This window comes from Chrysemys picta, chromosome 21 (genome assembly GCF_011386835.1).
Source record: "Chrysemys picta bellii isolate R12L10 chromosome 21, ASM1138683v2, whole genome shotgun sequence".
NCBI lineage: Eukaryota > Metazoa > Chordata > Testudines > Emydidae > Chrysemys > Chrysemys picta.
The window spans coordinates 9,767,538-10,344,253 of record NC_088811.1 but is presented as its reverse complement, the minus strand read 5'-3'; the positions used below and the strand labels follow the sequence as shown (position 1 = coordinate 10,344,253).

The following is a 576,716-nucleotide window of genomic DNA, read 5'->3' as shown; positions in this document are numbered from 1 at the left end:
CGTTTGAATCGTGTGCAGTAAATAAAGCCTGGAGTCACGCACACAACGATGGGGCTAATACAAAATATCTAATAGCTGCTTATTACGCGAGCACCGTCCATGCTCCTGCCCCTTTAAGATGCCTGCAGGACCAAACTCCATGGACTAGCCCTGTGTCCAGGTAAAGCAAAGGCAGAATGGTGGTGTGGCAGGTTTAAATTGTCTGGAGGGTGCAAGTTTATATAAGGCTTTGTAAACATATCATACTCCTCGTCCTGCCTCAGAGAGCTTACAACTGCTGGATGAATCAAGGAAGTGATAGGATTTCAAATATATTCCACCCCCACCTGCTCGGATCATCCTTCCAGCCAAGGAGACCTGGCTGGGCAGCATCTCTCTAAACCAATGCCATTTTTAATTGCCTGTAGAGGTCACTCTTGAGAGATACACGGCTCTCCTTTCTCGGCGGGAGCGGGAGCGCTTGGCATCTAACCTGCTGTATTTAATTCCATGTGACATCTGCTCCTACATAACCACAGCATAAACCCTCGCTGTCTTCTGAGCACCTGAGATGTGGAAAAGGAATGCCAGGCTGGGCCAAATCAGCATTTGTCTCTAGGAGCAGGAAAATGAACCCACCCACCACGGTCCAAGCAGTCAGAAAACGCACCTTGGGCAAAAAGGGGCTTGTGCAGAACCAAGGGCAGAAGGAGCTTTAATTTCCATTCCTTTTCTGTGTTGTTTTGCATTTTGTAGCATCCTCATTTTGCTGGCTCGTGCAGGCATGCGGGCGGAGAAGGGACCAGCGCCTTCGCAGACCTGCACACCCAGGACCGGGGCAAGTTCGCAGGGCTCACAATCTGGGTTCGGAAGCTGCTGTGTTGGATTTAGAGGCTCATGCAAGCCCGGAGTTTCTGCCCAGTAACAAAGGCTGATGGTGTCTGGGAGTAAGTTTTGGTCAAGGAGGGAAGGGTTGCTCTGAGGTGGGCAGTGGGACACCAGCCAGCACTGTGGTTTCTGCTGGGCACAAGACCTATGAAATACACTGAGAAACTTGGGTATATATTTTTTTTGCTCTTTCTTATAATGCAGCTTAGCAAAAAGAAGTTCTGCTCTTGTGGCTGCCTCCGATTCCACATCCAACCCACCCTTCCCACTGCTGCTGAGTTACCACCAAAGTAAACGGGCCTTATCAGAGAGTCCCATCCACGCCATTCGCGATCAGTAACATGCCACGTCGCCTGTTGGCGAGAGTGGTGAAGGAAAGTCCCATGCACAGGCAAAGCAGGATGATATACGGCAGGATCTGTACACATTTTGGTTGTGGGCAGATCTTTGATTATTTGTATTGCAGTCATGGGCCAGGACCCTCTTGTGCCCGGTGCTGTACAAACACAGAACAAAAAGACAGTCGCTGCCCTAAATATGCAGTGTAGTTGTAGCTGTGTCAGTCCCTGGATATTAGAGAGATGAGGTGGGTTGGACCAACTTCTGTCCATGAGAGAGACAAGCTTTCAAGGCGCACAGGGCTCTTCTTCAGGGCTGGGAAAGGTATTCCTGGCAAAATGCAAGGGGGAACAGATGGTTTAGCATGAGTAGTTAGCACGGACTGTAAGGGACCATTCGAGGTAGAGTGGCCCGTTAGTCAGATGGGGAAGAGGAAACCGTCTGTAGTATTTATTGTTAAAAGGGGGAAACACCTGAATTTTTAGCGTCTTTGTCTGTCTGTGGTGTTCTTTACCGATCAATCCAGGATTTTATAATTGCTCCATCATTGCGTAATCTGAGCGCTCCAACCCCCTGGGTTTCAGAATCCAGTTTTCAAGCACTGCTGCATTGTGTGGTCTCTCTCTCTCTCTCTCACCAATAATCTCTTCATTAGTCACTAACAGTGATTTATGGTTCAGTGCTAGTTCCCGCTCTCTCCTCCCCTTTTTCTGTTGCTCACACACAGATTTTCTCCAACCAAGTCCTTTGGGGCTGAAACTTCCCGTCCTAGAGCCCATTGCTGATGCTGAAAACTTCAAACTTGGGAGCTTTAAATATTTTGCCCCTTTCACCACGAAATTCGACTTCTCTTCAGCTCCTGGTTTTGTGAGGCCGGACAGCAGGATTAAATGCAGATAGTTCCCAAACACACACACAAGAACTTCTCCCCATCACGGGTGCAGGCATGTTGTGGGCAGCCAAACTGTAGCTAGTGTCTCCAGACAAGTTCTCCTCTTTGGATTTGGGTGCAGGGGTGAAGCACAGACACAGCGAGCTGGAAAATCCTTTGATGTGTGTTGGTTGAAATGAAACCATGACTGTGAAATAAGAACTCTTCTGCCAAGCTGGTGCTATAAGCAAGATGTAAAGGAAATGAAACACCAAGGGAATATTTAAGGTACAAATACATTGTTGGTTGGTTTTGTTTTATTATTTGCATTCTGGTGGCACCTCGCAGCTCCTGGCACGGTCACCTCGTTGTGCCAGGTGCTACACCGAGACAGAGAAGTGACTAGCTCAACGTCCCCCCAAAGGTCAGTGCCTGAACCAGGAACAGAATCTGGGTGTCCTGGGTCCTGTCCACTGATGCTGTAGGTCTGCACCCGTCCTGTAGCGGACTGTGTGCGTACGTGCTTGGGTAGGTGCCCTGTACACACTGGCTTCCTGGAGAATTATTAGCTACACCAAATTAGACTTTAGCCCTTTGTTCTGGGCTCCATTTATTGTCCAAATGACCACGAGCTCACAAAAGAAAAACAAACTTCCAGCTGGGGCTTTCCACCTGGAATCTTCCTTGGGGACTTTTGCAGGAGCCTGTCCTTTCCTGCAGCTTCTCCCTGCAGTCCACCCTCAACTGAGTCACTTGCTGGTTGTTATAATCACTTACTCCCTTTTCTGCTGGGTCTGATCATTGACCAGGGCTGGTTGACCCCAGGCCACTGGTCCTTAAAGGGTCAATCCCGCCTGTTACATGCCCCCACTCACCGCTCAAGTGTGTGTCATAAAATCTGTACTGCTATGAGTTAAAGGAGCTTCTCCAAGTGGGCAGGGGCCTGCTTTAGAAGCAGGATGCCGAGGTTTCTATCCTGTGAAGTTCTGAATGATGTGGCATGCAGCAGATTGATTCCTGGGAAGTCCTAGGTCGTCACAGATTTGTTGCCGTCTGATAGGGCACCCAGCTACTATAACAAAAGGCCCAGAATACTCTATGCTCTTCTGAGACTAAAACGTGTGTTTATCTTGGGAGAATGGGGATGTTCTAAAACAAAACAAAATAGGGGCAAACAACTTAACTTGCTTTAAGATGGAGCTCGATAAACTTATGAGTGAGTTTGTATGATGGGGTTGCCTGTGGTGGTGGGGAACTATGCTGGGTAGCCCTGGAGGGTCCCTTCTGTCTTATGCTCCTGAGATCTCATGCTTCAGGGCTTCAGATAGTCACCTGTAGGGGGTCAGGAAGGGATTCCCTCCCCCCACCCCCCCCCGCCTCCAATGTATTCTGGGTTTTTTGTTTGTCTCCTTCCCCTGCAGCATGGGGCATTGGCTACTTACTGGAATCATCTGGGCATATCTCCCTTGATCAATACCCTGGCATGACAGGGCCTCAGGTGTGGGTCCACCTTGCTCCCTCCCGTTCCCTGCCTGTGATACACATAGTTGAGCTTTCTGAGGGTGGTAATAGTTTGGTCTAATTCTGGTTGTTGGGCCTGGTGTGGAAGTGGCTGGGTGCTGGCTGGTGGCCTGTGATCTGGTGGTCCCTTCTGGTCTTGATTCTGACGAGAAGGTTGGGTGGCTGGCTGGACAAGCAACAGCTGCTGGTTTGGGCTGCAGTGTAAAGCAGCCCTCCCTGTATCGATCTGTTTACGGTTCCTCTACTGCTGCCAGCTGCGTGTTGCTAATTGACCTTGATGAGATAGGCAGATTTACAAAGAACTAGTCGTCTGCCAATTGCAAATACTTGCCCTCCCCACTCACAGGGCACTTATTGCACCCGCTCACCTCGGGCTGGTTTGCTTACGGGATAGGGCAGCGTTTTCCTCACGTAGGCGGGATGACTTCTCTCTTCCTTCCCTGTCTCATCCTGTTCCCCATCGACCGTCTGGTTGTGGTTGCTTGGCCAGAACTCCCTCCAGCACCTCTCAGCCTAGGGGCACATGGGACTAGGAATCCAATTTAGGACTACCCCTGGGCAGGCCAGTGCATATCACTTCGGTCTTGGGCAGTGTTCATGTGCTCTGCACATTTTAATCCAGCAACCAAAGGAGGTAATTAACTGAGAGTTCTATTGCACCTGGGTTAACTCGAACTCCCAACTGCCCTGGCTGTGTTCTGATTGGTTAGAAAAGCCAATAAATGTTAAGAAGATTATTGTTGCAACTAATGTTCTATCTTGCACCTGTGTTCCGTTAAGACTGGTGATGATAGATATGCAGAAGAGCCGGGAACTACTAGAAAGAAGCAGTTTCTGCAAGATGAGGAAGCTGCTGTTCAAGCTCTAAGCTATTTGGTAGCTTCTTTCTTCAAGGAGCTAAGCATTTTGTTAAGAAATTTAAATTGGTGTTGTGGTTTTTCATTATGAAACAAGCAGCATTTTAAGCCATTGGGGGACAGTTGGTTGTGGGTTGTGTGTGTGTATTTGTTTTTACCAGCACTGGAGACCTATTTTTGTTTACATTTTTAAATCCTAAGAATGTTTCTGAGATGAGTTAACATTTTTGGCTTTTGCCAAAGGAAATTACTTTCTGCTTTGACTGTGTGCCATAGGTTCTGTACTGCCAAGGAGATTCTCCTTCAGCTCAAATGGTATGGTCCTATGTTTTTTTGGAGTAGGAGAATCTTAGATGAATCACAACTGCTGATGTGAAATTCCGCCTAGTGTACAGTATAAACGATGCCTCTAAAGTACTTTCTTGGCAATGAATTTGTTACAACATAGCTTTTTTTAACAGCAAAATTCTACTAAACTTAAATCCATGGAACTGCTCAGATATAACGAGGTAAAATCTGAGCTTGTAATATTCCTTTGTCTGTCCTTAGACAAGGATCTGTTACTGAATTATTCTTCCACAGTAGGATTTGCCAATCTTTTTTCACAGAGTGGACCACATCTTAATAGAGAAGTTATGTCATGAGCCCCTCTCATCCCCCTCAAATCACATAGGAGACTTCCCCCTCCCACTGGCAATCCTATAACTAGAGCCCGGAGAATCTGTGGATATCCACTATACGTCCACAGACCATGTTTGTGGATTGCGGATTGGATGCGGATACACATTTTGTATCCACTCAGGGCACTATGTATAACATCACTGTGGCAACTACAGCAGTCGCTTCCGTGGGGAAAGTGACAGCAGGAAAGCTGGAAACAGCCGAGACGAGATCATGGGACCAGCTGGCTCTCTGTGGGCCCCCAGCCATTCACAAACTTCTGCTCTCAGATTAATTCTCCTTCACCGTGAGATTCTTCTCAGCCAATAAAAGCATGAGGTTAGACCTCGTTAATTTCTCTCCTTCTGGCAAGAATGGCAAACTGGCCACTTAAATAGCTGCTCTCTCTAGTTTGTTGCATCTTTGGCCCAGTGTGTACTTCGATATGTTGTCCTTTCGTTTCCCAACACTTGCACGTGTTGTGTACGGATATCAGTAAAGAATCATGCAGTGCTGAATATTTCTTAATGCCAGAGTGTGGGTGCAGGGATTTCATTCCTGCATTGAGAGGCGACACTGCCTTGCATACATTCTTGCTTACTTTTAAGTTCTAAAGGAAAGGGGTTTGTGCCCATACAGAAGAGGTGTAGCTCTTGGGGGGGTCCCTGCATAGCTAAGCTTAATTAGAGAAATCAGACCTTGGGCATCCATGCATAACCAACCCCCTACCACACAGGGTCATCAGCAGGATTTTTAAACCCAGGATTGTTCAGCACCACAGCACTGTCCTCCACTATGTGTGCTAAAGCAGTAATTTAGCTCCCTCATTCTATTAGTTGCTAGCAGTAGTAGTCGGTTATCCTCCAGTGAATCAGCGACTCTAGTGGCACACTACATGTTCTTTGCCAGTGTGTTTGCATATGCAATTTAATTTTGGGCACTGATCACTTTTTTTGCTGTTGGAAGGAATCCTTCCTGGAAAGCCAGCTGTGCTCAATAGGTTTTAGCTTGCATAGAATGAAGCTGTTTAGGAATGACTATAGTTATGGATCACTAATGCCCTTCCCCAAGATTTCTGGACTTATCTGTTTCCCTGAATAATTTTTGCTTTAAGGTTTTTCATTTTCCTCCTTATCCCTCCACCGGTCTTGTTTCTACGTAGGTTGCTTTGCCCTGATTACAGCCAGAAGTTGGTATTGTCTGTTGATCACCTTTTACATTGTTGCACAACATTGTGCAGTTGTTTTTAGCACCTCTCACATGAGCATAACTTGTGGTTCTGATTCGGACTAGCTTGAAAGGGACTTTGAATGAACAGTAACTACTGGGTGTTGAAAACAAACCACTCCGAAAACAAATCCTGAAGAAGGAAGGAAGGAAGAAGAAAAATGATGGGAGCTGCTGTTGATCCGTTGTTACTTTGGTTTGAATGGCCAACCGGTTCTTTTTATGACCTGCAGAACAGTGCTGGGGAGGAATGATCAACGGATGCCAAAAATATAAACCAGGGTGGAAAATGCTGAGTCTAGATTCTGTGCCTGGTCTTGTGTTAAGTCCCTTAAATGAGGGAAGAAAAAGCAGAGACACCATGGACCCATGTGGGACCCATGTGGGACCCACATGCAACTCATGAGGGTCCAAGAGGACAAGGTATTTTACTGAGCAATAAAAATAAGTGTGGCCTTTAAGAGTAGAGCGTGTTGGTTGTTTCATCTAGCCTGGCGATTGGGACTGTCTGTGAACTTCGCTTCCTAGTTAATCGGGGCCATGCAGCCTTGGTTAACTAATAACAAGGCTCTGTGCAAAATAAGCTCTCGGAGTTGGAATGGAGAGGAGAGTTGTACCCTCTGCCAACCATCCCCCCCTCCAGTCCCCGCATGCACCTTGCATGTGGTGGTAAAAGACTTGGGGACTGAAGGGGTTAATATGCTTGGGGGCAAAAGCAGCAGATCAAACAGCTGAGCAAAAATGTGAGATGTGCTGCTCTGAACACACCATGATCTGCAGCAATGCTCCCCACCAGCCGGCCGCAAACAGCTCCTCCGCGCTGCGCACGGTGCTGCATTCCAGTGTAAAGAACAGGGAGGCAACCTGCAGCCATGAGACGGTGCTGACCCAGTTTGGTCCCATGCCCGCAAGCAGGACTAAAACCCGGCTGTCATCATTAGGGTTTGCTCCCGTCCCCACTGAAGCCAATGGGAAGGCTCCCGCTGGCCACAGGGTCAGACCCTTCCAGCGCAGGGCTCGGACAGATACATTTTGTAGTTTAAATGGGCCTGGAGCGAGACAAATGCTCTCTAGGCCCTAGGCCTATCTTTGTCTGCTGAGTCTCTGTAACCCTTGTTCATGCTAGTCTCAGAGCCTTGCCAACAACTGCGTTAATACACAACGGCGTCTATCATCCTTTCCTTGTGCAGCACGGACAAGGGTTTTCTCTTGTCTGGGGTGTGAGACGGAACTGTAACTAACTAGCAATGTTCAGGACTCGTGGTGCGCACGACCTGCGATTCAGAGGCGCTGAGCACCCTCAACATCCATTGTTGTTAGTGGGAGCTCGGAGTGCTCTGTTCCTTTAACTGCCTGGCTAGGCACTGCGTGAGGTTTTCCTGAATGCTACAAAAGCGTAGTTCAACAAATCCCTAACCCCCACCCCCCACCCCCCACCCCCGCCCCAAGCCCTGCAGCATCCTCCAGCGGTGGCTCCAGACACTGCGGTAGCACCGTTGCATGACGCAGTGGCTGGATCGCTGGCAGATAATACAGGTTCAATAGGGGCTGTGGGGTGTGGGATCGTAACCTGATTTTACACATGGAGAAAATGGGGCCCAGCGAGGTGAAATGAACGTGTCCCATACTGCCGCAGAGGCTTTGAACTGCCGGAGTTCCTGGCTCCCAGATCTGTGCTCAGGCTCCTAGACCGTACTGCCTCTCCCTAAAGCACCACCTCCAGCCCTCGGGAAAATAGCTCTGTCCGCGCAGGCTGAGCCAGAGGGCTGGAGCCTGCTGCTCCGTGCGCAGAAGTGACCCTGCTCTCCCCGTGGCAGAGCCAGCCTGTTGCAGTGGCGTTTCCAGCTGCTTTCACCACAGCTATTGCAGCAAGGAGCTTTTTCAAACATCCATAGTGGGAGTGTGGCAGCAATCCAGTTTGAACATGGGTTTGGCACAAGGCATTCTGACCCTCCCGGGGACGGGGCCTTGAACAGAGGAAGTGAAAGCGGAGCCATATGGAAGACATGCGAGAGCCATGCAGCCCCCGGGAAGGTCCAGAGGACAGACTGATTGTACTGGGCAATAAAGCGTATTATTGGGTGTTCCCTGTTACACCCACAGAGCAGCCAGCGTGCATTATCATTCCTCTTGGGGCGTCCCCTGCCCCACTTTGCCTATAAAAGCCTGAAATCAACGTTTTTGCCACACACGCCAAAATGAAGCTGACAAAGGAGAAGCAGGAGAGCTCTGACGCCTGCAGGGGCAGGAAGGGGGTGAGTTCGCCTGCCTCTTTCTGGCTGACATGGTGAAGGCTGCAGAAAAGTTTCCTTGGGGAAAACGGGGGCGGGGGGCTGGTTAGCAGTGCCAAAACTGATGCTCAGGGGCTTTTATGGATCTATTTATGTCTGAGGCTGTGCTGTCTAGTGGTTAGGACACTGGAGTTGGGAGACCTCAGATCTATTCCAGGTTCTGCAACTAACCTGCTGTGTGAGCCCTGGGCAAGTCATTTTTGCCTCTCTTTGCCTCCTCCCTTTTGTCTGTTTAGACAGTAAACTTTTGGGGCAGGGACTCTCTCACGGTGCATTTGTACAGCGCCAAGCCGAGTGGAGCCCTGATCTCATTTGGAGCCTCTAGACACTGTTATAATACTGGGGATGGGGCTGGCTCTAGTAGAGAAGACTGAGAATGGAACTGGGAGCCAGGAACTCCTAATCCCACGTCTGAAACTGACTCACTGCGTAACCTGGGGCTGTCACATAACCTCTCGGCGTCTCTGTTTTGCATGCACGCTGCTGAGACATCTGAAGAAGCTGAGTGTGACCAGTGGGGAAACTACTGGCTACTCCGGAGAAATCCTCCTGTTAAAGAGACTGAACAAGTTCTCTGCGCTAGAATAGATGGGCTGAGGAGGCTCTGAGCCATTAAGGCTAATGGTGGCTGGAGAAAACAACGTACGGCTGAATGGAAATATGATTTGATTGCCCACAATAGAGTGCATTAGAGCGCTCTAAAAGGCAGCACTGTTTGCTCCACAGCTGGCTGCAGCTTGAGAAGTCAGTAGCAACAAGGGATACTATAGACTGTTGTTAGTGGCTGGTGACTCCAAGGACTCTGTGCCCAGGAACAACGTTCATGTTCAGGCCCTGCACAAGACAATTATTTCTCCCCTGTGCAACCACAAAGCACAGTTCCCATAGGGCACGATCTGATGTCCGTGGAAAGGTTCCAAATGAGTTTAATAGCAGCTGGAATGGGCCCATAAGCAGCTTGATTCGGAAATGCTGATGGCAGAACAACCATGAGAAAGAAAATAGAGCAACTGCGAGGGGAAGAGATTTTTATTAATTCTGCAAAATTTAATGATATTTATTTTGGCTATTGGCATCTATTTGACTTCAACGACCAATTGATACTCTAGAGAAAGGGTGTTTGCATTGAAGTTTCAAATAAGGGAAAAATCAAGCAGAATAAAGTGAGTTGTAGTGTAAACAATCTATCAGATGTTCTTTTTACACTACGAAGAAACAGAAGGGCAGGAGCCCAATTTTTTCAGTGTCCTTTGCTTTAATGAATGCCCTGGGTTTTTTAATATATATGCACACACTGAGAGAAACACTCCAAATTTCCACCCATGTAACTGCTCTTCTTTCCTGCAGAAAATGACACTTCTGCTCGCAGGTGTAACGCTGGTGTCGGCCTTTGGATCGTCTTTCCAGTACGGTTACAATGTCTCCGTGATCAACTCTCCAGCTGTGGTAGGTGCAGGAAACAGCCGAGAAAGACAAACAAGTGGCAGACTAGTAACAGTGGCGTGTGTGCGCACATGCACAGAGTCTAGGCTTTCTAAACTCCGTCTGCCTTGGGATTACCATGGTGCCAAGGAATCCCCCAAGGGAGAAGAAGTGTCCTGACTGTTTCCTCTCTGTGTCTTGTGTGTTCTTAGCATGCAGTGATCGTGGTGTGTAGGTATGAAATATAACTTCAGGATAGCACTGAAATTGGCTCTGTTCTTGCCAACGTAGGCTTTGCTTGCTAATACTTGATTTCCTGCCCCTCTTCCTTTCTGAATGTATTTCTCTTGATGCCCTTTCCTTTCCGAACCTCATAACCCACTGTATGAATTCTAACCCCACAAGCCATCTGGCTAGTGTGGAATTCTCTCTGTGCACGTACACTGGACAGCTGTGGTGACGGAGATAAAGTAATGAAGCACAGTCCTGAAATCCTTAATCAGGGAAAGCTAAGAGTGCTGGACCACTGGTAAGATCCAATTTTGGACTTCCGGCATCCAGCCTTTGGCATTTCTCTATAAAACTAGTTGTCCCATAACACTGTATTGTGGCTATCCTGGTCTTCACGAACAAGTAGACTTTGTTCCCAAGGACTGAAATTTGGATCCATCTGTGACCCCAACTTCCTTTTTCCTCCAAATCTGCCAGTCACCATCCTCCAGTGTATTGCCAAAATTCATCTTCAGGTGGACCCTCCCTCTGCTCCTCTATGTGCTAACATACCCACTTCCTGGCTTGACTATTGCACTTCCTCCTTTTATGATCTTCCTAAAATCCTGCTTCCTAAAGCCAAGTTCAGCCTCACTGAGGAATGGGACCTTTATCTCCCCCAGATCGTTTGCTGGTCTCCTATCTATGTATGCATGTCTTCCCTGTGATCCTGCCAGGATATCACTTATCATGGGATGCCAGGGTTACATTTCTCTGTGCCCTGTCTCTTTATAAGTCTGTCTACACTGCAACTGGGAGGTGTAATTTCCAGCTCCCGCAGGCATGCCCACACTAGCTCTGACTGAGGTAGCGCACTAAAAACAACTGTGTAACCACAGCAGCACAAACAGTGGGAGGGGCTAGCCCCCCAGGGACAATCCCATCTAAGACCCGAGGTACACACTTGGGCAGATGGCCCCTCCCACCACTCACGCCAAGCTAGTGCAGGTATAGCCACTCAAACGGGACACCATTTCTTCCAGATCTGTTGTTGTATTCTATGCTTGGAGCTGGACACGTGACTCGAATAGATACACTGAGAGCTAGCATGCTAAAAATAGTAGTGTAGCGCGGGACGCAGGAAGCAGTGGCACAAGTTAGCTGAACCCCATGGGTACGTATTTTATACAGCCCGTCTCTGCCGCCGCTTGCCACTGCCCGTGCTACCCTGGCTACACTTCTATTTTTAGGGCGCTGGCTCAATGAGAGCTTGCACAAGTACATCTACGCAAGCGGGGACTCACCCCCCTAGCTCCAAGACTGACATCGCTTAAGGGTTTGGAGCTCTGCTGAAGAGGTTAAGGGGAACCACAGCTGGGAAGCAGGGTGTGGTCCAACACAAACATTTTTCCATGTGCATTATGGGAGAACATGTGTTTTGGGCTTTGTGCACAGAAACCATAGGGCCTGATTTTCAAGAGTGTTGAGCACCCATGATTGCAAATGAAGTCAAAGGGAGCATTGAAAATCAAGCACGTAATTAAGGCAGCAGGACCTTTGAAATAGGCCAGAGTTCTACTGTAGGTTTCTTTAACCTTCTTTGTATTTTTCTTAAAACAAATCTTCCTCTTTCACCAAGAAATTATTCAGTGGAGCTTTACCCTGTTTGGTCCCCTGCTGCTTTTATAACCTGAATAACCATGTTTCAGTCATTTTTCCTCCCCGCCAAGCCAATTAAGTCTGTTTTTGTATCTTTTCTAGTTCATGCAAGAGTTTTACAATGAAACCTACTTTGACAGGAATGGCATCCCGATGGAGAGCAGTTTCCAAAAACTGCTCTGGTCTCTCACGGTATCTATGTTCCCACTCGGAGGTTTCTTTGGGTCCCTTATGGTCGGCCCTCTGGTGAACAAATGTGGCAGGTGAGTGACAGAGGCACCATAAGATGGTCGGTCTGTAGTCCATTCAGAAGCCATTTGCTGTGGTCTGAATAAAGGTCTTTTCACGAGTCCATCTGATTCAGTATCCTACCATAGCCACCCTCTCTATTATGGAGCCAGGCCAATGGTTGCCTCTTGGATCAGGGAGGAATCCACCCTCCCCCATCTGCAGAACAACTGATCTGGCTGCACTGTGGATGGAGTGGACGTGACCATACTGCTGGCACGATACTGAGCCAAATGTACCACTTGGTCCAATCTGCTATGCCAAGGCCTATAGTCTTTGCACTCTTAGCCCCTATCTTAATATTAATTTTTAAGCAGCTGAGTTTATCTAAGGCACTTGTGGTTAGATCCCACCGTAGCTTTTTATATGTCTGGAGATCCTTTGCCCGCTGTTGTCTCCTCGGCTACCTGCTTTCCTGTGTTTAAATGCAGGAAAAATCCTCCAGAGGAGAGTGAGGATAGTTGAGAGGGAGGACAGGCTCGTGGTTGACGTACTGGACTGGGTTCAGTTCCCAGTTCTGCCACAGGCATTCTGAGTGACCCTGGGCAAGACACTTAACCTCTTTGTGCCTTAGTTCCCTAACTGCGAAGTGGGATAATATTTCCTTTGTCTGTCATGCCTATTTCCTTTGTCTGTCATATTTAAATTCTAAACTCTTCGGAGCTGCAGTTGCATCTGGCTACGTGTTTGTACAGCACCTAGCGCAGCTGAGCGCCGTCTCAGTTGGGGCCTTTAGGCAATACCACAGTACAAGTAATGATGATGATAAGTTAGAACTGTCATCCTCTCAATCTATCCGCAGAAAGGGCACTTTGCTGATAAATAACATCTTCTCCATTGTCCCTGCCATCCTCATGGGAACTTCCAAGGTGGCAAAGACCTTTGAGGTGATCATCCTCTCGCGAATCATCGTGGGAATATGCGCTGGTGAGTGAAAGGCAGTGTGCAGGGGTAGAACAAGGGGTAGGATTTTCTGGGCCAGATGGAGCATGTGTCATAGCGGGTTGGTTTGCGAGGAATATATTGTAGGGACAGTACCCGCTGCAGTGCAATGCAGTGTCTCCATGTCTGTCTCACTCTGTGTGCTGTGTGCAGAGTGGGTGTGGTTCCTGGTAAACGAAGGAGATAAGGCTGGAACTTGGGCTCCGTGGAAGTCTGTAAATTTAGTTTGTTTTCTTTAATAAATGTGTCCTGTTTAAGATATATGGAACCACAGTCTGTTATGACAGCTGTGGCCTTGCTGGTGGTGATTCACTTCTCAAATATTTTGGGCAAAATTTATATTACCTGGTTCTTAAAACTATAACCCCAAGCAGAACTCTTCCAAGCTAAGTCCGTGGAGGTGTGGCCAGATCCATAAATCCATTCCAGGAATTAGCTGTATCTACCACAGATAGAAAATTGGCACTGCTGTCTGATAGGTTCAGGGCCCTTGGAATCTATTATATCTACATGGACTACATGAGAACGGAATGGTTCAAGCTGTTTGGGTGGGGGATTCTGTTTGACCCAGTCTACCTATTGTACAATTTTTTTTATTTTTAAAGAAAAGCAAAAGTGGCGGGGGAGGAGAAAGGCTGAGTCTCATATACTCACCTGACTCCAGAAGCAGGGGATTTCATCACAAGAGGCATCATAAAATGGCGACAATTGGCAACGCTGATAGGCCTTAGAGTGCTACATTCCCAAGTAACTGCCAGCGTTCTCCGTGTGCTCTCTTTGTCACAATATCTGCTCCAGTCAGCCTCTGACAAAATACACCCCAAGCCACGAGGGCTCACTCCAAAAGTTATCAGGGGGTTTATAAAGGAGGGAAAGTCTCTCTCTCCCTCACAGACCATACGAACAGCCTCATTTGGGTGTTTAGTACTGGTGACAATTTGCTCCTCTGGAAGTGGAAGAGGAAACTGCTCTGTTTCCACTAGACTTTGTTTTGAAAACTTAAAGCAGAAACTGGGTTTGTTCTAGGGTGACTAAATGTCCCGATTTTTATAGGAACAGTCCTGATTTTTGGGTCTTTTTCCTATATAGGCTCCTATTACCCCCAATCCCCTGTCCCAATTTTTCACATTTGCTGTCTGGTCACCCTAGTTGGTTCAGAGCAGGGGCAGCAGACTGAATGGCTCAGGTCACGTTGAGAATCACTTGGCCGCCCCCTGCTGGCAGTTTTTGCCCTGCTGGGAGAAAAATGCTTCCTTCGAGAAACCTGCTGCATTCGAGCCCTGAGCCTTTTGTCAGCAATGGGGGACGTCGGCTGGCTCTGGCCAGCTCTAGCGCTTAGGCCGTGCTGTGCTACTGAGTTGCTGATGGGGCCCAAACCAAAACTGTCACCCCAAAACTTGGGACCCACATTTTTCAGCTTGCGCCCATTCTGTCGTTTTGTTTTAAATGCTCCAAACTCCTCAGCTTAATTAAACCCTTCATTTTTCGCTGGATCTCCTCTAGCCAGCAGCTAGAACCCCATCAGGAGAGACCTGGTTACAATAGGGTTAAAAGCTGTAGTGGAGACAAGACCTAACTGTGTCCCTGTAATGAGGTTGAAACCTTGGGCAGTTCAGAATCCTAACCTCATTATGGGCACATGATTAGTCCTATGATGCTAACCCATTCTGTAACCAGGTCCCCTGACTTGGCCCAAGCCCTAGTAGAGATGGGGCCTCGGGGCTTAGACAACCAGCTCGTTTCTGTGGCTGTGAATTGAGTGCCATGGGCAGGTGTTGGCTGGAGAGCGACAGCCTTGTTTATCCATGGAATGGATACAGTGTGGGAAGCAACAGCGCAAGCGTCCTGCCTTGGAACACCAGCTGCCAGGGGCAAGAGGGAAATTTGATCTCATTGATGGAATGGTCCCATTCGATCTTCGGCCTTTCTACTGAGGTTGACCAATAAAGATGCCAGCTCAGGTGATGGACTTTGTACCATGGACACCTTCAGACTAGGAATGGAGCTGATGCCACCTACTCTTTTATTCTAAGCTCAAATGGAGGGAGAAAAATGACATTGGTTCCCTTCACACAGGCCAGAGTGGCCATCGGAATCTCCTTCCTTAGAGGTTTTGAAGGTCAGGCTTGACAAAGCCTTGGCCTGGGATGATTTAGTTGGGAATTGGTCCTGCTTTGAGCAGGGGGTTGGACTAGATGACCTCCTGAGGTCCCTTCCAATCCTGATATTCTGTGATTCTATGGCAATAAGCTTTCAGCCACTGACAGCCTAGGCTAACTGTGAACCTGGGATGTAGCAGCAGAAAGCAAACTCGGTCTCCAGTGCCGTCCAGCCCCTTGTGACCTACAGGAGGTCAGCTGTCATCATCTGGAAAAATACTTTGGTCAAGTCCCTGAACGTCCGGGTGTTACAGCGAGCACTCACATCCCAGAGCAGGACTAACCCCTCTCTCTCTTCTCACCTAGGCCTGTCCTCCAATGTCGTTCCCATGTACCTGGGAGAGATGTCCCCCAAAAACCTGAGAGGTGCAGTCGGGGTGGTGCCCCAGCTCTTCATCACCATTGGCATCCTTATAGCTCAGATCCTGGGTCTTTCTAACATCCTTGGAAACCTGGAAGGTAAAGCCCCGGTCTGAGGAAGAGATCTCTGACTGCTCCTCAGTGGATGAGCTCTCTCATTGGGCACCTTGTTATCTATTTGTCTGTTGCAGGCTGGCCAGTGTTACTAGGGCTAACTGGGATCCCTGCAGTGGTGGAACTCCTCCTGTTGCCCTTCTTTCCTGAGAGTCCCAGGTACCTACTGATACAGAAGGGCAATGAAGAACAAGCCAGGCAAGGTACAGCCACGACTGCCTAGCACTGCTAGCAAGAGAACTAGGAGAAGGGCCAGGGGCATGGATTTGAAACTAGGTCTCCATCCATAAACAAACTAGGGAAAGGCAACCTAGGTGGAGCTCCTATAAGGTAGGTGCAGCACTGGTTGGAAAACCATTCCCAGAGAGTAGTTCTCAGTGGTTCAGTCAAACTGGAAGGGCATAACAAGTGGGGTCCCGCAGGAATGGGTCCAGTGGTTCTGGTTAATATCTTCATCAGTGATTTAGATAATGACAGAGAGAAGCCGCTTTATAGAGTTTGTGGACGATATCAAGCTGGGAGGAGTTGCAAGTGCTTTGGAGTTGCAAGGGCATTCACAATGATCTGGACAAACTGGAGAAATGTTCTGAAGTAAATAGGATGAAATTCAATAAGGACAAATGCAAAATACTCCACTTAGGAAGGAACAATCAATTGCACACATACAAAATGAGAAATGACTGCCTAGGAACGAGTATGGCGGAAAGGAGTCTGGGGGTCATAGTGGATCACAAGCTAAATATGAGTCAACAGTGTAACACTGTTGCAAAAAAAACAGTCATCATTCTGGGATGTATTAGCAGGAGAGTTGTAAGCAAGACATGAGAAGTAATTCTTCCGCTTTACTCCACGCTGATAAGGCCTCAGCTGGAGAATTGTGTCCAGTTCTGGGCACCACATTTCAGGAAGGAGGTGGACAAATTGGAAAAAGTCCAGAGAAGATCAAAAAAAATTATTAAAGGTCTAGAAAATATGACCTATGAGGGAAGATTGAAAAAAATTGGTTTGTTTAGTCTGGAGAAGAGAAGACTGTGGGGAGACATGATAACAGTTGACAAGTACATAAAGGGTTGTTACAAGGAGGACGGAGAAAAATTGTTCTCATAAACCTCTGAGGATAGGGTAAGACGTAATGGGCTTAAATTGCAGCAATGGAGGTTTAGGTTGGACGTTAGGAAAAACTTCCCGTCAAGGTAGTTAAGCACTGGAATAAATTGCCCAGGGAGGTTGTGGAATCTCCATCATTGGGGATTTTTACGAGCAGGTTAGACAAACACCTGTCAGGGATGGTCTAGATAGTACTTAGTCCTGCCCTGAGTGCAGGGGACTGGACTAGAAGATCTCTCGAGGTCCCTTCCAGTCCTACACTTCTATGATTCTGTGATTTATGGGAATATGCTGTTGGGAAGCATCCTGAACCAAAAGTCAGGTTAGGATGCATTAAGCTACTGGTGCTACCCTTTTATAGTACATCTCAGGCTTTCAAAGCACTTGGCAAACAGTAGTTCATTTATGCTTCCCTGTACAGCAAGTACATATAATCCCAGTTTTACGCGATAGGCTGAAATGGATACAGAGAGAGGATAACTGATTTGCTGAGAGTAAGAAAAATAGTCAGTGGCAGAGTCAGGAGTCCTGGCTCCCAGTTCCTTGCTCTCACCACTAGAACACAAACTCCTTGAACTCTGTTTGCAAGAAGATGGGTTGGGGCTCTCAAAGCTCTCGTAAGAAACCCGAGCCTTGTAATCAAGCCCAGGATAAAAGTACTTTTTCGCGAGGGGAACTCTGGTCCCCCTTCTCATTGTTCCTTTGTTGGCTCATATGAAGGACCCCATGGCCCTCCCTCCAGTCCTATGACTGTGGCTGGTTGCTTTGTTTCCCACCGTGCAGAAGTAGCCAAGACTGCTCTGCTGCTTCTGGGGTATCTCAATTCCCTCTCTGGTTTCCTGTAACTCCAGCCTCCTCCCACTAGCTGAGTTTACCTGGAAACCCAACTTCCCCTTCCCTCCTCCCATCCAGCTCTGAAGAGGTTGAGAGGTTCGGACGATGTGGATGACGAGATCAAAGAGATGTGTCGGGAAGACCAGTCAGAAAAGTTGGACGGTCGTCTGTCCGTGTTCAACCTCTGCACCTTCCAGGCCCTGCGGTGGCAGCTCATCTCCATCATTGTCATGATGATGGGCCAGCAGCTTTCTGGAGTTAACGCGGTAGGTGAGATGACACCCAGGAAGATCATCAGGTGGATTAGGAGAGGACCTGGGTTCTTAGGCAAGAGTGGCAGGGCAGTGCTGGCACAGACACTAGAACCCATTCCAGATGGACAAAAAAACCCAGTCTAGACCTTGGGAAATGCGACTGGTCCCATGCCATGAAGTTTGTATCAGGATCTGATTGTTTAGGAGGGTTCTGCCCAGGGGTCTCAGTTTTGGAGATTTATGGAGAAAGAAACCAGTCCCAACAGCTGGATCCAGATGTGGATGTCTCCAAAGTTTGGGAGAGTTCAGATCTTGGATTTGTGTTTGTCTGCTTTTACAGCCTGGAGGTGCCTAACTCAGAGCCTCCCCTTCCCCCATCTATGAATGGCCAAGTATAACCACAGGTATGGTTTGATTGCAGATCTTCTACTATACAGATGAAATCTTCAAGTCTGCAGGTGTGAATGAAAACAACGTGCAGTATGTCACAGTGGGGATAGGTGCAGTCAATGTGTTCATGACTTGCGTAGCGGTAAGTTTCTCCCACTGCCCTACAGGTTCTAATCCCCTCACTGCCCACCTCTCTGGTCCCTTTATACAATTACCATTAACACAACTACCCCTTCCCACATTTAGAGGAAAAGTCCCTTGGTGCTCAAGTCACACTAAACAGAGAGGCAAATTGTTTCCTTAAGCTCCTGCCATGTAATAGTGGGCATATGCTGGGTTACACCAACGCATACAATTACAACTTTCTTTGGGGAAATAGCAGGATCTACTTCGCTGCCTCACCAGGTCTTATGTTGCCACTCCCGCTAGTGCACTCTCTGTCCTTGCAACCACTGTGTTACTGTAACGGACGGGTATAATGGCATCTCTGCACTGGGAGATTGTGGATGTGGTCCCATGGGCTTGGAGTCAACAGGCCTGCCCATGTGTCTATGAATCACTGATTGCTAGGGACACCCCTGATGCTAGGGTGGAGAAAAATCTCTTCAACTCAGACAGGTGGTTGGGCTCTGGGAATGCACAGGCAGCCATAAGAAAAAGGTGTCTTTTTTACCTGGTGCCTGGGATCAGGAGTTCTATTCCTAGTTCTGCAAGAGGCTCACTGTGTGACTTTGAGTGAATCACTTGACTGCTCTGTGCCACAGTTTCCCTATCTGTGAAACACTGGTAATGATGCTTATTCACCCTTGTGAAGTGCTTTGACATCTATGGATGAAGAGTATAGTATAAATGTTGCAGTGCTGCTCACGGGAAAGACGAGGCGGGACTTGGCTGGAATCCTTCTTAGGATCATAGACTATCAGGGTTGGAAGAGACCTCAGGAGGTCATCTAGTCCAACCCCCTGCTCAAAGTAGGACTAATCCCCAGACAGATTTTTGCCCCCCATCCCTAAATGGCCCTCTCAAGGATTGAACTCACAACCCTGGGTTTAGTAGGCCAATGCTCAAACCACTGAGCTATCCCTCCCCCATGCTTGGACCCAGGCGCATCTTGTGGTTCTCTCTGCCTTGGACTGACTAGCACAACTTGGCCTGTCCAGTGTCACTGCACAGGGTCTCCCTAAGTCCTGGCCTGGATTAGGCAGTCATGGTAGGGACTGCTGACTGCCCTACAAGTGTGCTAAGCATCGGGGTGGGGGGGTTCCCCCAGCTTTCACGGTCTCTATTTTATTTCCAATTCACACTTTACGGGTAGTACTGGAATTTCCCTAATGGAACAGCCCCATGGAATGTACAAAATATAAACTTCTCTATAAGTTTGTTTAGGATTGGGGTGGGTTTTTTTGGATCCATCCTCTAGGATTTGCTGGACAATTATCCCCCTGCTGTTGACTTCCTACAGGCTTGTATAAAAAGCCCTAGAGAAAGGGGATCTTGTTCTCTATTAAATTCTAGAGGCTTATAAAGTAATTCCTGGAGAACCCTAGGACACTTGTATAGAACCCTGTTGGCTTCCTTGCCCTTAAATTCTAGAGGACTCTTCCATGCAGAACTGCAAAGTGCTAGGTTCCTCAGAACGCCCCACCCCTAACAGCTGACAGCCCCCCATGCACTTTCTCCTCTCAGGACTAGGTGTGCTGGGTTCCCTTGGTGCCCCCTTTCTCACCCTCTTGTGCTGTGTCCCTCAGGTTTTCATCATTGAGTCCCTGGGGAGGAGACTTCTGCTTCTCGCTGGCTTTGGGATCTGCTGTGTATCCTGTGCTGTGTTAACGATGGCCCTCAACCTCCAGGTATGTGCCCGGATGGCTTAGGTGATAGTGTCTGTCTGTCTGGACCCTCTAGGGGGATGTGGGCAGGGTCACTATTTCCAGAGCTGCAGGGAGAATACGCAAGGCCTCCCTGCACCACCCTATTTACGCAGCAGAAACCGCAGTGGGAAGCAGCCACCCTGCTTGGAAAAAGCAGGACTTCCATTAATGACATGGTTGGGTTAGCAGTGAGCACGTTCAGAGCTGAATTTGATTGCTTCTCCCTCCCTCCCTCTAAGTTCTTCTGACCCTTGCCCATTGTGTGCATCTCTGGTAGTGCCCCTTGGGTCTGCTCATAGGAAGTGAGGTTCCAGCCGAGGCTGTAAGCTTAGCCCAGCTAATGACGCTGCCTGATCCATCCCCTTCACAATCTCCGCCAGACACGGAGCAGCACCTGGGGCGTACAGCTTCCCACAGTCTGCTTGCAAACGGCACCTTGACTTTGCTGATCACTTTAGAAGAGAACTGGCTGTAATTCAGTGACTGAATTCCCCACAGGCCACTGTCTCCTGGATGCAGTACCTCAGCATAGCCTGCGTCATCGCCTATATCATTGGACACGCTATCGGAGCTAGTAAGTGTGCACAGGATGATAAAACAAAGACATAAACTTGAAACAGCAACTTGAGCTGATGCAGAGATGAGCTGGTGTGTTTCTGCTTGGCCGTGTGACTTAGCAGTAATGATACAGACCTGATAGTTATCAGCTAGGCTGCACGCATGGTCCAGGGGTCAGGGCTTTCTGCCCCAGACACGCAGGCCCCTTCTCATGCCAGCTAAAGGAGGATCTCCGGGGGCTGTCTGAGTGTATTGGTAAGAGAAGGACGTGATCTTCTATTTTCAAGAGGCTCTCTAAAGACACAGTCTTGCTGGTGTCCGAGACGTGCCCAATACATTTTGGAGCCAAACCCCCCTTGGAGGGTGTGTCACACCGGTTTAATCTGAATGCTGCTTTCTTGCATTTATATGTTCCACATGGAACAACAGGCAACTGTCCCCTAAAAGCCAAATTCTGCCGTGGCTGTTCCATGAAGTGGGTGGGAGCAGCGTGTGCATGGTCATGGAGGCTTTGTCCCGGATCTGCACCTCCTTACAGTTGCATTGCCCTGTTGCAGCAGAGGTGCTTTGCATTGGTTCACTGGAGGAGCCCTGCCGAGCGATTCCCAACACTGCAGCTCCTGCAAGGGTTTCTCTGGCTGGTGGAAACTGCCAATCCCCCCAACCCTTTCCTCTTCTATGTGCATGGTCGGACTGGCTCAGGAATGCCAGCTGCAGAAAGGAGACTCTCAGTGCAGAGTGACAGGGTTTCCACAGCGGTGTGTTTGTGAGTGAGCAGCGAGGTCTTTTCTTCCCTCTGTCTAACTTATCTCTGCCTTGGCGGTAAACATTTACTAGCTTCTCAGCCAGGGAATGACCGCCCAGCCCTTTCCCCATTTTCTTTTGATCCAGATGTAACTGGATACATCAAAGGGGTATTCAGGGCTGCATAGGGAGTGGGGGGGGGGCAAAATCTGAAACTGAGGCCACCCCTCCTCCCCTGAGACTTAGACTGCGGGTGGGTCAGGAGTTGGAGAACGAGCCTGATCCACCCCTTGCAGCAGCAGCTCCTGGGCCTGACTTCCTGCTCCGGGCATCCCGGCCTCGCACACAAAGTTGTAGGGCCGCTCCAGTTTGGCCCAGCTGCCCCTCTGACGGGACAGGGAGATGGCCCGGCCAAGTTTGAGTGAGTGGGGTTGTGACCCGGTGGACTGGCTCAGCAGCTGGGCCAAACCTGAATGGAGCTACCTCACAATTCCTACACTCAAATTCCACAGGTTTGGGGGCCCTCTCAAACGGGGGCTGGGGCAAACTGCCCCTGTTGCCCCTCTCTGCCAACTATGGGTGGCAGTGGGGTTCTTACCTTAGATTGCCATTCAGGGAGCTTTGCCCTCCCTGCCCCCACCAGGAATTTCCCCAAGGGCCAGTTTCTTTAGCAGAGACAGCAGCAACTATTCTGGCAGCCGGCTGTCCTCAAAGAAGCCAATTTGCCCTATCCGAGATCTCCAGTGTGAGGGTGTGCCCACCCTGCAGTCCAAAGCGCGATTGCTGCTTGGGTTGACATGCTCGAGCAGTGTCAATGTGGCAGCCCGGCTGTGCATACAGGGACTTTCTCAAGGGAGAGGCAGGTTGTTGCTGGATACCTGTTTGAGAAACTAGATTGACGCAGGCAGGTGGTGAGGTGTTGGAAGAAGTCAGGGAAGGGGGTGGGGGCTTAGGGAAGAAAAATAGGAGAGCAGGTTCTTTCTTGTTTTAAAATCCTTTTCATCTTCCTCCTTGTACCCACTGTGAGGACAAAGAACAGTTCGTTTAAGAAGGCTGTCTGATCACTGGATAACATGGGTCACAGGCTCCCAGAGCCCTGTCACACCTGCTGGATGGGCTCCGTAGATAGGCAGGGGGCTGTAATCCAGGGCCCAGTCTAGCAGTGGAAGAATTGCAAAATTCCACCCTAGGAAAGGTAAAGGCACGAGGCCTGACAGCTGAGGAGTATGCTCAGAGATGAGGGAGGGACAGAGGTGTAGCTAGCCTCGGAACCATGACCATGGCTAGTTACAGTCATTCCTTTCTGCTTTTTCCATCTCTTCCTGTAGTTAGTTTATCCAGGTACTTGTAAACACGAGTGCCTTAGGAACCACCGCTTTCTATTGTACGTTCAGTGTCGCGCCTGCTAAGGATTTGGGCGAGGGAAATGCCTGTTAAAACATGCAATCTCTTCTTTCTCTTCAAGGTCCAATCCCCTTTGTGATGATCACTGAAATGTTCCTTCAGTCGTCTCGGCCTGCGGCCTTCATGGTGGGTGGATCTGTGCATTGGCTCAGCAACTTCACGGTGGGGCTCGTCTTCCTTTATATGGTGGTGAGTGCGGAGCGATCTCCAGAGTCTCATGGGGGTTTGTCACCTGAGGTTAGGAGCAGCTTCCCCCCCATGGGGGGGGATAATCTTAAAGGGGAACACTAGCCCTTTTTTAGTCCTCAGTTAGTCCCAGAATGCATGTGTGAAGGATTAACTATAAAGGGCCAGAACCTCATTGGGTGTAAATCAGCATTGCTTTATTGACTTCAGTGTCTGCTGAGGATCTGCCCCCCAGTATATCTTAGTTCCTCTTTCGGGTCCTTGCCTAGTGCTGAATTCAGAGATGTTGAAAGTTTACAAAAATCTTCCAGAGGATTCCGTGGTGGGGAGTAGATGTTTCAGGGGGAATTAAAGATATTTATAGTTTTTCACCTCTAGGTCACTGGTTCAAATCCAGCCCAGGTCAGCAGTGACCCAAGCTATTGATATCTGACAACCGCTACCACCTCAGAACTGGGGGTATTTTCCATTCCCTTTGCATGGGTGTGAAATGTGGATAGATAAACTCTCAGCCCCCCTTCTTCCCCCAACTTGCTGGCAGTCTCAGGAGAAATGGGGGGAGATTTCTTGAGCATTTTAAGGTGCTCAGGTACCAAAGTGGTGAGTACGATATAAATGCTTAGCTAGACAGGATTAACAGCCTGTTCTGATGCTTACTGGAGCCAACAGAAAGACTCCCCCTGACCTCAGTGGGCATTGGATTGGGCCCAGAATGGGCCATGGAGATGAAACTTCTCCCCGTGAGAAGTGATCCCTCTAACTCAGCATGGACGTGCATTGGCATGACTGTGTGGGCAGCTTGTACCGCGATGGTGCCTGACGAGCCCTATCTTGTGTTGTCTTTCACACCTGTGCAAAGTGGGTGTAAAACCACTACCGCCTTAGAACTGGGGGTGCTTGACATTCACTTTGCCGGGTGTGAATGAACAACCCAAGGTGCAAGATACAAGGATCAGGTCCACAGCCCAGGCTGTGCCGGTTCTGTGGCTAAACACAGGCCTTCAGTCCCCAGGGCTGTGAATCCAGCACCTCGGCTATCTTCATCTGGTTACATTAAATACGGGTCTATGCCGCTGCCTTTTTTACAGCTGCTGCAGAGTTTTGCATTCCCAAACCATGTGACAGGGCACATCCCTGTAGAGCCTCCATCTTATGATATCCTGCATCCCCTACATGTTCCCTGACTCCTTCCCCTCTGGTTTTTATTCCTCCAGGAAGGGCTTGGAGCCTATTGCTTCCTCGTCTTCTGCGCCATCTGCCTGGTCACCTTCATTTACATCTTCATCATTGTCCCCGAAACCAAGGGCAAAACCTTCATGGAGATCAATCAGAGCATGGCCAAGAGGAACAAGGTAGAAATCCAGATGGACAAAGAAAAGCTGAATGATTTCCAGACTGCCTCGGAGACACCGAAGAAGAAGGAAGAAGCACACTCAACCAGTGTGCTCTGATCCGGTCCAGCATCCCGATTCACACAGTGGGGGAACTACTTCCTGGCTGGACCTTTGCTTTTTCATTCAAAACTTTTTCTGCATGTCTCCCACAGTGGGAGAGTGTCCAAAGAAGCCAGAGAGAGGAGTCACACTAGCTGCTCCTGCCAGCACTAGCATGAATGTTGGTGGTAATGTTTGGGTTTAGAAAATTAATCTTTCTCTGCATTCACAGGTTGAGCTAACTGGGGGCCCTACCTCTCAGCCAGCAAAAAAATTGTCACTTAATGCTTAAGGAGCATGTCCAAAATGCTCTGTAAACTAGTCCAAATTCTGGAGAGGTGGGTATCGCTGTCCCTGTCTTACAGATAGGGAAACTGAGGCAGTGAAATTTACAGAGTCGTTTGCAGAGCCAGGATTAGATCCCACAAGCATCTACCTTCCAGCCCTGCTCTGGCCAGTAGGCTGTGCTGTCCCCTGGTGGATGTAGGCTGCCAGTTCAATGGGAGCAGCATAACTCTGGTGTCATTCTGGTACGAAACAAAACAAAACAATACCAAGGGCCTGGTACAGTGAATGCTCTGGGGCTCGGTTGGGAGTGGGTCAGTGAGGGGCCCTGGCCCACCCTCAGGACCTGCTTTGTGTGGCTGCCTCAGGGCTCATCCGGCAGCAAGAGAGACCCCACCTGGGACGCAGTGTGGGGCATCCAGACCTGGCTGCGCAGAGGGGGGAGAGCTCTCGCCATAAGTCTAACACCCCGCCCCTTGCGTCCCTGCTGCCTGGAGACTGGGGTATCGCCCCGGTGCTCCCTCTGGCAGATTTGACTCTTTGGGCCTCACACAACATCATGCAGTGATGTGGCCGGGAGCGGTGCCACCGTGATGCAGGGTCCGAGCTATGGTGCCATGCATGACTTCCCAGCAAAGGAGCAAACGCAGCTCCTCCTCCTCCCTCCCCCTGCTACTCTGGGTGTTTTGCACCCCTGGGTTCATGATTTCAGTGGGTGCCGTTGAATCCATGAACCCCCACTAAAGCTGTCCCTGGTGCTGCCTGTCCAGTTAACTATCCCTAATGCAGTTTCCGTCACACATAGCAGGGCTGGGACAAACCAGCTTGGAGATAACTAGGCCCCTCCCAGGTCCGTGCCGAGCAAGCAGGCTGTGAGCCCCTGTGAGCGCGCTCTGGCTTTTGTCATCACTGGAAGTATTGTCCCACTCCACCATTCAAGGCAATGTTGCCTAAAAAGCCACCCAATGAAAACTGAGCGATTGGCCCTCTGCTGTAATCCTCCTAACCAAACAGAGGAAGCTGGTGCCTCTGAGAGCCAGTGGGCAAAAGCTCCATCAGGCAGAAGTGTGAAGATCCTTGATGTGGCAATAGCTAGCGAAATGGGGAGGTCCCCGGAATGAACTGGTGAGGAAGAGGGTAACATTAGCCCTTAATGCAGAAAGGACTCTTCCTAGGTTGTGCTGGACCGATTGGTTTGTAGCGGTAAATAAATCTGATTGGATGAAAACTTCTGCACGTGGCTGTTCTGGCGCAGGCTGAGAGAGGTCTCTGCATCGCAAATGGTTGCTCGTCGCAAACGTTCTCAGTCCATCGAGGGCCTTGTCAGGACGGCCGGCTCGCGCTTGTTGTGTAACCCTTCTAGGTGGCCTGTGGGAGCGGTGCTGAGGGCCAATTCTGCCACTGGGGGCTGGAGCTGGGGATGAAGGATGCAATGAAATTCTACCTGCAGCAGAGATGCCAAGGGTTGGCTGTCCTTAAGAGGGAGTTTTACAACCCCAAAGAGTGACACTTTCCAGGTGGTGTGGCAGGTCATTGCTTAAGACAGGGACTCTCATCTTTGGTCCTTGGTGACATCCGATAGTCCAGGTTTTTAATCCAACCAGCACTTAATAGTTTGTTTTTAAAATGTACACTGCTTAATATTGCATATGAAATGCTCAGATGTCCTAATTCATACTAAAGTCTAGGGCACATGGGAATTCTGTATGCAACGCAAACCAGTGGATTTTAGTAAAACACAACTATTTGCTACTTGGAACCAAGACCTGGATAGTTGGAGATCCCCGAGGACATGAATTTGTCCAGTGGGGTTTAAATTTTGAACTGTATTTGGCAGAACCTGCAAACTTTTGATCAAGTCGTGCTCATTTTTTGGGCAAAGTCATATTTTTTTGACCATCAAGTAGTGTGTCTCACGCACACACACACAAATCCCGCGTAGCCTCTTCTCTTCTGGCGGGCCTGTCGTCTCCATGGTTACCACAGTACACAAGCTTGGAAAACAGCTTTCCAATCTCCAAAGAGGCCCTAGCTGTATTGTTGTCTCTTGCAGCACCTGAGTAAAAATGTTTTAAATTTTTATATATTTACTCAGAATGAGTGAGATACGTGTGAGAGTGAGATAGTGTGCTAATGAGGTGAGCCTCATACCCAGTGTCTGCTGCTGGTCACCCTGCTATTGGTCATGGAGTCTAATGATAAGTATTAAATCTGATAGGAAAACACAAGAAAACAAATTAGAAACTGAGCAGGGCTAAGTCTGTAGGCCCAGTCTGTTTGTTGCAAAGGGGTGTTTCAACAAGTACAGGGCTGTGCTGCCTGGATGTTCAAAGGGGAAGCAGGCTTGATTTTCAGCCAGGCCTTAAGCTTTTAGCACCAACATATATTTCCAGGTGCAGTTAAAATAATTTGGATATGTAAGTAAATGATGGTGCCTGGAGTTCTAAGTACCATCTTTGCAGGTGCAGGCAGGTACCTCTAGGTGACCTTATTTGTACCCACAATTTGCTGACACAAAAATGGAAGCCTGAAAACCTGTCCTGAAGTGTCAGCCAAAGGACTGAGTGAAAATTTAATCTGAATCCATCTGCATGATGTAGACATCAGAACCGGCTCAACTCTTCTTGGGGAAGGGGAAGAAATGACTGTACAGATTTCACACACCCCACCACAAAATGCCACTGTCTGACTTTGATTCTCTGACTGTCGATTCTGATCCCACACCAGTTTCACAGATTGACGTCACAGGAGTTATGCCTGAGTTATGCTGTCGTGAGAGCAGAATCAGGCCCATAAAGTGTAAGCTGCCAGAATCAACTGTTCCTGCAAAGCATTTCTAAGATCGAAAACCCCTAAAGCCCTGAGAAGTTGTAGAGAAGTAAGGAATTCTTCCAACAGAGATGGGAGCGGTCCTGGAATTAATCTTTCTATTGGCATTGGACCAAATTGGTGAGGTACAAATGCAGCTGCAGACAGAAGTGTTTGAAATCTGGTCCCCTCTTGGTGGCACTGTGCTGTCACTTTTACAAGGGGGAGAAATAACCTTTGCTTCTAACAAAATATACCAGACGCATGAGTGGTAATTGCATGAGTGGTAAATGGTCCTCTAGTAACGTCAAGATGTTATGAAGGAATCCGAGGAGAATTATTCACTGTCACTTATTTAGCACATAGTGGCATCAAAAGAATATATGAAACGCATGTAAATTTTCTTGTGACACGAAAACAAACCCTTAAAGACCATACCTGTCCAATACATGGCCCCCCAGTGTGAGTTGATCTCATCATGTGTTTTCTGTTCTTTTACTGCTGTCAGAATGTTCTACTTCCACTTGGAAGAGAGGAGGAAAAATGTTCTTGTGATACATGGGGCCAGATTCTGCGCATGCACAAATACAGAGTAATGCTACTGGGGCCATTAAGGTGAGAGGAGAATCAAGCCCTGCAATATACCAGGTTTGTGTGTGACTTGTTCTCTCTGCGGTGGAGGAAAGAGTACAGGTGTGGATGCAACAATAGAATTTTGTTTTCTTTAATCTTGAACGTTTTTGTGTGTTGTTTTGTTGTGGCTGGTGAAAGGGGTCAGTTTGCATCTTTGAACCTGTCAGTTACCTAGAGAAGGAGGATCAGAGTTTTATCCTTGGCCTTGGAAATTCACAATGGCTATGGCGTAGCTCCAAAATTCTTAGGAGACAACAGACTTGTTGCAATAATCCACTGGAGGGGTCAGTCATGCAGATAGCATGTGCAGAAGGTGCCAGGCTGTTTGCATGCTCAGATTTTATTTTTCAGTTATTTCCCTTTAGAGGAAAAAACAAACTTTTGACCATGGAAAGAATGGGGGTTTGATGGCAATCAACAGCCGCGGGCTTTAGTCTGGCTTGGCCCATAGGTCAACCCAAGTCCAGGAGAGATGATCCTGGAATGGGATGGAGTCTGGGGTGATGACTGCATAGGGCCAGTGGAGCGAGATAATCCCATGCTCAGGGGGATGGAATGATCCCTGGGGTGGTGAAAGAAAACCCACACAAGGATGGGGCTGTTCCCCCGTGAGGGGTGAGTTGATGCAATGCTGGGATGAGAAGTGGGGAGCCCATGCATAGAGAAGATGGTGATAAGCCACCACAGAGAAGGGGTGAGGAGGCAAATAATGGATGGAGAGATGGTAGTCCAGCCCCTATGAACGAACGAATGAATGGAAGAAGATAAGGCCATGCGTGAGGCTGTGGTATATGGGAGAGATATGTGCACGTTTCTTTTGTCTAAGGGGCAGCAGCTACGTCAATCAGGTTAAACTGCTGGCAAATGCTTGAGTCTGAGAGTCATTTGTGGTTATGGTGTTCTAGTTTTCCTTTCACCCTCTCACCACTACCCCAATGTGGGGGCTTAACCCCTGTCAGCTCCCTGCAAACAAAGCAAAGCTGTGTGGGTGATGTTTTGGGGATCACCCAGAATGGTAAGAGGTTTTGTCACCCGCTGCCCTGTAACTGCGGGGGCCTCGATTCTGGGGCTTTGATTCAAATCCTGGAGCCCAGTAAGCAGCCCACAAGCACAAGGTCTCACCCGGACTCTCCCCAGCCTCGTTACTCCTCAGAGGGTGACGCCAACAGCCTTTCCGCTCCCAAGTCTCCCCAAAAACATCTTCCCGAGTTCGTAATTACGAGACACTTGGGCTTTCCCCCTCTAGTTCGTCACCCCCCAAAGGTGTGAAAGCAACCCCAAAGTGATCAGCTCACTGCGACACGCACACTCCACACACTGACCTGCTTGGGGGGAGAGAAACAGGAGGTTTATTTTAATAGAAGAACCACAGATCCAAAGATAAAATAGTAAGAAACAGCAAACTCATACAAGTCACACAGTAGACCGACATAAAGATGCCCTTGCTGGCGTTGCGTTTCTATATTGAATAAAATCCCTTTTCTAATACAAGTTACCTATTGCTGGGGACTTGGAACGGTACCCCAGAGTACCACCTCCCTCTGCTGACTCATGGTTACTCAGGGGGGGCAGGAATTCTAGCCGGGATAGCTGTGTCTTCCCATTAACTCTAATGGCCCATCACTTGTCTTTCCCTGGGTTGTACAATGCTGGGTGCTTGGGGCTAGTCTCGGCTGGCTGGAGAGGCAGCAGTCCCTCCCAGCCCACTGCCTGGATGTCAGGAGGAGGTGTAGCTGTACTATAGATTATAAGCAGAGTTTTCTATATACATAAACACGGGCTGTAGACATATCGCATAATAATGATCATTGACTTAAGAACAGTACAACCATCCAAAAAAGACCTTACTCATTAGACCTTTATAGCACATTAATACAGTATAAAATCAGTTGGTTTGACTGCTCTGTTGTGGGGTTTAAACCTTCTATTCTCCCCTCAGGGTGTCTGGGCCCTGCGTGTCACACTATGATGCGTGTTTAATGACTCTAAACTTAAAGCAGAAGGAGAAACAGCCAGTTATTCAAGGTGCTCTAGAAAAATCACACACTGTACAAACGTGCTTCCCCATTTGCTCAGAAAGAGGGGACCCATTCGACCTGCTGTCATTGGCAACTGGGGTCTGACTCCAGCACCACTCCCCCCGAGAGACTCATGGGGGTCTCCCCCCAGGCAATCACATCCCCCTTTAGCTCACTGCGCCTGCACAAGGCGAGCGCCTGGATGTCGGCATGGCTGATGACCCAGCTCCACAGGCTGACGTGGCTCATCCACCCGGAGAATCCGTTGGAGAAGATCCCCAGAAGCTCATCTCTGTCCTTCCCAAGGACGAGCGTCCCTCCGGCCTGGCTCACGTACCCTCTCTGGAGGTGCTTCTCTCTCCCCGCTGCTCCGTTGAGCCATAGATTTGCTGCCCCGGAGTGGGAAGCCCATGCCACGCAGTAGTGGAGCCACTCCTCAGACTTGTGGTGCAGGGGGAACTCAACAAAGTGGCCCCCTACCCACAGCCCCACGGCCGAGCCCACAGTCACCACCAGCTCATTGTCTCTTTCCTGGGTGCAATAGGCGAGAATGGTCTGACTGCCTCGGTTCTGGGCTTGGATCCAAAAGCACAAGGTGAAGGCCTGGAGCTTCATGTCACGGAGGGGCCGGACGGCCACGTAGCTTGCGATGTTTTCAGCAGGGAAGTAGAAAGCTGGGAAAGCACTAGATTTAAGGCCTGAAAAAAACAAACATCAACCAGCCATTATGTATCTTTAAAGACATGCTCCCCTACATCTGCAGAGGGCAAGGACAGGTGTGGACACAGCACACAGCTGCATTGACAGAGCTATGCCAGAGTCTTAGCTGGCTTCAGCTAGTTCTACTTGTATTATCTTTACTGCCTTGAAAGTGCATGCAGCATTTTACCCCAAATGCTTTAACATGCAAAGACCCAGCCCAGAAGCGCTGAGAAAGGTGGACTGATACCATCAGAGCTGAGCAAAAAGTGGTAAAGATCTTTCATTTAAAAAATTCCAGAAAAATGTGAATAATTTTTGTTCCACAGATTTTGAAAAGGAACACTTTGTTTTTCATTCATTCAAATTTTTTTTGAAAATTTGTGCAAAAACATATTGTGTTTGTTTTTTTAAAAAAAAGTCAATTTGGGGGATTTATTTCTCCCACTCCTTTCTTTCCTTCCTCTTTTATAATTTCCGCCTTTTATGCCTTTTTTCCATTTTGCCAGTAGAAAAGGAAGGGTGGCAGAAAGGGAAAGTTTCATTTTCAGGTGTCATTAAAAAAAAAAACAACCTCCAGAACATTTGAAAAGCAAACCACGTTTTTAACAATTTTACATTTTTGAATAAAGGTGGTTTTTTGTTTAAAAAAATTGTATTTGAAGAATTTCAGCTGCCTCCCAGTACAATCAGGCCTGACACTAATTCATATGCAAGCAGCTGTGAGTGGTCCAAGAACTGCAGGAGCACAAAAGCACTGGGTGTTAAGGCTGGATTTGAGGAGACTTCAGAGGAAGGGGAGAGAGACTGTGGCCAAGAGGATAACACAGGACTATCGGGAATGGACAGGCATAGGAGGAGGTGATACACTACTGCAGGGGTCGGCAACCTTTCAGAAGTGGTGTGCCGAGTCTTCATTTATTCACTCTAATATAAGTTTTCGCATGCCAGTAATACATGTTAATGTTTTTAGACGGTCTCATTCTATAAGTCTATAATATATAACTAAACTATTGTCGTATGTAAAGTAAATAAGGTTTTTAAAATGTTTAAGAAGCGTCATTTAAAATGAAATTCAAATGCAGAGTCCCCCGGACCGGTGGCCAGGACCCGGGCAGTGTGAGTGCCACTGAAAATCAGCTCACGTGCCGCCATCGGCACGCGTGCCATAGGTTGCCTACCCCTGCACTACTGATTCCTCATTTTCCTGGGCAACAAAATCCCTCAGAAAATTGGGAAAGAAAGAAGAAAAGAGGCGTTTAACGTTGTAGATTCTGGATGGTATCATGTAACGGAGCACAGGGGCAGAGGAGAATGTGAAAGACCTTCATTTGGGGCAGAGAACTTTGCAACTGTGCGTCTTTCTCTCTTCAATCCTTAAGATTTCCTCCCCTTGACCCCCCCCCCAAAAGAGTGGTACTTTCCATAAATGATGTTGCTGTGATTGGCCTATCCTTCCAATGTTGGTTCAGCAGGCTTCTCTTAGAATAACTTCTCATTGCAAAAGGCCAGCATACCAGAAGGTACCAGTAAACGAGGTGAGGTTGGAGGGAGAATCGTATGTGCATGTGGACAGATATTTGGGGGTGTAAAGTGTATTTCAGGTCCAATGCACCTTTTTTCCCCGGCTATAATGACTATTTCAGGTAGAGATGGGTACAATTTGATATCGTTGATATGTAGTTCTGTAAATCAAAACCAGGAGTGGTTTGGATCCAGGTCCCAATTAATCTGAACTCCCAAAGTTCAGGGTTGTGTGGGGCAGGCAGCTCAGATGACAAGGTCCAAGCATAGCCCATCTTTCTTGATAGATTTCCAATTGATACGAGACTAGTTTGCTGGTTCTAAATGCCTGACAAATGAGCCTCTCAGGATTAAAGGGGACATGATTCCTGGAAGCCATGACTTTATGAATGTAGCAGATGCCACCTAGATATGCACAGGAGCCGATTTCTACGTGGGGGAATCTGTGAATGAGGAGGTGAGTCTGGAAATTAAATTCATATCCTCCAAAATATGGATCTGATTTGGGAGGAAAGATGGTCTTATTGTCACAGCCAGGACGGCGGTCAGATGAGCTGGGTTCATTTTTTGGCTCTCTCACTGACTTGTTTCCGGAAGTCACTTAAGTCTCAATGCCTCAGGTTCCCCCATCTGTAAAATGGGGATAACAATACTCCATGCTACCATAGTGATGCTCTGAGTTTTAATTCTTTCATGTGCTGATCTCTGGAGCCACTAGAGTAGGGCAATGGGATGTTAGTGCCTGTCTAACAGCTGGCCTTAAGGTAAGCTTAGTTATGTTACGACTGATGGAAGCTCTCCAGTGGGACCAAATAAAGGACCAAATTCTACTCGTATGTCCACATGGCACCTGCTGACGCTGAGGCATCCACGGGCAGAGCCATTGTGGGCTCCCCAGTAGGGGAAGATATAGAGGGTGACTTCCTGTGCAAGTGAATCTCATGGAAATAGAAGTGGCTGGAAGTTTCTTACCGGTCAGGCCCACTCCAGCCAGCAGATGTTTCTTCAGATCCTGGAGCTGAGTCTGTATTTGCTCCAGTTTTGAGCTGAGTTCTTCTGGCAGACAGAGTTCTAGATCAGTGAGAGAACAGCAATCACTGATACGCACCAATTCATGGTCAGATGGGATTTTTCTCCAGCTTCCAAACACCGGGAGCTTTTGGGGCGCCTCCCTTTTAAATTGGGGTCTCTTTCCCCTGTGCACCACTTGGGGTGGGGAATTGTTTGAGGGGCAGTTGTCCCTGGCTACATGGCCTCATCTTTGCCATCTGTTAAGCGAACAATGGCAAAACTGCCACCATTTGATGGGAACCAACAGGCCAAGTTCTACTCCCATTGACAGCAGTGAGCGTCTACCACAGACTTCCATGGGACCAGGTGCTCATCTGCACAGCAGATGCTTTGCCAGCACAGTACAACTATACTGCTACAGCCGTGCTGGCAGAGTCCCCTGGTGGAGACGCAGCATAGGCTGACAGAAGGGGGCGTTCGACCAGCACAGACCATTAGCTAAGCTGACAGACGCACTCTTCTGCTGGCATCATTGCATCTACACTGGGGATTTTGTCAGCGTAGCTGGGTTGGCTAGGAGGTGCGATTCCTTCCCCCACCCTCCTAGTTACCATAGCTATGTCGGCAAAACTTTGTAATGTAGACTAAGCCCATGGGTTGACCCTTCTTGTCTACACCTCGCCTGGGTTTGGCTTGTGATCATTTCTCCCTGGGTGTGTGTCCCTCTCTCCCCTTCTCTCTTTCCCGCTGTTAAACTCCACAAAGCATTCCACAATACGGTTTGTATGAAAGACACTGAACAAAGGTAATTTGTCTAGTGGCCTATGAACCTGGAGAGAGATTTTTAACATGTTAGGTCGCCTGTGTCTGAAATTATGTCCCTGTTAATGTTCTTCCCACTGGGGGTCAAAGGTGCTGGGAGAAAGGTCCAAACCTACGCTACAGCAAACACAGTGGGTCTTGCACAAGTGGTGATGTGTCATACAGACTCCAAATTCTCACAAACCCAGAGTTGTGCCAGGTCTCACTTCCAGGCACCTCCTGTTAAAATAGCATTAGCACTCGCCTCTGTTGGACTGGCAGACAGTTCATGTTGCATGGGGCTCAACATGCAAAAAGTTCTCTCTCTCAAAAAAAATCCCTTGATTGTGGGCGCTCAGTCAGTGGTGCTGTGCTGGCCATGCTTATCCTTGCCTGTGATGAGGCAGGATGGTTTAGTAGGTAAGGCGCTAGCCTGGGACTCAATTCCCTGCTCTGCCACAGACAGACTCCGTGACCTTGGGCAAGTCATTTAGTCTGTGTGCATCAGCTCCCTGTCTCTAAATTGGGGATAATATTTCCTTAGTTCATACAGTGCTTGTGAGGATAAATCTGTTAAAGATTGTGGAGCGCTCAGATACTACAGTAATAAGAGCCATAAGTACCTTAGATCATGTTGTTTCTGCTAGTAGATATTGGAGATGTCATGGCAATTGGACACAATATACCCCTGCACCTTTCCTTACCCGTAGTCCGAGGGTACCGTTAACCCCTCCTTGAGGGTGAGTCTTGGGTTGCCCTGCTTAACTGATTGCAAATTAAACTCACTTCAAATGTTTTTTTTATTCCTCGCCTGCAGGCCTACCTGGAGCCACCCCTCTGATGCTATGTTCTACCCCAGGCACCCGGTCCCAGCCCCACTCTTACCTTTGTTGCCTTTGGCCTTGAAAGATGATTCCACCACTCTGTCGTTGAGCGGCTGAGCGTGCCGATAGTCGTTCCGCAGGGTGTTGTTCTGCCAGTCCAGCAAGGTGTTCTCCAGCAGCTTGATCTTTAAGCAACACGGGCTTGTTATGGAGGGGGAAATGGGTGGCTAGCTCTTTGAAAGAAAAAACACCCCTCACCAGAGCAATACCGCGGTAGCTGCCGATCGTGCCGAATGAGTCCTTGCAGTTGCAGCACTAGGTAGGGTATGTCTACACTGTCGCTGGAAGTGAGCCTCCCGCCCCCAGCTCGACAGACTCACGCCAGCCAGGGTGGACGTTGAGGCTCTGGTTCAGACTCACAGGGTCAGCTGGGCTATTTTTAGTGCGCTACCTCAAGCCCCGCTAGCGTGAGTCTGCTCCCCGGGTTGGGAGGCTTGTTCCCAGCAGCAGTGTGTAGAGGCCCAGAATCAGGGTGTTGACATGTCAGAACTGAGGTGCATGAACAAGGGGAAGGGACACCGGCGTAGAACAGGAGCATGGCCCCTGTCAGACTCAAGGGCAATGGCTGAACTAAGTGGAAGAGGAAGTTTGTTCTGACACCTACCCAGGCTATGCATGTGATGGGGATTTTGCAATGAGTCCTATTATTTTGCTTAACGACAACTGCCAGGGGGCCTTTGAACTGCCCCCATTAGAATGCACAGCCCCTTATTTAGATGCAAATTCACCTCAATCACACACATTCCTGTCTCTGCTGTGTCTTAAAGAGAAGGTTACACACATTATTTACCTAAGGAAAATAATTCATCATTTAAAGCTCCTTGGTGTTCTCAGCTTATTGATGTTGCTTATGCTGGGGGTCTGCCCTATGCTAAATGCCCTGGCAGATCTAGACAAGAGGCAGCGTCCCGTCCTGCCTGAAGGGGTTTGATCACTCTTGGGTGTACAGGAGCCACCTTTAATCACTCATCAACAGTTCCCCTTTGTGTGCAGCGTGGAGTCATCAGCACAGCCTAATGCCTAGGCTGGAGTCTGGACCAATGTTCGTCTGCCATGCAGACAAAACCTGCACCGGCCCCTAGCTGAAATAACGCCTCTATTTACACATAGCCAATATAAACAAGAGAGAGTCACTTTTCTAAAAATAACAATTATTATTCTGTAATTATCTTATCCCAAGGGCCTGCTGGTGGGCGAGTTCGTTATGCTCCTGGCTTTGTATCTAGCAAAGACTCAGCCTCAGCAGTTTTGCTGGTTGGCTCTGGCTGGTCTTCCTTGCTGTTTTTATTTTTGCTGGGTTCTGGCCCTGTTGCATTTAACTGAGCAGGGAGTTTTGTTGCGCTTGCCAGACATCAGCTAATCTGTGCTGTACTGTACAGAGATTTTAGCTTAAACCACTGTGGCTGCAAGATGTGTCTGCAGCTGCCACTCTTGCGCCGCTAGTTTGGCTGGGGGAAAGGCTGAGAGTCGCTCTGGGTGGAGACGCACCTGTTCATGCCAAGGCTGAATTTGGTCTAGAGAGTTTAGAGATTCCATAACCTCAGACTATAAACCCTTTGAATTAGCAGTCTGGCTTGTGCTGAGTGGGGATGTCTAAGCAGCAGCCGAGAGAATACGAGCCAGCACTCTCTAATTCCAATAGGTACAGTCATAGTCGTATGATTAAAGACACTTCTATATTGGGTTTCTTTTCGTGCCCATTTATAAATAATAAATCACAGAAGCTTCTCCGCCATCTTTGATTACAACGATTGTTAGGAGTGGTCAGCCAAACACCAATAATGTGCACTACAGTGTATCACGTCGCCCAGAGTGCTTTGCAAATAGATGGATCCTCACACAGACGCTCTCTCAAATAGTCATGGTCAGTGTTTTCTATACCCATTGGATGGCCTAGGACAGTGGTTCTCAACCAGGGGTACGCAGAGGTCTTCCAGGGGGTACATCAACTCATCTAGATATTTGCCTAGTTTTACAAAAGCATAAAAAGCACTCGTGAAGTCAGTACAAACTACAGTTTCATACAGACAGTGACTTGGCTCTATATACTATACACAGAAATGTAAGTACAATATTTATATGCCAATTGATTTATTTTATAATTATATGAGAAAAATGAGAAAGTCAGCATTTTTTTCAGTAACAGTGTGCTGTGATACTTTCGTATTTCTATGTCTGATTTTGTAAGCAAGTAGTTCTTAAGCGAGGTGAAACTTGGGGGTATGCAAGACAAATCAGACTCCTGAAAGGGGTACAGTAGCCTGGAAAGGTCGACAGCTGCTGACGTAGGAAACCGAGGCACAGAGAGGTGAAGGTCATGCAGGGAGTCTGTGGCAGAGCAGGGACCGGACCCTCAAAGGCCTGGCAAATATTATTCTCACTACACCCCATGAGGCAAGTAAGTATTATCCTGCTGAGTTACTGTCAGGAGCAGGATTAGAATGTGGGAGCTCCTGGCACCCAGCACCATGCTCAAACCACTGGACCACACTACCTCTGTCAAGCAGTGTGACCGGTTGAGCATTCATAACCCTAAATCTACAAGCCAATGATCAGCCACCCGGGTCTGTCATAGAGTCTCACGTGTGAGTGCCAGGTAAAGCAATTGGAGCAGTGGTCACAGGCGTGTTCGCTATGCTGCAGTGCTAAGCCAATGGCCCAGAGTTACCTGGCTCTAGCCCCAGCTTCTTGTGCAGCCAGAAAAGGGACAGAGAGGGGTAAACACCTTACTCTTCCCAAGAACACAGGAGAGTGGGAAAGGATGAAAATCATCCCCCTACATCAGGAAAGAGCTACAACTAGTGGCTAAGAGCAGGGACTGGGAATCAGGAGGCCTGGGTTCTGTACCATAGATTAACACTGTGGGTCTTGGGCAAGTTACTTAACTGCCTTGCCTCAGTTTCCCCAGCTGTAAAATGGGATAATGTTATTGACCTACCTTGCATAAAGGGAAGCTACATTCATTCCTGTCTGTAAAGCACTGTGACTTTCCTGGATGGAAGGCCTTAGAGAAGGACTGAGCACTATTATGTCAAGACATCACTATAACTTCATGCTTCTCTGTGACTTCATTCCTTTACAAAATGCCACATAGACACACACACCTCCACATGGCCCTGTAACGTGGCAAATAATTACCCCAGTCCCCTCGAAAGCACCAGACAAGGGAGAGTGGAGGTGTGGAGAAAAAGAGAGGCTGCCTGGAAGGAGGAAAGGCTATCACATCTGGCAAGCAGCAGAGGGGGCCTTACCTGCGTGTGTGATAGGATGATGGGAGAATCAAAAACTGTCCAGATCACGCTCTCCGAGCAGGGGGGTGTGGTCAGTGAACCCTGATACCTGTAGAAGTGTGAGAGGTTTTCGGGCAGCATGGCTTGGACATCCAGCAAACTGAGCTTGGTTGATTGCCCTAAAAAGGCAACAAAACACAGATACATGATGACCAAGGAGAGGAAAGCATAGGACTGGTCCTGGATGCTGTGGACAGACACTTGACAAATCTCTTCCCAAAATGCACCAGTAACTAGGCCAGTGACAGAGCCAAGCAAAAGCAGATGGACAGGGACTGTCTTTTTGTTACATCTGTACTAGAGCTGACTGCAAACAGATTTTCTGTCCTGAGAAAAAATCTTCATCCCAAATCAAGATGAAAATTTAGACCTTCCAAAAAACTAAAATTAACTTCAGGTCCTTTGACACATTTCATTTCAATAAATGCAAAATGATTTGTTTAGATTTTTCACCCTTTTCTATTTTTTATACAAAATACATTTCAAAACAAAAATAGTCAAAACAGTTCTGAAAATGTTGAAAAAAGATGTTTTGATGTTTTTAAAATAGGTTTTCTCCAATTTTTTTAAATGAAATTTCCTCAAAATGGCTACTCACTTTCACCCAACCATTTCAGTTTGGTTGAAAGGACACGTTATGATGGAAACCTGTTTTGATGAAAATTTTCTACTACCTCTAGTCTGTACAGCACCTCGGCACCTAGCATAGTGGGGCTAGAGTCTATATGTGCTACTATAATAGAGATAAATAACAATAATCATACTTGATAAGCTAATTTAATAGTTCTTTTCCTGCTCTAGGCACTTTGAAAATAAAAACCACTTTATATAAGGGCCAGGTATTAAGAAGAAGAATATTTTTTATGATTCTAGACATTCCAAGTTCCCTATGGAATTTGCCCTATACATAATGCAAGGGTGGGTTTTGTGGACTGAGAACCAGTTTGGTGTTCACTAGAAAGACCTGATTACGCAGGTGAGTTCACCTGTCCATGGGAATCAGCTCAGGAAATCCCAGGGCAGCCCCAAACTAACAGCCCAGCATATTGTGTTAATACTGGGTTGCTGTAGTGGTTTTTTGTTTGTTTGTTTGTTTTTTGCGAGACTATTTTTTTCGATGTAGCAAGCTCTGGTGGAGGCAGGAAGAGGTCCCTCCCTTTAACAGGATGTCATGGCTTGCTTAAGAATGGAAGGATGATTCTGCAATCAGCACCATTGTTTCCTCCATGTGTGGGGAAGGAGAGATGCTGCAGAGGTGTGCAGCGGGGTATGGCTGAAGTTACCTAGTTATTTAACTGCAACTTGATATATACCGGTAATTTGTTTTTAAAAAAATGCAGCAAGCTGCCTACTAGCCTCCCCCCCACTTCTCCCAGTAACAACTGCAGGGTCCAGCAAAGCCCATGGAACCCAATGAGCTAATGCATGGGGCACCTGTGGGGCTGGTAAATTACAACTGAAAGGGAAAGTCCCCATCACCTTGGGACCTCTGGCTTGGTCAGTCACAGACCTGGGTCCTGTCATGCATGACAAGGAAGAACATGTTAAGTTCTGATAGCGATATGTGACCTTTGGCTCATGAGACATCTGACCTTGCAATGGGCACTGCACCTTAAACCCAGGCCAATAATAATCCCAGTCTCCCATGCCATTCACCAACCAGGCCAAGATCTATCTGACCTTATCCATGAGAATGAAACAGAGCTTCCCAGTGAGCTCACCTGCCCTGCCCTGCCCTCTCTCCCCTTGGGCTGTCTCCCTTTAGGCCCAGATGTACCCAGCATTTACAAGTACTGACGTTTTGGGCAACAAGAATGGAGAGGGGTGCCAGGGACTTACCGGCAAACCTGATTTTGGCCAGGTTGGAAATGAATTCACTGTAGTAGGTGTTCTCAAAATTCCCATCCTAGAAAGAGAATAGGGCTTGATGAATAAAATACATAAAAGTCAACCCAGCACCAGCTCTAGCTCAGTTCAGCATGTGAGATTCACTGAGGCAGGAGCTCACACGGCCAAATACTGGCGCTGGATTTCTTCAGGGACTAGATATTTTCATGAGTAATAACCACACTTGTCATTATGGATCCTCAAGCTAGAAGCCTGCACTGAATTGCACAAGAGTGCTGGAGCCTTAGAGGGTGCAGGGCTCCTCCCACGTGTCCTCCTCTTACATACACACTAAAGCATCCTAGTGCTCTCTTGTGTGTTAGATGGGGGAAACTGAGGCACACAGCTACTAAGGCTGACATTTTAAAACTTTGGGCATGTAAAGTTGGGCTCCAAAGTCTGTATTTAGGCATCTAAATAACTGGCTTGATTGTCAGGTCCCACTGACTTCCATAAGATTTGTGGGTGCTCAGCACCTCTGACAATCAAGCCAGTTATGACTCAGGAAGTGTCTCAGTAGTGAGTTAGATGCCCAACGTTAAGCAACCACATCCTGAAAATTTGGGCCTAAGGTCCTATACTTTTTTTGGCCCTAAATGAGTTCCCTAAGCTCAGTGTATGAGCTGGGAGTAGAACTCACAAGTCCTGCCCCTTCTGGCCCCATTGCACTAAGCACTAGACCACACTGTTCTCCCAGTGCTAGAAACAGAACCCAGCAATCCGGACTCAGTCTCTGCTGCTCTAACCACTAGACACCACTCCCCTCCCATAGCTGGGAAGAGAATCCAGGAGTCTTGATCCCCTCAGCCTCTGATCAATGCCTCTCAGGAACTGCGAAGTGTGAGGAAGAGAGGGAGATGCCCTTTTTCAGTGCCTGGAAGCGTCTTGTCAGCAGGAGCTTTGGAACGGAGCGAGGTTATGCCTCTCTTTATCGCACCACAACGGGATCTCAACTGCCATGTCAAATCATCTCTCGCTAGGACCACAGACCCCTGTCTGCAGCTTTTGTCAACATGAAGCAGCGCTCAGGCCTTTGAAATTAGCACGAAGCTCTCAAGCGGCTGGAGCCTGGAGGAGACGAACAATGCTCTGTTGATGGCGGTGGGCAGCTGAGTTGTGCTTCCCAGAGAGAGAAAAGAGAGGGAGGGTGACCCTTTCCCGGCAGAGAGCCAGACCTCTGAGTCCAGTTTGTAAGAGCAGTGAACATACAGACATTCAGCCACTTCCATGACCTAAAGCCGGTCACAGCACTCCCGTGGTCACTCATTTGGGCTTTCCTGCCCCCACAGCAAATAGTTATGCTGTTATAATTTCTTCCTATTACAATAACACCTAGAGGCCCCAGATCAGAGGGGTGCCCCATATGGGTGCTGGAACTAGGGATGCGGGGGGTGCTACAGCACCCCCTGACTTGAAATGGTTTCCAGCATAGACAGGGTTTACAGCTTGGGTCAATGGGTCTCAGCACCCTCACAATACAAATGGTTCCAGTGCCCTTGGTGCCCCATCGTACAAGGTGCTGTATATACATCGAGCAGGAGATGCTCCTTGCCACAAAGAACTCGTAGTCTAAACAGACCAGAGAGACAACAGGTGGGAGAAAGGGAGTGTTATTATTGGTCCCAGCTTACAGATGAGGAGACTGAGGCCCAGGCCCAGCTGATTTCAATGAAAGCTAGGAGCCTAAATACCATTGAGAATCTGAGGCTAAATAACTTGCCCCCGGTCATCCATGGAGTTTGTTGCAGAGCTGGCCTGGGCGTTGAGCCCAGCTCTCCTGTATCCCATCCCCATTCCCTAAATGAGCATCCCTCCTCCCTATTATTATTTACCAGTAACGTTTCTTTTCCGTCATTCATCCAGCTCCGCTGCTTCTATTCATATGCATCCGAAGAAGTGGGCTGTAGTCCACGAAAGCTTATGCTCTAATAAATTTGTTAGTCTCTAAGGTGCCACAAGTCCTCCTGTTCTTCTTTTTGCTTCTATTCTGTTTGTCTTGATGCTGCTCCTCCTCCCCTCACTCACATCCATGTGCCTGCGGGGCCCTCGCTTTACCTACTAACATCTGCCACTTTGCAGCTTTCCCCCAGGGCTTGTACTAAGCGGTTGTCCAGCTTAGTCTGCAAGGGTGTGGGTAGAGTGGTAGGGATAGGGTATCAGCTCATCTCCCCCCGCTCCTGGGCTAGGACGCCCTCCCTTAAACAGCTCTGATCTCAGACTCTTGCTGTTTGTACCAGCGGGAGCTGCCCGTAGTACCGAGTCCATACACTTGGCAGAAGGGAGCTGCTGGCCCGAGGAGCCTGGGCCTTCAAAATAATCTCAGATGGGGACAGGACCCCTCCAAGGACCATGAAAGGCTGAGCCACATCATGGTCCACAGGCGTGTTTCACCTCTCTCCTCCCACCCTTCCGCCCTTCCCCCCCCCCCCCTGGGGTAAAGAGAAGAGGCCATAAGAGGAAAAATTTACTCATCCTCCAGTGCAGGCAAAGGAGTTGGACCCTGTCTGCAATGGAAGCGGTGTGGTTCTGCGACATGACGAGAGGGCAGTGCATGAGGGCGGCACAGGGAGTGCTAATCACATGCATTTCCCGGAGCCAGGTTCCAAGGGGCTCATGCTAATGCAATACATTAGGCACATCCACCAGTCCTGTGCCCTAGGCTACTCCAGACTGGAAGCCTGAGCCATGGAGGAGCTGCTACCCTTTGAGCAGGGAAAGATCAGCCGCTGGCTGCTCCAGCAATGCGCTGGGGAGAGGATTGGGGGTTTGATGCACTAAGTAAACACGCTGAACAAAGGAAAGAGAGGCATAAGCTTCTTTTTGTATAGAACTGCCAGTGTGACCAGGGAGGGAGTGACTGGTTGTCATTCCATGAGAGTCCGGGTGTCACTCTCTAGCTGGGGGAATTTGTGGTCAAGGTCTTCAGGGGGAAAAAATGGAGCTGAGCTTTTTTTACAATGGGAAGAAAAAGCAAATTTAAATTAATAAAAGGTCGGGATGGCTCTGGAGATTGGTGATAGACTATTAAGACTTCACCTTTAATGTGGCTGGTTCAGATTCATCCACAGTGGCCATTTCGGGGTTGTTTGGTAGCCTGTGTGACATGGATTTAGTGGGTCTCTGCCCAGTTCCAGGGGGCAGGTGTCTACATCACAAAAACGACTGCCAATAACAGGCCACCTCATCTGGCAGCATCAGCAGCTGGCTGGCCCATAGAGAAGAGCTGGATGTCAGCCTCACCTGTAACTCAGCCAGCTCTTCTCCCCAGGTGGGGAAAATAAAGGTCATATGACTGGTGGATCACATGACCCACCGATCAGGTCAGGGGTAGATAAGTGAGAGGCATGGGTAGAGAGACAAAGAACAGAGTTAGAGATGGGTGAAGGTTGTTGTAAGACCTTCTGAAGCAGCAGGGGAAGACTCCTTGCCAGCTGGTTTCCAAGGTAGAGTAGAAGGCTGTATGATACCCTGCAAGGGGTCTTGGAGAGAGAGAGCTTGTGTTGGGAAGGCTTTGTTTTGAGTTTTCTCTTTTTGAAAGATCTTATTGATTTCCTAGGTGAAACTGGTGGTGGAAAACTTAAAAGGGCTGTGGAGAAGCATTGTGTGAGCTCTGGAAGGAAGGCTGTCTAATCTCCTAGCTAAGAAGGAAGGGTTTGGGCCTGGAAGATACACTAGAGGGTAGGGATTGGATACAGAGGGACCTAGACAAATTAGAGGATTGGGCGGAAAAAAAAAACCTGATGAGGTTCAACAAGGACAAGTGCAGAGTCCTGCACTTAGGACGGAAGAATCCCATGCACTGCTACAGACTAGGGACCAAATGCCTAGGTAGCAGTTCTGTAGAAAAGGACCTAGGGGTTACAGTGGACGAGAAGCTGGATATGAGTCAACAGTGTGCTCTTGTTGCCAAGAAGGCTAATGGCATTTTGGGCTGTATAAGTAGGGGCATTGCCAGCAGATCGAGGAACGTGATCATTCCCCTTTATTCGACATTGGTGAGGCCTCATCTGGAATACTGTGTCCAGTTTTGGGCCCCACACTACAAGAAGGATGTGGAAAAATTGGAAAGAGTCCAACGGAGGGCAACAAAAATGATTAGGGGTCTGGAGCACATGACTTATGAGGAGAGGCTGAGGGAACTGGGATTGTTTAGTCTCCAGAAGAGAAGAATGAGGGGGGATTTGATAGCTGCTTTCAACTACCTGAAGGGGGGTTCCAAAGAGGATGGAGCTTGGCTGTTCTCAGTGGTGGCAGATGACAGGACAAGGAGCAATGGTCTCAAGTTGTAGTGGGGGAGGTCCAGATTGGATATTAGGAAACACTATTTCACTAGGAGGGTGGTGAAGCACTGGAATGCGTTACCTAGGGAGGTGGTGGAGTCTCCTTCCTTGGAGGTTTTTAAGGCCCGGCTTGACAAAGCCCTGGCTGGGATGATTTAGTTGGGAATTGGTCCTGCTTTGAGCAGGGGGTTGGACTAGATGACCTCTTGAGGTCCCTTCCAACCCTGATATTCTATTCTATGATTCTAAGGTCACTAGAAATTGTGTGGAAAGACTTTAAAAATTTTGACCCCTGAAGTAGGGTTGCCAGGTGTCTGGTTTTTGGTGCTGCAGGGCTAAGGCAGGCTAGTCCCTATCTGTTCTGGCACTGTGTTGTGTCCTGGAAGCAGTCAGCAGGTCCCCTTGTGGGTTGCGGGGGGCATGGGGCTCTGTGTGCTACCCCTGCCCTGAGCACCAGTTCTGCACTCCCATTGGCTGGGAACTGTGGCCAATTGGAGCTGGGGGGAATGATGCTTGCAGGCGAGAGCAGTGTGTGGTGCCTTCTGCCCTGCCCTCTACCTCCCCCTCCCCCCCCATAGAAGCTGGACCTGTTGCTGGATGCTTCTGGGGTGCAGTGTGGAGGTAGGACATGCTTGAAGCCTGTCTTAACCCTCCTATGCTGCTGACCGGAAGCTATCTGAGGTAACCCCCTGAGCTCCAACCCCCCAGCCCTGAGCCCCCCCCCAACTCCTCATCCCTGGCCCCAGCCCAGAGCACTCACCCCCTCCTGTACCCCAACTCCCTGCCTCAACCCACAGCCCCCTTCCACACTCTGAATGTCCTGGCCCCAGCCTGAAGCCCCCTCCTGTACTTCATCACCAGCCCCACTCCAGAGCCTGCATCCCCAGGGGAGCCCTCACTCCCTCCTGCACCCCAACCCCCCAGCCCAGTGAGAGTGGGGGGAGAGTTACGGATGGAGGGGAAAGGTAATGAGCAGGGAGGTGGGGCCTCGGGGAAGGGGCGGGACAGTGCCTCAAGGGCGTAGCTAGTGTGTTTGGTTTTGCATGATTAGAAAGCTGGCAACCCTACCCTGAAGGGAAGTCTTGCTTTAGATAGTCTGGACTGTGGAAAGTTCATTTCCCACTTGGGTCTTCCTGGAAGATGAGGTGCCTGAAAGGCCATCCCCTGCCATGAGGCAGAGCTAGGGAGAGAGTGTTCTGGCCACGGGCAGTCTCGGCAGAGAGGCCAATGACTGAATGGGCCATGGGGAATGAATTCTTATTTCATTCCAAACAGGGCTCTGCCCAGAGCAGGGAAAAGGAGCACTTTGGGGGTGGGGGGAGCAGAACCTGCCATGTGTGTTCCGTGCCTAAATAGATTTAATTCCAAAACCTTTCAAATGCATGGAACTCCACAAAAATCTTACTCTGGAAATATTTCCAAGCATGAAGCAGGGTCTCTGCAAGGACTCGGATCATGTTATTTCTGTTACCAGGCAGGTGAACTCCGTTGTGGTGACCATTCCAATTTGTGTTCCTTTGTGTTGGGTGCTGCAGAGCTGCCCCTGTGCCAATGTGCTTTTTGCTGTGGAGCTCATGTTGCCCCCTAGAGAAAGGGGTGAGTGGATTTCTCTGTGCCTGCTGGGGTTTAGCCCCGTCTCTGGAGACTCTAGCCCACTCCTGCGCTCAGTGACAGTCTAACAAATAGTTCAGAAGAACAACCTTGGCATGTCCTGTGGATGGTAACTCTTAATGTCCATTCCCATCCTTCACAAAAGCCCTCCTGGCCAAACTGAGCTTCTGGTGGTGTTCTGTCTGCCTTCTACCGCTGCATGAGCTGAGGGGTGATGACCCATCTCAGTAGTGTTCTGCAGTCGGTGACCCTTGAAAAGCCAATAACCTACAGCAAGCATAAGGAATGTCTATAGCAAGCACCTTCCACCACTATTGTGGTCCAGAAAATAGTGCACTGGACTAGGGCAGGAGTTCTGGATTCTCTCCCTCTCCCCCCAACTCTGTCTTCTAACTGCTACTACCTTTGAGCATGTCCTTTCACCTCCCTGTGCCCCTGTATCCCCTTGTCTGGTCAATCTGCAAAGACAGGGCTGTCTTACTATGTGTTCATAAAGTGCCTTTCCCAATGGGGCTCTGCACTGGTTGGTGTTGTGTTCACAGCATGCATGCAGAAATCAGATGGAAACCTAAATACTCCTGTTGGAAGGCTGCAGTGTGTCTCTGCTCTATTCCTTAGCATTCAGAATTACACAAGCACCCCAAAATGGGGAGAGAACAGGCTTGCTCCCTAAGGCAGAGGGGCACAATTCACCCCACCTAGCTTTAAGCTGGTTCTTTCCAGATTGACTCCGATCAGAGACCCCCCAGCCTGCAAGCTAGGTCTGACCCTTGTTCTTAAAGTGACCGCCTACAATTCCAACAAATACACTTCCGTTAGGCCGGCTACATGCTACTGCAGTACTATTACTACTAATAATGATGTCCCATACCTACTCACCAACCTGTTCCCTCTCCCTGCAGAGCTACAACCTACCACATAGAGGAAAGCAAGCACTGCCAGCCCGTTCAGCTTGTCTTTTGCCTCTTCAAAACTGGAGTAGTTGCCGGAGTTGTAATGGACAATGTGCAGCTGTGGGGAACAAGACAAGGTCAGTCCAAGGCTGGGGACTTTGTGGTTTTGCTGCCTCCAGCTCTTGAAATAAGTCTCAGACTGAAGGGATAGCCAGTGCCCAACCGTCTCCTGGTTCTGCTGACCTGAATGCAGACACCCAAGGCTTCGGCAACATGGGTAAGGGAAAATATTTTAGGACCAAATTTCTATCCTCTGTGACACTTAAACATTTAGGGCCAAATTCTTCATCACAAACCTGTGTTCAATTGGGATTGTGCAGGTGTGACTAAAGCAGGAGCATGGCCCACAGTAGCTGGTGTGTTGGACTTGGATACTTTGGGTTCTAATCCTGGCTCTGCAACTGACCTGCTTTGTGACCTTGACCAAGTCATTTAATCTCTTTCTTTAGAATGCAAAGCCTTCAGGGTAGGGACTTACTCTTACTGTGTTTGTACAGCACCTAGCATAGTAGGTCCCTCCTCACATTTGGGGCCTTTAGGTGCTAGTGCAATGCCCACTTTCCTCCTCTTCCTTAAAACTACTAGCTGCAGCTAGGGTCCCACCATTGACCTTTAATGCAAGAAGACCTTTCTTTGCTTGCTGCCTGTGGAGGTGAGGCTCGTGAACAGATGCTGAAGAGAGTCCTTGTGCAGCAGCAAACCTTGGTTTTGCAAAGGTGGTTTGGCCTGAGGGCTGACCAAATTGCCAACCAAAGAGCGAATAACTGTGTATTACTAGTAATCGGGATTCCCTCCTGGTTTTTAAAAGTAGGAAGGAAAAACCTCTGATGCCCCTTCTTGCAATGATTGCAATTAAAGAGCAGTTGGAGAAAACAAATGTTACGGGCCTGATCCAAACCCCCTTGGCTGCCATGAGCATTGTTTTTTCCTTTTCATTTAATTGTGTTCAGGATCAGGCCTAATATAAGGAAAAAATTAAAATGTATTAACGTATTCCCTGAGCTCCTATTAAACTGCCTTTGCAACTCCGCAGCTACAAGCATCACACGGAGGAAAGCATTTGCCATCCTTGTTGCTTTCTGAGGGCTGGCCCTTTGCTGCACATGATCTTGTCTGCCAAGGCTTGGCAGCTCCCTTTTGTGAACTGGGCTGTAACAGAATGGGCCCTGGGGCAAACAGCTAAGATGGAGATTAATTCTAGCTCTGTATTTTCCCCCCCACACACACATCACAATGCATGTGGTGAACTTTGGCCTGCCACTGTAAGCAAAGAGCAACCATGTGGAAGACAGTGGATAAAGCAGTCGGGGAACCTTTGACAGTCAAGGGCTGGAGTCTTATTTCTAAACAACATGAAAGAGCCTTGGCTAGTGGAACAACAGAGATTTTCACCCCCTCTCTCTATTCTTGCTAGTACTTTATTCTAATAACCCCCTCCTTGGTCAATAAGTCTGGTTTTTGGCAATGGCTGCAACCTAACAGCCTGATCAGACTCGAATCTCAAACTATAGGGGCTTCTGCCCAGGGCTGGCTCCAGCAGCTCTACCGCCGCCACTTCATTCTTCAGCGGCAAGTCCTTCCCTCCGAGAGGGACTGAAGGACCCGCCGCTGAAGACCTGGACATGCTGCCCCTTCCCAGGCAGCTGCTTGCTGTGCTGGTACCTGGAGCTGGCCCTGCTTCTATCTCAATCTCTCTATTGCCCATAGCATGCAGGGATGGAACCTGGCCAGAAATAAGGCCTGGCCCAAATTTTGCTGCTTGTTGTGCCTTAATTTTCTACCTCCTTTGCACCCATCTGGACAGGATGGGTGTAAAATGCACCCATCTCCGAATCCTCCTCTCGCTCACATTAGTGGTAGCATTCTACATCCACTTTGCATTCTCCTCTAGCAAGGGGAGGTGACTAGCCAAGGTGGTGGCAAATCAGGCCCATGGACTTCAGTGGCGTTGCTCCAGATTTCTAGCCCCCTACACTTAAAGCAATTCACAGAGAGCTGTTTGCCCACAGAGGTTTTCTTTTAACATGGGATTTTTCCTGGCTTTTTTTTTTTTTTTTTTTCCCCACGAGGGGGAAGAAGGCAACCCCTCCCTTTATGAGGACGACGCATGTCTCCCCTTAAACAGATACCTCTGCGAAGTATCTCATTCCATCCACCGTGTGTTCAGAGCCGCTAGTCTCCAGGTCCAGCCCGCCCCAATGCAGGTGCATCTGGACAGCAGTGAAGAGGCTTGGGAGCCCTTTGGTGATGCGCATGGTGGGTGGTAAATCAATCTGGACTGCAAGACAGGAGAAAAAGATGACATGAGATGAACAGAAATGGATGCAGCTGGTCCTAATGCTGCAAATACTTAATACGGTGCATACGGCTTAGTGGGGAGAGCAGTTCCACTGAACTCAATGGGGCTGCTCCTGCTGGTGGGGTAATCTCCTTTAAAAACCAAAGAGCCAAATGCTGCTATCTTTACTGAGGGTTTAATCATAGAATATCAGGGTTGGAAGGGACCTCAGGCAGTCATCTAGTCCAACCCCCTGCTCAAAGCAGGACCAATCCCCAGACAGATTTTTACCCCAGATCCCTAAATGGCCCCCTCAAGGATTGAACTCACAACCCTGGGTTTACCAGGCCAATGCTGTCCAAACTAAACATTTCACCTCTTTCTAATTTTTTTCTCTAAACTAGTCCCTGAATTCAACCCAAGCTGAAAAATCTTTTTGTCCATCAACCTAAAACTAGTTTATTCCCCCCCGCCCCCCCAAAAAAGGTTTGTCTGACAAACTTTACCCTGCTCTAGTGCAAAGAACCTGCTAAACATTGTAACTCCCATCAGCTTAAGATGTGCAGAACCTCTCCTGCTGTGGCCCACTTGGGGCTTGTCTACACTTGAAATGTGAGAGCAGCACAGCTGCAGCCCGCAGCAATGTTTCAAGTGTAGACAAGGCCTTGGAGGCAGTAGGTAGATGTCTACGCAAGGGAAGAGGTGGGGTTAGGTTGGGTTAACTACATTGCTTAGGGGCATGCACTCTTCACACTCCTAAGCAACATAGCTGGGTTGACTCTACTTTGAGTGTAGACCTGGCTTGAGGCTCTTGCTTGAGAGCACTATAATGAGTCTTTTCCCGCTCCCCGTGAAGTCTGTAGCAAAATTCTGCTTGACTACAATACAGCTGTGCATAAGGACTCCGGGATTTAGCTCACATTCCTTATTAAAATGGCCTGGCTGGCAAGTCAGTAGTTCGATGTTAATGAGAGTGTAGGAAAATGGTGAGAGCCCTGAAAGATAAAGCTGCAAGAATTAATTTGCAGGTAGTGGAGCAGATAACACTGACCCCAGAAGCCTCAAGTGAACGGTTGGGCGTAAGTGTGATAAATAGGCATTCTTAACCATTATGATTCTTAGAGATACAACTAGAGCGGTCTCACTCAGGAGACAGTATGTTTCACCACTTGTGTCCCTCCCCTGCATCTGTCCCTTCTCCCTGTGCAGATGGAGTGAAGGAATATCCATTTGGAATAAGATCTTCCACAGAAGATGGGGAATCTTTATCTTCCAGCTGCCTTTGATGGAAGACTGAAATATCTCTTCTCCACCCCCCCACCCCCCAATGCCAGGAAATTCTTTACTGAGGGATGCATCATTTAGGTAGGATGTTGCAGAGGGCTAGGAGCCAGGAACTCCCAAATTCTAAGTCAGCTCTGACTCACCAAGGGGCCTCAAGTAACTCATATAGGTCCAGACACCTGAAAGGTAGGCAGGCATGCACCTAACTCTGACATCAAGCCCCTCAAGGTTTGTTTCTATCTTGTAAAACAAGGCTGATATTACTTGCCAACCTCACAGGAGGGTTGTTGTGTGAATTACTTTAAGAGTTTTTAGAAGTGGTTTTGAAAACAGGTGGTCTGATTTCCCCTTTTACTCCTGGTACCTTGTCATTTATGTCTGTGCACAGAGGTTGCAAATCCTCCCCTAGTTAACCTTCCATGGATGTGAGTGCAGAATTCTATTTTACACTCACCTGGCACAGGAGCAAATGATGACTGTGCAAAGCCAGGGAGAAGCAGGCCCAAAATACAAGGAATTGTAGTTCTAATACTCGTATACACGAACAAAATGCCAGTGTATAAATGCTGAATCTGCCCTCTCTCCCCCCCAACCAATGTCTCATAGAGAAATGCAAATAGACTCTTCTTTCTCTTGATTGTATGTGTGTTGCTGACAGGCTTTTCCAGCAGTTTGGGGAAATCGGCAAAATTAGGAGACCAGAATGAGATGACAAAGCGGGAAACTGAAATAAGCAAGATCAGGACAGTGGAGCTCAGGAAAAACAACCTTGTCTGAGAGTAGGATTTCTGTCAGCTAAAAATATTCCCCCCATGTTAATTGGTTTCCTGCACACATGTGCCCTGAATAACTCTCCAAAAGTATCTGCTCAGCAAGGAGAGACTCTCTCCCCTCACTGGCAGGAATCCATGCTGCTGCCAACCAGCTAATTCATGGCACATGGCTGCTACCTAGCCTACCAGAAAAGGGATGCAGGGTGTGATGGGCCAATAATGGGATGACTAGCCATGGCAAGATGCCAATGCATATGCCAGGGAATATGTGTGATAAAGTTCTGCTCTACCAATGTGCGAGTGGCGTTTTAGTCATACACTGACAATACTGTAATAATGAATCCATCCTACTTGGCACCATTTGAAATGTAAGAGCATGTATTCCAGGCCGACCGTATTTACTATTTAAAGGTGGAACAGTGTGTGATTAGGGTGATCCCCACTAATGAATATCTATACCCTAGGGAGGGTTTTCTATCTCTTCCCATGAACAAATCGCAAACATTGGGCCCAGTCCTGCAGATATGATAGTGGGACTGGAGAAAGAGGGTCAGTTTTCAGGAGGGACTTTGCTGGGTGTGACATCTGGCCTTTAGGAATGGAAGGCAACTGGCCAGGCTGCTACTGGACAAACAGTCCAACGTTACCATAGAGAGGCCGATCTGCACACTTGGTAAAGATCTATTCCCTACACCTGCCCACCTGCTGCATCGCTTCTTGCATTGAAAAAGACAGCAGGGGGTAAAATTCACCCCTTCGCACTGGAGGAGGCCAAGGCTTCAGCACCACTTGAGTCCCTGTGAAGCCTACAACAGATAGGCCTCGGCAACGGGTGAATTTCGCCCAACAGCTGCTTGGCACCTGGCATAGAGCCTACTGTTCCCTACCTAATGGGAATTAATGGCCAGACCCTCGCAATTGCCGGTGCAGCCCATGGGGGTTGTAGGGTTCAGCACCTCTTGGGATCACGCCAAGAGGTCTAAAGTTCTGCTGTTGACTCCAGGGGAGCAGGACTGGGCCATAGTGACTGTCTAGGTCATTCCATGAGATAATAAAGGTGAAAATCCCAAGGCCTGTTCTCAGTTTCCAGGTAATTCTGCAGCCTCTGGTTAGGGTTAGATGTAGTGTCAATTGTCCATGGCTATGGAAGGAGAGATGCTCCACTCCCTGCTTGGGTGAGGAAGGGTGTCCCTAGCCTCTGTTTGTCAGAGGGTGAAGATGGGTGGCAGGAGAGAGATCACTTGATCATTGCCTGTTGGGTTCACTCCCTCTGGTGCACCCAGCATTGGCCACTGTCAGTAGACCAGATACTGGGCTAGATGGATCTTTGGCCTGACCCAGTATGGCCATTCTTATGTTCTGTGTGGAGGCAGTGACCTGCCACCCTCCTGAGATTAGCAGTGATGTCACAGCCCTGTTGCCCTCCTCTTTGGGGCAGGGAAGGTAGATGGACAAGCCCCTGCTGCTTACCTGAGTGCCCGTTGTTGGTCATGGTGAAGTTCCCCTGCAAGGGTCCATCGTAACCACTCAGCTCGAGCTGCATCAGCTGCGGGTTGTACCTCACTTTCCTCTTCTGAATGTCAATGGGGGACTGGTGCTTGCCAGCGCAGGCTGCAAAGTGCTTTCCCCAGTGCACTTCATCCAGCTCTCCCGCTGCAAGGCCGAGGAGAAGCAGAGCAGACTCTTACAAGGCGGCGTGAGTGCTGCTGGCTCATTGGCGATGAGTTGTTCCTTGCTCAGCAGCAGGGCCGCAGAGCATCCCCCTCTGATTATTATAACACCAGGAACTGCGTGCCTGAAAGGCTGATCTACCTTCCCTAGTGTGACAATTATGCATCATTCTGGCTGCATGACAACGGCACCACCAGGCAGGAAACCTGACTCCCCTAATATCCCATCTCTACTAATGGCTGGAGGCTGACCCTGTATTGAAATAGAAGTGGTGTTTATACAGACCGTGATGTTTATAGCTATTCCAGGGGCCAGAGGCATGAAGTCTGGGTTCTTCTACAATGAAAGCTATGAACAGCGCTAAGCCAATTGTCTCAGTTTCTCGGAGGTGGGGGCCCACGGAGGATTGTCAGCAAATTCTCTACTTTTTTTTTATAATTATATAGGCACTATCAAGGAAATAAGGAAGGGAAAAGGAGAGAGGGTTTCAAATCAATTAAACCTCTTGCATGGTTTTTTTCCTAACTTTTGTCTAGTTTGCTGGCTAGAGATTCTTTGGTCCCTTGAATGCTCTTTGCTAAGAAAGTAACTGGTCAATGCTTTACTAATAAGAATTGGCACTTTCAGTCCCACCTTTCATTTGAGGATAACAAACTGATTTATTTTCACTGATTAAACCATACGCTACCTCTTTAGGGTAGGTAAATAATATTAATTCCTTTTTAGACAGTGGTAAACTGAGGCATGGGGGAGTTAAGTGTCTTGTCACACTTGTGAGTCGGTCACAGATGTAGAAATAGAACCCAGGAGTCCTGGTTTGCCACTCATCTGCTCTAAATCACTAGCTAGCATTCCCTCCCTTTAATATATAAAGCAATAACATTTCTGCTTCAATTTCCACTTCAATTCAATCTAAGTATTTAACATTTTCTCTTCCCCCACCCCCCCCCAAGCCCAGTGCCATCCAAATAATTAAGTACTGCTTTAATCTTTGGAGGCTTTGCTCTCGCTGTACTGTTGTATTCAGGACTTTATGGCATTTTTATGTCCTCTGTCACTGCTCTGGCTTAGAATCAATATGGAAATCCATTCTTCCTTTTCCAGCAGTTCCCTTTGCCATTTATAGCACATTGATCTATTTCAGAATACCACAGCCAAGGTAAAGCCTTAAGCTGTTACTGAAATCTCCCACTGGGAATTCAACAGTACAAGGTGATGGCCTGGCTTTTTAACCATATATTTTTTTTAATCTTTTAATTGTTCAAAGCTATTTCAGCATCGGACCAATGTTTTTCTATTTATTTATTATTACTGCATTGTTATAAACCTTTTTCAACATTTGAGACCTCTTCTTTTCTTTCATTTTACTTTGGGAAAGTCAGTTTTTGCAGGTACTGTAGCTTGTTTAATTCCCAGACATGCATCAGTGAGGTAACTGCACAGATGTTCAGGAGATGTTGGTGAAAAGATTTTTAAGATAATTGTTGAAAGCAGCCCAATGTGCTAACTGCCATTTAAAAAAAAAAAATTTAAATCAAGAACTTTAATTTCCCCCACTGTGGCAGCCTGCTTCCCAGCACATTGAAATCCATGGAAAGACTCCCACTGACTTCAACAGAATCAGATTCTGAAAAGAACTGAGAATTAAGCAAAATTTCACATGAGGGCAAATATGCAAACAAACAGCCCCCTGCCTCTGTATCCCTGTTCTGCAGGCTGTGAAAGTAAAATAGTGAGCAAGCAGTTATCTGAAGGGAAAGCTCTTCTTTTCTTTCCCGGCTCAGCAAAAGGTCAGCTTTTATTCTAAAGCCCTGTAAAGATTTTTCTCGTTGTTTGCAACCTATTGTTCTGTCTGACAATGTGTCCCAATCACACAAAGGAATTGAGAAGGTTGGCAGTGAAAAGAACCATGTTTAAGATACGCGATCATCAATGAAGTGAAATTAATTAGCTGCCATGTTTTTTTAATAAGCTGAAAAGCCAAGCTTTAGCTCCAAGCACAGGTGACTGTGTTAGCAGCCTGGTGGAGCCAGCAGCATTTAAAAAGCAGTTGTTGCTTGTACTCATTACCTTTGTATGTCCAGTGTATTGTATGAGAGGCGCTGAGATGCACAAGGAGCAGGTGCAGCAAGGTGGTTGGAATCCTCATGGTTCTTGCAATGTCTGAAATCAGAACGGAGCTGGGCAATGCATTTCTTTGACAATCCCCGAAAGTGTAAATAACAATTTACTCAAAGTGCAGCCCTTCCACTATCTGTCCCATCCTTGTCCCCTCCCTGCTGAAACAATTGCCGCCACCACCAGGGATATTTTACATGAGCTCCCAGCTACAACTGCTAAAAGCATTTTATTGATCTGCTGACAGAGGCTGCTAGTTCTAATGAAACAGAAGGTTACTCCACTAATGCTCTTGAGGTCACCTTTTGACAGGCACTTGATCTATACTTTTCTGCCCACTTTTCCTGTCTGGCAGTTCCCACTGAGCAGGGATGTTAGCTTCCGTACAACAGTGCCTTGCAAATATTAACACTTAACGTTCTTCTGCCTCAGAGCTCAAAGCAGAGCTGTTTCGCAGAGTCTGAGGCAGAAAGAGGTTAAGGGACTAATTTTCAGAGGTGCTGAGTGTCCACAGCTATATTTGAAATCAATGGGACCTACAGGTACTCAACTCCCACCACCAGGGCCAGATTTTCCCCATTAAAATCTATGGGTCGTGGGCACGAAACTTTTGAAAATCCCACTAAGGTGTCTAGCTGCATCTTTAGGTGCCTTGATACTTTTAAAATCTGGCCTCAAGTGATTTGCCCAAGGTCACATAGCAAGTCAGTGGCAGAGCTGAGCATAGACCCCCAGGTCTCCTGTCTGCCATGCTGCAGTCCTGTTCATTAGACTATGCTAATGTTGTAAGAACAACCTTGGCAACCTGCACCCCCTCCCTGCCTAATAAACCCCTACCACTAATACCCCCAAACCAAAATGAATAATAAAATCAGAGCCTCTTGCAAGAAGCGTTTCTCCCCAAAAAGGGAGAAATGCCAGAGACTCCATGAAGTACTTTGCTATTGCAATGGATTTTACATTGAAGGTGCTTAGATACTATGGTAATTGCCAGATAGATCAATCATATCAATAAAATCTCCAGTACTTCTGCCCTCGCTGTCTCTGCCAGTTTCAATAATGTTCCGCTGCCTAGCAGCGATGACTTAAGAAAGCCACAGCTAAAACAGGTACGGGAGTTGCAGATTTCACTTAAACTTGGCTTTCTGGGGCTTGCATGAAGCTGAAGAATGGGAAATGCTGTTTTGTTTTTAATCTAATTGTTTGTCCATGAATGGTTAATTTTAAAAGGCCTTCCTGCTTCTTTATCCCACACAACGTGTGTTTTAAAGTTTGGGAACTGCTGAACTATTGAGTTATTTAATCAGATGTGTACTCTCCCCCTCCCCCCGAGGTCATTTATTCTGACAGCTGCACTGAACTGTGTAAGGACTGAACTAATCAAACATGTCCTGCAATGCATTTCATAATCCTTGTGTATCCAGTTGGGTAAATAGTCCTTGGAATTAGCTGAGGTAGAAATTTTAGGGGTTTATACCTGTTTACGCTCCAGAATTCCACACAGGACCATATCGGAGGACGAACTAGACAGGAGGTCACTTCTGCACCAAAGCACCCCTTAAGAACATAAGAATGGTCATACTGGGTTAGACCAAAGGTCCATCCAGCCCAGTATCCTATCTACCGACAGTGGCCAATGCCAGGTGTCCCAGAGGGAGTGAACCTAACAGGTAATGATCAAGTGATCTCTCTCCTGCCATCCATCTCCACCCTCTGACAAACAGAGGCTACGGACACCATTCCTTACCCGTCCTGGCTAATAGCCATTAATGGACTTAACCTCCATGAATTTATCTAGTTTTCTTCTGTCACCCAGCCTGACTTGCATTGAACATGGATGTTAGTTGGGGACAATCTGTTTCCCTAGCCTGTCCTTTATTGATCAGCTCCCTAGGGGTTATACAGAGATTTTGAAATGAAGCCCATTGCAAGCTTGTGCTGGTGCCAGGATTGCTGGAGGTGGGGTGAATTCATGTTACATGGAGCCGTTCTGCGCAGTGCCCAAGCCGTGGGATTTACTTGGAGTTTTCGGGAGGACAAACAAGCAGTTTAGGCCAAGAGTGGCCACGAATTGTGGGAACTTCCATTGTTTGGAGCCAACCTGAGACATCCCATGCCCACTTTCACCTAAAACGATAGCTGAAATCAGCAGGCACTGTACGTGCTCAGCAACTCCAGAAATCAGACCTTAAGCGTCTCAGGCTGGGCAACCAAAATTAGTAGCCATTTTTGAAAATGTTGGCCTTGGGTTTGTGCTGATTCCAGGTGCAAATTCTAGTATCTAAGGGGCAGATGGACAGTGATGGGTGGAAAAATTTTTTGCCCTAAATATCACTTTACCCCCCTACAGCTCAATCAATACAGCATTTTGCTAAGATGTATCTTCAAGAGATACATCTTAGCAAAACCTTTGTAATTGTACATGCTAAGCATATACAAATCTCAAGCTCCAGGGTACAAGCTGGTTGATACAAGGGTCAGGAAGGAACTTCTACCTATGTAAAGCATTGCACAGATGGGAAAGTGCATTATGTGCAGGTTCTGCCCTTCTCTGGAGCATCAGGTAGTGGCCTCTACTGGCAGAATATTAGACTTAATGGACCAGTGGTCTGACCTGTTACAGCAATGGCATAATTAGAGATGAAGATGAATGATTAGCTCCTAGGAGCCATCCCCTACAAGGAGAAGACTTAGATCCCCCATTAGAGGAGGTAACCGATATTAAACTGATGATACATTTGATGAGAGATGGGCTCTGCTGCACGGTTTGGAGCCAAAGTTATGAGGTATTCAGAGCTGGGGTTTTAGTTTGGTCAGTTATTTAAAAAAAAACAAAAGTGGGCAGGAGTCAACAGCAAAACTCTGATTCAAACATCTACCAAAGGGCCAGGGGTGTGTGGAGCTGGCAGGACTGTGCTTTGGGCCCATCTCGACCCTTGAATTTGGTCAACAGCAAATTCTATGTCTAGATAGCTCGGGCATAAATGTTTTTAGCATGTTTTTGGTACAAAGGCAGGCTGCTTGCCCATGGATGCACTTAGACAGACTCCAGCCCCACAAAGTAGAGGGGGAAATCAGCCTTTTACCCCACAAACTTGGCTTCCAGACACCCGTGCTTGAATGTCCTTCCTTATTTTCATCTTTCCCCTGTGCTCACTCTGTACCATCAATTAAATTAGGCTTCAGCCAGGATGCTGCTTCTATTTCAGGCAGCTAAAGAACTCAGGTCAGGTTCCAATTTCAGACCCATCCTTGACGATGCCACTATCCTATCCCCCTTACCAGTCAGGAATGTGTATAATCACAGAGCAGCCTTGATCCTGCACTGGAGTAGCTGGCTCAGCATCTAAATTTATGTCTACACTGCACACCAAGACCAGGCTTTGACTCAGGTTTGAACCCAAGCCCTCCTTCTGTATGCGCACAAATCAGTCTGACTCATGTCAGCAAGCACTCAGAACCTGGCTCCTATTACCCCACTGAAATTCAGGTCCAAAGCCCTGTCATTTTGTAATGTGGACGCAGGTTGAGCCACAGACCTGAGTCAGAAGGTCTGCGTCATGCAGTGTGAACTTGTTAGTGTGGCTGTGAGGTTTACAGTGCAGTGCGCATGCTCAACTATAGGCTTGGAAAACTCGGGTCCACAAGCCCCACAGACCTGAGCTTACTGTGCAGTATAGACAGACCCTTCATTAGTGCCCCTTTGGTCCAGGACACCACATATTCAATCATTGAAGTCAATGGGAGTTTGCTGGATCAGTCCCAGCTCTGAGGAACATTTGGCTAGGAGCTAGTTGTTTGACTCCAGACAACTAGATTGCCCTCATCCTGGATGTTTAGTGTTTGTTAATAGAGGCTAATGCCTCTTCAAACAGAGTTTTTCCTGCTGGAGCCAGGCTGAGTAAAATATTCATACTTCTTGACAGCTGTTTGTGAAAAACAGAAAGCCAGCCAAGGGAGCTGCAGATTGGCTAGGTCCCAGCCCTGGAGTAATGCCTGCAAAGGCTGCATGGGCTAGCATTGTAGGAAACACTGCCCTCCATAAACTGCTATTCTGAATGAGGGAGATTGGAGGAAGGCAGGGCGTTTTGTGGGCCTCTCCTGAAAGTGAATGGCATTTCCCTGTTCTCCCTCTACGTCTTGCATACCCCCAAGTTTCACCTCACTTAAAAACTACTTGCTTACAAAATCAGACAGAAAAATACAAAAGTGTCACAGCCACACTTGTACTGCAAAATTGTTTTCTTTCTCATTTTACCATGTAATTATAAAATAAGTCCATTGGAATATAAATATTGTCCTTACATCTCCGTGTATAGTATATACAGCAGTATTGTCTGTATGAAATTGTAATTTGTACTGACTTTGCTAGTGCTTTTTATGTAGCCTGTTGTAAAACTAGGCCAATACCTAGATGAGTTGCTGTACCCCCTGGAAGACCTCTGCATACCCCCAAGGTACACGTAGTCCTGGTTGAGAACCATGGCTCTAGATTAAGCAGTGGGCACTACATACGTATTCCTGGTGTTCTGAATGGAGTTTGGAGGAAGGGTCCTCACAAGACTGCATGGACTTTTGGGAAGCATCACTGAGGTGTGCGGGGAGTGTGAAGGGTGGGATGTGAGGGAGGCAGGGTGGAGCACTGTTTAGCAGTGGTCTGGGAAGTAAGAGGAGGGGTCAGGTCAAGGAGTTGCTGGTGCTTCCAAGCAGGGACATGATGCAAATGCCCGTGTTTCACTTACACACTCGGATGGATGATCAGAACTGGTGCAGCAGGACAAATAGTTTTAAATTTAGGGGTGTCCCGCTTTTCACATGGGCCAGGTGACTCCCTGTGAACATGGCCATATTTCCTGGGACTGACCCAACCATCGGAGGTTTGGAACTGGGGCTTAGATAAGGGACGTTACTGATTAAGCTGTTTCATGCTACATCTCCGTTTAGCTGATGCCAGCTCGTTTACATTTAGGTTTGCCTGCTGCATAGCAAGCAACAGCTCTGCTAAAACGTGGCAAGTCAGCAAAAATATCAACAACATCCACAGACACAATGGCATGGGGAGGCCTCTGCACTGGACCTATACAGATTGCTGTGGTGGAAAAAAATTATTTGATTTATTTTTACCTTAATTTTCTGGGGAAACAAAACTATTGTTATGAACCACATTCCTCCCACTCCCAATAGTTTCCCCGGTCCCTTAACAAAAACTTGCTCTTGTGACAAATTTCATTTGTGGCATCCCCGCCACCCCCAACGCCAGCCTGGCAGCCATGAGTCCCCAGATAGTGCATGGGATTGGGGGGAAACTATGTTTTCGGCTCAGCCTCCCCTCTTCCACGGGAGGCCAGGGGTGCTGTGATGGGACAGGTGCAGATTAGGCCCTGTATCCTGAGGATCTCCAGGAATTCCTGGCACCCCCCCCCCCCTAGCAGATCCCTAGGCATTCCCCCAGAGGGGCTGTCCCTGCGTGCCTTCTCGGCACACTTTCCCAGACAGCAGTGCCAGCCAGATAGATGCACTGACTGGCAACCAGCACCCGAGCGCCATGACCTACATACTGGGCTCCCAAGAGCTCGCTAGCTCTTCTCTGGGCAGCATTAACTAATTCCTGACCCCGGGAGTCAGGACTTAGAAGGCAGCCATGCTGTGTTAGATCAACTGTTATCCAGCTCCTACCCCTCCCTGTTTCTCGGTGTGGTCAGTGGGCTACCGGGAGTTTCTGTGGATGGGATGGAGGCAGCGACCCAGTGCGAGGGGACAGCCTTCATAGCTGTCTTCTCCCTTCCATGTGGCCCCATTGCGGCTATGGTTATATACAAACCAGTCGCTACATGGAGCACACAGCTTCCTGGCCGCAGTGTTCATTTTCTAATCAAAGGTGTTGATTATAACATGCCCTCAGTTCCCTGGTGGGGGCTCTCCCAGTCCTCACATCTTCAGGGCTCTCCTTTCCTTTAGGAGGGTTTTCCTTTCCTTTAGGAGGGTTTCGGCCTCTTCCTCCCCTGTCTGAGGGCATTTCCCCTTCTCCTTCCCTCGTGAAGGGCCTCCTTGTACCAAATCTGGGGCTGTGATGGCATTAGTAATCCAGCCTTTACACGGCAATCCCGGGATGTGACTGTAGCTTGTGTCGACGTACCCAAGCTGGCTTTAATCTGGCTAGCTCAGCAGGTACCGTGGCAGAGAAGCCACGGCAGCACGGGTTTCAGTGTGGCTAGCTGCGCAAGTTATTACCCAGAGTCCCTGGTGGGCATGTACAGCCCATGCAGAAGCATGGGCTGCCCTGGGCTTCTTTGCTGCTGGCACCCAATTAAAGCCAACTCGGATACATCTACACAGGCTGCATTCACACTCCTTGACTGCAGTGTAGACATACCCTTTGTCACCCACTGAGTCCTGTCATCTCCAGGGGTAGGTCATACTGGTGACCATCCCTCTCTTTTTCCTTCCTGCTCAGGGCAAAAGGAAATGATGGGTATGTCTACATTTAAAAAAAAAAAAAAAAAAAAAAAAAGTGTGTTCTTTACTCCAGTTAGCTAGCTTGGGTTAAAATAGCAGTGAAGACACAGCAATTTGGCTTTTAACTCAGGTTAGCAGCTCGAATTAAAGCCTATGGGGAAATCTGGAGTTGAATTTGAGCTGCTAACCCGAGTTAAAAGGTGAGTTGCTGCATCAGCGCTGTTTTAACCCAGGTTAGTTAACACAGGTTAGCTAACCTTATTTAAGAGCACACTTCTTTTTGCAGATTTTTGTAAACATGCCCGAAATTAGATTTCACTTTTCTCCTGTAACGAATCTGTCTAAACTAATTGAACGTGGTTAAGCTGCATGGGGACAACACGGCTGCATTTGTGTGTCGCTTGTAGCTACTGCTCCTGACTCCCTGTTGTATAACGTGCAGAGAAAGCACTCCTGCTATTCTGTATTCCTGAAAATCAGTAAAAACAATGTAAAAAGAAACAAAAACTCCCAAACCCCTTAACAAACACATACTCCATGCAGAACAAAACAATTTCTGGAAATGCTGTTGTTACCCTGTCGCTGGGTAAGCACTTCTTTCCCTCCCCTCCCCTCCCCTCCCCTCCCCTCCTCTCCCCATACTGTATTGTATGTTGAGCAGCTGTGACATCCAGTGGCCAAATACAATACAGTTTAGTTTTGTATAGAGTCCTTCATACATAGAAACAATAACATAGCCCTTATATAGCACTTTTGAGCTTCAAAGCGCTCTACAAACAGTAACTAACTAACCCCTGCCACAGCCCTGCAGGGTAGATGAGTGTGATCAACCTAATTGTACAGTTGAGATGCGGAAACATTACACTCTAGGCCCTAAACAAATAGTAATGGTGATAATTAATTATGAAGTGCAGTAGTTGCCTTATTCACTTCTGGGTTAGGTGAAGAGGCCACAGAGCCAAATTCAGGAGTTCCTCACTCCCAGTCTGGTGTGCTCAGTGGATCACCCCCTCCTTACAGACAGGATCTGCTATCACAATGGTTTCCAAACTGGGGTTCGAGAACCCCTGGGGGTTCGTGAAATGTTACAGGGGGTTCTCAGGAAAAAATTCCCTAATGGTGGAGCTGTCCCTAGGGACCCCGGGCAGCATGGGGCCAGCAGCCTGGAGCCCCTGGACTTCCAAGAGCTAAGCAGATGAAAGCAAGCATAGTCATCAAACTTCAAGACTCCTTATAAGAAATAGAAAGGGGGGTGGATATTTTTTGCTGTTTTTTAAATTAAATAGGTAGCTAGTCTTGTTTTTAAAATTATTATGAAGAACAAGTTTAAGCTTTGTTGTAATGTGCGTTGTTTGCCTGGACTGCTCAAGACCTGAATGCTTGTGTAGGGGGAACTCTTTGAGTTGGCTTCTTAAATACCTTCATGCTCTTTCACATCTGATACTCCTTGATGAAACCTAGGAGCCTTATCTTATAACAGGCTTATTCAAAATGATACAAGCTACGAAAGTGAGATCTTGGAACATAATGTAATAAATACTGTAATCATAAATAATAATTAATAATATGTAATAAGCATGTCATAAAAACAAATTTTATATTTCCAAGATCACTGCTTTTATAATTTATTCTCAGGTAAAGGAGAAAATCTCTGAAATATTCATTTTTGAGGCGGGGGTTTGCGAGACTTGACATTTTAATGAAAGGGGTTCACAGGTTGTTAAAGTTTGGGAACCATTGTACTATCCGATAAGGAGTAAAGGAAGGCTGTAAGGCAAAAGGTATCAACTGAGACTAATACAGCACCTCAGAGGGAGGCAGCAAGTGATGGGAGGGATGTGTTCTTAGTCCCTGGATCAAGAGAGAAGTGTGGATAGAAGAGGAGATTGCAGTAGTGGAGATGGGGAGTGACTGGTTCAAGAATAAGAAGTTCTGCACAGCCAGGTCTAAATAAATGCCTTTCCCAGTGATGTTCTGAAGGTGCAGATGAGACTAACTAGCAGCCGTGGAAGTTGTGGGAGAAACCGGAAGTTCAGAGTTCGAGCCAACTGAGGCTGGATTCAAGAGCGTGTGGTGGAATGAAAGATGGAGGGCAAAGAGGCCTCTTGACCAGGGCTGGTGCAACCATTTGGCGGTCGCCTAGGGCACTAGGATTTGGGGGGCGCCATTTTCTTCGGCAGCAACCGCGGCGGCCGGATCTTCGGCCGCCTCGGTCGCTGCCAGCATTTAGGCGGAGGGAGCTGGGGCAGTGAAGCGCGGGAGGGCCGCCTGCAGCAAGGGGGGGGGCGGAGCAGGGGTGAGCTGCTTCACTTCTCCGCCTCCCAGACTTGCGGTGCCAATCAGCTTAGGCGCCGCAAGCCTGGGAGGTGGGAGAAGTGAAGCAGCGACAGCGCTCGGGGAGGAGGCGGGGCAGGGGTGAGCTGCTGTGGGGGGGGGGGGGTGCCTCCGGGCGGAGGGGGGGAGCTGCTGTGTGGGGGAGGGCGCTCAGGGGTGGGGGGAGGGGCCGCAAGGTGGAAGTTTCGCCTAGGGCGCGAACATCCTTCCACCGGCCCTGCTCTTGACATGTTTAGTAGTGGGATGTGACAGTGTAACCAGAAACTGACTTTCAAGATAGGCAAATATATGGGAAATAGAGTGATAGGAGAGTGAATCAGGGAATGGAAAGTTGGCCACTATCCAAAAGTAGGGATGTCCAAGGCTGAAGCTAGCAGAGATCATCCCAGAAGGGACCAAGAGCAAAGCCTTTAGGCACTTTGCAATAGAGGGAGAAAAAGGAGGATGTAAAGCCTCCATCAGAGGCTTAGGTGCAGTATTTATTCTGTGGGTCAGATGTATACAGCTTCAGTGTTCACTCCTATTGTTCACCTTGCTTCAAATCAGAATTCAGTGAACTAAATTAATGGATTAGCATGTGCTTGCTCCATTCCGCAGTTGTATTCAGAAAGCCCCTGCAAATAGCACATCAGAAAAGAGAAACCGACAGAAAACAACACTGAATGGATTGTATAGTCCAAAGGATGGTTAAAGTGGGTGGCCGACCCTGCACACCCAGCCTAGGCTAGTAGTGGGTAAAAACGGTTACAATGGGTATGCAGTCTGGAGACGGCACACCAAAGGTAGCCTTCATCTAGCTAGCTCCAGTAACAATAGCAGAGAAGCTGCTGCAGCACAGATGGTTGAAGGGGCCATGCAATTTCAATAGTATTGTTACTCAAAGTAGCTTTGATCTAGCTAGCTGTCTACAGGTACTGCAATCACACCTCCTGAAAGCAGTGCTGACATCCCTTATTTCCTGGTCGGGGCCGCTGAGCGAGTGATTTCGGCCCAGTTCCTGTTCAGCCGGTGCATATTTCACAACAAAACAAAACACTGGGCACTAGTGGGCTCCCTTGCTGGCAGTCTAAGCAGAGAGACCAAAGTCTGAGTTGGCTCAGAGAGGCATGTGTGAGTGTATGGGAGCTAAACATGATTCTTTCAGGCTAAGGCTGAGATTGGGGGGGGGGGGGGGGGGGGCAATGCAAAGGCAACTCATATTGCTGTTGCCCATGCTGTACTTGTTCCATGCATAGAGGATGTTTCTGTCCAGTCCTATCAATCTGGTGCTTTTCACAAGCATTAAATACTCACCGAAACAAGTAGGTGAATTATTTATTAATTTCCTGCAAATTGATTGTAATATTCGTTGTTGTTGGTTTTTTTTTTTTAATTACATTGCAAATATACTTCCTTAACGACAAGTCAATTAATGACTAGTCAGTTCCCTGGTCTTGACATCTTGTTCATAACTGTACCAGACTTTAAATGCTAGAAAAGATCAGAGCTGTAAAGAACCCAGAATCTACAGCAAGGTGCAGTACAGTATTCAGCACGTCAGCACCTACCCAGGTGATTACTTAATAATTGTTCACAAAAGTTTTCTCTGTCATAGTTTGCTTCAGCAGCAATTTCCTTCAGGTTGTACTGTTCTTGGCAGTTCATGATCGGCTGGATTAAAAGTCTTTGTTTTCACCTCAAACCCTCAACGTCAGGTGATTGCATTTGAAATTCCCTCTTCACTTGTGTCGTAAACATACAGCTAAGGGGTAGCATAAAATCTCTCCTTTACCTGTAAGGGGTTAAGAAGCTCAAATCACCTGGTTGGCACCTGGCCAAAAGGACCAATAAGAAAGAAGGTACTTTCAAGTCTTGGTGGGGGGAGGTTTTGTTTGTGCTCTCTTTGGAGGAGAGAGAGTCCAGGGCAGGAAAAAACATCTCCTAAAAACATACCTAAAAATAAGCATCTAAGATTACAAAAATTGTAAGTAAAGCAAGGAAAATGCATTAGATTATCTTTTTGTTTTAGCTTGTGAGTTTTCCTTATGCTAAGAGCAAGGTTTATTCCAGTTTTTGTAACTTTGAAGTCGAGCCTAGAGGGGAATCCTCTGTGTTTTTCTTTTTATCACCCTGTAAAATTACCTTCCATCCTGATTTTACAGAGGTGCTTCTTTAACATTTTTCTTTATTATAAAGTTCTTCTTTTAAGAACCTGATTGATTTTAGTGTCCTAAAAATAAAGGGTCTGGTCTGTACTTTTATTAAAGGCAGTTGGTTGGTATATTATTCTCAAGCCTCCCCAGGAAAGGGGGGTGAAGGGGTTTGGGGGGATATTTTGGGGAAATAGGAACTCCAAGTGGTGAATCTTTGTCTAAATCACTTGGTGGTGGCAGCAATACCGTCCAAGGACAAGGAAAGGATTTGTGCCTTGGGGAAGTTTTAACCTAAGCTGGTAGAACTAAGCTTAGGGGGTCTTTCATGCGGGTCCTCACATCTGTACCCCAGAGTTCAGAGTGGGGAGGGAACCCTGACAGCATGTTTTAACTTTTTCAGCCTTCCTTGCGGCTTGGATATATTTATAAATTCCTCTCTCCTGAAGTTTGAAAATGGACATGTGATCATTTTATATATAAAAATTACTCCCTTTCTCATTCTTGGCATGTTAGCCCCACTTTTGGTTAGAAGGACTAATGACTGACTTGCACTGACATATTTTAAACAGGGCTTTGGAGCTGTGCTCCGGCTCCGCTCCAGCTCCAGGCAAAAACCTGCAGCTCCACTGCTCTGGAGCTGCTCCGCACTCCAGCTCCAGGCTCCGCTCCAAAGCCCTGATTTTAAATAAGGTACATCCCCATTATTCTCATTGGTGCATATGTACACAACGGTGCATTTACATATATGGACACATAGACTGATGCATTGCATATAATTTATGCATGGACGTGCCCAAACCAAAGTCCACACTACCACCCTCTAAAAGTCAGCATTTTACCTATCACATTTTAAAGTACCAGTGAAACCATGTATCTGGTTGAATAAACCTCTTGAGAACCCCTTAGATGGGGGAACCTAATCCACACAATCTCTGGCCTGGTTATCAAGATCCATAATTCCCCTCAACCCATCCCAGCTGGTTGGATAATGAACTATGGAAGAGTGACTTCCACACCAACAACCTATTCCAAAACCCATTGAAGTCAGGATAAGACCCCTAGTCAATGTGCATGATTCTCAATCAGATCAGATGGCAGATTGAGGTCGCTGCAGTCATATAGGATTTGTAACTCGTTTTTTTGAGAGCAGATTCTGGCCTGCCTATGCACATGGGACGATAGCACGCAGACACATACACCTACACACTATCTAGGTATTGATATCAGCTCATGATCTCAGTGCCTAAGTACCTGTATTAGATCTAAAAGGATCAAACTTTGTATAGGACCTTCAACTACAACCCTGCTAATTATACCACAGGTGGGTGGATAACTGGGGTGTTATGGGTTGACAGTTACCCTCAGGCAATGAGTTTCAATCTGGCATTTCAGTGCTGGCGAAGGAGGTGACTTTTGGAAGCATTCACAGTACTTCCACTTGTCTGTCCTTAAGAAATCTGGGTAAGGGATGGAGTGGGTTAGGGAAGAAGTGGAAAACAAAGGTCATAAGAATTTCAAAATAACCATCATGCTAAATCATTTCATTATCCTGGTGCATTATAACCTAATCAATGGCTCAATGGCTGCAAAAAAGCATGACAGCAGAGAGAAACGCTCTGAGATTCAGCACCAGGAGTCAGGCAGGCAACTGTGAATAAACATTTAAATATTCATTTAAGGTTTTTAAAAGAAGCCCACAAACCAGGATTAGTCTAATGTGCACCATTACCTTTCTAAAGTCTGCTTCTTAAATAGCTCGGTCTGTAGAGTCGATAGAGGGAGGAAATCAGAGCATCAGAGTGCTGACTGCTGCTTCCATTACAGCATTTCTCTAGACCAGCAACACCCTAGCCATGCAGAGTGATGAGTTAGGCCCGAAGATCAGGAAGCCTTGATTACAAGGACACTCGGTCCCAGAAAGGAATCCTCAGCTGAAAGTTCTGCTTTTGGTGGGAACACGTCAACAAAAAGCGAGCTGGCAGGCACACACAAAGAGATCTGCTGGATATGGTAGATGTGGATGATTTGTAAGCAGTAATATGGTCAAATTCGCGCCTCTCAGGTGTGTTTGTGAGGTCCTAAGTAGAATCTCCCACTCCTGCAGCACTCTGGATGTGCATACAAGGTGCTGTAAGCCCACACCCTGGAATGTATGTTGTGTTTATGTAATAGGCTATTGGCTATATTAATGAATTGACTAGCAAGTCCTGATCTGTGCAGGTTGTGGTCTTGTGCTTACATGCTTTGGAATCCTCAGCCGATAATCTCAGCTAGGCGTTTCATGGAAGAGTTGCAGTTCTTGACCCTCGTGCTGAAAAATTTCAAACAGGAGTGGAAGCAGGATTGCCGCCTCAGATACTAGAGTAATGAGCCATGGGATAAATGATTAGATGCAAACCGTCTGTAAATTTATCACAGCCCATAACAATAAGGGGAATAACTAGGCTGGCTGCCTATAAAAATCCCATTGAAGGAAAATTATTTTAGACCATAAGGAAATTGGATTATATTCCTAGGTGGTGAGACATCTATAATGTATACCTGTATTGTTACAAATGAGTTCCAACATTGGTCTATTAGTGGATGTCAAAAGCACTTCACAGTCTTGAATGTATTTATCCTCACAGCACCCTTGTGACGCAGGGTCGTGCTATTAGCCCCATGCTACAAATGGGGACCTGAGGCACGAAGAAGGTAAGTGACTTGCCCAAGGTCACACCGGAAGTCTGTGGCAGAGCAGGGTATTGAATGCAGGCCACCCAAATACTAGCTGAAGGCTCTAACTCCTGCACCATCCTTGTCACAGAATGTAGAGAGAGAGCGCGCCACTCACTCAGACAGCCAAGACACAAACCATACAGGCCGTGAGAAAAGTGGGGCAGAACAAACCCCTAGAACTGGAAGAACTCATGGGTCAGGATTTATTGAACTTAAGGTGCCAGTACCCTGTATGGTATAAACCAAAAGGAAGTATCTGTCTCTATGCAGAGCTGCATTTTTCACATAGTCTTATAGAAAGCCCTGATCCCAACAGGTGTGGTAATATCCAATAGTGATGATGGGGCAGAGTAGGCTAGAACAAGGGATTGCCAATCCTTCTCCAGTCTGCATCAGCTGTGATCCCAGCAGTATAATATTAGCCACCTGTTCTGTTTTATCCCTGCAGAATACTTAAAATCTGAGATCCTCTCACCAATGCACATTGTTTTCTCATCATTTAATGCCCAAATCTGGAAGAAAACCATGGGGCTATGGGGAGACTGAGTATAGTTGCTCCCCACAATAAACTCAGAGAGACCCACGTATTTTAACTGCAAATATCCAGACCCTGCTTACTCAGTCAGAGCACCAAGTCCAACAAGGAAGCCTGGAGAAATACTCTTGCCGACTCAGCTTTGGCTGTGGGACCGATGGATTGGAGCATGTCGCTCCTCCACCAGCCTGCACTAGTTCTGGCCAAACCTTTAGCATGATGGACAGGAGCAATGGACCCAGCAGGGCTTCACCAGCTGTAGGCTGAGAACAGCTGATAGTGAAAGATGATTCAGTAAATCCAAAGAGGAACAGCATTTCTCAACGGCCCTTTCAGTGGGGGATGACTTGTGTAAATCATCACATTCTTATTAAACACCCCAAGGAGGGATCACCACTGGCTCCACAGAAGCAACATACTAATTTCCAGAGCTGGGATTCTGTTCTGCACATTTTATTTGTTGTGAACACTATGTTCATTTACAGACTAGACTACAAATAAATAACAGAGCAAATAATTCTCATTTAATACTTTTATCTGATTAATTTGTTTCTTCATGGAATGTCTGAACATATTGCAATTCCTCAAAGGAATTCATCATGGAATTCTGTCAAACATTTTTTACTATGTGGCTTGGTAATGAACCGTTACTTGCTACTTGAAACCTGCTATTCTAGCTGCGTTGCTTAGTTGTGATAGGTTAGATAAGTCATGTGATTTTTGTGAATGCCCCGACCCGTGGAGTACATGAGCACTTCCTGTGTGCACATTTCCCACAAATAGGTGTACACATGACTTCGAAATTTGCCTTCCACAAACATTTGCCGGTGAAAATTGATTCTTGGCTTTCACGGATGGTGAACGCAAAAAGGTGTGAGGACAGTTCAAATGGATTTGTTTCAAAATCCAAGTGAAATTTCACAGTATGTTTTTGTCAATATTCACCTACCTCGAATAATAAAGTTAAGACTCATTTTCTCACCAATGGGATCCCTTATCTTCCCACTCATATTTGTTTTTCTGACTTTGGCTGACTTTCAGTCAAAGTCTGTATTTGGCCTGGCATCTTAACTAAGACCTGGCCTACACTTAAAATGTAGGTCAACGTAGTTACAGTGGTCAAGGGTTGAAAAATCCGGACTCCTGATCGCTGTAGCTCTGGTGACCTAACCCCCTGTGCTTGTTCGGGAGGTGGTATTCTTACACCGATGGAAAAGCGCCTTCTGTCGGTATGGGCTGTATCTGCACTATGGAATTATGCCCACATAGCTGCCGAGTGTAGACATACCCTCTTTCTTGTGCGTTATTTCATTTTAATGACAGTGCAGCACGCCGAGATCTGTGCATAAGAGGCACTATGTGACCAAATGCAATGAATATAATTGTCTGAACTGTTCTGTTTCCAAATCTCAATTTCAATAATTTAAAATTGTTTCCCGTACAATTTCTTGGTGCCTTTGCGAGGTGTGGCGTATTAATGTATATATGCCTGCATCTGTAACTTTCACTCCATGCATCTGAAGAAGTAAGGTTTTTTTACCCATGAAAGCTTATGCCCAAATAAATCTGTTAGTCCTCAAGGTGCCACCGGACTCCCTGTTGTTTTTGTGGAAACAGACTAACACGGCTACCCCCTGATACTTGTATTAATGTATTTTCCCTTTGTGTATGCATTGTAGCCATGATTCCTATTTTATGTATTGCTACCAGCCCCTAACTTGCAAACACTTATGCATGTATGTAAGTTTACTCAGGTGAGGCTTCACATGATTTCAGTGGGACTACTCACCTGAGTAAAATTACATACATGCATAAACCTTTGCAGGATCAGGGCCCTAGCTTGGATTTTAACGTTAGTAAACATTTTAAATCCCTCCCTCCAATATATATATATATATATATTGAAACCAACAGATCTATGGCCTTTTTCTCAAATATAAAGCCACTGAGGTCCTAATCCAAAGCCCATTAAAAACAACAGAAATATTCCCACGGACTTCAATGGCCTTTGGAGCAGAGCCTCGGTAGGCATCTAAATCCAAACCGTAGATTCTCAAAACCTCTGCTCAGGTGCTGCTAACTGTATAGGTGCCTAAAGTCCCTAGGCACCTAAATTTCCACTGGAAAATCCCCCTAAAAATCTGCCAGTGAGCATATGCACAGCTGCCTCAGTCTAGGCGCTTGGGTGCCTAGCTCCTACCTAAGCCCCAGCAGAAGCCTCAATCTAGGCATCACCCCACCTATCTTGCTTGTGCGGCCTGCTCCTCTAGGCATGCCTACCGGATTGGACTCCACACAAAACAATGCAGGGTGGGTGGTCTAACCACTGGGCTGAAAGTTTAAAGGGGTGGGGTGTCACCTCATTTTTTTTGTGAGAAAGGGCTTAGGCACCTAATGCCAGGAGCAGGTACATGATTGTGAATTCTAAGTGGAGGGAGGCGCCTCCCTCCTGCCCAGATGTAGGCACCTAAATCTTTTGACTTACACTGCTGCACAGTCATTATCATGAAATAAAGCCCTTTGAGGGGCGGGGCTTCGGACATCCCTCTCCTCCTCAGCACTTGCTATTAGCCCGCTTAAGCGACTCCCTGCTTGATATGCTGGCTTTTGTGAATCCCATTCTTAAAGGCACCTACCCTGTTTCCCCGAAAATAAGACAGTGTCTTATATTAATTTTTGCTCCCAAAGATGCGCTAGGTCTTATTTTCAGGGGATGTCTTATTTTTCAGAAATGAAAAATGCCTTATTATTGGTGGATGCCTTATATTACAACGAGAGGCAAAACTGTAAGTAGGCCTTATTTTCGGAGGATGTCTTATTTTCGGGGAAACAGGGTAACTCTCCACGTGCATTGTATAGGGAGCCTGGGCACCTAACTCATGGCTGTGGATTCCACTTGGCGGCAGGGCGCCTCAGCATTAGGCATTGCAATGCTGAGTCTGAGTCCCTTTTGTGGATCTAGTCCTGAGAGCTTTGCCACAGAGTTTGCCAAAAAACTCCCCTTTGCATGGATCCAGCATTCTTTAGACACCAAAACGCCTGTTGTTAACAATGGTGGCTCTGATCCTGCAGACCCTTATGCACACAAGTAGTCCCGATGAGCTCACGCCCATAAGCGTTTGCAGGATTGGGACCTACGTTGTTAGCAAGGAACAGTTCTCCCAGCCATCTGTAGAAAGGGGATATAACTGTACAGGGACATCCTCTTCCAAAGATTGAGGGGGGGGGGGAAGGGGAACTAATTAAAACATGGGTGACAGTTTCTGTGCTACCTACAGAGGGTAACTTTGTATTATTTGTATTTTTAAAATATTTTGTATAACAGAGCCTGGATGCCACACCAAGAGGGGCTATGTTCTGGTTTGTTCTCTATGTAAAAATGGAAAATTGCTTTTCAAATCTCTTTATAAGACAGGGCTGCAAGTCATCCCCAGAGGGGTGGATTAGCTAAATCTAGAGGTAGGGATGAGGGGTGAAACCCCGCAGAGAGGCAAGGAAATCCCCTTTCCCTTTCAGTATCACCACTGCTTTCCAGCCACAGAAATCTTGTTGCAAAGTGGCAAATGAAATGTGTTAGCTACATTTTCCAATCTCTGATTCTTTGGCCTTCCTAGATTTTAGGGCCTGAGTTTCTGAATGGTTAATAAAATACAAAATGCCTTGCTGTGAACTGCTACCCTAATTGAATGCTCTCCAGGGTTAGCATTACCTCTAGCTACACTTCTCCAGTACTCAGTCCTACTGGAACAAGCACTAACAGGAAGACATGACATTTTTGGCAGTTGTCTTGCTGTCCCCCATCAATGTGTCTGCTGGGTTCATGGATTCTTCCACCTGCCTTCGTTTCTCCCAACTTGTTGTATGTGGCTTCTCCTATGGTTGATCCTTTGGCTTTCCTAGAGCTTGGAATGGATAAAAATGTTGGGGGGGAGGGGATGAATGAAAATTCTTGCTAGGAACTGGCAAACATATTGCATACTCCATAAGTTATCTTACCCTTAGCTGCTCTTCCCCAGGTCCTGTTCCTTTAGTTCAGCCAGGATAAATCATATTGCCAGAGCTGACTTTAGCTTTATGAACGGAAAATAGTATTTTTCAAAATATAACCTAGTACTATCAAAGTCATTGCAATTGCCCCCAATTGTTCCCGTGAGCTGCACTTTTCCACTGTCTGGTGCCCATTTTGGCTTTGCTAAAGCTGAGACCGTAGCTTTCTGAGTGGATATTTAAAAAAAAAATAAACGATACAGAAAATTTGAAGCGTTAGTGATTGGTCATTGGGGGTAACATACAGAGTATAGGGGTATGTTGGTGTTTTGGGGCTGGGCAGCACACATAGTATATACAGACTGCAATATCCCCAATGAGGGGTGGGTAACCGGTGGGCGGGATCAGGAAACAGTCGATAAACGGTGAGGGTCTATCACCCATACGGGAAGTAGAGACAGTCATGGGTATAAGTAAGCGGGCTGGGTAATGGGGATGGGGTGACCCTCACGTGGCGGGATTCAGCTAGGTTTGGTGGGTTCAGGGCTCAGGGGATAAAGTCCAGCAGGGGGGGTGTGTGTGGGTGCACGAGGTCTCCCCGGCTCACTCTCGGTATTGGCGGTGGCCGGTGATGTGCTCGATGTAGATGTCCCGGGACCAACGGTAATAATGTGCTACCAAAAACTGTGGTGCAAACTGGCCTACTCATTCCACCTTCCTTGATTATTCTCCTCCTGAGCTGTGTATTCCTTAAATGCTTGTGTTTAGCCTGTGACTGGATTGCACGGTGCCTGCAAGCTGCTGCCTGGTGCATTTGGTCAAAAGCGGTGCTAGTCCGTCCATCCATGCGGGCCCCTAAACAGGAATCTTTTGAGGGCTCCCCCGCTTTATCCAGGACTAATTGCATTATTTCCACAAACCAAAAAAATGGACCAACAGGACACACACGAATGCCCTTGTTCAAAAGCCCACGCTCAATGAGATGAATGGTATTTGGGTGGAACAGTAAAGCGGGGGCCCCTGGAGCAACGCGGCGGGGTCTATGCAACTGCTCACTCTGCTCCTGCCTAGCGCCACCGCAGCGCCGGGTGGAGAGCGCAGGGCCTGCACCCCGCGATGGGATTTTCCATGACTAAAAGCCCAGCCAGGGCCAGCCCGGCACGTAGCGCACGCGCCTAAGGGCCGGGGCTGGCGCGAGCCCCCGCGCGGCCAATCAGAGACGGGCGAGTGGGCAGGGCCAGCCAATGCGGAGCCGGGCTGGCAGCTCCTAATCTGCATGGGATGGACTATAGCCCAGCGCGAGCCGGCCGCATTTTCCCCAGTTGCCTTAGAACGCGAGCTGAGCGTGACTCTCCTCCTTCTTCTCCGCTGCTAGCGCCACTGCGGCTCAGGTAAGCGGGGTGGCCTGGCTGCACCCCCCCATCCCCGGCGGGGGCGCATCGAGCGAGAGGGGGGGACCTGGCTGCAGCCCCCCCATCCCCGGGCGGGGGCGCATCGAGCGAGAGGGGGGCAGCCTGGCTGCAGCCCCCCCATCCCCGGGCGGGGGCGCATCGACGAGGGGGGATAGCCTGGCTGCACCCCCCATCCCCGGGCGGGGGCGCATCAAGCGGCCTGGCTGTACCCCCATCCCCGGGCGGGGGTGCATCGAGTGAGAGGGGGGACCTGGCTGCACCCCCCCCATCCCCGGGCGGGGGTGCCTTGAGCGAGGGGGCGGCCCTTTGTAAGGGAGCGGCGTGCGTGGGGGCGGATGCCCGTAGGCCGGGGGGTGTCGCGGGGGGGATGCTGCTGCCCCCTGGTCTCCCTCCATCTCAACAGGCTGCGCTGGCCAGGGGACGGGGTGCGTGGCACCAACAGGGGCTGTGTCGCCCAGTGGGGGTGTGAAAGAGAATATCTCTTCCCCCCCCCCCCAAAAAAAAACTCCACCCAGGGTGCGGCAGAGCCGGCCCGTGCACAGCCAGGGTGCATCGGGGGGGGATGCACAGCCGGCACCGCCTGTTAAATGCTGCCGGCTCCGGGCGCCGCATTGGTGCCCATGGCAGAGGCCTTGCTCGCCGCGGCGCTGCTGCAACCGCTTCCTCCGGCTCCTCGGCTCGGCTCCCCCCGCCCCGCCGCTCGCGGCCTCCTGCGGCCTGGAGCCGTCTGCGCCTGCAAAAGGACGGGCGGCTCCGCTGCCGGGGCACCAGCCTCCTTACAGCCCCCGCCTGAGTCTGCTGTCAGCCCCGCGGGTACCTTCTGGTCGGGGAAATTAACTCCACCCCAGTGACTCGGGTAAGAGGCGGGATGGGCAGAAATGGTCCGTTCTCTCTTTCAAACGGGATCCTTGCTGCTCCGTTTTGCAGGGCCCTAGAGGCTACACGCGTGCCACTGCCCTGCCCTGGTTTCCCCATTTGTGCATGTTAAACCCCCTGATCCCCCACAAGGCACTGGATTCGATCCCCAGTTATCAGATTTTGTGTGTACTTTGCTCTGGGCTAATCTGAGGGATCTCTTGCTGGGGGGGGGGCAGTGAAACTGACCAGTTTACAAATAAATATTCCCTGGGTAAGAGATTTCCCTCTTCTTCTTTGCACCTTCCACCCCTTGCTGCATCTTTCTCTTGTCCACCACCACCCCGCCCAAAAAACCCCCCCCAACTTCACTTGGTTGTGTGGGTTTTATTAACAGACAGTGTCTCCAGACAAATGTTCAAAGCCACGTGGAGCCCAGGGAAAGCCAGTACTGCTGAAATATTAGGATTAAGCAGCTGGCATAGCAGCAGCTTTCCTGCCTCACATACCAAGTCCCCTTCAGCGCAGGTTTACGTTGCAGGAAGATGTATTGATTTACAAGGCCTGTAGGCCCCTGGGCCATGCTGATCCTTGCAGGACTCTTGCAGGCCAATCAGCCTGTGGTCTCACAGTGGGAATGGTGCCTTTTTCAAACTGCTTCTTATGACTCACAAGAGTATTCTAATCAGTGCTTACCTATTACTCCCTTTTTTCGTGATGCTTCTAATACTTTTAGTAGGAGTGTTACTGAGGAAGGTGAGTCACAATGCAAAGGAGTGGTTTCTTAGTTCAGTAACCGTTTGTTAAGATGATGGGTACAAACTAGTGAGTATTTTGCAGCAGGCTTTAATTATTAACAGCGACTGTGTCGTATGTTACAGCATTGAACCTTTCCCTCTTTTGTAACAGTAGCTGTCCTTCAGCTCTGCTTTTCAAATATTTAATTTATTTCTAGATCACCATTCTTGACCAACGTACGTTCCCAGATGGACCGTTGGTCTAACGCAGTATGGCCAGTCTTATGTTTTTATGAAATCCTAACAGTGAAAATAATTAAATGTTGCTTTATCTGTAGAACAGTTCTGCAAGAAAGGTGGCTGCCTAATACTTGCCAGGGGTTACCACAGTCTTCATCTGAGTGTGAAAACTAGTAGTGGAAAATCTCCTTTTGACTTTCATGGGGTTTGTGCAGATGGTCAGGAGAAGTTTTTAGTCATCCAGACTTCAGAGATTTCTTTCCGTTACTTAACATGCTGAGTCACAGGGCAGGCATATGGGTTTTGAGCTGTACGGGAAGTACTGATATTTCACTTCCAAAACCACGAATTGAGGCCGTTCAGTCCTTGATCTCCATTTTATTAAAAAACTGATTCTGAGTAGTCTGTTATTTCCTGACTTCCTGCCTTCCCTGCTATGATAGATGCCAAGCAGCATTCTTATAGTTGCATCACAGTTAGGGCATAGGGATGAATGAGGAATACATGGGATGGAATCTGACGGTACCCTTGTTGAAGTCTTCCTTGGTGACCCATACCTATCCTCTCTGGAATGCTAAAGAGTGGAAGTAATAGGTCAGAGCCTAATCTTACTGGAACTGTTCATAATTGGATGTGATGTTGTCGGTCTTATCCAGAGAGGAAGATAAGGTTGGGGAGCCTTGTGAGTCTGCAGAAGTCCCCAGGATATGCTTTTCAGCACCAAATGGAACTTGCAGCAAATAGCGTGCAACCCTCATTCTGTACAGTTGCATCTTCAGTGGCAAGGCATGCGAGGTTCTGCAGTGGGTACCCCCATGATTTGGATTACATAGCCTTTTATATGCATCTGCAAAGGCTGTCCGTTACCTTTAGGCTGATTTCACTGCCAAAAAAAGGGAGTTTTTACAGCAAGATAGTGAACTCCAGTGAGGTATCTTGCTGTAATCGCCTAGTGGAGGTGAGAGACGGTGTTTTATTTTTAATCTCTATGTAAGTAGTTAAGGTCATCTTGCTGTAAAAACACCACCTTTGAAGAGCTGGCCCAATAATCTCTCTCTCAATCAGTGTAATCATATAGTTAAAGTACACCAGGCATTCATATAATACTTTAGGTTTGTTGTCCCCATATACAGTATGGGGTGAGGGATAGAGGGATTTGGTTTGTCAGTGGGATTAGAATTTGGGACTCCTTAATTTCCAGATGCTAGACCACACCTCTCTAAATGGGTGCAGGTATCCCCTCATCTTAAAGGGGACCACTGACTGAGTCGATCACAGAAATAAGTGGGGGAATATATGTAACTTGAAAATCACTTATAAAACAGCCACTCCACAGGTTTGACTCATTTCTGGTTAGTTCTGTCATGAAGCATTGGAGGCTTGGAATGGTAAATGTGAGCTTACTTTAAATAAATAAATTAAATATTAAATTATTGGAGATATCCTATCTCCTAGAGCTAGAAGGGACCTTGAAAGGTCATAGAGTCCAGCCCCCTGCCTTCACTAGCAGGACCAAGTACTGATTTTGCCCCAGATCCCTAAGTGGCCCCCTCAAGGATTGAACTCACAAACCTGGGTTTAGCAGGCCAATGCTCAAACCACTGAGCTATCCCTCCCCCCCCCCATTCTGCTTTCCAGAATGCTCTCTCAGGGGAGGCTTCCTGTTTTTGCAGCCCTGTCTCCTCACTTATGTAACCAATGAAATGAACAGAAGCAGACCGAAGCACAGCTGTGACATGCTCATGCTTGTTCTCCTTTTTCCCTCTATAGCTGTGGTTGATTGAATCATGGTTGTCCAAGCAGGCAGTTCATGGAAGCAAATGATTTATGCTGAACTCATGATGAGTTAGACTGTATCTTGTAGACAGATGCTGTTTCCTACCAACCATCCCTGGGCAAAATGACTCTTTGAAGACAGGAGTGAAGAGGCTCGACAAGGGTTAAAATAAAACTGCTTTGGTGCAGGCCTGAAATACTGCAGTGCTGTAAACGGAGTATAGCTGCTAAGGAAGGGGAGGGACTTCTGGGGAGGTCACTTCTCAAGGACATTTGAGTAATAGAGCAATATTAATGCCTGGTTATCATTGCAACTGTGGGGAATGAGTATTTCCTGGGGTAGCATGTCTCCTTTTTTTTAAAAGGGAACAGTTTATATGTTATGCAACTAGATTTCCCTGTAAACTGGCATATCCTGCCAAGGGTGGGGCATCTGATCTGATGCGTTCTGATCAAGATGCAGCCCTGAAAATGAAAGTAAGAGGCCGCGTATGCAAGAGCCTAATCAGCTTTGCATTAAAAGCAGCCTTTCTAGGATAAAGGAGGGATTCCTGCATCAAGGAAGGGCAATAATTCATGTTAGCCACTAAACAGACTTATCGAGGAGGTCTGTGCACTGGAAAACAGCAAGGAAAAGAGGGGGAATGTTAATTACCTGGATACTTGCTAGGGTGGGCTAGAGGTCAGGGTTCTAATACTCCAGGACTCTTCATACAAACCTGTTTATGAAAATTGATGTCTCAGTTTAAGGCTCTTACAATAGAGCAGAAAAATAGATTTAAAATCCTTTCATCTCCAGGTTTTCTACTACCTCACTGCCAAATGAACCAGAGAGGGCTGAAAGTTAAGGGACTAAACAAAGCTGCTGTCTTACCTTGTAGTGGGGAGAGATTAAGGACATAATTTTGGGAAGAGGGGTAGCTCCTGAAAGGAAGGCAAAATCAATCTCATACCTGTAATCACAGCATTTTTAACACCTGTCCCATGAGCCTTTTATGTCCTCTCAAAGGCAGATTCATGACCACTCCTGTATCCTGTATGACTGATTTGCTAAACAAACAAGCTTGCAATTATTTCCCTGTAATGCAATTTTTTTAATTTGACACTAAGCCCTGCTCTCTTTAAAGAAACTAACCTCACTGCTAAATCATGGCATACAGGCACTTGCATGAGTTGCTTTAAAACATTGCCGAGCTTATATAACTGCAGTAAATAATGCCTGTTCTCGAACAAATGGGCTGAGGGGAGTAGCTAATAGGAACACAGCCAGTTTGACAGTACCTCCAGTCAGTGGAGTGATAGGGAGCACAATGGACATTTGAAATTTTTGTTAACCTTGAAAATGGAAAAACATTTATTTCCCCAAAAATGATCTCCTTTGCAAAGGTTTTAGCATCACAGCTAGAGCAATGTTAGTGTTACAAAGCAGGTAGCTTAGGCCTATCATAGGCAACCACAATGAAGGAAATGACATGCCAGCATATCCTTCTTGGATGTTCACCTTGGAAATGCAGCAGAAGTAGATATGAAGGGTGTTTTCTCTGTAGTCTGCCCTAGTTAATCTGTGCTGCTGGCTTTAGCTGAGTGGCTGGGTACCAAAAAAGCATGAAATGGAGACTGATTTCAGAATGTATTATGGCTGCTCTGGTAATTGAAGTGAGAGTGGTATTTATAAAAACTGATCCTGAACCCTTGATCTGCTTAGTGAACTATTGCTCCAAGATTCACTGTAAAGACACAGTATCGCTCAGTAAGAATTTAATAGGTCCTTGACTGAAGGATCACTTCCTGCTGGGTGTGTTTTGGGTGGTGTGTTTTTACAAGGAAAAAAAGTGGATGCAGAAAACTAGATGTGAAATAAAAGTTCTCCATCTAAATGGTGGAGAACATTAACATGCTTCATATCAAATGCAGAGGAAACTAGCCATACAGTAACTTGCCCTTGACTGGAGACACAACTCATTAGTAGCTGCCTCTTTCCATTTCAGGTTTTGGTTACATCCAGCTCCCAGAATCTGCTCTTACATGTGCTAAATGGGAGCTCCTGCACTGAAGTCTCTGTCAACAAAAGTCATTTAAGCTAGTCCCTGTGTGTCAAGGTTGCTTCATTATTATCTAAGGCTGGTATCTTTTAAGGAGTCTAAGGGATTTGAGCCTGAAGGAATTGGGCATCTCACTCCCTTAGGCTCCTTGGAAAATCCGAGCCTCAATGAACAGGTTATACTACCCGAAACTCATAACTGATACCTTAGCAGAGGGAAGAGATTTGATGGTGGCTTTCTCCTGTGCCAACAGGAACTTTAATTAAAAAAAAAAAAAAAAGTGACTAGCAATATTGATGGAACTGCATACGTGACCTTTAGTGGTACTAAGGGTTCCTGTTCCATATGTCTGTCTTTCAGAATATTAAATCTTTTTCTTTTCTTTTTCTTGGCAGATACTCAAAATGTCCATACTCAAGATCTTTGCTCGTGAAATCTTTGACTCACGTGGGAACCCCACTGTGGAGGTAGACCTCTATACCAGCAAAGGTGAGTCTTGTTTCTGCCTAGGTCCCTCTACTCCTGCCACGTATCAGTATGGGCTTCCTACATCAGTCTGAAGTAGGAAGATGATTGGTACAGAACCTCACAGCCAACAATGAGTTCAGTGTTGCACACATGCTATGGTGAACTCTCCTTTCACTCTTCATGGGGCTCCTGCTTGCGGGGGGGGGGGGGTCTGAGGCTGACTTATATGGGAGGATATTTAGAGGAGAGGGATGCAAACAAACTAGGATAGCAGCCAAAACATCTGTGAAAAGTGGTGCTTTAAAGCCCTATATATTTCAGTCTGCTCTGTCTCCTAGGATGGATGAGATAATTAAATGGGAAAAGCTGAAATTTCCAGGCTTGCCATATTGTGATAGAAAGGAACACATCTCAGTCCAGTATTTTTCTGCCAAGGGAAGTCTCCTATCTTTAGCTATTGGTCTTGGTGGCTTTGTTAGAAACGTGATGTACACCAGCATGATTTAAACAGCAAATTACTTTACCAATAGTGGTCAGCTTGAGTCAGGCTTCATGAATAATAGGGGATAAATTCATCTCTAGTGCAGCTCCAGGGAGGAACTTTAACCCCCAGATTAGGGCCAGAAACTTTTCCATTGAAGCCGCACTGAGGCATTGGAGAACCATACAAATCTTACATGACCTGTCACTACACTTGTTTTCTCTCTGGCACTCAACGTGTGCACTTCAGGGGTTCCCTCTCCCAGCCTCTTCTGCATGATCCTGTAATCATGTATTTGATGTGAGTATCTATAGCCATAGGAGTTACTGTGAAGTGCCTCATTGAGGTTCAGCTGCTGGAAGAGCTGATGAGTGGTGGAGAGAAGCTCTACTTTAAACATAACTAGTAATCTTTCAGCCTGAGAAACAAATGGCAGGTGAATGGGTCTCAGAATCTGAACGTCTCCTAAGCTAGCACTGATACGAAAGTGCAAACCCAAACTGAGAGTGAAATTCTCTATTTCCCTTCATCTAACTCTGTACTGAATACATTAAGCTGCAGAGATGACTGAAGCTACAAGAAAGATCTTTATCCTATTTTACTGTATGGATTCAGTGGCATAATTAACCTGAGCATGGACAGTGAGGAGTTTCCTTCAAATGTACTCGTGGTCATGTCTTGTGAACAGAGCTGGGACCTTCCCTCTCTGTGTAAGGCTTCCAAACCACCGATGAGTAGGAGCCCCAGGACAAGATGTATCAATAGTCCACCAGTTGGTACTTCAGTAATTCAAACCTCTAGCGTTTGCATCAATGGGGCTTTCTGCTTGAAACTAGGATAAGCTTCACTGATGGTGTAGCTGGAGCAAAATCTGAGTGTAAGCAGAGATCTTATCCCCCCACTTTAACAACTACCAGTGTCCCTTGTTCCTCTGTGCTCTCACAACTCCCACAACATTAGGCTTTGGCAAACTCCGCTCTATGCCTGTACATTCTTGCTTTCCCTCTAGAAGCTCTGCTTAATTACAGGAAGTTGTGGCTGTCTCTCATCCGCTGAAGTTAGCTCTGCTCCAGGTCCCTTGCTGCACTGCCTGCCTAATGACATCTGCCAACACACTTCCCTTTGCTGTAACTTTGTGTAGCTGTTTAAAGTGGACACAGACATGACTAGACAGCTGCTTAGCTGTAATTGTGGTTGTATATCTAACATCCTTCATCTGTTTTGGTTGCTGCAAGGCCTTTTCCCTCCACCCTTACTCATTGGGTCTTTGTTACTTATTGCTCCGTATCTTACGAGATCAGACACTTCAATTGTCCAAACCCATACGAGCGTGGCTTGGAATGAGCAATCAGAATAGCTGAAATGCACTAACCAAACAGCTTAGCTCTGTGCCTGGAAAGATGAATTCCTTCTCTTAATGACATTCCATACCAGACTTCTGCTTGAGAGAGGAAGGCTAGAGAGATCAAAGTTGGAACCTCACCCACAATAAAGACTGCATGAACTCTAGTGCTCTCAATGTTCTGTTCTGCTATCTCAAACTATCTTCCCGGTGCCCTCTTTCCCCCCACAGCCCCACTCCGAACACCTGCCTTCCCAAGAGCAAGTGATTCAACTTAGATTCCCTGCGTAGAACTAGTGGGCCAGCCCTGGCAATGGTGCTTTTTGATGGGAATTAAGTGGATTTTTTTAGTTTTGGGTTTCTTTTGGGGGGGGGGGGGCTTAGAAAATAATACCACTGTTAAGCTAGATACCTCCAACTCCTAGCTCATCTTGGAAAGGGTGGCTTAGTCAGATGACGGATGGGCTTTTCCTGACTCATGCCTTCTATATGTATGAAGGAAGCAAGCTGTCAGGCTTGATATTCAGCCCATCTGCACATTGAGCAGTCTGCGTTGGCTTATTGTGTTGCCCAAGCATGACTCGGAAGAGTAACTCTCTTCCTGATCCAGGAGAGAGACCTCAACGTGTGGCAGCATTCCCTGTGCTTGCAATACTAATAGTATTAGGTTGGGATGAAGAACAGGCAGAACCTCCCTGGACCCTGCCATGCTGAGATGGTTCTCTCTTCTCTCCTGCTGTACTCAGGTCTGTTCAGAGCTGCCGTACCTAGTGGCGCCTCCACTGGAATCTATGAGGCTCTGGAACTTCGTGACAATGACAAGACTCGCTTCCTGGGGAAAGGTAAATCCATTCTTGGCTTTGCTGCAAACACTCATTCACCAGTGCTATTGTAGTAGATAGTACGCTGGCATCTTTCTATTTCCATCCCATCCCCCTTCACCTAGCACAGGGGTAGGCAACCTATGGCGCATGTGCCGAAAGCGGCAGGCGAGCTGAGTTTCAGTGGCACTCACTGCCCGGGTCCTGGCCACCGGTCCGGGGGGCTCTGCATTTTAATTTAATTTTAAATGAAGCTTCTTAAACATTTAAAAACCTTATTTACTTTACATACAACAGTAGTTTAGTGATAGATTATAGACTTATAGAAAGAGACCTTCTAAAAACATTAAAATGTATTACTGGCACATGAAACCTTAAATCAGAGTGAATAAATGAAGACTCAGCACACCACTTCTGAAAGGTTGCCGACTCCTGACTTAGCACGTTTCATTGTTACAGGCTAACTTGCAATCCCTTAACAGCAAGTCAGTTGACCCATTGCACAGAAGTGCTCCAGTACAGTTCAAAAGTGTAATATACCCACACAGCTCCTCTTGAAAACAATGGGAGCAGCGGATGCCTATTTCCTCAGAAAATTAGCCATAATAAGAGACGGAGATGCTTGTGTTTGCCTGAATATATAGAGTTCAGTTATTTTTGTTAGCTGGTCATAGCCTACTGCATATTGTACTAGAATGCCATTTCATTACCCCACTTTGCTGCTGCACTGAATGTTGACACACCTCAGGGCGCTCGTTCTGTGCTAGATCGTAATATATTCAGGCTAATGGGCATCTAAACAACCCACCCCCAATAGCCCATTATCCTTATTTGCTGGTTAATCACAAAGATCCTTCATAAGGATGGAAGACTGCTTGTAGGGTGAGTGCTTGAAGCATGCTCTTCCCTGAACCATTTGGTAACAATTGGTGTAATGTACTGCCAGGCTTCGGAGGAAATCTATGAGAATGAGGATGATGTATGGAATCTAAAATTAAGAGCATCTGGTAGAGCAGTCCTGAGCTGAGCTCAGAAGACCTTGCATGGGAGCATTAGACTGTCTGCAGATGCTGTCCGATGTTAAATGCAACTGTTCGTGGCTGCAGTGACCTGGTTAGGGCAGAAGATCAAATTCAGTTTTCAGAGAAAGCATAGTTGCCTTTTTAAACTTACCTTTGGGAAAGGTCTGCAAAAGTACATCCGTACCCGACCACTGTGAAGGCCAATGTGCCAAGGGAACCTATCAAATAGTATAGAAAGCCTGTGCATTTAGGTCATACAGTTCTTGAGCAATTTCACATGTTTGTAATCCTAAAATATCTTGCTTCTCGGTGTATTGCTTTCAAGGTTCATCAGAGTGGCTAGGTTTAGTTCCCTTTTTCCTCTCATTGTAAATCACTAGGGAAATTGACTGGTTATATGGCAGTGTGATCAAATAACACTGAAGATATTCCCGTGACTCTTGAGGGGCTGGTATTTTTAAATGGAAAGGTTGGAGGCCTCTCAATTCTGGTCTGGCGAGATGGAACTTTTGTCCTTACTATCTCACTGCTCAGATGAAATTAACTTCAAATATGCCCAGATTACCAAAGCAGAGCTTGATCTGGGCAGGATGGTTAAGAAAAGCCTCCTAGGAAGAGTTGAAGAGCTTGTGCTGTCTAAAACTTAACAGAACAGCCTATATAGTCTTTGGAAGCAGTCCCATAAACACTTCACGCGGCTAGGAGTTTTCTTGTTCAAATAGAATTTTAAGGGCTTATCTGCTCCTGCTGCTTATTCTGCATCTGGAATCCGAGCCCTCTGCTTCATTATTTGTGTCAGGTAGGGAATAAGCAGCAGGAGCCAACAGACTCTCCAAGATACTAATAAAGAACAAAGAGGAGTGGAATGTAAGAAATACAATAGAAATATTTCCCAACAGATTGCTTTGGAAAGCCTTCTGTAAGTCATCAGTTTAATAATGCAGATTTAATCAGGCTTTGCTAGGCTTAACAGCCTTTTACCTCACCTGCTCCATGTGTTCTGAACAAAGGAACCTTTGAAGCACTTGTCTGCTCAGATCATCTTTGAGAACACTCATCACAGGGGAGGCTATCAGTGTCACTAGGCTGGTGTTGGTTGACTGGTTAATTACTATGGTCTTGGCTGATGAAGGAAAGAAGCAGAACCTACCTGGATTTGGGAGTGGATTGGTCTTCTGTCATTGTGTACTTGGCAGGCACAATAGACTCAGTGGAGTGTTTGACTGCAGGTTGAACAGCTGGGATGCGCAGTGTTATGTACAGAATTGGTGTGGCGTTGTGTTCAGAACCCCCATTTCTCTTTCATCCCTTTATTTTATTTATTTATTTAAACCCTAGGAAAATGTTGGCTGACATGCAGCATTTTGTACAGGCACCAACTGCTTCAGCAAAAGACACAGCTTTAATATCTGCACGTAGGCTCTGATGTTCAGTGTAACATTATCCACTCTTCCAACTGGGGACTCTAATGTAAAAGCAAAGTGGTTCTGCCTCAGCTAGACCTGGATTACAATGATGCTCCAATAGTCAAACAAGACAGGGTTGCAGATATTAAACACCCAGTTGTCTGTTTGTTTAAACCCTCAAAGAAAAAATCCTCCCCTCCTCTGGCACCCCACATGCACTGAGAGGAGTAGCCCTTTTCCTTAAGTGTCCGAATGGCCTCCTTATCCAGAAGTTGGCATGTTCAGCCAATAGGAACCTGAAGGGTTGCAAATTCAAGGCTGGACTCTAGAATTGAGACATTGCTGGGGGAACAATCCACCTTGATTGGCTGGAGATGCAGCAACTTGCACTACCTTGTGAACCCGCTGGCTTCTGTTCTATTGCTTAATATGCAGCATTTTGCTCAACTTTGAAACTACTGCGACACTTTCTCTGCACTCCTGTGACCTCGTCCTTCCTTCATTTGCACAGTCTGCTTTTGTGTTCTTCTGTGGGCCTTCATCTCTTCCTTTACTCTCTTGTCCATTTCACTTCTGTCAGGTGTATCCAGAGCTGTTAAATATGTTAACGAGTTCCTGGCTCCAGCATGTTGTACTCAGGTAATGGTCATGTGTGTTTATTGCAACCTGTCACTTGGACAGACTCCTCCAGTGCATGGTCTTGCAAACTAACCTTTCAGCAGGCATTCCTAGAGGATGGCTATTTCCATGATATAACTTGCCACTCACCTGAGATCACCTTCTGAAAGAACTTAGCATTGGCAGTGAAAGCTAAGGTTTGGTTAGGGGGAGAAGCTGGATGAGAGGTGATTGGGGTTGGATTTTTTTTCAAGTGATCATCTACTAATGCCTGCTTAGCCTGTGTTTGATTAGATCAGTGATTGATTTGCTTGTTCCTTCCAGGTGTCTCAAAAGCTGTTGGGCACGTCAATAAAACAATTGCACCTGCACTGATTAGCAAGGTAGGAGCATTCATTATTTAACTAACCTTATTTAATGCAAGTATGTTTTCTAGCTCTATTTTTTTTGTCCCTTTAAAAAAAAAAATCAAGGAGCTGGAGAATATCTTCTGATGTATAGCTGGCCTGTGTGTGAGTGCATGAGAACAAATTGATCTAAAATAACTCCCTTCTGAATCCAGTAACTGCTCCCATTAACGAGTGCAAATGTAACCCTAACTTAGCCAGAATAGCATCACTTGTTCTGGTCATCTGCGACTTAGTCTGGGGTAACGTTGCATGTGTTGCTGCATACAACCGTCTAAATGGTGAACTCGGTGCATATTTATTCCTAGTGTCCAGCATTCAAAATGGAAAATGTAATGGCACTTCATTCTGACAGCTATTTTGCTTTTTTTAAAAAAGCACAGGGTTTGGTTTCATATGTAGCTTCAGTCTGACTGAAGGAGTTGTCTGTATTAAAGCTATTCTGAAGTCATACTCTGAGTGTAGAGGTCTTGCTGAGCTAGGATCTCTGTACAGGCTAGAGGAGGAGCATAAACCTTCATTGGTTGCCCCTCTGCCAGGCCAGGATGAGGGCAAGGGCAGTTTCCTTCCAATGAGGCATGTTTAAGGATGTCCTTCAGAGTTCAGGAGTAAGACAGCTGGAATTCACTAGGGTTTGAGTTTCCTATTGGCTCTCTTTGATGTATCCACTCAACTTCAAGACCTACTATAATTAGCTAGAAACTGAAATTCACATACAATCACAATGCATGTCTAGCCTCTTAGCTCGGCTATTTCTTAGTTACCCTCATGCAGTTCTTCATGTCTGCCAGACATACACACTAGATATCTTCTGACCTCAAATTGGTGACCGGTTTTTGAAGCTGAAATTGGGGGGGAACCCACAGGTAGGTGACATGGGAGAAGGGGGATTGGTCTGAATTATACAGCATGGCTTTATTTCTTGGTTTCACTCTTCTTCCCTTTGCAGAACATAAATGTTGTGGAGCAAGAGAAGATTGACAAACTGATGCTGGAGATGGATGGATCAGAAAACAAGTGTAAGTGTCTTTTTGCACAACACACAGATGTACCGTTTCAGCACCAGGTTTGTCGTCCAAAGTAACTAAAGTTGCTTGGGGGGGCCAAGAGAAGTGCACTCCATCATGGTGCTGAAGTAGTTGATGGCCATCTCTAATTGAGTAAAGGGATAGCTGTTAAGAAATGAGACATCCACTTCACACATCAGTTCTGCTGCTGTGATTGTGGTACAGTGTACCTACTAGGATGTATGCTGGCAGTGCATGTGTCCATGGAGGCTTTCATGACCATTTCATGTCTAAACTATTGTAAGATATTCTGAACTTCATGCAGTCTTAGAGTGGGAGTGGAGGAAAGGGGAGTTGCAATGAGCTTACTTTGGGGCTCATGCATTTAAGAACGGTTATCACAATAGCGCTTCTGAGGAGGATTTGCATTGTCTATGTAAACATGTTTCCCTTTTGTGTTTCAGCCAAGTTCGGGGCTAATGCCATTCTGGGTGTGTCTCTGGCTGTGTGCAAAGCTGGTGCTGCTGAGAAGGGGGTCCCCCTGTATCGTCACATTGCTGACCTTGCGGGAAACCCAGAAGTCATCCTGCCAGTTCCTGTAGGTTTCCTGAGTTGAACATTTGGAAACTATATCTGCCTGGCTGGCATTTTCCTATGTGATTTAGGAGCACAAGTCTCATTGACTTTCACAGGGCCTCTTGCTTCTAACTCGTGTGTGCTTGAAAAATCCCATTCCCTATCCTTGGAAGACTGATTATTAGCACAGTACTCTGATTTGGGAGAACAGTGTATCTCTTGGCCTCAGGAATCTGAGGGTCTTCTAATGGAACCCTTCTGGATTGGAACCCTTCATTTAAAGCACAGATGAAGTAGACCTACCTATACATGGTGGTCTTCACTGTAAACTCAAGAGACACGAGTTAAGGTGCAACTCTCCCTTGATTCCTTATTCAGGGAGAGCATGCACAGGTTTCATGCAGAATGAGAATTCATTCTATGTCCAGGGTGAGGGGATGGGGTCCGAACAATCAAGTGTTTGATCCTACACCTGTGACACGGTGGGTGTGTTTCCATTGACTTCCACAGGTCCAGGATAAGAGTGGGTGTTCTGGACAGCTTGTTTGGTGGAAAGGGAAATGGGTACATCTCATTGCACTGCTTAGTTATACTGTATTGATCATGGGTGAAGCTTGAGGGGAAAGTGCAGCAGCTAACTCTGCCTCTGTTCTCCTGTGTCAAGGCTTTCAATGTGATCAATGGTGGGTCCCACGCTGGTAACAAGCTGGCCATGCAGGAGTTCATGATCCTCCCGGTTGGTGCTGAGAGCTTCAAGGAAGCCATGCGTATTGGTGCTGAGGTCTACCACAACTTGAAGAACGTCATCAAGGAGAAGTACGGAAAGGATGCCACCAATGTGGGTGACGAGGGCGGTTTTGCACCCAACATCTTGGAGAACAAAGAAGGTAGGAAGCAGAGATGGATGGAGAAACTAGAACTTTACCACCAGGTGGTGTGCAAGGCTGTGTAACTGGCTCAGCCCATCATGGACTCCAAATATGTCCGAAAAGTCTTGCTGATCTCTGGGGGAGGGATCTCTTCCTTTCTATTAACTCTTAATGGTCCCTGAAATACTCCTCCATCCCCCTTCCATTCACCCAAGAGGGGCCAGTCCAGTCCGATAGGGCTTTCCAGTGCAAAGCTGCTGTACTGAACGCTCCCTATCACTGACTCCAGAAGGCTAAATTGCCACCGGGAGACGGAGACAAACTTGGCCATGTGCGGGTAGGAACTAGTGGCCCCATTCCATGAATTCACGTGGATTAACAAGGTGGCTTAATTTTTCCATACATTTCATTTGCCGTGTAGGCTGGGTGGAGGACATCCCTGTGCCAGTTAGCGGTGTGGTTAAACTCTTCTACTTCTTATGCCGAAGGTCACTGTTGCTCAAAAGTAAATAAGTGAAGAGACTTCACTGGGGCTGGTCTGTCTCCTAATCTCCAGGGAGAAGGGACAGCTTGCGCTGTAATAGTCAGTGAGCAATAAAAGCTGCTGGGGAAGTGGAACAAAGGTGACCTCTGTTCCAATTCCTCAGTCCCTGAGACAGCACAAACCTCCAGGAAAGGGGACCTGCTTTCAAGCAACATGGAAAATACAGTCACCGAGGAGCCTACAGCAAGTGCAGTGTGTCTGCCAAGTGGGTGGCGGGGGAGCCGCCTCCGAGCCACAGGGGAACTGAACACCTCTGCAGCAGCAGAAAGCTGTTTCAGTTTTGAATGTAACTGACAGTTCTCACTGTAACCACTATGGTGCATAACTGTCCAACCTCTACATAGCAGTCCCTTCAGTGACACTGGAGATACTTGAGTAAACACCAGAGTCTCTGAATCTACAGGCAGGTTCTTCCCCTTCATGATACTGAATGGACAGTCTGTTGGCTTTATACACTGGCATTTTTTAATATGAAGCTGCTAAAAAGTACTGATCAAAGTTGTTTCTGTACACTGTCTGGCAGGTCCAGCTGCTACTTGGCTTTAAATCTGGGAGGGGTCATGGGGGGGGGGGAGGGTCATATTTCTGTTACATGGTGATCACCCAGTGCTTTGCTCTTCAGACAGCCAAGTGGTATCATGTTTTAGAGGATTCAGCAGCCATGCCTCCTGTCAGAAATAGCCTCTCATTTCCAAGGAAAAGCGGGGAAAGTGTGTAACTGGAGCCCTGACAGATCACTGGGGGAAACAGTCCTCTTCTGTCCCACTCAACATCAGGCTAAATTTACTACTTGGACTGTGTTAATGCCTTTCCCCTTACCAGCTCCGACTGTGCTTCTGCAGGAGTTGAAACTAGGCAGGATCCAGGCAGGCCAAGTCATTACTTCGTGCCTAGCTAAATTCCCCCTACAGTTGAAACTGGAAATGGTATTCATTTCTTGTCCTTTAATTGTTCGCTGATGTTGATATGGGCTGCTGCACTCCACCTCAGAGGTGGCTTCATGTCAGTGGTGGGTGAAGATTCTTAAGTATCTCTGGGATATCATAAAGATAAATGAAGTGGTAAAATGCTCCAGGAGTATCAGGTGCTCTACAGACATTGGTCAATAAGACCTTGTAACACCCCTAAAAGGCTGGTAAGGAATAATCTCATTTTACAGATGAGGAGAGGTCAGTGACTTGCCCAAAGCCCGCCCAGATAAGTCAGTAATAGAATGTGGATCATCTTGAAGCCTACAGTATGCATTTTCTACAAAAGTGTTGTTATACCTAGGAATTCATTATAACTCACTATCTAACCTTCCAGCTCTGGAGCTGCTGAAGACTGCGATCAGCAAGGCCGGCTACACTGACAAGGTGGTCATTGGGATGGATGTGGCTGCCTCAGAGTTCTATCGCGATGGAAAGTACGACCTGGACTTCAAGTCTCCCGATGACCCCAGCAGATACATCACTCCTGACCAACTGGCTGATCTGTACAAGAGCTTTATCAAGAGCTACCCATGTGAGTGGTACATGCTGCTCAGTTAACAGGCAGCCAGTAACAGATGGTTTACTCCCTGGCAGGTCTTCCTCCTCCCACCCACCCCAACACCACCACCTCTTGGTGCACGGCAAGAGGACGGAAAGGAGTAGAACTAAAGCCATTGAGTGGGGTTGGAGGGAGATTAAATACTTCATAAAAAAGCCTTTAATCTTGTGCTTTGGATTTGGTCCACAGAAGATGCAGTTTCAAAGCTGCTAATGCAAAGTCCTGAGCAGGGAGGTGTCAGGTGCATTAGTAGATGTCATAACCCTAAACATCACCTGGCTAGAATTAGCTTGAACTCTTCCGGGATGCTGAGGCTGCTAATTAAAATACCCCTTCTGCTTACCTTCTCAGTGGTGTCCGTTGAAGATCCCTTTGACCAGGATGATTGGTCAGCTTGGAAGAAGTTCACTGCCAGCGTGGGTGTTCAGGTGGTGGGTGATGACCTGACCGTGACCAATCCGAAGCGTATTGCTAAAGCTGTGGAGGAGAAATCATGCAACTGCCTGTTGCTCAAAGTGAACCAGATTGGCTCTGTGACAGAGTCCCTGCAGGCGTAAGTCACCTTACAGATACAGACCCAGACCAACTTCATAACATCAGTGTGTGGCTAAGTACTTTCCCTTCAAATACCACCTGGAGGGGGGCGGGGGGAGAGAGAGCGACCGACCTCCCTCTACCTCTACCTGTCTTCTGCCTCCTGATGGAACAGTATTCAGTGCCGTGCATGAAACATCGTAAAACATTCCCAGCCACAAGTCCCCATGGAGTGATGGGCTGGATGACAGTGTTTCCCTTCTGGGCAGTGCATCATTCCATCCTTAACACCAATATCCACATTAACTGAATGAACCTGAAGCTGGATCGTGCAGTCATTAGCCATACTTAGCACTTGGTATCCTTTGTACAAGTGGTGCAGAATCTTACACCTATTTCTCTTGCTTTAGCTGCAAGCTTGCCCAGTCCAATGGCTGGGGTGTGATGGTGAGTCACCGTTCCGGGGAGACTGAAGATACCTTCATTGCTGACCTGGTGGTTGGTCTCTGCACTGGACAGGTCAGTATCTGTACCTGGAATGGTCCCCCCCCAGTCACCTGGCTGCCTTCTTTCGGGGAATGGGAAGCCATTCTGTAGCAAGAAACAGATGATCCTAATGACCTCTGAGGCACAAGGATTTCCCTCTATTGCTCTACAGGCATTCAGCTAGTCTGTAATAGTAGCGATGGTGAAACATACTGGCGCTTTTCCTCCTCAGTAAGTGGAGATGCTGTTTCCTTGTGATGTCACTAATAAAACAAGGGAGGAATCTTTCAGCTCAATCCATGTGGGTGTGTCAGGATTTCCTGGTATTGTAACTTCCAGCAATCAAATGAATGAGTGCACTATTCACTGCTGGAATCCAACTTCCGCCCAGCTGGGTTCAGGTTAGCCGATCAGACTTCTGGTCGCTTGTGTCCTTCCACCATGCTCAACTCGATGCATTATTATTAAGGACATGATTGTTCTTACCGCCTATCATAGGAGGGGCATTTGTCTTCACGCCTTCAGCGCTTGAGAGCAGAGCTGTTTTTAACCCCAAAGTAACTAACTTCCTGACCTTTCTTTCAGATCAAGACTGGTGCCCCTTGCCGATCTGAGCGTCTAGCTAAGTACAATCAGCTCCTGAGGTGAGGATTGCTCTGGGTTGGCGTGGGGAGGAGGGGGACTAAGTCTAGCCTGCAGGCTTGCTCTAAGAACAGGGTATAACGCATCTGATGACTTGGTCTCTGCTGTGCTGTGACTCTCCAAGAGTCCAGTGGAAACAGCAGTCTCCATTGCCGTGCCAGGGCACATGCTAACGCTGGCTAAGATCTCCCTAGCTGACTGTAGGGAGACTCCAGTGGGTGCTGCCATGCCTTCTGGACTGACCAAATACCAAGGGCTAAGTGGCTCAAAGATTAGGGGGTCCCTAGCTGGCCCTTGTAGAACTTTCCATGTTGCCCCTGTGGGCTTATAAACATAGGTGGTGTAGCCACAGCTTGGTCCCTCTATCCAAATGAAGAAGCCCTTATCTCATGACCTGTGGCAACCCTAGTTCTGTGAAATGCTACCACCTTCTAGCCCAGAAAACGTGAATACTCCGCCAACGTCTGTGCTTATGCTATGCCTTGACAGCAACTTTAGGCAGTGCCTGATGCTCGCTGTGTTGGCTGCCCTTGGTATGGGCAGCACTGCACTTAAACACTGAATACACCATGGGGAGATCATAGGTAGGATGTATCCTGCAATACCAGACAGTTGCTTGGCATGAGGTGTAGACGTTAGCGGTTCATGTGAAGGTCAGCAGAATAAGTCTTGTTCCTGGCTGGGTGGGGTGCAGCATGCAATGCATGTGGTCAGCTACTAAGCAGACTCTTGACTCTCCCATGCGTATGACATGAAGGAAAATACTGTCTCTCGCCAAGGTGCTTGTGCCCCACAAAAGACGACAAGCCCAAATTCAGCTGCATATGTGGAAGCAGCAGAGGATCAGTGGCACAGTCCAATGCACGCTAGCTTGTGTTGGCTGCTGAACTTTGGTTTTATGGCAGAAATGTCAACGCTACAGGGAGGGTTTCAAGCATGTGTGGTGAGATCACTGTCCTCTACATTACTACTCTTGGGTGGGTTTTGCTCCATCTGTGTTGTCATTGCCAGTCCAGTCAAGCAGTCATACAAATAGATGTACCATGTTATGTGCTTACACTCCTTTCTTTTTTTTGTCCCCCCCCCTCCCCCCACCCCCTATTTCCTAAACAGAATTGAGGAGGAGCTCGGAAGCAAGGCCCGCTTTGCTGGCAGGAACTTCAGGAACCCCCGTATCAACTAAGCTGTGTGGGTCAGACAGCCCCTGTTCTGGTTTAAAGCACTAGTCACCTGATTAGATCATTATTTACCTGTATTAGAAAGAAGGGCAGCTGAAGGAACAAGACCAGTTTGCAGGGCCTCTCACCCTAGACTGTATTTCACCTAGTGTTCCCCAGCTCTACCTGTTGCTCTTAAGCGCTTTGCTGCTTTTGTAGAACAGTCCCTCTGGGGGGTTTGTGTATTAAAAAATTGGAACCATGTTTTAAGTCGCCACTTTGACCTTGTTGACTGTGGGCATAAACATACTTCCCCCTGTTTGTGTGTGGCGCTGTGTAACTTGCAGTGCAGCCTGAGGTTCCTGCAAACAGAAATAGTAGTGTTGTTATGTGAGGCAAATAAAAGCATCAAACAACCCAGCAGTGAGTGTTGCCTGGAGTTATTCCATGGGACGTCGCACTGGCATGCACCCCTTCCCTGTCCCCAGTCTCTCCTCTTGCAGATCCTGGCTAGTGGCATGCTTGGTGTTTGTTTGTCCCCACAAAAAGCTGCTGCTTAGCTGCCTTTGCCCTTCACGTCGATTTTTCTAGGGATGTGCCATGCTGCTGCTGAGAGTTCACTTAGCCAAGTTAGCCCCTCTTGAAAATAGAGCTCACTCATGAGGAGAAAGCTTTGGGGCATTCTCTGAACTCTTGCCGCCGCCTCATCTCTCACCGTGCACGTTCTTGCTCTCCCATCCTTGACAGCTGATACAAGAATTACACTCACTTGTTTACTTTCAGCATTCAGTGCAAACTGCTTACATGCCCAAAGGTCAATAAGGCTTCATATGCCGAAGCCTCTTCAGTGCCTCTATTTTGTTTCGCATTTGGGTGCTGTAGATGTAGGGAGTTGGAGAGAGCAGAGTGAGCTTTAAGCAGAAACACAGATGCAGCTTTGGTCCGGTGCATCTAACTTGTATAGTCCACAATGGTCCCTGGTAATGTGGCCATAAGTCCTCATGTGCCACCTTCCTTCAGCTAGCTTGATAACTATAAGGATCACTTTTCAGGACTAGCCATGTAATAGTAGTTGCTTGGTCCTTTTTCCCCAATGTCTCCTAGCACTGATGCAAGGCATTACTTCCCTAGCTCATAGGGCTCCCTTCCCACCAATCCGTGTAGTTTCTCATCTTCTTGCAAGGGAGAGTGTTTGGTAAATATTTGTTTAAACTCTCAAGCCCCTGTAGTTTTCTGCACAGGGTGACTTGGCCTTCTTGACACTGAGAAGACATGATGGCAGTATTAGCAAAATGTGTTTGCTTTATCTTCCTGGCAGGACATTTATTGCTGGGAGGAAAAGGGGTTTGATTTCCTTCTTCCCAGGTTTAGCAAGTGAAAACTAGATGCTTTAATCCTCTGTGGCTGGTTCTGCACAGTGCCCTCAGAGCAGGATTTTGCAATGTTATTCAACCTCCCAGCAGACTGCAAAAACACACCAGGTGGTACAGGAAGGAGGGGGGGATTGCTCTGAGCAATTTTTGTTTTTCTTAATGGCTGGCTTGCAGGGGGGAGATAAATCTCCTTACCAATTCTCTTTAATGACTGTTTTACTAGTCTCAATTTCAGCACATTAAAATACCTATTACTGAAAACTGTTTGTCACTTTCTCTGCATGAGTAATGCCCCCTTGTGAACATCGTGGTGTATTGCTGCCACAAGTGGGGTTTTTTTAAACAATTACCTGATTTCCCTCTTAAGATGCAGGTGTATTTAGACCTTTAAATTAGCCACGTATGATAGGAATGACATCACTTAAACAGATGCAGCTTTATTTTAAAGTAAACGCTTACCTAAAAAGCTGGATGTTTAAGAATCTCTTCACTGTTTGTTTCAGCAGTAGCCTTCTGAAATCAAATATTTTTAAGAGCCAGAATATTAGCATTACCCTATATAATCAGTAAGTGACAAATAGGCCTGGCTGCAGGCATGCATCATTTAGTCTCATCCACACTCATCTGCAGCAATGAATCTGTTGGAGCCATTTAAATGCTCTATGCCTCAGTTTCCCCATCTGTTAACTCTAATTATCTTCACCAAGTATGTGGTGAGGATTGATGGATTATAGCTGAAACTCTCAATTACTCTCTACCTAAATATTTTTCATGCAAACTTTTTTGTCTTGTGTGTGTCTCAGTTCAGGTCTTCATTGCAGGCTTCCAACCTCACATTTCCTAGTTCCAGAATGTGAGAGCAGAAAACACAAAGAAGGCTGAATTAACTCCACTGCACAGGCAAAAAAGCCCTGGTGCCATTTGGGGATGGTTTCCTCTGAAGCAAATGAAAGTCGTGGGATCCTGACAAAAGCAATGTATTGAAAGCTCAAATTCTATTAGTGTGTCAGCAACTAAGTCATGGGCAGCCTCCCCTAGTGGTTGGAGCAAGACTTCAGCCTACCAGTTAGCACTGAAACTTGATGGGTCTGGCCCAGGAGCGAAGCTAAGGGTCATAGCAGAGTGTCAGAAGCCTAGAGCCAAGGGTCTGAGCCAGCAGTCAGAAAAAGCTGGGGGCAGAGACCAGGACCAAGCACAAAGCTGCAGGCTAGGAATACAGCAAGTGGCTACTGGACTGCTCCTGACGTTGAGTATTAGCTTGCTGACTCCTTCAACCAATCCAGCGCCAGAGTCAATCTAACAGCTTCTATCAGGGCTAGCTGTGTGCAGTAGGTTGCCAGGGGCCTTGCTTTGCAGCAGATTTGGCCCCTGACGTAAGGCCATACAGGGGGGAAGAGAAGGAATGGAAGGATCTGTCCACACAAGACTCCAAGAGCAGTTGCTCTGTTTTTAGTGGCAGAAGTGTAGTTTTTAATTTTAAACCAGCTGTAAGAGGGTTCTTTTCCTTTGAGCTCCCCTGGGTCATGTGGTCAAGGAAGACATGTTGCCACACCTAGTCACCCTAAGTCTGGGAGGAAAGCAAGTGTGTGAAAAAGACTCAATGAAGCAGGAGCTGGAGTTGTCTTGAGAAAGCAGAGATTATTTAGGAAAAGAAAAACTGAACTGGAAGTGGAGTAGTTGAGAGAAGTGGGACAAGACTTCCTGGTTATGGGGAGAAGTCTTGTTCAGTCAACAGAGGAGGCCCAAGCTAGCATTGTCCTAAACGGAGCAAAAAAGGGAGACGTTAGATCTATGTAGTACTGACACAAATTATAGCTCTGAAGGGATCTAGCCTCTAGGGGAATTTTTATGTTCATTTTTTGTTTCATTACAGGTATTTATTAAATAAAATGTTCACTATTATGTTAACCCTACAGAGGAGTGTTGGAGAAATTGGACCTTGTATAATGTGAGGGTAGGCCACAAAGCTCCTGGTGCCTGAATTTGCCCTTCCATGGGCAGCAAGTACATTTCTGACAACTTCCGTGTAACTAAAGCCATTGAGGGCAGGGAACTAGAAGCAAAAATACTAAGGGATCGTGCCCAGTCAGCTGAGCTTTCAAATGTGGACAAAGTCCAGTGCCGAGGTCAACTGTAGCCTTTATCTGATGGTAGCAATTATATTTGTTGGTTGAATCTATTAGATTCTAGGTAGGGAAACAGCCAAACTGAATACGGGATCCAAAGTACCTTGGCCGGTGAGTGAGTTTAGATCCAAGAACTGGAATTTCCAGCACGGGATGTTTGTCTTGGCATATGGACCTGTATCCACCTGGACTTGGGGCAGGTTCAGATCCCAGCTTTCAGCCCTGGCTTCTGGCAAGCCCTAAAGTCCCCTCAGTGCTGTTGTGGAAGTGTTTGGACATGTACCTGGCTGAAGAATACATCTTGCAAAAATACAGGAGCTTGTACAGTGAAAGCCTCACTGCTTTCTTGGACAGTCAGAAATGATTTCTGCTTAATAGGTTTATTTCCTCTGACAGGCCTTTCTTAAGAGGGGCTTTACTATAAATACTGAATTTACCAGCCTGAGCCCGCTGCACGGTAAATACCTCTCTTTCAGATTTGTCCTTTTATCAGGTATTGGTTTAAGCTGGTTGCGCTCTGTAGATTTGAAACCCTGTGCACTTTTCACACATTACTGATCTCTGAATTAGGCCCCGTTAAATGAATAAACCAGCTAATTACATACAAATCCTATCAAGGGATTTTTTCTTCGTGCCTGTCAAAGAGGCAAGCTGGTAATATGAGTAAAATGGGTTAGTGAGCTCTTTAGCATAACTAATATAGGGAGTCATGTTAAAAGACTCCTCATCCTTTATTTTCCATTCAGTGCTTGAGAAGGTGAATACTGAGTACTGGCTACAGACGGACATGACGGTACGCCACTTTCAGGCTTCTCTTGCAAAGCACCGTGCCCACGTATCTCTCTCCCCTGCCCTGGGATGCCCATAGCCTTTCCAGAGCGAGGTAGAGGCCAAACTGAGCTCTGCTAATCGTGGTGAACCACCACATGCAATGAACTGTGGGGCATGTGAGCAAAACGTCCGCTAGAGGCTGTGATGGTGCCGATAAAGTGGTTAAGACCTGTGAAAGTAGTTTCCCTCCAGTACTGAGGGGGTTAACTCTGGTGGGTGCAGCTAACCCCACCCTGCCCCTCTGCAGGAAGTCCAGAGGCGGGGTAGGAAGTAGAAGTGCAGGGCAGTTGGAACTGGACCAGGGAAGGAGGCTGATGTCCCTCTCAGGGAGCTGAGCCCTCAGCCAAGTCAGTGACTGGCAGCGGGGAGAAAAGGCAATCCACTATCCCAGGGGACGGAAGGAAGGGCTGCCTGACCATGAGGCTGAGAGTCAGGTTCGGTGACGATGGAGCAGCGCCAGCAGGAGCGGGTAGGACGTAACGGCGGGGGGGAAATAAGACTTTTGTCTAGTTGTGCTGCCAGGATGCCAAGCAGCAACTGCCCGTTTCCCCGCTGATCCCATGGCAGGATTGCCTGTCACTGCTAGGGCCCTGGGCAGGGACCATGTAGAACAGGGTGGGCCCAGGCCCACCCCTCCTGAATCCCAGCCCCGTACGTGGGGTTGGTTGTGTGCCAACATTTAGGCCAGAAGTCTGGAAATATGGACTTTGCTTGCTCCGCCCTCACTTTAGGAGGCCTGAGATTTAGACAGCCTGTTGACATTGTGAGCCTGCACTTGGCAGGTTGAACTGTCAATTGTGCAGTTGTGTGACTGCAAGCTAGGCTGCTGACTACTTCACCTGGTGGGCAGACTGATCCCCCGATGCTGCCACAGGACGCGGAAAGCCTACTTAGGGTAGAGGACCCAGGGCCGGTTCTAGGCAGGGATGGCTGAACTTAGGGGTGCTCTGCTGTCTGCATGTACCCCAAATCCAATGACTCCACCCAGGCTCTCTCCTATGCATGTTTTAGGCTGAGCGGTTGGATTCATGCTGATTTTTTTTGTTGAACTGACTGGGAGGGAGCCTTTATACCCCCATACCCTACTCTGAGGCCTGAAAGTGAAAGGCGAGTAAGTTGTGGTGGGTTCTGCTGAAAATGGGCTACTACTCAACTTTGACACTTGCATTATTTGACATTGTCTTAGACACTTTGCTATGTGTCTGAGATGTCCCATCTTCTCTTGGCTACGTTACGTCCCTCCTGACTGTATTTCTGAAGGTATGCTAAAGGTCACAATTTCATCCTGGCTTTCTCTGCGCCTCCAGTTTTGTCTCTGAATTCTTTTAATAAGTTCAAAAACAAACAAGCCTGATTGCTGTCAGAGGAACAGTCTCCTCAGCTGGTGGCAGCTGGCAAAGCGCTAGCCATGGAGCTACACCAGTTTGACTTGCACAAGCAGATCTGGACCAGTGTGTTCAGTTGTGATCATATAAATGTGGGGAGAGAGACCTGGCTGGACTTCCCTTCACTCCTGCACGGATCACTGCTTGGATCCATTAGCCCAGCGGTAGGAAAACAGCCTTCTCTTGCTGTTAGCTAACGAAGTCTTTCCGGCAGCCCACGTACTAGCCATCTGCACTGGAAGGTTTGGGGTTCAAACCTAGTTGAAGATGTGGGGGGTGTTCCAGGCACCTGTGACATAATTTATTTATACCTTTTTGTTTTAAACTAGGAAATTACCCACAACGATCTATGTTAAAAGAACATTATGGAGGTGGCTAAGTAAAGCACTCAAAGGTCAGCTTGACAGTTGCCTCTGAACCCCTAATTCAGACCCTGTTGGTGTATGCATTATGCGACAAGCTCTAATGACACGATCCCATACTGTATTTTCCACAGGCCCTGCCTCATGTGGTGCACAGGATGGATGCACAAGGGGGCAGAATTAAGAGTGCTGGGGCAAGTGACAATCTGGCATTTCCTAACTTCCAAGTGCTCCACTTTGTAAGCTAAATAACCTCCGTAACATGGATGTTTGTATTTGAAACCGGTTTAAACCCTGGCAACCAAACCTGGAATAGTCTGTTAGCAAAACAAACATTGAGCCTCATCAGGATGCAAGCCGCTGGCACATACCCCGAAGAGTGAAGTTGTTTGTTTTTTACAGAACAATGTTAATCTAAGGGGAGGTTTCACTTGAACAGCGGTCTGCCCAGCACCAACCATCTGTCCCATTCATTCTACTTCTCTGCTTGGCACTTAGCTGTGATGGGGTGCCACAGATGTGCCACAATAGAGACAAGTGGCAAGGGGGGGGCTACTTTGGGTTTATGTATACACCCAAATAACGTGCTTCCTGCTGTGATAAGGGTACAGCTCTATGTGGTATTGCTGCTCACCCCTCCCACCCCCACCCCGTGAACAAGGGAGTTGTGTGGAGCATAGAGCAAGTAGAGTCGGGTGAGTGGTTATGCTGGAATGATTGGCGTGGGGGGAGGGGCTTTGGGGGAGGGGTTGGTGGTGGTGCAGGTTTAGCACAGGTTAGCGAGGAGGCTGTTCTGAGCGTAGGAGGTGGTGGTAAAAGAGGCTGTGAAGTTGGGAATGGGGTAAGAGACAAAGGGCAGGAGCAGAGCTCAGCAAAGCTGAGGTGGCACCGGAAGGAGCAATGGGGTGGGGAGGGTGGAAAAGAGCTTTCATAACTCTGCACCCCTACTTCGGGGCCTGGTCCCTCAGTATCCCAGCATGTTGTTATTTCTACTACAGGAGTGCCTGGATGCCCCAGTGCATTGGGCTAGCCCCTGTAGGGACACCAGGCAAGGCAATGCCTGCCTCAAAGAGCTTACAGCCTAACTCGACAAAGGAAATGTTATCGCTGTTGCACACATGAGGCACAGGGTCAACTAAGGCTTGGTCTACACTACCCCCCTAATTCGAACAAAGGTACGCAACTTCAGCTACGTGAATAACGTAGCTGAAGTTCGAAGTACCTTAGTTCGAATTAGTTCGAACTTACCTTGGTCCACACTCGGCAGGCAGGCTCCCCCGTCGACTCCGCGGTACTCCTCTCGGCGAGCTGGAGTACCGCAGTCGACGGCGAGCACTTCCGGGTTCGACTTATCACGTCCAGACTAGACGCGATAAGTCGAACCCAGAAGTTCGATTTCCAGCCGTCGAACTACCGGGTAAGTGTAGCCAAGGCCTAAGTGAGGCCCAAGAACCTGCTGTAACTCTGTGCACCTAGTCCAGTGCCCTAAATACAGGGCCACCCCCTCTCTCGACGAGCAGAGCTTGTTTTAGATGATGTTTCTGCTCTAGGGTGACCAGACGTCCCGATTTTATCGGGACAGTCCCGATATTTCCTTCTTTGTCCCGCGTCCCGACCGATGTTCGGTCGGGACGCGGGACAAAGAAGGAAATTTACCCTCTGCTCCGGCGCTCACGCCCCCCCAACCCCGACTCCGCCCCCTCCTTCCCCCATTGGATCTCTCAATGGAGGGAGGAGGTTAGGAGGAGGGTCGGGCAACTACCAGGAGCCTGGGAGGGGAAGGGAAAGTTGCCGCGGCCCCGCCGGGAAGGAGCTGCTGGAGCGCAGACGAGTGGGAGAGGCGCGGGGCTCCCATGCCGGCGGCGGGACGCGCCGCATGTGCCCACGGCGGGCTGGGGAGCGGGAGGCTCTGCAGGGCTGGGAAAAGCCCTGGCTCCTGCCCGTTGCCCAGCCTGGAGCCCCGGGGAGCCCCTCAGGAGACCGGCCGCTGCTGTGGAGGCAGCAGCCGGGGCTGGCTCTGGCCCGGGTGGGCAGCGTGGGCCGCCGGAGACACGCGGCGAAGAGAGGCTGCGGGGGCGAGACTTGTCCCAGGCAGGGAGGCCGGCGGACAGGGGCGAGGGGCCAGCCGGGGTCCCCATAAACTTCCCCGCTGCTGACAGGGAGCCCCGCGCCTCTCTTGCTTGGCTGCGCTCCAGCGGCTCGCCCCGCCTGGAAGGAGCCGCTGGAGCGCAGCCGAGCGGGAGAGGCGTGGGGCTCCCTGCCGGCGGCGGGACGCGCTGCATGTGCCCACGGCAGGCTGGGGGGCAGGAGGCTCTGCAGGGCTGGGAAAAGCCCTGGCTCCTGCCCGTTGCCCAGCCTGGAGCCCCACAGGTGACCGGCCGCTGCTGTGGCTCGGCTGTGCCAGCCCTGGCCCCTAGCACGCCCGCGCCGTGGCCAGCCCCGGACTTTGTTTCTTGTCCCCCCCCCTGCCCTCTTTATCCCTAGCCCCTTCTGCATCGGGGCCAGCTTTTGCCCTGGGGTGGGCAGCACGTGCGCCCGGCGCGGCTGGGGCCTGCTAATGCCCCCCCCCGCCCCTGCGAAACTGCTTTTTTTTTTTTTTTTGGCTCCGCCGCCATTTTTTTTTTTGCTCCGCCCCCCCCCCCCCCCCCCCGCGTCCCGATATTTCATCCCTGTGGTCTGGTCACCCTATTCTGCTCAGACTATCTGAGCCGAGGCTGAAGATCTGGCATGAACCTTCTCAGCCAGAAGATCTCTATGTGCCACTTCAAGCATCCCACAGAACTCTGAGCCACGACATGGTTTGCATTGAGTCGCCATGCCCTCTAGTGGCCATGGGTAGGGATCTCCCGCAAGTCACACCCAGTTCTCTCTCTCACAGAGGCAGGAGCATTGTGACCAGAGCTCTCGCTCTTTGAAGAACATTTGTTAACTGCAGCTTCTTGTCAACACTCACTCATTCCCATACACAGAGGGACACAAACACACACGCCTCGCTCCAGGCATAAAGTGGGCTTTGGCAGACAAAGGGAAATCTCTGCTCAGAGCTGGTGCTAAGCCTTAGCAGACTAAGCAATTGCTTAGGGCCCCTAGCAGCTCAAGCCCCCCCACCCCCATTTGCTTTTTATTATAAGAACTTGCCTGTTTTACTGGGGGGGGGAGGATATTCCTGTTTAGGGCCCCCAGTTGGCTATCACTGTCTCTGTCCCTGAACTTGGAAGTGGGGCTAGCAGGATTTTTTTTTATCGTTTTATTTATTCATTCATTCTAAGGGCAATCTTTCCCCCTGCTGTTGCTTGCCCACAGGGAGGAGAGGAAAGCAAAGTGGACACATACTGGGATCAAAGACGTGCTTGCATAGGCTGACTGCAACCCGAGCTCTCTGATAGAGACCCACTAGCCACAGCTCTCATTTCAGGCCACTGCAGTCAGCATACCTTGCTTTTATCTAGCACCTTTCATTCCACAATTTCAAAGGGCTTTGTCAGCTGTTAATTACATTTCCCGGCGCATCTTGACTGAGGATGATATTATCCCCGTTTTACAGATAGGCAAACTGAGGCCCAGGGCGGGTAAGTGACTTACCCACAGACACACGCTAGTGGTCGTTGTGGGAATCAAACCCAGGAGCCCTGGTTCCTAGCTCCCTGCTCTGACCACAAGATGTGGCCTCCCAGCACATCACAATTACTGTGACCATGGTAGAAGTCGTACTGGCTATGTGTTTGCTGCCAAAAAAGGCCTGTTCTTGAAACGAGATAACCCTAGCTATCTTGTTTGTAAAATCCTAATAGAGATGAGGTTCTGTAATTTTCACCTTGATGTAGCAAGGCAAGGTCAACCCTGGGTCCCCTAACGGCACTGAGGTGAAATTTACCTGTGCCTTGTCTCCATTAAGATTTTACAGGTGGCTAACTTGTCTTGCTGTAGAAGCAGCAAAGACAGCCCCTGACTTTTAAAAAGGCTGCGGAAGGAACTTAAAGTAGTGAGCCCCTCTCTCCCCACAAAGGATGATTTGCTTGCATGAAAAGAAGTGAATGACCCCTCAGCCACTTGGCTGCTGGGCCTGTTCAGAAGGAAAGGAACTGAACAAAAGGTTCCAAGAAATGTCTTGTCTTTTGCCTGTGTCCAGGAAATGGGGGACCGAAAGAGAACAGCTGAGATCTATAAAGCGTGGCTTGGGATATCTCCCCACATCTGCTCTTACTCACTCCCCAGAAAATGTCTATCTGTTATGCCACCTTTTCTATGCTCCTTCTTTGCCACTCACCTCTGGCCCCTGCTTCCTTTATAGCTCAAAAGCAGATTCTGTTCCCAGCTCCTTGTTAGCAGTACGCTTGATAAGCTTTCTGGGCACTCACTGTCTGGTTCTCTGTATGTCACGGTCACGGCTTTTCCCAGTATAGTCCCATCCTGTTAGCATAGGTGCCCAAACAAAGGAGCATTGTCACTTATGAAAAGCTTTGTGTGTATCACAGATGGGAGGGGGAGAGGAAGCATCGGGAGTTTCCTTCACCAGCCAAATAAACCTTCCCCCCACTTTGCAGAACTCCCAGCTTCTTCTAACTACAGACACTAAATCAATCAGGGCGTCCTCTGGAGTGAAAGAGCAACTGACCTGCTACAGAAAAGGAGCCTCCTTGGCAAATCTGCATCTGGGCGCTCCACCCATAATCCAAAATAGGGAAATAATCAACACGCAAACCAGGGCTGGACAAATTCCTTTTGCTCCCTCCTATAAACTCAGTGGCCTGAATTTGTTCCCTTGCCCTGTACTTGTGTTCTCGCTTAGCGCTGTGTGCAGCCAGTGTAAAACGCTACCAGATCAGAGTGGGTGCTTTTTACGCAGCTGTAATTGATGACAAAGGTGCAGGGCAAGGAAGAACTGGGCCCGAAAGGATTGGAAATTCCATTCTAACTTTTGGAGGTTCACCTTCTTAGCAGACTTGTGGGGTGGGTAGGGAGCAGATAAAATCCAATATAAATGTATGGAAGACTGGAACAGAGTGGGACTGAGTGATAAACTGGAGAAAGGAGCAGAAGTGGAAGGAGAGGAAACAGTCACAGTACAGACCACTTGCTTGTACCAACCTAGTGTTTGGGGAAGAAGGGATCTTCTATCTGTACTACAGAGCACCTGCTTCTGTGTCTAGGAATAGCTAATGAATTTAATCATGAGGGGTGTGGCTTATGGGTTTAAATGATGCGGGGGAGGGGCAGGTTCATAAACACAAACTAGTTTTGCAAACCCAAAACTTGACAAGGCCCTAGGGTTCTACGCTAGCAAAACTACAGCCAGGGCCGGCTCCAGGCACCAGCAAACCAAGCACGTGCTTGGGGCGGCACATTTTCAGGGGCAGCATTCCAGCCAGCCTTTTTTTTTTATTATTATTATTTTTAATTTTGTAGTTTTTATTTATTTATTTATTTATTTTTGGCGCTTAGGCAGCAAAAGCCTAGAGCCGGCCCTGGCAGCAGCAGCAGCAGCGCGTCCTGCACCGGGGGCGCCCTGGGGCCGCTGCGGTTCGTGTCGGGGAGCAGCGCTGCACCTTATGGCTGGGCGGGCTCCGAGCGCGGGACACTCGGGCTGGGGGCCGCCCCTCGGAGCACACGGAGCTGCCAGCAGGTGCCGCAGGGCGGCTGCCCCCCAGCGCCGGAGCCGGGGCTGGGCAAAGTGGCCAGAGCCGGCCAGGGACTGCGGCAGGGTGGCCAGGAGCAGCAGCAGGAGCGGGGCCATAGAGGACGGGGCGCTGCCTTGCGGGGCCCGCATCCCGCTCTCCGGGGCTCCACTCCCTCTGGGGCTACCCTGCCCCGGCTCCTCAGCCCCCTGCTGTGGCAGTCCCCCGGCTCTGTCCTCCCGGGTCCCACCCAGTCCTGGAGGCGGGAGCCCCGGCTGGAGGGACCCTGGGCTGAGGCGCGGCCCAGGTGCCCTGCTGCTTATCCCGACCCTGCCAGCGCTGGACTGGCTGGAGGCGAGGGGGGAGCGGGCGGAGTCAGCGCTGGTGGGGGGAAGCCCAGAGTTGGGGCGGCAGGGGGTGTGGGTGGAGTGTGGGGGGAGAGTCCAGAGTTGGGGCGGCAGGGGGTCTGGGTGGGGTGGGGGGGAGAGCCCAGGGCTGGGGTGCGGGGCAGCCAAAAAATTTTTTGCTTCAGGCGGCAAAAAACCTAGAGCTGGGCCTGACTACAGCCTGCTGATAGCAGGTCTCAGCAAGGTGTGCTGCTGAACCAGTGTTGAATTCCATGAAGCCTTGACCTAGGGTGACCAGACAGCAAATGTTAAAAATCGGGACGGGGATGGGGGAGTAATAGGAGCTTATATAAGAAAAAGACCCCAAAATCCCTATAAAATCAGGACATCTGGTCACCCTACCTTGACCAGTGTTTCTAAAACAGTGCTGACCACAGTCTTTGCCTCCACTTGCAATCAAGCTAGGTACAGCTCTGGTTCAACGGGGCCCCCCTTGCTGACGTTCGTTGTCAGCAACAGGCAATTTCACTGCTGTACCAAGGCTTACAAGGTTAACCCAGGAGCTGGAACATAGTACGGTAGTTTGCAGGGAGAGAACAAAGGCCTGGCACAGAGACCAGGGGGTGTATTGTTCCCTGTGAAAATGATATTTTAGAAATGCACATTGTTGGGTGCATTTCAAAAACAGAATGTTTGCTCTGCCTTGATTTCCTTGTGAGGCGGGGAATAAAATCATCCCAGATAAGGATGGCTGAGCAGCATCCAGAAAGGGGGTTTTAAACGGCCTCACAGATAGGGAACTCCCCCTTCATCACTCCCTTAGGTCAGCTAGATCCATCTCTTCCTGGTAGCCCTGGAGCTACCCTGCACACAGAAGCCACTTGGCCATATTTAGGATTGAGTCTGTTTCTTAGCAAACATTTTATGATGCCCTTTAAACTGAAATGTCATCCAAAAACACAAACTCCTGTATCCAGTGTTGTTTGAAAACCAATGGGGCCATCAATGTACTGTACCAGCCATGTTTGTCAAACTAAAGGGCAAAGCTAAATCTTCATACATCACCCTGCCAAGATGACAACAGTGTCTCTCTGGATGTTGTCCATGTCTCGTTGTAAGTACTTTTTTCCCCCTCCCCACCCCATGCTCCCTACACTAACTCTCCTTCTCTGCAGAAGGCTCTAGAATAACCTATGGGGTTAAAGTCAACCAGAGTTTGGAAGTGAATTAGAAAGAAGCAATTCAACTACATGAGCAGGTGTCTATGACCCTTTAAACTGAAATTCCACCCACTAAAATCCTCTCTGCTGGGCATGGAATGGCAACAAGTTCAACCAATTAAACATGCGTTATGTCACAGGGACAAACTCTGATTTCGCTACCTGATGATTCTGAGGGCAGGGCCCTGTTGCCCTTTTGTGGGAAATGGGGGAACACCACTTGTGAGCCAGCCTATACTGGGGATGTTTTCAAACTCGTTCTAAAATATAGTCAGCAAAATCAACTTTAAAACCAGTTACAGCCACAGGGTAGCCCTGGTTTTAGGTAGCTTACAGCAACCTGCCCCTTTCTTATTTAACTTAGGTGATTTTTAAAGTGACCAGACACCTTTTTATTGAACTGGTTCTGTAAATGTCAAGCTGCCTTAAATCACCTACAACCAATTCTATGCTATCACTCTAACCTGGATTGAAATTGGTTTACTGAAGGAGTTTTAAAAGTGGATAGAAAATTTCCCCAGTGTAGACAGACCCCCCCAAAAAATACACAAACTCCGAGAGCTGGAGGCTCTGGCCCTAGACATTGCTCACCAGTAAGAAGTAGGAGATGGTGCAGACAAAGGGGGTGCTTTCTTGGCCTGAAAGAGAAGAAGCTCCCCTATTCCTTGGTTTCCTATAACAGCACTGTGACTGGAGCCAGAGGCCCCGCTAGCCCTTACCTAGGTCAGTGCATAGGGTGATGCAGTGAGGTGAGGCTGGGGACTAGAGACCCTCCCAGACTGCATCTAGCAAACTCAGTGCCTGCTTTACAGCAGTGGCACTCGCTGGTACCAGCTAATGGGTAAGTCCTACTGCAGGCTGGGCTCAGGAGTCTTTATCACCATGTTAAGAAAAACCTAATGACATCTGAGCCCCCCTCCCCGTACTGTCGCGTACACCAATGCTTTAAAAAAAAAAACACAGAAAAACCCCAAGCATCTTGCACTAAATCCACATGCAAGTGTATATAGATGGTCCTAGGCAGTGCACAGGAATCTCCATGAAATAGTCACTTGCTAATTGGAGTGGAGTTGAGGAGTCTTTGAATCCATACCCAGTAATAATGACTGCGCTGACTAGCACTTCCATGCTGGGTTTTTCCTGTTTATATTCTCATTATGTAACAGGGCTTTTTTGATTTTCCTTATTGCAACAAGTGCACCCTCAGACCTCCAGAACAAAAGCTGGAGCGGGGAAGCTCACTGACTGTAGCCCTGTTCTTTCATTGCTGGACCTGCTGATCCATTCCACCAGATCACGTTTGCCTTCTTTAAATACGTCCCAGCAGTGGTATTTACAGATCTACAACACTTGGCTTCTCATCCCATCAGCTGCAATAAACCTACTAAGAATACGGTGGATCTTAGTTTCTATGTATTATTTAATTTGTGTAATTAAAAACTCTGCTAGTGGAAATGGGTGAATATGAATTCATAGCCGAGAGCTCTATTCTCCCATCAAGATCCAGGGAACATATGTTCGTAACTATCTACAGCTTTAAAATCTCCTCAGTTTCTAAACAGAAGAGGAATACAACTTTGGGATGATGCTTGGTTTTTGCTGGTTTCTGTTTTACTTAAATCAGGTTGGTGTTGCCCAGATTGTTCAAGATAGGGAGATTGTTAGGAAGCGTGGTTCTAGTGGACTGAGCATAGGGCCAGGACACAGGAACTTGTAAGTTTTCCTCTTGCCTCTGCCACAGACTGACTGTGTGACCTTGGGCATGACACTTCACATCTGTGTCTCATTTTCCCCATCTGTAATATGGAGTGAATGCTTCTGAAGAATGAGGTTGGGAGGCTTCCCTGTACAACAGTCTGAAAATATTGAGTGCTGAGAGAAGAATTTCACAGGAATTGTGCTTGAAATGGAGTATTTCCCCATTTCCATAACTCTTTCCCCCTGTTTAAACCTCTAAATTCAAATGTTGCATCAAAGGTAACGGAGCTGCAAGGGCCGGGGAAAGAGCAGCTACAATGGAAAGGTGAGAGTCAGAACCTCCTCCAGGAGGAACAGGTGTGCAGTGGGAAGGACAAAAATGCAAATCTTAAATCAATCCAACTCTGTCATGTATGCTTTGGCCGTTTCTAATGGTTTAAAGCAAAGCCGGTCACTGAGGAGAAGGGAGACACACAAATCCACCTACTACTGTCCGCACTAAAGGAAAAGTGGTGAATGTATTGTGGAAATGCAGTAAGTGCACAGACAAGGGGTTCCACATTAGCATTAGAGGATGGCTCACAAAATATCAGAGCAAACCTTCTTTGAACAAACAGCAATGCTGTGGGCTTTAGGGAAGACAGCAGCGTCAAATGGCTTTATGAGCTAATTCTCTCTCCATCACCCTGGATCCCAGTGTTCCTCAAAGGCACAGAGATACTTACGTGACATTGCATTTCCAATTTCCCTCTTCCCCTGCTGTCCCAGTGTGTTGGCGCTGAAGACCTTCCCATCACTCATACTTAAACTTTCTACCTAGAGACAGGGATGGAAAGCTGGGTCAACAGATGAGGTAATGGGCCTGATTCTCCCTTGCCTAATACATTTACACCCTTGGAGGCAGATCCTCAGCTGCGGTGAATTGTCATAGCTTGATTTACTTGCGGGGCTGGAACTGGAAGCATTTCAGAGAAAGGTCCCATGCCTCTGGGAGAGCTAAGTTGCCTTCCTAGCCAATCGAAATATAGTTTCCAGGGCTTCTCTCCGACACTTCCCAAGGCAACAGTGAACGGTGGGCATTATTCATAGTTACAGAGAACAGGAGAATAGAGTAGGGTACAGGATGGAAGAGAGAGATTTTGCTGTTAGTCTGAGTTGTTGGCAAGCCATAGAGAAGGAAATCTCAGAGAGACGGGTTGCACCTCCTCACCAATGCCTTTTTGTGTTATTTCCCAAGTCACACCTTGTTGTATTATTCCTATGCCCCTAAAGAGCCTTTCATGAATTTGGTACCAGGATACCTGTATATAAACAAATCTCCTCGACGTTACTTGTGAGTTTTCCATCCTTATAAATGAGTGTTATTGGTTTTTTTTTAAACTCATTTTATAATTTAAGCCTTATTATGCAAGACAAAAATGTTACCTTTTAATTTTTCAATAGTATCTAGTTTTACAATAATTAGTTTTAAAGTAAAATACCCTTTAAATATCATTGATATTATTTGACTGTGATTTAATCTATTCTAATGAATAATACAGATAAATAATGAACTCTGTGGGTATATATTAGGGTGACCAGACATCCTGGTATTACCAGTACCATCCCAAATATTAGGGGCTTTGTCTTATATAGGCAATTACACCCCTTCCCTGGAAAAAAAGTGTCCCTATTTTTCACACTTGCTATCTGGTCACTCTAGTATATATAATATCTACACTGTCTCCTTGACACCACTCTGACAGGAAAAGAGGCTTTAAAGAAGGGGGTAAATTACAGTATATTCACTTTAAGAACTTTTTGCAATGCCAGAGCAGCATAAACAAGCCCTAGTATAAATATATTAAATTTAATATATTCTTCATAGCCATGGACCTAGAGTTATAAAGCAAAATGCTACAATACTATACTGTTATGGTCCAACGACACTGCACTAATACAAGATAAGGTGTTTAGGATCATAACTATGGCATTTTGTTAATGGAGACAACTTTCATGTCATTACAAAGAAGGTGTTTTAGGTTCCCGCTGTATTTAATTAAACTGTGTTTTGCATATATATATATATTTTTTTTAAGCAAAGAATACCACTTCCCTGCTGTATAAACAGAAATAGGAATCTAGGGGGACAAGCTATTAATCCCACTCATGAGGCAAGACCGTCATTAGTCATTTGCAGCTTCAGCACTTGTGACTTTGAAGGTGTACAAATCCATGGTTAGACAAATTTCATGTTCCACAGATGACCCTTATGTCTTCTTACTACAAGCAGCAGACCATGCCCAAGTATACAAAAATGATATAAGTGATACTTGGGGCTGAACTTTTTTGTTCAATGTCAATGTGTTCTTCCCCCACCCCTTTTGCATGGTGCACATGCTGGGCTTTGATAAATGGGTCTCACTAGACATTATGGTAAAGCAACCTCGTTAATATTCATTAGGCAGAGTCCTGCAGAAAATAATCTGAGTCAGAGAAATTGAAAGCCCTTAAAAGAAAAAGAAAAAGTGAAAATACTTTTTTCCCCACAAGGAAACTCTTTTCAAATACTTCATGTTTCTAGGATGTTTTGGGTCAGAAAGAATTAAAATTGTATTTTTAATATTTTTTTCCTTTGCTATCATGTCATTTGAAAAATCTAAAACACTATTTTATAGCAAAAGAATAAAGATCAAGGCAAGTATAAAAAAATAAGACAAATCAAACCATAATGGATAGGGGTCAAATTTTCAAAACCACCTAAATCACTTAGGAGTCCAGATCCCATTTTCAGAAATGACTTTTCCTTACTCTTATGTGCCTAAGTTATCTCTCCCAGATTCTGAGTAAGATTTTTAAAATTCCCACATGACTTAGGAGCCTCTGAGCCTCTGTTATCGGACTTTGATTCTTAAGTGCCTAAGTCATTTTTGAAAATGGGATCTAGACCTCTGAGTGAGGTGGTTTTTTTTAAATTGTACTCCCTGTCCATTGTGGCTTTATTTGTCTTATTTCCACTTCTGTGGGAGGAAACTTCCTGCTTTGGGACTGAAGATTATTTAATAAAAAAAAAATCTATATCCAGTATTTAGCATTTTAAGGACCTTCCTCAATGGTAGGTATTGTATTTGCATGAAAACATTCCACTTTCCAAGGCCTCAATTCAGCAAAACACTTAAACATGTGCTTAAATATAATGAACTTCAATGGAACTTAAGCATATGCTTAAAACTAAGCACCCGTTTAGACTGCTTTGTTGACTTGGAAAAATAATGAATGCTAAACTGCTGAGTGGAAACACAAAACCCTTATCGTCACCTCTGTGCACCGTGTGCCTCTGTCAAATGATTCTGTTACATGATTGCCGTCTTTGGCTGAAGTAATTCGTTGTATGACTTTTTGTAATGAATTTCACACACATTTGTACCCCCTTCACTGGCTGTGGGTGGAAGTAAGGGGTCCCTGTGCACGCATCATAAAACAAGAGCCATGCAGTGAAAGCGTGTCTGTGTTCGCAAAGGGAAAGCTGCTTCCATTTGGAAGCCCTGAAACAACAATCTTGATGTTGATTTTACCACCTCTGTAGAAGCCTGCTGTATGTTTTGCTTAGTGAGCTCTTCCTGGGGAACACCTGGAGTTAGCACATCATCCTTGAGACCAGGAGATGCCAACTGTAGATGTTCTTTTCATTGTATTGGAGGATAAAGATGCATTATTATTACATGTATAGAGTGTTATGATAACACCTAACTCTTAATCATAGATCTCAATGTGCTTTACAAACCTAGGCCCTGACCCTGCAAACACATACATGCCTCAATTGAAGCCAGGGCATAGGCCTGTTGACTTCATCTGACTCACGTGCATAAAGCTAAGCACAGACATAAGTATTTGGGCAGGAACATTACATACCTAGGTCCTGCAATCGGGGATTAATCTAAATACAAGACAAACAAGGGCAGGACATCAGGACAGGGATGGAAAAAGAATTTGTTTCAAGAAGTGGGTTTTAAAGTGGGATTTGAAGGAGGGAAGGGAGCCCTTGGTTGATGAGGATAGGGAGACTGCTGCAGACATGTGGAGCAGCACAACAAAGGCTCAAAGCCAAGAGTGGGAAAAGGATATGTAGGGTGACCATACGTCCCGTTTTGGCCAGGGCAGTCCCCTTTTTAAGCCCTGTCTGGCCGTCCTGACTTTTTTGGCAAAAGTGTCCTGTTTGCTCTTGCTGACTTGATCAGTTGACGTAAGCAAATGGGACAAACATCCATTTTTGTCAAAAAAGTGGTGTGCAGAAATGGCGATGCCAGCCCCGTGCTGGAGTGGAGGGGGAAGGCAGGGCTTGGGTGGGGGCAGGTAGGGCTCAAGCAACCAGGGACAGCCTTGTACAGGGGGGCTGGCAGGGCTCAGGCCAGCCCCGCACGGGGAGGAGGGCTCAGGCAAGTGGGGAGGACCAGGGGGAGGGAGGCGGGTTCAGGCCAGCCCCTTTGGGAAATACGGTCACCCTAAGGATATGGAGTAAGATGAGAGGCCTGGGTAGAGTGTAGGAGAGAAGAGTAGGGGCAAATGGGGAGCAGGGATGTATGTAGCATGTTACTGTTGACTCCTGAAACAGCTCTTCTGTTTCAGGTTACAATGGTAGCCAGCATTTCGGTTTTTGGCCTAGATGACAATGGCTCCAGGATTCTACCTCTTCCAATTGTTTTGGGCAGGTAACCTTTTTATTGTTAATTACTGAGACCAAACTTTGGCCTCAGGTCAGGAAAGCCCTTAAGTATGTCCTTAAAGCCCCATTGAAGTCAATGGGATTTAATACATGCTTAAAAGTTAAAAATATAATTCAGAGTTTTAGTGAATTGGGGCCTTTGTTCCTTGTGTGGCAAAGGAAATCTGCACAAGCGGTGCAGGAGAGGCCGATGTTATCTTCTGCATCTGGATGCTGTATATATACACAAGGTGATTTCTCCTTTGACAGCAACAAAATGTTCTTCTTCGAGTGTTTGTTCATATCAATTCCAATCAGGTGTGTGCGCACCCGAGTGCATGACAGCCAGAAGATTTTTCCCTTAGCAGTATCCATAGGGACAGCCTAGCCGCCTCCTGGAGTCGTGCCTTCACGGTTGCCAGTATAGGGCCCTGCCGACCCGACCCCCACTCAGTTCCTTCTTACCACTTGTGATGGCTAGCTGGAACTCTCTACCGCTCTTGCCTCGGCAACAAAGCATTCTGCATGTTTTTTGTTTTTTGTTTTTTACACTAAAAATTCAGGCCTTTTCTTCCATGGGAAACAGGATAGACTCTGTTGATGGCTGGCAATCTGGTAGAATTATTACATCCGTGAAACCTGATTGGGAGGGGATGTGGTTTTAAAAACAGACTGTTTCCAACTCTTATCATTTATTGTTTTGTTGCCCCCAAAAATGTGCTAGGTGCTTCACAGAAGAACTTGAAGGCCAGAGGCCCCAAGATAGCAGTCTATCCCTATTCAGCAAAAGATGTACGCAGGTGCTTAAATGTTTCTCGGAATCAAGGCTATATTCCCTGCTCCAAAGAGCTTATAACCGGGGAAGACAAGCTGTCATTAGTAAAGATTCCACACACATCCCTCACTACCATCACGATTTGCAGAAGCTCACAATTCATTTTCTACGATCTGGTCCACCTAGAGTTGCACCGTGTTTAACTAAAAGTGTGAATTTTTAATAATGATTGTAATTGAATCTGTCATCTTTGTGTATGAACACTCGTAAATTGATTTAAACCTGGCTTATTAGTTTATCTTGCCTTGGAAATATATACCCATTTTAATCTGATACAATTGACTCCACATGAGGGTTTCCACAATTTAATTAAAGTGGTGCAAACTTGTGTGTAGACAAATGGTAATAGACCTCCAACAAGTCCTCCATCAAACCTAGGGAAGATCAGACTGGAGAATTCAGATGTTTTTACAAATAATAAACATCTTTAAAAAAAAAAAAAAAAAATCTCATCTTCTATACATCATCAAGAAGGGGGGAAGGGTACAAAACCAGTTTGTGGGGGAGAGGCAGGTCATCTATACAAAGCTCTTGGAATATTATCTTCCAAGCTAATTACTGTATTGACATTTACATGTTTCATTAGTGTTCATTTTTTTACTGCAAGCTGAGGTTAGAACCTGATTCATCTGTCATGGTCAAGGACTGATTTGCAATTTCATAATTGCAGAACAAATTTTCTAGAGGATTTTTTGGTTGAGTTGAGTTGATTTTCTCCACATTCTCAATACTTGTGGGTTTTGGGATGGGTGGGTTGGCTTGATCGTTCGGGTTTAGATTTTTTCAATATTTTTATTTATTTCTTTGGCTTAATAAAGACCCATTTTAAAAAGTTCAAAAGAGATAATGTAAATATATGCACATACTGACAGATATGGTTTATTATAAAGCCCCCAGCTAACAAGGGGGAGGAGGAAGGAGTGTGTGTATGTATAAAAACTACAAAGAAAAACAATTCATGCCAGAACTAAGTCAGTTATCCATGTTATAAACCTATCTGATTGCAAAGATGCGTTTGTGGTCCATCTAATATACTGACAGTGAACTTGGCATCTAAAGAAAAGCATCATAAAAAGTTCTAAACATGTGAGGGAAATAGAACAACATCTGAAATGAGACAATAGTTTTCACAACATCCTCCTCCATCCAATCTAACACTGAGTTTAAAAGTCTAGAAATTTTTTGCATCATTGTAATGAAAAACAAACCTATTTCCTTTCACAATTCTTCCAAGGTTAGCTGGATGATGCATAGGTGCTCCTCTAGAGTGGTTGGATCTGGGAGAAGGGCTGTCGTGAAACACTTTATTTCTATTCAAACACCATCTGAACTGCCCTGTTGCTGACCTACTTTGATTGAAAAGTGATTTTTCCCTTCTGCATCAGTGCCCACTTTCAGGCTATTCTTAGAAGCTGTATTTTGCCACTTGCTTTTTTTGTTTTGTAAGGAATGCCCCCTGTATTGGTGGAAAGAGGGTTGGGTGGAAAGGTGGAGTATAAGAAATAACCTGGTTTGTCTATAGTGCACAAGTCTCCAGTTCTGACATTAATAACATTTTGCATTTCCATAACGGCTCTCATCTCCAAGGCTCCCAAAAGCACCCTAGGAGAAAGGCTCCCTGTGCTCCCCCTGATTGGGAGGATCAGAGGGAACAAATAAAAGTAAACTGGGACTGCAAAGCTGTGGAGGCTGGGAAGAAGGAAAAGCAGCGGCAAGACTGCATGCTTTCTCCTGAGTTGGAAGGTGTGTGGAACCCCTCTGGAGGGCTTTGTATGTGATGGCATAACCCGCAGCAGAGTCTGATCCAAAAGTGGAGTTCCTACGTCTTTCTACACCAGCAAGTTCCACTGCGCCCATGTCTGCACTACAAAGTTCGATCAACACAAGTTATGTGGCTAAGCTGCCAACTTCTGTATATCGCTCATGTGCATGCATGCTTGTCTGCTTGCGTCAGGGCCTGCACGTGCTCACCAGAAGGGCTGCACCCACACCACTGCCCAGGGCAATACTTTGTGAGCCATTTTTGCGCTGCTTGGTGGGATACCAACAATTTACCCAAGGATTTCTGGGAACACGTCAAGTTCCCACAATGTTGCTTTTCTCTATTCCATAATGCTTGTTCCAGCCCATAATTTTCACGCTGTTTTTTATAACTCTCACAGCCCTGCATGCTGCTTTCCAGTCTCTGCCATCTCTCTGGCAGAAGCATGGACCCTGCAGAGCTCAGCATAATTCTCATGACCATTGCTAATTCAGGACATGCGATTCTCTTATTTTTGTGGATCTTCAATCAGAGTTGGGATAATTTTAATTGATTTTTCAACTGGTATAGCTGACCTAGTGGAAAAGGCTGTGTGAACACAGTTTGGTTTAAAAAGAGCACATCTCAGTTTAGTTAAACCTATTCGTAATGAATTTAAGCTAAACTGATGTCACTTTATATCGAAATAAGAATGTCCATACCAGCCTTTTGCACTGGTTTAAACTATATTGATTTAAATTCGCACTAAGTTATGCCAGTGCACGTTCCTTGTGTAAACAAGCTCTAAATTTGATAGGAAATGCTTCCCTGGCTGTTGGGACACTGACAACTTGAAATCTAGAGTAAAATTTTCAAATGTCCCTAAGTCCCATTGACTTTTTATAAGGCTTAAGTTCCTAAGTGTCTAAGACCAAGTGTACACTAAAAAGTTAAGTCGAGCAGCTATGTTACTCTGGGGTGTGAAAAATCCACATCCCTGAGTGATTGTAGGTAAGCCTACCTATCCCCGCTAAGTCAACGGACGGATTAACTAGCCTCTTGGGGAGTTGGATTAACTACGATGACCAGAGAACCCCTCCCTTCACTGTACTGAGTGGCTACAAATGGCAGTGGCCAGAGGGGTTTTCCTGTCACTGTTACCCTCCCCAATAGGCTAGTTAATGGAAGAATTCTTCTGTCAACCTAGTAACTGTCTACACCACAGGATCATTCAGGGTGTGTGGAGTGGATCTAACTTTTTTAGTGTAGACTTGACCTACATCACTTTAGGAAATAGGACTTAGCTCCTAAATGACTGGAGTTCTTTTGAAAATTTTCCCCCAGCCAGTTTAAAAAAAAAATGCTGAAGAAATATTGTGACAAATTTTGGTTGGAATTTTTGAAAAATTTTGACCACTTGATTAGCTGGTCAAAAAAGTGAATTTCTGGGGGGGAGGGAGGAGGTGTAAAAATAAAAAAACAAAAAAATTGCAAAAGTTTTTAGTCAAAATTTCAAATGTTCATTCAGTTCTGTATACAAGTTTTCAGTCAGGTGTTGAATAGAAACTGCAGAAAAGGCACTTGGGGAAGCAGACGTTACTAGCAGATTTGCAATTTGAACAAGGTTAACGTACCTGTATTTGTGAAAAGTATGGTGGGATTTTTATCACAAATAGTCACAACCTTGATTTTATGTCTCATGCAAAAGATTGTACCATCCTTTTGTTCTGTTTGTACAGGGCCTAGCACACTGGGTTCCCACTACATGACTATTGTAAAACAAATTATTATTATTATTATTATTATTATTATTAATAATAATAATAATACATAACAGCACAGTGACCTCTCACACTATAGTGGGGTATTGTTTCAATAGTATTAAGGCAAGCACCAGTTGCTGGTGCTATTACACATAACATTCCAAATTCTTTTTCTTAGCATGTGAACAAATGTTCAATCTTGGGAAGACATGCTGGGTGTTGTTTTTGTTCTGCAATGCTCGCTATATAGAGAGGGTTGTGGGGATGATTTTGCTCTCTGCTTTAGTCTCTGGTTGGAGTCCATTTTTGAGCAAGAGTTACTTCCTGGAAACTGGTCATTAGTATTGGTTGACATTCCTGAAAGAAGGAATTGCTTGCATGCTATTTGTGACCATCTCTGTTCCAGGACTGGTGCATGTTGAAAGAAAAGATAGTTTAGTGATTAAGGCACTAGTTTAGGCCTTGAGAGATCTGGGTTTGAGTCTGTGCTCCACCAAGGACTTCCTGTGTGACTTTGGGTAAGTCTCAGTGCCTCAGTTCCCCATCTGTAAAATAGGGATCATAGTATTTCACTACCTCACAGAGGTGGTGTTAAAGACTGAGAGATGTTCAGATACTATGGTAACAGGGGCCATACAAGTATCTTAGATAGATCCATCTGTAAATAAAATACAGTATACTTACAATATACCCAGATTCTTAATCATTGCTCTTTTTTCCCTTCCTGGGAAGCTGACCTGCAAATTCTATGGAATTCTGCGACCACTTGGCAGAGGGGCAACAACTGACAAACTCACCAACTCTACACCTGTAGCATTTGGGTTTGCCTTGATCTCCCTAGAGTTGACTAAACCCAATACTGCTTAGCTGGCAGGACGATTACTAAACAAGGCGTATGGCTCTGTTTATTATGGTCCATGATGAGGATTGCATCAGTGTCAAGGAAAATGCCTCTAGTGTTATTTCTACAGCAATCCTCTGGCTAAGATGAAAACTTATAATTGGATCAGCTGTGCTTGATGTGAGCATGCCTTTCATAACTAGCTGTGAATAATCCCCTACTTCTCCTCTCCATCTTGCTTTCAGGATGTATGCAGATGTTACTTATATATCTTAAGGGAAAAGCTAGAGACATGCCCATTTCTGTTTTACAACAAATTATAAAATCAAAATATTGTTAGTAAATACCTAACATTCACATGTAGCGACATGATCCCCAGGAGACTCCTGGAGAGGGAGAGAGACTGCAGTGGAGAATTTCCCAACACAAACAGGGATTGGAGAGAGCTGAAGGCAATCTCACTATTGCCATGATCTGCTGCACAGTTTTTAAATGCATGCATCCAGAGACTAAAGGATGTTAAGTTGTAATTAGCAGGGAAAACAGGAGAGATGGAATCAGCTTCTGTCAAGGACAGGTAAAATATAAAGTTCCCAACGTGGCTGAGTCAGGCATTTAACTGAAGTGCCTTTTGTTTTATTTTGGTTTTAATCAGGTCCCATTTCACTCTGCTAAAGGCAATAACGTTAATGGCAACTGTATGCTACCAGAATCAGCCACCAAGACAGTTTACAGAGACAGCAAACACCCGCGGTTACACAGGTGTAAGTAAGGGCAAAATCTGTCCTTATAGATCCTTGTGCTTTAAAAAACAAACAAAAAATGTAACTCCACAAGAAATTTCGAATATCCCTGAAAGGAATGTGAGAGTCTCTTTTAGGGTGACCAGACAGCAAGTGTGAAAAATCAGGACAGGGGGTGGGGGGTAATAGGAGCCTATATAAGAAAAAGACCCAAAAATCGGGACTGTCCCTATAAAATTGGGACATCTGGTCACCCTAGTCTCTTTATGGCCATGTGATTTGTTTCACTGGCCCACATTCTGTGGCTAAAGTTAAAGTTAAATAGCCAGTTTGTTCTATTCATGGCAGTAGTACCTTCCTGTTATCTTTTGTAACAAAGGGAATGTCTACAAGCAACAAGACATCCATGGCTGGCCAGTGCCCTCTGACTCTGGCTGTGGGGCTGTTTTGTTGCTGTGCAGAGGTCTGTGCTTGTGCTGGAGCCCAGGCTCTAGGGCCCAGCGAGGTGGAAGTCTCCCAGAGCTCCAGCTCCAGCCCCAGCCTGGAAATCTACACAGCAGTGAAACAGCACTGCAGCCAGAGTCATGGTCCAGCTATGTGTTTTTTTTTGTTTTTTTTTTGCGCTGGGGAGACATATCCCCAGTGATATCTCAGAGTTGCAGAGTGCACCAGTTCAGAGAGTTCTGCTATTGTGACAACTTTCTCACCAGTGCAGAAGAGTGGCATTTAACTGTGTGATAATATACAGTCTAGGTATACTTAATTCCTGCCTCAGCTTAGGAGGATGGACTAGACGACCCTTGAGGTCCCTTTTCAGCCTTACTCTAGGATGCTATGAGTCTATACTGTACCAGTCTTTGCAAAGCATTTAAGTGCATGCTTAACTTTAGGCATATGAATTGTTCTATTAACTACTTATGTGTTTAATGTACAGCATGTGTCTAAATGTTTTGCTGGATCAGGACCTCAATGCAAGCTAAAGCTTCCTGATGGACCAGTGGAATTTTTTTTTACCTTAACAGCTTAGCGCTTATTGAAGCTAGTTCAGGGATGTTTATACTGTTATGTACTGTTATTTTTTTTAATTATTACCTGAGAACATGAGGCTTGGTGAATTTATTAAAGGGGTTAGATGATGGGGTTGTCTGTGATAGCAGGCGACTGGACTCAGCTCAGGAGATCCCTTCCAGTCCTATGTTCTTACGAGAACAGGACCCAACTTAAAGAATACCAATTTTTTAATACATGGTACAACCTCAGTACAGTCATAAAATAGCATTTACTGTTGAAATTATCTAATTTAAGATCAAACGTATTTCCTCAGATCTAGACAAGCAGAAGCATAGAAACCAGCCATGCCAACCCTTAGATAGTCTCTAAGGTTTAAGGTAAAATTCTAATTTGTAAATCCATCAGAAGAACAGATTTGAATAAGCTTTCTGGAATATATTCTGATTGCTTTAGCAGTATTTATATCTTCCAAGTATAAATGTACTGATGTGATAGATAATATAAACAAATATACAAAACTATACAGTCTTGCATTCTTTGCACACACACAAGATTCCCACTGAAGTTAATTGGAGATTTGCATGCAGAAAGAATGCCATATCGGGCCCCATATTTGCAAATATGAGTGGAAACACATTGTGTTAGGCTTATAGACATGTAATCAAACTAAGACCCCAATCCTGCAAACACAGAGATGCTTAACTTTATTCCTCCTGGGCTTAATCCTGTTCAAGGTAAATTAATTTTACTTCCAGGAGTAGTCCACTAATATGTACGTTTGTAGGATCAACGTCTAACTAAAGTGCTAGAATACTTGTGACCGTTGTAAAGTAGAAGATTAAATGAATTTACTTATCAGGGACAATGTCATCATCATAAACACATTAGTATTCTATTTATTATAACCAAATTATAAAAAGTTCAATTTACTTTTCACACTTCATTCAGTGTAAACAATGAAGAGAGACTCACCAATCCCATTTTTTGTTTGTTTTCATTTGTTGGTTTAGTTTTTATTTTCAGTTTCACTTTGTTTCTTTTGCTAGCAGACAGTGCGTTGTTTGGATCACAAATGTTTGATTTAAAAGCTTCCTGACTTTATGTTTAGTTTAAATATTAGCATGTGTAGTCAGATTTTTGTGAAGCCTTTCAAACAAAACCTAAATTTTATAGCTGGAACTACCAAGTAGAGATGGTCAGTAATTTTCCAACAAAATGTTTTGTTGTCACTTTGGAAAATGACAATTTATTGAAACAAAAACTGTTAATGGAAACGCATTTCTACAAATTTCTCAATTTTTTTTAAATTAAAAGTTTAATTTTTCAGTTCAAAATTATTTGTTTTGAAATTTTATTTAATATGTAAATTTAAAAAGATTAACATCAAAATTACAATGAAATATTTTGAAATTGTCAAAACAAAATATTTTGATTGACCTGATCCATACCCTCTTGGGAGCTGCCACCTGATGTGCCAAGACTACTTCTACCCCTGCTTTCCCTGCCAGTTCAGGACTCCAACATCCTGTCTTGCTGAGCCAGACACACTCGTCTGTGCCAACAAAGACCCAGGGTCTGAATTACTTATCCCAAAGCTACAGGTTTACCTGAAAGCAACTAACAGAAGTGTTCCTATCTTTAACACTCAGATGCCCAACTCCCAATGGGGTCTAAACCCAAATAAATCCCATTTGACACTGTATAAAGCTTATACAGGGTAAACTCAAATTGTTCGCCCTCTATAACAATGATAAAGAGATATGCACAGTTGTTGGCTCCCCCAGATATTAATATATACTCAGTTAACTAATAAGTAAAGTGATTTTATTAAATACAGAAAGTAGGATTTAAGGGGCTCCAAGTAGTAACAGACAGAACAATGTAAGTCACCAAGCAAAATAAAATAAAATGCGCAAATCTATGCCTAATCAAACTGAATACAGATAAGATCCTCACAAGTTCCAGAATACTCCCCTTTACAGACTAATCTCCTTTTAGCCCGGGTCCAGCAATCACTCACACCCCTTGCAGTCAGTGTTCTTTGTTCCAGTTTCTTCTAAGTATCCTGAGGGGTGGAGATGCTCTCTCCTTAGCCAGCTGAAGACTAAATGGAGGGGTCTCCCCGGTGTTTAAACAGACTTTCTCTTGTGGGTGGAGACCCCCTCCTCACTCCTATGCAAAGTCCAGCTCCAAGATGGAGGTTAGGAGTCACCTGGGCAAGTCACATGTCCATGCATGACTCTCAGTTTTTACAGGTAGCATCCATTGTTTACATGCTACCTTGAACATCCTCAAGCAGACTTCCTATCTGGATTGGAGCATTCCAAGATCCATTGTCCTTTTTAAGCGTTTCTTGATTAGGTACTTAATTTCAACATTCCTTTCTCCAGGAACTGACCAAATGCTCTACTAACGTTATTTAGAAACCAAGCCGGTACACAGCCAACATTCATAACATTCATAACGTCGAATACAAAAATGATACATGCATACAAATAGAATTAATACATTCAGTAGATCATAACCTTTACGGAGATATGTTACATGCCATATGTAGCATAAAACACATTCTAAGCATAGTTCCATAAAGCCTTACAGGAGGTACCATCAAACATACTCCCCTCTTAGCCTCCCAGATTATCGATTTTGGGAAAGTTTATGAGACTTCGACTTTTCATCCCGATTTTGGATAAGAAAATTTTTGAAACCTCAGACTCTTGCAGGATGGGAAAACCATTTCTTGCCCACCTCTACTACCAAGTGTCCACTTAATGTAAGGTACTCATCTGTGTATAAGAGGGAATTCTTTGTATTGGATTTCACTGTACACTTTCTGGGGAAAACCCATGTCTATTTCAATGGCCCCGATACTGCAATCTGATCCACATGGTCAGACTGCTGTGGAGCTGTGCTGAATTCAGATATTAATTATTACTGCCAACTTTGGTTCAGCTTTAGAGATTTGTGCACAGAAGTAAAATGCTATATAAGGATAGAGGTAGGGCTATTCTGGGCTTTGCCCACTCTGGCTGCTAAAATTGCTCTCCAAGGAGAGACAGATTCACAACTCCTGATCATCATCAAAAACCACATGGATAATAGATTGGCCTAAACAATTTTTGACCTTAAATTAGCGGAAAAAATTAAAGTTTAATAAGGTGGCAAGCCCTTTCTGATGACTCACTCTGCCAGCAGGTGTCTAGAATTCTGCATAAAGCTGCTAACGCACTGTTGCATGTGTGAATGGTTACCACCCAGGATAAAAAGGAGGTGAGGGGTGAACTTCTACAGATGTTGATGAGGACAGGAGAGGTCTTGTAGTGAGAATGGAGGGGAGCTAAGTTCAGGTTTTGTTGTTGTAGGGAAGCACTAGCTTCACTGTAAGTTAAGAATGAGCACTGCTATCTGTTTAAAGATTGATTTTTTTTGTATGTGCTCTAAAATCTGCAGACTTCAAAGAGAAACAGCAGAACTAAAATTCATTTGCAAATTCAACACCATTAATCTGGGCTTGAATAGGGACTGGGAGTGGCTGGCTCACTACAGAAGCACCTTTTCCTCTCCTGGAATTGACACCTCCTCATCTATTATTGGGAGTGGACTACATCCACCCTGATTGAATTGGCCCTGTCAACACTGGTTCTCCACTTGTGAAGTAACTCCCTGCTCTCCATGTGTCAGTATATAATGCCTGCATCTGTAACTTTCACTCTATGCATCCGAAGAAGTGAGGTTTTTACTCACGAAAGCTTATGCCCAAATAAATCTGTTAGTCTTTAAGGTGCCACCAAACTCCTTGTTGTTTTTGTAAAATCTGCAGTTACTCTACTTGCCTGAAATTTGCTGTGCCTCACAGGGGTGCTGGGTAGTGTTAGTGGTCAATATTTGGGGTAATCTGATCAAGAAGTTCCTTAAGTAGAGACCTTCTAATAAACAACATTTTACAAAATCTAAAATTGTTTGGTCCCCCCTCCCCTCCCCACATCTGGGAAGCTGTGCTGGATAGGTAGAGAGACAAGTGATCATACAGAGGCAGTGAAGGGACTAATATGCAACCAGTACATTCGATATCCAGGGTAATCATTGCCAAAGACCCAGAGACAGTGGAGGAGGATAGCTGGGCTCTTGTATGGGAGATACTGAGAAATTATTATTATTTTTTTTTTTAAACAAAGAAACTAAATGTCCCCAAACTTTAATTCATGCATAATTAAGGGTGCCTTGTGGTACCTCTTGTCTTTCCAGAACATCGAGTTCAGCTAAACTCAAACTGCTGAAAACTAGGAAATAAAGAGTGAAGAAGGTATTGCAAAATTAAACTTCTGAAAACTAGTGAATACAGAGTTAAAGTTTGCACCCTTAACTCTTCCCTCTTTGAGTGATGCCCCTGCATGCCCTTAGCATGCACACAGCTCACTGGCCTTGCAAATAATGCAGAACACCCAAGGAATAGGGCACACGAACACCATAGGACACAGTCCAACACCTTCTCTTTGGTAAGGCATAATTTGGGTACTGAACAGGTGCTCCCCACAGTCAAACACTAAGCCTGCTCCACAGAAGTAACCCGCACCACACTAAATTTTACAATCCCTTCACCCTTACCCACAAGATTTCATCTAACACTAACCATGCATGGAGTGTCAGGGAGTTGTGTATTATTTTGTTAGATCATATGCACCTCAGTTTACCTGCTTGATATTATCTTGCCTGTCTGCAAGGGGTTAAATCTAAGGAGGCTGTTGGGGGAAATAAATAGAAAATGAAACTGGCAGAAATAACATTCCATTCAGAGAAGATCAAGGGTCATTGAAGAAACAATGGAAAACCTATTACTTGGGGAATGCCCCTGCTGGCTCCAAACAGGCTGCCAAAGTATACTCTTCCCATACCTGAGTTGCCAGCAGCAGCTACAGATGGGTCTCAGACAGAAACAGACACAAACTGCAACAGTCACGTGCTCTCCTGCAATCCAGAGATGGAGGTAACAGGGCTGAATGGAATTTACTAAAGCTTGCAAGAAAAAATTAAGTTTTAGATAAAGGGAAATATGTATATAGGTCTTTATTTTTTCCCCTTTGCTTTATGGGCTGTGTATCTTTGGGTGAATAAATAACATTTTATTTTGAAGAAGCTGTTCCTGAGTCACTTTAATCAGCTGCTTTCACAGGCTCGTGGAGGAGAAGGGCTTAAGATGCCTATCAGTTGGGCATGTTGGGTTAACATGGTTTGTAAAGGGGTTTGTCTGCAGCACAGAGATCCGGTCTGAGTGGTAAGAGCATGAGGTTTCACTCAAAGAGGAGCAAAGGTAGTGAAATTTCTCCCCAGAGAGGAGCACTGTAGAAGGACTAAAAGGCATCTAAAGCACAGCTAGCTCTTTAATACTGGTAGCCCTGTGCTGCTATTGCCTCAAACTACAGAACTCGATGCTGAAATGACACATACTGGATCTCTCAAAGTCTACATGCACCTTTCCTTTGTTCACATATTGGGGAGTGTGTGGAGGGGAAGGCTGGACTCTGCAGATTTCATATCTCAATCACTGCTCTGCCAAGTTTTTCCAACCAATCCTTTCACCTAACACAGTGAACACGGGTGGCACCGTATGCAGATAATTCCCAATAGTGATTGCCAGCTCCAGCGGGACAGAGTTAAGGTTGTGCAGGTATGTACCTCAACTCCATATTTCCTAGTTTTCAGAAGTTTGTCTGCATTACTGACTCTTTATTTCCTGGTTTCAGCAATCTGAGTTTAGCTGAACTCAGTGTTCACAAAGTGGTGCCATTCTCAGTAAAACTATAAGAAACAAGGTTAGTTATCAGAAGCACCTGCCTAATATCACCTTTCCATCCCTCATTTATAAGTGCATATACTTGCCAACACTGGAAAGCTATATGTGGGCACACATTTAAAACTCCATTAGAACTTGGAAAGCATTCTGGAGAGAGAAAATGGAAAAACAGCAAACCTAATGGCATGCAGAGCATGGATTAACCCCTTCCATCCCTGAGATTAAACACACCTCAAATACACACTGTCAAATCCATCAATGTAAGAGTGAAATACTTTGAAAATTTTAAAACAAGCCATGTCTTTTCATCACCCCTTACAACTGAATGAGATATGACACCTTTGGTTTTTCAGAGCCCACACATACTAGTTTCCTGTGTTAGGGAACTTGAAAAACAGGTATCATGCAAACACTGTTACATGAGGCAGTAGGGACAGTATATAACCACAGTTTCCTCAAAATGTATTTTAGATATGGTTTAACAAAGTCATGCCTCACTACATCCTGCATATTCAAGTATTTTTAATATGATAGTTTAAAAAAAAACTATTGTCTGTCTTAAGCATTTCTGAAATGCCGATCAACTAGAGTAGGAGTACTAAATGGTACATTAGACTGGTCCAAGAAAAGATCAGGTCAGATTCTGCTCTCTGTCTCTTCCAGGTTCTAGAAAGCCTTGCTTGCTTTATCATTGTAAAGAGCTTATTTGTGTCAAGTGTATGTTTATATTTATACTTCACACTTACTTCCTGATACAAGGGACACTGTATAATGTGTGTTCCTGGCATCCACTGCTGTTACTGCATAATAACCAAACCATTACTTTAAAGGGCAACTCTTGCTTTGTGCCACAAGTTGGCCGAGCTGTATCTAATGATAGGTTTCATGCAAATGGTCAGACAATGCAACACCAACATAGAGTTCTGTAAGACACTGGAGTGCCGTGTCCCTTTTAAACAAGCTGCTCCCTGTATTTCTCCTGCACAGTCACCCATTTCCCCCCCCGGGGAATATAGGTGGTCTGCCCATATCATGGGGGTGGCACTGCCATTTGATGCATTCAAAATTATATCAAGAACCTAGACAAGTCCAGATTGTGTACATGCCAGTATGGGGGGGTGACCCCAGACAAGGGTGGTGCATTGCAAGGGGTCCCCAGGCCAGACACAGCAGTGGGTGTGCATATGTATTAGGGTGATCTCTAGATGAGAGGTATGTGTGTGAGTGGGGGACCCTCTGGGCATATGTGCACATAGGGAAGTCCACAAGCATGGGGGGGCCCCTCTAGGCCAGCAGTGTATGTGAGAGAGAAAGAGTTGTGGGGGGACCCTCCACATCAGGGGTATGTGTGTGTGAGGTGAGGGGGGTCCCTTCAGGTCAGAGGTGTGTTTTTGGCGGGACCCTCCAGGATTAGGTGTGTATGTATGTTGGGGGCCAACCCTCGAGGCAAGACCCAGGGCTGGTGTCTGTGGCTATGCATTGGGGGTCCCCGCAGGTCGGGGGGTGGGGTGTGCGCGCGCACACATGGAGGGGGTCCTCCCAGCCAGGCACAGGAGAGTGAGTGTACGGGGGGTAGCCCCACTCTTCCCTTCAGCGCTGATTTTGTGTGTGTGTGTGTGGGGGGGGGGTCCCGGTCCCCCTCGTGCGCACCCTTCTCCGGGGGCCGGAGCAGAGAGAAGGGAACAACCCTCCGAGCCCGGCTCAGCGGCGTCCACCAGGCTCGGGTCCGACGTGAGACCCCCGAGCTCGCTCTCCTAGGCTCGGCTGCTCCAGCTCACCCTCTCCTCCCCCCCCCATTCTTTTAAATCACTTCCATCCATTCCCCTGATTGGTCCCAGCCTCCTGCCGGGTCACGGGGTCCTGGTCCGGATCCAATCAGGAGGCCGGATACTGGCGGGTGGGTCCGGCCTGGCTGGCTGGCTGGGTGCCGATTCGGTGTGTGAGCAGGAAGGAGGAGGCAGAGCCCGGCTGCCCCCCAGACGCTCGCGGAGCCTCCCCCACGCCCCCACCCCGCCGGCTGGGTCCCTGAGTCGCCTCCTCCTGCCGCCGCCGCCGCACATTGTCTGCCCAGCCCTCCGCGGCCATGCCCCTGGGCTCCTGCTGCTGAAGGACCCGAGCCCCCCAGCACCCCCACCTCCGCCCCTGCCGCTTTCTGTCTCCCCGCCGTGCCTGCGCTGAGCCCCCCTCCCCTCCGCCTCTCCTCCCTCATCCCCCCCCCACTTCTCTCCAGAGCCTGCCTGGCACCCCAGAAACACCCATTGATGGTGTAGAGCGTCAGGGGAAGGTAAGTCTCTAACTTGCCTGCTGCTGCTCCCTCCCCCCTTTCTTGTTGGGTTTTGTGGGGGTTAATATGTGGGGCAGAGAATGGGGTGTGTGTGGGAGGGGGTTGATGGAGGAGGAGGTTTCTCTTGAATAGACTGGGTGGATTTGTAAGGTCATGTTTTGACTGCTGTGTAGGGGGGAGCCAGGTGTTGTTTATTTTATTTTGTTTATCTGCCTGTAATTAAGGGGTCAGGTAAAGTCTTCAACTTGTCTGCTGCTGCTTCCTCCCCTCGAGTGTTTGGGTGAACTTGTGAGGTTTGATTATTAGTGTGTGAAGCAGGATTGGGGGCTTGGTGTAGGAGGCCACTGTGAACCTCTTGCATGAGTGGGGCAGTAGGAGAATCGGGGGAGTCTGTGTGGCTGCAATTTAAGGGAAGGTAAAGTGTCCAACTTGCTTGTTTCTTTTCTCCCTTCTGCTCTATCAGTGCCTGGCTGGATTGTTGTTTTTGCTGCCAGTTGCTGGGGCTGTATGAGCCAGAGAAGGGAAAAGGATGCTTCAACCTGTGAACATCTTGAAAGCATGTCAGAGGTTTGACTGACTGGGGGTGTGGGGAGAGAGGACTCTAATCTGAATGTATTTTAGAAAGTTAAAGTGTCTGTAAAGGTAAAGTGTTCTTCTTCCTCACAGCTCTTGTTTTTTGAGAACCTGTCTGAATTATATTTGTTGCCACTAAATATCTTGGCTCCATCAGTCTGAGGGGGGAACCTCCCAGGTGTGGGGAAGTTGGAAGTGTTTAAAAAACAAACCCATTTTTATAAATTTAAGAGTCTCTTTACTTTTCATGTGTCTTTGGGGACTATAACAAATTGCAAAATAAAAATTTTGATGCAGATGCAAATGGGTTTAGTTGTAACATTTTTAGTTGTGTGGGAAGTATTTTTTTTCTTTTCTGCTTTTTGCACTTTAGAAAAAGAGAGACACAAACCTAAACAGAAAAGCAGTGGGAGGTAGACAACATTACAGGTTTCATTTCTGAAACTGTCTGTTCAAGAAGTTGCTGGGAAGAAAACAATGTGATTCATTGTTGAAGCGTCTCTTTCCTCAGATTTATTTGTGTACACTGGTTGAAGTTATTTTTGATTAACTGACTTCTTATACTGACTCTTTTCTTGGAAACCGTAAAGTTCTTGGAAATTAGAGGCTCACAAGATTTTATGTACTCATTGGACCAGCTTCTGAGTTCAGATTTGCCACAGTGAAATTATTTTGGGTTTACATTAGTGTAACTGAGATCAGAATCTGGTCGTTTGATGTTGGTGTTCCATTTGGGTAGGGGCACTTTGTTTTGAAAGAAACCTGAAATGGTAGGATTCAAATAATATATTTCCTTTAAAAATAAAAAAAAAATCTAATTACTCACTTAGAGGGAAAATGTGGTAGGTTGTAAAATACAGATATGCTACATGTTCAGTTTAATGTGTAATATTCTGGATCTTTCTCAGTTTTAATATTGCAAGAAACATGTTTATGTTTTGTGTACACAGCTTCCATTCAGAGTCAGGGAACCCAGGGTGGTGGGGAAGAGGAGAAGGGAAAATGAATTTGTGTAAAATAAATAAATAACATCAGTGGGTAAACATTACATGCCTTGGCTTTGCTCCCTGTGTTTGCCCTTTAAATTACAAACGGGGGTTGATTTTAATGGGCAGGGTTGGGTGGATAGCAGCTTTGCAGATCTGTTGTTAGTTGGTGAGGACTGGAGAGAAGAGAGGGAGGTAGAGAGAGACACAATGCCCAGGCTGGGAGCTCATTGTTCTTTCTCATACACTCTCCCATATTTAGGACTATACTTGCACACAAACACAGCCTCTTGTTTCCTTCTTTTCTTTTGAGCAATGGAGGATCAGGACAGCGTTTTCTACCCCTTTCCCTCCGCACGCGCGCCCCCCCCCTCCTGGATGGCCTTTCTGTAACCTTGCAAAGGCGAAAGAGTAAATCGGAAACTAAAGGACATCAAAACGTTCAGCCTCTTCTTCCCTCCTCCCCTTCCCAGAGCTGGCTTCTGCTGCTGTTTCTTTTTTGTTTGTTCGTGACAGTGTAAAGATGGGATAGTGCACTTTACATTCCCAGCCCATGGGCTACTTCCTTTCACCCTCTTCTTTCTCCCTTCCCCCTTAGAAAATTTTTCCAGGGCATGATGTCTCTGTCTCCCCCTCCCCCGCCCGCCGGATTTGTGCATTTGTGATTGGTTTTTTTTGTGGGTGGTGGTGAGAGTAGAAGAGATTGCTATTGTGGGAGAATATTTTGTTGTTAAAGACCATGCTTAAGGCTAATACAGTGAGGTGGACGGGGATAGGAGCGAGTGAGGATGCTATGATATTTAGAAGTGATCGAAGGGCAAACAAATGTTTTACGTTATATTTCCTCTCTCTATTCTAAACTGGATTTGTGTAGCTAGTTGGATGTCTTTTATTTTACAGTGGCATTTGTAAATGGATTACTGTTACAGGTGTGGTCTGAGGCTGCCAAAGTAGGGAAGGGTTTGCCACTTAGCAACTTCGGATTGGGGGTGGTAAATCCTCAAATGACTCACTGGTGCCTTCCAATGTCTGATAGCTTTGTGGTGTGCAAAAGTCAGAAGGGAAGGTGTGATCACAGTATATTGGATCCTGTAAGAAGACATTTGAGGGTATGCAAACACTCCTGTCATACCTTTATGGAGTACTAGGGTAAACAGTGTCATGGTTAGAGCAGGGAACTGGAGTCAAGACTCCCCACATAATGTTTCTGATTTTGGCATTGACCTGCTGTGTGTAACCTTGGCCAAATCACTTTCCTCCTCAGTGCCTGTTTTCTCAGCTTTGTAAAATATGGTGGCTGCATCTGGACTGAGGATTTTCAGGGACATTTCCCATGTTGTTTTATCACAAGTGCAGATCCAGTGGCAGTAACAACAGGAGGAACACTAGTGTAGACCAGCCACAGGGACATTACTGTTGCCTCATCTAACTCAGCTCAAAGCATGTCTACATGACATAATAGAAAAACTGCCAATGGCTTTCTAATGCTTCAGCACTTTCTGTATGGAGCTTTGCTGGTGTTAGAGTAATAGAGGGAGACTTCTCTGGCATTCTTAGTGCAGACAAGGCCTTTGAGATCCCTGGCTGAAAGATACCAGTGTGAAGCATTACTATTCTGTAAGCTGAAATGGTGACTGTAGCTAGGAGAGGCAAACCTGCCTTAGGCGCCAATCCTGTAATTGGATTTATTCATTTAGACCCCTTTGCACCCAAGCGGAGTTCCACTGACTTCATTGGGGTTCTGCAGAGGTGCAGAAATGTGTCCCCACAGATCTGATTGCAGGATGGGGGCTCTTTGGTCCTTTTCTGGAGCAATAGGGGAGAGAAAAGGTTTCCTAAATGCTGCATTACAGGGTAAAACGTGATTCATAATGATTTTTCCCGATTTCATTTCTGTTCAATAACTGTAAAGGCCCCTGCACCTAAACAAATCTCCACTGGAGGTGCGGGGTCTTAAACATTATAAGATCCCCTTATTTCAAATCAACCAAACTCTTGATTTGGTTTCTGTATATTAACTTCTCTCTTGTATTACAGGATGAAACCTGTTCATTGTTATCTTGTCACAAGAATTTTAAAATGAAACCCAATTCTCCTTATGTGCTTATAATAATACAGTAGATTATTAAATCCAAAATATTTTTTTAAAATAAGTATATGTAAAATGAGTAAAATGTTTAGCATTGAGCATAATTAACCATTGGAGCAGTTTATCAAGGATTGTGGCAGATTGTCCATTACTGAAAATTTTAAATCTAGTTTGGATGTCTCTCTAAAAGTTATGCTCTAGCTCAAGCATAACTGTTCGACTGGAAGCAATAATTTATTCAAGGAAGTCCCATGGTCTCTCTTATGCAGGAGGTTAGATTGGAAAGCCTTGAAATCTATTAGTTGTTTTTCATCTGTTATGCTGTTCATTTGATGCATTTTTCTTAGTTTGGACAATAGACTAATTAACTTCTTAAAAATGTCTAATTTTTGCTTACTGGTTCAGCTGTACAAGCATGGAGAAGTTGTCGGGGTTGCAGATGGAAATGTTTAAATCCAAACAAATGATGTGTTTTAAAACATTTAAAGGACAACAAATGAGTGCTTCTATTCATACATAGTCTTAAATCTAAACTTTGAGTTTAAACTGTTTGACAAGTATCCCTTTTAAAATAAACTAAAGTAGGCTTTCTTTAAACAGGGAAAATACAATAGAAATAATGCTACCTCCCAACATCATAGGATTCTTACCATTGGAAGCAAAAAACAGAACAAAATCCCGTTGATCAAATCAAATACTACTTGTTTGATATTTATTTTGTTTGTTTACTTCAGGTCAGCTTGAAATCAGGTTTACAGTCCAATAAGGATGTCTGTCCAATAGAATAATTGGAAATTAGCTGCCAGGATGGCATCACTAATAACAGTTGAGGAGTAGTTTTGGATAGGAGGTTTTGGGGAAGATGAATATGAGGATGTTGCTAATATGTTGATAGGAAATAAAATAAGCCACTTTCTGGAGGGGAAGGTGCGTGGAGCAGGAACCACGATGAAGAATTGTGCTTCTTACATTGGTTTGTCAGCAGCATTTTAAGCAAACTTTTATAATGCTGGTAGTTGTGCCCAACTTTTCCCTTCAAAGAGGCTGATGTATAAGCAAGGGAGAAAACAACCCAAGAGTACTGTGATGATTTCTTCTGCGTTAGAAACATACTAAAGGAAGGGATTTTAGACAACTGAGTAAAAGACAAGCTAAAATATTAGTTGACAGATTCCATTTCAACGGAATGTCTAAATATAACTATTTAGTAGTAGGTTGACCAAGAGAAAAGTAAAGCTATAGCCTTAGATTAGGTGGTGACTTGCATCAGTTTTTCCTCTATTTAAAATGGGGATAACAATGCCCTCCTTTATGAAACTCTTTGAAATGTGTGCTTGAAATGTGCCATATAAGAACTGGGTAGTGGCTTTGTCAATCTTTCAGCATGCTGACGTTACACTTCTCTTGAAAGTGAAACTCTTAAAATGTAGTATAATGTGAGTGCTGCCTGCATTTGGTAAGCACGTCTATCAAGATTGCTTTAAAATCACTTTTGGTTGTAGGTAGTTTAAAAATAATTAATTAGTAGAAATTTAATGGGAGCAGCAGGTATCCTACTAAATGATCAGTTTTTTATGCCTGTTGATTTAAAGCTTGCGGTAAACTGGGAAAAAAATCTCAGATGTTATAGTGAAAAAGCACTGAAGTAACCTGGGTATGATCCTCACTATATGTGTGTGTGTGTATCATCAGTATACCAGCATACAAAATGTCCAAGGGTTCTGTTCTCCTATTTATCACAATGGTATTGAGACTAGAATGTCACAAATCAATTTTTGGCCTATTATAGAGTATACAACTCCAGTTGAATATTCAAAGTGCTTAATTCCTCAGGCTGTATTAAATGGAGACTGTCAGCTTGAAATCCAGTCAGTTTAAAAACAGTGCAGTTGAAAGGAATTTCAGGTATTACACCTGACCCTGAGTTTGCCACCAATTGTTTTTTACAGTCATAGTTTTCTATTTTTTATAAACATGTTTTTTCTTTCCCCTGTTGGGTGTGTGCTTACCTAGTGAACAAGAGAAACTGCTTAACTAAGGCCTGGTTTACACTACAAACTTAGGTGGACATAAACCGCATTAAATCGATCTAATAATGTATGTGTCTATGCTACCGAGTCCCTTCCGCCGACCTAAGTGGCCTGTAAAGTTGACTTCTGTACTCCACCTCCATGAGAGGCATAGCACTTGATTCGACATCCACTGGTCAACATGGGGAAAATGTAAACACTGCATTGTGTAATTCAAATAAATTGGCCTCCAGGAGGTGTTTCACAGTGCTCCACTGTGACCGCTCTGGAGAGCATTTTAAACTCCACTGCACATCAGCCAGGTACACAGGAAACAGCCGCTCCCCTGTTAAAGCCCCGGGAACTTTTCAATTTTCATTTCCTGTTTGATCAGCATGGAGAGCTCGCCAGCACAGCTGATCATGGAGACTCAAGGCCGCAAACACACTCCAACATGGAGTATACAGGAGGTGGTGGATCTTATTACTGGGTGGGGAGAAGAGTCTGTGCAGGCAGAGCTCTGATCCAGCTGAAGAAATGATGACATCTATGCCAAGATTGCACAGGGCATGAGGGATAAGGGGTGTACTAGGGACAGGCAACAGTGCTGCGTGAAAATAAAGGAGCTTCGGCAAGCATACCGGAAGACAAGGGAAGCGAACAGTCGTTCTGGTTCTGCCCCGCAGACATGCTGCTTTTATGAGGTGCTGCATGCGATTCTCAGTGGTGACCCAACCACTACTCTGAAAGGCTCCGTGGATACCTCCCAGGAGCCCCGGGCGACCTCGGGCAATAACAAGGAGGACATTGTTGACGAGGAGGAGGAGAATGTGAGGCAGGCAAATGGAGGATCCATTCTCCCTGACAGCGAAGAATTGTTTTTAACCTTCGAGCACATCCCTTCACAGGACCAGTTGGCGGTGAAGCGTGACACCAGGGAAGGCACCTCTAGTGAGTACACATTTCCGATCAAATTGTTGGGGTTACATGCTATTATTTTTTTATGTTTAATCTGAACCAAAAAGTAGGTATTGGTGGCCACTCCAGCTACGCAGAGGGTGCGCTCTGAAAAAGACTGTTTATGTGCATGGGGATGGCCCGAGAATCCTCCATGGAGATCTCTAGGAAGCTTTCATGGAAGTACTCAGCAATCCTTTGCAGAAGGTTTCTGGGAAGGGCTGCCTTATTTCATCCACCACGGTAGGACGCTTTCCTGTGCCACTCCAGTATTAACTCTGCTGGCATCATTGCAGCACGCAGCACTGCAGCATAAGGACCAGGTCTGTACCCAGATGCTTGCAGCGTCTCCCTTGCCACCTCTGTTACCCTCAGGAGAGTAATATCACATAGGGTCACCTAGGGGAAATGGGAAGTTTTGAATGCTAGCCCTTAAACCACAAACAATTCAACAAGTAATCCGTCCCGTTTGGTGAAATCTGGGTCACACAACAGTGTTTTCCCAAACGTGCCGTGGTTGTAGTTGGAAGGGATCACCGTGTATTGCAAGCAGCACTGGAAAAAAAGCAGGGTTTGTGGCTGCTTCCTGTTTGTCTCCCTTCCCCCCAACCTGGTGCCGTTTTTGTAAAAAAAAACAAACTTTTGGGGGGGCTTTACACTGGTTCCTGTCCTCCAACACCATCCAGGTTGCTAGGGGAAAAGGGGGTTTTCTCAAGTTCCTTGTGATCCCAAGGATGTCTTCACAAAAGCAGCAGCACAAGGCCTCTCGACCATGCCTTGTGGCCGTACTCACCACGGCTGGAGCAGCAAACTGACTCTTGCAATAATCAGCGGTTGTGATTACGTTATGGCTTGCAGTGAAGAGTATTAAGGGATTTTTTTATTTAAAAAAAAAAAATTTACTTTGCACCAGAAACCATGTGTGCACTGTCAATGCTACCCTTGTGCTTTGCATTCCTTGCAGCTGAAATCTTGTCCATCGGCGCATCCTCCACACCGGAACAGAGACTTTCCCAGATGAGAAGGCATAAAAAGAAGACTTGGGAGGACATGTTCGATGAGTTAATGCACGTCTCCGAGAGTGACAAGATGGAGCTTAGAGCATGGAGGATTACACTGTCCGAGAACTTGGACGTGGACAGGGAGGACGAGAGCATGCTGGGAACAAGTGCGTGCCACACAGGAGAGATGCTGCGGATTATGAAGGAGCAGTCAGACACGTTGAGGCGTTTGGTTGAGGTTCAAGAAAGGCAGCTGGATGCCAGAGTCCCTCTGCAGCCTATGCTGAACCTGCTGCCATCATCGCCCAGTTTACATCCTCCTCCCGCAAATGTCATATGAGGCTGGGGAGGGCTGGGGGAGAGTTCGGTATCCCTTGCACTGAACACCAGGGGAGGGTACAAGGACCAGAAGTCGCCCATTCCCACGCCTTTGATTGATATTGCAGTGCATCTTGTAAGCAAGATTTTCTTGTTTCTCCCCCCAGAGTGTTATCAGCCCTTTTGCCCCAGGGTATCTTGCTTTTCTTTGCTGTCTCTGTGTGTTTGTAGCATAATAAAACTTAATGGATTGAGGAGAAAAGGATCTTTATTCATTCAACACATGGTGGTTGGTGGGGGTGGAGTTTACAGGGGAGAGAATGCAATGGAGGGGACAGTTTGGTAAGGAACAACACAGATAAGTGTCACATTACTCTAGCTCATTGCTGAAACTGGTTTTCAAAGCCTCACGGAGATGCAGAGCCCCTTGATGTGCTCTTCTTATTGCCCTGGTGTCTGGCTGCTCAAACTTGGCTGCCAGGCGATCTGCCTTAACCCTCCACCCTGGCGGAAAATTTTCTCCCTTTGTTTCACAGATATTATGGAGCACACAGCAGGCAGCAATAGAAATGGGAATATTGCTTTCACTGAGACTTTGTCTACACTGGAAACTGAAGGACAAAGTCATTCAGAGGTGTGAAAAAACACCCCCCCCCCCCCACTCTCCCCGAATGACAAAACTTTTGCTGAAGAAAAACGCTGGTGTGAACAGCGCTTTGTTGGCAGGAGAGCTGTCCTGTGGACAAAGCCACCGCTGCTCGTTGGGGGTGGAAGTTTTTTGTCGGTGGGAGAGCTCTCTCTTGCCAACAAACAGCAGCTACGCTGCGCTCCTTTTAGTGGCACGGTAAAAGGTGTGTAGTGTAGATATAGCCTAAGGTCTAACCTAGTAAGCAAACAACGCTAGCAACCTTTTAAACATACAAAGGCACATTCCACCACCATTTTGCACTTGCTCAGCCTATGTTGAACCGGTCCTTACTGCTCTCCGGGCTGCCTGTGTACGGCGTCATGAGCCATGGGAGCAAAGGGTAGGCTGGGTCTCCCAGGATCAAGATTGGCATATCAACATCAGCAATGGTTATTTTGTAGTCTGGAAAGAAAATCCCTGCTTGCATCTTTCTGAACAGACCTGTGTTCCTAAAGATGTGCGCGGCATGCAAACGGCCTCTGTGATCCACCAGTGCTTGCAACACCATTGAGAAGTACGTCTTTCAGTTTATGTACTCTTTGGCAAGGTGATCTGGTGCCAAGATCGGGATATGTGTTCCATCTATCACCCCGCCACAGTTAGGGAACCCCATCATTGCAAAACCATCCACTATGTCCTGCACATTGCCCAGAGTTGCTACCCTTTTTAACAGAAGTCTGTTGGTGGCCCTGCAAACTTGGATCACAACAAATTCCATGGTAGATTTACCCACTCCAAATTGATGCTCCACTGACCGATAGCAGTCTGGCATTGCGGGCTTCCACAGAGCTATCACCACTCGCTTCTCCACTGTCAGAGCAGCTCTCATTTTAGTATTGCAGGGCTCCAGGGCTGGGGAAAGCTCTTCACACAATTCCTGGAAAGTGGCCTTACGCATTCGAAAGTTCTGCAGCTACTGCTTGTCGGCCGTGTCAAGGTGATGCGTGGCTGTCGCCAGCAACTGCGAATTGCTCAGCTATATGTCTTCCAGCAGAGTTGCTTGTGTGGCATCACACTGTTCCGGGCGGTGGCTCCTGTATCAGCTGTGTTAATACTGCAGGATAAGGCGTGAGGTGTTTGTAATGCTCACCACAAGAGTGTACAGCTGAGCGGGGTCCATGCTTGTTGTGCTATGGTATCCGCGTGGGCAACCCAGGCTTGCGAAAAAGGCTTGGTTTGTTTGCTGTTGATTTCAGGGAGGGAGGTAACTGCATCGTGGGAGGCTAACGCCATATTCCCAATGTTTTGGTCCCATAAGGCATTGCAAGCCCAACCCGAAATTCCACTAGGCTATGTGTGCTGTGGAATAGCTACCCACAGTGCAGTGCTCCATGTGTTGATGCAAGCCCTGCTAGTGAGGATGCACTCCTACACAATGAGCGTAGTGTGGACACACAAGATCGACTTGCTTACATCAGTGGCTTGATGTCGACTTACATGAAGTTGACTTAACTTTGTAATGTAGACATGGCCTAAGGCTCTGATCCTGCAGTTAGATCCAGGTGGGTGGCTCCTGGTAGTTGTATGGACTCCTAATTTGATGTCAGGTAGCATTCATGTGGGCATGAGGGTCTCATTTTAGGTTCAGGGCCTGACTGACTATACTGTGGGAACCATGAAACTGACTATATACAAAGTGCTGTCAATTGCAGAAAGTAAACAAACTGAAAAGTTCTACCTCTTGTTACTTACTTGTATATTGCTGCTGAGTGTTCCCTGTAAAAATAGTAAGCAAAAGACTTCAGACAGAAATGATTAAATTTTTTTAATTGACATTGCTCTCTCAAATAGTTTGGATTGTCTTCAAGGCGTTATTTTCCTTTGTCTGTATCAAACTTGATTTACGTATAAGGTGGAAAGAATCAAGGTTAAATTGTTTAGATAAGTTGAATGTCGATTAAATGTCTTAATTTTAAATTTGATCCCAAAGCACCATGTAGTCTTGCCATCCAAAGTGATAAATATATCTTGCTTATGCAGACATTAAATATTAAGCCTACAATCAGACTTGTGTGGGTGAACTGCTGCCCCATTGAGTTAACTGGGGCTTCACAAGAGCCTTTTAGGTGTTACTTGTATGCCCTGGTCGCAGAATCAGAATCTCCCTTCCCCATTACAGTCAGAACTCACATACATCTGTATATCTCTGCCTTGTTTGAAACCATAAATGAAGGATATAGGTCAACACATTCTATAATTTTGTCTGAGCTAGTATCTTTAAAAAACAAACAAAAAAACTCTAACCAAAAACATTCCATCTTTACATGTTTACTTCTGGGAGCACTAGAGTAGACAGACTTCTAATGTTTTAACCACCATGTTGTCTAGACCTACTCCGAGTTGCTGCGTTAGACAACATGGTGGTTAAAACAGTCAGAGTCCATCTACCCTAGTGTCTCTCTCTGATGAAAGGGTGCTGTCTGTTGACAGCATTAGTGCTTCCACTATGGCTACCGTTAGCAGAGCTGGTCCTGTGGTCATGCAACGATGGGGCGATAAGAAATATACCAACCTAGACAGGGCATATAGTCTACTAAAGCACTTATGCATGTCCTTAACTTCAAGCATATGGGTAGTCCCATTGTGTAGTCACGTCTCATGCGGCGCCTCATGGTCTCAGATGCCATCCGATGGTCCAGGGACATCTACATCGAGCACATCACCGGCCACCGACAGTACCAGGGGGCGTGAGCCAGAGTGACATCGTTCTCCCACTACGAGAAAGTTGGATCATATGAACTGGAACCATAAACTCCCTAAACATTAAATCTCACCAAATGAGGGTCAATCCATCCTCATCATCATATCCACTCATTATACTCCACACCTGAACACAATCACTCTATGAACTTCATACCCTCATATCTCAATGTCTGTAGTTTGACCCATCAACCTTTTACCCCCCAATCGGGGATATTGCAGATTATGTATTCCTCATGCCACCTGATCTTAAGCCAAACTTTGCACCCTCGATAATCTGTATGTTATTCCCTGATAACCAGAAACTTCTATGCTCAAACTCTGTTCACATTTTTTTTTTTAACATCATCTTAAATGCTTTGTTGCATCAGGGTCAAAGCAGCATGGCTCAGTGGACTGAATACAGTACTGGGAGCCAGGATTTGAGTATAGAACCCTACTCTTTCACTGTCTTGCTTTCTAAACTTGGGCAAGGCACAGCAAATCTGTTCCCCAGTATCCACATCTTTAAAATAGGGCTGGTACTAATCACTATTAAAGCGAGGGTGGGTTGGTGAGGCAGAGGCTTGTTCATTATTTTACAGAATATTAAAGATATAAAACATTTATATGAGTGTTTAAGGATTTTTTTTTTTAAAGTACATCTGTGATTCAGCCTAGTAACACTGGGAGCCACAGGGTCCAGGATACATGGTACTGATACCAGAATGTCTTGTCCCCCTTTCCCCTGATATAGGCGTTTTTATCCATTCATGCATGTTAATATGAAAAAAACTCTGAAGGAGGAAAGTGACAGTGCTTCAGAGATTTAAGGTGCTTTAAGGGCTGTATTTCTCCAAGGAATTACTCCCAGTAAAAATTCATGGTGGCTGAGCATGACAGAGTGCAGATTTGCTTCTAATTCATAAAGAACACTTGGTATGTGAGCCCCACAGCATGTTTGCTTTAGGGCCATGGTATAGAATTCCACATCAAACAAATAAAGCTGTAGGGGACACCCTCTTTAACTTCAAAATGGTATTACATGATTTGGAGTACAGAAAACTTTAGGATGAAAGGAGATCTTTCCCCTCTTCAGCTAGCTTTTGTACTCCATCATATTTTTTACCTTTTAATTGTCAACTTTTCTTCATACATACTAATTATTCCTTCTGCTCCTTGGCAGTTTTTTCTCCAAATGTTAACTAATCTCTTTCCAATTAAATTCCACCTATGCTCCCTCTAATAACCTTTTTCTTAGCTTGAGTTCATGCCCCCTTTGTTTTATATTTATACACCCTACTGCAGCTATCCTCCCCTTTCTATCAAGATTGCATATATCTCATTTGTGATATCATTTTAAAAGTGAACTGCAGAATTTAGTGTAGCGTTATTCACACACTTTTGTGGTGAATACCCACCACAACCACATTAAGTGAGGGGCATTACCACATAAAAAGCTTCACTTTATTCTTAATTCATTTTATCTTCTTTGAAAGTCCACTGGCTTGTCTAGATTAACAAAAAATGCACTATAATACATAATTTTAGGATGTCACATGCTTGAAAAGTCATCAGTTGCATGAGACTTGTGATGTCTGCTGCTGTCCAAGAATGAGGCATCTTTATTAATAATAATAAATGCCATGTCTTTATCTAGCAAGACTAGTGTCGTTCTCTTCCCCCCCCTCTCCCCCAGTTGATTTTGAACTGTAATCTTGACAGTTTTTTGCCATGTTTTTCGGAGGTTGTGTAAGTAATTCATTGTTTTAGACCTTACGACATAAAAAGCTAGTACAGTGTTATGTGGTTATACCAGACTAGATGTGACCCCTTTGGAAATTAGAGAGACAAAGTGGGTGAGGTAATATCTTTTATTGAACCAATTTCTGTTGATACGAGAGAGGCGCTTTCGAGCTACACGAAGCTCTTCCTCAGGTCTGGGAAAGGCACTGCTAAATACAGGATTGAACAGATAGTTTAGGATAAGTAGTTAGCACCGCATACAACCCTTTCAAAATGGCAGTTCTGGAAAGCACCTGGATCTTTGAATTGTGTAGAACGGCAATAATCTTGTTTTTCAATTGCGTGTGGAGGAAATACCGTCCCAGGAACTTGTATCTTTTTCCACTTCTATAAATATATTTGCAGAAGTCTCCTAAATTTTATTTCTGAACTTCTAGTACCTCTTCTATGAATTTTTGAGAATTTTTTTAACTAAGTTTGCTTTCCTGTTGAGTTTGCCTGTAACCTTTTCGTGAATTACTTTAACCTTTTAATTTCTGGTTTGTCTGCTTTTGTTTAATTTCAAATATGTGCCTGTTGGCTTTGCAGTAGCAGAATCTGTCAGTTGGGCTCCCAGCTGGACGTATTTATACATTTTGACTTCCTTTCATTATATACTACACTTTCTGTGATTAAAATTGTTCTGTGGAAAATGGTTACCATGCAGATTCCTTACTTTGTTTTATTTAGTCACAAAATTAATATTTCAAACAAATCCTTTTTTTAATGCCAAATCCTGGTCATATTAACGTTAATGGGATCAGGTTTTTGCCCTTCAGCCTTGTTTACTTGAAGATGTAAATGTTGAATGCGGATTCCAAGTTAGATTGTAATATATTTTATATAATTATATAATATATTTTTACACTTCATTTGCCAGAATTTATGCTCCTTTCCATTTTCCTCAATAAGATTAGGATTATTAGCCTGGATGGACAGGGATGGTCTCCCTAGCCTCTGTTTGCCAGAAGCTGGGAATGGGTGACAGGGGATGGATCACTTGATGATTACCTGTTCTGTTCATTCCTTCTGAAGCATCTGTCATAGGCCACTGATGGAAGACAGGATAGTGGGCTAGATGGATCTCTGGTCTGACCCAGTATGGCCGTTCCTATGTAGAGAGAAATGCAGTTGTACATAATCAGTGATCTTAGAAAAGGCATGTGGAATTTGTTTGCTTGGTTTTTTTAGACTGTTCTTGTTCTTGCTTTCTGGCCAGACCGTGTTAGAAACTGGTTTAGTAGGAACTGAATTTAAGACTTTTAAATATGATTCCTTAATGCACTGTGTAGTCCAGTGGGAATGGGAAGAAGCTTGCAGTCTTACAGGGTTCTGGAGGTGAGGCTTGGGTAGAAGAGGCATATACTTGGCATGCAGGAAGCGTACTCTGTGCCTGTCTGTAAATTTAAACACTGATTCTTAATTCTATTTGAAATCCATTGAAGATGGTTCCTTGTGTGAATGGAGGTTGGGTTTCTGTTGCATGGTCCCCACTAAAAATGCTACAGCAGCACCCCTGCAGCACTTTGGTGTGAACGTTACCTATGCGGATGGGAGAGGTTTTCCCGTCGACGTAGGTAATCTACCTCCCCAAGAAGGGGTAGCTAGGTCAACCTAGTGTTGTCTACACTGGGCATTAGGTTGGTTTAACTATGCCATTCAGGGTGTGGATTTTTCACACCCCTGAGAAAAGTAGTTAAGCCAACTCAATTTTCTAGTGTAGACCAGGACTTAGTCTGCAGTTTAGGCTGAGTTTTCCAAAGGAGCATAGGAGTTATGCATTTAAATGCCATTAAAAGATAATAGGAAGTGGTTCCTTAAGTCCCTTAGGTTCCTTTAAAAATCCCAGTCTTAGAAATGAATGTTTTGTAGCCAGTTACCAATCCCAAACATGATTCAGTCCCTCCTCTTTCCTTGTATATTAAATTTTAATTTATTTTAATTTCCCCCCCTATTTCTTAGCAACCATTTTTTCCCTGTCACATTGGGATTTGTTTTTCACAGGTATTTGTTGTACTCATCCCTTTCATTTAAATTAAAGTGTCTTTTCTTTAGCCTCTTTGACGTATCTTTTTTTGTTACTGTTCCTTTTCCTGTCTGATATTTTCTCTTCTTTGCTGTAAAGTTTCGTGTTGCTTTGATTTGTAGTTTTCATTTAAATGTCCTTTTCTGTGCTTTTTAATTCAATTTTCTGTTCATTCAGCTCTTTGAGGTAGAGGGAGAACGGTACTGGAGTCCAGGTCAACAGGTTCTTCACAGCATGAGTGCACAGAATGCTACCAGGCTTAAAACTTAGCAACTTGAATGCGGGGCTTCCCTCTTACCTGCAGAGGTCTCTCTTTCTGGTGACCTGTTTGAGCCTTATCCCTTGGTGACTGCTGAATTTTTTTTTTTGTTCATACAAGCCTCATAGTGCAGTCCCTATCATTTACCTTTTTCCTATGCTCTCTTCTCCCCTCTCTCACTGTGGGTAGGATTGAATTCTGTTATATTTTGGTTGTGCTTTTATTCTGCCTGTCTTATTTTGGAATGCTTAGGCTCCTAGAAAATGAAGAAACCTGTCTGACAAGTTCCCTAAAAGTTATTGTTCCTGTTGGGTCACAACCCTTCTTGCATCCCCCGGTGCCCACTTTAATCCACTTGTACAAACATGCGTTCTCTTGCAGTGGACACCTAGGGTTGATCCAAAGTCGACTGAATCTCTGTTTTCGTTTTCCTTGATATAGTATGGTGTGGCAAATTGTTGTGAATATTAGTCTTTCTTGAAGAGCTCAGTCAACATTATGTGTGTGTAAGTGTACATATATCTCTTGAATGTAATTTTACAATAGGTACTCAGATATTTAATTGCTTGTTTAATCTTTTAACTGCTTATCCTTCATACACCAAGTTCCTTACAGTTGGAACAAACAAAACCCTGGGAGGGAAGTAATAGGAATCCTGTGAAGACAGCTGATAAGTCAACACATATGCCCTTCTCTTTTACTGCATACAGTCAACATCAGCTATAATCCATTTAAACTCAACTGGCCTCTTGAGAAATCTGCACAAAACTTTAACCTCAAATATAACACAACAAATTACTTGTAACTGAGGAAGCATAACGTGAAAATGATATCCAGGAGAATGACTACATTAAGCCCAGCAATCGTTTACATTCCTTAATATTCCTTTGATTGTATCACAACTGATGTAAAGCCAGCCGTAGGAGGTACTGGTCCTTGGTCTTTCTGTTGCTATTCTTGGAAGCCTTCAGTTTTCTCCTGGTGTGTTTCTGTGGTGTGTGTGGTTTTTTTGCCCTTTTTTGTGGCAATCTCTGTACACTTTGGGATTTCTACTGTATCTTCATAGTCATGAATGAATAGATGCTCATGTCTTAGGCAACATATATGCTATATATGTCCTCTGTATTTAGGATGTTTATCCATAAATATCAACTTCAGGGATAAAGAACTGCTGTATTTCGTAAAAACCTCCAGCACTGGAAAAATATGTTGGATTTCACTCACCAAATCTGGGTAGGTTTTCTATTGATGGGATTGAGGGCACAGGGAAGGGGAGACAGCTGTAAGAACAGTACCCAAGTTGGGATGCTCAATACCTTATCCTTTTGAGCATTTTTTCTGTGTATCATAATTGGAGCACTTTGCCCAGAGATTTTCAGTTTTCAGAACAATATTGTTTCCTGTAAAGGTCCATGTGGCATCTCTTCCACATCCCTTTAAGAGATTGCTTGCTCTCATCTGCTTCTTCACACCCCTGTACCTACAGTTCTTAAGTTCTGCAGCTGTTTACACTTCTTTCAGAAATAACACATTGGCTGCCAGTCATCCATAATGTGGACTGTCTCTCTTATAACCTCAAAAAAAAAAAAAAAGTCTTGTATTTCAAAAGACTGTGGAGGCAAGAAATGTTAAAGCTTGAAAGTACTTGCAGAGCACTACATGCTGTTGTTATGCCTGCTATATAGTGACTTATGATTGCCCATGAATTTAGACCTTTGATACAGCTGCCATCAAGGTGGGCTTCAAGGGTTGTCTGTGCTGTTCAGTGTAATGATTCTTTTAAAATGACCAGTATCAAAACAGACCCCTGCTTCTTTGAAGCTTCTGCGGTGTTCAGTCTTGTTAAGCATTTCAGATTTGAGAGAGAATACTTAGTGGGAAAAGGGCACTAAAAAGGCTGTGGCATCTTGGGGAGTTGCCGGGTAATTGAACACCTCAAAAGAATTAAAGAGCTGGGAGCCTGACCCATCGTTAATGTAGCTACAGTACAATATCTAGAATATATAGTTTTGAAAGCTGCCATAAGGTGGGGCACCTTGCATGGTTTTTTGCAGTTTTAATTTTTTCTTCTTCCTGAAAACGTTGCAACCATCTTTATTGCTCAGGTGTTCGGACAGATATTGGTGCAGTCATCCTTGCCTATTAGTAATATGTATGTATATATTGATTGACATCTGGTACTTGATGAAGATCTGTATAGACAACTTAGTGAACATATCTAAACATAACCATATGCTGTTGTTTTGCACTTGGAAGTCACTGGGAGAAAAAATTGCACATAGTTATGTGAATATACAATGGCAATTCTGTAACTTCAGTTTATAGAACATAATTTGTTATAGCTCTGAAGAAAAGGCATGGAAGCATTTGTTTTACTTCTGGCTCAATGCCTTCCACAGTACTGTGTGATGGTGATATAGGGAAGATAAATGGCTCTTGAAAATGCACATTGGAGGTACTAGATAGTATTTCTAGATCTTATGAGTATCTGGTTTCCTGTATGAGGGACAGGATCAACTTCTGTTCTTGTGCACATGCAGTTTAAGGTCTCTGATGCCAGAAGCAACTAAGACAGTTAGCTGGTAGGAGAGAAGCAGACAGTGTCTGCTCTGATTTGGAAGGAAGGTCAAGTATTTGGCAGTGGAAGAGACATTAATCTGTAGAGGGTGTCTGTGTGTGTGTGTGGGGGGCTGTTGGGGGTGAATTAAGTTTTGGTAGATATGGGTCCTATATAGTCATACACATGTCTTTTTGAGTGTCCGTCGAGAAGAATGTTGGACTTGACAATCTGGATTTAGAAACCCATTGTGTTATGAAAAGTTAACTTTGGCCTAAATACACAAAGTTTCCTTTCAGTTCCTGCTTTTTCATCTTTATATGAAACTGTTTGCCTGGTCTCCACTGGTGGTGATAAACTCTGATTCCAGAATTTCTTTGCTCAAAGTTTCAGTGAAAACTTCATCTTTTATCAGGATCCAGTCAAGGTAACTTTCATATTTTTGTAAAGGCTCTTTACTTGCTGGTTGGTTTTCTTTTATCTCTTAAGAATTTTGAATCTGAAATCTCTTTCCTTGCTGAATATACAGGTATAGACTTGCTTCAGGGCATTTGATCACTTTAATGTTCATGAAAGAATTCCCCCATCCAATATTGGAATAGTTATAATAATCTGTTTATTTTGGATGTTTGTGATGTATGCATCAACACATCATGGACAGAAAGGTATTTTACTTCATCAAGGGTACGTCTATACTTACCTCCAGGTCCGGTAGTAAGCAGTCAATCTTCTGGGATCGATTTATCGCGTCTTGTCTAGACGTGATAAATCGATCCCGGAAGTGCTTGCTGTCGACGCCGGTACTCCTGCTCCGCGAGAGGAGTACACGGAGTCGACGGGGGAGCCTGCCTGCCGCGTGTGGACTCGCAGTAAGTTCGAACTAAGATAGTTCGACTTCAGCTACGTGAATAACGTAGCTTAAGTTGCGTATCTTAGTTCAAAGTGGGGGGTTAGTGTGGACCAGCCCCTAGAAGTACTTGGGTTGCTGCTTTACCATGGCCTGTGGCAAATGAGGATTTCATAGTTGTAAATGGGTTTTGAACTTGGCTCCTTCTGCTCAAGAGCCCAGGTCAGTATCACTGTAGCTAAAGGAGAATCTCCTGTACCTCTAGCAGTATTGGGGCTTATGGCACACAATTGCTGACATGCTAGTCAGTAGATGGCAGTGGTGACACACCAGCCAAAATAGCATATACTGTACACCTTGCACCATGCATTGTGAGACTTGTCTTCCTTTGAAGCATCAGGTGTTGGCTGCTGCCGGAGAGGCAGGATAACAGACTTGATCTTGAAAGGCATATCTTCATTTGTACTGTGTATTGCAAGGCAGCTCACTTTTGTGTGTGTATTGGGAATGGGAGGGAGAAGGCAGGTTGACGCACGAAATCTTTTGAACTATTCAAAATAGTACTTATCTGTAGCTGTGTTGGTTAGGGGTGTGACAAGGTATGATCCCTGACCGAACAGCTGTGCTAGCTAATATTCAGTTTTACCAGCAAAGCTAAGCTTTTACCAATGTAGCTTGTTGTCTTCAGGCGGGTGGGAAGACTGGAATAAGCTAAACTGGCAAATTGCTGGTAAAAGCTGCATCCACTCTAGGAGAGCTTTGCCAGTATAGTATGTCAGTATAACTATATTGATACACTATACTGGCAAAGTGCTCTTCATGTATACTTGCCTGTAGCGGTGTGACCATAACTACTCAGGGCTTTTTCTGTACCTTGGGTATCCCTTCCTTCCTCTGAATCCTCATTGTTATATGTTTGAAGCATGTGATAGCTTGATATATGATCACAGTCAAATATGCTATGTTTTCCCCCTTGATCCTTGTTTTTTTAAAGAATGAAGTGCAAGAACAAGAATGAAACCCTAATGCTGTCTGGGAAGCGTACTCACGTTTCTGGTATATAATGGTGTGTTTGGAGGTTGGTGTATAGACCGGCATTTGGTGGGGGGAAGACACACCCTTGACTGACATGACATCCCCATGCAGATTTGAATCTATGCTGGCAGTTATGTTGACAGAAGAGGTATGTGTGTTCTCTGTCCTCATCTGAGAACCTTTTCTGTTCTCACATGGAAAGAACTATTACCCCCCCCCCTTTTTTTTTTTTTTACATAAGATAAGAAGGGCCTATTCTTCTGCCTTCTGACAGTGGCCAATGCCAGATGCTTCCGAGGGAATGAACAGAACAAGTAATCCATCTCCTGTTGTTCAGTCCCAGCATCTGACAGAGGCTTAGGGACACCCAAAGCATGGGTTTTCAACCCTGACCATCTTGGCTAGTAGCCAGCGATGGACCTATCCACTTCTTTTGCTAAATCTCTACAATATTGTTTCTCTTGCTCTTTTCCCATAAAATAAGGTGCGTTCAAAAAGGGACATGTTTAGCTCCCTGAAGGCCAGTTTAAAATCCTTCTAGTTTGGTTAGAACACTTATTGTTTTAAACAGTTTCACCACTTCTGAAATAAAAAGAAGACTTTGAGTTTTCCATAGGGCCTTTAAATGACTGACTGGTGCAAAGCAGCCCAGTTGAATTCAGGAGAGACTGATTTCAAAGTTAGACCTTGTCTAAACACAGTTTTTGTGCCAGTATAATTTATTTCTGTTAGCGGCGTTACTTTTTTTAATAAAATGGAATAACTATATACCTCCTCCACTCTCCCACTGTGGAGGTGGTTACATAGACAAAACTTTACCATATATGAGTTTGTTTTTTCACTTTGTGTATGGAAATGACTATACCAATATAAAGTGTCTCCCTTCCAATGTGACTGCATCCACACTAGTGTTGTGCCAGTATAGTTAAAACAGTACAACTTGTATGGAGATATGCCCTTAGGTTTAAAAGCCCTAGTAGAAACTACTGATGTCACTGGCCACTGATGATAAGGCTTCCTTGATGGGGGCGGGAAGGTGTTGGGACCAGATGGTCCAGGAGTATACATAATTTATTTGTGTGTCCGGGTTTTTATTTTTAAATCTGCTCCCCATGATATAGTCCTGTAATTGGGACCTAGTCGCTCATGGGAGGTGGGATACACTGAGGAAAAGCCCATGGGTAGCTACAAGCCCCTTATTCCTGCTGTCCAAATGAGCCATGTTTGCTGTGGGTTCTGTACTTTATGGCTTGTTAAATATTTTATTCATGTACCTTAACTGTCTAGTCATCGCTGTGCAGGCCTAACCCAGTCACTGATTGGTGACAATGCTTCGGTATTTATTTTTCAATTAGAACAGCTTTTACAGCCTATGGAATGGCCACGACAAGGAAACTCTTTTTCCTTTCGCTGGAGTTTTTTTGCATTTTTGAAACATTTCTAAGTTTCTGTTTTAAAAATAGGTGGGGAGGGAGTATTGAATGGGCAGTAGATTTTTTTTAAAGCTCTTTTTTGTTCAGTTTTCCTATTTGATGACCATTCCAGAGGGTTTTGGAGAGCTTAAGTATCTAAAGAAAAAAAACTTTTAAAAAGCCAACATGGGTTAAAAGGAACATTTGTGCTTCTACTCTGCCTTGCGATTGATAAATCCTTTTTTAGTGTATAAGGTTCACAGCTTTGATGATAAGACTGGAAAAGTTTAAATGATTAGATGAGGTGTGTTTAAAAATAGTAAATGCTGCTTTTTTGCATCCAGTGAATTAGGGTTCTTAGCTTACAAACAAACTGGTGATTTTATATATGACAACCAAGTGGTACATCTTCTGCATTTTTGGGACGGAAAATTGCTTTCTTGTGTCTAATCTCATGGTAGCCTGTAATAGTGAGCTGTTTTGTGCTGGATTTCCTTTTAAATAGAGGAACGCATAACTCTGTATAAACATTTCAGTTAACTTAAATTGGGTCTGAGGCTTCAACCAACGCAAATGATAATTTGTGGAAACTAATTTTTCTGTGTGAAATGGTCTGTTGAATGCTGCTTCAGCTCATTACTGTGCTCTCCAATTTGCCAGATTAACAAAGCCATTAATAATAGGAGCTCTCACTTTTTTTTAGCGTGAAAGAATTGGTAAGCAGGCTGCTATATATAGTACCGTATTTTAATTAAACTTGCACTGGGTTTAGCCTGTATTACCAGTTACTTCCTAGAAAATTATGTTCCTAAAAGGTTCATCAGTGGTTAAATTGACGAGAATAAAGTTATGTTGGCATGTTAGTTAAATATTTGTTGCATACACAGTAGTGGGTCACGCTATTAATTTGCTAATATTTGCATGAGAGTAAAATGCAAGATACTAGATTGGGACAGGGTCTCTCTGACAAGAACAAGCAGGGCTATCTAATGATTCTTTCTAATGTGGGGTAGGTAAATGGTGGTAAATTTTAAAAACACGCTGTAGTATAATGGTAACTGTCAGTGTTTCTGTTGACTTAGTCCTTACCTTGATGTGACGAAACTACTTGTTAACATTAATGGCATGTTCTGAAAAATATTCTACAGAAGACTGGAAAATGTGGGCCCACTTCAAAACATGAAGGGGGTGAAAGAACATTGAAAATAGATGGCTGGATTAAAACAAGATAGTTTCTATTACAGTGAACCTGCAAATTCTTGCCATAATGGTCATTTATATAACATAAACAGTGTGTCAGAGAAATTGTATGCTTAGATAAATAATGTGTCAAAATGGGGTGCTTAGTATGATTGTATTCAACTTGATCTGCTTAGTATTAACTGTGAAATATGTTGCGACAGTAATAATGAATGCAGTGGATGCCTTTCTGCTGTTATCAAAATCCATTAACAAGTTTTGCTGTGCTTGAATGCCTTTCATTGTTATGCTTTATGGTTCATACTAAAGCGATCTAAATAAATGACATCCATTCTCTGCTGATACAGTTTCTATATGCTTTACAAACAATGATGTTGTTTTGAATAAACATCTGTTTACCTTTTTAATAATGGATACTAGGCAGGTTGTGTGGGTTAGGGTTTCTTTTTTTGATTTGGAGAGGGTCTTAGCCAGTGAAGGGAGAAGCAAATTGAGAGACAAAATGTCTAGATTTACTGGAGAAGCTTAGACTGCTGTGTTGGCAGGTAGAATGCATGGAATCAGATCTTCTTGCGTTTTGTAACTTATTAATGAAAAACTAAAACCAGGGCTGCAGATATTCTGTAATTCTACAGCAGCAGGATCCGCTTCTTGGTGCATAATTCTCCATAATCAAAGCTTTCCATTAAAAAAAAAATGCAACCTTTATGACTATGAGAAGAACGTCCATATGTGAACAGTGAAAATCAATGCAGTCGTCTCCTTGAGTCTGCAAATAGCTTGAAACACTAGCTGTAAGAGAGGCATAAATTTCCCCGTTTATCTGTGTAGTGATGACTCTGAAACCTATTGGTAATGTTGACATTTAAAGATAGCTATTTAATTGCTAATAGTTTAGCTGGATATTTTTACTGAATGTGTTTATACTACAATTCCAAACTCTCTCTTGGCTGGTATTTATTGTCAAAAGCCTGATCGCTCCTCTGTTCAGCTACCAAAACTTCCACCTTCCTTCCCAATACTGCAGTTCAGCTACAAGTTTGTCAATCAAGAAACTTGCAACTCACTGAAAACTTATGGGAGGAGTGAAAAATATAATGTTCCAGGATTGCATTATTCCTTTTCATATTTAATTTGCACAATGTTCATTTTAGAATTTAGCTTAAGCTGCTGCAGAATTTCTAATCTGCCAAAAGAGCAGTACAAAAATCAGGGATCTTTGCCACAGATTTTTGGGACCTGTTAGTCACTGTGTGATCTTTCTCATTTAACTGTGTAAGAAATTAAATGCAGTAAGTGTGAATGATCCTCTTGGAGGCTAATCCTGTGGGCCAAATTCACCACTGGCATAAAGGGACACAGATATGAAGTCAGTGGTGTTTCATTTGGGTATGCCAGTGGGAAACTGACCACTCATGCGTGATTTGAAATCTTGGTAAAACCCTTGGACTATTTGCCTTGAAGAGGGTCTAGTCTTACATTTGATTGTATTTTCCCCAGTATCTGCTCTGAAAACATAAAATTATGCATTGTAAGAGCTGCATCATTGCTGTCTTCAATTATATCCTTCCCAAGTGGTTAACTGTAGTTCCTTCCCACCAACAGAGGGAAACATTAATAGCTAGAATTTGAGTGTGTGACTTAAATGATTAGGCAAGCAAGGTAGCTGCTTCAGTCTACACTGTTATGTGTTTCCAGCAGGCCTTGCCAGCTAGCTTCTTTTGTATGGTATCTGTGGAAAGGCCTGATCTTTTTTGTCCACTTTAAAGCAATGAGATTTTCATGTGCTGAAAATTAAGAATGTGTACATAGTGTTTGCAGGTTTGAGGATGTAATGCGTGTTCAGTGTGCCCAAAGAACTGAGAGCAAAGAAGGTATACGTTAAAAGGGGAAAAACCAGCATATTACCATCAACTTTGTTTCTAAATTTCATCTTTCATGCTGAAAGATGAAATTGAATGTTTCCTAACCTGTAAAATGTTAAATATTTTTCAATTATGAAAGCATAAGGGGGTTTATAAGAGACTAGTTTCTAAGATTTAAAAATATGTACTATAATACATAATGCAAAAGGAATATGTGGAATCACAGAGTAAAAATATAAAAATGAAAGCAGCTGCCAAGTTGTGCCCCCCTGACTAGGCTTCGATTTATAAATTTTAAGCAGAAGATTAAATATTGATACCTCTCCTTTCCCTCTACTCCCCATCCACTTTGAAACCCCTTCAGTCGGTGTCTTCTTATTTTTGTGGAAGAGCCACTGTAACTTCTAACTATGAAACTGTTCTAACATTCTATAAATGCTAAAGTATTGATGGCAGAACTCAATATTCATGGTTTTATTCAGTGAAGAGAAAAAAGACTAGTTAATTATTTCTATAAATAGGTGAACTGGAGTCTAGGCTAACAGTGGAGCAGCAGAGAACTGCTAAGAAGTGCACAATAAATAATTTTCATACACATGGGAAACAACAGAAGTCCCATGGTTGCTGCAAAATGGTATTCAAGATCAAATAACCGATATATAAAAGGTCAGCTAGCATGATGGAAAATAAATATGTAATTATAATATAAATCAATAACAGATGTTGGGAACCCTGGGTTATTAGGTTGGTATGAAAACTACGAAACAATCTGTTCACTTGAACCATATGTTAAAATCAGTTCACAAACATGAGTTATAAGCCATAGAGAATTTTTCTGTAGTGCTAGGTGTGATCAGTGTAGATTTTCTCTTAGGGCTAGGAACGTGGAGAAGCAAAGGACAGACTTGTAAAGAAATCATAAGGTTCTGCTGGAACTGAAACAGGGTGAGGAATGCTTTAATTTAGTAGTTTGATCTCCGCTTTCCTGCAGAAAAGCAGGATTTTGTTCTGAATGGTGGAATACGAGGGTGTTCTGCATGTGTGTGTTGTGGAATGGAAATGAGCTGATGCACTGTTTTGATTCCCTAATCACTGGCTTGTGAACATAAGCAGCTTTGTGCAGCTCTTATGAACAATTGTTATCATCCTAGATTTGAGTATTTAGCAGTGGGTAAATTGATTTGTACTCTCAGATTGGGCTCATTGGTGTGCTTCCCCCCTGCCCCTGTTAAGTTTCAAGATGCCAAAATCTTCTGCCATCTAACAAATCAAGCCCTTATCAAACTGAAAATGAAAGGCAATATTGCATGGTAGTGAAAGTGGGCTTTAAAAGATAATGCCAGATAGTTTAGGCCCACAATTCAGGATTTGTTTCTCTCTCTATTAAAACCTAGTGAACCAAATCCTACGGTCTTTGTTCATGGCAGGAAAAGTAAGATGTAAGACAGTGGGACTCTGCCTGGAATGGACTGGCCCAATACTAACAAAGTGAGTGAAGGCAAGTTTTTATTAAACTAATTCTCCTGCAGTACTTGGTACCCAAACATTACAGCATCTTGCTAGCATCTGGAGAGGAAATTGGCCAGCCTTGTCTCATTTTTCAAGCTGAACAAAGAGACACTAAGCAATGAATGGCATCAACTGCAAAAATTAGACTGGTATTAAAAGTATAATCTTATTTTTAAATATATGGTGGGTATTTAGTAGATAGCAATCCATTTAATCTACTGCAGCTGAGGATGAAAGATTCAGAACATTGTAAACAATTGTTCCAAGGCAAGAGAATGTAAAATATCACTCACCCGTGTTAGCCTAATTTTAGAAGGATCAATGTCTTTTCTCTCAATTTCAACATTTTCCTGTAGGTATCTACCTATCTTTTTGTATTTGTTTGTTTTTTCTTTTCTTTTTTTCTTTTCTTACAACTTTTCTTCTGACAGGTAGATTCTTAAAGGTGCAAGGACTCCTGAGGTCTTCAGAATTAGGGGGAGGGATAGCTCAGTGGTTTGAGCATTGGCCTGCTAAACTCAGGGTTGTGAGTTCAATCCTTGAGGGGGGCCACTTGGGGATCTGGGAAAAAAATCAGTACTTGGTCCTGCTAGTGAAGGCAGGGGGCTGGACTCAATGACCTTTCAAGGTCCCTTCCAGCTCTAGGAGATGGGATATCTCTTTTATAAATATAAAATTATACTGCATCATCATTGTTTCTTTAACCCTGGTGTTGTTGGAGGACCTCATAGGATCTAACTACCTTTTAAATCAGTTATTCTATAACTTTTCTTTTCCCTTCTCCTGGAAAAAGACAGAATATTTGTCAATATATTTAGGCTGAGACTTTCCAAATTACCTACGAGATTCGGATGCACAGTTCCTATTAATCTTAGTGGAAATTGGTCCTCCAAATCCCTGAAGTGTCTTTGAAAATCTTAGTCCTAGAGGTTTGTCTACACAGGGAAGTTCTACCAATACAAGATAGGTTGCGAATTTAAATTTCTATGGTTATACCAATAAAATTCTCCATGTCAACACAACCCCCTACTATGTAAAATGTTTACTTTATTTATAAAATAGTAGTAGTTCTGGATCTTACAAGAGAAGCGTCCTGTTTTATTTTTAACAACTATCTTCCTAACAAGCAGATTTGCTTTTCACTGAGGTTATTGACCCTGTTAGCTTAGTTTTTATTGCCTGTTCTAAAAGTGGTCCTGTTAAGGCTTTGTGCCTGTGCCCTCCTTTGTTGTTGTTTGTGATACAGAAAGTAAATTTGAAAAGCTTCTTCCTGCTTACTGCATAAAGAAATATGGGTGTCAAACCTAGGTTTCTCTGACTTGACTAGAAGGTTCATTGGATGTCATTGGAGCATATTTGAGGCCTATCATCTTTTTAATGAAGATATTCTTTGCCCCAAATTAGCTATTCAGTAAAGGTAAATAAACAAAACAAAATTTAACAGTACAGCTAAAAATTATGTACTACTGTAGACATTTTAATCTTATACATGTATGTACCAAATCGTAATCTGTAATAGAACAGATTAAACTTGGGTTGAATCTGGAAGTTGATCACAATTTTACTTGATTTGTTTTTAAGGAGTTGTGCAAAATGAGAAATTAAGAGAAAGCGAATAATGCTATAGAGTGTCACTTGCCTTTTAAGGCAGCACTGAGTTCAGCATTCCAAAGCAGTGTATTTTAATACTTTTTGTATCAGTTTAGTGGATTGCAGATTCTTAACTAGTGCCCACAAATAACCATTTTTGTTGGTGCATATCTGCCACCCAAATTGATCAGCTCTTCTGGGATGATTGAAACACTTCCTTTTTTTTTTTTTTTAAATCAGGTAGTAATGTTGCAGGCATTTGATGCTTAAGATTTTGTCATCTCTCTTGCTGGCTGGATTGTGAAGTATTCAGTGAGCAGATACTGGAGGCATTGGTGAAGAGAAAGTAATTGATCATTTACACTTTTGGTAATTAAACAATAAAGTGAGCATTTTCAGGAGACCATTAATCAAACCGGGCATTTAAGTGTTGTGGGAAGCCCTTTGATGACACACAAGTTGCATTCTTTTTCTTTTATGATGCACCAGGGGGCATTATGTGTTTTTCAGAATGCCTTCTTCAAAATCATATATCCAGAAAATGGACTTGTGCATATGAACATAGTGTAATCAACTAATCAATCACCCCTGTAATTATAGATTTCAGATCCTATTTTTAAAGTTGCTTTTAAATTGTTTACTAACACAGGCATCATTGGACTTTGGATAGAATGACTAGCCACTTTTGAATGAAAGGTTAAACCTTCTTGTCTGAACATATTTAGTACTTTATAGGTAGTGGAGTTGATGTATGATGTTTTATTCTGTCAGTAAGAGGATTTGTATTTTAGTGCAGTTTTAAGAGCTATTTTTGCTATTGAGACAATTGATGGGCCTTTATTTTCATTTTAAAAAAAGTTTACTTGCTGGACTGCAGCTGTTCTCCTGATTCTGGTCCTTCATATAAACATTATTTTTTAAAATGCATGGAGTCCAGTGAAGTGTGCGGATTCCAAAGGAGCCACTTACAACTTTCCAGGAAAGATTTTTTATTTATTTATGAAGATAAATTGTTACATTGTGACACAAGTTAAACTTGCATTGCTGCTGCTTTCCCTCAAAAAGGTAATCACTTATTGGGAATTAAGCTAACCAGTATCCAGTTGCTGTGCTGAAAACTTACCACATGATAAACTCAAAGTTAATTACATATAATCTTTTTTTCCAGACAAACTCACACTAATGCTGGTTCCTTGAGAATGGGAATATAAATAGCAATTTAAATATTCATTTTGCCTTTATGCCCTTGTTAGTACTAGAAATATTAGTATGTTTGTGTTGCCCACTTCCTCTCTTTTGCACCAGCCTGCCATTCTCAATAAGATTGAGAAAAATGCCAAGTTATATTCAGTTAACTGGTTTCTTTTGAGGAGACTGGTTATGTGGGACTCATCATCTGGACAAGATTTAATATTATTTCCAGTTGTATAATATTTCAAAGGACAGAATATTCTTTGTGAATTAAATGACTTAGTTGAGAGAACTGTTTTACTTGTAGATCTTTCTTTAAACTGAGATGTCAAAAGGTAGTGACAGTTGAAGAGTTTTAACTCTTTTTTTTAATCTAATATCTTAAATTGATGAACAAAGCTCTTCACTGTTTGACATTTAAGCCTGCTGGTGGGATTAAAAAAGGGCTAGGCAGGTGCACTTTTATATTCTTGAGAAAGGAAAGAAGATTGTGACCCTTCAGTCATTGTTTCAAAAGGTGAGAAATGGATGTTCAAGGGTTGGTGAAACCAATTTTTTAAAAATTGTTCTGATGTAATTTAATTTAATTTGGGCTGATACCTTAGACTGAGCATTTAAAACAAAAGGATTTAAACTATAAAGTGTGTCTGGGATAAAAGGATATATACTAAAATAGAAATGTGATTAAATATCTTGCAATATCTTGTTCACCATAACCAAAGCTTTATTTGCATGCATCTCTGCAATGGCTATGTTAGAGATTTCTTTAATATTTATAGGGAATAGAATTTCTCTGTATGTCAGTGTGTTAAACTACTTGTTTTAAAAAGCAATTTTGTGACTTCATTACCACTAATGCAGACTGAGGTTTTGAGTAATGCCTGGGAAAATGAAGGGGAGGGGTCAAGTTTACTATGTGTAGTATTCTGTTCGCAGAGGGATTGAGGTGCCGAAAAACCAAGAAAGGGAAGTCCTTAGGGCCAGGCTGACTCCTTCTTAAGATTTGCTTCCGTCAAAGCCCACGTTGGCATATCCCATGATGTACTGAACGTATGTTTGCGTCAGTCACTTCGCAGAGCTCCACTGCTGAAGCTCGTGTGGCTCATTTATCTATCTGTTTATACAGTACACTTGACAGGTATTTGAGATGCTGTACAAATTTTACAAGAATAATTAAAATGGATCTGGGGGCCAATGTCCCAGAAAAAAAGTCAACCTAAGGAAAAATGGGCAAAAAAGAAATGTCCCAAAAGGAATGACTGGGAGTGTGGGGTGGGGAGCCAAAATAGTCATGACTTTTTAATAGGAAGATCTGTAATGAGTCTTGAAAACGGCTATAGAGAGACCCAAACATAAGGAAAACTAGCCTGCCTGAAGAAACTTCGATAATGTCATTGGATGATTCTTAAATCATTTTCATAAGGCTTCTTTTTCTACCACTCTGAGGTTTACTTGAACTGTTTTAAAATTAGTTCTCAAACTGAAGTTTTAGAGCGCTAGGATGTATGTGGTTGTGTACACTTTCTCTTTAGGGAGCATGGGGAAGGCAAAGAATGCACTAATCAGAAGAACAACCCATGCATCTGAAGAAGTGGGTTTTTTACCCATGAAAGCTTATGCCCAAATAAATCTGTTAATCTTTAAGGTGCCACCGGACTCCTCGTTTTTGTGGAAACAGGCTAATACAGCTACCCCCGGATACTAATCAGAAGGTGCAACCTGGGCTGAAACAATGTGAATAGTGCATCTTTGTGTCATGCTAGAAATGCTGATAAGCGCTTTTAAAATGTATAAACAAGTTGTCATCTTGCTGATCTGAAGTAGTCTATATCCTCTTGTGAGTTGCACTCAGAGTGAGGGACTGGGATGGAGAACCATCCCATGGCACAGTATGTCTTGACTTCTAGCAAGTAGGGTCTGTTAACATACAGCACTTTTATGGTGTGTATGTCGGAACCTCCTTGGTCAGCCTGGTTCCATGAAGACTAAGAGTGCGGTGTATCCCGTTGCTACTTTCTCATGGTGCTATCCAAAAAAGATCATGCATTTTTTTTCATACTGGATTGCACAGGCTGTTGGCTTTGCAGTGATTCTTCATACTCCCCCATTCCCCTACCTCAGTGGAATAGCGTGACTTCTTTTTGGAGGAGGCCATTATTAACGCCCTTTGACTTTTTTCTGAGACTTCCCAAGATATCTCCTTCTGCATTTAGATGGTTTTGGTACATCTTGAGCCTCCTCACTAGAGTATAGCTGTGAATATGCAGCCCACTTCTGGATGGAAGAAAAAATGATCAGAAGAGCAAATGTGAAAGTTGTCTTCAGAAGGAGAAGATAGGTTTTTGGAAGAATAATGTGTTCATTCCTGTTGTTCATTGTGATTCTTTCTCTCGCTGTGTTGTCCAGGGTGCTTCAGAGAATTTATAAAGGAGTATATGAGGTCTTTCTGGCGTTAGAGCTAGGGTTAAGGTCACAATGTCGCTTTTGAGCACTTTTGCAGAGAGTTGTGGTCCAGCATAGTGAAAGTTGCATTCCTCGGTGGCCACTGTGATTGATAGCTTCTTTTGTCCTGTAGAAAGCTTATATTTTCTGCTGCCTCCCTATTTCTCCAGCAAATATGTAGAAAGGGCTATAAATTTGTACAATGTAGAAGATATATTCTGTAAAATATGAACAGATGCCAGACTTGTCATTATAATTACCAGTTAGCAAGGAACAGGAGTATGGTCTAGGAACTGGAGTGAACATTTGCTCTCTTCTCACGGCTTCCTACTCCTCCAGCTGGAATCTCCTCCCATTAACAATATGGGAAGTGCAATGTGATCATGCTTTTCTGACTCTTGTTCTCAGCCCCCACGTTCAGAACTCATGTCATACTCTCTGCATGAAGAGAAGCATTAAGTGCAAGCCAATGCCAATCAGTGAGGTATTCAGCAAGGAAACTGTGTTCTCTGAGCTCAAACATGTCATTCAATACTTTATCAGTGAAAGCCAATGAAATTCAGGGTGAAAGAGGAGCTGCCAGTGATGAGTGCCCATTTCTTCACATAATATAATTAAAAGGTGTGCATTGGGCTTAGCTTTAATGCTGCCCACAGCTTTTACACCCTTAACAGTACATTTTTGAGTTCTACTGCGATGCCATTTGCTTCCAGAGCTTCCCAGTGAATTGAACAATGTACCCAAATGCCAGTGGTGCAGTAGACTGGATTCTAGTCACAATGCCAGTGTTTTCCTGTCCATAACCCAGGCACCCTGAGTGGAATTACAGCAGTGCCAGTCCAACTCGGCTGCCTGAAAGAAGTGTTGGAAAACCTTTTTACACTCGAGCACACCTTGTCAGTGGACAGCAAAACAGGTGGGTGTCATGTAGGGATCCTTCCTACTCACCCTGGACAAAGGTTAAATGTTGGGCAGAAGAAGACACCTGTAGTTTCATCCACTTGTATTAAAAAGTACTGATTCTCCTGAATATTTGTCATTATGTTGTGTATTCGTCAGTAGACTGCTTAATTGTAGAGAGAAATTACTTTGACTTGACCAACAGAAGTGGATCTTAACATAGCGTAGACATTTGAGACACAGGACACCATCAGTGTTTCACAGTTCTAATGAAGCTTGTCATCTTTTGCAGTGACAACAAGTATAATGCTTGGAGGGCTTTCATGTTCATAGCTGTGCTATTAAGAAAACTTCTGATTTAAATACCCTTAAGCTTTTGCATGAGTTCAATGAGTTTTTTCATGAAGGTGGATGGTTGGTCTCCAATAGCGTTCCTTCTTTTAATAATTGTATGCATGCCTTGAGAGTCCTTCACCAGTTACTGCGACAACTATATTGAAATACAGTGGTGGTGGGTAAGGATTTTGGTGCATCTTTTGATATTAATGCACCACAGAGAGAGTCAGTTTGTGCAGGTGAGAGTAGGGTGTGAGGAGGGTGATTGGGATTCTAGCTTCCAATCGCCATTGATCAGTGCAGGTATAGTGCACTATAATCCAGTTAGCCTCCCTTTCACAGGGTGGATGGCCCCTTTAAAATAAACCGGTTCAGGTCCCTTGTGCTAGATAGGTGCTTCCAGTTGGGTCAGTGAAGGGGATGGGGCAGTACCTGTGGCTATAAAGAGTTGGGCTGTCAGTAAAGGAAGAGGCAGGAGCAGCAGGGAGTGCCCTGGGAGGAGATGCAGTGGGAACCTGCTGAGAAAAAAGAGCATCTAGGAAAAAAGCCCTGGGAGACAGTGCTCAGTTAAAAGAGGAAAGTAGAATCATGTGGGAGGGACTGAGAGGGGCAAAGGGGTAAAACCCAGGAGAGCTGTAACCCTGGGTGGGCTGAGGGATTGTTTTTGTGTTTTGCCTATGTTTGGACAACAAAACTGCCTGGAAAAAGACTCTGGGTGTGGCAGTGGGTCCTTCATTGCCTGGGGACAAGCCAGCACCTTACAGTCCTCTTCAGAAGAAAGGTGGAGAGCAAGGGCTTGTCTACACTACCCACCAGATCGGTGGGCAGCGATGGATCCAGCTGGGGTCGATTTATCGCGTCTGTCAACTGCGGAGCACACTCCCATCGACTCCGGTACTCCACCAGAACGAGGAGAGCAAGCGGAGTCGATGGGAGAGAGTCAGCTGTCGACTTACCGCAGTGAAGACACCGCAGTAAGTAGATCTAAGTACGTCGACTTCAGCTACAGTATTCACGCAAGTGAAGTTGTGTATCTTAGATCGACCCTGCGCGGTAGTGTAGACAAGCCCCAAGAAGTCCTTACTAGCAGGTCCCAGCAGGGCAGGGACAATGAGAGGTAATTGGGTGTCTGGAGGCATAAAAATAACAAATTCCATGACAAAAGAGAATTCATAGCATCATGGGGGAGAAAATGCCAGATTTTATGGCCACAGAATACACAGAGCCTTGATTGAAATGAGTGAGCAGTTCACACTTCTTAGAGCTATTGTTTCAGGCCTTCTGCAGATTCAGGCAGACATTGCATTGGTTCACATTTTCGAGGCTATTTTTGTAATCTGAAGGGCTAGGAACACATCTTTTAAAAAACAAAAGGGTAAGAAGCATAAAGGAAGGTGGTGATGATTCTCCTGAAGTCTTTTGGGTTCTCAACTTGGTCCAGAACAGAGAGTTAGTTGTCCTGAGTTATAATATTCCTGGGTTTGCCATCTCCTTGCTGTGTAACTTTGGGCTTCATTTGTGTGCTTTGGTTTATTCAGCTGTGAAATGGGAGTACTTGCCTGTCTTGTAGAAGAACCAAGACTTACTTCATGTGCATAAAGCAACAGAGGGTCCTGTGGCACCTTTGAGACTAACAGAAGTACTGGGAGCATAAGCTTTCGTGGGTAAGAACCTCACTTCTTCAGATGCAAGTCTTGCATCTGAAGAAGTGAGGTTCTTACCCACGAAAGCTTATGCTCCCAGTACTTCTGTTAGTCTCAAAGGTGCCACAGGACCCTCTGTTGCTTTTTACAGATTCAGACTAACACGGCTACCCCTCTGATACTTGACTTCATGTGCATAAAGTACTTAGAACTTATGATTTAAAGATTCTGTATAAACAATCAGCAACCATGATTGAATAAAGTTGTTTCTAGCATGGTTTGAAATGTGTGGCCTGGCCCATATTGTGCTGTTGCTGTAGGAAAAATTGAAATTGCAGTAAAAACTTAAAAATACATTTAAAAAAAGGAAAAAAGCATAGAACACAGTGGCTATAGGGGAAATTGATGCCACTTCAGTTTGTTGAATGAAATACCCGCTCTTCCTGTTCAGAGCAAGAGAAACAATAATAAATGTTTAAACAAACAGTAAACCTGCATAAAGAGTGTTTTGACAAACTATTATAATATAATAGAAAATCCCCTTTGCTGTTGCCAACTTGCTATGTCTCTTGATTATGCTATAAAAACATCTGCAATGTGTAGTGCCTTGATTTCATTTTTGGCCTAATGGCTCTTGATGGTGTGTGATGTTTCGGATAATCATACAATTCACTTAGTGTGCAGAGAAGGGTGAGAAATGCCAGCAGTTTATTTTGTGGGTGTACTTTTTTTTTATTGCAATATTTATTCAGCAAACAAAGGGAAAATGAGCACTAGCTTGATTGCCAGGGATGTTCATATGAGACCAGTTTATTTTAACCTACTAATTCTATTTAACTAGGATAGAAAAGTGGTTACTTGGGTCACTTGCCAAGTTTGACTTTTTTTTTTTTTTTAAATGTTCTGAAGGGCAAAAGCCTTCGTTAATTTCTCACTTTCATGACCACAGTTGAAAGCAGGGAAGAAAAATAAATGGCTTCTTTTTAATGAGAGACTAGTTTGAGTTTAAAAAACCCTAAACTAAAGTTAATTTTTTTCTTACCATGTCAAATTAACGTGACTTCATGTTTTAGTCTTTGTGCTAAGGAGATCCTGATTTTCAAAAAGAACTTTCAACAAGACATACTGGTGCAGCCAAGCAGACTAATATTTTAGAAAGAATATTACCAGTAATAAAAAGGACAGGATTATGGTAGTTTGTTGCATTAATTTTAATAACTTTTTTACGGCTCCTGAGCTAGGATATGAAAAGTTAAAGGGAAATATGCTTCTCATTTTGATTGTGTTGGATTTATTATAGCCAATGTATAGTGCTGTTTTCCTCATACATGCAAGAATTTATTTCAAGACTTATTATAAAGCCACTCTAGTGTCTGTATGGTTAAAGATTAAATTAGAAACCTGATTTTTATCACTATTTGACTGTACCCCTCCCATACTGTTTCTGATTTTTGAAGGACACTGGATACAAAAACCTCTTCTGATTTTTAAATGATAAATATGATGGGTTTTGTTGCTCTTTTTGCGTGTGTGGGGTTACAGGTACAAATTAACTTAAACTACTGAAGTTTATACAACATACACATTCACTCTGTTGATATGCCTCAGATCCTACTCTTCTGAGTCAGTCCAGTAACTTAACCTGTTCACTTCGCCTGCTGTTTGTAGACCAGAATACCATTAGATCATGAATAGGAACTCAATGGATGGGAAAGGGACCTTTGCCCGGCAGCCATTTTGTGCTTTTGGCCACACGCATCTGCCCGATTCTAAATGCCAGCCCCCTTGCCTCATGTTAGATCATGTGGCAGACCGAAGAGGTTTGAGAAACAGCCAACATGTCTCCTCCTGTACATTCTCTTTGTGTTTTGCAGGTTTCACTGGCAGCTGCCTGCCCATCAGGTTGTGCGAATTTAGGTCTCTTTCTAGCACAGGGTCCAGTAATAAGACAAAGATCTGCCTTGACTACCTTTAGTGTCTAGGTCAGGAATGGATAACTTTAGGGCAGTAGTGGGCCTCAAATCCCCCTAAAAACCTTTGGTGGGCTCTGAGATATGAGGCTGGGGGTGTATGTGTTGGGTCCTACAACGTGGGGGCGGTTGGCGAGCAAGCCTGCCCGCACTTACCTCACAGGACAGGAGCCACCACTGTGGAGTTGTACCTGGCCCCGTGCTCTGGCTGCAAACTTTCTGAATGTTAATTTTTATAGACTTTAAGACAACACTGATAGGTGCCTTTAAAAAACAATTAAACTCCTATCTTGAAGGGGTTTTTGTGTTTGAGGATAACATAAAATCAGTGAATGAAACTAATTTTCTCAGTTGTATGTGAGTGGAGAATAAAAAAACCAAATACATCTTATAAGAGTCTAAAACATCCATCGTTTTTTCAAAGTAAGCAAGATTAGATGGTTGCCCTCCTCGTTAATTAGTTATTGGCGGGTAAAAATAAAAAGGAAAGCAAATAACACATTTTGAAATGAATGCTTAAAAGTTAAACGAATTACATAGGCTTACCCCAAAATTAATCACACCTGAGTATTCCATAGTATTGCAGATGTTATGGAATGCCCAATAAGATAGTGAATATTTAAAACAATTTAATTCACTGACTAAAAAATTCAAGATCTAACTTGAAAAGAATATATCATTTTTGCTGATGGAGTAGTGGTGAATTTTTCCCATTTCAGTTTTTTTAAATCGAAGATACATGTTGCCTAATATTCTGGCTACTTGTATTTTGGGGATTTCTGACGTCTTTCTGAGTCTGTTAAAAAATGTTGATTCATGAGTGGTGTGCGTGCTTGAAAGGCTTGCATCCATTTATGCCTATTTGTGGGAATGTAGCCTGCTCCTTCCCTTTTTTCATTTGTGCATTCTGTGTACAGTTCAGTGGTGTGTTTTTCCATTGTGTGCAACTGTTTTTTTATGAGCACATCTCTGTTATCCAGGCAGTACATCTGTTTTTTGAAGGATGTGAAAAACAAAAAATAAATGTAGGTCTCTGGCTTTTGTGGTTTCATTTAAAAAAAAAAAAAAAAAGAGGAGAAAAAATGGGGTATAAATAGAATATGTATTAGGTTCCTGTGTAATGTCAAATTTCATTTCATTTATCATGCTAACTATCAATAATGCACCAGATGTTTTGAATGCATTTAGGTTTATATTAAATTAAGCATAGCCAAGGGCCCATGATGTCCATCTATAATACTGCCAAAGCTGGCACCAAAGACAACTTTTTGAGTTAGGGGTAGCTTGTAGCTGCTGATTTTTGCGAGCATTTTATAGTAAAACATTGCTACAAAATAAGATGAAATGGCCTCACATAATGAAGATTGTATACAGTAAATCAACATTTTGCGCAAAAGGTATTGTGTGTGCTCTTGCATCCTGTTAGACAGCCACCTCTTTTTCCAACATTAGAGCAGTTGGGAACACAAATATTATTTACCAGGTTTTAGCTGTGCAGTTGGTGGATTAAAGCCTAGGAACTAGTCAGTGTATTGTCACAAGTGGCAACAGTTACCCCTGGAAGAAAACTTTAATTTTGGCTTTTTTTTTTTAAATCATTGTTAAAATATGGATCGAAAGTGTTCAGTTATAGTATGGGTAAGTATTAAAAAAAAGGGTGTTGTTGTGTGTATATAAATTAATGCATCTTGATTTTATCATACTCCAGTTTGTATCAGGATAACTGTAAGATTTTATATTAACTATACACCCACAAATGAGGGGGAAAGTGTATTTGCAATATGATTGTTAGAGACATGTAGAAGCAAGAGGATAATTAAGAGGACAAACCTTGGAGATCAAACACCCCTCCCTTTTCCTGGAAAATCACCTAGACATCACTGAAATTAAACTTGAAAAGCATGCTCTAAAGCCAGAAAAAACACCCTGAAATTTTTATCATAATGTTGCTTTTAAAAGTCCTAAATGTCCTCCATTTAAAATGAAATTCTTTTGTATTAACCTTCTTTCATATGCTAGCTTTCACCAGACTGCAGAATTGCCTGATTTGACTTTCTAATGTAACTGTAATGAATCTTCTGGGAAACAGAGCGATTGAACATACATACTGTGCAACTCCATTGTAAAATATTCTGTCAGTACTGTCGATGTATCTGGTTTTTTTAAAAGAAAAAGCGGGGCTGGGGAGGGAGGAGGAAATCCCTGTCATCTATTAACGGCTAAAACCAAACATTCTCTCAGGAATCTGAGACTAATAGACACCACGCTATGCCATGGTGACTTGATGAAATGTTTCAGTATCACTTAGATAAATACACCAAGTTGGTAGGGAGAAAACTGAGTGAAACCAGTGAAGTATAGTACAATTACATTCAATTCCAGTACACTCATTCTGAGGGAGCAATGCAAAGGATGAAAAATATTGGCAAGATAGTTTTGTGACAGGCACAAGCGAGAAAATTACTATGTACGTTATGTTTGAATAGCCAGCAAGGTGAAGTATTTGGTGGACAGTAAATGCAGCATCTATATACAATAGACCACGTGGCCTCTTCGTTCTAGACATTTTAATAGCGTAAGCATTATATTTGTCACCTTAATATAGCAGCTGGTGAGTCAGAGGCTAAAAACATAGGGGTTTCCATGATACAAGTTGGTTGCAACTAATCTATCCAGAGTATCAGTAATTGTAGTAATATAAAGCTGTTTTATCTGTGTGAAAGAAATTTAACACCGGCATTTAATAATTAAGAATTTATTAGTTTAAAACCTCCCATCATAAGTAGCCAGATGGTGCTGTATTGAAATGGCCACTTGCATTAGCATTTTTAAATAGACTGGTCTTGCATTTAATATTGGGTAGCCTTGACTTTGAAGATTTCAATCTTTAAGACCTTTTGAAGTCCAGGATAGAAAAGGTAGTGATTTCCTTTTATTACAATGAAAGGCAGCACCCATACTGAAATACGAAAGGTAGGTAAGTGAATTTGAACCTTTTGATATTTTTTATATGGCATTGACCTTTATAAAGCAGCATAAAACATCTTTGCTGAAAACGTTAAAAAGATGAGAGTGAAGGGAGAACTGTAGCATAATTAAATGGTTTTATTTTAGCTACAGATTCAATCTAATGTGAAAGCCTCCGGTAATAGACGCTTAGGTAGATGGGATAAGGTAAGGGTGTGTGTGTATATGTGTTTGTGGGGGTTTTTTGTCAGAGGGAAGCATTTTTTAATAATAGCAGCTTGAGTGGTGTGATGAAGCATCCGATGGGTGCTCCCAGGAGAGGGTGATTATACTGGAGAGATATCAAGCTATGAATCATTTACGTTAACCTCTTGCTGAAGCACAGCTTGCATTTTTAATGGAGGATGATTGCATTTCATAAACAGACCTTTAAAAATTAAAATAATATTGATCCTCTTTCATTTAGCTCTATTAAAACAACATGCTATACATCTCTTTCTAATAGCAACAGGACGGATTATTGTTAATGTAAATTTGTACATATCTAAAATATACACATACAGAGGCTTTGAGTAGAAGGTATATTTGTTTGTTTCAGTGTCTTCATATTCTTCAGCCAGTTTCACACATGGTCTGACATACTTGCAGAAAGATACTTTGAAAATGTTCCCCTTCATGTATGGAATGCATGTGAAGGCTTTGTTTTCTTCTTCAAATTCTGTGATGCTCTCAATTTGGCACTTGTAAGCCATTCCTTTCATATTTCTACCATAAAACACAAAATGCCTCTTATTTGCACTCTGCACTGTCTAGCTGTAAAGACAATGTGTAAAGTACACTTGCATATGATCTGAATCTGTACACTAGAGGTTATTGATATTAGGTATAGTTTTGTTATTTTAGTAGATAGTAGTAATACATAATAATTCGATGTGCTTCTATAGTGCCTTCCAGTTGACTGTCTCAAAGGGTGCCTTAAAACATTAATTTAGCCTCACAATACTACATTGAAGTAGATATTATTCCCATTTTTACGGACCTGGAATGCAAGGCAGAGAAGTTAAGATGCTATCTACTCTGTAAAAATGTTTGATTGTGATTACCAGGAATAAAATATTTGTAGTTACTTTAAAGATAGGTAAATTTTGTGTGTGATGTATGTCTTTCCCCTCTTTTCATTATCTGATTTCTGTGATTAATTTTTTGTGGTAGTGGTTATATTGGGGTTTTTGAATATTTCTCTGAGTAGTTCTGTTTTTGTATTTCAGATTTAATAAAAGAAAAATCGTGGTGGGGGACAACCATGTCTGATCCCAACAGAATTAAAATATGGCTGGGACTTGCAAAAATGGGCCTAAACTTGGTTCAAGACAATGGCTTTAAACTAACCCCAAAAGTCCCCCCCCAACTATGTCACAGCCCTGCAAAGTCCTAGGGCAAATCAAAAACACAAATAAAGTTCCTTGGAAGCTTTTCAAAGGCTTTGTAATATAAAGTTCGAGGGGTGCACTTCTCTTAAGATGTCACAGTATAATGTTTGGCACTAGACCATGCTAAGGCTGTTGTCTACACTAGGAAGATTGAAACCCCGAATTCTCCACTGATGCCGCAGCCCTGATGGATAAAATTTACTTAGCCTTGTCTACACCACAGCCTCCACCAATGCTACTACCTTTGGAACAGTGTCAGAAGTGAATTACAGTTCCTAATTTTACTATCTTAGACCAGATCTATCCGTAATGCCAGTAGTATTTGTTAAACAAAACAACTATTTCCTGTGCTCATTCATGTTTGTTTCTGGCATATCCATTCTCTGAAGGATAGTGATTGGTGGCTGTTGAGAATTCAGACAAGGCGGTATAGTATTAATAAGCTAATCAGAATTCAGATACATTGATTTTTTTGCACAATTGAATTTAGTTGCATTGCCTGTTGCTCAAGTCTTCGGTATGCTGCATGCTCAAGCAGTCATTCCTACTGTCTCCTCTTCTAATGAATGTCTTTGGTCTTGTATATGCTACTCCATTTTAGTGTGTGTAAATAGCTTGTAATGTGGATGACTCCATACAGGTTCATGTCCATGTGCAGAATGGTTAATGTATGGTTCCTGCCTGTGCTAGTGTACCACATTTCAGCATTATTGGGTGTGGATTCTAGCATGGTAGCTTTTATGGTGTAGATGGAAGCCATTTTAACTGTGTAAATAGGTCTGCCAGTCCTCTTCCCTCACATCATTCTGTGCTGGAGGAAACCCTAAAGCAGTGTTTCTCAAATGCGGCCAATGTGGCCACATGCAACCACCAGGCACTTTTCTTGCGGCCACAGCCTCCTGGGCTGTGATTTGTGTCGGGGGAAGAAGCCGTGGTCCTTCCCCCTCCCTGTTGCTCCTGGATGCACTGCCTTGGTGTTGGCTGTTGGGGATGCAAACGGGTTGGAGCCTGCCCCCCTCTGGAGACAGCTAGGGCACAAGGCTGGAGGAGCAGGCAGCCGGTGAGTTCCCCACCTTCTCAGGAGTGGTGGGGCTCAGGCTTTGATAGAGTGACCAGACAGCAAATGTGAAAAATCGGGACGGGGGTGGGGGTAATAGGAGCCTATATAAGAGAGAGACCCAAAAATTGGGGCTGTCCCTATAAAATCGGGACATCTGGTCACCCTTGCTTTGGGTTTCAGCTCTGGGGTGGCAGGTTCTAGCCGTGGGGCTTCAGTCTCCAGCCCTGGGCTCCGGCTGCGTGGCGGCAGGCCCTGGGGTCTGGCCGTTGGGGCTTCGGTCTCTATCCCCGAACCTCATGGGGCTTCAGATTCTGGCCCCCTGCTGCCTTCCCCAGTCACCCACCCAATCCCATCGCCCCTAGCCCCGCTGCCTCCCGCGACCACCCATCAACAGCTTAATTTGTCCCCAGGCTTGCTGGGGTTGAGTAAATCTGCTGTGAAAAGTGGTACTTGTATGTTTGTTAATATCACTTTTCACAAAACTTATTAGCTAGCATTAAATAAATTACAATGATTTGGATGTGTATATTTGCATATTTATTTGTTGTTCCTAAAGCTAATTCAGTATTTTAGGAAAAAGTGTGAGAGCTGAAGCGCTCCAGCTAGACCACTAGGCCAATGCTCAATCTTTCCTTTGTCTCTGTTGCCACCTCTTCCTGAGCATCTGTACTCCCAGTCTGTTCCCTCTTTCTTTCTGTTCCACACCCTGGCAGTGGAGCATCTGTGTTTCTGCTATAGAGTGCCCGCTCCCCAACTGTGCCATGCATACGGCTTGCAACTGCAGCACGAAGGCAATCCTTCCTTTTGAGGTTCCCCTGCAGGGGCTTTATAAAATATGAGTGAGTAGAGAAAGTGTGGGATATCTGTGATCCCAGAACATACTTGACCCCAAGTGTGTATTTGAGAGGGGAGAGGTTGGTGATGGAAGAGCCAGTAAGTTTGTATTTTTATTAAAATGTTGCTAGGTTAAAGTTTTGTTATAAGATAGCATTTCAAGAGCAATTAATTTGCAGTGACTGAAATGACCTCTTCTGGGAAGTCATTCCCACTCAATGAAGGGCTCCCTGCTGCCCTGCTCAGCCATCAAGGCAGCGTGACTCCAGCTGATGCATTTGTTGAGAACTTTTTTTTTACAGATTCAAAATTGTTTATTAAAGCTAATGTTAAAATGATATAATACACAGATTAAGGAAAGAGTATCTGTACACCTGGATATAATGCTTGCTTTATCCAAAAGTACAAAGTTTGATTTAAGGTAATCAAATACATATAGTACATGATCTGCAATATCCCAAATTAAGGTTAATAAATTCAGCGATACAGGGCGGCTATGATTGGCGAAACTAGACATTAGATCCAGAATAAAATACTCGTAGGTTCCAAATTTACGGGAATTGCTGTGGCCTATTCAAGGGCCAAAGGTCTGACAGATTTAAGTTTAATCATATCTATCTGGAGGGCAAATAGCTGAATTTTATTGTATCTTTGTTTAAACTGCATTTATTAAGAGAACACAAAGGGTATTCCCCCCCCCCCCCAAGTAGTACTTTTTACTTGCGACTTCATTAAAAAGTGTTTGGGAGAAGAAACTCTGATTTAATTAGACCTAAAAGTTTCATGCACTTTTGAACATCTCATGTTGGAGACTTGCAGACTTGGTCATAGTTTTTGAAATGAAGTGTTGATGCATTGTAGCATTCTGAAGCTACAGAAACACAAACTGCTAGTGAAAATCTTACTAACCTGAAGATATTTCCCATCTGACCAATAGTGTAGACTAATTTCAGAGCAAATGGAAAGGTGCAGATGCATCTTGAATACAGAATTATTATTACAAAAATTGTACCTAGGAAAGTCAATATTTTTCCTTTGACTCTGAAATAATAAAAAGTAAAAATAGAGAAATAATGAAGTGATGCCAATTTCCAGTAAAATACATGTTTTAGTTTTCAAGAAGGCTAAAATTTACACTTTGACATGTTAATATAGTTTTTTAGTAAAAACATTACTAAAACAGACCTCGTCTGATCTTGTCACATACTACAAAATTAACCTTTGTGACTAATTATAAACAAAAAAGTTGTTAAAAAAGCAGCAGGGATTTAAACGTAAAGGATCACATGAAAGCCCAGAGCTGGTGTGCTTGATATCATTTTATTTGCTTTTAAAATGCAGACAGCATCCTGTAAGTTGAAAATAAAATGAAAACTGAAATCTAAAATAAAACTGCTCGTTGATCTCAAATACAATTTTGCTAGATTCTCTAGGGGCCTTAAGATCATCTCTGTACTTCAGTGCTAGTATAGTCCTATATTTTGCTTGGAGGATTTTACCAACACTTGAATTGAGTAGTTAAAGGCAAATGGTGCAAAAGTATTTTATTTTTTAAAAACCATCCTGTGGACTGGTCTCCATTTTGTTTCACTTTGCCCCCTCCCTTCATACTAAATGTAATTCCCTGTTTTCCATTTTGGTAGGCTGACTTGTTTCCTTCTCTTAGATTAACTATACACAAATAAAAAAAAAAAAGTGCTGACAAGCTGAAGTCCACGTTAGGAGGCAAAAGGGGTTAAAACCCATGATGTGTGTCACGGAGTGTCAGTAGAATTTGTTTTGTGTATTATTGTGTGCAAATGAATGTCCTGTGTGTGTATCTGTAAATGAAACCTTGCTATTATTTGTTGCCATTTTGCATTCTGTTTTTTGTAACCTCTTGATGAAATGGTTTTCATTGTTTACTGATCAGGTGTATTCTGACATTAATAAAACATTGGCCGTAATGGGCTATGACACATTCTCAGTACTCTTTCCTCTACAGTGTGTCTAGTCTTTGACAGTTACAGAAGGTGTCTATAGAACTCAGGCCTTGCATAGGAAAGTCCCTGGGGTAATTGGCTTTGACGGATACTGGTTGCTGCAATAATACTGATCCATGCGCTTGTGTGAGCTGCATAATGCCTGAAGGATTCTGTATCCATCAATATGTCCTCAGCTTGAAGCATTTTTTTATACTTTTTTTTTCTTCCTGTGGCAGTTTATTAAAAGAAATACTTGCTACATTTACTGTGTATTTGGTATCTACACAGCCTCAGCTGTCATAGTAGATGAAAACACTGTCCTGGAATTCTGTGCATAACATCAGTGTTTGTTTGAGTCAGCCCTAAGCAGCCGATATAAAGAAAAGGACTTGAGCAATTGGTGTTAGACTTCACTTCTATTCCAAGTCTTCCTTTCATTTGTGTAGATGCCATTGAGGTTTTTTAAAATGATCTGATATTAATACATGGCGGTTGGATGGCAAGAGCATGATTGCTTTTGTTTGCAAAAATTAACAAGCTGTGCGACAAAAAGGAAAAGAAACATGAAGAGTGGTGTAAATTGGAAACCAGGAATGACAGTTTGTCAGTTACAACCACAAGTGTAGGCGTGATGTCCTATTTGCTACCCTAACTAATAATTCAGATTTCTTTTGCAGTGGCTGATGGAGGTTTCATCTTCTTTTCAGTCTTTTTGGTCTCATTTGATCTTATTATTAGCACAACTTGAGACATTTAAACGGCAACAAATCCACCTGGGCCAGATGGCGTTCATCTGAAAGGCCTGAAGGGACTAAATCAAGTAGGTGCTCTACTTAAATGTAAAGCTTCTGCTTTTTTTAAATTTTTGAGTGCCTCTTTTCTGACCTCAAAGAATGTAGGTAATGTATTAAACCTCACAAAACGACTAATATACGTGTATATTTATGAAACATCTTACCAATGGGAAAGCTGAGGCAGAAAGAGGTTAAGTGACTTGGCCAAGGTCACATATTGAGTCAGTGGAAATGCAAGGAATAACATCAGGGAATCCTGACTCATCCTGCCATGTTATGGTTGTTAGCTATCTTTGGCCCCAACAGTTTGATTAGTTAACACACCCGTGGCTTAGAGAGTGGCCATTTTTGTGCCCATCCTTTATATCTTTTTAAAGAAGTCTTAATGTTACTTGTAAGGAATCGTAGTGAGTCTTATGCTAGAACTAGAAAACACAGAATTGTATCTGTTTATCGTACTAAAATGCCTTAATTTATATAGTATGATGTGGACACATGAGCACATCTTTTTGAAATAATAAATCAAGTCTTTCTCTAACTCTTTGCAACATTGAACAGAATACCCTTTATATATCAAAGGCCCTCCCAAGAGGCTAGTAAGGAAACTTGGTCACATAGAGGTGAGGCATAGCCAATCATGGATTAAAAACTAGTTAAGAGATAGAAAGCAGAGGGCAGGAATAAATGATTAGCTCTCAGCATGTAAAGTGGTTAATAGTTAAGCGTTCTGAGGATCAGTACCAGGACAATCACTGAATATGTTTAACAGTGACCTGGGGTAGAGAGTAAATAGTGAGGTTGCAAACTTCTTGCTGATGACCCAGTTAAGTTGGTTGGTAAAAACTGTGGAGGATTGTGAGGAATTCTTGGACGTAATAAAACCAGGAAACTGAGAAGGACGATGACAGATGTAATTCGGCATAGACATGTGCAAGGCAATACACATCAGAGGGAAGTACTTAAATTACCCCTTCACACTGATGGATTCTGAATTAGCTGTAACCTCTCAGGAAAAAGATGTAGCCATCGTTGTAAGACAGTTCAATGAAGATGTCTGCTCAATGTCAGCAGAAGTCTAAAAAGTAAGATGTTACTCTGTGTTAAGGGATAAGGAATAATGTGGAAACCATGCTATTATGAAAGGTCAGTAGTGTCAACTCCACCTTGATTGTTCAGAGGCATGCTGGGGATTAGTCCATATAAGGAGAAATTTTAAAACAACAATTCTTAACACAGGACCTGCCATCCAAAGACTTGGAAGTACTTAATATGCAAGACGAATCAACTTAATTCCTGTACAGGATAACAGCACAAGATCTATTTAAGTCCTATTTCAGGGGCATCACTGGTACTTAGGGCTGTGCTGGCACTCTGCCTGAGGCGAATTTCAACAGTGCTGTCTACACCAAAAGTTTGCTCGGTATAACTGTCATTCAGGGGTTTGGAAAATCCACACCCTTGAGCGACGCAGTTATACCGACGTGAGTCTGTAGTATAGACCAAGCTTCAGCCTTTCAGGTATAGTATTATTAGGTGTTACTTGTAACAATTTCAGGGGAAATGTCTGATCCTTCTGGACACAGCTGTCTTTATTATATTGAGTTGGGTCATAATAAAAATGTTTTCCTCTGTACAAGTTTTTTTTGTTTAATTAACACCTCTACTGTGCAGTGATCAATGTCTGTTTTTTCTCTTTTTTTTTTTCTTGTTCTTTTTGTGGCTCAAGTTTCCTTACAAGTGTGATTTAGATCAGATATTCTGAAAAGGTATAACTGAGATATTTAGCCCCCCACCTCCTTTAATGAAAGAGTTAAGTTAAAACCCTGAAGCAGGATGTTCCCATTGGTCTTCATGTAATTTCTTGGGAGAGGGGAGAAGAGCAGGAGACAATCCAAGTTGGGAAAAGATACTGATTGTGAAAATTTCCAGTGAGCACAAATACTTACTAAAGTGGGGCTTGATTTCAGTTTCACTTGGAAATGGGGTAGGCATTTGTGGGGAGATTTTTTTTTGAAAGGCCAACTAGGTGCCCAACTCCTATTGACTTTAAATGGGAGTTGGGTGCCTAGCTCCTATTGTCCCTTTGAAAATCTCCCCCTTGATCTGTAATTTGGTAATGTAATTTTTACCCCATCCCAACACCCATTTAAAATTTCTTGTGCTGAAAAATGTTACCACAGACGCCATGTTACAACATAGCATAGCAAATAACATATTCGAGCATAAGGCTTCTTTCTAGCTGTGTTAATAGCTAAGTATTTTGTGGTGGACTTGACACGGTTGATCAGAACGATAAAAACACGTTTGGTTGTGTTGATATTGTTTTGAGGTAACCTTAATTTAAAAACATATTGATATTTAAGGACATTCAGCCTCTTTTGTATTGCGGTATTGATTTTTACAGAGCCACAGTATACAGAATATTGCTTTTTCAAATTAACCCAGCAAAGCCTTGGGAGTCAAAATCATATTACGAAATGCTATTCTAGGTTAACGATTAATGTAATTACATGTATGTGACTGAGACTGAATTCTGCAACATTAGCAATTTAATTATAAAATGCATTATGATGGTATGCATAGTGGAAAATGTTTAACTGATAAACGTAACTGTTCTTCTGAATGCCACTGATGAGGGTCAGTCATTCTGGTTCCTATATAAACTGGCTTTAGAGGTGTGCATGTGTACAAGTGAGAGACTTTAATTTGCATCAGAATGAAGCTTGCTAGCACAGATGTTGAATCACTTACTACATTTGGCTTAAATCTTATTTATAGGCTCTACAACTTGGTCTTGATTCATAGGGTTTTAGACTTTTTTTGCACACAAATTAGAATAAAAAAATATTTTAAAACTTTTTTTGTGACATAACTCCAGTGCAAGCAGTGAATATTGATTTCTTATCTGGAATTTAGGAAGATGGAAACTAACCTGCAAGATTTTTCATGCCCAATCTTTCCCTGTGCTTCCCAGTTAGGACAACTTTTCTGCTATTTGTTTCTTACTCCTGCGGAGCTCACAGTTCTGTCTGTGGGTGCCATCTTGTCTCTGCTGCCTCAGCCAGTGTCTAGATTAAGATGGAGTGCAAACAATAAGACAGTGTGGAGGAAGGCAAGAAAGTGCCCTTCATGTGGCAATCATGTTCCTACTTTCATAGTAGGCCTGGTTGTTACTGCCTGCCTTGTACCTTCCCTCCTAGGGTGACCAGATGTCCCGATTTTATAGGGACAGGCCTGATTTTTGGGTCTTTTTCTTATATAGGCTCCTATTACCCCCCACCTCCTGTCCCGATTTTTTCACGTGTGCTGTCTGGTCACCCTATTCCCTCCAGCTTCATGGAGACCAACCATCCCTGGGAGAAGGTGGAAATGTGAGCAGGCTAGTAGGCAATCCCATCTTCTATGTGGGCAGGTTGCACTGATTTAACTTAAGGTGCCAGTTTAAACAACGTTTAGATAAGTCAGTACAAACCCGTGTGGGGTTTGTGTATGCTCTCATAAACCGCATTTAAACTGAAATAGGAGGATTAGTCTACATGACAAAACTTTGCCAGCATAGCTATGTTGACTAAGAGTCTCAAAAAATCTGACCTCCTAGCTGATAAAGCTATGACAGCCAAATCCTAGTGTAGCTGCAACTGTGCCAAAAGTGCTTCTCTCGTCTTAGCTGATGTTGGTCATGGAGGTGGTTAGCTATGCTGACAGAAGTCCTTTCTGTTGGCTTATGTTGCATCTTCACTGGGGCTCTGCTGGCATAGCTATATCGGTATAGCTTTACCAGAAAAGCACTGATAGTGTAGACAAACCCAGAGTGTCCACATGGTTACTTAAGGTGCAGATTTCCCATCTAGACAAAGGCTTCATGCTCCTGCATGTATAGGAAAGGAAAAACCCTGTCCATGCTGGTCAGAAAAATGTTGTTAGCCACGGCAGTATTTTAAACAAGGTTGTTGCTAGTAATGGTTTTGACATTTAAAGTATTGATGGAGATTCCCAGGGCCCATCTACATAGTATAGTGTACTATGTTGGACAGGGTAGTTCTCTATCTATGTTTGTCTGGTTTAAGATATATGGAATAGGCCAAATTTTGTTGAAAATCAGGGATGTATCATAGTTATAAGACGGACTTGGTCCCATCCAGGCAGACAGGATCAAACCATTAGAATGTAATAGGACACTACAGTACTCTGACATAGTGAATTTGACTGTATAGACTAGAAACAGGACTGGATTGAGTTAATTCCTCTGCTTCCTGATTTTCCTAAACAAAACCAAGAAAACTCCTTATCTTATCTTATTTTTTTGTCTGTGTGGGTTAACCCTCCCCCATACCTCTTGGTTGCTAATTATCTTGTAACATTAATAGGCTTAGTGAGAGAAAATTGCTTGAAAATACTTATTCGGACTTTTTATAAAAGTGGGGCTTGGAAAATATTCCACCCGGACTCAACCTGTATTTGATCATGATTGTTTTCACAACTAAGCAAACTGACACTGACGTAAACCATCATCTTAGAGAGGTGATCCGTAATTCATGTTGGTGAATATTTCCTTTGCACCCTGTCGCTCTAGTTTAGAAATCAAGGTGCTCCTACGAGTGCATTAACGAAGTTGCAAACTATGAAAATGCTATGGTAATGGCTAAGGTGCTGCTTTATGCTCTGATCGCTTCATAACTTGAATGCTAAAATAGTGATACCTCCCTCCACTCCCCCATTCATGACATGCTTAGTCTATTTGATTCCCCCTTCCACATCACAGAATTCCACCTTGAACATGCCAGTTATGTTGGTATTCAAGCACCTAAACAGGAGAATTTAGGCTGGGATTTTCAAAAGTTCCTAAGTGACAGAAGACCGTAAATCTCATTGAAGTTAGTGGGACTCCACATGTGCTCTTGAGTCTTTGCATGGAACAACATGCGGGATTGGGGCCTTTGTTCTTAAAATACATCATGCCTGAGTTCTTTCAGGCTCACGTTTCTAATTCACTGGAAGTTCCCACTCACACCCTGTGTTTTCTCTCTGGCTTATTACTAGTCATACCATAGGTGTCCTGTGATGTATTTAGATAACAAACTTTGTGCATTTAGTTTTGAGCTGAGTGTATGTGCTCACTTCTGTAGAATACTGGTTCCAGCCATTCACTTGGAAATTTTAATCTGCAGTGTTTAGTTTTCCTGTTGCTTTTAGTAGTAGTCTTGTGTTTTAGATTGTAAGGTCTTTGGGGCAGGGACTTACTTGTTTGACACAGCCTGTTGTACAGGGTTGCGTACATTTACAGTGCCATATAAATAATTGACACTTTGCTTTACAGCACCTTCATACAGGTGAAAAATACTTTGTAAATGATGAGCAATGGGTGCTATCCATGCAGTGTCTGTACTGCAGATCACTAGCATGTATGAAGGATTTTGCACTGGCCATCGCTCAGATATTAATATTGGTTATTGTAACTGTCAGTAGAGGTCACAGTCTTGCTGATCCAATGTGAAAGCTACACAATCTTGTTAGCAGACACTGTAGCACAGGAAAGAGGATTATATAGCAATAGTACTGCATAGCATGATTTTTTATGCTCCATAGTTGAATGATGGCTTACTTTCAGCTGTGTAAAATAACACAATACAGAACATATCAGCATTTAATTTTTTTTAAATGGGTATAAATTATGTAACACATCAATATACTCTCCTAAATAACCTCAGAATGATCAGCAAACTGCCTTGACTTAAGAAGATTAAAGAATTAATGTCAAATTACAGGCATAACTGAAAATAGTATACAGTCCATTACACACAATGCAAGAGAAATGGACAATTGGCAAAAGACAGACTAAATAAGTTAAAGGTGGTTATTGTACTAACCTCCGCAGTTCTCTTTTTGAGAGCCCAGTATTTTGAAGAACAGAGGAAGTTGCACTGGTCAATGGGCATGATGAGATTGTGGTTCTATTTTAACTTGGCTAAAGATCCAGTCAGATGAGCACAGTAATTGAAGGTGTCAGTTTAGTTCAGAATCAGGCACTTTTCTGCACATGTCAGCGAAGTTTCGGAGAGCTAGCAGAGTTGTACAGTTTAGGCATACATGTCACAGTGGGTTAGTTTTGGCTTCAGATGGTGACAAAGTGCTTAGGAAAATTGTTTGCACTGCATGATGATTCTGGTACTATGGCTGGACAAACAAGTTAACGTAAAAGAGAAGAAAATGCAGAGATTTCAGTTGGGGAAGCATAGTTGGCTGTTGAATGTCATATTTTATTTTAATTATTGGGGTAAATAAACTGAAATCCTTTGTACATAGTATTTTAAGTATTTTAACTTGCACAGTTTAACTAGTTCACCATGAAAAGGAAAATTACCTTTAATTCCGTACTAATTATTACTCCAATTTTTGAGTATTTTACCTTAAAACCTAAGTAGTGCACTACTTCTCTAATTGTTTTACACAAGAAAGCACTGTGCAAAGGAAACTATATCGTTTGGTCTCGTATGGCTTTTTATGAAATGCCAAGTGTTTTTGTGGTTGGATCAAATAAAGGAGGATAGCTTGAATTTTTTTTTTATTTTATTTTAGTGACTTCTAAGGGATGCATTACATTCTGGCAATGATGTGCATTTGTTTATTGCATATAAAGATTTGGGCATTGCTAGAAACTTGCCTGAAATTCTTGGAGGAATCTGTCACCACTGAGATTTTAGGGTATTTACCACATGACTGCCCTACAAGAAGCCCAGACGTTTGACACACACTTCTCTGTATGCTTTTACTTGCAGTTGTTTTGTTTGATACACTCATTTAGTTACCACTGGGAAGCTTTCCTCGAATGTGTGGGCCTACTCTATTAAAAGTATAGCAGCTGTATTTTATATGTGGGATGCATGTGTATACCACTGTCAAGGAGGCTTGATTTCCTGTGCACTGGAGTTTGCTTTTATTAGTACGCTACTATTAATTCTAGGAGCACTGTGTGCAGGGAGAAATGAGCTTTTGTTCTGTGACTTGTATTCTCTACAGTCCAGACTCCTGCCTGGGCTAATCAAAGCCATAAAACTTTTTAATAACTTGCACATTTTAACTTCAGTCAAACTGCTACAGGTGACTTAAAATAAGATTTTATTTCCCTAGCTGTAAATGGTTTACCTTGACCTTTGCTTGGAAGGGCAGGGATAGCTTTTAAGGAAAACCCTCATGATAAAAGGAAGAATTACATGTAACCCTCATTGATCTGTAGGTAATGTTTTTTTAAAAGTGCAATTGTTTCTTGTTTTGACTGAAAACAAGGTGTACCTTTCTGTAAATACATAAGCCAAATTGGCTCTTTTTTTCCAAAAGGGAATCTGTATTGAAACAAGTATCAGAGGGGTAGCCGTGTTAGTCTGGATCTGTAAAAAGCAACAGAGGGTCCTGTGGCACCTTTAAGACTAACAGATGTATTGGAGCATGCGTCTGACGAAGTGGGCATTCACCTACGAAAGCTTATGCTCCAATACATCTGTTAGTCTTAAAGGTGCCACAGGACCCTCTGTTGCTTTATATTGAAACAGTTAACGTGGATTGGAAATAAAACTTCTCTGCCTTCCCTTTTAACAGATGCTCTCTGTAACCTGTTGGGTATTTCTTTCTATGCTTAGCTGTAAATAAACTTTGTGAAGATGTAGACGTGTATCTGTCAGATTCTATGTTATGAGTTGCCCCTCAATTGCAGCTGTTGTTTGTTTGCAGTTTTAGTATGTGACAGAAATTAGGAGGTTGAGCAAGGGAGTGCAGGTACAGATATCTAATAACTGTATACACTTTCTTCCTTGCTAAGTAGGTTTTGGAGCAATGGCACTCTGGCTTTAACATCTGAAGAACTGATGAAGATATTGAACAATTGCAAAGAATCTAAATAATTAAATACTAGTAATCCACCAATGCATGTAACAAAATTTGTACTAAGTAATGGTTAATATTTTCATCAAAACTGCTTAAAGGTTACAATTTGAGCAGTGTTATTTAAGACTTGGAGACCTTGTGCTCATCAGTTGTGAGAAGGCTGGTTCTATCTGTTATGCTCACCCTTGTATGTCTGTGCCTTGTTTTTAAATTGCCATCTTTTCCCCAGGGCAATTATCATGATTGTTATGTGATCAAACACAGGAAGACAGGCATGCGGGATTTGAGGATGCATGTGTGGCTCAAGCTATAGGTTGAATAGATGGCTGTATTTAGGATTACTGGATATGTTGTAAGTAGTGTGGTTTTCTATATTTTATTCAGGCTCTCAACACAGCTTTCTTTGCCCTTTGGAAACCACACACCAGCAAGGAAAAGACTGTCATGGTTGTGAAATTAAATTTAATTGACTCTCTTGATTTAGCAGGCATAGGGGTGTCTGGCTTCCTTGAAGACTGGACTTGCAAGTGATACCTTTTTGTGTTATAGCTACAGACCATTCACACTATGCAGGGGGAGGGATAGCTCAGTGGTTTGAGCATTGGCCTGCTAAACCCAGGGTTATGAGTTCAATCCTTGAGGGGGCCATTTAGGGAACTGGAGTAAAAATCTGTCTGGGGATTGGTCCTGCTTTGAGCAGGGGTTGGACTAGATGACCTCCGGAGGTCCCTTCCAACCCTGATATTCTATGAATATAAGTTGATTTATATACCTTTTATGGATTAAAAAATTTCAACCCTGTCAGATCCTTCCCAAGAATCACTTGTTTTGGATTTATTTTTCACAAGAATTAGTTTGACCATCCTATTCAGTTTTGTTGGTGATCAGTTGACATGAGGTGAGATGAGATATGGTGAGACAGTTGTGGTTAGTATCTTAGCTGAAAACACTAGAGGAAGCAATGTTGTGCTCACCAGAAAGCTCCAGTTTCAATTTTTCATTAGTTTTTAAAGGAAAAGGCTAGTTGAGGATATCCTGATTTCTTACAACTCCTAGAAATGTACTGGCAGAGTCCACAAAAATCTCCTGAAGACATTGCTTCTGAATCCCCTTAGAGGAAGGATGAATATCCGCTTCAAAGAAAGATTAGAAGGATAATCATAGATTTTCTGAAACAGAAGATAAACCTTTTCCTTGTCAGATAGGCCTCCTGTGTGCAACGTCTGAGTGAAGCTCAGGAGCACAGAAAGCGAGAGAACCTGGCTGTTTTTCCTGCTTTCTATAATAGAAAATGTGATTTCGGGCAAAGATTTGAAGCATCTGAGAGTTTGGGGGGGCAGGGAATCGGCTGTATTTGTTTATGACCTTAAACAATCTTACCAGCAGTCTTAAAAAGATCCTGCATTATACAGCTGTCTCACCCTCTAAAGCAATAGCTAGCGTCACTACCAGAGATTGACTTACAAGACTTTCAAGGATCAAGGCAGTGATTTTTTTCATGAAATTCTGCAGTGTTTGTTATGCAAGAGGCCAGACTAAATCATAATGACCCATTCTGGCCTTAAACTCTGAGTCTGCTATAGCACTGGTTCTCAACCAGGGGTATGCAGAGGTCTTCCAGGGGGGGTACATCAACTCATCTAGATATTTGCCTAGTTTTACAACAGTCAACATAAAAAGCACTAGCGAAGTCAGTACAAACTAAAATTTTATACAGACAGTGACTTGTTTATACGGCTGTATATACTATACACTGAAAGGTAAGTACAATATTTATATTTCAATTGATTTTATTTTATAATTATATGGTAAAAATGGGTCAGTAATTTTTCAGTAATGGTGTGCTGTGACACCATTGTGTTTTTATGTCTGATTTTGTATGCAAGTAGCTTTGAAGTGAGGTGAAACTTACGGGTACGGAAGACAAATCAGACTCCTGAAGGGGTGCAGTAGTCTGGAAAGGTTGAAAACCACTGTGCTATAGTGACTCCTTCCTATGTGCCAGTGATGCTCTGGGAGTAGGTACTTTCTAGTGCCAATGTAATTTCTTGCTTTCTTTGGCTTGGTTCTACAAATTTTAAGGATAAACTAAGTGGTGCACGAGGATGTAGTCATGCATTTCTGTGCTCTCTCAAATTAGCATCCTGATCAGAGGTTAAATTGGGTTTTGTCTCCCTGCAGCTTGACAACTCAGTAGGTTTTTTTATTAGGAAGCTGCCAACTTATGCTCCAAAACCTTTCATTTTAAAAATAATTAAGCTCTTATGGTTGTGAAGAAAACCTCCAAAAAGTGAGCGATGTAGAATGATTTAATATTGTATGCCGGTGTCTAGAGGCAGTTTGAAATAATAGTTCTGAAAGTAGGAACTACCCCATTCATTTCAACGGGGTTGTGAACTCTGAAGCCTAATGAAGATTATATTAGATGCCAACATTAACTAATTGGCTGTAAACCAAAGCATGCAAGAAAGAGGCACAGTCACGTTAGTAAACACTGCACAATTTATTCTGGGTAGTTTGTTTTACCATCTTTAAGGATGTGGCTTGGTGTGTGGGCAGATCTTGGGAGAGTACTACTGCTATGTGTTCTGTCATTTTGACGTTTTCCTGAAATTAAATAGCAGCATTCCCTGTATAACAGTGACTGGATAAAGCCAGACTTGCTAATGAAATGGGGCCAGTAATGAGAGGACCTGCTTCTTGCTGTAAGTGGTTCTGTTGCCAAGCAAGCAGTGCATGGCAGCTGTGAGCTCCCTGTACTGCTCCTCTTATAGCCCCCATATAAGGACTGTGGCCTGCAAGAGATAATCCACATATAATAGGAAGAGCCTTTCAAAGGGTGGTCTTTGAAACCTTGATGAAGTAAAAGAATCTAATGTTGATTAGGTTGCCCAAGGTGATGCATCAGTCAGGGGACGTGCAAAAGAAACCTGGAATGGGATGCAAAGGCAAATTTGAAGTATTACTCTGGAATGTAGGGAAAAGGACTCCAAAGGGCTCCTCATGCATCTACTTCTGCCAGTGTTTATGGGGTAAGGAGATCAGACCTCCTGCCTCTGAGTCAGAATAAAATATCCATCCCAGCCTTCTTTGTGGTAGATGCCACAGTATATGCTATTTAATTCTCCTCTAGGGCTATAGTGACCAGACGTAGCTTCTCAAATGCTCCAGCTCTATACCTATAAAAGCCATCTTGCAGGCAAAGCAGCTGCTTTCTTCTAAGGTGGCAGATTTGGAGAGAATATCAAGATAAACTTCTGCCAGAAAATTCACCATTGAGAAATCATTTCCCCTCTGCATCTTACTGTCCAAATCTTAAAACTGAACGGAGACAGCATACAACCAAAGCTTGCATGTTCCAGATTCCAGGGGAACAATGGTCACCTTGTTATGAGGAAGTTTTCAGCAACAGGGTCCAGAGGAGGAAATCACCTCTTGCAACTCAGGGAAACAAATCTCCACCAGATTATTCATCCATAAAGGAAGACCCTGCAAGCACTGAGATTGAGGCCTGTGAGGCTTCCTGCAGGCCTGGAACAAGTCTACCACTTACAAATGGGCCCTAGAAACACATGGGAGAAGGATTGGTCATAGACTGTAATTGAACTTCCGAGGCGGACTCATTTATTCAAGAACTCTCTAAAAATATCAACCCCGGGAAGTCCCAGATTGTTAGCATGTTTAAATTTCTACAGGAAGCTGTATACTTGATGGCATCCTTCCCAAACAGAGAAGGAACAGCCTTTAATTCTAATCTGTCCATGTCCTCCAACCGCAATACATCATCCCTTTTATGTGGAGATCTAAATGAGCTGCAGAAATTCTAAAATGGCCAATATGTTACCCAAACTGGACATTCCACATTGACTGAAGAACTTTTTAGAGCTTTTCAGCCAGTCATCCTGCTATCTTTTCTCACAACCAATCTAGTAGCCATTATTTTGGTTGGTGAGTGTCCAAATTAGTTCACTTAATTTGTGGAACTCTGCCATTTTCCATGCTGATGAAAGTGATATTCCAGAATGCCAGATTTCATTTTAGTGTATAGTTCATCCTTCAACAGAGCCAGGACATAGCCTCCCTTCTTTTTGTCCTAACCCTCAACACAAGAAAGAAGTCTCCATAAAGCTTCTCTTCGACATGAGGATCAGGTTGATCTTGGCATGCCTGGACTAGACTTTACAAATGTTTTATCTGCCTCAAATTAACTGGCAGTCAGTTAATTTGAGAGGTGGGGAAATCTACACATAATCTGAAGGTTTATCTACATAGGAAAGTTTTACCAGTGACATTGGTAAAACTCCTTGGTGGACACCTATTCCAGAATAAGAGGGCATTTTTTCAGCTGACCTTAACCCCCCCTCTTCTCCAAATGAAATAAGCTAAACTGAAAAAGGTACTCATGTCAGAATAAGAGTGTCCACATGAGTTATATCTGGTATAACTATATCTGTTCAAATGTACACATTAGCTTATACCAGTATAACATGCCCATGTAGACAAGCCATCAACTGACAGTTCCTAGATTTGTGTATCCAGGGGGCTTGTGGGTGACATTCTGAATGGAGGGCTCTCCATTTTGGAGTTGGCTTCCTTTCTTTACCTGGTCTGACAAGTCCTAAATGTCAAACAATTCAGACTCTGTTTCAAACCTCTCCTTGATGTTTAATTCTGGCTTTGACAATGGTGGGAAAAAGTCTTAATAGAGGTTGGGTGGGGAGTTGTTTGGCTGATGTATCAGATTTTGTGTCATAAATTGTTTTACTGCAAAACATATATGTGCCTAGAACACTTTTTGTAGGAACACTACTGAAATTAAAAGTGTAAATCTTTTTAAAAAGTACCCCCAGCTCCACATACCATGTAATTTTAGCAAGGAATTCTGGTAACATAAAACCGCAAAAGCAAAACTCAAGGGGTTTATCATTACTAGAAAACAGATAGAATTACAGTCTTAAATTAAGGTACCTCCAACAATGTACTTATTTAATAACATACATGGATTGTGATTAATGCCCAGGGATCTGCTAAAAACCTGCTCAAAGGTGCTAACAATTGTTTGACGCACCTCAAATCTGCTTCAGGCAGTGAAAAGCACCTTTCCACATGTGCTGATTTCCGTTTTTTCTCCCCTGTTGAAGTTCGTGGGGTGTTATTTTTTTATTATATTTTACTTTTGGTGATGATTCAGCTTTGGGTTGTTTCTGAAGTCTGGAAAATACCTGTGGCTGTAAGCACTGTTAATTGGCCTGCTATAGACTTTCATATAAAATGCTCTCAATTTTAAAAGCCTGCAGACAACGTCAAACAAAGGTGGTGTGAATTCTTGCATAATTGTAAGAGCCTGATGTTTCTTGCTTTAATCATTTCAATCTGGGAATAAGGGAAGGAAACTCCAGAGGGCGCTATAAATCAACATGTAGGATTCTCCGTACACTACACTATTACAAACATAAAGCTGGCTCTTGAAAAGCAGTGAAAGTTGCTCTGCATTACTTTCTCATTACATGGCACCTCAGCTTGGTGGAAAAATGAATATTGAAAGAACACTACTGGTTTGGCTTGCAGAATTATTCTGGAAGATGCATCTTAATTATTTAGCTCTGGGGGATTCTCCACAAGACTTCAAAAACAGAGTTGCTCTCAAATGTCTTACCTAGAGTTTTCACGCTGACTTAAATAATTTTGGATATTGAAATAGCTTTTCAGGCATTTATAGAACATGAACAAATGGATGGTCCTCATTCCAGGGTGTTTCTCCCACCCCCCCTACTGCATAAGACATAAAAGGCTGCATCTTGCGTTAAGATATTCAAAGAGAAGAGAAAGAACTTGTAAATAATGTACAAAGTCTCAATGACAGATCAGAGTTTTTTCCTCTTTGTAAAGGTCCCACTAACTTGTTTCATATGTGAGTTTGTGTTTCTGTTCATATTATATAGCAGTACTTTATATAGATTTTTGTCCTGGAGCAATTAACAAGTAAGTATAAAATAGCTGCCCTTGTCAGGATTAGTTCCTATTTGGAGATACAGCAATCAAAATTGCTTATAATATTGAATGAGTTTGTCATTTTAGGCAGCTGGATCCAAGCTGGGGTAACAGGTTACACACAAAATAGTTTCTGGTTTTGGAACGCTAGTAGGATGTGGTTACAATCACTTTTTTTGATTGGGCGAAGGGAGCTAGCCAGGACGGATAATAAAAAATGAAGTTATTGCTTGGTACATTGTACATTTTTTTAAAGTACGGTTTTCCTGATGCAAAGGCATCTGTTTAATAAAAATTCTCCTCTCCCCCCAAAAAATTAATAAAAAAGAAAAAATTAAGCCATATAAACTAGAGAGAGTTAACTAGGTCTCCAGAGTTGCAAATACCAAATGGGCCTTTTTTGGGGGGGGGAGGGGGGGGGTTCTTAAACTTGAAATTAGTAGAAGCTCCAGAGACTCCAAATACTTATGTCTGATCCACACCAGCTGATGGGAGCCACTCAAAATAGCATTTGTTTAGTTTTCCATACTTCTGCACAAATTCTAAAGAGTTTTTTATATTTCAGGGAGCCGGAGGAAGGAATTTAATACCTTGAGGCTTGATTTGATTTAATTCAAATCCCTGCCATAAAATTTGGAAAAATCAAACTTTTATTGAGGCTTTAAGTTTGTAAGTTCTCATCAGAAATATTTCCTGTTTCTACTTCAGTTTTGGTTTCTTGCCTCTTTAAAAAGGACAGTGGATGCTCTCGTTCTACAGTTAAGATCTAGATCACTGTTTTCAAGGTAAAATTTAATCTTATTTTTGAGTCAAAGACAGATGGGAGTGCTTGTGTTAATCTGAAAAAAATAAGACAGAAATCTGATTATTCCTTGTAAGAGGCATAGTATCCATGTTTCAGACAGTTCAGGAACAGCTACTGGGTAAAAGCATTCCTCCATTCCCATTGCAAGTGGTTGGCATACAAAGTCCATTGTGATGTTTGCCACCTGTTTGTGGGGTTTCTTTTGTCTAATTCAAGTGAAGGTTTTAAAAAAAAGTATGTTTTAAACGAGTCACATGAAGCAAAACTGAGCTCTTCTCCCTTTCCCACACCCTTTTAAATAAATATACTTTGAGTAACGATACCCTGCACTACAATTGTGTACTCAAAGTGCCTTGCAAAAATTAACTGCTCTGTGAGGTAGGCCTTATTATCTCATTATCTCTGTGAGGTAGACCTTATGTCATAGATGGATAAGCTGAGGCATGGAGAACTTGTAAGTGACCAAGGCAGAATATGGGAAGTACAAGTGGCACGTGGGGAATAGAACCAAGTCATCTTGCTTCCCAGTCTTATGCTTTCACCATTAGATACAATATTCCAAATATTAAATATAGCATCTCTTTAATAACGTTTTGTATCAAGCGAAATCTCCAAACTAATGTTAATTTGAAATGTAGCATTACAAGTTTCCATAAATGATTTTGGATCAGATCTTGTAAATATCTAATTCAAGTACTTCTAATACAGAAATTGTTTCCTTTCATGATTTTAAAGTAAAACATACCTAGAATTTCTGTAGTCAGGGTTGGAGTTGCAATTGTGCTTCTGCGAATATAACTTCCATCTCCATTCATCTTTGCAACATGGTAGCAGTATTTTTGTCTTAAAAAAAATCATCCTGATTTTGAAGTGCATAGCTAATTTGGTATCTTGTGCCACATTCAGATTTTAGATCTGCTGCTGGGCCCCCTCTAGTGGTGTGTAAATGCTTTAACAAATTTCATGCTTCAACCGCTTCCACTACAAAAAAAGAAAATAAATGTTCCCCTTAATATATAGCAGATAATATAAAACAAGTAATTTTTAATACTGACTTAAGAGAGGTTTGGGGGATAGTAATTGTTTCAACCTGATGGAAGATTAAAACTTGTCTCCCTTGTCAGATATTAAATGTGGGAAATTGCTGCAGGCTATGGAATAAAATCCTTGATTTACAGTGCAACATGGTGAAAGGCTATAATGCGGGAACTGTATAGATTTCTTTGGTATAAAGGCTTCATTTAAGAGGACAAAGGTAGCAAGACTGTTTCAGCTTGTGATTTCTATTTTGGTAGGCTGAGTCCCAACGTGATTTGTACGATGTAATGTTGGTAATTCAGAGCTTGAAGACGGACTGGATAATTTTGAACCTTTCTCAGCATAACAACTTTTTATCAGTAGTACTAACGATTTAAACTGTGTAATATGCATGGAGATTACCTTCCTCCTCAAGTTTAAGGTTAAAATTATAGAAAGCAGGTTTGTTAGCTTTTGTTGGCATTGAAGAGCACTTTTGACACTTGCACATTCTCACCATGGACATATTTTTCTACTTAACGTGAGCAGTTGCTTAATTTGAAAAGCTGTTACTACTTTTGATCCTGACTGGCAAAAATCAATGTGCATAGTGTAGTCTGAACTAATAGGAATCAAACTCATTAAGGCATGAAAATGGTTTAATCAACAGTGAACCACCTTAAAGGCTATTTCAAAATATACTAAAGGCAGATTCATAAAAGAAAATGTTCCATTCCGAGATTAAATAGTGACGAATTTCACTGGCTACTTCCAAACTCCTCTAGAAAAATATTTCTTCTGGCTTTAGATCAAATGACAAACATGCAAACTAGTTACTGTTTTCTTTGTAGTGGGTGCCCTTTGAGGCTGTGAAAGGCACGTTGTTCACGCCATGCTCTAACCTGAGGGCTGATTGAAATGGGGCTGCTAACCCCCCTTTTTATCCCATTTGTTAGTTTGGAGTGTGTGTGTGTGTGTGTGTGTGTGTGTGTGTGTGTGTGTGTGGAGTATAGATTATTGGCAGTCATACAGAGAGACCAGGTAACATGAGCTGAATAGTATGATAAAATGGTAACTGTGTGGCCCTGTATAACTCTGCCAATGAATGATCCCTGATCAAATTGGGCCTAAAATTTAAGTTTTGGTGCTCCTAAAAAAAACCCCTCTCAAAATGTGAAACTGATCAATAGAAATGTTTCCATGAAATTAAAAATAAAATTCTGATGGAAACACTAAAAATTCCTCTGAAGTGTTTACAACTGAAACATTGCAGCCTTGGGTTAATGCAGGAGAACCTGAAAGTGAAATGTACTAGAAACTGACCAATTTGTTTTCATTGACAAAATTGAGAAAAAATTAAAATAATTATTGTAAAATTGATAAGATATTAAAAACAATTTCTTTTGTCTTAGTAATACAAGATTGTTTTTAAAGATAAGGAAATCTGTTTTTTAAAAATATGATCTTAAACAGCATCATCTTTTTCTCCAGTCTGGGGTTTCTCTGAAGGGAACCTGCCATCATAACAGATGGAGACAATTTTGAGATGTGGATGATTATTCATCAGTAATTAAAAACAGATCACCACACTGATTTGCCACTGGTCACCAAACAGGATTTGAGTCTGGGTCTCCAGAAATGAGAGATGAGTTCATTATTTCTTGTTAAGCAGGGAGGGGCACCCTTATTTTTGTGCTAGTGAGTTGCGAGAGCAGACGTGACGCACTAAAATACATCTGTTTATATAGATGACTGTTAGTTTGGGTGGTGGAAGGGATACATTTTTAATGCTTTTATCATCTCCTGGTTGCTCTAATTATACAGCACTTTTTCCTTTTTAATATAATTTTCTGTATTGATAACAAGGAAGAAGTTAGTTGCTGGACTAGCTTGCCTGGCTTATTTCCCACTATCTGATTTTTTTTTAAATTAAGGTTGTTTCAAAACTCTGCAACTTCACACCTGTGGCTAATGCATTTACTGAGGGGTCTTGACATGAACTGTGATGCGTTTTTGCTGACTAACTCTCAGAACGTCAGATCTGTCAAAGAATAAGCTAGATAGAAAAATTAGCTTACACAGTATCCCCATTTATTATTCTGGGGCTGTATTTGAGTTCCTGTATTGGATTATAGAATGGAAGCATGCATTAAGTAGGTCTAAAATGGCAGAATTGTTATCTGGAAACACAAGTACTTGCTTTGACGTCAGTTGCGGTTGCTACCAGTGGAAGACACTGCAAACATGGTGAATTACTTACTTAAAGGAGTCTTTTTAGGACTTGGAAATAACTCCGTCCGTTGGAATAAAGGGTAAAATGTACCAAAGACTAAAAAATATTTCTGGAGAGAGGATGACCAGAAAGATAAGGATGATGTGAACATTTGTTGATGGCTTCTGTATTGAGCTATAGAATTAGTTTTGTTACTGCCTTTTTTTGTAGGAGCATCTCACCACACAGATTGCAAAGTAAGGTCATATTAGATGTGTCTCACTTCCCCCCCTTATTTTATGATGTTCTCACATTTTCAGGTATATTAAATAATAGTATAAAGAATGTAAATGGAAGAGCCTGTCCACATAATGCCAGAGCAAGGAGACATTCAATTAAACTGAAAGGCAACACATTAAAAATTGATAAAATCCTGTTCAACATAAAACACAGCTAACCTGTAGAACTCTCTGGTACTATATATAATTAAGGCTAAGAGTTCAGTAGAATCCTATAAGGTATTTGCATAACTAGTGATTGATCTGTGCCATTAAGTAGATGGTGTGTGCATGTGCACATGAGTAAATACAAATATATATGCCACCTACTTAAGGGTGTAGGACAATCACTAATTTATGGCGTTTGAGAGGATACTTGTATGGACAGTTTTTGTCTACCATGGTAATTGTCTACCATGGTGATTTCTTGCATCTGGTACTGGCCACTGCCAAAGACAGGTACTGGACTAGGTAAACCATTAGTCTAACCCAGTATGGCAGTTCCCATATTCTGTGTGGATCTAGAGCAGGGGACAACAAAAATTACTACATGGCCCTGGGGAGGGGAGGGGGATTGAAGCCTGAGCCTGCCCTAGTCCCACCGCCCTGGGAGGGAGGGCCAAAGCCAGAGCTCCACCGCCCTGAATGGGGGGAGGGGGGAGCCAAAGCCCAAGCCCAAGGGCTTCATCCTGAGACAGGGGGCCTGTAACCTGGGCCCCACCACCTAGGGCTGAAACCCTTGGACTTTGGCCCCCGTCGACGAGGCTCGGGCTTTGGCCCTGGGCCCCAGCAAATCTAAGCCAACCCCGGCGACCCCATTAAAACGGTTTGAGAACCGCTGATCTAGAGATATGGAATGTTTTAGGCTAAATAGGGAAGGTGGAGAAGTTTCTGATATGCATAATTTACCTGAAAGCTAGACTAAACTGATGAGGGGCGTGGAAGTGCTTACCTTCTCTGAAATAAGAATGAAAAATCCTAATAGGAACTGAGCATGATTGAGTACTAAAGGGCTCTTCAGCCTAGTGTTAAAAGGCATAACGAAGAACAAATGGCTAGAAGTTCAAGTCAGACAAATTCAGATTGGAAACAGGATACACATTTTTAACACGCGGCGCGCACACACCTGCTTGGAATGGACATGAACAACACATCTCGAAGAACAACAGTTACGAGAAGGTGAGTAACCGTTTTTTCTCGGTGGTGGCAGATGACAGAACAAGGAGCCAATGGTCTCAAGTTGCAGTGGGGGAGGTCTAGGTTGGATATTAGGAAAAACTTTTTCACTAGGAGGGTGGTGAAGCACTGGAATGGGTTCCCTAGGGAGGTGGTGGAATCTCCTTCCTTAGAGGTTTTTGAGGTCAGGCTTGACAGGGCCCTGGCTGGGATGATTTAGTTGGGGATTGGTCGTGCTTTGAGCAGGGGGTTGGACTGGATGCCTCCTGAGGTCCCTTCCAACCCTGATATTCTATGATTCTATGACTGAGCCAAGTATGCTGCCAGATTTGAAAAAGCAGCCCAAGTCGTAATCTGCATGTGGATATTAGAGGAGTTTAAAATACTGCTCTGAGCCCAGAAATTTTGGTTTTCGTGGGCACAACGCCCCAGAGGAACTCCTGCAGAATGCAGGGAAAATGCATAATGCACATTAGCCCTCTGAACCCCACCGACCCACGCTCACTCTACCCAGCTTCCCTGTGACTCTCTGTTTTTTCTCTTGTCCTCTCTTTCTCGGAAAGAAGTAGGTGGTTTCCCTGCTGGCTGCAATCTTCACCTTCTAAGCTACGGAGTTGCAGTCTCTGTGTTTTAGGCTCCTCTTTGAGGAAGATGGTCGGGCGATGTGTTTTCCCAGCAGAGATGGGGTTTGTTAAATCCCTCTTTAAGCAGAATGTCCTACACATCTGCACCTCTGTGGCGCTAGCCTCAGCACATTGCTACGTTAAAATGGCCTCGGGTTAAAATAATAATAAATTTGTGAGAAATTTTTAACACTGTGATTTAACCATTGGCACAAACTACTGAGGGAAGTGGTGCATTCTCCATATCAAGACTGGATGCCTTTCTAGAAGATCTGTTTTATCCAAACACAAGGTATTGGACTCAATAGAGGGCAACTGAGCAAAATATAAGGAGCTGCAATATACAGGAGGTCCGTCCCTTCTGGCCTCAGGCTCCACAGAGTTTAGGGTAGGTTGCAGCAATTGTAAAATGGCAAACTTAAGGCTGCAGCTGCCTTTCTCTTCCAAATTTAAATTAGCTACTAGAAGAGTGTGAACCCCAAGTGGAGAGTTCAGTGGTGACTAAACAGTTGCAGAGCAGTTAGGGAATCGGCTGAGTTCAAGTGCTAAGTTTCTGTAAGCCATGGATCTGGATGGAAGATACTTAAAGTTCATAGAACTGCTAAAGTCTGCTGTATTTGCCTGTCTTGCTGTTTTCATTATAATGATCTAGGGGTTTCTTATATTGGTTAGTGCCTATACATGACAGGGGTTCTACTAGATTAATATGCAACAAACAAAGAAAACAAACAAACCAGGAAGTTGCAGATGTTGTTGGTTATTCCTAGTTCATCTTTTTAAAAAAGGGCTGGTTTTACTGCACTCACACAACTTCCTCTTCATGAATATATCAATGCAAAATTAACCCTCTTCGTGCAGGCTGCAACACTTAGTGATGAGTCAGGTAAACAAGTCTATAAAATCTGCCCCCTACCCCACCCCCTCCCACTCTTCAGTTTTTGTTAACTTAAAGGATGTGACTTATGGGACCACCCTGTGAAACGTAAGATGTGGTTTTCATGAGCATTTCTGAAGCTTCTGAGTAAACTGTGAAGGAGGAGATGGTATCACAGTTATAAAGTGACAGTCATTCAGTGTACAACTGATTCAAACTCAAGCTTGGCAGGAAAAAGTAATAATTTGCCTTTTTATGTGCAAATCTTATGAACTGAGACTTGGATCCTTTTACATCCTGAGCTTTGCTAAGTACATCAGCTGGGATTAGAATGTAATATTAGCTTTACTTCCAACAGACTTTAGGCCCCATGGCTCTTTAACTGATACCTTGAAACTATACAATGGGAATAAAATTATTCAATTAATGATTGATCACAATGGCCCTTGAAAGCCAGCATACTTAGACACGATTTAGTAGTTCTGGGACTCTATTGTACTTTCCGTAATGGGGAAAGTGTGGGGAGGGGGAAGGTACAAAGTGATTTCTTATTACCAAAGGATTCTTGTTTTCCCTACCTTCTGTTTTGGGGCCCTGATGCTGCCAAGGTGCTGATCATTCTCAGCATCTATTGATGTTAGTAAGAGCTGAGTGTGCCTGATATCTCTCAGACTGGGGCTGTTGGTGACTTGTCATGAGTAGGTTAATGGTTTGCTGCTCCTTTAGGCTTGTAGGGCTCTGCTTTATCCCAATTTGAGTTTTGGGTGAAGTTACCAGCAAAAGTAAAGAATGTCAGACAGCACCTGCTCCTTTTCTAAACTGAGGGTGAATCATATTGGTTAATTAAGGAAATATTTGCCTTTGAAAAAGAACAGTTTTGTTGTGTTAACACAGGGATTGAGTCATTCCATCCCCCCATCCGAACCTGATTTGTGCCCTGGTGAGGACCAAGATCACTGGCTTGTAACATGCATAATTTAACTTTTTCATTAAAATTTAAAACAGTTCTCTTGTTTTCTGTGATTGCTGCAGCTCTGCCATTTCTGTTTTGCATTGTGCAAATGAGCAAATGCAGTAGATGTGTTCATCCGCGGTTGGAGGGAATAGGAGCAGCAGAAGCAGGGTGTCATTTCTAGTTTGTGATTAGCTGCCTACCCACTTGGAAAAATTCATAAATTCTTTTTTCATTTAGGGGCTGGGAGAGTCTCCCATTTTTCGGGTTGGTAATCTTGTAAATCAGGGTAGAGGACTAGTGTCCAGAGTGCACATACCATAACTTCAGCATGAGTGAGAAGTAGACTAGAAGGGTATGGTTAGTAAAACAGATGTTCCTTTCTTGAAATTGCACACTTACAGTCTCCTGTCTTAACCACTCTTAACAACTGTGTTTACTATCAAAGCTGGAAATTCGACTTTGATTATAGTTTAGCTAGCTTTCAAGTGTTGCCTTTGCCTGTAAATGGATTATTTTTAGTTTAAAATTTTGCTGTAAGCATTCCCCCCCTCCCCCCCACACACTTAATTGACTCTTCAATCACTACTTGCAGTACACATGTCAGCATTCCCAGGGAAACTAAACACAGTGCAAGAAGAACAATGGCACTTCTTATGTGAATGATTTGAAATGGTGGCACTTTTTCTTCTTTTTATGCTGGAAAAAAATGGGAGTCATTCTCACTGTCTGTATGATTGCATGCATATATATGTTTATATCCTTTCAGAGTTTACTGTAGTAACACTCTGTGGTCTGTCTAAAATTACCCTCCTGAAACTTGACAGACTGTAGGTTAAAAATGAAATGAAATAAGTACCCTAGTGTGTGTTCTGCAACAGCTTAATGATACCTTTATTAGAGATGTTGAAATAGTTTCAAAGCGTAACCTTTAAAATGTGTTTTCACATCTTAATGTGTCACACTTGGCACATTCAGTTCTTACAAACCAGAAGAAGCAGATTTTGTTTCATGATGAAGCTGCTTGCCAAGCTTTAATTTAGGTCTTCTTAATGGATTATTAATGAACTTGTGAAGTGTACATGAATACTTTTTATTGACAAAACACCAGCATTAAAATTCAACGCTTTGTATGTCAATACCCTAATCAAGGGCTAGGCATTGTGTTTAGATGTTACTGAAAAATGCAACTTTTACACAACCTAATGAATACCTTGAAGTTTTACTTACAATTGCTAGAAAGCATTCTTTCTCTCACACAGGCAGATACATGTGCTCTGGTTCTATTCCTCATAGGTCCTCGTTCTGAGTAATGTGTGTGTTTGAGGATAGGATGAAAACTTTCAACTGCTGTAATCAGTAGGAAGAGAATCTTCTTGTGTGCTTGCTTACATGTGTGTTTTTTTGTTTTTTTAAATGGGCTTTCAGGTGGGATTTTTGTCAGAATTCTAGAGTAAAAACTTCCCATCAAACCACTACTTTGGGGTTCTGTATATCTTCTGGTTTCTCTGGTTCTCCTGAATTTGCGCTGTTTCAGCAGCGGTTCTCAACCAGGAGTATATGTACCTCTCGGGCTACGCAGAGGTCTTCCAGGGGGTACAGCAACTCATCTAGGTATTTGCCTAGTTTTACAACAAGCTATATAAAAAGCACTAGTGAAGTCAGTACAAACTAAAGCCATACAATGACTTTTTTATACTATACACTGAAATGTAAGTATAATATTTATAATCCAGTGATTTATTTTATAATTATATAGTAAACATGAGAAAGTAAGCAATTTTTCAGTGATAGTGTGCTGTGACACTTTTATATTTATCTGATTTTGTAAGCAAGCAGTTTTTAAGTGAGGTGAAACTTGGGGTGCACAAGACAAATCAGACTCCTGAAAGGAGTACAGTAGTCTGGAAAGTTGAGAGCCACTGCTCTATTGTAATTTTAAGATGGTGTTTAAGAGTCTGGCAGTAGGTGGCGTATTACTACTTGACCATATTTGGGAAGAGCTAACTGATAAACCTAGATGCTGGTAATTGGTAAGCCGCCTTGTAGGTTAAGACTGTGCCTTGTTCATTTCTGCCATTCTAGCAGTTCTGAAATGCTGTGTGATTTATTTATTTCTATGCCAGGAACCTGCTTTAACAGTGTGAAAACTGTCTCAATCCCTATGGCCTCTGTTCTGTTTGTCCATGAATGTGTCTTGTTTTTAGGGTGACCAGATCACCCAAGTCAAATATCGGGACGCGGGTGGGGCGTGATGGGAGGGGGCAGGGCAAAAAACAAAAAAAAAACCTTCCTCCACAAGCGCTGGAGGGAGGCCCGGGAGACGTAGGGGAAGCGCGGGGCCAGGGTGAGTGAGAGTCCAGCCTGGCCCCGAGCAGGGAGAACTCAGTCAGGCGGTAGGGAGAGTAGGGGGGCGGCCCACGGGGCCAGGCGGCGGCTGTTCTCCCCCCCTGGGCAGCGGGACTTGGGAGCAGCCGCTGCTGCAGCTCCCACTGCTGCGGGGGGAGGAAGTGGTCAATGGCCAAGATTGGTGGCTGCAGCTCTGGCGCCCGGGCCCGAACCCCTCGAGCCTGGGCCTGCTGCGGGGACCAAGCAGCGCGCACGCTGCGCCCAGCCCCTGGCCAGTCGCGTCTGGGCTGCTGCCCATCTGGTGCAATCCCGCTGGCGGCCCCAGAGTGGGGGCAGCAGGCCCCAGCCCCCCCGTCCCGCTCGCTCAGGTCCCTCAGGGGAACGAACAGGCCTGGGCTGCCGATGCCTCTGCCCCGGGGCCGCCACGGGATTGCACCAGCTGGGCAGCAGCCCAGACGCAACTGGCCAGGGGCTGGGCTCAGCGTGCGCGCTGCTGGGTCCCCGCAGCAGGCCTGGGCTCGGGGGGTTCGGGCCCGGGCGCCAGAGCCACAGCCGCCGAGCTTGGCCATCGGCCGCTTCCTCCCCCCGCGGCAGTGGGAGCTGCAGCAGCGGCTGCTCCCGAGTCCTGCTGCCCGGGGGGGAAGAACAGCCTCCGCCTGGCCCCGCGGACCGCCCCCCTACTCTCCCTACTGCCCGACTGAGTCCTCCCTGCTCGGGGCCAGACCGGAGTCTCTCTCACCCCGGCCCCGCGCTTCCCCTGCGTCTCCGGGGCCTCCCTCCAGAGCTTGCGGAGGGAGGAGGAAGTGCGAGCCTGGGGAAGAGGCGGGGATTTGGGGAGGGAGCCAATGGGGGGAAGGAGGGGGCGGAGTCGGGGTGGGATGGGGGGCGCAAGCACTTCCGGGCTCCGGAGTATTTGCTTGTTTGTCCAGTGTCCCAACCGCACATCGGTCGGGACGCGGGACAAACAAGGAAATATCGGGACAATCCCGATAAAATCGGGACATCTGGTCACCCTACTTGCTTTTCTTGTAATTCCACGTAGTGGAATGTTTTCTTAAGTGGATGTTTGTTATTTGGTAATGTCCCTTTCAGTCGCATGTGAATTAGTTTGTGCTTTACTGTATCACAATCTGTAATCAGTTGCTTTCATCAGGGAAGATGTCTTTAGAACATACTAAAAAACAGGCCTTGTGTGTGATTTTTTTTTTTTAATAAAATGCTGGGTTTGTTTAAAAGATAGATATTTGTATGATCCACAGGATTTTCCCAGTGAGGTTATGAATTTTAAGAATGTGTGTGTAAGTTTAAAAATTGGAGAGGAGCATTTCTTCAACCGTTAATTCATTTTGAGTACAGTGCTGTGTTGGAAATAACTTGTCCAGATCTGATGGGGATTAAACACATACTAAATACCTTATGTGTAATGTTTCTTCCTACAGTTGACGGTTGTAATGTTTCCCTTCCCTTCCAACAAGAGACAACTAAACTGAGAATCAGGGACTCCTTTGGTGCCAGATTCTCATTTTGACATGCCATGAAGGGAAAAATTGCACATCCTTCCTAAAAACATTAGATTTATTTACACAGTTTGCTCCAACTGCATTACTCAAGAGATGGAGTGAAACCAAGTTAGTCCAGACCAATGTGATTTTACTTTGAAATTTCAGAGATAGTCATGCTATTTCTGACTCACAGAATATCCTAAAGGAATATGGCCAGGTAAATGGTCTTATTTTGTTTTTAACTCTTAACCTACTGTATAAAAATCTACTGAAAACATAAATACATATAGATGCATTCTGTCCTGTCACAGAAACAAAGTTAACCTTCTTATGGCAGCATTTCTGTACATTAAGCAATACAAACAAATCAAATCCCTTAATATTTGTGTCTCTAGTATCAACCACAGTTTATTAATTGGTACCTCTAGAGGTCCATGTAAATTATCAATTTATTGTGCATGTAATTTTGAAGGTGTGGAGTGTGTGTGTGGGGGGGTGTGTGTGTGTTTGGTGATTAAACTGATGACTGCTCCACTATTGTATAATAGGCCTGGTTATTCATATATCTATGAAGGAAATAAAGTATTTTTCCTGTATTTAGTTTTAAGACTCATGTGTATGCCTGAAGACCTAGCTATGTGGAAGAGACCCTAATTTTGTGTATGCGGTATTTGCTTTGACTTTAACAAACTAAGGTTCATGTTGCTCTCAGAGCTGTGTAGTTTTAAATTACTCTTGTTAGTGTTTTTTAAACTAGAAAGGAAGTCTTAGGTTAAAAGGTCTGGTTCCTAATCTGAATTTTTAGGATTGTCAACATAGTATCAGCCTGGAGGTAGATGATGCATGTCTAACATTTGGTTGCAATGATTAATATTATTATAGTGTCTCAAAAGACATCTATTAATCAGTGGAAGCATCTACAAATTGGGAAGTATCAATTCTTGACAAATAGTAATTGTTGCTATGAAGTTGAGGCTGGCCGTCTGTTGCCATGGTTTTTAGTTAGCTATTATAAATGGGTGGTGATGGTGGAGGAGGAACACCCAGCTTCCCCTGCCTCTCCTCTCCCTTAGATTCCTGTTAAAAATAAAAACTTAGATTAGTTCCATCTCTAGGTATCCTCTTTCCAGACTGAAAATCAGGGTGTTTTTTTTCCTTTGGTTTTATTTCTGAAGATCATGACTTCCATGTGTGTGCTGCACCTTCTTTACTGGCCAGTCCCCTTTGCACATGAATCCACAACTGAACTATAGTCATGTGGTTCCAGACTGTTAAAATATTTTCAGCATTATAGTACAGACTTCCTGCTTTTAAAGCTTATCTGACCCTCCTGAGGGAAAGATTAATATAGCTATGGTCACATCCTGTGGCTATTGTCATTTTTAAAAAGTCTATTGAATTTTCTGAAATCCTTGAATGTAAAAGTGATTGATGCACTAAAAATGTTGAGTGCTCTAGTCACATTTCTGATCTTTCCAATGCCTTCAATAAACCCAGCAAGTTTTTGTGCATATCTGTTTGTTTAGTATCTGCTGCGTTTGGTATGTCAGGAAAATCCCCCAGTAAAGGATCTGCCCTATTCTGGAGAGATTGTAAAGGAAGCATTTGGCAGTCATTTCCTTTAGCTTGTGAGAATGAGCATGCTTTACATTATAATAGTTTAAACATACCGCAGGCTGTTGATAGAGGTATCATATTTTCCATTTGCAAAGTTCCTTTATATTTAAAATCTTGAGGAGAGATCAGGGTAGCTTTCATTGTTTGTTTAAAATTGCATTGATAAAAAAAGTTGAAAGAAATGCATTAGCCTCACTCCTCCCCTTCCTGCTTCTATTTTAATCAGAATTTCATACTCCCAAATGTTTCCTTTTTACTTAAGAAAAAAAATCAACTAAAGCTAAGTTAGTGCTGACATTGCTCATCCTTTGATTAAAAGCCAATATATGCTATTTAGGGAAAACATTCCTTTACACTTTTTTCATTTTGTCTTGAAAACTGTCTGTCCAGCTGTCTTTCTTCTGGTTTTTAAAATGGCATCTTCTAAAATAAAAAGTACTTTTGTTCAAGAGAAGCTGTAGTTTAAAGCAGAAAGTTACTCAACAGGTTGGTGTCTTGCTTTATCTGTACCACAGATTCAGAAGCTCTTAGTTTTTGTTTACATGTTTTGCATTTACAGTGTGCCATTTCTTGCTTTGGAGTTTCCCAGGGCAGGCACTTTCAGAAAAAGACTGTTTAACTTCTGTATTTGCTGCTAAGTAGCAGGGGAAACAAACCAGAGGGAGAAATACTGTGTAAGTTAATTTCTTTGATTTGCAAACATGATCTTATTTGCTGAAATATCTATCTATCTAGCCTACTTTGTTTTGATTTCTTGCTGTGGAAGTTCCAGCTGGGGTTTCAAATTGTCTTTTCTCACCACTTGCTTTCTAGCAACTTGGTTAGATTCCCCCAACTAAATTTATTACATTTAGCAGATACCTAAGTACATAAGGGACCTCATCTTAAACATCCTGCCGAGTCCCTGAGTTCCTCAGCTCATTCATCCATATGACCCTCTTTGTCATTTTAGCCACAACTCTTCACTGAGTGAGAGATCTCTCTTCCTAACTGTTTTGTCCTTTCAAAGTGCCGTTGTCTTGGAACATATATCCAATCTGATCTCCAGTGAATTTTGCACTGTAAATGGAAAACTTATTTTAGAGTGTGCTCCCTCTTACTAGGACTTCAGGCACCTTGAAGGGTTTGTTTCGAGCTTTAGATCGCTGGCAGAGCTGCATACCTCAGAATATTACCATGGAGAGAGCACTGCGCTTTGGAGGGTCATGGCTTGACTCTTGACCATGTAGAGAACTTTGTAGAAGAAATAATATTCTAGGATGTATTGTAGATGCTTCAGGTGTCTCCCCCAGCCCCTTTTTAAAAAATTAAAATGGTTTATTAGAGAAAGACAGGGTTCTTAGTACCCTTGCACATCTCTCCAGGGTACATTGAAGAGAGCTGCTAGTCATATTTCATAGGAAAAAGCTCAGATGATGGGGAATAACTTTATCCCCAATACTCTGAACTGCTGTGTGGGTAGAACTGTTGAAATACTTCAATGTATTTGGTTTGTGAAACTGGCTCTAGGATCTGTCTAGACTAGAAGAAAAGGTATATTACAATATGTTGGCTATCATGCTGCAACTGACACATTTGAATCTGCTCTGTGGACATGTCATGCTGATGTGTGCAAACCTTGTTGAGTTAAAGCATAATAGGGAACCTAGGCTTTAACTGAAAAGTATAGTGTAGCTATGTTCTAGCTTCACACCATTTTAAATCTTAGTTTAGATGAGGCATGAGACTTGATGATAACTCATGTGGTAGCTTTGTTATGTTGACGTGTACTTCCTGGAGTCTCTTGGTATACTGTATACTGTAACAGTGGTTTTTGTTCATGGATGTGTGTACCTGAAAGCTGGTTACTCAGCATGCTAGTTAGCTATTTTTCTTTGGGTAAATAGCTGCTTATTTGGGCTATCTTTCTTTCAGATATGGGTTTTCAAAAAAAGGCAGTTGCAGCTGAGAGCATGTCTGTAAAGTTTAAGTCTTCAAACTCTTACAGTATAGCTATAAATCTCAGAAAGTAAAGATTAAAATCTTAAGTGATAGTGTTCTGGTCAACACTTCCATAACTTTGAAACTGGATTAGTTACCATACTTTAAGAGCATAGTGTATTTTGAATTCAGACAACTGCTTAGAATTGTGGGTGAGTGCTTTTAACAGTAGGTGTGGGAGTGTTCGGGGAAGGACCTCAAAAGGTGGACAAGATGGACAGACTGTTATCCCAGTAACCAAAAATTAGTATTTGATAAAGGCTGGACAACAATTACGGAAATTCTTTGTTTAATTCATTCTTGTATACCTTAACAGAAAGGTCTTTTGCTTCAAATTAAGTCTTAAAACTTGGTACAAGTTGAACCTCTCTAATCCGGCACTCCCTGGTCCGGCAACATCCATGGTCCAGCATAGGCACCGACTCCGTGGGTGCTCTGGGGCTGGAGCACCCCTGGGGAAAAATTAGTGGGTGTGGAGCATCCACCAGCGCCAAGCTCTCCCCTCAACTCCCTCCCCCTGCGCCTCTTGCGTGCTGGCGGCCCCGCGCTTACCAACTCCTCTTCCTCTCTCCCAGCACTTCCGGAGCGCCACAAACAGCTGATTCACAGTGTTCAAGCTCCGGGAGGGAGGGGGAGAACCTGGTGCCGGCATTGGAGCCCGTGGGTGGGGGGCCAGTGGCCAGGCCCCCGGGCAGCATCGGGGTCCCCAGGTGGGGGGGCCATGCAGGGCACAAAAGCCTGGGGGTGCTGTAGCACCCCTATTTCCCGTGCCTATGGAGATCCGCTGGCTCTCTGCATTGACCTCCTGTGGTTTGGCAACTTCTCTGGTTCGGCACTAGTCCTGAGGGTGCCAGACTAGGAGGTTCAACCTGTAGTATGTAAGATACCTTGTCAGTATGCATAAGCTCTCTGGTGAAAGAACTTTGTCGTCTTCTCCTTCCTATGGCAATAATAGGAGTAAGTAAAATAATCACTTATTTATATAGAAGGAGATTTCAAAGACACTCAGATGGAATTAATGTACCAGACTGCCCTTAGAGTTCTTTGTACGCAGTCTGTACATTAGTAATTGTTTCAATACTTCTCACAGGTCCTTAAGCCAAAGGTAATAGCACTTTGCCTGTTAGCTGACAGGTAAATACTGATACACGATCACTATTGCTATTGCAAAATGTTTTAAGTTGCATTTTTCCTCTCAGTCTTCCCGTTCTCTGAGTTAGGAGATGATGTAAAATCACGTTCTGAACACTGCACACAGACATGATTTTCAAACACTCCATACATTCCATATTCAAACAGCGGGTGACAGTTACGGCAAGATAAGTACTTAGAATGTTTAGGAACAGAAAGGTCTAATTGGCTGAAAATGAGGTTAGGATTCACTTGCGGTTCTGGGATTTCTACCTGTCTGGTAAGGCCTTCTTTCTCGGAGTATCAAAGTGGTGTCAAAGTTTAACGGTTACTTTCAGGGTTTTTGTACTGGGTGTGCAAAAGTATAAGTACAAAACGAGAGGTATTTTTTTCTCTATTCAAAAGCTGAAATTTTAAAAAAAGTCAGTTATTTTTAAACTGTAGGAATGCAAGATACTGAGTGGTTTAACAGGTGGTCTCTTCCCCACATAATTAAGAGTGCTTTTTAAAAAATGAAATTGTGGAGGCTCATAATCCATAATGAACACAGGTGCCATCTGGGAATTCTAAGGAGGTAGAAAAATGGCTTATCTAAAAATTGGCTGCTGTGCACTAAATTAAAAAAAAAAAAAAAAAGGTATTTTAGTGTCCTGGTTTAGGAACTGCCTCTGCTGTACAAGCAGTCCTATTAGAGATCTAGCCAAAACCCCCTTCCATCTTGTACCAGAGATGGGACTCTGATCATGTTTTAGCATCTCCCAAATTGTGCTATGGCCTAGGACAAGACCGCTGATGATACTGTTGAAACTAGGTTCCCCATAGGTATTATTTACAGTGTAAACAAGATCATAGCATATATGGATGCAGCATGCTGTGGCTAAGTCTACACTAGTGGATCGTGCTCTCACCCCGCCGCCCTCCCCTCACATACACACCTTGTCCTCTTCACCACCCCTGGCACAGCTCCACTGGCAGCATTACTAGTTTAGACAAGATTCTTGGTAACTTCCTGGCATTTCAGGTACTCTAAACTTGCTCAGAATATAGACAGCAATACTTAGCTCTTAACAAGACCTGTGAAACCATCTACCCTCAGCTCTCTTTATACTAAGATCCATTACTGACAACTGGTGAAGAAGGTAGGTCACTTTTGGCTCACAAAAACAGGATTGAAAAGTTTGCTTCCTACAGTAAACAGTGCCAGACTTTTCAACACCCATTGCAAAACGCATGCTGATGTAGTGAGGTGTCTAGTGCACTTTTTATGGTTTGGATCTGTTGGCACTAATAGCCAAGCCATTTCCATCTCTGGATGAGGTCACAAGTATGCAGTTAACTGCTGTAATAAGTATTTTTTTGTCTTGTAATATTTCAGCCTTAGGCTAGCTGTATATTGGGCTTATTTTTAACCATTTAGAATTCCAATTGTTGTTCTTACCATTGGGGATGTACCAAGTATTAGTAGGGGTGAGAATTTTGCCCCCTCCCCCCCCGGGGGAAATGACCTGCAACAATACTGGTGCAGTACCAGCAGTGGTGTGAACAATGGAAAAACCCTGGCAAGAGAGCCTGGTGTAGATAAAGTCCTGAAAAAGCTACGTTAGTTAAATCAATTTTCAAAAATAGGTTCAGCTTAACATGGACTTACTGTGTTATGCTTGTTGCCTATATGAGCCAGGCAAAAGAACGTTAAACCTTCTTTTAGAAGACAGTCAAGATCAAGTTATTCTTGAAAATGGGCTTAACACCCTTTGCTTGTTACAGTTCACACCAACCAGACAGTGTGTGGAACCTGTTTTTAAAAGCAAAAACTGGACTGTGTAGCTGTAGAGTGCTTTTAAATGTTATATGGCAAACCTTTTAGTTTTTATGTTTAAAAACGCATTATTAAAATTTTCTTATGTGCTCTATATGATCAAATCAAGTATTTTCATGATTAGATTGCCTGCCAAAGCATAAACAGCTTCTTTGGAGCAGTTTGCCTGGTGGGTGGGTGAAATATTTATGCATACCTGATGATGGCTAAATCTCTCAGAAGAAATTTTGAAAGCAGTTGTACTATAGATCTTGTGGCCTTGGGGTATATCTGTATTTCATGTTTTTCAAATTTTGTAAAGCTCTCACAAGAGGTTATGAATTATTTGTGTCCTATGAAGTGTGTCTAGAAAGCAGCACCTTTATAGCCCTTTAAAAATACACTTTATGTCACTCTGCCCTGTTAAGTGCTTGATCTTTCACAAGCTGAAGCACATAGGTGCCATATACAAGGTTAGTGTCCACAGAAACCAGCAAAAGTTGGGAAATTGGAAGGTAAGGCTGACTTTCCAGTTAATTCAAGCAGTGTGAGAGACACACACAGAAGACAACACTTATACAATAGCAGGAGTTAATGACAGGGTGTCAAAGCCTTATCTTTGAATTTCCTAGCTTTTGTTGGCTTGTGTCACAACCATAATGTTACTTAAACTAGGTATTCTATTTAATTATAATGCTTATAATAAAGTCAGATGTCAGCTCACTTGGCTGCATGCTTAGGCCTGTAGAATGCCGAGTGCTTTGCTTGTAACTGCATCCCTTGTCTCCTTTCATTATCTGTTAATGGTACTCAACATGACAGGGTTGTTTTGATAAATGGAGACTCCTGTGAAATCCGGGCTGGATTTTGTATGGATTGGAGTTGTCTTCCTTTTGCACAACACTGGGAAATTATGCAAACTGGACCAAAGACAGCAAATGGGAAATAATCTATTGTGTGAATCATAGAAACTACAGACTGAAAAGATCTATTCGGTCATCTAGTTCATCTTCTCCAGGCCAGTGCAGGATTATTGCCCACAGGATATTTTCTAGTGATTTTTGTCTAATGTAAGAGTATGATGTTTGAGGGGGAAAAAAACAAACAAACAGATTACAGCGAGCTGTTCTTGTGTATATTCTTTTAAAATCCCTGTTTCCCATTTGCAGATCTCCTGCCTTGAATTTTTACACTGTGTAGTTTGAAAAGCAATCTCTTGACTGGTTTAATATATTGTGCCCCTGCCAACTGAGAGAACTAGATTGAATAAAAGCCTTTTTTGGCCTTTATTAGAGAGTGGGTTTGGGGGAATATGAAGAAGAGAGACAGCACCTACTACAAAATAGTGTTTGGGTTGTTTAATTCTCAGATCAATTTTTCACAAATGAAACAGAATTGCCATGAAGGTAAGTGCTCTGATCACTGTACATGATCCTTCGCAAGCAGTTTTATATGTCCATCTGTAAAATGGAGATAATGCTTCCCTCACTCACAGGGATGTTATGAGCATTGGTCAGTTAGTTTGTGAAACCTGTTAATACTTGGAACACAGTTAACTCCTATCATCCAAAGATATCTGATGTACAAATGGAAATTACTAGACCCATTTTATAGATGGGGTAACTGAGGCACGGTGAGGTTAAGACTTGTTCCAAGATCCCACAGTAAATCAGTGGCTGAGTCAGGAATACAACCCAATTGTCCTATCTTGCTCTTCTCACTGGACCATTACTGTTTTGTTTGGCATCTTTCATGAAAACGGATTCCAAAATGCCTTAAAAATTTTCAAAGGTGCCTAAGTGATTGGAATTCATGCGCCTAAATCACATAGGTGCCTTTGAAAATCCAGCAAAATGGGACATATTTCATGTAAATGGAACTTAGCATTGGCTTACTGCAAGAAAACTCTTTTGGATGTCATTTGAAAGCAAACATTTTCTTAAGTGGGCACTGGAGAAATAAGCTACTTCCCATGGTTTGCCATGTATCCGGCCATACTTGATCAGAAAATTGAAGTGGGAATGAATGCAGTGTGGTTGCTTTGTACTTGCGGATTGATTTCAGCTCTGATGGGTGTGGAGTTATCACAAAGCCACTTGGTTATGAAGTTTATTTTCAAGCAGCACATTTCCCCCTAGGATGGGCTCCTGTTGAGAAGCTAATGTACAATGGATCTTGCAACAGAGCCAACCTTGCACTACACACCACCTTCAATTTGTATTGATCACAGCAGCCTTTCAGGGTGGCAAGGGTGTTGTACTTCATCAGCTATTTGTGCATTAGCTGTGTTGGTGGTTTAGGAAGCTATTTCCAGCAAGGACAGAATTTAAAATTATAAGGTTGTACATTTTTATTTTGAGAAAGACTTGGACCCTACCGTGATGAACACCATATAAATGCCTATGGAAAAAATACAAATCAGAACACAATGTACAATATCTGGGGGAAAAACAAGGCCGGGGACAATACTTGACATTCATGGGGACTTGATATAGAAAAAAGGAATCATGAACTTTGGTTTGACATCTTTTTTTTTTTTTTTATTGGTGTGTGGGGGTTGTAAAGCAGTACTGAGGTGTATGCGTCAGTCATTTAGTTAAAGATAAAATATCATTACTATATAGCTAAGCCCTTTATTTATTTGACAGAAAAGAAATTGTTTGTTGCCACCATTCATGGACTGCATAAACAACTTTTTTTTGGTAGTCGTACATTTTATTCTGAACTAGAGATCTAAAGGGCTGTGCTCCAAAATGAAGTTGGTCATTTTAGGCAGCTGCGAGATTTTATTATTATCGCATTAAGCGGGAGTGGGGGGTGATACTTGAAGCTGGCAGCTAAGTATCACGTTGTTTAAAGCTGCATGGTAGGAGTGTGTATTTATTTCTTCACTATTAGATTAATTTCAATCAAATCAAATTTAAAAGGTGCCTTGCTTAGCAGATGTAGCTTTAGTCTCTTATGAAAAAGGGGAGTGGGGGGTTGGAGAGGATTTTAACAAAATGGCTTACTGGTTGAATAAACTACAACAAAATCCTTGTATAGAAATGTCTCTAATGTGACACCAGAGAGGCGTCTCTCTCTTATCCATCATTGGAACAAATGCTCTGTGTGTGCTTCCCTCCACCCCTCTATTTTTTTTATCTGCATTTTTTCCCACCCCCCTGTGTTTTGATCTGCATTTGTAGATGTAAGGAGGTTTGTTTCATTAATATTCCTGGCTGCAGCTCTAGGATGTGAGCCGCTGATCACTCCCGGGGATGCTTTGCCTCTTTAATATCTTGCTTGCAGATGCATTTTCTAGCTGACCACGCTATTAAAGACCTGCCATCAATCACACAGCTCGGTTCCGGCTGGGCTGAGTGGGGAGGAGGGAAAGGATAGGCAAGAGCATCAGCCAGAAGGAGAGTGGAGGTGCGTGCGTGCGTATATGGCCAAAGATGTATGGAGAGCAGCACAAGTAGCATGGAGAACTGAGTCGTGTGTGTGGCAGGCGGAGAGTGTGGCCAGGAGGAGGACAGGCACCACCACCAAAGACAGAACAGAGAGCTGAGTCTGTGTATTGAAGTGTTAGGCATCAAGCATCAAACCCTGCCGGAGACTGGAATGTGTGTGTGTTCAGCCTGTTTCGTGGTGTAATTTGCACTGGAGGGATAAGCACCAGAGGCAGCCTGAACCTGCTCCCTGTGTGCCTGTGCATGGCCAGAGCTGCTGCCGCCGGACTCCGCTCCGGGTTTTCCTCTCCACCGCCTGTTGTCTTTTGGAGGCTGTGCTTCTGTCTCTTTTTTTCCTCCTCCTGGTGTCTGGGTAAAAGAAAAGAGACTGGGTCACAGAGGCATGTGGAAGTGTCTGCAGCCGAGCAGCTGAGGACTCGGAGCCTGCGAGAGGGGGAGCAGCAGTACAGTGTGCATGTGCTGAGGGGAGCCAACTGCAGCAAGCCAGGGGGCTTCTGGCTGGGCACCCAGGGCGGGCAGGCAGGCTCCAGCTCGGGCAATGCTGCTCTCTCCTCCGCCTGGCCCAGCGACTCTGCAGTAAAGAAGAGGGGGCCTCCTTTTGTTCACCAAGTGCATTTCTCCTCTTCCCCCCCCCCCCCCGCCTTCCTCCTTTCCCTCCCTATCCTTCCCCCTTTCCTACCTGCCTTCCTTCCCTCCCTCTTCTCCTCCATGGGCCTTGCATGCTCCTGCATGTTGTTGGACACCGCAGCGGCCCCCGTCCTGCAGGCTCCGGAGAAGAAACACAAAGTCCGCAGGGGTCAGGCTGTAGCCGCTGCTAGGATTGCAGACAAGTTGTGTTTGTCCGGCTCCTCCAGGAACTGCAAAGCTTAAAGCCCAAGGCTGGCTGGGTGAGTGTGCAGCGCAAAAGGGGGGGGGGGGGCGTGGGCTGTCGTATGTGGCTGCTGAGATGGACAGGAACCTTGCACCCTGTCCTGGTTGAAGTCCTTGGATGCTAGGGCTGCAGCTTTTGACTCCTGTAAGTGGGCTATAGTTGAAGGAAGTCAGATCTGCTGCAGGTCATGCTATGGGTGTGAGTCCAGAGAGTGGGTTTACACACTGGATTATTTACTGCTTAACTCTGTAACTATAGTTAACGGTACATGAAAGGCACTACACAAAATGAAGTTCTCTTCGGAGGAGAATGTTGAGATGGTCACCCTACTAGTCTTAAAATAGAATAATGATGATAATAAACCACTCTCACTGTACAACAGAGAACACCTGGATAGAGAAACTCTTGACTTTATTCATTTATTTTTGCCCTCCCGGATATTCCAGATTTTCAAGGAAAGTTGGATCAACGTGGTATGTGATGTGATAGCTTTTACTGGCCCAGAATTAGGGTGACCAGATGTCCCGATTTTATAGGGACAGTCCCGATTTTTGGGTCTTTTTCTTATATAGGCTCCTATTACTCCCCCACCCCCTCCCGATTTTTCACACTTGCTGTCTGGTCACCCTACCCAGAATGCAAGCTCAGAGTGTTTTAAGGCCACAGGTTTCTCTTTCTCAGGTGAATGTTTTGCTTTGTATGTTTTTAATCTAACAAAGTTAGCTAAACAGAGCAAACGTTTTGAGTCTAAACTATTATACGCAAGTGAGGTGAAGAATGAAGTTTCCTTGCTTGGTTGAAAATCCACTTCCATTCCACTTGCTAAGGTGCAGGAGTGTCTTGGAATGCCTTTTAAATTTTAATTGGTACAGTGGTTGGTGTAAGGTTCTTTTATAATGTTTGCTCAAACCCTGTTCTTAGATGAAGTGACAGGGAGACCTGCTTGACCACTTTCTGTTTCTTGAGAAAGAAACCAGCTCTACTTTGTTTTACAATCCGTTTTTAAGCCTTTCTTGAGTACATGTGGCATTACGCTGCATGGGGTATTGTGTGACTGGATGGCTTCCTTTCAGCCATATGGGGTTCTTTTTTAATTGTATGTGAATGAAAATGGCAGTTGACAAGGAGACTAATTTTTAATTTAAAATTAGTCAGATTTTTTAAGACTTCTAAAATATGTAAAAGTTGAGAACAGAAATGTGACCCTTAATTCGTGGAGTCTAAATTTAAATATTCTACATTCTAGCAAAGGATTCCTTCTGGGAACTCAAAATTAAAGTAAATACGATTTAAAACCCTACAGACAGGGCAGCGTTATTTCAATGTAAAGCCATTGATGTGTGGGCAATTAGTTCCAGACTTGCAGCGCAATCTGCATTTTTGTCAGATTTTTGTTCTTAAAGGCACATGTTTGAATAGCTATATTGCCTAGTAAAATAGCACAAGGCAGACATTTTAGATGCTTTACAGCAAGTTGAAGAATTGTGTGGGAGCAACATTTAAAAGCTTTTTTGTTTTTTTCCAACCCTGTAATTTAGTAGTGTTTAAACTATGTTATAAAGATCTCTGGGAGCAGTGAAAGGTGGTTTTGAGTCCAGCACACTCAAGTGCTTATTGTACTCTGGCAGGCTGGGTGTTTGGCAGCCAGGTTTTGAAATGTTATTTGATCTGGCTGCATGATAGAATTGACTAGGATTACACCATTTTTTTCCCCCTGTGGCTGTTGAAAGTGATGCATCAGCGAATGCTGTTCAATAGCATATTTTAAGACTTAAACTGCATGTATTCACTTTAAGCAGTTTCCAGTGAAAGGCAGTTTAGAATTTCTCTTGTCTTGTGGTTAGGATTTATGAATTGAGGCAAGGGCTGACGTAATCTATCCCACTTCCTTTGTGTGTTTTTTATAGTAGATAGTGTTTTTTTGTTTGACTTTAAATAGCTGTGACTGTTTCTCAAATACTTGCATATCTTCTTTATGCTGTTGGCTTTAGTAAAACTAGTCAACTTGTTCTTAAATTATCCATCTTTAAAGATATTGTTCTTTCAACTTTCACTGAAGTTCAGTAAATAGCTTGTATATTATGTGGACCAGTTTTTTATTTTAATTAATATAACTGTGTACAGCTGTTATGTCAGAATGCATTGACTTCCTTCTGCAGTGTAGAGTATCATACACTAGAGGTTGTAAAGAATTGCTTGGTGGATCCTCTAACCCTTCCTTGCTCATTTTTATTCATGTGATGGGACAAGACAGCCTTTTGTTTCATAGTATCAGTAGCTAATAGCTCATTTGTGAGAGACCTTTTGTTTTGGTTTGGGGTGGCGGGGGAGGAAAGAAAACAAGAAGCCAGGTATTAATAGACTTCTCATAAACCTGCCTGTTTTGGGGTCAAAGGGTTATGCTAGCTATTGTGTTGCTTAAGAGTATCAAGAAGGAACTATCTATTTTTGTAATGTCACAGAAGGTCAGTGGTTTTGTACTGTGGATGAATTACTGCTGAGGCAAATATTCTACACTGTTAAAGAATCCTTTAAAGCCATATCTGTATAAAGATGGAGAATGCACTACCCTTAAAGTGTAGAGGCTGTATGCAGTTTGGATTAAAAGGGCCAAGTCCTCAACTGGTGTAAATTGTCACAGCTCCATGAACCCAATAGGGTTACCTTAGTTTACATCAGCTGTGAATCTGACTCAGTAACTTAATTTCATTATGGATTATGTTCAGGATCTAAAGTGATTGTGTAGATTTAGGTGTAGCATGATCTTGTGTGTAGAAACACCGTCTCGGTCTACTGTTAAATTACTTGCTTGGGTTCTTTTAGTAAATTCTTAAATGGGGGCAATACAACAAGGATATGAGGTTTGTTAATCATGCTTTAAATATGTTGCCCCTCACAGACAATGCATTGCTTCTTCAGTGAACCCAGTGTGTTTTTTACTAAGGGCTTGTCTACACTTGAAATGCTACAGTGGCACAGCTGCAGTGCTGTGTAGATGTGAGCCGAGGGGTGAAAACATTATTACCTATGTCGATGGGAGGAGTTTTTCCGTTGATGTAGGTAATCCATCTCCCTTGAGAGTTGGTAGCTAAATCCACACAAGAATTCTTAAATCAATCAAATGCTGTCTACACCTGGAGTTAGGTCGGTTTAACTATGCCATTAGGGGTGTGGATTTTTCACAACCCTGAGTGATGTAGCTGGGTTGACCTAACTTTTTAGTATAGACCAGGCCTAAGCCATCTTTTTTTGGTCGGTCAGCGCACACATTAGTTCTTGTATTTGTCAGAATGTTCCTGGAACTGAGAGCAGTTTGTGGTGATAAGAGTATGTAGGCTGAATCGGAAGCAGGAAGAACAGCCAGTAAAAGCAAACGTGTGAAATCTGTTTATACATACATCTAATGTGGTGCCTTTATCTCAGACCCAATTAACTGATAGCAAATAGGGTGAAAATGCAGGTGGTAGAGCTGAATGTGTAGTGAGGCTATGGTCCATTAACATTTTGGAGAAATAATGAATGTTCATCAAAATACTAAGGGCTTTTACTCGTGTGTTGTTCCTAATTTCCCTCCTGTTCACACACACAATCTTCTCACCAACATTTGGTGCTGTAACCCATGTTCAGATGGCCTGTGCGACAGTGATGGTCCAGATACCTCAAGTGGAGGATAGAAGATTTAAACCCCCAAACAAGCAGTTAAAGCAACTGATTGTATACTGTATTACTGTACTATAAAAGTATATCAAGTCTTTTATGAAACCTTGTAATGTTCTGAACTTAGTTGCCATCATAAGATGTATATAGACTGTGGTTATGAATCTATATGTTTGTGTATGTAGAAAACTGTGTTCATAATCTCTACTACAACTACAACTCACAACAGGGCGTTGAGTAGTTAGCGAGAACAGGCAACTCCAGCCAGGTGTTCATGTGAAACCAGCTTCAAGTAATGATCCACCGTCCTGCCCAGGAAAATACAGTGATGGACCAATAGAGTTACTGGAAAGACATTGAGACATCCCTGGCTATCAAGTCAAGAGGGAATTTCCCCACTCTGAATAAACATGAGTCACCATGGACTGGGGGTGGGGTGGTGAGCCTTTTAAAAACAGGCTTGGGACTGATTTAAGCTTTTTTTTTTAAATCTAGACCTTGAGGGACAGCCTCAAAATTGGAGGCTGTCCGTGAAGGCTCAGTCCCCCTCCTGTAGCTCACGGGTATGCTGAGAAATTGACTTAAGGCAACAGATAACTTGCCTTAGAAAAGGGATTTTATCTAATAAGAGAGCATAAAACCTGAGGCTGCGTTTTTGGGTTTCTCTGTAACCTGTATATTTTTTTATTTCCTTTACTATTTTATTTTTGAATCTGATTTTTCTAGTAAAGAAACTTTTTTTATTTTATTTTTCCCACAAGCAGGTCTCTGGTGTGTAAACTATGGAGAGTGGGAGCCAAAGTAGGCTGATATCTCGGAAGTGGGTTTCACATCTTTGCAGGTGATGAACCAGAGGGAAACGGTCCAAGTCTCTGGTAATTAAGAACTCAGGGAGGACGTATTTGGAGAGGCTTGGGACTGGAAGGGCCGTTGGTGTCACCCTGCAAGGAGTAACTAGCGAGAGCCAGGGTGAGACCTGATGCTTGTAGGCTGGCTACTGGGGAATTGAACCATACATGCACAGCACAAAGGCCACTAAGGTTTACAGGGCAGGTGGTGACAGGATCCCTTACTGGTCTGGGTAGTCCCCAAAATGCCACAGTGGCGTAGTTGCTGCAGGAGTTGCACCCCAGTATCAGCAAACTGAGGTTCACACTCCAAATACTTGCTGAACAAACCCTAACAGATTCAAAAGTGACGGAGCAAAGTACAAGCTTACAATTTATTATTTTCTGTTTATTTCAGGTTAGGGAAAATACAAGAAGGAAGGAGGAAAATGAGCTGGTTAATCACTGGACAAAATGGATAAACATCAACTTGGGAGCTTGTATTTGCAATATTTCTCCAAGGGGAAATATTTGTATTCCCTAAAGGGAAATCAGTAGAGGATCTGAGAACTTTGCACATTGAGCCTTTTAAGCAGAAAGAGGAGGGTACAGGTGGAATTGTCCCAGTGTTGGGACACCAGCCAGGCCTTCATTCCCAGGAGGCAGCTGCTAAGTTAGAGCTGACCAAATTGCATTGCCACAGATGGCTCATCTGAGGCTATAGCAGTGGCTCTCAAACTTTTTTACTGGTAATCCCTTTCACATAGCAAGCCTCTGAGTGCAACCCCCCCCCCCTTACTAATTAAAAACCCTTTTAATATATTTAACACCATTATAAATGCTGGAGGCAAAACAGGGTTTAGAGTGGAGGTTGACAGCTTCCAACCCCCTATGTAATAACCTCGTGACCCCCTGAGGGGTCCTGATCCCCAGTTTGAGAACCCTTGGGCTAGAGACTAAATGCTGAATGAGGTTTTCAGTAGGCTCATAACCTGCCTATTCTGCAGCGAGGAGGCTGGCTAAATTCTTTGAGTGCTCATAGTTCACCAGTTCCCTCTGTGGGCCCGGAAGGACAGACAAGTTGTCCCACAAATCACTGGGAAAGAATCATAGCGTCTCAACTTCCTGCAGCAAAAGGACCTCGGAATATGCTCCCTAGAAGTCCCAATCTCATCGGTGAGTGCAGTACCAGGGATGACACAGTAACTCAGATATAGTTTTGTAGACCTCCAGTGAAGATGTACCCTTAAGACAATGAAGCAGGAAAATGGATAGTTGCACAGTAGTTATGAGAAGAATTAAAATGAGTGAAACTTGTCATATCTGGGACATAAAGCCCTATCTAGGGCCACTGTTATTTAATCTTCAACACTGATGTGTAAATATCCCGGGTAACCAGAGGTTGAACCTGGGTCAGTTCTTTTCACCAATATTCCATACAAGCAATAAAATGTATTGGTCTGTTTAAAAAATAAAATAATGTGGCCTGCATATTTGATGAAGTATTTGTCAAAAGCCTCCAGATACAGCTATGAACACTGTAAAAAGCATTATTTGCTCCTGACCTATCGAGTTATCTACTAACTTTAAAATGGGCGATAGAGGCGGCAGTGTTCTAAGTCCATAACTTGTTTTGAGCCCTGACAAGTTTTTAAAGAATAGTCCCTTACATGGTAAACTGCTCTTCAATAAATACTCGTTCAAAAGAATCTCTGATAGCTTAGTATAACAGTATGTATTCAAGATATTTAAGGTGCCCTTGTGTTGTGAAGTTATCCATTCTCAGTAAGAACTTTGCTTATATTTCCTAAACCCTGAATGGCTACATTCTTGTTTAGAAAGCCTACATTCCAACCCCTCCCTATTAGAAAAAACACAACCATCTTTCTCAAGTGAATTTATCCTTTTTTAAAAATCGCCAGCTCTTCAACAGGTTTTCTTCCTGCTTCTGAAACACCATATATTGCTTGTTTGAAAGTCTTTCTAGGAATATACATATTCAAAATTCCATATAAAGTGTGTGTGTGTCTATATGTGTGTGTGTAATATATTTTTGCTATAGTGTCTGATCTGGAGTCTCACTAAGGTTACAACCATGCCACAGTGGAATAACCATGTTTTAAGGTTCTAATATGGTTCCCTGGCCAGCATGGATGAGGCTCCCCCCCCCCCCCCCCTTCCTCCTCAAGAACTCTGCAAGCCACACTAGCCTAATAGACAAACGTTCTAGTATTTCCTGAGCTTTATGAAACATGCAACACTGTTTTATAACATGGATCTTAAGGCAAATATTGGTGCTAGTCAGGAAAACTGTGTTGGACTCATGATATACAAACGGTAGTGTGAACTGGATCTCATTTATCTCTGCCCTTTTATGTCTGTTTGAAAGTTTATCAGTGAATCCTTGTGTAACAGGGGTTGAATGATAGTAAAGGTTAAGTTCTCACTGAAAGAGCTCACAACAATTAGTATTTGTTCCCAAGTTTGCCTGAGGTAGCAGTTTGAGTTTTGACCTTTGAATGCAAAGCAAGAACAAGTAATGTTGAAAAATGTAAATGATTAAAACAAGCTGGACTTCTTTAGGAAACTTTTATGCAGCTCTGCCAACAAAAAGCCCTGGTGATTGCACAAACATTTGGTTACTGGGATAAATAATATTTGACTGTGATGTGTGAATTTTGTTTATTATAACTATACATTTCTCATATGACAGCAGGGTTAGAATTCTGGCTTTTCCTACTGTTAGCAAAAGCACGGGGGAAATGAGGGCTGTAAATTTCGCATTAGCAATGCGACTGCACAGTTCCTCAAGGGGGAAATAACAGTGCAAATTTCAGAGGAATGATTCAGTGCGATTAAGCTCTTCTGTGAAAATGGATATAATTCAGAGGCAACAATCTAAAGTTCTACACAGCAAACCTGAACTGTTTTTTAATAGTTAGATATCTTCAGATTTTCATGTTCCTTTTTCAAAAATAAGATAAGGTCTACTATGGTATGTGACAGGGAAGGGAAACACAATTTTTCAAAACTAACTAATCCTAATCTAGGTCTGTTGCAGCATTTCTACCTAGTAATGCAGAGCTTTATTTTAAATTCGTCTGTTGCAGACTTATATCCTTTATTAAACAACAAAAAGACAGCCCTAGTTTGACATAGTGATTACTTTGTAAAACAGACACCTTTTTTTGTCGAGATCAGAATACTCTTGAGAAGTAAAGCTGTAGTTTTTCAATATTACATGTCATATAGCAGCACCTGAAGTCTGGAAAATTGAATACTCTGCAAGAATGTTAAAAATGAAGACATTGTTAGAGTTCATAACACTAAATCAGTGGTATTTTTTCCCCTCTTGTGTGGAAGGTTTTGGCCTTTGGTGTGAGGGGTGTATTTTAGCCACTAAATTAAACATTATCGTCTCTCCCATGATTCATCTAGCTGGTAAAATGATAGCAGCCAAAGGTTACTACATCTGGTATTGAAGTTGTGGCTGTGGATTCTTTTGTTCCTGATTAGATTAGGGGACTAAAACCTCCCTAATCAGTTCTAGGAAAATTATATATTTACTTAAAATAGGACCAGCATGTTACTTCCTTTGACCCTGAGAAAGTTCACAGCTTCTTTGTTGTTGTCAGCTCATCTTTTTTCATAGGTACTGTCACTTTGAAAAGTGTAGAAACCCAGCAGAGAGTAGATATTCCGCATGTTGGACCTGAGAACTCCTTTATTTGTATTTATCCACAGTGTGAAGATTTTTGGTTTTAGTCTGTGACTGATGACTAAGAGTTTCCGCAGCAGGTGGTTGTATTACAAGACAGTATAAAAGTGATTGAGCCAAAATGCAACAGGCTATATACCTCAAGCAGTAAAAAAAAAAAAAAAAAAAAAAAACACACACACACACAAAAAACCAAAACACCCTTTCCTTAAATCTGATATAGTAACAATTCCCTGCAGAATTTACTTTTACAAGCAGTCAAAACATATACTGTATTTGCTCCATTTCCTGTTGAAATCTAACAAAGGAGCCAAAAATCAGATTTCCCTTTCCTGATAATAAAGCTATTCCTTGGAGGGTAGAGTAGGGAATAGATTCTTACACAGCAGTTCCCACTGAATAGTTGAATGCTTTTAGGTAATCTTTGGTGTGTGTTTCAGAGTAGCAGCCGTGTTAGTCTGTATCTGCAAAAGAACAGGAGTACTTGTGGCACCTTAGAGCCTGTGTGTGTTTGACTGTATGTATGAGGAGGAATGTCTCTAAACTGCATGTTTAATATTAAAATATCGTAATTAGAGCTGGCATATCCAGCCAGCCTATGTTTTATAGTTAATGATGTAAAGGAGTTAAGAGCGAGCACCCCAAGATTATTGGATCATTCGGATTCTGATTACCCTTTCATGGTGTAATAAAGTAATTATGAATACTGTATGAAAAATTGCTGTATTGTTTCAGTATATTACTGCTTTCTGTGGTTTTTAAAAGAAATTGCGTTGTCCTCTTTTGCATTATTTTTAGGTTTTATATATTCAAAGCATATATTATTTTCAGCCACACAAGCTAAAGCACATTTAAAAAATCCAAAACAAATATTTTTTTAGGCTTCTTGGTTCCTGTTAATATTTCACGTTGTATCTGTTCTCTTTATAATAGTACATGCCACCGTTGCTAAGCGAATTTAAGTACATCCTGGTCTAAATTGAAAGAGTGCTCTTTCGTGAATGGATATAGTAGGGGTAGCTGTGCAGAATCAGTTGTTGGCAGGGAAATTCTTTGCAAATGCATACTGAAAAAACAGTGGCACCTGGAAACAAAGTGGGGGGAAAAAATCTGATGCTCCACTGTTGAGAGTAACTTCTGTTTGTGATCAAGCATGTGACAGTCTGTTGGGAAAAGCAAACTGAATTTGATTCATGCTTCTGATTTTTAAATGGAGCTCGGCCTGTGTGGATTTTTGTCTGCAAAATCAGGTGCTTAGCTCTATCTATATGGTGGGATTTGTGTGCACAGCTACTTCTGGGTGCTAAAAGGCAGGCACAATAAGTTGTGAACACAGTAGCACCTGCACAAGAGACTGCCGTTTGGTCTTTCGGCCCTAAAGTTCTCTTCCAAGGGGTATGAACGCTTAATGCACAAGATGAGAATAAGTATTTTATGATGAAAGTAAATATTTTTGGTTTTCTTAAAACATGTTGGTAATGACCAGTATAAATTATGGTAACAAAGCACAAATGCAAGAAGTTTGGGTTTGACTCTACAGCTAGTGAAGTTTAGCTAGTTGCTGTACAGCAATTGGTTGTCTTGTTACCTTTTTTGTTGTCATACAGAATCATCTTTGGCTACATGCTGCTTTTCTTTTTAAGGACATGCTGTACTACCCAAAATGCCAACGTTCACTGTAAGTCTTTTTGTTCTCTACATTGTTTTCCTGTGGGAGCTCCACAATAGTTAAATTCAACAATACTTTTAAAAAACACCTGTTTAAATAATAGAATCAACAGAACCTTGCTCTATGTACACAGCTCTGTGGTCATTTTGAATATAGTTGGCGATAGTCTTGACTGGAGATTAGTTGTAATTCTGTACCAGGTTAGGAAGATACTAAAGCTTTGAAACACTTAGCTCTTTCATACCTCTCATAATTGGTGCATTAGCAATAATATGTATAAGGGTATTGGTTAGCATTTTGCAGCTGAAAATCTTCGTGCTTGTCAGCACTCAGGCTTGCATTGGTTTCACTAAACTGGTGCAAACTCCGATGTGGACATACTTACTAGCTTAAAATTAAATTTATAGGAAGAAACTGAACTGACATAAGACAGGTCTACATTGATTTTTACGATGCCCATGCACCAAGTTGCAACGACTTAACTGAATCGCTTTAAAAGAATAACTTTGGTTAAACTAATGCAACTTGGAGTGATCAGGTCTTAGCACATCCTTTTCTGTGTCTGCATTGTTATGGTAGGGAATTGAGACTTTGGAAGAACTGCTGATACAAACACTTTTTGATGTACCCAGAAAATATAAAGCCAAATATGGGACTTTCCACAAGGTGCTTTGCATTGCAGTCATGGACACCTCCTTTCAGCCCAAGAGAGTGCTGACCAGGCAAGACGTGCTTCATAAACACTGGTGTCATTTTCTTCGTTTGACTTGTTAATGCAGTGGATTTTGCATGTGGAATGCACCCAGTAGTTGTTTGTCTCGAGTTTGCTTTTATGGAGCTTCTAGAGAATACCAACTATTTGTCACAAATAGAGCAACAGTTAATCTAGTGCTGGATGGGTGGCCAAAGGAAATTTACCTCAGAATTATCTGATCAAGACATACTTGTATTTTTAGTTTTCTTAATGGCTTTTAAAGTATGTGTGGTATATGTATTTACTGATCTTCTGGAACACATTACTGAATATTTGTAAACAAGTAAACAAAGTGCTTAGTTGGGACTCAACACTGGGAATTTTGTCTCTTGGAAATAATACCTACTCCTTAAAATACTGCTACTTTGAGTTTTTCATTGGCAGTCTGGATTAAGTTGTGTATGGATTATTGTACAAATTCAATTGATTTGTGCAAAACCTGGTCAATGCCATAAAAAGGTTTTAGCTTGTACCTAGCTGTTCATGAACATTTCCAATGGACTTAGAGCTTGGCATCCAGTGGCCATCCCATCATATAATACTTTCCCTCATTCCTCTTTCTCCTCGTCCCTGGTGATGTTCAAATGCTATACATTAAAATACTTATTTGATATTCTCTAAATTTAGTATAGTTTCAAAGTGGGTTTTTGTGAAATATCTTCTTGTTCTTGCTTGTTCTTAGGGGAGCTCACTATTCAGTATAAACTAAGAATTAGCCAGAAATAAATCTCAACTGAATTTGTAGATATTTATCTAATGGGAGAGGTTACATGACTGTTGGAGAAAACAGGCTAATCTGGGCAGTGGTGAGTAGATTTAATTGGGTCTTGATTGCTTGGATAACAGGAACTGGTGATTTTTGTCCTATAGCACATGGAGAGCAGTTCTAAAGACTTGAATTTGAGGTGGATTAGGTTACTGTAGTAGGAGAGAGTTTTGTGATTTTTAAGCAAATAGCTTGACATTTTTATGCTTGTTTTACCTTTAAAGCTTACATTTAGCAAATGATTGCTTTCTCTGAAGTTTCAATCTTTGAAGATACTCTTGTACAAATTTAATAAACCATGTCATGTGATTTTAATAAAATGCACAGTTTTTTTTACTGTCCTATATAAGTACGAATGTGTTTCAATTTTTATATTTCAGCAAAAAAGAGCAGAACGACGATGTTTTTGCCCTATGTATATTCATAGTGTGAAAAACGTCCATATTTTGTTCCTCATTTAGAGTTGTGTATATAGTTCCTGATCCTTTTTGTGCTGACCTATTGTCAACCCAGAGCCTTATATGTTGGATTGTTCATTCAATGACTTTCAGTCTCTTAAAAGCATGTCACAGACCTGTTCACAATCCTTCATTGTTAAAAATCGATCTTGCAGATGGGACAGAGATTTCACGTTGTACTCCTGAGGGAATATTGCGCCTCTGCATGCGTGCAGAATTCATGTCCCCTGCAGATTTCTTTGCTTCCCTGCAGAAAAATGACTTCTGACGGGGAAATAAAGGGAAGCCACAAGAGTGGTCACACACCCTGCCCCAGCAGCCCGGAGCAGCCAGCAGAGAGGTAAATCACTACAGGGGAGGGGGTGAGTGAGCGGGGCTGAGGATGCCCTAACTGGTGGCCCCTACCCTGCGCCAGACTCAGCTGCTAGGGGAGGACAGGACGACTTCTCCTTCTGCAAGAAGTGACCAGGGCTGGGTCAGACCCACCCTCAGGAACCTCACCTGGATGCAGGAAGTTCTGCCCCCATTGTCGTGGGGGAAGGGGTCACTGTGGGGATCTGCTCCCCCGTCTGTTCAATCCCCTTGCATCCAGACCCCCCCATATCGAGACCAGCCCCTTAGAGCCCCCATCCCACTCAAACCCCCAATCCGAGTCCCTCTCCCCTACACGCAGACCAGCCCCTGCTGAGCCCCCTTGCACTTGAACCCTCACCCTATGAGCCCCACCCCCTGCACCTGCACCACCCTGATGAGCCCCCTCACCTGGACCTCCATCCCACCAAGCCCCACTCCTCCAGCACCTGACTCCTCCCCTGAGCCTCCCACACTGACGCCCCTGCCAAGCCCTATCTCCCCCCACCCCTCCTTGGCTGAGTCCCAACCACCTTCACCTGGATCCCCTTTCAGAATTCCATTTCCCCCTGTACGCGGAACTCCCCAACAAGCCCCCTCCCCCCACACCTGGACTTGTGACTGAGCTGCCTGCACCCAGATTGCCCCACACAGAACCCTCTCACCCCACATCTGGATGCCCCCCCACTAAGCCTCTCCGCACTTGGATCCTGCCGGGCTGAGCCTGTTTGTCCCACAACTGGATCGGGGACCAGGGCTGGGTGTGCGAGGCTCTGTCCATGTGTCTCTCTCCCTTGGTACTCCTGGCATGGAGGGGCAGGGCCCTGTGGTGTTCCTGGGGCAAGCCCTGCCTTGTGTCAGGATTGGGTGCAGCGTCACTGCCAAGTCCGTGTCTCTGGTGGGTGGGGGATGGCTGCAGAGAGATCTCCCATTTCCGTGCAGCCAATGGCCTGTGCTCCCCACTGCCATGCTGGAGCCTCCACATTTATTTATTAACAAATAAAATATGCAGAATTTTGTAGAATTTTTAATTTTTTGGCACAGAATTCCCTCTGGCGTAATGTCTGATCTCACCTTACAGTTGGTGGGATTTTTTTTGAGAAATTGTCTCTGCTTTGAAACTATTGAATAATTTCACTATGGTACATAGCTTCCGTGTTTCTACATTTAATTATCCCCGAACAGTAGCCTGTAATTATGAAAGTCGAGAGATTTTTTTCCTTCTAATTTATCATTTTATAGAAACATTTGTCTTTTAAAATTCTATAGTCTTTTACATATTTTGTGTGAATTTAGTGCCCAATATAATGAGGGATGAATAGCATTGGGTAAAACTAGGCATGGTACAGGCCTCAAGTTAATTTCCAGAACACCTCCATCCTGTCCTGATTATTAGATTTAAGATTGGCTTGAGCAGAGACTGCTCATTGTGCTGGCCAGCGTGGTGGTCTTGTGATGTGATGAAAGTGTCCACAGTGTACTTGAATTCGACTGCTAAACTCATTTTGCTTGTGGCTTAATAGTGATTTCTACCTATGTGTTCAAAAAGCTAATCGTTTATGTCCCAGCTTTGCAAAGTATTGCACTGAGTGCATTAACTAACCCACTATGCCACCTGGACCTGTTCAACTAGTATGATCACATGACTAGAATTATGTATCCAAGTTTAATGGAGGGCTTATAACCGAAAATATATTTCATGACTAAAGTGTGGCTCTGGAGGCGTAGTGAAGCACTTCCTAGAACTACAGATTGAGGCCAAACTTACCACTTGAATCATTTTCTTACAACTTATTTTCCTGCCACATGACTAGAAATTGTGAATTTATATATGAATTAGCAATGTCCTCTAGGTGGTTAACAGGTTGTTAATGCTGCTCTCTGTGTTGCAGTTTCGGTACTACTAATGTAGAAGATTACATACCTCATCACAAGCTACACACTACGCTACACTCAATTTTTTCTCTGGCCAGCGTAAATGCCCCAGTACAGCGATACAGTAGATTGAAACATCCCCTCGAATTTGCAGCGCAGAGACATGGTTGACCAACTGAGGTTAATGTAGTGAAAGTGTAGACACTGCATAACCTTGGTCAACCATAACAGTCTTCCAGCAGCTTGTCCCACACCGCCCCATTCCCTGTGACAGTGACTGCTCTGGTCATAATTTTAAACTCCGCTGCCCAGAGGCCACAGAGACCAAAAGCCAGTCCCTTTCTTCTTCGTGTGTGGCTGAAATGCCTTTTCCTGATTGCCCACCTTCGTGAGTGTACCTAGCAGCTCACCTGTGTTTTGTGCAACTGCCCAACTGATCATGGCAGCTTCATGCATGCAGATAAGTACTGGATATGCTCTTGCTTGGAGTAGACAGGGAAGTATTGGATCTCCTGGGCCTATGGGGAGAAGATGCTGTGCAAGCACAGCTACAGACCAGAAGTAAAAACATGGACATCTATGAGCAGATTGCATGGGGGACACAGACAAAGGGGTATGACAAGGGATCAGCAGTGCTGTGTGAAAGCGAAGGAACTTCTCCAGGCCTAACACAAGACTAGGGAGTGCAAAAATAGATCTGGTTCTTTGCCACAGACCTGCCATTTGTACACAGAACTGTATGCCATGCTTGGTGGAGATCTGTAGAGCACTGTGGATACCTTGGAGGAGCCTGAGACCGAGATCCCTGCTGCGAACAGTGAGAAGGAAGTGGGAGATGTGGTGGGGGAATCCTGCCATACCCCAAGACAGGACCTGTTTGAGACTTTGTCACGATCTAGTCAGTTCCACCAGGCAAGCACAGATGAGCCTGATAAAGGGGAAGGGAAGGTAAGTGTGTCCATGCACTTTTTCTTACAATCTTTACATTTAAAGATGGTGCCTAGCCCACCTCCAAGTTAACAAGACACAGGTATAGGACTTGTCATTGTATTACTCGTGGAAGATGAGGTAGGGGTACAGAGGTAGAGTTGGCATCTGCTTCCCGTTGTCTGTTGGTTTAGTTGGGAGGTGGGGGCCCACAGAACACTTTGATTATGTGCATTGGGATTTCCCTTGTATCCTCCTGAGAGATCTCTGTGAAACTTGAATGGCGATACTTTGCAATCCTTTCTCAAAGGTTTCTAGGGATGGCAGCCTGATTTCTTTCTCCATGGTAGGAGGTTTTCCCTTTCCGTTCTGCGATGAATTTGGCTAGCACTATTTCAGTAAACAGGCTAGTGGCCTATGGGCCCAGGCAGCCTTGTGTGCCAGTGCAGCTGTGTTCTCTGTGACGCTCAGGAATGAGATATCCGCTAAAAACACCTCTGCCTGTGGAAGACCATGCCAGTATTCAGTGCCATTACCTGATGTCCGTACCCATGAAGTGTAGAGAAATGTTATAGCGTCATGCAACAGATTCCATTTCCCTGCCTCCTCCCAGCAGCCCATACTTACCATGGCTGGGGCTGGAGAGTGATGTGCTGAAGTACTCCAAAGGCAAAGTGTATATAAGCATTTCTTTTTAAAAAAAATATTGATTGGAATAAGGGGAGGGAATTTTGAAACTTTTTTCCTTTCTGTTGTGACTGTAAATCCAATGGTACATCTATCTGTCCGTTTTTTATCAGCAGCTTCTAGTGTGCCAGCCTTGAGGGGTGCCCCCTCCACGCTCACAGCATGCCAGACTCTGATGAGGAGGAGAAAAAAAGAGGATGAGTGAGGACGCATTCTGTGAGTTCCTGCAAGACAGGGCTGCATTGGATCTTGAACAAAGGCCTTGGAGGGCCAATGTGGCCAACAGCGTGAAGAAAGAGGACAGGAAAAAGGCCCCAGAAATCCCAGCAAGACAAGGAATGTGAAATGTACCAGGACGAACCCAAAGGCTGCAGAGCCTGATTGACCTACACATACAAAATCCCTGCACTCGCCGTCTTTTCTAGTACATGGTTACCACTCCCCGGACCCCCAACATACCACATGGCATATCATTACCCCTGTCACTCCATGCTTGGGGAGGAGGGGCAGCAGGGAAATCCACAGCTTCACATACACCAATCATGGTTCTCACAGGTCAGTGTGTATATGGCCACCACAGATGACATTTGTTTACTCACATGGACATAAATGTTTACTTCCTTTAAGTTTTCCCCTGTTATGTTAAAAATGTGTGTAACATTGCCTGTGTTTTTTTGCATGTTACTTTTTCCTGCTCAATAAAGTTCTATTTTTGGAAAATCAAATTATCTTTATTAGTTCACAGCAAATATTGCAGAATACATAGTGGGAGTCAAAGCAAACAGTACTTTTAAATGTAATCCAAGCACCACATAATTCATAGCTTTAGAAGGAAAAGATGCACATTTATGAATGTACAGGAAACAATACACAGTTATTAGCAGCACTCAAAGCTCCAGGCCCAGAGAAGACTCCAGCACAGAAGACGACTGTGGCTGACAAAGTGCTCTTCTGATGCCTCTCTCAACTGCACAGCTCCACGGGGGGCTCTTGTAATAGCCCTTGGGTCTGGCTGTTCGAACTCAGCAGACAGCTGCTCTACCTCCACCCTATCGTCAGCTTTTTTCCCCCTTGCCTCACAGGTATTATGCAGGACACAACAGATGGCTTTAACCATTAGGTTATTTTTTCACTGAGCTCCAATCTAGTAAGTAAACACCACCAGCGTCCTTCAGTCTGTCAAAAGCATGTTCAACAGTCATTTTGCACCTGCTGAGCTGGTAGTTGAATCCCTCCTTTGGGCTTTTGAGGTGGCCAATGTATGGCTTCATGAGCCAGGGGAGCAGAGAATAGGCTGGGTCCCACAGAATCACTGTTGGCATTTCAGTGTCGTTAGTGGTAATCCACTAGTTGGGAAAGAATGTCCCTGTTTGCAGCTTTCTGAACAGTCCTACATTCTTCAAGATGTGAGACTCGTGGATGTACCCTGATCAGCCCACAATGTCGGTGAAGTGTCCCTGGTAATCCACCAATGCTTGCATAACCATAGAAAAGTAGCCTTGTCTGTTGATGTACTCTGTGACAAAGTGCACTTGTGCCAAAATGATCTTGATCAATTGGAGAGTTGGTCTGAAATCAATATGAAGTTGAATAAAGACAAGTGCAGAGTACTTCACTTAGAAAGGAAAAATCAACTGCATAACTACAAAATGGAGAATAATTGGCTAGGTGGTAGTCTCTCCTGAAAAGGATCTGGGAATTATAGTGGATCACACATGGCCTGAAGTCTTGAGAAAAGAAGACAGAGTGGGGAGCTAAGTCTTTAAATATGTTAAGGTCTGTTACAAAGAGGACATTGATCAATTGTTCTTCATGTCCAAGGAAGGCAGGCCAAGAAGTAATGGGTTTAATCTGCAGCAAGGGAGATTTAGGTTAGATATTAGGAAGAATGTTCTAACTCCAAGCGTAGTTAAACCTGAAATAGGCTTCCAAGGGAGGTTGTAGGGTTCCCATCTTTAAAGGTTTTTAAAAACAATTTAGAGAAACACCTGTCAGGGATGGTCTAGGTTTACTTGGTCCTGCCACAGTGCAGGGGTCTAGACTTAATGACTTCTCAAGGTCCCTTCCAGCCCTATATTATTATGATTCTATATGCATGTTGTCTGTTGCCTCACTGCAGTTTGGGAATCCTATTGGTGCAGAACCATCCATTATTTCCTGAACATTGCCAAGGCTCACAGTCCTGTGTAGCACGAGATTAATGGCCCTAATGCTTGCATGACAATGGCCGCCAGTGTGGATTTTCCAACTCCAAAGTGGTTTCCTGCTGACCAGTAGCAAATCAGCACTACAAACTTCCAGTGTGTGATCGCCACTTGCTTCTCCAGAATCAAAACAACTCTCATGCTGGTGTCCCCATGCCGAAGGGCTGGGGTGAGCTTGGCGCACAGATCTAGGAATGTGGCCACCAAATGTCCTGTGTCCACTGCTCGTTGTCCCAGACCTGCGTCACAATGTGTTCCTACCAGTCAGTGCCTGTTTCTTGGGCCCAGAAGTGGTGCTTGACCCATCTGTAGCTGCTCCATGAATGCCACCAACAGTCTTGAATTATTTTTATGTTCCTCAGCTAACTGTCCTTGAAGAAATAAGCATGTCTCCCATTGTTACAGTACTTCCTGTGGGTCTGTGAATACAGGAGAATCACGCATCCTGAATTTGTAATATTTGAGAATAATGCAGAGCTCTGTGGACTCGATGCTTCCGTCAGAGATGATGGACTCAAAATTGCCATGTGGGTTTGTGGGATTGTTTTTTAAAAAGGCATAAAATTATGGGATATGAATGACATTATGGGATGGAAAAATTGCATGCTGGGAGCTTGACCCTTAGCTCCCAGAGATCCCTGGATGAGTCATTTCTATCCCACAATGCATCGCAAGTGTTTCCCAAAAGGCATTGCATTCAGTGATGGCGTGCGGCACACTGGAATACCTACCCATGGTGTGCCGCACTTTACATACTCTCAAACACTGCTGGTGAGTACATGCAGCAGCAGCGCAAGGAACCAGGCATGCATGTGCCCAAATGATGTACAGATTTTGGGAGCTGTATGCCAGCGTAACTTGCATGAACCACCGTTGGTAACGTAGACATGGCCTTATATGTGTTTTACCGAATGACTATATTTTCAAAGGTACATCCTCTCTTAAGTTCTAACCAGTGACTTAACTGCTTCTGGTAAGAGTGTCGGCAGTGGTGTTTCTGCACAAAGTTGTTGGTTCCCTCCTTTCCCCCCCACCTCCTTGTCCTGTAAATTTCACACCTATATTTAGCAAATTATCTAGCAGCTACCAGACATGTGACTGAGATGCAAGGTTGGGAAATGCATTCTGGGCAACTGCTGGGTGAGAAATTATATTGCATGCCCTAGAGCAGGGGTAGTCAATTTTTTTGTTCAAGATCTACGTTTCTTGGTCAAGGTATAGCCAAGGTCCAGACTCTAGAGAAACATTTTTCACACTGCAATAACAATAATGATAATAAGTAAAAAGATTTCATGGTCCTTTCAAAAGCATTTGGTGGTCTGGATTTGGCCCATGGTCCATCTATTGACTACACTTGCCATAGAGAAGTCCAGCACACTGGGGTTCATGCTTAACATAGAAACAGGTAAAAGCACAAGTTCGTTTAGCCATTTAATGTGCTCTTGGTAAAGTATCTAGGGGGGTGTCTGTGTTAGGATTTTTTCCAAAAATTTCCCACTATTTCTCACTCCACCTGTTGCAGTGGTGGAATTGCTAGTGAAAACAGGGCTCCAACCATCTTCCTGCACTTCAAGCTCTGGATTGCCTAGCTTTATTCAGAGCAGGCTTATATCAAATGAACCCCCTGCTTACACAAGCACTCCCCTGTTGGTATCACCGGTGGAGCTGCAATGGTTGGAAATTTTAGAGAAATGGCAGTGGTTGATTAAGGCTTCTTTTGTGGTTCCTTGCTTAGTTTTTCAGGTGAAATAACTGTTCAACCAACTTCCTGGCAAATACTACACTATTTGGTAAAATAAATTCAGAAGAGTGGGGACACAATGCTTTGTGGTAGTATTTTCTGCCAGGGAAAACTACAGAATAAAGGAACTAGACTACTTTATGATTCAATCATTGCTTTAAAAAAATATTTTAGTAAAAAAATATTTTAGTCTAATTAAATGTGTAGTTTCATAATACATTCCTGTTAACCCAGTGAGAGGGGTTTAGTGGTAGATCAAACTTAGGACTTTGAAACACTCTGGATTGCTCAAATACCAAATTGACTTAGCCCTTTCTCGTTCAGAAGTAGTATTCCATATGGTTTACTGTGCGTGTGTAAAGACACCTGAAAAGCTGAGACCCTTTGTTCTGGGCAGGTATTCAAAAATAGTTCTGTTGTACTTTGTGTTAGAATAGATGTGCCTGTTGCCCATAGCAAATTCTGCTCCCCCATCCTTACACATGCATCTTGTTGTGCAGAGTGCTTTGCGGCTAGTTTGTCACCACCTCCTACAGCAATGACTGTTTCAGTTGCACTGTGTTTTATGGTGCATGCAGATTTTGCTGATATTTGTAACAGACTTTTCAGTTTCCTCCTTGGTGAGTGGCAACATTGAAACAGACTACGCAGAAGGTGCTGTCATACTGAAGGTAAACAAACAAGCTTTTTTGCTAATTCACATATGATGATCATGTGTATGTTAGGACACTGCTAAAGACAATTTGGGGCATAAAGACCAAGTCAAAGCCAATCTGATTTGATCTTTCGTCCGTGTTCTTAATTGTTTGTCAGGATGGGCATTGCTGAAGTGTGTGTTTTCTGTGGGTATATCTTGTCTTACAATCTTGAGACTATGCATCTACACTGCAAAAACCCAAACCAAAACCCTGGTGCAGTGAGTCTGTTTGGGTCATCTGACACGGACTTGTGCTGTGGGGTTGAAAATAGCAGTGTAGATCTTGCTTTGGCCGAAGCTTGAGTTCTGAAACTCAGCTCTGGGGGTGGGTCTCCTCTTCTGTTTTTAGTCCTGTAGTGCAAGCCCGAGTTAGTGGACGTGAGCTCTGAGGCTTGCTCGGCCCCAGGTAGTTTTTTGCAATGAGAACGAGCATTTTTAGACATGTTCCCTAACGGAATTCACTACCGGTCATGATCCTGAATGCTCTGTTTATGCTGGTATGCAAAGCCGTGTTGAGAAGATATTTACTGCTTCTAACTGTTCCTAATAGCTATTAATTTTATGTTTTATTATACAAGATATGATTCTTACCAGGAGAGTCAACACTATATAAATATAGAATGCTTTTAATCACTGCTACAAAGGGCACGAAACTAGGAACTAAGAGACACTGAATAGTGGTCTACCTGCTGTGATATGTCTGTACATTCCTGTCAACGGCTTAGTGTGAAAGGTTTTGTTAATCAGGTCTAGAACAGGAGGAAGTGGGGTCTTTTGGCAAAGACTTAAGAATGGGAGAGTGGAGGTCCAGGTCTGCCACAGACTGACACCTTGGGCAAATCAAATCTATTTTGTTAAGGATTTCTAAAATGCAGCCTGGCTTTACTTTCTATTGTATACAAGTTCTTATACCTCACTCTTCACCCTACTATATATTGTACTTTGTGTGCATGTACAATAGTTACAAATAATACCACACAGGATATAGGGACATCCATTGTGCTGTAGTTTCCTATAAGCTGTGCATAATACTTTTCTGCCTCATAAGGGTGTGGAATCTTGATTAGTGGATGCTTGCAAAACTTCTTTAAATCCTTGGATATTAGTTTCTGTAGAAATGAAGTATACTGTTGTATAGGTTGGCTGCAGGAAGAATTTACTTTGAACCATGAATATTGGGCTCCTGATGTATTGCTATTATTTTTTTAAAGAAACCTTGTATAAATTTGCCGTTTGAATAACACTTTTATATTGCGTCATAGCGGAAACTGATTATGTACCTTAAAAGCAAAGATCAAAGGTTATGCTTTTGATAGCAAGGTTTTGTTATGTTAAATGCCAGATATTTATGGTACCATATTTTGTAAACTCAATAAAAGACAGTGAGAAATACTACCGTTGTTCGGCATTACGAAATTATGAAGAATATGCAGACCCAGTTTGCTGTAGGCAGTCTCCAGTATAAGGGGAGGAGCAAGTCTCCATTTCACACATGAATAAGCAGACTTAATCTCATGATTACAACAGTGCTACTGTACTGAGGAAGAGAGGGCTTTGTAGGAGAAAAAATTCTGATGTCTACTCAGTCATTAACCAAAATAGGCCACTATTCAGAGAAAATGAGACCGACGTCTAAAATTAAAGAGAGCTTCTGTGGGCATAAATCTCATTAGGGTTGATCTGTATGTGAATGTATTTAAATCAGTGGACAACAACAACAAAAAAAGCTTTTTGTATTGCTCATCTAAAAGCAATTTTAGATCAGTGTTTTTTCTGGCGTAGGATAGCATTTGAGAGCTGACCTATCTTTTTCTTTTTTGAATATTCTGGATTTTTATTGAAGATTTGGTTAAAAAAAATTATCAGGTTAAAATCTTGTAGATGTTTCCCCCAGAACCTGTTTTTTTTTTTTTTTTTTTTTCCCAGACAGGATCTCTTACTTTAATTATAGCAGTGCTTGAGTGGAAAACATTGTTCAGTGAATGGATCACAGAGGCCCACCTCTGCAGCTCTTCCTCACTTTGAGTAATCCTGATGCCAGTAGTCCATTTACTTTAATGGGACTATTTCTGTAACTGAGGTTGCAGAATTGGGCTCTGTCTTTCAGATGTTTGCAGCTCTCTCTGGGGTTTTCCAAAAGAACTAAATCTAATTTTAGTTTGCATGATTTATTTGAAATTTTTTTTTTAATGTATTGCTTTCTGGTATAGTGAGGAGGGGTAGTGGGAGCTGAAAATGTTCAGCTACTCAGATTTGCTCTCTGCATTCAAATACTTCCAGCTGACACCTTAGCATCATAACCATCTTGGCTTTATCTCAAGTTTTAACATGCAGCTGAAGTCCTATTTACTGGGAAAAATGGGGAGAGGGAGGAACACCTAAATATAGTGGAAATGATTACGTTAGACAAATATTTGTAGCTTTGCCAGAGTGTTAGGTGTGCCAAAGTCCAATATTTGCTGTAGAAATTAGATAAGTCCAACCAAAGAACCAACTATCTAGCCTTTTTAAAAGAGTAGGAGGGTGGAGTACTAGATGTGGTTTCCCTTATGATAGTTACTGTCCCTGTGCTAGTAAATAGACTTAAAACATCTCTTTGTGGATATTAAGTAAAAATCGTCTCTGATTACTATAAATAACTTTGCAGACAAACATTGATCTGTGATGTCCTAATGACTTTGTTGGTAGCACATAAAATCCTTCCAAGATTTGGTCGTACATGTATCAATGATATCCTGCCATTAAAATTAACACACTTACATACCTTTTACTTTAGTTCTTCCACATTTATGTTTAGCAGCTTTATGTAACTGGAATATGAAACATTTAAAATGGGGTTAATTCTAAAAGACTTACATGACTCTGACTTTGAGGAAATATTCTCTACTTAATGCTAGTTGCAGCTTTGTAATAAGGGGTTTGCCATCAGTTCTTTTATTTGCTTGCTGCTTTCTCCACTGGCCTGAGTCGATGAGACAATGGAAACGTTTATATTTTGTCTATATCAATACTCTACAAAAAATGGCTGTGTAAAACTATAAACTTTCCATTGTACTCTGTGATTGAGCACTAGAAGGTGGTTTTACAGTCTTGAGTGGCAAGGATTGGGGCCTGTGTCTGGCCTGACCTGGGGGTGTGGACTTTTCACCATCATTCTAGGCCCTCCATCCTAATCTCATTTCCATGCAACAGTTGCGTTGCAGTATCCACACTTGCAGTTCAGGAGGCCCCTTATCCTCCACAAGCAATGCTGCTATAAATTGGCTGTTTGCAAGGGAGTGATGTATTCCTGGCTGATGTACCCTAGTTTCCCTGTGTTCCCGATGAAGCGTTCTTTGACAGCCTTACAAAGAGGAAAGTTATGACATTTGAAGTAGGGATGCTCTTTCTTGGCTTCAAATGACATTAAATCCCCTTGATAATTGTCCTTGTAACAACACCAGCCCTTTGTAGATTACTTGGTGCTATTCTTCCATGAATGGTGTTTTAAAGGGAGGGGAACAGTGTGCATTGTATTAAGAATTTAAAAGGCTTTTTGTTTTTTTAATATTGTTCTGTGATTTACATTGTTTTTATTAACCTGACCTAAACAGTTTTAATCATTCACATAAATCTGAAGGGTTATGTAGAAAGGAAGTGATATTTGGCTTCACTTTATAGTCTTTAGATCACCACATATTTCTGTATGATTATTATAGAGACCATCAAAGCACTTTTTAAATCAGAATGTGGTTAGAAGCAGCATGGTCTAGTGAACTGGGGCTGGGAGCCAGGAGTTCCTGTATTCTAATCCCAGCTCTGCCACTCACTTGCTGTGTGGCTTTGATCAAATCATTTACCTAGTCTGTACCCTGGCTTCTCCGTGTGCAAAATGGGGATAATACTTTACATACCTTACAGGATGTTGAGGCTTACGTCAGTGCTTCAGAGATGTTTAAAGCACTATAAATGCAAACTCTTGGATTAATGACCATATGTTTGGAGAAACCAAATCTACTTGTCAGTGTCAAATAGGAAGCTTTTTTGTGTGCAAGTGTGTGGGCCTAACCATCGCTTTATATGGAAATTAAGCTTTTGCATAACAAAGTTTCTAGCCATTATAGTTGTGAAAATGACCTTCCTTATATAAACCAGTACAGTGTGGTCTTCATGAGCCTGCAGACAGCTTCAGTGCCTCTGCAGTTTCTCATAGCTTTGCCAAATAGTAGCAGACTGAAATTAACAAGTCTAGACAGTTTCCTCACTCCTATTGAGAAACCCTGTGGGGAGCAGAGAAACTTTCAAGGGCCATATTGATTTAACACTGCTGTTGCTTGACAGGTGCTGGAATTATGAGACTGAGTGAGACTTAGGCATAGGCTAGGGGAGAGGAGGGATGGCTCAGTGGTTTGAGCATTGGCCTGCTAAACCCAGGGTTGTGAGTTCAATCCTTGAGGGGGCCACTTGGGAATCTGGGGCAAAATCAGTACTTGGTCCTGCTAGTGAAGGCAGGGGGCTGGACTCCATGACCTTTCAAGGTCCCTTCCAGTTCTAGGAGATGGGCATCTCCATTAATAAAATAAAATAATAGAGAACTTTCCCCTTCTCCATCCCTGCTTCACCCCCACAGTTGCAGCCTCCAGGATATTCTGGAAAAGAGGTAGGATGTGAAGAGCCTTCTATTTCACTGCAGCCAGGAGGCCTCTGGAATAGGGAAAAGTGACAGAAAACTCCTGCTGTCTAGCAGCTACAGAGGATTGGAGCTTCCAGACAGGATGTAGGGACGGCACTGTTGTGAAAATCCTAATAATCTCCCCACCAATTGGAGATTGGGGCTTCTCATCCAGTACTGTCCCTGGACCTTGCTGCTTGGAGTCCCCCCACTCTCATCTTCCATATCTACCTCTGTGGCTAATTGATGTCTGGTAAATTGTGCAAACTCTGATTATGTTGCTTTTGTCACAGTGCTTACAATTACTCACAGTTGCATATGTGTGTGTGTCTGGCACTGGATGGGACATTCTATCTGGTGCAAAGTGTAGAGAGAAACTAACAAGATATAGAACAAGGAAATGTCTCCTCCTCCCTTTATACTCCTCCTGTAAGCAGTCTTTGATAATAGCCACAAATGGCAGATAAAACTGGCTGATTTCTTTGAGAATATTTGAAGAAATTTCAAACATCTTTGAGGAATAAATGATTGGAAACATGGGCTTCTAAAAGCTTATACTCTGCAAACATACAGAACAGTCTAATTGTGTGTAATAAATACAGAGGTGATTTATTAGTTTTATGGCAATTGGGATTTTGTTTGTCAAATGAAATGAACCACCTCTTCTCCCCCCTCATTTCAGTCTCCTAACATGAGAATTGCATTGAAAAGAGATGGACTTATGATCTTACCCAAACTGTCATTGCACGTAACCCATCTGTCAAACAGACCCTCGACCTGGATTTCAGAGTGATGGCATAATATCCCAAGTCAGAGCAGATCAGTGTGAAGGTGGAATTTGCAATGGGAGAATGCTGATGTATAGAATAATACAGTCTGTGATTGAAAAAACTCTGGCAGATATGTGCATATTTGTTGAAAAGCATGGTTCAGAAAAATGAGATCTGTTGCCTTTTTCTCAGGTCAAATTGGGTAAATTGCAGAAATAATGGAAGAAATAAGGATGTTGCCTGTCATGAGAAAACCTCAACCTTTCCTCCCTGAGTGAAGATTCTGTTGTTTCATGTAGGAGAGTTGCTGATGGAGTCAGAGTTCTTGTATTCCCTTCTTACACACCGGCCTCTACTCAAAGCCATTGGGGGGATGATTAGCAGGGAGTAGTATGAAGTGAGCAAACATGGCTTTAATTGTATGCACTCAGAGAGAGCTCACATAAGCCCCGGGTAACTCTGTCCTACGCAGTAATTAAAGATCTCTCCAAGTGCGAGTGTTTTATAGGCTCAAAATGCCAGCAAGGGAAGACCGCTGATATGGAAGGCATTTTGTTCTTGGGGAGACATATTGAAACAAAAAGGGGAGTTCTATTGCCCAACTCCTTTAAATGATGTGTTTTATCCAGAGACAAGGTGGGTGAGGTATTATCTTTTATTGAACCTGCTTCTGCTGGTGAGAGAAGTGGTTAAGGGCACTGTTGCATGACAGAGTGGCAAGACTCCTCTTATGTGGGAGACTTATAAGAGATGTTCTTCCACCTCACTTGGCAAATTTGCCGTCTTAGGGTGGTCCCATTGGCATCCTTACGTACATAGGTGATACCCCCACAGCCACAATGTCACTAACAGGACTACTTATTGGGCCTAGTCATAAGTAAGGAGGAGTTGTATTGGGCCCTATACCTCTCATAAACTACAAACTGAAGGCTGACCGTATTGTATGACTCCTTGTGTTCTTGCTTTGGGACAGGCCAAGCTGACAATGTGCCAGGAGATGTCCTTGAACTGCTGCTGGTTGACATGGTTTTTTTTAATAGTTTGATCAATAACTCAGTATTTTAAATTGTTCATACACTTCTTCACACTTTGAGTCTTTCTGGATGTTCTATAATTCCAAAAAGAAGGGTTCTATTGTAGAATATATTGTAATAAATTGATGAGTGGTGTAGGTATATTATAGAAATAATGTGCTAACTAATTTTCTCCTTACAGCATTTACAGTATATTTAAATATTAAGTTTATAGAAATTAGTCAGAATCATTACTAACTGATTTCTAATTTACTTCTAATTTACTCTTGCTAAACCATTACCCACACAGTACTTACTACTGGCCCATATTCACCTTCAGAACAGCATTTAAGATAAAAAAAAATCTATTGATGGATTTTCTGTTAATCAGAGCATCACTTCAATAACAAGTGTTTCTTCAAAATAAAATCAGTCTTCTACATGAAATGTAACTTTCTTTTTTCCAGCTGACCATTTCAGGGGAACCTAGGAGTAAATCTTGTTTCACGTTGGAATGGAAAGTATATGTACTTGCTTTTAAAAAACACTTAAAGATAGAAGGTAGCCTTAGATTCTCTCTTCCCGTCTATGCCCACAGGGACGTGCCCTATTGGCGATGCACTCCCTTACTCAATAGCAATGACTTCAGGAAAAACTTAAGATCAAAGCAGTGAAATTGGTGAGATTGTATTTTGTCTTTTTCTCCAGCTCTGCATGCTGGGCTTGCCAGATCATTATTTACAATCCCAGTTTTTGTAGCAGTATTTTTCTATCCACAAATTCTGGAATTCCGTGATGTTGCACCGCTTCAGGGTCTGTTGTGGTTTTCTTAATTAGATTGCTTAAACTGCCTAAACCTGAGATGTGAGGTCTTCTCTGCAGTCCTGTGGCTGGCAGTGTCTCTTATTCCCAGGTGTTGAGCTATTGCTTATTAGGATGGTAAATTCTTCAGCTTTGATCAACAGCTTGGTTTACACTGATCCCTCTGATGTCTTAAGAGTGAGACACAGGTGTAGCAATCATTAAAGGCAACTTCAGCACTGTATACAACCTATCTTGCCAGCCTGTGCACTGAAATATACTCTCCGGCCATAGGATTCCAATGCCTTTCTTTGGCACTTCAATTTCATTTCTTCAAACTAAAACTTTTTTTTAACAAGTTCAGCATTTCAATCATGTCCTTTCCCTCTGACCCTGGGTTTTCTGCCTATCTACTCTACGAGATTACATTCCATAAGCCTTCTATTTGGGAGTCGCACATGAACTGGTTCTTTCTCCTAATCAGGAGGGTCCTGTGGGAACATACCTATTCTCTGATACTCTTACTCAGCTGACCTACTTCCTGGCTTTTAAGAGGGGCCAGATGATCTTCAAGTGATCACCTAATCCTTGGCATCACAAGCCTCAGCCGATAAGTTATAGGTGGGGCTAAGGCTAGCCACACTGTGATAGACAAGGACTGCAGCTCCAGCCTGGTTTCACCCAGACTCCTTGGCCTGGTCTACACTCAGAAATTAGGTTGACGTAGCTATGTCGTTCAGGAGTGTGAAAAATTTCACACCCTGAGTGTCTTGGTTAGGTCAACCTAACTCCAAATGTAGATGTGGCTAGGTCAATGGAAGAATTGTGTCGAGCTAGCTACTGCCTCTCGGAGAGATGGATTTAACTACATTGAAGGAAAAACCCCTTCCGTTGATGCTGTAATGTAGACATTTCCTACAATATAGTTGTGCTGCTGTAGTGTCTATATGGTCTTAGTTGTTTCTTTTCTAGTTTGGAGAGTCACAGGAGGATGCTCATCTCTTCAGGAAAACAAATAGATTTCATTAAACATGTTAGAGAGCATGGGCTAAGGAAAAGGAAATTAAATACTCTTTCTCCAGAGAAACAGACAGTGAAAGTCGGTTTTCCTCTCATGTTTTCAGGGCTCTGAATGGTTAAACTCTATAATTAAAATTATCTATTTTGTCTGGGTCTGCTATCCCCAGAGGTACTGAGGAATACTTCTTGCAATGGCATTGAAGGAGCCAGGAAAACCTTCCATGTCTATGACTAACTTTTCAATTGAGGAATGGTTACCTTGCTCTTATTCTTCATGGCAGACTTAACATCCTTCTTAACTAGAGCCATGTCTACACTACCACTTATATTGCTCAGAGGTGTGAAAAAATATATATACACCTTGAGCGACGTAAGTTTTGCCAGCATAAGTGGTAGTGTGCCCAGCGCTATGTTAGCAGGAGAGCTTCTCCCGCTGACATAACTACTGCTGTTCGTGGAGGTGGTTTTATTATTAGCTGCATAGAGCGGCTATATGAGCCATCTTACAGCTGCACAGCTGCATTGGTACAGCTGTGGCGTAGTAAGCTCGCTAGTGTGGACACGGCCTAAGGCCTTCGAAGCCACATTTCATTCTGGCCCTGCAAGTGTTCCTCTCCCACCTAAGAATGTGCCCATCTGCTAAAGAAGACGGCTCCCGTTGTTTCTTCATGGTCCAAGGTTAACCCAATGGCTGCAACTTAGTTGCTTACTGATAGCCAGCCAGTTGAAACCTTTTTTCAAGTCCTATAATGAATATTCACCATTAGAAAGAGGGCAGTAGCCAGATTTTTCCTTTCACAACTGTTAGTACTCCTTTCGACCTGCTGGATGAAGGAAATGCTGGTAAATAAAACACAAGATGTTTTTGAGCGAGTCTCAACACCTCCGTTGCAGTTCTCTTAAAGAGTTTTCTGTGTAGAAATGCTATCAGGTGTTCAGAATAAAGGCTCCCCACACTCACCTGAACGCTTTTTGCGGAGTGGATTCCCCTTATTGCTGAAGACGAAAGGCATGGTTTACATTCCTCTCTTCATTCATCTGTCAACACTCTCATTAACTCCTGGACAGCTTCTGACACGCACACAATTCTATTCCTTTGTGCATATACATTATCACGGTCTTTGATTACGTGATCATATATTATTTTTTCCACAGGACCTGTCTCTCATTCAGTGCACAAATGGACAGAAATAAGTCTAAATGGGGGGAACCATAAATCTGGCCTTTCCTCACTTTGGAAAGTCTTACAGACTTAGTATTCATATTTTGCATTACTAGGATGTTTATGTTAAAATAAGTCCCTTATTTGCTCATGTACTGTAAACATCAATAAACCCATTCATTATTAGACCAATTCCTGTTCCAAGAAGCAACTCTTTAAGGCTGTGCAGCTTTTCTCTGGCCTACTAGTGATGACTTGAACAACCAGTAATGTCTCTTTGAATGTAGGGGAAATCTAGCAAATCCCAGACTATTAACTTTTTTTGTTTAGAACAGAACTTGGACACACAGACCGGAGATATACTGTACCATGAAAAATGAAATTAAGGGTAATAACAGGACTTCATATTTACATAGCATCTTTCACCCAGAGGTTTCAAAATGCTTTACAAATACTAATGGATTAAGATTGACCTGTGAGGTAGAATATCGTCCTGTCTGTAAAGAGAGGGAAACTGAAGCACAGATGTGTTAAGTTGAACAAGTCATTTCAAGAAGTCTGTGGCAGAGCTGGGAGTGGAACCCTAGCATCCTGACAACCAGTCTTGTGCTTTGCCAAGTGACCTTTTATGCTTCTCAGACCGTCCTTGCCCCTCTAGAAAGATGACTGGATAGGTGGGAAGACAAAAAAGGACAATGTAATGCTTGGCACTTACGTTTCTCTTTTATATCTTCCAAGTGCTGATGCGTGAAGCTGCATTTGGCAGCCAACAGTTCTCTCTCAGTGGAGTCCTTTTTTCTAGCTGGTTAAAGAGAACACAACTGAACTGGTCAGATCAAAGGGTATAAAAACAACCCCCTCAATATTGACTTGACAATATTAGTCTGTTTGGTTCTTTTGCATTATTTTTAAGCAAGAGTAAAAGGCCATGTGTATGTCTGAATAAGTTCAAATTTACTCATCATCGTAATCATAAATAATCTTGGATTTCACTGATGTAGCTACAGCTGTGCATGTGTTTAAATTTTATTCATCCCTTGTACTTTACTAAAAACCAACTCACACAACCCAAAGGCACATAGTGCTTTTCAATAATTAGACATTTAAGATATTTGTGATTATGAACGTACACCACATTTTACAGAACATAGGTAATACAGATTGCTTGCCCCAAAGAGCTTACAATCTCTTATAGAGAGGCCTTCTGAAAGAGCTGGTGCTGCTGTACTGAGTAGATACAAGACTTGTGGTAGCCATAAGATTTTGTTTTTATTCTTTTCTTCAGGTCTGTCTGACACAACTGTTAGACATGCAAGGTGCGTGAGGTAATACCTTGTATTGCACCATCTTCTGTTGCTGAGAGAGACAAGCTTTTGAGTTTACACAGCTTTTCTTCAGGTCTGGGAAACTTACTCCGAGACCTGAAGAAGAGCTCTGTGTGGCTCAAAAGCTTGTTGCTTTCACCAACAGAAGTTGGTCCAATATAAGACACTACCTCACCCATCTTGTCTCTCTAATATCCTGGGACTGACATGGCTATAACAACACTGCATACATAATTGTTGGTATGGTTGTGTAAATTGGACATTTTCCCTTTCATTTTTGATATCAGAACATGACTTGAATTGACATCACTGTTTTCACATTCATAACCTGGTCTTCATTAATATCTTTCAAAACCTGTTTTTTCCTACTTCATTACTAGGAAAAAAGCCATCTTACAGCATACAGAAATAATTCTTTAAAAAAAAAAAACATAAACTCCATCCCTGCCAGCTACTTGCACTCCCAAGTTTCTGCCTGATACACTCTAAAATGATAGAAATAATAAACCTGGAGAAATCAAGGTTTAAAATGGCAAAACAGCTTAAACAAGTTTCACGTCATGCGTAGCATCATCACTAGTCCTGCTGTAATGAAGATTTTGCATATGTCTGTAGGCTTACAAGCTTCTGTTATAGAACAGTTTGGCTGGTTGGAGAGCCAGGCAATACTATTGTAGGAATATTAAATTTAAGGGGTGAGAAGCAATTGTTCAACTTTTCTTTAGCACTTGCAGCCTTAAATTCATACTTATTTTGCCAAACAGAGAACCTACTGCAGTAGAAGCAAAATTGTTTGCAGAAGTCCCTTTTTACCTTATTATCCCTACTCCTGACACAGATGAGGCCAATATTTGTGCTCCGTAATTGGCAATCAGTTGCTAACTGTTTTCAGAAGTGTTGCAGATAAAGTGTGCAGAGATTGGCTTGTATCAGTTAAGAAAACCATATTGGAGAATGGCTACTTCAGAAATTCTATGCCAGATTCTTCCCAAGTATTGACTTGAGTGGAATTTGGCCCCATCACAACTTGTGGGACTAAATTTTCAAAATAGAGTTGGGTGTCCAATTTGAGACACCCTAAAGGGGGGCCTGCTTAAGTTGCAGAAAAAAGATGAGTATCTGTTCCCCCTTTTAAAATGAAAGGCACCCAAAAATTACTAGTCACTCTTGAAAATGTAAGATGCAGGGTTTCAAGCTGAGTTAAATCTGTGGAGAAAAGGAGCTAGAAGGAAGGAATCCATGTCTCATTTAAAAAAAAAAAAAAAAAAAAGGGCAGCTAAGTTTCATGTCGAGCCCATGCTGCTAATCAGCTTTATAATCAAAGGTGGAATTTTTCAAAATGTAAGATGTTTAGGAGCTACTCCTTTGTGCACTGGAGGCAGGCAGTGTGTGTTTGCTGGAAATCCAGTGCTAATGCTGCATTTTTCGTACTTGCCATTCAGCTTTTTAGCCTGCATTTGCCAGTTGTAGTTTAAGATACTCTTTCTCTGGTGTTCAGTCTTGCAATGCTCATATTTTGCAGATGATCTGAAGGGCCTCTAATTTAAAAAAACAAAACAAAACAAAAACTTTGTTTTTTAAACTTAAGTAAAGAAGCCTTCATCCGTTTTGGTTTAATCCTTTACACACCTTACTTTGAAAGTGTAGACTTTTAATTCTTCTTTGATGAAAAAATTAGGTGAGTTTTGTCAAAGAAACTCTAGTTGCATCACATACCTCTTTTAATCTGGCATTTGCTCAACACAGTGGCTTTTTCTCTTGCACTGTGAGACTAAAAGCTTACAGAAGAATGGTCCTGTTGTGTTTTTTAAGTAACACATGGTAACACATGACCAATACAAATCTTGTTAAAAGATTTATGTCTGGCTCACTTAAAGAAAAAAAGGATCTTGTCTCCATATTTTTAGTTACTTTGTATGCCTAGTTGCCTTGTTATTACTAGCTCATACTATTTCTGTTGGACTTGCTTTCATATTATCTTTAAAACCTGACTCTTTAAGCACATAAACCTCTTAGCTGGAATTAATGTGCAAAGAGGTGGCATGTGTTTCTTTCCCGCTGATAGTGATTTCCAGGTGTATAGATCAAATAACTGGAGAACTCTGTTTACCTCAGTGTTCACTGCAATTTTGCAATATTAATTTGCAACTGTCCAGATTTGGCTATTACAGCTGATGGGTCTCCAGGGACAAAGCAACATCTTGGTGCATAGACCTGGATAGAAGACTGATTTTAAGATAAGCAGAGATACTTCTTTTCTAACCTGTGCAAAATGTTGAAAAAAGACTCAGTAAACAAATGATAATGGGGATTTATAAAAACTTGGCATCTGTTTTTGCTTCTCAACTTTATTTAATCTAATTTCTTTCTTATGTAGGTCTAGGTCAGGCCTGCACAACAGGCGGCCCGGGGGCTGCATGCGGCCCGCGGGGGCTCTTTGTGCGGTCCGCGGGGGGTGAGTAGGTGGGCTCACTGTGTGGCCCGCAGGGGAAGGAGGGTTTGTTTCTGTGGGGCGGGCGGCGCTGGGGGGGAGGGGTTGTTTCAGGGGGGCTGGGTGGCGCTGGGGGGGTTGTTTCTGTGGGGCGGGGGGGTGTTGTGTTTCGGGGGGGCTGCGCGGTGCTTGGGGGGGGGTTCAGCGGGGCCGGGGGGTTTCGGCCCTCAGCTGTTTTCTTTGGAGTAATATGGCCCTCGCCGCTTTACGAGTTGTGCAGGCCTGGTCTAGGCCAAATTACGCCTACTTGGTTTCACATGAGGCAAGATTATTGCACCAAGATAATTGCCAAAATCATTAATTTCTATCTAATGAAACTCCTTTTGTTCTACCATTTATTTGGAATTGATTTATTTTTTTAAAGTGGAATTATTTTCTGGGGCATGGGTATTGTCTGCTACCAGGAGGTCTTGACTTCACACAGCTACGCTCTAGCTGGTTTGCTCAAGTGGGTAACCTTTCCAAGCTGACTGGATCAGGAACAGGATCCAGATTCAAGCTTTTCATACCTGTGGCTTCCCTAATAAGGAACACCCCTTTTCCTCACAGATGACTTTTACCCAACATGGCCAGTGCTGATTCTTCACCAGGGGAGTCACCAGTGTCTTCCTACAAATCTCTTCAATATTTTAATACCCTTACTCCATGATACACGAAAGAGGCTCCCTTCACTACACACGCTGATTGTTCAGGTCCATCTCTGCTTTAGGATTGACCACTGCAAATGTAAATGCTGCAGCCAAACATCTGAGCATGATTTACACTTGTGTCAATTCAATGTGCCTACATAAGCCAGCCCAGTTGTTTAAGCTGGTGCAACATGTCCATAAATTTATGTACTAGTGCATTGTGGAACCTGAATTCCAAGCATAGCTTCCTGGAACTTGGCATGGTAGAAGATGCATACTAGCAGCACAATGCATTGTAGATAATATCTGTACTGTTTGTGCCTGTCAGACATATATGTAATAAAATCTTTGTCCCTGTTAACGTTATACTGTATTAGATTAGTTCTAATGATTGCTTTCAAGTGTTCTGTCCTACCCATGGATCCTCACTAGTTGAGAGGCAAGGTCTACGCCCTAATGTAACAGTATGCAGATGCCACAGTAAAGGTCATCAGCTGCAGTTATATCCTTGCAGGGAAGACTTTGATCTTGAGTCTGGTCTCATCATTGCTATCTTCAGGTGATGGTGCTTGAGGAGGTAAGGGGCATGCTGTTGACAAAACATTTTTGCACTTTATTATTCTCCCTCTGTAATCTCTAATGTGGTGTTGCTGAACTGTTTCCTTCTTGTGTGCTTCCCTCCAGAATCTAGGTATGGAAACATTCCAGGCTGGGATCCCGGGAGAGGACATTAATCCAGGTGATTCCTTCTGGTCCAAACAGCTCCCCTCTCCTAATCCAGTGACTTCCTGGAGAACAGGAGGGACATACTAGTCCTTGGTGAGAAGCTGGTAACCACTGTAGTGCTGTGGAGGTGGTAAGTAGAGAGCTAGGATTACTTGAGTGGATGCGGGGGAGGGGGGGAGTTGAAGCTTTGCCTTCATGTATATATTTTGACAAATGTCCCTTTAACTATTTTCTCACTTCCAGATCTCAGGGGGAAAAGTAGATGCAGCCACTTCACTGCCAAGCAAGCCCCAGACTCCAGTAAAATATGTATGTTGCTTTATTGATTGAATGCTATTAAATTTTTAGTCTGTGCTTGGGTGTCTGCTAATATTTCTTTTCTGTGACTTTTTATTACAGGCACAGATGTGAAGGAGTTTATTTTTAATTTTATTTAAAATGTTTAGACTTTCTTTAATGTAATTTTTAAAAATAAAGATTTAATTAAGCCATCTTGTCTTCCATTATTTTTGGGGGGGGGGAAGTATTAGGGGAACAGAGGGTAACCTACTACTTGGTTCTTTGGGCTTGCCTGGAAAATGGGAGCAGAATTGAATATTGTCTCTGCTTCTCTCAGGCCTGCCTGGAACCCTTGTTCTCAGGCATTGCCAGGAGACAGCCACTGCTCTGAACTGTCTGTAGTGAAGGATGAAGAGGAAAAAGGCAGGACTCTGTTGAGAGACTCGATCTGGCTGCAGCACCTGTGCTTTCTGCTTTACTTGCACTGAAATAGTTCAAATTGAACTTCTCGGGCAGAGGCATTCTTGGGACTTGGCTGGAGCGGGTGCAATTGTAACGGTACTGGAAACCTGTGACAGATTAGAAACACTGCACTGTGCAAGCATTTCATATACATGGTACACAGCAATGAATGGCAAAATTCTCTAGTTGAGGCAATGTTCTGATCACTGTAGCAGCTGCCTCCAGATCTTTCTTTTCACTGGTGATTTTGGTGCCGATGTCCCCTTCTGTAATCCTCACAGACCTGTGAACTAATATCCATTTGCAGCTCTGGAGCATTTCTGTTCTAACAAGCATAAGAACACTTGATTGTTCCTTGAACTTGTAGACAACTCTATCTCTTACCAAGAGATAGTAAACAGAACATTTTCCACATGCTTCATTCTAGCAAGTGCTCATCCAAACAGATTTTGGCTTGGTTGTCTTGTTAAATATTTATAGCTTTTAGGTAACGAAGGCCTTAGCCATATCTCTTGTGGCTCTGTTGGAACACCACATCAGCACTTCTATTACAAATTCTACTTTCAGATATATATATATATATATTTTATGCTATAAAAATGATGTTCTTGTTTGAAACTTGTGACATGGGGTCTCTTCCTGGGAAGAAGGTTATTTAAAGAGATATAATCAACATGAGTTTTTGGGAATTGACTCATCTTTAAAAATCACTCTTCAGATTTAAAAAAAAAAATCCTACTTTTTTTTTTAAATATAAAATGGTCACAAGGGTTTTCTACTCCCATGCTATGTTTAAGAATGTCTCTTTGGAAGTGCCCGGGAACAGCATCACCAGTCCTTTGTGGGCTCAATCCTCCTTCCTCTTTGTTTTCAGTCTCCTGGTGCTGTTTCTGTATATGCTGTTTGTGTTCTGGGATAGAGCCTGCGTGTGAATGACTGACTGCCAGAGCGGTGAAGGATGATGTGTCAGATGACCAACAAAATACAAAAATAACTTAACACAAAGTGCTCCCAGGTGTGCAAAGCAAACGGGGGGAGGGGGAAGATATTTTTCTCTAATCTCTGTCCTAGAAATATTGCAGGTTGCTTGTAACAATAGTACACAAATGCAATCTTTCAAGTTGAGGGTCTCAGATAAAAAACGTTGACAATAAAAGACACCGAGAGATGCTGTTTGTTTGATTAATCTCTCCTCTTTCAGGAGGGTGAAATCTCACATTTTTTACCCCTCCCGCAAACCTTTAAATTTCCACTTTCATTTCCCAATCCTGCAAACACTTAGGCATGTATGTAACCTTTTACTCACAGGAATAGTCCTGTTGACATCAATGGGACTACTACCATGAATAAAGTTGTGTGTGGGCATAAGTGCTTTCAAGATCAGGACTTCGCCTGGGCTGCTCATACCCTGCAACGTAAGGCATTCACTTTTCCCCTAGCCTTCCTTGGGATTTTAATTGCTGTATTACTTCTGCAATGCTCCCAGCCTGGCAGTAAGTCTGGAATTGAAACCTGGGAAGCAAGAACATAGGGTTGGAAAATCATTTTCCGGTCATGTGGCAGTGTTGTTACAACTGTTTTCACTGTATACCTTTCATCTAAGGCTTTCAAAGCAATCTTGCAAACAAGTTAAAGTTCAGACACACTTGTGAGATAAGTAGCATTTAGCAGATGACTAAACATGGGCACAGAGGCTGATTTGCCTAAAGTCACTTAGTAAGCCAGTAGCAGAATTGGGAAAGAAAAGAGGACTCTCGGTAATATTTTCAAAGCACTGAGCCACTGGAGTGGCCAGTGTCAGACCATTCTGACTAAAAGCAGAAATATTGCAGCCACAGCCACTTACTCCATATTAAATTCTTATTTTGGGGGATACTTTTATTTTAGATGGATCAGATATTCAGGTTTTCAAAATGGATTTTAAGCATCTGGACATCCTGTAAATCCCCCCCCCCCCCCCCCCTGCAGACTTCAGAATTGGAAGGGTTTGTGTTTAGTTTACCCTCTTCCTATTAGTTTGTGTCATGGTGGGTTGAGCAGTCCTTTGTATTGTATTGTATATTTTAATGTATAAGATAAGTGCCAACAAGTTTTTTTTTATTAAAATCTAAATAAACACATATGCAAATACATTTGCATGTGCAGTAACAACTCTTTCCAAGATCTTCCTTAAGGTTTTTTTTCTAGGTATGTATTTATGGTTTGGCACCACTAAGGACTGAGTGAAAATTATGCCCTTGAAAATATGCATTTGATGGTTTAAAAAGCAAAACAAAATCTAAAAAAGGGGTTGAACTGTATTTTTATTCATGAGAACAGACTGATTCCAAAGGAACATTTTTGGTGCTCCCAGTAAATGCTTTTTAAAGAAGGCTGCATGAAAAATAATTCTCTCTTGCTCCCTCTTTCTAAGGCCAGTTTTGCGCTACAAATTTTTGCTGGTATAGGTGTGTCAGGGGTGTGAAGAGGTGTGATGCCTGATGAGCACTGCTGTGCCAGTGGAAGCCCTTAGTGTAGATGCAGTTTTACTGGCAAAAGTAAGTGTGCTTTTGCCAGCTTGGCTTATTTTCCTTGGGTTGCTTGGTGGTGGTGCTGGGGCTGGTAAAAGCTATACTAGCAAAAGTGCCATTTTGTTGGCGTAAGTTGCATCCATACGAAGAGTGTTTTGCCAGTGAAGTATACCAATACAGCCATATTGGCAAAGCGTTCCTAGTATAGGTCTGGCTTGACTCTATCACCTCCTCCTCATTTCTAAAATGGTGGTGCGATTCTAAACAACTCTGAAGCTCTTGTTTGGTTAAACAAGGCTTGGGTGTATTTTTAGACTTTTAAGTCTTTGATATCCCAAAGTCTCGGACGTTTTATCTTCCTTTCCTAATATCAATTTAGCAAAGTTTGCTTTTAAATCCCCACAGTATTCAAACAAGCCTGTCTGTGCCTGTCCACACTTTAAAAAAAAGAAAAAAATATCTTTAAGTTCATGCTAGTCTGTTGATGTTGAAAGACCACTGTTAGGGAAAAGTCTGTGTTGCTTTTTTGGCGACAGCCATGTGATTGGTGAGCTGTAATAACGTTTCTTTAGCTACACATCATATAACAGTTGTGGTCAGTTTCTGGGATTTTCCAAGCAGCTGGTATCTATAATTGAGTAGGTTTTATGGGCAACATTTGCCTGACTGAGGTTGAACAAACGCTATAGTATATGTGAGGTCATTTAAAGTGAATCATACTGATCCAAAAGGGCCTAGCCATTTGAAAAATAACACACCAGGGTTGGGTGAGACTTGACACATTCAGTTTTGGGCTACTGGGGTTTTTAATCCCATCAGGTACTTACATCTTGTTTGCAAAGACGGGCTCAGTTTTGCCTTGAATTAGCACTCTTGTGCATTCCAGCAGCTTATTTGCCTGTGGCTCAAGTAGGCATGCTGACCCCCATTTCTATTGTTTGCATGCTGTGTATTCACTTGGATTGAAGGTGAGGCTCTGGTGCTGTTTTTTATCATACATTTGTGATGTAATTACACTGAGGGGTCGGAAAGAGTCCTCCCCCATGCTTTCCTATTGTGCACACTGGATAAGCTTAGTTGCTAGTTAGGTTGAACCCTGGAACATTCTGCAAACTTCAGTGTGACTTTGTTTGCTTTGGCCTGTGCTGTATGGTGTCGAGCATGATTAACCAGGGTCTCAATCTGTCTTCTGGGAATTCATTCATATCAGGGGTTACTCTATCATGAAACAGGCGTTCCGCTCTGGAATGCTGCTCAGAGCCTGTTTCCTTCTTCAGCTATCCTTTGTGTGTGACAGTACAGAATGGGGATAAATGGAATTATCCGATTGTGTATATATAACTAATTTGCCTAAACACAGACTGGTGTCATGACTATCAAAATCTTACAATGTTGCGTTCCAGTTGTAGCAAGGGTAAAAACATTCTCGCCTGAGAAATTCTGATTTTTTTTTTTTTTTTTTAAACGCAAAAACAGTTCTTCCCTCTTCCTTTGTACACCCGTCTCAGTTGCTGGAATGTGGATGTTCTCCATTAGCCTATACTGTTGTTCTTTGAGCGGTTAGTTTCTAGGAAATTCCCTATGGACGAGGCAGTGAGTTGGTATCATAGGCAATTAATCCTCTTTGCCCTGTGGTGCTGTAATCTGAGTTTTTCTGTTGTATGACGACAGAAGCAGCTGCTTTGACGGTTGTTGTGTACAGTGGGAGTGAAGCTTCCAGTGAGTAAAATTACTGCAAACCCAAGCCATAGAGCTTGCCAAAAACCACTAAGATTTTCAATGTATTTACTTCTACTGTCCTAATCCAGCTTTAAACATCTGTGTAATTACTGTTTTTGGCAATATACGTGATGTATTAGCACAGTTTACTTTAGAGAACAAAAAACCACGGCACATTATATTTTTGTAATGGTGTTAGTTTTATGGATTCCATATCATTCAAGCATAATTATGTATAAAATGCTAAAAGTGCTTAACCCATTGCAACATCTGTGACAGATGAATAACGTTAAGTAAGCAGATTAGTTTTGAGCAGTTTGCATGGTATGTTCAGTTAAAAGTGTGATTGGGCCACAGCATGGCTTCTGAATGTGGAGATGTTTGTGACTTAAAAAAAAAAAAGTTGTTAAATCTGTGCAATGTGTGTGTAATCATATATCCACATATATACATTATTCTAGAAATTAGATTTTTAAGTTCATTCTTATTTTTTTCCATTCTTTTGCCAGACGATTCCATCACCATATGGGATATCCATTTCCATCTTTAAATTGTCGTTCTTTTGTGGTAACTATGCCAAAAAGATTTTTTTAAAGGGCAGGGGTGCGTGTGTGTGTGAGAATGTTGTTGACATTTATTGCAAAGGCATAAAATATCCAAGGACCTTGAAAAATGTTTGAATCACTGTTCAAGTAATAAAGGATTAATTTATAGAGCATTTGCTCTGGGGTAACCATGGTTTAATCTTAATTAGGTGCTTGCTAGTAGTTCCTGCCTTACCTTACTCTTCTGGTTTTCCCATGTTACGTCTACACAGCTGAGGTCCTGTAACTATTTCCCCTCTATCTATCCAGTGATTCTAGGACTGCTCTAATGTGGTAGATTTTTTTCATGGAGAAATAAAAACAGATGTATTGTTTCATGGTGGTGTCAGTTAATCCTCTCCACATTTTTGAAATTGTGAATTGTTCTCTCTGAGAATCCTAGGAAATGTGATCTGTTTGTGGAACGATGTTGAGCAGTGCTTATGAGAGGCTTTCATCATGTGCCTTTTAACAATACTTAAAATATAGATGGGCAGCCCCTGCACTAGGACAAGCAGGGAGCTAAAGGATTGACAAGCAAACGGAGCTAAGCGCTGCTTTATGTGAAAGATTGTCCAAGCATGTGTGTCCTATAAAAAGCCGATATGAATACATTCTGATTTAATAAACAATAGCCCTATATGCAGAGACTTATTTTCCTGTGCATACAACAAAGCACTTGTACCTTACATATATCACTTAATATTTTGCTCTAGTTTAATCTGAGATGAAAAAATGTAACTATGGCACTGATCCTGCAGTCTTTACTTATGGGTAGTCATTAGGCAGTCCTGCTGAAGTTTTGTATCCTCCATTTTTGCATGTCACACAGAGCTGGTATTCTTTGGTGCCTTCAGTCCAGTCCAGTACCTCTGATAGGATTATGCCCTTCTTCTTGCTCTGCCTGGCTCAGGTGCACAGCAGCAGGTTCTCTCTCTTTGGTAGATAATTTTTTCTTTTCCCGGATTGGTGATAACAGTAGAAAATCCAGCCATGGGGAGCAGGTCTTACCTGTTCCTTAAAGTAATTTACAATCAGCCAGACCAAGTTTGGTTTGTATTCTGTGTATTGCTGGCACTCATTCAGAGTCCAGTCCTCCTACAAAGTGAGTCATGTTAAATCACTTGGTTCAAGCCTGGCTCTGGCATAAGCATCCCCCAATAAAGCTGCACCTTCCAATTAGGGCTCAATTTAGCCAGTAATCTTCAATGTTGAGACTACTCCTGGTTCTCCCCCCACCCCCCAGCTGCCTTAGGCTATGTCTATGTAGGATTGCCAGGTGTCCGGTTTTTGACTGGAATGCCTGGTCGGAAAGGGACCCTGGTGACTCCTGTCAGCACTGCTGACAGGGCTGTTAAAAGTTTGGTTGGTGGTGCAGGCAGGCTCCCTTTGACTCCTGGGAAGCTGCCGGCATCGCCCTCTGGCTCGTAGGCAGAGGGACGGCCACTGAGGGTTCTGTGCACTGCCCCCGCCCTCAGTGCCAGCCCAGCAGCTCCCATTGGCCAGGCACCGCGGCCAATGGGAGCTGAGGGGGCGGGGCCTGCAGGTGCGGGCAGCGTGCAGAGCCACATGGCCGTCCCTCCACCTAGGAGCCAGAGTGAGATGCTGGCAGTCATGCGGAGCCAGGTATGGAGCCTGTCTGTGCCGCCAACCGTACTTTTAACAGCCTGCTGCTTCCTGGGAGCTGCCTGAGGTAAGTGTGCCCCGAACGTCCTCCCATGCCCCGACCGCTGCCCCAGCCCTGAGCCCCCTCCCACACCCTGAACACCTCATTTCTGACCCCATCCTGGAGCCTGCACCCTAGCCCAGAGCCCGTATCCCCTCCTGCACCCCAACCCCCGTCCCAGCCTGGAGCCCTCTCCTGCATGCCAAACTCCAGCCCCACCCTAAGGCCCACACCCCCATCTGGAGCCCTCACCCCCTTCCCCAGCCCGGTGAAAGTGAGCGAGGGTAGGGGGGAGAGCGTGCAACGAAGGGAAGGGGGATGGAGTGAGCAAGGGGCGGGGCAGGGGATGAGGCAAGGGGGTACGGTTTTCTGCAAATAGAAAGTTGGCAACCCTATGTCTATGCTGTGCCGCTGTAAGGTCTCCAGTGTAGGTCTCTCTCATTGACATAATTAAACGACCTCCAACGAGCGGTGGTAGCTATGCTGGTGGGAGAGTGTCTCACGTTGACATAGCTCTGTCCACACTGGTGCTTCTGTCAGTGAAACTTATGTTGGGCAGGAGTGTGGTTCTCCCCCCAACCCCTGACCAACAGAAGTTTTACTGAAAAAAGTGCTAGTGTAGACATAGCCTTAGTCAAAGGTGAGAAGGTGACTGGAATGCTGCAGGAAACGGACAATATAAACACAGATGAATTTGGTAAGAGCAGCTTTCGTTGCTGTCAGGCATGGGCCCTTGAATCCTTAGGTGAGGTTTTAAATTCTGTTTTTGTTCTCACCCGGAATCATGTGTGCAGCTTGATACCTAGGTTCTTTATCTTGGGCGATGGAAAAAAACTAGCCAGGTTTTGTTAAGCTTGCTTCTGCCATCTATCTCCCCTTCCCAGATCAGCATGATCTTGGCAGCAGGTGTCTAACTAGCTGGACTGTGGTGGTGCTGGCTTAAAAAATCCTGTCAGTCAAACATAATTTCCCCAAAATGGGTATTTTTCACCATTGAATGAAGAGGAAGGTTCTCACCCTCCAGCAGAGTCTGTAAGATAACTTAATGAGGAAGGCCATAAACTGTATCAATATTGAAGAGGTTACGAGGCTGACTTTCTCTAAGTGAAAGATGAGCTTCCACTCCTGAAAGAGGAAGGAAAAGCTGACAAAGCTGCTTTGCAGTCACTTGGCTGTTGAGCATGTAATTTATAAAAGTTGGGGCTAATCCTGATACAAAATTGCATGCCAACTGCTCTGGGGGGAAATGTATAGGTTATCTACAGCTAAGTCTGTCTTAGGGGCATTTCCCTGCAAGTAGATTCTGCTCTTGTCACTGGGGGAAGAAATGTTATCTCTGTCTATAGAAGTCAGCAAGGGCACTACGGACAAATGTGTGAAGGTGGAATTTAAAAGGTCATTGGATCTAGCCACATCCCAATTAGAAACGGCCATATATTTGTGCTCATCACATGCCTTGTTAGAATGGCTTGAGGGTTAAACCAGCGGGAAGAAACGGTAGCTCCTTTCTGGTTATCTCATGGAACTCAGGCCTTATATAAACTATAGCAGCCACTCAAGGCACCTTAAGACCTCTAAATTAGGGTATCCCTGCAGTGTTGGCAAGACTTGCTGTTTGTTTCGAGATGTTGGTTTGCAAGTCTTGCCAACACTGTATGAGATTCCATTTGATATCCTTACCTTTGAGTGTAAGGTAGTGGGTTGTGTAATTGCTTGCTAATTTATATCTAGCATGGATGTTCCCTTCCTCGTTTGACTAAAAACAAAAATAGAACAGTCTGTCTCCTTTTACTATACATCTCTGCTCCGAATCTTTGAATCAAAATAGCCTTCTAGTTTTAGAGGAGAGGGAGATGGCAATGGTGTTCTCCTATCGCAGGGATGAGAGAAACAGGAACCAAATTCTACAAACCAAGTTTTTGCATAGCCTTCTTTTCCCTTCCTATCTGTACTTATCTTCCCTGATTGTGTCCTTGGGGGTTTGAGCCAGTGGATAGGAATAACCACAGATGGATGGGTTTAATCAATCCTGAGAGGCTATCAAAATAAAATTCTGATGTATGCTCTATGTTCTTATAATAGTCACCAGTGTTTCACCATACAGAAACTATTCTCTCCACTACCTCTTATCTAAAGAGGCATCATATCAGTATCATCATGTGCAATAGAGGGTTATTCTTTACAGTTTCTGAGATGCCCCCGTGAACTGTCCAGGTTTGGATTTAAAATGGCTAAATTGGTTTGTTGCCCAAAATAAACCTTATATGGCATCAACAAAGAGTTTATTTTAGCAGTTAACCCAGGGGAATTATTCATGCTTTCTCAACATACAGAATATTTATCAGCGTGCTGCTGTAGACCCTTGCCATCACTGATTTCTCTGGTCAATTGACATCTTCATTGCTAGGCTCTTCTCTTTGGACTTGCTCAGATCACCTTGTGTTGGCAGAATGATGGTAACTGCTTTAAAAAATAAAGGAGTTGGAATAATTTCTTACCTGGATGATTGGCTCATTCAGGAAATGCCTCAGATTCAAGCCCCAGGCTGAATTATGCCAGCAAAAGCATTTTTGTGTCTTTGGGTATTTTCATTGGTGGGAGTAGTAGTCAATAACAAGAATTTATTGTAGCCTGTTTTAAGAGATTTCAGATGCACAGAACCAGTTTTCTATTTCTCAAAAAACTTTTTAAAAGTCTGAATGTTCTTTTCTTAATCTTAAACCATTTCAGAAGTTTAATGTAAGGGGCATTGCATCTTCTGAGGCTCCTGATTTCATGCTTGCAGTTAGTACCATGGGCTGCGTTTTCAAGCTGGGATAATTTAAAGCTACAGCTGATCCACCAGGGGATATATCTTTTTGGAAACTGTCATTTGTCCACCTCAGTTGGTCACAGTGTCCTTTCATTACTGGCTTCAAAGGTTAAATATGGAAGAAATGGGTCTGTTGGAGCAAGTTGTTGACAGTTCACTGTAATCTGAGAGACTTTGAAGGTTTAGCCCTAAGGTTGCCTTTTTGTACCTTCTTTAAGGTAATGACATTGTTCCCAGTGAAATCCATTGTTTTGTAATAGTACTTTTTATCATTTGAGTGGTGTAACCTCATCACCATAAATTACTTATTTGAAGCTTGAATTTCTTGTTAAGGTGACAGCCTTCCAGCAATTTAAGTGTTAGCCTTGATTTCACACTGTCCCTTTTTAACAATGAAATATTTTTCTAGTGGCAACAGTTTCTGGCAGAAGGGTGGGATAAGGTGAAATTGCAGCTCTCTGGTACGTTCCCCTTTACCTTGATTCAAAAGGGCTAAGTTGGCCTTTTGCAGTCTTTCATTTTTGGCCAGGGTTTCTTTTAGGTTTCACTATTGTTTTAAGTTAGTAATTTTGTCAATGAGGAGCTATTGGCAGGCAAGTACTGGTTGATTTGGGGATCTCTAACTTAGAAACTTAGAGTTGAATTAAATCATGATTTAGATTCTGGTGATAGGAAATATGTACTTTAGAATCACACATAGTTACTCCTCTTTGAATCCTATCTTAACAATGCTTAAAGTTAACATAACTGAAGATGCTCCCGGTCCTGGGAAAACTGGATAGCAAAACTATCAGAGGGGTAGCCGTGTTAGTCTGAATCTGTAAAAAGCAACAGAGGGTCCTGTGGCACCTTTGAGACTAACAGAAGTATTGGAAGCATAAGCTTTCATGGGTAAGAACCTCACTTCTTCAGATGCAAGTCTTCTTGCACGTCCACGAAAGCTTATGCTCCCAGTACTTCTGTTAGTCTCAAAGGTGCCACAGGACCCTCTGTTGCTTTTTGGATAGCAAAAGCCTCCATTGAAGAGGATTCAAGGCAGCAGTGTGGTTGGTTGTCTTTGCAAGCCCTTTGCATGTCTTTCCAGGCTTTTTAGATTGAGTAACTTTTTTTTGAGGTGCAGCAATTGGTCACAGAGTTCTTAAAGCAATGGTACCTTCCTAATTTCCTTGACTACTTTATATCTAAGTGGTATGGATTGCTTCCCATAACCCTGGATTGACAGATTAGGGAATACAGAGTTTATCTTTTAATTTTTTGTCTGTCTTGGATCTCTTCCTTGGGAAATGTCTCCCTTTGAGTTAGCATATTTTCAGGAAAATAGTATGACATATGCATAACATTGACTGTAGTTCAGATTCCTTCTATTGAACAATTTTACGAAGTGCTTATGGATGCCTCATTTGGTGCAAATTCTGTTAGAGGCTTTCCAGAAGAGAGGGTGCCAAAAATTCTAACACTGTTGTTTGTGCTGCTGGCTGTCACTCAAAGATGTAACACACAACCTGTCAGTCCAGATTGTTGGTCTTGAGTGGTAGAAAAGGCATTTACTGGTAAATTATTTCTTGGTTCCTAGAGGAGAGAACAGGAGACTAACTATATGTAGTGGTGTTCTGTATTACAGCCTTTCAATTGACTGGTATTAGGTGATGGTGTGATATCTGGGTTTTAGGGAGGAGGGGGGGGGATTTCTTCTGGGCGGAGGGGTGTAAAATTCTGTGCACTCACTGTCCAGGACGGATTTGCAGTTTGAAGATCCTGGCTTATAGCTCTGAGCTATCACATACTATTCACTTGTAAATACTGTTGAAATAAGTATACTTGCCCAATCCAACCTTGCATTTAAAAAAAGCTAAATGCACAGTCTGAACCCTAGTACTGCTTACAGTAATGAAAGGGAAAAGATAGGTATGCTTATTTATTCGTTAAAGAAGAAAAGTAATTGGTGGAGAAGAGGTACTGCTATTCGTCCTCTACATATTCCATTATTTGTGAAAAAAACAAACAAACAAACCAAAAGCCTTGTGCTACCTGTGGTGCCCGCAAGAGCAGCTTTGGGCATGTTGCCACCTTATTGTGTGAGCCTGTTGGATCTTGCAAGCTAAGTGTGGTCAGGCTAGTTCAACACGTGAAGGGGAGACTTCCCAACGGATACTTGGGAACTGCAGTAAGGGCGGGAATTGTGGTTGAGTGGATGTGGTACTCTTTATTGTGTGTCAGCTCTGTTGGATATTGTGCTGCTGAAGGTACTGTTATTCGATTGAGTTGTAAAATGGAAATCATGACCTTTTGTTAAAAATTCCCTGGTACTTGTGGGAATGGGGCTGGAAATCTTATATCTTGGTCAAATTCAAATACTGGTAATTACATTTTCCCTTCCTAAATCGTATAGTTCCGTTTCTGACCTAAAACTCTGTGTGCTCTCACACCTACCATGTTCTACTCCAAAGGTAGCTATATTTCAGTGGTGGATTAAACTATCTTTGTGCCTAGTTTGTAAGGAGCTTTGAGGATCTTTTGGGGATGAAAGCTGCTGTGTAAACTATCTGCAAGGTATTTGAAGCTAGCGTTTCACTTATCAAACAGCTGCTTTAAAGGGCTTCACGTATTTTACAGTTTTATCTCATGCAAACTGAAATATTTTTGTAGGTTCCTTTTTGATTTTCAGAACTGGAGGGATTGTGAGGGATTTCTGAGTATTAATGTTTCCTCTCTTTTTTTTTTTTCTTCTTTCAAGAGCTTCTTTAAAACGCTGGGGTTGTTGGAGTGGTCGAATTTTTCCTGGAATTGAGTGAGAAATTCAGAAGACTGAAGCCCAGGCTTACTGTCTACCTTTCACGGAGGCCCAGCCGTGAGAGGACAGAAGAAGGCACGTGGCGAATCATGACAGCTGACAAAGAAAAGGACAAAGACAAAGAGAAGGACAGGGATAGGGACCGGGACAGGGAGCGAGACAAGAGAGAGAAAGTGAGAGAGAGCGAAAACTCCCGTCCTCGTCGGAGCTGCACTTTGGAAGGAGGTGCCAAGAATTACGCAGAAAGTGACCACAGTGAAGATGAGGACAATGACAACAACAGTGCCACCACAGAGGAGTCCACCAAGAAAAATAAAAAGAAGCCGCCGAAGAAGAAATCTCGCTATGAGAGAACTGACAGTGGTGAAATAACGTCCTTCATCACGGAGGATGATGTTGTCTACAGGCCTGGAGGTAAAGAACCCTTAAAAATGTGCTAACATGGACTGTAGTTGTGCACTTGCCTCCCTTTCTTGGCTGTCGCGTACAGCACTGTGTGCATGAATTTGTACCCTATTGGTTTTAGCTAGGAGGGTATGTGCTCGCCAGTAGGGGTCATTGCAGAAAGGGGCTAAAACGCAAGCTTACCCTCTTGATCTCAAGTCCCCTACATTTCCCCAAATTCTGGTTGGCATGAATTCAAGGCTTGTTTTTAAACGAAACACCTGGGGTGACGTGGGGGTGGGTGGCTGGGCGGGTGGGGGAGGCCATCGGGGGGCTGGAGCCTGCAGCCTGGGGATGGGGCCCGGGAACAGAGCCCAAAGCTCTCTGGCCAGAGCCTGCTGCCTCACCACCTAAGGGCTGAAGCCTGAGTCCCACCGCCCCTGGGAAGATGGGGAACTCACAGGCTGCCTGCTTCTTCAGCGTTGTGCCCCAGATGTCCCCAGAGGGGAGCAGGGCTCAATCCCTGCTCGCGGCCCCAACACCAAGGCAGCACATCCAGGAGCAACAGGGAGTAGCTGCTGCTTTGCCCCCCCAAGCCTCCTCTCCAATCACAGCTCAGAAGGTGGTGGCCACAAGAAAAGCTCCCGGCGCCACATATGAGAAACGCTGATCTAGAATGTGAGGTGCCTAAGCTAAATTCTTAGGCTGGATCTATATGAAGAAAGTGACTGGCAGAGCTATTGTGAAATAAGTTATTCTGCGATAAGTATTCAGAATAGCTCCGCCTGTGGATGTTCTGTTCTGGAATAAGTGTTTTTTATTTAGGAAAAATTAATCTGGTTTGTGAGCAGAGTGATTATTCCTGAATAGTGTGTCCGTAGGGGAACTTTTCTGAATAGCTATTGTAGAATAACTTACTCCACTGTAGCGATGCCAGTCTATTTCCTGTTCTTCACTGCTACCCTTACCCATAGTGCTCTTTCATGACCCTCTTCACTTTTATCTTCTTCCTAAATGCATAACCTCCCAGTGAGGGTAGATTAACGTGTACTAGACCAGTGTTTCTCAGTGCCGGTCCCGGAGATCTCCTGGACACAGTTTAGGAAGGCAGCAAGCCTTGATATCGAAACTTGAGAAACACTGCACTAGACCATGTCAGCTTCCCCCCTCTGCTGACTTGTTAGCTTGCCCATGGGATAAACCTCAAATGCCAGTCTTGTCATGTGTGCCTGAAGTTTGCCACTGGCTAGCAGCATAAATAATTTTCAAGTTAACCTAGCAAAGTCCCTTTTTCTAGGTGTCTGGGCTGCCCCCAAAATGTGTAATGTTCTTTTTTTGGGGGGGCTTCCTCGTTAATAAGGCCCCCTATTTCAGTGGCCAGTGTAGGCAGCAAAGCTATGCTGTGTTTCTTTGAGCTTTCTACTCCAAGTGAGTCCCAGTTCTATATTCTAGCCTGACTGGTGTGCTGTATTTTGTCACCTTTCCAGTACAGGCGTTCAGTTGCAATGTAAACATGCAATTCTCCTTGCTCATTAGCTGGAATTTAGACCTCGTTTTCTGGTTGGTATGGGAAGATGCCTGGTAACTATTGCAGTTGTTGTTGTTCGATATTGTGCTCAGGGTGCTGTTTCACTGGGCAGTGTACAAATTTGGTTAAACACAGTCCCTGCCCCAAATATTTTTTTGAATTTTGAAAATTTTGCAATTTTGAAAAGCTAACTACCTCTAGTAGCTTTGAATGTAGTTTAGATGCATCTTGAAATGGCATACCAGGATGGTATTAATGAACATCAAGAAGCCTGTCCTAGGCTATTGGCAATGTATAAAACAAGTTTACAAGTTTGTTCTTTGAGGGAAATGAAAGAGATGCAAGTGCCCATAATCCAGGAGTGGCCCCTGCTTACTCCTCCTTTTGTATAGCTTAGGGTTATATACTTAGCTTATATACTAGAACTCTATTGCCAGCCTTATAACCAGTCTTCAGGGAAGCAATATTTATAGCAACTGTGACTATAGCAATGAGTCTGGAGACCAGGAAGCTAGTACCCACTCTGCCATTGTCTTGTTTTTTGACACTAGACAAATCTCTTAATGTGTCTACACTGCAGTTTCCCTGTTAGATTAAAAAAAAAAATCAAATGCATACCAGCCTTTATAGAGCTCTTTGAGAGCCTTCAATGAAAGGCACTATATTAGCACTTAACATTTTTTTATTAGCAGTGAATACTGGTACTGTCCGTTTTTCTTTTTCTTTCAGGGCAATAATAGGAATAACTTACACTTACAGTGGATTCTTCAGTGTGCCAGCTAATTTAATCACTGCAGGATTTCACTTAAATTTTTTCAGAGTTTAATTTTCCACATTCAGTACTGACATATGAATTTAACTATGGCCGTTGTCAGTTAGATTTTCAGACAATGAAGTTCCACGTGGAAGTTTTTTGTGGAGATATTCTCATTTCTGATTGCAGCCATCATTTTGAATAACAAACTCTGTGTTCAGAGTAAAGAATTTTGGAATGTTCAATATCATGAATAATTACAGTTTTCTCTTTCACCATAAATGGAATTTATCCTTGTCTCTCCTATCAAAAGAACTAGCTTAGGGGCTTCACTATTTTTGTCCTGCTTCTCTGTAAAATCATCAATGTGCTATAGTAACACTGCTGGAGCAAAACAGACACACACTCCAAAAGAAAACCGTGGAAACTAATGATGGGAAACTTGTCTAATTTTCAAATTACGTGTTGTGTCTGTGGAACATTAAACTTAATTCTTATAGAAGCAGATGAAATTGGTATAAATTGCTTAAGTTGGTGTGGATATGAGTATGATCAACTCCTGGACCAGTTGGGTGATTTATTCTCATGTAAAGTGGGGTGAAAAATCTGAACGGTACCATATATACTCGTTCATAAGCCGAATATTTTTGGTAAAAAAGTGATGCATCAAAGAGCTTTTAAACGGGTGTACACCAAAATTTGATGATTTAAAACTCAATGGAATCATTGAATTAAATATCTAATTCATTGTCGTTTTGTTTACATGGAGCATTCACAGGCACAGAGCCCCTCAGCTCCCTGTGGCCGCGGTTTGCCGTTCCCAGCCAATGGGAGCTGCGGGAAGTGGCGCCACTCCCGCAGCTCCCATTGGCTGGGAACGGCAAACTGCGGCCACTGGGAGCTGAGGGGCTCCGTGCCTGTGAACGCTCCAGGTAAACAAAATGTCCAGGCCCGCTAGCAGCTTACCCTAGTGGGCCAGGAGCCAAAGTTTGCCAACCCCTGAAATATAGGGTTGGCTTATGAACGGGTCATACAGTTTTTGCTATTTTTACCTATCCATCTTGGGGGGTCGGCTTATAAACAAACGGGCTTATGAACGAGTATATATGGTAATTAATGGTAAATTCTTTGACATTTTAAGGTGTTCCTCTTTTAAGTCTTTCTTGCCTATGCAAAAGTTGGCACTTTGTTTACTAATTTATTTCCCTACAGCACATCTCATGCTTGACAAGTTCGAGATATCAATTACCGTAATAGATTTGCTCTCAACAGGCAGGACTTGGAATATACTAATATTTGATCACTAGTGCAATAACAGCAGAGAGCCTGCATAAAGATAAACTTTGGGGCAGTCTAACTGTCAGTGTCATAGGATCAAGACCGCGTACAGTGTGTTAAGAACAGCTGTTGTGTGGGCATGGAGATGCAGTGGGTTAATGCACTGGCTTTTCATTGCTGAAGGTCCTGGCTTAAAATCTAGATAGAAAATCTTTTTGGTCTCTAGTAGTAGTCATGTTATAGAACTTGGAATGATTAATAATCTGTTTACGAGGCTCCCTGTACTGGAATATTAGAGGTATTCCAAGCTTAGGTAGAAATGCATTGACAGAACAGAAGAATTTAATACAAAGCTTGCCTGTGCTGTGCCTTGGTCAAACTATTGTCAATCTAGTTTTTGATTATTTTATTAACTTCTAGAAAAGAGAGCTTTAGAACCCCACATGTCTGAGAGGGGGGTGGGGACTTGGGAAATCAAATCTCTTAGACTGACAATTAAATGTAAAGGTCCATGCCTCTCTCCACACTTACGTATTTGTTTTACATATATGCATACATTATTAACTTATAAATACATTTGTAAATATTTTAATTGCTGTGAAACATTAAATAGCTGCCACTTAGTGCCACCTCTGCAGTGGAAAGTGACAGCTGTTGAAAAGGGCAGAGCAACACTGCGTCCCAGTTAGGTGGGTCTCTTTCCATTCTAGAGCAGGACGACTTTTAGTCCATTTTAGTGTGCCTGGCTTTCAAAAAAAGCTGTCCAACATTGGAGGATCTACATGGCTGAAAAGCCATAGGACTGTAATGAGTATGGGAAAAGTTTCATTCTGAGCTCACACCTCAGTTTCCACCAGAGAATAAACCTAGGCGAGAGACCTTATAAATGCTGTGGAAGTGGGGAAAGCTTCAGTGATTGCTCATGCTTTATTCACCACAAGAGAATCCCCTTGGAAGAGAAACCTTATTTATGTACTAAATGTGGCAAAAACTGCAGTTAGGACTTGTGCCGCCTTATCCGCTAGAGATCACTCAGTGGGAAGAAATGCTATTTATGTACTGAATGTGGGGAAAGCGTCAATCATGGCACATGCGTTTAGAAACATCAGAGAATCCATACACAGTAAGAATTCTGTAAATGCTGGCCGAGCATCAATCGGACCTTATTAGGCACCTGAGAGCAAACGTGGTTGACAACGTGGGAGAATGATCTGCTCCTACAAATAGAAGATACTTAATAGAACGTTATTTTGCGGGGGCGATGTTGCAAAACCAATTATAAGGGAGCTGGGTTCCCAACTTCTGTTCCCAGTTGAGACACTAACTCTAGCCAGTGACCGTGGGCAAATCACTAAGCTCTCTGTACCCATTTTCCCAATCCATAAAATGGGTATTCTACCTCCCTCTCCCGGAGGTTGTCAGGCTTTTCAAATCACTCAAGGAAGGGCAAAATAGTAGTATTAGGTAAGAAGATTTTAGCTTAACTCAATATTACATAATTTGAACCAAAATAACTTTAGTAACTTAATCTGAACTAAACTTTCTATTCAGTAACTAACACAATTGAAGATTCCTGGTATGAAACTTGGTTATTCACTTTCCTTTTTTGTCCTCTGACTTGCCTCTCTCTCTCTGCTGCATTGACATTCATGGTTAGTGGTGAAAAATTACACCACTACAAGGTTCCTTGTAGGAGAGGCATAAGCTTAGCAACCATCTTAAAAGGTGATTAGCTGTCTGCAGGATATTATAAATAACGTCTTAACTGGATTGCTGTCTTAAATGGTATAGTGATTACTGTATGGTTTTAAAGAAGGCTAAATGCAAATTAAGATTTCATTCTCTAGCTTCTGTTTTGCTTCAGTTACATGTGTTAGGAAAAATTCAGAGGCAATTGGGCTGGTGGTGCAAATTACACAATCGTAAATGGGTGCAAGGGAGTCTAAATTGATGAAATTTACACAGCAATGTCCAGGAAGCTGTAAATTAAAGGTGTGCGCACTTCGGGTAGCCTAATTTAATTCCAACCCTCCTGTTGGTTGCTTGTAAGAAAAACAATGCATTTGATTTGTTTTTATCTGATGTCTGAAACTGAGGACTTTTCTGATCTGTATAGATGTTAAAGGTCCATCACTCTTCATACGAATAGAAGTTTCTCTGTCCATGGCCAAAGTTCCCTTCCAAATTAAACTCTCTGCTGTGCAGCACCTCTGTCTACCGGTTGGTTTTCTTTCTTATGGAAGAGAGGTAAATAGTGGGGTCCCCCAAGGATCTCTCCTGGGACAAGTGCTGTTCAAAATATTCATGAATGATCTGGAAAAGGGGATACAGTAAGGTGTCAAAGTTTGCAGACGATACTAAATTACTCAATATAGTTGGGTTCAAAGCAGATGGCGAAGAGTTACAGAGGATTTCACAAAACTGGGTGGCGGAGCAACAAAATGGCAGATTCAAGTTGATAAATGCAAAGTAATGCACACTGGAAAACATAATTCCAACTATACATACTGAATGATGAGGTCTAAATTAGCTATTACCACTCCAGAAAGAGATCTTGAAATCACTGTGGATAGTTCTCTGATAACATCTATTCAGTATGCAGTGACAGTCAAAAAAAGCTAACCGTGTTAGGAACCATTTGGAAAGGGATAGATAATATTGTATATATTGTAATGCCACCATATAAATCCATTGTACACCAACATTTTGAATACTGCGTGCCGTTCTGGTTGCCCTATCTCAAAAAAGATGTATTAGAATGGAAAAAAGTACAGAGAAAGGCAACAAAAATGATTGGGGTATGGAACAGCTTCCCTACGAGGAAAGATTAAAAAGACTGGGACTATTCAGCTTGGAAAAGAGATGACTGAATAGAGATATGGTAGGTCTATAAAATCATGAACTGTGTGGAGAAAGTGAATAGGGAAGTGTTATTTGCCCCTTCACATAACACATGAACCGGGATCGCCCAACAAAATTTAATAGGGAGCAGGTTTAAAACAAACATAAGGAAATACTACTTCACACAACACACAGTCAGCTTGTGGAACTTGTTGCCAGGGGATGTTGTGAAGGCCAAAAGTATAACTGGGTTAAAAAAAAAATTTGTCCTATTCTCCAGGAATTTATCTATCAGTGGCTATTAGCCAAGATGGTCAGGGATGCAACCCCATTCTCTGTGTCCCTAATCATCGGATTACTAGAAGTTGGGACTGGATGACATGGTGTGGATCACTCAATATAGTGCCCTGTTCTGTTCATTCCCTTTGAACTATCTGGCACTGGCCACTGTCGGAAGACAGTATACTGGGCTAGAGGGACCATTAGTTCTTATCTTATGTTCTTCTCAGCCCAGAAGTGGCTGCATTTCACTGGTGTTGGACATAGATAGTTGTTAATAAAATTGCTTAGAATCCTTTTGGAAGAAAGATTAGATAAATATAAGATGCAGTATTTTATTGTTGAGAATATGAATGTGTGTCCCTAGTTAATGTTGATACAGTGTTGCTACATGCACATCTACGCCATGAGTCTGAATATGTGGCTTAGCCCTTATATTTTTATTTGAAGTTACACAAGCCCATATTGTGTACCTCCCATGTCTAATCTAGTTTCCTTTTTGTCTGGCAGCTTTTGTCCAAATGAATTTGTCATGGTAACAAATGGATTTATTACACAGGGTGTATCCAGATTTGCTTACAGGCTTCTTCAGCATGGGCTGTAGTGATGGTATAAATTAGCTTGATCAAGAAAGTAAATTAATTTCTTTCACCCTCTGTACCCAGTCAGATGATTTGGCTTATGTTTCCTTCCATTTACAGTGACGACTGAGTCCATCTATAATACAGCCTTCTACTGTAAGCAGATTCTAACAGTAATCTGCTGTGCAGACCACCTCTCCTAACCATGTCTGCTATTGGAGTAGTAAGTCCTCCTACTGCCTGGCTCTCTGTGCGGGAGGACATCCCTATGTGGAAAAACACCCACAGTCCTGTGCGTGTTTGGTATCAGCAGCTGAGACACAATACGACATTTCTCCAAATTGTTTCAGGGCACACTGTCATGTACACCATTGGACAAGATTGTTGATACATGGTTGTGAGCATGATGTTGTGTGGATTTGCTGACCTATATTTAGCAGTTAACCTATCTATATTTAACAAGTTTCTATCAGTGGTGTGAATAAGGCCTAGCTGCTACTTTGTGATATCAGTCCTTTATCTTGAAAGGAACTATGTGCCATCATATCTAGTCTGTTGCAATGTAAGTGTTGCTTCCATGAGTTCATACTCAATGAATGTCATATGGTTTGAGTGTTAGGGTTTGCTAGCTTTTCTCTGAACTATTTTTTTTATTTAAAATTAACTATAGCTTTCTACTTCTGACCTTGCTAGGGACTATCTGTGTAATGCAAAGTGCTTTTACCTCAAGTCTGTCAACACCACTCCAATTCACCATGGAGAAATCGCTCTGAGATTAGAGAGCTGAAAAAGTGGGTCGCTGAAGTTATGCATTGGCCTTTAAGGCATGATAGTCTCTTTTAATAAGAAAACGTCTTCATCTTATCCAAATCTCTGTGCCACTTCTCTTCAGTGATGCTCTTAGACAGAGGAGGGAAGCATCTTTCAAGTTCAAACTTCAGCGGGAGTGGTTGGAAGAAGAAAATGAAGGCTGTTCTTCGTATGTTAAACTAGACCTGAAGTTTTCCTAAATATATGTCTTCATGCACAGTCTGTAACACTCCTTTGGAGTGTAAGGCCATGTCTACTCTTACTGGGGATCAACGCTGCTGTAATTGATGCAGCGGGGGTCGAGTTAGCGGGACTAGTGAAGACCCGCTAAATTGACCGCAGAGCGCTCCCAGGTCGACTCCGGTACTCCACGAGAACGAGAAGATTAAGGTAGGTCAGTGGGAGAGCGTCTCCCGTTGGTGCAGCACAGTGCGGACGCCGCGGTAAGTTGATGTAAGCTACCTCGACTCAGCTACATTATTCACGTCGCTGGAGTAGCTACATGATGTAGACAAGGCCTAAGGTTTTCAACTCTAGTTTAGCATGGCCACATTAACTCTGGCTGTGCTCCTGCTGATCTCCTTAGTGAACCCTGTGAAAGGATTTCTTATTTTTCCATCTTTATTTTCAGTGTTTCTCATAATCTGTGGTCAGCAGAGAAGTGCCTAGTCACATGGTGTTGGCTCTCCTCTTTTTGCTTTCTGCTTTAGCATTAGGCTAGTGATGTATTTTTCCTTTTTTGTGTAAGCAATTGATATAGTTGCTGAACAGGATGGAAATGCATGATCACAAATAGACGGGGTTGTGGGAATTGGTGATTATAAATGAGTGGAAGATGGGGCCACGCGATTGAAAATGAGTTGAATGGAACACCCTTCACCTTCTTGGTCAGAGGTCCCCAAAGTGTGGGGTGCACCCCTCTTGGGGTGTGTGGAGGAATGTTTAGAGAGGTGCGGAGGGGCCCAGTCCAGCCCCTATTGGGGCGGGGAGAGAGCACCTCCTTGCCCCCAGCTCTGCTCTGGTCCTGCCCCCAGCCGCGTTCCCGGCTCCCCGCACCAGCCCCCGGCCTCGGCGGCTGGCTGCGGCTCCATTCCTGGCCTCAGACCCAGCCTTGGCCCTCTTACCCCTGTCCACATCGCCCCGCACCATAGCCCCGTTCCTAGCTGGGTGTGTGTGTGTGTGGGGGGGTGGCGTGTGACCCTCAAAAGTTTGGGGACAACTGCTCTAGGTTATGGTGGTCATGAAAAAGTTTGAAGACCTCTAGTTTATCAGCTTCATTCCAGAGGGCAGAGACATGAAAGAAAACTTAAAGGACATTAAGAATAGTGAGATCATTCTTGTGGATTTGCAGCTGATTCATTAACTTTAAAATTAGCTTTCTTTGGGTATCCCAGCAGATTACCTTTGAGTGTACTATTTGGCACTGGGTAGGGAAGGATCAGAATTCCTGATTAATCAGATTGCAGAAATTTCTTCATCAAATTTACTGCTCCAGTTGGAACAGGCTTTGTCTGTCTCCAAGGATCCATGGGTGTTTCTTGGACTTTGTTGAGGGGGCCTGTCTATTTCCATGAACTTTTTTCTACATCTGTCTTGATGAATGGAATAAAACAGAACCAAAATACAAGTATAGATTCTCCGCCCCCCGCCCCCCCCCGCCCTCAGCTGATGATCAAGGGGGCATTATTCTTCATAAAGATTAGAACCTGACCCACAAGGGTTTTTAGAGGGGTAGCCGTGTTAGTTTGTATCCACTAAAATAACGAGGAGTCCGGTGGCACCTTAAAGACTAACAGATTTATTTGGGCATATGCTTTTGGCGTGTTTTACCCACGAAAGCTTGTGCCCAAATAAATCTGTTAATCTTTAAGGTGCCACCGAATTTCTCGTTGTGTTTACAAGGGTTTTTGTTATTATCAAGTGGACTGTAGTCACGCCACCAATGATAGGGTGCAAGAATGTTGTTTTGACCTCACCCCCCCAAAATCGAGGTGGATCCACAGAGAAACACTTTGCTGTAAATCATTTGGAAATGAGGGCAGTGTTGTTTGCACTGGCTATTCAGAACCATTTAAAAGGATCTACAAGGATTAAAAGGATTTGTAAGGATCCATTCCAGCAATGATGTCAGTAGTTATATGCAACAGATGCAGTGGAGTAGCAGGAACAAAGGCCTGGTAGCAGAGGGTAAATGTGCTTCTTTGGGCAGAATAGTACCTTTCAACACTGTCTTTATCCTCCAGGATCCCAAGTAGTGTTGGGCATTCACCCTTGGAGGATGTTTTATTAGTAGGTGTTCCTTGAATGAACTGTGTAAAGTCTGAACTCCAGAGTTGTAAACCACTGGAGGCATGGATAATGGAGAGATACCAGTCTTCCTTAGCAGAAGCAGAAATGCATAAAGGAACACATGGCATAAGTTCACTGATTTGCCGGTAAGACTGCAAACTGGTGTCTCTCTGTGGTTGTTGATCACGAGAATTGCACTGAAGTATTATCCAGCCAGAGCTATCTCTTTGGTATGTGGAAGATCATGGTCTAAATGAGACATCTCTTTACCATCCAGTTGGTTAAAATATCTGAAAGGAAGGATATTCTCAGCTCAACATCATAGTTCTAATGCTCTAATATAGGTCCTGGCTTCAGAAATGGTATAACATCTCTAATGGCCGGAGTGATTTGGAGCCTTTTTTGGTGTTTGAGGGCCAGCCCCCTTGCGTTGACTTGCAGGAAATAATGCCACTTACTGAAATGCCAAACACCACTTCTTATAGTATCTGTTCTTTTTTACAACTACTGATCTGCCCCTGTCCTTGTTAACCTTTAAGAACGGATGTGATTGCAACTCCAGGTGGTAACGAGCCGCCTTTGAAACACTTTGAATGGTACTTGTTTGTTTTTAAGTATCTTCCCCTTGCTTAGGTGATGGAAACACAGAGTAAGGATAATACCAGTCTATATCCTGGAAGGTGTCGTATCATATTTTTCTGCCAGACTGTACCGTATGTTGCTTAAGACCCGCTGTAAGATATCTGGACAAAGGAACATTTATGGCTTCCCTCAGAAGATCCAAAATTTTAGGCTATCAGGAGTTTTTACTCTGAGCATTGGCAGTAACACTTGCCTGCTTTTTAAGTGCTTCATAGCTAGCTGGATGAAATGCTTATTTAGTGTAGCTGCAGTTGCCAAAGGAAAGAGAGAGCTCAGCAGATAAGGCACACTCCTCTTAAACACTGCTTAGGTGGAGAGGGTGGAGCCCTCCTGCTAAAGAGCAGGAATGTTGTAATTTGGATCTTTGTTCTTTCTTTTGATAGACATTACTGCCTGAGACAGATTCGTGTTACTCAACAGATTGGGAGCTTTCTTTATTACAAGTTAGGAAAGACATGATTTTTGAATGCTGCTGCTTCTGATAAGCATGTAGGGAGATACTACATGTAGTAATAGAATATTCGGTCCCAACGTTAGTAGTAGTTGTGGAATGTGGAATATCTGGGCAAGTTTCGGAGAACAAGACAGCACCTTAAACTGTGTTTCTGCCATTCAGGATGTTTCAGACCCTCATCTTCTGGGAAATCTCCTATTAGTCTTATGAACTCTGGGAAATTACTGTCGACTTATTGCAGTTAAATTCAAGTTTTCCCAGATCTTGCTACCGGAGAAGATACCTTGAGTGAAACAGTTTGAGCACTGACTCCTTTGAGGGCATAGGTGATATGAGTTGAAAGCTTTGGTAAGAGTGCTGTCCCTAGGTGCTGTTTAGGAGCAAGCATAACCCCTTAAGCTATCCTATGGATAGGCATCAGAGAACGAAAGAGACATTGAATTAGCAGGTCAGAAATGTACCCTTGTGAAATGCTGCTGCACAGTCGTCACTAGATGTATCAAAGTGAGACCTTACATACTTTTCACGTTGTGGTACATTCTCTGATTATATTTTAAGCAGTCATTTTTCAAAGCCAGTCCTTTGCAGGCTGTGAAATAGTCTGCAGTCCACTGTGGCTCAGACTTGGAGCCTGGAGGTGGTGTATTATTGCACTAGCACAGTGAGGAAAACAGTAGAAGATGCCTGGTCATCTTTTGTTTGAATTTCTAGGCTTGATACTAATGTCTGTCCAATGGACTGCATCAAATAGAATTCCAAACTCAGTGGAACCAGACTTATATTTACCTAGAATCTAATTGGACTGAGAATTCCTGCAGTTATGTTAAAATCCACTGCCCTTTTGCTTAGCGAGCGAGCGTTTGAACTCCTACTCCTGAGGGTTAGCTTTTGCTGGCTCAATTAATTGTTAAATGTTCCCTTTATTATAATTATATATTGTAGTAACTGAGGAAATTGCTGAAACAGTTATTGAATCTGAAATCCTCTACGAGTTTTATAAAAACTCCTATATAAAACAAAAAGAAACAGGGAGAGAAAACAGTTCTGTTTTTAAGTGGTATGGTGGTATTTGAGTTGGAAAACATTAGTGAAATTGAATGCAGGAATTTGGCTTCTGCCTTGACAGCGATTGGCTTGTATTTGACATTGACCCATGTGTTTGTCATTCTTCCAGATATTGCCTTCTATTTATTCTGACAGCTTCACCAGCTGAGAGGCAGATGTGCCAGAATTTAAAAATATATGTATATTCTAAGGCACTTTAAATATAGACAAGTGTTTTTAGGCATGTGTTATGGGGAAAAATACTCGACTGGGAATTTCAATTTGAATCCTATAGTTGAGCTGTTAGATAAAATGTTATGGGATTATTTACTCTGTATCCCATAGGAAATAGTATGTATGTTTTCAGAAGCGATTATTAGAGACTGACAGCCTTCCTCCTCTTAAATTTATGCACCATGGGTCTGATTCTGCATAGGGATATGCATGCCTGCCCAGGTCTTTGCAAGTTTGGAGCTTAAATTTGCCTGTATTCTAACCTGATCTGGTCTCCTTTTCCCTCTCATTTTGAAGCTTGTATCACTATAAATACTGAAGTAGTAGAAATGTATCATCTTAATAGCAAAGTATTTAGGGCCAGATTTGCAGCTGCTATGAATGTGCATAACTTCAGGAGCAATGCTTATTTATGCAAGTCGACGAGCTGACTTAGTTTTTACGTTTATACAGTGCATGTCTAACCAGCTCTAAATATGTGAACAATCAAATTAAAAATAAAAACAAAAAATCAAATCCCCCCATGATTATCATCTGAGTTAGTGTATTTTTTTTTAACACTAATGACCACCCTGCCTCTGTTAAAACCAGCCGCTCTTAATCCACCTCTTCTTTGAATAAAAAAGAGTAAGATAGGTCTGGGTGAATAGATGGGCTTTATAGCATGTGAGGAAGCTCAACAAAGCATGTGGGCGGAACAGAAAGTTTCCCTTTGAACTTAGTTGAAGCATGTTGAACTTTGTGACATTTCCAAATGCAGTTAAGTTTGTGTTGCTGGAATTATTTACCTTTGTTCTTTTTAATATCTAGTGGTTGTAGTTTGCTTTTATTCTCAGCATTTGAAATATTATGAAAAATATGTTAGTATAATAGAGCAGATAAGTAATTCTGTGGTGCAAAAATAATCCCACTGTAGATCAAGTGACTAATATTGGCTACTTACCTGTACGTATAATATAGGCTTTCTAGTTCCTTTTACAGAGCACATCATTATACCCTAACGCAGTGGTCCCCAACCTTTTTTGTCCGGCAGGCACCAGACAACGAGCCACGGAGGACCGTGGCGGCGGACGAGCATCCGCCGAAATGCCGCCAATAAGCAGCAATGTCAGTAGGTGTTGACACAGAAATGCCGCCGCCGAGCAGCGTCATCCAGAAGTGTCGCTGCCTTTGGATGATGCTGCTCGTCGGCGGCATTTCGGTGGATGCTCGTCTGCTGGCCAGTAGGCGGGCGCACTTAGACGCCCCAGTGGGCGCCATGGCGCCCGCGGGCACCGCGTTGGGGACCCCTGCCCTAACGTGATGTTTAAATTGAAGACAGAATACAACAAACAGCTGGTTAAAGCTCTCTAATTATATTTCTGTAGTCCTTTTGCAAGGAAGAGCATTGAAGTAATGTTTCTGTATGGCCTATTAGCAGAAATAAAATACATAAACTGAACCTGAAAAGGTAAAGATAGTTATTTCTTGTCCTCTCTAAATGTGGCAGGCATTGTTCTGTCTTGTTTTTTTATAGGGGCCAGCTGTTAATACTTGACAGATGGAGTCTCACTTAAGGCTGATCAATAGAGGTTGATGCTGCAAATGGTTTCTTCTTGCTTTTGTTTGGTTATCTGCACAGATCCTGAAAAATGATAACATGGGGATGGGGGTGGGGGAAGGGAAGGCAGAGAGGTTGGGAGTTTGTAGGAAGGGCTTTAATGTTAATCCAATATGTCATTTTTCACATTGTCCGTTTATGTTAATATGTAAAATGAAGATAGCGCTTAATGGATTCTCATAGCAAATGAGTCATGTGCAAGTGCAGAATTTTAGACAAGGTGATCATTCTCTGTGGGCATTAGTCCTCTTTGGTATCTTCAGCCCTGCATGTCCTATCACAGCAAATCAAAAAGATGTACTATCATTGACTGTTAGAGTGAAATCTGATTAAAAATCATCAGTACGCTGGAAGCTTTGTAAATTTGCATGACATTATACAATGACCAAGTAACACATGCTCCCTATACCAAATAGCTTGCACTCTAAAAATAATATAAGATACCTTGTAAAACTAAAGTATTTTGCAGGTTCTAGAGTGAAATTTCACACAAAGACCTTATTGTTAGGTTTTTGCTACATGGCAGCAGCAGCTATAATTGAAAAGTGGTGGTTTAATTACCATAGGTACTCATGGTGCACAGATACCAGGGGTTTTGAAAATTGCATTAGGGAATTACTTTTGCAGCAGATGAACATAGGAAGATTGCAGCTCCTACACAGAATAACACTCATTAATGTGGAATACAGTACATCTTTATAAAACTAGGTAAATGGAAATCTGAGTTAAAAACACTACTAGGAGTGAGTTTGAAGAATTGTAAAGGTGAGGAATTCCTTGAATCTGGCATTTTTCAGGCAGATTGTTTTTCTCATTGCAGTATTTCATGGTCTTTTTGAGACTTTATTGAAGTTTACTATTTAGCCTTAATAGAAAGTTGCACCAGTTTTGGTTAGCACATCATTCTGAAATTTCATGGGGAGAGATTAATTTCTTCTCTGTCACCTGTGAATTAATGGAACACCATACTAACTTGCAGTTTAACTTCAGAATGTAGGTTTTGTAAAACAGTAGTTTTTCAATACTTTTATTAGTATATTAAAGAAAAAAGGCAATCAGTGTTGTGTGTTGTTTGTAAAAATTCACCTGCAGTTTTGCAAACCAAACACGTTTGTATAAGTGCATCAAAACTAATGCATTAAACTGACTATAATTAAGTGAAACTGTTATTCTGTTTTAATCGTTCAAATGAAATGTGAAATGCAAGCAGTAAATACAACTTAAACATTGAAAAGGAAACTATATTTAAAAAATTCCATTTTAACTGTGTCTGCTGAGCTGGCAACACTGGAAAGGTATAAATAATTTAACAGTATTATTTTAATTGTACTTAGAATATTTCCCCCCTGTAACGTGGTCATACCAGGCAAAAGACACTTGTGTTGTTGGTCCACGTTTCATCCTAAAAAGGTTGTATTGAGCCAGGGATAACCAGAGGCAACAGGTTTGTCAAAATGAGGAGAGGTCTAAGAGTACAAGTGCAGAAAACCTGCTACAGAGGGAAATATTCCCACTCTATCGAGATAAACAGGCATGGCTCTGCCTAGTCTTCCTCCCTCATTCAAAAGTCCAAGACATTATGGATGGCTTCATCAAAAGCTTTGCTTCTGGTATTGTGTTGTAACAGGAGTGCTGATCTTGCCAAACTGGAAGTCTTTCCAGTTTTGATCACTCAGGTGTAGAACATTGTATTCTTCTTTGAGTGATGGTCCCTATGTGCATTCCATACTTGGGATACATGTGTGCACCATGCGTCTGAGTTTGGAATTTTTCACAAGCAGTGTCCATTGGCCTATATACACGCTGTAGCTCTCTTGTGCTCTGAACTGAGGGCATAAAAAGTAGTGTGGGCCAGTGCCGCTTTGGTTCGTTCGTGCTGCCGGATGGTCTGAGTTGGAATCTTTGGTGTCCTTAGCTCCTTTTTTACTGCAGCAATTTTTAGTAATTTTAATAGTCTTTATAGTATATTTTAGCACAGTATAATTAGATAAAACAGTATAATTAGATAAAAAGGCCATGTATGCACGAGGAAAACTGATGTTATCACTAACAGAGCTGTAACACCGGTGAATCATCATCAGTTTTGGCCTTTGTTTTTTTTCCCCACCTGGGAACTTTCTCCCCAAGAAGTCTGAGATTACGCCCAGGATCCTGGGATTCAAAAATTGTTTCCTGCCCTTGCTCCTTTTCAGTAAGTGGTGAACATCAACGCTGCCTGGTTGAGGCTCAGATTTCTACCAAGTCAGCATCCGTTGCTCTTTTGCCCCTAGAACTCACGAGACTCAAGAACTGAGACTCAAAACATCTCACGGAGAAGGCAATTGAGCCCCAATCAAATCTAGGCTGGGGACCTCCCCCCATGGTACATCAGTCTCACCAAGCAGGCCACACTGCTCTGAACACAAGCTCAGGAATGGAGACTAAGACTGTTAAGCCTAAGAAGGCTTCACATGAGAACAAGGGACGCTCTAAAAGACATAAGGACAAGCCATCTTTGTCTAAAACTGGCCCTAAGAGAGAGGATCCCTCCCTGACCTCATCAAAGTCAGGAGAGCTGGCATATTTAGGTGCTAAGGACTTTGACAGGGGTCTATCTTCTCAACATGAGAAGAGAGGTGCTCAAGGGTATGGATCTGACAGTTCCAATATGGGCTCCAATGGTGAAGGCTTGTGATGAACAGCTTCTGGTGCTCCCATCTATTTCTAGAGCTGATGTGGTACTGGTAGTGAGACAGCCCCAGAAGGTGCCGGCTGCCACGGGGACCAGAGAAGCTCTGGTCCTGGCTGCTCCGCCCGGGTGTGCGAGAAGAGTCCATTGGCAATCTCAGACCCACATCTCCCCAGAGGACATTTTTGCTGTTCTTTATCCGCATTCACCTTTCCTATCGGGACTGTTTCTATTCTGGGATGGTGTTACACCATAGGAAGAGACTATCCTGACAATGCAGAGGCGTTTTCCCATCCCACCTGCCAGCCTTGAGGGGCAACCGTTGGTTCTGCCAGAGATAAGGGATCCGGGATTTTCTTTGGATGAGTCTGAGGCCCTGCAGGAGTCTCTGTGGCATCTGGCAAGAGGTGGCATAAAATAGGAGCCGCAGAAGATCCAGGTTCTGTCCCACAACCAGATATGATTGTCCAAGAGAGAAGTGGGTACCCTATGCGCTGGAGGGGGGGGGGGGGGGAGTCCTCTGCCAGTTGTACCATCTTACTGGCAGTGTTTGGGCACTGAGAGCCCTACCCTAGACACCCAGGTTTGGTACAGGAGTCTTATTTGACATCGTCCAGACATTCACAACTGGAGTATTCAGAAAGGGAATGTGAACGGGATGCACTGGTTCCGACTGTTCTAGGAGCAATCCTGTCATTGTCACTGGATGAGGCAGTTAGTCTGTTTCTCCACCTCCGGCATGTGACATTAAGCAATATCAAGAGTTCATGCAGGGTGGGTGCAAAGCTACAGATTCAGCTTGAGGAAGTCCAGAAGCCTCAGCATAGTTCACTAGACATTCTTTAACTTTCTGGTCCAAGTCAAGTATAGATACCAAATGTTTTGTGTAATCCTAGTTTTTCATTAATTTTGTCCAAACAGGTGTATACAATAGTAAGACTTTCTTTTAAAAGAATAAATAAAAAAAGCAAAGACATCCCGTTGAAGCAGAATAATCCGCTATAAGATCAGCATTACAGCAGCTGCACTAATTTGTTCTGCATAGAAGGCATTTCAAAGCCACTTACAGTTTAAACAATGGCAAAATCTCCCATTTCATTTTAGAAAACAAGTACTACTTAAGCATTTTAGATCCAAATACCTTATTCAAAGCTGCTACGTTTGATTGTAAAACTGGCAGGTGCATGGGTACCAAATTGCCAGACAAAAGGGAGAGTAACTGACAATTTACTTGACATAAATGTTCTTTGCAGCACAGCAAGCTTAGAAGGGACAGAGAATGCTGCTATTTTAAACACAGAATAAAGTGGAAATCTACCCAATCAGAGATTTGAAATCACTGAAGTGATGCATTCATTCACTTGTTCACTCCTGAACACCTGTTTCTGCTCAGGGGTGCTCCAACAATTTGGAAAATGGCACACTCCTTATCCGTTTGCCTAATCAGGTATCTCCATCTATCAGGTGATAGACTGGGGAGATTTAGAATAGATGCAGTACTCATGTACATTTTTTCCTGCGGATCTCAAAGGGCATTGCAAACCAATCTCTTACAATCCCAGGGTAGTTTTTCTTTTTAATAGAAAGGTAAGCTGAGGAGGAGAAGCTAAGTGACTCCTGGAGTTGGTGGTACTGTGGAGTAGAACCCAAGTGTCCTGATACTTTGTTTCCTGGCATTTATATGAACACTTATATAACAGACTAGAGAGGCATGAAAGGCGTGTTTCTAACCTGTTGAGAATCAATATGCATTTAAAAAATCTTTGAGCATTTTATTTACCAATTGTATATCAATGACTTTTTACAAGGCATTTTGGAATCTCTGGTCAGTGAAACTCAGTGTCCCTCTCTAGTTTCTCCTACGGGAAATACAAAAGACTACTACTATAAATACATATCTTTTGCACAAGTCCCAAACATCCAACGTTTGTCCATGAAAACCTGTTCATATTTTCATGTTTGGGAATGTTAGATTTGAAGAAAGCTAAGGACTCTGCCAGACCACTCTCTAATTCAGGCAGTTATGTAAATATAAATTACATTATTGTAGCGCTTTTCATTCTAAAGGATCCCAAAGCATTTTATAAACTCCGTAAAGAGGAATTGAAATGTGGCTACTTCTGGTGGGGGAGAATGGCAGCTAAATAGATGTTTGGAAAAAGCACATTTCACAGCAGCCGATAGGAGTCTTTGCCAACGATGTTGGAGCAAATGCTTGCTATCTTCCTTAAAATGTTCCATGGACTCGCTGATATCGATGCAGGGCAAAAAGGACTGACCTTTTAGTGACACAAATACAGTAACTTAAACTACCTCTGAAGGAGGAGGTGTTGAGTCAACCCACCTTTTAGACTTTCTGGAACAGCCAATCAGAATAGGATATTTCTAATCTGACGTTGGGACAGTTTAGACCTTTCCCCTGTCTTGTACATTTGTAGGATGGAGGAGACACCCAAAAATCCATCAACAAACCGTTCTGGTGTGAATTAGTGATTGAGCAGCCTTAACTTTGCTTGTGTCTTTGTATTTTCTGGCCCCTGATTGCATTCTGTAGGAAAATCAAAGGGGTATCAGAACCAAATACCAAATCAATCTGTATGTTCGTGTTGCAAGGGGAGCCTTCTAAAACACTGTGGCCATGCACAGAAAGTGCAGAAAAAATAATTGGTGTGGGAAATCATGTAGCTTGATGCTTGAACTGCAGAACAGTTGCTTTTATAAAATTGGGAACTGCAGACTACAATTAACTGTCATTAATTTTGTTGAATAGAAATATGTTCCATTTACTGTACAATCAGGGGCCAGGCTTGAATGAGTTTAAATAGATGAAATCTAAATTATACTGACAGTCCATTAAACAGCAGCAGAAACCCCTTAAAGAAAATGGATTCACTATGATACTGGCTTATAATAAAATCATTTGCCAAATAAGAACTGCAGCCCAGGCATCATGAATACTCCTGTGTATTTCAAGTGAACACTGCAAATTGGTTGAACCATTTATTGCTGAACCAGGGCTCCAGCACATTGTTTTCTGACAAAGAGCCAGCAGTGTTGCTTGAAATCCGCTCGGCAGGAAGTGACACTAAAAGATCAGACTAGCAATTTGTTTGTTGTCAGCCGTATGGGGGAAAGAGGTAACTTTATACCTCCCTACCTGTCACCGCTGATATTTTTCTCTTGAAAACCATGCATAGAATGTTCCCAGTGCATTCCTCTTTGTATTTGTTTCTAAAACTTGGGTTATTAAAGCAGCACACTGTTCGTATGGCTCTAGTTAAAGGCCTGTGGGTGTTTCCATTATTGACCCGTATTTTAAGGGGTCTGATGAGCTGGCCTTATTCACAGAGGTCAGGATTCAGAGAACGTGGAGAGGATAATTTTCAAACCAATTGAAAGGTATGCTATATTGTAATCCTAGCCTCTGTGGATGTGTATTTGTCTGGGTATTGAATGTTTATCTTCCTTGCTACACAATAAAGCAGTTACAAAGAGTGTGATGTTCTTAATGTACTGTGGTTTGATTGGGAGCTTGGCTATTGCAGATATTTGTGTCATCATCCTCATGGCTATTCTATTTATTTATTGTGCTAGGTAAGCAGTAGGTGCTTTCAGAGAGTGTGAAGATTATATCCTTGTCTCAAAGAGTTTATATTGTAAATGTGGTCCCTATTTAACCCTCCCCCCAACCTTTCAACTTGCGTTACGTTTAAAACAGTGAAGTAAACCAGATCCTTCTAATGAGACTATTGCTTTGATTTCCAAGACTTCTCAGGAGACTGTACCCTTGTAGGATTCCTCTGACCAGCGCTATATTTGTATTGCAGAATTGCCTAGATGCCCCCTTTTTGTTGAGCACTTTGCACACACACACACTCTCTCTCTCTAAAAGGTGGCCCCTGCCGGAAAGTTTGAGATGAGGGACAACAGGGGTATGTGACAGGTGGGAAGCACAAGGTTACAGTGAGATGATTGTGATCAGTATAATAAGCAGTGGTCTCAGCACATCAACTGGCTGGCCATTATCCCCATTTTTCTTTTATGCTGAAGTTGCTAAGAAGGGTGAATGTTAAAGATCTGACTTAATCTTTTGAGAACATTAGACTTTCAGTGCTATATCTGATGGAAGAGAAAATGAGAGGGGCTCTGGACAGTAGGCAGAAACTGGGATGTTGGAGCTGGGAAATGTATTTATGTTGGAGCTCAAATTGCTTTCAGCTAGACTTCGAAAGCTAAGGTTGCGACCGTTCAAGTGAAAGCAGGAGGCTGTACACGTTCCATGTCGGTGGCTTTCAAGGAATATATTTTCTGTGGAAGAAAAGTGCAGTGAGGAGAGCCTCAGGCTTTTATGCTTGGATGATGCAAGTGTTGACTCATACATTAACTAAAACCTGCAAGGCTCCTAACTGTGATGGTGTTTACTATGTGCAGTACATTAGTAAAGGCAGAAAAGCTTCATGTGCTGAGGTTTATAGTCTTCCTTTTACCAAGTGCTTCTGAACCCTATGTGTTCTAGCTATGATTTTTTTTAAGGGTCTTTTAGCACGTAAGCACTATCCTTTGGAATGGGGACACCTGGGATGATCACCACAAGCTCAAAGGTATAATGAATCTGTGCCATGTGTCATGCCAATGCTTTCTGGCTCCAAAGGGTTGGTGGGGGAGATTTAACAGATAGGAATTTAATTTATAATGGTTCACATGAAAGAAAGAAGGCTGGTGGCAATAGACAGGCAGTGAATCCCGTGGGCCACGCCATAGGAATTTTAATCCTCTGCCATTGCAATGATGTAGGCTATTAAGTCTTTTCCCCCCCCTGCTATAGAATCTACCAAGTCACCACCAGCAGACCTGTGATGGGTAATAGTCTAGATCAAACTACCTATCTTTACCACATGTCTGAGGAGAGTGCTTCCTGCTGTAAGGCTCCCTCCTTGCACTTTGCTGAGAAGATTGATCAGATTCACAGCCATGGTGCTGGAACTGTGGGATCAATGCCCACAGCCTAGAGGACAGATGTCCCATTGCTGACTAAAGGTAAATCAGTGGACAGCTTCTCTAGCCCTTTACTGACAGAGTGTAAATGCCTCCACGAAGGGGGAAGGCAAGCCTTTTTCAAATAAACAATCCTGGGCTGCAACAGTTTCTCAAACTTTCCCTTTAACGGTGTTGCAGATGTCAGCAGAGAATACACTTGTACCAATGGTGATGTGGTTGTGTTGTGAGACAGAGGAAGTCAGGAGGGAAAGTGGAGGGATAAAAATGGAGGGCTGTGAAAACAGACATGGAAGTCTTTAGAATGCAAGAATAGGAATTTTGAACTGGTCCATGAAAACAACAGGAAGTCCATGGAGTAGTTGCAACTTGGCACCATTATTGCATGCTTCCCATGATCCTTCTCCGTGTATGAGGTGGACAGAAGCATTCTGTTCTTTATGGCTGGACTGTAGCTAGCTAACACTTGAAGAAAAAGGTCGCAATAGTCAGAGAATGGTGTGAAGAAGGCAACAGACATGGAGTCAAGTCAGTGGCATTCATGGGCATTTGTTGCACTATCTTACTCCATGGAAGGGGTGGAGCGGGGGCGGGGCCGGAGGCAGCAAGGGATGGGTGTCAGTGATGTGGCCCTCGGGCCAATGCACTAGTCTTCATGCGTCCCTCATGGACATTTGCGTTTGAGACGGCTGGTTTAGTCTGAAGAGAAGACTGAGAGGGGACATAACAGTTTTCAAGTACATAAAAGGTTGTTACGAGGAGGAGGGAGCATAATTGTTTTTCTTAACCTCTGAGGATAGGACAAGAAGCAGTGGGCCTATGTTGAAGCAAAGGAGGTCTAGGTTGAACATTAGGAAAAACTTCCTAACTGTCAGGGTGATTAAGCACTGGAATAAATTGCCTAGGGAGGTTGTAGAATCTCCATCATTGGAGATTTTTAAGAGCAGGTTAGACAAACACCTGTCAAGGGTGATCTAGATAATACTTAGTCCTGCCATGAGTGCAGGGGACTGGGCTAGATGACCTCTCGAGGTCACTGCCAGTCCTATGATTCTATATACATATGTCCATGTAGTGAGATGAATAGCAGTCTGGGCATCAGGCAGGATTCTCTTGGAAATTAAGTGGTCTGGATTGTGCCTCACACAATGACCAGAGGTGGGCAGAACTTCAAACACTTAATAGCAAGATGTATTTCATTTCCTTCTTAGGAAAACAGTTTGTCTTACCGTTATAATGAAGCGGGGTTTGTGTTATGGTTTCTTGAAGAGGAGGGGGGAAAATCTAATAGAAACAAGCAAATGGCTGAAATGCGATGGCTCAACCTTTCACACGATGGCTAACTTGAATTGCTTGGTCGGTTGGTAGCTGCTGATGCAACCGGCAAGAGTAGTGAGCTGGCTGTCAGGAAGAGTGCATATGGGTTCATCGGTTCATGATGACAAATGGCCTCAGGCTTCTGTCAGTGATTTACTAGGCAGAGAATAGATTTGTTCAATTTACATAAACTTGCTGATCTGTAAAGGGATTCAGAAGGAAGTAAATTTGCTGTGTGAAGAGCCTCCTCTTTATTGTATGATGTTTAGTTCTATCTCCTCTTTTGGCTTTCTTTCCTTTTCTGACTAATGGTGGTATTTGCAGATGGTAAGAAGCGGCAGTAGGCACTCAGACACAAAACGGTGCTAGTATTGAAGTGGTGAGAAATGATGAAGCCAGCCAATTCAAAATGAAAGCAGACTCTCTCCAGTCATAGCATGGCTTGTGCTAAAGCTTTACAAGGATCTGAAATCACTGAAAAATGGTTACAATAATTAGTCCTGGTTAGCGTAAGGATAGATTCCATTGTAGACTTAGAATGAACTTATTTTTTTGTCTGTGGATTTTATTCTCCTAGTGATGGAAAGAAAAGAAATGTGGTGCATGACATGTAACATGGTGGTATCCCAGTTTTAGTCATTTCATATTTGTGATGAGCTTTGAGATCGTTTGAAGGAAGACTCTTAAGTGTGAGTTTTTATTTATGACCTAGATTATTAGGGCACTCACACTGTTTATGGTCCATTACATACATTCATATATTAAGCTTTCAAAAAAAATATGTATTTGTACTGCTGCGGCAGCTGCTGTTGGCTGTCTAGTAAATATGCATTTTGGTATAGGTAACATTGAAAATGTATACTGATGGATGGATGGAAACTCCTCCACTTGGCACCCGTGAGATACTCAGTTTCATAATATAAAAATGAATTAGACTTTTCGTTTAAAATGTGGATTTTAGTTTGCGTATTCTTAACCCAACAGACTAATCCCTTGTGTGAATCTGCCTGATGCACATTGTCTGTCATGCTGAAAGTCTCTGTTAATTTGTTTTGTTAAAAAAGATTACTACGAATAAGCAGTGGCAGATTTTTCAACATTAATATATTGGCTAATTTCCCCCCCAGCCTCATCCCCAGCAATATAAAGTATTTGTCTATTAAATCATACTGATTTAAATCCATGGGTCACTAACATCATGTTGTGGACTCTGAGAGGGACGAAGGGAGAGAGAGAGAGAGACTGTGTATCGCTTGTTCTCCCAATGATGATCCACCCTCCATCTGCTCTGTAATATTAGGGCAGTATAAAGTAGGCAAAAGTAATTTAATGCACTGGGCTTGGTTGTTTGTGTCCTCCTTTTTTAGTATTGGAATTATTTCTCTCACTGTGCATAGGTGTTGACATTTATTAAGACTGAATCTCCCCTAGGTGCTTGCAGCCCCCAATCACGTATTCAGGTCACTTTGTAGTGAGGTTCTATCCGCCTGTGTGTTATGCTACCCTTGTGATGTTGTCATTTATAAATATGATCATTAGTTAAATTTACACCAGATGAACATTCATCAAGGGGGAAAAAAACTCAGTTGGAACAAGTTCTTGTTTTTTTGTTGGCTTTTTTGACACTGAAACATTTAGAAACCCCCCTCAAGATGCTAGGACCTAGACTGGGTTGTCAGAGCCACAAGTATTACTGCTAGAAGATGAACAGATGCTCCACCACTAAGATACAAGCCTCTCTGTAGGCACATGGGAATGCCCTATGGACTATAATTTGAGAAAACACTGGTTCAAATCACAATAGTGTTTGCAGATGCCTCTTCAGTGAATGATAACATTTTATGCTACAAGAGCAAAACACCTCTCAAATTTTATTTACATTTGTGTAACTTAAACAGCCGGAGCTCATTTTAGATAACTTGAAAAATAAAAAGATAGGAAAAAATTAGCTGCTTGGCCTGAGTCTTGCATGCCAAATTCCCAGTCCAGAACATCGGAGTCATAAGCCCCTGAAGTTAGGCGTTTATAATGGGGATGTCGACACAAAGCTCTGCTATAATTTTCTTTTCACTTTATCTTATAAATGAATTAAGAAGCTGGGTCAGAACAGGGCATTCTTTCAATTTCTGTTGTCAATTGGAGACAAGCTTGACTGATGCCGATAAAATTATGAATTCAGACTGCTCCAGATTCTATTCCCTCTGTATTTTATGTCTTTCTATAAAATAAGCAATAGGTTTCATAGCTTTTTTTTTTAAAGAAAAAGTTGTGCCAAGCTCATTTGACTTTATCAAATGCTGCCACAAAATGATTAACAGCACAAGTCCTGATGGATAGCGACTGGCGTGATAAAGTAGACTGTTTTACAAAGCATAGTGTTGCGTGTAGGAATTTGGCATATGGATTTACAGGCATTGGATGTCAAGTTACCATGGTTTCTTTATAAACACTCAGCAGGAAGTGACTTTTTGTTCAATAACAAGGCATTACCATGTAAGTAAAAAAGGAAGGCTGCTATGCGGTTTGTGGGGATCCACCAGCCAAGATGTTAGATTATTCCTGTATGGGGGACTATCATTCAGGCAGGATTTAGCCAACCAGAACTGAAATTTTCTTTGCACCATTGCTATACAGCTCATCCTTTCTCTCTTCTGCAAATTTATGTTCCATTTTTCTTCGGTGAATGTAACTTTTGATGCACACATGGCAGCTAGCAAAGAGAGTGCTTTAAAAAAAAAAGGGTGGGGTGGGGTGTAGGCAGGGCCGGCACTTACATTTAGGCGACCGCCAGGATTGGGAGGGGGGCGGCATTTTGCCGCCCTCAGCGGCAATTCGGCGGCGGGGTCCTTCCGCGCTTCAGGTCTTCGGCGGCAATTCTGCCGCGGGTCCTTCACTCTCTCCAGGACCCGCTGCTCAAGTGCCCCGAAGACCGGGAGCGCGGAAGGACCCCCACTGCCGCAGAATTGCCGGCGACAACCGGGAGTGCGGAAGGACCCCCGTCTAGGGCGCCAAAAACCCTGGTGCCGCTCCTGGGTGTAGGAGTAGAAAATGCTCCATCCATTCCCTCGTGGCTTCAAGGTTTTTTTGGGGGGGCTTGAACACCACTTCAGTCGATAAAGCTGTGCCAAGTGCACCTGATACTTGAGCTCTCATTCTGGCTGGAGTTTATTGTTGGCAGGCTTCAAACAGTTGCAGTGATTGCTTTTAGCTATTTGATACCTTACAAATCCTTTAGGAATATGTGTCACAATGAGCAGCATTTGTCAGGGAGTTTCTTGCAATGCAAAAGGCAAGGTAACCCTCTGAATTAAATACTTCTGTGCTTAGACCTAAACTTGAAGTCTACGCTCTTTCAGACAGGAACATTGTCCATTCTAGAGGAAAATGCTGTCCTATGGATTCATGGATTAATAGAACTGAGGAGCCTAATTTCTGCTTTAAGTTCTCTTTAACTGAACGTGCAATTTCAATATTTTGCTGGGTATGCTTGAGTGTTCAAGAGGAATAGGGTGAGATTATTTTCCAATATGCTGTGGCAAGCGGGCACTGGTCTGCCATCACTGGTTAACAGGGGGGATTTGATGTTTGATGTTGACTGATTGGGTCTTGCCTGATTGAGGGTACCGGGGGAGGAAAAACTCTGCAAATGGGTTGGTGGATCCAAGACACAACCACATTAACAGGTAATAATCCCTTCTTGGATTGATCTTTTTTTTTTTAAATGGGATTTAAGTTTTAGGGGAATGGTGGTTGTCCTAGGACAAAAGGAAATCGTACATGGAAATATGCAGTAGCAATCTGGAAAAAAGCAAGTTTTGGGAAGTTCAGGATATACAGGGGGAAATTGATTTACACTTCAGTTTAAATAGCTGGTCCAAAAGTTAGCCATTTGAACTTGTTCGTTATGTCCCTGCCACACCGGAGGATACTTTCCTTACTCCTTATTTAGGTGTTCCTGGTACGTACAACGCAAGTCCTATGGTCACATGAAAAGTTCCTTGCTAGGAAGCCTAGTTGGATGGATGGTTTTGTGGTGAAGGCACTGGACTGGTACTTAACAGATTTAATTCCTGGCACAAACATTCTCTGTGTCCTTGGCAATTTACTTGATCTCTGGGGGCTGCAGTTTCCTATCTGTATAATGGAGATATTTACTTTTTTCCCCCTCACACTTTTGTCTATGTAAACTGTAAACTCTTTAGGACAGGCTTCCTCTTCTATGTTTGTACAGTTCCTAAAACACTGGGGCTAGTGGGCTACTGTGAAACAATCAATTTATCTGCATTGTAAGGGTTAAGGTAACTTGGTCTAATTGCGTTTGTAAGAGCCCCGCCTCATTGTACCCCCTGCATCAGTTATCCCTTCCCCAGCCTTTTTTCATCTCGTTCGTACCATGTATTCGTGGAACTCCACTGCCTTTTGCTGTGATAATATTACAGTCTAGCAGTATTGGGTTAGATTAGTAGCAATTGCATGGTAGACCACCAACTAATGTAGGAACTGGTGTTTAAGAAGGTAGAACTTTTGAGGCATTACGTCACTACCACATTTTGAATGAGATGTAAAACCTAGGTCCTCATCAATTACAGCCATGGCATCTATCACAGAAGTACTAGAGCCTTTGAGCCTGGTGTCTTGGTCAATTTCCAACTTTGATGATCATGTTCTATCTATCTAGAGTCTTACTGCAATTTCAGTTGTTTTAAGATACTGATGTTAAGCAGTTGCTGAGTTTTATCTCTGACGTGACTGCTTTTCAGTGGTGGAAGAAGTGATTCCTACCCGAGTGAAGTTTGAATATAGCCTGAATAGTGTTTGTAAAGCACTATATTCTCTGTCAGTTTAAAATATTTATGATGATGATGCATTCATAAGTGTAGCCATCTAAGCAGAAGAGCTAGACACTGCAATAGTTTTCCCCTCATCTTTTTTCTTTTACAGTTATTAAGAAATAAGACAATGGAAGAAAGGCTAGTTGTATTTTGAGCACCTGAGGTTTTACTAAGGCACACTCCTTTCGCAGAAGTGCGTAGATTCATGGAGAAAGAAGAAAAGTGTGTAGATTCATGGAGAATCTGAATAATTAGTTGTGTGTGAATATAAATGAAAAGAGCACTGAGACTATCCGTGAAATATTTGCTTGACTTTGTGAGCAACATCTCTGCTTTCTAGAAAGCTGTATGTGGATTTTCCCATTTCTAAGGTCATTATCATTAACCAGGCAATTCTTTCTCCATTCAGTGCTGTGGTTTTTTTTTTCTTTCTAAACCAATGCTTTTGTTGTGATTATTGCTGGGATTGTGTTTGTAACACAACAGATCTCATTTTACAGCAACCTTTTAGTGTCCAGTTGTCAAAAACAAACAAAAATAATTACTCAGCCTCTGTCATGTGAAATGTAATTTGAGAAAGCTCAGTTCTTCCCTGAGGAAAATCTAATTTAGTTTACTGCATTCCAGCTATGATTGGTTGCCTTGGTTTTCTTTACAATTAGAAAAGAAAATGTTACTGTTAAGTTTTTAATAGTGAGTTAAACAGAAGAGATTTTGATTAGTTTCCTCTCTTGTTTTAGTCTGGTTCATAGGTTATGACCTCATCATTGTATTAGCTAAATTCTGAAGTCTTGTCTGAGTTCATTTGTTTTCTGAACAAAACGTCGCATAAAAATTCACTTTGATTTTATTAAACTATTACTTTGTTTAGGATGAAAATTCTAGCTTCTATTTTTAGACCATAGAATATTTACATTTTATATAATAAACATTGTGGTTCTCTTAGATTATACTGTTTTTTTAATGTGTCCTGTTTTGTACTCTTACTGTCTGAGGTACAGAAGTTAATTGCCATTATTTTAAATTATTTCTTTTTTAAAGATTGCGTATATATTGAAAGTCGCCGGCCGAACACCCCATACTTCATCTGCAGCATTCAAGACTTCAAATTGGTAAGCAGTGCTTTCCATGTTTTTTCTTAACATAGTGGTGATATTGCACAATCTTTTACTCCCTTTAACCCTCCTCCTTTATTAATCTCTAGTAACTTTGTCACTACTGAAACAATGAAGTGCCCCGGTACAGGGAGAGCTAGTTGGTTAATTGGGAGAGACAGAGAACTCTTCACAAGGTTTTATAATCTACATAGCTACCTATTGTACTTTGAGTGCTCTAAGGGGACGTGGTACGGTAGTTTACTGTTTTGCTGAAAAAGCTGATTATAACATTGTCTAGATCAGGGGTCGGCAACCTTTCAGAAGTGGTGTGCCAGGTCATCATTTATTCACTTTAAGGTTTCGTGTGCCAGTAATTCATTTTAACGTTTTTAGAAGGACTCTTTCTATAAGTCTATAATATATAACTAAACTGTTGTTGTATATAAAGTAAATAAGGTTTTTAAAATATTTAAGAAGCTTCATATAAAATTAAATTAAAATGTAGAGCCCCTAGGACCGGTGGCCAGGACCCGGGCAGTGTGAGTGAAAATCTGAACTGAACTGAAAATCAGCTCGCATGCCACCTTTGGCACACATGCCATAGGTTGCCTACCCCGGTCTAGATACTATACTGTAATGATAAATTCTCTATAAATAAATGCTGAAGATGGAGTTGTGGGCTAGCAAGAGTTGTGATTTGGTAGCCTGTTGAACTACATGGATACAGGACTGGAGTTGAGATTTAATGACTCCCTCACCATCTCCTCTGAAGGACACTTGTCATGAAAACTGTTAGATTAAAAAAAAAATCATTCAAATCTCCTTTCAAAACCTTCTATCTTAAATGAATTTTTAATTCAAGGGCACATGTCACAACAGTAAGAACTTGAGAGAAGTGTGATAGTGTGATTTCTCTCTCCCCCCTCCCCCTCCAATCCATAGCTTTGTAACATGAAATAAGTTTAACCAAATCCTTCTGCTAGTTTTAAGTGGGCTACACATGCTTATTATAGTGATACAATACAGTAGGAAACCTCCACCTTCCTTCTCCAGGTGTTACAGCATAGGTGGCATCTGTTTTTCTCAGGCCCCTGTTATACCTAAAAGTAATCAGGATGAGTTAGATAGAATGAGGTCCTTAACTGAGAATCTCCTTTATTTTAGCGGCTTTTGTGTCACAAATGTTTATATAACTTAAAAGTTAAAGCAATAAATAATGACAGACCCAGGGTGACATATTACTAGTTTAGATTACCGACCATCTGTTGCTGCTAAAGGTTCTCTTTCCTTTCTCTGGATGCTCCCTCCAATCCCCAGTTAATTTTGCAGGGCTGCAGTGCGGGAGAACGCGTTCTTTTCTTTCGCCTGTTACATTGATGGCTTTCTTCTTCAATATTCATGTCAATGCTAGTTTTCTGTTTTTCCAGACGTCTCCATTATTTACAGTATCCATCCTTTCAGGTAATTATTTACACTCTTCCCTGACTTCTCTGAAGCCTAGCAGCTACCTGTTTCTTGAACTTTTTGTTATTACTTCCACATTTGCTGCTTTTCTGTGATCTCTAACAAGTACAATACGGTTACACCATGAAAAATACTTAAGTGTAAAAAAAAAAAAAAAAGTGTTGGCTTTTATCTACCAGGTTCTAAGAATGCGTTAAACCCCATTTGTACAATTTTTGCACATTAGCAGGTGCCTTCATGTTTCAGCGACATCTCTCATGAAATGCTGAATTACAATGTGATAGTTGCCATTCTGGATAGAAGTTCCTGCTGAGTTACAGTAATTGCTCAGGGTATTAACAGCAATAAAAGCTGAAGCTTCTGTTGTCAGTATTGGTCTAGTACAACACATTAAAGCTGTCTGCAAAACAATGTGGGAAGCAAAGTGCAATATATTTTGATCCTTTAATAAAAAAAAAAACCAACAACCTCAGACGGTGTTTCTTACATTTGTTTTCGTTTTGAGGTTCTGTATGCAGCTCACACTTGCAGGGATTTATAATGGTAGGAATGCTGCTGATTCCTATTTATGGAAGGAATATAGTTGCTGTATGCCTATCCCCTTCACACTGTAGCTTCTTTAATTCCCCTGATGGTTTCGTCAATAAAATCGGGGGCATAATGAACGCTTAAAAAGAGACTGATGTTGGTTTTGCTAACAGAAAATGGATCTGCAGTGTTTTTGTCACGGTTGATCTATTTGCTGAGGAAAGGGTAGTATGTACAGTGGAAAGGACACTTGATCTCTCTGCTATGCCAGATTCCAACAAGAAAACACAATTTTGTTTTGCCCTTAGCAAAACCTGTCAAGTGAAGCAGGGGGAAAAAAACCAGCTTTGAAATGTCACCAACTAATTAAGTACATTATCTTCTTGGTTATCATAAACTAAATGTGGGTTTGGATGCACAGCTGACAGTTTTTTTTTACTTCCTTGGTGGTTCGAGTGATTTTGGTGCAATCCAGGCACAGAACTTTTCCCTAGTTATGTTTTTACATCCAGAATGGGTGGGGGAGGGGTGGCGAAAGGACCATTGACCATGTTTGACAGGTTCGGTCAGAGAGACTCCCTTGGGACTGTCACCTGATGTGCTGGAATTACCTCTGAGCACGTTTTCCCTGCCAGCTTGGGACTCCAGAACCCTGCCTTGTTGAGCCAGACACGCTAGCCTGCTGCAACACAGACCCAGGTCTAGTCCACACCCCCAAAGCTGCAGGCTATAAGCAAAAACTGCTCGGCAGGTCACCTATCTCTAGCACCCAGTTCCCAATGGGATCCAAATAAATCAGTTTTACTCTGTATAAAGCTTATACAGGGTAAACTCATAAATTGTCCACCCTCTGTAACACTGTTAGAGAGAGATGCACAGCTGTTTGCTCTCCCAGGTATTAATCACTTACTCTGGGCTAATTAATAAACAAAGTGATTTTATTAATATAAAAAGTAGGATTTAAGTGGTTTCAGGTAATAGACAGAACAAAGTAAGTCACCAAGCAAAATAAAGCAAAAAACATGCAAGTCTAAGCCTAATACATTAAGAAACTGATTACAGGTAAAATCTCACCCTCAGAGATGTTCCAATAAGTTTCTTTCACAGACTAGACGCTTTCCTAGTCTGGGCCCAATCCTTTCCCCGGTACAGTCCTCGTTAGTCCCAGCAGATATCTTAGGTGGAAGCCAGGGGTGTTCTCATGACTGGCAGCCCCCTTTGTCCTGTTCCACCTCCTTTATAGCTTTTGCATCAGGCAGGAATCTTTTGTCTCTCTGGGTCCCCTCCCCCCAATGGAAAAGCACCAGGTTTAAGATGGATTCCAGTATCAGGTGACATGTTCACATGTCCTGTGAGACCCCCCTCCATTCTTCCAGGGCTGGCCCCGCACACACCCAGGAAGGTTTGCAAGTAAACAGATCATTTACAACCAATTGCCCTAGTCAATGGGAGCCATCAAGCTTCCAAACCGCCATTAATGGCCCACACTTTGCATAATTACAATAGGACCTCAGAGTTCTACTTCATATTCCTAGTTTTAGATACAAGAATGATACATTCATACAAATAGGATGAACACACTCAGTAGATTATAAGCTTGGTAATGATACCTTACAAGAGACCTTTTGCATAAAGCCTATTTCAGTTACACTATATTCACATTCATAAGCATATTTCCATAAAACATTATGGAGTGCAACGCCACAATTTGCATTTTACAAATGGTGACAATAGGGTCCAGAGGTGAGGTAACCTGTCTAAGATGACAAGCAGCTTTGCAACAGAGCTGAGACTAGAACCCAAGAGTCTTCATTCCTGGTTCAGTGCCTGATCCACCTGACTAATTAGCCAGTTCTTCTGTGGCTAATTACACGTAGAGAAAATGCATCAGGGATTTACACCTATGGATATGGCTACTGAAATTCCCTTTTCATTCTGAAAGCTTAAATTGAAAACAGACGTGGGTCTTCCAATAATAGATCTTAAATCATCACTGTCTCCCCCTGCCCTCCAGATTGCAAAGTATGACACCCAATCATTTCAGTGATGTAGCCAAACCCTCTCCTACTTAAAAAAAAGAAAAGAAAAGAAAAAAAGAAAGGAAAAAGCTGCTGGATATACTCCTAGAATGGCTGAGATCTTATGTTGAAAGACTCCCTTTTCGCTTTAATAAACCTTGATCAGGATGACTAATTGTGTAATTAAAACTTTCTTGCCTGTCTCACCTCTGCTAAAATTTAATTGAATTAAACAAAACAAGTGGTGGGGGAGAGGGATAGGATGACACCCAGCTTGATGGATCTGTATGGACTGAACTGCCATGGCTGCCTCTGGAAGCGATAGGTTCACAGGACAAGTGTTATGGATTGTTTCAGAACAGCCTATAGTCTAATCTCTAGATTGTGCTGCCGAGGAAAAAAAAACAATAATCGTCCTCCCCTCACATGCTCTTTCAATCTCCCACTGTCATAGCATGTACGTTGCTATGTTTTCTCACATTAGTATATTGCACTTATATTACAAGTCCCTCTGACACTTTAAGATGAATCAATTCTGCTAAAAGAGATACTAGAAGAACATCTCTTTTCATTTCCTGAAGAACAGTCCCTGCTCACCAATAGCCATTAAGTCCCAGCGATAAAGCTTTTTACACTACTGCTCTTCTCTTTGTAATCTGTCTCTACTGCTGTGCTGTTCATAATTTTGTTTCACTTGGACATCTACAGTGTTGAGGAGCTGGTTCATTCTCTCCATAAATTGCTCCTCAAGTGTTAATGGGTCTAGAAGCAGCAGCAGACTTGGTTCCAAAGCTCATTGTTACAGACTTCACTTGAGATCAGAAGCTAACCCTTCACATTTTTCTATGGCACCTGGAAATCAAATGGGGGCTAGAGGAAAGAAAGCAGGAGTAGATCATAAAGTGATTTTGCCTTTCTAGGTGCACTGTATTAGAAATTGTCACAGATAACATTTGTGGTCTCCTATGTAAGGCATTTCAATGATGGCTATCTCCTTCAAATATTCAGTTATGGGTAAAACTAACTGTAAGTGGAACTGTGAAGTAAAGGATGATGTCTGAGATGATCTAAAGAGAAACCTGTATCCTCCGGGATAAAAACTCTGGATGAAATCCTGGCCTCATTGAAGTCATTGGCAAAACTGCCATGGACTTCAGTGGCATCAGGATTCCACTCTCTCTTCGGGCAACAGTTACTTGAACTTCTAAGAATGAAGCTTCCATCCATAAGCTGAGTATGGTAGTGCCATGGACTCCATTTTCTTTTTTCTAAGTCACTTATAGGTGAGTTTGATATCTTTGCTTATGTCATAAGCAACCTGAGTAGCCTCATGGGTTTCAATGGGACTACTCAATATGCATAAGAGTATCAATCTGACCCTATTTGTTGGATGTATGGTGGCTATTAAAGATTAACTTCTAGCAGACAACACCTCCAATTTAATAGTCTTAGTATCTTTTGTAACATTTGTTATTAATCCATACAATCTTTGATTGGTTCTGCTAATCTCTGTCTGTACTCAGGACAGTATCTTTCTTCTATGATATGTTAGTCTTGCTGACCTACAACTGACATTCATAGTCTCATATGGTTGTGGAAAACTGGTACAAAAGACGTACTGTAGTCAGTTACTGCTAGCCCAGATATCTGTTGCGCCTATCTAATAACTCAGCACAAAAATAATTCACTCAAAGGCCAACTCTGCATTGGTGGTGCCAGGCATGAGTAAAGGTTGCTGTCCTAGTCTGGGGTAGGAACTCACTGGGAGCTAAATCTTCAGGTATAATGGTGACCAGCATTGTGCCCTTGCCAAGTGGGAGTTGGCATGCCTTGGGCTAACATTAGTTAAGAGCTCTTATCTTAGGGAACTAGTGCCACGTGACAGCCGTTTCTCTAGACCATTGCACCAGCGCAGAATGTAGTGCCAGCCATCACTGTCGGAATCGCATTATCTTTAAAAAGTACATTTAGGGATTGTTTATGGTTTAATGACTCTTGAGAGAATGAACGTGAACTAAATATATACAACTCCGTCAAAAACTTAACAGAAATACCAATCTGTTATGAGATTTTTTTTTTTGGCCATACCTTGTTTTCTTGTTCTGAAATACCTTCTAAACATGATAAATGACCCTTTAATGAAAAGTCTCAACTTTTTGTTGAAAATTACTTTGAGGAAATTGGTGTTGATCTGAAGGTGGCGGGTGGTTAATAGAATGATGCTAAGGAAAAAAGGATACGTGAGGATTTAACAATATTGCTTGTTTTTCAGTACCGGAATCTCTGTGTCAATCATGAGTTTAATAAATGTTTCACTCAAATTTGCTATGAAAGGACCAAATTTTTTGTGTGCAGAATTTAATTGGATTAAAGTACTGCACTTTATAAGGCCAGAGGAAAAAGAAAACATTCATGTAACTGTATTTAAGCTTCAATAAAACTGAAAATTCAGCCACAAATTGCTTAATAAATTCTCAGTATTTATATTTCAAGCTTTGAAATTGGCACAGTTGATGAACTAAAAAACGTTAACTGCTTGGTGTACATGGTGGTGGTTCACTTTGAGAGCTGTTTTGTTGAGAACATTAATATACTCAGCTTTTGACTTGGGGGATAAGAAAACTCTGTTCATGATCAAATTCAGTATGAATGTAGTATTTGATACTGCATGTTTTTCATTGAGGACTATATTGTCATAGGTAGAGGGATTTGATAATCTAATGAGTTTTTCCATCTTTGATTACCATGTTTCTGATGAGAATTTGTGTTCAGTGTTGGTCTGAAATACATACAGAAGCTCCTTCACCAGGAAGGACGGGTTTGGGGTTGAGCGAGGGAACAGAAAACATATTTGGTTAAAAGAATGCTGCCATGGGATTTATGAAATAGACTTTTTGCTCATTACAAACATGACTTAGAAGTTTGAAACTGGAAATAATTAACCAATTTTTTCTGCAGTTGAATGAATACACATTGGTAGTTGTTGAAGGGTTGTTTGTGAATGCCAGGCTGCGGGAACTGAAATATTTACCTTTAGGGTAGGGAAGGAAGCACAAAGAAAGACATTACCTTTACAAATTAGTTTTAGGCCTATTGACCATAACCCTCCCTTTCAAATATTCTCTGTATATCTTCTGTGAGGTCTTTACTTTTCACTTACTGCAAACACCTATTTTAGGACTGTCCCTCATAAGGCCTCTTCAAACTCTCTAGATTCTGGAGCAGGGTGGGGTGCACATTCCAGCTTTAGAAAATGAGGGCCACTTAGGCATTACAAGAGGACATTTGTACCCTACACAGCTACCAAGAATCATGCCTGTATTTTCTAAAAGCTATTAATTTTTTTGAAAACATTAAAGGACTGTTGTGATAATCGATCCTACAAATTTACCCTGTTTGTGAGCTTAACTGTGTAAGAAGAGAGTGTAAGTGGAATGGCACAATAACCTACAACAACAAATGCTAATGGGAAAAGTTGCAAAAGTGAGACACTGACTTAGTACAAACAAAAAGGCAGACTGATATTGTTCAAGGACTGTGTTAAGATTGAGTGGTAAATAAGAGGAGTAGAGGACCAGAAAAGAATGGATCAGAATTGGTGTGTTGCAAATTAGGCCTAATTGGTGGACAAAATAATGAAGGGATGGGCTATTTCACTCATCACTCCCTTTTGTGGTTCTTAAAGAAAAGCTAGTAGAAAATCTGACTGTTGAAGTGAATTTCACCATCATGACTGCCATCCCCACCATCTCCTGGGAACCTGGACCATCTGGATCCATTCTGAGCAATGTTCTGACCAAACCACAGAGAGGGCCAGATAACATCACCACCTCCACTGGCTCCAGCTAAATCCCAGCCAGCTGGGATATGAGACTTTGTCCCCCCCATCCCTTTTCCTCTATGTATCCTTGTTCTTCCCTGACTTATTTCTTCTTTCCTATCTCTCTTTTTTCCTTCTGTATCTTAAGAATCTGGCTTAGCCAGCCAAGACAGTATGTTTTGCAACATTGCTGTAAGCTTGTGACCAACAAGAGGCAGCTAAAGGCAATGTCCTAAGTAGCCCGATGCTGGTACAAGTTTACCAGGTCTCAGAGTGACTAGGAAGATTTTGTGCTGTCTCTGTTTTCCCCCCAGCAATCAGATGACAAGTGGAAGTCAACATCAGAGACAGAAGCTGCATTTTCTATCTCTGCTAGTCTTCTCTCTCCCCATCTCCCCCTATTTTGCATTAAACCAAGCCTGTGCTCACAGAACCCAAGTTCTAAAATTACACTCTGCTTTCAGTTTGGACCTAATATGCATGTAAAGTGGGCGGCAGCGTGGGGGCGGGGGGGGGAACAGGCCAGGTCTTGGGAATCTTCATTGTTCTCCTCAGAGGTTTCATCCTATTGAGTCTTTACCATGGGCCTGATTTTTCAGAGGTGTTGAGCACTCCCAGCTCCCACTAACTTGAGTGGGAGTTGTGGGAGTCAGCACTTCTGAAAACTGGACCTGTAGGTTCTTAGTATTTACCTGGTCTGGTATCCTATAGTGCAGGGTTGCTTTCTCTAAGCTGATCACATGGAAGTGAGAGGTTGTTCCTGCAGTTCATGGGCTGTGGCAAATGAATTTTCTTGTGACTGGAACTTCTTGTGGAGCTGCAGATGATTTACTGATTTTTGTACTGTGGTATTGGCTTACATTTTTAGGATTGATTTTACTGTTAGGATTCATTTTAATGTTTGGATTTTAAGAAATTGGTTAAGCTTTGAGATTTGTGTGAGCGCGTGGTATGAAAAGATATTACAGAGAAACTGAATACCATCAATTCATTTGCAAGAAAAATTTTGATTTTTGTGTATTTGGTACAGTGAGGAACTAAGGTTCTCCTCAGTATGTTTGAATATAAGAACACTTAAGGGAAAATTCAGTTCTATTTGCATGCAGATTCACCATGGGACATTTGAGGGAAGGGGAGGCAGTTTATTTAATTAGCCCCCCACCCCCACGTGAGAGAGAGAGAATTCCTCCCATGGGAAATACCACACATTTTTAGGAACGAAAATGACGAGTCAGGAGTCAAGAGCAAGGCAAAACTCAGCATTTTTAAAGGGCACTGTTTTAAATCTCATACCTTATTTTCATTCCTCTGAACCCTGCTCAAAAAGATCAGTAGTAGCTAGAAACTGAGCATGAGTGCAAACTTTCACTTGCACATTTCAGCTGCTGGCAGCCTGCTGAGATCCACCCGTGCCAGGTTCAAAAACCAGCTGCACGTTGTAGGAGCCTTTTAGCTCCTAAAGTTGGTAGGATTTCAAGATGGAGTTAAAAACAGCAGAGAAAATACTTTCAAGATGTTTTTCATGCTGCGCTTGTTCCTTGACGTAACACATTCTTGGAAGGCAGATAAGCCGTGCACTGGCCCAGTCAGTGCGTCTACTATTCAGTCCGATTTTGACTTTCATGATATTAGTAAATTTTCTATTCCCTTTAGGCAGTTTTTTCTAGCTATTTCTTTCTATAAGAGTTTTACTGCATTTTCCATATCTATGTTGCTTACTAACTAGGATTTGCTGAACTGATTGTAAATTTTACTCATTATATTGATTTCAGCAAACTTTTTGTCTTTCCATTAATTCTGGGTGACTGACTCCCTGCAATTGATTACCGATATTTCTGTTGGCAGCAACAGGGCTCTGTATGCTGGAGATTTAAATGTAAATATGATTGGTAGTCCTCTCACAAATCCTTTCTACAATGTTTCAAAGGGGTTCTATAGGAAGCCCATAAATCTTCCGGCAGTTGACACAATGCAGCATAAAGGTAACTTTATTGATTGTTCTTTAAAGACGAGGAGTGTTGCCAAAACCATTTTAGCCTGATCTGAACCAGATCCAGTTGGCAAATCTTCCACTAGGCACCAAGGTCTAATAAATTCCACAGGCGCACACAGATCTAATACAGTGTAATGATAGAGCTGTGGGAGAAAAAAAATTGATTATAGGGTTCCAGACAATATCATTAACTTTCCTTGCTATAATACACCAGATGTCTTCACTAATAGACTATTTTTTGTTAATTTAGCTTTTATAGGATCACATTGATCATTTAAGTTTCTTGATATAAGTGTTGAGTTATAAATTTTAGTGTGTGCATGTGTGTTCACAAAAATGACAGCAGAAACTCACAGGTGTTAAGAGCACATGTCCATTTGTAAATACTTGAGCAGAAATTAGATTATTGTAACCGGAACCTTAACTTTTTAATTACTGACTAATAGCCTATTGTGTCTAATGTGGAGGGTGAATGGTGGACGGTGAGGAGAGGGAAGCTGAAAGATAGGAATGAAAAATGTTCCATAAGAATCTCTTCTTGATCGGACAACGATGATTTTTCCAGCTGCCTGTAGTACCAGGTTGTTTAAATACAAATTACACGGCAGTGAAACAGACGTCTTTTCCAAAGCAAAAAGATGTGCAGCGTTGTAAAACGGGCTTAAAGTGAACATTTGTTTTCTTTGTAATGGAATGTACTGCTGTACTGCAGTACATAGTTCATTTTTGTTGCACCTGTGTTTTTCTCCCTTAGAAGAACAAGATGCCCTTGTATTTGAATTGGATCACTTACAGTGCCCATTTTTAGCCAGTGCTTTTGGTATGCTGTCAAGGCAGCAGTTTTGTTGAAGTGACACATCACAGAATTATAAGAATGCAAAACAGTGCTCACTAGCTTTGGTATTTGTGTTAAATCTTCTTTGAGTGCTTGTCCCTATGTGTATGGGTATGCATGTGCTCCGTGGACCTGAGACTGGAGAATTCTTGCAAGCAGTGTCCATTGGTCCCCACCTGTGCCCTTTCTCTCCTCATGCTCCTATCTGATTGACTGCCTCTCCAGTTCCTTCTGCCATGTGGTCTGAGTCAGAATCTCCAGTGTCTGGAGCTTCTCCTTTTTCTTGAGCTTGATCCTGGTCTTCAAACTTGTAAATATTTCAAAGTTTTCTACAGTTTTAGATCTGTGGTATAGTTAGTGTGAATAGTTTTATTAGTGTAATTAATGAATTACAAGTGTCCTCCACCCTAAGGAAACCTTCCCCTTCCTCGGTATGGGAAATACTGGGCTTTAAAAACCGCCTCCTGTCCCTGCTCTTTCTTGGTCAGTGATGACCATCAGCACTGCCTTTGTTAACTCAAAGAAATGTATATCTCTGTCAAGTGCAGTGTCTCACTTTCTCCAGCTGGAAAAAATAGGTGACAGAACACGGCTTAAAAAGCACTTTATGGAGAAAGCCAGAGGCCTCACTCAGACCAAGACCAGAGTCATTGAGGAGTATGCATTCTAGATGAAATCTGACACACGATCAGGAAAGAGCACAACCAGGAATCTTTTGTCAGAGTTTCTTTGTGAGAACAGGGTATGTTTTCATAAGCACAAGAACAGGCACTCGTCTGAGTATATTCTGAAGAGGACAGATCCCTCCTGACCTGTCCAAGTTGGAGGAGCCTTTGCACCCAGTTTGCAAGGATTTAAGATGTCCTAAGGACAGTGATAAAAGGTGCATAGGAGCAAGGCTTCACCGATACCAGGCTCCACACTGGCAATGATTCTGCTGCGGTACTGTCCAGTTTGAGATACCAAGAACCGTCAGTGCCATCGAAGAGCACCTGACCGGAGACTCATTCACTGGTGGTACCACTACATCCCTGTGTGGATCTGCCAAGCAAGAGCTTTTGCACATCGACTCCAATGGGACAGCCGGACAAGTCCTGGGGACTTTGGGGAGAGCGTGAATATATACCACTTCACAGGAGATCTTTGTTCTGGATGAGCAGCGTTTCCTGTTGTCGAGACCTATCCTCACCTTGAAGGTTTTGATCCCATCAGGAGCAACGGGCTATGGGAAAAGAAGTTCATCCCCGAATTCTGTCTACTAGCCATGGTTTTCCTTCAATAGAACTGATGACATTGCCAGTTGAGCTGGATCTGAACCTTTCATCCTTTGGAGAATCAGATGTGCTGGAGGAACTGTCATTGATTCCACTGAGGAAGAGGAAGCCAGATAGGAGATCAAGAGCTTCCTGGAACCAGCCTTTGTCCGGTGGTTCCTCATGCCTTGGGGATCTCTGCAACCCAACTTTGACCCCTCATACAGGCTCTGTTGGGGCCCATGGGACTGGTACACATGACACCCTGGGTCTTTGCCATCTAATAGAGAGTCATATCACTTCTTCCCTTCAAGAGTGCAACTAGAACTTCCTCCTGAGCATGTAGAAGAGGAGGGGTATGAGATGGATCCGCCAGTATTGTCAGGGGTATCTTCCTTATCTCCTGTTGAGGCAGTTGCTCCAGCTTTGTTGTCTCCTCTGGATGACCAAAAGCAGTTCCAGGCACTGCTATGGAGGGTGGTGGAAGAGTTCCAGATCTCTCTAGAGGAGGTCCAGGACACACAACATAACCCTCTGGACATTTTGCAAACCATGGGATCCAGCAGGGCAAGGGCTGTATGGCATACACTAGCAAAATACATCTCTACCCCTTAAGGGGGCAGAGAACTGTACTTTGTCCTGGCAGAAGGAGCTTGAGTTATTTAGCTACCCATACTACACTGAACTCCAAGTGTGACTTTCTAAATTATTCAAAGCTTCTAGATTTCAAAGACAAATTGCCACAGAAAAACAGGACTCAGTTTAGGCCCTTATCGAGGAAGGGAGGCTGGTGGTCAGAACTTTGCTACAGGCTAGAGTTGATGCTGCTAGTACACCAAGATCAATGGCAACTGCCATTGTGATGCACTGGGAATCATGACAACATTACTGTCCCTGGAAAAAGGAAACCGCTCTCAATGTGAAAGATGCATACTTTCATGTGGACAGTCACCTTTCCCACAGAAGATTCCTCAGGTTTATGGTTGGTCCGAACCACTATCAATGGAATACTTCTGTTTGGTCAGCAGCAGCACCCTGGGTCTTCATGAAAGCATTTTCAATAGTAGCAACAGTAGCACAGTTCAGGCAGGGTGGCTCCACCATCTTCCAAGGTTTAGATGACTGGCTTCTCACCTGTGGGGTATGCCTAGAAGTCCTGACATCAACTTTGTTACTGCTCCATCTCCCAGAATCTCTGGGAAACGGTGTGAGGAAAAGTCTACTCTGACTCTCCCACAGCCTGTAGAATTTATAGGAGCGACCTTACACTTGGTCAAGATGAGGGCTTTTCCCACTATGGATAGATTTCATGCCCAGAGCAGCCTGATAAGCTAGGTTACACAACCCAGGAACACCAGTTCAGATTTGCTCTCACTCTTTCGGGGGCATTTGGTGCCATGTACTTTATGTAATGCCATTAACCAGACTCCACCTCTATTCCCTGTAGTCTTAGTTTCAAACAGTATATGCACCAAACAAACAGAGCATGAAAGCCATAGTGACAACTCACATCAAGGTGAAAGCCTTGCTGACTTGGTAGACAGGTCATGGATAAGTGTGCATGGGTGTTTCTTTTCTAGCCCTTATTCCCAACAAGATGACTACAGATGCCTCCTTGTTAGGCTGGGAGTTTCACGTGGATGGCCACATGGCGCAGGGGACTTGGATGTTGCAGGAAGCCAGAATGCACGGAAATGTTTTGAAACTCAGAGCAGTCTGAGAAACCTGGAAAGCTTTCATCTAGTCTTGTCATATCTTAATAATGTCGGATGATAAAACAACTATGTTCTATATAAGTAAGCAGGGAGGGGAAAGATCCATCTCCTTTTGTATAAAAGTGGTCAACTTATGGAACTGGTGTATCGGGAACCACATCACCCTATCAGCAGCGTACCTCCCCAGAGCCCAGAATTTGCTGGCGGACAACCTCAGCAGGCACTTCACTGTTGATCACAAGAGGGAGTTACACTATTCAATGGTGAACAGCATCTTCACTTTGGATCTGTTTGCCAGCCAGACAAACTGTAAGTGCGACAGGTACGGCTCCAAGGGAGCTTAAGGCCAGTGCTCCAGAGGCAATGTTCTTCCTCTCCTGGACAGACCACTTGCTACCTTGGATTCTTGTATAAAATTTGACAGATAAGAACACAAACCATCCTCTGTCCAAATGGTCCAGACAATTCTGGTTCCCAAGTTTCCTGGGAATGTCAACCTGTCTGCCTATCAGGGTCTCTTGACTTGAGAGAAAGTCAAGTGCATTTATCCAAGCCTGGATACTCTGCACCTCATGGCAGGTATATGGTTTATGGTCAAATGTGGTCATTGAACATAGAACATTCCTGCTCTGAAGCTGTACCTGCTGTTCTTAATAGCTGAAAGGATTCCACCAGAAAATGTTATCTAGTCAAGTGGGAGCATTTCTCTGCCTGGGCTCAGCAGAATCTTATGTCTCCAGAAACTGCAGATATTTCTGCTAGCTTGAATTACCTCCTTACCCTCAAGATGATGGGTCTTTCCTTTCGCTCTCTACTGGTTCACCTGGAGGCACTTATCATGTCTCACCCATCAATGGACGGCTACTTTGTCTTTTTACGCACCCAGTAATGTCTAAGTTTCTAAAAGACTTTATTAGAACCTTGCCACCAGTAAGGAAGTCAACCTTTCACTGAGAGCTCTCATTTTGTTCTTTCATCACTCACTAAGCCACCTTTTTGGACCTCTAACTGTGTTTTGATGTCTCACCTGTCAATGCAGGTTACCACCTTTGTTGCCATCACCTTGGCCAGAAGCGTGGGTGAAATTAGTGCCCTAATGGCAGACATAACGTACACAATATTCTGTAAAGAGACAGTCTTGCTACGATATCAAAATTTACTTATTTTGCATAAATAAGACTATACACTTAACTCTGTTCTTTCCAAAGCCCCAGGCTTCCTGCAAGGAGAAAGAGGTCTCATTCCTTTAATTGGAGGCGAACATTGGTATTTTACCTGCAAAGAACAAATCAGAACAGTCACTTAGACTATATGTTGCCATAGTGGAACGAGTCAGAGGACAAGCTGTGTCCTCCCAAAGGGACCTCTAAGTGGATCTCTGGCAGAGTCCTACTTTATCAGTTGGCATGTGATTTCTTTGCCCCCCTCACCTCCCACGCACAAGGCTTACTTTACAAGAGCACAAGCAGCCTCAGTAGCAATGTGGAGCTCCATCCATACATTCACTAGACATTCCACCTTGGTCCAAGTCTTCTCCACTAACACATCCTTTCTACAAGCAGCCATACCACCTGCATCCTTGCACCCTCCTTGCTTGTCAGTCACCCACAAGGGAATGCTCATAGGGACCAGCACTTGGAGAGCAAAGGAGAGTAAAGGTTATTTACCCTATTGTAACTGGAGCGCTTCAGTATTCCACTAATCACCCTCCTTCTCCTCTGCTCCAGATCATGTCTGGATTTGCAGTAGAGGAGGGACGGTAGAGGCGGTTGTCCCAAACTGCCTCTTATACCCTCCAAGCGGAACATGAGGAGATCAAGGGCACAAGCACAGACCAACAGACACTGCTTCCAAGAATTCTACAAACTCACATGTATGGAGTGCATATGTAATCACAATGGAATATACATAAGGACCAAACATCTTGAAGAACTCTCATTACAATAGGGTAAGTAACTTCCATTTTTCCTGGGATGTTTTCTTTTGAAAAGATTATGTATTACAAAACATTCAGTTGAAAAGCAAGTTCTTTGGTCATTAGTATATGCTGCCTTTTTTTCCCCCTTGCCTCCTCTCCTCCCTTTACTTAAGGGAGTCCTATCACCTGTAAATGATTTTACCTGATAAGAGTGATGGGAGGGTTGGGTCACTTACAAAGGGCAGAATAGCATACTGTAAATGCTTTCCTTGTTTGCTTTGTTGTAGAGATGTGGATTGAATGAATGCTACAGATTTAAAATCCAAACAGCCCTTGCTCCTTATTCAGACAGTTGGGGTATGAGATACACTTGAGTGTGGGTAAATAACTCTTACAGTATTATTTTATACAGTGGTTACCCTGGAGCCTGTCTTCTATATTTATTTTTGTGCTAGCCCTTTTTGTTGGGTGGGTTATATTATGGGCCTTCGGGAAGGGCGTATTGGATTAATAGAGAGGACTTTGGTTAGTTGTAATCTCATAACAAGATTTAATTTATATCTATATTTGTTTTATTGCTTTTTGTTCTGTGCCTCTGCCAGTAACTGCCTCTTTCTCTTTTGCAAAAATATCGATGGTAGCAAACCTCAGCGAACTCTTCAGTTATTTTGTAATGTACACTAAAAAAACATGAAAGCACTCATCTGAGGAAGTTTTTAGTTTGTGGTTCTTTGTCAGCATGGATTAAGCAAGGCAACATGTAGCCCAAGCCTTGCTTTTCTTTTCTACCCGCATCTTTTTGCCTTGAGGAAGCATTTTTTCACCCACACATTTAAGTGCATGTTGGATCTCTCAGGATGCTACTTCCCAAGTAGTTTTGTTGTTCATCAAGAGTAATGCCACTTGATAATGGGTGTTACCTTGTGGGTAAATTTGAGGGACAGCACTGGAATATGTTACTGCTCTGTTATGGCTTTAATACCTCACATTCATATAGCCTGACCTTTGAGTAATAATTGTAGAAAAGAGGAAAATGAGGAATGAATTGGACTGTCATACACGAAGATTGTTTATTGCTTCATTATTTGAGAGTGAGGCTTGTTCTGCTGTCTATAGCCAATTCTTAAGGCCCGCTAGCCTTTATCTCACCCCTATTATTTAAAGGGGAGCAATTTGTGCTGGAGTATACGCTAAAATATATCAATTTTCACCAATAACTATTTTGCAAGACTTTTTCTTGCTTTTAGAGTGTATTATTGAGGATATTTACTTCAAGGGCTGCCTCTTGCACTGCCTTCTGCTCCTTCTAATGTAATCCTTCATTGCACGGAAGCCATACTGAATTGGTTGTTTTTACAACACATTGCTGTCAAAATGCCATATTTATAACTTTATTTCAGGACCCAGAGCAGAAAGGATGCTTGTGATGGGAAGAACTATTATCCAGGCATAGATTCTACTCAAGCTGGTATTCAGGAGCCTACCTAAATACTTCCTGGCAACCCTATGAATCCAAATGCCCTACACATTGTAATAATAATACCAGGCTCACTCATCTATTTTAGCTGATAGATCCCTTTTGGGGCTGAATTGTCCTCATTTAAGGACTTCTATCTGTGAAATAACTAGCTGAAAAGTCATCTCTCTTCCTACCACAAGTTCTGATTTTTGGAAACTAATTTTCATCATCTGCCTCATCTTTGCCCTCAAGAAGCGAGCCATGTTTCTCAAGCAGTTACGTTCCCCATAAAGTGCCCTACCAGCAGCGATCTTCAAGACTGAAAACCAAACCCTGGTTTGAACAGGTCATATCTGGCTAAAATCAGGTGATTCCTCTCCTCCTTCTGAGATTCTGGAGAAGAGGTGGGATTTGGGGTTTCCTGTGAGAATGGTCTAGGATCCGCTCAGCCAATGGTACGCCCCTTCCCACTGCCAAACTCCTTATTTCAGTCCTTTCTTTACGTCCCCAGAAAAGGGCACACTTTCTCTTCCGTATCAAGGCCCGTTTATCAGGGTTGAAATCATCGCACGCTTTCTCCATATCATGCCTTCCAAAAGAGTAGACTTGAGGACCTTTGTAAATGACAGGAGATTGAAGATGCATGCAAGTTCTGCGTTGGAAGCATCTGAATCAATTTGTGAAATATCAGAAGTTCACTATGGAATTAAATATTGGTTGCAGCCCTGGAAAGAGATTTCATTTTGATTGCCCTCAAGGAAGCGTACCTACGAATCCACCATCATATAGAGTCCCTCCTTTTCAATCTTTGTTCTCTGCACCTTCATCAAACTATTGACTGTTATTACTTACAGCTGAGAGGGAGAATGCAGGATCCTAACTTGGATGACTGGCTCATGCAGTGAAATCCCATTAGCACACCAAGAGAGTTATCGGCAAGATGTTATTGATGCTCTCTCACGTAGGGCTGTTGGTGAGCTAGGGAGAGAAGCTCCCTTCAGCAGTTTCAGAATAACACTTGCCTTGAGTTAGATGTAGGCACAGCCCAAGCAAAACCTTCTAAGTCTTGTATTGACTAGGAAGAACAGTTCATTTTTCTCCTTTTAGCTAACATGTAACGCTAATGTGAAGTAAAATTCTCGCGAAGACAACGCAATCTGTAGTATTAATGCATTAGGGGGTTGCAGTAAAGACTATGAGGGACCCTAGAGTTTACCTTGACCTGCGAATGCAATAAAAACTACAAAATTGCCTGGTTTTCACTAGGCTTTTACCTTGTGTTAGTTTTCTTAGCTGACAAAGATAACCCATCAAAATCTAGTTAAGACGCACCCAAAAAGGATGTCTTCCAACAATGCTCTAGTTTAAAAAACAAACAAACCATGTGTTTCTTGTGGGCATTTTAATCTCCTCTGAAGACTTGTTTCTAGTTCCACATTAGGTATCCTTCCAGCGGGGAGGAATTCTGGAAGCCTTTGTTCTTATTTCTCCTGCAGAATAAATCTATCCGCGAGTGGGTGTGTCTCCAGTAGAATGTGTATCCAGATCCTCCCAGTATATTGGTCCTTTCATTCATGTTATGGCACCAACCTGCTTCAGCGGTTTGCCACTTCTTAACATTCCGATGAAAATGATTCTACAGGATAGGTAGCCTAGTGGATTATATGGGGGCTGTTTAAAAATGTGTTCTAGTTGGTATCAGTACCTGTGCAGCTCGAACACCGGGGCCTCACTGCAACACCTCTGCATATTACCACAAGCAAATGTGGAGGGTTTTCTTTTAAAAAATACCTAAAATTGCGAGCAAAATACAATCATTTTAATGGGCCATAACAGATTTGAACTGCTGCTGCTGAGGTAAATGCCATTCATAAATGGGTAGTAGTAATGCCAATAACATGTAAATGACATTCTGTCAGGAAACTTTCTGTTTTTTTCCCTAATCACATTAAAATGAAATACAGCGAAACTTGCCTCAGTGATCATGTCTGCATCAGTATTTCTGATGGGAATTTCAACATGAGTGGGAAATTTAACATGAGACTTCGTACCCCACAGTTTTTTATCCTCACGCACAATTATTTCAAATTTGGTGACAATATATACCTCCAGACCAGTAGCACCACTATGGGCACCCGCATGGCCCCACAATATGCCAACATTTTTATGGCTGACCTGGAACAACGCTTCCTCAGCTCTCGTCCACTCACGCCCCTTCTCTACCTATGCTACATTGATGACATCTTCATCATCTGGACCCATGGGAAGGAGACCCTGGAAGAATTCCACCATGATTTCAACAGCTTCCACCCCACCATCAACCTCAGCCTGGACCAATCTACACGGGAGGTCCACTTCCTAGACACCACAGTACAAATAAGCGATGGCACATTAACACCACCCTATACCAAAAACCCACCGATCGCTATGCCTACCTTCATGCCTCCAGCTTCCACCCCGGACACACCACACGATCCATCGTCTACAGCCAAGCACTGAGGTACAACCGCATCTGCTCCAACCCCTCAGACAGAGACCAACACCTACAAGATCTTCACCAAGCATTCTCAAAACTACGATACCCACACAAGGAAATAGAGAAACAAATCAACAGAGCCAGACGTGTACCCAGAAGCCTTCTGCTACAAGACAGGCCCAAAAAAGAAACCAACAGAACTCCACTGGCCATCACCTACAGTCCTCAGCTTAAACCTCTCCAACGCATCATCAGTGATTTACAACCCATCCTGGACAATGATCCCTCACTTTCACAGACCTTGGGAGGCAGGCCAGTCCTCGCCCACAGACAACCTGCCAACCTTAAGCATATTCTCACCAGCAACCATGCACCGCACCATAACAACTCTAACTCAGGAACCAACCCATGCAACAAACGTCAGTGCCAACTCTGCCCACATATCTACGCCAGCAACACCATCACAGGACCTAACCAGATCAGCTACAACATCACCGGCTCATTCACCTGCATGTCCACCAATGTTATATATGCCATCATGTGCCAGCAATGCCCCTCTATGTACATTGGCCAAACTGGACAGTCACTACGCAAGAGGATAAATGGACACAAGTCAGATATCAGGAATGGCAATATACAAAAACCTGTAGGAGAACACTTCAACCTCCCTGGCCACACAATAGCAGATGTAAAGGTAGCCATCTTACAGCAAAAAAACTTCAGGACCAGACTCCAAAGAGAAACTGCTGAGCTCCAGTTCATTTGCAAATTTGACACCATCAGATCAGGATTAAACAAAGACTGTGAATGGCTATCCAACTACAGAAGCAGTTTCTCCTCCCTTGGTGTTCACACCTCAACTGCTAGCAGAGCACCTCACCCTCCCTGATTGAACTAACCTCGTTATCTCCATACTGATTTATACCTGCCTCTGGAGATTTCCATTACTTGCATCTGAAGAAGTGAGGTTCTTACCCACGAAAGCTTATGCTCCCAATACTTCTGTTAGTCTTAAAGGTGCCACAGGACCCTCTGTTGCTTACCCCACAGAAAAAACTGATGATATAGTCAAGGCTTTTTTAGCCACATACAATGGAACATAGAAATTGCTGTCCTGGATCAGACCGATGGCCAACTGGTCAAGTTTCCTGTCCCCAACAGTAACTAGTACTAGATGCTTCAACTGAGGGTTCACGAAACCCTGCAGTGACAGTGTATAGAATCGTAGGACTGGAAGGGACCTCGAAAGCTTGTTCTCAAGGAAGATTTCCCTAACCCCTACTACTTAGAAGTTGGTTTAGGTATATTGTCACAACAGTAATAGTAGCATTATACAGTGTGATATTCTAATACAGTAAGTGTGTGTGTGTGTGTGCAATTTGTTTGCAAAATAAAGTTGCCAAGCGTCTATAAAAATAAAAACACTATAATGCAGCTATGGTTTCTCTACAAAGCAGTAAAATACTTGGTTTGAATGCATAACTAATTACATGACAGAACCTTATATTTGCATGTATATTGAACTGAAAGGTAAGGATTAATTTATAAAAACTAAGGCAATAACATTATTTCCGCTGAATAAACAGAAAAGAAAATGTGCATCCAAAAATGGAAGAAAAACCAAAATTATAACCAACCACCAAGTTTTTATGCTTTGTTCTCTATTTGCACTAATGTGAGACACAAGGAGGTGAGAGAAGACAGACTTGAGAAAATGAAAGAACAAATACGAGTCGGCCATCATTACTGATAGCCAAAAGGCACAAGAATAGAACGTTTTGTTACCAATGGGAAATCTGTGACCATAGCGCAGTGTGTGTTAATGGATACAACAAAGAAAATAAATCCTGCAGTCTGCCTTTTTATAGTTTGATTCATACCTTTGTTCTAGTCTGAAATTCCAGTTGTTTGATGAATGAGTCCAAATTTCCTTTTTAGGTTTTTTTTCCCTTTAAAAACCTCCACATCAAATGGATTTTAGCAGCATGCTGCTGATTTATCATGTTTTGATTTGATTGGGTGCCCCATATAAAATGCTAATAGGCTACACTTTGAATCTGCGCATCAGAGAGAAACTTGCAGTGCTTTTAAAACAGAAAAATGGTGCATTTACCATACAAAAGGAAACGTTATTAGTTGTGATGCAGTTGCCCTTTGTGCCTGTATGTTTACTTGATTGAAGCATCTTGACTGCGATGCTTTCTCCTTGAAGCCTGATTTGAATGGAGTATACAGCTGGATTGCCCTAGGGCCTTGTAACAATTTATAGTCTGGGTGGAAAGGCAGAAGTGCATAAAAAGACAGTTGTGAAATGCCGCTAGTGCCCTGTAATAGAAAATCTGTGTATGATGACCTTGGCTGTAAGGGCCTGTGGGATCATTTTACTGTGATCCAAAGGGTTATAAAACGGAAAGAATTGCATCTCACCTTGGAAAGGGGGTGGGAAATTAAAAGGAAAGCTAGTTTTCTGAATTATGCAAGGGTAGCTTCCCTTTTTTTCCTTACTGTAACTTAAATGTAAAACAAGGAACCAGCATTCCTATCAAAATATCTTTTGGGGGGGATAATGCTTTTTGAGTGTACATTTCCTGGCGGGTGAGGTGTCTCTAGCCACAAATAGCGGTGTTTTTAACAGCTTCCTTCTGTTTGTAGATGAATTGGTGTTTTGCTCCTGAATGGCAACTAAATTAATTCCAAGCTAACTTTCCCTGGTCAGTTGTGAGGCTGCTTGACCTTTTCATTTTAGTGTGGAAAAAATCCTTATTAATACAGATGCTGGGTTTCCCCCAGTTTTTTTCCTTCTCCTTCAACCTTTTCTTGCCTGTATTTTCTTTTATTTCTAAAACCTTTGCTAGAGCAGATGTCCCAGGATTGGCACAATACTACCCTCATCAAGGATAAGTCTGCTATTAAGATACTGAGCAGACTTGTTAATAAAAGAGATGAACGGATGAGACATTTGAAGCAGTCTTAAATTATTTAAAATAAAAAAATTAGTCTGCAAATGAGGATTGACTGCTACCTTTAATACGGGGAGCTTGAAATGCCTCTCTGGTTTCACTGGGGCAAGTAGGGGAAACAATCCACAAAGATTGGGGTGGGGGGTTATGAAGAAATGAATGAGGAATGACAAAGAATCAGAGGTGACGGTTTAAGGATTGCATGGCAGGAGCAGCACAGTGATTAAATTCACTGATGCTGTCATTGAGCTGTAAGGCTGAAGATAACATTCTCTCCCTGTGCTGAAAACAAGAATCAATACAAACTCCTTGACAGGGGCTAAATTATTAAATAGAGCCTTTCTCACAGTGTTTCATTATCTGGGATTTACCTCCGCTGGTGATTTGTCAGCAGTGCAGGGAGATTTGCTGGGCATTTTGTATTAAAATTATTCCAGCTGCATATGAATCCCTTTTGATAATTCTCTGCCTTTTCACAGAGCTCTTGCATAGATATGTGATTTACTTTTGCCGAGATGGCACTTTGAATCCTCTGTTTAATCTTGGTACAAAAATAGTGTTATGCAGACAAGGTTGAGTTTTTTCCTTCAGTCTTCTCCCTTCCCTCTCCCTCCTATTGTAACAGGTTGTTTCGGTGAAATTCTTACTAAATACCAATTTAATTTGCTTACCTTTGGCATGTTACGGGAGCTAGATACATTGAATACCTGGAGTTCTATGTGTTCTTTTAGATAGCAATTCAGAGATGTGGTGTTTGAGGAGAAAGGTACCTGTTTATTCTATGGCCTTTTAAACAGTGGTTAGCCTCTGAAAGTGACTGATAGTGTCACCGAACTTAATGGAAAAAATATAGTACCGCTTTTTCTTTTGTTGTTGTCTGCCTTTGAAGGTAAGTATAGAAACCACCAGTTTAAAGGAACTAGCCTGGTGTATCTGAACATCTCCCAGTGTTGGGGAGGAGGGGACTCAAAAGAGGTTATCCTCTGCCCCTTTTGATGTTGGCTGGAACCTAACATTTCACAAATGGTTTTCCCTCATCCAGAAAAGTGCATTAGTTTAGAGTTTTTCATGTGGAACCTTGGAAGTGTCACTTACAGCAAAAAGAACAGGAGTACTTGTGGCACCTTAGAGACTAACAAATTTATTAGAGCATAAGCTTTCGTGGGCTACAGCCCACGTCTTCGGATGACTAACACGGCTGCTACTCTGAAACCTGTCGCTTACAGCAGTGCAACTAGAAATAATATTTTGCAGAGTTAAAATTTATTGCATCACAATCACAACAGCATCCCTGGGAAAAGGAAGCAGCATTAAAATTTGGGGGGAGGGAGGTTGTAAAATGGATGAGATAACGAGTATTGAGACTAGAGAATAAATAGCTGAGAGTTAGGACTCTTTTCTTTTGGTTAAACCCCAGCTCCTCCTCCAGTCAGCCCACAGGGCCTAGATTTTTACCATGTGAATCCAGATCTTAAAAATTTAGGGGTACTGTGGAAAAAATGGTCTTTTATAAAGAATCTTCATGTGATCACCCTCTTAGCTGTATTGCCTCTTAATGACTTTGCACCACTGGGCATACAGAAGGCCACTGGTTTGTGTTTTCAGAGCTGGCTTTTAGTCAACAGATAAATAAAAATCCCTTTTGGAAGATATTGACGATTCACCCTTGACCACAACAAAGGAGCTGCATGAGCTCTTTCCACTGGCTCCAGTGAAGACCTGTAGAAGCCACTCCCACAGCAGAGAAGCCATTTGCACTTTGCACTGCTGGTGGGGAGGAGCTGCTAGTCTGTTTGTGTGCATGTGCTACACAGATTGTGAACAAGAGAACATGATGTACAGTGCATTGAAACTGTGGCTAATGATGGTTGTCATCTCGTTTCAATCAGAAAAATACTCCAATCTTTTTAAAGCTTTTTTGAGAGGACTACTTCTACGTAAAACAAAATGTGAATTTTAAGAATTATAGACACTTAAATAAAATTTTTAGCATGAACTACCATGCGAAATTGCGATTGCATTATTTTACCCACATTCTTATTTTACCTTATTAAAAACAGAAAAACACAAAACCAAAACAAATTCCATTAAAATTCAAAAAATACTGTCTAGTTATGATGAGCCAAGGACAGAACCAGACATTGGGAGGAGATAGAATGCAAAAAAGTAATTCAGTCTCATTGCGGTGAAGTACAATAAGAATTGCTTTTGTCATACTGTGTTATCAAGAGGGAGATGTAAGCCTGTGTACATGAGAACACCTTTAATGGAATAGCAGAGGGCTGATTGTAGCTATTAAACTAGTCCAAATTTATGTGTATCCTTTGGAAAAATCTAATTGTCCACATTCTTAATTATACAAATTCTTTCCTCATGGCAGCAGAGCAGCCCAGAACTCTTTGACTTTTGATTCCCCACTGTCTTTTTTTCCTTGTATTCCTCCAATGTAAACGTCGTCATTTCCGACACCTGGTGTTCATATAATTGGCTGTTAAATAAAACAGGAGCTGCTGTCTTGAAACAAAACACAAAAAGTGTTACTTCTGCATTTAAAAAAATAAATGGCACATTTGCAGTTTAACAGCTACTGAGAGCAATTGGAGTTAGAACAAATTTAGCCTTTTCTTTTAGTGTTGAATAGTGAGGGCATCTGTCATGTTTTAATAATGCTTCTGACCTTTAGGATTATTGAAGTTGAAATTTTCTCTCTGGTCATCAGGGGGTACTTGAGCACTGTCAGATTTTTTTTGTCGGTGTTAAGTCTCCAAAGATACATTGTTACACTTCATAAGTCACTAAAGATAATTCATTAGAGAAATTTGTTTTCCCACTTTCAAATTGGTTTTCTTTATAAGGAAGGTAAAATGTCACTGTGATCACTAAATTCTAGTGTTTTGTTCTTGCTTGGCTGTGTTTCACTGGGAAAGGATCATCTTGCTGGCTTGCTTCAATTTGTTCTTCAAAGTAAACCAATAGCTTATCAGGTGAAAATTATTCATATGCAGTACAGTGTGTGGATGTGTAAGACATAATAAACATCCCACCACCAGATACCCAAAAAAGACACCTCTCCTAGATATGACTTCAGTAGAGAGTTATGCTGCTTTCCTGTGTTGTTATAGCTGTGAAATTCTCTGTGTGTAGGGGTGATTGGTGGTACAATTCATGTAGTTCATTATTTTTATTATAAACACAAAGTTATAATTTAGGGTGCTTCAGAATAATTTTAAAATTTCACCATGTCGAGAATAACTTAGAACACACAAAATAGATATACATTTTCAACAATGCCGCAGAAACTGATTAAGACCTACTGGACCATGATCTGTCATGTTTTCTGAATGGTGCTGACAACAGTTGTGTCCCATCTGCACTAGCATTTCAACTGTTTCTAACACCAGTTGGAGGTAAAGGCGGGAGGGAGACACCAGCTGCTGACAACGTCAGCCATGTGACACTTTTCCCTAGGGTAGGGTAGGCCAGAGGAAAAGAGAACCTGTCAACCTGAAAGAGTAAGTCATATACGACCTCAAAGCACATAATAATTTCTAAACTAGATTTGGAAAATTGTTCTGTATTTAGCCGGGTGGTTACCCAAACCAAAAAACCATCTCCCACCTTAATTCCCACTCTTTGAGAGGCAAGAGTTGAGGGAGACATTTAAGGGTAATTGACTGGAGTTTTTGGTCCAAGTTATGGTTGGGTTCTCATATAAGAGCCTGTGCCTTTCTGCCAAGCAGACTCTCAACTGTGGGAGGCGCTCCCAGTAACCATCCACAAAGTCACTCTGCTGTCCTACAGATCCCTCCTTAAAACTCTTCTCTGCCATGAAGCATACAGAAAATTTGACAGTGGCAACTGGTGTACTGCGATGACTGCTTTTCATACTTACCGGTATTGTTACTTTGTGCTCCCCTGTCCTTTTGTTGCCTCTTGTCTTAAACAAGTAAGCTCCTCGGGCAGGAACTGTCTTAAGTGTTTGCACAGTGCCTAGCACATAGGTGTTACCACAATATGAATCATAAATACTTAGTAATAAAGATGGCCAGTCCTTTACTGTGCTGGATAAAACGTTGGATGCCATCTGTGAAGGGCATGGAGAAACCCTGGTGAGTGCAAGGAGTGGCAGGATGAGACTGAACATGGTAGGACCATAGGGATTAAAGAGCTAGTGCAGAGGCTGTGATATCGTCTGAGTTCGGGTGGGGATGGTAGCATTTAAACTCCAGCTTATACCACATAGGCTACATCTACAAGTCAAAAAAAGACCTGGTGCAGTGAGTTTCAGAGCCCACATCAGCTGACTGTGCCTCGTGGGATTTGAACTACAGGGCTAAAAATAGCGGTGAAGACATTCCCACTCAGGCTCTGTGACCCATCTCCCCTTGCTGGGTTTCAGAACCTGAGCTCCAGTCTGAGTGGTAATGTCTACGCTGCTATTTTTATTCCTGTAGTGAGCCTGAGTCACTTGACCCAGGCTCTGGGACTTGCTGCTGCGTTGTTTTTTCGCAGTGTAGTCATACCCATAGAGGCAACTCCACCAGGTGACACCCCCACACTAGTCCTCTACAAGTGAAATTTGCTGTGTGCAGAAGGCCCACACAAGGCCTATGTGCCACTTGAGGCCTGTTTTGAGGGCATACATGGGGTTTAAGTACTTTGTAGGCCGCCTGCTGGCTGGCCTTCTGCAAGTGGTAAATTCATCTGTAGATGCATAAACAAGAAGGCCAGATTTTTCTGTACTTGGGAGTTGAGGTAAGCATGGAGTAAGGATGTAATGGATGTATGTTTTTGGCTCAATAATCATTGAACACTGAATACCAAACCTTATTTTGATAAAAGTGATAGATTTTAAAGCAACCTGTATTCATTTTGCGCCGTTTGTTAGAGGGTATTTAAGAGGAAATAAATAACTCAATTAAATTAGTGTTGTATAAGTATTCTCCTCTGCTTTCTAAACAGAATTTCTTTAATACTTTAAAAAAAAAGGGTGTTTTCCTATTGGTGTCTTTTTTGCCTAACTATTTCAAGCCCAATCAAAATATTGAGCACTTTACCAAAAATTGCGTTATGGGAAACACATCCTTGATTTTATTTTACTGTCATCTTATTTTTCTTTCTGCATATATACAAACTGTAGTGCTCATCTTTGTAAACCACTCTGTGTTCCAGCCACCTCTTCAGAGTGTTGACATAATTCATGTGAAGGATGATATACGTAACAATAGACCGTCTTCTTTTCTTTTTAAATTAAACTCTCAAAAGAGCAAAATGCCAGGTATAATTACAGCAAGTGGCATAAGCAACCAACCAAATGTAAGGATCCTTCTCAGAAATGAAATGCTGACATGGCTAAAACCATGAAGCAATAAAGATGCAAGCAGGTGTTCTGCTAGAATAATTAGTCAGAATTGAATAGCAGGCTGTAATTACAGGGGAAGGGAAGTTTTTAAAGCCTCCTTTGGCCTAATGGATAGAGCAATAGACCTGGGGCTTGGGGGACCTGGATTTTATTCCCAGATTTGCCACCTGTAGGATGACTTTGGAAGAGTCACTTCCTCTCTCTGTGCCTCAAGTTCTTCATTTCTAAAATGGTGATAATGATGAGATCTAGGGATGAAAAATGATATATAAAAGCCAACCATTATTAGATGAAGAAAAGGTTTTGAGTTGAAATTTGAGTAGTATAAAATGATTCTATGGCTTGTAGGGCAAGAGTATTAAAGTGATAACACATCACTAGTGAGACACCCCCCACCCCAACTGTGGATGGCTAAGGGGAAGGTGCAAAGGTGGCCATGACTGACTGAAAGTGTGAAGTGGGCTTAGTGTTGGTTGTGTGATCAGTGACTTGGCAGGAATGAAAGAGAAATTGCTATAAATGTGTCCATTAAGCACAGACCTAGACTGGAAATGCCCGGCACTGTATATTCTTCATGATGCTGTTATCCTTTCCAGTAGATGGACGCCTGGTGGAGACAGGAATTTTCTTTCCAGGGCAGGGTTCTCTTCAATATGATTCCATCCTCAGATTGGCTCTTCAGTGCAGCAGACAAGTTTTGCCTGAAGATTAATTCTTTGTTCCTCTCTCTGGGATCTTACCTTAATATTGAATGCCTTGATGGATTCCTTGAGGCGTGTTTCAAATAGAGGTACAAATGGTTCTTGGCTCATCTAGGTGAGTAGGAGGATTGTATTCCATTACCCCAGACCTGCTAGAGCATTGCAACAAATGACTGTCTGTCTGATGTTGGAGAATAGATGGGGGCAAGCTGTCTGAGGTTTAATGTAGATAAATCTGGAGGGATGTTAGTGGGAAGCTGATGGAAAAACTGATGGCAAGTTCTGCACACCTGGCTGAGGGAGCACATCCACCATATGTGACTCCGGTCCGCAGAATTGGGGTTCTGTTTTTAGGGCCAGGCCTCCTTTTAGAAGATCGAATACCTGCTGTAGCCAGAGAAGTATTTTTCCGTATACCTTTGGCCAAAACATTGGAACCTCTTCTCTCCCATGCTGTTACTGTCATCCAGGCCTTCATCACTTTCAGGCCAAGCAACTGTCATGCATTCTACAGGGGGCTGCACACTGGGAGCACTCAGAAACCCAAAGTAGTGCAGAAGGTAGGGGTCTGCCTGCTGAGCATGAGGGAACATGGGACAGATACTTGGAGAGCTGCCCTAGCTTCAGGTATGCTTTCGGTGTGGGTTGGGGGAGTTGGAGGTCCTGATCATAACAAATAAAGCCCAAAATAGTTTCTCTCTCCCCTTGTGCAGGGGTGCTGGAACAATGTGTATAGCGGGGGTGCTGAGAGCCATTGAAACAAACTGCAACGCCTGTATATAAAGGAAACATTTCAAGCCAGGGGGTGCTACTAGTACCAGCACCTATGGCCCCAGGTGACATAAGCAGAGGCACTCAAACAGCAGCTCAGTTTATGAAAACAAGTCAAGAGGCAGCTGCTGCCAGAACAGCTTCCAGGAGGTTTCTGTAATTCTAGGACCTGCTTCCTTTCTTGGTCCACCACAGCCTGGGTTGGTTAACCACCTGGACATAATGCAAAGTATATCTTTACTCAAAAGTGTTTAGGGAGGCTGGGGATTCATAAGGGAGCGAGGGGAGTAGAGACAAAGGATAATCTGGTATGGTGTCATGATGTGGATGGGTAGGCGGGTGTTACAGTGTGTGTTGAATTAGGGTAGTCTATAAATTGGTATTTGTATAATTGAAAGCTTGAATAAAAAATATTTTGATCTTTAGATCTTTTAACTGCTTGTGTCTTGAGAGGTGACTAGAGCTCTAGATGGGCATCAAATAAAAATGAAAAATAAGCTTCCAGAGTTGTTCTTCTGGGACCCATCTAGTGATCTGATGTAGTGGTGTCCTTGGATGTGTGAGCTGGAGTTGGGTTGTCCCACCCATATGGTTGTAAGTTTTTGAAGCCCAGCTATCTGGGCCAGCATAGGAGTCTGATGGAAACAGTAATTCTGCCCTGATGTTGCAGTGCCTTAGTGTTTCTATGCCAGCCTAGACAACCGTGCCACATTGGATAGCTAGAGACAATGCTGTAAGTGTTGGTTTGTCATTACAAAGGTTTTATGAAACTGGGGCAAGACAAGAAAGCATGCTTCTTTCACAGCTTGTAATATCATACCCCCAAGTCATGGCTCTAAAAAAACCCCCGTAATTATCAGGTAAACAATTACCCTTATTGTTCTTCCCAGCATCAGACACCTGCCGTATGACTAAGCTGATTGACAATTTACTAATTGTTGCACCAGTGAACTCCAGGTATTTTGAAATTTAGTAACAATAAAAGGAATTGTCTGTGCATTACCAAAGTGCCTCACGTACTTATTGTATCAAGCTTCATTACTTTGAAGATGCAGAACGTTTATGAAACATCCTGGGAAGTCTTTCTACCCCCTGTGGGCTTAAACTAGGTCACACATGGTAGAATTAGACTAGTTGAGCTTCCCTCTATTTGCCAAAATAGAAAAATAGATCCACTCCTATACTAATGAGTTATTTGTATGTCAGGCAGATGGCCAGTCAAACAGTAGGAATTATGCGCATCCATCCTGGATATCAAGTCAACGTCCTTGGTTTTCCCCAGGCTGTTTTGTCATTGCCTGGGATAAGTGGGTCTTTTATGGCAGTGGTTTTCAGCCTGTGGTCTGTGGACCCCTGGTGGCTCGCTGCCTAAGATTTCCAAAGGGGTCTTCACCTCCTTTCAACATTTTTTAGGGGTCTGCAAATTAAAAAAGGTTGAAAAACACCTTTTTATGGCTATGATTCATTATTTTCTTCCCATTTATTAGGCCTATGGAAGCTATTGGAAATACCACAAATGTCCTAAATTTAACCTGATGATGTGCAATCCTTTAATGCTCCCCCTTCTGATACTGCATCGTACGATAGATAGATAACCTCTCTCACTCAGAGGATGCATAAGGATCTGCGATTTAATTCCCTGTGTCAGAAATCTAGTGACCACAGACCCAGATCACCAGGCTCTGACCTCTAATGTTACGAATCAGATTGGATGAGTCTCCTGAAGAGAGGATTGTTCTACTGTCTCAGACGCTTCACCATGAGGTCATTGAGCTTTCAGTCCTGGTTCTCCCAGACTCCAGAGCCATATCTAGAGGAGAGCTACTATGCACCCTCTTCACTTTTAAAGTTGAGTTTTCAATGCAATGGGACCATCACCATGCAGTCAGTGTGAAGCTTTGACAGGTCAAATCACAAATTTAGACAGTCATAGAATGTCAGGGTTGGAAGGGACCTCAGGAGGTCATCTCATCCAACCCCCTGCTCAAAGCAGGACCAATCCCCAGGCAGATTTTTGCCCCAGATCCCTAAATGGCCCCCTCAAGGATTGAACTCACAACCCTAGGTTTAGCAGACCAATGCTCAAACCACTGAGCTATCCCTCCCCCTTAATTTAATGTCTTACAACATTGAATTTCAAGATGCCCCTGCTGGCAGGTATATCCCTCTGATGGCTCTGAAGAAAGTGAATCTTCCTCTTCAGTTTTGTCAATGGAAGATATTTTTCCTCCTCCAACAGTAGAAGTGGCCTGGCCACTACCATCCATTCATTACATGCAGTTTTGGTGGGAAAGCTGACTAATAAGATGTAGGTAATTGGACATCATTGTAACCCAAAGCTTTTATAGCCCTCTCTTCAGATATGCAGCCATAAAAATTCCACAGGCTTCATGTATACCAGGGGTTCTCAAACTGGGGGTCGGGACCCCTCAGGGGGTCGCGAGGTTATTACATGGGGGGTCGCTAGCTGTCAGCCTCCACCCCAAACCCCGTTTTGCCTCCAACATTTATAATGGTGTTAAATATATAAAAACGTGATTTTTTGGGGGGGGGGGGGAGTGTCACACTCAGAGGCTTGCTATGTTTGAGAACCACTGATGTATACAATAAGATTCCAGTATTGTCACTCTGTCTGTGTCTGCAGTTTTGTTGTAACTATGTTGATCCCAGGATATTAGAGAGACAAGGTGAGTGAAATAGTATCTTTTATTGGACCACCTTCTGAAGTTGGCCCAATAAAAGTTTTTACCTCACCCACCTTGTCACTCTGAAGCCTAGAATGTCTGGTGAATCAACTGGTTGAGAGCTCTTTGTTTAGAATGTCACTAAGTTCAGTCATCACTGGGATTCGTAGTTTTACTGTCCAATTTTTAAGGTCTCCGCAATATTGACTTTACGAATTACACCTGTGCAACAGCATGGGCTTCCAGGTGCAGAAAAATATGTTTGTATGCCAAGTCAAGAGGCCTAAGACGATAACTCATCCAATCACCACTGTTACTCTATAGATAATTTGCATGCAATAGTTTCATTGGTTGTACAAGGGAGACTGCACAGATGGTGGATTACTTGCCCCAACTGCCACAGTCGTGTGACAGCACAGGCTTTCATCTACTGTTCTTTATGGCGCATGAACATTTTGGGAGGCTTCTTCCGTTTTTACAGCTTAAGTGGCTGGAAATAATCACCTGCTTCAAACACCTGAAGGAGGATATTTGTTCAGAAGACCCTGCAGAATAACTTGTGTGCAGCCTCATTTGCACAACAGTTCTTCCAGGTACTCACAGGATTCATGGGTAGCGTAAAGCCACATGGCACAGACCTGAAAAGGCAACCCAGTAGTGCTCCTATTGATTTGTTTGTAGATTGCTGTATGGCACACACAGCAGTAAACATGAACAATGTTTGTGGGTTTATGACATGTGCAAATCAAAACTGGAAAGAGAGGGTTAAGGGAGGGGCTAAACATAACCTTGCAGAAAAATGAAGGAGATTTAGCTTTAATACGAAGAGCATCTCTTTAGAGGAACACATTACAGCTGTTTACACCCTAGTGGCTGCAAACATGGCCTGAATATTTCATTTATAGAAAGATTCTAGTAATTAAGATAAAAGAATATACATGCTTCACTACTGTGAAGCATAAAGACATAATTTATGCTCTGTATCTACTGTAGTTATGATTACTGACCTCAGGCTGTTGAACTTCCTCTTTACGGATTGCCAAAATGCTGTGACTGTTTTCAAGGGAATTGTTCTCCATGAGTTTAAAGAGACTAAAATGGGCCCGCTAACGAGGACCAGCTTCAGTATGTGCTTTCATTGTGTTCATGTTTAAATAAAGCAATTAGGTGCTTTGGTTCTTTGATATATTTAATCCTTAAGGCCTTGCGAAATACAAAGAAGGTACCTAATCTATAATATCACACACTGATACCAATCAAGACATTTAGTGCAAAAACAACATCACTCTTCATAACCTTTCTAATACCAAAGAAATCCATTACCAAAATCCATTTGTTTCCAGGTGTGGTAATTTTCAATCCCCCATGTAGTGCAGTGCTTTGCATATTTGTATAGAAAAATTGCTCATAAAGTTAAGTATTCCAGTCCCCTGTGCTGTGTTCATGATCAAAGGAATCATTGTGGGCAAGGTAGACTGTGATTGAGTGCAGCTCTCCATTATTTGTCAGGCAGTTGACTGTCAAACTCTTTGAAAATTGAGAGAATTTCAGGTGCTGTTTCTATGTGTTTTTTTCTTTTGAAAGCGCCAAACATTTTTCTAATCTAAGCTTTTGAGTTTTGAAGCAGTTTGGACCTCTAAGCTAAAAACTTCACACTATGAAGTGCGAAATTCCATGAACTGCGGTAAAATACCATCATAAATCTTTCATCTGGAAAGTGCAGCTGTCGTTACTTTCTCTGCACTCCTCCATGTAACCTGCTACTCTGTGTAATTCTGTCTACCACATAATCTTCAACTCTGATTAGGCAGGGCATGTCCCCTGGATGCACTTCCTTCCCTCGTGCTCTCTGTTTTCAGTGCCCAAGGGTGAGTCGAACAGAGTAGCTGCAGTTGGTGTTAATATTTGCCTTTTGACGCCGAATACAGGAAGGTAATTAAACCAACTATGCTGTTTGTGAACACACTGGGGCAGGCGTGCAAGCAGCTGGAAGCATGTTGAAGCATGTCTGCATCTAACTGTATAGTAAATGCATAAAACTCTGCTAATGCCAAGTTATGCTTGAAAGTTCTCATACATAAGCATCACAGCATATATAGTATATTCTATTATTATGCCCAGTGAAAACCTCTCTGCCTGTAATATGTGCGCCATGGCTTTCATGCATGTAAATGTTCAATAATACCTTGGCATAGCATAGCTCATTGTGTATAATCATAACTGTTTTGAAGTCAATAGGTGTTATGTGCACTCAGCACCTTCCAGGTTTAAGCAGCTCCAAGTCCCCTCAGATCTGTCAGACTTTCTGTCAGGCTCAAATAAATAAATTAAATTAAAAGCATGTGGAATTTGAAGGACCTGTGTAATATAATGAAATAGTACCTTCAGATACATACACTGCTTATGTGGGAGGAGGTGGGATTCAAAGGAGGGAATGGAGGGGCAAAATGCAGGAATTGTACAGAGCTCTCAGTGTTTAAGATGTGCCAGATCAAACAAGAACTGAATAAGCCTCTTCTCTGTGTTTGTAACAAAGGGAGGTAGTACAAAATCACATGCCATACAGTCTTAATTTTTATTCAGCTGTTTCTAAATCAAATTCCTTTAGGTATTTTAAAGGCCCTATTCTTGGAGTGCTAAGTTGATGGCAGGTTTTGAGATTTTTTTTTTATTATGTTGAGAGAATTCTTAACTGGTGGAGGAAAAATATAGTTTAAATGATCAGCTATCTCAAAAATAGCCAAATGGGTTTTTACCAGAGTTTCCTTGATAAATGTTTTTTTTTACATCTAAGTAGTAAGATAGTATTTTTCTTTGTTTAAAATATTCTGCCAGAATCGGCAATTATGAATAATGGTTGGAGACAGAATTTTTAATTAGGTGCCCTGTTGCTTTGAAGAAGTCTTTAAAAATTGGTTTGCTTAGTTATTATAAATTCTTATGTGCAAAACCATGAAAAAAGTATAAACCTGCAATAATAATACACAGTGGTTTTTGAATCAACATTTTAAGTTTGGAAAGGATTAGCCTTTCTGCCAATGTCTTTGGTAGCTAAGTAACTTAACCACAACCATTACAGGAGGACTGGATAGCTCATGGGACTTGTGATAGGTCACAGAGCATTTTTCTTCTAGGTCACTGGTTTAAATCATGGTCAGGTTGGTGTAACTGAAAGTCATCAGCACTTGACCGCCCTTGGGCTGCTGAAGCTGTTTGACTCATGGCCCCATGCAGACTTCATTGAATTCCTGTGTGTCAGGCTGACTGGATTGATGCTCAGCTTCTATGGTCTCACCTTAGAACGTACCTCCTGCCATTCCAAGGAGCTAAAGCAGAACGCAGCACCACTCAGGTTTGGCCCCTCCACAGATGAAGCTGAGAGGCCAAATTTGATTGGTGTTTAGAACTAGTGCATGGGGTCGCAATGCCACTGAAATTTGGCTTGTCCACCCCTCTGTAGATGGAGTAGATGGGCCAAGCCTGAGTGGCATTGCGATCCCCTGTGCCAGGTTGCAGTGCCACTTGGTTTGGGGGCTCTCTCAAATGGGGGGGGTCTGCAGCAAACTGTTCTTCAACCATGACAGGAGGCTTGGGGGTCAAAGTGTGGGACAGTGCTGCAAAATCCAGGGCCTGGTTGGGAGTTCTGCTTTAGAGGGAGTGATGGTGCAGATCATTATCTATAGGTAATACATTAAAAAAAGACATCTTGATGACCCTCAGGACTCCTGCCTATCCTTGTGATTTGTGTACATTAATGGCGGCTCATTAAACTGCATGGCTCCAACATACGTGTGTGTGTGTGTGGGGGGGAGGCGGCATTCAAGACTTGAGGGGTTTAACCCTCTTGAGAAAATGTTTTTTCCTTTTATCTTGCCCCTTCAAATCATCTTTTTTTGAGCACTTTCTTTTTATGCCAGGTAAACATGTCCATTTTGTCCTCTAGTGTAGTTATTTCTGGTTTTAGCATTTTCAATATCTAGCTATTTCCAGATGAATGGAGGCCATCTTTCCAATCTATTGGTTTAGATTAGATTGCAGCCTGTGGACCCTGGCTTCGGGTTTATTTATTTAGTATTGATTTACATATAGATACAAAGAGTAAATATAAAGCCCCGTGCTGCTAATGCTAGCTACTGATGTGGCAGCAGATACCAACTGTCTGTCTTAGAAATTCCCTCAACAGCATACTACAAAGTCTGTGCTTTTGTCTTGTTAAAGTTGCTTAAGGCTGCCGCTCTATCTTCTTGCACAATTGCTCCGATTTGTATAACAATAATTATTTACGTTGCGTTTTTAATTAATGTCATGACATGACCTTATTTATCAGCCAGTCTCCAAACTGCCTGTAATGCATGAAACATGAGCATTGGTGGCTAGTGTGGAAAATTGAGCGTTATCGTACTTCTTCAAACCATAACTTTTTGAATAAGCAGCGTGTGTGGGGGTTTTTTAAGCCCCTGTTTGTCACCAGTGTAGACCATCATAGTAGTGGTAGTTTAATTTTTTTCCTGCTATATAAAATATTTTGGACTACTAGGTAGCATTTTAACAGCCATGTGGGCACCCAGACTCTGCCCTGGGTTCACTCCTTCTGACTGTTTATCCATGCAACTCCTATAACGTTCTTTGTTAAGAGGGCAAATCCTTTAGTGAGATGTTCAAGGGGCCACATTTCCCTGATATTTAAAAAGCGAGAAATCTATTTAAACTGTACAGTATATATGATGGCTTCAAACAGCTCCACTGCTAAGCTATGCTTCTTTTAACGTAGGTGATAGATGTTGTGGCTGGTTGTGCTCAGCAATTAGATGTGAACTGTATCCCATAAATGACATTTAATGACCAGTGTCAGGAGTACTCTGAATGGTATCTTCATTTTGGTATTGCCTTTCTTAAGGTTTAAAGTTTAAAAACCTTAATGGAATTCAATTACCAGAGCATATATTCAATGATTAATTAAATGCATTTGTAATACCATTAGTTGTTAGGTAACTGTTTGCGTATTGTGCTTGACATTGAGTGTATTTGATTTACAATGCGTACCGTGTGTAGTGCAGCAATAGAAATGCTAATAAGGCAGTGTTTTAAGGAGGGTAGCTATCAATACTCTCAGCAGCTTGCTGCCAAATTTACTTCTGTGAAAAAGGCATAATCTGTAATCAAAGTGGAGTTTGTGGAAGCACCAAACATGAGCAAAAAATCCAGTGATCTAAAATAGTGCTTATTGCTTTCTTTAGTAGTGATTTTATTTTATAGCCTTATTAGTGAGTCCACTCCCCCGCCCCCTCCTTTTTTTTTAATATGCAGCTTTTATGACGTTGGGAGGAAGAATGGCTGAGACTTCTCAGCAACATATTTTCCTTTAATTTATGTTTTGTATAATAGCATTGAATGGCACACCATGTGCATACATACATGTACCTGTGCATATGAAAATGAGTTATCCTGTGGTATAAAGATTTTATCAACACCAGTGTTTGAGATGGCCTTCAGTGGGTGTCATTATGGATAGGTCAGTGAAAGCCTCTGCTCAATGTGCAGTCATGTTTATATTAAAAATAAATCGTAAGAAGAAATGAGACAAAATAATAATGAAAATGTTATAAATGCTATCAAATAAATCATTTCCCCCCCCCCGCCCCCCCCGGTGTGGAACACGGTATTTAGTTCTGGACATGGATTTTTAAAAAATAAGTGGAAATAGAGGGGTTTACAGATGAGTAAGAAACTATTAGAGGCATAGAAAACAGTCAGTATGGAGACAGACCAAAAAGATGAGGACTGTTCAGAGAAGTGGTGGCACACAAATTTCAAATTAATAACTTGTGAAGGGAAGTGTAGCTCTTGTATAGTGCTTCACAAAAGAAGTGAGTATCAGGCACATTTTACAGATGGAGAAACCGAGGCACAGAGGTGATCTGACCTGCCCAAGGTTACCGAGTAGTGAATATTGATTAGACACACCTTTTTACCCTTTCTCATAATACCAGAGCAAGGTCACATTCAATGAGATTGAAAGGCAGCAAATTTAAAACTGATAAAAGGAAATATTCTTAGCATAACAAATTATTAATGGGTAAAACTCATTGCCATTAGATATCACTCAGGCCAAGACCTAATAGGATTTGTAAAAGGATTAGGTATTTATATAGCTAATGAGAACATGCACAGCTACATTAGGTAAGATGACATAAATATACAAATTACAAAAAAACCCTTTTGCTTCATTAAATCAACCACCAACCGACACAGATTTGGAAGAAACTTCTCTTTTGGGCTGATTATTTCATAACTGTCCACTACATGATATTTTGCTCCTTTCTTTGAAACATCTGGCCCTGACCAGTCAGAAACAGCATATTGGACTAAACCTATTGGTATGGCAACTCCTATGTGTTTATGTATTTTGTGTGTGTGTGTGTATACATATATATATATGTATATATATATATATGTGTGTATGTATTTACATTCTTTCATGTGATTTATGTGTATGTTAAAAAACAAAAACTAAAAACACCATCTAACACAGGTGGTTTAAACACTGGAGAAGCCTGCTGGTTTTCTAGGAGTCTGTGGGTTTGCCTTCACTGGAGTCACAGGGTGTGACGGAAGCTTGTGTAGACATACTGGATTTAGTTTTAATTTAGCTAGCTTGGATACTGGCACTAGTGAGGCTATGGCACCATGTACTTCAATGTGGGCTGTACATGCCTGCCCAAGATCCTGGGTAATTACTTAGGTGGCTAGCCTGCATTGAAGCGTGCGTTGCTCCATCTTCACTGCTACCAGTACCTGAACTAACTTGGGTATGTCTGTATGAGCTGCAGACACACCCTGTGAATGTAAATCTACCCTGTGTTAACTGAGCATGAAGTACAAAAGGGTATGAGGTAAAAGGCTTTGTAGCAATAGAGTAGATAATGTTATAGAATACTGCTTGTTTTCTCCCACAAATTAATGACCTCTAGGTAAAAACACTCTATTTTTCAATGTATGCTTAAGATTTTGATGCCAAAAAAAAAAAAAGTAGATATGCTTTTTCTAGCGCTGAAAGCTATAATTAAACAGGTTTGTTCCTGCATAGCTGTATGCTGTAACAGTGTGGTTAGTGCATGTTTCCGCGTGGCTCATCTGACACCATGCACCGCAGAGTGGAATTCAAAGAATATAAAAGGGAAGCAGAGCAGAAAGATACCACAATGGGATTAAATGAGATACTAAGCAATGACCCATGACCCTTGTGAAACAGTTTGCTAGTTTTATATTAAGGAAGCCAGTTTTATTTTTTTAGTATAGTTTTTTTCTTGGCTAAAATGAAGTTATTTGGTTTGTAGTATAAAATTGTACTGAAGTTTAGAGAATGTCAACACACTTAGGTATCTTGTACAAAAACAGGCACGTTGCTAGATTTTGGCTTAGTAAGCGGCTGTGTTTCCAGTAAAGCTGAAAGTTTGTAGGAAAAATACTTCTGTTTAAAATAAAACAAAAATCTCTTCTGTTAATTACCTAAAATATTATGAGTCATGTCTGTCCTTTTCTCCTTGAAAATGTGAATTAAGGTGTGTCAACTTTGCGTTGCATGTACTGCTTACATATTGGAAGCACCTAGACACATACAACACCTGGTGTTTGATGTACTGAGTCATATAAACATAACAATGCTCTCAGGTTCTCTTTTTAACTGTGATGCCCCCAGATGAAAAGGAGGGAAGTGAGGGTTTTACCTTTTTTGGGAGAGAAGCAAATCCTACCAAAATGCTTTGAAGGACTTTTGCTCTCCTATATCATTCTCCTGATTGTTGTGATTATCATCTTAGAAATATAGGCCTGAAAGGGTATGTCTACACAGCAAAGAAAAACCCATGGCTGGCCTGTGCCAACCCACTCGGGCTGTGAGGCTGTTTCATTGCTGTGTAAACTACCAGGCTTGGGCTGAAGCCCAAGTTCTGGGATCCTGCGGGGTGAGAAGGTCCCAGACTTTGGGCTTGAGCCCAAGCCTGGAAGTCTACCCAGCAATGAAACAACCCCACAGCCTGAGAGCCCTGCAAGCCCGAGTCGGCTGGCACGGGCAACCATGGATTTTTCTTTGCTGTGTAGATATACCCAAAGGGACCTCAAGAGGTCATCTCGTCCTGCACTGAGGGAGGACTAATATGTGACTATGGTTGGTTCGGAAATAATTCAGGCAAGGCACCTACACAGTAATTATCTTCTAGTCACAGTGTAAAGGTCATTTAAAAAAAAAAAAAGCAGTGAATTTTTCAAAGGATTTGCCCCCCTTTGTAATTAAAGGGTGTGGTGCTGGGATTAAAGGCTGGAGTCTAAATCTAGAAGATGTATTTGTTTTGCCTGCTTCTAGGTTAAACATTTGTCTGTTGCAGAACGGCAGTTAAGCTGTATAGGCAATTTGGCCAGTGTTAAATAACTAGCAAAGGCCCTAATAATAAAGTAGGTTTCTAATAATAAAAAACTAAATTGGATACAAATTTCAAACCTCTTTTTGGGTGAAAGATTAAATCAAATTAAGTTTAGTTTTGAAGTTGGAATTTGTATAATGGAACTCTGAGTTCAAAATATCCATAAACAGATTATAAGTATATTGAAAGCAGTGCTGGCTTGACTGTCCCTTCTCCCCTCCTCCCCACCCCCCATTTGGTTTATCCGCTCTAGTCTGCACTTGTTTTCATGCGACTTACATGCAAGTTCTACACATATGGCAGAATATGCAGTTCTGCAAATACCGTTTTACCTGTAACAGTAACCTAAACAGCAGATTTCTTGAAACACTCCTGCTCTATATGGTTTTTGTATATAACAGTATGCTTTGTGTTTGATGCTTTAATAGCTTTGTACCTTAAAGGAACGCTGACCAAACAAATTAGTTTATTTTAAAAAAAACTTTGCCTCTATTATCAACATTGTGTGTTGTTAGAATTAATAACACTTTCGCAGTCCATTTTATTGTTCACTGTTTATGCTGTTTTTCTTTTTAGCATTTTTTCAGGGTTGGACCATGAGACTAGGCCTACTCAGTTTTACTTCTTTTTAGGATCAGTCTCACTCCAAATGCACATTGTTGTCATTTTGGGTTGTACACTGCAGGGAAATGTATATTTGCTGTACAAATGTTCTATGGGCATCTTCTTTATGTTCTCCTTCCCTCCTATGTCCCTAGATCCACCAATATGCACAAGCTGATATTCTGCATAATCAATGCCAGCTTTCCCCTGATGTTGAGCAGAATCACTGACACACACCCACTTCTTCTGTTCATTGGGAACCAAACAGACAGAGCAACTGCTGTGAAACTAACCAACTCCATTTATGGCAACAAGCAGTGTGGGGGTGGCTAAGGAGTGAATATGTTCTCACAACAATAACCAACTCTTTGTGCATGGTGTTACCTTGATAGTATATTGGAGAGGATTGTCTTTCAGAATACAGTAGAATCCTTATTTTATGGTTGGGGGTTGAGGAGTTAATAAAATCATAAAGTTCATAAAACTGAACACCTCAAAATTATATAACTATGGTGCGTAGGTAGCAGTATGGTGCACTGCATCAGTTTCTTCTTAATGTTCAACTCTCTGCAAAGCGATTTCCAATGTACTGAAGGCATTGAAATGAGGAATCAACACCACTTTTGCATGCAGTTTTTTTCCATCTGAGGAAAAGAGGTTCTTGTAATTGGTTGTTTGTGAGATTGGTGTTCATCAAACAGTTTGCTGTACTGTCTTTGGAGTGCAGAGTTCTCTTTTTGTCATGATGTGAATTGTTTGGCGTTAACCTTGGATGTCTCATAAGAATTACTTTAATGTATTAAACAGTTTCACAATGGACTCTTTGTTCATGACTGGGATTCCTTGGTGCTTCAATAATACAAATAAATAATAATAAATACTGAGCTTCCTATCTCCCTGTGTGAAAGTAGTTGAGTTGGTGGCTCAAAATACTTATACTTTGAGCTAATCCAGTACTCTAATCCCTTAGAAGAACCTTCTACTGATGAAGTTTGAGCCCCTGAACTGTTGATTTAATGCAACTTTCTTAGGTATAACACTTGTAAGTTCTTTGGGGCAGGGGCAGTCTCTTTAATGTGGTTTCTCTAATCTTAGCTGATTTCATGTTAGTGAATAGAAAGACAATAAGTCTATAGGGGATGCAAGTTTTAAGGTAACTGAAGTAGCTTTTTGCTTTAAACAAGAAGGTGTATCTGATTGGAGGATTTATTTTGTCCTGGGAGAATGCTTTGCACTGAGAAATTGACATCAATGCATAATGCCGCTTTGGACTAGGGTCCTAAGCGCCGGTGTGGATAGCGCTATGTTAGCGGGAGAACGTCTCTCTCTGACATAGCTACGTTTATTCGTAGGGGCTGGAGTAATGAAGTCAATGGGAGAGCTTTGCCATTGTCATAGAGCATCTGCGGTAGCAGCACTTCAGGAGACAGCTGTGCCGCTGTAAGCTCCATAGTGTAACCATGGCCTTAAGGACAGGTGGAAGCCTATTCACAGTGAAGGTTGCACCCAGCGCACATTAAAAAAAAGATCTTTTTATTGCTTAGAAAACCTGGTTTGACCTGAACATTTGCAGATGCATTCTCCTTTGCCTTCAGGGTAAATTAGTGTTTATTTGCTTTAGTTTAGTCATTTAAAAAAAAAATACTTATTTGACATTTTCTTTTTATCTCCCCTTACTTGTTGGTTATACCTACATATTTCCCATAGAGTTAATACATTTCCTTGAGACGGTGCTATTTGAATAAAATAAACTGTAATTGTACATGTAGCTGTACTGAGAAGCAGTGCTACGTAAGAGATAGAGATTGTTGTTTTATTACCTGGCTGTAGTGTCAGATGAGTAAGAGGGTCTTTTTGTAGCTAATGGTCAACAGAGCTCTTTCTTCATCTGAAGTAGCAGATAGGAACTAAAAAACTAGTGTTCCAGCTCCGTCTCTGCAAGAATTGGGTATGTGTGTTATGGAGAGGGAGCTGTTGAGATTGCAGTTATAGTCCCCTTTTAAGACTGATTCTGATTCTCCTTGTAACCCCAAAATAAAGAGAAACCCTCATGCGTTCAAATGTGTAGGCTTAAGGCAACAGTAACAACAACAACAACAACAGTTGCATAATGTGTGCATGCACATATGTAGGTTGACATTTTCAAAGCAGTTTATGGGATTTGTACACCGTTTTATGATGATTTAAACCGGAACCAGTTCTACACAAACTTAAACACGCTTTATATATAATACACGTGTGTTTCTGAACAGCAGTGGTTTAAATCTTATAGAAATTCAGATGTAGGATTTTTACACTTAGTGTAATTCTCATCAAACTAAGGTCATGTCTACATTGCCCCGTAGTTCGGACTATGGGGGCATGAATTGCTGTGTGCAGCAAAGTGCTGTGCAGTAACTCTCCTCTGTGGCCGCTGTGGACGAGAACTTAAAGGTTCCCAGGTCCTCTTCAAACAGTACTACTAGGGACCTTCAAGTTTGTACCTACCACATCCACACAAGGGAATTACAGTGCAGGATTTTGGGGCATGCTGCTGTTCACATTCCTGTAGTCCAAACTGTGGGCAGCATGGCCATGCCCCAAGGAATCTCCATGTCTTGTATGTGTAGATAGAAAAACGGTGTTTTAACTATGTAATCATGCTTATGTAATCTTTAGGAATAGTATGCTCCCAAAGATTTGTCTGTGAGTGTTTGTATGTAGAGAAGTATAAATGTTTGGATTTTGAGGGGGAGAAAGAGGCAAATACAATATTTCATAGATTTCTAAGAGTTAACGACAAACAAGGCCATGAATTAATTTGCACCATACTGAAGTGGCTTCATGAATTCCAGAAGCAGTTTCATCTATTAAAGTTGTAGGGAGAGGGGGTAGAGAGAATTTTTTGCTGTAAACAATCATAAAATGTCAAGAGGGAGACGTGAAAAAATCCTATATTGTTTTGTCAATAAATTATTATTTCTCCTATATAGATCACAGAAATAGGACTTTACTCTGGAAACAGCAATATTTGATACCCCAAGCAGCTTATTCCTAGCTCAGCTCACACTTCACTGAATACGCTGATCGATTATCCGCGGCTTAACCAAGCCTTCTCATTTCCTGCCTTCCATTACGGTGCTCAATCAAGCCGACGGTTCTTTGTGGCCTGGCTTGTGCACTGAGATAAGCCATCAAGGCATGTTTCTATTAGAAAAGCTCTTGTAGATGGAACAGTCATTAGATAACACTAACAGGTTTAAAGGTTGCAGTCTTTGTGTTGGTTCAGGTTAAGAGGACAGGAGCCAAAAGGCAGCCTCCTCGAATTGTTTCATTTGAGGTGCAGGGAAGATTAAATAGCACCATATTTAATACTCTTACTAATATCGTTAATGTCTGTCTTCCTTGCTGAATCCTGAGCACTCTAATTTTTTGGACAATATTACTATGTTTACTAGCAATAATTTGCATCACCACTCATGTTCGTATAAAATTGATGGTGAACAATATTAATTTCTAAATAAATATGCTGAGTACTCTCTAAAAATGCACGTGTTTCAGTTCTAAAGATGACCTTTATGTTGCCAAGCTGGGTTTTGGTTTATAAGCAGCTGTTTGGTATTTTCATAATTTAGTCAAGAAATCAAGAGCACAGAAAGTGCTGTCCTGAGGGTGCGGTGGTGACCTTGAGGAAGCCTGGAACCAACCCTTTCAGCCTAAAACAGGAAGAAAATACATGCCTGCCACAATCTCTTCACCTTCTGACTTTGATTTTTTTCCAGAGGGTTAATAAAAGTATTCCTGGTTTTCATTTGAAAATAAGCAAGTACTGAAATAATTTCTCCTACAGCAGGAGACAAAACGTTGGTAGCAATTCTACACGCAGGGGAAAAAAATCAATCAGTGAAGCAAGCCAAATCTACTGCCCTTTGATTAAAGACAGGTCCGTTCTGTGTTGTTAAGCATAATTGGAACTGTTTCCTGGAACAAAAAATGATTCCTTTTCAGAGACAAACATTGTCCAAAAGATTGTTAATACATGCAAATAATCCACAATAATGAAAGCTAATGTCAATTTAAAAACTAGTTTTGTGGGTCAGAGCGTCTGCACATTGCAGCATGTAGAGTATTTCTTTTAAAGGGGGAGGTTATTTTTAAACATTTAAGTTAATGTGTTAACATCTCTTATCCTAGAATTTATCAGCTGATCTTTTTGTGTAAAGGATTTCAGTTCTAAATAGGAATTTTAAAGGAGGGAGAAATTTTCCTTTTCCTTGTTTTCCACCTTCTAGTTTGCCGCTTTTAAATAGCTACTGCTCACTGAATCCAGCGTGTCCATCTGTCATCTCCAATGTACTGTATATTGCTTCCAAAGCTACTTGTGATTTAACATAGTAACTAAATAGGGCAAGTAATGAGAGAAACTGCTTAAACACTTGGAGAGGATCTGTGGGACATCTGTGACCATTTGCACAATTTGTTAATCATAACCCTGGGAAGATATTCTGACCCTGTGAAAGCTTTACAAGAGATTTGAATATTAATGTGCAATAGCTAGGTTTTTTAAAAACGTCTATGTTAAAAAAGAGGCTCGCTATTTTTGATTTGTCAAATTAATTTAATTGAACCCAGAAGATACTTGTGCCACTTTTATAGGCTACTTGGGATTGGAGTTCATACTCCAGAATAAAGGGATAATTTATTTCACATGCAAATGGATTAAGTGTTTGTGTTGCAAACTGGTTGCTAACAGTAACATGTTTATTTACAAGCCAGGTATAGTCTTTATTTCCGGTATCTGTGGTTGGAAAAACCTACATGCTCTTTTATTTTGAAATATTCCAGGAGTAGATGACACAATTTTTATTTAGTGAAAGAGAGAAGCTAAATGGCAAAGAGAACCTTCTAAATTCAATAAAATGAAACTTAAAAACAGTTGCCATTCTCAAGATGCATGCTAGTTCTGAATTTCATAGATATCCGCCTGTCTGTAGCTTTCGTATGAACGTCTTTAAAAGATCTATGTAACACTTCATTAACAAGAGGACGTTTGTTCTGGTGTGTGCACACGCTTCCTAAAAAAAAAAAAAAGGCTGTCACAAAAGTTGGCATCTTGAGACATCGTGGTACAATCTACTCTGTAACTGACTATAGTTTGACTTGGAAACTTGGCATGCAGTACAGTATGTCTAGGAATTTTGTTGCAAAGACTGATATAATTGTAAGGAGCAAGATTCTCATAGACATTTTATAATTTCAGTGAGAGTGGAAGATCAGATTTTAAAAAAATGCCCTGCTGGAGAGTAGACATTCAGAACAATTTTCAAGATTATGCTTTTAAATTAATTGGACAAAAAGCACAATCACTGTAACAAGAGACCTTAAAAGGTAGCTCTGATTTGAAAAATACTTTCTGATATTGGTGGAGCAAAGATTGCAGCAAATTAGTATGTCAGCGTATTTTTAGTTGCATCATCTGTCTAGGGGTTTATATAGAACTAGTTATTTGCACAACTCGATTGTAAACAACAACGTGTTTTGTTGTTTCTGCATTCTGCTTGCAGCCATTGTCCTGCCATATAGGTGCATTGCATGATGCAAAAGAAGGAACGAGTCAGCATTTTGGAGTAAATTGTGCCCCTCCATTTTGAAACATGGTGTCTGTACATTCAGTTCTCGTCTGGCTGACGGGTTAGTCAGCTGGCAGAGTTTCTACCCTGTTCTTTCTTTTAAATTGCATTTCAAGTGCCCATTTTACTGCAGTAATTTTCCTTTTAGGGGTGCAAAGCACAGAAAATTGGTGCTTTGTTTCCATACCCCAAAAGATGTCTGCAAATGTGATTATCCACAGAACTTTGAAACTCTGGTTATGCAACCAAATATTTAATACCACCTTCTTTCCCACACCAGTTGCAAAGTTCTAAAAGTGTATTATTCGTGCCTCTGAGTTTCATAGAAAGGGTAAAGACAGAGAAGAAAACTTTTTTCTATGGTATAAAAGCCCCTCTAATTCCCTCCCCCCCCTTCTTATTTGCCTCTTCAGGACTATAATTGGAACTATCAATCTAAAGCAGTCAGTACTGTTCCTGAAATCGAGTGGCAGGGTTCAGTGTAGGGCGACTTTTTGTTCAATTAACCCTATCAGTGTCCTTTGAAGACACCATCGTTTAAAAACAACAACAACAACTATATTTAATTACTTTAAGGGGATAACCCCACAATAACCTGTGCTCATGATTGTGGTCTCCTTTGGTAGGCATCATTCCTTCCTCTAACTAATTTTAAAAGTTTGTTAGCATAATTTTGATTTTCAAGTCTGGGTTACTCCCATCATTAAGAAGGTGAGATTCATTGAGATCAGCTTGATTAACCTCATTGTGCATTAATTAGAAGCCCCATGCCATCAGCCCAAGAAATGCATGTTTAAATCACTCATTTATTTATTTTAAGGGAATGTTTCCTCACATGTTACCCTGTCTGTCTGAAATACAGGCTCTGCACTGATCAGTTAATGTGGCAGTGTAGTGGTCTTCTAATTTTGTAACAGGTGGGCTCCTTTGTTGGATTCATTTTCAAGTATTTCATAGATACGTGGCTAAGGCAACATGGCAAATATATTCTGAATTCAGGCCACTACCATGTAAACTCTGTTAGGCACCTTTGTGTAAAAGGGAAATCTAAATAAAACTTGCTACTCAGCCCACAGTTGCACCCTCCTCCCCCCCCATACTGTGAAATAATTTCCCTTTTTAATATCACAAAGCCAACAACAAGAAAAATTAAAAGCTACAATCAAGGCTTTCAATTTAGGGGGTTAATTTTTTTCTTTAAATCAAGCCCACTGAGTCAGTTCACCTTTTCCAGAGTCTCTTCAAATGCTGCATCGAAGGGGTTGTAGATTGCTACCTCCTGTGTAATTCTTGCTGACCTGGATCTCTGTGCCACTTTTTGTTGAAACTGATGAGTTGTGTGAAACTGGCAAGGGGATGCGATGCAGACATACATTTGTTTTATTAAATTTGGAGGTGTGGATTGTAGGGAAAAAATAAAACCTAAAATAAAAGAGATACTAGTGGGCCTGGGGTGAAAATAACACCAGTAGATGGGTATTGGCAAGTATTTTCCAGTTTAAACAGAACTGGAATATCTGCTAGCATGTGTTACTGTTAGGGTTGCCACAGGCACTCAGTATGAAGCCAAATATTTAAGACTTCTGGCTTTCTATGGGTAAAAAGACTGCCAAAATTAATTGCTGTCTAAATGGGGATTTCTCCCTCCCCCGTCTCTACCCAAATCTCTACCATTTGCTTAGTTCTGCTGCTAGTCATCTTCAAATTAGAAGGTGAAGTAAGATGAACCCAGGGAGTGGGCAGACTGTGAGCAGCGGGAATAAGGCTTTACATGAAACCTTGGATTTGCTGAAAAATAACTGTTTTTCCCTACCAAAATAACAGACAACAAGCAACATGCCTTAAAATAAGGTATATTTATATTGTACTTTGACCTTCTAATAGCACCTTCTCATAGACTTTAAGGTCAGAAGGGGCTATTATAATCATCTAGTCTGTCCTCCTGCACATTTCAGGCCACAGAACCTCGCCCATCCAGTCCTGTAATAGACCTGTGACCTCTGGCTGAGTTACTGACGTCCTCAAATCATGAATTAAAGACTTCATGTTAGAGAATCCACCATTTACACTACTTTAAACCTGCAAGTGACCTGTGTCCAGTGCTGCATCCAAGGATCTTGGGGTTCTTTATAAATATTAATGAATTAATCCTCCACACCCCTGCTAGAGAAGGAAGTACTATCAACTCTATTTTATGGATCAGAGAACTGAGGGACAGAGAGACATTAAGTAATCTGCCCATGGTTGTACAGGAGGTCCATGGCAGAAACTGGAATGGAGCCCAAATCTCCTAGTTCTCTTTTAGCCACAAGTCTGTCTTTAACTTGATAAAGTGTAGTGGACCTTTAAGAAATTATCAAAAAAAAAAAAAAAGTGGCCTCTCCATATCCCCACTTGTGAGATGCCTCCTACAGTGCTGCTAAGCTTTGGTTTTCCAGGTTTCCAGGAAGGCAGTGCCCTTTGGATTGCAGCAGTATCCCCTCATGGCACTGAATGGTCAGAGCTGAGGTTATATGAGCCTATACGCTCAACTGCTTTATTTTCTTCTTTTACATGGCGAGCTTTGCTGTGTGCCTGGAGAATCATGTGTGTGTGGCATAGGGTTTTTTGCCCCAAACTCTCCTGTTGATTTCCTGTTACAGTTCAAACTCTTAATAGTTTAGCTACATTTTAGAACAGTAATTGTAGGTAGTCACAGTTCACATTCCTGGTTCACCTCTGGCTTTTGGTTTTGGACATCACATCCTATCCAAAAGATAACACATACTAGGTTTAAATTGCATATTTCAGGCCCCTCCATCTTCCTGGTTGCACATATGGCTGCCTCCTGTGCCTTGGAGAAAGCTATTCCTTGGTGGTGGTTCAGCCTGGTGCTCCAGTTTTGGCACAAAAGTACAAGCATACTCGATTCCAAGCCTTCCTCTTGAGGAAGGCCTATGAGCCAGGAAGTCCCCAGATCCATCCTTTGTTCGGGGTCCTGATCCTGTCTGGGAAGTGAGGGGATAGAGAGCAGAAGTTATCAGTGCCAGAACTACCACCTACCTTGGGTACCAATTAAAAGGAAAACTCACTGTCACTTCCAGAATGGAAATGCAATTGAATGGGAACCAGGCTCCTGTCAGTCTGGTGATGCTGAGGTGCCAGAAACTTAGATGGTGCCACTTTCCAGATAGGAATTAGCTGATATGATTTCCTTGGGGCCACAGTCTGTCTGTCTACATGGGAAGCCTTTATCTAATTGGTGTCTAACGCTCCTTGGATCTCTCATCTTACTGATACTCAGCATTCAGAAGTACTTACCCTTATGCTTGAGGGACAGAAAAGCAGAACGAAGAGGTTGCTGAGTTTGGTTGGTTCTTTGCACTGAGGGACTTGGTGTTGTCAGAGACAAGGAAGAATAAATGTTGCTGTGGCTACCTGGAATGGATAGGCAGATCAGAGGTCTTGGTTCTCGCTTACTTGGTGCCAAACTTGCCTCCAGCTCTTCCTGTAATACCAGACTCCTAGACTTCAAGGTCAGAATGGAGTATTGTGATCATCTAGTCTGACTGCCTGCCTATTGCAGGCTACAGAACCTCACCCACTCCTGAAATAGACACCTAACCTCTGGCTGAGTTACTGAAGTCTTCAAAACATGGTTTAAAGACTTCAGGTTACAGAGAATCCATCATTTACATTAGTTTCACCTGTGCCTCATGCTGCAGAGGAAGGATTCCCCCCCCCCCCCCTTCTCAGGTGCCCGTGGCTGCGCCGGGCAGGAGGAAGGAAGATCGGCTCCCCTCACACAGCAGGCACAAGATGGTGGCTCCCAGGGTGGTGTGAAGGGGCCTGGCGTCCAGCAGCCGCTTTCCATCCCCGCCCGGACAGCGAGAGGGGCCATGGCAGCGGCCTTGCCAGCGGCCCCCGGCGGGGGCACCCCGGACCCGGGCGGCCCTGCGCTCCTGCAGCCCCACTGGAAGTGGGTGGTGGGCTGGTCGGGCCCCGTACCCCGGCCCCGCCACGGGCACCGCGCCGTGGCCATCAAGGAGCTGATCGTTGTCTTCGGGAGTGGGAACGAGGGCATCGTCGATGAGCTGCACGTCTACAACACAGCCACCAACCAGTGGTTCATCCCGGCCGTGCGGGGCGACATCCCTCCCGGCTGCGCCTCCTATGGCTTCATGTGCGACGGCACCCGGCTGCTGGTCTTTGGGGGCATGGTGGAGTACAGCAAGTACAGCAGCGACCTCTACGAGCTGCAGGCCAGCCGCTGGGAGTGGAAGAGACTCAAGGCCAAGACCCCCAAAAATGGGTCGCCCTCCTGCCCCCGCCTGGGCCACAGCTTCTTGCACAATCTGACCCGTGGCAAAATTCCTTCCCGACTCCAAATATGGTGATCAGTTAGACTCTGATCATGTGGGTAAGAATCGTCAGGCAGATACCTGGGAAAGAATTCTCTGTAGTAACAGAACCCTCTCCATCTAGTGTCCTGTCTCCAACAGTTGGGGATTTTTGCTACTGGCAGTCGTCGATGGCCCACAAACCATTGTAGGCAGTCCCATCATACCATCCCCTCCATAAATTTATCAAACTCAGTCTTAAAGCCAGTTAGGTTTTTTTGCCCCCACTGCTCCACTTGGAAGGCTGTTCCAGAACTTCACTCCTCTGATGCTTAGAAACCCTCTGATATATTTATAGAGAGCAATCCTATCTCCCCTCAGCCTATTTTTGATTAGGCTAAACAAGCCAAGCTCTTTGAATCTCCTCTCATAAGGTAGGTTTTCCATTTCTTGGATCATCCTAATAGTCCTTCTCTGCACCGGTTCCAGTTTGAATGAATCTTTCTTAAACATGCATCTGAAGAAGTGGGTTTTTACCCATGAAAGCTTATGCCCAAATAAATCTGTTAGTCTTTAAGGTGCCACCGGACTCCTTGTTGTTTTTGTGGATACAGACTAACATGGCTACCCCCTGATACTTCCTTAAACATGGGAGATCAGAATTGCACACATTATTCCAGATGAAGTCTCACCAGTGCCTTGTATAATGGTACCAACACTTCCCTGTCTCTACTGGAAATACCTTGACTGATGCATCCTAGGACTGCATTCGCCTTTTTCACGGCTGCATCACATTGACACTCATAGTCATCCAGTGATCAACCAATACAGCCAGATCTTTCTCCTCCTCTGTCACTTCCAACTGAGATGTCCCCAGTTTATAGCAAAAATTCTTGTTGTTAGTCCTAAATGCATGACTTTGCACTATTAAATTTCATCCCATTTCTATTACTTTACTTTACAGTTATCCAGATCTTCTTGTATGATATTCCAGTATTAGCTGTTTACTAACCTTGTGTCATCTGCAAATTTTATTAGCACACTCTCACTTTTTGTGCCAAGGTCAGTAATACAAATGTTAAATAAAATTGTTCACAAGACTAATCCCTGAGGCACTCCACTAGTAACCTCCCTCCAACCTGACAGTTCTTTTTTCAGCATGACCCATTGTAGTCACCCCTTTATTAACCAGTTTCTTATCCACCTTTCAATTCTCATATTAATCCCCATCTTTTCCGATTTAACTAATAATTTCCAATGTGGAACTATATCAGATGGCTTGCTGAAATCCAGGTAAATTAGATCTACTGCATTTCCTTTGTCTAGAAACATTCTCAGAAAAGGATTTCAGGCTGGTGTGGCACGATCTACTTTTTGTGAAACCATGTTGTATTTTATCCCAGTTACCGTTCACCTCTATATCCTTAACTACTTTCTCTTTCAAAATTTGTTCCAAGTCCTAGCATACAATTGAGGTCAAATTAACAGGCCTGTAGTTTCCTGGATCACATTTTCCCCCTTTCTTAAAACTAGGAACTATATTGGCAATTCTCCAGTCATAGGGTATGATCTCTAGGTTTACAGATTCATTAAAAATCCTTGCTATTGGGCTTGCAATTTCATGTGCCAGTTCTTTTAATATTCTAGGATAGAGATTATCCAGGCCCCCCAATTTAGTCCCATTAAGCTGTTGGAGTTTGACTTCCACCTTGGATGTGGTAATTTCTATCTCCATATCCTTGTTGTCATTAGCCATCCTGCCACTGCCCCTTAGCCTCATTTAAAAACTAAGGCAAAGTATTTGTTAGGTGTCCTTAGAACTCTGGCAAGCTCTCAATCTCTGGTGATGGTGTGGCTCTCTCCAGGCTGATTCCCTTCTGTCATTAGCTAAGTTCCAGTTTTGTGCTGGTGTGATCCAGTTGTGGGTCTCCTTCAGATCTGGAGAATGTAACTCCTGATTCGGACTCCCTGTTCCAGGAGCTGTCAGGATTGGCTTCTGCACCATCCAGGGTGGCATTAGAGGCTTACCTGGGTAGCTGTTGTGACAAAGGAATTGTAGCTTCTAGGCAGTGTTCACAAAGGGTTTTGCCATGGTGGCAGGATTCCTCAGGCACCAGGAAATGTGTCTGTATGCATACGTGGACAATTAGCTGATTTACGCTTGCACTTGTCAAGACTTAGAGGGAATCCCTGGGCCACTACTTAGGTCATAGATAGTCAGAAGAAAACCTTTACTGATACCCTTGCATCTGAGTTCTTCCGCTGAAGGGTTTTTCAACACTTGCCATGCCATGAGCCTCTTGAAGGCAAACCCTCAGGAGTGAGTTATTTTGGATCTCATGGGCTGGCAGTAAATTGTGCTCTGAACATAGAAGACATGAAGACACCTTAACTGTTGTCTTTGTTGGGGACTAAAGGACAGTGTACTGACAGGAGTCTTCTCCATCAGAAGCCATCCTAGATGTCTCCATTCTAGGCTGGGTACTCACTCACAAGTGAGAACGTGGTGGCTGGAATCCATAAGAAGCCAAATTCCATATCAAGTTCTAGAGCTGTGGGCCCTATAACAGGCTTTCATATCTGCTTGATCTTTATTCAGAGACCACGTAGTAGAAATGGTGATGGATGACACAACAGCAGTACTCTCTTAACAAACAGGGGGTTCTCTGATATTCGTTATGTTGGGAGGAGATGGTCCTCTGACACTTGTCTGACTCATTGAACTAATCCTGTGGCTCTTCCACCTTGCTGGCAAAGAAAGCAGGTCCTTGGGCAAGTTAAGTTGCAGACTACATGAGCAGAGCAGTCTGTGAAGCAGTTGGATCATCTTGTCCTGTAGGCGAGAATGTCTTTCCAAAGAGATCTCTCTCTGTCTCTGAAGGAAACAGAAGTACAGTGTCTTCTGTTTTGCTCCAGAGGAAAGATGGACAGAAACCTGATGACAAGTTTGCTTCTGTTGGACTAGAGCATAGATCTGCTAAATACTTTCCCACTGATTCCATTACTTGTTTTGGTGATTAGACAGGACAAGGTGCCTCGTTCATTCTTGTCATTCCAGCTTGGGCTGGATGAGAGTAATACTTGGAACTCCTGGCTCTCATGAGTACCATCACTAGATAGTCTGAGTTCTAATCCATTCTGCTTCTCTATCTGTGGTCTTTTCACCACAGAGCTTGGCTCGTGAGACACTGACTATTTATGATCTAGCATGTTCTGCAAGAGTGTGGATTGTCTTGCTGCAATCCAATAAAAGCTTTCATGCTAATGTGTTGTTTCCCCCAGATGGAAACTGTTTTCTCTGTGGGCAGCAAATAGCCTGTCTCCATTTTCTGCCCTCGTTTAATTGATTTTGAACTACGTTATTCCCAAGGTATCTTGTCTCAGTCTGTCCTTGTCCTCAATCAAGGAGCACTTACCTGCATTACCACCAAATGACAACTGTAAAATCATCAGCCATCTGACAGTTGCAGGATCCCTCAAAAGACTGTTTAATATCTCCATCAGTCAGAGAACCTATCCCATGTGAGATCTCAATGGGGCTGAGACAGTTAATGGAGGCACCTTTTGAATGCTCTGTCTTCTGCCTCTCTCACAACAGCATTTTTAATTAGATCTGCAAGAAAAGCGAGTGTCGGTCTTTGGTTGCTGTTCTTTCCCTCTGCAAACGCATTCATGGTCTTCCATAGAGGAGAAAGTTCTCCTTTGTTGCATCCAAATTTTTTACCTAAAGTAGCATCTAGTGTTCCACTCAAAGCGGACCACTAATCTCCCCAAACTACCTTCTTACCAGTGGGAAACTAGCCTACCTATCCTAGATATTCAGAAGAGTTTGAGTTTTGATTTTGGATTGTCCTAACGTATTTGGGAAATCATTAGAAGTTTTTGCTTCTGCAATCAGTTCATACCTAATCAGATTAGGTGATGCATTGAGACATGCATTTTCTATGGTGTCAGTATCTCAGGTTATTAGAGCTCACTCTGCCAGGGCTAAGATGGCATTGAGAGCCTGCCTTCATAACATTATCATTGTAGAAATCTGTAGGCCTTCTACCTGAAGCTCTTTTCTCATATTTACTCAGCACTCTTCTCTTGACTGGGCATCTGTAGTGGAGGTTTGGTTTGGGAGAGCAGTTTTGCAATCTTTGTTTAATTAAAAATCCTCATGCTTCCTTCTTGGGAGTTGTGGCGCTTGCTAGACCCTACAAATGGGAACATGGAGAGGTCACCTTGAGGACATTGTAGTTTTGTTCTTTGAGAGCGTTGCTTCTGCATCTTCATGCTCCCCATGCACCTTCCCTCTTATCGTGGGAGTTCTACTCTCTGAAAGACATTGGAGTTTAGTGAAAGGAACTGAGGTGGTTAGAGACCATGTGGCCTCTTGTGACCTCCAGTCTGAGCTTTCGGTGTTGTGAGGAGTAGTGGTGAGGACACAGGAAGCACTGCTTTCCTAGAGTTTCTAAAGGCTTGCAGTGCTGGGAGAGCACATTTCCCCACCTGGGAATATGCAGAGGCAACTCTTCCAAAGAACTGCAGTTACTGGCTGGTAAGCTTTCTTTCCCCCAGTGCTTGCATGTAACTCATTACCATTAAGAGAATTTATGCACTTGCATTAAGAGGAGAGCAAAACCTTTAAACCCACAGTTAACTTTTCTGTCTTTGAAATGTCTCTGAGATTTAAAAAGATTGGGCTGACTTAAGGTACTGTCGGAGATAGTGATGGTAGCCAACGAACCTGGCACATCAGACAAGTCATTTATCTTTTACGTTATTTCTCTAAATCTTTAACAAAGCGCAGGTTCTTCTCTAAAGCTTGGACACATTTTCATTGCAGTTTGTTTTTCTGAACTGTTTTTAAGTCAAAGTAGTATACAGCACACGTGGTAGTAATAGTGTTTGGAGATCTTTTTTTGACACAATGCTGCCACTAGCTGGCCCTTTTATGGTACTACGTGTGTTTTTTAACCAGAGGCTTAAAGAACAGTGTTTAATTGTAAGTTGTGTGTTTTTGATTAAATAAGAATAATAGACATTGTTATAACAGGCTAAAGGGGAGGAGGGACAGCAAGAACTTAGGCTAAACAATCCATAAATATTTTTAATCTAAATTTAAATATTTGAAGGGTGGTCTAGAATTGGTAGGAGAATTGCAGTGTAAAAAATAAACATTCTGTGCTTACAGTTGCCTCATTCTGAAGGAATGTTAATTTCCCTTTAGGCCTTCCTGTGTTTCCTTAAGTGTTCTGGAGTAGCAGCAAGAATTGGCTATTGAGGGATTCAGAGACACATTAAAGCAAAGATTCTATACATGTCATAATTTTCTTTATCTACAAATTATTCTCTTGGTGAGAGGTATTTACATTTTAACTTCCTGTTGAGAAGTTGGTAGCTGGGGGTGGGATTCATAAATATAGACATAGCAAGTCAGTGGTTAGATTCTCTGGTGAGCCTCAATCTCTCCCCTTATAAAGAACTTGAATATCCAGAGCCTGCAAATGTTGGGTTTAAAGTGTGACATCTTTGTTGCCAGACAAGAATGTAACAAAGAGCCCTCAACGTGATGGGCAAAGCAGTGGCTCATTGGGAAGGCTTGTGGGAAGTCTGCTGTCCAAAAATGGCCCCATTGGGTTTCTCTTCTTTTTGCTGCCAAGAAGGAGCTAATTGCAGCTCCTCTGTATCTGGCTAACATTAATTTGGATTTGTTGGAAGTTGAGGGGTAAGAAGATTGCTTGAGTGCAGTGAGAACCCAAGGATGCTGCCGACTCTCCACTTCCAGGGTTGGTGTTGGCTGGTCAAGCAAGCGCACCTAACGTTGCATGGAAATGGATGTCACTTGTTCTCTTTAGACTTATTAAGGATGAAGGCCTTCTGTGCTACAAGTACCACTGCCCTTGGGTTTTTTTACATTATATGAATATTTTTCTGCTTTTGATTCTCCTTACCTCAGATTTTGTTCAGTGGTACTTGAGTTCTGTGCTTTGGAAGATGGGTGTGACAGCCATGATCTCAATTCCTTTTCAGTAATGCCTTAGACCTTCTTTTTCAGAGCAAACGGGACCATCTCCTTATGAATGTCAAATGGTACTATCGCCAGTCGGAAGTCCCAGATTCAGTCTATCAACATTTGGTTCAGGACCGACACAACGAGAACGGTGAGTCATACTCTGTAGTGTCAGTCTTAACTTGCTTTTACATGGACATTTACTGGAGTCAAGGGGTGCTTACCAGTCTGTGGAAAACAAGATCAATGTTTATGCATAGGGATGTGAGATAAGAACTGTCAGTGTGAACCAGACATTAGAATGCAGATGATGAGGTCCTTTAATATCTATGCCCGGGTTCATTTTAGCAGCATATGGGCCCTAACCACAGCTATAATCTGCTGCATCTCAGTTATGATGATTTACTGTACTGTATGTATTAATGTTGTACTTGGAGACAGCAGATGGGTAAAGTTATTGGCATCCCTTGAGGTTTTTTTGGACTATACAAATTATCATTTATGAGATCAAGTTGCGTTAAGGATAAATCATGTAGCCCCTTTTACTCTTGAATGCCTCTGACATACTGTATTAGATCTAAATTTTTGCCAAAGAGTGGTTATTTAGCCTTATCTTAATGTGTATTAGTACTCGCTGTCACATAGTACGACAGTTAGTGTTTCATTGGAAGCGTTGCTAACTGATTCTTTCCCCTCTCTTCCACCCACCAATTTTTGGACTAAATAGGAACGGCCATACTGGGTCAGACCAATGGTCCATCTAGCCCAGTGTCCTGTCTTCCGACAGCGGCCGATGCCAAATGCTTCAGAGGGAATGAACAGAACAGAGCAATTGTCGAGTGCTCCATCCTCTGACGTCCCATCCCAGCTGCACAATAATAAACTGTTGATTTTCCTAATAGTGGCAGAGACAGGAATTCTTAAATCTTCCAGGATCATTTTTGCCTGGGCTTCAAGAGAGCCATAAAACTTGATTCCACTCTTCCTAGCTGGAAATTTCCTTGGGGCAGCCTCAAAAACACTGAAAACCTTTGGAGGTGAATTGTGATCTCAAAAAAAAAAAAAAAAAAAAAAAAAAAAAAAATCATGCTTTAAAAATGGAACACTGCCATTCATATTTAAGTATCCAAATAGATTGGCATATAGTGGTATAAATCTATGACTATATGGTGATGTTAGGAGGGTCGTTATTGTATGTGCTGTAGTAAAATCTGCATGAGTCTAATGATTCACTCTCACTGATTCACTCTCACCCAGGAAATATGTGCACAAGGCCAAAGCCCACATTTTTCATAGCTTTATGCCTTCTATTAAGTAGCATCGTCTGTGCGTATAAAATATTTTTATGTTCTTAAGTAGGGATTATTAAAGGCATCATTGATGACTCGATAGTCAAGGTTGCATTTTGGATTTTAACTACCTATTTTAAAATATGACAACAAATGTTCTTCACAGCCAAAATGACACCACTGACTTTCAGCACACAGATATGTATAAAATTTTAGAAAACTCCGGCATGTAAAACCGCATAGAACAGACTGTCTAACAGACAGAGCAGGTGGGGATGAGAGGTTACAGAAGAAGGTGCTTGCTCTGTACACAAGGTACTTTCTCCTGTCGTGCCCAAAAGAGCTGTTCCGTTCCTGCACACTTCTTAAGGGGTACAGCAGCCCTTGTATAAAATGGGGCTAATAGTATTTCCATACCAAACGGGGAGCACAAATCCGTTAATATTTGTGAGTTGCTCAGTATTATTGTAGCGAGTGCCACAGAAAACCCTATTTTAAAAATATATTTTTAATGTTTGTATAACATACAAAGTGCCTGTGAATCTGCAGAGGTAGATGCTTTGGGACTCTGCAGCTAATGTGGTGTTCTCTTTTCACAGACTCTGGACGAGAGCTTGTTATTACAGATCCAGTGATCAAGAATCGAGAGCTCTTCATTTCAGATTATGTTGACACTTATCATGCTGCTGCCCTCAGGTAAGTGACAGAAGACCTGGTGCAGCATCCCACAGCAGGCTTGGCAGGGAGGAAAAATAGCACTGAAAATCTTAGAACATAGGAGGAGAGCTGTCTTTTGTCCTTTTCTGTTTGGGGAGCATTAGCATACTGCTCAGGCTCCTTCTCACCACATGCAATAATTAACTTGTGTTATCTGTTCTAATTTGAAAAGAAGCTGTGATTCTAAAAATCTCATTTTAATCTCAGCTAATCTATGGTGTTCAGAAGATATTGTTTCCCATCATTGCAAATTTAGATTATTGCTACTTATTGTAGGAATGGTACCCTCCCTTCCTCTCTGTTTCATTTCACCATTAACAATAACCTCCCTTTGCAAAATGACTGTTAGTGCAGCCCTGATAAATTGCATTAAAGACTTTTGCTCTGAGGCAGAAATCATTGTAGCTCAGTTGAGAGCTCCATTAAAAGCTAGCTGTATAAACAGAGGAGGTAACGGACCCCTGTATTGTTCTCTGTTCTCTGCCCTTCTGCTCTCTTTGCCCAGTTAGTTTTTAACTTAAGTGGCTAACCTTTGACCATGCAAAGGGGGAGACACCATTACTTACAAATGTTTTCTGATAGAAATACTAAGGCATTATTTTTACTGGCATCCATCGAGTTTTCAGCTTGCTGAAGGAGTGCATGGATATTGTCAAAATGTGAACTGAATAATCTCCCTGATAATAATGCTCAGATGGTGTTTCAGTGAAACCATCTGGAGACATTTTCTTTGTTCAAAGCCACTTCTCTGAAGCCTTTTACTTCAAGGCAAATTAGCTGCAACTTGTGCTGTAGGGGAGGTGAAAAAAATCTTTTATTTGACTTATTACAGGATTTTAGATAAACTCAGAACATTCCAGTGGTGTGCTGTAATCTTCCTGAAACTCCAGAGTGGTTGTTGTGTCTCAAGGAAGGTAGCTTTCCCATATTAAATTGACATACTTGGAGAGAAGAGCTAGCTAATGTGAGGCTGGCTGGATTGTTGAAACCAGGCTTGTAAATTTAATTGTCATCTTAGACACTGAGAAACTGAAACATGTGTATGGAATTTCCCCTGAGAGTATTGTAGATTCTTTTGTGTTCTCATTCTCTTCCCCCTCTATTTAAAAATAAATAAATAAAATAAAACCCAGAACAAATTGGAGGCAACATAAAACACAGAAAGTTCATAGATTAATTTGAGACAAAAGACTGATATACCATAGATGGGATTCAGAAAATATTCACCATGAAAATATTTTAAATTACTCTTTAGAGTACACTTCCTGTTGGCTTAGTTTTATTTCCATTATGGCTTACGTCTTCCATTTGTGGCAATTCTTATATGAATGTTTTCAGTTGTATTTTAAAACTAGCGCTTTTGAAAAATGAAACAGAGCTTCAAGTTACATTTCTAAATGTTGACGTTCAGGAACGTATTTGTTTACATAGCAAAGAACTGAGCGCATCCTTTCCACTCATTCTCCTCTAGCTAGTAGCATTTACTATGTGCCAGTAATTTTCACAGCTGCCTACAAGACACAGATATAAGGAGTGTCACTTCCCTGATGATCTGACAACCTAAATGACAAAATAGAAAAGACTAGATACATTGGGAAGTCCAGAAAAAAGATTAATTTTAAATTTAATTTAATAAATTAGAACATTACCATGCCCTCCATGCAGATGGCCGTCCATGACTACACAGAAAGCTGATGACACAGTAGGAAATATAACCAAGTATCCCAGCTCCCAGTCCACTGCTCTGATCAATAGAAAACTTTAATTGGAAAGTTCTTATGGAACACTATGTAAGTGTATAATAAACACAATTGTCTTTTACTTCAGTAGCAATACTTAATATTACCTGCATAAAATTCCATGATCAAAATATTGTATTGCTTTTATGTGTCTGGATAAATGCATATTCTTGATTTTAGTTATTATTTACTGTACCAGGTGAATTGTCTTGGGGCATTATTCAAAGGAAAGTTTAAAAAAAATTGATCTGCCTTAAAATTATCTGATCAAAATTTCCTGTGAAAGATGAAAACAAATACCACCAATTTTTAATTCCTTAGCTCTCTTTTCAAGAAATTAAGATGAAATGAGCAGTGAACAGGATTGTCAATGCTTCAAGAAGGCTACAGGTTTGATTTAAACTGCAGAGGATTTTAACCTTGCATTGCAGTCTGACGACAGCTGACCAAGAAATAAATGTTTGCTTTGCCTCTGGCTGCAGAAGCTGAGAATTAGGCAATCCTAGTGTCTGATTATGTAATTCCTCCTCACATGAGTAGTCCTGTTGACTTCTTGGAGAATATTCATGAGAGTAAAATTGCAGGACTGGTCCCCTAGTCATTTTTGGCTTTGCAGTAGCCTATGTGGGTAAAGAGCTTGATGCAGAAAAAAATTGCCATTCTTAGCCACATTTGGTTGATGGAACTTTCAGAAGCGCTTTGCCCATGAAAGGGTTGCAGAAGGAAACCGATTAGTGTCCTGATAAGTTTTCCACTGCAGCCTTTCAAGTGTAAAACATTGCTACTGTCTTTACAGAGACCAAAAATAGGCAAAAGAGCCCAGAAGACAGTAGGTAAAATAGCACTTGCCAACCTCAGCGCTTTTATGAGGCTTAGTTAATGTTTGTGAAGAGCTTTGAGATCCTTGGATGAAATTAAATCCAGAGTATTATTGTTACTAGTGATGGTCCATCTAGAGGAATGAATGGTCAGTGACTCACAAATGGAAGGAAATGCTTGTTTCCGTTCTTTTGGGCCTTGGCTACACTGGCGCTGTACAGCGCTGCAACTTGCTGCGCTCAGGGGTGTGAAAATGCCCCTCCCCTCCCCCCCCAAGCGCAGCAAGTACAGCGCTGTAAAGCGCCAGTGTAATCAGAGCCTGCAACGCTGCAAGCTACTCCCCTCGGAGAGGTGGAGTACTTACAGCGCTGCAAGAGCGCTCTCGCAGCGCTGGCGGCGCGACTACACTCGCGCTTCACAGTGCTGCCACGGCAGCGCTGGGAATTCCTGAGTGTAGCCAAGGCCTTAATGTTAAAGATATTTACACTGCTGAAAAGAAAGGTAGTCTTGTGATTCACTAGTCTCGGTAGTCTCCACTTGCAGGTAAAATACAACTGCAAACATCTACCCACAAATACCTGTGATAAGTGTAAGTCTCTCTAGTTGATTAGCCATTTTCCTCTGATGCCCTCTTCTGAGCTGTCTGATTTACTTCACTGCTGTAAATTGCTGTGCAGTGTTTTACAGAATGTTTACAGCAGCTTCTGTGAACTAAACAGTTTAACAAACCCATGAGCAAGACAGCAGAGAGTGAAACATTTTGCAGCATAATTCCCTTTGTGGCTATCCTAAATGAGAACAAAAGATGAGTGCTTTGTATAGCAAAATTTATAAAGAAATTTCTTAACTTTTCTATCCTTAAGGAGATAATGGGAAGCAGGGTTTTATACTGGGCGTATTATATATTAGAGGCCAATCTAGAGGCTTCCGTGGGCAGATGGAACAAAACCTTTGCTAGGTGTTGTTATTCCTGATGAAAAAGTAATTGTGTTGTTGCAATTATTTTATATTGTTTACAGTGCAATCTTGCTAAAAATACTTAGCCAATTAATTTGTTTTTGATCTGAAAATTGTTAAAGCATACTTACGAGGTTGTCTTGAAAATTTATTAGATAAAACACCAAGTGTACTCACCAGTTTCATCAGGGTGGTGATTAAGACTGTCATTTTACTCGCCCATTAAAAAAATACAACAACACACCTCTTAGTTAATTAATAGTAGAATTTTGTACATCAGCTTTAAAGAGTTAGTTATTAAAAAGAAAAAAGAGAGATTAAAGCCAGGGGCTGGAGCAGGGATGTTCAACATTTTAAACATTGCAGTTTGGGGCAGATTTTCTGTTTAAAGGTATATCCTGTTAATTTGTGACTGCCCTGGAGAGGGTCCTGACTGAATAAGATTAATGGATGTTTCTCATTGAAGTTAATGGGAGAATTTGCCTGGAAGTCACTGATAGTAGGGGTGGATCTTGCATTATTATGAAGTTTGGGCACCTGCAAGAGCACAATGCATCCCTTGACTGATTTCCGAAGTGGAGTGATGCTTATCTAAATGAATGTTGTCCAGCATGGATTCTAATACCATTTGTTCTCTTCCTTTCAGAGGGAAGTGTAATATCTCCCATTTCTCTGACATATTTGCTGCTAGAGAGTTTAAAGCCCGAGTGGATTCATTTTTCTACATATTGGGCTACAATCCAGAGACAAGGTAAGTGAGTCACCCTGGCTAACGGAAAGTTTTACCAGAGATTGGTGTGTTGTAAGAATATGCCAGCTGCTACAGGAAAGAAAAGAATTAAAGCCTGGGATTCAAGTGTGATGTAGATAGAGAAGGGTGAATAATGTATGTGCGCAGATGGTGATGCATATAAAAGGTAATAAGCAATTTATAATCAATAATTCTGACACCAGCAGTGACCTGCTATGCCCACTGGAAGTGCTACTGAAGGTTGGGGTTGTGTTATTGCTGGGGGAAGAGAGACTTGGAGAATGGGGAGGGCTGTGATATTTGTGTTTAGAGAAGAAGTATAGAGAAAAGGTTGGAGGAAGGTGTTTATAGGGTCCATGTATTAAGTAAAAATAAGACACAGTGGATTACAAGGCTCCACAGCATGTGGTGACATTTTAATAACATCCCTTTGGAGAGATAATGAACCTTAAAGCACATTCTTTGAACTTTGGTTAAAATTGAGAGAATGTGAGCATTAACCGGCATTTGCAAGTCTCTCATTGGGAAAATGCACATTCCCAACAACACCCACAAGTTTTCCTATAAGTAGCGTTGCAATTGTATATTGTCAATTGTAAGGTCTCTTGCAAGTGTGGCAGTGCATGGGAGCAGGGTCATCACTGTGGATGTAGATAATTGACTGAACGGAGCTCTTCTGCACAATCCCTACCTCAGATCTACTTGCCAAAACAAATTAGAGGCACAAAATAGAATTCAGCCTGTTTGAATCAGGTGTACGTCGGGGAGAAGCTGCATTCAACAGTCTTACACATTCAGGTCCCTGAACCTTTTCTCTGTGTGTCTCCAATCACCTGTACAGGATGTCTTAAAACTGATTTTAGTTGATACCTCCATCAGTTATTACAACCAAAACACGGTTACTATTTTATTTAACATCATTCAAATAGTCCTGTAAACATACATGATGCTCTGCAGACATCAAGTAAGCATGTGCCCTTCCCTGCCCTGGAGGGAGAAAAATCTAGGGGCCTAGTCCTGTAAAACACTTAGGGCTTGTCTTCACTACTGGGATAAATTGACCTAAGTTATGCTACTCCAGGTACGTGAATAACGTAACTGGAGTCGACGTAGCTTAGGTCGACTTACCCCGGTGTCTTCATTGTGCTGAGTCAATGGGAGATGCTCTGCTGTCAATTTAGTGGGTCTTCACTAAGTCGACACCTGCTGCATCAGTTGCAGCAGCCTCGATCTCCCCAGTAGTGAAGAGAAGCCCTTAGTTTCAGGAGTAGTAACTCACAACAGTGACTAGTACCCACTATGCCCTGATGAAGGATATGCTTTTTTAATACTACATAATTAACTTGTGGAACTCATTGTCACAAGATTTTATTGAAGGCAAGCAGGATTTAATTAGGGATTAGACATTTACGTGGATAATAAATACACATCCATTGTTACATTAGATTAAATGTTTATAAGAATATAAATCTTCATGTTTCAGGGCATAAGCTGAAATTAAGTACCTGCAGTTGGAAAGAAACTCCCTGTGTGAGCAGATTATTGAATAATTGTCTGTTGTGAGGTTTCCTGTAGCTTCCTCTGAATCCTCTGGCACTGGCCACTCATCTTAAATAGGTTATCAGACTGGTGCATTTCCTACATGCATAAGGAGTGTTTGCACCATTAGGTCCCAAGATGTGCATTGTATCCAATCTGCAGTATTGAGCATTGCAAAAAGACATGAAATCCCATCATGTTTACAGAAACCTTCTAATACGCTATATGTGAAAGTACAGAGAGCTTGTGTGTTTCATTTCAGCACAGTGAATACGGCAAGGAATGTGTTGTCAGGGCACACCTTGGTGGATGACATTGAAGTGATGTTGTTAATTTAAACCTCAAACATCTCTCTCAATTTTCATCTCTTATCTCTTTTTCTTGTCAATTAATTTAATTATTTTGGGGGGTGTAGGTAGTGAACTATTTCTATTCATATTCAAATTTTGCATTTAATAGCAAATTGCTAGCTTTCCCTGAGAAATGTCACGTGTGTGACTCTAAGTAGATCAGTGCAGGTTGTGTAGAGCAAGCAGCTGATGATGTTCTCATGGCTGTTTGAAAACTATTGGCACTGAGAGGATGATTGAAATAACACCACTGCATAGCACTTTACTTTTTCAAAGCACTGTTCAAACATAAATCAGCTAATTACTCACAATAGCCTGTTTCAAAATGTGTTTTGTCTGGTTGGATCCAGCCAGATTTTTTTTTTTTTTTAAACACCGGCTTTTCTGAGGATATTCACTTTTTGCTCAGTGCCTTTTTAGTGCTTTTCTACACTAGAAAAATGGGTTAAAGTTACGCTGAGTGTTTTGACGGACTTTGCTCTAATCACAACTTTTACTTCCTAGTGTGGATGCATTGCAATGCTTTATCTTGATTGCCCAGGTCAGGGTGTACCTCTCCGTCAAGGTAAAGGCATCGCAGTATGTCCATGCTAGGATAAAGATTACGGGTATATCAAGATTAGCTAATTAAAAACCCAACTTGACCTTCACACAGTTTTCTGGTGTAGACACTTACATTCAAATGATAAAAGATGCACAATGCTGTTTGGCTGCAACTAGAAAGCAGGGTATTTGTGCTCTGATTAGGTTCTGTTCATGATGCAGATCTGCACCATAGTGCTACTTACCTACATGACCATGTGTCTACCTAACCAATCCAGAGATTTGGAAGACTGTTTTATTATAATTATTGGTGTTGAATGTCTTTTGGTTATTTAATGTAAATCCAAAAGTAACATACCTGAGCTGCGGAGTTTGACTTCTGCAAATAGATTTTGTTGTTTGTCGTTGGATGCTTTCTGTATAGTATGCCCCACACACATACATGTATACAGTTAATACATGTCTTTTTCTTAATGAGTTTGTCTCATTTACTATTGAAGACAAGATTCTTTGTGCTTTTCAAGGACTTTGAGAGACAACTCAGCGTATTGAGAATCCAGCTGTTTTCTGCTTGCTCTTGGAGAACCAACAGAAGCAAGATAACAAGAAACACATTCTCATTTATATTTTAGGTACAGCAAGCAGTAAAGCTTTTGCCAGGGTTTATTCATCAGACGTGCACTCTAAAAGTGTGAAGATGTGGTGTAAAAAAGCTGTCACGGCAGAGGTGTAATTGATGAGCGCTCTTGCCTTTCAAAGGGTTCTCAACATTTAAAGGAAAGCAAATTTGGTCCTTTATTTCCTCTTTTAAAAACCTGTTCAACATGGGTTTAGTGGGGGGGGGGGGAAATTAGGGGCATCTTATTGATGAACAGCTAGTTCCAGTGGTGATTTGTGTTTTCGGAATCCTTGTTCCTTCATGCACTGGGACAAATTTTGTCCTGCAGACATCAGTAAACCATTCCTTGCTATACTTTAATAGTTGGTGTTGCACATCAACAGGATTATTATTATCAGAATAAAATATTAATCTCGGATGTTGGTACTGACATTTTCTACCTTGCATTGAGCTGTTAAGCAAGTTAGTAAGTAGGTCTGGAATATATTCCTAGCTGTCACTGAACTCGTAGTCAACTAGGAAAGGAACGTTCATGTTATACCAAGCACTTTAATAATCACTCAGCTAAATAAGTATGTACTAGATAGAGTGTGTGTGTGTGTGTGTGTGTGTGAGAGAGAGAGAGAGAGAGAGAGAGAGAGAGAGAGAGAACGAGAACCTATGCTCAAAACCATTTTTAGAAGTACTTGTCATAGTTTAGTATCTTCATTCAGAGAAAGGAACTGCTTTGCCATTTTAATGATACATCGCTACACTTTACTTCACAGGAGCACCCCAGTTTGAGATAAAGTAGGACTGAAAGAATTACCTTTTACCATTAGCAAGCAAAGGAAATCAGAGGGCTGCAAAATGTCATTTTTATTTTGAGTTTTGGTTAATAGCTATTAACCCTGTTAAGTTAACTAATGTTAACTCAGGTAACGGTTAAGTTAATCAAAACTCAATAAAACTTGCCATACAATTAGATCAAACATTCTGATTTCCAGTGAATAATGAAGCCAATTTTTCATTTACTTGTAAGTTCCAACTCTGCAGTGTAACCTCTGCACCTGCATGTAGTCCCACTGAAATCTCTGGGACTCTACAAATTGCAGGATCAGGGCCATGCTTTTCATTATTAAATTGTCAAGATGATGACATCTGTTTTTTTTCTGTTAATTAAATTTGTGTAAATTATCTGACAATTAAAATATTTTGTATTTATTTATATTGATTAGAATTTTAAATATTGCACCAGCATTTCCTTGAATGTTTATTGTTAGATGAAAAGACCTTCATAAAATACTGTGATCCTTTGGAAATAACCAGACTTAATTTAAACTCACTCTGAGGTGCTAAGGTGCCAGGTAATAGAAGGCATAAAACGATAGACTTTTAGATTAGATAAGGATGGAAGTGGAAGGAAAGAGTTAACATTAGATTAAAAAGGGGTTTTGAATAAAATGCCACCAATAAACCTTGCTGTCTCTGTAATGGGCCTCTCTCCCAGGGACTTCAGTTTTGAAAACATGTGCTTTTTGTTTACATCTGACATCATCCGCCCATTTTATAGCTTAACTTTTTCTGCTCCATCTGAACCTGTATGTGCTGTCAGGATGCAGGCCAGTGGGGTAATAGAATTAGACCTTTGTGTTTTTTGAAAATTATATGCAACAACATAGGTTTAAAACCTTCACAAAAGCTATTGAATTTCAATTGAGAAGCATAAATAGGCAAAGCAAATTGGAACTGATGTACCATTTTACAAAAGCACTAACTGCACCAGCTTGCATTAAACAGCCATTCTTGGAATTTATGAGCCAGAGTTCAGTTCAGCCCAGCCCGTGAAAACAAGCAGTGAGGCCCAGGATATTGTTGTCCATGCCACTTTTCTTCTGTTAGCTTAAGTGGTTGCTCCCCAGTACGTTACCTCCCATTTAATTCAGCTGTTAGTTCTTACCCCAGCCAATAATATAACTCTAGAAATAGAATGTGGAACACCGTGTACGCACATCTCTTGGTTTTTAGAAATGAGTTTGTTTTGGCACATGAACTTGTGCATTTAAATTGGTAAAAGATAAATAGGACTGTGTGTGGAACCCTGCTGCTTAGTTGTTAAAATACGCAATCTTGTTTTTAGGGTGTGTGTTGTTGCTTAAATACACGCAATCCTAATTCTGGTATACATTAGAATGCGTGCATTCAAACCCTGCTTACAATAGGGAAACTGAACATTTCCCACCATTGGTAACATCAATTCATAGGAACGGGTGTTAGCAACATTAGGAGCTCTAGGATAGGCGGGATATTGGCTGCTAAGGTTGTCTTTTACCATTTAATCTTAGCCTGCTGGGTACAGATCTAACCGATATGGTTCTAAAAATGCTATCGGCGGTTGAAGAAGCCCTGTCTATACAAAGGTCCCTAATGTTGCTAGCATCAGCTCAGCTGAACACCTAATTGATGATAGCAACAATGTCAGTTTTTTTCAACATTTCTATTGTAGACAAATCTTTAGAGGCAGTTTGATAGAGCCTGTTGGGTGTTGGATGAGGACTTTAAAGACTCCGATTCTATTCCCAGTTCTGCCAATGACTGTGGGACCTTGGGGAAGTCACTTTACTTCCCCGTGCCTCCATTTCTCCTCTCTAAAAAGTAGATAATGATGCTTAACCATGTTTTTGAAGCACTTAGAGACATGAATGAAAACAGCTATATAAGTGCTCGGTGGTGTTCAGATGCAATTTTTGGGATGCAATTGGGAGGGTTTAAATAAAGTTTAAGGGTCCATAAGCCTTTTGCTGGTCCACTGCATGGGATGAATTTAATTTATTTGTTGTCCTATTCTAGCAGTTTGCTTACATGGGTGCCAATGAAGGTGACTGCAATGTTGTTGTCAAGTTGGTCACAGGATATTAGAGACACAAGGTGGGTGAGGTAATTTATCTTTTATTGGACCATCTTCTGTTGGTAAGAGAGAGAATCTTTCGAGGTTACACAGAGTTCTTCCTCAGGTCTGCCCTGTAGAAGAGCTCTGTATAAGCTCGAAAACTTTTCACCAACAGTAATCGGTCAAATAAAAAATACTGCTTCGCTCACCTTGGGTCTGTAATGAACATGACTGTCATTTTGATACTCAAAATGGTGGCTGAGGTGTGCATGGGAGAGGGGCTTGGCAGCAGGGGGATTGAATTGGGTGGGATGGAGTGTAGTGCATGGGGCAGTTATGAAGGAGAGGGAAGAGGAATTTGTCAAATGGGAAAGGGAACTGTGTCAAGGGCACTTTCTGGGTAGGCATGCCCACTTGTCTTTCCCATATACTTTGATACCCTGCACCATCTCACCATGTTTCTGATGCAGTCTGTTGTCCTAGTGCACATGTGCAGGGCCCCAGCATACCACCTGTCTGCCTTTGTATTGTATTGTGCAGATGAGCGCGAGACATTCCACATCCTGGAACAGCCTGCCCCAGACTTCTACATGTTGATTTGCCCAAGTTCAGTGGGCAGGTGCACACCTGCTTCCTGCTCAACCCTTCAAACACTTATTTTCTGCAACGCTAAATTAGTCAGTGGCTAATCCAAACAAGAGGAAGACTGTCTGTCTGTCTTGCTTTGAAGGTGGAGAGCACAGGAGTTTTGTAGAGATAATTCAGTGTGATAAACACATGCATCATTTCTTTTAGAACTGAATTAAATGTGTGTATATAAAAGCAAATTCGTGTTAACAGTAGACTTTCTGACTTGCTGATTCTCAACAATATGCAGTTAAAATGTGGAATCATTTCAAGTTCTGCTTGTGTTAATTGCTTTGTCCTTCACAGTACTTCCTCCACTGCAGTGAATATACAGGATCTGCTCTTTAATTCCAGGAGTAAACTGTATACATTTACTATAGCTTGTTTTTCCCTCCTTATTTAAAGCTAGTGCAGGAATCTGCAAACTATACACAGGTCCGGACTTTCTTGAACCTAATTACTTGGAAACCAGAAATATAAAAGATTAATTTCTGTACAATCAGATATAACAATCACGTGTCTTGAAATGATACTCTGCATAGCATTGTTATGCATCAGGGAACAGAATGATTATCAAGTCTTCAAAGCACAGATTAATTTTAAAAACAGAAATTTAGGGAGAGATTGGAGCCTGGTGTATTTAGAGACCCAACATATTTTCTCTTTGCTTGCAGAGCTCTTAGTTTTTATGTGCGTCCACAATTGCTTTGTGATGTTAGGAGGCAAATGAGTATTAGAATAATAAAAACGTTGGGTTGGAGAAACCTTGAGAAGTCTAGTCCAACCCTCTGTGCTGAAACATGACCAAGTACATCTAAACCAGGGGTCGGCAACCTTTCAGAAGTGGTGTGCCAAGTCTTCATTTATTCACTCTAATTTAAGGTTTCGCTTGCCAGTAATACATTTTACATTTACAGGGGCTGGCAGATGGAACCCCAGGCTGGCAGCGGGCTGAGCAGGGCCGGTGGCCGGGACCCCAGGCTGGCAGCAGGCTGAGCCGCTCTGCTGCTGCTGGTGTGGGGTTCTGTCCGCCGGCCCCTGCCAGCTGGGGTCCCCGTCACCAGCCCCGCTCAGCCCGCTGCCAGCCCGGGGTTCCATCCATCCAGGCAGGACATGCTGAGCGGGGCCGGCGAACAGAACCCCAGGCTGGCAGCAGAGTGCCATTGAAAATCAGCTCATGCGCCGCCTTTGGCACGTGTGCCATAGGTTGCTGACCCCTGTTCTAAACCATCCTTGACGGGAGTTGGCCGACCTGTTCTTAAAACCTTCCATGGTGGGAATTCCACAGCCTCCATTGGAACCCTGTTCTAGCGCTTAACTACCCTTAGAGTCAGAACATTTAAATTAATATCTAACCTAAATCTCCCTTGCTGAAGAGTAAACTGATTAATTCTTGTTCTGCCTTCAGTGGACATGGAGACAATCAATCATCGTCCTCTTTATAACGGCCCTTAACATATTTGAAAACTCTTATCAGATCCCCCACCCTCATTTTCTTTTCTCAAGACTAAATACGCCCAGTTTTTTTAACTTTTCCTCATAGGTCAGCTTTTCTAAACACTGTCATTTTTGTTGCTCTGCTCTGCACTCTCTCCAGTTTGTCCATTTTTTCTAAAGTGTGGTGCCCAGAATTGGACACACTACTGCAGCTGAGGCATCACCAGTCCCTAGTAGAGTGAGACAAAATGGAGAATTGGCCTGAAATCACCAAGATGAAATTAAATAAAGACAAGTGCAAAGTATATTGAAGAAAAAAATCAAATGCACAATCAAATTTAGAAGCTGGGAATGGGCGACGGGATGGATCACTCTGATTACCTGTTCTGTTCGTTCCCTCTGGGGCACCTGGCATTGTCCACTGTTGGAAGACAGGATACTGGGTTAGATGGACCTTTGATCTGACTGTTCTTATGTTCTAACTACAACATGGGGAATAACTGGTTAGACGGAAGTATTGCTGAAAGGGAACTGAGGGTTATAGTGGATCACAAATTAAACATGAGTCAGTGTGATGGGGGGAAGGATAGCTCAGTGGTTTGAGCATTGGCCTGCTAAACCCAGGGTTGTGAGTTCAATCCTTGAGGGGGCCACTTAGGGATCTGGGGCAAAATCAGTACTTGGTCCTGCTAGTGAAAGCAGGGGGCTGGACTCGATGACCTTTCAAGGTCCCTTCCAGTTCTAGGAGATGGGATATCTCCATTAATTTACTTATTTATTTATTTACTAGAAGACTAATATAATTTTGGGATGTATTAACAGGAGTCTTGTATGCAAGACATGAGAGGTAATTGTCCCACTCTATTTGGCACTGGTGAGGCCTCAGCTGGAGTACTGTAACCAATGCTGGGCGTCACAGTTTAAGAAAGATGTGGACAAAGTGGAGATAGTCCAGAAGAGAGCAATAAAAATGATAAGTTTTAGAAAACTGGACCTATGCAGAAAGCTTTAAACAACCAACCAACCTGGGCAAGTTTAGTCCTGAGAAAAGAAGACTGAGGGGGGACTTGATAAATCTTCAAATATGTTAAGAGCCATTCTAAAGATGATTGATTGATCTCCATGTCCATTGAAGGGAGGACAAGAATTAATCAGCTTAATCTACAGCAAGGGACATTCAGGTTAGATATTTATGAAAATGTTCTAACTAAGGGTAGTTAAGCTATTGAACAGGGTTCCAAAAGAGGTTGTGGAATCCCCACCATGAAAGATTTTTAAGAACTGGTTAAACATCTGTCAGGGATGGTTTAGGTTTACTTGGTCCTTCCTCAGTGCCGGGGTCTGGACTTAATGACTTCTCGAGATCCCTTCCACTTCCACATTTCTATGAGTCTATAAGTTTGTCTTGCATCCTTGTATCTTTGTCTAGATATTTATTGATGTGACTTTCATTCCATCTGATTATAGATAATCTGATATTTTTCTATGGCATCATTCTATGCAGTATGAACAGAGATGTGTTCGTCTTTTTGTTCCCCTCTCCTTTTACACTTCACATTTGCTTCTGATTTTGGAAAATGATGTTGTATCTCGAGGTACAGCTCGATAGAAAATGCAATGTTTTATCGGCCAGTAAGGAATGTTTACTGCAGATAAATTGGGATTCAAATAGTCTGCAAAAATCCCAACTGAATTTGCTTTCTGAACTTTTTCAATGTGCTGTTACGTTTTCCTGATTGAAGTGCAGTTTTCCATTTTGCTTTAGGAGCGCTAGAGTAAGTCACATCAGACTGGTATAATCTGTCTACTTTGGAGAAACTCTGAAAGAATACATTGAAGTGGTACGGTATGTCGCAGGCAAGGAGGTTATAGATACTCTCATCCTTCTGGTATAACTGCATCTGGAATAGTATGTTCACTTGTGTGCACCTCATTGCCAGAAATGTACTGATATATTGGTGGAGGGAATACCCAGACCTGATTAACATTGAAGAGTTTTTCAAAAGGGATTTGAATGAGGAAAAGGTGGTTCTTCATCAGCAAGGAGATGGAAGGAGTTCCAAGTATAAGGGGAAGAGTGTGAAAAGGATACAGAAAGAAGGGAGATTTGGTTGTAGCACAAATATCGGGTGTGTAAGAGGAAAAGCAGAGAGTTAGGTAGGAGTGGAGTTGTACATTCTTCTACGTGGAAGGCAAGAGTTTGAAATTGATGTGAAAGGCAAAGAGAAGCCCGTAGAGGTTTTGAAGAAAAGTGAGTAGGATTGAGAGGAAGATAGTTTTAGAAGTTCTACGAGGTTTCCTTTTTAATCCAGTTTAAGTCAAGTTGCTGTAAAAACATTGCTAAATTGTACTATTTCTTACTGAGCATGACTGTGGCAAATGTGTATTCATTGCATATATTTCTTCATTTAAATGTAGTTATTTTCCGTGCAGCATTAAAGTAGCTGTGGCTTCAGAATATGGGGGTGGCCTTGAATACATTTGATTAGTCCCCTGTGTCTTACAAGATGCATCCACTAAACAAAGATAAGCAGTGGAATATGTAAATATGTGATCTGGGGTCTTTTCGCCCTTTAAAAATACATTTGAAATCCCCAGTTTAACACACGCACAACCATTTAGATTCCATGCCATGCAAGTTGCAAGCACTGTTTAATTTTCATGAAGGTACTGTACCTTTGTTATCTATCTTAGGGTTCTATAGTGCCACCCATTGTCATAGTATTTGAGAACCTGTCAAGTAAAATAGATTAGCAGTATCAAAGTTTCTGTTGGACTTCATGGAGTTTTTGGCACTTCTCACTTTTTGGGGTATAAAAATTCTGCTTGTGGCAGAGTAGTGTGTTAGCGATTGGGGATGAAGAAGGGGTCAGGTAGAAGGGGATGTTAGTGTTGTGTATGTCCTCCTTGTTATGCTGGAAAGGCTTTGTCACCATGGAAGGCTTTGCAATGTTCCCTAGGGAATTGTGTGGGCATCCATGGCATAGAAACCAAGTGAAGGGGTGTGTGTGTGTAGAGAGAAACTTATTCAGGAAATTGCTTATTTTAACTGCAGCGTGGTGTGCTTGAAGTTATTCAGATATATAGGATGGGATTCTCAAAGGAGCCTAATGGAGTTAGGCACCCAAACAATTGAATTTCACGTGACATGGATACATGTGCTAGCAGGGTACTTCAGACGTGCAGATGTTTTGCTAATGAGTACCCTAGTAGTCATCATTTATCTTTCTCCAATTAAGATAACTGTTCAATGGGTATAAAGTGGTAAAGAGCTATGGCTGGGATTTTCAAAGGAGCTGTGAAGCCAAATTCTGGCTAATGCAGTTTTGTTCAGCATGACCGTGCAAACTTGCAGTGAAATAGAAAGGGCTCAGAGTATATTTTCTCACAGCTGGAGTGACCCATGCAAGCTGGTATTTGCATCAGAATAGTTCCGTTGATACAGGAACCCTGGTCTGAAAGACCCATCCTGAATCTGATACTGCCAGTAGAATGGCTCATAAGAGAGGAATTGAAATAGTTTTGTTTGTAAATGTATCAAATTAAAATGAATGCCAAGATATTACTTCCAAATAGAATTCTCTGAGATGTTTAATAATGGATGCCCTTTTCCAGAAAATTCTTCTTAAAAGGAAAATCAACACCAACTACGTTTAAAATAACACTCAATCTGAATTACGAGACAAAAGTAAAGAAACTCCTTTTGTCTTTGTCTTCCTCCTTAACTCACTGTGAGTCCGGTTAGTGTTGGGGGCTCAGAATAGTGTCTGGCCCTATGTGTATTACAATGCGTAGTGCAGTGGAAGGTATGAAAGGTGAAATGATCACCTCGGTTCTTAATTTACTTGCTTTTGTTCTTCACATCAGAGCCTTAAAATTAGTGCTCGTATTTTGTGTCACTATGTATGTGGCGTGGCAGGTGTTTTAAATAAAACAAATCCTCCAGCACATGGTAAATCACCAAGCATTTGTAAAAAAGAAATATCGAGGTGGCAATTTAATTATGGCATAGAAAATGCACAGGGAAAGTCGTTCCCAGTTGGGTAAGCACAGAGAGACTCTGTATCTCTTTTTGAATGAGGGCAGGTTGATTTCCCTCCCATACATGTGTGCACAAAAACAGTCCTGCAAGGTGCTGAGTGCCCTCCCCTCAATGATGTCCGGGGGAATTGAGGGGGCTTAACATCTTACCAAGATAGGGTCATCAACATAGCGTCCTGCTTGCGAATGGGACAATTTACAATAGAACATCGTGTAACCTCTTAACTATTGATCACATCTATTCAGGACGCTATGTTGATGACCCTATCTTATGGTTAAGAGGTTACACTCCCCTTTTCCTCCTCAGACTCAGTGGGGTTTTCTCCAGACTGGCTAAACGCAAAGGAGAACCATCTTGAGGTTTCTAACCCAGGGTCGTCATAGAAGAAAGACTTTGTCTCTCATGCCCACTTTCCCTACCACCATCAGGGAAGTGCTTTTGCTTGACATGGGCCTTGGTCCAAGCAGAATGTGCCCATGTGTCTTTACTGCAATCATGCCCTCTTATCACCAATAGAATGAAGTGGAGAAAGAGGTAGAGCTCTCTGAACCGCATACCCTTTTGCTCTCAGGATGCAGCAGCTCAAAACCAATGAGTTGTGCTTATCCTCTCCAGTGTTAGCCCTAGGCCAGCAATCGCCCTTTTTCTCTATCTGTGCTGTGTTGCATTCTGTATTCTTACATCTCCTTCTTTCCTCCAGGTGTTACAGATGAATGTGTGTAATTACATTGATGTACCAGGGCCATTGTGTCTCTGGAGGAGGAGGAAACAGGAACAATAATTGTGATAGTGCCTACAAAAGCGTTACAAGTTTGGTAGAACAATATAAGTTGTTTCCCCTTTTATAGCACCCCCTATCAGAGGACCTCAGATCACTTTTACAAACAATGGTAATGGGTTCATTTTAAATACCTGGATCAATAGCTGAACTTAATATTATTACTTAGCATGTATATAGGACTGTATGTATTCAAAGTTCTGTTTGGATGTTAGCTAACTTGAGGATCTTCTTGGCAAGGCAGGTTAAAGTGACATGAGCAGAAACTAAAGCAAGCCATGTCCTTGGTGGGGCATGTTCTTTCCTAGACCTTTTAAGTAATCCAGGTTTAGGGAGGCCAGATGGGGAGGCCCCAGACAAGGAGTCATTCCTCTAGGACAGTGGTCACCAACTGGTTGATAGCGATCGACTAGTCGATCCTAGAGGATCTCCCAGTCGATCGCGATCTCCGGTGGTGTAGCAGGGCTGCCGTTAAGGCAGGCTCCCTGCCTGCCCTGGCCTCACGCCACTCCTGGAAGCAGCCAGCATGGCCCTGCAGCGCCAGGGGTGGGGTGGGGGGGCAGGGGTTTCTCTCCGCGTACTGCTTCTGCCTGCAAGCATTGGCCAGGAATGGGGAGCTGTGGCCAATGGGAGCTGCGGGGGCGGTGCTTGCAGAGAGGGGCAGGGTGCAGAGCCGCCGGAGGTAAGTGCTGCCCAGTGGGAGGTCATACCCCAGCCCTGAGCCCCCGCCCGGAGCCAGCACCCCAAACCCCCTCCTGCACCCCAAGCCCCAGCCCTGACCCCCACTCCCAGAGCCAGCAACCTATACATCCTCCTGCACCCCAACACTCTGCCCCAGCCCTGACCCCCCCACCCAGAGCCTGCACCCCAACCCCCTGCCCCAGTGCTGACCCCCCTCCCAGAGCCAGCACCCTGTTTCCCCTCCTGCTCCCCAACACCCTGCCCCAGTCCTGAGCCCTCTCCTGCACCAAACCCGCTGCCCAAGGCTCACTCCAGAGCCTCCTCCCACACTGCAAACCCCTCGGCCCCAGCCCAGAGCCTGCACCCCCTACCGAACCCCAACCTGGTGAAAGTGAGTGAGGATGGGGGAGAGCAAGCAATGGAGAGGGAGGGGGATGGAGTGAGTGGAGAGGGGCTTTGGAGAAGGGGCAGGGTAGATCCTGGGTTGCCCTTAAATTCAAAAGGTGATCTTGGGCATAAAATGGTTGGAGACTGCTGCTCTAGGATCTGTTTCTGGCTCTGCCGCAGACTTCCTGTATGACTGTGGTAAATCATTTGTCTCTGTGCCTCAGTTTCTTCATCTGTAAAATGGGGATAATATAAAGACTCTGGAACTTTTCTAAAGGGGTGATGTTTATGGTATAGGTGTTCTTTATCCTTTTAAAAATGAAAGCCTACAAAACATACATAGGGGCCTCTCTGCCTGAAATGGCAAGTTGCTGAGAATGGCAACTGGATAGATGCCCTGAAACAAAACTTGGGAGTAGTGGGAGTGAAATTGAAATGGTAAGGGGGAGGGGACAGGGTCCTTGTATTTGAAAGCAGTCACCAGGAAAAGACTGTGATGCAGGTATTAGATAATTATCCTTTGCTAGTCTATTATCCGGGAAGGTTTGTTAAAACAATCTTGTTTTAAATATTTGTTGCACTTTTGCTTTGCATCTCAGAGCTTTTGACTTTTTTACATATAATTGAGTTGATGGGATGTATCTTTACAGTAGCTAAAATGTTTAAAAGAACAGTATTTAAATAGTTTTTGATCAGACTCTACTGTAGTCCGGAGATCCTTTTAAAAAACCAAATAAACCAAACAACCCTTTACCACTGAAAATCTGGTTCTTTAACCATTTGGCACATGTTCTTTAGTCAAGTTCAACAGAGAGCTGAATACAAACTAAGTTCCCCTTTCTCTCACTTTTAGATTACTCCAGTGGTGGGCATCGGCATCATCCAATGATGTCGGCCCAGCTCTGGTAACTGTATTTAAACAAAATCGTTACTGCAGAGCCAGTAAAACAAGACCAAAACATTTTGGTGATATCTCCCCAAAAGTATTAATTGCAGATCTTTAAAATATATTTTGGGAGTTAAAGGTAGGACCCCTCTCAGATATTAAAAGTACAATGAATTTTTCCATCAGATTTTCATTTCAAAGTTATTTTCAAACGTGGAATGTAAAAAGACCCGTCATAGTTTCTTGATTTAAGATAACACAGTAGACTGAGTCTGGGGCAGTTCGTATAAAAATATGCAGTTGGAATTTTTGTATCAGTGTATAATCTTTTTTAACAGTCATATAAAATTGTGTAGTAAGATGCAGAGTCATGTAGTTTTAATTAAGACTCTTCTAAGTGACATAAACAGTGTAACCCTTGAAGGACATGGTACTGCACCCATTGAAGTCCATATTAAAACTCCGGTTAACTTCAGTGGTGCAGGATTGCAGTAGGAAGGACTAGGCTAGACTCCTTGGGACTACAGGTTCAAATTCTCACAGGGTCATCTCAGTCCTTTATTCTTCCAAGGTGTACACACACTGAGTTTTGTGAGGCTCACTATGTGGGTAAGACCTAGCTTCTGGGTAAAGCCCTAATAACTGAGTTTCTTTGCGCTTGCTTGGATGCTAAAAATTCAGTGGCTCTGTGCCACATTTCCTGAGGAAAATCCGTTACTTCTTCCTTCGCTGCTGTGTGGGGTGCTGTGCTGGTTGATTTCCTGATTGCTGCTGCCCTGTCCCCAAAGGTAGATGCATTCCAGTTATTGTTGAAAAGATTCCTGTTTGTACAGTTAAATGCTGCTTGGATTCCTTTGGGAAGGCACAAGGTAGAGACGTAGCAGGGGCTAGTGTAAAAGACTTGGGGTCAGGAAATGTAGGTTCTATTCCTGACTTTGCCACTGAATGTGCTGCATGATCTTAAGCATCTTGCTTAACCTGTGATCTGTCTTCCCATCTATGAAATGGGGATAATAACTTAGGCTTTGTCTACACTAGAAATTTGTACTGCTTCAGCATATCCGTATAGCGGGGGGGAGGAGGGGGAACCTTTTTTCTACCAGGGGCCATTGACCCACAAAAAATCAGTTGTGGGCCAGGGGGAAGGTGACGCTGAGGCTCGGGGCTTCTGGCCTGTGGTGCGGAGACTTGCCACGGGCTGGATAAAATGAAGCAGTGGACCGGATCCAGCCTGTGGGCCATAGGTTCCCCATTCCTGCAGTATAGCTAAAGTGGTACAACCAATCCAAGTGTGGATGCAGGTATGCTGCTTTAAAGACATTTTATACAGGTATAGCTATTGCTATCCAGGAAGCATAAAGCACCTTTATACCAGCATAATTGAATCCACATTAGGGCTTTACCAGTGTAGGTATTTTGAATAATAAAAGAAAAGCCCTTCTAACTGAAATAGTTACACCTATAAAACTCAAGTGTAGACCAGCCCTTGGTCACCTTTGCTAAGTGGTGTGAGATGCTCATCAGCAATGTGCTGATATAAGTGCAAAGTGTTACTGGTGTTTAATATTGGGATCCTCCGGCAAGCTGCATAAAAGTACCTCTGTACTCAAGTAATGAAAGTGATTTAAAAGGCTCGAGGCAGAAGCTTGCTACTTTTATTTCCTGGAGATTAAAATGTTCTGAAGCCTCGAAGCCTCTGTTCTTGACATCTGTTAAAATCTAGACTGTCACCCTTTTAACTGAGATCATTTTTTAAAACCGAGCGGTGCAACGGTGTGGATTTCCTCAGCCTTGCTTGCATGACCCGTGTGGGGCACGGAAAAGAGACCTTCCCAGCTAAAATCGCCATAAAATAGTCTCCTTGAGCGGCTCCGTTCCCAGGCGTTGTCTCTCTCAGCCCCCCCTAGCCACGGCCCCACTTCCCTGCACACTAGCTTGGTATGCCGAAGCTGCAGTGTCTGTTCGCTGCTTTATTTACGGAAGCAGCAGGGCTGAGATTGATTGCGCCGGGAGACAGTGTGTGGATGCGGGAGGGTCACAGCACATGCTCAGTCCTGTCAGTCCGAGGGCGAAGTTTCTGCGTTCTGCGTGCAGGCTTAGGTCATAGCACAAGCTCAGTGAAAGCTCTCTGAGGTCTCTCAGACGGCATGTGCCTCCATTTTGAGTGGTTAGAGTAGAAAAGGGCAGAGTTTTACCAGTAAGTAGGGGTTCAGGAATACAGCTCACCCCACAAGAGCCTGTTAGAGTCATGGATGATCCAGTCAGCCCCTGCAGGTAGGCTACAGCACTCTGGCCTCACCTAGGAAATGATGCTTTTTTTTTTTTTTTGCTTCTGTTTGTGACTTCGGAAAGGTTTTATGAAATCATTTCATCCTGATTGCATGCTCCTCAGACCCTTGTAATCCCATCAGCCGTGCTGTACAGCTGTTTGTATGGTGCATGAAAGCAGTGTTCAGACAGAATCTGCTGGCTGTGGGATGCATGTAGCAAAACGTTGAAGCTGCGTGGATTGTTCCCCCTCCCCCCCCATGATGCAGTTTTAATTTCAGTGGCTTTCTCTGCATGCCAAGCCTAAGGCACGTCTGCAGGGAGCTGCAGAGCCAGTCTGCAGGATGCAGTGGTGCTTATGTGGCTGCAAGGAAATGTTTGGGCCTGCAAGAGACTGTGTTTAGATAATGTTTCAGGGAGGGTCGTAGATCTGCAGCCATTGGTTGCTTTGGAGGTGGGTGGAGATGGTTGTGATTGAGAACCTGTTTCCCAGGGCAAGTGATAGTTCTGGTGATAATTTTTGAAGTATCTGAAAGTGAATAGCACAGTTCTGCTTGCCTGTCACAGCTGTGAGCAACAAACGTGTGTGTCTAAAATGTGACAATGTTGGCAAAATGTATTAGAAATCTTCATTAAGAGAAGCTTATCACGTGACAGCTGTATGAGCTGTACCCACATCTGTTGAAGTGGGCCAAAGTAGCATCTGTAAGAATTCAGACCGGATGACTATATAAAATAGATGCCATTTTCCCCCTTCTGTCTCCCCGACCCTCTGTATGTGAATTGGCATAGAAGCTGCTCAAGCAAGCCCAATAGATGTGTGGCAACTGTTTTTTGAGGTCCGTGCCTAACTAGGGAAAACAGTGAATAAGTTGTCATTGCTGATTATAAACAGGATTTGGGGGGCTATATATGTTAAGCTAAATGAGCAAAAGGAAACTTGATTCTGCAGTGCTGTTTTGCTCAGCGAACCAGCTGAGCTTGTGCAGTGATGAATGAAATAGTCAGTGCTGGTCTCATACTGACCTCTGCCTAGCCAATTGGATTGCAATATGATGGACTGGACTTTATGCCACTTTACTGTAGTTCTTGATTCAGAATAACTTGTCTGCCAGTTGTTGGAGTATTGAGTTCTAGGGTGACAGGATGGCTCAGAGCACTGGTAATAGAACGTATACGGCTTTTACCTGCAGGTTGCCAGTTCAGTTCCAGCCTGTGCTGACAGTTCAGTGGCTTGGAGGTTACTAGTAAGTAAGTATATACATTGCAAACACTGGCACAGCATTGGCACTGACACCCTGGTTGCCAGTCTCAGCAGAGTCCAATTAGTGAATGAGCCATAACTGTTGAGTTATCCTCTCACCCAGGCCAGATCAGTCCAGTGAACACCATAGCTCCTAAAATTTTGTGTCTCCCTATCTTTGAGTAGTCATTGAGCATGAAATAAAACTGAGGCTGTTTAGCTAGGTGTGGACTGTTGCTGATTTCTCAGTGGCTGGGGTTGTATGTTGTGCCAATATGGTACATGAGTGATTCTTAATATTCTTTGCTCTTTTGTGTGTGTAGATAAGGGATGTATTCTTAAAATCTTGCTGAAAAGTTGTGTGTTGGGCTCCCCAAAACACTGTTTCCTAGGTACAGACACATTGGTTAGTGTGAGCCAACGCTTGCTTACTCCGAGGGGGTGGGTCTATCGGGTCGGGGTAAGGTATGTTGGTGAGGTAGTGCTGCACCGTGTTTGTGCCATTCCTATCCTGGGGATAAACAGGCTTTTGTTCTCCAGGGGTATCTGTCCAGCACCCTTTCCCAGCACTACATGTGTCACAGATCTTTAAAAATGAAAAGGGGTTTTAAAAGATACTGTGTTCTGGCTTAGAAATGAAAGCTCCCTGATATTTATTTTTGAAAAGTATCAAACTTAAAACAGTGGAGGTGGAAAAGAATTAAAACCCCTCCAGGTCATCATAAAACATATATTTGTCAGACAAAAATATTATATTTGGAAAACAAAAAATACTACTTAAAAAGCATGATATACTAAACAGTTCAGTCTTTGCTAATCACTTGCACATGGTCAAATTCGTGTACATAGTATATATTTCTTACATTAGCACCCAGAAGCCCCAGTCAGATGAGAGCCCCTTGTATTGCTGTACAAACAGACTAAGATGGTCTCTGCCCCAGACAGCTTACACGTGACTATATTCTAGGAATGCTTTATGATGTACCATAGCTGATCTAAAATACTCTCCTCTATTGCTGTGTTTCATGCTGCACAGTTCTTCCATTTTTCTGAGCCATTGATTTCTCCCTCACTACTTCTAGCACCATGTGCATACACACTCATGCAGATTTCTAAACTGATTATCCTGTTGAAGGAGGAGAGAGAGCCAATGTAGGATGAACAACATTCCTGTTAGGTTTGTGTCTAGGTGTAGGAGCTGGCATGCTTTGATGGAATGATCTTGGGGCTGGGAGCTAGAAACTCCAAAGAGCCATCTCTGCCACTGACTGTGTGGTCTTGGACAAGTCATTTAACCCCTTGGTGTCTGCTTCCCTTCAGCAAAATGTGGGTGATACTTGTTACGCAGCAGGTGAGAGGGAGCGGTGGTGCAGAACTCTTCCATTGCAGAGGTGCCTGGAGGCCTTACCTAAGTTGGGGGCCCATTATGCTAGGCGCTATACAGACATATAGTAAAGGGCCGTTCCTTCCCCAAAGGCCAGTGTTTGTAAAATCAGTTTGAAAATGTAAGTGCGTGTAGGGCAGAGTGTGCACTGGGTACCACTGACAGATTTCATTGCCAGGTATTGTAGTTCTGGATTTTGTTAATAGCCTTGGTTCATGTTGTGTTGGTGACATTTAGTCAGTAAGATTATACCTACAGCTTTGTTTCTCAGAAAGTTGCAATTTGTTTTTAATTAGAAGACTTGTCCCTCCACATCAGTGCTGCTGTGCTGACAGTCCCTTGTGTCTTGCTTTGTACTTCCCATAGTTCAAGACTTGCATCCCCATTGTCTTCCTTCAGGCCCAGGGGGAGCCTGCCCATACCCCCTCAGTGGTCAGAGGGGTTCGCTTTTGGGTGATGCCAGATATCTCCTCTACCATCCAGTTCCTTTTGAGGTTGCTGCTACATCTGCTGCAGTCCCCACTAGCCCAGTGAGCAGGACTAGGACTGAAAATTGGACCTTTGTCTCATGCACAGCATGACAGAACTCTGGCAGTACATCACCAAATCAGCTCTTGGGGACAATGTTATAAGCAATGCAGAATTCAACTGATAGACTGCTCGCAGTTCCAGTCGAGGGAATTATGGTGACCTTCATGTGTACACTCTCATATTTTAGTGGACTTCTGTTTTAGGAAGTGCAGAGATGTTGAACACTGACCGCTTTAAAAATGATACTGATGTAAACACCTTTAACCTGGTATAACTCCATCCACACTAGCGGGTGTTGCTACATTATCTATGTATTTTTCCAGACTGATTGTTATAGCAACACAAAAAACTGTGTATACCGGCTACAAAGATGGTAGAAATCCATACAGACTGTACCGTGAAACTAGTCCACTTTTCCAGTCTGTCCATCAGATTGCCCATGTTTGCAGTCCTAATTTTGAAGAGAGTAAAATACCATGTAATATTAAATAAATAATGGTAAAAGGAAACTATATAAAATGACTCATACTTGCAAGCAGAATACTAGCAACACAGATAAAGGCAGTCTTAGATTAATCCTGAAAAAAGTTTAAAATCTCAGTTACTTTTAATCATTTATGTTGATGGTTTTATTTTTGCATTTCACTCATTTTGACAATGGAAATGAATAGGTCAGTTACACTTTGGTTTATACTTGGGGAGAGTATTTTTAGGACTAAAGCAACTTTCTACCCCGAATGTAAATCTGATTCAGGAATAAACCCAGGCTCTGCCAGAACTTCCATGTCCTTGTTGATACCTATAAGAAGAAGCTGTTGCCTCTGCTGGCTCAGGAAACTTTTCAGCTTCTTGCCTCCTCAGAGAGCTGTGTGGATGTGGGATGTTCCTTCACTTCCTTCATGTCCTGATTGCTAAAGCAGCCAACAGGATGGAACTTGCGCTGAAGATACACTGTTGCTACACGTTTGCTCATTCCAGCATTAGATTTAGTAATTGCAAAATCCATTCCATTTTTTACTAATCCCGTAACTTTTTTATAAATAATATAAGTTTGACTCCAAACCAAAGTTACTCTCGCATTATTTTGCCAAATATATTTTTAAAAAAACAGGGTATTAAAAAAATTCAACATAAACTGTTATCCTTGTTTATAGTCAGCTTCGAGTCACTTTCGTTTTCTGGTTCTATCCTGTATGTCAAGAGGAGATTTCTAATAGAAGAAGGGATCTTAAATCTTGCAGAATGAAGATGTCATAAGATCCAATGGCTGGAAGCTGAAGCTAGACACATTCAAACTGGAAATTTGGGGCAAATTTTTAACAGTGATGAAAATTAAGCATTGGAGCAGGTTACCAAGTTATGTGGTGGATTCTCCATCCCTTGAAGTCTTTTAAAAGAAGATTGCCTGTCTTTCTAATAAAAAGTGTGTCTCACCCATAACTTTGTCCTGGCTTATGCGAGAGGTCAGACTGATGATCATAATGGTCCCTACTCATCTTAAAATCTGAGGGCTTGTCTACTCTACCGTGCGGGGTCAGTCTAAGATAAGCAACTAAGGCTATGTGACTAGCGTAGCTGAAGTTGACGTACTTAGATCTACTTACCATGGTGTCTTCACTGTGGTAAGTCGACTGCTGATGCTCTCCTGTGGACTCCGCTTGCGCTCCTCGTTCCGGTGGAGTACCAGAGTTGACAGGAGAGTGTTCAGCGGTCGATTTATCGCGTCTATACTAGATGCGATAAATCGACCCCCGCTGGATTGATCGATGCCCGCCGATCTGGCGGGTAGTGTAGACAAGCCCTCAGATTCCTAATTTTGTATCACTTGAGTTTCCAAATTTGTGAATGTTTCAGTTTTGCTTAAAAAAAAAAAAAAAGTGAATTACAATATTACGTGTTAATAGAAATTAATCATTCACAAAAACTCTTCTAATCGTGTTGTTTTGTACTTTCATGCTCTGCTCACCACTCCTATGTTCACACTATTTTTTTCCAGAGTAAAAATTGGGGCCTTAATCTAGTTGATAGTGTTCCTTTTAAGTTTGAATTTTCTAAGGCAAAACAAAGAAACAAAACCACCATCACCAACAAAAAACCATTGCCATGCGCTGCTATAAAGTGTTTGAAATTCAGAAGTGCAGTGATGAAGACTAGTATGCCAGTTAATGCTGAACAGGAAGAAGTGTTCAAACTTTGTGACTTTGTTGTCTTTTATGTTCTTAAGTGTGTGGGTGGTGTGGTGTGCTCTTTGGGGTGTGGTAAGGAAAATTTTGAACCCTTTTTTATAGATGCACAATACTAACCAGGAGAGAATGCTATTCTATGAAGTGTCTCTTGAATGATATACTGGTTGCCTTCCTGGACTCTTGTTAGCCTCTTGTTAAAATTATGTTACCCCTCTGATGGGAAACAGGGATAATTTTCCTGTCTCCAGTGGAATCTCCCCTCTGGATACTGCAAGCTCATCCGTGCCTGAGATTACTTATAAATATTTCTGAAGAGCAAATTTTTTTACTCAAGAATGGACCACTTGTACCAAATGACAGATATTTTCAAAAACTTTCACTCCCTCCTGAGGAATTCCTCCAAGCCACTTCTTCTCAGATTGTACAAATTTAGCACAAATGAACAATTGCCATAGTTCATCATACTAGTTGTCCATCTAGCCTTCTATCCTGTCTGTGATAGTGACCAGTTCAGATGCTTCAGTGGAAGGTGCAAGAAACGCATGTAGAATTTTGCTCCTGTATTCCTATGCTTTATTTTGTCACTTAGCTAGTTTCTAGCCTTTACTTTACATTTCACCATAAGTACTAGTATCAATGAATATAAATTCCAAGTTGCTCTGTTTCTTTGTGTTGATAAACTTCTTCTGGACTCAACTTCTGGTATTTGTACACTTGCAGGATCTTTTCTTCCCGGACCCAAAGACTTGCTTCTTCTCAGGCTGCCAGAGTTTTTTCTTTGTGTTCTGAAGGTTTTCCTGTGCACTGTGATCTTTTGGCTTAGTGATGTGTATATGTTGCACTGGAAAGCAGTTTGTGGCGAGCAGGTGTCTAAAAATATTCCCAGAGACCTCCCAAGAGTAGAGCACAAAAGATTTTTGGAAAGCTGCATTGTGGATGCAGCATTTAAAGCCTGCTTGAAGCCCCTTTTCTGCCTCACCTTGGTTAATTATAGATCTCCATATACAGTGATCAGGGAAGATTCTGCCAAACAGGGGAGAGATTTAATCCTCAAGGACGGCCTAGGATGCTGTCTTATAAATAGGTTTGGTTCTTTTAAAAAAAAAAAAATTTGTTTTATTGGCACAAAGGCTCCTAACTGTTGGTCGGAGGCACTGTTGTGGGTACCCAAGGAAATTAGTCCTTGAGGGTGCATCTCAGAGAGGAGATGGTAATCGTGTGGCTGGTGACTGCAGCAAAATGTAAGTGATCCTTTGGGTGCATTGTGTGGAGAAATGTGCTGCTGATGTCCACTGGATTAGATACCAAGATCCCCACCTCTCTCTCCATGTTCATGATCCGGTATAAAAGTGTATGATTGTTGCATCGTGTGTTTTTCACATACTGACATTTTAAATTCTTTATTGCTAGATGAGGCAGTATCTGAGTAAGCATATCTGTGCAGCATGCGCCTGACTCTTGGCCCCCAAGGTTAATCCTCTGTATTTCCTCTCTTTACTGGCAGAATAGAAACAAGGGAATAGTAACTGCCAGTAGCACTGGGTCTAAACATCAGCTTTGAATTTCAGGCTCTCATGTACTTTAATGATGCCAGAAGAATTGGGCAGTGCAGAGAAGTGCTTCCTCAAAACTGCACTGGTTTTTGTACACTTGCACCCCTAGTAGTCCTGACCGGAGCCTTGCACAACACTGACCATACGCTTTAGTTGTGACATGCAGCACCTCTGCTCTTCAATCTCTGAGCCTGCCCTCCTAGCTCTTCCATTGCACTTCAGGCTCGCTCTTGAACACCCCTCCCTATTGCAGTCCCCAGCCCACAACACTTTTTCTAGGGCAGAGGTGGGCAAATGTGGCCCACGGGACCGTCCTGCCTGGCCCCTGAGCTCCCGGCCGGGGAGGCTACCTGCATCCCATCCCCTGCTGTCCCCCCTCCCCCACAGCCTCATCTCGCCACACCGCCAGTGCTCTGGCCTGCCGCTCCTGCTGCTCTGAGCGGCATGGTAAGGGGGCGGGGAGCGGGGGGTTGGATAAGGGGCAGAGGGTCCGGGGGGGGGCGGTCAGGACAGGGAGCAGGGGGCGGTTGGAGGGGGCGGAGCGAGGGATGGGGAACGGGGAGTTGGATAGGCGTGGGAGTCCTGGGGGTCCTGTCGGGTGTGTGTGTGTGTGTGTGTGTGTGGATAGGCAGGGGAGTCCTGGGGGGCCTGTCAGGGGGCAGGAGTGTGTATAGGGGTGGAGTCCTGGGGGACGGTCAAGGGACAAGAAGCAGGGGGAGTTGGATGGGTCGGGGATTCTGAGGGGGGGCAGTCAGGGGGCAAGGAGGGGGCCAGGCTGTTTGGGGAGTCACAGCCTTCCCTACCCGGCCCTCCATGCAGTTTTGCAACCCCGATGTGGCCCTTGGGCCAAAAAGTTTGCCCACCCCTGTTCTAGGGCATTTCAGTCCTGGCGTGAACAACTCCCTGCTGTTCTGAAACGGCGTAGTTTCCTTGGGCAGAAACCATCAGTCTTGGCAAACTCTACTAATGGGATGCTGGTTTGTTGTTGCAGATAAATAGATGAGTGACTAAACCAAATGGGCTAAACTAATTTCTGTGTAAGCAAAGTTAGATATGAACCTAGATCACAAAATAGCCTGACCTACAAACAAAAATACTTATTTTTAAACCTAGTGCATTAAAGCTTTGCGCCATCGTGTCCTACCTCCTCTTTTTCATTCTCATCTTCACCCCTTAACTGCTTTCTTTCAAGGGCACTCGTTGGCCTCAAACCCCCTATTGCGTTAGGCTTGAAAGGACCATGCTTTATTCAAGTGAACATCTCCTAGCTGTTCCGAACAAGCCTCTCCTGGATTAGAGACTGCTAGTGCTTTGCCCTGCTCTGCTATGGATACTTCTGCCTTTTTGATATTCAGTTGCCGGCTTCCATCTCCTTTCTGTCCAGCCCCTGTTTACTTCATAGAATACAGTGTTTCCATGGCAACAGGTTACTTTTCAAAGGGAACATCTTGTCATTATATTTAATCCACTGCAGCTGAAGAGGACTGAAATATTAAGTTGTTGTTGCTATGGCTACTGCTTTGTTACATCAGTTTCTTTTGTGTCAGATTTCATATACTGTATTGGGTCCTTTTTTCCCCTTTCCGTGGAATAAACAGAGCGCCTTCCCGTTCTTGTAATTGTGCTCCACCGATATAATTTGGCTTCCAAGTCTACAGTACCTTTTAGTTTCTGTAGCAAGAGTTTTCTTCCCATTTTCATACCTTTCTTGGGGTGGTGGAAATTGGCTGAAAAAGTATCTGATAGGAATTATATGCCTCATGGAGGGGCAAGAGTCTTGCGAGCCGTAGGAAGTGCAGAGCAGTTAGAAGGAGCCCCCCCCCCAAATAATAATGGCAGAACAGTTAATCTCTTCCCTTGCCCCCATCCCACTCCTGTCCCTCAAAAATAATAATAATAAAAAAAATTCTCTTTCCTCTTCCATCTGCTTACTTACCTTTGGGGTCTATGGTATATACTGAGGAAATTGCAAGAGGAATGACAATAAGGGAAAGAGAACATTATATGGAGAGAAGTGTGAGTATTGGTGATTGGAGGGCATTTTGGGTTTCCCCATCTAACATACAAATGCAGTTAGGAAAATGGAAGCCAAGGTTTGGATTTAATGTACATTGACAATTACATCTAGGATGCTGGAGCATAATAAATATTGAGACTTTTGCATGAAATGCTTTATTATTTAAAGTCAATGTAAAGCAAATGAAAGCAATAGCTAGGTGCGTTAGAATTAACATGAGGTTAAAATATTATTGATTTCTCTCAGGGGTCCTTTGGCTTGTGTTGAAATTACTAGTAGTTTAATGACTACATTTACAGCTTTGTTTAACTCTGTTGTTTTGTTTTTAACAATATGACAATATTGTGGGTTCCTGTAACTTGTTTTAAAATGAAAAATACAGAAGAGATATGAATCTGATGAGTTTTTTTGGATGTTTATACTTAATTCAGTGCTTGTGAAATGGAGGATTTTACAATAGGTTTTGCTGCATTCGAGCATCATGTGCATAGGCAACATTAGCACACCCAGATTTGTCCCCTTGAATCCCTTAGTTCCAATTCTGAGTCTCTTCAGATCTTGCTCATCCTGATGACCTGCATGATAGTTTCGCAATATGGTAAAAGCGCTTTTGAGGAGTCACATGATCTCACTTGTGCACTTAAACCCAGGTCTCCAGCCGTGAGCAGCTAATATATTAACCACTGAACCAGCTGCCCCTTTCCCTCTTTTGGCAGCTGTGGTGGATACGTATTTCTTTTTTCTTTTAGATTTCACTCCAGTTCTCAACTTGAGACCTGGCTCAGAATACACTGCATTTTTCAGATGTAGAAAAGATGTTTTATTTTTCCAAAAGGAAAAATGGATGCCCAGCAAATGGCTCAGGGAGTTTTCCACCTTTGAGCTCTGGTCAAGTGAAAAATTCTCTAAGTTGTGTCTAGTACATGGAACATTTATTCTGTTCTGATATATGCAGTAGTGATGTGCAGAGTGTTCCTCTTTCTAGCTGTTTGTGTGCCCCTTACAGAATGAGCTGAGACACTAGAAACTTTCTGCTGATATGCTGAGGCGTTTCCAGGCCTGCAGCTGAGTTTCTCTACAGAGCTCTTTTAATCCCCCATTGAGTCCCTCTTGCTAGATCTCTTCCTGGGTACTGAGCCCTAGTGCAGAAAGATGCTCAGGAATGAAAGGGTGAATTTAGCATCTTGTTTTTCTCACTGCACATAGCTGTGATAATAAAGGAAGTGGATAAGCTACAAAATTCTTAGTCATCATAGGAGGAAACATTTTTTTTAAACAAAAATTGAATTCATTTGAATTGGGTGGTAATTTTTTATCAACCTCATTTTAAATGGTGGATTTTTAGTTTATGCTGAAGCAAAGAAATGACTGAGTTAGAAAATAAATGTGTACCCTGTATTAAAGCTATATCTTTGTGTACATACAGATATTCTTAGATTAGAGGAATACATTTTGATAGGTACTTAATCTTTTATGTGGACTAGTAGTTTTGGGAAGCATTTTAGCATTTAACTTTTTGGTGCTTATTTTTGTAGCAGGAAAGAAGCATCAGGCTAGTGGTTAAAAACAGGACTGGGATTTATGATGGCTGGGTTTCTAATCCTGTGACAAACTCCCTGTGTGGCCTTAATCTTCCTGTGCCTCAATTTTGTCATCAGTAAAATGGGGGTGCATAAAAATTGCCTACTTCACAAATGGAGGTTTAATTTACTGTTTGTAAAGTACTTTGAGACCATGGGGAATGAAAGTGCTGTAAAAGTGCAAATGGATGCTAAAAAAATGTCCATGATTCTTAATGGGCTTTGTAACTTGTAATGGTGCTCTTGTCAGTTTGAGTTGGATATTCTTGTTTTAATACAGGTTAGCATTTACTGTCTTGATTTTTGTTTTTAGAATTTAGAGAAAACTAATTTCTTTATCCTTAATTCACCCCATTGTGCCTACAATGGCCACTGGAGAACGTATGGGTCAGTAACAACCTCATGCACTTTTGCCATACTTTACAGTGACTAGATACATGGCTTAACTCAAGGTTTATGTATTTACTTTTCCCATATGAATCAGATAAAATTCTTTATATTTATACGTGCACACAGTTCTCTTAAATAATTTCCCGGCGTTTATTCATGGCTTAGCATCATTTTAGTGTCTTGCAGGTACTGAGATTTTGTGCTCAAAAGTTTGTATGAGTACATTTAAATGAGTCTATGGACTGACTGCAGTAATTGTCTCTTTTTTATATAATGTGTCTATATGTAATATTTTGAATTATAGGAATTAATACTAAAATAAATAATATATACACACACATAATAAAATAGTTTTTAAAATAGAGGTCTTGCAGAACTGTCACTCCTTAAGATATTTAAACCTCTTTGGAGTTTGTTGCACTCCTTAATACATTTTGATAGGGTCCTGAAGGGCAATGTAGTATTTCTAGCTGCATTATGGGACCACAAGCACATATGTAAGCAAAGAGCATTTATTGAGTCTGATTGGTCAGAAAGACTGAGCGCCTGAGATTCCAGACAGTCAGTGGGAGTCAGGGTGCTCAGCTTCTCTGAGAATCATGCCATATGCGTTAAACTGTTTTGCAAAAGTGTAGCTCCTAAAAGATGGGCTTCGCCAATAAGCTATAATTTCAGTGTTGGTAGTGTCTGTCTGCTAAAATATATTGAAATACAACCAGCAAACAAAAGAGGTTGAGAGAGGAGAATAAAGATGCAGATTCACTTGCCCATTTCTTTTTCCTCCAGAAGTTTAAGAAATAATTTCCATGCTGTCAGATTGCTATGTTGGCTGTATTGTTGCCTTAGAGAATATAAAACTTTTTTCATTCTTGAGCTACTCCAAGTATTTCCATAATAGCATTAAAGAGAGAGTGGATTTTTCTTCTTTCAGCATATGGTGACACTTCGGCTGCAACCAGCAACTGTGTAATTGGTACATATCCCTTTGGAGTAAAAAATCTTTGCTGCTAGACTGAGTAAAGGCACTCCACTGGAAACTTGTAGTTTTTACTTGCTTACAAATACCGTTGCAGCATGGTTGAATGATGTGAGAGTCCCTTCATACATGATTTTGTATGAAAGGGCCTTTTTTGGATAAACCCAGTCAAAACTCATTTAATTTTGTCTAAGACCAGGTACTACTGGTGAAACTGTCTGTTTTGCAGCCATTCCAATGGATGCTCGCATCTGATTTTAGCAAATCAATAATAGTAATTTCTAAAGGTTTCCAGGGCCAGGCCTAGGCAATATTTGGATGGAAGACCATGGTAACTCATAACTGATGGGTCAGTAGGTGGCACCCTTTGTACATTATGTGGGGAGGTGTCATCTTCTGGATAAAGAATAAGGAGTATGTCCTAATTCCATGTCAGTTTTTGCAAAAGCAGGGTTATCTCTTGTGATGGATAATTGCATTCCACCTTGTACTTATTTATATTTGGATCTACAGTCTGCAAAAACAGTCCCTCTTCTTCTTCCTGCTCTTTTTTGCAACACCTTTTACTATTCTGGGAATGCTGTATGAACTGGATAATAACTTCTTGTGCTCAGCTTACTCTAGTGCTCTAAACACTTCAAGAAAAATGTAGCATGAAGTTTTCATTTCAGTTACTATTTTTAGGGGATGAAAACAGCCTCAAAAGCTTTCTTAAGGCATGCTGATGTTAACCCAATATAGGATTGTGAGCTGGGGCCTAGAGGGCAGTCCGTGCCTCCTGGGTTTCCGTGTTGCAGCAATCAGCCAATGGGGCAGTACCTGTGAGGATGGATTTCATTGGATAGGCCTTGTCCCTGCAACAGGTTTTTTTGAGTTGGCTGGCTAGGGCACAGGGAAGTTGATAGTATCAAGCAAGCCACAAGAGGGCCCCTTCCTTCTGTGCCCTCAACTGGAAATTATTATTGGTAATACCATAGCACTTAGAAGCCTTAGTTATGGACCAGGACTGCGTGGTGCTTGACGTTGTACAAACACAGAATAGAAAAAACAGTCCCTGATCCAAAGATCAACTCCTTCCCTTCCCCTCCTCCCCCCATTTCCACCTGGGTAGGTATTGATTTGCAGGTTGGTGTTGCAAACCCATAGAGCTCAGGTGGTTTTGTAAAAAGCAACAGAGTCCTGTGGCACCTTATAGACTAACAGACGTATTGGAGCATAAGCTTTGTGGGTGAATACCCACTTCATCAGGCGCTTTCACCCACGAAAGCTTATGCTCCAATACATCTGTTAGACTATAAGGTGCCACAGGACTCTTTGTCGCTAGTCTAAGGTGCCACAGGACTCTTTGTCACTTTTTACAAGATCCAGACTAACACGGCTACCCCTCTGATACCTAAGCCTTAGGTATCAGTACACCTTTCTCAGGAAAAGGGGTTGGATTTGTGGCAAGCCTGAGCCATTCTAGGAGGCAAGGAGGGTTTCAGGGAAGTAGGCTATTCTGAGTTGCAGGCCACGATAAGGCCTGGGGGGAAATTCAGGCTCTGATAAAGCCTTGATTGTAAGCAGTTGGGGTAAGCCTTGTGGCCTTGATGCTTGTGATTTGAACATCAAAAAGGGGGCAGGCAGGTGACAGAGAATTGATTTACCTTCTCCCTTTTCCGTGTTGTCAAGACAGGTGTCCCCAAGAAGTTACTGTCTTATGGAATTAATAAAGCTGCAGCCACTTGGCCAGAAATTCCAGATCTGTCTTCATTGGTCTCTTCCATTCACAAAGTTCACTGCTATGTTGAGTGTATCCACTGTTTCTACTTGAATGGTGCCTTATTATTGCTGCTTTTCAGCATGCATTGCAAACATAATATCAAAAGGGGTTTTGTATTGGTACAGCATATATATTATCACATGTTTGTTCCTCGTCTATTAATGGGCTTCTTCAATCTAACAGACCAAAGGTATATAGCAAGATCTAGTGGTTAGAAATTGAAGCCAGACAAACTCAGAGTTGGAAAAAGTGCAGATTTTTAACAGTGAGGGTGAGGAACCATTGAGAGAACTTCCCAAGGGTTGTGGTGGATTCTCTGTCATTAGCAATTTTTAAATCGAGATTGGATGCTTTTCTAAAAGATAGGCTCTAGTTCAAACAAATTCAGGCAGGTCCTATGTTACAGAGCTGGTCTATAAAGGGATCACATTGGTCCCTTCTGGCCATCTGTGAATCTGTGTGTAATAATACAAAGTTTTGTTAGTTATAAGCTCTACTCATGGTTGCTCTTTGTCTTTCATGGTAGGAGGCTGAACAGCACCCAGGGCGAGATCAGAGTTGGACCCAGCCATCAGGTAAAGGATTTGATTGTTTGAAAATTCTAACAACGCGGTATAGCAATTTAATGATCTCAAGGAATATGGACTCAAAATTGTGTGTATGTGTATGTGTCTATAAGCATCTAAAATATAATATACATAATTACACATAAATACACTTGCACGTGAGCATTTCGTTAGAATTATCTATTACTCCCAGTATCCGCATAGTAAACAGGACTGTTCTTCAGCATAGGCTGAATTTTAAGGACACTTTTCAGCAAAAAAATATTTTTTATATACTACTGTAGGACTGAAGGAATCAGGTCTGCTCTTGGAAAGCATGGGAAATGAGAAAAAAATTGTTCTCATTAAAAGTAATACATTTTCAGCTGAATTTGAGTATTAAATTTGCCCAACATTTAAAAAAAATTGAACTTAACAGTAACAAAGTTATTTTTCATATGTTTTCAGAGTCTTCTAATCTTACTTCACAGCAAATTAAGATGGTAGCTTGCTGTTTGCTTTATTTAAGACATTTACCTTGTTTTTTAGTTATTTACTGAAGATAAACAAAATGGAGTCATAGTTTGGCTTAGTGTCCCTTAAAAACAGGGGAAGTCATCAAAATCTGCCAAATGCAAGAGAACAAGATTGGAAGGCCAGAGAACTTTATGTTCAAACTTCTGCAAAGTTTCAAGGCAGCAAGAAGCGTGGTGAAGGGAGTAAAGCTTTTGTGCTGTATGCTAATTGATAATAGACTGTATAATATTTTCAAGAATGTCTGTTCATGGGGTTGAGATGATTACAGGGCTAACTGTACTCTCTTCTCTTCCTGGTCTCTCTCAAAGCACCCCCTCAGGGGTCAGGCCTGGAGACTTTAGCTATACTGGGTCAGAGTTCCACAATTCTCTCTCTCCTATTAAGCTCTGGGCTACAGTACACTGTGTATCCTCTGTTTTTACCTTGCAGGTCTGACTGAATTTGAGAGACTGTTCCTTTTCAAACCGTTCAAAATGTTCTTTTGATCTCCTGTGTTCTCTGGACCCCTTCCTGTCTTGGCATTTACTCTTAACTCATGTTTTGACTGAGAAGTGTCCTGTCTTGAGCTATTCTTTCTCCTTTTGGCTTGTTTTTTTCCAATAGTCCCCTGTTAAACTAAACCAATATATTTGTACAGGGAACTTCTCAGTAACCAGGTCAACATACACTATTCAAAAGTTATTACAGACCAGCTCTAAATCTGTCATGGTTGTAAAGGGATGGTTTCCTTCTTGGAGGCAAGTAATGACCTCAACAAGGTATTAAGACAAGTGGAAGATAGCATGCTTTTGGTTGTATTCGTACTAAACCATTTTCCTTCACTTCTGCTTTGTACTGGCTGTTGTTGGTACAGGATAAAATCCTCTTTCTGAAGCGATGATTTTAGCTTTGGTGCTACAGTACGTTTGTTGATTTAACTCCTTCAAGCTTGTAGGAGTGGAAGCTTATCTGTCTCGGACAAAAAAAACCCAAAACCCTCCCAGTGCCAAAAGGTTGTTTAAAAGAAATTAAATTCAGAAATGATATAGAGCACAGTTTAACTTTGGGGCATCAAAGTTCAGGAGGATTATCAAGATCTTCTTGCTGGTCATGCCCTCTTCGCACATGGACTTACGGTTGTAGTATCTTATTTGCCTTTTGTAGGAACTTTATGATGCAGTTGATGTTTGACCTCCTGACCTTGTAAAGACAGGGGAGGTTTAGATCTTTGATACAGAAGCCCTGAGTCCGTTCTTTGAGTGCATTGTATGGTCGAAAATCTTTCACTGTTGGCTATGAAAGATGAGAAGAACTGGGAAGCTTGTAAAACCACTGAGGTGCCTCGGTCATTTCTGGTTGTCATAATACAGAGTGAGGAAGTAGGGATTGCAACATCATAGCATTATGACTGATTGATTGAGACAAACAACCCGCTGCTGGACGTGGCTTTAGGGAAGGGTAAAAGATCTTAGTTTGTTCCAGCTTATTTGGGAAAATCTTTCCTGACTGTTGTAGGTAATCTGCTTGTACAGGAACATGGACAGAGCTAGAATTAATTTGACATGTTAGGGCAAATCCTTCCAATGGGAGTTAAGAGCATTCATCCCCTTGTAAGATCGGGCCCTTGTGAGATATTCAGGCTGTGTTATCCATCCAGACTCCTTTTTCATAGATTCCAATACTAGAAGGGACCACTGTGATCATCTAGTCTGACCTCCATAGAACTTCCCCAAACTAATTCCTATCGCACATCTTTTAGAAGAACATACCATCTTGATTTAGAAATTGCTAGTGATGGAGAATCCACCACAACCTTTGATAAGTTGTTCCAATGATCCCATTATCAAATATTTGTTCCTCATATCAGTACTTATAGATTGTAATCAAGTCTCCCCTTAACCTTCTTTTTGTTAAGCTAAATAGATCCCACTAAACAACTTGACTCAGTTATTTCTTGTGGAAGTTGAAGAATGTACATTCTGTGTAGCATCCTGGAGTATACTTGGTTTAAAAAACAGCCCCAAAAAAGTAACTAAAGCATATGTTACTTTTTTTAATTAACAATACTGTCATTACTGTACTTGGTACTCCCAAAGCTACTTTCATCTGAAGCTATCAGTGTACTTTACAGACATTCTTCATCTACCCTGTGAGGCGTATTTATTAGCTAGATTTTACAGATGGAAAAACTTTGAGCACAAAGAAGAGTAATGTGAGGTACCTTCATTTTTGGTTGCCCCACTTTTGAGACTCTTAAGGCCCATGCGCAGCGGTGCAGAGCACCCACCTCTGCCAATAACTTCAGTGGGTGTTGGAGATGCTCAATACTTGTGAATGTAAAACTTCAGTTGGGCACCTAAAATAAGTGAATATTTTCAGAAGCGTCCTAAAGTTGCTTGTCCAAGGTCAGCAAATGTATTGGGGTGTGTTTTCACTAGGAGGGGAAAAAAAGTATTTTCTTAACTCAGCTTAGCTAACTTGAGGTCCTAGTAAAGAGGCAGTTTGTAGGTTTCACACAATTTAGTAGGTCAAATAAAAGACTAGGCTCCCCCGTAGTCTTTAATTTGACCTGCTAACACATGTGAAAACAATAAGCTGCTTTGTCTTCCGTAAGATTTTTACCTCAAGTTAGGTTCGTTCTTCATGTTAACTTTCTTCTCTGGCAAAGACAAATCCTTATGACAAATCCAGGATTAGAACCTAGGAATCCGGACTCTGAGCCACTACTCTAGCCAGTAGACAACAGTGTCTTCTTTTTATTTAGATTGTAAGCTTTTGGGGGTGGGAATAGTCTGTGTATGTACAGTACCTAGCACAGTGGGGTCCTGGACCATGACTTGGGCCTCTTGGGGCTCCTGTAATAAAATTAGTAAAGATAAAGTGTGTTCTGGTTGCAACAATGCCCTGTTTTAAGATTCACAGAGCTATATGTGGGATTCTGGTCTGCGAGTAGGGCTCCTAGGCACAGTGGTAATTCAAATACTATATTATGGTGATAGATGAAGGAAAACAATCAACAAATGTTTACTATATGCTCACTATGCTGACTACTTCTGTTGTGTTGCCTGGTTTGCTAACAGCTTTGTGACATGACCCATTAAAGAGATTCGGTTTTGGAAACACCGTAATGAAGCTCGTTGGTCCTAGGGTATGAGAGGATGCTAGTTTGTTTAAGCACCTTGGCTGCTGGAAGCAGATGCACAGCGTGTGTATGTCTAATACACACCTCCACTGGCCAGGGCGGCTGTAATGTCTGCTTATCCTTCAGCAGCAGAAAATTTCAGTCATAAATCCGTTTTCCTAGGGAAGAAGTAAAAAAAATACATTTTGAAAAGCAGAAAATGAAAGACATCTGAACCGATGACTTCTAATTACTGGTTGTATATAAATATTGCCTTTCAAAAATGTTTAGAATTGTAATTGTAAGAGGTAATCATACAGCTTAAAAGCTGTTTCCAAAAATGCTCTCCACTATCTTGTCCTATTGCTGCAGATGACTAAAGATGATAATTGGGTCTCTTGGTACATTTGATGGCAGAGGTCATTTCCCTGAGCTATCTTGCTTTCTGCAAATTTGCTTGGGTCATTTTGGGGTTTTAATGATTTACTAAGGCCTTATTTGTAAATATCAAACGTGGGTTTTTATTGAGGAGTTAAAATGAAATAGATACCTCCCTAGGTAGTCATATGTTTGCCTCCTTTCATATTTATGTATTATGTGCATACAGTTTATCCTGCCAAACAGTGGTTAGAATGGTTTCCTTTTAACAAGTGGAAACTGCATGTTTTCCCCTTCAACAGACGTTAAACTATCCTATGTTTGTGAAGGTGCTTTCATTTTTGTACGACGGAGGACGATGCTCACAGTATGAGTTTAAAAATGGTTTAAAATAACTCCAGGCCATGGTGCTTGCACTGAGATGCTTGTGCCTGAAATGTGTATCCTAAAGGCTTCCCTGTGAGTGCAATAGGAGATGGTGCTACCCAGTGATGTGAGCCAGCTGATGTTACCGTTTTTTGAAAAAGAGAGGAAGCATGATCTTTAAGGCATAGGACTAGGAGGCAGTAGGTCTGGGTTTAATTACCAGTACTGCCACAAATTTCCCATGAAACCTTGGGCAAGTCACTTAGCCTGTCATTGCCTTAGTTTCTCCATCAGTGCAATGGGGATGATAACACTTCCCTCACAGAGAACTCCTATGTACAGTCCACTAGTATGATTGTTATCAACATTGTTTGTTTTAACTCTGTTTCAATTTTTGTAGGCCAAGCTTCCAGATTTGCAGCCGTTTCCTTCTCTGGATGGCGACACTGTGACACAACATGAAGAACTTGTGTGGATGCCAGGGGTCAATGACTGTGACCTGCTCATGTACCTCAGGGCAGCAAGGTACATGAAGCCAAGATAACCCAGCTTCCCCAGAGCACTCAAGCTGAAATATGGGACATGGCCTAAGAACGTTGGGCTAAGGTTGCCCATCGTCCGGTGTAGAGGCAGTATCACATTAGAATGTTAAGAAGTTGATTTTTTTTTTTTTAGGTTGGGAGCCAGTGTCAAAACGTGATGGTGTTAGGCTAGCTCCAAAGCTATTTTGGCTTGCAAAGGAATGTCACATTGGGCTGTCTCTTTTGGATTGAAAACAAAGTAATTATATGTGCAACATAAATAGTGATGTAATATCTAAAGTGTACAGGTCAATTAGGGAAGTAAAAGCTGTGAATAAAATAACCGTGACAGTATAGAATTCCTTCCTGTAGTAAATATTCTTTTGGTAACACTAGGTTGCATAGCTAAGATTCACCCTAATACTATGAACTATGCCTAGGGAGTCGGATCAAACAATTTAGATCTTTATACATAAAGATCAGGCTCCCAAAATAGTGGATCAGGCATTAACTCAGGACGTGTGGATAAATAATCATTTTTAATTTGTAATAAACTAATGACTTGGCATCCTACAGTTAGTTCCAAGACAGCTTGCTGACTTAATTAAACTAAAATTGTGATGACAGGTAAGCTGTCTGGGGCAGGACTGCATCCTCATATGAGGTGGTATTCCTAGCACAATGCTGATTGGGCCTCTGGGTGCTACAGTAATGAAGAATTAAATTATGCTAATATCTTGGAGTGAGTCTTTGAATAGTACCTTGAAAATTATCCAGTATTAAAAATAGCCCAATACTGAAGACATGCAGGTGGGCAAAACAGAGCCCTGAAAATGGTGATTTACAATGTAAATAGCATCTGTATATTGCATAATGTGTGCAATTAGAGGATGAATTGTTTCATTTTATTTTTTAACTATAAAGGAGCATGGCAGCTTTTGCAGGGATGTGTGATGGAGGATCCACAGAAGATGGCTGTGTTGCAGCCTCTCGCGATGACACTACACTCAATGCACTCAACACAGTAAGTATCCAGAAGTGTTGACTCTGTAAAAGAGTTCCCTGGTTTTATTTCATTTTAAGGGGCCATCTAATGTATGCAGCACATGAATAACAGATGTATTAACCCTTAACTAGAGCATGTCTGGAGTCGTAGCATGATCTCATCAGTAGCCTGGGACTTACTAACTTCATGCTACTCAACACCTCATAGTTACCTCCTCAATCATCTACAGTTTTCCAAGTGAGTATTTTAGAGAGAGAAATTATTGTTCTGTATTATAATCAGTTCATATGGGTCATCCCAGATTTAATTGTTATCTTCCGAAGTTTCCATGAAACATAGGGAATGCCTGACCTGACTATTGGTCCTTTCAATCATCCATTTGGCTCCTATCAGTAACAAATACCTGGTCTTTCATAAAGGAAGAGAAACCGATAATGCACTCAATCGCCTATTGTCCAGTTCTTTATATGCGGGGAAGGATCTCCTTCTGACCGTTCCACAGTGATCACTTGGAAGCATATGATTTGATTCTCTCTCTCTCATTAACTTATCTTTCATGGCTACAAATGCTGTTAGTGGCCCTCAAAAATATATAGCTCTTCTTAAAATCCAGTTACAGTAGTTGATTCAATGTTTTTGGTACTGAACAGCACCAGCTGACTCTATGTAACATAAATATTGCATTTTATTAAGAATAAATGTACATGTAATTTCATGGAGTGTCCTGTTCATGTTTTAAGGAACAGGCTGAAAAAATTGTCTTGAGTGACTGCCATATTTTTCAATAACTCAGTAAAATCTCATCTAGTTCTTCTTTCAAGGCTAAATAATCCTAGTTTTTGGAGTCTCGCCACACAACTGATTAATTTAGTTGACCTTTTATTGGATATTTTCCATCTCCACTATTTCCTCCTTAACTTGCAATTTTTCTACTCTGAAAAGTGACCAGGGTAAAAATGGCACAACTTTACTTATTGGGTCTGTTCCCTATATGTATTCAGAGTTGTATCCGCTGACTTTAGTGACAGATGAAGTTTTTATTTGTTTTTTAATATCTGTTCAACCTGCCAAGCAAATCCGATTGGGAATGAGCTGTTGTTGTTTCATTTTGTGCATAATCTACAAGATTATTTTGCTAAATTCCAATCACTCACACCTAGGAAAGCTCACCGAAGGTAATGGGGCTTGTGCATGTGTAAGTGAGATCCTGATTTGGCCTGCAGAACCTTTAGTACTGGTGATCACATGCAAGGTGGGAAAAAAAAAAAACCAAAAACAGCTGGAGACTCGAGGTATGTCTACGTTGCAATTAGACACCTGCAGCTGGCCTATGCCAGCTGACTCTGGAAGGGCTGCTTAATGGCAGTGTAGACCAGGGATAGACAACCTATGGCACGCGTGCCGAAGGCGGCACGCGAGCTGATTTTCAGTGGCACTCTCACTGCCCAGGTCCTGGCCACCGGTCCGGGGGGGCTCTGCATTTTAATTTAATTTTAAATGAAGCTTCTTAAACATTTTAAAAACCTTGTTTACTTTACATGCAACAGTAGTTTAGTTATATATTATAGACTTAGAGAAACAGACCTTCTAAAAATGTTAAAATGAAATCAGAGTGAACAAATGAAGTCTTGGCACACCACTTCTGAACGGTTGCTGATCCCTGGTGTAGACATTAGGGCTCTAGGAGCAGAGTCCGGTCTCCAGCTTGAGCTCAAACATCTACACTCCATTTAAACAGCCTTAGCCCGAGCCCCGCAAGCCTGAGTCAGCTGGCATGGGGCCAGCCACTTGTTTTTAATTGTAGTGTAGACATACCCTGGGATCCCAGGTTACATTTGCAGAGCTGCCAGCTAGAAACCATGTCCGCTGAGTACATTATATAGAATCGTTGAGAGACTATAAACTGAATTTTCCCAATGCACATTTTACAGAGCTGTTCTTAAAAGTGGAACTACACTTTAAGGGGAAGATTACCAAACCAGACAGTCGTCCTGACGAGGATATGTTGTTTTATTTTTGTTTGTTCCATCTTTTTTAATTCACTTGGGCAGTCTATTTTTAAACTTCTTTGCTGCAGACTGGACCAGCATCTTCATTTAGCGATCCACAATGACTTGTGTCACTGTCCTCAAAAGAATTATGTGGGCTCAGAGCCCCAGGGCATACATGAGAAGTTGAGACTACTTTTGTCCACTGTGCAAGTTAATCTGCTCTCACTAGCCAAAAAGAAACTGTTTATTGATACCAGCAAAATTCACCGTCTATTCTACTTCTGCAGATCATTTAATAGTAAATAACATCAGTGCTAACCTGTGGTGTACTATGCAGTTAACTTTCCTACACTCTGAGAGGCATTTGCTGTGGTTGTCTCTAATTGCTTGAGTAATTTTCTTTTGTAACTATTTATTTAGGCAGTTAACAAGTTTACAAATCATTGGCATGTAGGTGTCAGAAATAGAGCAATAACCATTACAACAGTGAGCTTATTTTTTTTGTTTAGAGAACATTATGCAGTAATATAATAATCAAATCTCTCTCTCTAACGGTGTTACAGTAGTAGTAGTATTTATATTAGTGTAGTGCCTAGCTGCCTAGCCATAGATCAGGACCCCATTGTGCTAGGCAATGTATAGGGTGAGCCTCTTTACACCATCCAGGATCTGTTGTTTCTGATGAAGCTACGGATCCTACTCATATCTGTCAAACCAAGCGTTTCTATTAAATGTAACCAGCGAATTTTTAACCCACAGCAAGGCATTTCCTTGCTTGTTGCTATTACAGAACTATTTTGCTTAATATATTGTCTTATAATGGAACCTTACCAAAAATTTCCAAATGTTTTAAACATGTGTGGAACTTATGTTGACTTTCAAAAGGTTGGTTTGAGAGAGATTTTTCTTTTTTAGGGACACTTTGAAGTTAAAAACATGTGTTTTTAATACACAAATGTCCTTATCTATGTTACATTAGCTTACTAACCAGCATTTAAATATTATATTTTAGTTTTTGGCTTTTTTGCATTTCTTTCAGTTTGGGACAGTAAAACAGTAGTCATTTTCGTTGTCTGGTTTTCATGCAATATATCACAGTGCTTCAGTGACTGGATTTAAAACATTCCCCTGCAGCAACACCAAATTAAAAACTTCTTTATTTCTATAATGTTTTGTAAAAGTCTTTCCAAATGGGAAAAAAAATACACAAAATAAAATAAACCCCACACTTGAATCTAAACTACCTGACTACTTCCCTTTAAGAAGAGCTCTGTATGGCTTGAAAGCTTGTCTCTCTCACCAACAGAAGTTGGTCCAATAAAACGTATTACCTCGCCCACCTTGTCTCTCTTTAAGAAGTCATGCTTGTTTGACCCTATCATGTCTACTTATTCAAGTACTACACTTAAGTAGCCTCCAAGTCCATTTTAGAATTGAGATAAAACTTGCTGGGCTTCCCATTCCAAAGCTCTCCCATGGCTCCTTTTCTTAAAAGATAGACAATGTGTTAATAATTTTCCAATATTCAAGAACAATTGCCATTTTAAGGCTATATTGCACACCCTCATCTGTTTTTCAGCTATTTTACATTTTATCTCCGTCCTTTCCCTTGGGATGGATGCCATCTGGTTCTGGTGGCTTACTGCTCCGGAGCATTTTAAGTTGCTCCATAACTTCCTATTTAGAAGACTCAAATCTCTTATTAAGGCCAATAATCACCAAAGAGCTCTTGGAATTGGAATTTTCCTCCTTGTCATCGATAGTAAAAGACTAATGCAGAAAATGCATTTAACTTCTCTATCCTCTTTAATTACCCTGTTAATCCCTTGGTGGTCTGGAGGGCCTATGGTTGCGCTTGCAAATTTCTTGCATCACAGACTTATGAGTTTGTCTTTATATATTTGGTTGATCTGTTCCTCTTCTTTTTTCCCCTTTGTATTTTTAATATGCACCTTATCTAGCAGCGGCTGTTTTTTCCAGTCAGTTTATGTTGACAGCATAAGATTTCCACTTTGTAAGTCATTTAATAAACTTCTAATTTACCCCTTAATCGAGCTAGTTTTATTCCTCCTTTTTTTGCACTTTATATTTTTGGTTGCTTTGAGGTGGTGTAAACCATCTGTGCCTTTTATATAGTGCCTTGCGTATCTCCAAGCTAGATCTTAACACCTTAAGTCTTATTTACTTTACTGTTCTGACAGCTGCTAACCATTCCTCATACTTTTTATGTCTAGTCTTTTCAAGTTCATCACTACAGAGCTGCCCTCTTATGATATCTTATTGTGCAGTGGTCACAATTGCCCAGTGAAGTTCTTACATTCACCTTCTGTATTCAGCGATTACATAAGAACTGCTGCTTCTTGTAGACATTTTGGTAGAAGTCCTCTGTTCCTCTCTGTCTGGAACGATCCTCCTTTCTACCACTGCCTCAACCATGCATAGTTCCAGCTAAGGAACTTGGGCTGGGTAGCACTTCCAAAAGGACTATATATAATAGGCTTGACGTAGGCTGCTGGATTTCTGTCATGTTCACTGGTTTATTCACTCTTGAATCCAGGTACTCGAGGTATATTTTTGGAGCGCACTGTGTATAAATGTTACGTGCATCGTGTTTTAGAAGTTCCTGAAGATACCTACATATAATTCATATTTCAGGTTTGTTTCTCTAGATAAAAATACCTTTTTCTGAGTGGCAGTTTCCCACTATCTGAAAATGCATTTAATCCAGTTAAAAGTGGACTGTCTAAGTAGCCAAGACCCTGTCTAGAAGGTTGATTTGAGTTACAGCAGACTCCACTTAACATAGGTGTATGATGTTCTGAAAAAGCTGTAAGAGCTTAACCAGCCATCAAAGTCATTGAGACGTCAGTGGGTGCATGACTGAGCCCTAGTTTTTCATCTGACTGGTGCTGTTGCCTGAGCTGCAAAGAATTTTGTTTTCTTGACATGATGCCATCTTCCCTCCTCCTCCAGTGTCTGTCCACTTAGCGCAGGCTTTGGGTTTGCACAACAAGCTAGTTCTGAGCAGCTGGTGCTGTACTAAGTTGGTTTTTGTTTAGAAATTATGATATGTAGTTTGGAAGATTAATCGAAAAAATTGATATGCTGTATGATTTCTTATTATGGAAATCCAATAAACTTCAGAGCAGCACTTCATATAAATCAGACTTGACAAGCTCCTTTGCTAGTGTTTTATTTATGTAATAACAGAGTGCTGTAGCCCACAGTATGATTTATTGTTAATTATACCAGATAGAAATGAAGATCAGGGATGATGCCATGCAGCGTATATTTTCTAGTATAACAACTCCTTCCAGTGATTATTTACTTAATAGCATGGGTAAATTTCAGCTTCCATTCCGTGGTTTTGATGTCAGGCTTTCATGCTGTATTTATAATGCATCTCCCAGCAAATCAAGAGCAGCAGAAGTTTTCATTTGGAGATCATTGACCCCCTAATGCGTTTTGGCTGTCGCTTTGGGGGAAGGGGGGAAGCCTCCTCCAGAGATTCATCAACAATACTTCCTTTTTAAATGGTGGGAAATCTCTTGCTGCTGCTGTTGAATGAGTAGCATGGGGGAAGAGAGAGTTCTACTGTCTGACTCTTTAAAACTAGTTTAAAAAAAAAACCACTTGTGAACATGAAGGTTTTGATTAATATATTAGAACTTTTAGAATGTTAGTCATGTGAAGCGAGAGCATTGATTTTCAGTTCCGGTTGTCAGATCTTGCATCCAACCATGACATCTTACTCATCTATCTGTGAAATGGGAGACAGTGGAGTATCTTAGATTTGTGTATAATATAATAGCAACCTCACTTTATTTACCTTGTGAATTGGAGAAATACATGGCTGCGGCTCCTGACCCCTCTTTTGGGTCAGTGTGGGTAACATCATGAGACATTCAAAGAGCCAGGAGAATTAACATGAATTCTTTATATTACTATTGGTGATACTTTGCACTTATATCGCCCTTTTGGTCCAGAGCTTTCCAAAGACCAGTAAGTATCTCAATTTTAAAAGACGCCTTTATGCAGAAGAGCTGGGACTCGAAATTAGGAATTTTTGGATTCCAGTATTTTCTTGGCCTCTCCAAAGTAATGGCAAAATTTGTAGCTACTCACTTAAAAATATTCTCCTGCAATGAGTCTTTCCAAGTCAGGTCAGTTTAATTTAAAACTATTTTAGCACTCTCATTTTGTGCAATTATTAATGAACTTACAAATGAGTAGCCCACTCCAGGAGCACATTAGATGTGGAAAAGGCTTTTGACTGCAGTGGGAAGGGCTAAGAAAAAACTCTTGCAGATGTATCTTCTTATGAATTAGTGATATCAAATTAATATATATAAGGCCAAACCATTTCACTCACTGTCCTAACTGCTTGTGAATGTTGGGGAGAGCTAAATAGCTTCTGCTGCCTTCCACGCCAGAGAGAGCTGCATTTCAGTGGTGGGTAACTTGATCCAACTGTGTAAGGTCAGATTGGCCCACAAGGGACAGAAGTTGCAGTTTCCAAATGAAAAGATGAAGATGGGTGGCCCTGCAGTCCAATCTGATTCTATTCCAAGGTTTCAGTTTGGGGTAAACAGTGAAACTAGCTATGTATTTATGATGCTTATGCCTTCTCTCACCCCATTGCACACCCATACAAGCACCAGATGCAACATGTTAATTTTGCCAGACCTTTCCTAAAAGTGGGAAATCATATACCTGAACCGCCCCTTCTGTTGAGACTGGAAAAATATTTGGAGGAATGCTTATAGCACTCATGGAGGATCAGCACCCCATGTCCACTTTTCATTCTGCCTGCTGAAAAAGCAGTGAATGCACATGGCAAGATGCACAGATCTGGGCTATCAGGCTACTGTTTGTTGTGTCAGGCAGCTCAGTATATTTTTCACATGCTCTTTTTAAAAAAAAAAAAAAAAAAAAGTGTTTTGGGAGAAAGTATTAAAATTCTTCTCAAAGGGTGTCGAAGGGAGAATTGACACTGAATTCGCCTTTATTAGCTCACAAATCAGCAAGCATAAAAGAACAGATTAACAAGAACACCAGAAAACATACAGACATAGTCTCAATAAGCGCCAAGATTTAAAATTATCCCTCAGCATCAGGACTCATCTCAACTGCATGTAGAACGCTGGATTCATTCCATCCTTATGACTTACAAATCTGAAAGCGTATTTGCCTCCCAACATAATAGGAGGATGAGCCCTTTTCTTAATATCTGGAGCCCTATAAATCTTTTTCTTAATTAAAATTCATAAGCCATAAGTGCACGTTGTACAGCCATGTCTACATACTGCGTGTCCATGTAATTTACTTCAGCTTAATTTATACTAATGCATTAGGTGTCCTTTCTCATCTTTTCTCTGTGTGTATTTTGTTAAAAATGCAATAAATTTTTAAGTCGTAAAGAGAGAGACGTGTGTCATGTGAGTGGTTATGCAGAACGGTCGGGGGAAGCAAAATAAAAAAACTTTATTTTTTTTATTGTACTGGTAAAGAAGTGACACATTCAGACTAGCAAGCAATAAGCCTCCAGCTCCAATGTATGCATTTTTGAGATGCAGAGCAAAAGTCAACCATGCATTTCTGTCAAGTGGGTAGTTCCTGGACTGTGGTCCACAGAGCATTTGTTGTTGGTCTCTTGAGATCTCCTTGGTCATGTAGTGTAGGCTCCTCATCCTTGCTTGCAGCATCTGACTGGCATCAGATGAAGCTAAAGCTCCATTAAATGCTTTCCTGTTAATATTTTTCCATGTAAATTGCCATAGTTGCCACAGGGGTGTTGTGCAGCTGTGAATGGGAGAGGAAGCAGTCTAATGATTGCAGATGGGAGGGCAAGTGTCTGTGAGATAATCACTGAATTTGATCCATGCTATCAAAACCCTCTTTTATGTAACTTAAACCTCTGCCATTTCACAGAACCCTGAGTAGTATTTCCTATTTTCATTTTGCTTTTGGCCCTGATGCTGCTAGGTGCTGAGTGCTCTCAACTCCCCATTAACTTGAACAGCAGTTGAGGGTGTTGAGCACCTTGCAGGATCGAGTCCTGTAGTTGAACCCAGCAGACATAACTGCACGAAAGTAAAGAAAGTTAAGTAGCACCAGCATTGGAATGCATATATTGAGACAGTGAAGTCATGGCTCCTGGAATTAGGAAGGTCCAGATGTCTTTGAATGCTCCTGGGGTGTCCAGTCTGTCCCCTCTTTCATTTTTTTTTCTCAACAATGTCTCATCCTGTTTTGGATCTCAGAAGTACAATACTGCACTCCCCCTTTTGTATGCTTTACACAAGATGATTTGGGCCTTCATATATGTCTTCCAAATAGAGAGAAGCCTCCTTTGTGACAGGGCCCTGGTTCCCAGAGTTTGGAAAACATGAATTCTTGCTGTTCTTGTAACTTTTTATTTCTTTTACAAACTCTCAAAAATCCAGTTTATCTCAGAAGTCAGTCTCTGAAGATAACTCAATTGGATGCCTCCATGTGGGAGAGGACTTAAAGATAACCTGTTTTCTCTTGATAAATATTTTGGACACAGAGGATCAAATGCTACAGTCCTTGGTCTGGCTAAACTCACATTGATTTCCCATGGAGGGCTGAGTTAAGAGTGCAGTATTTGGCTTTCAAAGTTTAAGCATTTTCAAGTTAGAGGGCAAAAGAGTTGAGAAGGACTTCCTCTTCTTCAACCCCACTGCCCTCCCTGTAACCAAGTGAGTACTGTGCCTATGCACGGGATTCCTCAGCACTTTTGCTGGGTTATGAGTGCGTTGTCTTTCATAATGCAGGAAAGCAGAGCCAGGTGATCTGGTGTTTTATGCTATTTGCCTTCGTCTCGGGTCCCCTCTGCTTTTGCCTGTAAATTAAACCACTTGTGGCATGCACCCTAAAAGCGAGTCTGTTCACTTCTCCATTTACCTCGTTAATGGCTGCTTGATGAATAGCAAATCTTCTATTAAGTTCACCCTCTCCGAAGAAATGAGAGCCACTGTCCATGAGGTTGCCTGAGGCGAGGACATGGAAGTTGCGGGAGCCGCAGGGTACTACAGTACCTCATGGTGCCTGCGGCTTTGCTCCCCATTAGGAAACTGCGTAGGTCCTTTTACGAGGTACATTTTGGCTGGAGATTGGGTAGCATTGTGGAATACACAATCTTTCTAGACAGAGTTTGGGTACCTGAAAGCAGGAAAAACAGATTTTAAAATGTCTGTGAGGGAAGGGAGCCTCTTAATGCTGCTGCATTGTTTTCAGAAAAGAAAAACGGCTGAGCAAGAGGCTTAAAACATCTGCACAGAAATGCCTCCCTGCTCTGTGGTTAGGAAGCTGGTGTCCCAGATCTGCCAATCCATGGAAAAATCTCAGTATGGTGAATACTGAACATGAATATAATTTCTAGTGCTAGAAAGCCCTGGTGTGTGTGTGTGTGTGTGTGTGTGTGTGTGTGTGTGTGTGAGAGAGAGAGAGAGTGTGAGAGAGAGAGAAAATGTGAATTTGAGTAGATTCTTCACATAGTGATGGCGGGTTAATTTTTAACTAGTTGAAAACTCCTTTCTGGACTTCAGATTTATACAAAAAAGAAAGAAAATGCACTTGCTTCACCCAACTTCCCTTTTCTCATCCTTCTCCCATTGACTTTAATATCATTGTACAGAGCTTTTAAGGGCACCATTCTCAGATTCCAGGACAGGAAATGGTTAATTTACCCGTCTGTCCTTATTGTCTCTCTTCTCTTAAGTGAGGCCCTGACAAAATTCAGTTTGAGGTTTCTGTGCTGTCCCAGTTCAGGGCATGCGTCAAGGGAGCAGTTGTTTTTGGAAGACCAGATTATTTGGAGCGGGGCAGTGCATGTTTTCCCTCCCTGCTTTTTCCTTCAGAAATGCTGCTTGCTGCCTTATGCCGGTATGTTCCTATCCACAACTCAGCCTACCTCAGTGGGAGGTAGGAATTTCCCCCCTGCATTAAAAACTCAGATTTTATAAGGATTTGCAGCATTGGGACAATAACAGATGTGGGTGGCAGCCAGAGATCTAAGATGGCAGAACAGTAGAAGGAAATTTTAAAATGAAAACATGCACTCTGCCTTTAACAGGCTTTTGTCATTTGACATGCATGTTGTTTTTATTTGAGGAGGCTAAAAGCCAGCAGTTCCCTATTTATTCCTTATTGTAGTTGAGGAGCAATGTACTTATACATACTACACCTCCCTCCATGCACCGATGTACAAGATGAAATGATTACATACTAACATGGGCTGGTTCCTTTTATGAGTAGGATTGTTCAGCATTTCTGTAACACAATATTACATGGCAACATGTCATTGTGAGTGACAAATGTGACAGTGTAATATCAACACAGGGAAATTCAGTTAGAAGTAAGATGTCACCCAGACAAATTACTGCCTGTTTTAACTTGTCCTTAGACTAGATTTTCTTGTTCATTAACTACAGACAAGGTTGAAAGCGTAAGACAACTATTTAAATATATGTTAGCATTTATTATGATTACTAGTTTTCCTTTTGGATGGTTCTTCATCAGCGGTTAGTCTCAGGGTTCAAATAAGGTAGCATAACATCCCAGGGGCGATCACTGTCTGCCTGGGCATGCTGTTAAAACTAAGCCACTTCTGATGCATAGGGCAGTTTTGCCACTTTGAATCTTCACTCATTCTTATCCTTTCTCTTGAAAAAACATTTCTGTGCTGCTGGATTTATTTGTAAGATAATTCTCACAAATTCAGGTAAACTGTTGAACAACTAGTTTAAAAGGCCTGTTTACAGCCATAAGATGTGGCCCAACTTCAAATTACTTTGTAAATATTTTTAGTATATATAAAATATCTAGATTTTTGGCAGAAAATGTGTGAAAATCTGTCAGCTTGCCCAGTGACAACAGTTATTTGGTATGTCAGACCAAAGAACCATAAAACCCCTCTACAGTGTCAGTTCCCCCTGCTGTTCTGCCTTTGCAATTAACTTAAGTTTCTAGAGCTGTTCTTGTTCCTGATGAATGGTTGTCCCAGTTGTAGTGCATAGGAAATAGTATATAACCAGGGCATCCATTGTGTCATTTGTATCGCTAATATTTAGATCATTATGATGATTGGAGCTATGTAGAAACGTTAAATAAATAAGAAATGGGGAGAGAAGTGGTGAGACTTCTGCCAAAGAGTGGGAGAGGGAGATTATATTTTCAAGCTTCTAAAAGTACCAGAAACTAGAGATTTAAGGAAATAGACCTGGTTCAGTTTTCCTTTGAGCTTCTTGGGAAGTGATGTCTCTGGTCACCTGTTGAACCTTTTTCTATACATCTTGAGTTCTGTTGGCCTGTCAAAGCAGCTCATAAATTAGGTATCAGCTAGAAAGACAGGCATGTTGGCAAAACAAGTCTCTCCATGTGCAGTCTTTCTATATTGGGAGGGTTGGGTACTGGGTTGGTTTATAAGGTGCTGTTGTCCTCAGGCATTAGTGGGAGTCCCATGTAGTGGTATTGGTGTCTGCATTAGAGAAGGCAATTTGTTATCCAGGTCAGGCTTTCTGGTGTGTTTCAGCAGATGGGGAAGAGTTAGGATTTCAAGGAGGGGAAGAGAGCCCTGGCATTAAGGAACATGGTATCCTTGGGCACAATTCTTAGTTCAGTACCAGATAGTTAGTGAAAACACACACTTCAGCACCTGTGAATAAAGCACCGTGAATAAAGCTGCAAATTTAAAATGCATGTTTCACTGTTTTATCATATAAAGTATACTCCCCATTGTGTGTGTTCTGCGTGTTTGTGGCAGAGAAAAGTTCCATTTTACTGCAGCATATTGACAGATGATTGGTATTTATGGGGATGACATTTCCAGATACAACTCCTGAAGAGATACTGCATCAAACTGGAATGTTTCAATCCTGTGACTGGAGGAAGCAGTCTGAATGGGGTTTAGCATTAAATTAGGCCCCTAGAATAGAAGAGATTTCACCAAAAGGCTTTGCCTCACAGTGTAACAGTGTTTCTCTTGTCTCTTTCATTGCTCCTTGTTTCTTCTGTCTTCTTGACCATTGCAGTCTTAAACACCTGGCAGTTTTTCAGGGATAACCCTGAGTCTTGACCATTGTCCATTGCGGCAAAAGATATGCAAACTTATACAAACATTTCTTTTTCATCCAAGGCCAACAGCCCAATTTAGCAGCCTAGGGTCCCCTTCATCACTCAACGTCACATCCCTGAATTCTAATGCTTTTAAAGGACCTTTTGATCAAAGAAACTAGCAACACACTTTTATTGAAACAAGGCATCGATTCTTGCCTTGCACCCTCCATCCACACAAGGAGAAGGATGCTTGTCTGAGGCTGTCTGCCCTACAAGTGCTACAGAGGCACTGCTGCAGCTACACCACTGTAGTGCTGTAGAGTAGACGTTTGCTACAGCAACAGATGGGGATTGTTCATTGCTGTAGTAAATCCACCCCTTAGCAGACAGTAGCTAGGTCGATGGAAGAATTCTTCTATTGACTTAGTGGTGTCCATATCTGGGTTTAGGTCTGCTTAATTGGTCTCGTAGGGGTGTGCATTTTTCACACCTCTGAGTGATGTAGCTAGGTTGACCTCAGTTTTAGGTATAGACCAAGCCTGAGAGAGAAATGTGGAGCTGGGGCTGAAATAGGGACTTTATGTAGAATGTTTTCTGTGCTCTAATAGGAAAAAAAATCTTGTTCCCCATAAGGAACATAGTGAAAGATGTAAAAAGTACATTGGATTGGAGGAGATGGTAACACTTAGCATATACCACACTTCATGTTTTCAGATTGGTTTATTAATATTAATCAAGGCCTAAAACACCACGGTGAAGTAGCAGGGGTAGTATTTACTTACTGCCAAAAATAGGTAGGCCAGTCTTCGCTTTACAGATGTGAAAACTGAGGCACAGAAGAGTGGTGGCACGTGTCCAAGGCCACCAAATGAGTCAGTAGAAGAGCAGACACGTGAACTCAGGAATTCCTGGATTCCAGTACTATTCTTTTACCACTAGAAAACGCTGCCTCCCTACAGCGATGGACATAGTTTGTGTTGTTTAAAAAATCACTGCTACTTTTATTTGACTGTTCTGGGTAGATTTCAAGTTAGTTTTGCAATACCGTACCACATTATACTAGCAATCCCCTCCTTCCCCAAAACGGCTCTGAAATCTAACGATGGTTTTAATGGACTCCAATTATTTAACATTGTAGTATGAATGCAGCCTAACTCAGATAGGCTTTTCGACAGGGATCATAATGACTGTAATTGCAAAAGGATGCCTTGCTGAAGTAGGAGCTGCCAGATGTAATGCCATTCTGATCTAAAAAGGTCACAGTAAAAGGGACATTTAAATTAAGTTATAAATTACAATTGAAGAACAATATTTTGATGTGTGAGACCAGAGATGTCAGAGCGGTGAGATGTAATTCATGGATTCATTACAGAACAGAGGTGCCTGACAGCTGAGCCATGCCAAAAGGAAAATTTATTTGCAATATCACGCAGACAGAAAATGGCAGCTCAGATGAGAAGCTGGAATAGAAACTTGAAACCTTGTGGTAATGTGCAGAGTTTATGCTAATAAGTCTTGCCTGAGATCCAGCGATGTTTAATGACTGTTGTAATATAAATGAGATGCTCGGACGTGTGCACATTTGGAATTTTTCTTTAAATTAAAGCCCTGTGCTTTTCTATAGAAAAGATAACTTCTGCATTATAAAGTGCAGGTACATTCTTGTCTGTTCTCTTCGTTGTATACTGTGTGTATGCATAAGATTGCTGAGGTCTCAGAATTATTTAGGCAGCAGGATTTGTGCTCAAAACAGTGATTCTTTACATGACAGCTGGGGGTAGGGGGAAGTGGGGAAAGTAATTTAGTGTTTCTAGCAATACCTTGAAAAGTGCAACCAGAAGTTAATTAAACTGTAGGCAGTCATCATTAGCTATTATTTATATGTTCAAGTAGCTTGCCAATAAAGTGCTTATATATATTAAATTACTGAAAGTAATAAGCAGAGAATGATCCATCAGTCAGACTGAGGAAAGTGGATTTAACTCTGGCAATTATATAAAAATATATTTTTCTTTCTGGTTTATAATCTTGCTCCCAGCTCTAATCAAGGCATTTTCTCCATTAGATGGCTGATTTTCTCAGGAGGCTGTAAAATGGTATCCGTGGTCACGTTTGTGTCTGATTGACCTGACTTTTCTCCCTCCCCCTAGGGGCACAAGGAGGGGGTGGGCTCAGGGGCCCAACCCCCAGCCTTGGCCCCTGACCCGGTGTAATGGCTGAACCCTTCCTTGCTGGGATGTGTGTGATGGATGAGCATCCAGGTCAAATTTGAGTGATTTGCAACCTGGTATACTAAGTTGCAACACCACTCAAACATGGGGCGGCCAGGCCGGAACATGGGTCCCCTCCTTATTGCACCCCTGTCTCCCCCACTTTCACGTTGTGGGTCTTGAGATTGCCATTGGTATGGCAGCTTGGTGCAAAGTTAATTTTGATCCTCTATCCTAGAGTATTCCAGACGGGTATGTTGGTCTGTTAACTATTCTGTGCTTTTACAACTGGGATGGCTGCCTGTTAGCACAGCCCATTGCTTCTGGTCTTCTCTGGTTATTCTTCCGTCACTAATTGAATTGTTTTGTAAAGAGAGAAGGAAAATTTGCTGGGTTCCTTCAGGCAAGATATAGATTCCGTCCATGAGTCACGAGGAGGTTTTGGCAGAACACAGCAGGGGGTGGGAGAGAACCCTTGCCATTTTTATCCCTACAAAATTTTTAAAGAGACAAGGCATGCTTAGTTTTGTAACATGCACAGAAACCAGGTGCAGACTGTCTATAGCAACAAATAACTAGCCCTTGCTGCTTTCAGTCGTGCCTATTCCCAGTGCTGGAGTGCAGGCAAGGAAGAAAATCAACGTGTGCCCAATAGAAAAGACAAAAATGTTGTTTTCAAGCTTCTAAGTGGGTATTGCATGCTCTGGAAGGCTTAGGAAACAAAAGTGATAAAAGCAGTTAAAAGTCAGCGGTGCTGTTTGAGTGGTAGGGTTTAGGCGCAGCAGGTCTGACGTTCTAGTCATAGTGCTTGACTTGTGGCTTAGTAAAGATGGACTCAGATCGTTGTTTCACTTGCGTGGGAGCTGTCATTGATGTAGGCAACAGAGGCAGATTTACAAGCCGATGCTCTCTTGTACATTGGAATTTCTACCTGTAGAAGTGCATTTAAAAGCAGTGTTTTCTATTAAGCAATCTCAGGTAATGCATCTCCCTGACTTACAACAGTGCGAAAGCAGTATTGATGTGTCTGATGTGTTCGTGTTTGTAGCTTGGAGAGATGAGGCATCTGTTGAAGGGAGATGATGATGGAGTTTGAGGCATTGTTTTCTGCAGTAATTCTGTGGATATGTGTGCCATTGTCTCCGTTGTAATTGTGGTGAAGAGCATTTTCCTTTAACCTTACCATATGTGCCATAGAGCAGGCTGAAAATAAACCATGAGAAAATTCAGCCTGGAATTTCCTTTCTTTATTCCCATGATGTTACCCAAAGGCTTTTTTAATCAGAGCACTCTTCTCCATACTATAACTTATGCTGGTGGTGACACTTCCATCATACAACTAATTAGGGAGACATTTCCTAATATCGTTCTACAAATTCATTCTAGGTGACATACCAGAGGTCTTGACCAGCAGTGACCTTTTATTTTTACACGCAACTTAAAACTCTTAACAGAATAGTAAGAGTTATATCTCAACTGTCCCACTAGCTAGGCAAAGAGGAGCAAATAACTAAGCAGAGTTCATTTTTCCAAGAGACGTCTAAAACTTTTACTCTTCAGTTTTGAAACTTGTGGGGACAGATCCTCAGCTGATGATTTCGAAGGAGTTAAGCTGTTTTACACCAACTGCGGTCCATGACATAGGAATGTCCTCTTATCCTGACTGCTGGGAGCAATCAGAGCAGTTCAGGAGGTTTTGTAAAAGAATTTCCAAGTCACCCTCAAACAAGTGTTAAGTCTCAATTTGCTGTTGCAGCATGAGAAAGAAAAATGATATTATTAGTAATATGCCTTTGTTTTGGAGATAATTGGTTTACTGTTGTCCTTGGGAATACCTCTCTTCTCCTTCTGGTACATTTTTTTTAAAAGACATAAAGCAGGCTCCTAGTCAGTCTTCATGTTCCAAAATTCAATATTTTAAAATTTGTTATCTAAATCCATGTTTAGGTATCTAAATAAAGCCCAGATAGTAGATCCATATTGCATACTGCTTAGCATTAACTCACCTGAGTAATCCTATTGACATTAATGTGACCATGAGAGCAAGGAGGGGAGGGATAGCTCAGTGGTTTGAGCATTGGCCTGCTAAATCCAGGGTTGTGAGTTCAATCCTTGAGGGGGCCACTTAGGGATCTGGGGCAAAAATCTGTCTGGGGATTGGTCCTGCTTTGAGCAGGGGGTTGGACTAGATGATCTTCTGAGGTCCCTTCCAACCCTGATATTCTATGATTCTATGAAATGTTCACTATCACTTTGTGAGTTAGGGTTCACAATCTGGCCCCGAATGGCTAGATTTTCAGAGATGCTGACTACTCACCGACTTCAGTGCTAGCTGCCAGTGCTCAGCATTTCCAGAACACAGGCTACTTATTTAGGTGTTGAGTTATGGCTGTAGATGCTTAATTTTAGATAATCCATTTTGAAAAATGTAGCTCACCTGTATACCTGTAGCTCAACAGCTCAGGTATAAAACCAAAGTTAACAATGGACTAGCAGACAAAATAAACTAGCCAAGATTATGTGACTTTTTTTTTTTAAACTGGCTGCAGTTCGTATGTAGCAATTTTTTCTCCTTTATTAAAACAGACTGGTTTTTGGTATGCTTGTGCCACGATTGGATTGATCTTTCTAGACTGTCACTGTTCATTCTGTGGGTTCTATGACCTGAAAACTGAGACAGTAATACAACACCTGGGAAGGTTTCTCACTCAGGTGTGTTATCTAAAATTTACCTTTTCGTGAAGATGACATAGAAGTGACATAAAGAACATAAGAATGGCCATACTGGGTCAGACCAAAGGTCCATCCAGCCCAGTATCCTGTCTACCAACAGTATCCTGTCCAATGCCAGGTGCCCCAGAGGGAGTGAACCTAACAGGTAATGATCAAGTGATCTCTCTCCTGCCATCCATCTCCACCCTCTGACAAACAGAGTCTAGGGACCATTCCTTACCCATCCTGGCTAATAGCCATTAATGGACTTAACTTCCATGAATTTATCTAGTTCTCTTTTAAACCCTGTTATAGTCCTAGCCTTCACAACCTCCTCAGGCAAGGAGTTCCACAGGTTGGCTGTGCGCTGTGTGAAGAAGAACTTCAAAAACTTACCCAATAGACCATAATGGCTCACGTGAAACGGTTACTGTTTATTCTGTATGATCCGACATCCTTCTGTGGTGCAGTTTAAAAGCAAACTTGTTTTTTAAAAGAGCAATACACACACGCACCCAAAAACTATTTAAAACTTGTAAGGCTGGGCCAATTTGACAAAAGCCTGGAAATCAAAGTGAAGATTGACGTTTTTGTCCCCAAATCCCACAGATGTGCTTTCTTTTCACAGCTGCATGAGCCGTGTATCAAGTTTCAACCTTTGATTTCAGTTTCCCAGCTGTTGCTGACTTTTGCCACAGCCTTCATAGGTTTTAAACATTCTGCTTTGTAAATTGAAAACTTACCAAAGTTCTGGACCCATGCTGGCTCTTTTATGTCAAGTTTTTCTATTCAGTTAATATCTAGATGTGACAATGTCCCAGGTCAGTGAGGATGCATATAAGGGTGGAATACTTAGCTATAAATTCCAGCTTAGTAACAGGAAATGCCGTTTGAACACCTTGAGTTTATTCCTTCTGTAACTTCAGTGCCCAAGAGCTTTTATAAAGAACTTAACGATTGCGGGAGCTATCCAGTTCTGGCTTTCAGTGGACATTAGCTCATATGTTGACCTGAATTTTATGGGTTAGTTGTTATGGCTCGCCACTGATCACATCCAACCAGAAGATTCCTGGTGGTAACGTTCCTATTATAAGTACGTTAACTTAACATACACCCTTCCTTGAGGACACGGTAATAGGAGGTGAAGGACCAGCCTTACTCCTGGCATGCCCGATAACACGATGGGGCTGGCTTACCCAATAGTTAGGAACATTGAGTAGTTATACTGTACTCCACAAGCTGAGCTGATAGCGTGATAGAAGATAGTCTATAGAATATAGGAGGACAAAGAAAAGAAAGAGCTAAAGACTAAAAGAGCTCCCTGTGATATCCTTACAAGGTATTTTATAGGATCCTGACACTATGTAATTCAGGCCCAACTTACTATACCCAAATCTTATTTCTGTACCCTAAGAAATTCCTATAGGTTAGTGGATTATGACACTTACTCTCTATATATTAATAAGGATTATCTCACTCCAAAAACTGCCAACCTAGGCTCTCTTGGTGACTTCCAGGTTTGTGGTATACCCTGGGGTTACCAACCAGTTGCAGACGCCGGATAAACCTGTTCAGTGTTGTGTATAGTTCCTCCCTTTGGTTCCCCAAAGTTCAAGGACCATTCCTATCTGTGCCAAAGGTTACCAGCTTTTATGCTGAATTACTCTTAACTGATTATACTTTTAGCTATTTAGCGGATCTTACTGGGTACAGGCCGGTAGGCTTCTTGCATTTCAGCAAAACTTATTCTATGTATAATTATTAGGAAACACATATCATATGCCTCAACACATCCTAAATTCATAGGAATTAATACTGATAAAATATAAGAATAAAATGGATTAATTCAGAAAGAGAAACACATGATTTGATACGGCTGGCTGGATTAGTAGGACATAATAGCTAGCAAAATAATCCTATGGGCTACAAATATTACAGTCCCACCGAACAGCTCATATTTTTGCCTCTTCGGTAGGTTGGGGTTTTATTTCTTTTTCCACCTCTCACCCCAAGCCCCTAATTATTTGACACTTTATTCCCCATTAGGGATCACTTTTAAAATACCTGGAGAAATTCTTTATATGTTTGGTATCTGTGGATTGGGTGGGAGAGAGAGGAATAGCTGAGGTAACCTAAGGAGCTGTACCATGCCATTGTTGGGTTTCTGTGTGTGTGGTTTTGGGGTTTGTTTGTTTTTTGACGCTGAACTCCTCTTTGCCTCAAAATCAATGGCACAGTCTGACCTAGGAAAACGGAGGTTTTGCCCTGTAAAATCACAGTTCGGTTATAACCCAGGCTGATGCTGACAAAGGAGCTACCACTTCAGGGCTGGTTGGTAAGATATATGATTGTGCTTTGGTCTCAATCCAGAACCTAGTGTCCTCCTCAAGAAAGGCATTGTCACAGTTAATATCAGGTGGCTTCTTTCTGTTGGCAGCCTTGGGACTGAAGTAATTGTAGAGAGGTCCTCTCTAAAAGATGATTGGACATGGGTGGGGTGATACAGGGATGGTTGGGGTTGAGAATATGGGGTGGAAATGGAGAGGCCTTTGCTTGCGGAGTATGCTGGGTGATGAGAGTTCAGAGAGCTGATGCCCCCTGCTGCTATAAAAATAAACCTGAAAGCTTCTGTAGTTAGTTCCTGCTAGTGTAACTGTGTGATTAAATGACCCCTTTGACTGCTAATCCAGCTACTTATGCAGGAGAACTAATGCTTGCGTCTGTCCGAGCTGGTCTACACTGAAAACTTGAAACAGCATAGTTACATCTCTCTGGGGTGGGTATGAAAAATCCACAAAGCCAGGCCTAACCCCTGATGTAGACAGCACTGGGTCCATGAAAGAGTTGTTCTGTCAACCTAGCTGCCACCTCTTGCGGAGGTTGGTTACCTATGCAGATGAGAGAACTCCTCCCATCGACGTAGGTAGCGTCTACACTGAAGTGCTACAGCAGTCCTGTGCTGCTGCATTGTTTCAAGTATAGACAAGCCCCTAGCTACCATTTCTCAGGGAGGTGGATTAGCTACAGTGGTGGGAGAACCCCTCCCCACCGTAGTGTGTCCTCACTGTAAGTGCTACAGCGGTGCAGGTGCTGTAGTGTTTTAAGTGTAGACATACCTGTAGTCTCCACACATCACTTCCCTCTCTTCTGTAGGAGTGGAGATAATTGGTTTACTGTTGTCCTTGGGAATACCTCTCTTTTCCTTTTGGTACATTTTCCCCCGAAGACGTAAAACAGGCTCCTGATCAGTCTCCATGTTCCAAAATCTAACTTTACTTGCATATAACACATTATATATTTGTGCCAACTTCCAAATACAGTCCCTGTTGAGGGTTGAGTATCAGAGCTTTATCCCTTAAACTCTCTGTTGAAAGTGGGCATTTTTTCAACATTCTCTTGTTATAACTTTTGTTTCTACCAACCATCTGCCTTAGCCAGCCCCCAGCTGTATTTATTGATAGTGGAACGTAGCCCCAGCACACAGCAGGGTCATGCATTGTTGAGAGAGCGCTGTCAGCTTAATGATCCCAAGTTCCTTATATGTATTCCTGCAGCTGTCTCCACGAGGTGTTATTTTGCTTCTCCATACTTCACTTTGTTCTCCAGCAACTTCTTGTTCTCATCTGTGCAATAAAAATGAGCACAATTTTCTGAAGGAGTAAACTTCACTCTCTCTCTGTCCTCAAAGCACTTGTTACCTCCAAAATATGAGCTGTTCCATTTGACTAGATAATATGAATAAGATATTACTGCATAAGATACAACCCCTTTGAAGAACAGTTGTTTTGGTGCCTTTTTATTTTCCTTGGAATGTCTCATGTTAGAAGTATTAAAAAATGCTAAAGGGAAAATTTACAAGAGACTTCAGAAAGTAGAAAGCAAGTCTGCCTATTTTAATGTTCTCTGCCCTACTAAATAAAACAGATTACCTTCCGGGTTCTGCAAATTTGTCTTATTTATTTCTACTGTAGATACAGTAAGCAAGCCCCATTCTTATCCCCACCCCTCACTGTTGGTCCACCTTTACTTCTGTTTGTTGATATAATTTTCCGTTTTTATTATTCAGCTACATGAAAGTAACTACGATGCTGGAAAAGCCCTGCAGCGCTTGGTGAAGAAGCCTGTGCCCAAACTGATTGAGAAGTGTTGGACTGAAGATGAAGTGGTAAGGAGTGATTTATGCTCTTCTGCCATGCAGTTCCGGTTACTTATCGCTTTCTTCTGCTCAGAGTTCTTGTTTGAGGGGGTGGAATAGCAACCTGTTGCATGGAGTAAAGTTTTCTCCTCTTTTCCAAATGAGTATCAGTGGCTAGAGCCTCATTAGTCCAAGGAAAAATAATTTCCCAGAAGTATGTCTTTTGAAAGGGTACAATTACTGTCACCTTGAGAGGATTCCATGGAGGAGATGAGCAACACTAGAGCCCTTAGGCTCTTGGTCCTTGCTAATCAGTATCTTTCACCGGCTGGTTGGGCTCCTTGCTTAGCAGTTCCAGTAGGAGGAGGCACAAACAGGGCCCAAGATGTTTGGTTTCATTGTCACTGGTTTTGCCTGCCTCTCTCAGGAGGCTGGAGTGTCAGAGAGTGAGAATCCCAGTCTTCAATTCATGTGGTGACTCATGCCTGCTCAGTGGTCAAAAATGTTCCCACTGAGTAGGATTTATTAAAGGATTGGGGCCACCTTCTTCACATGAATTGCCAAAATAAGATGATGTCACGGTTGTTGCTGTCTGGATATTCAGCGTCCCACGAACCAGAAAGGGATTGTCTGGAAGCTGGTCTATCTGTGCCTTTTACATCTGTCCTAAAGCTCGAGGAGATTTCCCAGTCCCCAAATTGGATTGAATACAGTGTGTCCATCTTGTATCCAATTCCCAGAGTAACATGAGGGTAGGATAGCTCCGCTACAGTGCAGAATGCCTTCATGAGCTGCCTGGGATTCCTCTAAGCTGTGGGGTTCGGGTCAGTGACTTTAACATCATTTAGTTGGCATATTTTCTGTGTCTGTGGTAGTTTGTGGCCACCATGTGGACTGTGGGACTATCCCATACGGTTACTGGCAGGTCATACACTAGATCTTGTGGATGGGATGGGATGGGATGGAATTTCAGGCGGGAGCAGTTGGATATTGTGCTCCTGTCATGGACCCATCTGTATCTCCCATAATTTGAGGTTGAGGCTTGTGATCTGTACTAGCTGCCTGTGGGTCTGGGGTGGAGTTTATTGGGGTGACCTATAATTGCACCTGACTGCCTAGCGGAGAGACAGCCTAGCTTCCTGAGCCGTATTGGCTCAAGTTGAGATCAGGAGAGCCCTTGATAGAGCCCCTTTGGTATAAAAGAGAGGGAGCTGCTTTCAAGGTAATGGCCCTTGATCTCACACCCTTATTTGGTCAAAAATAGCCTAAATTTGTTGGCATCAGGGCACGATGCAAGGCCTGTCTTTTCACGGAATTTTTCAAGATGGGGATGCAGTTTGATAGGTCATTAGGGAATCTAGGATGCTTCTCTTCATATTTCCATTGCTGTAAAATTGTAATTGCCATTTTGAGGTTGCTGCTGGGTTTTGTTTTTATTTTTGATTGTGTTTTCAAGGACCCTACAGCTTGGGATAGATGTCTTTTTGTGTTGGTTGTAAATGAAAATAAATTAGAATTAAAATGTTAGGTTTTAAAATTGATTAACTCCTTATATAGAATTGAGAGTTCAGCTGTTGTGTAATAAACAGTTGTTTAAATTCAGCATTCCCCTGCAGTGTTTGGACCGCAAACACAGAATTGCAACCCCTTGCAGTTTGCTAAACTTTGCAGCATAATGCTAGTGCAAGATACTCTTGACTATAACAAAAGTGAAACTGACTGATCTTTTTTCATCATCCAAGTTGAGAGAGATGCTGAGAGTACACAATGTAAACAAGGTAAAATAGATCAAATCTGTAACATTTTTTCTTTAATCAATGGTGATGTTAAAGACATGTCTAAGGAACAGCGTGGTTTTAAAATGCGATTTCTAATATGACCATGGCCCTTTAACAAACTGGACAGGTATGATGGGCTTCCTTTGGAAGAGGTAAATGCTACATTTTCTAGCTAAGAATTAAACTGCATCGTTCATTAAAACAGGAAGTTGTTAGTTTTGATATTTTATAATCGTAAAACATATATTTATCTTCAGACAACTGAAGACTTGGTTGCAGTTTGTAAGGCACACATCTTCTAATATGTTATTTTAGTGTTATTGAGATAAATAAAGAAAAATCCGAGTCTGATACACAAAGTGAGAGATAGCATAGCTGAAGTGGATTTGAGCCAGAAAACCTGTTTTTGTGGAGAACATTTACACTTGTTAATTTGTTAAATGGAGTAAATTGTATTAAAAAAAATCTTGCAGTGGGTAATACGTAGTCTTGTTAATCGAGTTACTAATTAACCTGGCACCAATGTCATAAAAGAGACCTGATTAATTATTATGGGTGAAATTTTCATAGTCTCTTAACATTTTTGAATTATTCAGACAGTGGCTGGAGAGACATTTTTAAGCTCCAGTTGCTCTGAAAGTCTTGCAGAGAGTTATTTCAGTGAATTATGTGCACGCTTGCTCTCTCCCCATGTAAACCTTTTTGCCAGAGGTAGGTTAGGTCTAGGCTAGATAAATCTGAGATTAAAGCAGGCGTATTCTGAAATCAAACAAAAGCCCTTTGTGGTAAAGGGAATGCCTGAAGCCATGGGGTGAAAGAAGATTGTGGGCAATCGAAAGAAGGAAGGAAGTAGAGAACAAGGAGTAAAAAGATTAGAATACAGATTCCTATTAAGGTGTGGGATGATCTTGTCATAACATGGCACTTTTTTTGTAAGTGACCATGTAAATACCTCTTAAGTTCTGCTCCCCTGTTTTCTGCATTTGTACTGTCCTGCTCTTCCCACACACATACATTCCATAGAATGATTAGCTGTGTGCTGCTTTCCTATTTAGAAAAAGATCTTTCTTCCCCTCCCTCTTCCACTCCCCCTGTTGGTGTTCTCCCGGTGAACTGCAATATGTTGCAAGTGCCATTGTTGCTGCAGTTTAGGGTTTTGATCAGCAGTCAGTGTTAAATGATGGGAGAGTGGAGCCTTGCAAATAAGAAAAACGGCAAGGTTTATTAAAAAGGGAAACATTACTCCAAAACAGCAAACAGTATGAATACAGAATAACGATCATTACATCTATAAATCACTGTCAGTCTCAGCTCATTTTATCATTTTTGCTTCTTGTACTATTCCATCCAAGTTTCCAGAAACATTTGGCCGCGATCCAGCCTTGGCAGAGACAGAGATCAAACTGTTCTTTTATTTATAGGGGGTTAAGCTCCACCTTCCGAACTTCAGCGAGTGTTTGTCTCTGATGGGCCGCTTGCAGAAAGCTCCAGATTAAAGCATCTGCGCCAGATCCTGGGGCTCTTTGTCTGAGAAGAAGGAAACCCCGGGCTACCCTGGGTTTTGCTAGTGCAGGGAAGGGTTCATTCCCCACACAATGTAGGTCAGACCTAGAACTGGTCAGGGACTTTTTCAGTGAAACGTTTTTTGTTGGAAAATGTCACTTAATCAAAACAGAAACTTGTTGTGGAAATGGATAGGGTTCAATGAAAATATTGTCATGAAGGTTTCCCGAGTGCAGGAAGACCCAGTCTAGAATAGCCAGTAGGCCTAAGCGGGGATGTGGAGACCTGGGGTAGAGTTCCTGCTTTGCCTGATCCCGGGCAGGGACTTGATCCTGAGTCTTCCACATCCCAGGTCATTGCCCAACCCACATGAACTATTTCGAAAGGCCTCACTTCTGTTGCAGTGCAGAACGAAAACAAATTTCAGAACCTCAAACTCCCTTGCAAAACAGAATTTTTGTTTTCCAGCCACCCCTTGTCAGATACTTCATGAGTACATAGCACTGAACTTCTCTCTATGCCCACCTGGGCAACGAAGGAAACCAGAATAGAAATGTAATCAAAATGTCCAAGGGGCTAGTATTTACTCAGTACAAACCTGCAGTCTTTATTCCTCCCTGAAGCAAAACTCACACTGAAGTCGGTGGGAGTTTTGCTTGAGTAAGGGTTGTGGGATTGAATTAAGTCCATTTCTGTCACGCTGGTTGGCGTAAGCAGTTGATCTTGTTATCAGCATGACCCTCATAGGATGAGTAGCACAGCTTCCCATAGCACATGGTAACACTTACCATGTCAGTGATGCTGTCTGAATAATACATCTTTGTGTTGAGCTAACTTTTAGCTCTTCTGTGGGCAGTTCCTTGTCCAGAGTTTCAACCTGCCTCATTAAATGACAGCTTTTTGTAGTCAGTGACTGAATTACCAGTAAGAGCTGCCTACTGCGATTAGAATTGATTAAAATAAATGGTGGAAGTTGTGTTATTTTTACTGCAGATGATGTGGTTACAGAGGTTTAGATCAAATTAAATGGAGGATAAAATTGACCAGTGATTGAATTAAGTGGAAGGCTCTGTAAATTGGAAGATAAAGGTTTTCTTGTTTACTCTCTTGTTTCTAAATCTATGGCAATTTTTAATTCTCTCTTTCCAACATGTAAATTAATGGTCATGCTGTCAAACCACTGTTTTCCATTCTGTCTTATAAAAGTGACTGAATAAACTATTTTACTGTTGCATCTATCAGAAGCCTTAACAGCAGCTGTTTCCTGTTTATATGGGTAGATGCTACACCTGGCAACATAAATCTCCCGCAGTGACTTTGGTGGGGTGGGGTCAGTCTCTCTTGTAGTCTAGTGAATCTGCTTCTACTGACAAACTCTCAAAGAATTGGCATGTGAAGCTGTGCTTAAGCACTTTCTGAATAAGCGTCCAATAGGCTAACATCGCTTCAGCATAATACAATGAAATCTCATTGGAACATCAATTCGGGATGCTGTATGAGAATCAATGCCATCCCCATTTGACATGTTATTCATTTTTGGGGAGAAGTCAGGCAGCAAGGCTGCTGTTCTGAATGTCCTGCGTTTTGACATGACTGCCGATAATGCTCTCCCTAACGCTGAATGCCAGGTGAGACCTGTGCCGCGTGCTGCTTGTCGCTGCAACAAGGTCTCAAAGCAGTTGGGGAAGGGAACTGAGACTTTATCCATCACAGATGCTCTAGACATGTACACCACATGAGGTATGCTGCTAAAATGAGGTTGCAGAGCAACCAGATGTTCCCTTCCACTATCTTAGACCCTCTTACACTGAAACACCCGAAAACCTACTTCTGCACTGTACTGATATGGGCAGGGTGTCTAGCATGGTCCAACTTGCACACCAAGAGCTAGGATGAGAGTGTAAGTTAAATGGGGTGGAAGGCTTTTTATCAACACTTTCTTCCAGTTCCTGGGGAGGAGGGAGGACTTGTACAGAACAGCCCAGGGGTTGTTAGGGCTAGGTGAGTCTGAGTTTACAGAGAGTGAGGTCTGATTTACACCACCTTATCCATCATTTCTGAATTTGGCCGTTGACATCCATGACAGGGGTTATATCCAGGGATGCTGTGACCAAAAACCCTAGTGAATGGAGTCTGGATACCACAGAAATTATGGTAGAATGAGATTTTACTGTACCTTGAAATATGCTGTATTGATCCACTCTATGTAGCTATTAGAAAGAAGATGCATGTTACAAAAGGAAAGCTCATGACAAAAGACACTGCATGTGTGATAGCAGTTTTTCAAACAAAGCTTTTTAAAATAGAATTGAAAATATATGTAAAGGCATCTTAGTTTTGCTGTTACATCCCTTTTCACAATCATTTACATGGCAGACTTTCAGCCTGCTAAATGTAATGGGGGGAAAAAAGGTGTTTGAGTATACCATATAAGCTCAGATCAGCAGATGTCAGATTTTATAATTAAGAGACAATACTGCATACAGAGTTTGGAGAAAACCTTCTTAAGCAAAACTTGCTGACAAGCTGAGGTCTTTTTATGACCCACTACAAACAATTAGACTGGTAGTTTTAAAGGGACGAAGAGAGTTAAATGCCAAACTCTGTTGAAAATGAATGCAACTGAGGCACTTAAACTCTCTTGGTTCCCTTTTGGAAAATCCCGGTCTTTAAAGTCTAGTTGCATACCCCTGAAAACAGGGAGCCAAAATACAGTGGCTCCAAGTAGAATTCTCTCTAGGAAGTGTTCAGGAATAAGCAATGCTAATTTTGCTGGGTTGGGACTAGAGTGGGACCAGAACCTTTAACTCAAATCCTAGCAAATTAAAAAAAAAAATTAATGAAGAGGGGAGAGTGGGGGGAAATTGCAGTTTCAACTCCCCTGCAGACAACCCCTCCCATGGTCACTGGGTCCAGATCAGACTGAAAACCCAGACTGGGGGCGTGTTTTACAGTTTGGATGCTGTGGAAATTTTTCACGAGAACTGATCTCATGAGATTTCCACCATCTTGGACCAAAATCTGTTGAGAGCAGCTCTTGTGATTTCACTGCCAGTCTGAACTGAAATCTGTGCCTGATCCAGATCCCGGCACCACTTTGTTTTCACATTTCTAGTTCAAACCAAAAAGTATCAAGTAGTTACTGTCTGCAAAGGAGATAGCGTTTATTTTTGGCTTCATTTATTTAACCAGAGATATGGCATTTGTGTCAATTGTGTCCTGTATATTGGGATGGGTGTGGGGTGTAGTCAGTAAATGCTAGCTGTTTTTTGGATAACCATATTCGACAGATTTGCATTTAGATTCCTAGCCTTTATTTTGAGTTTGCTGTTTCCCTTTGACAGAAGCCACCAAAATCCATAGGGCTTACTAAAGAGAGAAATACAAATCAGACTAAAAGAACTGCTAATTTATTAGGTTTTTAATTAAACATGATGAACACATTTTAAATAACACAAAAGCCCCAGGCCAAGTTGCATCTAATCGTAACAGATTAAGTCACCCGTCCACACTCATATAGGTATTAATTCTGTTTATTTATGCATGCTAGCTAAAGGCAGAGTTCGCTGCTGCTGTGTTGCAGTTTATTGCACGGGGTGCTCTTGCTGCATGGCACTGGACTGTTAATTAGCATTCAGATGTTGATTATGAAGAACACGGGTGATGCTAATTGAATTCTCTTTAAAATTCAGGGCTTGAGTTTTCCTTGCAAGGTTCAGAGAAATGGGGTTGAACTGCAGCTTTGCAGTATTTGTTGTGCATTTCACCCTTTGCCGCCTTAAAATGCTGAATTCTAAGGACGGAAAATGCCAGGTGTTGCTTAAGGTGAAGGTTTTGTTACTCACTATGCATCACACACGTTTCTGCTGATGACACACTATGACACGCTTGATAACTGTAGCTTTCATCATAAAATATGCTGCCCTTTAAATATTTTACACTGCTTTTGATGTAGTGTAGTTGAGGTAAACAACCTAGATTCAAATAACCTCTTAAATTTATAGCCAAGGATAGTCAGTCTTTGCCGGTGATAATCCTTAATTGGCCATGTACATGGTTTTACAACTTCATAAATTTTAAAATATCCACACCTAGCTTCCATTTAAAGCTCATTTGTCACAAATACAAATGAAAATCCTTCTTCCAAAAATGACAAGACATGGCAAACTAATTTCCTAACACATTTGTGAATATTTGCAATCCCGTGAACAAGGGTGGTTGGTTGAGTAATTACTCATACAAAACACACACTTCTTTGCCTGGATTCTTTGCCTAGAATAATCTCCAAATGCCACCAAATCAGCCCTTTTTGGAATAGCTTCTCAAGAAAATATTGGTTTCATTGTTCATTCCTTTGAAGCCAGGCGTCTCAGATGTGCTGGAAGATAGAGCTGCTTACTGGGGCAAAAATACCATGAATTTTATTTACTGTTTATGTGGCAGCCATAGAAAATGTAATTCATAGCAAAATCGAAGTACAGTCCCCTGCAACAGAAGGGAGGAGGAGAGGGGGAAAAAATCAGGGGATCTTTGAAAATGAGGCTGGCATTGCAGGTCTGCATTTGAGTGATCGAGTGGACTTGAAATGTTAAAAGATAAGTAAGTCAGTGTTTGTTTTAAATTTTGTATCCACAGAAAAGTAAACATAATTACTTCATGGTGGAGTCAGAGTACCTATTAGCTGAACCTTTCCTGGACTTCATATTTGAACCACATTATCTAAATGCTGCCACTTTCCAAATGTATTTTAATCAGCAACAATTGGAAATATGTTGAGAACTGAACTTGGAAATAGGAGCCATCGCTGGTCAGTAATATCAATCTACAAATTGTTGCAAGACCAAAGCCACCTTAAAAAGACCTCCCATCCTATTTTGAGAATAAGAATGGGGATGCATTGTAGAATTCTAAGGACAGATGTTGTAAAAGTCTCCTAGAAAACAATTCATCACAGTAAGAAAGTAGCTAATGGAAGACCGAATCTCTCACAAGAGATAGCTAGTATTTGAATGAAGTATTTTAATCTATTTATGTTCAATGCAGTTTCAGTTTTAGGAGGTGTTAAGTATGCAAAAGTTGTGAAAATAGTGAATTGTATAACACAAGACATAGAATTCAGGTGAGCTTGACCCAGTTTAAAGACAGGTTTTATACAAAAGACATAAATCTTTTTGGTTATGATAAACTTGCATCAGCCTTTGAGCCAAGCCCTTCTTTAAAGAGATCAATATTGCGTATACTGCACAGAGTTTGTCAAGTCCTTTTGGAAACGAGACAGTGAATTAAAAATCAATTATACGTGCAGAAAAGTTTGTGTAGGGCAATCAATTTTGTCCTTTAGTTTGCAGAAAGATTCCAGTGTTTAATCAGCTGTAAGAGGAATGAATTTTAAGTCTCCAGCAAATGAGATGGTGCAAAGAGGATGAGAAGGGGAGAAAAATGGGGAAAAAAAAAATTATTTCAGCATTTCATGTTCAGCAGAGTCTGCCTTCAGGGATAAATCTATAAATCCTGTCAGTGACCTTGGCTTCAAAATGGGTGACTTTACTGCTTTTGCTAATCTTGATCTTTCTACAGCTGCCAGATAAGCTGGCCTTTTCTTAACAATATCATTATTTTGTTTTGTTTAACTGCCATATGTTTCTTGATTCATCATCTCTCTGTCTCATGCAGAATACTTGTATCTATTAAGCACTTACCATGTTGCTGATCCCTAAAAAAATAATGCAACATATTTGTATTGGCTAGATGCCACTGTTGAGAGGGTTATTTGTGTGTGGGGACAGGAAGCTAACCTTTAAACTCCAAATCTAACTCTGCTATAAGCTAAATTATTTCTAGGTATTCTATATAGTCTTTTTAAATCAAGAGAGGTTTTTAATGCAGAGAGAGAGAGAGAGAGACGCACACACACACATTGACATTTTTCATTGTTGCCAAGGGGGAAAATCTGCTGCTTGAAAGATTAATAAATACTATAACAGTTGATTGTTGAAACTGTGTTTTCCATCTCATTTTCAAGGGTATCCAAAAAACAGAGATCACTTACTCTTTCTAGCGTTCTCTATCATCTTTCTGTGTTCATTTAAAAACGAGAGCAAGACGCAAGAGGGCTTGAGAGATTGCATTTGTTCTCCCATAGGCAAAGTGGTTATTTCATAAATGAAGAGGGCCAAAAAAACTATCCTGTGTAGTTTCTTAGCAACAGAGCTGGAGTCAGTTCAGCGTATGTATATAATATATAGAAACATTAGTTGTGAAGCTCCATGGTATCGCCGTTGAAACAAAGACTAGATGCCCGAGACTCAGGTAGAAATTCCATGATGCCGGAAAAGAAGAAATAGAAACCATGAGAAATAACATGGAGGATGGCCTCGGCTACCTTCTTTCCATTGGCCTCTCCCCGTTAAATAGTATTGCTGTCTTCACTACAGTGACAACCTTTTTTCAGTCTGCTTCTGGAATCTGTTCTAAATCTGATGCCCTTTTTCATCTCTGCTCTTCTCTGAAAGGAACTATCTTAGCAGATAGAGTCACAGCACTAGCACCAGCTATATCTATGATTGGCTTTCCAGTATTTAACTGATACAGAACCGTGCATGTAAGAAATGGAGAGTTTAGGGAGCATTGTAGTTCTGGTAAATCCTTTGGAGTTAATAGCAGCAGCAAGACTGTAATACTACTGTCTAGTACCCTATGACTAGGGCCCTACCAAATTCAGGGCCATGAAAAAGGCATCACGGACCGTGAAATCTGGTCTTTTGTGTGCTTTTACCCTATACTATACAGATTTCACAGGGGAGACCAGCGTTTCTCAAATTGGGGGTCCTGACCCAAAAGAGGGTGGCAAGGTTATTTTAGGGGGGTCGCCCTTCTGCACTGCCTTTAGAGCTGGGCAGCCAGAGAGCGGCGGCTGTTGACCAAGTGCCCAGCTCTGAAGGCAACGCCCCACCACCAGCAGCACAGAAGTAAGGGTGGCAATACCCTACCATGCCACCCTTACTTCTTCCCTGCTGCTGGTGGCGGTGCTGTCTTTAGAGATGGGCAGCTAGAGAGTGGCCGCTGCTGACTTAGAGCCCAGCTCTGCAGGCAGCAGCACTGAAGTAAGGGTGGCAGTCCCATACCATGCCATCCTTCTGTGCTGCTGCTGGCAGTGGCTCTGCCTTCAGAGTTGGGCTCCCATCCAGCAGCCGCCGCTCTCCAGCTGCCCAGCTCTGAAGGCAGCGCGGACACCAGCAGCAGGGCAGAAGTAAGGGTAGCAGTTCTGCAACCCGCCCCCACAATAACCTTGCAACATTCTTCTTCTCCCCCTCCCCCGCCGCCAACTCCTTTTTGGGTCAGAATTTCTGCAATTACAACAACATGAAATTTCAGATTTAAATATATGAAATTATGAAATTTATGATTTTTAAAATCCGATGACTGAAATTGACCAAAATGAACCGTGAATTTGGTAGGGCCCTACCTATAAGTAGTGTAACCATCCGTCTTTAGTGGTCATGGTTAGAGTTTCTGTATTAAGTACAAGTATATTTTTCTGTCCTAATTTATATTAAAAGGAGTTTTTGTATCAAACATTTTACTTATACATTCTCCATTGCTTGGTTTGTACGTTTTCTTAATTTCCAAATGCTGAAATTTAGAGAAACGTTAACCTTTTTAAAATCATCCATATCTGTTGTTAATAATGTGTTAGATTTTAGAAGGCTCTTAGTTTTAATAATCTACTATAGTTTGCACTGTTTTTATTATCCAAGTTGAAAGAAATATAATAAGTAAACCTATTAACTGGCCTCTGTTTTATTTCTAGTCAGTTTCACTTCCCCGTTCACATGCTCTAGAACAGTACATGAATGCCTGGGGCCTAAAGTCAGCAATATCTGGGGTTGCGGATGTTGCGCAAAGTAGTTTACTTGCTTGCAAAACTGTTTGCCATGTAATTTTTAAAGTGAAAACTTAATGGAAATATTTCTGTTAACCATGTGTTTTATAGAAGTTCTACTATTATTTTTTATTATTACAGTAAATAGAAAAAATTTAAATGTTGGGCTAAATATTTTCTTTAGGTTTAAAACCTGTGATTATTAGGGAGGAAGCATTGTGTTCTGCATAGAGTACAGGACTGAGTCAAGTTCTGGATTCTTTTCCTGAGTTTCCCATTGATTTATTGGGGTGTCACTTCACTGCTTTGGCAAGGTTTCCCTCTCTGTGAAACAAGAAATGTATGTATCTACCTCTCAGGGATATTAGAAGACTTAAGTAATTTGATGTTTGTGGGGCCTAGACCTGGAGCTGGCCTTTCAGTGCTGTTGTAATATAAGCAATGAATCACAATAAAGTGCTTTACATAAGAAATGGGCTATAGAAGCACATAGTATTATTTCAGGTTAGTATAGGCATTTAGATAATTGACAATAGGATATATGTTGCCTTTCTTTTTTAGCTAATTTATTCAAATCTAGACCAGATCAGTATGTACCAAAAGTGGTTACCATTGGCCTATGTGGCGTTGTCCATCTGTCCACTTCCTGTGACACAAGTATGCACAATTCAGAAACCACTATCCATTTATCCTACTAGTGGTTGTTAAACAAAGAAAAAGAAGATGGCAGAGCCAGGTCATACTGGTCCCTCCAACTTGGCCAGACAGTACTGGAACATTGATAGATCTCTCTCTGCTACTCCTACTGGTACCCATACCATACTGTGTCAGGAATAGTTTTGTCCTGCATCCTGGGCATGGAGTTTCTTCACTTCTCAGCTTGGAAGATGCTGGTTACCTCTTACACGACATGCTTTGTAGAAGTACAGGAGACTGCTGCAGCCTAAGTAATCATCTGTTCTGAAATGTCACTGAGGAATGGAGGACATTTTCTCTCTGAAGCCATGGGTAGCAATCTTTCTCTGTATTCCATGCCCTTATTGTCTCTTTTTCATGTACTTGTACTTAGTGTCTCTGCCCCACTTTTTCTGTCATGGTGAATGTGTCTCCCATCTCAGTGTATCATCAGCTGGTGGACAGTTCTGTCTTCAGTCGCCCCACTGTCAAAAGACCGGGCCAGACAAAAGGATGTTGCAGTAATCAAGACACGAGATGAGTCTGGGTGAGAGTTTTAGCTGTGTGGATGGAAGGGAAAGGCGATATCTTAGAATTGTTATATAGAACGAATGGGCAAGGTAAAGCCATAGCCTGGAGTTGAGGACCTAAAGATCGACCTGAGACAAAGATAACACCCAGCTCAGTATCTGTAGGTGTGCCATAGATGGATCAGACTAGTTTAGAGAGATCCCTCACACCTTAAAGGAGTGGGAGCATTGTGATGACATGCTGTTAGTCAGTAAGGAGATCCAGGTTAGAGATCACAACTGGGAGTTAGGTATGCAGATTTCCATTCAATTTCAGTGGGATTTGAGTGCTTGTCTCATTCTTTCGAAAACGTCAGTCTTTTAAGATTGCAGGCTTTGAACATTTGGGTAGTGTGGGGAGGAGAATGAAGTTAAACTGCTTAGGCTGACCCAGGGTAGGAATTTTTTTTTCCCATCGTTCCAATCTATAAACAAAACACAGTGGCCCAATACCGGTGAGGAATATGGAGGCTGACAGCTCAGATTAAATAAGGAAAATCCTGGGGGCTAAGCTCCAGCTGCAGAAGGTTTAGGTCAGGCAGGTTCAGGATGGTTGAAACCAAAACAGCTGCCAACAACTGTCACACGTGGGTACAAAATTAGGAAAATCTGCGGTTAAACAGAATTTAGAAGGGAAGGGGGAAGAGAGAGACACGGGCAGATACTGTGTTTTGTGCCATGTGCTAGTTTATCTTCTTTTGCCTTCTGACGTTTCCTAATGGATTTTAATTGAAAAAATTATGACTAGTAAGAGGAGATTCTGAAGGCTTCATGCTCTCTAAACTTCCACCTAGTGGCAAGAAATCATGTTTGCAGCAGCCCTTTCCGTACTGAGCTGCAGAAGATTTGCCATATGGTTCACACTAACTTAGAAATTCACATTGAAATAAGATGCTGGTTTAATAATGAAAGGTAGACATCTTCAGAGATTGGGTTAAATAAATAGGAAGTATTTCCATATGCCTCAGGGACTACCCATCAAAGAGAACCTCTCAAGGACTGTGATGGAAGTGGCTTCCAAGGGGAAGAGATACCATGCCAAGTGCAACCATGACATCTTGAGAATGAGTGCAAGACTGAAGAAGAAACAGCACCCAAAACTGTCAGCTCCTTCCTTGTCAAATCATTGTTCTACAGAGTCAGGTAGTTAAACTAACTTGTTTAGTTAGTTCTCATTGAGTCATCAGCAGGAGAAACAATACTTTAGGCTCAGGTAAGGCAGTGAGTGAGCCATTGTGTTTAGAAAAGAAAATTGCCTGTCTTCCAGGTTTAAAGGCACGTTATACCCCACGGGCTGTGCATACCCGGCAGAGTCAGTGGGGACATTACACTTGGTTTCTGTATCATTTTCCTTAGCATCACCTGTTTCCAGGGAGGTGCAACTAAGCTTCTTTGTTTCTTTCACTGAAAGATGAAACCACCTCTCCCACGTTGCCAGTGGCTTCATTCTCTGCCTTCCTGTGATAAACCTCATCATCTGCTGATGATTCATGTAGCTGGAGTTCACTGGGATAAACTGTGTGGAGAAAAGGGTTCTGCCACATCACCCTCTCCTGATCCAAACTCTTTGACTAACACAACTTATCACTTCACATTGCATCCTCCGACGGTTTTTTAATTTATTAACTTATTCATGAAGGATTTGTCGCACAGATTTTTGAAGGTATTAGACGTTGCGTTCAGCGTTGCAATGCGTAACTGATTTAGGAGCCTAAATCTCATTTTCAAAGGGGATTTAGGCTCCTGAGTGCTGAGCGCCGCGGCATCTAAATACCTTTAAAAATCTGGGCCTGGAGCTCTCGTGGTTAATCATGTATTACCATGGATACATGCAGTACAGTAATTCTGCCTGGGAGCTTGTTGCAGTGCATAGCACACTCCTGTTTAGGTTCGATGTTTCCGGTGTGGTGGCTTTCGTCTGGAGTAGCTCTCCAAAGGCATTTTGGGGAATCAACGGGGTTGGTTGTTTTTATGCTGCCTAGGAGCCACAAGACTGTCAAGTGCTGGGCATCCACTCCTAGTGAAAACAGTGAGTGAAGGAGGCTCAGCACCTGGCAGGATTAAGCCATAAGTGAAATGAGGATGGATGAGAAAAGGTAGAGCAGTTTAATGAGAAAACGGGTGCTGATCTCACTCCATAATAATTAATTACCTTTTTTTGTGTGTGTGTAGTTTGAACAAAAATTTGTGAGCTCCCCCTCATGGTGCTGCAGCAGTAGTTGATAAAGATATGTTGAGAGCAGTGCTGATTCTACAGAGATCAATGGTGCTCCGGGTAGCAATGCGAAACCAACTTGCTTCCTTGGTCCCATTAGAAACATGGAAGGGAATAGATCTATTTTTGCCAAATAGCAAAAGACAAAAATTATTAGGGAAGTAACGTTTCTTTAGTCTGGCCTCCCAGAGAGAATGTGTAAACAACTAGGAATTTGACGAAAAGAAAAAAGGAAATTGACTCCTTAACTGGCTTGTAAAGGATGCAACTGCCTGGCTATGAGTCTGGATTAGCAAAGGGCTATTTGCCATCTCTGTGAGGCCCATTATAATAAAGGCTGTTTTGAATTACAGCACATTCCTCTAGCTCGGAGCTTCATTTTTAATGTTGAGAGAGACATGTTTTTAACTAGTATTACAATTTTTTCTAATGGTTATGCAAAAAAAAAAAAAAGAAAGAAAGACAAAGCTGCTTTTCTTCTATCGTCACTGGAATCGCTTGTGGCCCTGCCTGACATCTCGTCTGTGACTTATTTCATACGGACTGGTAGCTGCTGCGCTGGAAAATGACAAAATGCTTTTTCAAATTGGTATAGTGACATAGTTCTTGCTTAAGAAACTCTGATTACTGTCACAACACGGATGCTCTGTGCGCTTTAGCTCTGAGGACTTTTTTTTTTTTTTTTTGCGCAAATATAAGCAGCATGAATGCCAAGCTACACCTCATTTCCAACTTCTGCTTGCATGATAAATTTTATTTTTCTAATCTTCCCCATCAACAGCAGCAATTCTTTTAATCTTTGAGATGACATAAAAATGCATTTTAATGAAGCAAATTATATAGCTTTGTCTTTTTTGTGCATAAACGGGGCGGCCATATTCAATTAGGCTGAAAAATGATCATTTGTTCTATTACAGGCTGTAACAGAGCGGGTGAAAAACCATGATCCATCACTAGTTGCTCAGCTTTGTTACTTAAATCACTTGCCATTCTGTCAGTGGCTCTGAATCCTCTCTGGGAGCCATTATTTAAGTTAAGTTTGTGGCGGTGTCACTCGTTTGGTAATAGGCTTCTTCTGCAATAGACGTGTAGAACCTAAATATTAATCATGTTTTTATCCATCCAAAGTTCCTAATTAGTTAGAAGGGTAACAGAGCCAGTAAAGCTAATTACAATCCTATCATAAAAAGAGTTTTAGTAGACAGCATAGCAGTTTGATCCCGAGAGGCATGGAGCACCCTCCACTGGTGTTGATGTCATTTGGGGTTGAGTGCTCGCACCTCACAGGGTCAGGTCCTAAGAATGGCCATACTGGGTCAGACCAAAGGTCCATCAAGCCCAGTATCCTGTCCTCTGACAGTGGCCAATGGCAGGTGCCCCAAAGGGAATGAACAGACAGGTTATCATCAAGTGATCCATGCCGTCACCCAATCCCAGCTTCTGGCAAACAGAGGCTTGGGACACCATCCCTGCCCATCCTGGCTAATAGCCATTGATGGACCTATCTTCCATGAATCTATCTAGCTCCCTTTTGAACCCTGTTATAGTATTGGCCTTCACAACACCCTCTGGCAAGGAGTTCCAGAGATTGACAGTGCGTTGCGTGAAAAAATACTTTATTGTGTTTGTTTTAAACCTGCTACCTAGTAATTTCATTGAGTGGCCTCTGGTTCTTGTATTATGAGAAGGAGTAAATAACACTTCCTTATTTACTTTCTCTATACCACTTATGATTTTATAGACCTCTATCATATCCCCCCTTAGTCGCCTCTTTTCCACACTGAAAAGTCCCAGTCTTATTAATCTCTTCTCATACGGAAGCCGTTTCATACCCCTCTAATCATTTTTGTTGCCCTTTTCTGAACCTTTTCCAATTCCAATATATCTTTTTTGAGAAGGGGCAATCATATATGCACACAGTATTCAAGGGTGTGGGCATACCATGGATTTATACAGAGGCAATATTATATTTTCTGTCTTATTATCTATACCTTTCTTGATGATTCCCAACATTCTGTTTGCTTTTTTGACTGCCGCTGCAAATTGAGTGGATGACTTCAGAGAACTATCCACAATGACTCCAAGGTCTCTTTCTTGAGTGGTAATAGCGAATTTAGACCCCATCATTGTATATGTATTATTAGGATTGTTTTCCAATGTGCATTACTTTGCATTTATCAACATTAAATTTCATCTGCCATTTTGTTGCCCAGTCACCCAGTTTTGTGAGATCCTTTTGCAGCTCTTCACAGTCTGCCTGGGACTTATCTTGAGTAGTTACCTAAGTAGAACCCTAAGAGTTCAGGCTCATGTAAATGACTTAACATCTGGGCAGATGTGAGGGGGTCTGATTGATCATTGAGTCAAATTTTCTTTAAATTTGAGGATGGAAAATGCCTCCTTAAGAGAATATTTATTGCTGGGCAACTAAGTAATATTGTCTGTGTCCCTGTAGGGGTTTCTCTGGATATATACATGGCATCCAGTTAAGTTTGTTTTTCCTCCCTTCTTGCCTGCTATTGTGTTTAAAAAAAAAAAAAGGCATTTTCTTGACCAGCACTTCTGAAAGCTGAACTAAACGCTGCTGCTCCTTGTCCAACACTTCTTTTGTATTTTCATATCATTGTGGTTTTGCATATATTGTGGTATAGACCCAATATGCACACAGCCCCTGGAGTTGTGGTTTCACTTCAGCTTTTGTTGGCCTCTTGATATCTCACTCTGCTGTCCTTCCATTTGTGCCTGATCCATCGCATGCTTTCTCTTCCTCTTCCCCCTCTGTCTCCACTCTACCATGTATTCAAAGTATCCTCTTAGATTTATATAGCTTTTAGGCTTCGCTGGGAGATTGATCAGGCAGTAGCTCATGCATTTAGAGGCACCAATAAGCATGACACCATATTACCCTCCACTGAGTTGGAATAATTTCAGGCACTCAAATCAAACATTCCTTTTATTATGAATCAGGAGGGGGGTGCACTTTGCTTCATTTTGGTACATATTTTAGAAATGAATTTTTCTGTGGTGCAGAACTGGACAATATCTTCCATGTCTGGGCAGGCAATTTCAGTCCCCACCCCAAAAAAGCAAGCACATTGGCTTTTTAAGCCCCATCTGCTGATATTCTCTTTATGCGCTAGCTGACTTGCTTATTCTTTCATTGTTACTCCTTTTTTTCCTCTTATTCGTGGGTGACCTTTTCAAATTTGGCACAGTTTTCTCTAAACTAGATGTTTTTATTCAGAGGCCCTTACACAAAAGAAAGGGGAACTTATGAATCATCTGCTTTTTTAAAACTTCTTTTATACATTACTGCCAAGCTCACTGAATGAGCCAACATCTTCCTTGGTAATTGGATGGCTGTGTTGCAGGAGTATATCAATTACTTTGCTGAGATCTTAAATGCTTCCGACAAAAGTATAATGGATAATGGAACAAAGGGGGCCACGGCGTGGCATTCTCACTGTGTCATGTAAGCCCGCATGAGAACCCGGATCCTGATGGAATGGGACATACTGGTAAGAATTGGTTTTGCTAGCTAATTCTATCCACCTTGGTTGTATCCACCTTGCTTGTGGCCCTTGTGCCTTAGGGCACCAGTCCTGCTCCTCTTTGAAGTCTAGCAAAACTGTCAAAAGAATTCAGTGACCTGAAGAAGAGCTCTGTATAAGTTCAAAAGCTTGTTTCCCTCACCAACAGAAGTTGGTCCCATAAAAAATATGACCTCACCCACCTTGTCTCTCTAATATCCTGGGACCAACATGGCTACAGCAACACTACATACAACGAATTCAGTGACAGGATTAAGCTCCTAGAGCAGGGGGAATATCCGTGTTCGGTCTGTTTATTAAAATACCCGAATTGTCTCTGGTCCAGATTCAAACAAGACTTGGAAGAGAGGTTTTAAACTGCAGCTCGGAATTTCAAGCCCTGAAAGGACTGTTGCTCTCCAGAGTGAGAAGTTCTCCACCGCTCTCCTAGAGTTAAGGAGAAAGCTACTTATGTGCTTTGGGCCTATGTGCTCTTTAAAAATTGAGAGAAATGTATTGTTCCTACAAGCTGCGGCATGGATAGTGCTAGAGCCCGAATCCTTCAGGTTGAGATTTTAAAAAGTGACTAGTGATTCTTAGGTACCTCAATTTTTGGGTGCCCATCCTGAGACCTCTTTAAAGGGGCCCTTTTCCCCCAGAGACTGGGAGCACAGCACCTCCTGATCCTTTAGGGCAGTGCTTCTCAACCAGGGGTCCCCTGGGAGGCCACGAGTAGGTTTCAGGGGTCCACCAAGCAGGGCCAGCATTAGACTTGCTGGGGCCCAGGGCAGAAAGCCGAAGCCCCACGGCATGGCGCTGAAGCCGAAGCTTGAGCAACTTAGCTTTGCCGGGGCCCCTAGAATCATAGAATATTTGGGTTGGAAGAGACCTCAGGAGGTCTCTAGTCTAGTCCAATCCCCTGCTCAAAGCAGGACCACCACCAACTAAATCATCCCAGCCAGGCTGGGCCTTAAAAACCTCTAAGGATGGAGATTCCACCACCTCCCTAGGTATCCCCTTCCAGTGCTTCACCACCCTCTTAGTGAAAGTGTTTCCTGATATCCAGCCTAAACCTCCCCCACTGCAACTTGAGACCATTGCTTCTTGTTCTGTCATCTGCCATCACTGAGAATAGCCTAGCTCCATCCTCTTTGAAAACCCCCTTCAGATAGTTGAAGGCTGCTATCAAATCCCCCCTCACTCTTCTCTTCTGCAGACTAAATAACCCCAGTTCCCTCAGCCTCTCCTCGTAAGTCATGTGCCCCAGCCCCCTAATAATTTTTGTTGCCCTCCGCTGGACTCTCTCCAATTTGTCCACATCCCTTCTGTAATGGGGGGACCAAAACTGGACGGAGTACTCCAGGTGTGGCCTCACCAACGCCTAATAGAGGAGAATAATCGCTTCATTTGATCTGCTGGCAATGCTTTTACTAATACAGCCCAATATGCCGTTGGCCTTCTTGGCAACTAGGGCACACTGCTGACTAATATCCAGCTTCTCATCCACTGCAATCCCCAGGTCCTTTTCTGCAGAACAGCTGCTTAGCTAGTTGGTCCCCAGCCTGTAACGGTGCCTGGGATTCTCTCTTCCTAAGTCCAGGACTCTGCACTTGTCCTTGTTGAACTTCATCAGATTTCTTTTGGCCCAATCCTCCAATTCGTCTAGGTTACTCTGGGCCCTATCCCTACCCTCCAGCATATGTACCTCTCCCCACAGCTTAGTGTCATCTGCGAACATGCTGACGGTACAATCCATCCCATCATCCAGATCATTAATAAAGATGTTGAACAAAACCGGCCCCAGGACTGAACCCTGGGGCACTCCGCTTGATACCAGCTGCCAACTAGACATCGAGTCGTTGATCACTACCCTGTGGCATGGGTTCCAGGCAGTTGCCCTGCATGCTACCACCTAACGCCGGCCTTGGCTTTTATATGCAGAAAAACAATTGTGGCACAGGTGGGCCATGGAGTTTTTATAGCATGTTGGGGAGGGGGCCTCAGAAAGAAAAAGGTTGAGAACCCCTGCTTTAGGGGGTCTCAAGTTGGGCATCCAAAGTCAAGGCACTGAGAATCACTTTTGATACATCTTGGTCTCAGTGTACGAAGCCTAACAGGTACAGCAAGGGTGGTAGCAGCACCAGTGCAAGTTGCCCACCCTGCCCCATACTGGTTCTGGAGGGGGATATAGTACAGTCTTCATGGCCTATTCAGATCCTTGACCTCTTCGCTAAGACTGTCAACGCTAGCACCAGCTGTGATGTCTACCTCTCCACTGGGAAATGGGCTAAGACCCCCCAATTCGTTGTCCATCAGCCATTAAGTAGCCAGAAGATGGTAATGATTTTGGCAACTACTGGCCATGGCTGCATTTGAACTGTTTTGTGGTGCTCTGGATTCTGTTACCAATCTCCTGAGCCATCCTGTCCTTTCGACTTTTTAATCCCTGAGCATGTGTTTATACTTCAGATAACCAGAGCATCAGGGGTGGGAGTGCTGATCTTGAGCCTCACTCTATGGTCATCAGGCTCTGTAGACCAAGCTTTCAAAAGTGTCATTTTTGGGTGCCCATTTCATATGCCTTGTACCTGATTTTCACAAGTGCTGAGTATTTATAACTTCTATCAAAGTCAATGGGAACACTAGCCAGCTCAAGGTATCCAAAATTGGGTATCCAAAAATGGAGGCCCCTGAGCCAAAGTTTTCCAGTCTTGGGCCAGCACAGGAACAGAATCTAGATCTGACTCTGTTTTGTGTCTTAACCATAAGACCGTCCTTCCTCCAAAAATAACATTTTCATGACAGAATATTTCTATTGTGAATAATGTACAATAGCTCTAAGAACCCATAGAATTATGTGGGAGGGAGTGAGTTTGTGTTTGAAATGGGGAATGGTCTCCCATTGAGAGACAACTGAGAGACGTGTGTCCCTTATAAAAGTTGTCACAGGTGTTGTAAGTCATCCTCTTCTAACCCTTAGTTTGCAGCCAAAAGCTTGAACTCAAACCAAGTGCGGTGGGTTATTTGACAAGTCATCCATAGAAAAGAGATCTGCATCTCAATTTGTATGATTTCCTTTGGGATTCTTGCCAACATTGTGTCTAATTATTCTTGGATTTGTCCTTTGCTCTAAAGCAGAGGAGCTCTTGAGGTTTTTTTGTTTATTTCCCCTGTATCAACTGCAGAAAGTCACTCTTTAGAGGTGGAAATAGTCTCAAGAGTAATTGACAATAATAGTCCAAACCCCAGTGGAACAGTACTTCTGCAGTAGGGAGCTTCCATTAGAAATACTATCTGAGTCCTGAAAGGATCACAGAGCATATTTCAAGAAGTCTGAATGCAGCTTTTTTGCGTGTAATGTTTCAAATTGAGTGACTTAAAAAAAATGTTTGACAAAAGAGAAACTTCAGACTTTCTTTGTAGTGTTACTTTAATAAATTGATGTGCATTTAGGAACTCAATATGTTTTGGATAGTGAAGGGATAAATCTTGTACAAGGGGGAGAAAAATGAAAATATTGTTCTGGTGCTTAAGTAAAGAACCCAAGTAGTGATTTGTGCAATCTGCAGGTTGGTGATTAACCTGATGCTCTGGTCTTGCTGAACTATTGCTTATAGGTTGGGGGGGAGAGGTAAGAGGGTAAAGGTGTACATCTGTGCTCACTCACCTGTGTTATTACTTGGGACCAGAATGGGGCACTTTAGTATCTGTGATTTAATGGAGCTCTGTAGTTTTGTGAGTTTGTGGGCAGTGTGGTGGTGGTCAGTTTATACCATAAAATTCTTTAGTTCAAAAATAAAAAGGAAATTAAAATAATGGAGGGAGAAACTATGAAAATGTCTTTTTATTTGCTTTTGTTTTTATATTTAAGGTTGGTAACAATACATGTGGGGCATCCTTAGCCCTGTGGAAGGTGGCTGTGCTCTCTGACATTGAGGTCCTCCAAAGGAAAGCGTCATAACCTTAAGCCTCCTCTGAAATCATTGTTGGCTGTGATGCAAGAACTTGGAGGTTGAGTGGGTGAAAGGAAGGGAGGGAGATCTCAGAACTTGTCTGAGTTACACAGAGGGGGATCTCCCTTGGGGAAAAAGGATGCCTAATGGTGTTACTGTTCATACCTTGCGGAAGAACTCCTATTCCGGTGTAATTCATTTCTTATATTTCCCTTTTACTATATTTAGAATTTTTCCTTGATTATTTCCTTCCTTTGCAGAGTTAACTAACCGTTGGAAGCACAAGTCTTAAGGACCAAAACCAATTTGGCATATGCGAACATACCCAATTTATGTGAATATAAAACTAACAAACAAAAAGGAGCTAGTGTTTAATGGGGTATTAGGATTTCTGTTTCGTCAGTTCACAGTTAGGAGTGTTTGGCATGCCTGATTTCTGTGAGTGCTAATTGTATCAGAGAAAAGTATTTCCAAGCCATTTCTCCAGTTTGAAAGTACACATAGGGCAAGTGCAGGGGTGGGGAGTATTAAGGTTTTTTTAAGTTTTGGTTTAGTTTTAACGTGTCAGAAGCTTCATTTTTACTTCATAACATATCCGATAGCTTCATTTTTAAAGGTGGTTTAAAACAAGCCACAATCAGGAGTGAATCTGTTCCTGCACAGGAAAATCTAATGTGAACTATAATCAACAGCTTTATTATTGTAATGCCTCTTGGCAGCAGTAAATTGTTTGTTCTGTGTTTCTGGGTCACAAACATTCCAGGCCCCTGTGTTGTTGTTTTTTGTTGTTGTTGTTTAAACTCGTAGAAAGCTGTTGAAAATGAGACTCCAAACACACACACACACACACACACACACACACACACACACACCGCTCAGGCTATGCTGTCCTTCCCCAAAAAGGTGTGGGTTTTTGTACAGCGTACTTTAATTATCCCGTTGTAAAGCAAACCATCCTCCCCCCCCCCCCCCCCCAACACGCTGTTTTTGGCAATAAGGTGTAGCCTTAGTGCCCCTGTGCTTTAATGTCTCAATGTGTAAAACGGGAATAAAAGCCAATTGTGAAATGATCCATTACCTTCAGAGGACTACAGAAAAGCCAGCTGTTCAGATAAAAGGGTGGATGTGTGGGGTAGTACAGGAGCTGGGCTGTATAACAGCATCCCTATCCTGCAGTTGGATCCACCTAGGTGGACTCTTGTGTCCATCCTGAGCGTTCGTTTCTCTGGGCAGTGATCTTCATTTTTATTCCTTGTACAGGAATGAGTGATCACTTAAATATAAATAATACGGATGAGATGATAAAGTCTGTGTCCTTTTTTGGGTGGAAACGATTCACTTGAGGTACCAAATTGAAACAATTCCCTGTGTGTGTTTGATAAGGATACTCTTTTCATACTGCTGTGTACAGCAGAGAGATGTCAAATAACCGGAGGGGTTTTTGCATTTTCAACCTCTTCGCAGTGCAGGACTTGTTGCTGTCTTCAGCACAGATCCCCTTCTGAAACCTGATGGTACAGTGCTTGACCACCAGGGGGTGATCACTCTAGCAAAGGCTTGGAAAGAGAAATACGTTTTTTCAGCTTATTCAATTTGAGGGAAAATAGATGGCAGACAAAGCAGCCTTCAAACAAACATGCCCTTCCCTCCTGGCCTCTTCGTCTTGTTCCTGCGACATAGGGCTAGGCAACTGCAGTAATGTGAGGATGGATAGTGACGCTTGTGGTAATCCACAAATTGTGTTTCTAAAGAGCCAGAGTTGCTTATCAAATGCCCTTTGCTTTTCTTCAGCTCTAGAAAGTCAGCATCTTCATTTATTTTTTTCCTTCTGCTGCTTTAATAACCAGCCTTTTTTGATCTGTGCATCAGCTTCTGATGTGCCACTGCAGGCTGCTCTTAGATCAGGTTTCTCGGCATGCTGTTGACTTTATCTCGTTTACCGGATCACATTTCTGTTGCCATACACCCTGTGATCGCAGCCTCCCCACAGCTCTTTAACAATTAGTAATTGAGCAGGACGTGTGTGTTCATTACAATAGCCTTTTGATTTTGATTTTACAATCACGCAGTGTTGAGCACAGAGCGGAGGCGGGGGAGGCACTTCTCTGAAACACATTTTTTGACAGAGAGAAGTCTGTTGTTTCAGCCACTTGGCTATTTGTCAGCAGTTCTCAGACTTCCCTCTTGTGTTGGTTGCTTGGCAACCCAGGGCTGGAGCAATCACACCGTGGCCAGTGCATTTCCAAGAGCAGGTTGGTGGATGATTTATCGGTAGGGCTGTGAGCGTGGTGAGCCTAAGAGGCAGGAATGGACCTTTTAACGGGAGCCGACATGAAACGTGAAGGCAAGAGAGAGGCTGACTTGAGAGCATTGTCTGGGGAGGTGTGATGAAAATACCCAGAGTCAGTAACGAGGGGCCGCAATTAGAGCAAAATAAATGCTCTTCATTTAGGGATAATTGATTTTTGTTTGTTTGTTCTTTTGGGATGATCTTGTCTAGGATTTCATGCAGAAAACTGGTACTAAGTAGGATATGAATAAAAGATTTGCAAACTGCTTTGGGTGAATCTGAATGTGAAATCTCTCTTTATAAAAACAGTCCTCCTAAATACTGATGGAAAAATAAAGCTGGGGTTAGCACGTAAGGTTAGCAAGCAGCAGCCTGATAGCCCTAAGCCCACGGGCGTGACAGAGTCGTTCTCTTTTTCACCAGCCTTGGAAAAGCCTTGTAGCCATTGTGTCACCTTCAATATCATGTTCTGTCGCAAACTGATTTTTCAATTGATCCTTCACAGTACATAGGGGAGAGGGGAAGAAAAGAGGAATTTTATCAACTGGCATTTGAGAAGTAGTTTTTGTGTGTGGCTGAACTAAAACCCTCTCCCCTTAACCCATCTCCAATAAAATAAACATAATGAAGTTTGGATAACCTTTAGCAAAATGCCCCACTTCGGTTTCTTGTGCTAAAATGTGAGGCTTTTTCCATTGCAATTATAATCTAGGCAGGATGGTAGGTGAATGAAGCAGTGACAAGAACAGCATTTCAGGCATAGCTCTAGAGGAGGGAAGGGGAGAAGGGATGAGTAAACCAGTTTGACCTCTTAAATAGCATCTTAAATACTTTATTTAAAAAAAATTAAATGGGTTTGAAACTAGAAATCCCACTCTGCATGCAGTCTCATTTAGCCAACTGTGTATGCAAATGTGCTATTAATGTGTTTGCATTCAGTATAAATATACAAATCTAATCTGTTTATATATGTAATTTACACACAGCTGTGCTCATGCTCACTTAATACCAATATTTTCAGTAGTCGAGAGGTATCATGGGAGATCTATTGTTCCAAACAAAAGCTTAACAGTACAGCACCATGGAGGGGGCTCATTACCATCCCAAGATCCTTTGGCATTCCCTTGAGGGAGGGAGTCCGATTAATGTCTGTGTACATGGTATATAGTTTATATATATGGCTACAGATATATAGAATACATAAGCTCTAGAGGGAAGGTGTGCACCTCTTTCCTTATGTATAATATTTGTGACATGAATCCCTATGGTGTTTGAGGTAGGGTTTATTTCTTTGTGTTTAAGAAAGAAAATCCCTGGAAAATTAATCCTTTTGGGAGTGGAAGCTGGATGGTTTAGCATCTTTAGACCCTGCAATAGATTTCTTGCTCTTCATTTTGTATTTTCTAGAGTTATCAGGGTGACCCTGAGGGTGCTTTGAAGATGTTTGTATCTTTTGAAAACTTTTAACGTCTCCTCCTAATAGAGACCAGTCTGTAATGCAAAACCATCAGAATGTTATATGTATATTTTAATTGCTACATATGTTCAGGAGATTTGTAAGCATCAGTGAAACCCACCTTTATTTTATTAGTATACCACAAAGGCGTAGGGGCCAAATTCTACCCTGGTGTAATGGGTCTCTCTTCATTTAAATCAATCAAGCGAAGAAATCACCGGAGAAGCACCCATTCACACCAGGGCTGAATTCAACCCTTCTCTGTTGATCTACACGCTGCAAAATGAAAATGAGGCCTAAAATGATACAAATGTTTCAGATGGAGGGAGTAGAAAAAAGGAAGTATTTTTAATTATCCTCCCCTTCTTCCCTCCCTCCCCCTAAAAAAACTAGTAGACTGGGACCTTATGAACTTTTTCATGACCTAGTTACAAACTACTAATACACAAGCTTCATGGATGGATGGATGGATGTGCAGTGCTTAAACTACAGGGGCTGGAGAGAGGCTGTTATAATATGAGAGAAGAAAAATGTCTTAATCCAAGTTACATTTCTGCAATTAGTGTCAGGTTATTTTAATTCTGGTGTGGAACTGAGGCACAGCAACTGGCACTAGGTAGGTAGCTGGCAGTTTTTATCCCTCTGTTCCTGCTTCAGCTTCTTAACTAGCCAGTGCTCATTTTACTTGCAAAAACACTGAAGCATATTTTCTTATCGTCATTCTGTGGCAATGCCTTTTGAAGACCAGAAATAATAAAAGAACTTTTGTGTAGTGACCATGGTCATCTAAACCAGTGGCTCTCAACCCTTGCAGACCCCCAAGTTTTACCTCACTTAAAAACCACTTGCTCACAAAATCAGACATAAAAATACAAAAGTGACACAGCACAGTATTACTGAAAAAGGCTTACTTTTTCATCTTTACAATATAAAATAAACCCACTGGAATATAAATATTGTACTTACATTTCAGTGTATCGTGTATATAGAGCAGTATAAACAAGTCATTGTATGAAATTTTAGTTTGTACTGACTTCGCTAGTGCTTTTTATGTAGCCTGTTGTAAAAATAGGTAAATATCTAGTATCCCCTGGAAGACCTCGGCATACCTCCAGGGGTGCTCGTACACCTGGTTGAGAACCATTGATCTAAACACAGAGCCCCACTACGAAAAAGGTCTCTGATAACAAAGATGTGTAATATAGCTCTGGACTTTTTTAGCCAGTTACTTGAGCTCTAGTATACAAGCCCCATTAAATCCAGGTCCCAACTTTCATAGGCCTGTTGGGTCTCTGTCAAAGGTACATCAGGAAAGAGAAATAAAGCTCCTCAGAGTCGAGCCTTTGGACTCAGAACAGCATCTTTAAAAGAGGAAAGTTCCAGTTGGTGGGCATAATGGTTGACATTCGTACGTGCAGTGTACGGAGGAACTGGGGCTGACAAACCTCCGAACACATCTTTGGGAGGGGGATGATGAAAGTGCAGGGAAACAAGGGGACAGTGGAGGGCAGACATTTCCCCAAAGATCTACTGTCACTGCTGTTGGCTAGTCTGAGAACTGCAAGTAAATCAGTTCCAGTACCATGGGCTGCGGAACAGAGCATCAGGGTACTCCGAGGCTTCGGAAGCTGCTTTACTAAGTCAGTTTCCCTACTCAGTGGATTTTTGCAAGCTTGCTGGGAGCTCATATAACAAACAGGAGGCTGAGTATCTAATGCTAAGGTTAGAATTGCTAGCTACCTCAAAATTAAATTTTAAAAACATTAAACGGAGATATGGTTGTGACAGGAAACAATAAAACAAAGGAAGTTCAGATGAGGTTGAAGCATATCCTGTCCTCCCAGCAGTGGGGCATATTACAGGGGCACTGCAGAGACTTGAACGTGAATTTTTCTTGACAGGTTTTGGTGGTTGATTTTTTTTGGTCCTGAAGGACTGACCTTGTAAGAGTTCCATGTGAGTTTCAGTTGGGATGTGGTATTCACTTCCTGTCCTAAACTGCTGTGCAGCGTTGCTTTTATATGCTGAAACCCTGGGCCCCACCGTCATCCCAAGACCTATCTCATCTCCTTCATAGTTCCAGCTCCTCTTCAAAGTGAACTTTCCCTGCTGCTGCTCCCAAAGTGGGGTATTCTCAAACCCTGTCTCTTCCTTGACTGGACAGAGTCTTTCTCCACCTGCTTCTGCATCATACAGCCTCGGTGGGCTTCATGCCAGGAAGTCTCTGCCCCCAGCTGCTAATACTCTGAGCTCTCACATCCTGCTATGTCCTGGACTCTGAGCAGTAGGGCTAGCTGGGGAGTGGAAGTGTATACTGGGTTGGCCATGGCAATGCCAATCAAGATTGACTGCAAACAAATGTTCCCAAGAGATCTTGCCTTCCAGTTCCCACAGACATATCTGGTGCACTGTCCTTAGTGCCCCCAAAATAACTAGGCAGTTCGCCTCTTGCCACATGAGAGCCTTCAGGGAACTAGTCAGTTTAGGGCTAAACAGATGTGCTGCATTTCTGTGGTAGTTATGTTGATTCTGTATTTAGCCTGGATATGTGTTTCAGAACCAGATCCCCCTTCTTACGCAAGAGGTCCATTTTGTCTTTAATGGGACTTCTCACTTGAGCAGGATTTGGCCCTGAGTTTATAAAGTGTGTTGCAGTCCTTCAAGATGAAAAGTGCTAGAGAAGTTAGTTATTTTCTTGTTGCAATAAGGTTTCATTGGATGAAAAATATTATGTACTTGAAAACACCAAGCTAAGATCTTCAGTGTGGGATATCTGACATCTTAGGCCTAGCAACCAACCGTAAGTAGCCCTCTAAGGAAATACTGCCAGGAGTACCCCTATTTGTAGAGTATATTCGATTCCATTCTGTTTTATCAGCGAACATCTTTATTTTTAACATATACACATTAAGTTTAATTTATGTAAAAATACAGCCAAGCTTTTAATAAAATGTACTCAGTGTACTGAAATTCAGCCAAGGTACATATACGACATCTGCATGCTAAAAAATAGTTATTGTTTTGGGCAGCCCAGAAATGTGTTTTGCACTCTAGCTGGTTTTTGCAAATGCAAGTAAGTTTCATTTATTTTTCCAGCTAGGCAAAGCAACTGGTGTAACTTTTCATCCTGTAAAATTTCTGTTTCAGAATTAAGATGCTTTTCATTTGTGAATTTTACTTTATGTGCTGTTAACTATTGGAACTATGTAAAACTTTTTACTGCATGTTCTTGTGAAGTCTGTTGGGGCATAGTTAATGTGGAAGATGACAACGTCAGTTGGAAAAGGCTTGGAAGATCTTAGGCCTCTTAAAAACATACTGTAATTTTATTATAGCATTTGTGATAGCAAAAACTGCCACACTGGGACTTCCATTATAACCCCCATTTTCACAGGCGGAAACTTTCTGTGCATGGTCATAGTCAAGAGTGTAAAATATTCCTTAAAGTTTGAGGGAAAAATCCTTTTACCAGTTCTTTCAGTTATAGTAATGGGAAAATATATACTTTTTGGCATTTCAAGGTGTTGGTTTTTTTTTTATAAGCACATAAATATCGGGGAGGGAGGGGGGAATCCTCCGTAAGTGTAAACAACACTCAGGATTTGGTCATTTTCTGAGTTGAGGGGACAAAAGAGAGACACAACTGACTGAAAAATCACTTCTGAATGGGATCAGTAGGCATCTGTGAGAAAGTTGATGTTTTCTATGAGAATCTTATCTTTTGCATCATATGGGTTAAAATTTGTGATTTTAAAATGGACTAGACAGGGTTTTATTTTGCAATTTTTAAAATTTTGATTTTATTGCATGTTTTTAGAACCCACACAGCCAAACCTAATTTGGATTTAGGCAGTTAACAAAGAGCAAACAAAAAGAGAAAACCCAACAAAATCCTCAATCCTAGGTTAAACCCTACGGTGCTGAATTTCAGCATGCAGCAGCAAATTTTCCCTGCCAAACTGTAATCCCTTGATAATAGAAACCCTGATGCATAACCTTAACTACAGCATCGTAATGGCATTATCATCACTTTGATAAACATGCCATCTGAGCTCTGTTAGTCAGAGCATAATGGCTTTGTGTATCTTGTCATGGTATTTGTTTCTTGGGATAAAATATGGGACCTACAAGTAACACATATGCAAACATTAACATGCTTGTTCCTAGTGCTTCCTTGGTTATTTATAGCCTCCTGTTTACACATTGTAGCAGGATACCATAGAACCTAATAAATTACATTGGGGGGAACTCAGATTATAAAACAGCATTAGGAGACCTTGTGTTCCGTCTGGTCAATAGCCATGGCAACCATTTCACAAAACATATCGGTGTTGTCTATCAGCAGTGGCTGCTGAACCATCAAGCCAAAGGATTTCCTAATGCTACTTTACAATAATAATGATACTCAGGGTATTTAGCACTCATTTAGCTCCTGCTGCACTCTTCTTCTTCAAGGTGCTGTACAAATTTGAATTATGTCAAAAACCCTGTAACAAACAAATATGTTTTTTAAAAAGGTATAAAACTTGGGTTAAAAAAAAATACTGAATTAGTGTTTTTGGACCACTTTGCTCCAAACCCCCTTTTGCACTTCCCATCAAGACTCTTCCCTTTCCCATGTATCTTTGGGATCAACATTTAGTGCTCCACCATCCACTGTCCTCCGACTTTACCTCACTCTTACAGCTCAGAAATTCAACATCTCTTGACAGTGGGGCATAACATCTCTCCCCCCTTCCCCAAAGTTTACTTCCCCTTCCTACCAGCCTTTCTGCAAGATTGCTCTGAAATACAGTGTTAAAAAGCACAGAGGAATGTGTTGCTCCAGATTTAAAGGTGGATTGAAGTAGTAAGGAAAGGCAACACCTATAGAGAAGAGTATATGGGAAAATGGAAGCCAAGATGTGGTGTTTAATAGGCAACTAGGGCCACCACAGAATGTGGAGCAACAAGTTACTCCAGTCTCAGCTCTTTTTGTATTGAAACAAATTTTTCAAAGCAGCCTCATTGTGCATGACTGAGAGGAAGAAGGAGGAAAATCTTGATGTGATTTGGGGAGTGGGAGCAGAAATGGAGATGGAAACTGACCAACGGCCGGAGCTGGAAGGGAGAAAAAAAATCTAGAAAATAAATTCTAATAGAAATACTTAACACAGGAACAGCTATACTGGGTTAGACCCAAGGTCCATCTAGCCCAGTATCCTGTCTTCAGACAGTGGCCAGTGCCAGGTGGCCCAGAGGAAATGCACAGAACAGGGAATCATCAAGTGATCCATCCCCTGTTGCCCAATCCCAGCTTCCGGCAAACAGAGGCTAGGGACACCATCCCTGCCCATCCTGGCTAATAGCCATTGATGGACCTATCCTCCATGAACTTATCTAGTTCTTTTTTGACTTAATTGTCTGTAGTTTTATTGGTTTGTTTTTAGCTTCTTTTACATAAATTATGGAGCTGTTTTTAGTTGCCCAAAGATATTTGTTTTATTAATAAAAAGAAGTCTGTCTTTTGCCTCACAGTATTTGCACCGAGCAGTGTTATAATCAAAGTGTCTTTCCAGGCTTCAGCCTCCTACTTCTCAGTGCACCTAAGGCCTGATCATATCCCCTCATGACATGAATGTCTCTTGTTGCTTAAATATCTTTCAGTTGCAAGGATTCCTGTTTTTATCAATGTGGAAATGACAGCACTGCGCACATTAAAACCATAGGTTCCCTTCCAGTTTGTACAAAGTCCAGGCTGGACACCTGGTGTTGTCATTGTAATGTCTAGTTATAGTTTTCTTTTAATACCCACCATGTTTTTTTAAGTAACAATGAGAAGTGTAAGATGGTTTCAGTTTTATTACACAATGGTATGCTTGTAGAAGGAAGCTATAGTTAAAATTTACCATTTCATTTTGGAGATTACTGTTGGTGTATGAAGTTGTTTCTTAGCTATTTAGTGTCTACCCTATTCATAGATTTTAAAGCTGTTGTGACCACCTAGTTTGACCACTTGAATAACACACAGGTAAGAGAATTTCACCCATTGATTCTTGTGTCCAGTTTAGTAACTTGTGGTTGACCTAGATCATGTCTTTTGGAAAAACATCCAGTAGTGATTTAAAGATTTAAATTGTACTCTTATTACCCATGCCAATTCCACTGAATAAGCATTAGGTCAGTTTGTGTGGTTGAAATGGTTGAATGGTGAAGCCTATCAGACCATACCTGTAGACAAGAAGTGTGAGCAAACCATGTGATTGGTAGAGGTTTCAGAATGTCAACAAAATTGAAATGAATCAAGCTTTGGAAATAGAGCATTGTCTAACCCACTGTTGCTGTTGAGATAGGATATCCCACATTTACATTCATGATAGGTACTTTTGGCATCTCATTAACAGGATGGGAAGGAATTTGGGATTGCTTTTTACTGCAAAATTTAATCAGAAAAGATGGAAAATGTGAAAAAGTTGGTTATGAAATAACTAAAAATTGTCAACTCAGAATTACTTATTTAAAAAGCTCCTTCTCCCCATACCATTCATCATTTTTTTTAAAAAACATCACAACCAAGTAAAGTGAATGAAGAACATAATTCATCAGGCTTTGCACTCCACAATGAAAATGTACTTTGTTTTACCTCCCCCCCCCCCCCCCCCCCAAAATTTTTTTTACAGGTGGTGATTAAACACAACTAAAATGCCATTAAGTGCCTTTGATAACAGGTTAAGTCTGCAATGGTATCTTTATTCAGTATCTCCAATTTAGCATCTGACATTTCCTGTTATTAAATTTATTGTGGTGAATTTGCTAAATTAGGTATTTCAAACGGTTCCTTTTGCAGAAAGGGTTGTATTTAGTTTGAGGAGTGGTGTAGAGTAGGCTGGAAAGTGGAAGAATTATAACACTTAGCACTTGTTTAGAAAGTTCAGCTGTAGGTTTTCTAAATGCTTTGCAGGTAGGGGTTCCCTTTTACAGATGGACAAACTGAGTCCATTTGCCCAGTGTCTCCCAGTGAGTCAGTGGAATTACTGGGAGTAGAACCCATGTCTTCCAACCCTGTGCCTTGGACCACAGGTTGCTCTGACATTTTGCACTGGCCCTGCTCTTCCATAGATGGATTGTTCTGTTAAAGAGAACAGTTGTGTCTATATGATGACCCTCTTTGGAACTACTTTCTTCACACTAATATTTCTGTGAAATTATTTATATTGAAATTTCAAACGTACTCTGTTACCTGATGCTGCAAATGCATAGTGCCTATAATGCAATGCATGGTGACAGTGATGTTAAGAAAACTAAAAACCTTCCAGCCCAGAGCCATACTGAGTGTTTTTGTTAAGAGCTGTGAAGCGCTTTGGGTTACATGCTGGCACATACTTCTTGATTTGGCTGATTTTCATCCTACGCTGCTGGTTGTATAGGTACGTTGCAGTGCACTGTGGGATATAGGGGCTGGCGTTTGGGCATTATAGTCCTCCCATTACGGCTGCCATCTTTCTCTGCAGTCGAAGCACATAATGTGAGGAGTGTGTTCACCGTGATGGGGGATAATGGCTTCTCTGACAGTGTGAAGTGCCCCTGATTAACTGACACTGAAGCCAGGAGAAACACCAGTATGAGTAGTGCTCGGAGCAGTGGTTCTCAAGCTTTTTATCATTGTGGGCTGCATATGTGTTCCACAATGTGTTAGGTGGGCCGCATCCAATACTATCTGTATGGCCCTGAGGATGTCACATGGACTGCAGCTGTGTGCTGATTGGGCCATGGGTTGGGACTCACTGGCTCAGAGGAACACACTGGACCAGTCCCATTACATAGTAGAGGTGTTCTTGTCTAAAGGCAGGTGTCTTCCTTATAGTCAAGATTCCTTGCTCAGGATCCGGAGTGCTTTTATTACCCCTGTCCCCGGCACTTTTACTGTTCTCTTGTGACACCATTTGGAGACGTGATCCAGTGGTTGAAAAGAAGTAAATGGGTGTGAGTAATTCAACTCTTGGATGGGAGTCCAGCCTCAACGTGCAAATCATTGATCATTCCTGCCTACGCACCAAAGAAGGGTTCCCTGACCATTGAACCAAAGCCGTTCTGCTGCCAAGGAAGCAAGGGATTTGTGTGGTTAATTCCACAGGGGCTGCCTGCCCTGCAGCACAGTGAAGAGAGGTGCAGGGCTCAGAAGATCCCCTGCTGTATGGATCCTCTACCCTATGGTGGGATATTTCAGTGGGCTGAACTAGTTTCTGTGGGATAGTTCCTCACCCATCCCATGGTGTGGGGGAGACTTTGCTCATCTGCCAGCACTTAGGCCAGATTTGGCTGATAGAGATGAGAGCTGACTTAAATCATGTCTTACCTTTCTGGTAGTTAATTTAATTTCCCCCATAGTATACACATTAGGGTCCAGATTTTCAGTGTCACCCAGTTTTTTGCAGGTAGAACTTGGCGCTCACGAATAATGGTGCCTGAATTCTTATGCCTGCAAAAAAGGAAGCTCAGTCCAGGCCCCTTTAACAATCCAGTCACCAATTATTTAGCTATGATCCTTTTACACTGATTTATTTGTGAAATTCTTTGGGGGCGGGGAGGAGTGGAAGCCACAAGTCCCAAAGCTGCAGGCCAAGGTAAATAGCATGTCATAATATATTTAACAAATGAGGATGCAAACCATAGGGAAATAACACAGGAGAGGAAGAATATATTCCCTGGTTGGGAAGTTATTGAATGTTTAGAGCCAGGGAATAGATAGATTAATCTGGGGAAGGGGAAGCCACAGAAAGGTCCCCGAGCTACAGACTAAGCTGCTAAGTGTGTTAAACTTGACTAGCCATAGAAACCACAGAAATAGATGCATCAAAGCAAGGCGGAAACCCAGTGCACTGGCTGGGAAGCTATAGAACATTTAGAGCTGGGTGGCAGGAGATCGTTCCCTGGTTCACCTCTTGGCTTTAAAATGAAAACCAAACCAAACAAAACAAAAATCACGGCCTCTGCAAGAATTGTCGTTCCTGGCCCACCAAGCCCATTGGCAGAGGAAAATACCTCCCTAACCACGCTCTGTTACACCTTCAGTGTTTAAGGATTTAGCTCTTAATCCATTCCCAGATTTCCCCCTCGGATCCCTGCTTTACTAATGACAGGAGCAGAATTCTGTGCCTGTTGTTGTAGCCCTGTGGGTCGCAGGATATTCGAGAGACAAGGCGGGTGAGGGGGTATCTTTTCTTTGGACCCGCTTCTGCTGGGGAGGGAGACAAGCTCTGCTCCACGAGAATTATAGTCAGTCCCCTTTTTAGGGGGCTTTAACCCACTCCGGCTAAAGCTGACCGCTCGCCTTGAGCTCAGAGCCCCCCGTGCGGATGCTTCCAGGGCCCCCTTGCCTTGAAGCGTGGGGGGCGGGCGGCGGGCCGGATGCAGGGCGCTAGGGAGAGAGCTGCCCACCCCTCGCCCGGCGGGCTGGGCTCCTTCCCAGGCGATCCAGGCCGCCTTTTGCAGCGCACCCGAGGCTCTCTTCCCGAGCCGCACAGCCCGGCGGAGATCACATGTTAAGCTGCTGCCGCCCGCTGCCTCCCTCCCTCCCCCTTCGTAGTGTCAGAGCCCCGGAGTGACAAGCGAGCTCCGCTCGGCAGCGCTGCAGCCTCCCACCTCCGGAGAGTCTGTGCATGGCACCTGAGCCGGATTTACCTGTGGCTGCCGGAGACAGAACCAGGTCTCGCGCCTCGCCCGCCCTGCATGAATGGGGCTCTGCCCGCGGGAGGGAGCGCAGCAGGCGACCTGCTTTGGGGTGCCGGAGTTGGCGGGGGTTGGGGGTGTTTGATCACTATTCTTTTTATGGCAGAGCTCGCGCCAAGCTCGCCGAGATCCCCAGCTCGAGCACGAATTCACCACTCGGGCTCCGGCTTGCAATGAGGCGCATTTCAGAGCCGGGGAAAGGACTTTTATGGCTCATTTCAGGCTCACCCCACCCCACCCCAATCTGGATGGAACAACCTCCGCTCGCCCCTGTTGTTTTTAGGGGCTGTCTGAACCAAAGGAAATTGCAAACAAAACCCACCCCCAAAGGAGAAGCCCCGGGGCGGGGGGAGCTTTCTCTTCTCCAAGTGGATTATTGCAAAGTGAAAGAAGAAAGTCTCTTGCTGCCTTGGATTTGAAACCAAACATGAACTGTTCTTAAAAAAAGAGGGGAGCGGGGGGGGGGGATAACAAGCAGCGATATTTTTCCCCCTTGAAGGGATTTATTTGGAAGCCGTTTGCTTTTATTTCTACCAAAGTAGCGTGGATCTTTTTGTGTGGGGTGTGTGGGGGGTGGGGGCGATGTACCCGTGAAAGGACTTTTAACCTTTTCCTCACCCAATTGGAGAGTCACTTAAAAAAAAATCACAATGTTACATATTCTTCCTTCCTCCTTGTCTGTGTGATTCTCCCCCTCCCTTAGCTGTAACTAGATTTTGCTGATTTTTTTGTGATTTATTTTTATGGAGAGGAGCTGACTGTATTTCTCAAACCCTTGAACGCTAACTGGCATCATTTTGTACCAAGGGCTGAGCAGTTTTTTTTAGCTCCAAATATTGGAAGTTTGTGGTTCAATTCTAAGTAAATCTGAATTTTTAGAGTGCTTTTCAAAGCCTTCCCCTTTTTGATGGTTTCAGTTGTATGTGTGCACATTTCTCTCCTTTTATCAGCAGTCCCTACGAGGAGAACGGTTATTTTGCTGTTTAAAAATATTTTTTTTCCTCTGCTGACTCTGTTTTTATCTTTTTACACAGAAACGCTTCATTAAAGGGCTGAGACAGTACGGCAAGAACTTCTTCAGGATCCGAAAGGAGTTGCTTCCCAATAAGGAGACTGTAAGTACAATTGGACTTTTATGTAACTTGCCTCCCCCCCCCCCCCCTCTGCTGCTTCTAACCATTTGATCTTATGAAACAGTTTTCTTTAACCCTCAATTGAGTGTCTGGCTCAAATGTATGGAAGAGAAATCCCCAGCTGACAAACGCTACTGTATTTTTTTTCCTAACGGCAATTTTTAAGCATTGTGTATGAAAGATATAAAATAGGCTTGTTGTTATTGGAGGAAGTCATAGGGGGTTGGGAAGGTATTTATGGAGCCCAAATCTAATTTTAAATATAGACATTATCATGGGATAATTCATTTATGTCATCAACTTAAGCTCAGATGGCAGTGGGTAATTAACAAAAGCCTAAATCAAAATAAAATCTGATTGAATCTGGAAGAATGAAGTGTGTGCTGGCTGCTTTTACGTTTGGACAGCAAATGTAAGACTTTTCTTTCCAAATTGAATTAAGGATTGTTTCTTGTTTGACCTTAATACAACTATATAATTGTCAAATTCTACTAAAAATATTGGTAAGCATTTAAGAAGGGAGGTAGATGAGGAAGAGTGCTGTACTTTAAAGGGTTTGGGAAGCTCTGGGAATCTACTTAGTTTTTCCATTAGCTCTGATTGCCAAGCCTCTCTAGAAGCTTCGGTTTCCATGCTGCAGGTGTCATTCTACTACTTGTAGAGTGGTGTTGGAAAGCAATCTTTGCTATTGCCCTGAATTTAGGGACAAGTGAAGTGAAAATGTTGGTGCAGTGCTTATTTTGCTGGGTGAGAAGTGGCATTCATATTCATGGGATGCTGTTGAAAATATTTATTTAAACATCACTGGATGGAGGTGACTTAATATTAAATCTATTTTGTGTGAAACTTCAATGTTGAGTGGAAAAAATAATTGTAATAGTGTATGGGTTTTTTTTTTTTTTTAAATCATCTAAGGATACTAAGATGTTTCCTTCCTACCCTCCTGAGGTATGTCTTTGTGACATTATATTGTTACATCACAATCTCTCATGGGCAAAACATTAATACCATCACGTGAATCAAACAGAAAGGGAGAGTGAAAGGTTTATCCTAGAGAGTCTGTCTGTGGATTAATATGCCAATGTTATTGGTAATGTTAGGAAATATTAGTTACTGCACCAAGAGCAAATAGACTTGACTTTACTATTTTGATGCATTTTTTATGAGTGAAGATGGTTTGTAGAGAGATGACATCTTCGAAGGAAATTGGACAATACTTAGCAACATTTAACAAATCCAGGATGTAATCAGCTTAAGCAGTTCTTCCTTCATTATTCTTCAGAATAACTCCCCAGAAATGTTTTTAGGAGAGATTGGCTTTTAGATTTGAAGTGCATTTTGCTGCTAGGAAACTACTTGATTATTGAATACTACTTAAGAAAAATATGTCCATTTCAGCTACATGTACACGGAAATGTATTTTTAAAAATAAAATACTTTCTCTGCAAAAGATTTTTTTTTTTCAGTATATCAAAGAAAAGACACATTGAAGTAAGGCAAACTGGGGACATATTTCTGACCCTACTTTCCAGTGCTGTACAATTTGTCTTTTGCTTTTGAACTTGAATTTCTCAGACCTTGTGCCCTCCCTAAAAGTTCTGTGAAGTTGCAAGCTATGTGAAATTTGATACAGGCCATCACTGTTCAAGCATTACATTTTTATTGTACTAGGCCTAAACTTCTAGTGCTGAGAAGATTAAGCATTAAGGTGAAGCGATTTGAAGTAGAGTGTAGTAGATGGTATTGAGCAGGCTGTTTTAGCCCCTAGTGGTAACTGATCTACAAGTAACCCTTGACCTACATCAGATTGTTTAATCTCCATTTCCTATTCTTGCCCACAAGTTTAGCTTCTGCTTTTTTAGTGCTCAATCTTGCACTCCTTGTTCACAGTAGAAGTTTTGCCTGAGTAAGGAGCGTAGGATCAGACCCGTATTAGCTAATGTTTGACTCCTTGGGTTTGCTTTTTCCTTTAGGAGAATTTCCAAACTATAAGGCTATGGAATTAGATCTGCCGCGATTTTCTTTCATCAGTATGGCTTCAAACTACTTGCCTGCCACCATTCTCCTCCAATATGAAATAAACTCCTAATAACTCTTAAATTATTCTCTCTCTGATTCCTGGCCACTAGACCATCACTAGGAATAGCTCTGAAAAATGACTAAATAAGCAAGATAGAGCTTTGGGAGCTGCTCCCAAAGTCTGCAAAAAATATTTTAAAAGGAGTCAAGGCTATTTCTGAAGTGACCTGTCCTAAGTGGAAACAAGATTATAGGTCATATGTACTTCTAATTAATCAGAGCTCACCAGATAAATCATTCATATCTTGGGAGAGGACAAAGGTTATCCCCACCTGCTTTGAGCGGTTAAATAAATCTCAGTCATCATGTACTGAGAAATCCACTTACAGCCAAACTTTCTTAATATCAGTTCTGTTTATAGCATAAGCCCCTTACACACACACACACACACACACACACACACACACACACACACTTGCAATGTTACAAGAATTATGCTTTAAAGAATCCGACAGAAGAATAAAATCGTTCAAGACTGAACCTGATTCTCATTTACATTGTCTGCTTTACACCGCTGTTTACATGGGCCTTAAGATAGGTGCGACTATAACTTATTCTACTTTACTCTGGCCTGGCTGTAAATGAGAATTAGGTCCTATATCTACTGTGCTTTGTTTTCTGCAAGCCTACTAGAGAACACCCTGCTTGAGGGATGCCTTCACTTCCACCTCCACCTATCCCCCACCCCTTCAATGTATCGTATCATTTTAAAGGAAATCCTGTATTTGCCAATTTGTGCATTTTAGCTGTGACACAGTTTCTTCTAAACGAATAACCAGCAAGGAAAATATCCTGATGAAAGAATGTATTTGCCGTATATCAAAGCTGTGTGTTTTAGGTCTTCACACTCCCAGTTTATTTCAAAGCAATTATGTCTGAGAGAAGGTTCCCAGTGGGCGTGTGCATAAATAGCTTTAACATTCTCTTCAAGCTTTTATGAGCAAGACACACAGGAACTAAAGCTAGCTCTTATCTGAGCATGCCCCCTGCTGAAATGGGAATGCTGGAGTTGATTAAGGAAAGCTAACAAGTTTATGGCGCTTTAGTTGGATCAGTAAATGTTAACCATGTAATACCCCGGAGAAGAAGGCCTGTATGTAAATTTGTTTTAATATAATTTTTGTAATTTGCTTTGGGTTGTCATATAACTTTATATTTCTCTTTTCTTGCTAGTACCCTACTCCCCTCATTCCCTCATGAATAGTTTTTCATACCTCTTCTGGTTAATATACTGGTGGTCAAAATGGCAAACTATGTCAGACTAATTTTCAGGGAATCAGAGAAATATAGGGCTGGAAGAGACCTCAAGAGTCCATGCCCCCGTGCCGAGGCAGAATTAAATATACTTTTTGATCATGCTAGCAACCTGGTCGGTTCTTTCCCCTTAATAGCCCTAAGAACAACGTTTTCAGAAACGCCGAGATCCATTTTCAAAAGTGATGTTGGCACCTAATTGCCTAGTTTGCTTTTGAAAATGGTACTCGGGCTTCAGTTATTCTGAAAATTTGAGTTTAGATGTGCAACTAGAAGAAGGCACTTTGGTCAGTTGCTTTAGCTTTAAGTAGAAGCTTTCCATGTCTGGGCCTTAATTTAAAAAAATATAAAACGCTGAAATTCTGTAACCCCATGTTTGTAACCCTCATTTTACTCCACATTCCGCAGAGGATGACACTGAATTACCTGAGCTGAAGAATTCTACATGAAATACCATAGTGATAGGCCTAAAACAAATAGACTGTAGGAGCCACAGGGCTGGAAGCCGGTGGTCATAAGTTTTTCCTAAAGCACTTAGCACACTGGTGCTGTATAAATGGTAAAAAGATGGAAAGAAGGTGAGGTGAGCACACTGGTATCCTTGCTTGTTCCAGGCGAGGAACTAGAGTTGAGGAACAGGTCAGGCAACTCTGCTCTTTGGCTTACCAGAAATTGAGAACGTTCCTTTGTTAGAAATCCCAGTCGTGACCAGGAAGGAAAAGAGAGCACTGAGTTGTGTTGTCAGGGAAGGAGCTTGGTCAAATTTAGAGCGGGCACTGGGAGTCAGAGCTGAATTCTATTCCTGTCTGGTTGACTTGTGTGGCCTTGGGTAACTCACTCAGGGACAGTTGCTTTAAGATATAAGAACCCTGAACTTCCATTGAGACTACTGCACATCCTCTTGTGCCCAGCTTTTAAATGACAATAACTCTTATCTTTAGGAAGTGCTTTGAGATCCTTGAATGGCTAATTTTTTTTTTTTTTACAGAATGCCTGTAGTGCTGGTTGATCATGGCAGGAAGCTAATTGTCTGTCCAGCCTTCACCCACCAGGCTGAAGGGCTTGAGTTCCTTTCATAGTTGCTTAGAGCTTGTCTGCACATGAAAATTGATTTGGAATAAGGCAGAGTGTGAATTTAAAGTAGACTAGCTATTCCTGAGTAACTGTAACTCTGGAATAAGAGTGCCTTTTTCTGATGTAATTTTTAATTAAATTAAGGAAATTTGAAATAAACCACTCTAAGGCCTAGTCTTCACTTACCGGCTGGTCCGGCGGCACGCCATCGATGTTCTGGGATCGGTTTATCGCGTCTGGTTAAGACGCGATAACTCGATCCCGGATCGATCCCGGAAGTGCTCACAGTCGGCGCCGGTACTCCAGCTCGCCGAGAGGAGTACGCGGCGTCGACGGGGGGAGACTTCCGGCCGCGTCTGGACCGCGGTAAGTCCGGACTAAGGTACTTCGAATTCAGCTACGTTATTAACGTAGCTGAATTTGCGTACCTTAGTCCGAAGTCCGGACTAAGTGGGGACCAGCCCTTATTCTGTAATAAGAGTAAGCGCACATGGAATCATTTAGGAATAGCTATTCCACTCTCAATTCACACTCTACAACATTCCGAATTAGCTTTCATGTGTAGACAAGCCTTCGTGAACTCCCTACAAAGCCTTATTGTCGTCTTTTTGTAATGGAGTTCAGTATTTAGTGCAATCTTGCTCTGAGTCTCCACATTGGGCATAGAGGCTCCACTAGCATCTTGATTTTCGGCTTGGCCAGTTAGCAAGGGATAAGAGAGAAAGAAGTTAATCTAAAAGTTGTACCTGAGGGCTGGTGCCATTGCATTTAGCGTCTGAAATCTACAGTATTTATGAAAAAGTCATGAAAATCAACTGCCTCCCTCAGACCAAAAATGTATTCTATTAAATATGTGCAAAAGTACTGAATATGCATCATCCTTTTCTTTAGGCAAAATATTGGCTTTTCAGGCAGCAAATTCCCTCTGCCCAAACTGAATGCTGTGGGGACTTATCTCTGAGACTGAATAAGCTGTACTCTGTTAATATTAGCAGGCCAAAATGACTGCAGCCTGAGCTTTCAGCATAAAGTTGTATTTAATTTCCGATTGGGGGTTTAGATAAACAATCTGATTCTTGCCTCATTAATGCTTAATCTAGTGTTACATAATCTACAATATTGGCTTCCTTAGTAGCTCCTAAAAAAATAGAGTGCTATAATGTATTGCTGCAAAACAGTGGAAGTTTAGAAAGGTCACTGTATTTAAGGCACTAAGACGGGAGAGGTATTTGTCCTCTGTACAGTCAGTACTGTATGTAATTAAGCAAATCAGCTAACAGCCTAAGTAATGTTTGTCCAGCCCACTTGTAAGCAAATTAAAGGTAATGATTTTCTCTCACTGTATCTGGTCAAATAGTAGATGTTCCTTTAGCAAAGGGAATGGAATAATTACTTAGGTGAGGGGTTTTTTCACTCCCTCAGTATAAAATGATGGATTAGCCTTGCATCAGCTTTTTCACATTAAAGTATAACATAACTTATTTTCACCAGTAGCTAAACTTAACTGTGTGTACGTGGCATGGACAGTATTACTCACTGTCCTCCTTTCCCACAGGAAATATATTTTGTTTGGACAGTATATTCCCCTAATGATGGGCTATTAATACACAGTTTGGTTCTGGTGCAATATTTCTCAAGTTGCCTTTGCTTCAGCAGCATAGAGCACTCGAATAAGGATAAGCTACGTACGGGTTTTTTTGTTCAAATGCCATACCTTTTTCCTTAATAACTTGTTCTACCCCTGATGCAGTCAGAGCTGAAATTTTCCATTAGAGTTTGAAATGACTGCCAACGTAAACAGCCAGCACTTCTTTTGGTTTCAGCTCTCTTCATTGCTGCTAGTGTTTCCACCCTATGGATATTGCAGTAGGAGGATTTTATTCTTGTTAAAACAGGGACCAGGCTTCAGACTATTAAATCTGATGACCTCACACTTCTCTTTTTTTTTGCAGTCATAGCAGATATCCCACTGGGCTTTAGTCCAGTGTGAACAACAGGCTGCGGGAAGGGTTAGTTGCTCTCCCTGTGTAAGTGAACCATTGATTCGTTTGCATAACAAACAAACAGAAAAACCCACACTTCAGTAGGGAACATGTTGGCTTGTTGGTTTTTTTTTTTACCCAGCGAGTGACTAGCTTTGCTGATTAATGGAACCCAGGATATTAGTGTGTCTGTGCTCGAGGTATAGTAGTCTGTTAGGCAGTCATGCAGTGGTTGACTTTCCACTGCACAACAGGAGCAGACTGAACAAGTCGTCGAATTTTATGAAATGTTTAACTTGAAGGAGCTGAGCCCAAATGGGAGAGCATCATAGATTTAAGTAAAAAGAACGAGGAGTACTTGTGACACCTTAGAAACTAACAAATTTATTTGGGCATAAGCTTTCGTGGGCTAAAACCCACTTCATCAGATGCATTGAGTGGAAAATACAGTAGGAAGATATATATACAGAGAACAAGAAAAGATGGGGGTTGCCATACCAAGTGGTATTGAGCTGAAAGCTGTTTACAAAGACCAGATATCTATTGAGGGGGTGTTCAATAATAACTCCTGTTCTTCTTTTTGCGGATACAGACTAACACGGCTGCTACTCTGAAACCTGTCAATAATGTGTGTTCACCATGGTTTGGCTTGATTTTAGATGAGGAAACATTTGACTGTTAAACCTAATGCAGACTCTATTTTATTGGATAGTAAAACAAATGGAAGGTTTGGAAAGGTATTAAAAAAGTTCTGATTCCGTCTGTGTCTGTCCACTCTGGAAATTATTCCATATCTTATAACACAGATTAATAGAAAGTCAATTTCTAAACCTGGACTGCATGTTGGACAACCTCTCAGTTCTTATTTCATGTATTATATACCATACACTCTCCTATTCTTCCTCTCTCTCTCTGTTGAAAAGTTTTCTTTCTGTTCTGTTGTGGCAGGTTGTATCCTAAAGGCATACATAATCTGTTATTTAAATCTTCTTTCTGAACTCTGCCTATCTACATTGGACAAGCTCAGTTTCATGTCACCAATATATGGCCATTAGTCTAAAGACAAGGTCACACCTTGGGTTAGTCTACATGAAGCCAAACCCTACCCTTTCATGTATATGTGCCACTACCATTGATTTCAGTGGGAGCACCGAGGTGCAGGGGCATAATCTGGCCTGTTTGCATTGATTTTTCTAAAGTTTATCTTGTGCTTTTAACAGCTTTTCCCCGATTTTCATCAAATTAATTTGTTCTGGTGATATTAATAACTTTCCATTCACCCTGCTCCCCTCCCCCACTTCCCATCAAATTACTTTTTAAAACGTTAGACCAAATTAATTTGAAACTTTAACAGCTCAGGGCCTGAGCTGCTCATTCGAGTAGCATACTGAAAACCTTCATAGGTGATGCAACCAGGGACAATAAAAAGGTTCATTGTGTCCATTGGACTCTCCAGTTCTGTGTAGTATGGGCAGTAAATCAACTCTCTTGTTTGCACAGTGATTCTGTTTTCTAGTTTACTTATGAGATTGAAAACCATTGTTTATTTTACTCTGCAGGTTAAGAGGTAGTTAGAGGTAAAATATTGTTGCAAGCAAAAGAGAACCATTAGCCAATTGCATCTTGTTCTGTCAACGAGCCAGTGAGCACAATTCTTGCTTCAGTGGGGAAAAATACCTACTTAGAGATCTATGCCAAGAATATTTGAGAAATTGATGCAATATTGCACAACTTTCTCTTTCAGCAATTTAGGAAGAACGATGTTTGTGTGACTCTTGGTAATTCTGTTACACAGACGCACTGTATTTTCCTTACCTTCTGTTTGATTTGCTATCATAAGACATTTTATTGTCTTGGTTGTTTAATCTCTTATTGAATCGTGAGTTCTCATTCCATGTCCATGCTATAGGAACAAGAATCCCTTTGAAAAGAATGTTTCAGTTTTCAACAATGGAATTTCTGAATTTTGCATTTTCCCTTTCTTACAAGAAAAGGTATTAGCTTTTCTTTCTTTGTAGCAGCTGAGACTGTACCAGATCCTCAGGCATCAATCTAAGGGTCCTGGGAATCTCAGATATTTAAAGTAGGTCTCTCCTTAGATGTTTGCACATTTTTTCCCTCTTTTCCTGTTGAGTTTCATCTATCCTGACACAGTCATTTTCCACGAGGTTGGAGCAGCAAGCCCATCATTTTGGTTTGCTTTCTTCCCAGTGCAGAGGTGAAGATACGCTTTAGAACTTGGATGTGGTTTTAAAAAAGAAAAAAAAAAGAGAGAGAGACTCCTGAAGCAGTATCTTTGTTTGTGAAATTTCCTGTCCAGGGATTGTTGACTCACCTATAAACTTTAGATAACAGGGTATAACGCTGTAGAGTTTGGGTAACTACACAGTGCCAAAGAAGCTCTGTTTAGCTCTGCACGGTGTTTTGGTTTTTGAAAAATATCCTGATAATCTCTTAGGAAAATATGGACACTTCAGATTACATTTTCAGCAGTCAATAGGATTATTATTCAGATAATAGGCACAGAGAGAGCACTACAAAAATAATCCTATTGATTGTACTTATGATTCCCATTACTGTTGAATCCGAACACCTCACGGTCTTTAATATATTCACACTTCACTGTACAACACCACTGTGAGGTAGAAAAGTAAGTATGGTTACCCCATTTTACAGATCGGGAGCTGAGACATACTAACTGAATTGCTTGAGGTCACGCAATGTCTGTGGTGGAGTAGGGAGTTGAACGTACAACTCCCAAGTCCTAAGCACCTTAACCACTGGAGTTTTTCCTCTCTACTAGCACAGAGATTCATGTTCCTGGTCTAAAGTAAGATCTCCCATCCTACAGCTGTTTGGTTATGCTCATACTGTGTTGAAAGGCCTTGCTGTATTTTAAGAGCCATGATCATCTGTGCTGGAGGAGTGCTTTTGAAGAAGGAACCTGAAAGTCCCTGTCTTACAAGAGAAGTGTGTTACACCAGTATTTCTCTACTTCAAGTAATATCAAGTCTTTAGATAGCAAGTGCTGGGAGCTGTTGTCCTCTGACTAGGCCTTCTGTCCTATATTTTCCCTTCTAGACATCTAGTGGACATAATAACTTAATCCAGACTGGCATAGGGACTGGTGCAGAGAAGATTGAGGGCTTGACCCTCAAGCCGTGGATATGAAGCCCATTAGTCCACATTATAGCACATTGTGAAACAGTGCATTCTCAGGCGATAAAATCCACACAGTCCCATTCTTGGGTTGTTATTAAAATACATGTAAATATTTTAGCATAGCAGTTATTGCTATTTTTAAAATGTATGCAGAAGTGTTAGCTGCATGGGTTTTATTGCGGGGAGGGGTGGTCTTTGTTTTTGGGCCAAATTTTGTCCTTACCGACACTCAGGAGGCCAATGAATGGATGACATAGATAGAGTTTTTGCTAGGCTTCTTCCATGCTTATGTTTGAGGAGCAAGCAGATGTGTTGCCTATCAAGATTTCCCTTCTCCTCCCCCCCCTCCTCTCCCTGTTATGTTATGAGCATTAGGAGAAGTGCCCCCTGTCTTATGGAGAGGGCCGAATGGAGTTGCAGTATTGTAACTGAGTGGCATTTGGCCAAGTATATTGAAAAAGACTCATCCAAGTATTGCTCCAAATGTGGTGTGTTCTCTGTTTCTGGGCTGGACTGTATTAGCTCTCAATGTTGAGATTTGCAGGAGGAGATTTTCTTGAGCTATCAAGTCCCAGAAGTAAAAAATGGCATTTTCTGACCCATTGTATATTCCACGATTGCAAGAGGATCAGGGTAGTTGGGAGTTCCTAGCTGTTCAAGGCAGTGTGCAGTTCTCTAACACAGGTATTCATGGCTCCAGTTTCCAGGACATGTGGTTCAGTGGAGCAAACATGTTTCAGGGCAAGTGATTGTGTGCCAAGAAAAGATGATCAGATTTTGGCAGTGAGTAGACAACCTTTTCATGTTTCTTGCCCGCCACACCGGGCATGAAATTAATGTTCTTCTCACACAACAGATCATTGGCCTTAAATCACTGCTTCCTAGCCCAGATGCACTGTAAGAACCATATCCACAATGTTATCTTGGCATAAAATCAGCCCCCCCCCCCCCAAAATACATTATTCAGTCCTAAATATTCCTGTAATATGCTGCTATAACTGTGCTATGAGAGTCAGACAATGATAATTTTAGGAGACAGATGCACTCATTTTGTTTTTTGTTTCAAACCAGCTGTAAAAAGCAAATGCTAGGCTTGATTACTAGCTTCTTCTAGCCAAGGAAAACTCCCTGGAATTTTACAGCTTCTAGAATAAATTGGGAATGGAGAGTTATGGGGCAGTGATTTTATTTGAGGGGTCTGTGGCATGAAGGGAGATGAGCTGGTTTGTTGTTACCAGAACCCTGTGGTGGCATTATACCTACGTAGTTCACAATGTATTTATTTAATATGGCATACAGAAACGCATTCTCTTTCCTCCTGCCTTCCTCTTCTGCTCCAAAACTCTTCCTCACAGGGAAGTGCTCACTGCAGAAGTTTGATAGAGTCAGATTTTTTTGCAGCAGTAAGTGGATTATGGTTGATCAAAGGAATGGTGCATTTCTTTGTGTAAACATCCATCCCTTTCATTGCAGCAAACTGTTAAGAAAACAGAGACTGAGCCCTAACTTCCATTGAAGTCAATGGGAGATAGGGTCTTGAACTTGCACCATTGATATCTGCAGGAGCAAGTCCTTGTAGCAGTGACTACCTTGCAACATCAGGTCCCCCGTTGCTAGTGCGTTTGTATTTTGAGCTTCCAATAAACAGGACTCCCTCTACTGACCCTGGCTTTGCATCTGTTACTGTTTCCAGAGCTGTACACATTTCTGCAGGCACCACAATGCAGTTGCACAGCAGAGAAGTAAACACAAAGCAGAATGTTTGCTGCTTGGCCCACTAGAAAAACAAAAGGGGGGTGTACTGTTGCCACCCCCAAGCAGCCAATAATTATGAGTTAGATTCCACACAAAATCATGAAATTGGCTTTAAAATCTTGAGATTTTAAAAAAAAATAATTTTGAGTTATTTTTATTTCCGTTTTTCTTTTTTAAGCCTTTAGGGTTCATGTTTTCCATCTTTTTGTCTACAACTGTGAGGTCTAGAAATGATCTTTTATTAAAAATAAATAAAATAAAAGCTGAGACTGTCATGTAATCACCTGACTCCAGAAACTGGGACTTTAAGGAAAAGTACCAAATATCACGAGACTTGTGATAAAATTGCGAGAGTTGGCAGTGCTGGGGGTGGGAAATTCTTATTTCTTTTGACCATCTGGTAAAGGCAGAATTGGCAGGGAACATTTCCCTCTCCCTCCCACACTTCAGAGAGACTGTGACAAACAGAGTAAAATATCAACTACCCCCAAAAAGTAGGTGACAAATGCCTCCTTACCACAGTGAAATCCATCACTCTCTTCATCTGGACAGAATGTTTTCATTTGATTTTGCTCCCATTTTCCATGCTCCTCCTCCTCCCCCCCCCCCCCCCCAGCTTCCCTGACAGGAGCTGAATTATTTCTTGCGGTGCATCTAAAACCCTAATCTTTAAAGAAAAGGAGGGTGCATTCCATGTAATAAAACAGAGCTCTTTTTCCCCCTTCCATCTTGAAAGTCCTCCCTGTTTAATTCTGTGCCTGCTTTGTGCCTAAAGCCTGTTCTGAGTAAGCGCTAGCACATCCCAGAGGAACTCTTGATTTATTTTGCTAACTCTACCCTTCTCTCTCTGTGGTTCAGAAACCTTTAATGATCTGTGAAGCTCCAAGAGTTCAGAGCAAAACAGTAGTAGTTTTAAGAACCTCCCCTACTACATAACAGTCCTAACACTTTCCACACGCTGGGTTTTTGACCTCATGAAAGGCTGACCTCCTACAAATTTTAGTTGTACAGCAAGGCATCTTGGGCTGGGGTTCACTAATGCTATTGTGAAATTTAAAAAAAAAAAGTTGTAATGAAAATTCTGGGCTCTTGGCCAGAGAATAGGATGTGATAGAGTGAAAATGTTTCTGTTGCCCTTTGTTATTCCTCCAGCTTTGATTAGCTTTGTTTCCAGTAAGCTTAATTATGTTCCCTTTATTTTTTTGTGACTAAGGAGGCGATCCTTCCTAAAGCTGCATCTTTCATTACCCAAACTGCAGCAGTTGGAAGGAATCTGAGAAATAAATCCTGCCAACCAAAAAAACCTCACAAAACACTGCAAACAAATCTCTGTTGCTCCCTCTTTACTTACATTTTCTCCAAAGCTGTGAGAGGGACAGGGGAGGGATAGCTCAGTGGTTTGAGCGTTGGCCTGCTAAACCCTGGGCTGTGAGTTCAATCCTTGAGGGGGCCACTTAGGGATCTGGGGCAAAAATCAGTACTTGGTCCTGCTAGTGAAGGCAGGGGGCTGGACTCGATGACCTTTCGGGGTCCCTTCCAGTTCTATGAGATAGGTATATCTCCACCATTCTTTCATTGCCTATCCTCCCGGCATTCCCTTCCTGAAAGTCTCTGCCCACCTTTCAGGCAGTCAGAACTAACTGCAGAGTAGACCTTTTGAATCTTTATTTTTTTTAAAAACTAACAAACTATGATGTGCACACAGAGAAGCCCCTCTTGGCTTCCCTCATCTTCCCTTCCCATAGGGGTAGGGTAAGAACTGACCTGACACTACATGCTCTTTTTATGAGGTGAGGTTTCCCATGTCTCCTTTGGAGTCTAATATTGTCACACGTGTCTCTATTTTTATGCCCTCAGCCAAGCATCACAGATGGACAGTGTTGTGCAGGCCATAGGATAATACAATATCCTGAGAATTCTGGGGCACTGGAGGAGAAAATACAGTAGGCACATAAACATAGTAGATACAACATGAAATTCAATAAAGACAAGTGCATAGGAAGGAAAAATTATATGCCCAACAACAAAATACAGACTAACTGGCTAGGCAGTAGTCCTGCTGAAAAGCATGTGGGGGTTATAGTGGATCACAAACTGAATAGGATTCAACAATGTGATGCAGTTGCAAAAAAGGCTAATATCATTGAGATGTATTACCACAAGTGTCGTAGGTAAGACACAGGAGGTAATTGCTCCAATCTGCTTGGCACTGTTGAGGCCTCAACTGGAGTACTATGTCCAATTCTGGGTGCCACACTTTGGAAGGATGTGGACAGATGGGAGAGAGTCCAGAGGAGAGCAACAAAAATGATAAAATGACCTACTAGGAAAGCTTAATTTTTTAAAAAAAAAACTGGGCATGTTTAGTCCTGAGAAAAGACGACTGAGAGGGGAACCTGAGAACAGTCTTCAAATATGTTAAGAGCTGTTATAAAGAGGATGATCAATTGTTCTGTCTTCTGAAGGTTGGACAAGAAGTAGTGGGCTTAATGTGCATCAATGAATATTTAAGTTAGATATTAGAATAAATTTTCTAACTGTAAAGATAGTTAAGCTATCCCAAGAGAAGGCTCCCAAGGGAAGTTGTGAAATATCCATCAAGGGAGATTTTTAAGCACAGGTTGGATTAACACCATTCAGAAGTTATCTAGATTTACTTTGTCCTGTCTCAGCTCAGGGGGCTGGACTCTATGAACTCTTGAGTTCCCTTCCAACCTTCCATTTCTATGATTCTATGGTTGTATGCGTCAAAGAAATTAAAACACCCCTCTATTTCCTGCATCGGCCCCAGTATTTTCTGTGCAGTAGCATAAACAGAATGTCTACAACTTTTTATATTTTTTGTTTATTTCATCTCTCAAGTTATCTATTTAGGTTGCAAAATAACATCACCATTCTATTTCCATCCCTCAGTATCTCAACCACGGCCTATTTAATCACAGTTTTTGCCTGCTGTTATTCTTGGTGTTTATAACAGACCTTGCATCTTTTTAGTTTGACAGCCCAAGGTGGGAGAAAGAGGAGTGATGATTTCAAGTTAAATTAAAATAACTTATTATTTTTGAGGGTCCAAACACATGCTCCATGCATTCATTTTCCTTGTATATGAGGGAGAGTGAGTGCGGGTTGAACCTCATCTGAGTATTTTGACTTCATCACGGTTTGTGTGCCCACTGGATTGTGCTCCTGTTGATGATTCATGCGCAGTGTTTTTCAGCATTGATGGCTGTATTTCACTAAGGTCTTGCCTGATTTCCTTTCAGTTTAGGTGACACAAAGGCCATGCTTCCTGCCCAGAGTTTTCTTTCATTATATTAAAGTAATAGAGCTGGAATGTTTTATGGTTTAGGTTCTGGAAGATCACTGCTTACGGAAGCACATATCATTGTTTTTGTGTTAGGACCTTGCTTATGACCTGCAGTTTTATCTTTGCTGAGTTCTGTGATTAAAATATTGCACATCCCACCTTACACAACTTGTCTGCTCAAAGAGCATATGGGAAAATGCACTCTTTCTACTTCCCGCTGTTCAGTCTGATCCTGCACATAGAATAACTCTGTGGGTTGCATTTCTGGACTTTCACCTTCTTGCAATGAAGTGATATGGACAAAAGGCCTTCTACTTTCAGTGTTGTGTTAAAGTTTTATTGATTTAACAGTTTCAGTGTATGTTATTATTCTGTGCCATTTGATGTGATAGGTTTTTGTTTCTCAGTTTTAGAAGTACATTCTTTTGTTGCAAGGATGAGAGCATTCTAAAAAGCATTTGTCTGCCCAACATGGGCACAGAGTATTTTTTTCTATTTATATGCTTTTAAGACCTGAACAATATTTTTGTTTCACAGAGAAATACATGTTTCTTCTACTTGTAATCTTTTCCCCTCCAAAATTACATGTGGAGTTTTCTGCTAATGTAATCCCGTTAACTTCAGTAGAGTTACACCAGCAGAGAAGTTAACCCGACAATTGTATGGGGTATGTTTTTTAAAAAAGGGTATTTTACTTAGCGGGTGTTGTATTTGACAGTTCTGTGCCAATTGTACAAGGCATAGTTGCAGATTGTAAACTGTCACTTAGTAATTAGTGTAGTTGAGTGAGTCTATATCTTAGGCCTCAATCTTGGAAACATTTACCTGTGACGTCATTTACTTCAGTTTACATGTTTAAAGCTTGTGTGTGTGAGTATGTGTAGGGAAAAGTGCCCCTTCCACTCTTCTCCTCTCCCTACCACTTTATAGTACAAAATATGCTATGAACATCTGCCATGAATCCCAGCTCATGAGTCATGACCGTCTAAATAACTCTGCTGGCATGTAGGAATTGCACTTTGAAAGGTCTTCTCTGCTCCTTCCTGTAATTGGTTAAAGTTAGCATGTATATTTTACATTCCTAGGTTAACATAAGTAACACTCTATTGCACTTGTTGGTTTCTGCTGTTTCCTTTCCCTAAACCAGTGTTGTGTGTTGGGGGTGGTGGTTGTTTTTTTGAATGTATATAGTGTTGTAGCTGTGTCGGTCCCAGGATATTAGAGAAACAAGGTGGGTGAGGTAATACGTTTTATTGGCCCAACTTCTGTTGGTGAGAGAGACAGGCTGTTGAGCTACACAGAGAACATGAGTTTAGCTTTGACCTTTTCAAGCAAACTGTGAAAAAGCTATGGGAGATTTTTAAAACTAGGTTTTATTACACTTCTGATTGCTTTCGTTGTCATTTATGGTTTGAAAAGGGACACAGAATCCTGCTGGCAGTAGATACACAGCCTTTCTTAGCATACTATTCAATCTTGGTTTGTGTTCCCTATAAAGGTCAGATTGAAATGGGCTAGAAAAATCAGTGAATAACAGAGACCGCTTTCTTGGAATAGTAGACATTCTGTTGGTTCCAGGCTTTTAGTTATGTTTGTTCCTGTTACTATCCAGGAATCCATCTTGTTTCCTTTGCCGCCAGAAAGACTCACTTGTGTTGCTTATTCACCAGTTGTTCCTTACTCGTCACCCTTCAACTGTTGCAACTTGAGCACCATTGGTAAAAACACAACAGGTCCAAATCAGTTGGTGGTTGTAGTTTGACCTCACACTGAAGTCGGGCAGAACCACTCATGAATTATTCTTGTCTGGGTAAAAGGATCAGAAATACCAGATTCAGTTTGGAAAGTATCCTTCAGTTCTTCCTGCTTCCTGCTCCCTCCGCCCCCTCCACCCCCCCCAAACGTCACCTTCATCTGCAGCAAGCAGAAAGGATTTCCATTTTGTTTCATTAGAGAGGTGTCCTTGAAGGACAGCAGGAAAACTGTTACATGCTGCCAAAGCTTTGTTTCCTCCCTATTGTTTTGCTCACTTCATTAATTATTAATGTTAACATCGCTTGCTTAAAGGCTTGCTAGGTTCCTTGGCAGCTCTTGTTTTTCTGCTCCATGCAGGATCTGTTAAGGCTGGGATACCTGCCCTCTGAGAAGCAGACAGGCAAATAGTAGGTTGCAGTCACTTTCATCTTATTTAAGAAGGAACATTGTGCACCCATTAATTAAATCTTCTAATTGGGTAACAGCCCTTTGTGAGAGATTTATACTTTGCTTTGAAGAATTTCTTCAGGCCTTCTATAATTCAGTACCTCTTGAATGATTTGCTATAGATCAGTGGTTTTCAATCTTTTCTCATTTGTAGACCCCTAAAAAAATTTCGAATGGAGGTGTGGACCCCTTCGGAAAGCTTAGATATACTCTGCAGACCGCAGGTTGAAAACCACTGCTGTAAATCAAGCAACTAGGGTTGTCAATTTTCTGAGTGCATAAAACCGAACACCCTTGTCCCCGCCCCTTCTCCAAGGCCCATCCCCCTCGCCCCCACCACTCACTCTCCCTCACCCTTGCTCATTTTTACCAGGCAGGGGTTGGGGTGCAGGAGGAGGTGGGCTCTGGCTGGGCGTGCAGGCTCTGGGGTTGGGCCAGGGATGAGGGGTTTGGGGTGCAGGAGGGAGCTCAGGGCTGGGGCAGGGGGTTGGGGTGCAGGAAAGGGTGAGGGCCGGCTGGGGGTGTGGGCTCTGGGATGGGGCTAGGGATGAGGGGTTCAGCGTATGGGAGGGGGTTCCAGGCTGCAGCAGTGGGTTGAGGTGTGTGGGAGGGTGAGGGCTCCAGCTGGGGATGTGGGCTCTGAGGTAGGGCCAGGGATGAGGGGTTTGGGGTGCGGGGGGGGGGGGGGGGGGGCTCAGGGCTCTGGGAGGGTGTTTGTGGTGTGGTGCGTGCTCCGGGCAGTGTTTACCTGAGGTGACATGTCCTTTGGCTCCTAGGTGCAGGGGCAGCCAGGGAGGCTCCACATGCTGCCTTCACCCACAGACACTGCCCTCGCAGCTCCCATTGGCCATGGTCCCGGCAAATGGGAGCTGCAGAGCCGGTGCTCAGGGCAGGGGCAGCATGTGGAAACTCGCTAGCCGGGACATGCCGGCCGCTTGAGGGAGCCGCACGGAGCCAGGGCAGGCAGGGAGCCTGCTTTAGCCCCACTACGATGCCAACCGGACTTTTAACAGCCCGGTCAGCACTGCTGACCGGAGCCACCAAAGTCCCTTTTCGACCGGGCATCCTCCCCAGCCTCCGTGTGCTGCAGTCCTGACTCAAACTGTTCACTGGCTTTAGATCCTCACTGATTTGCACTGACTTGGATACCTGTTGCAAATTTTGCGGTGTGCTAATAATGGAACAAACCACAAAAGAGAGGCTAACAAACCACAGAGAGAGACATGTACATTTATTTGGCAATTGTAGCAGAGTTTTAATTAAGAAGTCACTTGACAATGTACTAGTAAATGCTCTGTAGTACCTTTGGTAAAACAAGGAAGTGTTGGTGGAAACATTGCTTACAGCGTTGTCCCTGCCGCTAAATCTTTGCTGAGAGGTGAGGAGAGGCTGCCAGGTTTTATTGAGCTTCATGCTTTGATGTTCATGGAAACTAAGATTGGTCACCCTAAAAAAAATGAACAGCAGTAATTTTTAAATATATTTTGATTTTGTATAGTATCTGTACGTATTATTTGGGTCACTAAAGTAGCACTGTGGTGTGGTGCTTCATAAATTACCCCCCCACACACACACACACAAAATCTTTTAAAAGGTTAACTTTAACGTGTACACAACGCTTATCTCTTGGCCCAGGCTCATCAAGAAACTTGTGAGGCTTGGCAGTGAGAGGAGGTTCTGGGTTTTTGGTTGGAGAATGTAACTTCCTTATATTTTTGCTATGATTTTGGTATGGGTATTTGTGTTCCAGGAGTGATTGTGGGAAGACATGTTATACATGTTCAATTTTTTAGAGAGAGCTTCATTGGCACCCAGAGTTTGGGAAGGGTGCTCTTTCATTGCTGTACTACAAAGAGATATGTAAACCACTGTATCTTTTAATACGTGCTCCTTGTCCCATGTATTTCACCTACTAAAAAGCCCTTAGAATCCTGTACATCTGTCCAGGAAAAAGGCTTTTAGCTTCCTGAAGCCAGTCCCTTGGTCAAAGGCCAAATAGGAAATCACCTATTCTTTTGGAACATTAGATTTAATGCTTTAGTACATTAAACCACTGCTAGTTTCCTATCGCGCTTAAAAAAAATCAGTGAAATGAAATAGTGCTTGTTTGAGAGTATTGTGTTTGTTTCAGAGGGGAACCTGGCCTATCATCTCTTACTATCCAGTTCACCCTCCTCCTTCATACAAATACCATGAGATGATTGTATAGGAAAATCATAGGTAGGGCCCTACCAAATTCACAGTCCATTTTTGTAAATTTTATGGTCATAGCATTTAAAAAATCTTAAAATATCTGAAATCGTGGAATTCAAATCTTAAATGTCATGGAGTTGTAACAAAGCATGAATATTTATTGAAAAATGGCAAAGTATAAACATGTAAAGCCCTTAAGTCAGCATTTCTCAAACTAGGAGTTCCGACCCAAAAGGGGGTTGCAAAGCTTTTGTGTGTGGGGGCAGGAGTCACAATACTGCAACCATTACTTCTGCTCTCCCTTCAGAACTGGGTAACTGGAGCATGGCGGCTGCTGGATGGGTGCTGAGCTCTGAAGGCAGCACCGCCACCAGGAGCAGCGCAGCCTTCAGAGCTGGATTCCCAGCCAGCAGCCGCTGCTCTCTGGCCACCCAGCTCTGAAGGCAGTGCCACCACCAGCAGCAGCGCAGAAGTAAGTTACTATGCCACACTTACTTCTGTGCCACTGCTGGCACCGCATTCAGCCCTCGGCTCCAGGCCAGCAGCTACTGCTCTCTGGCCAGCCAGCTCTGAAGGCGGCACAGAAGTAAGGGCGGCAATACTGCGACCCCTTTACAATAGGCTTGAGATCCCCTTTTGGGTCGGGACCCCCAGTTTGAGAAACACTGTGTACTTGTATATACTTTTATCCTATCGCGTAAAAGAGTGTATAGTATAGGGTAAAAGTACACAAAAGACCAGCTTTCACGGTCCGTTACGCATTTTTCATGGCCGTGAATTTGGTAGGGCCCTAGTCATAGGACCACTCCCAGGTTTGGTGTAGCTTTTGTCTGTCACATACAGGTGACAGATCATGAATGTGCTCTCCAACCCTGCTCAGCTGAGCTCCCTTTCCTTGTTGCAATATGCAGGGTTTTTTTCCAGTTAACTGTGTCTTCTCATTTCTCTCCTATTATGGAAAATTGTTATAAGATTGGAATGTGTGCACAGCCTTCTGACTCTGACTGGGCTCATCATGTGCACTTGTATATGCCTTTCTGCTGAGGAGGTTGGCACAAATAGTAGCCAAAATAACAGCACCGTGATTTTCAATACCAATAGCACACACAAAAATATTCTGAGTGGGTTTAGTTTAAAGTTGTTGTTTTTTCCCCCTGCTGATGAAAGGCACTGGATTGGCTGCCTTCAGAGCTGTCACAGAAGAGGAAAAACTAGTGCTGTGGAAAGAGTCTCCAACCACTTTTGCCATTGCATCTAAGTCCTGCCCTGAAGAAATACTTCAGGGGCTGAGTTTGGTTTCCATAACCCGTTCAGTTCTTAGCCTCTGTCCTTTGACTGCCAAGGTGGGGGGAAAGGGAGAGTCGGTAGCTGTTAGGGCCAGTGGTGGTGATAAATACCTGTCTGCTGGCAACTGGATTCAGACTAGCAGGCACATTTCATGTAAGACACCGAAGTTGTTTATTTAATATTTAAAATAAAACGGCACATTTCAGCATGCTTTGTTATTTTTTGGTGTTCTTGTTAGAAGATGGAGTTCACATTGCTAGCACTAGCAAATGTTCATCCTCTGTTAGAAAACAAGGATATGCAGAAATACCTATTAAAAGTGGCAGTAGTTTGGATTTTAAGAGAAATATTACTATTGGCTTGTCTACACGGAGAAACTGACTGGCAAAACTATAGTGGAGCAGAGTAATTATACCAGAATAAAGTCCACATGGGATGTTATACCGGCATAGCTATAGAAATAGTATTATGCAGCTGTAGTTCTGCCAGTTAATTTCTCCATGTAGACAAGCTTTTATATATTGTGGGGGGAGTCAAAGTTTGAGACTGCAATACCAGTTTATTTCAATCTGCCCAAAAAGATTATTAAAACTATAGACGTGCATTCAGGGAGAGGTGGTTGCCAAGTGCAAAGGCACTAATAGACCATGACAGTATTACTGTCCCTGAAAAGGAAGTTAGAGTTTTCAAATGTATAGTTATTGTTATCCTTCTGGAGTTCATTGACTAATGTGTCATGGCCCACCCATCCCATTTCAGATGTTAAAAATGTGAAACTAATTACCTGGTGATTGGTTGGCAATCTTCTTTCTCTGTCTAACATGTGCCACTGAGGTCATGTGCAGTGTGCCTCATGCCCCATTGAAGCAAAAGTATCCATTGCAGGTAAGTAGTTCTAACTTAAATTATTCCTATTGAAAGTAAAAGTGGCCTTGAAGAAAATCTAATTGGGCTCCTATCTTGCCTGGTAACATTAGGTGTCATGTAAAATCTGAAGTTCTATAAGAAATGTGTAAATCCTTGTTAATCAGGTTGTGGCAGTAAAGGCCACTGTCCACATTTGATTTTCTCTTTGGAGTGTATAATTAAATAAAGGGAGATTTTTTTGTTTCTTGCTTTTACATTTCAGTGCTAGAATAGTATGTGGCAGTATTTGGCGTGTTGATGTGGTAGTCCCAGTGGTCAGAATTTTCTTATCTTCTCTCGCACTGTCTGCCAGCCATTGCTTGATTGACTGCAACTGTGGTGAAGAGGCTTGCAAGTATGAGGATGTAGAATTAGAAGGCTTTGGATCAATATAAATCCCTCCTATCTCCTAGTCTTGCTCATTTGCATTAGCTTTCAGCAGCTGCATTTCTGCCTCAGTGGTGGTCTCATAAGAGATCCAGGGGCTTCTGTCTCACCACTTCTCCTGAATGTATATATGAGGCTATTAGGCGAGCTAGAATGCAGAGCATGGGCTGCAATGCTTTCAGTACGCTGATGAGACATGTCTCTACATTTCATATGACCCAGTGACTTGGATGAAGTGCAATCCAGTCAAGACATGGGTAATGTTAGTATGATGGGTGAAGCAACAAAGGAGAGGGTGCAGGTGATTTCATCACCTCTCTTTGAAGGAGTACGCTTGCTGTTTCAGGAGATTTTGGAATTTAGGAATTTTGTGAGAGCCAGATCTGCTCCTGGAGGTTCAGGTCCCACTCTGTTTTTGCTATCTGCCTGGTGACATGTGGCCACTTCTTTTGGCTGCAGACCTTGCTGCAGTTATCCATTCCTTTGTAACCTCAGGAATAGAGTACTGTATTGAGTTTTATACAGGGCTGCATCTTGAGTCTATCCAGACCTATATCTAATGACTAACTGAACTCCTCCCTGAGAGCTAACAATCTGATGATACAAACTGGGCAACATAGGACACTGACAGAAGCATGCAGTCTCAATGAACTCAATCCGTCACGGCGCAGGTGAGTTCTTAGCTATTTCTAGAAGGAGAGGGATTAGTGATATTCATGGAGATGAGAGAGCCACAAAAAGTTCCTGAAAGCTTCACGTGAAGGTGAGCAGCATTTTGGTGCTACATTTAGCAGATAATGCCAACCACAGGGGAAAATGCACAGTGGGGTAGAAATTCATGCCCTTACTATGAAGTTATTGCAAGTTTCAGAGGCAGGGGAGATTTCCCAGACTCGCACTACCATGCACAAATAAATCCCTTGGTATTTTCTGTCAGGTCATGCATGTTGATTTTGTTTGTTGTCTGTGCATCTAAATTGTGTGTGTGTGTGTGTGTGTGTGTGTGTGTGTATATATATATATATATATATAATTGAACCATATGTAATATATATGTTGGAGCCATGCTGACTGTACATTTTTGCATGCAGAATAGAAATCCTTGAGAACAGCTATTAAAATGTTATTTTCATAGCAGCAGTATTAGTCCGTGTGTCACTTGCATCAGTCAGAAAGCTGCTCCACGAATGGCTGAAACTTTAATAGCAAACATCCCTTCAGGGTTTGTAATTTTCCAGACAAGATGGCCGAGTTGATAGAAATGTTTTCACCACAACCTTGCAGCAGATGTTTGCCCTGGTGCTGGCTTAACAAATGTTGAACATAATTCATTACTGCCTCCTCATCCCTATTCAGTGGACTCCTTATCTGGTGCGTTTTATAAATATTTTGTTTCAGGCTGTAATTAAAGCTACTAAAAAGAAGAACTGGCAGGAGGATGTAGTGGACTGTGTGTACAATTGCAGCAGCTGTCCTGTGTTGACAGAGAAGATCAATTGTTTCAGCGTTGCAGTTTCTGCAGAGCAGGGATGGCTGAGGAGAGAGTCACTCTGTGCGTTGAGGGAAGCAGTAGTTATCACTGTTGTTACTTTTCATTTTAATTTAACAGGTTAAGGAGCTTTAGACGCAATTTATGGGACTAGATTAATTTGATTCTTATTTGTACACTATAGTGCGTAAAGACATACTCTTGCAAATGGTATGGAATCTGTAAAGATTTTTCTTTTTGCATCAATAATTTTCTGTCATCAATTTTAGATCCAAATGTTTGTGTTCAACGCCAGGGCTCTGTGATTTTTGCAGTTTGCTTCTGTAGGTTCCATGGCTTCAGGGAGGCTGAAACCATTGTACACGTAAGAGAAATGAACTCATCTCAGAATTTCTGCCCTGCTGTATACTTTCTTGTTAGTCTCTCATGATTTAAAGGGTAGGATGTCACATTTGTCTTATTGGCAGGCGGAGAGCACTCTACCATTGTCTCTCAGCTCTGATCAGGAGACGTATGATCCAGATCCCATGGCTCATTCAGGGGCTCTGATCTTGCAAGGAGCAGAATGCCCTCCATTCTCATGAAAGTCATCAGGTGGTCTAACCCTTTGGTCACTAATACATTGGACTAAATTTGAAGCAGTGACCTAGAGGTGAAAATCTGCACATCCCATTTTCTGACCTCCATAATTCCCCTTTTTCTCTTTGCCGATGTGTGCATATATCTGCTTGTATTCTTGATCCCTCTATCCCGTGGTATCTTGGATATTGAGCTATTGCTTGCATCGTTACATGGGCTGAAATACATCAACTAAACGTCCTCACACTCCCAAATTAAATGTCAGATTCTTTTAATGCCATGTTTAATTTATATTTTTGTGTGAGAGGGACATGTTTTAAAGGCCCATTGATACTGCATGAGAAACTTATAAAGCAAAATTCCACTAAGCGATGAGTCAGTTTCTAGAGTGCATCCTGTCTTCTGAATCTCTTTTCCTTTATTTTTAGTACAATTTGCATGAGAGTAACATCTGTTAGCATTTGTCTGCTGCTCCTGTTTGTTACCCACCTGAAGCCATCAGCCTCATGATCTTGCACTTATCTCTACAACAGCTAATTGTGATGGCAGAAACACAGGGAATCCCAGTCATGCTCTTGTTTACTTCATTGGGAGCAGGACTGGGTCCTGGTCACTAACTCAGGTGAGGCATAAGCAGAAGGAGTGGACAAACTATTGAGAAACAAAGATTCTGCTTTTGAAAAATCATTAGCAGTAAGTGACAGGAAGAAAAATAGACATGGAAACTAGGTACTATGCTGACCTGAGTAGCTGGAAAGAAAGGTATTGAGAAATACAGGCAAATTATTTCTAAATAAGGTATGTATATAATACATCACCGGTCTGTAAAGTAAATTATTAAGTGAATTATAGTTACCTAATTTTGGCCATGTGAGCCCTGTCTGGAGTCTGTTTTTTGTTGTTTGAGGGGGTGTTCCACTAGAGTCATCAAAATGTCTGAACTGCCAGTTATTGCAAGATGGCTGCCTTGTACGGACGTGTCAGCTGGTTGGGTGATTCAACACATTTATAGCCAGAAAGTGGCTTTTATCCTTAGTCCATGGTGCTTTAACAATCCTGGCAGAGATGGGGCCTTGCTGTTGGCAGAGTAGGATGCTACTAGCTCTGAAACCGGGCAAACACAGAGAGGGAAGAAAAGTTAAACAGAAGGTGGAGATGATTGGAAGGCAAAAATGTTGCTACTGAATAACTTGAGGTGATTAATTGAAGTAGTAGGTGCCTTTAAGAGCTGAGGTGGCTGTCACTGCTATGAAGCTTCTAATTAATGAAGAACTGCATACAAAGTTGAGAGCATATTTAGCTTATTAAATATTTCATATGGAAATCAGAGAGAGGCTGCAAGGCGTCAGCCAGAAAGAAACATTTTCTAACACATGGCTTTGAAAATGTGCTTCTTTTGGATGTACATCTAACCAAGCTCAGCTTTTAAAACATCATCATGCCTGTCATTGCTGAATGGGGTAAGAGATCACTTTAAAAGGCTTCTCTTCTTCCCTCCTTTCACTCTCCCCCCCCATCTCCCCAATACTCTCCACTCCATCAAAAGCGGGTCGCAAAAGATGTAACCTGCAGCTGGGTCTCCCATACTTATGTGAAAAAGAGCAATGTAACATGTTATGGGTCTCCAGGTATCTCACCTTGCTATATCTGATTTCATGTTCTGAAATGTCCAATGATGTAAAGCCAAGGGTCTCATCCATTGTCTGTCCCACAGACCCTTCACTCCTATCCCCCTTGCAGCAACCACCTTGGCTGGAAAACTCCCAAGGTTTCCCCACATCCTGGAAGCGTGGATTGCCTTGTGATCAAAGCACTGAGTGCTTTTTTCTGCCTTTGTCTCCCTTAAGCCTCTAGATCCAAAAATGTTAATTTGAAGGAAAAACCTGTCTTTACAGAAGCGAAACAAGACGGCAGCAATTTCAATAAAGTTCTACAGGACTTTACTACCACATTGCCTCTGGATTTTCTGCTTCAAAATAGTGAAGCACAGACGCAGAAGCTAATTCTTATTGATAGCAAGAATGCAGGGTAGCATGGAAAATGTACATTGCTCCAACTGTGTCACCTGCACCCATCTCACACCCCCTCCTTTGGCAGTATCCTGGCAACTTCCTTCTGTGTCATTCTAACTGCAGCCCCAAATGCAGCACATGTTCTGGGATAAAGGACCCTTTTGGTCTGTGCCCTTTACTTTTGAGACATCAGAGTGGGAAAAGGGTTCCAGACACTTTCTCTCCCTTCAGGGGTCAAGGGGTTTTGTTCTCTTCAGGGCAACCCTGGACGTTGTATGTCGTACTCTGTCCCCTAACTAGGTGGTAGGGTGACCAGTTAGCAAGTGTGAAAAATCGGGATGGAGGGTAATAGGCACCTATATAAGAGAGAGCCTCAAATATATCAGGACTGTCCCTATAAAATCGGGACTCTGGTCACCCTACCAGGTAGATGCATAGAATGGAAATGCATTTCTCCATCCTTGAGCTGATTGTCTTTTTGGGATGCTAATGAACCTCCAGTCCAATGCTCAACTTCTGGACCAAGCAGACAGATTCTGGCATGCTGGCTGAGATCCATTCCACATCTTTGTCTGCATCTAGAAGTGTGGCCTGTAGACTATCATAATGCCTTCTTAACATCGTTTACTGTAAATTAAATACCACTTACTGACATGTCTCAGGCATGATGTCAAATCATGATGTACCTGTTCTTCAAAAGACGACTGCATGGGATGAGAAAGGGCCACTGTGGCTTCGTATGTCTGCACTAGAAAGGCTGTAGCAGCGCTGCTGTAATGTAAGATATTTACTACAGCGACAGAAGAAGATCTTCCATCACTGCAGTAAAGCCACCTCCCCAAGCGGCGGTAGCTAGGTTGATGAAAGAATTCTTCCTAAATACAAACCTGGGAGCAGAAATGCAAAAAAAGAGAGGCAACCAAACAACAATACGCAGTCATTTAAAAAGAACAGGAGTACTTGTGGCACCTTAGAGACTAATAAATTTGTTAGTCTCTAAGGTGCCACAAGTACTCCTGTTCTTTTTGCGGATACAGACTAACACGGCTGCTACTCTGAAAGCAGTCATTTAAAGCTTGCATGGAAAAGATAAAGGCAGCAAAACTTCAAAATGCTAATCAAAGGGGTAAGTGGAAACGAGAGGCTTTTGCAAGATAAATATGAATACTGGAGTGCTGCTTAATTTGGGGGGTGTAATCGTAAATTCACAAATTCTAAACTTCCTTTTTTAAAATCTGTTTTTCACGGGGGAAAATAAAGAAAAGCTGCCTGGACAATTGGAAAAGAATGAACATTTTGTGAAAATAACTATTGTCAAAACAAAGTGAAGGAACAGTTTAAAAACAGAGCATAAGCAAATCTCAGATCTCAGTGGTATGCAACTCAACATTTTAAAGGAAATAACTAATTTTGATAGAATTACTACATAGCAGATAATGGTCTCTGAAACAGGTCTGTGTGAAATTCTTTTTTTTCTCTCCTCCATTACCTGTAGTTCTGCGCTGTTGCAAACCAGGATTAATCTGAAACTCAACTAGGTTTTGTCTGAATAAGATCACTTTATTGTCTTGGATGCCTTCACTTATCTTGAACATCAGAGCACTCAGGCCAAAGAAAAGTTATCTGTATCAAGCAGAGCTATATTTCTTTTTCTTGAGAAATACCAACTGTCACCATTGCCCAGAAAATAAATCTTTATACTACCCTGCTAATGAGGTCTTTTTCTTCATACACTGCAACAATCCTGTATTTTGAGTTGACTGGAGGCAGAATGCAGCAACAGCTGTGCTTTTGAATAGCATGCTAGTCCCTCTCCCCTAAACCTGTCAGGGAGCAGTGGATGGGATGTAAAGCCTCCTTTGCCCTACCCATGCATCTCCAAGAGTAAAGCCCCTAAACTTCCTGTTTCCTTCAGGGGCAGACCTTGAAAAGCCCTGCAGAAGAGTGGCAGGAAAAGCGAAGGGGAAGGATGGGCCAGTGGTTAGGTCACTAGCTTGAGTCTCAGGAAATCTGAGTTCATTTTCCTGCTCTGCCACAGACTTTCTGTTCAAGACACTTCGTCTCTCTGTGCATCAGTTTCCCATCTGTAAGTGGGGATAATACCACTTCTGTGCCTCACGAGGAGGTAAGAATAAATACAGTAAAGATGGTGAGCCACTCAGTTGCTGTGGTATTGGAGGCAACATAAGTGCCTAAGATATATCTAGATAGGAGCAGATCTTCCCACACTCGCTAGCATGATGGCATCAGCAGAACCTTTCCAAACTGGACTGTGCTCCTTTTCACTGGAGTGAGTGGGATGGGGCTGGGGGCACTACATGAGGGAATCACTTGCAGAAGTGCCTGCATACAAGATAAACTTGTCTTCTAGGTGCTACCTTTTCCTTAGCTGGGCCCAAATGCCCTATTAAATACAGATCTTATTTCACAATAGAAATCTTCTAGGGTTAAAGTGGTAAAACTTGAGAATGCCTCTCCACCAACTGTGTCTTTGTCATTTCAGGTTTCAAATATATACATACTATAAAGAGAACACATTGAATGTCAGCTGAGATTTCTCAGTCCTTCGACTCTGAACAAGCACTAGGCCTAGACATCTTTTTGAAGAGGTGTTAATGGAACTGTGCATGCTATCACAGTAATATAGCAGTGAGATAGAAGCAGTGTGTCATTAATTTCAGAAATGTATTTAATGCATTTCTACAGTAGAGTGTTTTCTTTTACTAGACACTTTCCCTAAGACACTGCATAGCTGTCTGTATGTAGATACATATTTCTATGTATATACGTCTTCATTAAGAAGAAAATACTTCTCTGCTAGGATAAGGGTGTTGGGTGTTTAGGAGATGGGGGGAGGAGTTAGGCAGCTGTTTGAAGATACTCATAGGTTTGGAATGTTACAATAAATTCTGTGGCAAAGCATTAGTGAACAGGTGATGTCATAAGCATGTGACATATTACACAGGAATGTGATAAATACACTGCAGAGACATTGGATGTATGTTATCACATTCCTGTGCAGTGTATCAAAACTATGACTACATCACCTGCTCATTAATCCATCTTCCTTTTCCACCTTGAAGCAAAAATTAAATGGAAACATTTGAGGATTTCTCAGGGACAGTCATCCTAAACGTCTCTTGTGTGTTAAGCAGAGCATGGAGAAAGTTCTGGAAGTGCAAAAACTCTTCCACAATCACCATCAGCCTCATGGTTGGTTGCCTGAAAAAATAAGATTGACATCCCAGCCTGTCCAAAGGCACTCACTGGAACTGCGGGGAAGAATGCGTGTCTGTGTTTTTACCAACATTCCAGAAGAATGTTGATACTTGCATGATATACAGGCATCAAGAAGATTTTGATCAAAATAGCACAGATTTTGCACAACAAGGACTCTACAAAGACACTAAATTTATAAAAGTAATCGATGGGGGTGTCGAAGTGACTTGGCAGATTACAGGTGGTTGACGCTACTCTTGCAGTCTCAATGTAAATCTGGATTGATCTCATTAACAGAGAACTGGAATCATACATGGACAACACAGGAAAAAAGGTTCTGAGAAGCTATGGAAACTTCATTACTTTGCCATCGTAACTGATCCCAAATACAAAAAATGTTAAGAGCCTGAAAGGTGGATGATGGAACATAATCCTGAGTTCCTTTCTTCTCTTGTAATAATTAAAAATGAATATCCAGATTTATATCCCTAATAATGGTTGTGAAGAATGTTGTGCTACAGTTCATTGTGTCAAATGGTGGAAAATTGTTACAAGTGAAATCATATTAGGATAGTTGAATGTCAATTTTAAGACCTGCGCTCCAGTTTCAGCCAGCTCTGTATCAATCAAGTGTGTTTATACAGGTCTGTCTCATCTTATGCTGGGGTTACGTTCCACAGTCAGCGCCTAAAGCGAAAATCGCGTATAGTCAAAATTACATTGAGTGTAATGGTGGGCGGAATCGCCCGCACTACAGAAACAGTATTTAAATTGTTATTTTTCTCTCTTTTTTTTTTGGTTTTGTTTTTGCCGACCGTGTAAAGCTGAAATCGCGCATGTTAAATGCGCCTAAGATGCGACAGACCTGTACTATGTTTGTATTGTTTGCTGTTCTAGGCTGGGTGCTGAAAAAGCATGTATATTAATATATAAATATGGTACGCCTACCTAGTTAGTAGATTCAGGACTCTGTTCTTTATTCTACTTACAGAATTCCCATTAAAAGCTTTTCATTTTGGAATGTGTGTGCTTTGTAGTGTTTGAGGGAGAAAAATATTCTTCCAAACTAAATCACATAACATGTCTTATAAAAGCCTTCCTATTTTCACAGCCTGTTTTTCAGTGCAGTTAATCACTGGTTTTCATTTATGTAAGTCATCTTGAAGCTTTGTACTTAGATAACATTATTGGCAAGGCTGAATTTCCTATTGCTTTTAGATTTCAAAGTTGAGGCCAAGAAGCTGGGCTGGCAATTTAGTCTCAACTCTCAGAAGGCTGTGCATTTAGAAAACTAAATGTTCTCTGACTTAAGCCTGGAATAGTGACAATTTCCAGCCCGACCATAGAGCTAAATGTGCTTAATCTTTGGACTTAACAAAACTTATTGTCATCATCTTGGTTATTTTTCTAGTTGGGTTACTTTTTGAAACTAATATTATTAGAGAATGTATTTATGATAGAAGTTTTAGAACTTGCATAATTAAGTTCAGTCCGTAAAGGTTTATTCAGGTTTACGATGGAAAAGCTAGCATATCTTCAAGTATAGCCTCTTGTGTGGCGCCACTGTAATGAAGGGGTATATATGCTGAGGGTTGATTTGTGGTGGTGCGGCTTTGCAATCCCTCAATCACTAGTGGGAAGCAATGGAAGAGGTTGGATTATTCTAAAAAGCAGAAACTTTTAAGGAAGAATGCAGAGGGAATTTTGGTGGTTAATGGGGGAGGAAGATGGAATTCCAGCACACTTCAGCCTGCCCTTTAGAGGGATTTAAGTGGTAAGTGCAGGATGCTGCTTTGAACAGATTTGCTTGCGAACAGAATAAATCTGTGGTTTGCACTGCAGTTGTCCGTAGATTCTTTTCCTGTAGCTTTGTAGCCTAGCAATCTATAGAAATCTTGTGGCTGAAGCTTGTCAGTTAATAACAGCACCTTTAGGAGGTGCATAGGTGAAATTATATCCCAGTAGGCTTCTTTTTCTACTAAGTCAGGCCAGAAATACCTTTAAGAACTTTTTTAAAGTTGCTGATTATAACTTATTTCCCTTAATAATCTTTGTCATTTTGATAATTATGTGAGTGCAAGCCACCAATTAAAACGATCATTCTGACTCTGTTAGAGCATCAACATGTTATTTGAAAATAATTTAATAACCCATTGCAGTCGAAATATATGGTAAGTGGCTCAACTAGTTTCCAAGGCCTATTAGCCCAAGCTTCTAACCATAACATTTGAATTAAATTAATGGAGATATCCCATCTCCTAGAACTGGAAGGGACCTTGAAAGGTCATCAAGTCCAGCCCCCTGCCTTCACTAGCAGGACCAAGTACTGATTTTGCCCCAGATCCCCAAGTGGCCCCCTCAAGGATTGAACTCATAACCCTGGGTTTAGCAGGCCAATGCTCAAACCACTGAGCTATCCCTCCCGCCCTTAATCATAGAATCATAGATTATAGGACTGGAAGGGACCTCGAGAGGTCATCGAGTCCAGTCCCCTGCCCGCATGTCAGGACCATGTTTATGTTGAGATAGTTTAAGCCAAAATATTCAGTGTTTGTACCAGCAATGCAAGAGATTATGTGATGCAGGTGCATCCATGTGGATTTGGGCCTGTGTGTATTGTGATGGTGATACCAACAAACATCAGATGCACTTGTAGGAATCCATTAAAAGGTGCAGCTCTCCAGGGTGGGGAAAGTGGCTCTGGGACAAACCTAATGGGTGACTATGAATGAAGCAGTCTCCTTCCTCTTTGTAAGAAGTTCTTTACATTTTTGACTTGATCTTGACCTCTTCGTGAAGTGCTGAGAAGGAACTGACTTTAAAAGACTCTTTGGCCTTAGCTTGTAGATTTCTGTACTACAAACCTGTGCAGGTTGGTGAGTGTGGTAATAGGAGGCCAGTTTCCTATCTACAGGAAATCCGAGGTTAAAAGGAATTTAAAAAGAGAAACACAGGGAGTCAGAATATACTCAGATCTAGAACAATTTTATAAAACATTGTAAGGAGTCTGTATTTTATAAGGAAAATGATACATATGTTAATATATTAGCCATTGACTTACAGGATTCCTGGTTTCTGTTCTGTTCTCTTCTACTGTCTGTGTACCTTGGACAAGTCAATTAACCTCTGTGCATCTCTTTCTCCTGTTGTAAAGTGGGGATAAGTATCTACTTCACAGAAGTATTGCAAGTCTTCATTAATGCTTGTAATAACGCACTATGCTCTTCTATAGTACCTTTTGCCTTAGAAGCTTAAAGTATAAGAAGTACAGTGTTAACGCACCTTCCTCTTGAACAGGTAGCCAAACTGCAAACCATTCACTCTATTTAGAGTAGTCGTTACTTGAAAAAAAACCACTTCTGAAATAGTTTTTCCCCTTATTTTCCAGCCAGTTCATTCAGGTTGTAGTGAGCCACATTAAAGCATCAGCCTAATATTATTTTCTCCTTTTGTTTGTTCATAGCGGTATTGTTTCTGTTTGGTTAAATTTCCCTTACTTGGAGGTGTTGGTTTTGGGTTTTTTTTTTTAAAGCAAGGAATTTGAGACTGACGGCAGGAGAAAGTGACAGCAAATGAAGAGCAACTGCTGCTGTGACAAGGCTTCTTCTTGCGTAGTATGCTGCCTGGAAATGCCCCTTCCTGTCCATACCACCTGGCTACTGTGGAAAGTCCACTAGCTAAAGAAGTGGCTATTGCACAGTGGTGTAAAGGGAGAGCTGTGTGAATTCTCTCAAAATCTAATCCTTAGCCCTGGTCTACACTGGGGGGGGAGATCGATCTAAGTTACGCAACTTCAGCTACGTGAATAACGTAGCTGAAGTCGACATACTTAAATCGACTTACCGTGGTGTCTTCACCGCGGTGAGTCTGCTGCTGCTCCCCCGTCGACTCTGCTTGCGCCTCTCGCGGCGCTGGAGTACAGGAGTCGACGGGAGAGCGCTCGGGGGGGTCGATTGATCACGTCTAGACTAGACGCGATCAATCGATCCCCACTGGATCGATCGCTACCTGCCGATCCGGCGGGTAGTGAAGACATACCCTTAGTCTGTTCAAAATCAATAGTAAAATGATGCGGGTGGGGGGGTATGTGAGAGAGACATGACTTTGTGTCACAGAACACCTGGCATGTCAACTGTAGAACAGACTGGGTGGCAGAGGAAAGGCATCTATTCTGTACCTAGGCTTGTGGAGTATATGTTCGTTTGTATCATTTTGGGAGGTTTATGCCAGTCTTTATTGAAACTATTCCACAAGACTTGGTATGAAATGGATGGCTTTTCTCTCTTCCACTCAGTTTGTTCGATGATTAAGTGCCCGGCATTCGGTGACATGGAATCTCTAAAGGAGTGCTAAAGCTAGCATTTTTCAGTGCATAATAGAAACCTCCAGTTTCCATAACAATGTTTTGACCTCTTGTAATGTTTTCCTACAAGTGGAGCTACAGTAAGAAAAAATTGGTAGAAACGCCTTCTGGCTCCCAGCCTTCACCTACACTCTCTCCTAGGTAACAAGAGCAGGGATTAGATTACAAAGTTTATGGTGATCCCCACTTCATTTTCATTCTTTCACAATGGGCTTCATTTTAAATGTCTGAATGCTAGTGTTCAACAGCTCCCCTATGGGTCATAGACCGCAAGTGGAGAAGCTGGGGTAATGAATGCACTTATCAAGCCAAGTCATGCCATGCATTGTTCATCACAGATTGAAATGTGGAAAGCAAGTCAGTGTGCAGACACATCAGCACTGCCTGTAAAATACTGCTTCTGGTGCAGTCTCCTGGGGGGAAGGAGGAGGGCAGGGGTTATCTCCACTAACTAAACGGCTCAGGAGATCTGAGCCCAGGGGTGCTGGGGGTGCGGCAGCACCCCCTGGCTTGAAGTGGTTTCCATCATATACAGGGTTTACAATTTGGTTCAATGGGTTTCAGCACCCCCACTATACAAATTATTCCAGCACCCCTGCCTGAGCCTTTTTTTAATATGTGGAAGTAAAATAAACAGAACTGTTGCTTGTGAAATCTTTAAAATACTGATAGATAATCCCCGGTTTACCCATTTTTCTTTCCTGTTAACGGAATAGGAGAAAGTCCATCAGACGTGCAGGATTTGCGGTTACTATTGTATCCCAGTGTCCTCAGAGTCCCTTATTTTTCTGCTTTGTATAGGGTTTTCCATTTGCTTGGTACATATCTCCTCAAACAGATGTCACTTGTCCAGGAAAAAGTTGTGGTAGGCAGTAGGCTAATGTTAGATGAATGTCTGCTTTTGAGTGTAGAAGTGGAAAATCTTAGCAGGAACTTCTTTGCATACTCTTCAAGGTAACAATAGGGGGAAGATATATTTTGTTGTTGTTGCATAGTTGGGAATCAACTCCAGAAGAGATCAGGTTCCAGCAAAGGAACACCCTAGGAATGGGAGAAAATGCAGTTGCTTGAAATTATACACTGCACAGGCTGAGTTCTGCATAAAGGAACAGAGGCCTATTGCATCAAGGAACTCTGCTAAGCTTTTGTGTAGCTGTTTAATAATACTTTGTCCTTGTCTAGCACCTTGTTTCACTGTCTCTGAGTGCTGTACAAATGGTAATTAAGGCTCACCTTCTCTCTCTGTGAAGTAGGCAGGTCGTTGAAATACTTTTTTTTACAGTAGTTCCTACAGAACCCAACCATTATCAGGACCCCATTGTCTCAAAGAGAGGCCTGGTCTACTCTTAAAATGTAGGTCAACATAGCTCTGTCTCTCAGATCTGAAAAATCCATCCCTTTGAGCAACTTAGCTATGCCATCCTTACCCCCAACGTAGACGTAGCTAGGTCAATGAAAGAATGCCTCCGTTGACCTAGTTACCGTCCCTCAGGGAGGTGGAGTTCCTATACTGATGGGGAAAATGCCTTCTATCGGTGTTGGCTGCGTCCACGCAGGGTTATGCCAGTATAGCTCCGGCATCATAACTATAGCCCTGTAGTGTCAACATGGCCTAAATCAGTGGTTCTCAACCAGGGGAGCATGTTTCAGAGGGTCCGCCAAGCAGGGCCAGTATTAGACTTACTGGGGCCCAGGGCAGAAAGCCAAAGTCCCACTCCATGGGGGTGAAGCATGGGGCCTGGGACCTTGCTACCTAGGGCTGAAGCAGAAGCCTGAGCAACTTAGTTTCACGGTGCCCCCCTCTGACATGGGACCCTGGGCAACTGCCCTGCTTGCTACCGCTTAATGCCGGCCCTAGCTTTTAGGTACAGAAAACCAGTTGTTGTGGCACAGGTGGGACATGTTTTTATAGCATGTTTGGGGGGCCTCAGAAAGAAAAAGGTTGAGAATCCCTGGCCTAAATAAAAAGATCAAGGCCTGGGGAAAAGAAGGTATTATAGGTGGAGAACTGAAGCTTGGAGAGAGAAGAGTTTCTGTGTAAAGTGGCTCCATTTTATATAAAGGTGTGAAGTTAAACCAATGTAATCCCCTGTGTGGACACTCTTCTTTCAGTTTGAGTGGTTTAAATCAATTGGGAACAGATTTAGGCTAACCCAATTAAGCCACACAGAGGTTACAGTGGGTTTAGTTAAACTAGTTTAACTAAATCAGGGCAAGTGTGTGTAGACAAGACCTTAGTGACTTGTTGAAGGTCACTCTCACAGAGCTAGAGGTAGGCCTGGAAATAAAACCCAGAGGCCTACCCTTGATGTAGTCACTATATGACACTTACATTCCCAAAGGAAGTATGGGACATAATTCCCAGGAGACAGTTGTAGTGGAAAAGTGTAGCTCAATCTAATGATAAAGCACAAAACATTTGTGACTAGTGAAGTTGAAAACATTAGCAAGGCTGGCTGAGTGAATCGTTGGAATACCCCAGGATCTGATTAGTTAGCAAAATCCAGCCTATTGGGTTCACTTATCCTTGAGACTTAGGTAATATGGACCTCTGTTTCTGATGCGATCTAAACAAAATTAACTCTTCTTTATTTAATTTAGTGTAGAAGGTTTTAGCCATGAATTTGATAATAGAGTAGTTCTAAATGAGCCAAGAGGAAATATGAAGCAGTCGATTTTATATACAACAATTATAATTAGAAGGAGGTAGTCCTCTGTGACCAACAGAGCCTCACAGCATTCCCTCACTTGACTACTGTTATGGGAAAGCTGTATGTAAGATGTTTGTAAGACCCCTAAAGTTTAGACTTTTAATTTTGTCAGCTCTTTAAGATGACTTAAGTCTCCGACAGAAGCACCTTTACAAGGGCTAGTTTGGAGAGCTGGCGATAGTACTGTGTGTGTGTCCAGGATTGCTGATTCTTAAAGAGAACACGCAAGAACAATTTTAGTGGAGGAGCCTCAGGCATTGTCCCTTGGGTTTTTTCTGCCCATTGGTTTTAAGGCACCTCAAAAACTTCAAAAGAACCACATTGTTACCAAACTTCCCAGATCATCCAAGGATGGGGAGAAGCCATGTATATGATAATCCTGAAGAGAAACTGTATTAATGTTTTGGTTTCTGCTCCGTTTCTCTGGTAATGGATCAAACACTGGAATAAATTGCCTAGGGAGGTTGTGGAATCTCCATCTCTGGAGATATTTAAGAGTAGGTTAGATAAACGTCTATCACGGATGGTCTAGACAGTATTTGGTCCTGCCATGCGGGCAGGGGACTGGACTCGATGACCTCTCGAGGTCCCTTCCAGTCCTAGAATCTGTGAATCTATGAATAAACAGTGACTGCTAAACTGGAATGGAAGAACGGCTGTAAAATGTCTGTTACACACAGATTTTGCATAAGGGTTTGTGGTGGATAGAAAATAAGGATAAAAGCTTCACTCATCAGTTATTTTTTCCAAAGCTCCCATGCCTTCTCCAAGAGCCTCAATATTCTTCCAAATGGTATGGGACCAATAGCTGACAGTATTTTAAGAATTGAGTGTTCCTTATCCATTTAAAATCTATTGTTTAGGCTAATACCATGGTGGTGCATCATAGTACTGCATGCTTTTCCAGTTCAACTGATTGGAGACTTTGCATAGCACACAAAAAAAACCTCTGTCCTAGGCAGAGAAGTATATTTAAAAAGAAAAAACCTCTACATTTGTCAGATTCAACTCTGATTTAACACATTGTTTCTTGTATTTTGTGGGTTTTAGGTTAATATTCTTTCCATAACCCATCCTGCTGTGCCTGTGTGTCGTGGCTGTTGCGGTGATCTTGCATAGGTCCCCATGCACTGAGATGAGTTAGTTTTGTTCCGTTTGTTTCAGTACCTGGCACAGTGGGGTCCTGGTCCATGACGGGCTGCTTGACACTTATGGTAATAAAAATTAAAATTATTATACAATAATCATGGAGTATCAACCTTAACTCTCAATACCCTTGCTTTGGTTAGTTGTAGACAGTATTTTACGCTAATGACTGGGAGACCCATTGTGAATTAGCTAGTGAACATGCAGAACACAAAATATTCTTTGTTTTGACAAGTGTAGTTTAGTTATAACTGTGAAGATACATGACTGAATACTAGTAAAAATGTTCTTTTCATTTTAAGTAATGAAGTTTTAGTAACTCAGGGCCTCATTACAGTGCTGCCAAATTACAAGGAATACAGATTAGTGCATATCTACTTCACTTTAATGCAGAGGGCAATTTTTAGTTAAATACAGAACATAATTAGAATTGTGCTTTAACCTTTTATTTTAAAACCAATATGATAATGATAAAGGCGGTTGCCCTTGTGTTTGGTATGTCACCTTCTCCACACTACAAAATTGATCCTTCATTTAAATTAATTGAAGTTGACACACAGACTACAACAGAAAATATCTCTTAGTCTACAAGATATAATGACCAAAGTCTGTCTTTATTTTTAAAGCTGTATTTCAAAAGCTGATTGTACTAGATAATTGCCAGCCCACATATAAAAGACATAAAATATAAGAACTGATGTGGTTGAAGGAGCCTTTTTCATTTTCTGGCAGCCATTACATGCCTCCAATACAAAAACATTTTTCGCTTAACAATTCTTTCCTGAGCTCAAAAATGGATTTCCCTCCAGCCACTGTCATTCAATTATCACCTCGGGAAATGCACAGATATAACTGATGATCCCTTTAAAAACGTCCTGCAGTATTCCACCCCTCCCATCCTTCATCTTTCTCCTCGCTCCCGTCATTAAATGTAACATTGCCAATGTATATTTTATAGGGTGACCCTGACGGCTGTCACTTTGAGGCTGTGCAGAGATAATAAGATTGTGCATGTAATGAAGGGCAGATAAATAGAAAAATGTTTACGGGATGGAGCATGGTAGTTTCAGCAGCTTTATGGCTTTTTTCTTCTCCTCCTCCTTTCACTGATGGAACTGTGGTTTAGTTACAGGGATGAGAAAACAGTGAGAAAGGTAACATGGCGCTGTAGCCAATTGCAGTGAAATGCTGTTTGACTCCAGCTAAATGAAACTAGGAAATAGTGAAGTATTCAGTTTGTGCAAGAAGAAAACTGAATTGGGGGGATGAATTGTTGGTGCCAAGCAGCCTGATTGAGAAAATGCTATTCCTCGTGTCATGCTGCTAAGATTTAAATGTTAACAATATTTAAAAGGTGCGGGGGCAACACATCCTGGAATGAGTCCTCCTCCTAACGTTCTTCTATGTTCTTTATATCTAATCTACCTAGGCACATATACTGATCTTATTGCTGCCATAGTGTGCAAGCACTTGAGAGCATCTAGTTACCTAGGAGTGAAAGGGGTGTGGCTGATTTATAGGATGGTTATAAAGCTCAAAACTTAACTATAAATGGGCAGACAAGAGCGGGTTTCCCCTCCTGCCACTGCATAGCCATTCGTTGTCCCCTTTTCCCCTTTACTCTTATGACCAAGAGGTAAACTACGCATCGTCCACCTGCCCCAAGCTGTCATGCCAGCTTTTTGGAGAGGAGGAGGGGGGAAATAAGCGTTCATAAGGAGGACAAAAGGGACTGGTATGTGTATCTGTATATGAGCTGGAAGGGCTCAGGGGATAATGAATAGATGTCTCTTGTTGAACAGCAGGAAGGGAAGAACCTGTCATGTGTTCTACCCTGAGCCTCAGTACAAAGAGAAGCCCTGATTCTGCATGGGCTACATTATCCCCTCTCAGTTCTGTGAGCATGAAGCTGTTCACACTTCAAGCCAAGAGCGACTGGAGCATGCGCAGTAAACATCACACTAGTGTTGCAACCTGGCCCAGATGGGGTGGGGGCCCCTCTGTAGCTGCAGGTTTGGCAGCTGTGTCTGAACAGGCCCTGCAAAAGTGTGTCCTGGTGTTGGGGGGTTAGTTTAAGATATTTATTTAAATTAGTTAAATTACTTTGAACTTGTCAGAAGGCTCAAACAAATAGCAGGTCCATGATCAGAGTTGCAGTACCTGGAGCTACAGAAGGGTTAATTGGATCCCAAATCACTCTGCAGAATGCAGGAGTTATCATCAGATATAAGGAGGTCCTTAACCCCTTCATTGCTGATAGTCCTGTCCACCTGCCACTTTGTATTGTAATACCCAGTTAATTGGGCAGCTCCACAGGTACGTTCTGCCAGATTTACCTGGCGTCATAGGCAGCCGTTAAGCAGTCTTGTAGAACTATAACTGATGCTATTAAAGATGGTATCTAACAATTAGTAATGGATGCAGCCAACAGCCTGTGGGTTCCTTTGGGGATTAGAGGACTCTGTTGATTAACAAAAGAGAAGTCTCTGGAGAGAGAAACCTTAATTACAAGAGCCTTCTTTTTCATTCTAGCACTGCGTACAGCTGGAGAGAGTGACAGAGGTCTCCAACTGTGGCTAAGGTTTAAAAGAATGCAACAGCTTGCCTCAAGCCTCTGATTTTCAGAACTGTTGTTAAACCCAATGGTTTAATCCCTAGAATTGAAAAAAGAGAAATATTTTCATAGAATACCCAGCCAGGAAAACTTCTGTAACTTGCGCATTATCTGAGTTAGCTCTTCTTGCCAGAAGCAAATGTGGCCTCAATTCCAAACATTGGAAAATGTTAGCAACCAGACTGCCCCAAAATTGTGAAGTGGATGTGGCACAGACTGATTCGTTGCCAACCTTTTTTATCCTCTTACTAGTAGAATTTATATTTCTCTGTTGATTTATTCTAGTCAAAAACTAAGAGGGTAACCTGGAAATTAAAAGAACAAATAGCTTGAATCTAGAATGAGGTGAGGAAAGTCGCACTGAATTCTTTGCTAAGCTAGTGAGGAACAGGCAGGCAGTGAATTTACCGTGTCTAATGAAGGTGGACTTTTGTCCAGTAAAGCTTAGTCTGTATTATAAAATTGCTTATAAGAGTCTAACTTTGATTGGCTGAGCTATTCACATGACAATGTAGGTAATCAGCAGGATTGCACTTTTTGAAAAGGAATCTCATGTCAGTAGTAAAATGTGGGTCAGTAAATTCCATGCATTTGAAATAACTTAACAGCAGAAAATCAATTGAGTGTTTTCCACTTTATTGGAGGGGGCTTTATTGTATCTAATACACAAGAGAGGCAGTCAAGAAACCAGGGTTCTGTTTGCAGCTCCGTTACTGACTTCTTTTGTGACCTTGGGCAAGTCATTTCTTTGTGATTCTATTTCCCTTTCTGTAAAATGTGAATAATGCTTACTGTCCAAAGGGTATGTCAAGGTTTAATACATTAATATTTATAAAGCACTTTATCCTCAAATGAAAGATAGTATATAAGTGAAGAGTATTACTAGTGTATTACAAATATGTATAGTATATTTTAAAATACAGTAGAACTTCAGAGCTACGAACTGACTGGTCAGCCACACACCTCATTTGGAGCCGGAAGTATGCAATCAGGCAGCAGAGACCAAAAAAGAAAGCAAACACAGTACAGCACAGTGCTGGGTTAAACGTAAACTACAAAAAAAAAAAAGTGGGGTGGGGGTTTAAAAGATTGGACACGGTAAGGAAATTGTGTCTGTGCTTGTTTCATTTACATTAAGATAGTTAAAAGTAGCATTTTTCTTCTGCATGGTAGTTTCGAAGCTGTATTAAGTCAATGTTCAGTTGTAAACTTTTTGAAAGAAGAACATAACATTTTATTCAGAGTTACGAACATTTCAGTTACGAACAACCTTCATTCCTGAGGGGTTCGAAACTCTGAGATTTTACTGTACACATTTATATTTTGTCTCGATCCTTTTTTTTCTTGACACTCCAGACTGCTCTCATGCTATTCTCTTCTTTTGTAGTTTTTCACTCCTCACTTTCCAGCCTCTGTTCCCTTTTATCTTTTTCTACACTGATCTCTTTACCCTTTCTGACTCTTTTTCCAACTCCATTCAAAACCATGCATACACAAAGTATCCTTCTTGCAGCCTTAGGTTTCCCCACACAGTCCCCAAGCAGCTTATTTTTGTATTTCATGTAATTGTATAGTGGAGGCAAATACCACCCCAGTTTCAACTGGGGTCGAATTTTCAAAAGTGCATAAATTCCATTTTCAAAAGTGTTTTAGGCATTTAATGCTGAAGTATCATTAAAAGCCAAAGAGATTTAGGAGTCTAAATCACTTAAGTGCTTTTGACTCTCTTGTATTATAGACCTAAATTGTGTCACTTGTCTAAATGAGAATGTAAATTCTTTGGGGCAGGCACTATGTTTTCCTGAGGTCTGTACAGGGCCAGGCATACTGACAGTTCTCCATTAACAACAATAATTGCAGAGCATAAAGTTTTCTGAGCTTTTTTCTGCTACAAAATGATACCAAGAAACAGACGGAGCCTCAGTTGGATTGCTGAGTAAATCTGTGAGAGCACTTGTGTTGGGGAGAAATGATGGCATTAAAATTTCCAAGTGAGAACGTGGGTTCCATAAACTCATCCCTCCTAGCTGCTCTCCCTTCCCCCGCCACATTAATCATTTTTGGACTGGACTTCCATTTACAAAGTGAAACCAACCCAGCTGATCACACTGAGTTTTTGGGGGAAGAAGATAAAGAATGGTCAGAAAAACAGAGCCTGTTGCATTATCTAGGTTTAAGAAAGGGTCCTAATCAGAGGGCAGGAGAGAAGAAAGCTAAACTACAGTTTAAAAACTAATAGGTAGGGGAATAAATAGAGAGAATCTCTTAAGCGTTTACAATGTGGTGTTAGATTATGATATTTACAGGAGATTCCCTAGGTACCATTTTAGATGGCAGAAGGATTTTTAATATATTTTAATAACACCACAAAAATTCTTTGAGCCTGTTTTCATAATTTTAATAAGACATTTCAGACTGTGCAGTATCCTTATGTATCCAAAGAGGGCATTAATCAGCACTGCTGCACAATCTGTTGAGACTTATTGCTTAATTAGAACACACACAACCCTATTTGTCACTGTGACAATGGCATGTGCACTAAGATTAAAACGGTAAAAACGCCCAGGTTAAACCTTCAGTGAAGTGCTCATGAAGCTACTTTGGGCAGAAAATGGAACACCTACAATCTCAGTTACCCTCTGTCTTTCCTCATTGGTTCTGTCCTCCCACGCTTTATTCCATCATTCTTAATTCAGTTATATGATGCCATGAGAGAGTATTTGTGCTAGGAGAAGATACATTTGATTCCCCTGCTGCTGAGACGCTAATGGAGGGCAACAACATAATGTGTATCTGGAGATATTTTCCAATTGCAGATGAAGTGCTGCCATTAGTAAAAACCCTAGTAGAAAATAAAAAGTGGCTGTGGATGATGCCGAAAACCAAAGGGCGAGTGATTCTCATGTCAGGGGATCTCGACCAGTCCCAAGGTGTGAGTTAGGCTATGTCTACACTATGCTGCTTTTAACGACACAACTGTGCCGCTACAGCCGTGCTGCTAAAAGGCGCGCAGTGTAGCTGCTGTTTGTCGGCAGGAGAACTGCCGACAAAAAAACTTCCACCCTCCACAAGTGGCAGCGGCTTTGTCGGCAGAAGAGCACTGTTCTCATCTGCAAAACTTTGGTCTTTCGGGGTTGTGTGTGTGTGTTTTAACACCTCTGAAGGACAAAAGTTTTGTCGTTCACTTGCCAGTGAAGACAGAGCCTTAGTCTGGCTCTTATGAGTGGTTGTGGGAAACCTCTGAGACTCCTTTAAGACTGATGCAAACAATTCACACCAGCATTCTGAGGGCTTGTCATCATTGCTAAAACAGGTGCTTTTTTTATCTTGGAGTCACTGTCATTCATGAGAGAAATGCACAGTGAAGACCAGATACTTTAGTTACGCCACTAAATAAACTTGCAGAGGTCAGGTCTATACTCCTTCCTGGTCTTCTCTTTGGGTGCGTCTTCACTACCCGCCGTATCGGCAGGTAGCAATCGATTTATCCGGGATCGATATATCGCGTCTCATTAAGACACGATATATCGATCCCCGAACGCGCTCACCGTCGACTCCGGAACTCCACCAGAGCGAGCGGCGGTAGCGCAGTCGACGGGGGAGCCGCAGCCGTCGATCCCGCGCCATGTGGACCCCAGGGAATTCGATCCTAGATACTTCGTAGCTGAAGTTGCGTACCTTGCATCGATTTCCCCCTCCCTCCTCCCCCCCCCAGTGTAGACCAGCCCTTTGTTTTGTTCTCAGAGAATACAGCCACTGAGCAAGAGACTGTGGGCTTGTCTTCAGGGCTAAAAAAAGGTGTGGTTTTACCCCAGAGTAACTAAGTAGTATGAGCCTATCCTGAGATAAAAACAAAGCAAAGACCAGGCAGGGGTACAGGGCTGACCTAGGCAAGTTTATCTTGTGGTAAAACTGAAGTGCCAGTCTCCCCTCACTCATAGTAGCTGAGGAGCACAGTGTGTGTGTGTGTGTGTGTGTGTGTGTGTGTGTGTGTGTAATTGCATTAAAACTACCCCCTGCTATGTTTTTGTTTTCTTGTTTCCCCTCTTGGCAATGCTATGCTTTTGGGAAATTAAACAGCAGTTATTATGTTTGCTCACTGTGTTATACCGTAACAGATACTTGAACGTAAGTTGTTGTATTCATGTGACTGGCTTCACAAGAGCACTGACTGCAGTGGTAGGGCTGTCAAACCTCTCACATTCAGAAATGCACACATAGTGTTAATCCTTTGTTTACCTAAGGCAAGATTAAACACAAACACACAGGCACAGCTTGTACTGTGTATTTTACATTTGAAACCCACTGATAAGAAGTGAGAAATCAGGCCATGCCGCACTTACTTGCTTTCGGTTGATTGTTTAAGGTGTGGAGTAGTTAATGCCTGCCCAGGCATTTTATTGTGTCCCTCAGAGAGCTTGATTGAGTTACAGCATAACGCAAGAGGGCAGGAAGCGAAAATGGTGGCAGAGGAGAGAGATAATGGTGCCTTGTGACAAGGAAACAACCTCCTAATAGGTTTCAGAGTGGTAGCCATGTTAGTCTGTATCAGCAAAAACAACAAGGAGTCATTGTGGCACCTTAGAGACTAACAAATGCATAAGCTTTCATGGGCTAAAACCCACTTCATCAGATGCATGGAGTGAAAAATACAGTAAGCAGTATATATATTACAACACATGAAAAGATGGGAGTTGCCTTACCAAGTGGGGTGAGGGGTGTCAGTGCTAACGAGGCCAATTCAATTAACCTCCTAATAACTACACATCTCCTGTACTAGCAATAATGCTGGGTTACGAAAGACGTGAGCAATTGAGTTGTCCTCCGGTGGCGCGTGAAACCTTCTGTCAGGTGGAGTTCCTCAGGAGCAAGTCTCACTGCTTCATGTTAGTGGTGGAGTGATCTGAGCCTTTTTGATTTAAGCAGACTGAGTCTTGGAAGTGTGATGTGCCGTTCTGGTCGTACACAGTGTTAGTGGTTAGAAGGCTCAGCCTGAAGAAATAACACCTAGGGAATGTCTACACGACAGGCGCTACAGCGGCACAGCTGCAGCCATGCTGTTGCAGTGTAGCCACTTACTGGAATGACAGAAGTGTTTTTTCCGTCACTGTAGTAAATCCACCCCCTCAAGGGGCAGTAGCTAGGTCAATTGAAAATTTCTTCTACCGACCTAGTGGGGTCTACACCGTGGGCTAGATTGGCTTAATTATATCTCTCGGTGTGAATTTTTCACACTCCTGAGCAATGTAGCTAGGTCCACCAAGTTTTCAGAGTAGACTAGGCTTTAGGTCTACACTGAGTGGTTTGTATGGTGCCAGCTAGCAAAGGGCTCACAACTCTGTGTCAGCAACTCCTTTCAGGCCTGACAAACTCATTACACCTAAACGCTTCTTTCATAGTATTTACTCAGAAAGGTTTGTCTGAGGTATCTCATGGAATCTTATGTCCTACTGATCCTTACCATTGGGCAATGTACGTACAGGTGACACTTAAGAAATTGTGTGTATGTACTGAATGTTTTGGAATCTGCCCCCCAGGCAGTGTTGGCAAGTTGGTTTTGCCAGACAAGGGGCTGTGGAATAATCTGCCTCCGTTCGTGTATATATTAAGCATTGTAAAGCAAGCACAGAGGAAGCCCCATCTGCATGTAAACGTCAACAGGAAAAAATAGGTTATTGGGTGAGGGGGCGGCGAGTGAAACAAGAGTATGGGAAGACCCCTTGGAGCCAGTGCCCAGAAGGGAAACCACTGGGAGTTATCCTGACTGTGGGGACAAAAACAATGGACTTTGGGGTACAAGAAGAAGGCACAAGGACCCCTCTTTTATCCTGCAATTCTTAGTCTAGTAGAAGTCTGTGATACCTTTGTTTTATTTGTAACCCGTTCTTACTATCCCTGTTCACTCTCTTAAATCATTACCTTTGTTAATAAACTTATATTTATTTTCCCTATAAGTAGATTACAGTGCTATGTTGTTGTGTTGGAGCTGATAGTCAGCTGACTCAAACAGAGTATAATGTGTGTATGCTGTACCCTGGGAGTAGCGAACCTGGTAATTGCTGTGCATGTTCAATGATAGGGGCTGGATGCTACAGGGGGATGCTTCTGAGGAATTCAGGACTCGGGTCTGCAAGGCAAAGTATGCCCCAGGGAAGAGTGCTTGAAGGGTGGCAGAAGAGCTGGTAGAGTGTCCAACTACCACAAGAAAGATGACTCCTCACTGGAGGCAGGAGGGTCACACGGTGACTCTCAGTCCTGGACACCACGAGACAGCGTCACAAGATCGACACAACTACATCACTCAGGGGTGTGAAAAATTATACTGATGGGGTTTGAAAAATTCACATGCCTGAGACCTAGTTAAGCCAACCTGAGCCCCAATGTAGATGCCACTAGGTCAACAGAAGAATTCTTTTATGGATCTGTCAGAGGGGGGATGGACAACTGCATTTCTCATACTTCTGACATAGCCCCTGAGCAGCATCACAGACACCTCAGTCTGGGAGACCCACAAATACCACCAAGGAAGCTGTTTGGGGAGGAAGGATGACTTTTGGCCCCAAGACAGTGCTGCTTCCATTGCGCTATGAGGGGGATGCATTACTTATGGCCGACTAATAATTGCCAGTGGTGCTGATAGTGTGGTGGGCACAACAAAGCTCTGGAGGGGAGAAGACTGAATTTGTGCTTGTAGGGAAGAGAGGAACTTGATGGATGGTGATGTCTCCTGAGTTGAGGTTAAGGGTATACTAGCTGTGAATATCCAAGGATTCCAAGCAGATTAATGGAGAGACAGATCTCTCCAGGGATCAGATTCACCCTTTCTATTAAGAGGATGCAACTTGCATTAACTTCTGTGGGAGTTTTGCTCCCTTATCCCAGGGACTGGATTTAGTCCCAGACCTGGGAGAGGGAAATGTGTTCCAACTGGAAGAGGTGGATACCTGGAATGTATCTCCACTGCAGAGTTAACTTGGGAGGAGGAAGGCAAGGGGCTGGGTAGGTCTAGCAAGCTAGAGGAGCCAGTTGCTGATACTGGATGATGCTGTTTGGCACACTCTCTCATATCCAGAGCTCAGAACTTGAGTTCAGGTTCCGTAACAAGAGGAAGGCCTGTGTATGGAGGGAGGCTAGGTATTGTAGACCACCCTCCAGATATCGGGGGCATGGGCATTCTTTCACCAAAGTGAGTTATGTTCTCCAATGGGGGGGAAACCAGGCCAAGCTGGTGGATGGAGGCAGCAGCTCTGGTTGAGCCAGAGAGTAAATAGATGGTTGAGCCTGGTCCAGGATCTACAATCAAGTGGACACGGAGGCAGGTGCAGGAGTTTACTTGATGTGTTAGGCTTCTTCCCATCGATGCTTTTACTAGTAAGGACATAATTTTTGGCTCCTTGGCAGTGCTGATCATCCAGGCATAGTAGCATTGTAGTCCGAGAGTGCATGAGCTGCCATAGCATTGGGGGTCAAGAGATCAGCTGTGGTGTCCCAACCTGGCCCCAGGAGTGGGATTCCTCTCCTGACTGTGGAGCAGAACTTCAAATAGCAAAATCAGAACATGCAAAGTTGGAGCTGTTTGGACAGGAGGTTGGTTTATCACAGTCGGACTCTTCCATACACGTGCGGGAGTTGGGTAAATGAGACAAAATAGATAGTCAGAAAGTGCTACAGGAACGAGCCACTCGTGTATTTTGTGTTGTTGGAAAAATAAAGATCAAGCACAACCCACAAAGCTGCTGGTGGACTTGTGAGTCTGAGCTGAACGTAATGGAACTGCTGCGACAGGTAGTACTCCGCTGATGGCTGTGTGAAACAAGGAGAAACACATAGGAGAACACCACCTTTGTTAGGCAACAGCTGATCTGAACGCTACCCCATCATTTATAACCAAATGCATGAAATGCCTTTTTGCTCCACTTAGTAGAACATCAGCTCCATTAAGTAATAGATTTGCTAGTCCTCTAGTGGTTTCTTCAGTGCAACTGTAATGTGTGTCTTGTCTCACACACAGTCACACTGATGCATGGCACATACAGTTTCATGTACTTAACATTTGCAAATCACAATAAATGAGAAACTGGGGGTATGCAGCACTTACTACTTTCGTGTTCGATTGTTAAGGGTTGGAGTAGTTAATAATGCCTGCCCCAGTGTTTTTATTGTCTGTCAGAGGGCTTGCTTGAGTTGCAGCAGAACACAGGAGGGCAGGGGAGGGAAATGGTGGCAGAGGAGAGAACGGTGCCTCATGCCAAGAAGACAACCTTCTAATAATTACAAATAGCTTGTGCAGCACTATCAGTAATGCTGGGTTGCGGAAGGACATGACAGCTGATCTGTTCTCAAATGGCACGTGGAGCTTGACTTTCCCAGCAGTGTATCCCTCTTTTCTTGTTAGCCACAGAGCCGACCTCAGCTTTTTATCATGCCTCTTAATTTAATTTATTATTATTTGTCTTTAATTTTGGAGATTTGGGGGGAAATTACTCCTGTTTGCTAATAAAAAAAAAATGGCAGGAGGGGAATGCGTTCCCACCAGAGCCACTACCCAAGGACAGAACTAAAACAGGATTGATCTGATCTTGGATGATTTCAGTGCATCTGTTGCTAGGAACATCCAACTCCTGGCATGAAAAGGGTTTTAAAAATAGACTAAATATAGGCTGATTGGTTAGGAGCATTTCCCTGGGCTAGTGCTACTGCCCAGAACACTGTGGATTCAGAAGAACCTTCTTTCCCTCTTCCCTCCTCCCCTCAGTGCCCAGGCACCAAACCAGCTCAGTTCATCATGCTGTTAGCAATTATAGTACAGAGATGTAAGATGTGTTGACTGCAAGACCTTGCTCTGAGATGAGGTGAGATCACCAGGAACAAAATGATCATTACAGGCCATTCATGTCGGCAGCGTTTACGCTCCCATGTTTGCTTGCAAGCAAAAACAGCAGCTAATTTGCAAGGCAGCCTTTTGTAAAGGGGCCTTTTGATCAATGATTGCCTGTGTTAATGTTTCAGTAGGCTATTGATTCCTGCAACAGCTTTTGTTCCCTAAATTTATGTGCAATGGGTTTCGGCAGCACACACTATGCATGTTTGATTAAAGTTCAATTGACTTCACTCGTGGTGAAGCCGGGAGCCGTTTCGCTCTCTGTTTGTAGACCAAAGCTTTCCGTGACATGTTCTTTTGTTTGTGCCAAGCCCCTGCCACCCATGCAGTCACCAAAATGCGATTCCTAATCCTCCCAGATTCACTCCACTCCATCATTTAATCCCTTAGGTAGACAGAATAGTATTTGATGGCAAGGCAGCTAATAAAACCTGGGTTGGAATTTGTGTGCTTATGTTCCATAGGGTGAATAATATTAAAATCCTACTTAGGTACTTCCTCGTTGATTTTTAACCCTGTGGCTGTGACTGAAGGTTGAGTCATTTAGTCGGTCATGTATCTGAAGCTCCAGAAATGAATCCTAACTATATTTGATTAACTCTTGTGATCACCCATTTCTTTAGTCTTGGCTGAGTGAGTCTATTTCATTAATAATATTAAAATTTGAGTCTTCGTACAGATTTTTGACTGCAAGTTTGGAAGGGTCCGTTTGGAATCAGACGTATGTTTCTGATGTAGGCTTTACCCATGAATACAGGCAGGTTTAGTTTTCAAAGGATCTTTGTTTAATGGCCAGTGCCCTTCATTTCTGGTTGTTACTCATTTTTATCAAAAATATTTCAGGGTTTTACAAAAGCTATTCTGCTTTTTACCAATTTTCCCCCAAAATTTTTACCACTCAATTACATAAAAATACTGATTATTTTAAGAAAATCCAATCCATTGCATTAGTAGATGTGTTTGTTAATAAATTAGTCTCCGTGTAAATGCGAGACTGTCTGGTCAAGTAAGGTAGTGTTGTGGAAGATAGACACACACGCATATGTGTGTTTGTGCACATCAGTGTTCAAATCCTAAAAAACAAAAGCCACCATCTTTCCTTCTGGAGCAGGGACCCTGGATCAGGCTCCCTGCTCCAGAAGGAAAGATGGTGGCTTGGTACCCTGGTGCCAGGAGGATCCCTGAACCTTGCTTTCTGTTCTGGAAGGAGGGATGGCAGCTCAGTAACTTGGGCAGACCCCAGAGTGCCCCTATGTACCTAGCTTCCCACTCCGGAAGGAAAGTTTGGGCTGCCCAGGTAACCGAGCTGACATCTCTTCATTTGTGAGCCCAGAAGAGATTGAGGAGACAGTGTGAAGAGATGGCACTCTTGCCTGCTCATCCTCTTCCACCTCCGGGCCCACTGAAATATGACATGACATAATACAGCCGTTCTGTCTGCTATCCAAAATCAAAGTTGTGGTTGTGTACTTCACTGAAAGAACTCTTCTGTCCACCTAGCGCTTGTCTACACCAGGGGATAGGTCAGCATAGCCATGTCTCTTGGGTGTGGCTTTTTCAGACCCTGGAGGTGTTGCCGTGCCAATGTAAGACTCCAGTGTAGGCCAGCCCTTATTCCGTGCTCTTGGCTAACTCACAGTTCCTGAGGCCTGATCTACACTAAAAAATTAGGTTGACCCAGCTACATCGCTCAGGGGTGTGAAAAATCCACCCCCCAAGTGATATAGTTAAGATGATCTATCCCCCAATGTAGACAACGCTAGGTACACGAAAGAATTCTTCCATGGACCGAGCTCCCACCTCTTGGGGAGGTGGATCCACCGCCCCAGATGGCAGAACCCCTCCCGTTGGTGTAGGTAGGGTCTATACTGAAATGCAACAGCAGTACAGCTGTGTTGCTGTAGTGTTCCAAGTCTAGATAAGCCCTGAGTCACTATATTTACCCTTTGGTATTGAATGATGATGATGATACCTGCCTACTTCAATTTTGGAAACTCTGGAAAAATGAGTAGTTTTTTTTTCTCATGAGGATTCTTGTATCCTACCTAATCTAGGGATGTAGATGATTTTTTTTCTCTCTCTCACACAAAGTGTCACTCTGAAATTGGTTAGGCATGGGTATCATTTTAATGTCGATAAATCTGCATCAGTCACACTCGCTATCAGTTCATAACAATACATCCGTTCTGTCTGCTATCCAAAATCAAAGTTGTGGTTGTGTACTTCATCCAGAGTTCTCTATTTTAAGTTAGGCATCTTTAAAATCCTTAAGTGGTGTCAGATAGACGCTCCTCGGGTTACGCAAACCTGACTTACGCAAATCGGCACTTACGGAAAAAGTTCCGTAAGCTAGAAAGTATTTTTTTTTTTTGGTTTGTTTTTTTTTGGGGTTTTTTGGTTTGGTTTTTTGGTTTGGTTTGCATAATGGTCGGGTATACGTTCCCGAGTTATGCAAGGCGTTCCGGAACGGAACGCTTGCGTAAGTCAGGGAGCGTCTGTAACTTTTTTAATAGGATCTTCCATATGTCTTGTCACTGTTTGCAATGCTGTTTGACTGAGGAAGGTGTCTTTAGTACAGAGTTAACTAAAGTGATCTATGCTGAGTAAAGACTGCAGGATTTGGCCCTGAGAGAGAGAGAGAGAGCAGGCTGAGGTTATGTGATTAAATCACATATAAGGCAGTTCAAAGAGACCATTTTTTGTGGGCAGTTTAGGCATGTTTGTTCTGATGTTGATTTTCAAGGGACTAGTTAGAACTTCTCCGTTTCTCTGGCAACTTGATAGAAACACCACCTTTTACCTTAGAGGCAGACAAGTCGCCAGAAAATGTACTCCTTGTTCTTTTTGCTGATACACTAACGCGGCTACCACTCTGAAACCAGGAAATGATGGGGGTTTCAAAGTAAAAGAATGGAGATTAAAACCACATGCTGTTCTTTAGCTCAGCATCTCATCCACTAGTTTGAATGTCATCTGCTCTAGGTTTCTGAATGTAAGCCAGATTCATTATGCTATGGAATTATCACTAGCTTCCCTGGGTGTGCTCTTTTACCTGCCTAATTAACTTAGATGTGGGCATATATATTCAGATTAAAGTTTGATTTGCTTTAATATGTTTGAATAATACGGATACCGCTTATTCTCAATCATGTTTTTATTCTAACATTCAGCTTTTCAAACAGGAGTGTATTTAATGCATGGGGCGTATTAAGGTGGGCAGGATATCATCTATTTGAACTGATCCCACTCTCACTGAAAGTGCCAGGGTTCTTTAAAGACCATCTTTAGCCAGGACATGGCTTTTACAACTCATTGGAGAGCTGGTACCTCTAGCAGTACAGTGCCTACTAACTCTTTGCAGAGGTATTGATATACGGCTGACTCAAAGTAAAGAGCGCCCCCTGCTGAAGCACCAATACCCGCACTTCATGCAGTATGAAAGTGGTGGCTGGAGCACACACACACGCACACACACACTCTTTTACTTCTGTGAAATTTGCTTCCCCAGAAATATCTTGCTCTTCTATCCAAGGGAATTTGTCTGGCTGAAAATATACCCTTAAGCTTTTTATTGTGTGTGTGCGCATGTGTGAGAGGGAAAGAGAAAAGGGCTGACAAGTCAGCTGTGCATGCCCCTCTAACATATTCCTTCTGTGTTTACAGGGAGAACTAATCACTTTCTATTACTATTGGAAGAAAACCCCTGAAGCAGCAAGTTCCCGAGCCCACCGTAGGCATCGAAGGCAGGCTGTGTTTCGGAGAATTAAGACTCGAACTGCTTCCACTCCAGTCAACACTCCCTCCAGGCCCCCCTCTAGCGAATTCTGTAAGTGGAGGCTAAAAGCAGCGCATTTATCTTTGTTTAGATGCATAGAACTGCAGTATTGTAGTAGCTCTCTGCCTTCAGCTGAATAAAGCAAGAAAATGGAGTTCAGGCTCTTGGCTTCTCCTGTTCCCACACCATTATGCCTGAGTATAGCAAGGGATGTTTTGTACCATGTGCAATGCAGCGCTTAGGCACAGAAGCCCAGTGTAAGGATGGAGACTTTGACCAGGCTCTAAATTTCCCTGTTTGTTATAGTTGCTTGTGTGTGTTGCATTTTCCCTGGGATTATTCTAGGAACAGCGCTTGGAAAAGGCGAGAAATAAAGCAAACTTTCCTCTGCAAGTAGTGTTTCATGACCATACTTTCTGCTCGTTACAACTCATGCCATGTTATAGTCAGTATTGGTATATTTTCACAAATCTAAGGCTATGTCTACACTACACTCTGTCAGCATAATTTATGTCTCTCTGTGGTGTGAAAAACCACCTCCCCGAGCGACATAAGTTACACTGACGTAGCGCTGTGCACACAAGCGCTGTTGGTGGGAGAGCTTCTCCTGGCAACAGAGCTTCTGCCGCTCTCAGGGGTGGTTTTATTATGCCAATGGGAGAGCTTTCCCGTCGGCATCGAGCGTCTTCACCAGACAGGCGCTGCAGGTGCATCAGTCCAGCTGTGCCGCTGCAGCACTCTGTGTATAGACGTGGCCTTAGAAGCACCATGATCTTGATTGTTCAGGTGCTTTTGGCTCAAAGAATAATTACAGAGCCCAGTGCAGTCTAGCACGTCACTAAGTGTTATGGCCCCACTGATCTCAATATGGCTGTAAGGAATATATCATCGTATAAAAGGCTAAAGATTCCCTTAAAGTTTTAATACCTTTTTATGGGCTAAACCCAGCATATTACCCCTCTCCCCACCCCCCCAAAAAAAGTCAGAAATGTCACCAAAATGATTTGAAGTAGGGTTTTTGGGATGGAAAAGGGGGGAGGATATAGTGGGGAGTTGTAAGAGAGGGAGGTTAACTTCCTTGGGCCAAAAAATCACTTTTATTCTTGCTTTAGAAAGAAGGGTCCTGACCCTACTGTTGGACTCAGGTGAATTGAACTCCTGGGCCCAATTGCAGGATTAGGACCAAAATTAACTCAGTAGAATAAAGATCTTGGCCATGTGCGAATTTTGCATTCACGTTTTGAACACCTGAAGGAATTGAAGTTGGAAAATGTGATTAGTACTAGCGGCCACTGTTGCAGTAACTTAAGTTGTTAAATGGGACCATGTATGTTTGTAGAAGGGTATATGGACTGATGATGACTGCTAATGGAAGTTACTGAAGAGGGACTCCCGGTACAGAACATGCATGTGTTCCTGCAACAAGGACTTCTCTTCAGACTAAAGATTTGAACAAATGAGGTCACGCATCAAAATGGTTCTTGAGACAGGGTTCTTGTGCTTGTGACAACACATTGACATGTGTTGCTTTGTGAATTTGTAGGAAGCAGCTAGAAAATGCAGTGCCCTCAGCTATAAAGAATTCACTCTGAGCTTTTTAGAGAATCCTGCAGGATGCCAGATTTTGCTTGCAAATATGCAGATTCTTTCCAGTGACATGTAATGTGTGCATTCTTGCACTAATGCAGTTTTCACTAGGTAATTATGCTTTTCAGCTGATGGGCATTGTGATCAAATGACTTGACATGGACTACTCACCACAAGTGGAGTGTGACTGGTCCTTGCAATACTCTTTAGTTCCCAAAAAATTGCGATAAATAAAATGTAATTCAATCATAAAATGTACCCTTTAAGGAATGATTGCACTGGATTCTTGTTGTGCCTTTGTCTAGAAGGATCGCAAAGCACTTTACACACTACCAAACTCTATACAAGAATCTCTTCACCCACCTGTGAAATTCAGCCATCTCTGGGGTGAAACACAGCATTTGAACACATTTGTTCAAATATTTAGTTTGAAAAGAAGTCCTTGTTGCAGAAACACATGCATGTTCTGTTTGAGTACACAACAATGCTATGCGTAAAAAAAAAAATCTCTTGTCCAGTTGAAACTTCAGGGGTGGAATATAGGTCTCTAGAATATTAATATCTGATGTGGAATTTGGCCAGAAACTTCAGGTGAACATCCCTACTCTTGAAAATTGCCCTGAGACTTAGTCTCAGTAATTGCCGGAAATTATCAGCCTTGTTTCACATGAAAGATGGCACCTCCAGAAACACAGCTAGAATTTTTCACCATAAATGGTTATTCAGTCAACTAGTGCAAAATAAAAGTCTCTTCTAATTTTTCCTTTTCCTTCTTTTCTTTGCTTACTCAGTGGACTTGAGCTCAGCCAGCGAAGATGATTTTGACAGCGAGGACAGTGAACAGGAACTGAAGGGTTACGCCTGCCGTCACTGCTTCACAACCAGTATGCACTTGATGTATCTCTTTGCCTTGTGCTAGTGTCTGTTCAACACAGTTTCATCCAAGCAAGAGCAGTTCTCATGCTTATATAGCTATTCTAAAAACATAACGATGGATCAGCCAAAATATGCCCCATTCTAGCAGAGAGTTAATCATGATTTACCATTGCAAATTAGTATTACAGTGATGGGAGAGGATCCTGGAAGTTAGACATTTATGCAGTAATGCATACATGTCTAAACAGCGTCCCTTATATAATCCATTTACTGTTTAGCAAATCAGTATTTGACTGTGACTGTCAAGATACATAACACATGTTCATGACGCATCAAGGCTTTTCTGCATCAGCTTCACTCCTGTAAGTACTCCTGAAAACCCTCTGATGCTTGTGCATATGCATAGAGTGCATGCTGAGTGCCCGGAGGTAAGTAAGGGAAGGGAGAGATGAAATGTTCATGACGCATTTAACTTTTAGAAACCAAGACCTTGAAGAAAGAATAGCTGCCAAACAGACTCCCCAAATGCTGCAGAAGAGTCTTTTTTTTCCTTTATTATTTTTCAAAGCAGCAGGTGTCTGTTTAATTAAAGAAATAGTCTGTAATTGAGGATGGTAAATGTTAACTGAAACATGAAGTCACCCTGGAACAGGCAATGATTTCCAGAGAAATCTTAGGCTTAGTCACCAGTAAAGGCCGGGAGTCTTCCAATTTGTATTAAATGCAAAGTGTAGATGTTCCATATCTAATAGATTGTATATTTCCAACCCCATCCCTTTTCCAACAAAAGCCTCCAAGGACTGGCACCACGGCGGTCGCGAAAACATCTTGCTGTGTACTGACTGCCGCATCCACTTCAAGAAGTACGGAGAGCTCCCGCCCATCGAGAAACCAGTGGACCCTCCGCCCTTTATGTTTAAGCCCGTCAAAGAGGAAGAGGATGGACTCAGCGGAAAGCATAGCATGAGGACGAGGCGGAGTCGAGGCTCGGTAGGCCCGTCCCTCCTCGTTACCTGTGCATTCAGGCTCCTCCCCGAAGGAAAGGTGCAGGTTGGAAAGTTCCGAACGTAGAGAGTCGTGTTTGCAAATAGGCTTCTAAAACTACACTTACAATCTCTTCCCTGCCAATCTGCTTTTGGGCGTGCCTGCCATATTTGTAGACGCAAATGTACAGTTGCATGTGTGCAGAATTTTGGAGGTCTTTTTGAAAAATTGGCCCGAGGTAGCTCTCCTTGGAGAGTTCTAGTCAAACTTGGTGTATATTTAATGTCCCAAACACACGTCCTTCTTTTTTTGTTGAATGGATGAAGTTAGCTTGCCATCATCAAAGACGGTAAATGGCCAGAATATGCAGCAGAATTCACGCTGGTACCTGTCTTCCTGCTTCTTGGGTTCCTTCAGCGGTAACCCTGGGACACGTTTTAAAGGAAGAATTTTAAAAGTTTAAATGCTGCTGCTTTTTGTGCTTACCAAATGTTTTCGCCCTGCCACTGAAGTTAAAAATCTCATCGTCTAAATATAAAATCGTCATAGCCTTTGACATAAAGGTATGGTACTCTGTCCCAAAGGGCTTTGCCCACAGTAATATGCTGAGAGCATTGCTGATGTGGAGTCGCTTGTGGAGAGCCAACTTACTGCTCAACAGGGTTGGAGGGGAAACTTCAGCTTGTTTGGGGCTGGCCATCCGTAAACCCTGATTGATTGGGACTGTCAGACAAGTAACAGCTTTCTTTTTTCACTAGCCTCCCCTCTCCACCTTTCTGGTCACGTTAATGTTGTCGTTGCTGCCGAATACCTTGTCAGGTTGCGCTGTCAGCTAAGGTTGGCTTCATTATTTTTATGGTAGCCAGTCATCCAAACAGCTGCTAAATTAGGAGGGAACAGATGAAACGGCATTAATTATTGCTACAACATCTACTGTGATTCTCATTGCCTAGCAGAAACACATTGAAGCTGTTAGTGGTTTTAGGAACTGCTCTGGGCTGCCTGAATGCCTTATCTCTTTAGGCCACTCTCATATCCGTCTTGGTTTATGCCGGCAGATTTTTAATTTTTTTTTTTAAGATGGAACGTTAGGGTGGGGAGGTTTCCCTCCCCCTTAGAAAGAGATGCCTAGCATGTGAACAGCAGCTGTAGGAACATCTTTCTAATGTTCTCATTTCAAGCAGACACTACTTAATAAAATAAGCAGCACTTCATGATTTTGGGTAGGCAAGTTAAGGATTTGCCTCCTTTCATTTTAAACCCAGATGAGCCTTCCAGGACAGATTGTAAAAACATTTAATGCTCTTGGTTTTTCATTTCTCAGGCACTGAGCTGGAGCATGCAACCTTGCAGTAACTTGGGGAAAAAGCAAAAGGTTTGGGAAAATACTGGTTTATTTATATGCTTTTTATTTGTATTAAATTGATAGATGTCTACACTACGTAGTGGTCGTAAAAAGCAGCCAGCCAGCCCCGATGGTAGAGCCTCGCCCACAAACGAAGACATCCGATCCAGTGGCCGCAACTCTCCCAGTGCTGCTAGCACCTCCAGTAATGACAGCAAAGCAGATTCTGTGAAGAAGTCCACCAAGGTAAAAGTTGCTTGAGATTTGTTGTCCTTGGTTCAGGATCTGGGCTGTTTTTAGTTCAGTGTTCAGTTTAGGAGCTTGGCGCACAGGCCAGAGACCGAGGTTTGACCTGGGGATTTTTGCTTTCCGGCATGTACGGAAGGCCTGGGATTTGGATCTGAGAGTAGATGTTGCTAGTTGTTGTTCCAGTGATCAGAGCTGTTCTATATATACAGGCGGACACATGATGGTGATGAGCAAATTTTTTTTTTTTAATAAACACTATATACTAAAGAAGTGAATAGCCAATGCCTTAGGCATCCTCTGGTACTGTTGTTCTGAAAGCACACCCATACCCACACACCTGACAATTTAGACTTCCAATAAGCACAAAGACCCTCACAAGAAGTTACTAAAGAAATCAAGACGTCCTGGGGCGAAGAGCACTGCATTGTGATGAACCAAATACTGGACACAGAAGGAATAAGTGGTCAGTTTTCATCATGGCAGAAGGTTAACAGCAGGGTGTCTTCAGGTTCCATGCTAGGACTGGTGGTGGTTACCATATTTATCTATAGTCTGGAAAAGTGGGTGAGAGGGAAAGGTGGCAGAATTTGCAGGCAGCACAAAATTAGTCAAGAGGAACTTCAAAGGGACTAACCACGCTAGGTGAATGAGCAACACAATGATAGCTGAAATTCATTGTTGATAAATGCAAAATAACGTATGTTGGAGGGAGAATCTGAAGTAGTCGTACACTTTAGAGTTCTTAATTAACTGTGTCAACTCAGAAAAGGGACTTGGGCATTAATTTAGACAACACATCCAAGATCTCTGTTCAGTGTATACCTGCAGTCAGCAAACGAACAGTGTTATGAGACATGAGGAGTGGGATGTAGAATCATACAATAAATATAATGCCATTATATATATCAGTGATACTTCCTCATCTGAAATATCACCCTATCTCAAAAGGATACTGTGGAATTAGAGGGAATTCAGAGAAGCCTGACAGGAATGATTAGTGACATAGAAAAAAAAACCTCTGCTGGAGAGAGACTGAAAGATTGTGATTTAGAAAGGAGACAAATGAGAGAGGGCATGATAAAAGTATATAACATAACTAATAGTCTAGAGAAGGTAGGATTGGGAGCGCCTGTTCTTGCCTCATAACACACAAACTAGGGGGACAGTGAGTGAAATTAAATTTAAAAAGTGGCAGGTTGAAAACTGATAAAAAATATTTTTCATACATGGTAAGCAGACTGTGGAACTCAGTTCCATATGATATCAAGACTGAGAACTTAGCCAGATTCTGAGCGATCGAACATTTATATGGATAACAAGAATATCGAATGTTACAGCTCATGTTAACAAACAGTGTTTGGAAGGGATATAAAACTTCACATTTCAGGGCTTTATCCAGTCTCATGGGGGCACAGATTACCCCACATCTTCCTGCTGCAGGGTTCTTGCACCTTCCTCTGAAGCTTTTGGTGCTTGCCACTGTCAGACATAGGGTATTGGATTAGACAGACCTTTGGTCTGATCCAGTCTGGCAAATTGTATGGCACTTCTTATGTCATTTGGACCTTAATATAGGTCAAAGGGGTAGGATCAGCACTTTCCCTTTTAAATATATTCCTGTTTAGAAATCTGAGTTTAAAATAATAATGTCTTGATAAGGGTTCTGTTGAGGTTGTCCACTTATTCCCACTAGCCCGTGTAAGAAATGCTGTGAGGGACTTACTTGCAAGCTGCCTCCCAGCTTGCTGTCCTCCGAGGCAGAACTGTAGCTTCATTCTGGGCCCCCAGTTAAATTTGGACATGAAAGCCTATGGGGAACAGCTCCTACCAGATGGCAAGTGCCTCAGAAGCTCCAGAACGCAGATCCCTCTCCTCCCCTTCGAATGGGGGAAGAGGTATATTGAATTACCATTAAATACTGACTGAATCAACCTCTGATCAGCTTTCCGCCTCCATAGGAACTTTCCTGTGTTGTTAGCATCAGTATGAAGCCTCCCATTGTGAGTAAGTGCTCCATTTAGCGTCACTTCCCTAATAAACTGTTCCTGTCTGTTCCTTTTGTGGTAGAAGATAAAAGAAGAGGCATCTTCTCCTCTCAAGAGTTCCAAGCGCCAGCGGGAAAAGACAGCATCTGACACAGAGGAACCGGAGAGAACCACTGCCAAAAAATCCAAAACTCAAGTGAGTCCCTGTGGCAGAGCCTGTTCCCCTCTGAACGGGATGTGCACTCCACTGGAGGCTAAAATTGGCCACCACCATCTCCCCCCAGTATAGAGAGAGTCTAAAATCCAAACCCAACAACAAACCAGAAACGCAACATTGATTTAAAGAGCTTCCAAAGTGCCAGAACAGCAAATTGTAATTTAATCTGTGGCTGGAAAGCAACCCACTTCTTAATGCATTCCTTCTGCAGGGAGAGGAAGGGAAGGACATGGGTAGGGACTGACGCCCAGGCGTGTCTTCTTTTTTCACATTAGTATCTCCAGGATCTTAGCACAGTTTGATTTTAGCTTTTTTGTTTTTGTTAACCTGTGTCCAAATTTTATTTCAGTATCAGTTTTTTCTCTTCCCTGTACCTCTCAACAACAAACTGGAAGGAAACCAAATGATACTAAATTAGCAAAGCGAGAGCCCTCTTCAGATAGGTCTGAAATTAACATGAGTCCTTGGCCACAGTAACCCTAACAGAGCATAATGTATCTGAAGTCATTCTCAGGCCTTGTGTTTTAAATAGAAATTTAATTGGGGGGATGCAGTTGAACGAAAAGTTCTAGGAAACCAGTTAAGTCTGCAAGTCCCTGAATGTTGTATATTTAATGCATGATATTCTTAGTCCATTTGGAATTGGCCAGGTTCACCCCATAGCATTGGATCTGGGATTTTCTAGCCCTCGCTCCTGTATGCTGGCATCCCCTGTACCACAGGGGTTATTTACAGTGAAGGCTATGGGGTGGCTGTGCAGTAATGTAGCATATAAACAAGGTTGTCTGGAGTTACACTGGCAGTACCAATGGGAGCAGGTAGCTCTCCTTAGCCATGTCAGTGATTATAAAGAGACCTTTCCCCCCATCTCAACAGGAGATCAGCAGGCCAAACTCTCCCTCGGAGGGCGAGGGCGAAGGCGAAAGCTCAGATAGTCGCAGCGTCAATGACGACGGGAGCAGTGATCCAAAGGACATTGACCAGGACAACCGAAGCACGTCACCCAGTATCCCCAGCCCCCAGGACAATGAGAGTGACTCAGATTCATCTGCTCAGCAGCAGATGCTACAGGCGCAACCTCAAGTGCTCCAGGCACAGAATGTCCCTGCCCAGGCTCCACCTTCTACCCCGCCCGTATCAACACAGTTACCAACACCCATACCAGCAGTATCAAGCATCCCTTCCGCTCCACTGCAGGTTTCACCATCAGTGTCTCAGCCTCCCAGCCAGCCCCCAGCACCGCCGCCACCTCACTCCCACATACAGCAGGCCCCTGCTTTGCACCCTCAGAGACTCCCTTCACCACACCCGCCGCTACAGCCTTTGACTGTGTCTCAGAGTCAACCCCAGGGTCCTTCCTCGTCGCAGCCACATTCACAGCCTCCGCTTCATGGCCAGGTCCAGCCTGTCCCTCATAACCTGCAGGCCCAGCCTCTCCTGCCTCATCCAGTACCTCCTCAGCCTTTCCCTCTCCCCTCACAGCCTTCTCAGTCTCAGGTTCCCCTTCAGACACAGGCTGCTTCTCACCCTCACGCTGCTCTGCAGGTTCAAGCAGTGCAGCCTGCCCTGCAAGCACAGGCTCCACTGCAGCAACCTCAGCCCCCTCGGGAGCAGCCCCTGCCTCCAGCACCCATGGCCATGCCTCACATCAAACCCCCTCCGACTACCCCGATCCCTCAGCTTCCCACTCCCCAGTCCCACAAGCACCCTCCCCACCTCTCCGGGCCGTCTCCATTCTCCATGAATTCCAACCTGCCGCCACCACCTGCTCTGAAACCTCTGAGCTCCCTTTCCACCCATCACCCTCCTTCTGCGCACCCTCCGCCCTTGCAGCTGATGCCTCAAAGTCAGCCACTGCAGTCTTCTCCAGCCCAGCCTCCAGTCCTGACTCAGAGTCAGAGTCTTCCACCAGCAGCGAGCCACCCCCCATCCAGCCTCCATCAGGTATCCTCCCAGGCACCCTTTTCTCAGCATCCATTTGTCCCTGGGGGCCCACCTTCCATCACTCCTCCATCCTGCCCCTCCACTTCCACACCACCTTCCGTGCCTGGCGTCCCATCTCAGACATCTGTCCCCACCTCTGCGGCTTCCAGTGGAAACGTTCCAGTCGTGACGTCCTGCGCAATACCGCCTATTCAGATCAAAGAGGAGGCTCCCGATGAGGCAGAGGAACCAGAAAGCCCACCTCCCCCACCCAGAAGCCCATCGCCTGAACCTACTGTGGTGGACACACCGAGTCATGCCAGTCAATCAGCCAGGTAACGGAGGGTGTTGGCAGATGCTTCATGCTGTGTTCTGCCATTCCACAGAGCTGCGTTAAGAGGTTCACCGCTTGCTTGCTGGCTGGGCCAGCAGGGATTGAGTATTACAGCCTTGATACCCACAGTCTTGGAATTGGGAATTTGCTGTACTGCAGCCTCTGTTTGCCAACCTCTTTGGCAATGGAACAGTTGTCTAAGAGCCTGTCCCCACTCACTGAAATTCTGCTAGCGCTGCTCATATTGGAATAGAGTTGTTACTAGCGTAGTCTCCCTAACCTGACATTCAAGTATTAAATCACATTGTAGGTAAGACCCTGTGCACCCCCCCCCCACACACACACACAAACCCCTCTAAAACTTGCAGCAGGGCCCTTGAATTGTATGGCAGGAACCCTGGAATTATACACAGTCTCCCCCAAGGCTTACTGCTCTCCTGATACAGTGCAGAATCCCTTCTTTATTTTTCTACGGGTATTTTTTTACACTGTCCCCTAATATTCAGTCTCCAACATGCAGCCTATTTTTATGTTGAAAAACATGGTTATTTCAGTTGCCTGGATGAAGCTTACGGGGCAGATTTCCAAAGATACAGAGGGAAGTTGGGCACCACGGGCGCTGGGTACATATCTCCCACTTGTGCCTTTGGAAATCTCCCCTCACTTGGTCGCCGTTTTTCAGGGAATGAAAAACCCTTATCCAGCCCAGCGTCAGCCATAGTATTCCGACTGATATTGCAGGTACCATCTGTGAGAGGTTCCTGCTAGAAGGCTAGTCTGTGGAGGAGGAACACACAGTAAAGTTAGTTCCTTTCTGGGCTTTCAGTGAAGTAGCTGGTAATGTAAATCCAAAGTGTTGTATAATTCCCCTTTGATGTGAGGTTGTCAAATCACAGTCGCGTTTTCTTTCCCAGGCCTAAATTCTCTGTTTTCTCTCTCAGGTTCTATAAGCACCTGGATCGTGGATACAACTCATGCGCAAGGACAGACCTGTACTTCATGCCTCTGGCAGGATCCAAACTGGCCAAGAAGAGAGAGGAGGCAATCGAGAAGGCCAAGCGGGAGGCAGAGCAGAAAGCAAGAGAAGAGAGGGAGAGGGAGAAAGAGAAGGAGAAAGAGAGGGAGCGAGAGCGGGAGCGTGAAAGAGAAGCAGAGAGAGCGGCGGTAGGTTTATCGGTCTGCCGTGCAGGATGGGTACGTTAGGATCTGTATTAAACGATGACTGTAAAATATTGGGGATGCATTTGCAAACCTCCATTAGAGTGGTTATTGCAGGCACAAGCATGGCGTGGAGGGGGCAGTCGGGTGCATGCGAAGCATGGGACATTGGAGGGTGGGTGCAAGCAAATGTTTTGGGTTGTGAGCATGCCATTGGCGCATATAGCTGGCTTGTACCTGTCCCTTTCTGCACTGGCCCCACCCAAGTGCTTCAGAGCTCCCCCCCATAGTGGAACAGGGGGTTGTAGGCAGCTTACTGTACTGCACATCTTCTCCTGGTGGGTCTGCAGCCCCTATTGTACTGAGAGAAGCCAAGGCAGTCGGGGGGGCCCAATATCTATAAAACACTTTCAAGATGAAAAGTGGTACCTAAGTCCTAAGGAACAGTAAATACCGATTAGCTGTTGGTGAATTCTGTTGGTTGCCTTTGTGCTGCAGGCACAGAACGCCTGAGCGTACATAGCATATCCCTTGCCTGTTGCCTGATGTACCGTTTAGGGGAGCTCCCTGAAAGGGGTAGGGTGAAGGCAGTGTACCTTTGAAGTTAATTCCCTTGAAGTTAGTACCTTTGACATGTGTTTGACTTAAGAATACCTAATTTTTCTCAGGAAACACCAACTGTGTATAATTCAAACTTTCACACTAATTTCTGAGTTTTGTTTTGTTTTTTGTTTGTTTTTTGTTTTTTAAATTTACTTGGAGTTAAAAAACAAAGCCCCGTGGTGTGGGCAGAGATAATCGAGGGCAGGGAGACCGGTCATAATGCAGCGATACTGCCTTGTTTTAATTGGGAAAAAAAAATACACTATAGTCTGGTTTTTTACCAGGCTTGTGCACCTTTCTAAGGGAGAGTTGTAGTAGTTAGCAGTGGAAGATGCCTACAGCCATCCAGTCCCTGCACCTGGAAGGGCAGAATGTAGTCTGTCGTCGTCGTCCGTCTCCCGTTTCCCCCACCCCCCCGCTAATAGGAGATATGTCTGACTTTGAAGCTGATACTAAACTTGATTTTAACCCAAGAGCTGTGTTTGGAGGCAGGTTTCCTTGGATAATTACACTGGGGTGAATCCCGCCTCTGCCCTCCCAAAACTGTTGTTGCCTCTGCACAGGCGGTAGGGGCAGGATGCTGAGACCCTGTGCAGGAGATGAGGGGTTCTTCCCTCCCTCCCCGCCCCCCCCGCATGCTGTGCACCCTTGCTCTCCAGGGGCTTGCTCAATCCTAGCACACATGGGGGAAGGCTTTTGGGAGAAAGCTGTGGGTCCGTGGCTACACGTTCCCAGCAGCTATTCCCCCAGCTTGGGGAGGTGCAAGTGCTGCAGCTGTTAGAGCTTTGAGGTGCCGAGCTCGGTGGCCTGCAGGGGAGGGGAGAATCAGGTTCTTCCCCACATCACAAGAGAACACCCTGCACTAGACATAGTCTGGGTGTCATGGGCGGGGGTGTAGGATTATCCCTGTACTGAGCTGCAGCGAAAGGGGGAATGTGCCTGTAATTTTTTCAGCTGAGTTTGTTTATTTGGAATAAAATCTCTCCCCTTCTCTCCCCCCATTCTCTGCAGCAGAAAGTGTCCAGCTCCTCCCATGAAGGTCGCCTTGGGGAGCCCCAGCTCACTGGACCAACTCACATGAGACCTTCATTTGAACCTCCACCCACAACCATCGCCGCCGTTCCACCTTACATAGGTCCAGACACGCCTGCGTTACGGACTCTCAGCGAGTACGCCCGTCCTCACGTGATGTCACCAACAAACCGCAACCACCCATTCTTTGTTCCCCTGAACCCCACCGATCCTCTCCTGGCCTACCACATGCCCGGCCTCTATAATGTGGACCCCACCATCCGGGAACGGGAGCTCCGGGAGCGCGAGATCCGGGAGCGCGAGATCAGGGAAAGGGAGTTGCGAGAGAGGATGAAACCAGGCTTTGAGGTGAAACCACCCGAACTCGATGCACTGCACCCGGCTACCAATCCCATGGAGCATTTTGCCAGGCACGGCGCACTGACTATACCCCCAACAGCTGGACCCCATCCATTTGCTTCCTTCCACCCGGGTTTGAACCCCCTTGAAAGGGAGAGGCTTGCGCTGGCAGGCCCCCAATTACGGCCTGAAATGAGCTACCCCGACAGACTGGCCGCAGAAAGAATACACGCCGAGCGGATGGCGTCACTCACCAATGACCCGCTGGCACGGCTCCAGATGTTCAACGTGACGCCTCACCATCACCAACATTCACATATACATTCGCATCTACACCTCCATCAGCAGGACCCGCTACATCAAGGTGAGCCAAGGGAGCGAGCCAGAGCTTTCCTCAGGGATGCTGACCTCTGCTGCTCTTGTAAGATCCTAGAATCGTAGAAATGTAGAGCTGGAAGGAACCTCGAGAGGTCATCCAGTCCAGCCCAACCCAGCCCCCTGCACTACTAAACCTAGACCATCCCTGACAGGTGTTCTTAAAAACCTCCAATGATGTGGATTCCCCAACCTGCCTTAGAAGCCCATTACAGAGCTTTAAAGTTAGTTTTCCTAATATCGAACCTAAATCTTCTTTTCTGCAGATGAAGCCCATTACTTCTTATCCTACCTTCAGTGGACATGGGGAAACAACTGGCCCCAATCCTCTTTATCATATTCCTTAACATACTGGAATACTGTCAGGTTGCCTCTCAGTCTTCCCCCGCTACAGAAAAGATGTGCACAAACTGGAGAGAGTCCAGCGGAGGGAAACGAAAATGATTCAGCGGTTGGGGCACATGACTTATGAGGAGAGGCTGAGGGAACTGGGCTTATTTACTCTGTAGAAAAGAAGGGTGAGGGGGGATTTGATAGCAGCCTTCAACTACCTGAAGGGGGGTTCCAAAGAGGATGGAGCTTGGCTGTTCTCATTGGTGGCAGATAACAGAACAAGGAGCAATGGTCTCAAGTTGCAGTGGGGGAGGTCTAGGTTGGATATTAGGCCTTGTCTACACGGGCAAGTTACTACGCAGTAAAGCAGCTTTCTGCAGTGTAACTCCTGAGGTGTACACGCTACCAACCCACTTAGTGTGCAGAAACTCCTCAGTTGCAGCATTGCAAAAAAAAACCATCTCCACAATGCTCCTGCACTACATTGCCAGTATAAACACATCAATTGCTTTCAAGGCTGTAATTGGCCTCTAAAAGTGTCCCATAATCCCTCAAGTGGCTGCTCTGTTCATTGTTTTGAACTGGCTGTCCTGAAGGCATGCGCCCCTCCCCTTTCAAAGCTCCGTTTCTGACAGCCATTGCGGGCTGTGCTGATCTGTTCCAGGACACACAGCAAACCATTATTGTGGAATGCTCGTGCTATTGAACACAGGGGAGGGGTGTGTGTGAGAGAGAGAGAGAGAGAGAGAGAGAGAGAGAGAGATTGCCGGGGAGGGAGGTGGGGGCTGATGTGGGGTTTTCCTCTCCCCTGCCTCAGGACTGGTTGCTTCCTGCAGCTGTCTGAACTTACAAGACAGCATGCTGACACACTCTCTGTCCCCCAAAACACAGTCTCTCTTCCCCTCTCCCCATACACACACACACACTCCTGTCACACACACTCTCCACCCCCCCTTTCAGTTGAAAAGCAGCTGGCAATGTAGTAGGATGTTCGTGGAACAATGGGATTGGGAAATCTGCAACATGTGACACTGTGCCTCCTCCATGAGGCATTGCAAGCCCTTCCCAAAGCACCCTGCAGCCAGTTGCACAGTGGGATAGCTACCACAATGCACTGCTCTCTTTGCCGTTGCAAGAGCTGCTAATGTGGATGCGCTCCACCATCCCAAGGAGCACAGTGTGCACACGCAACAGCAGTTTAATTCCAGCGCTTTAATAAAAGTGGTATAACTTGTTGCACAAAAACTTTGCAGTGTAGACAAAAAGTATTTCACTAGGAGGGTGGTGAAGCACTGGAATGGGTTACCTAAGGAGGTGGTGGAATCTCCATCCTTAGAGGTTTTTAAGGCCTGGCTTGACAAAGCCCTGGCTGGGATGATTTAGTTGGGGTTGGTCCTGCTTTGAGCAGGGGTTCTCAAACTGGGGGTCAGGACCCCTCAGGGGGTCATGAGGTTATTACATGGGGGGATCGTGAGCTGTCAACCTCCACCTCAAACCCCGCTTGCCTCCAGCATTTATAATGGTGTTAAATATATTAAAAAGTGTGTTTAATGTATTAGGGGGGGTCGCACTCATAGGCTTGGTGTGAAAAATGGGTCGCCAGTGAAAAAGTTTGAGACCTACTGGACTAGATGACCTCCTGAGGTCTCTTCCAACTCTAAGCTTCTATGATTCTTTTCTCAAGACTATACATGGCCAGTTTTTTAAACCTTGCCTCAGAGGTCAGGTTTTCTAAGTCTTTTATCATTGTTGTTGCTTTCCTCTGAACTGTCCAATTTGTCCACATCTTTACTAAATTGTGGCATCCAGAATTAGACACAGGTACTCCAGCTGAGGCCTCGCTAGTGCTGAGTAGAGTGGGACAATTACTTGTCCTGTCTTACATACAAATGCCTGTTCGTACACCTCAGAATGGTATTAGCCTTTTTGCAACTGGATCACATTGTTGACACTCATTCAATTTGTGATGCAGTATACCAGGGGTCAGCAACCTACGGCACGCGTGCCAAACACGACACGCAAGCTGATTTTGAGTGGCACGTTGCTGCCTGCCGCCGTCTCAGCCCCCTCGCCCACCACTCTCCCCTGCGGGTGCAGGAGGCAGAAGCTTGGTCCTGCGGTAGCCAAGCTTTCCCCCTCCGCCGCTTCGTCCCCCAGCGTGCTGCTTTCCTGCCCCTCCTCCTCCCCCTCCCGCTCCCTGCCGCCGATCAGCTGATGGCCCTTGCAAGGGGGAGGGGGAGGTGGATGAGTGGCAGCGTGCTCACTGCTCCATAGAGGAGGCAGAGAAGAGGTAGGGATGGGGCTTTGGGGAAGGGGGTGGAACAGGGCATATCCCTTCCAGCCCCCTGCCATGAGCTGCTCAGGGCAGGGGGCTGGGAGCACCCCCACGAGCCGAGCACTCCACCCTGAACCACCCCACACACCCAGCCTTCTGCCCTGCACCCCCACAGACCCCAGCCCTCTGCCCTGACCCCTGAACCCCCCACTTGCACCGCCACACACACACAACCTTCTGCTCTGACCCCCCCACATCCCCACTGCCCTCTTCCCTGACCCCTGAACCCCACACACACCCAGCCCTCTGCCCTGCACCTTCCCACGCCCCCAGCCCTCTGTCCTGACCCCTGGACCGCCCCCCTCCCAATCTGGGGTCCCGGCTGCTGGCCCCTTGCCAGCCAGCATTCCAGCTGCAGGCCCCGCTCAGCCTGCTGCCGGCCTAGGTGAACAGACCCCCAGGCTGGCAGTGAGCTGAGCAGATTGACAGCATAAGATCAGCATTTTAATTTAATTTTAAATGAAGCTTCTTAAACATTTTGAACACCTTGTTTACTTTACATACAACAATAGTTTAGTTATATAATATAGACTTACAGAGAGAGCCCTTCTAAAAACGTTAAAATGTATTACTGGCACGTGAAACCTTAAATTAAAGTGAATAAATGAAGACTCGGCACACCACTTCTGAAAGGTTGCCGACCCCTGCACTATACCCACCGGATTCTTTTCAGCAGTGCTACCTACCACCTATCCAGTTATTCCTTGTTTTGTAGTTATGCGTTTGATTTGTTTCCTTCCTATGCGTAGTACTCTGCATTTATCTTTATGGAATTTCATCTTGTTGATTTCAGACCAATTCTCCTATTTGTCAAGGTTGTTCTGTATTTTAATTCAGTCCTCCAACATGCTTGCAACCCCTCCCATTTTAGTGTCATCTGCATATTTTATACGCATACTCTTTACTCCTTTATCCAATTCATTAATGAAAATATTTAATAGTACCAGATCCAAGAGCCTTCTGCCCAACTCATGGGGTCGTATCCCATGACTCGGGAACTATGCACAGCATAATCTCCAGCTGTGTCTGCGTGACAACCGTATCCAGGTCTATACAAGGTTGTGATACACGGGTGTGGCCCCACCCTGAATAACATTGTTATCTCTACACCCTGTGGATAGAAATAGTTATAATTGTGTTTGATCTCATAGACACCTGCTTTTTCTTGTCCACGCAGGCAAAGGGAAACCACAACACAATGCAGCTGGGACACAACCTTGTTTAAATAATAGGATTCTTTTTTTATTTTAGGCATTTCATCTCTGTATAAATGGCACAGGCCTCCCTTGTAATAACCTTGGTATTTTACACCCACATATTTAACCCTTCCCTGTACTAGGATTGGATCAGTTCGTCACTGAGCACGGGGCAAGCTTTCAGCAGCCAGTAACTCTTCATGCACTAAGGCTTTGTCCAAAATTTTCCCTCTGTTGGTGTAGAACTGGTGCAGCCCAACCAGCAGTGGCAGCACTAGTGTAGACTGAATGCAGGCACTTGTCATATGACACAGTGGTTAAAACTCCTGCTCCCTGTATGCCTTTGTACCCAGGTTAGTAGTTCATACCCTGGTACACACACCATTGAGAGTGCTACACACTGAATACTAGCACCTAGACGTCAATGAGCTCTCTAGCTGTCTCAGGCTGGAAAATCGGAGGGTTGGAGTTGTTGAGCCAGAGTGAATTTAAAACAATTGGTTACTAAAATATTGCATGATAAAAGTGTGGGTGGGTGTGGGGCGCGCACCTGCTTTCTCTCTGGTGGTGGTTCAAGCCGTTGCCCATGAGACGTTCAGGTGAGACAAACAGGACAAGTCTGCATCCCTTTTTTCATGTAAAGTGACAGCTCTCTCTGATGTGAAGGACAGTGCCATGGATGTCGGTCTATTTTCCAAACTTAGTTAGGGTGGAGATAAAATAAAGCGACAGCAAATTTGGGAGAAACCGAAGTGAGCGCATAAATCACCTTCCGATGGATCAAAGGGTAATTGCCAATAGAGTGATGATAGCAAACCGCAGGCTGTCTGGGGAGGAGGATGTTTGGGAAATGAGGATAAGGAGATAACACCAGTGATAAGCAGTAAGTTAGCATGTGTCCTGCCAAATAAGCAGCATATTGATGTGCAGTGATCAGAGATTAAGGCGATCGGAAGTGGAAGATAATAGTGCCAATTAAGCATCCAAATCCAAAATGGTGTTGTTAAATAGGAGGCCTTTCAAAATCAGCAAGGGCTGTGGTCGGGCTGTGAGATGTGAGGAGATGTAAATGGGTAAGTTTAGTCGATGTTTTTATATAACTGCTGGGTTTATGAAAAATCCCACAACCACACGCTGCAGAGGAACGTCATTGTCAGTCTGACCTGGGGGGAAAACTCCTTTCTCACCCCGCATATGATGACCAGTTAGACCCAGAGTCTGTGAGCAAGAACCAGCCAGCCAAGCACTTGAGAGAATTCTCAGTTCCTCCTCAAAGCTCTGGCCCTTCTCTTCCAGTGTCCAATCTACAGCCATGGCCATTCCTGATGCTTCAGAGGAAGGAGCGAAAAAGAAAAAAAAACACCCCAGAATACACTGGGGGAAGAGGGGAAGTTGTACACTTATTACCTTGGCAGATTTCTGGTGCATATCTTCCCTCATTCCCGTGGAGGGAGGGTGTCAAGGCTCTGGGTATGTCTGCATCGCTAACTAAAGTGTAATTGTAGCTTTAATCTAGCTAGTGCGGGTAATGACAGTAATGAGGGCGTGGTAGTACAGGCTAGCTGCCTCGGTACAAGCTCACCAGGGACCCTGAGTACATACTCGGGTTGTCGGTCCACACTGAAGTCCATGCCACCACACCTACACTGCTGTTGTTACCCATGCTAGCTTGATTAAAGCTAGGCTAGTATGTCTACTTGTGCTACAGTTACACCTGATTTGCAGGGTAGACATACCCTCTGGCCCTCTTGTTGACATCTGTGGTGATTCTCTGCTCCCTTTATCTCCCATTTATCTATTTGTCTTGACTGTGTCAACACCATAGTGCTGACTACATAAAGCAGACCTCCCTACTTCAGCTCTCTTAATCTGACATCTCCTGTTGGTTGCTACAACCCCACCCTTCTGCCCTCTTGGTGTGCAATTTAAGTCCCCTTACCAACACATAGTTTACACCCAATTTTGGTGTAATCGTAGTGTCTAGTGAGTATAATGCAAAACCTCTGCACCGTTCAGAGAAACTGGCAGTCTGTGCTGAGGTATGACCTCAGTATATAGTAGTAGCTGCAATGAAAAGGATGTGGGAAGGAGATTTTACCTCTTCGGCCTTTCTGCACTGCTAGAGCTCGAACTTTTGGGCCTTGTGCAACTGGAATAGACATTCCTTCACGCTTATCAGAAAGTTCCTACATATAAACTTGGGGACCTTCTTCATTAGAATGTGCTTAGTTCTAAAATGTTGTTTTTAGATCCCAGAAATGATTGGTGAAATAACTTGGTATCTTGTTAGGTGTCAAGACAAAGAGACTGGAAAGTCACTCATTTGGCTGAGTAGCTATGAGTGATGTCACTACATCGGGGATTTGGAACATGGGCAACCAAAGGAAGATTTCCACAGATTCTGATAGCAAACTGGTGGAGAAAGGTTAAATAAGGCGCCAAATAATTCAGCAGCAAGGTCAGAAGTGAAAGCGATTCAAGTACATGGTGTACAGTTCCCGGGACAAACGTACTGCAGATGTACTTGTGCAAGCAAATATAGCATAATGAGTCTTGGAGCATGTGAATTAAAAATAGATGGTGTCTCTGTTTCCTGGGTTAGGAAGGGAATTTGAGAGCTATTGCAGAAAGAGCCAGTGTGTGCATCAAAGAAGGCAAATGATACGCAGTTGTATTTTGGTAGTAATGTATCTGGGAATTGGTTGTGTTGATGCAGTACCTAAAGGCACTACTAGGTGGAACTTGCACTGTGTTCCGCATGCTATGTGCGCTGCTCTGGAGGTCAGAGGATGGACTGCACCAAATATCAAGTCTTATGGATTGTAATGGGGCAGGATTGACATAGTTTGGACTGAAGTTTTGCAAATGAAGAATAGGGTTAATTTGAATTGACTTTATGACTACAGACACTTGAGTGCTGAAGTATGTTAACTTTTAAAGGAGAAGAAACAAGTGTCTGACACAGAGCATGTCTACACACGGTTTTTATCTTCAATTAATTGATTGCTTATTAACTCGAGGTAGCTAACGCGTTTGCTAAGGCCAGCCAGCATGGACACTCTACAAGTGTTTGTTCCAGGACGCACACGTTTGTGGTGTACCCGCAAGGCCCGGCCTGGAGTGTTCACCAGCCTTTACAGACTTGTTAGCTTCCTCAAGTGCGTGGGCACTCCACTAAATCAAGCTAGAAAACTCTGGTGCGACCCACAAAGGGCAGTTATGCTGTTGAGTGAGCTACTGAAATGAAGTCGCTGAAGCACTATGCCCCAGGGTGTGCACTATTTCAGAATTAAGATCTTAGCAGCTCAAGGAAGGAAGGGAAAGTAGGGAGTCAGTCTGAATGATGGGCAGCACTGACATCAGTTACTCATATTGCACTATTCTTACAGAGGGTGTGGGGGTGTGTGTGTCTGCATGTGTGCGCTTAGAAACAGGAGGAGTATTGGGATTGAAATGACCATGGGAGACTGCTTTCTGCTAATATGCAATCTCCATGCAAACTTCTAGCGGTTTAAATGCAGGGGATTTGCCATGCACTGGTGGGTAAATATTGTCATGGTTTCATCAGTGTCATGTTTTCATCCTCTTAGTAAAGTGACATTAGAGGAATTGCCTACAAGTGAGGACAAATAAGGAGGGGGGTGGTTGTTTCCCTTTTGTACAAGGCTGGCAGCTCCCTGGAGCTGACACTGTCTGATTTGGGGAATAGAGGGTTTGAGAGCTTCCTGTCTGTCCAGAGTAGTATTCTGAGGGTGCTCAGTTGTTAAGCCCTTTTGACCTGAGGATTGTCAGTGATCCTTTGACTTGTACTTATGTGCTAGTGGAAGGCAAGAAGATATTTACAGCCAGCGTTTTCTTATAAACTTCTGAAAAGAGAAATTTTGCGGTTTAACGGTATTAGCATGAGATTCTGCCTCGGTGTGTGTGTAGTGGGGAAGAAGGAGGCTGCTAACAATGAATGCGTAAGTGGTTTTGCTATTTGATTTTTCCCGTCACTTGGTAGATTTCTTTTTCCTTATTGAAATGGAAAGCCATGAGTTGTTGCTTTAACAATTAAGACTGTTTGGCAAGCAGATGTCACTTCAAACACTTGAAGATAGAGAAGTGGGCTTCAAGTCAGATGGAGCTAAGCTCCAGATAATTACACACCAATTAAGCCAGATACTGCACAAGCTCAAGTGGTAACATGGCTTTTGTTCCCCAAACGGTGAGGCTTCCCCAAGCAGTTGGTTACCTTCCTTTTTATCTTCTTTTCTAGGTTCAGCAGGACCTGTTCACCCGCTGGTGGATCCCTTGGCAGCTGGACCCCACTTGGCACGTTTTCCCTACCCGCCTGGTACCATCCCCAACCCACTGCTAGGGCAGCCACCACACGAGCATGAAATGCTCCGACACCCGGTCTTCGGTGAGAACATTTCACTGACCTTCCTCTAGGCAGCGCTTTGCTCCGAGCTGTGAACACTTTCCTCTGGGTCTAAATGTGCAGTGGAGGGAATTGGGAGCTTTAATTCTTACGCTTTTGCTCCCATCATTGCTTTTTAAACTGAACGTTTTTATGTTACAACTCTTTAGAGACCTCCTGTTTCATTGCTAATACATCCACTGGAACTGAATCCTAGTAGCAGCTTTAGGGAAGCCATGAACAGTGGGCAGACTGGAAATCAGTATTCTAATTCCCAGTTCTGCCACTGATTTGCTGTATAACCTCGGGCAAGTTGCTTAACCACTCAGCGCATCTGGTTCCCCATCTATGAAATGGGAATGTGGGGGGATAATGCTCTGTTTTACATACCTTGCAGGGCAACGAGAACCAGTTAATGATTGTAAAGGACATAAATGTGATGTCTCTTGCAGGTACCCCCTACCCACGAGATCTGCCTGGTGCTATCCCACCTCCAATGTCAGCAGCCCATCAACTGCAGGCCATGCATGCCCAGTCAGCAGAGCTGCAAAGACTGGCTATGGAGCAGCAGTGGTTGCACGGGCATCCCCACATGCACGGTGGGCATCTACCAAGTCAGGAAGATTATTACAGGTGAGAGATGCAATGGAGACGCAGCTAGAAGCTCTGTTACTATTTCCCTGAATTTTTCCGCCTGAGGGGTCCCCTCCCTGCAGCCTGCAGCCCATACATGTGGTCAGTGTGACCTTAACATGCTTGGAGATAAAGCTTCAGAAAAAGCTAATTTGGTGTGGAAGTGTCACGGCGTCACAGTCTCAGTGCTCTGAATGAAGTCAGGGAGGACTGTGGTGCAGTGTCTCCCCCCTCAGGGCACACTCTCACCAGGGCAAGAAGCCTTCTCGCTTCAGCGCTTCCTGGGTCTGGCCTCAGAGTATTCAGCACCCTGTTCATACAGTAAGCATCCCGCGATGAGTCCACCTGGAATGGACACCTTGGGAGCCTTACACACCCCAAAAGGGCCATGCACCCCGCTTCGCAGTCAGCAGTGACTCTCAGCCAGCGTATAAAAGAGAAGAGTTTATTAGTCAATGAGAACACAGTGTAGAACAGATCTTGTTAGCACAGAAATCAGGAACAGTCAGCAGAATCCAGCTTGGGGGGGGATCCAGAGCTCAGAGCCCTGGGTCGCCCCCCCCCCCCCCCCCCCGAGTCCCAAAACAGGAGACTGACCAGTTTCCAGCAGCCCAGCTTCAGTCACTGCCACCTGCCCTGCCTCTGGGCTTTGTCTCTTTCCCAGGCCAACAGGTCACCTAGTCTCTTTGTTCTCCAACACCGTCTACTAGTTCCTTGCAGAGAAGGGGGCCTGGCCATCATTTGCCAGGACACAGAGTGTCGGCCATTTTCTATGGCCTGTCAGCCAGTCAGCAGTCACACCTGCCCTCTGGGAATCTCTGCAATGATCACACCACCTAGATGCTTGAGTAATACATAGGGGAAACTGAGGCATGCACACACCGTATTCAGCGAAAACATTAAGAACATTCCCACTTCGTCACAGGAGAATGGGACAGACTTTGGAAACTAGACCAGAATAATTGGCGTAAGGAATAAACTAGCTGTGTCATGCTTTGCAGAATTAGCTTTGCTTTTAGTGACATTCATTATGATTGCTATTTCCCCACTTCCTCCCCTTGAAGAAAAAAAACCTTATGAACAGAAATAAGAGAGGAATTCACCAGCAAGTAAATCTGAACAAATTATTGATGGGCAACGGTTGATGAAAGCATAACTAATACAGACGCTGGACGAATGGCTGAGCAGATCTCGACCGGTCATGCAAGTTCCTCCTCTCCCAAAATTATTGTACTGCGATGGTTTTCCCCCATTTGCCTTCACTGGAACACCTCTGGTTTCTGTTTTGCAATGGCGGCTGGCAATCTGCAGAAAGGGAATCGCCACCTACGGCATCCAGCAAGGTCCACTCTTTGTGTTGCTTCATAGCGAGGATGGCTCAGCATCAGCCTGGCATGTGCTAGCCTCATGCCCCTTTTGCTTTGGCGTCTCAAACCTTGTCTGTGCTCTGGAAAATTACCTGTTGTCACATCAGGTGACAGTACTGGCAGCTGACCTGATGCTGAACATGGTTTAGCTGCAAGTGTGGATGGGCAAAGCATGATCAGCACCAGTTCATCTGCACTGCTTGCTGGCACCTGCTGTCTCAGTGGTAATGTCGCTAGTGTACAGAACACCCCGACAAACAAAGCACATCATCTCCCGTGACCGACTGTGTTCTTCACTGCTTGTTACCATGCTGGTTCCCCATTCACTTTGAGAAATCAGATCTCCTGCCCCCACCCATGTCCCTTTCGTGGCACTGTGATGCCCCCTCCCCTACCCCCCCAGTTTGCAGTGAGGCTAGTATCAAAAGGCAACGTATTGCTGAGGCACCAAGCCACATGCCCTTTGTCCGCTAAAACACATTTTCTTTCTCTTTCAGTCGACTGAAGAAAGAAGGTGACAAACAGTTGTAATAAATTATTTATTTGTAATGCCGGCTATGGAAACCCCAGTCCTTGGGAAGGAATGGAACATTTTTTACATACAATAAGAGCTGCAAAAGAATATCTTATAAAGATTTCTTTATATATTTAAATCTAAAGAAAACACCCACCTCCCCTACCAACAGCTAAAGACTTACTGGCATAAATAGTGTTCATTTGTAGAGAAGATTTCTCAAGACTGGTGTGGGCTTCCCTGCATGACCACCTATTCAGAAGCCTATTGAAAATACAGGACTGTTTGGAATTCTCAGAGAACTACCCTGCAATCTTGGGGGGGTTGTTTTTGTTTGATTGATTTTGGGTAGGTGCTAGAATCAGGTTCACAACACGACAGTCACTGTGCGTGAAGAGACACTCAATGCATCTATATATATATATATTAAAAGCAGAAAAAAATAAGGATTGCAAGTAGGTGGCATAACAAGCTCTGAATCCAAGTGCTATAATAATAAAAAAAATTACTTTTATTTTAATACATTGTAGGAAATCTTCATACTTTTAAAGAGAGCTCAGTTCTTCAGCATGGCTTTTTAAGTCTGTAAATAATGTTTTGGGTGGTTGGGGAGGAAAAATAACAAAACTCCACAAACATAACAATCTTGATTTTCAGTAACATCACAAATCCTGGTAGTGACCGAATACAGAGTTGATTTTTAATAAAAATAAATATATATAATTATCCCTTTAATTAAAGGGAAATGATGGGTGTCAATAATTTCAAATGGGCAAATGCTTGAAATTTGATTTGGTAGCAATTAAAGGCAGTTGCAGGGATAATGTTACAAATGACTGTTTCTGTTCTGTTTTTTTCCCCCATTATCATTATATCTTTCCATTCTGCAGATGACTTTTGTTGAGTTCTGCTTCTCAGCAGTACAGATGTCCCTTGGAACTGGCTTGCCCTTTCTGTCTCTAACATAGAGGTTATTGTTAAATTTGGCTGTAATCTGCCTCCTTCTATTGTCTTTTAAAAACAATTGTCTCGCTAAATTTGTGTTAAGGTATCTCTTTAAATTTTAGCAAGTAGTAGCAAAAATTCTAAGTAATATCTTCCTTTAAATATGATGTGTAGCTCAAACTATTAAAGTCAGATTTATGTGGGCAGAATTTTTGGATGGGGCCCACTTTCTCTGGCTTTTGTTTTACATATTTCTAAGGAGAGACTAGACAATTGGACTACAGAGTTGTTTTTAAAGTTCTTTCACAAACACCAATAATCTAAATGTAACCTGTCTCTTACTGAAGGCTGCTTGTTTTGGGTTTTTTTTTTCCTAACCTGTCTTAAAGGGTTTGTGTATCAAGGAACCTGCTGCTGTGAGATTAGCCAGAGGTATTAGTCAGAGTATTGCTGACTCCCAACACAACTGGTTCATGCTGAATGGCCCAGATTGGCTGGAAGAAGAACTTTGCCCATGTGTCTCCAGGGCTGATATGGCAAAGGAGAGAGGGCGCACACAGTAGAAGAATAGGCATATATTTTTGTAGATAGCTTTGCTCGCTGCCTAAGCCAAGATGCACATCTTTCTTGCGTGTGCACACACACACCCCAAAACCATCTTTTTGTTGTTGCATTAGCCATGTTTTTGATAAGGCAGAAGGTGGCGGATCCAGAGAACATCTGCATCTGCTGGCCATGTTTTCTACTGGTACATAACCTCTTCCATTCTCTCTCTTAACTCTTGAGGGCTGTAGCTCTGCTGTGGTAGACTGTTATATGTGGTGGTCATGTCATAGGACTGTATTGAGCCATGTTAGATAAACTTGTAGTTAATCATTCAGCCTTGTGGAAGGCATGGCATGAATGGTGCTTCACCACCACACAGGGCAGAAACCAACATTACCATCTTGCTACTCTTGGCTGCACTGACAGGTAGGTAATGGCACCGATTTATTAATTAAAACCTGCATCAGGGAATTCCAGGCTTAGTGTAGCGTGTGTGTCTCGGGGAGGAAGGCTTGTTTCAGTTCCATCTCATCTCTTTGTTCATTCTTTCATTCCAATTTTCCTTTTAATGCCATTTCAGTTCCTTAGAGTGAGTCAGTCCCATCAGAACTCTGTGAACTCCTGTCTGCCAAGACTCCAGTGTTTGACACCTGGGAGTTCTCTGGCTTGGATACCAAGAGATTCACCCTAGAACCAGGAACGATAATATTTGTACATTACTTCCAGTCTCTGTCTATGGTTGTCGGGTGAAACAACTTTAACACCTATCCAGCAAGGATCATGGCAGAGGTGCTCATAACATTTCCCTGGCCAACAAAGAAAAAACATCAATGTACCGAAGGCTTTATTTAAGTAAATTTCCATCAAAATTCAATTTTTTTTCACCGTCTAGAGGGAAGGGCAGGCATGACACCACCACCTATCGCACATGAGGCTGCCTCCCTATTTCAGGTTTTTTTGGTGTGTTGGGTTTTTTTTTTTGTAGAAAGATGTTGATTCCTTCATGTTGTCCTTTCTCTCTCCTTCCATTTTTCCAAAGAACAAAGTAGTGCTTTGCAATCCCTATTCAAAAAGCTTTCCCTTGATCTTTTTTTTGCAGCTCAGTAGAATCTTTTATGTTTCTGACATCGTGGCACAAAGAAGCCCTGAGATTCTTCCATCTCAATCCAATGATTAACTACAGCTTTATTTGCAATGGCTTTTGAAACCATCTTGGTGTTCGATGCCCTGTTGTTATAACCCAGACCTTTTGGTTTCCTTTCAGAAATCTCTCATTTTTTTCCTCTGTTTTGAAGATTTTTTTTATTTTGCTTTAGTGTTTCTGAAACGTCTCTTGTTCTATGTCGTCATGGTTGAGCTTGTTTCACTGCACCGTTAAAGCAGAGTGTACGTTCTGACTGCTACATTTATATATATCTTGAAGCTTAATGTATATATGAGTAGTTTGCCATGGGATAACACAGTGTAAACAGAGTAGAAACCCAGAAATCGTGACTTCTGTGTTCTCTCCATTTGAGTATTTTGTAATTTTTTTGAAATATTTGTGGACATAAATAAAACCAAGCTACACTACAGCAGCCAGGTTTTGTCTGCAAGTGGAGTGTGTCTGTTACTTGAGATGAGTGGAAGGGGGCAAGAGCATGAAAGTCTTGCCTCTTCTAACAACTGCACATTTACAGGCAAAAGCAGATCTCTCTCTTCCCTTGTTTCTCAACCCTGCTTGTCTGTTGTTAGCTAACCCTAGTGTCTAGCCTTCATACGTAGTGTTATGCTACCCTGTGTTTGTGCCTGAACTGAATTCCAATGTGCATAATTGCATTTTGTCTACTTGGGTCTAGCTTAATGCTCCAGGGAGATCCTTGCATACGTTTTCCACCCTTCACTTAGGCTATAAGCAGTCAAATTGAAAACCACGTACATTTAGGGATGTGTTAAATGCATTTGTGGCTAAAAGGGGTTCTTGTACCTGTAATGGAGTCTGACTTTGCCACTGATGTGGGTGGGGTCCAACCAGTAGTTAAAGTAGATTGAAGCATGAGCCAAAGAAGAGTGGGAGTTGAAGGGGAGCGCGGTGCCCCCAAACCCGGGAGAGGACATCTGCTGCTGTTTGCAGAGTGGGGGAGGTTGCGCTCTGTCACCTCTTTCTTGTTTAACTCATGGGCCAAGCGTGTTTGAAAACGTGCTCTGCCCGGGCCTGGGCACTGCTTGTTAACATGATCAAACACAGTCTGGCCCTGTCCATAATGGCTCCAGGAGACTGGTTTAGAGCATGAATTTTGAATGCTCTTCTAACAACGCTTTGCTTTGCTCAACCTTTGTTACAATGCAATTTGACTACAGTCGAGTTAAAACGTGTTCACAGTGTTTTTAAGTCACATGACTTCACTATCCAATCAACATTCTCTGACACCCACAAAGGGGGGGGGAACCTTTGTGAAAATTTTCAACCAAAAAAAAATAAATGCAAAAACTTTCAGTTGAAAATTCTTGGGTCCACCTCTTAGGGTGTGATTACACAGCGAAGGAAAAACCTGCCGCTGGCCTGTGCCATCCGACTCAACTCACAGAGCTCAGACTGCAGGGCTGTTTGATTGCTGTGTAGATTTCCAGACTCAGGCTGGAGCCTGGGCTCTAGGACTTTGTGGGGTGGGAGGTCCCAGATCTTGGGCCCCTGTTAGGGTGACCAGATGTCCTGATTTTATAGGGACAGTCCCGATTTTGGGGACTTTTTCTTATATATAGGCTCTTATTACCCCCCACCCCGTCCCGATTTTTCACATTTGCTGTCTGGTCACCCTAGGCCCTGTTGTCTACACAGCAATGAAACAGCCCTGCGAGCCTGAGTTGGCTGGCACGTGCCAGCTGCAGATTTTCCTTTGCTGTGTAGACATACCCTAACAGGCTTTGGACTGAGCTCCGTGACTCCAAGCTAATGGGAGCTGCGTATACTTACCTCTTCTGGAAAACAGATCCTATGTGATCTTGGTCAAACTGCTGAACTTCTACCAGTATGTGCCTGTTTCCCCTTCTGTAAAACAGGGATTATACCGTAAGGTGATCCTAAAAAAGTTGAAATGTATCTTTATTATTGAAAAGTTGCTGTGCAGAGCTAGTTTCATGATTTTAAACAGAAGAGAGGAAATGGCTCCTTGTGTTACCCCAGACTCACCGTCACGTGTGTGGCCACGACAGAGGATAAAGGGCCCCATTGCCGGGGTTTGCCTGGAGCAGACGGGGCAGCAGTTGTGGCTAAAATTGAAAGGGAAGTTAAAGCGGCCTGTTTCAAGCAGCTTTTCTACTTGCACTGTGTGGTATCTTGTAGAGGAAGGTCAGTGGCTCCTGAATGTGGTTTTCTCCTGCTGACCTGACATGCTTGCTCTGTGGTATTTATTGTGACTCCCTTTTTTTAAATTCTCTGTTCTTCATGGAACTTAGTCCAAGCTGTTCTTCCCACTTACTAAAAGGACTTTTATTGCCCTATAAATGGAACTGCCCCAGAGCATGTGTTTTTTCTTTGAGCGCTCTGACTAAGGGGGTGGAGGACTTGATATCGTGGCTGTGCTACATTCGGAAATGCAAAGCTCCGTTCTAACACCATGCCAGCTGTAAACAGCCATGTAGACCCATGTGTTCAGATGCTATCTAGGGCAGCGAATAGCCCTCTGCACCATCCGCCAGTTGCATGGAGAAATGGCTGCAGCCAGATCCTCCCTCCCTCCCTCCCTCCCCGAGTTTCTCTCTCTGACCTTCTTCCAAGACAGAAGAAATACTTCCATTGCTTGCCATAAAGTCTCCAGTCCTTATTTAGATAAAGATCATAGCCAAGATACATATAGGTGATAAAGCCACAGGAGAGAGAGAAAACAGGAAGCTGCTTTTTACAAAGGAAATTGGCTTGTGAAATATTAGTTTAATTAGCGTAAAGGGCAATAAAATCCACAACCTAGGCAAATTCTCAGTTTTCTGTTAATTTTGCTCACGGAGGGAATTAATGTGTTAATTCTCATGAAAGGTTTATTTGTATAGTGATCAGCTGCACAGCGAGTCCCAGGTGCGTAGCTGGCACACACCTCTGTTCTGGCACACATCTGACATTTGGCTGTAAAGCCAGGACAGGGGGTGGAGGTGGGGGGCTTATTTGCCTGTCTTCTCTGGAGATCCGAGATCAAACTTGGTTTAGGCCACAAATATTAAACTGAATTTGTTCATCTCAACCAGGCGCCTACTGGATTTTTGCCTGCGGCCTCAAGCCCTGTTGTGTTATGGGGCTATTGGTGGTCTCCAATAGGGGGAAGAAAGCCCCCAGGTTGAAATGACAGGCTGCGAAGTCAGAACTGAGGCGTTGAGTCAGAGCTCTCTGGCAGGAAGTTTGCACAGGGCGTGCCCACCAGTTTGATTTGGTTCTGGCTATGCCTCATTCCCAGGCTCTTCCTCTTGCCTGTGCAAAAAGGGGAATTACAGCAGCTCCCCAAGGGTTTATGAATTTGCATCGGAGGGTCTCGTATGCAAGCCAGCTGTTTTTTACATGACTGCTTTATTGAACGTATGTATCTATAGCAACTGAACCTAATGAACATTTTACATCAGCTTGAATCTTGGCTCTGCAACTGACCACATTCTATAACAGAGGTCCCCAAAATGTAGGGCGCGCCCCCTAGGCGGACATGGAGGATTGTTCTGGGGGGCATGGCTGGGGTCTGGGTCAGCCCCCATGGGGGGCAGAGAGGGAGCACCACCCAGCTCTGCTCCTGGCTTGGGACCCCGGCTCCCGTGGCAAAGCCTCAGGCCCCTTACCCCATCCATGTCCCCCAGCTCCGGTGGGGGGGGGGGCAGACCAGGGGTAAGGGGGCGCATGAGGTAAAAAGTTTGTGGACCACTGCTCTATAATAGAGAAGGGCCATCTTGGTTAACGGTATTCTGAGATTCATGCTGGTCTAGCCCTTTGTATCACAGCCTTGGTTCTAGTACAGATCTGTGAAAATGCACACCAGCCTATACAACAGGCAGATACCAGTAATTAGTTCAGGGAGCTGCATTGATAATTATTTGACTCAGACTTCCCCAAAGCTATTTTCACCCTCTCTCTCCTATTAACAAACGAAAAAGCTTTCAGCTACTGTAGGTCCGTCTTGAGAGGGTAAACTGCTAGCTTCTTGCTGATTGTTATTATTGTATTGCAGGAGCTCCGAGGAGCTCCAACGATGGAACAAAACCCCATTGTGCTAGGTGCTGTACAAACAGAACGAAAAGACGGTCCCTGCCCCAAAGATCTTACAATCTTTTGCCTTCCTTCCCAATTCCTAGTCAGACCAGACGACTACTTCCTACCCCTGCAGCTAGTGATGAGTACAAGCTCTGACGAACCTTTGGACTGGTTGAGATTTCATATGGAATTGAGCCAACAGGGTTTAATCTGGAGGATTCCAGTCTACCTGGACTGAGAGTTAGAGGTGGACATTAGTTTGCTTTAAGCTTCAGTAGGTACGTTGTTAAATGCTGATGTATCTCAGCTGGGAAATGTACAGGTTTGGCAACAAGTTTGGGTTCGGGAAGGAATATTCTATGTATTAGGCTTTTTTTAGATGTAGCCATCCGCCAATCAGGAGGAAGCAGCGGGGCGTGGCCCACCTATAGCAATCCCAGAGGCAGCTGGGCAGGAGACTCCTTCTGGAGTCCAGGGTGCAGCCTGCTTGGAACCCTGCTCATTGCTTCAGTCATTGGGAGCAGCTGTGTGCACAACTGCCCTCTGCTACTGAGTGCCCTCTTGCGCGCTGGCCACTTCGGGCACTTCATGCTGCTCCCTAGGACGGGTGGGGTCTGTGCCAGGGAAAGCAAACGGCTCACCTGGGACGGTACCTGGGCACCTGTCAAGTTTGCCTGCAGCACTTCGGTCCTGCATTTCCCGCTGGGAACACAGTGCAGGTAAATAAACCGGAGCACCTTTTCTTTATGGGTAGCCGTTCTACATAGAACACCACCCCCGGCGCAGCACAAGAATTAAACTGTAGGCCCCGCTCTGTTAGGGAGGGTGAGGAGAGCGCGTGTACGGGGGGAGTTCAGTCAGAGCCAGCATCCTGTTTTCCTTCGGGAACGGCCTAGGCCGCTCCGCCATCTTGCAGAGCGAAGGGGACGATGTGATGGCTCAAAGGGCTACAGTTGACCCCAGCAAGGAAGCGACTGGTGAGCTGGGGCACCTGGCCGCTTTCTGGCGTTGTTCTGAACGTTGGGTTCGGCCCGTGTTGCTCCAACAGGAGCTGTTTTCATAGGAGTTCTGCGATCCTCGCGTCAAGCGCGCGGGGTCACCACTGGGTCACAGACCCAAGAAACAACATTTTCAAGAAGAGGGGGTGCGGTTTTGTACTGTCCCCTCAGACCGGCTGCTTTCCTCATTTGCCCACCGCCTGGGGAAGCAAGCAAGAGCAGCCAGTCAGGGCTGCTGCAAGGCGCTCGCGTGCTCCCCTCAGGAACGGACACCCTTCCTAGGCGGGAGCAGAAAGAGCCTGGCCCCACAGCTCAGGGCTGCTCCGCTCCCTCCTCCCCCAGCCCCTCCTGTGAGCAACAAGATGGCTCCTCTGCGCCTCCCCCACCCTGCAACACCCAGCCTGGGGAGGAGGAGCGGGGAGCTGGCTGCAGGCCCCATCTCAGGCCTGGGAGTCGGGGCGCTCCTTGGAGCTGCTGGAGCAGAGGTGAGGCTGTGCGGGGGAGGGGGCAGAACTGAGGTAAAAATTGGTGGCGGGTGGAAGGAGCAGAATTGAAGGGGGGAAATGGAGGGGTGAGGATCAGACCCCTCACTTCTTCGAAACCATTTTAAGCACTGCCAGAGAGCGTAGCTCTGCAGAATCCGTATGCTTTGAGAGCTACAGTTACTGCTTCCGCCTGTAGGGCTTTCTCCATTCCTCATCCCCTGTAAGGCACAAGTGACCATAAGAGGTTTGAGAGGAGCCTTAAGAGTTTTCCCATGTCTTTGCCAGTGTCTTTTACTAGGGTAGTCTTTTACCCTAATTGTCCCCAAAACACTGCACGTATATGCTTGGAGGAAAGAGGCTTTCTGTTGCCTGGGGTTTCAGGTTGTCCTTTGCACACTGCAGCTGTGTTTCACTCTCTTTTCTGAATGCAAATGAATGAGGTTTGATTTTTGCTCATGGCGTTGGCTTTACAAAACGCATGACAGAAAACGACAGAAAACAGGCCACAAATCCCAAGCGGACAATGTAATTAGGCTGTTTGGGTTTTTTTTGGTTGTGCCCATGTCTGTAGAACTTGGGCTGCTGTGCAAAATGAACCAGTAGCTTTGCCCTACCAAATCAATTGCTCTCACATATCGTCCCTCCCTCTTATGCCTCCTTCCAAAAAAAACAAAAACAAAAAAAAAATTTTTGTTAAAAAGCAGGCAAAAATGATCATGTGTGAACTCACTCTAGCAGGCCTGGCACACCTTACCCTAGTGACTGCCACCAAAAGATTCTAGCAGACGTATCTAAGCAAGGGTTCCAAAGACTGGATTTCTGAACCAAAGCACCATGTCCTCATTGATATTATTTATGAAACATCTGGCAGATAAGGAGAGGTGGGGTGCCTCCCACAATGAGCATGATTAAAATCTAGTTTATAGTCAGATGGGACAGAGATGGCCAATCAGCAGTTTTTAAGGGAGAGTCAGTGCCTTCGGCTTACCTGAAGTGCCTTCTAAGGCTATTGGCAAGACCCGATGGCAACAGTACTGAAAACGTGCATTCTTGCAAGGAAATTCATTGCTATCTAGTTGTCCATCAAACAGGCTTTCCTCCTGCAATCAGAAACACCAGTGAGAAGCATCATCTGTAGAGGAGATGTCGAAAGTGGCTTTAGTTCTTCATATCTAGGACAACACAGGACATGCAGACTTCTTACTGAGATGGTAGTTTGTGTAAGTTGCCAGATGTTTCCCTGTGGAGCCAGAGAAGAGCTGTGAATCGTTCTTAGCAAATGGGGATTTCTCTTTCTCTCACTGCCAATCTACTCCATAGGGTGGAAACATGCAGAATTAGATATCTGTGTAGGTACTGTGATCCAAGGAGGACTGCTTTGTAAATCCGCTCTGAGAAAGTGGAAAGGTACAACAACAAAAGCACTGGAAATCTTAACAGCCTAGACAGTGAAATACAGAAAGGTGATTCCACGTTCAGAATAACCACACCCGGCGCAGGGTTGTTTAATTATCCCATGGCGAGAAAATTCCTAACACAGGAATAGGCTCAAAGGAGTGTGCAAGTCCTAAGGCACTGAGCCAAATTCAGCATTGTTCTAAGCAAGAGCAGCTCCATTGAAGAAGTGTAGATGGAGTTGCCATTATCTCTTGGCCTGCCATGTTTAGGTCAGGAGTAAAGCAGAACTCCTTGTGTACAGCACTGTGTAAATGAAAGAGGCTGCAAAAGATTTGAGCAATGGGTGACGTTACCTTCTCCAACTTTGGTTGATTGCGCTGGGAGTTGGCAGCTTCTGAAAACCGCTGTTTGATGCCATTCTTCTTCTTCATTTCTTTAAATATGTACTCGTTGCTTTCGCGCAGAGCAGCGTCGCTGGGAAGAGCCAGGCTTTGCAAGCAAGGAACGGAGCTTCTAAACTCTGCCTCGCCCCTTGCTGCCACTCCAAGGTTGGCTTTCCTGCGTTGAGGAGCTGCTGGGGTAAAATTAGGGAGCAAATTGGTGCACTAGCCTTGGGAAATATCTCTGTGTGATGGCGATGGAGCCGCGTTTCCTTTTGCCCAGGGACTTGGTTTTGTCAGAACAGACTATTAATCAGATCTGTGAGATGGAAATTTCTCTGGCATCACAGCGTGTTTAAGTGAAGCCTAATTACAAGGTCTGTGCAATTACAAGCAATGGAGTTTAATGTTCTGGGCCTGATGGTTTTTCCACAGATGTTGCGGTTTAACATGTACCTTCTGAACACTCAGATATGGATTTTTTTTTTTATTCAGGTTACATTGTCATCTCACTCTGCTGTCTCAGCCTTCTGCTCACTTCCCCTATGCCCAACCAACGTTAACTCCTTCACTTCTGGATCCTTTTTTGCAACAGACCATGCTAGGGATGGATTAATATTGACATTTTAAGATGAATCAGGAGAAAGGGGGGAACTTAATCCAGTCTTGCTTAATATAATGTACAGGATAACAAGCTTCAACCCCTGTTGTTAGTGCAACCATTTTTGTCCCTCCCTATGTGTTTGCTCTGTGACAGTGCCCCCTTGTGGGGGAGAAATAGAATAACATTAGCTGGAGGGGGAGCAGCTCAGTCAGCTAAACATCTATCTTGGAATACATGAATTCCCTAGATACACAAGTTCAAATCCCAGCAGGGTCCACTCAGCCCTGCATCCTTCAGAGATAGGAAACTGTGTGATACTCACCTTATCCATGAGCCAGAATTGTCCGTGGTCCATGTATGTGTGCACATAAGGGAGGAGGGCACAAGGACACATTTTCTGACTCCCTTTTAGCATAGGTCCATGGCACCCCCAAGTAGTCAGGAACGGAGTAGGGGCCTAGGGTCTTTGACCAGTCTCAGCCCCATTCCACTCCAGCTGTGTGCTAGGAGCTTTTGGGTCGCTCCCCTTCCTCCCTGAGGTTTCAGGGGGGAGTGGAGTTTGAGAAGCACATGGGGGCCTTACAGGAAGAAAGACTGTCGAAATGTCAGGTATTGTGACAGCCTGTAGAACTGTGGTCTGGCTGTTGTGAAGGGTCTATCTGGTGTATATACAAATCCATGTAACAGAGATGGCCCTGCTCTCAGTGCGTTTTAACTTAGCATGTTGCATGATAATATTTCAGTCCCTGGTGCCAACAGGTTATTTCTTAGAGGAGAAGAATTAGAAAGACACCCACTCTGTTGGACAAGCAGAGCCCATGTTGCAACCTCTGCTGCCATTTAGAAGTCTGTGTGTGGGAAGAATGGCGGGTGGAAGATCAAACACGGCGGATTCTAAGGGCTGGGATGAGGTTGCTGTGATCTGGCTCCCCTCTTATAGCAAAGCATTACATAATGGCCATAGTCCGGGATAGAGAAACCGGGGATCCCTGCAGGTCAGAGTCCATTGGCAGGGTAGCACGGCGGGAAGCTTGCCCTGCAGCTGCCCATGTTGTGCCTATTCTATAGATTAGCAGAGACTCCCAGTCACCAGAGCTGCTAAGCTGGCACCTCTCTAGAAGCGTTACAGTCTCACAAATTGCAATTTAACAAATAAATACATTGGCTGTAACGGGCTCTTGGTGAATTCTCATTTCTACAGCTTGACGCTATTCATGATCCTATGCTATTTCTCAGTCTGTTATCCTTGGTTCTCTTGTTGGAGCTGCAGCCCTGGGTTATATACAACAGGAGAGTTCAGAAGCCTTGAAATCAGCGGGTGGAAGTCTGTTCTCACGGTCTTCCAGCAGGGGGCTGCCTTAGGCCTGGTCTAAAATTTAAAGTTTTACCAGTGTAACTATATGGTCTGACTTGAGGCACAGCCTCCCTAGTCTGGAAGCACTGATACTGATATAGGGGTGACTTAGCCTGGTATAGATGTTCCCGTTCCTGTATGTGAATAGCTAGACTGCCCTAAAACTCCTTTTCTCCTAGTAGAACTGCACCCGTGCTGACAGGAGTTGTACCTCTTTAACTATACTGATATGCTAAAGCAGGACAACTTTCTAGTGTAGACAAGTCCTTAAACCAAGCCAGCAAAAGAGCACAAGTCACCAGCGTCTCTCTCTGCACTTTGTCTACAGCTCCTCAGCCCATGACTAGTTGGAACGTCGGATCTGAGTGATGACGGTTTGTGCAGGCACGTCCCTGCCCCGAGTCTGTGCTCTAGATGAGTGTGTTTGTAGTGTGGTGGGAACATAATGTGCTGTGTCAAGACAAAAGGGTTACAAATATTAAGGTTTCCCCCAAGACAAACTCGCGCCTGGATGCCTTGTAAACAGCCTTGTACAGTAGATACAGGGTTCATCTTTGTGGTGCTGGAATTCATGTCCACTTGGTCACCATGATAACCCTCAGCACGTTGGCTTTAAGGGGAGTTGTCCTATGCTCCTTGTATTGAGTCATGTGCTTCTTCCCCCTGTGCCCATCCGGGTGGTGGGGCCACATGGCCCAGCCTACAGCACTGCCTCCACTCAGGCATGTGAACAGTGCAGAGAAAATCACGGGACAAAGGCAGCTCTCAGGCAAGCTTCCTCCAGTGTTCTTGTCCCAAATTTCCCAGCTCCTCTCCTGAACTCTCATGTGCTCATTGTGTGGCTGCTGTCCCCATCCCCAGAGGTGGCTGCATTTCAGCGATAAGTGGCTTTCCACTCAGTTCATTTGTCAAGCATCTTGAGGTCCCGAGGGATGTAATACACCGTGTAAATGTAAGAGATTAGGCCAGCTCTTCAGCGGGTGTCAGTCTGCATTGGCGTGCCAGTAGAGCCGTGACACTTCATAGCTGCTGAGAATCTGGTCCATTCCGTGGTGTTTGTATATGTGTCAATTCTCAGCTAGCACGGGGATAGAAATACCAAAGTATGCCTACAGAACATCCTTGCACTGGGAGGCCAGCTTCTTGGGACATGGTAGGTCTCGTGCTGCTCTTTGATGGGGTGATGCTGCTTTCACCGTGGACATCACCTTGCTGCGTACATGCTGGGAACAACTACATGCGATCTAGACCACGGCAAACTCATAGTCTGACCTTGGGGTTTTCCTTCCCCTTCTCTTGTCTAATGTTAAGCTTCCCAGTCTAGTTAGTTTCTTCCAGAGATGATACCTAGTGGCTGGGAACTACTGGGAGAAGCTGCTATAGAAACACCTTCATCTAAATGTAAATGTTGCTGCCCTGCCTCGGGCTGGCTTTAAAAGGCTTTTTCCTTGGGAAGTGGCTACAAGGTAATGGCCCCAATCCATTTTATTCATATCAAGCCAAAGGTCTTTTAAATGTTTATTTGAAATGTATTGTTCTAGGGTGACAGGGCCACACTCATTTCTGAAGCGGGAGCCTCGGAGGCAGTGACAAATAGGGAGCGGAAAGGGGAGGGAAGGAGGAGAAACTGCAGACGTCCGGTTCAGGCATGTTATCATTTCTGCCATAAAGCAATGTCTCTGGGTTGCGGGTGCCAGGAGTAGGGGCTGTGCATATGAGGGGGTGGTGGCATGGAACCTATTTGCATGGAATAGAGCATGGTGTCCCCTCTGCGCTCCTCTCCTTGCAGTGAGGCAGCCTGAGAAATCTCTTGGCACTTCAGGGGACTGAAGAAAAGCATCCAGTTCAGAGTGCTTGTGTGACACCAGTGGGAGTTGCTCTGAGTGATTTTATTGCTGGCAAAAGGCGCTAGAGTGAAAGTTCTGGAAAACTCACTCCCTTGTATGCGCAGAACAGATAACCAGCTCGGGGCCGGGTCAACTTGCATTTCTCCGTCACTGCTCTACCAATGTGCCTCAAACCTCTCCTGGGTTGAAACCTGTCCTATGGGTACGGCCAATCTTTGGCCTTTGTGCTTAGAATTGCCAATTAAGGCGCCGTTGAGTTACGAACACCTATTCACTAGGAGCTGGTTCTAGACCACTGGTTCATTTTACACAGAACACTGTACCAACCTGGGGATCTTTCGTAACCTGGGCGAGGCTAGAACGTAGTGGTGAAAGGCCCCAGTACCAATGCCTTGGTCCGTCCCAGGTGGATTATAAGGCTGCCTCTAAGAGGAAACTGTATTTTGTGCCGTTGTAGAAAAGTTTGCTGCAGAATTGAGCACTGGTGTGCCTCAGAAATCGGAGGGCCTGGCTTGATTTAGAGCCAGCTTTCTGCAGAGGACCTCCAAGATCAACATAAACCCGATTAAAGACCCTGATTAACGCTGGTTGCTGCCTTGTAGGTGGAGATCGTAATTTGCACATGCCCAGGATGGTGTGATTATATTCAGAGTAATGAGACCTCTCCCGTCCATGAACTTATTCTGACATGAGTCACGATCATGGCCACAGTTGTATGCAGACCAATAAACCAGGGTGCAGAACCCATTCCACCTTCGGGGGAGGGGGGGCATCTTCCATCCTGTGGCTGCTTTGTCCAAAACTTACCTTAGCCTAAGACTTCAGGAACGGCAACCCATTGTGGGGCACTGGGTTTGACCAGGGTTGGGAAATTAAATGTTCCCTGCCACCTCACCTGGAGCATCTCCTAAAGCCATCCTGCCTGGGAGAGAATTGCCACCAGTAGCAGAAGGCCTCTAGGCCCAGAGACAGTTTCTCGTAGACAAACCACAAATCAGAGGGAAAGGACTAGAGTCCCATCTCCATGATAAATGTGGAGTTACTCTGCGTTATGTCATGTTTACATCAGCCCAGCTGAGAGCAGAATGTGGCCCAAGGAGCACGCTAGAAGCTAGATCTTTCTCAACATGCTCTTGCTTTTAAACAAAGCTGGGGATTTATGAACAGTGAGAGACATCCTTCCCCCCTCAGACTCCAGCCATTCACATAGATTATTCACTCCTTCTCTTAGACCTCTGGCAAGGAGCCAGTATCTGATGGCAAAGAGGGGAAGCATGAGTCTTGTTCCCCTGATCAGAACACTAGCCTGTAAAGCCTCATTGCAATGGTCCATTTTTTCTTGGCCTTTGGAAACAAGTGCCAAAGCGAGGCCTAGTTAATATAAGGCCACCAACATAATCCACTTCACTTAGAGGACCCATTGCTCTGCAGGCCAATCAACAAAGATTCTACATCTTCCACTGCTTCCTGCTCTAGAGCCAGTGTCTGTCTAGGAGCAGAGCTCTGGGGGGTTGGGGTTGGAGGATTGTAGTGGGGCGTGGTGGGGTGTGTGGTTACTGAACGGGTTGGCTTTAGTGATCTGAGCATCTGGTCAGAAAAAAAGTTGGACTCCCTGGAATCAGAGGTTCAAATTCCAACAGAGTCAATTCCTTTCCATGACAGGTAAATGGAGTTTGACCTAGGAGGTGTTATTTACTCCTCCTCATAACACAAGAACTAGGGGTCACCAAATGAAATTAATGGACAGTGGGTTTAAAACAAACAAAGGGAAGTATTTCGTCACACAAATAGTCAACCTGTGGAACTCCTTGCCAGAGGATGTTGTGAAGGCCAAGACTATAACGGTTGAAAAAAATGGGTAAATTCATGGGAGATAGCCATTGATGGACCTATTAGCCAGGATGGGCAGGGATGGTGTCCCTAGCCTCTGTTTGCCAGGAGCTGGGAATAGGTGACAGGGCATGGATCACCTGATGATTACCTGTTCTGTTCATTCCCTCTGGGGCACTTGGCATTGGCCACTGTCGGAAGACAGGATACTGGACTAGATGGACCTTTGGTCTGACCAGGAGTGAAAGTAACGTAACAGACTTATTGGTACACAGGGCAGCCGGGGTCCTGGGCAAGGGGGGGGGTGCCTCTAGGCGCTGGGAAGGAGTGGGACCTCAGGCGGAAAGTGGGGGCTGGGGCCAGACTTCCCCAGCCAGCCCTTCAGTGCTGCCTGGCCCACTCCGGTGGTGATTTAAAGGGCTCTGGCTGCTGGTGCGGTAGCAGCAGCAGAGGCCAGGAGCCCTGGGCCCTTTAAATCGCCGCTGGAGCCCCAGGGTATCGGCGGCGGCCGGGAGCTCCGGGGGCAATTTAAAGGGCCCAGGGGCTCTGGCCGCTGGCACAGCAGGGGCGGCCAGGAGCCCTGGGCCCTTTAAATCACCGCCGGAGCCCAAGGGTAGTGGTGGCGGTAGCTGGGAGCCCTGGGGCAGCTGCCCCTTTTGCCTCCCCCTCCCACCATCAGCAGCCCTGCCAGTACGGTCAGCTGTGTACCGGCAGCCACTTTCTTACCAGTATGCCATAGTGGACCATACCGGCTTACTTTCACCTCTGGGTCTGACCCAGTATGGCTATTCTTATGTTCTTATTCTGTGGGGTCCTTCAGATGAGAGCTTAAAAACTAAGGTCCTGTTTCCTAAGCATGGAAGATCACAGAGCATTTTGTCCTTGGCCAAGGTTCTCCTTCCTCACCTGTGTTGTGTAGTGTGCTGTGTAACAGTTGTCTGCTGCTGGTCCAGCCCCGAGCTGGCTGTAATTCACTGGTGTCTTACATGTGTAGGGTTCTGTGAAAGTATTTCAGGTTCCTTTGTGGTGAAAGCCACAGGTGAAATAGTCTCACTTCTTTTTCTGCTGCAGGTTTGATCAGTGCAATAAGCAGGATGCTGGATATGCCACGAGATCCAGAGCAATCCTACTACCTTTGCCTAAGATGAGAGAAGAGAGACGGAGAGAGCAAGCATTTAAACATTGCTACAGCTGAGGGCAAGAGAGCCCAGCCAACCACACTTTATCCAGATTCTGGAAAGGACTGAAGGTCACAGAGGGAAGGAAGTCTAGGAATGAAATGGGAAATCAGATCAGCAGTTGCTAGGCTTAAGCTATCTGTTTCCTTAATTCACGCCATATTCCACCTCAGAGCACGAACACTGCACAGTGTCTCTGGCTGAGAGCCATGCGCACCAGGCCTTGTAGGCACTGTGGTTGTTTGGCCTGGACTTTCATTTCAGGATGAATCTTAGTGACACGCCTGAGACAGTGAGCAGGTAATAGGCAAGTCCCAAGTGGGGCAGGTACTGTACCAATTTCCCCAACTCTGCTGATGCACCTCAATCACTGCAATGCTGTCTGCTACGCCTGATCCAGAACTCTCTCCAGCATTCACCGGTCATGCCAATTCACTGAGCTGAATTGTGAAAGGTAGGAGAATCCCGTAGAGCTTGAGATAATAGTCTAGCTGGGTAGAGCAGAGGACTGGGAACTAGGACTCCTGGACAGCATTAGGAGGGGAGCATGGTCTCACTGGATATAGCCAGGAACAGGGAACAGGCCGCCTACATTCTGCTCTCTGTCTGTTCCCCCATCTGTACAGTGGGAATAGTGCTACTGACCTTCCTTGTAAAGCGCTAAGCGATCTACTGATGAAAAGCCTTATGTGAGAGCTAGGGATGATGACGATGACTTGTTTCAGCATGGTGAGGCTGAATTCATTCAAGTGATTTTGAGACCCTTACATTTATTTCTAGGTGCGGTAGGAGACTATTTAGAGTCACGAGTGATTTTAGCCAGGGTTTGGACCCAGACCTCCAGCAGTAAAAAGTCTTTACTGTTAGCCCAGTGTACTCTCATAGGACTCTCGGTGCAAAGTCATGTCAATTGTGGTGGGACGTCCATTGTCATCTGGCATACAGACTCCCTGGAATCACAGGTTCCAGTTCCAGCAGAGTCCACTTTTTTCCATGACCGGTCAATTGAGTTCATTGTGTGAGGGTCCTTCGCCATTGTCTCAGTAAGATGAGGATTTGCCATGCTGGGATTCTAATACCATTGGCCAATCAAGGCTGATGGAGCCAGTGCCTGGTTGGAGTGTTACCACTGACTTCAGTGAGAGTCTTTAGGCCCGTACTGACTGCTTCCCACCCTGGCGTGTAACAACCAAATCTCTACTAGTGTGCAGACTTCAGTGGGTGCCCTCCTTGTATTTGCTAGTGCTTCTAGTGCCGAGAGCTGCACTTAGTATTTAGTCTGGTGGTACCAAAACCTAGAGTTTCAGAGGAAGATGAAAAATGAAGCCCTCGGTGCTCCTGACCAATCTGCAATGCCATGTGAGAGCTTGGGCCAGATTCTGCTCTTGGTTACACCAGTGTAAAACCGGAGCAGCGCCATTGGAGTAAATAGTGAGACTGGATTTATAATGGTGTAACTGAGAAGACAATTCCCGCCTCCCTCCTCTTCTTCCCCCCTCCTCCCCGCCAGTTGTGTCTACTTATTGTCAGCTCCTTGGGTCAGGGACCACCTTTTGGCTCTGTGTTTGTACAGCACCTGGCCCCAATGTGGTCCTGGCCCAGGACTGGGGCTCTTAGGTAGGACTGCAATATGAATCATAGAGATGAGCCCTAGCTGTAAAGTTCAGGGGGGCTCGGATCTGGGTTTGGACTCTGGGCCCATTGCTCACTGTCTGTCAGAACTTTACAATAACCAAAACCCCTCTAAGACCGCCATGCTAAGCACTGGGGAAATGATCATGTTGAGGCTTAATGCTGCCCTCTCGTGCATGTGCATTCACCAGCCTTTAATTACACCGTAACATGCTATTAGTCCAACAATACAGTGCAATACCAGATAGATTTCCTACAAACAGAGAGGCACACGTGTAGCATCTTCTCCTGTGCTCATCTGCGTATGCCAGCCTGAGTTCGAGTCACCTGTAGCAGGCTTTCTCCAACGTTGGGGCCTGGATTATTTCTGGTCAGGGCCTGGGACTCTTGTGTGACTGTGGTTTTAGTTTACAATCTTGAAAATAAGAAGATGCAGATGACTGTCCGGGATCCCCTGCATGGATTTCCACACCCAGCTGGGCTGCAGGAACTCAGCAGCGCTTCTGACCACTGGAGTACTCTCCTACTCCACTCTCAGTGCCTCCTCTGCGCCCCAAGTCCACATGGAGATGCCTCATGCCTTGCTGTCAGGGAGGGGAAGGGGAGAGAACAGGGTGGGAGCCAAAGGAAGAGCAGGATGGGGGAAGAAGACGACTCAAGAGAGAACAGGTCACAGATCGGGCAACAGGCAGGGCATTTTGGGACTCCCTTTCAGTCCCTCTCCACCACCCACTCGCCACCTGCTCACCTAGGGAGATCTGCAGTTTAAGGTCAGTCTTTCCCTATCTGGGTAAGCTCCGTGCACTGAAACAATGTCTCACCCGTGCAGCGAGGTCAAGGTTATTCTTCCTGGTATTCCAGCAGCGGATGATCTGGAGGAATGTCGCCTCCCACCCACCAAAGAGTGGGGCCTGCGTGAAAGGGCAGTTTTCTCTCAGGAGAGGGACTGGCTTTCCTGGGTGTGTCGAGTCTGTATCATCTCAATAGGTCCCCAGGCTTGCACATGTTCGCTATCGTCCAACGAGGCTGGCACAGCAGGTTTAGTTTTGGGCAGAGGACATTCGTTGGTGGGTCTGAGTGACTGTGAAGTTTTGGTTCCATCTGCGTGCAACGCATATAAGTGCTTGGGCAGCTGTGTCCCCATGAGAACAGCGCCTCCCTTGCTGTCTGACTCTAGCAATGCTGACGTTTGTCCCGGCACGTAGTTGCCAGTGCCCCACCAGAAGATTGCTGTAGGTCAGTTGTTTTCAACCTGTGGTCCCCGGACTCCTGGGCCTCTGCAGATTCTGTCTAAGGGGTCCGCAAAAGGTGATTCTGAAAATCAAGTTTCAGATCCCGGAAAAGGCATTCCATTTTTTCTGATCAATCGAAACTATGTGACTGCCCCCACCTACAGGTCAAAACCCAGAAGTGGTGGTGTTACCATCGAAGCCCACAGTTTAGCGCCCTTTCTCACACTCCATCAAATGCCAGACCGAGCACGTGCAACATTTATAGTGGAATTCTATTCAGTCAGTTTTCAGTCTGACTTCTATGGCAGGGGTCTGGGACCACGGGTTGAATTTTCAAAGGGGTCCAGACCTGCATTCGAAATTTTGTAGGGGGTCCGCAAATGAAAAAAGGTTGAAAACCACTGCTGTACTGGAGGTGGACTGTCCCCTTGAATGCTGGATGATGTTCCAAAATGTGTCCAGTAGATGGCAGCAGATACTTGCTAAAGGGACCTAGCCCCAAATCCTGAGTGTTTCTCCACCGAGAGAGTTATAGAGATTGGGACGAACAGAAACACTTGTTTGAAAACAGTAAGAGTGAAAAAGCAAGACCCCCCCCCCCCCCCAGTTACTGACAAATGGGCATTACCATTGCAAGTGAGGATAGGGATGTGATAGCAGATGGCTTGTCTGCTCTGTGCATGCAATGAAGCAGCCGTCGCACCTTTTGTAAAAGATGAAGCTTATTCTGGTGTCCTTGTGCCCCCTTTCTCCTCCACTCCTTTCCCATCGCCCCTCACTGGTGTGCAGTGGCCCACTGCCCAGAGGTTGCTGCATCATACTGGTGTCCTATGTATGCTGTATAGATGTAAAGAGCTTTGGGATGAAAGGGGGAAGCAATAATTTACTATGAGGAGGGGAGGACCTAGCTGATCTTCAAGCCTTGAGAAATGAAAAATATCTCTAAGTGAGGGGGCACCAGTGGGGGCATGGCTGGTACTAGTGCTAACTCAAGTACAGCTTTGAGCTGTCTGCCAGTGAGGATAACCTGGCAGTCTGTGATCCTGAGATTTCTCCTGAGCATACGCTGTCCACTACATAGTCTAGCTGTCTAAGCCCAAATCCCTTATAGTCAGGTCTCTGACTGTTAAAAAACCCCTCACTCTGGTGACCCTCCCGAGGCCCCCTGTATCTGGAAACGGAGCATGGTGTATGCCTGGCTGGGTGTGTTCAGAGCATCCTGGCTGATGGATGGGTTTTTTTCCTCCTTTGCTTATGCTACTAGTGAGTTTGCTCTGAAAGGCAAGTGTAAACATGGCATCATGGGACTCTGCGTGTATCATCCGTGACCCTGGCACAAATGTCCTCACCAGTAGGGGGGCACTTTGTTCTTGAGATTTTGTTATGGAAAACATGCAGCAAAACAAGAGGTAGGGCTGTCCAGCAGTTAAGAGAAGGGGATTGGTTGGGGGTCCATTCCTGAATCTTGACTGGCTGTCTCACTCCACCTCCATTGCCTCAGTTTCCCTATCTGGGTGTTACACTTTTGATGCCCTGGCATGGGAAGCATGATACATCAACATAGAGTAGCTGCCCTTGAAGATGCTTTCCTTTCTCTGTTTAGATGGCCTCTATTCTAGGCTCGCTGACAAACTTCAGAAATACCTAAGCTGTACAACAATATTTAACCCCCTGCAACAGAATAAACATCTGGGGATGGTGGGAATTTTCCCAGGCCTCCCAACTTGCTGTTTCTATTGACATAGCCTTTTTAGTATTCACGTGGCTTGGAGTCTGGAATCTAGCAAGTTCTCAGGTTTCTGTGGGTTACAGTCTGAAATGAATGTTATGCGTTAAGCCAAATACATGGCAGTGATCAACAGCTATTGTCAGGCATTATCAGTCCAATAAGGCCTGGTGTTCTTTGAATTGACAGAGGAAGCCAAACATTGGGCTTTAGTACTGAGATAAAGCTTTGGACCTTTCCTGATGCTCCTCCCTCTTTTGCCACAATGAAGGCAAACTTTTTGGGGGATGAGCTGTATTCTGAGCTACATCACAGGAGAGTTTAACGCGTCCCAACTGGGCATAACTATCATTATGATGAATTTTAAATGGTGGTTTCCAAGCTAGTGCATAAAATTACTTTATCTGGGCAGTAGGGGGCACTAGTGGTCCATGTCAGAGGCTGCGGTGTGTAAGACCCCTGTATAAAGAGCAGACATTGTGCTGGGACTTGAGGAGTACAACTCAAATCTGCAAGAGTCAGGAAAGGCAGACAGAGGACTCCTGCTAACCCAGCCAAGCTGTACAGCACCCCAAACCCAGCAATAACTAGATCCAACAAGGAGCAGGCTAAGGTCAGAGTTTCAGGTCCTGCTTTTTCAGAAGGAAGGCAGGACGGCTGAGAGATGTTCCGGCTTCCGATGTCGGTGGCATGAATATCCAGTTTAGGTCAATGTCTAGCTATGCTGATAGGCTCCAAGGACCCTTGAGAGCATGGACCACAAATGTCATAATAGCAAAGGAAGGACCTGGCCTTTGCGTTGGGGGCAATGGGTGTGGGGGTATATGTGTGTGTGGGAGTATGCCCATGACGTATGAGAAGTGGGGGCCTGGGCTCGGAAGTGGGGAGGGGAGCTGTGCTCTGGAAAAGGCTATCTTATTTTCTTTGGGGTGGGTATTTTCTTTATAGTAAGTCTAACTGTGTAAATCCATTGGACAGCTTCGGCCCCCTGTTCTGTGGCGGAGCTGCGGTGCTGTTCCCTTGAAACCGCTGGAACACTAAGTCTAGCGCTGGGGGCCTCGTCTCAATGGCCTGATCTGGATCCAGACTGAACTTCACGGTTTAGGGACAAGTAGACGGGTCCTGACCTAGTTCCGGCCCAACTCTGACAGGGGCTCGGCTGTTCCCGGGGGAATGACAGCAGGCCGCATGTGAGGAGCCAGATCAATCTCAAAAGCCAGGAAATTCCAAGCTGGGGCTGAGGTTACTGTAAATCCTTGGCACGGGTTCTTCCCCGCCTCATCTCCCTGCATAGCGACAAGTTCAAGTTGCAGTGTCAGCTCAGAGCGTCAACAGTAACTGAATTTCATGGCCATCTGCTGTACCTGGCAGTGAGGGGTAAGGGCAGTGGGAGGAGACCACGTGTAATATGGAATGATCCTGTGCGCTTATCTAGCACTTTTCACTTCAGAAAGGTGCTTACGGTGAGGTTGTGGGTAGCTGGAAATTGATACCTTTTGGTTTAAAGTAGTTATTAATTAATACATTACCTAACATGGCTAATTACCACCTTAATCGCTTTACCCTATGCCTGTCTGTTTCTTAGCCTGGCAACTCTCTGAGGCAGGGACTTTCCTATGTCTAGAAAGCACACCGTGCATTGTGGGTGTTGCTGAAAAAACAATAATAATAATAATGAGGAAATTGAGGTGAAAAGGCTAAATGACTTGCCTGAGGTCCCTCAGTGAGTCAGTGGCAGAGCTGGGAATAAAGGTCAGGGCTCCTATTTCTTGCCTTGTCCACTGGGCTGCATTTCTTCGTGTGTCTATGTATAAATGTACAATATATTTGAGTGTTTGTATCGATACATTTAGTTTGTGTGTGTGAATTCACACACTTCCGTAGGGGGTCTGGTCTGGATGCTGAATTCAAATTCAACCATCTTTCTTCCATCCCCCAAAAGAGTTCTCTCGATCCAGCCAATCCCTTTTTGACAGCACTCTGGATTCCTCAACCCATTCCGTTAGAGAGCTGAGGATTAGTAGGGGTCATGCTCAGGGCTTGCCCCACAGACGTCTGATCTGGGCTCCCTCCCGCAAAGCTATTTCAACTGGAGCAAACAGGCTCTGTCCCCTTAGGTGTCAGCGCATGGACTGTGCTGCGTGGCCGTGTGGTAGTACCAAGGAAAGAGACCAGCTTCCGCATGCCTTGGTTTTCCCTTAGAGACTAACAAATTTATTAGAGCATAAGCTTTCGTGGACTACAGCCCACTTCTTCGGATGCAAGTGGGCTGTAGTCCATGAAAGCTTATGCTCTAATAAATTTGTTAGTCGCTAAGGTGCCACAAGTACTCCTGTTCTTTTTGCGGATACAGACTAACACGGCTGCTACTCTGAAACTTGGTTTTCCCTGCCGCCCTACTCGGCCCAGGCGCACCATGCAACCTGCACAGCGGTGCTGCTTACGTCGGGGCAGCTGGGTCGCTGACCCTCTTGGAATAACGAGAAAATTAACACAGCCTCCAAGAACTTTTTTACTCCCCTCTTTATTTGCCAGTCACAGTTACTCCTTTCCAGCACGGCTCTTAGACAAATGGAACCTGTGCCCCAGAGGGTATAGGGCCCGTTCCAGTAGAGCACGGCAAAGCACCAGCGGGCTTCACTGAACAGCCCAGCAGCCACGGCAGAGGTTGGAGAGGCACTTTCTAGTGTCCTTTAATAAATGATCACAAGTCAGGCTAAGGCAGATCAGTGCCCCAGCTGCAACTTCACACTAGAGCCACCACGGACCCTGCCGGAGAGAAATCTGATCATTGAACCTTCGATTAAACTGCAGCATTATGAGCCCCTGCTCCCCAACCCCAGCGAATGAATACGGACATACCCCGGAAAGGCAGAAGGAGCACATGTGAAGTAGCGTGTTGGAGCTGGGACCTGATCAAGACAGCCAAGCCCAGTAGAGGTCATGGCAAACCTCCCTCCAGGGTTGCAGCCAAAGGCCATCCTGGAAGTGCTAATACCCACTTTATAGCCGCAAAGGCCAGCCACGCCCCTGGCCAGCAGCTGCTAACTCTTCATATTTTGCATAGCGCATGTGTGGAGGAGTCAGGGTGTGCCAGATATTTTTAGGCGTAACAGGAGCCAGCCATGAAGTGCCAGATAAGAGGCATCAGAGGTAATCTCTCAATGAGGGTTCTTCCCTTCAGCAGTGATGGGTACTTCTAACTCTCCCCTGCGTGCTGGGAGAGAAGGGATTGGGTGGCTCTGGGGAAGGCTGGAGTGGCATCAAGAGCCTGACAGTTCTCAGGTTACTGGTTCAAAACTGGCCCTGATCAGTAGTTAGTATCCGATGACTCTCTTGGGTCTTCTGTGTGAAATAAGTGGTGCTCTGGAACCAGTTTTCGTCTGAATGGTTATATTATCCTATGTTGTTATCTATTCTACATTATCAGTTGGGGACTGGACTAGATGACATCTCAAGGTCTCTTCCAGTCCTACGATTCTATGGTTACAGTAGTGCTGATGGCCCCGTTGTGCCATGCATCATGCAAACAAGGCACAGAGATGACAGTCCTTGCCCCAGGGAGTTTACCATCTACAATGGGTTTCAGGTCATTGCTGGCCTTGTTCTGAGTGGGTAATTGCCCCCATCACAAAAAAAATGCCATCCCGATGGGTCCTTCCTGGCAGCCTCAGCAAAGAGGCCGAGACTGTGTGTCTGGTTGAGAATGAACCCCCGCCCGTCCGCTAGAAGTGGACTGTCCAGCTCAGGGTGGTAGCCCATTGGCAGGGTGGTGTGTGGTGGATGTTTATATTGCTGCTGCCTTTGCTAGTCCCTGCTTTGTAGGTAGAGGTCTTTACTTTCTAGGGTCATCTGTCTGGCACCTTTCACATCATTGCATTCATTTAAAAATCCTGGGAGAGAATGTAACTGGGCAATTCTCTTTCCCCTGCCCCCTGACAAGTCACACTCCTGAGCTATTCTGCGTGGACTATTAGGACATGACTAACAGGACTTATTGGAGGTATAAAACTTTCCCGGCAGTATGGCCTGAGAGGAGCTATCATGTGCCAGGACTAGGGACTCTCTGGGAAACAGGCGGGCAGTAGCAGCTTTGCACAAGCACTTCCTTTGGGAACTACCTTGTAGCCAGGGGAGCAATTGAGGAATTTGATGGGGTAGCTGGTGTTTGGTTCATTGTCGTTTGGCCTGAACAGCACAACATGACAATCTGAATCCCAGCCTGGCATAAGTATGTGCAACCCCACAGAAGCCAATGGGGATCCACTTGCTTAACCCAGGGATGAATTTTAGCCCAGCGGGCTAGGAACAAAGCATCTTCACCGGCCGTGGTGTGGAATAGCAGCCAGCAGTAACTCCTGCTCGCCAGCCCAGCCAAGTATTCAGAACAGTCGGAGCCATGCTCTTTGGTATTTAACTTCCCGTCTGCTAAGGGGCTGGGTTTGTCAAATGAGAAGAGAAGAGACTCCTGGCCCTTTCCCAGCATGTGCCCAGCACCCAGCTGATGGCTCTTCAACTTTTATTTTTAACCCTCCTTGGGGAGCAGGTGAAGAATGAAACTTCCTCAAATGGTGGAGCCTGTGGTTTCTTCCCTCAAGCTGCAACCTGTTCCACTGGCAGAGGTGGCTCGACCTGAGCTCCATCCTCGCTTGCAAATTGCTCGTTGGATGTCTCCCTGACTGAGCCGCTCTGCAAGGCCTCGCGAGGAGTGGCTCGCTCAGCCCACATGGCCAAACCCATTCCAGCACCGGGGACCGACTTATCCGTGTCACTCTGATGAACGCTTGTGGCTGAACTTTAAGATTTATGGTTACCTTCCTCCACTCCCACTTCTCGGAGCTGGAAGGTCAGAAGTTTAAATCCTGCTCTCAGCAGATCTTGACTTGTTAGCAGGTCCCCAGCGCCACCTGTGCTACTTGCATTCCAGTGGCTTCCTTCCAAGTGAGCCTTCTAGAACTCGGGCGAACAGTCCTGGCCTCCCAGCTCTATGCAGGCATCGTCCCTCATAGCTTGGAGGCTTTCTGCCACACCTTGGCACTGTGGGATGCTCTGGGAAAGAGATTCTCTCTCTGGACTCTGACACCCACCCATCAGCAACTCAGCTCTACGCGTCAATGCTACTGGAGAGTTGCCTTGTTACCTTGGCCACAGTCTGTCTCCCAGCAGCTCTTGGCTAATGCACATTGGGAAGATCTAAAAAGTGCCGGGTGCCACTTGCTGGCCAAAGGGCATTTGTTCATGTTGGGAGTGAGGTGGTTTGGTAACATGTTTATATAGAGAGTTTATCAGATCAGCTTTTTAGTTTGCATAAAAGTGGTGTCTTTATTTCTTTGGCACTTATCTGCTCCTGCAGTCTGCCCCGCTCCTCAGCTGAAGTCGTCATCATCTCTTTTGATGCATATTTTACTGTGAATATAGTGCTTATGCAATCCGCCGGTTTGAGAACTCCAGAGACTGAAGTCCTGCTTACTCACAGATCAGGGCCAGCCATGTTTCTCCATATACACCTCTACCCTGATATAATGCAATCTGATATAACACGAATTCGGCTATAACGCGGTAAAGCAGCACTCCGGGGGGGAGGGGCTGCGCACTCTGGCGGATCAAAGCAAGTTTGATATAACGCGGTTTCACCTATAATGCGGTAAGATTTTTTGGTTCCTGAGGACAGCGTTATATAGGGGTAGAGGTGTATGAACGATCCTATACTTTCAAGAGTGAATTCCTTATTTTAGATTTAAGGAAAACAAGAAAGAGCAAAAAACTAATTCTCATGGGGAGAGAGCACAGGGTGTGTTGTCTAAATCCCTTAGAAATGTAACAGTGCAGTACAGAAGAAGCAAAGCCTTAACTGTTACTGTACAGACCTACCTATCCTTTGGTCAGCAACAGTGCATAGATGTAGAGGTGGATATAGGTGATTAAGCAGATATAGCTGGTTAATCTGCCCAGTGAAGAGATGACACCTAGGGCTTGTCTACAGAGGGAAATTGACCAGAACTCTATTCCAGGAGAGCTCTCCGTGCTGATGTGTTATTCCAGAACAAAAGTCACTTTTATTCCAGCATAAAAAATCTTGCAATCTCCAGTAACGATAAATTCTGTGCTGATTCCTTCAAGACTTGCATTTTCCTCCATTGCTTAATTATTTATCTTAATCCACGCTCCCCCCATGACAAAAAGGAGCCCATTTATTTCCATAAAAGTCCAGGGGACAGCACAGTGAAATTTACTTTGTAGCTAAAAATCTTCCATAAAATTGTTTGCAAGACAGTCAGCAATTAAGCTATGTGCTTTGCCCTCCGCAGACTTTGTCTGGCTCCTCTGATTTTAATACCAGAAAAATGTGTCTCTGACTCTCCTAGGACAGTGACTGGGTTTTTCTTTCTAGAAAATGGCACATTCAGAGAGGTGAAGCAGGGTGTGTTTTGAGTGTGGGTCCCTGACTGTTATCAGGATGGCCTCTATCTTAATTCCCCCATGTCCATTATTCTCTCACTTGCCCTCTCCTGTGCACTGAAAGAGGGTACAGATGGATATATTGAGCTGAGGCTTGTTTCTTGCTCTGTGGTCTGTCCTGTATCCACCCACCGTGTGTTTCTTTTGTAGGAGGTGGAGCAAATAATTCACAAATATATATGAAAGTTTGTGCATCATGTTGCTGTTGTTCACCCAGTTCTAGTTAATATCCCTGCTCCTATGGAAAGAGCCAGGGACTCTCAAAGAGGAAGGATGGGGATAGGGCACTGGGCTGAAACTTAGGAGATATGGATTCAGTTCCTGACTCTGCCACAAACTCCCTGTATGACCTTGGGCATGTCACGTAATCTGTCTGTGCTTCAAGTTTCCTTGCCTGTAAAATAGGGGTAATAGGAAATCCTTTGTCTCGTCTGTTGAGATTGTCTTTGGGGCAAGGGCTCTTACTCAGTGTGTTTGCAGTGCCCAGCAGGTTGGAGCCCTGATCTTGGTTGGACCCTCTAGGCATTACCGTAATATAGATAATTTCCTGCTCATGAGTGCACATCAGGACCTTTGCTTTACTTCTCCTCTAAATGCCAGCTAGCATGCAATGGGGTCATCTGAACCCCAGCGTACATGTGGGTGGTAACTTAAGGGCAGTCTCACCCCAGTTCTGTCGGTCTATGGTACTCATTACCACTGTATCTGACCACCTTACAATCTTGAATGTATTAATTATCCTCACAATGCTCCTGTGTGGAAGTACTATTCTCTCCATTGTACAGATGGGAAACTGAGGCACAGAAAAGCTAAGCGACTTGCCCAAGTCTGGTGCAGAGCAGGGAATTGAACGCAGGTTTCCCACATCCTAGGCTAGTGCCCTAACCGCGGGAGCATCCTTCCTCTCTGGTTCTTGACCACCCCGGTCTCATCGTAAAGAGGGATTTCTATGCTTGGAAAAACTCAATATTTGTTAAAATAACAAGTAGAAATCTTCAGCCGGGAAATGGCTTGCATTTTGCATAGTATCACTGCTCACTAATTAACGCTGCTGCTCACTAATTAACGCTGGCTTTTTCCCCCTCTCTTTGACTAAGAGCTTTTCTCCCTCGCAGCCTCCAGCTTCTGGCTTCTCTTCCTTCCCCACCCAGTGCTGCTCCTGACGTCAGTTTGATCTCACAAGCACTGCATTACAGTTTCCCTTGGAAGGCTGCAGTGACATGGGGAAAGCTCTTGGTGAAACAGAAACATCGTGTACAGTCTTAATGATGCTCTATAGTGGTTCTCTTCTGAGGATCTGAGAGTGCTTTGCAAACTTGAATTAAGCCTCATGATGCTTCATGATCTTTGTGGTACCCCACTTGTGGGAGCTCCCATGGCGGAGGAGCAGTTGCCCAACACTAAGAAGGCCACCAGAGAGCAGCCCCATCTGCTCCCACCAGGAATGGCTAATATATCAACACTAGAGCTGTTTGGGAATTTTCTGAAAAAAATGCTGTTTTCACAAACTCAAAAGGAAATATTTCATTGTGTAGGGTTATCATATTTGGAGTGTCCAAAAAGAGGACACTCCACGGGGCCCCGCCCCCGCCCCAACTCCGCCCCCTCCCCTGCTTCCCGCGAACATTTGATTCGCGGGAAGCCTGAAGCAGGTAAGGGGGGGGGGGAAGGAGGCGCGGCCCAGTCTGGCCCCCCCCAGCATCTCCAGCCTGGGTCGGCTCGGGCCCTGGGGTGCCGGCCCCGGCTCGGCGGCGCTGGCCCCCGGCTCGCGGCTCAGCACCGCCGGCCCGGCCCCCCTGGCTCGGCACCGCCGGCCCCGGCCCCCGGCTCGGCACCACCGGCCCCCGGCTCGGCACCGCTGGCCCCGCATGTCCCGATTTTCCCGGACATGTCCGGCTTTTTGGGATTTCCCCCCGGACGGGGATTTGAAGCCCAAAAAGCCGGACATGTCCAGGAAAATCCGGACGTATGGTAACCCTATCGTTGCGGGTTGGCTTGACCCAAATCAGAATATTTAATTGTTTTAACTGGCCCAAATTATTTTGGTTTCCAGTCAGTTCAATAAAACATTAAACTGCATTTTCCTATCAGCACATTGTCTTATGGAAATTGTAGTTCAGGCCCCTGTTCTCTACTACAGAGTGGGCTCCCTGGAGGACTATAGCTTCCCATAATGCAATGTGGATCTTCCTCTCACCGAGCTTTGTGTTGAATCATGGGAGATGTAGTCCAGTCAAGGAGTATTGGAGCATCCCAAACTATAACTCCCAGGATGCAATGGGCCTCTATGGGAAAAGACAGTTTAATATTGAACTGACTTAAAATGAAGCATTTTGAGTCAGTTTAATAAAGCAACCACAAAAAATTAGATTTTGAGAATGTCAAAATGTTTCATTTCAACTGAAAATGTCTAAAGGAAACATTTTACAGTTCCAAACTGAAATTATTCAGAATTTCAGTTCTATGAACATTTTACAAATTAAAACTTTGCCCCAATTTGGGATGAAAAGAAATGTTGGAATTTCCCATAGGACAGAAATTCCAAATTTCACTGAGCTCCAGTGCCACCTCCTGATCCATGGCCGTACAGGTGGCTGATGCATTTAATGCTAGCAAGCAGGGACACTGATCTTTATCTAGCACCAGGAGAAGAGAACCATGGCTAGGAGAACATTCCCAGCTGAAGAGTGGTGTCTGTGCTGTACCCAGCTCAGAATCCCAATTGCCAAAAATCCAGGAAGTCGGAGGCATCCAGGCATTTTGAGAGTTGCCATGCTACAACCTAATTGACCTAAGTCAGAGGCTTCTTCCCTTATGAAATTATGGATGGTTGACAGCATGGGTGGAGGAGAAGATGAGCTGGAGTTGTGAAAGCCCACGCCCACTCCTCCTGTTGTCGACATTGCGTTAGGCTGGGGTCTCACATAGGGCCCTGTGTACACCTCCCACCTGGGATGTTTAACTCCCAGCTGATCGTGGGGATGGATGGACCCAAATAGTCAACAGGACCTGGCTTTGTCTCTCACAAGGGTCAGGTGGCTGATTTTCTAATAAACACTCTGTTCTCATGTTGACAGGATCTGCTGCACTGTAAAGGTTTTTCCAGTGTGAAGGCCCCTATGTCATATTTGATGTCCCTTGTCCAAGACCAGTATTGATTCTTATATACAGGGCACAGGATTTACTGCTTATTTTTCTGAGCGATTTCTTGGACTGCACTACCATCTTGCCATCTCCCAGAAAGGCCTGCTAGTTTAAACCTTTGAAAGCCCAGCCCCCAACCACCATCCCCTGCCCCAGCCAGGTCCCTCCCAACATATACTGCTCCACACACACAGCTTCACCTGTCCCTCTCCATTTGGATTCCGGAGCTGCTGGGGGAGGCGACCAGCCATGGATTCACCCTGAAGAGGAATTTCAAAGGCGGCATTTCTGGCTCAGAAAATTTCTTTATGATATCAAAGGCCAAGATGAGACTTTGAAATCCAGGAGGTGCAACCCTGGGCCGTGGCCAACACTTCAAAACTGACAAGGAAAGAGAAGGCGGGGGTGGAAGGGGGGAGAAAGAAATCAACCTAGAAGGACCCTGTTTCTTTGAGATGCTTTTGCTGTATCAGCAGGCTTGACCAATCTCCTGTTGTCTTCTCCTGCCTCTTCCAATGAAATGCAATATTAATTCTGCTTGCTGATGCCTGAACTCATGAGGTAAAACATATCTGTTCAAGTGACATGACCTTTGGACAATCTATATGAATGCGGTATGCTTCCTGTGACTTGCCAAGCATAAGTGTGCACGTGCACATGCTCTTGAAAGACGCTCAGGCTAATTAGCAGAAATTGGGGATGCTCACTTGTTAGGATCAGGATGCAATAAATAAAATATTAGTGAGAGGAGGAGGTGAGGCAGGAGAGAGAAATGGGGATGCAAAGGCATTTTAAAAAGAAACGCTATGGGGAACCTGCAGTAAGAGGAGGGACTGTCAGAAATGCACATGATTTTCTGCTCGCTGCCTGCCTCTGTGGAACTCTTGGGGAAATGCTCAGCCTTGGGCTTCTGGGAAATCAATCCCATGCACACAACTGCGCTTCTGTTTGCCCAGTAGCAAGGAGGGATTTCGGCACGTGCCATGGACAGACGTAAGATGCTGTGTTTCAGCATTTGTTCCATTCGTTAAATCGGTCCCTTTGAACGTATCATTGTAGGTGCAGGTTGTTAATAGCCTGAAGCATGGCACATTTCTTATAAGTAAGACCCTGTGTGTGTGTGTGAGGGGGCGGGGGGGATAATTCACAGCGGTGTCATGGGTAAGAGTTTGCATTTCGTGGGATATACATGACATCGAGTTCCCCACCGCCCCTCGAACTGCTGCAGATGTGAGTATGCCAGCTCCCACCTCCCTGCTGAGGCTGAGGCTGGTCATGAGGGGCTAGCAGGCTGCTCCCATCCTGGAGGGTGGCAGGAAGGTGGTGGGTCGGTCCCATCCCAGGGAGTTGGATGGGTATCGGGCGAGGGGAGGGCGTGCGTCTCACCACATGGCACTGACTGTCTGGACCAGACTGGGGCAGGGATTGGGGTCCCATTCCTTCTGCGCACGGCTCTGGCTCAGGCTGGTGGTTCTGCTACTGGGCCAGCAGGGAGAGCAGGGCAGTGCTGACACTGTGGCCATTGGGAGCGCTGGCCTGCCCCTCCGCACCCCTTTTGCACACCCAGGAGAGAGACTTGAGAAGCTAAGACCAGGATCCGCTGCTTGGAACATAAGCAGGTGTGAGAGAGGCCCTGCCCCAGTGGGGGAAACGGGGAGACCAGGATCTGGACCCCCCCCCCCCCCCCACCAGGGCAGGGTTCCCTCACGTGTCTGCTCGAGCTCCAAGCAGTGGGGCCTGGTCTCAGCTCCTCACTAGCTGGTGCTGCAGTGTTTCTACAGGGGCCAGGCTGGGGATCCTAATCACTGTGCATTGTCAGCCCCATCCTCTTCTCACCGCTGGCCAGCCGGGAAGCTTAACTCCTCCCTGAGCAGCTGAATTAGCCCAATGCTGTGACTTTTCCAACAGCGGGGAGGCAGAAGTCGCCATCCTCTCATCTGCTTCCCCGCTGTTGGAAAAAATCATGGCATGGGGCTAATTTCATGAGTTCCGTGTGGTCCGTCACAGCGTGATTAACAGAGGGCCTTGTGTATAAGGAAGGGTTCTCTTCCTGCGCTTGCTGTTTGACCTTGGGCAACCCCCTCCGTGCTTTCTCCTTTTGTAAATTGGGGATAGGTATTTTCCCTTGCCTCACAGGGTGTTCTGAAGCATGCTTACTGTTTGTAAAGTGCATTGTGATCCTCGGCTGGAAGGGGCTATGGAAGGGTGAAGCAGCATTATGATTTCCCTGCTAAAGGAACAGTATGAAGTTATCCATGCGTCCTAAGCGGAATAGGTTCCGCGGTCGCAGCCTGCTCACCATCATCTTTGGAAGGGGAGAGTAACCGTGACAAGTGTTTGGCAAGATCTAAACACCTTTGATGGCCACCTTGTCCAAGCCTTCCGCTCTCCATGTGTATAAAACCATTAGAAAAGTGGTGGTCCTGCTACTTCCGCTCTCTGGATACTGCTCTGAGTGGTAGGGGATTTCCTGCACTGCTGCTCTGCTCCTCCTCTCTCCTGCTCCCTTTCCCCTGTGCTCCAGCAGAGTCATTCTGGATTGGCACCGGTGCAGCCCATGAGTTCACACTAACCAGTGATAGGAGCTGGCAAACAAGGATGAAGAGATGGCGTGAAAGAGTTCCCTTCTACAGGTTCCATCAAGGAATGATCAAGCATTTCTTCAAAATGTTCCGTGTTTTGTTCTGGAAATTGTAGGGAAGGGAGAAGCAAACCAAAGTCCCCGTCTTCCTTTTCTCCCCCTTTCCTCTCCTGTGCTTTTCCCCTTGCACCACCACTAAAAAGGGGCAGGGGAGAGAAGGACAAAATGAAAATTAAAAATTTCTAATTTGGGATTTCATTGAAAAAATTGAAATGTAAAAAAAAAGGGGGGGGGGAAATCTGGTTGTGTAAACTTCCCTTTTCAGGAAAAGGCCATTTCTTGAACTGAAACATTTTAACTCGCTCTCCCAGCAGTTACAGCAAGCTTCACTGACTAAGGTACTAATGCCTGGCTTTAAGGGTGATGGGAGCCCCATGTGTCGGCTGATCTCAAGCAGTGGCTTGACTCAGAAGGAGAACTCTGCTAGGTGGGGGGGAGCAAGGTTGAACAAGGACTTGTAGGTCAAAAGAGCAGTTTTTAAAATCATTTTGGTGCTTAACAGGAAGCCAATGAAGCGACTAAAAAGTGGGTGTGATATGTTGAGATAATCTAATACGAGTAAGTACCCTGGAGGCAGCATAGCCATGTTCAAAACCATCAGCAGCTACAGTAAAACCTTATCAGGGAGAGCAGGGAGTTGCAATAATCAATCCTGGAAGGAATGTAGCATCATTTGCGCATTGGGCTGCACTGTGAAACATTTCACAGCCTGGGAATATTCCTTGGATTGTCAAAAGAACCAACTGCTGAGTGAGACATAAAAATATGAAGCCTTGGCTGCTTGTAGTCATTAAAAATCCCAGGGCCCTTTTCACAAGAGATGGGGGTCTTAGCCTAGTCGCTAAACCTGCACTGATTCCAAATCCTAAAAGTGTATAGGTGCATTCTGGTAGCTAAAAACCCTGCAATTTAAATTGAATATGAAAGACACTACACAATCATAAATTGTTATACACAGCTGCCGTATTCCACCCTAGAAACTGCTGCATTTCAGTGCTGAGTGAATTATGGTTTCCCCTTAGGAACTTTGTAAAGTGCTTTGGGATCTTTGGGGATAACAGGTACTGTCTAAGTGACATGTCTGGTTCTTGGAGAGAGACAGCCAAGTCCATGAATATTCCTCAGATTCCTGGCAGTGCTACGAAGGCCAGTCCAATTGCCATTGACCTAACGCTTACGATGAAGAGTTGAGTTTTCCATGTCTGTTCTCACTGTTGCTGTGATATCTGCAGGGAGTTGACCCAGGAATCAGAAGGCTCCACTACTCACAGGTGTATGGGGCTGATTTAACTAAATCAGTTCTGTTGTGCTCGTGCAAAGCCCGAACGCAGATGCACTTAAACAAATTTTAAATGGCATTCCAACTAGTTTAGTTTAATACAGTACATTGCCAGACTGAGCTAAAGTGCTCCAAGCATGGCTCACACTGGCATATTGATTGCTTACCCCAGGACATGCTTCCTAATGTAGACAAACTCAGAGAGAGAGTGTCTCCGTAGTTGCAGTAAGACTGAAAAAGCTTTGAGCGTTGCTGTGGAGGTGTCATTCTGGGAGAAGGGAGATGGAGGCAACCTCTTGGCTTGCATAGTGTCACGCCTTTTCTGACCCACACGGGCAAAAGCGTCGACAGTGTTCCAAAGCAAACCCCTCAGCCTGAGGGTGAGGAGAGGAAACCTGCACCCTTCAGTGAGCCGAGGCAGGCAGAGAAGGGGACTCTGGAGCGAGTATCCAACCTCCCAGACTCTGTTGGGGAGCCAGCCTAACCATTTAACTTTTATTGCCCAACTCTGCAGATGGGCAAGTGGAGGCACAGAGAAATGCAGTGACTGGATCTGGACCAAGCAGCAAATTTGCACCCAATACAAATCTCAAAGCCAACCTGCTTGGGTGATCTCGTGTCAAAACCACGCAGAACCATAATACTTCACGCGACTACAACCTGGGTTCGCTCAAACCTTGGCCTGGCTCCACCATAAGGTTTGTGACTCTATAGAACCTGGTCTGAATCTCTCCTTTGTACCAAACCCCAAAACTCGGTAAGATCGAAATGGTTTTACAGGCTCCCTGTGTGACCTTTGGGTAAGTCGCTCATTCTCTCAGTCAGATGAGGATAATAATCCTGCTGCTCTCCCACCCTTTAGTCTGTCTGGTCTATTTAGACTGTAAGCTCTTTGGAGCAGGGGCTTTCTCTCACTATGTACATGTGGGGCCTACTGCACTAGGGCCCTCTTCTTGGTATGTGTTCATACAAACAACAGCGGTAGTTCAGATTTGATTGTGACCATCTCAATCAACTCTGACCCTGAGAGGTCAGAGTAGCCTTCGCTCATCTCCCCAGCTTTACGAGGCTTTACGGAGAGAGATGACCCTGCTGCATGCAAGAGGGGCAGGCGCAGAAGGGACAAGCAGGCCCTGGTGCAGAGCGGACCCCATTGCTACTGTTTTAGGTCGTGCGGGGCCACAAACAAGGCAAACCACCAACTTGGGAGGAGGAGGAGGAGGCAACAAGCACTGGTGTGTCTGAGCTTCCAGCCAGCCCTCTGATCATGGCATGATGGAAGTGGGACAGAAGTTCAATATTACCACTGGCTGAGTGCTGGATAATGAGGGCACAGACAACCGAGGCTGGGCTCATTAGCCATTCCTCTGCCCAATTAGGCTGGGAGCTAATTGCTCATTAACAAGCCCATACCCGCTGAGGCAGCTGGGCTTCCCTGGAACTCGCGGCTGGAGCCGCAGCGGAGACCGGGGAGAACAGAAGCGAGAGCCGAAACCAAGGAAATGGAAAAACTCAGCTGCCGCTGAGCAGGGTTTTTGCTGCCGCCGCCGCTCCCTGGGGACCGCGGTTTGATTCCTGGCACTGACGCTGCCTGAACTGCACATCAATTAGCCTAGAGCTCCCATGATTCCACTGAATGCTTCCTCGGCTGCTGCTGGCTTCCTGCAGCCCCTCCGGCCGTGTGGAAGCACAGCAGAGAAGCAAGAGGCGCAGGGTGTTTGGGCCTGTGTTCCTCCACTGGGTCAGCATCCCAAGAGGAGCTGGGCTTGGGGACTGATAAAAACACTGAGACAAGGGATAAAAGTTGACACTGATGCTGGATAAGCGGGAGGGTGTGAGAAATACAGCAAAGCACCATGACCTTCCTAGTCGGTGTATCTATCAGGCCCATGACTGTGATATGATCACACCCACACAGCAGCGAGAGACACGTGAGGCATTGGAAGCTGGAGGCTTAACCGAGAAGCATTTAACAAACACTAGTTACCCCTCCCAATGCATGTCCATTCCAGTTTCACAGGTATTACCAGCTCTGTTCTAAGTGGAGGGGACAGTTTTGGAAGCGGTAACACTTCTACAGCCGGAAGGAACTTTTAAGTATGCCCAATGTAGGTCTGCAAGGTAGGTGAGTATTACAAGCCCCCCTTTGCAGATGGTAAACTGAGGCTCAGCAAGTGAAGGGGAGTTGCCTAACAGCAGAGAGAGAGTCTCTGTTGACTCTGTGGGTTGTCATGCAAGGGGGACATGGTTTGACTTTATTTAACATTCGGACCTCTTGCCTGCCCACCACCAAAACCACCATCTTCTATAGTGTCACTTTAACGACTTGGCATTTCTGATATGTTACACTAATGAAATGGGGGGCGGGTCTGTGGAGAGGTAGGCGTGGCCTTGTGCTTAGATCTGGGGCCTGGGAATCAGACTGCTGGGTTCTATTCTGTTTGGCTCAAACTCATGCCTCCACTTAGCCTTCTGTGAAGGGGGTATATAAATAACACTTCTCTTCTGAGCTGTAATTGGACTCTAAGTGCGTTGGCATCACGGGACTAGGGTGAAATGTAAGAGCAAATGCTTTCACGAAGCACCTGCGTGCTCTGTATGTGTCAAGGAAATAGATTGGCAAAGAAATGGCTGAGCAAATGCAGCCCAATGGAATCCTGACTGAGCACTTTTCAGGTGTGATCTCAAAGCTCTTTACAAAGGATGGAAAGTATCATGATCACCATCTTACAGAGAGCTGCTTAAGGTGATGCCGTGAGTCAGGGGCAGAGCTGGGAAGAGGTCTCCCAATCCAGAGCCCCATCAGCTGGAACACTGTATGGTGTGCACTGTACAATGGCTCCCCTTTCTCAGTGGCAGGACTGAAGCCCAGGGGTTTACTCGTTAGATAGGGTAAGGTAAGCAGAAGCTGGCTTTTACTTTATACAGTGTCTGTCATAAAACTGCCATCACAAATGACCTCTGGCTGGGCAACGCAGTGATGGGGTATGTACGCAGGGTGGCTGCGTACAAGTCCTGCTGCTTGTGTCCCCATGGCTACAGTTCTGTTTTTAGTGTATTGGCTTGATAAGAGCTAGCGCGGGCCCGTCTCCTCCAGCTCCAAGTGTAGACATACAGTTTGCAAGCCCCAGCCTTTCCCAGAGGGTGAGCAGCCTTCACCAAGCAAGGGAAGCAGGGCAGAGCTGAGGCTGTGAGCTCACATGGCTTTTGGAGCAGACCCATCTGCTGTTTCGCCGATGAGGTGGTGAGGTGGGGAATGCATTTCTCATTATGTACCAGAGCCTCTCCGCTCCCGCAGCCTGAGAAGAGAGAACCTCCCTCCCTGGGCCCTCTGCCCCCTGGAGCTCAAGGATTATTTCTGGCTGAAGCAGAGAGCACAACCCTAGCATTTTTCCCATAAGCGAGGGACCCAAGCAGGAGGGGGGGGGGGAGTGAGCTGTTTTTCGAGCTCTTTTCATAGTCACACTTTGCATGTCTCTAACCCCTTCCATCTGAGGATCCCATTGAGCTTCGCAGCCATTAGTTCCTCAGACCCCTATCCCCGCACCTTCTGGTGGGGCATTATTACTCCCATTTTACAGGGCGGGAAAACTGAGGCATGGAGACTTGCCCAGAGTCATGGGGGGGTGTCTGTGACTTGACTAGGATAGAACCCAGACCTCCTAACCAGCCCCCACCCTTTGCTTTAACCGCATGGTGCTCCTCCCCACAGGCTGGTATTGGATGAACTTCCATTCTTCCCGTCCCCTACCCACCCATATGGCTACCTGTCCTGCCACGCTCCCCATTGTGTGAAAGAAACAGGGATTGCATCTTCCTCCCTGGGACGGCCATAATGCTCAGAATATCAACTCCAGCTGCCGTTGCTGGGTGACTGGCATAGCAACATCAGGTCTCGCAAAATGGGGCCTCCGAGCTGTCCTCGGTGGTCTCCTAGAACCCGGGGCCCGCCCAGAGGAATCAGCACCTTTCTGGAAGCCCTGAGTGGCAGCTGTTGTTTGGGGTGATGAGTCTTACAGAGGAATTGAGTTTTAATGTAAAACCTTCCGAAAAGAGGAGGGAGGAGTTAGGTGCAAAGGGGCTTAAACTCCCCCCTCCCCCGATGGAAATTGAGTGGGGTTCAGCTCCCCACGGAACGGATAACATGCACACACCCCGCGGCTCCAGGGTGATCTCCCTGCACTCAGGAGCAGCCCCGCTTGTTTTCTCAGCTAATAGAAAGCACATGGGCAGCGCAGCCAGGCCCGGCGACAGCTGTTGGGAATGAGTCATTTGGGACGCAAACAGGAATCGAACGCTGGCTGCTCCCTAGGCAGAGCCTGTCCGCTGCTCCTTCCAGGGGGTGGCTGAGAGTTCCGGAGCTCCCCCCTCCAACACTGACTCACTTCCTCCAACCTTGGCAGGAGCACTGTGCAGAGGGGGCCAATTTTAGTGCCTTGGGGCTATGTAGGGTCTAAGCCTCACGCTCCTCTTCAATCTGACCCCCACAGGCAGAGTCTGTCCGTGGTTGATCTGCGGGGCCGGAGGGGGAAGCCACACAAAGGTCTCCAAGCTCTGGATGGAGGTAAATAGCACGTTGTAGTAGCAGATTCCGCAAGCGGCAATGCAAAGCCCAGGCTAATGCACAGAGGAGAAGGGGGAATACGTGCGCTGGCTGGGAAATCGCTGCACGCTCGGAGCCAGGGGAGAGATGGCTGCTGACTATACATCCCCACTGTTCAAGATTTTGTTAACTGTTTGTCCACATCTCTTGCTGGCCCCTGTTCATCTCCTGCCACCCTTCCCAGAGTGGACTCACCCACCACCCTTCCATGCTGAAAGCAGCCTGGCCTGCCTTGTCGATGGCCTGGTTTTCTTTTTCTTTTTTTCTTTCTTTCTTTCCCTGGTCTGAGGGAACCAGTGCCCGTTTCAAAGGCTAATTTCTGATGAGCTAACAAGGCTAGGAATTCAGGCCATGGGGCGCTGGGAAGCTCAGCTTTCCGAGGAAGCAAAACTGTTTTTCCTACTCTCTGGGGAATCACAGGACGTTAGTCCCTAAGATCCCAAGATCTGGGCAATACTGTGGCATATTTCTGTGTCCCATGCTAGCTGAATCCCATTCTAACCCTGCCTGTCCACCACTGCTGCCCTCCCTCTCTGAGTGCTGGGGTCTCTGGTCTAATGCAACAGAAGAGACAGGCAGAGGGCTGGGAGCTGGCAGCAACAGAGGCAGGGTAAGTGAAGGAAACCCTAAAGAAAGAGAAGGGGGGAGAGACCCTTCTAGACCTCGCTGAGGCTTTTGCCATAAAATAGAAGTTTCTGGAGCTTTTTAAAGCTGGAGCACGCTTCACTGCCCGTTTCTCCCCCCTCCCCGCACACTTTAAAAAAATCTGGTTGTGGTTGTAGTGGCAATAATCCAGGGGGTGGGGGGAGAAAAGTTGACACCTGCTGCCTTCTCGGTCCATCCCTGGCTCCCAGGGCCTCACACCTGGAGCCGTGTGTCAGAGGGAGGAATTTTAACGGCGGCACGTGAAATGTGGATGGTGTCGCAGCAGCCCTGTGGTGGGAATGAGCTCTGCGGTTGGAGAGTGGGGGCAGGCCATCCCTTCAGCCTCTCTGAGGGGAGCTGTCCGCTCCCTCAGCAGAGCTGTGCAGTCATCTGTCAAGGCCTGTCTCCCCGCTCTCCGCCACTCTCCTTTGCCCTTTTGCACTGCCGCCGCCCTCGGAATCAGGCCTGGCAGGTGGGACGTCGTCGCCGTAGCCAGCGCAATATGGCACAGATGAAAAGCACTCGCTGTGTCTCCCTTCTTCCTTAAACCCCTGCATTCCTCTCGCGGCCTCCAGGCTGCCTGGAGACGGCACTCAGCTGTCACCGGATAATAGGCCTCGAGTCCTAATTACAAATCTCCCTGGCTTGATCAGAGGGCGTCTGGGCAGTTCCATCTGGATCGCTTCTCCGGGGCTGGGGGAGGGTGGGGGAGGAGAAACTCCACACAAGAGCTCAGATACTCAGAAGCATTCAGGCCTCCAGCCTGAGACAAAAATAATCAGCCAGCTCCAGGGGGCAGAGGGCCTCGGGGAGGCTGGCTGGAGTCGAGGATCTGTAGCGGCACATAATGAGCCATGCATCCCTCACCCAGCCAGCACATCCTCACGCATGCTGAACTGTAAAGGGCAGCTGGACTTGATCCAAATGCACCTCCTTCGGGCCATCCATCAATCCCTCTTGAGCTCCCCCTGGACTTGCTACAGGGAGGGCAAGCTTAAGAGGGTTCATTAGCTGTAGTGTTGGCAGCAGCGAGTTTGTAAGACCCACAGAAATTTCCATGACAATGCATTGGTTCTGCATTGAGGCACCTGCAGCGAGCCCTTCCCTAGCCACATATCCCTCTTGCCGACTGCCCTCTCTTAGGGCAGGGAGCCCCACAATGTGTTCTCAGCCCTCCCTCAGGGCTGGGCCTGGTTGGACCCTAATGGGGGCTCAGGCAATTAGCTCTGCCCCAGAGTGTGTGGCACTTGGAGGGTGAAACGATCGTGGCAGAGCCACTCAGAGCCTTTTAGCTTTCTCCCTCTGCCAGGGAAACAATCCGGTCTGGGTAACTACCTGGAGGGAGTTTGGACCTTGGTGTGCAGGAGCGGCAGGGCAGGCTCAGGACCTACAAGACGGAATCTGCCAAATACATAGCCTCAGTTTGTGTGTCTGTTGGGGGTGAATTGGGAATGAGAGTTTGAAGGGGGGCGGTAGGTGTTTCTCTGTGTGTCAGTTTGCACATCCATCTGTCTGGTGAGGAGTGGGGGGAGATTAGAATGTTTAAGCTTCTGAATTTAGGATCCAGGGCCTGCTGGGTAAAGCCAGGGCCTAAACATGCATTCGTGCTAATAAAGGGCATAAAGCGCTCTCTGAAAGTGCAGCCCCAGCGGGCAAGTCGTATCTCAGCAGCACTGGGAGTCAGACAGGCATCTTTCTCTTGTAGCTGTAGGGAGCAGTAGGGATGGTTTGCTGGACCCTTCTCTTCACCCTCTAGCTAAGAATACTTAATGGGGTATGTGCGGAGACAGCTGATGCCTTGGTTAGGGTACTGATCAACGGATTGACGCTTACCCACGAGAGACTGCAGTGGGGCTAACCCCAGTTTCCTCACTGGTAAATGATCTCTTTATCCATAGCACTATATCCCCTCTGTCTTGTTTTTAAATAAAAGGGGGTGCTGTTCCTTTAAACCCCCTAGAATAACACACTGACTCACACAGGCATAGAGAGGACTGAAGCAGAAATGAATGTAGGGAGAAGAAAGATCACTCCCCTGGTGTTAATCCAGAGGGGCAGGTTCTATTTTTCCCCACACACTCCACAAAGCTTCCTGGGAGTTATCTGAGACCAGGGATGCAGCCGCCACCGCTCCTGCTCCTCTTCCGCTGAGTTTAACCCAAGGTCAAGTAACATCACGGCATTTGCAGCCTCGTGAGCTCTTGAGAGATTTAATTTTTCAAAGCGCTCCCAACGTCCCCTAGGGTAGACCTTGGCTGGGGTCCAGGGCCCATGACCGCCAAAAGGATTTGTGTTAGGCCAGTCCAACAATAAGAGCTTGCTCTCTCTGTTCCAGCCCAGAGAGAAAGAAAAGAAGCAACACAGTGGGGGAGGAGTGGGGACCCGGGACCCTTTTGGCCTTTAGCAGGCTTAGCAATGCCTGCAGCAAAGCGTAACCTACAGTTGACACAATAATAAAGCACATGAGGATGAGATGCATGTGAACAGAGTCTTGTCCCCTCAAAGACAGCTGCTGAAAATCTGCTGCCCAGCGCCAACATGGGGGCAGGGATTTTCCTTCTATTTGAAACAAGGGAGAAGGGAAATATTTTTGGGCTGATTTATGATGCTCAAGAAAGTGAAGGGCTGGAATCTTCCGACAGGCAGGGAAGCACAGTGCAAGCTGTCCTGCTCCCATACATCCACCCAACACTGCCAATGCCCCCTCAGTTCTGACCACAGAATCCCCTGCTATGCTAGCCATGGACTCCCCCAAGTACAGCGCTTCTGGCACGCTTAAAAACGGATTTACTACTCCTGCTATCTCAGTCCTAATCTGCAGTCCGTCCTACCGTTCCAGTCCCACTGCTGCTCTGCCAATGCATCTCAGTCTTGCAGCACCCAATGCTATTCCAGTCCTGCCGCTACCCCAAAACCTGCCCGTATCCCTCCCTCTTAACTCACAAGACTCCCTGATGGCTCTATCTTACTTTTGGATCAATTCTCTGCCATCCTAACCAACAAAATGCACAACATTCTAACTCTCTTGCTTCCCGACCAATAACAGCCCTGCTGTATTTCTTTGATGGGAACCTGCATAGTTCTTTTAATGCTGCCGAATACACTCTGCTATTCCAGTTCTGGGTCCCGCTCCCCCCTACCCTGGGTCTGCCAGGGCACCTCACTCCTAATCCCCTCTCCCTGAAGCTTTCCCAGAGAATGTTGGTCCTGACCCACAGCAATCCCTGCTTTTCCAGTGCTGGCCCACTCCCCCCTACAGGCTGCTGTTTAGTACAATCCACCTGAATGGTGGTGGTTTTGAGATGTGGATAGTTGTCCAAGGGGAGCAGAGATGAGACCAGTTCATTTCACTAGAGGGAGAGACTGAATTTGGTCCTTGCTGTGAACAGAGGACACAGATCAGTGCCTTGCACCAGCTGGACCTCTTCTTTTTTCTCTCCTGTCCTCTCATTCTCATCCTGTTTTTGTCGTGCCCCTTCCTTCGGGCTGGAGGATGAGCCGATGCTACCTCTGATTCATGCCTGAACTGGTGCAGCTGCTTCTCTTCCAGCTGCTGGGAGGGAAAGGATGCGAGATGGATCCAGAGCTACCTGGGAGAAGGATCTGAGTCAGGAGCTGTTGAAAGGGGAGAGGGACCCAACTCTGGAACTCAGAATGAGAGTTTGTGGGGGTGTGACAGTCGCCCTCTTGGCTGATCTGCCTGGGGGCCCAGCACAAAACCCCATGGCTTCCTCTGAAGACCATGAATCCAGCTTCCACAAGCCCAGGCCCATGGACACCCTACAGACCCTAAGCCAGGCGTTCTCTGGCTCCAATCTCAGCACAGGTCTCACTAGGCTCTTGAGCTAGGCCCCATAGCCTCCCCCGGCTCCAATTCCAGCTAGGGTTACCACCTCCGAGGTACACAAATCCCAGGACATCTGGGATGATCCTCTCGAGCTCATAAACTGGCCAGTGGGCAGCATGTACTGAGCCCCCCCTAACAGACTTCCCAGCACAGCCCCCTCAAACAAGTGACGATCCTGGACAAGTGGAAACCCTAACCTCAAGCCTGGCCCCACGGCCTTCTTGGGCCCCTATCCCTGCACAGGCCTCACTAGGCCCTGAGCCAGATAAACACATGAGCTGCTTTAGCTTGAGCCAAAGAGCTGAAGCTCTGTAGTGGGGGGCTGTAACAACTCCAATCCTTGGTGGATTGGCACAGAGTGGGGACCTGTCACACACCCTCACCAGTGGGCTATGTGTGTGTGTGCTGGGGAAGGGGAGGATAATGTAGGCCGGGGGCTGTTAAGGGTGTGGAGCTTTGTAGTGGCCTGGGAGGTTGGTGCAGGCCGGGGGGTACAGTGTGGGGGCGGGAATGACCTGGAGGTAGCAGACCCAGCTTGCTGCCAGAAAACTGTAGAGGGAGATAGCAGCCCCCCAGCACTCTCAGCCAGAGGAGACCCCCAGATTGGGGCTAATGGGGCATGTCTGGGAGGCTGTTCTGTGGGAGCTTCTCTAGGTGGACATGGCTGTGGGGATTGATGGGGGCATGGGGGACTGTGGGGTTTGTTGGGCTGCAGGGGGGAGCTGTGGGAATGGTGGGGATGCAGGGCGGGTTGTGGGGATTGCAGGGGGCACTTGGGAGTCTATGGGGCATGGGGATTGCAGGGGGCACTTGGGAGTCTATGGGGCATGGGGATTGCTGGGGGCACATGGGTGTCTGGGGAATGAGGCTATGAGGAGCAATGGCTTCTATGAAGGATGGGGCTGGGGGGGGGATTGGTGGGGGTGCAGAGGGCCTGGGGGTGGGGCTGTGGCATGCAGGGGGTTCTGTGAGGGATGGGGCTGTGGGGATTGGTGGGGACTCAGGAAGGTCTGGGGCAAAGTGCTGGGGCAAGATGGAGCTGTGGGGACTGGAGGGGACACAGGAGTGTCTAGGGAATGGGGCTGTGAGACTCAGAGGGTTCTCTAGGGGATAGAGCAGTTGAGGTGCAGGTGGTTCTGGGGGGGATGGGACTGTGGAGATTGGGGGGATGCAGTGGGGGCTGCTGGCAATGGGGCTGTGGAGATGCAGGGGGGTCTGTGGAGATTGGGAGGACGCAGGGGGGTCTGGGGCATAGTGCTGTGGGGGATGGTGGTGGTTCTGTCGGGGATAGGGCTTTGGGGGGGGTGCAGGGAGTTCAGTGTGGGCAGTGATGCTCTCTGAGGAAATGGGGCAGCAGGGTTCTCTGGGGAGGCAAGGATTGAGGGAGCAATAGGGATTGATGGGGGCCTCCAAAGATTTGGATCCTTCTCAGACCCAACCATTAGTGTTGGAGGTGGCCCAGCGCTAGCACTCACAGCACAGGCTCTCCTGCCCTGCTGGGGTTTATTTGCTGCCTGTTTGGTGTCGGTGTGTGTGTGTGGGGGGGGGGGTGTACTCTGCGCGTCTCTGGGCCATGTCGGGGCAGCCCTAGCCCCTGCGGGCTTTCCCATGTCTCTGGATCAGGTCTGGGCTGGCCTGTCCCTCACCCCCCGAGCGCCTGTGCATCTCTGGGCCTGGGCTGCCCCCCGCCCTCAGCTAGCTCTTGTGTGTCGCTGGGCTGGGCCCTCCACCACTCTGGGCTGTGCAGTGAATGAATGGCCTTTGCATCTCTGTTTTTATTGTACGCTCTGTGCAGGACTACAGGCAGGCCAGGAATAAGGGAGGAGGAGACGATTATTTTAGATGTTGCCTGTCACAAGGCGGGTTGGGGGGGGGGGGCGGGAATGGGCCCTGCAAAGTCTAAAATCCTCCTGTCTTTCTGTGGGCCATGATTCAATGCAAAGCCCAAACCAGAGGTGGTTTTGGTTTTGACCTTGTCAGATGAAAACATGCCAGGCTGAGTCCGAGCCGCCCACGCTCCCGTCTAGCTGTAGTTCTTCGTCCTGCCATCCCTGCCGGCTCCCCTGCCAGGCAAAGGAAGCGGGAAGCTGTTCCTCCACAGATGGGCTTTAACGCTGGCCTGCAGCAGCCAGCCAGGGGGTGAGCTGTCTCAGACGCACTCAGACCACGGCTCTAATCACGGCTTCCTTTTTAACTTTATTGTGCAGACCTCTGTTGGAAGCGTCTCCGGAACCGCATCTTGGGCTCTCCACCAGAGTTAAAAACAGGAGCTTCCCCAGGCAGGGAGGAGAGCCGCTGGGTTTGTTGGAAGGCAAAGCAGCCAGATGGTGACAGAGAAGGGGAGGGAGACTGGAGGGGCTGCTGCAGATTCCCCCTTTCACATGTGCTTCTGCTGCTGCGTTCAGGAGTGAGAATGCCCCCAACACAGACGTTGCTGTGGCAAACCATCCCTGCTGCAAAGGTCCTGGAGCTCTGGGGGGGAGCAGGGGGAAGGAGACTTGGCAGGATGTACTGGAATAAGAAGCGATGCAAATATTCCTCGTTTTCCTATGGAAAATTAGGACTAATGTTAACTGGGTCAGAGAGGGACTCAAGCCGCAGAACCTGGATCTGATTAGCAAATCCCCTCAAAGTCTGAAGGGGTGCTGAGGGCCGGGGTTTGTGTTCAAGCCCCATTCTCCGTTAGCCACGTAACAAACAGCTGTTTGTGTGGGGGGGGACAGCTTCCTCTTTTATTCTTGTGATTTGTTGCAATGTGAGTTTCACTGAAAAGATCAGCTGAGGGGGGGATCACCCCTGCAGAGACCTGGAAGTGCTGGGGTCGCAGGGGAACATAGGAGAGCTAGCTAAAGGAATCCCAGGGCAGGGAAGGGCTCTCAATAGGGCTGTTGCTGAGGTGGAAAACTGGGTGTGGTGCTGGCTATAAAGTCCTCTTCTTGGAATGACTTTGGGGCCAGTTCCTCCCTGCATATGAGCTGGACGGGGACTGAGATGGATGCGCACTGGTGACTTTGTATCCCTTCAACTTTGGGGTGGGGGCTGCTTCACTCCCCCCCACCTTCCAAGGAGATTAGAGCAGCCTGAGAGGTTTGTCTTGTCTTGTGCGTAGATGCATTGGCCCCTAAAAAGCTGTAAACCTCCATGGTCTGACATTTCTTGGCCTAACTGTTGGGGCATTCGGCAGGCCGTAGTGGTGGGACGGCGAGGGGATTTGTGAAGTTGGTACCCAGCTTGCAAACAGAGGGGTTGCCTGGCTTTCGGTTAAAGTAGGGGCAGGTGGGTTTGGGGTTCTTCTTTTATGTTTAGTTCCGAGCTCGGGTGCTGATCTGACAGCCTCAAAAATCTCAGAACGTGTTTTGGCGAGATTGCCACCCAAAATGCACAGACTCTGGATGCATCTGAAATTGCAACAGGAAAATATTGTCCATGGCTTTGGATCCAGTTCAGAACCAAAACCAAAACCGGAGAATCTGAATCCAAACCCAGCCCAACTCCCCAGTTTGAAGAGAGTTGTACTGAAGGTCTAGTTTACGCCTGTCTCCTGTTGTAACAAATAATATTAAACCTATGCCTGATTCTCAGGGGTTCTGGGTGTCCGCAGTTCCCACCAATGTTGCTGGAAGTGGGGGGTGTTCTGAGCCCCGCGGAAAATCAGGCCGTCTGCCTGCAGAGGGCAAGGCTCTTCATTGAGAGAGTAGGCAAGTGAGCTTCTGTCACAGAGCTGCGTTGAGGGAGGACAGCTACACAGAAAGGACTGAGGTTGAACCAAGTGACGTAACATGATAGCAATGGCCTTGCATGGAGGATTCTGGGGGCTGGAACATAGACTAGCTCCGGGGCTGCTTTCTGGTTTGCGGGGCCTGATCTGCAGTCTGAAATGCTCCCCTTTCCCCCCAGCTCCGGCCATAGCCCTCTGTGTTTGTCCTTGAAGGCGGATATTCGGAATCTCAGCTGTGCATGGTAATAGCACAACAGGGCCGCTAAATGCCTGAGCACAATGCTGAAAATTTACCCAGTACGGTTTTTCATTGTCCGTATACGACGTCCCTTTAAAGGGGACTCGGGCTGTACTGGGGGCAGAAGTGGGGAGAGCTTGGCACAGACCCAGTATTGGGCAGATCAAGGATGAGATATGAATAGGCTCCAAGCTATACCTACTGTATGTAGCCACAATGGGTTCTAAGTTTCCTAACGGCTGCAGCAAGGGGTACTTAACCCCCCCCCCCCCCAAAAAAAAACCCAATGGGGGTGGGGACCGAAATATGGAACACCTCGTAAAGCCAGGGAGGTAGGAAACAAGCCAAGCAATGCCAGCCATGGCTTAAACTCGCAGGAGGCCTACTGTACAGTACATAAAGCCCAGGGAATCGGCTCAGGATGCTAGCTAATGAGCTTTTTAATTAGCTGCAATTGCAGGCAGGTTTTAAAACCCAAATAAATAAGTAAATTAAAGATTTAAAAGGCTGAACCCAATTAATGTGGGGTCAGCACCTAAAATATTAAAATGCCAAGACAGCTAACTTTATAGTGAGCTCGCAGTGCTAACGTGGCTCTGCCCCTTTAAGGAGGCAGAAGGCTCCTGTTTTTCTGGTCTGAAGCCCTCTGGCTGGAACATGCCATCTGCAGAGATCCATAAATCATCCTGCGCTCAGCAGTCTGGAGTCCAGCAGGGTCTCCGTGTGTCCTGGCCTTCGCCTGGAACCTGCAGGGTGTTCTCTGCAAATGGAAGGAGCCAGCCAGGCGCTCCTCTTGGCCAGCATCCAGCTGTTCTCCCCAGCTGATCCAGCCGCATCCCAGGAGGCAGTGGGACTTGGGGCCAGGAAACTTGCGGTCAGCTTGGAAGTCCTCGCCGGGCTGCTCTGCAGCCGTGAATGCTTTTATGCAGCTAGCCAAGTCTGCTTACGTTATGGTGAATGATAGCCGGGGTGGGGTGGCCCAATTGTCCCTCCGCATCCTGAGTCCTGAGGCCTCATGGCACCCCTACTCCTAAAAGAATAGACTGGCGGGGTCTGATTCCTCTCTGATGTGCCCCTTGTGTCATACCCGCTTTTGGGTGTAATGGCACCATTCTGAGTTGCTAGCATTTGGCGCCCATGCGGCGTGATGCAGGGTGCAAGGCTGCGTAGGGCTGGCCTCTGACGCTAGGGCTAATATTGTCTCACCTGTACCAGATCCGGGGAAGGAAGGTGTCTGTGGGGCATGTGGTGCCGGCCAAACCTCCCTCCTATGGAGCAGGTGTGCAACACACCGCCGCCACGCAAAGGGATCTGGGTCAAAAGCTCAAGCTTTTGGACTCAGCAGAGGCAGTGGACTCAGTCCCCAGTGGGCAGGGAGCACCATCAAGTTATTAGCTCCTGCTTCCCCAGTCTCGCCTAGCCTTCTTCCCCACCGACCCAATCCTTCCTTGCTTTGTTCTGCCCACCCGGTTGTATTTCTGGGGACTTGGTGCTCCGCACTCCTGAAAATCAGATCATTAATTCAGCCTGGTGTCGCTGCAGTGGCAGGGGCCGGAGAGAGGCCGTTGCAGAGAAAATTTACCTCCTCACAAGCATTGTCTCATCAGACCAAACGCCTCTTTGCTGAGAGAGAAAACCTTCCTGGAGGGTGTTCAGCACCTCACAGGAACAGGCTCTTTCCTCTCACCACCTGAGAGCTGCTGTCTTGGACAGATTAACCCGTTCAGGGTGGGGGGGGGGGGTCACTGCACCCACCCCCATCCATCCACCACCAGGGGCTGCACTGTAGCAACTTATTCTGAGGCTGGGCGGCTGGGCGCTGTTCCCTCAGCAGCAGCGCTCACTCGCTACACACTGGGTGAAGTTTAGCCCTGTGCAAAGGAGCCAGCACAAGGCTGCACGGCGTAGGTCCCACTTCCACCCTCAGGGCTGAAGTGGTGCCTTAGCCTTGTATTGACGCTCTGTACCGGGGTGACTTGAGGGACTCCCTCTCGATTGGGTTATGAGCCTGCTGCCTCTGCAGTGTCCCTTCTTGAGCTTCAAACTTGCATGCCAGGCACAGGTGGCCCATCGCACCCGCACGAGGCTGCTGAGACGGAGCTGGAGTTTTGCTTTGGAATGGAGTCTTCCAGGTTTTTCTTCTTGGCACTGCCAGTCCTTGACAAGCCCAGGATGTGTGGGGGTGGGGGGCAGGGCTGGAATTTGGGATAGGGTTTAAGTTTTTTATTATTATTTGGATCTGAAATTGACAACGGGCTTATTTGCGAAGACCCATCATGAGTGGGTCCTAAGCAGGAATATTTTTGGCCCCTGCTCACGCAACATATAATAAGCGAATAAGGGGCCCCTTTGAGCTGCTCGGGGCCCTAAGCAATTGCTTAGTCTGCTTATGCCTAGCTGAAGGATCAAATTCTGCTCGCGGTGGCACCAGTGTAAATCTGGAATAACTCCATGAAAGCCAGCAGTGTCACTCTTGATTGACACTGATGTAACGGGAGCAAAATTTGGGCCAATGTAATCAGAGGCCGGCGAGACATTAATGCGGGTGAGGCTGCGGGAGGCGGCATGAGGATGGAGCAGTTGCCACCCCAGCTGCCTTGAGCCATCACTCAGCAGCTGCGGCCCTGCGGGGCGGGCCATGTTTGCTGTATCCTTAGCAATTATTAAGGCTTATGTCATGGTTCAGGGGGCAGCAAAACCGATAAAAGGCACCGAGAAATCCAGTTTATTTTTAGGGCTGTTTTGGTTTTAAATTCTTGCAGCTGGGGGAGGGTGATTGATGGATGGATGCAGCTCCTTGCCACGCAGCCAAAGTTATAGCCACTTCAGATGACATCAGGTCGTTGTTTTCAGCTGTTGTCACAACCCACATTGTCTTAGTGATAAACTGCCCTACTGCCCACCAGGGTTTGCCACTAGTGATTTTGATGCTGGGAGCCTCTGGACTGCACGTGGACGTGACAGCTTCTCATACAATCCCAGGGACGCCTTTGCTGGCACGTTTAGAATAAGTGACATGTTGGGCTGTGTATGAGATGAGGGTGTCTCAGTGCAAAGTTCAGAGGGTCACATTCTGCTCTCGTGCTCCAAGTGTCAAGTAAAAGTAGAAATTGACCCAAGGGTCAAGATTCAGGCCTCTCTCTTAGCACAAAGGGCTTGAAAGCTGCCTTAACGGGGCAGCGGAGGATTATACTTGTGATGGGGCATTGCCAGTCCTCCACCACCCCCTTCTTGGCACTCCATACATAGAGCATGTGTTGGGAGCAATCCTGAGCTAGTGGAAGTCCACTAAAGGGCTGTTATAGCCACAGTAGGCTAGAGCAACCCCAAGGCTGCTCTTAATGACGGTGGGGGCTGAATGGACTGGGAAATGTGTAAGTGGCTTTAAACCACCTTGGACCCCCATCTTGGTTGCTGAGATGAGCACAAACTGTACTGGATTTGAGGGTAAGCTCGCCAGGACAAGGGCTGCCTCTCATGATGTGGCTGTACAGCTCCTAGCGCACTGGGGCTCTGATCTCAGTTGAGGCCTCTAGGTGCTACTGTAATACAAATAACAATAATCATCTGGCCCACAGTGTTTAGAAGTGAACAGAATGTGTTTGTCTATAATAATGATACTCCATCAGTGTCTTTTGTCTGAGGATCTCTAACAGCTTTGCAAATATGAATTGATTAAACTTTGCTGCAACCTTTCAGGTAGGTAAGTATTATTGTCCTATAGGGAGGTTGAAGCACAGAGGAAATTAAGTGACTTGCAGAGCTAGGAATAGAACCCAGGAGTCCTGGCACACAGTTCCCATATTTTAACCCCTAGAGGACATGCTCCGTCTTGCACAAGGGACCTGGAGCCCCACATAGCGCTGGGTGAGATACCTGAGTGCGGTAAGGGTGTATTGGCTTAGCAGCTTGTACCGTCTCTGTTATCAGAGTCGTGGGTCTCCACAGATCTTTGTCAATGCACCTCCGTCCGTACTGCAGCACCCTCTTCTGTCCCAGAACTGGATCAGACATTGCTTTGGGGGCCAAGGCATTCACGTCTACAAGGCACCAGGCAAAATAAGCTCATCAGACTGGCTGCACTGGTGTGGATGCAAGTAGAGCTTGAACCCAGGTGTCCAGGAGGGTGCATGCCCCCCCTCCGCCCTGCAGCAGGCCCCCCCCCTTTGGAAAGTAAGGGGCAGTAACTTACAAGCTCAGGGCTGGTAGAGTTTGGGTGCTAGGAGTTCGGATACGTGACGTGGGCCCGAATGGGTTTGTTCAAATGGTGATTTTCTGTAGCTAGTGAAAAGGGGAGGTGGGGGGGGGGAGGAGAAGAACCCAGCCCCCAGCAGCCTTGAAAGCGATCCACAAACGACTGCTGTCTCCGCACTGATGGATTTGCTGTCACCTCTTGCTGGCATGAGGTGACAGATTTCCCTGTCGGACGAAGCCAAAACCAATAGCCATCCATCACTGTGCGGACGGACAGGCGTAGGAGGGAGGCGGGGGAGGGGAATAAGAAAGCCCTGGCCAAATGCTTCCCTGTCAGTGCTGGGTGATGGCGAAATCGACCCCACGTGCACCGAGGGTGGGAATGCCGCTGCCTGTCGTGAAAGAAGAGGGGGTTTGGGGAATGGGGTATGCTGGGCTGGGCTGTTTTCGGTGGGGACGAGATTTGCTTGGAGAGTCCCTCAGGGACTTGTGCTGACATGGGGGCCCCCTCCTAGAGCTGCTGGCTTTTGTGGCCTGTCCTTCCTGAGTGACAGTTACCAGCAGATGGGAGGACAGGTTGCCACTGGGGTGACGCTGGGCCAAAGCACTGCTGAGCAGCAAGCCAGCTCTGCCGCCTCCATGCATTAGCAGGAAACACAGAACCCCGGATCTCTCTCTCTCGGGCACCCCCTGTGCAGGAGGCTTCTGCTCCTTCTGTCCATTTTCCTAAGTGTGTTGCAGAGATCCTACAAAATGCAGCCACTTAACTGCCGGCTCCGTTCTGGTGAAAGGTCCCTATCCTGGCTTTTGACCCTTTCTGCTATGAGTGGTGCAAATAAACCGAAGACAAGTCTCTGCCCACCCTGAGCTGTGTTGCTGGGCAGGACAAAGTACCATCTCTGCAGCCTCCGAGCCATCCCCAGCGGCAGGATGAGTTCTATTTCTTACAGCCTCACTCCCAGCTCTGGGCAGATCTGTACTTGGAGGAAGATAAAAATGGCAGGAGTGGAAGACAAAAAAGAAATGATCCTTTTGTAAACTGTTCTCTTTGCCCAGGGGCTCAGAGATGGGTCCCCTAGCAGTGGGGCGTGCACTCAGTAGTATTTAAGGGTGCAGACCCCTCTTGTCCTCTAAGGATGCCTGACTTGAAAATGAATTACACGGTTGGAGTTGCTCTTTTGTATTCATGGGTGCTAGTGGGCTGATATGGTGCACAAGCAACGAAATGCTGTGTATTGAAAATGTGTCCTGTGTCCAGACAGGCACCTGCTAGCCCTCTCCAAGCCAGGCCCCATGGCAGCAAAGGATCTTTTCCCCACCTTTCACATCCTTGGAACCATGTCCTGTCTAATGTGTTGGCAGCCATCTCTGAGCTTTGCCTGATCCTGGGACAAGTAGCTCTGTTCCTGTGCTCAGTTCACTCTGAGCCTCATCCAGGGCAGGCAAGGAAGCCGTGACCCTTACCTCTGAGTCCCCTCTGAGCTGTGGCAGGCACAGCAACCTGATTTTTTCCCTCCCTCGACATCTCTGCTGCTTTGAGATTCCTCCATTCTCCGGTGTATTACATATGTCGGTTGGAACTGGCTTGTAAGCACTTGGGGCAGAGACTGTTTCATATGCTGTATGGATAGTACTGAGCTCAGTAAAAACAATGTTGATTCCTAGCTGTGTCCAGTGCCTGGAAGATAACCTGATCCCTACTCTCATTGCCCTCTGAGCTGTATCTGACATTGCTTGTCCCTTGCTCTCTGCACCTTTACAGTCTTGTTCTGTCTTGCATTTAAATCTTACTGCCATGCTGCGCCTGTCGGGTGTCTAGCTTTAGGGTGTCTTGACAGATGGTTCTTATCTAGAACACAGGGCAACTGCCCTTCCCTGTGGCCCTGTGAACAGTGAGGCCAACCTCTACTAGCTGCCTCCCGGCACAGTTCAGAATCTCAGGCAGTGTCTGTCAATATGGGACACAGCTCTGGCCTGTCTGTGATCACACAGGGCAGCTGGAATGTTTCTTGTTTGGAGGATGGTGGTTTTAGCGGAGCAACAGATCACAGAGAACAGGCAACAATGGAGAGCACTCAGTTCTCCCCCTTCCGCTCTGCTGTGGGGATTAACTCCTGGAGGGCTGGCAGAAATGACACCTTGCCTTGATACAATTCATGCCTGACCAGAACCCCTCTGCTCATGACTGAGGGGAGCTAGAAAACTGAAGCTTTCATTTGCTCGAGCACCTTTGGTAGCTCTGATGTGGGAAGGAGGGGGACCTGGATGCACCTATTCCATCTCTAAAAATATCAACTAAATTCTGTCTGGTAAGCTAGCCTCCATCTTAGCATAGTGGGTGAGCCACTGGAGATGTCTGGTAGTGCACTAGGCCTGGGAGTA

The 576,716-nt window shown here is 43.6% G+C and overlaps 5 protein-coding genes and 1 long non-coding RNA gene across 23 annotated transcripts; 4 read left to right on the top strand and 2 right to left on the bottom strand.

Moving 5' to 3' along the window:
- Positions 1 to 1,925: 1,925 nt before the first annotated feature.
- LOC101936619 (solute carrier family 2, facilitated glucose transporter member 5) lies at positions 1,926 to 26,078 on the top strand. Of its 3 annotated transcripts, none has more exons than XM_042852895.2 (12): positions 1,926 to 2,365; positions 9,981 to 10,079; positions 12,027 to 12,187; positions 13,015 to 13,139; positions 15,620 to 15,772; positions 15,865 to 15,990; positions 17,807 to 17,994; positions 18,404 to 18,514; positions 20,121 to 20,222; positions 20,739 to 20,814; positions 23,008 to 23,135; positions 24,347 to 26,078. In XM_042852895.2, the coding sequence occupies exons 2-12, from the start codon at positions 9,984 to 9,986 to the stop codon at positions 24,581 to 24,583; spliced, it is 1,503 nt and encodes a 500-aa protein (XP_042708829.2). In that variant the 5' UTR covers positions 1,926 to 2,365; positions 9,981 to 9,983; the 3' UTR covers positions 24,584 to 26,078. The 3 variants fall into 3 exon arrangements, with proteins under 3 accessions (XP_042708829.2, XP_008165485.3, XP_042708830.2); XM_008167263.4 differs by lacking the exon at positions 1,926 to 2,365 and adding an exon at positions 8,085 to 8,597; XM_042852896.2 differs by lacking the exon at positions 1,926 to 2,365 and adding an exon at positions 9,577 to 9,796.
- A 3,539-nt stretch (positions 26,079 to 29,617) lies between these two features.
- On the bottom strand, positions 29,618 to 68,411 carry CA6 (carbonic anhydrase 6). 2 transcript variants are annotated; one of them, XM_005293026.4, is made up of 10 exons: positions 68,025 to 68,411; positions 55,326 to 55,418; positions 53,055 to 53,237; positions 49,379 to 49,527; positions 47,212 to 47,307; positions 40,358 to 40,424; positions 38,480 to 38,637; positions 35,230 to 35,353; positions 33,505 to 33,603; positions 29,618 to 31,007 (listed from the first exon to the last, which is right to left on the bottom strand). In XM_005293026.4, the coding sequence occupies exons 2-10, from the start codon at positions 55,402 to 55,404 to the stop codon at positions 30,394 to 30,396; spliced, it is 1,569 nt and encodes a 522-aa protein (XP_005293083.2). In that variant the 5' UTR covers positions 55,405 to 55,418; positions 68,025 to 68,411; the 3' UTR covers positions 29,618 to 30,393. The 2 variants fall into 2 exon arrangements, with proteins under 2 accessions (XP_005293083.2, XP_065431145.1); XM_065575073.1 differs by lacking the exon at positions 68,025 to 68,411 and adding an exon at positions 56,851 to 56,925.
- Positions 68,412 to 74,615: 6,204 nt separating this feature from the next.
- Positions 74,616 to 94,927, top strand: ENO1 (enolase 1). Of its 2 annotated transcripts, none has more exons than XM_005292875.5 (12): positions 74,616 to 74,926; positions 80,993 to 81,086; positions 83,635 to 83,730; positions 87,080 to 87,138; positions 88,112 to 88,181; positions 88,634 to 88,767; positions 89,410 to 89,632; positions 91,464 to 91,661; positions 92,040 to 92,241; positions 92,633 to 92,741; positions 93,294 to 93,352; positions 94,464 to 94,927. In XM_005292875.5, exons 2-12 carry the CDS (start codon positions 81,002 to 81,004, stop codon positions 94,531 to 94,533), a joined length of 1,305 nt encoding a protein of 434 aa, XP_005292932.1. In that variant the 5' UTR covers positions 74,616 to 74,926; positions 80,993 to 81,001; the 3' UTR covers positions 94,534 to 94,927. The 2 variants fall into 2 exon arrangements, with proteins under 2 accessions (XP_005292932.1, XP_005292933.1); XM_005292876.4 differs by lacking the exon at positions 87,080 to 87,138 and adding an exon at positions 86,718 to 86,776 and having other exon boundaries at positions 74,787 to 74,926.
- Positions 94,928 to 128,775: 33,848 nt separating this feature from the next.
- Positions 128,776 to 137,349, top strand: LOC112059403 (uncharacterized). Its single transcript, XM_065574913.1, has 3 exons — positions 128,776 to 129,154; positions 134,816 to 135,762; positions 136,733 to 137,349. Exons 2-3 carry the CDS (start codon positions 135,381 to 135,383, stop codon positions 137,107 to 137,109), a joined length of 759 nt encoding a protein of 252 aa, XP_065430985.1. The 5' UTR covers positions 128,776 to 129,154; positions 134,816 to 135,380; the 3' UTR covers positions 137,110 to 137,349.
- Positions 137,350 to 208,694: 71,345 nt separating this feature from the next.
- LOC135976946 (uncharacterized) lies at positions 208,695 to 210,524 on the bottom strand. The gene is made up of 2 exons (XR_010594218.1): positions 210,385 to 210,524; positions 208,695 to 210,053 (listed from the first exon to the last, which is right to left on the bottom strand). It is a non-coding gene; the product is annotated as an uncharacterized LOC135976946 (long non-coding RNA).
- On the top strand, positions 210,452 to 525,276 carry RERE (arginine-glutamic acid dipeptide repeats). 14 transcript variants are annotated; one of them, XR_010594217.1, is made up of 23 exons: positions 210,452 to 210,592; positions 258,262 to 258,732; positions 287,890 to 287,960; positions 344,897 to 345,002; positions 346,740 to 346,836; positions 351,019 to 351,123; positions 382,298 to 382,346; positions 387,098 to 387,222; positions 388,143 to 388,242; positions 409,284 to 409,382; positions 445,946 to 446,026; positions 498,310 to 498,472; positions 500,800 to 500,892; positions 501,675 to 501,874; positions 503,298 to 503,459; positions 505,530 to 505,643; positions 506,541 to 507,922; positions 508,863 to 509,085; positions 510,697 to 511,417; positions 519,551 to 519,697; positions 520,147 to 520,327; positions 521,392 to 521,530; positions 522,192 to 522,730. XR_010594217.1 is itself a non-coding variant. In XM_065574910.1 (22 exons), the coding sequence occupies exons 2-22, from the start codon at positions 258,408 to 258,410 to the stop codon at positions 521,405 to 521,407; spliced, it is 4,590 nt and encodes a 1,529-aa protein (XP_065430982.1). In that variant the 5' UTR covers positions 210,452 to 210,592; positions 258,262 to 258,407; the 3' UTR covers positions 521,408 to 525,276. The 14 variants fall into 14 exon arrangements, 12 of the variants coding, with proteins under 12 accessions (XP_065430982.1, XP_023960108.2, XP_023960107.2 ...); XR_006175082.2 differs by having other exon boundaries at positions 508,863 to 509,115; positions 510,694 to 511,417; positions 522,192 to 522,332; XM_065574910.1 differs by having other exon boundaries at positions 508,863 to 509,115; positions 521,392 to 525,276.
- Positions 525,277 to 576,716: the final 51,440 nt, after the last annotated feature.

What these genes read in the sequence shown, in the direction of transcription:
- LOC101936619 (XM_008167263.4), top strand. Translation starts at nt 8,541, where the DNA reads ATGAAGCTGACAAAGGAGAAGCAGGAGAGCTCTGACGCCTGCAGGGGC. An exon ending in TGAAGAACAAGCCAGGCAAG is followed by an intron (nt 15,991 to 17,806) that starts GTACAGCCACGA and finishes CCTCCCATCCAG; the next exon opens with CTCTGAAGAGGTTGAGAGGT. An exon ending in TGTTCATGACTTGCGTAGCG is followed by an intron (nt 18,515 to 20,120) that starts GTAAGTTTCTCC and finishes TGTGTCCCTCAG; the next exon opens with GTTTTCATCATTGAGTCCCT.
- LOC112059403 (XM_065574913.1), top strand. Translation starts at nt 135,381, where the DNA reads ATGAGGGATAAGGGGTGTACTAGGGACAGGCAACAGTGCTGCGTGAAA. An exon ending in CACCAGGGAAGGCACCTCTA is followed by an intron (nt 135,763 to 136,732) that starts GTGAGTACACAT and finishes CATTCCTTGCAG; the next exon opens with CTGAAATCTTGTCCATCGGC.
- RERE (XM_005292877.5), top strand. Translation starts at nt 258,408, where the DNA reads ATGACAGCTGACAAAGAAAAGGACAAAGACAAAGAGAAGGACAGGGAT. An exon ending in TATCATGCTGCTGCCCTCAG is followed by an intron (nt 346,837 to 351,018) that starts GTAAGTGACAGA and finishes TCTTCCTTTCAG; the next exon opens with AGGGAAGTGTAATATCTCCC. An exon ending in CACTCAATGCACTCAACACA is followed by an intron (nt 388,243 to 409,283) that starts GTAAGTATCCAG and finishes TTTATTATTCAG; the next exon opens with CTACATGAAAGTAACTACGA.
- CA6 (XM_005293026.4), bottom strand. Translation starts at nt 55,404, where the DNA reads ATGAGGATTCCAACCACCTTGCTGCACCTGCTCCTTGTGCATCTCAGC. An exon ending in CAAGGCCAAAGGCAACAAAG is followed by an intron (nt 33,604 to 35,229) that starts GTAAGAGTGGGG and finishes TCACTGATCTAG; the next exon opens with AACTCTGTCTGCCAGAAGAA. An exon ending in GGCTGGAGTGGGCCTGACCG is followed by an intron (nt 31,008 to 33,504) that starts GTAAGAAACTTC and finishes TGTTTTTTTCAG; the next exon opens with GCCTTAAATCTAGTGCTTTC.
- ENO1 (XM_005292875.5), top strand. Translation starts at nt 81,002, where the DNA reads ATGTCCATACTCAAGATCTTTGCTCGTGAAATCTTTGACTCACGTGGG. An exon ending in GACTCGCTTCCTGGGGAAAG is followed by an intron (nt 83,731 to 87,079) that starts GTAAATCCATTC and finishes TGTTCCTTCCAG; the next exon opens with GTGTCTCAAAAGCTGTTGGG. An exon ending in CTTTATCAAGAGCTACCCAT is followed by an intron (nt 91,662 to 92,039) that starts GTGAGTGGTACA and finishes TTACCTTCTCAG; the next exon opens with TGGTGTCCGTTGAAGATCCC.